The sequence below is a fragment of the Felis catus genome, chromosome D3 (assembly GCF_018350175.1).
Source record: "Felis catus isolate Fca126 chromosome D3, F.catus_Fca126_mat1.0, whole genome shotgun sequence".
Taxonomy (NCBI): Eukaryota; Metazoa; Chordata; class Mammalia; order Carnivora; family Felidae; genus Felis; species Felis catus.
In genome coordinates this window covers 32,131,339-32,706,518 of record NC_058379.1, presented here as the reverse complement: position 1 = coordinate 32,706,518, position 575,180 = coordinate 32,131,339, and the positions used below count along the sequence as shown (strand labels likewise).

Sequence of the window (575,180 nt, the reverse complement as noted above, 5' to 3'; positions counted from 1 at the left end):
CCCCCGCTTGCACTCTGTCTCTCTCTGTCTCTCAAAAATAAATGCTAAAAAGAAATTTAAATAAAATCTTAAAACCCTCATTGGTTAAAGAGCAGACTCTTAACTATACAGGACAAACTGATGGTTGCCAGACCGGGTGGGGGGGGGGGGGGGGGAATGGTGAAATAGTAAAGGGGATTAAGAACACACTTCTGATGGGCACTGAGCAATGTATACAATTGTTGAATCACACCTGTACACCTGAAACTAACATTGTCTGTTAACTATCCTGGAATTAAAAATTCTTTCTAAACTAAATAAAACCCACTGGGTGAGAAACTATTAACAATGTTTTTTTTTTTCTCTAGAAAGGAGAACTGGGTGACTGGCAAATGGGGTAGGAGGGAGACTTCTTTCATACATACTCTTTTGACCTTTTGGATTTCATGTCACACGCAAAATTGTTCATATTATTAAAATAAAACCTTGCTTTTTATTTGTTTTTTTTAATGTTTTAAACGTTTTATTTATTTTGAGATAGAGAGAGAGCATGAGCAGCGGAGGGGCAGAGACAGAGGGAGATACAGAATCGGAAGCAGGATCCAGGCTCTGAGCTGTCAGCACAGAGCCCGACGCGGGGCTCGAACTCACAGACCACGAGATCATGACCTGAGCCGAAGTCAGACGCTTAACCTACTGAGCCACCCAGGCGCCCCTTTATTTATTTATTTTTTTGTGTTTATTTACTTATTTTGAGAGAGAGAGAGACAGAACCCAAGCAGGGGAGGGGCAGACAGAAAGGGAGAGAAAGAGAGAGAGAGAGAGAATCCTAAGCAGACTCCGCACTGTCAGCACAGAGCCAAATGCAGGGCTCAAACCCATGAACCATGAGATCATGACTTGAACCAAAATCGAGTCAGAGGCTTTACTGACTGAGCCACCCAGGTGCCCAAAATAAAATCTTGCTTTTTAATTGGGATTGTTTGCATAGGTATGTTCAGTTGCTGAAAATTCAGTGAGTTTTATGTTTAGGGTATATGTACTTTTCTGAATGTATGTGTACCTCGTAAAAAGTTTTTAAAAATCAAATAAAATCTGTAGGCAAAGAACAGAGTGCAGGCCACCATTGTCCTTGAGAATGTCCTTGAGCACAGGCCTATGTGCCCTTGAGAAGCCATCTAGATGTGCTTGGACACAGACCAGCTCCAGGCGTCCTCTGCCCCTCCTCTTGTTGCCTTCCTTCTCTCAATCTTGGAGTCCTCCTGTGTGCACATTCTTAGTACATTCCTACTTTCTAATCTCTCTATGAAGCCAGCAAAGCCTGGAATGTTAACATTTATATTTCAATGGAAAATCATTCATAGCAATTCAGTGACTCAATAAGTAATCTGTCCCAGATTCCTGCCTTTTCGTTGGAAGGCATTGTTCTCTGTTAAAAGCGTTCCATGCTATAGCACTTCAGTTAGAGGGATTATATATCGGGAGTAAGGGGACCTCTTTCTGCTCCTACAGTCTCCTGGGGAATTAGAACATGCTTAAATCAGGTTTTGGAAGCAAACATGCTTTAGCTAACACAGTGTATTTGCTGGCATTAGAATGTAATCCCAACAAGGACGGGGATCCTGGAGCCTAGAACAGGGCATGGCACGTAGTGGGAACTCACATGCTTGTTGAATTAATGTTTGTAAGTGAACTGAGCCAAAAGTGACTAAAAAGGCCTGTCCCCTCTCTTTTCTCTTTTTCTGCCACCCACAAGCACAGACACTGCAGTACCAAAACTGCAGTCAGTGGTTTGGTATGTAAAGTAATATTAACAGTCCGTTTGTAAGTATTAATGCTTGATAGTCACAAGGCATCTTACTGATTTTGGTGTTATGAGAGATATGAAAGCATCTTTACATTTCAGTCTTCTATGTCTAACCCCATAAGCTCTGGCTCCTAATAGAGTGTGGTGATTGTCAGACAAATCCAGAACAATGGCCAATGGGACACATAAGGACTTTAAAAGAGCAGGCGACCCAAGTGAGGTTTCCAGGATCTAAATAGGTGCACATTTGTGTGACAGAAAGGTTAGGTGATGTGATTTAATCATGTTGTTGGGGAAACTAACATATAGTATGATGCACTGAAGTTGGCGAGAAGATATGGGTATGTCAGATGAGAGAAGCCGGTGGCTCAGAAAAGGGAGGGAAACACTGAAAATTTTATTTTATTTTACATCAGATTGCTTTAAATAAAGAGTGCTTCCTGGGCGCCTGGGCGGCTCAACTGAGTATCCTACTCTTGGTTTCAGCTCAGGTCGTGATCTTACGGTTCGAGAGTTCAAGTTCTATAAAGAGTCCTGAGTCTGGCTCTGTGCTGACATCATGGAGTCTGCTTGAAATTCTCTCTCTCTCTCTCTCTCTCTCTCTCTCTCTCTGCCCCTCCCCTACTCAAGCTTCTTCTCTCTCTTTCTCTCAAAATGAATAAATTTTTAAAAAGTTTTTTTAAGGAGTACTCAGGGGCGCCTGGGTAGCTCGGTTGGGCATCTGACTTTGGCTCAGGTCACGGTCTCGCCGTCCGTGGGTTCGAGCCCCGCGTCAGGCTCTGTGCCAACAGCTCAGAGCCTGGAGGCTGCTTTGGATTTGGTGTCTCTCTCTCTCTGCCCCTTCCCCACTTGTGCTCTCTCTCTCTCTCTCTCAAAAATAAAATAAAAAAACATAAAAAAATTTTAAAGGAGTACTCAGCAAATAAAGATGGAGGTAAAATTAGACACATACATATGAATTTCTGATATTTACTAAAGCAGCCTAAATCAGTGTCACGTTCCCAGGGCCTCTCTGCTGCTTTCAATCATAGCAGCTGATTCTATGTTGTAGAGAGGGAAAATGAAAACCAGCCTGACACAGCTTGCTTGCTGTCAAAGATACAGGGTATTTCAAGACTAAAAAGGAGCTAATTTAAATAAGGGACTCCCATGGGCTGCACTTGGAACAGTGTGAGCATTAAAAAGAAAATAATCATTCTGTAAAGCCCCTGAGTCCATTACAACCTCAAAAGAGGCAAACAGTATGAGGCGTGCTTCAGGAAAGCTTTATATAAATTTCTAATAACAGGTTCAGAAAACGATATGTACTGATAACCCCTGATTACATACCAGGCTTGTATTTTGTTTGACAACTGTCGCCATGCAGTGTGCATCAGGGCATGGAGAGTTGATCTGCATGTGCAGGACTGACTCTGGGATCCTCTGAGGGGGATAGGGGACCAGGTAGAGGCAGGTGGGGACTATGCAGGGGTAAACTGTTATCGGGGGGGAAATCCATAAAGGCAAAGAAGTGAGTTACCCGGTGGTAAGGAGGTCTTTGGGAATGAGGGTGCCAGCCTGACTCACTGGGCCTCTGCTCCAGTCCTGAGACCCCACACCTGCTCTCTCCCCTATGGCACTGCAGGCCCAGGGCCTGGGATGTGGGATCCAACTCCGTGGCCGATAAGCACCTTTTTAACTCTGAGGTGAAGAAGGAACTCCAGCCTATTATATGAGGGCTTGTTTAAGTTGCTTATATAGTTGTGGTAGCAAGTTTTGCAATCATTGCACTATTTTATGTATGCTTTGGCTGCGGTTAGGATGGGTGATAGGGCTAGGGATCCTGATTTGTTGGGTTCTGAAGTCTGACTTATCAGATGGACAAGCTAATACTTGAGGGTACAGGGCAATTTTGCCTCTGAGAATTATAAAAACTTCCAGTTGAAGTATTTGAAAGAATTAGATATCATACTCAACTATAGTTTGAACTATCTAAGAGAATTTAGTCAAGTTTGGAAATGCTGTTGTTTAGGGGAATTTAATCAGTCAAATTTACACACAGATTGAGTGCTGATTAAAGAACAAGGAGGGGCACCTGGGTGGCTCATTTGGTTGAATGGCCCACTCTTGATTTCGGCTCAGGTCATAATCTCACTGTTAGTGAGATTGAGCTCTGGGAAGACAGTGTGGAAACTGCTTGAGATTTTCTCTCTCCCTCCATCTGTCTCTCCCCCACTCACATGCCTGCACGCTCCCTCTCAAAATAAATAAACATTAAAAAAAATAATGATGAAAAGTTGTATTTGACTTCCCAACATTATTAGGTGGTTGAAAAAATGAGCACGATTTATCAACTGAACATAAAGGTTGAAGAACATTTCGTTTTTAATTTTATAATTTTAGTTCATTAAGTATTGATAAAAAAAAAACGCACAATCTTCTTTTCTTTTTGGAGAATAATACTGCCTCCCTATCAAACAACACAAATGACAGCCCTCTACCACAGTTTAGTAAAGGAGACACAGTCGCCCATGTCACAGAAAAGGCCAGGCTCTTTTCTCCTAACAACCACATGATTTCTTTTTCTGACTAATCCAATTTTGGAATATTCATACAACAACCATGTTTTCCAGTGGGCTTTTTTTTTTTTTAATTTCCCCTGAAAGGGCATTTTGAGAGAGATGGAGACGGAGACAAAGAGAGGGAGAAAGGGGTGCCTGGGTGGCTCAGTCGGTTAAGTAGCCAACTTAAGCTCAGGTAATGATCTTTTGGTCTGTGAGTTCGAGCCCTGCTTCAGGCTCTGCTTCCGATTCTATGTCTCCCTCTCTCTCTCTCTCTCTCTCTCTCTCTCTCTCTGCCCTTCCCCTGCTTGCTGTCTCTCTCATGCACTCTAAAATAATAAACATTAAAAGAATTTTTTTTTTAAAGAAGAGAGGGAGGAAGGGAGGGAGAGAGAGAGAGAAAGGGAGATTCCTATTTAGTACTTGGAGAAATTCATTGAGCCTTGGAAGTTCTGGAGATTCTCACCAATGACTTGTTCTTTCTTTCTTTCTTTTTTTTATTATTATTTATTTATTTTGAGAGAGAGAGAATATGCTAGCTGGGGAGGAGCAGAGAGAGAGAGGGAGAGAGAGAACCCCAAGCAGGCTCTGCACTGACGGTGTAGAGCCCAAGGTAGGGGAGTGGGGGCTCAATCTCACAAACTGTGAGATCATGACCTGACCCAAAATCAAGAGAGTCCGACACTTAACCAACTGAGCACCCAGGTGTCCCCAATGACTTGTTTTTCTGCTTTTAATCAGGCAAGAATGAAGAGCTGCCCTTTGTTGACTAACACCCCCTCCCCCAGTTCTTTCCCTCTTGGTTAAGGAAAGACTCAGGAGAGGGGCCCCCGGGACATGCCTTTTATCGTGGTTCCCAGACTTCTAGATTCCACACACCAGCAACGTCTCAAAAAAATTTTGTTTTTGTGACCTACATAGATTTGTCAATCATGTATGTGGCCAAGCGAAAAAGAAAAGCAGAAAGAAAGCCCTGCCATTTCCCATCACGATCATTTTATTACAGAAATGACATTTTGACACCAAAATGCAGAAGGGACATGACTTGGGCTAAGGACATTTTTTTCACATGAAATACACTTAGCTGAATGAAAATCTCATGGGGCTGTCCCTATTACTCTAGTGTGGGTATAAATGTCATGGGGGCAGACCAGTGCCCACCTGGGAGTTACAGCCCCAGAGAATAGGCTGTGCACTGGGTCCATCCCACAGGTCTCGTCACACGTGTGCAAGGACTCACTCTGTGCCATCTTGGGTCTCCTGTCTCTGACCGCCCCCCCACCCCCCGCCGCCGAGCTGCCTGGCCCTCCTAGCCTCTTAGTGGGCTCAAGTGTCAGCCTCATATTGTTTAAAGTATCTGTGCCCCTTGATTAATGCGCCCCTTGGTTAATGCGCCTTATTATTGTCAGCATTACTTTACTCTCCAAAGTTGTCACGGGGCCAACCGTGAGTCCAAAGACATCATTTGAGCCCTTCCCGTCCCCACCGGACAGCTTGGAGAGGGAACGCCCTCTTCAGAACTGAGAAGTGACCTCTGTGGGGCCAATGTGCTTCCCTGGGAGGAAATTTAGCATTGTTTTGCTGTTTCTGTCATCTTCCGTAAAAGAATAACCATCCTTCCCAAAGAAAATGGGAAAAGAACAAAACCCTTCCATATATGAAAACACCTCTGTTCTCAGACCACAAGTATTTTCCATGTGTGTTATCCAACTCATGCAGAGATGAGGACTTTTAAACTCTTCCCAAAAAGTTCCTAATCCATTTGATTACTAAAGGAAAGTTATATTAGAGACTCCTCAAAAGCTACCTAATACATTTAATTACTAAAAGGAAGTTGTTAGAGTTTCCTCTAAATTAGGAAAAATAAAAAACTAATTTTTAAAGTCCAGTGTGCTTCACTTTCCTTTAAAGATTTTCAATTTGTATATTAATGTTTTATATGACCTCTTCCAATTAGATTATCAGTGCCATGACTGGGCAAACATCTACGACATATTCATTCAACAAATGTTTTGTTTGTTTGTTAAAGATTTATTTCTTTTTGAGAGAGAGCATAAGCAGGGAAGGGGCAGGGGGCCAGGGAGGGACAGAAGATCCAAAGTGGGTTCTGCGCAGATAACAGCTAGCCCGATGAGATCATGACCTGAACCGAAGTCAGAGGTCAGCTGCTCAACGGACTGAGCTACCCAGGCGCTCCCTCAACAAATGTTTTTAAAGTATGTGCTATGTGCCAACCATAGCTTTGGAGGCACGATGATGAAAACTCACCCTTTTCCATCAAGGGGCTTCAGGATTTTAACAGGGAGAAACAGACATGTTGATGTGTTCCCAGTGCTTTCTTAATTACCTGGGCAGGTACAACGGAACCCAAGGTGGGCATCATCAGTTCTCCCCAGGAGATGGCGGGGAGGGACCACACCCCCTCATCGGGGAGGGAAGGAGACGAGGGGAAGGCAAGTGTGATCAGCAGACCAGGTGGTGAGGGGTCTGGGTGTCCTTCGGGCAGGTGAGGCTGTGCTAGTTATTAAGTCATTGCCTTGCAGCTCAGCACCGCCCTGCTCTGCTCTGCAGTTTGAGGCCAAGGTCAAGGCTCTGCAAATACACTTCCCTTTGCCAGCTGGCTCCCCATTAGGACCCACCAGTGGGAGCACTGAGAGGACACTGGAAGGCTTGAGGAGGGAATGGCCATCTGCTGGCCTGCTGTTCTTGTCACCATCACACTGGCAGACTCCCAGCTGTTTTCCAGACCCCCAAACCAGTCTGCCCGTGTCTTGCAGAGGTGACAGCACCATCAGGCAGCAGTCTCAAGGCCCTTGAGAGCAGTCTCAAGGCCCCTCTTCCACGCCTCTGCCCTGCCTGTGCAACAGCTCTCCATGGAGGCCCAGCTCCCCACCTCAGGCCACCCCTCCCAGCTGGCATGTTCTGGTGATCCGGCCTCTGCCTTGTTTCCTGAGCCAGCCCCCACTATCTCCGCTCACTAAACACTTTTCTGTGTTTGCCTTCTTACCTGCACAGCCAATTTCCTACATTGAATTCTCTCTAGTGAAATGCCTAGGGTTGTCTCTGCTGTCCCGAGAGCCATGATCCATGTCATATCGGGTGTGAGTGGTCCAAGAAAACAAACTTTTAAAGGTCAGAATATGGGATGGATACGGATGTGTTTGGCCTTGAATGCAGTGCTGAAGTTCTTCCTGATGAAAATGGGACGCCAGTAATCCGCAGCATATGATGGCATCACTAGTAGTGAAATGATCGCCAGTGGTTCGTCGTGAGGAAGCGTTTACTGATGTGCCTGAAAGGACCAGTGGCCACTGCTCTTGACAGTTCAACAGCAACAAACATTACTGTGATGGTGGGGTGCTGGCCACTTCTCTCTGCGCTGGAGACCTTACCGAAGGAATACAACCACGCTTCTAGCTGATTTTGAGCAAGGAATCCAGCATCTGGGAGCATGGCTGGAGGAGCAGGAGATTAGGAGTAATAGATTAGGAGTCTATTGCCAACTCAATTCAGTGACTTCCTACTGGTTTGAATATGTTTGAGAAAGTTCATCGTGGAACACTGAATGCTTCTGAATATTTTTATTACTTTTTTTTTAATACAGTGACTTAAACCTAGCAAACTATACGTGCCTGGACTTGGGGGTCCCTGCTATTGGACTTGGGGTCCCTACTATTAATACATAGGCAAGCAAATGCTGTCTCAGTGCCCTCTCTGTAGCTTATCTCAGAGACTTTGATTCCTAGAGTTGGGAGAGATCATCAGCCCCTCTTACAACACCCCTGCCTCATTTGCTTCTACCCAAGGCATCCAATGACGCACTTTCTGGTTTTCTGCAGCCCATCCCAATTTTTAATAGCTCTAACTGGGAGAATTTCCAGATCTTGAGCAATGTTTGCCTCACTGTAACTTTCTACTATTAATCCTAGTTTTGTCCCAAGGAATTATGTAGATTAATTCTAGCTCAGGGGTGGATCCAGAATTAGTGGAGCTGATCTTATTCAACTTGGGGTGGGGGGGAGGGCTCTCCTTCAGAAAAAAAAGAATAACAATGATGAACGTGATATTAGGTGGAAGTCTTCAAAGAAGATAGTGCAGGTGGGGGGCCCAGAAGCTTCTATTCCACGAAAGCCATAGCAAATCCACTTCTGTTCCAATCTCTTTTCCTGAGACTTCTTCATGTTACCTCATTCTCCACCATGCTGAGAGGTTTTTCCTCCTTCCTTGACCCAATTGTTTCCTTGGACGTATTCAGATTTGTCACGGACCCTCCTAAAAAATGGTTGCATAAAACAGTCACTGCCTCTGGAGAAGGAAAGTGGGAGACAGTGTCCGAGCTGAGAGGAGACCTGTCAATACATGCCCTCATGAAGACTTTGTGCCATGAGCATGCATGGCTGCACAATGAAATGCCTTTAGTCACAAATTTAAGCAAATAACTTTTTCGAGCATGTCAAAAACTGAATAACATACTCCAGGATGACCTACCCAGCCAGAGTACAGTTGGAGTCTAACCTACATGACTCTAAATATCAGGGAATCTTAACATTTCGGGGTGCTGGTCCCACAAGTGCTAGGTAACCCTAGGCACTCACTCCGCACTTGCACAGTTACTCTTTGAGACCTAAACAGAGGAGTTTCCACTGACCCCAGCGAAATTTTCCTTTGCCAAGCTGTCCACAAAATTCCTTGAAGCCTTTTTCTATCATCTGCTGTGAATTACCCCTCTTAGGTTTGCCGTCTGGAAAACTGACACATGCTTTTGTTCACTCAGCTCTAAAATCATTAAGGGCCTCTCAGATTCGAAGACAAAGAAAGCCAAATAATTGTACAATGTGACTAGGTCTACAGCCAGTCAGAGAGTAGAGCCGCCAGGACCTGGGGGCCTGGGGAGGTAGAGGTGAGGAAGGCTAAGAGTGGAAAAGTACTGAATGCTGAGTCAGAGTGGAGAGTAGTGTCTTCAAGGCCCCCCAGACCAGGTGGTCTTGGCAGAGGTCCTGAGAAAGGCCTCTTCTGAGACAACCCCCCCCACAAAAAGAGGCCTGGAAGTGGGGGTGTTTGGGCCAGGCTTGCAGATATGCCTCAGAGCAGGGCTGGGGTGGGGGGTGGGGGTGCAGCGCGGTGGGGCTTGCCTCTGAGTCTTTGCAACACTGTCCAGAAAACTGCAGTGCCCTGGCTGAGCACCAAGTCTAGCATGGGTAGGGCAGAGCCTACCCCTTATGAGACCTGCCAGGTAAAACTTTGTAATTGCCTGTAGTCTGGTCTGAAAACATCACACGTTGAAACTTGGCCTGGAGCCAGACTCCTCAGGCTAAAGTTAGAATAAAACATGATGTCTCAACCTCAGCGTTATTAACATTTTGAGCTGGATGATTCTTTGTTGGGGAGGGGAGGGGGCTATGCTGTGCATTGTGGGATATTTTACAGTATCCTTGGCCTCTATCCACCAGATGTTAATAGCACTCCCCACATCATGACAACCCAAAGTGTCTCCAGACATTGCCAATGTCCCCTGAAGGACAAAATCACACTGGTTGAGAACACTGAAACAGAGGAACATAGTACCTCTGAGACTTGTGTTACTCAGAATTCTACTTCTGTAAATCTGCTTCCGTCTACCTTTCAGGCATTGCCCTGGGAATGTTTCTTCTGCCTAAAATATCCTTTCTTTCCTTGTCTGGTTGTGGACACCTACTCTTCCTCTCACCTCTCCATGAAGCCTTTCCTGACCACGCTCCAGCGTGGGTCTTGTCTTTGTACAGCTTTGGACTGTGCTTCTATTATTATAGTCTTAGTCTGTCTGCAACACATCCATCCACACAGGTCTGGCACTCAATAGGCACACAGTATATGTTGGAGAGAGTGGACTTAGACAAGAGGAACCAATAGTTTTCAAAGGAGACTGAAAAAGGAGTGGCCACAGTCATGCAAAAAAATATACCAGCAGATATTGAGGTCCTGGACACAAAGAGTAGAGCACTACAAGAAGTCACCCCCAGAGTGAAATGCTGTTGAGAATTGAAGTAGGAAAAAAAGATTAAAAAGTCTCTTGTATGCAGCACTCAGAAGGGCACTGGCGACATTCATGAAAGCAGGTGAGGTGGGTGACACAGGAAGCCACATGCCCTGCAGCAGGTTGAGGGGCAGCTGGCTGGCTGGGCACTGAGGAGAGGGAAGGCTCTTTCAAGGAGATCCAGACACAATGGGAAGGTGGTGACTAGAAGGGGTGCAAGGTCAACAGAAGACATTTAAGAAGAGGCAGACATCATGGGCGGGGCAAGGAGGAAGAAATAGTCGGTGGAAATGGATGTAGGGAGTAAACATACCAGAGAGAGGAAGTAATTGATGAAGTGAGGTCCAGCGGGAAATTGGAGGGAATGGGTCCAGAGCACAATAGGGAGGAAACAGAGAAGTGCATCTTTTGAAACAGGGGAAAATGAGTGCAGGGGAAGGGTGCTGTGTGTTACCATGGTGAATTACCTCTTAGTTTTAGTGCATTTGGACTTAGTGCAATAGGGCATTTGGACAGTGAGCAGAGGTTTGAAAACATCAGTGAAGGGGAGAGGAAAAGCATTGCTGGGAAGCACCAAAGTCGAGGGAATGGAAAGTGGCCAACATTAATGAGCACCTACTATGTGCCAGATCTTTTAGCTGTTACTTCATTTACTGCTTGTGACTGCCCTGTGAAGTTGGTGTGATATCACTTTATAGATGACCAGAAAGTGAAGTGAAAGAGATAAGGTCTCAGGTAAAGCCTGATGTCCTAGCGAGTAGCATACCTGGACCCTGAGCCTACGTTGGGTCTGAAGTCATATCCTTTGCGGTGCTCCACTCTTGGAGGTATTGGACAGTTAAGATAGTGGGAATAGGTGCAGGACAGAAAGAAGTATGGACAGTTCAGACAGGGAGTGGAATATGGGAATGGGGATAAACACATTGGAGGCAGGAGGTCAAGAACCTCTGAGACTACTGCAGTCTGTCATTCTTTTAAATGTTGGCAAAATCTGGAAAAATGGGATAGGCCGAGGGAGGGTTAAAAAACTATAATCCTGGAGATGGACTCTGCAAAATGTGAATGATGACCTTGAAGTTAACACCCTGAGGACGGTGGAGTTGCTGTGTGGGAGGGATCTCCTTGGAGTTGGGGTCTCCCCTGAAGTCAGGAGAGCAAGGTGTAAAATGTGAAGGGATGAGGGAACACTAACCTCCTTCTCCCCACCCCCATCCTTCTGTCCTCACTCACATACCCCAGGCCCTAGAGATGCAGAAGAGTTTCCAGAAGGGGTGCTTTATTGCTAGAGACAGCCTGCTTTCACTTAGGACCAGAAGAGAGAGGAAGAGCTTTCTGTGAAGATGCTGAGTTTGTGTGTGTGTTGAGGGCAGGGGTTTAACAGAGAAATGGGTACATTGGGGTGGGGGTGGGGGTCTCAATGAGAAAGCCTGTCACAGTAGCAGCAATGGGAGGAGGGTGCATGAGAAACAAAGATGGGTCCAAAGCCCAAAAAGATAGTAGGCTTCTACCTGTTTTGCTTTCGGGGCTGATCTAAGCTTTGGACAGTAGTAACCATGAAGTGCTCAAACACAAACTGCTTTAGTCCACACCTCTTGTCCTCCTTTCAGATGGACACACACCATTTAAAAATAAACATACTGAGGCGCTGGGTGGCTCAGTCGGGTTGAGCATCCCACTTCAGCTCAGGGCATGATCTCAGGGTTCAGTTCCTGAGTTCGAGCCCCATAACAGGCTTGCTGTCAGCGTAGAGCCTGCTTTGGATCCTCTGTCTCTCTCTCTCTGTCTCTGCCCCTCCCCTCTCGCACTCTCTCTCAAAAATAAATAAACATTAAAAAAAAAAAAAAAAAAAAGAACAACCGTACTTAAGAGGAGTTACCCAAGCCCCGTCCAAATACATTGAAATTTCAGGATAATTTATCACATTCATGCCCAATTCTCCTTCAACGTCCTGAGCTACTCTAAGAGGACAAGGTCATTGCCTGATAAATCACATCTCTTTTCCCACTCCCAGGCACCACAGAGTATTTATTCTAAAGACATTTGATTCTTAATGATCTTAGAATATGGGGAAGCTATGAACCATTTCTGCTGCTGCAGTGTCTGAGTACTGAGCAAATCTTTCCCTGCCTCGGCCTTTTCCGTAGAGCCCATGGAACAACTGGCAGGGAAGACAAGTTCCCCAGACTGGGGTGGGAGTTGGGGGGTGGGGTGAGAGGGATTAGCAATCACTCAAAGGGTCTCTTGTGCCAAAAAGAGGCTACAGATCAAGATTTGAGGAACTGGAAAGATAAGCAAGGCTGGGCTGATGTTGCTGTCCCCCCATTCACCTCCCTTTCCTTCCCTCCTCTCCCAACAGCAGGTACACCCATTGGAAGTCCCACTAGCCTTAGGACAAGACTGAGAATGCACTTTTGGAAAAATATGATCCTGTCCTCTCTCTTTGCTTTATATACCCCCTTCATCTGCATTTTGTGTGGCAGACCATTTGATCCAAAATAATTTGGTTAAAAAGTTGATCCAGGGGCACCTGGGTGGTTCAGTCAGTTAAGTGTCAGACTTCAGCTCAGGTCGTGATTTCACAGTTCATGAGTTCAAGCCCCGCGTCACACTCTGTGCTGACAGCTCAGAGCTCGGAACCTGCTTTGGATTCTGCGTCTCCCTCTCTCTCTCTCTGCCCCTCCCCCACTTGTGCTCTGTCTGTCAAAAACAAATAAACATTAAAAAAAAAAAACATTAAAAAAAAAAAAGAACTAGATGATCCAAAACAAAAATTTAGTTTACACAACAAATCACTGCTGGACAATGTGTCATCGACTATTATTATTTTTTCAGCGTTACTGAGGCATAATTGACAGGTAAAATTGTAGGATATTTAAAGTGTACAATGTGATGATTTGATACATCTATATGTTGTGAAAGAGCTTCCCCCCTCCATTGAGTTAATTAACACATCACCTCATATACTTACCTCCTCCTTTTTTTCCGATGAGAACATTGAAGTTCTATGGTCTTAAAAAAAAATCAGTTCTACAAGACACTCTCATCAGCTATATTCACCATGTTAATACATTAGATCTTCCAATCTCATTCATCTTATAGCGGAAAGGTTTTAACCTTTTACCAACCTCTCCCTATTTCCCCCAACCCCCAGGCCGTGGCACCACTGTTCCACTCTCTGTTTCTATGAGTCGGACTGTTTTTTCAGATTACACGTATAAGTGACACCATGCTTTCTGTCTGGCTTTTTTCACTTAGTATAATACCCACCAGGCTCATCCATGTTATCAGAAATGACAGGATTTCCTTCATGTTAAAGGCTGAACTATTACCTATCTATCATCTATCTATCTACCTACCACATTTTCTTTATCCATTCATCTGTCAACACTTAGGTTGTTCACATACTATTATGAATAATGATGTATTATTTTTAAAATTTCTTATTTGAATTCTTTTTGATTCATTTTAGGCAAATAAGAATCTACGTTTTTGGTAACATCTTTATTATATAAATTTATTTAAATCTTTGTAAAAATGTTTTTAATGTGTATTTATTTTTTGAGATAGAGACAAAGCGTGAGCGAGGGAGGTGCAGAGAGAGAGGGAGACACAGAATCCGAAGCAGGCTCCAGGCTGTCAGCACAGAGCCGGATGTGGGGCTTGAACTCACAGACCACAAGATCATGACCTGAACCAAAGTCGGACACTTAACCAACTGAGATACCCAGGCGCCCCTGTTTTTGGTAACATCTTGACAAATCTTTTAATTTTGCAAATCAGTTGGAAATGAATGTTTCCAATCATCTGTTCATGTTTGCATATTTTTTCTTGCACAGTGGGAAGGGGTGTATTAGATTTAGAAATGTTTCAAGCCATTGTGACACAGACAAGTGGTGCCGGCTTGAGTTGTTGTTCCAGCAAGCAGAAGGAGATAGGAACTCCTTGATTCAGCTGGACTTTATGCCTAAGATTTCTGTTCATCCTGCTGGGCAAATTTTAGAGTCCTTTCAGTGTATTTTCTACATGCTCACATTGTAAAATAAGGAGTGTGTTCTCTTTGGCGCTGCTTAAATCTGGAGTCTACCACAAACGTACATTCTTCTGGAGGGCAGCTAGACAGTAGCCATGTCGGTGGCCTGTTGAATTCCCCAAAGTCTGTGCTCTGCAGTAGCCCTGAGACAGGTTTGTTTTAATGATGCTCTTACTGTGGGTGGGGTCATGCAATACCTAGATATTCAAACTCTGGCTTAACCTTAACAATATGGCCTCAGAATGTATCTCCTTGTCTTTGTTTCTGAGATTTTGGGATCAATGGATGGCACCCGTTTTCTCTTTTTCCCCTGTTTCCAGAAGGCTTCACCTTTAATCACAAAACTATTTGGAATCCTGGGGAAATATGCTCCCACCTTACGTAAAACCATTTTATAAGACACAAAGTGGATACAACAGTCCATCGACATGAAATAAGAAAATTAAGGGTGCCTGAGTGCTCAGCCGGTTAAGCGTCTGACTCTTGGTTTCAGCTCAGGTCATGATCTCCAGGTTTTGTGAGTTTGAGCCCCACATCAGGCTTTGTGCTGGTGGCACGGAGACTGCTTCGGATTCTCTCTCCTCTCTCTCTCTGCCCCTCCCCCCACTCATGCTGTCTCTGTCTCTCTCAAAATAAATAAACTTCAAAAATTTTAAGAAGAAGAAGAAGAAGAAGAAGAAGAAGAAGAAGAAGAAGAAGAAGAAGAAGAAGAAAACTAGAACCCCGGCAACTTGAGTGTTCAAGTATGTCATTTGTTACAAATGTTAGAAAGCACTGCAAATAGCAAACAAAAGGCAAATCAAGTTCCGGAATGCAGAAGACATGAGAACAATGCTCATGATATAAATATGAAGACTTTTTTTCCCTAAGTAATGAAAAGTAGGATTGACTTTGTAGAAGTTAACTTTAACAACTTCAAGAGACCTCTCATATCGGAATAAAAGAAATATCTTTGTTTTACTTTGCTTTCTGTCTCTGGTCTCAATGATGCCCCCCCCCCCCCACAATCACCATTACCTCCAAAAGAAATAGGCTTTGAAGGGAGAGTCATATGAGTCAGGGAGTTGTTTAGTGTCCTCGAGGATGGTATTTGTGCAGAGGAAACAGGTGGTTTGGGTCCTATAATTAATATTTATTACTAAGTTTCTAGTTCAACTTAATTCATATTTTGTTTAGCAAATTTAAACAATCACTTCTAAAAAGTGATTTTTTTATTATAATATGATTGTTTTGTTAAGTGCATTTAAATTTTTAGATTACATTTATACATTTAATGTATATGTGTTCACTGACAATCCCTTAACGTGGAGATCCTGGGATTATGAGTTTGGTTCTCTTTAGTATTTCTTCACTTAATTCTACATCCTACATTTCTTCATTTAATTCACTTAATTTCTTCACTTAAAAGATTCCCCTCCACTGAAGGAACAACGCTCAACCCAATTCCAGGAAGACAAGGTGTCTGCCCCAGGCTTTTGAACTTGATGACATTCTGCTTCATTTTCACATTCTTCCTATTGCTGGGACCACAGCTCTCACTGATGTGACAGTGACAGTTGATTGAATTCTGCACCTGTCCCCCAGATTTTGTCTGACTCTGCAAACCAGTTTCCAAAGACAATCTAATGACAATCTGTTGCTATGCTCATCTACCAGTTTTCCCATCCTCTTTCTCTTAAGCCCTACGTGATATTTTCCCCTGTCCAGAGACATTTCCAGCTCAACTCAGTGGTGGCCACCTTCCATGTGCAAAGCCACCAACCGAAATAACTGATAATATAGAACTGATACTATAGAATCACCCTCTCTTCTTGTTTCCCTGAACACCAAGAGCCACTATGTCATGAAGATATGCCTGTTGAATAAATGAACGCATGAATGAATAAACAAATGATATCTATGGGGATAAATCCACACAAAAATATGAAATTTATCTTTGTTTTATTTTCCTCTTAAACTGGTTTCCTCTCTTGGCAGAAGAGACTCAAACGTTAATACTGATCAAAATATTTCCTTTTTGTGAGAGACGGGTAGAATGCACATATCTCATTTAAATCTCATATGCATCCTTCAAAGTGAAAAATATGCTAGCTTAAAAGCAATGGCTGCCTTAGAAATGAAAATTCTTGAGACTCTTTATTTGCTAGCTTTCCTCTGTCAGCTATATATTCCCTAAAGGCATATGGTGATGTGCTCTCTCTCTTATTGTTATTGTGTATAAACACAATTTTTAACTGTACTAAAAAGTACTTTCTTTTTTTAAGTTCAGATTAGATTTTTTAAAGTTTAGGGGCATTTGGGTGGCTCAGTCGGTTGAGCATGAGTTCGGCTCAGGTCATGATCTCACAGTTCATGGGTTTGAGCCCCATGTTGGGCTCTGTGCTGACAACTCAGAGCCTGGAGCCTGCTTTGCATTCTGTGTCTCCCTCTCTCTCTCTCTCTGCCCTCCCCCCACTGTGTTCTCTCTCTCTCTCAAAAATAAATAAACAAACATTTTTAAAGTGTAATATAAAACATGGCCTTAGGGGCGCCTGGGTGGCTCAGTCAGTTAAGCCACCAACTCTTGATTTCCACTCAGGTCATGATCTCATGATTCTTGAGATTGAGCCTGGTGTTGGGCTCTGTCCTGAGCATGCTTGGGATTCTCTTTCTCTGCCTCTCCCCTGCCTGCATGTGCACGCTTTCTCTCTCTCTCTCTCTCTCTCTCTCTCTCTCTCTCTCCCCCTCTCTCTCAAAATGAGTTAATTAAAAAAAATGCCTTAATTAAAACACGACGATTTTGATTATTGCCAGAAACTCCATTTTAATAAACTTAATCTGCTTTCCAAAGGCAGGTGAACTGTTTAAGGGGCTTCATGCCACAAAGTTGGTTCAGGAAGCTTGTTATTTGTTACTCTAAGCATTGGAGCCGATGCAGACTATTATCACTAACGAGGGAGTACTTAAGATACTCTTAAGGAAGAAGGAAATGTGAAAAATGAACTGCAAGGTGAAGAAAGGTCTGGCAGGACTGAGCACATTCGTGCACTTCCCCCTTTCTGCAGCTACCAAAACAACCCGAAAAAGAAAGTGCAAGTATGAACACTTGAAAAGCCAGCGACTGTGTGATGAAGACATAAAGCTTTGAGAGGAATTGCCTGACTCAGTGCTGGTCAGTGTTCCATCCACTTCAAAAATGTCAAGTGTTTTGATAATTGGATTAAATGCAACAGAGTCTCACCGTGTCTTCCTCTCAAATGTTATTAATAACTTCATAGCGTTTTGCAAATACTATCAAACAAACTTTCTCCACCGTAATGTAACAATGCCTTTTTAGGTTAAAAAAAAAAAAAAAAAGCTTTACAAATGGAGCATAAGCTTTCAATAAAAAGGCGGAGAAACATTTGCCTGAAAACAATCCAGTTTTAAAATACAGGCAGATGGAAGAGTTTGTTAGTATGGTCCCATCTCCATTGCTTTTCAACCCCAAGAACCTTCCCCCAGCAGAGAGACCTGAGGGTGAATTACCCTAAGGGGAAAGGGATAGTACCAGGAGAAGAACTCAGAACAAAGCATGCCCATTTGGTCAGTGCTGACGAAGAAAATACAAATTTTGAAAAAGATATGATGAGGCAGAGGTTGTGTCCCTCCCACCACCGCCTCCTCCCCGGGAGATCGGAGATCCGGATGGCGTGAGACACTGAAGGAGCGCTGCTGTGACGGAAGAGTTAAAGCTTAAAGCCAGCCACGCTGCCCCCTCCCGCAGAAGGGCGGAGCTGGGGGGTAGCGGGGGAGGAGGACTTTTCCTGGAAAACTTTAGGAAGCCTGGGCCCCTTCCTGGCAGGACCGGGGAAGCGTGCACGGACCTGATTTCCTTCCACACGACACCAGCTTGGGGGAGGGTGAGCCAGTAAAGGGGAAAATGTCCAAACTGGAAAGACCAGGCTGGGAACGTCCCCTGGGGAGCATCCCATAGCGCCAGTGCCCCGGAGAGGGGTTGCCCGAGACCCGAAGGGACCTGGGGGTTAAGGAAAAAAACTAGTACGGTCTGTCAATACCCCAGATTAGGATGGCCGAGGCTGTCAAAGGAAGGAATCATCATAGTGGCCTGGATGGAGCAGGTCTCATATCAGCATCAGCTAGCATAAGACAGAGAGAGGTTCAAAGGGCAAGAGTCCTCTCCCACGGCTGAGCCCCCTTTGTATGGACCCACCTAGGGAAAGCAGGGAGAGCTCAAAGCTGAATTAATTGAATTGTGAACTTGAAAAAGTCTGAAAACTCGGACATGTCTGAATTGTCCTGGAAGTAACTTTTCTGCCATCGGGTAGGGGAGGAAGCTAGAGAGGGAATCCAGTTATGGGGAAATAAAGAGAGTTGCACGTAATACCTCTGGGTCCATGGGTTGTGAAATCTCATCTACTCTGCTAGAATCATCAATGTCATGAACTTCCTCATGCAGAATTTCAGGTGCATGGAACTGGAAATATTGGACATTTATTTTACAAGACTGAGGTCTTGCAGGTTAAGGTTAGGTTAACAGAATGAAAGTTAACAGGTTAAAGTTAGGTTAACAGAAATTGAAGTACAATTTCATGAAGCTTTGTTGTAGATCTCCAGGATCCACAGTAGTAAGACCGACAGACATAGCATGGAAATAAGCAGTGAGTGGAGAGCACAGCAAAGAGGAAACAGGGGTTCCAGAAAAACTTTGCAAAATTCTGAAAGCCAGCACACCTGGTGAATTCTCAGCGCTTATCTGGTACAAGGTCACACTCAGCAGGAGGGGTAATGACCCCATTGACCGCTTCCTCAGTGGGAATGATGACCTGGAAGTTTTTTCCAGAGTAAGAAAAAGCATCTCCAGTTTTACAGTGGAAGTAAATGAGGAGAGATAACCTTCAGAGGATGTTTTTTATAGACAATTCTGCTGGAACAGAGTTTTGCAAGGTCTCCAAGAATGGTTCTTTGTTGTGGAGCCATGCATAGAACATTGGGTGATATTTAAATACAGAGCATGTGTTGGTAATCACCTGTCTGACTTAATTTAGTGAGAAGTTGTGGGGTTGGTTGACTTTGATTATTGCATAAGTGACCCCCCCCCCCACACACACACACAGCTTGGCAGGGAGCTGGGCGGTAGACAGAGTGTTGGCTCTGTTGTTGCATCCTGAAGAGTCAGACTCCCTATGGCCTTCTACAAGGCCTCTTAGCTGAGAAAAGCTCTCTGTAGCCCTAAGTGTGGTGATGAACCTCTTTAACTCCCAATTGTATCAATTTGCTAAAGCTGCAAAGTACCCCAGACTGGGTGGCTTAAAAACAGAAATGTATTTCCTCACAGTTCTGGAGGTGAGAAGTCCAAGGTCAAGGTGTCCACAGCTTTGGTTTCTCCTGAGGCCTGTCTTCTTGGCTTCCCTTTTCTTATAACGACATCAGTCATACTGGATTAGGGCCCATCCTAAGAACCTCATTTTAACATGATTACCTATTTAAAGGCCCCATCTCCAATGTGTCTGTAGACACATTCTGAGGTGCTGTGGGTTAGGACTTCAACACGCGAATTTGGAGGGGAGACAAAATTCAGCCCTTAACACCAAATTTCCACACCTGAGGCCAAGAATGGTCAAATGTTTACCCTGGGCCTACTTCTAGGGATTCAGATGAGATGAAAGGACAAAGCTCATCAAATGTCCTAATCAGTGAGTCTTGGCCTCCAAGAATCAGATCAGATTTCAAAATAACCTGGGAAGCTAGAGAAGTAGGTAGAATAGAAAAACATTGTTGACATTTTATTTAGACCCTGCTTTGTTCCAGAAAGGACATGAGGCGAGAGGACTCCCAGATTAATAAGGGTATAAAGAGTAAGGCAAAAGGAGACAGTCTGTCATGAGTGCCCATCTACTCTCTCACTGCCTCCCTCCCCCCTCTATTCTTTGACTGCATTTCACATCCTGGTGACCAGAGTGCTCACTGAGGCTGCACCCTCAGGGTGGGGGTGGAAGGGACAGTTAGGAAGTAGCTTTTCAAGGCAGAGCACGGTACTCTAGGGGCTTACCAAAGTAAATGTGATTTCCCAGGGCCTCTGAAAGAGGTAACTAGCAGACTAGCATATAGGTCATGATGGTGAAGAACTATTTTGTGCTTCCACAGAGAATCGTCAGTAAAGCACGAGAAACTTGGATAATCCATTAGAAAAAGCTGGTTTCAGTATTCAATGATTAACAGATATTTACTAAACTCCTACTATGTGCCCAGCAACATGTGGATCACTTTATGGTACACTGGTGAGCCAGTCTTTAAAAACGGTAGCAAACACACTAGTACCAAATACATGTATATTAACGTATATAATACATAACAAAAACCCTGTTGTTTAAAAAATATAATTAATTGTCAAATTGGCTTACATACAACACCCAGTACTCATCCCAACAAGTGCCCTCCTCAATGCCCATCACCCAGTTTCCCCTCTCTCCCACCCAAATACCCTATTTTTTGAGGAGCAATTAAAACTGAGGCAAAGAAGGTTATTTGTAACTTACTCAAATCCACATAGCATGGAAGAAATGAGGCCAATATTTTGACTTAGGAAAATCTGGCTGGCTCCAAACTTCATTCTGGTAAAAAACCACATGATTCTACCTTAAGATATCTGGAAGTTAAGCAATGAAGTTATGAAGTCTTTTTCTCTAGATGTTTAGATAGGCTGAGGTCCATAAGAGCTTATCTAAAGATGTAATTGAGCTCCTAGATTGGTCCAGGACAGACAGTAGCACGATGTGTTCAGAAAGGGGAGCTAAGAAGACACCAAAGAGAAATTTTGTAACTTCCTAATTTTGCTTGGTGTTGGAAGGGATCTCTAATGAAAACCTGCCATGAAGATCAACAAATGAATGCATTAATTTCCAAGTAAAGCATTCAGAACACAGTCTTATGTATTTTCAAAAGTCCAGCTCTGTATCTTGAAAACCATGAAAAACTGGAACAAAGAAGATGAAGCAGAGCATCCCTTTAGCTGCCCCCAAATGGCCGTTGGTGGGAGCTGGGGCAATTCTTGGCCTAGTTTTCTGAGCTGTTGGGCAAGGCTAGAGCGCAGACTAAAGCCCTATCCAGCTCTGGCTTCCTAATTCCTCTTCATGGTCTGTAATTTTCACCTCTTTACACCGTAAACCTCAAGTTTCTCTGCAAGATGTTCCAACATAAAGTGCTCACAGACAAAATCTAAAAGCATTTAATTCCATCATTAGGTTATTTGTGTAAAAAATGTCCCATCGAGGTTCTTGTACAAACTCCCATTGTTCTCCCAGACTCTGAGAAGTGGCACTCCAGAATAATTTTATATGGGTCAGCATATTTTATAAAGGGGTAGGCAGAGCAGCTTATGAAATTAAACTCCTGGAAATCACAGACACACTCTCAGGAAATGCCTTGTATTTATGTTTAGGTGGTGCCAGTGTTCAACAGCGTTAAATAATCCAAGGTCGAAAAGGTCATTCCTCATTACAGAGAAAGGCTGCTCGGTTTGGGCTCCACATGGGAATTCTGAGTTCAGACAGTTTGTAAAATTCACTGTCGTCGTTGTGTGTGGTTTTTAGTTGGGGTGAAGGCTTCTCGTTTGCAACGAAACATTCAGGAACACAGGCGCTTTGTGAGGGCGGGCGTCCGCGGGTGACCGAGCCGGCCGACAACCCCAGCGTCCTGTGGCTTTCCGCTGAGGGAAGAGCAACCCGTTAGCAGCTGAACGAAGAGCCTTCGGCCTGGCCGCCTCTCGAGCCACGTGCGCACGGGCCGCCCGGCGGGGGCGAGAGGGTCGGAGGCGCCCCCAACTGGCTCAGACGCGTCGGCGCCCACTGCATATCGGCTGCCCGGCTGCAGTCGTGGCCTTGGCCGCGCACGAACCCCGCCCCGGGACCTTGCTCCGGTCAGGTTCCGGGGCTTCTGTTCCTGGCCCATAGTCCCCAGCACCCACCCTTCTCGCGGTAGGAGCGCGGGGCGGGGTTCAGCGTGGAGCTGGCGGGGCTGGTCTCGGGGCGGGACCGAGAGCTGGCGGGGCGGGGTTTGACGGGGAGAGGCCGGCCTCAGGGCGGGGCCTGGCGGAGCAAGAAGCTAGACGTAAATCGAAAGGGGTGCGGCTCGGGGCCGGGGGCGGGGTTGGGGGTGGGGCCGGGGGTAGGAGGGCACGAGGCGTAGAGGAGCAGGGCTCCGCGTGGGGCCCGAATCCTTGCCGGGGGGGTGGGGCTCGGTGCTGGAGGGGTTGGGCTGGGCACCGGCAGTGACTGAGAACAGGATGGGCGGCGGAGGGGGGCGGGGCTCGGCGCCGAGAGGGGCGGGGCTCGGCGCTGGGTGGGGCGGGGAGCGGGATGCGCGGCGGAGAGGGGCGGGGCTCGGGGCAGGCCGGGGCGGGACGCGGGACGCGCCGCGCGGCTCCCCCGGCCGCGGCCCGCTCCCTGCCCTTCCCGCGGGCACAGCTGTGGGGCCGGCGGCGGCCGAGGCGCGGAGTGGCGGGACGAGGAGGAAGCAGTGCGGAGCCTAGTTTCGGGGCGGCGGGAGCCGGTGGGGGCCCGGCGAGGAGGGCTGGAGGTGGCGGGGCCCGGCGAGGCCACGATGAAGCCGAACGGCGAGGACGAGGAGGCGCCCGCCGGGGGCCCCTGGGAGGAGTGCTTCGAGGCGGCCGTGCAGCTGGCGCTGCGGGCGGGACAGGTGAGCGCCGCGGCCCTCCTCCCCTGCCCGGCGGGGGCCGGACGAGCACAGCCCCAGCGGGCAAGGTCGGGCCCGGCGGGGCGGCGCGCTGGCTGTAGGACAACCACTTGGAACTTCGCAAAGTCCGAGCAGAACTCCTGTCGGACGGAAGGAGACCTGACCTTCCCTCGGGGCTCGGGAGAGCCGGGCCCGCACGGCGTGCGGCCGCGGGGCTGGGGGCAGTGGCCCGCGAGTGCGGAGTGGGTCCGGCGCGGCCGGACCGCGAGCGGTGGGCGTCTGGTATCCGCGGACCGAGGGTGCTAGGGCGCGTTTTGGTGAAAGAAGCCTTTGTGTTGGTTTACTGCACAGACCGTCCCTTTCCCTTCTCCATTCCAGGACCCGGGGGAGGTGAGCACCTTTCTCCCGTGGAGGGGGCGGCCACCTATGAAGCATCCCTGACATGGCCCCTCTCCTTTGGCCGTGTTGAGTGTCTAACTGTAGGTGACTTGACCTTTGCGTTGGAGAGAGTAGGTTAGAATATACTAGCTATGCAAATTAGCCCTAGGATTTTAAAAAGCCCTCCCAGGCTTGAATGCCGCAGCTGTTTGTTTTTACGGACCTTGAATAGATCCTGTGGCCAGGACGTGGGTGTGGTTGCCTCCAGGTTTAAACCCCTGCCTCGGGAGATCTGGCTGTCTTGCTGTTTGATTGTCTTTCCTCAAGCAACCTAAATCCATACCTACTCCGACCCAACAGCGGAAAAGTGGTTCCATTCAGTGTTAGGAGGATCTTGGTAACGCTGACCAAAAAAAGGACGTAAATCAAGCACCAGAGCTGAAAAGAACCTGCTACTTGAATTTGAAAAGAGAGTGCAGCTACTCTTTTCTCACTTTCATTTTTGCGTTTCGTTCCCCACATTTTCCTCTGTACCCGAAGCGGTGTCTGACACATTGTAGATTCGAAGTCCTTGCGCAGTGAATGAGCGCTGTTGGTTCTCCCAGGACGGCCAGGGTCCGGGTAGACTGAGTGGGAAGGTGGCTTACTCCTGCCTGGCTTGTTAAGGTACATGACTGTGTTTTGGTGATTGGAGGGTCAAGGTGGACAGAAGTAGCAGTGTGAGCAGATTGACTTTTTATATCCAAATAGCACTTTCTTTTTCAGGTCTAGCAGTATGAAAATGCCCTGCTGGTTTTCCCTGGGTGTTAAAGTCAGGCTGTTACCAATCCTGAGTTTGAGCCGAGTTGTCACCTGCATAGTGGATAGTGCTTCACCTTGGTGTGAATCCTCTAATCCTCTTTAAAAGTTCATTTCAACACCGAGTAGACACATTTTGTGTTGGAGGGCCCTCCCTCTGTGGTTTTAAGGATGCAAGATTCAGCCTGTAGGGAAGGCATGACTTAAAAGGTGGGTTGTGGGACTTCACCCTTTGGCTCTGTCTCCTTCCTAGTGGGAAAAGAGGACCCCAAACCTTGAGTGCTACAAGGCTGAAGTTTGTAGCTGCAGGACAAACATTCTTCCTGGAAAGCGCATCCACTGTGTACAGGGAGCACTTGCTTCCCCCCCCCCGCCCCCGCCCCTCACTTCCTTTCCAGAATGAGCATCATCAGGATATTTAATAACTTTTAGATTCCACCGTAAAACTCTTCTCCCTTGAAGCTTTAAGGAGAAGCCAGTTTAGGATTTGGACACCACTGTGTAAACCCTTGTGAGTTGTTATGGGTTTTTATGGTTTTTCAAATGTAGATCCGTGAAGAAACGGAAGCGTTTTTAAAACTTTTATTTGAAGAGACACTTATATAGAACTTGCAGTATGGTAGGCACAATTCTAAGGGTCTTATTAAGAGATATCTTAAGTTTTAATAACTTGCCAATAACAAAAAAACTTTTTTTGAGAGTGGGGGAGGGGTAAAATAAAGATTCTGCCATTAGGAGTCTGGTCAGGGAGCCCAGGATTCTGGGCTCCCTCTTGGGCATTATGTGATGCTTCCTGCCTGCCGGGCAGTGGAGGGGAGAGTGGCCGGAATGGTCTATGGCTGGAACAAACAGAAGCCACACAAGGTCATTGCAACCTATGTAAAGTGGGACAGATTGTCTTATTAACGTTCTCACAGGAATGGGGTGCTGGTTGGAGAAAATCTGGCCTTTGGCCAGATAGCCCAAAGAGGGCTGAAAAGGTAGTTAATGGTGATCCTTTTCTGAGTCCTCCTTAGCTAAAGGAGTATTTGGCACAGTTACAGTGGCCTTGTGGCCCAACATGCCCACCCCCTCACCCGTACCCGGTGTTCCGCTATTTTAAGTTTGCTCCTCTCAGCTTCTCCTGAGACAGTTCTGTGTGCTGAATTCCCAAGTCTGGGCTCTATATGCTGAAATATATGCTATATATGTTCATATATGCTATATAGTTCTATATGTGCTCGGGGGTGGGGCGAGGGCCTCCCAAGAGATAAATATTGCCACCCTTCATCTTTCAGATGCTGGTTTGGGTCAGGGCAGCCCTACACACTTTGCCGCCACCTCCCTTTGCCCCACCCTAAGAGGTCTCCGCAAAAGTAACCTGCCCTGAAGTGCTGGCTGCCCTCTCCACCACGGCCTCCCAGTGTTCTGCACCGCCCATTCCTGCGGTGCCCAACCACCCATGCTGGTGCCACTGCAGCCCTAATGCCCAGCCACCTGGCTGCTGGGCTTTGGGGAGGGGAGTGACTTGAGCCCCACTGCTGTCGCCACCGCAAATACAAATAGTAATCTTCGTTGGAATGGGTGTTTGTCATCTTTGACGTGTGAGCAAAAGTATCTCAGAAAACTGCTCCTGTAGGGGTAGATCTCGGTTTTGTTTAGGCCTGAAACTCAGACAATTTAGGAGCCCTCTTTAAGAAAAAAATACAAAATTACAAATTCAAAATGAGTTATAAACATCGCTTAGAATAAGAAAAATCACAACAGTATAAATTCTAAGATGCTAACAAATATGACAAAATACATAAAAATAATTCTGTAGCTGCTTCTCAACCTTCTGTAATACTTTTCTCACATTTTTGGCTTCATGCTCTTTGTGCCTTCAAATGACTGTGATTTTGTAGTGTTTTCTATGGAGCCAGGAGGAGGATAAGTTCAGGCTCTCCAGTAGCACGACTGATTGAAATCGATTACTGATAGTTTGGAAAAGTTTATTTAGTCTTCAAACTTATTATGGGTAGGACTATATACATTTTTAGGATCGCCATCAAATTTGAGAATCCTGTCAGTTTTCTCTTATATGCTAGTTGTGAGAAGATAGGGAAGAGTTTTCTACAGACTAGCTTCTAGTTGCATATGGTCGCTTCTTTCTTTCCATGGTCCTGTGTGCCGGTTGCCGCTACGCATGCTCACACGCTCCTCTGGCCCTGCCCTTCATGTCACCATGCCAAGCCATTCGGCATGGTGGACAGTGGAAGCATTTCTGGAAGCCATTCCTACACAGGATGGCTAATAATAACTTACAGACAGATGTGACAGCAAACTCCACAGATATATTCCATCAAACCCAGAGGCAATTTCATCTCCACTCAACTTGCCTTCAGCCAGAAATGCCAGTGCCACCTGACACAAAATATAATGGAGGTCACAGTGGAAAGAGACAGTGGTTATATCTGCAGTCAGAATAGCTGATTTTTGCAGACTTAAAAAAGGTGTTCATGTGTGATCGTGTGAACACCTTGCTAAGGTCCCTGGGAGCCTTGAAACCTCGGCTTCATTAGCTTCACAGTAAATTCACCTCTGCTCACTGGTGACAAAATCTCAGGACAAGGCAGGACACCAAAAGCCCAGGATCCACCCTCACTCAGTACTCCAGACGTCCATCCTCTCTAGTTGGCCTTACCTACCCAAAGCCCAGTCTTGAGAAGTGAGGCTGTCGTCCCTAAAGCCCCTGCGTGGACCAACCCTCTGGCTAGCCAGATTGAACTAGTTGGCATTTTCAAAACACATTGTGCTTTCCTGCCTTTCTTATGCTTCCTGACGACCATACGCTCCCTCCAGGGTTCAGCTCCTCAACCCTTTCCTTCATGGACCTTCCCATGTGACTCTCCTCATCATTCCTGTGGTGCTTCCCGGCTTTGTTCATCTCTGGTCTGGTTGCTGTGTCTTCCCTACAGTGTGCTCTGAACGTGGATGCTCTTGTGTCCACCTCTGGCTCCCTGACTGGAGAACACACATCGGTGGGCTCTGGCCCAGTGTAACCCCCTTGTCTGGCTGGCTTTGCCCACGCAGTGTCCTTTTTGATTTGTGGTTTTAATTTTTATCCGGTATATCACACGGGGAATTTAGTAAGTGAAATACCCCTGAAAGGACTATTATGAAAAACAGCAGTGCCCTGTCCTCTATCATGCTCATCCTTTTCCCCAGAGGTCACTGTTTTCAATTTTCTGATAGTTACACTTGTCTTCTGAATCACAGGCTTCCACTGCTCGCTCTGGAGTTGTCTGTTGTAGACACTGCATTTATGTTGTGAGCTGCATTTCCCGATCAGTTCCATCGTCATAAGCTCATGTTCTGTTGACTATACAATTGTAATGCATGGTTGAGTTGGATATTATAGTTGTATTACATATTTTCTTTCTCATGCAACATGTATTTTCCTTTAAAAAAAAAAAAAAGTGTGTTTTTTCATTTGCTTAGCTTTCTGTGTATCTGCTAATAGTCATCTTTGAACTTCCCGGCAGAATGTTTGATGATCTACTCAGGGCTGTTAAACTCATCAGATTCATGGCTGTAGAGAAATGGTCTTCACTGTCTTATGCATCAGAAGCACCCGGAAAGCTTGTAAAGGCAGACTCAGTCCCCTCCCCAGAGTGTCTGACCCATTAGGTGAGGAGCAGGGCCAAGAATTAGCATTTCCACCAAGTTCCCAGCTGATCCTGATGCTTCTGGGCGGGAGACAGCACTTTGAGAACCGCTGCTGCATTTTGTTATGTGAATAAATGACTGTTTATTCAACTCTTGAGGAAACTTTGGATGATGTCCAGTTTGGAGTTATGGATAATGTTGCTCTGAACATTCTTGCCTGTGTCTTTTGGTTTTGTGTGTATGTGTTTCTACTGGGGATATTTTAATGATCGGAGTGAAATAATTGCTGCGTCATCAGGTGTGAAGTTCTGCCAGGTAGTTTTCTACAGTGGATGTACCAATTTACACTCCTACCAGCATGGGTGAGGGTTCCTGCTGCTCCACGTCTTGGACGACACTTGGTATTGTCTGTCTTTTCCACGGTAGCCGGTCTGATGGGTTTCAGGTGGTATTTCATTGCTTTAATTTTCATGTCCCATACGACTAATCAACCTAAGTGTCTTGTCATGTGCTTCTTGGTTATCTCGTTTTTACAATGGTGGCACTAAAATGCTGATTACATATGTGTTCAGGCACCGAACAAATATTTATTGAGTGATTCTGACAAGGACTGTACCTTTACTCTGAGTATGATAATGAGGTTCTGGGCAGTCCTGTGTGGGGCCCTTACAGGGTGACAGGGAGCTCACCCTAGCTGCTGTGTGGGACCCTGCAGTGCCCCCGGGGACCAGAATTGGCTATCTGATAGGAAGCTGTTCACGTAGTCCAAGTGAGAAATGAGGGTGGATTGATTGGGCAAAAGTGAAGAAGGTGGTAAAACAGATGCGTTTCAAAGGCTGAACTGCCAGGCTTGCTGTTGGATGGAGGCAGAGTGTGAGACCCAGAGAAAAGGCAGGGATGCCTTCCAGGGTTTGGGCCTGCAAAACTGGTTGAATGGATTTGCCATCTTCCAAGATGGGGAAAGGGCAGGAGGAACAGGTTTGGAGGTGGAAGTCAAGTGTGTTTCGAGCACGTCAAGCTTGAATTGCCGGTGGATTTCTAAGTGGAGGTGTTGAGTTTGTATCTGGAGTTCAGGGCACAGGGTGAGGGTGGAGACCCCAATCTGGGAGCCCATGGCCCGGGCTGGGGTTTAAGGCAAGGTTCCGGGACCAAGAGAGAGCCGGTTTGTCCACCCGTGGACTCCGCCTTAGGGTGCTCCCAAGTTAACCTCCTGGATTTTCTCTGGGAGATTCCCAGACGTCAGTGTGTGGAGGTCTCAGGTCACTTATTTCTTTCAGAAGAGACTCCCTGCCCCTCTCCCACTGGGCGCTGGAGGAAGGGAGGTGGCGGGTGGCAGTTTCCCCACTTCCCGCCTTCTGTCCCCCACCTCCCCTCGGCCCTGTGCTGCATTTTGTGCCCCGGGTCCAGGCCTCCTGTTCCTGATTAGCTCCGCAGGGTGGGGAGTCAGCCTGCACTTACACTTGTAAAACTTTTGCCAACATTTGAAACCTCCGCCAAGACGGAACTCCCGAGAGACAACTGGCAAACGTAAAGTAGCAGCTGCCCTCTGTGGGGCACATGTGGTCCAAGTGTCCTGGGCCCACCTCTCCCTGACCCTGTGTGTGAGGCCAACTGCCATTTTCCTTGTGTGTTGTTGTAAGGAAAGAGGCATGTTTCTTATGCCCATTTTGCTAACAAGCTGGGGTGGGGGATGAGAGCACGCGCATTGTTTCAGAGGCATTTGCATCTGCCCTGGCAGGAGGAGTCCGTGAAATCCCACATCTTACTAAACGGATGGAAGCAAAGGCTGGTGTCACTCCCACGTGAAGGTGAATCAGCCTCTGTGGCCCTGAGATATTTACTTGCTAACCTAATGGAGCCCTCGTTAGTGGAGTTTACAGTCTTTGGGGCTGGCGGGGAGAGTAAGCTGAAATCTTACCACTTAGCCAGAGAATGGAAACGATGCTAGTGAGTTCCAGAGCCCCCCACTCCACTCCCCAGCCCTAGGAGTTGGGGGTGGGGGGGGATGCTGAGCTCTTCCAGCTAGCCTGAGGTTTAGAGAGGAGAAGGGGATTTTTGTATCCAGGCTCCTCCCTGTCTCTCAGCCTCATCAGGCTGGAACCGAAGGCTGGTGGGCTCACATCTTTCTCCCATGGGAGATGAGGGAAGAATTCAGTTGAGTGGTGGTGCCACGTCCTTGTAGCTAAGCCAGTTTCAGGATCTCTGCGTCCACTGTCCCGGCAGTGCCTGGGCTACCTGGGTGGTGTACTCAGCATGCAGTGGGCATTGGAGCCCCCCACCCCCCACCCCCCGCCCCAGGCCTGGCCTCCTGGGACAACGAGTAGCTTAGCCAATGATCACAATAGCATGCGGGATGGCTGTGGTGGCCGTCTTCCCAGGCCCTGGAAGATGGGGGACAATTTCCTGGAAGAAGTCATACCTGCACTTGTGATTTTAAAAGGAAAAGCGGGATTCCCTAGAGAAGTTGGGTGACAGGCTCGGGAAAGGTGAGGGTGTCAGGGCAGAGAGAGAAGATGGACTCCCTGAGGGGAGAAAGCCAAGGCGGCACGCAGGAACGGCAAGCACGTAGCACGTTGGCTGAAGCTGAAGTTGGAAGAGGAGGGTCAGGCCAGTGGGTGGGCAAAGTTTGGGGGGCTTGAGGAGACCCTCAGTGGACGGTGGGGTTGCAGGGATTATTGTGCTCAAACTGACCAACGTGAGTCTCAGTGACGGTGTTGTGGGCGGCCTTGGCCGTGAATTGTGAGGTGAAGGAGACCTAGTTGTGAAGAGCCTAGGGGTTTCTGGCGCAGGCAGCTGGGTGCGTTCCACTGCTTGGGAACCCCACACCTGATAGGGATTCAGGAGTCCCTGGGGGGGTTGGCTCTGGTCAGCGACGGAAGATTTGGAGCACCTGCCGCGCAATCCCTTTTCCTGCACTTACAGCTGTGACCATGGCAACTTTCCTCATTTCTTTGTGCCTTGGTTTCCTCATCTTCAACTTAATTATCACTACGTCAGAGTTCTTTTGAGGGTTCGCTAGTTGGTACGCGTGAACTGCTTGGAGTGGTGCCAGGGCAGGGTGAGCCCTCAACAGGGTGATGGCGCGGCCACCAAGCTGTAGGAGGTGGGATCCAGGGAGCGGCCCCTGCTGGCGGGGCCCAGCCTGCGATCTGGGATGTGCCTCTTGTAAGGAATGGTCTGAGGTGGAGAGGGTCAGGTGACACAAAAGGCAGCTGAAGTGTGGGGGAAGGTTATCCTCAGGATGTGTCACACGAGGTGGCCAGGCGCCCAGTGGGGCTGGTTCAGAGGAGTGCCAGGGCATCAGGAGGACAATGGGCGGGGGGTGACCGGACTTTAAAAAGTAGAGATAGCAAGTTGGAGGAAACGCCCATGAAGCTGAAGAGGGAGGCAGTGACACTGGAGAGCTTTAAGACTCCCTGGCTTGTGATGCCTGAGAGCCCGGCATCCATGGCCCACCTCTGCTTTCACCAGCTCCTCCTCGTTCCCGTGATTAGGTTCATTTGTGAGTTATTAGCAGATGTTAACTGCTGACCCGTATGCCACAGGAGAGCCACATGGAATTCACTTTGTGGGCTTTATTGATTGTCCTGTGTATTAGGATTCTCCAGAGAAACAACCAACTGGAGGCCAGCAAGTCCAGTTTGCAGGGTGGGCTGGCAGGCTGAAGACCCAGGGAGAGCCAGTGAGCCAGCCCAAAAGCCATAGGCAAGAAGAGCCAATGTTGCAGAATAAGACCAAAGATACTCTGCTGGAGTTCTCTCTCACTCAGAGAAGGATCCATCTTTCCTTCTATTCAGGCCTTCAACTGATTGGATGAAGCCCACCCGCATTACAAAGAGCAATCCGCTTTGCTAGTTAAGATGTTGATCTCATCCGAAAACACCCTTGCAGAAAAGCCCAGACTACCATTTGACAAAACATTTAGGGTACCCCATGGTCCAGTCAAGTTGACTCATAAAATTAACCATCACATCACACTCACTTGTGTTCAGATATGTCTAGAACCTGAAATGTATAGTCAGTATCGTCAGGACTGTACCTCCAATCGCCACATTTTTCCCAGTCCAACAGAGGAAAGTCCTGTTGCCTATTAGAAACCCGCTTCTGGCAGAGTTTTTGGGGGGGGGGTGTGCTGGTCCATGCGTTCTGGAACACACACAAGTTGCTCTGTAGTTATGGGTATTAATTGTATAGCAGACTTGGGGACAGTAACGTAGAACCGAGATGGTGTGGAGACCAGAAGGAGGCTTTGGGACACATCCCCGAATGATGCTTCTGACACGGAACCCGATGGTTTCCCTTCTTTTAGGTTTGAAATTCAGGAGTCAGTGACTAAAGGCTCATATTTTATATATTAAACATTAACAGAATGTTATCTGGAGGGAAAGCCCAGGCCAGGAGGTCTGTGAAGTGCATGCTTAGTTAGTGAGTAGCTGAAAAACATTAATTAAAAAACAGCATACACTAACTGACTGCTGGCAGAAGGAGCATGTTTACAGTGTTAAGAGCAAAGATAGCCGTGGTAAAGGGCTCAGCAGGGAAGTGCCCTGACAGCCTCACGGCCCCCCCCCCCCCCCCCCCCCCCCCGTGAATGGGACTGTGGTGGAAGGCAGGGGCTGTGTGTCTACTGCTGATTGATTGAAAAAAATACAGCACTCTCTCGTCGCCCTTCCTTGCAGTGTAGGAACATTTAAGAATAAATCTTTTCTTAACCCGGTATTTTAGGATCCCATTTGAGATCTGTACCTTGTGTATAGGTTTTTGATTTTTGCCGTAAGTCATTAAGTTCCGTCAGGCATTTGCGCTCAAAAATAACAGTGGTGCACGTCCTTGTGTACATAGAAATCATTTTGCGTCCCAAGACCGTGACATAGGATTCCTCATTTAGTTCTTCCAACAACTGTGTCTGAGGTGCCACTGTTATTACAGATGAGGAAACTAAGGCTCCGAGAAGCTCAGTGATGCCCCCCACAGTCTCCCAAGTGGAGTTGGAACTCAGATCTGTGTGATTCTAAACTGTAGGTTTATCATCTGTGCTCCCTACTGATATTATGAAATGGGTGCAAGCAGGAACTGCATTCTAGACCGGGGGATTTTTCATATGCATTTCCTCCCCAAAGAACTAGCGTTTTCAAGTCACTGGGGACTGAAAGGAGGCTGCTGGTTTGTCTAGCTTTCCCAGGTGTGGGAGCCCGCCTGATAAGTCTGTGCTGTCCCACTGCAATGCATGTCACCTTGCCGGGTCTAGAGCCTGAGGGGCAGTGTTGTGGGAAAGGCTGGGTCCTGGACCTGCCAAGATGAAAGGCAGGGCTCCTGCCCTGCAGCCACTTCCCATCTAGTGGAAGAGGCTGGACAGTGCCTTATACTCATAAAGCAGTGCAGCGCGTGCAGCAACTGAGATGTGCCTTTGGTGCTGCGGGAACCGCTGAGCCAAGGGGAAGGGCCTCACCCAGGGTGAGTGGGTGGAGGGCTACACAGGCAGTTTCCTGGAGGAGACGGGCGTGAGCAGGGTCCTCAAGGACAAATAGGCTTGGCCCTTGCAGGAGAAAGAACGTCTGTCCAAAGACGAAGTTGCTGGAGAGCGAACAGCAGAGAGTGACTGGGCATGGCGAGGGGGACAGGTGCCACCCAGGCTGGCCACAGACGTCCTCACACACAGGACATGGGGCCTGCCATCCTTTCCAAGGCGGCGTGGGGTGGGGCAGGGAGAGGACAAGTCACAGGGTGTGCCAGGAGACAGATCTGCTTTCTGGAGAGGCCGCTGGGCTCTGGGTGGACGACGCTGCAAAGGGGCAAGACAGGAGGTTTGGAGGTTGAGCAACACGGGCAAGTGAAGGCAGGCAGCATGAGGTTAGCGTAGTTCTGGGAAGTCATTCAGAAGTAGGGTCCACATATCTGGGTGTGTAACCCGACGAGAGGGAGGAGTTCAGGTGTCCCAGCGGATGGGATCCAGGGCCTGGAGGAGCTGCGGCAGAGGAGAGAGGGCTGGCCCCAGCACCGCTTCAAGTTGCCAGTGAACACGGAGGGTGGTGTGGCCTGCCCCACCGTTAAAGGACACGGGCACATTCAAGCCCCATGGCTTTCCTTGTGACACATGCCCACGTTGAAACAGTCATGGCAGAACCGTCATAAATATTAATAGACACAGACCAGAAATATTTTGAAAAAGAGCATGATTCGACACCTTCCTCCTGAATCCATAAATCTCCCCTCCTTTGTGTGATTTGTAGCTAGGGCCTGGGTCCTCTGGAAAGTGTGCCCAGATGACATCAGACATTGCCCAAACTACCCACACAGGTCCCTGAGCATGCATCTCCTCAACATACGAGGGTTGTGTATATTTTGGATCTTAAAGACCAAATGCATAAATACCAGGGCGGTTAGATATGGCTTCACAAGAGCACTTGCTAAAAACGTCTTCCAGACTTTAGTCACCTATGAGCTCAGTGTATAGCAACCAAGAAATCTTCATTCCGATGTCCACCAACACCTGACTGTGTAGCAGCCCCCATGTAGGCCACAAAATCCACCTGTGGAAGGTGGACACCTAGACAGGACCGATGGGGCTCCTTCGCCGGCATGCACTGACGTGGAATCCCAAGAGGCCAGCTGTGTGGTTTGTATAAGTGCCCTAGCAGCACGCTGAGAGGGTGAGTGCCCTCCCTGCTGTGCCTGCAGGTGTTGGAGACCCATCATACAGGAGGTGACATCTGAGCTGAGTCACCACATGGGCCAGAAGAAGGCTGGCGGTTCTGTCAGAGGGGAGACTTGAGAGTGAATGATTCACTTAGGCTGGAGCCCAACAGTCATGGAGCGGGGAGGGGAGGGAGAGAGAATGCAGAGTTTAGGTGAGGCCCATTTGTTAGGTTGGTGGCTTGGCTTTGTTCACAGACCAGTGACAGAAGCAAGGCAGGTTTCTTTCTTTCCCACAACAGCCCAGTTAGGGGTCTGGGGAAACGGGGGCTGTGCTTCTCCAAGTCACCCAGGGACCCAGGTTCCTTGGCGCTTGTTGCTTTAAGGAGGTGTTCTCTTCCCACATGACCAAAGCTGACCTCTCACCCCCACAGCTACATCACCAGCTGGTGGCAAAGGGGGAAAGGACTGGAGGGAGTAGTGCGCAAACAGTGGCCTTTTATGGTGTGACTCAAGTTGCACGTAGCCCTCCGTTCACATCCTCCTGGGCAGAAAGCAGGGCCACGCCTACCTGCCTGAGAGGCAGAGAGGTGTGGACTGTTGAGTCTTGCTAAACTTGGGCCTTCTCTCCCTGAAAGGAAGAAGAGGATACTGGCTACTTGGGTTTAAAGTCTCTGCCAGGAGACCACCTCTCAAGAGCTATGGTATGCCACCTGGGGGGGTTTGTATCCTCAGAGTCTAGGGAGCCCCTAAGTGCTTTATGCTGGGATTAAGGTCAGGGGGTTAGCAAGCCCTTCTGGTTGTGGTGTGGTGAGTGGACACGGGGGCCGTAAAGCAGATTCGAGCTGGCTCCAGGAGGGGGGGGGCCAGTGGATGGAGGCTGGAGGAAGAGACTCCAAGTCTATCTTAACTTTCTCACAGGACAACCAAAAACCCACAGTGAAACAAAACGAAGAGACCAAGGTGATCAGTGTTCATATAAGCGCTAATGGTCCAGTTGGAAAAAATGTGCAGAGTCTATCCAAGCAGTTTGTTGTGTATTTTCTTCATGATTCAAAGACTTCTGTGCACCTACTCTATGCCAGGTATGGTTCTAGAGGCTAGGGGTGTGGCAGGGAACCAAAGTGCCTCTGCTCTCCTGGGGGAGACATACCATCAACAAAGGGACAAGTGAGATGATTTCAGATGGCAAGAAGTTCTAGATAGGTTAGAAGATATAAAGTCCCTGGAATAGAAAGAGATTTGGTTAGGACCAGCCAGAAAACCAGAGTGGCAGAAGGATGGCGAGACTGGGAGTGGCCTATGGGAGGTGACATTTGTAGGTCTAGGTTTTTCCTGAAAGCCATGGCAGTCTTTGCGTAGTTCTAAGCATTAAAGTGATTGGAGCTGACATATGTTTAAAAACCGCTCTGGCTTCAGCACAGAGGCTGCAGGGTGCATGGTTGGAATCATAATCTTGAACTGTACAAATGCTTACTACATGTGCGGGTAGGGGCAAGTGTAACATGAAGCCGGAAGCCTGTGTCCTCTCAGGGTGGAGGTCCCAGGACTTCTGTGTGGTGCTGGGTCAGAACATCCAATCCCCAGGGGACTCTTCCTCCTCCTGGGGTTTGAGAACCTGCTCTCAGCCCAACTACTCCAGTGTGGCCCCCAGCATCGATGTCACCATGGAACTTTTCAGAAATGTGAACATCAGACCTCAAACCCCACACCTACTTAACCACCAAAGTTTTCACTTCAGCAAGACCCCAGGTGACTGACTCATGCACAGTGAAGTTTGAGAGGCTTTGGTGGTGTGTCCTCTAGTCTTCCTCTCCCCTCTGCTTGCATACATACCCCACACATAACCACATGCACTCCCTTCACACCTCCCCACACCTCTCCCCTTCCCTCTGCTTGCATACATACCCCACACCTCCCCACACCTCTCCCCTTGCCTCTGCTTGCATACATACCCCACACCTCCCCACACCTCTCCCCTTCCCTCTGCTTGCATACATTCCCCACACCTCCCCACACCTCTCCCCTTCCCTCTGCTTGCATACATTCTCCACACCTCCTCACACCTCTCCCCTTCCCTCTGCATACATACCCCACACCTCCCCACACCTTTCCCCTTCCCTCTGCATGCATACCTAACCCCACACCTCCCCACACCTCTCCCCTTCCCTCTGCGTGCATGCATACCCCACACGTAACCACACACACTCCCTTCACACCTCCCCACACATACCACATACATCATATACACGTGAACCACACACACATCACATGCACACATAAAGCACACATGTATCACATACACAAATACATAAACCACACATATCGCTCATGTATAAACCACACAGATGTTGCCTACGTGCACATATGAACCAAATCACACACATGCACATATAAACACACACCATACCCCCCCCATACATGCTCCACACTGACTTTCCATACAAGATGCAAGCTCACTGCCAAATGACCTACAAATAGGAGGTCTAGACTAGCCCAAAATTTAGGGATCCCTGGAGGACAAGGGCAGATGCTACATGAGCTAGATTGAGAAGTTTCAAATTTAAAAACAAGGAACCTGTGGAGATTTGTCTGGTAGGAACTTGCTGTGTGCACATTGATGTTTTAAGGAGATCAACCTGACAGTGCTAAGCAGAATATTGCAAATAGAAGGCCCCAAGTGGCAGACAGTCTGGGGACTGGCATAGAAATGTTAATGGATTATACGTGAGTGCTATATGCTTTGTCATTCACATTATTTACAAAATTACACTCCACATTTTCTGTAATATGTATCCTTTTGCAACCAAGATGAAAAACTGAACAAAACCTGTCTAGGCTCAGCACTGTTTTGTCCGGCTCTAGGATGAGGGCAGTAATTTGAGGATTGCTCAATGTCTCAGGGTCTCCTGCTTATTCTTTAAAATCCCATCTGAGGTCCTCTTCCTCTCTCTAGACTTGGGGGTCATCTTTTCCTGCCCTCCTGCCTTTTCAGCACCGTTAGTACATAGCACAGGCTCGCCATGAAAGAGGCACTCAGGAAATATAAAGGTAGAAGGATAAGTCAAAGGATGTCGAGTCTGGGTAGCTGTGTGATTGGTGGTGCTTTGGAAAGAAATGCAGGATCTTGGGATGGTAGCCAGTTTGGGAGGAAAGGTCTGAAGTCATTTTTAGGTGTCCTGACTTTGTCATTGTGCGGAAGGAGACTCTGAGCTGTTACAACAGACAAAAATGAAAAAGCCCTGGGCTGAAGAAGGAGTGCTTTTTATTTATTTCACAGAGTAGACCTGATCCTTCCCAAGTGTCCTGTGACGGATTAACCACTCCGCACACCTTCCTGTTTGGGCCCTCCGGGGGTTTCTAGAGCCAGATTGGGCCAGGCACGAGGCGGTGCCGGGAGGCTCCCTCTGCACCTCGCCTCTGCATTTAGCGCAGCGGGTTTGGACCTGATGTGCTGGGGCTTGCACATCCACAGAGCCTGCCTGTGAGCCCAGAACTGGGGATCAGTGAGGTCCTGGCACCTAAGCCAGCCCATGTGCACGTCCCCCTTGGACGGTCAGTAGCGCCCTGACCAGAGCAGCAGGGAGAGAGGGACTTCCTGTTGGTGAAGTGCCTCTTAACCTCTCCCGGGTCTCCTTGTTGGAACGTTTGTAATCTGGATTCAAGAGCATAGTCCATTCCATGTGATGTGTAAAGTGAATTAGGGAAAATACATTTTTACACTGAACTCAAATTCCCGGGACTCTCTGGGGCAGAGGTGTTAGTTACATAATCTTCCACGGGTTGAAACTTCACGCTCTTCAGAGCCACTGTGTCTTTTCCTTCAAAGAATTGCTCACAGGCTGGGCAGGATAGCTTCAACCAGTGAGCCCACCTACTGGTGCAGGAATAGCGGGTAGTTAGGTTCACTGAACGCCCAGCAGAAGATCTTGTGTGTGATGTTGAACCCCAGCGGCCTGCCCGTGTTAGAAGCAGCCGGTGGCCCTCAGACCCACACCCGCCACCTCCTTTGTTCAGAGTTGCCCACAGGAGGCGTGAGTGTCTCTGCGAGACGAGGGAGCTCGTCGGTTTAACCACCTCCTGTACTTTTATGTACTTTCATTTCAGATCATCAGGAAAGCCCTTTCTGAGGAAAAACGCGTCTCAACGAAAACATCAGCTGCAGACCTCGTGACAGAAACGGATCACCTTGTGGAAGGTTTAATTATTTCCGAGCTGCAAAAGAGGTTTCCTTCGCACAGGTAGGTGTGTTCATTGGGAAGACACCCTAGTAACATGCTGCCAGCATCTGACTCGGGGTGCCAGGCCACTGGTGGCTGGGAGCAGATGTGAAACAGGGAGCCTTACAGTCTGCCTCTAAGACAGCGTGGTAAACACACAGTTGTTTTCATTCATCTTACTGTCATCTTGACGACCCTCATGTCAATATGTTACTTTACAAATACCGAGAAAGGTCCACTTCCTATAACGCGCCCAGGGGATGTCTCTGCTGTCCTCGGCTAAGCCACTTGGCATATTTCTGGAGGGACTTGTGTCTGCTTGGTGACCCCATGCAGACTTTCCAAGACGGACGCAGCCCCAGGTCCAATGGCTGATGGTGCGCCCCTGCCGGTCCTCAGTGATGCACCCTCCTGTGCCAACCCAGACCAGCAGACCTGGAAGGCTGCTCTCCACCCGAGAAGGCCCTTATGAGGACTCTGCCCTCTTCTCTAGAGCAGAAGTTCTTAACCTTTCTGGCATCACCATGTGGAGAATCCAATGCAAACCACTAATTTTTTCCTCAGAAAAATTCAAATATGTATGCGGCATTTCGCATCTAGCTCCAGGGGAACCCTAGACCTCAGAGGAAGACTCCCCTTGAACTCTGAGTGGGGCTTCTCAGGCCCTCCTTCACCTCTGGAGTTCTGCAGAAGAGAGTTGGAAAACCACTGCCTTAGATGAGAGGGGTCTTTCTCCTCACAGAGGAGACTAGAATAGGAGCTCTTGGATTTCTGGTTGTGGATAACTGTGATTGTGGTAAGGTTCCATGTTTGATGGGCTTACACAGCAGAGACCTGGAAGGTGACCTCCCTGAGCATCCATCTGGCACAGGGTGGGTACAACAGAGTTTTTCCCCTGTGAGTGATTAAATGAAAGAAGGGACAAGCCAGCCTTCAAACATACCTCCTTTTTTCCCTGTTGTTTCCTCCTAGCTGGTTAGGTCATCTCAGGGTCACCAACTCTGCTTTCGAAATTCTCTCTGCCAGTGGGTTACGTTTGTTTTGTTGACACCCTTTATGTGTGACCGTCTGTTATTTCCTATTTCCTTATTCAGTGTGAAGTCAGGATTCCTAACACCTGTTACAATATTTTTAAGCTCTAAAATGTTTATGATTTTCTTTTAACATTTTGAAATATAAGGTAAATGACAATGCCAAAAGAATTCTATAGGTTGCTTTTATTCTTTGAGAGGAAAAAGGCTGCAGTAACCAACCAGCTGTTTGTGGTTGAGGAACTGTTTTGGTGCTTGAAGTTTCTGTGGTATCAGTCCAGGTGGCCGTGGCAGAAGTGAGGGCTGGCTTGGTTATGTGGTAAAGGCCTGGAGGTCACTGCAAGACCAGACATATTGACGTTATCAGGGCTTGGCTTCTGGCGTATTTCAGTTAGAATACTCTTGCCAAACTGAATTCTGAAATCACATACCTATTGTATGTGTTGGCAGCAATTGCTGAGTGGTTTGGGTCCACTCTTGTGGATTCATGTCAATATGGGGCATGGATTCCATTTGTACAAGGTATATTTAAATCTTCATTGCTGCATATCCCAGGAGAAAAGTCAGTGTGTTATATGAGTGATTGTACCTCCTTCCGCCCCCACCACCCTCCCCCACCCCACTTGACCCTGCAGCCTGGGGTTGCCTGGAGATCACCAGACTCTGAAGCCCCTTTGGAAAAGCATTGACCCAGGGCAGTGGACCCTACCTAGGGTGTACTCCAGGCCCACCTGGGAGCTTCTCCAACCTGCTAATGCCTGGCTTCCATCTCTAAAAAGCCCTGGGAGATGCAGATGCACACATCTGCCCAGGAATCCGTGATTTATAGCGATGGTTCCCAAACTGCCCCGAGCTGGTGCCAGCCAGCCTGTGAGGGAAGAGATGTGGCTGCCCAGTGGTAAGCCCCGGCGTTTTGCCGCTTCCTTCTCAGCTCTGAGGGCACCACCAGGACTGGGGGAAGCCTGGATGTCCTGCTTCTACTCTGCTCAGTTTGCCTAGAAAACTCAAATAGATGAAATCATTTCTCAACATATCTATGCCAAGTTTGGTGTGGGGTTTTTTTTTGTTTTTTGTTTTTTTGTTTTTTGTTTTTTTTTTTTTTTTTTTGCTTTTTTGCCAGTGACTAGGATTTAAAATAATTTGGGAGCACTTAGTTATATTTTAGATCACAGATAAATTTGCAATGAGAAAAAATGGCATACACATTATAAAAAAGCATATTGTAATTTTTCTGCATTCAGAGCATTTAAATATATCCCTTAAATCAATTAGCATAAAGTTGCCTATGATTCTTATTTAGGAAGGACTCCCTGTTATTCTGAGCTTATGCTCATCCCCATTTTATGTCTTTTGTGAAACAATATTAAAGATATATTGCACCTGTTTTGTTTTTAATAAAATAAGTCTACCTGGTGTAGACTCGGTGGCTTTATTATTTTATTATACTCGTTTGTGAAATCCAGAGTCTGGTCCCTTATCTGGAAGACAGGAGTATGCTGAGCCAAAAAACTGTAAGATTGAAATTTGCTACTGCCCGCGGCTTTGGCAAATCACCCCAGCCAGTTCTCAGGGTCCCAGCCTTCTCATCTAGGATGGGGCACCCAGCCAAGGTCATCGTATGGTGGTAATGACAGAAAGCAAACCAGCAGGTTAAGGTTGACAGAGAAAGCACAGTATTGGCATTGACCACATTAGCCCAGTCCCCATCCAGGCCTGCCTTTGTTGGGTGCCTAAACCTGTTTTTAGTGAATGATTTTTGAGTCAGATCCAAGCTCCACAACTTTGGAAATCTTTAGTAGCATCACTGAACCATATTTATATACACCTCGTCCTTATCCCTTGTGTCTGGGTTGGCACAGGCGAAGGGAGGAGAGCAGCTTGAGCTGCTCAGTGCACCCAGCTGCCTCCTCTGTCCCAGAATGGGCTCCCCTTGGCGGGACACGGCCTCATCCATCGTGGTGACTCCTGTGCCCTGCAGCATGCCCAGTATTCTCTAGACTTGGAAAATGTAAATTCCTGGCCACCACTGGCTAGACACTCGCTCCCCACCGCTTTCCCACCGTGTTTTGCCCTGGGTGCCCATTGTCCTTGGGCAGCAGAGCCTGCTGCGATGCTGGCGAGGCCTGGGAGCATTAATTGGCTCCCTATTCGACCAAAGGATGACCCTGATCTTGTCACAGAGTAGACAAACTAGCCAGGGGAAAAGGGCCTAGATGCCCTTGGCCATCAAAATTATAAGAAGGGTTTGTTAGGACTATAAGAAAAAAACGGTAGTTGAATTATGCAGCAGAATGTGTCATTCTAATCTGTTCCGAAGCTTTGAAGCTTACCCCAGGTGCTGTTTTCGTCTTGTACATTAAGGCCCAGGAGCTCCCTAAATTTTAGGTAGATTGTTTTTTTCCTACTTATGTTATGGATTTTATGTAGCTGTCCCAGTGCTTTTACTAAGATCTCCATAATTTCACACCTCCATGTGTCCAGCTTGATGTCCCTGTGGAGAGCTGAAGAAGGTTCTCTCCCATTCTGTAGGCACTAGCTTCCCAAATGAGGAAAATCAGGTTTCAGTGAATAAACTACAGCTCTCCTTACATACCAGGGAGGTATTTTGGATGCCTCAGAAGAGTGGACATCATCAAAGGCCCTGCCCCAAAGTGCCACCTGCAGGCACAAAGCAAGTAGGGAGGTGACAGACACTCCTTGCACCTCTGTCACTCGGGCAGCTGAGTAGAGAAGAAGAGAACTCTCAGGCATGAATAATCAACTGCAAAAGTCTAGGGCTCAGGATGATTACTTTGAGCGATTCCTACCAGAACTGCTGTGCAGAACAAAAGCTGTGTCAACAGAAGCATTGTGGGTGCTTCTTTTTTTTAAAAAAATTTTTTTTCAACATTTATTTATTTTTGGGACAGAGAGAGACAGAGCATGAACGGGGGAGGGGCAGAGAGAGAGGGAGACACAGAATCGGAAACAGGCTCCAGGCTCTGAGCCATCAGCCCAGAGCCTGACGCGGGGCTCGAACTCACAGACTGCGAGATCGTGACCTGGCCGAAGTCGGACGCTTAACCGACTGCACCACCCAGGCGCCCCAATGGGTGCTTCTTTCAACAGGCTGCTTGGTGACCCCCCCTAGACCATGTCCATCCCACCTCCTGTCCCTGCCTGTCCTAAGAAGCCCCATTGGTGCACTGCAGGTTGTGTTCCCTGACTCATGTGTTAGCTGCCAGTCCTGCAGAGATGCTCTCTCCTCTTCCTTCCTGGGAGACCCCGGCAATTGCCCCTCCAACTCTAGAAGGTACCCACTTCCTGCTTAAATCAAGTTTAAAAAGGAAGATAATTCCACATTTCTCCTCAGTTTCTGGGAATTTATGTTTGGATGTGAGTCATTGCCATTTCTATCTTGACCTTAGTAATGCCTTCTCACTGCTTTATGATCCTTGTGCCCAATCGAAGATTTGGCAGTTGGTCCCTATATGTGTGTTTTTGGGGTGTAGGCCCTTTTCCTCAAGACCATAATCACAAGCCATTACATGGGAGGAAAATCATGTAGCTGTAGAAAAAAGGCATTGAAAAGGGATTTAATTCCTTAACTCTTTGGCTAAGAAAACTGGCAGAGCTAATGCTATGCCTGATCGTGATTCTGTGTGCACATCACCTGCCTTCCTGCTGCAGTCAGGTCACAGTCTTCACTGCCCGGCCCCACTCTGCCCGGCTTGGCTCCTCCAGCGTTGACTTTCACCATGCCATGTCTACCATCTAGACCTGCCTGCCTGGATCACATGATCCAGTGACCCAAAAATCCTGTGGAGGGGGGTGATGGTAGGGAGGGCAGCTCCCGGCAGGAGGAGGGGACCAGGGGCAAACAAAAGCAAGGAACTTGCATCCCCTGCCTCTCTAGATTGTAAGCCTCTGGGCTCAGACTGTGCTCACTCAAGTTTTCTCTGCACTGTGACCATTTTTCAGGGTGTGGGTTGTGGGTTCCTCAGGTGTCTCACTCAGTGCTTCCCCACCCCAGCGCCCTGCCTCTCCCACGTGGGTTTCTCCAGAGGACAACAGCTGGGGGGAGGGAAACACTAACCTGAAAATGACACACATTCATTCGTCATACACACTGACAGGTTTCAGATGCTTTATCCAATAGAGGAGTTAGATGACTCTGTGCGTGCATGTAGAGCATGAGTTTCATAATCTGTAAAATGGAAAATGATGCTCCCAGAGTTGTCAGGGGACCGTACGAGTTACAAGGCGTGTGTCATTGCTGTTCTGACGGAACTGTGACTTCAGAATGCACAGCACTTGTTCTTCCTTGAGTGTTACGGATGAGGACAACACTTGAAATGTGGCTAGTGAGAGTAAAGAACTGACTTTTTAGTTTTGTGAACTAGCATTTAATTGAAATTATTTAAATTTAAACAGTCACGTGTAGCCAGTTGGTACCGTGTTGGGCAGAGCAGTTACAGAGCTTTCCAGCTCCGCCTTTTTATTTACAGTATGATGTCCATCTCAGCCGCAAGTTCATTGCCACATATTAGGGCGGACGCACAGCTCCTCTGGAGCAAGTGGTTTCCGGGAGCACTTAGAGGCCAAGCTGCTCTCCTGCTCTGCTGCCTGAAGACCACGACTGACAACATACCAGATGCCGCAGGAGGACATGAAATGTTTCTTGTTTTCCCTTCATGTATCCTTCTTGATAAAAACATACTGTCTTCAGGCACCCTTTTTCTCTAGTACGGACATGTGCATAGCATGAGAACCCGATAGAAAAACCCTCCACAAGGCCTTGCGTTCCCACACAGAACAGGTGTTTGCTCAGCACCTGCTGCGGACCAGGCCCTGGCGACAAGGCCGAACACAGGGCAAAGGCCCCACTCCTGGTGAACCTGGGCTTGTTACATGACAGTTGGAGACACATACCAAGCACTCTGTGCACCAAGCCCTGGTGTGTAAGCTTTAGAGAGGGTATGTTCTTTACTCTCGAGAGCAGCTCCAGGAGGCATAAGCAGAGGCTGGCCCTGCAGGGACACCGGCTCAGAGGTGGCGTCTGTGGTGCATAAACCAGTGCCCAAATGCCCCTACATGCTGTGCCGAGCCTGTGTGGATGGATGGAGGGCAAGGAGGACAAAGGGAAAAAGTAAGGGTGCCTTCCCTGGTTCTTGGCCTGAGCAGCTGGGTACTGACGGTGCCTTTTGTTGAGCTAGATGTGAGGAGGGACAACCAGGCTAAATGTTGAGATGTGTTTCTCTTGTGCAGGTTCCTAACAGGAAATAGGTGGCTTGCTCAAGTGAGGATGGCTCAGGAGGGCCTGTCTACCGAGGACTAATTATAGAGGAGGGAGCTGGGGATAGGGTCCCACTCTAGCCAGCGCAGGGGGTACACAGCCTCAGTCCTGGGCTGCCCGTGCTCTTACAGGGTGCGTGGGTCGCAGAGCATGAAGGAGAAGGTGTGGCCCACCCATGGCTCCTGGGCCAGAGACCAGGATGGAAAGGGCCTCTGAGGAGAAATGGCAGCTCCTGTGGAGCCCGAATGGTGGGTGGACACAGTTGTCACCTTCTCTGCAGCTCAGAGGAGGCCAGGCTGGGTACAGACCTGGGAGGTGTCAGCTGTGGGTGATATTCAGTGTCTTGGGTCCAGTGAAGCAGTCCACGCCCGCCACAGCATTACTGGTGGGAGAGCTAAAGCCTGAGTCCTGGGTCCTGCTCCCTGGCCAGGATTCCACCTTCTCTTCTCTATCCTTTGTCTTCAGCCTTTTCTCCTCCAGACTAAAGTTAGAGCAGAGTTTAGCTTTGTGTTATAAAATCTGTTCCCCGGTGTTCTTCTCTCGTATTTCTCCACCTGACCCACTCACGCTCCTTGATGCTTTCCCAAAACTCCTATGTTGAAGTGTCACTTCGTGTTTTCTAAGTCCTGCTAAGTAGGCTAGCAGACAGAAAAGCAGATGGTCTCTTGTAGACTCTGCTTCTGATTGACCCAGAGAAACCATAATGAAATCGCTCTGCTGTGTCTGCTTTGTCTTTAATGGGACCGGAAGCAGTTTGAAGCGCTTTGTCTTGAGTTCTTGGCGAGTTTTCTCAGGCTGAGCTCCTGTCCGCCACAGGTTCATTGCTGAAGAGGCTGCAGCCGCCGGGGCCAAGTGTGTGCTCACCCCCAGCCCCACCTGGATCGTCGACCCCATTGATGGCACCTGCAACTTTGTGCACAGGTGAGCATAAGCACGGATGACCCCCATTCCGGTGCCTAAACTGTCCTCAGAGCCCTCCAAGACTTTGTCTTTCCCAAAACAGCATTTTTTGAGGCAGGAGTATATAAACTTCTAGTAGGTTGATAGTCTCATTAAAAAGGTAATCATGTATTGATTTTTTTTTTAACTTTTTTAAAAATGTTTTTTATTTATTTTTGAGACAGAGAGAGACAGAGCATGAGCAGGGGAGGAGTAAAGAGAGAGGGAGACACAGAGTCTGAAGCAGGCTCCAGGCTCTGAGCTGTCAGCACAGAGCCCGACGCGGGGCTCAAACTCACGGACTGTGAGATCACGACCTGAGCCGAAGTCGGACGCCCAATCGATTGAGCCACTCAGGCGCCCCTATCATGTGTTGATATTTTTTAAAATAAGGTTTTCCATATTTTCTTCTTTTCCTTATTGTGAAATACTCTCAGCATGTAGGAAATCTTCATTTGTTTAAAAACGTTGTGTCTGCCATCTTTAAAATGTTGGTTTAAATTAAGAACCCCTTAAGGAACCCCTGGAGAAACAAGCAGGGTTATAAGACAAGTGTGTGCAGTCCAGCAGCTGCAGGAGCATGGGTCTGGACAGCAGCCCCTGAGGGGTGGCCTTCCAGAGCTGTCTTCAGAGGTGGGAGCAGACCTCATGCTACCGTGAGGTGGCTGAGGAACCCACTGGCAGCGGGCCGGGCCTAATCTGACTGAGTAAATAACAGCCAAAGAGCACTCCGTTTCAGGGAGGTCAGAGAGGCCCTTGGGCAGAGGGGGAATGAGCTGCAGAGCTCGGGGAGGGGATAGGGATGTGGCTTCTGCTCCAGAAGCTCTGACCGATGGGATGGGCATCAGAGCTGTCCAAGGACACAAGGGCACTGAATGTGACACGGTTTCCACAGACGGTTGGTTCTCTGACGTGAACATGCATAGGGCCCCCGGAGAGCTGGCTGGCACAGGTTCAGGGCCCTGCCTGGGTCCCCGTCCAGGTTGGGCAGCCCATGGATGTGCATTCCTCACAGGCATACAGGCAACGCCAGCAGTGCGGGACCACACTTTGAGAGCCCCTTCCACAGATGACTAGGAAATACTCTGTTTCCTTACGTAAAGTGAAAAGGCATGAGCACATCCAGACTGGTGGGGTGGGAGGGGCTTTCCTCTGTGTTTTGCCTCAGATAGTGTGTTTATGTGTAAGTACGTAAAGTAATCCTGATCCATCATGTTAATCATCATCCTTTTCTTAACCCCTCACTGTGGGTTATCTTGAGAATTTAGTCTGTCATACCCACACATTGCCTTTTGAGGCAATGGAATAGTGCCATCTGGTGACAGCAGCAGTGTCACCAGCCTAATATGAAGCACGACAACCCCCCCACCCTGGGCAGGAATTCGCGTGGAGCCTCGGGTCTCCCCTTGTAGGTGTGTTTCACTGAGTGGAGCTACTGTTCTTCTGTCTCGCTTGTCATTGAAGTGTGCTGGTAATGGGGACAGGACGGGCTGAGCCCCATCGTGTGGTGAAGGCCACACATCCGCCAGCGGGCCTCTCCTGGGTCCCAGTGGTCCCTGGGCCACACAGAACATGGAACCAGATAGGCAGCTTGGAGGAGAGCATCATTTGGAAAACCAGCTGTGGTGCTGGTCGTCAGGTTCCAGGACACCTTCAAGGGCCACAGCGTAGTGATTCTGTGGCCTAAAGACATCGGACGCCTTTGGCCACTGCAGCTCAGATAGGATCTGTTCATTCTCGTGTCCAACAGTGTCAGGGCTGAAGCATGTGAGAGAGAGCTTTCTGAGATACCTAAAGTGGAGCCTGGCGTGCCGTGTACTTGCTCAGCGAGCCACCCGTCAGATGGCCACGCCGACTGCTGCAGCCTCAGTCAGGGCTCACGTCTGTGTGGGACTGGTTTCATAGTTTTCCTGGAGGTTAGTACTGCCCAGCTTCTTCCTACTTGCTGGTAAGCTCTGCTGATCTTCACATAAAAGAGAGATTATTTCCAAGAGGTATAGCAGCAACAACAAAATCATAAAAGTGCAGGCAATCTGCGATGTCACAGCCCGCCTCTGACGGCTGTGGCCCATGCCTGCATAGGACCCAGGGTGAGGAGGGGCACTGTTGTCACCCAGACCTGGCCTCTGGGTGGAGGCTGTGATGCCCCCTCCTGGGGGCCCCTCCTCACCTCAACTGGGACATGGGTCTGGCCTTTTGGGAGGTCCCTACTGTCCCTTATGTCTCTGAGAACCAGCAAGCTGATTATTAAAATACCTCTCAATTGGGTACTCGATGGTCATTGTTGAATTACATCAATCTTACATGACTTTCAGAATACTGCTTTCTTTCAAGGTCAGCTATCTTACAACATGGTCAGTTAAGCCTATTTGTCTTGGAAGCAGTTAGTGAAGTTGTGGGAAGTAATTTTTTAAAAAACAAACCCACCCACACTGTATAAAGTTCTTTCTGTGCCTCCAGCGACGATGCTACATAGCCACACAGAGGTTCCTAAGAGTTTGCATGAGACCATTTATATTTTAGAGTGTAAACCATTCTGTTTTTCTTTGCAGATTTCCCACCGTGGCAGTAAGCATTGGATTCGCTGTAAACCAAGAGGTACATGGTGGGTGGGTCCCCCTGGCCAGTGGTTCTGAGCCCCTGGGGCCTGGTTTAGCACCTTCCTTTTTGGGTTCCATCCCAGTACTCCTGTTTTCCCGTCTTTGTCATGTGCCTTAATCATGACTAGTAAATTCAAGCATGTGTTTTTCAAATCCAAGAAAGTAAACAAATGAAAACTGGCTTTAGGGTGTGCAGGTTTGGGACTCCATGGCCAGCCCACCCCCGTGGTGGCTGACCCTTGTTCCCACCATGGTCTTTCTGTGATGCTGCTGGAGAAGCATGGAAAGGGAAGTTCTGAGCAAATGGTCCACGTTAGTCTCCCTCTGACCCCTGGGGCGTGTGACCTAGTCACACACAGAAGAAACTCCTATTTTTGGAGGACATTTTTAATCCCAGTATTTCATTAGTTCTTCCTCATCCTTCTCTAGCTATCAGCATGAGAACGAGACTGCTGCAGGGTTCCCATCACCCGTAGAGCTACGCAACGTCACAGGACCATAGGATGCATAAAGGCGTTAATCAATTTAAGCAGTGACACTTAACACTTCCTGTGCAGTCACCACAGTTGTATTTAAATAGGACGGGGGGTTCGTATTTTCCAAAAGCAGCCCTCCGCCAGAGCACTGTTTTCTCTTCTTCACCCTCAGTGCCAGCATCAGTTCTCTAGTGTGGAAACTAAGAGAAGTCTGTACCCGTGTAACAGTACTAAGGTGAAGATACATAAAATTTTTGAAATCTGGTTAAGGAGTTAAATGCTCACTTGTCTGTCTGTTAGGTGTCATTGAGACCGAATAGGAGGCTGAGCATTAAGCTCAGAGGGTGACGCTCATGACCACATGTCAGTAACTGGGTTTGGGGGACAAAATGCTGTGGGCGGGCAAGGTCTCCGATGGCAAGGCCCGCAGCCCCGCTGGGCCCGGTGCGAGTGCGCGCAGGTGGTCTGGGCTTGTAGTAGAGGGCTGTGGTCAAGGGGAGCGTCCCAGCTTTCCTCACCCCTCCCTCCTGCTAGCAAAGGCCTCCAGGCCCCCCGACCACCCCAGGGGCACAGGGTCTAGAGGCCCGTGTGGTTCTAGGCCTACCCTCGTTTGGGAACCCCCTGAAAGCCAGGGTGAGGGGTAGGGAGGAAGATAGTGAAATATTGCTGGAAGGCCGACTGAATGATCCTCCCCAGAAATAAACCCTCTTCCTGCCTTGCTGGGGAGTCCATTCCACTGTGCTCGAGCTCACCCCGGACTAGCTGAGACTCTCCCAAGAGATTTGGCCTGGGTCTCTCTTTGTTTTCCAGGGAAATGAAAACATGGCCAGCCCCCAGACCACACTCACTTGCTCCTGTCAACCCCAAATAGCGACCAGTTGGTAGAAGAAAGAAGACAAAGCACGTGTGTGTAGGGCAGCGTTCTGTCCCACTCTCACCTCTTCTTTTTACTGTACCTATGGGAGGCTGCCGTCTGAGGCCTAGTGGCTACAGTTTGGCGCTCTACCTGCACAGGGATGCGCCCCTCCTTGGTGAATCACCTCTCTCTCTTGGCCATCCTTGACTTGTGATTCTGTCATCAGCTTTACAGATGTATTCCTAATTCTTCACAAGTCAGCAACTTTGAGGGCTTCTTGTGAGGATTAGTCACGAGTAGCCTTCCCCACCCTCCACCCCCCAAAACCGAGACCTTTCTGAAGAATTAAGTTTTTTCAATAGCTTTCAGTTACTCATGCTTGATTATGATGTTAATTTTTAGTAAAGCTATATTAGTGTTAGTATATTTTTAAAGCATGTCATTTTCAAAAAGACATGTCCAGTTTTGAATGGAGACACTAATGTTTTTCAGTTCCCTTTTGTGAAGGAGTTTCCATCACACTGGTCATAACACCAAGAACACCTTCCCCTTTGAATTACTGTCTTATTTTCTGTGTCAAATAAGCGAAGCATTTTTGTTTTCCATCCTGCCCCTGCACCCCACAGCTGGAATTTGGAGTGATTTACCACTGCACAGAGGAGCGGCTGTACACAGGCCGGAGGGGCCGGGGCGCCTTCTGCAACGGCCAGCGACTCCGGGTCTCCGGGGAGACAGGTAGGGCCTTGCGTGGCTCGTCTCAGGTCGTTTCAGATTGAGAAATGTGAATGGAAAATGCCAGAATCACCATTCTGGGAGACGGTGCTGGAAGTCCCCTGCTGAGGGTTCAATTTCTTTAGGGACATTGTGTCTCTGATGACCTGGAAATCGAGCCAGTTCTGTGTCTTAATGTTTTTGTGGATGTGGCCAGGAGCTTTAAATAGTCTCATTCTGTTTTACACTCACATCTCTCATCTTCTGTGCTCAGAGAGACCCAGTCACCAGTGTGGTGTGGTCTCTAGCAGTCCAAGGACAAGGGCAGAGTCAGAAGCATGCTCTGGCCCTCAGAGCGTCCAGGTAGACATCAGTCATCCGGATGTCACCAGGGCGACATCAGCCAGGTGCAGTCTGCGGCTCACCGGGTGTGGACTGGCTGCAGTTGGCTTCAGGTTCTGTGAGAAGACGGTGGCCATGGGAATGAGCTGTGTGAATCTGTGATGTTTCCACACACCACAGCTGTGTCACCGTCGGCGCTACTCCTAAGGCAGAACCTCAGGGACACCTAGTAACTTTTATAAAGTGGCTGTGGCTACACTTACACCGCACAGAAGCACGTGTCCTTAACAATATGCTGGTTTAGGTTTTTCACGGGCTTTTCCGCCCTTGTCTCCCACTGATTAAATCCGTGATATTTTATCGCATTGTGGGACAGGTACTATAGAGGCAGAAACAGAAGAAGAGCCGCAGCCTAGAAGCAGCTAGATTAGGAGAAGACTTTGAAAGCTCCCTCATGTCCATGTGTGAGTGTGAAAAGGTAGAAAAGTGCAGTGGCTGCTAACTTGGAACTTGCACATCTCTGCAGCAGGACGTCATGAGGTACCCTCCCCGTCGTGGCTTCGGTCCGTGGGTGTCAGCGCTCTGCCTTTGTTCATGGTCTCTAATTCTTCTGCCTTTTCTTCCTCCCTGGATGGCACCTGGGTGCCTAGATGGCCTCAGAGGCAATGAGGAGAGTGAGGGATGACCCTGCCTTCCCACTGCTCCTCACTGAGTGAGAACGAGTTCTCCAGCTCTGATCTGCAGCCCAAGGACAGCACTGCCATCAGGGAGCCCTTTGTGCCTGGAGCCAGCAGCCCGGCCCAGTGAGGAGCCCAAGGGGGCTCCCTCAGGGGCCTCTGAAGGTCACAAGCATGCCCAGGGAAGGGGAAAGGGAACATCACACAAGGCTTCAGACAGACGTGGGACCAGCAGGGCATGCTAACCAGTTACTGCTTCTGAGTCCCAGGGAGATTCCAGAACAGCCTCCAGCCTTACCCCATGCCTCCCTCTCCCAGAGATGTTTTGTTTGGCTGTGTAAAAAGAAGCCCTAATTGTAGGTACACATGCCAAGAGGTAACCACTCAGGCCAAATTGTGTAACTTAGTAGTGAGGAAGCCTGTCATTAAACACGCTTACGTGAACTTTGCTCTATATTTGTTTGATTAGAACACTCGGCTCCATTCACACACACTTGGCTTCCTGGTCAGCTGCCTGCGTGGCTCAGTTGTGCATGACTACTTCCTGTCCTCAGCGGGGCTCTCAGACCCACGTGGGGCAGGGATGCTGGGTCACCTCTACATCTGGCCCGGCATCGGCCCTCCAGCTCCACGCAAGCCCTGTCATGAACCCCCTCTGCAACACAGCTGGGGCTCCCACTTCTCTCAAAACTGCCCGGGTTCTGGAGCTCCTTTTTAAAAACTTCTGACTTACAAAGAGTCCGATGTGCTGTTTTCAGTGCTGGTCATTTTGTACTCACCGGGTGACTGGATTTCTATGGAGGCAACAGAGCAACTGTCTGTTTCAGTCCCAGTTCTGCCACCTTCACTGTGAGAGCCAGCTGTCACTTAACCCCCCACCCCCGAGCCTCCGTCCTCACGTGGTTGGTGGGGTGGTGATGACGGTGACTGAGGACTCAATGCGGTTCTACAGAGAAAGCACTCAGTTAAGTCCCCGGCACGTGGTACCCAAAGATGAGCGTTGTTACCAAAGGAGAAAAGACTTTAGTCTTTGCACAAGATCATTAAAGCCCATTGTGAGGATCAGGGTACGTTTCTGGAGGAAACAGGACACCCACCACTGATCTTTCTCCTTCTCTTATTTCTATTACCTTTCCAGAATGACTTCCATTCACAAAGTAAAAAGCAAACAGAACCATATCAGATAGGGTAAAGGATTAGATTGAGGCCAAAGTTTCCTTAGTGCCTTTTTTTTTCTTCACTTCCCACCATGCAGAATTTCAAACATGTACAAAGTAGAAAAAGTACAGTGAACCCACATGACCCACCATGTGTCCAGCATTGTCAATGCAGCCACCCCTGCTCATCCATACCCCCACCCAATTCCCACTACCACGAGCAAGTCCCCGATTCAAATCCCAGACTTAATATCACTTCTGAGTCAGCATTTCAGTATGTATCTCCAAACATACACGTGATTCTTTAAAATGCGTTATTACGTATCCCTCTAAAAATTATCAGTTATTCTGAAGTCATTAAATATCCAGTGTTCAAATTTCCAGTTGTTTCATCCTGTGGAAAACAGCTTTTCAAAGCCCCACTCAGTTCTCAGGGTTCCTTGTGGCTCCTGGTCAGTCTTTGTCACTCGCCTTCTCTGTGGACAGAGCTAGGAAGTTGTTTTTTAATATAAAAAACATTGTGAGTTCATACTGGTGTTTTTAATTCATATTCATGACTAGAAAGCTGTCTGTCTCCCTAACTCTTTGATCTGTGTCTCCTCGCCCCACGCTGGAACCCGTATGCGCAGGGACTTGGGGAATGATAAATTCAGTAATGTCACACGATCACTTTTCCTCTTTATCCCACAACACACAAAAGATACCAGTTTCTGAATAGCAGTACTAGCCAGCTGTCAACAAACTGTTCCCCAAAGCCCTTGCAAGGATGTTTTTCTGTTGCTTCGTATTGTCATTTGGAGTCTACAAAGTGGTTCTTTACTCCCTTTGCTTATGAGGATAATCCCTTAGATACATTTGCTGCACTTTGCTTTTAATTTAGGAAGATGTTTTTAAAAACTGATTTTGTGTTTTAACTATACAGAAAGCTACATTGTTACAGAGTCAAATCTATAAAACAAAGTGTATTCCAAGAGGTTTAGCTTCTGGCCCTGTCCTTTACCCTATTGTCTCCCTCCCCCTTAGAGATTACCATCTAAAAAGTGGTTCCATTGCTTATTTTAGGTGTACTTTTTTTTTCTTTTAAATAAGCAGCTGCTTCATTTGCTTTTATTCTCTGTTTTGGTATAATTTTTGGTACTTAGAAAGGTTTCTATTTTTGTTCCAGTAATTTCCTTTATGTAAAAATGCTTCCATTCTACCCTACTCCTCTCTTTTTTGGGTTACCGTTATCAGTGACAATACTTAAGTTAGCTTGTAACTCCTCTTCCCCCTCCTCATAATGTACTCCAGTATGATTAAAACACGATAACCTTTCACTCAGTTACGAAAAGGCAGTGGCTAGCTTATTGTACTAGTCACACCCTCTCCTCGTTACCTTTCCACCTCCTGATGGTTGTGCGTGTGTGTCGACAGGGCAAGTGGCCATGCGTATGTGCTGTCACCCAAGAACTATCAGTTAGTGCATAGTCTTGGTTCCACGAGTAGATTAGATGTGGTACCCCCACCAGTCTCTTATGCCGATGTATCTCCATTGGGTGAAGCTCAAGCTCATTCACTTGTGCAGCATTTCTCACACTTTTTGATCCTATTTATACTACTGAAAAAATTATTGAAGACCCCCAAAGAGCTTTCATTTATGTAAGTTATACCTGTTGGTATTGATGTATTTGAAACTCAAGCAGAAACTTTAAAAACCCTTATTAAGTTATCTTTAAAATAACTCATTACATGTTAACATGAGTAATATATTTTTTATGAGAAACAACCATTTTTTCCAAAACCAAATTTTCATGAGTGGCATTATTTTACATTTTTTTCAAATCTCTTTATAATGTCTGGCTTAATAGAAGACAACTGGATTCTCATATCTGCTTCTGTATTCAACCTGTTGTAAGGTATTATCTTGATGTATGAAGAAGATCTGGCTTTACACAGCTGAGTAGTTGGAAAAGGTGAGGAATATTTTAATAGACTTTCAGTAACTGGGGATATTCTTTGATACCACACCAAAACTCACGAAGTGGTGGTTTCTTTAAGGTTAGTTGCAATATGAAATGTAATGACGGTCAATGAATTTCTTTGTACTCCATGACCGTGAAATCTACTGGGCAGGTCTCCTGCTTTGAAGGGATCTTCTGTTCATGGATGATTTTGTAACATCATGCCTTGGTCATTTGGAAAATATGGGTTCACTGAGATTTTCAAGCTCTTTTAAATGTTGACCGATTTCATTGTAAACTATTAAGCAAGTTGTACTCATTAGTATCACTACTCTCATGAGAAATCTTTAAGTGTTGGGAAGGTGTCAAACTTTCGGTAGTAGATCTAAGCCTTCCCAAATTCTAATTTCCACTTCAGAGCTTGAATTTTATCATTGGCAGCCTTAGCAATTGAAGTGATGGGCTCACTGCCTTCATCTTCAAGAAGATCTTCCAAATACCCAACTCCAAATTGCTGTTGTCTGTCTAAGCCTCCCCCGTACTTCCCATCTAAGCCTCCTTGTACTTACAGTCTAAGCCTCCCTGTACTTCCCATCTAAGCTCCCCTGTACGTCCCATATCAGCTCCCCCACAACTTCCCATCTAAGCCCCCCTGTACTTCCCGTCTAAGCCTCCCCCATACTTCCCATCTAAGCCTCCCCCTGTACTTCCCATCTAAGCCCCCCGCCAGAACTTATGTCTAATTCTTCTTGTACTTCTCATCTAAGCATCCCTGTTCTTCCCTTCTAAGCCTCCCCGGACTTCCCTTCTAAGCCCCCCACCAGAATTTCCGTCTAATTCTTCTTGTACTTCTCATCTAAGCATCCCTGTTCTTCCCTTCTAAGCCTCCCCCGGACTTCCCTTCTAAGCCCCCCTGTACTTCCCATCTAAGCCCCCCACCAGAATTTCCGTCTAATTCTTCTTGTACTTCTCATCTAAGCATCCCTGTTCTTCCCTTCTAAGCCTCCCCTGGACTTCCCATCTAAGCTCCCCTGTACTTCCCGTCTAAACCCCCCACAACTTCCCATCTAAGCCTCCTTGTACTTCCCGTCTCAGCCCCCCGTACTTCCTGTCTAATCCTCCTTGTACTTCCCATCTAAGCATCCCTGTTCTTCCTGTCTAAGCCTCCCCATAATTCCCGTCTCATCACACAGGATTGAAAAGACATTTGCCTAGGTTTTGAGGCTCAATGCAATTCGTCATTTTTGCAGCCTTTTCATTCTTAAGTAAAACCAACCCGTTTTCCCCCAGAATGTGAGTGTGGCAGAGAGGACTGCACTGGCCACCAGAACAGGGCGTGCCCTGCCTGGCTTTGTCTACTCTGTGCAAATGTTAACACAGTGAAAAGGCAAGTCATGTCTTAGTAGTATTAAGAAAATTATTTTAACTTCGCAGATTCCTGGAAGAATCTCAAGGACACCCTCAGAGAATTTCTCCAGTTGGTTTCTCAGAAAGGCCTCCTGGGAACAACATTCTCTGTGTTCTTACGTGCTCACAGCAGCTTATCAGTGGCCTTTATACCTGGAGATCCATTCTTCTGGTAACAAAACACATGGCTCACATTTTCTTGTGCCGAGTGTCTTAAATTGTCTCCATCATCTTCTGGCGTATCTATGTTGTTGAAAAGTCTGAAGACAGTTTCGTTTTCTTTCCCTGATAAGGGAGTTCAGTTGTTTGCTTGAATGCCCAATAGATTTTTTTTCTTTTTCTTTCAAGCACAGTAATTTTAATAGAGTATATCCCAGTGTTTGTTTTCAGTCAGTTTCCTAGGCACACCATGTTATACACCCTTTCTTTTTTTTTTTTTTTTAAGTTTGTTTATGTTGAGAGAGAGAGAGTGGGGGAGGGGCAGAGAGAGAAGGTGAGAGAGAGAATCCCAAGCAGGCCCCATGCTGTTGTGCAGAGCTGACTGTGGGACTCAGACTCATGAACCTTAAGATCATGACCTGAGCTGAGATCGAGATCACTTAACTGACTGAGCACTGGGTGCCCCTTGAGTCCCCTTTTTTTTTTTTTTTTTAATTTTAGAAGAGTTTTCTTGAATTATACCTGTTAGTATTTGTTCATTTCTCAATTCTTTTGCTTCTCTTTTATCTTCTGGTCTTCTATTATTAACTATGTTGAGTCTTCTCTGCTTATCTTTTCTATTTGTTGCTTTCTCTTTAATTCGTTTTATCGGATCCACCAATTTTTTTTTTATTAATTTTATTTTTTTAATTTACATCCAAGTTAGTTAGCATATAGTGCAACAGTGATTTCAGGAGTAGATTCCTTAATGCCCCTTACCCATTTGGCCCATCCCCCCTCCCACAACCCCTCCAGCAACCCTCTGTTTGTTCTCCATATTTAAGAGTCTCCTATGTTTTGTCCCCCTCCCTGTTTTTATATCATTTTTGCTTCCCTTGTGTTCAACTGTTCTGTGTCTTAAAGTCCTCATATGAATGAAGTCATATGATACTTGTCTTTCTCTGACTAATTTCGCTTAGCATAATACCTTCTAGTTCCATCCATGTAGTTGCAAGTGGCAAGATTTCACTCTTTTTGATGGCTGAGTAATACTCCATTGACTATATATACCACATCTTGTTTATCCATTCATCAATCGATGAACATTTGGGCTCTTTCCATACTTTGGCTATTGTTGATAGTGCTGCTATAAACATTGGGGTGCATATGCCCCTTCGAAACAGCATACCTGTATCCCTTGGATAAATACCTAGAAGTGCAATTACTGGGTCGTAGGGTAGTTCTATTTTTAGTTTTTTGAGGAACCTCCATACTGTTTTCCAGAGTGGCTGCACCAGTTTGCATTTTCAGCAGCAGTGCAGAAGAGATCCTCTTTCTCTGCATCCTCACCAACATCTATTGTTGCTTGAGTTGTTAATGTTAGCCATTCTGACAGGTGTGAGGTGGTACCTCATTGTGGTTTTGATTTGTATTTCCCTGATGATGAGTAATGTTGAGCATCTTTTCATGTGTCAGTTTGCCATCTGGATGTCTTCTTTGGAGAAGTGTCTATTCATGTCTTTTGCCCATTTCTTCACTGGATTATTTCTTTTTTGGGTGTTGAGTTTGAGAAGTTCTTTATAGATCTTGGATACTAGCCCTTTATCTGATATGTCATTTGCATATATCTTCTCCCATTCCATTGGTTGCCTTTTAGTTTTGCTGATTGTTTCTTTTGCTGTGCAGAAGCTTTTAATTTTGATAAGGTCCCAGTAGTTCATTTTTGCTTTTGTTTCCCTTGCCTCCAGGGATGTGTTGACTTAGAAGTTGCTGTGGCCAAGGTCAAAGAGGTTTTTGCCTGCTTTCTCCTTGAGGATTTTGATAGCTTCCTGTCTTACATTTAGGTCTTTTATCCATTTTGAGTTTATTTTTGTGAATGGTGTAAGAAAATGATCCAGGTTAATTTTTCTGCATGTGGCTGTCCAGTTTTCCCAGCACCGCTTGCTGAAGAGACTGTCTTTATTCCATTGGATATTCTTTCCTGCTTTGTCAAAGATTAGTTGCCCATGCGTTTGTGGGTCCATTTCTGGATTCTCTATTCTGTTCTATTGATCTGAGTGTCTGTTTTTGTGCCAGTACTCTACTGTCTTGATGATTACAGCTTTGTAGTACAGCTTGAAATCTGAGATTGTGATGCCTCCTGCTTTGGTTTTCTTCTTCAAGATTGCTTTAGCTATTCGGGATCTTTTCTGGTTCCATACAAATTTTAGGATTATTTGTTCCAGCTCTGTTAAGAATGCTGGTGTTATTTTGATAGGTATTGAATTAAATATGTTGATCGCTTTGGGTAATATTGACATTTTAACAATATTTTTTCTTCCTATACAGGTGCATGGAATATTTTTCCACTTTTTTGTGACTCCTTCAATTTCTTTCATAAGCTTTTTATAGTTTTCAGTGTATAAATTTTTAACCTCTTTGGTTAGATTTATTCTTAGGTTTTTTATGGGTTTTGGTGCAATTGTAAGTGGGATCAATTCCTTGATTTCTCTTTCTGTTGCTTCATTGTTGGTGTATAGGAATGTAACCGATTTCTGTGCATTAATTTTGTATCTTGCAACTTGGCTGAATTGATGAATCAGTTCTAGCAGATTTTTGGTGGAATCTTTTGGGTTTTCCAAATAGAGTATCATGTCATCTGCGAAGAGTGAAAGTTTGACCTCCTTCTGGCCGATTTGGATGCCTTTTATTTCTTTGTGTTGTCTGATTGCAGAGGCTAAGACTTCCAATACTATGTTGAATAACAGTGGTGAGAGTGGACATCCCTGTCTTGTTCCTGACCTTAGGGGGAAAGCTCTCAGTTTTTTCCATTGAAGATGATATTAGTGTTGGGTCTTGTGTATATGGCTTTTATGATCTTGAGGTATGATCTTCTATCTCTACTTTCTTGAGGGTTTTTATTTGCTGTATTTTGTCAAATGATCTCTGTGCATCTTTGAGAGGATCATATGGTTCTTGTCCTTTCTTTTATTGATGTGATGAATCACGTTGATTGTTTTGTGGATATTGAACCAGCCCTGCATCCCAGGTATAAATCCCACTTGGTCATGGTGAGTAATTTTTTTAAATGTATTGTTGGATCCAGTTGGTTAATATCTTGTTGAGGATTTTGCATCCATGTTCATCAGGGAAATTGGTCTATAGTTCTCCTTTTTAGTGGGGTCTCTGTCTGGTTTTGGAATCAAGGTAATGCTGGCTTCATAGAAAGAGTTTGGAAGTTTTCCTTCCATTTCTATTTTTTTGGAACAGCTTCAAGAGAATAGGTGTTAACTCTTCCTTAAATGTTTGGTAGAATTCCCCTGGAAAGCCATCTGGCCCTGGACTCTTGTTTTTTGGGAGATTTTTGATTACTAATTCAATTTCTTTACTGGTTATGGGTCTGTTCAAATTTTCTATTTCTTCCTGTTTCAGTTTTGGTAGTGTATATGTTTCCAGAAATTTGTCCATTTATTCCAGATTGCCCATTTTATTGGTATATAATTGCTCATAATATTGTTATTGTTTTTCTTTCTGCTGTTTTGGTTGTGATCTTTCCTCTTTCATTCTTTATTTATTTGGGTCCTTTCCTTTTTGATCAAACTGGCTAGTGGTTTATCAATTTTGTTAATTCTTTCAAAGAACCAGCTTCTGGTTTCATTGATCTGTTTTTTTTGGTTTTGATAGCATTGATTCTGCTCTAATCTTTATTATTTCCCGCGTTCTGCTGGTTTGGGGTTTTACTTGCTGTTCTTTTTCCAGCTCTTGAAGACGTAAGATTAGGTTGTGTATCTGAGATCTTCCTTTTTTAGGAAGGCCTGGATTGCTATATACTTTTATGACCACCATTCCTGTGTTCCAGAGGTTTTGGGCTGTGGTGCTATCATTTTCATTGACTTCCATGAACTTTTTAATTTTCTCTTTAACTTCTTAGTTAACCCATTCATTCTTTAGTAGGATGTTCTTTAGTCTCCATGTATTTGTTACCTTTCCAAATTTTTTCTTGTGGTTGACTTCGAGTTTCATAGTATTGTGGTCTGAAAATATGCACAGTATGCTCTCGATCTTTTTGTACTTGAGGGCTGATTTTCCACCAATCTTTTTTCAACCTCCATTTCTTATAAAGTACAATCTATTCTGTTTATACTTTGTTCCTTCAGTTTAATCTTTGCTGAAATATTTTCTTTTCTAATTCGTTCTTAAGTTGTATCCCCTCCACTTTCTAGTTAGGCTGGTTTTTTTAGGCATTCTTAATTTTATATAAAGTACTTCTGTTTTGTGGACAAATATTTCTTGTAGTCCTTGATTAACTGAAGAGATGTTCTCTTTATTCTTTTTTTTTTTTTTTCCATGTAAGTGTATGTGTGGCTCACCCATCATTCTTTTTAGTTACTTATTTCTGCTTGAAATCTGTATTCCTGAAATGGGGAAGGGCTTTTGAAGGGGTGGGGTGCGAGTTCAGGACCTTTTTGGTAGTTTGTGGCTCTAGAGTTCCCTTTTGTGTTGTTTTTGTGAAGTGTTCAAAAACTTGGCTTTAACCTTAGATTTTGTTTTTCTGTTTGTTTTTTTGTGGGTTTTTTTGGCTTTATTCTACTTAACTGTTCCCGGGAGCTTCTCTTTTCTTTACTCCTGTTACTCCTGTCTAGTGAATTTGGAGTTTACTCCCAGTGCTGGATCCTTCCTTTAAGAGGTCTTGGTAAGTCAGTTACGAGAGATCATAGGGCTGGTGGTTCTCTCCCTTCAGCCCTTATCACGCACCAGGGGCTCCTGGACTGGTGTGTGCGCGGCCCTTCTCAGCGCCCACTTCTCTCACCTGGGCCCGCGCTGACTTCCAGGGAGTGGCTGCTGGGGTCCAGCAGATGCTCCATGCTCCTTCTTCCTCCTGATGCCACCTGGTCTCGTAGCTGTTGGAGGCTTGCCCCACCCATTTGTATTCTGGGGTTTGGATGCACCTTGTGGATATAGTTTTTTGTAGATGATGTCTACAGTTTTGCTTTCTTCTCTCCTAGTTTTGCTTGGCTTCAAGTTCCAACTCTGTGCCCATCAAGCCCCCTTTCCCCACACCTCCGCCTCTGCCAGCCCCCACCAAATCACCAACGTCCCGTCTGTCTAGTACTTAATGTTTTTAAGTTAAATAAAATTAAACTTTATTTTCATATGAGTAGCTCTTAATGGTCTATAAGAAGTCTGAAAGAATTAGGACGTGTGTAAAAATACCTGCTGTCGTAAGTGTTGTCATGGGGTGGGGGTGGGGCGGGCAGTGGTTGGGGGCTCTATGTTCAGCAAAAGCAGCTTGTGTTCATGGGGGATATTTCCCAGACTTAAAGCCTACTCACCTCTTTCTCTGGAGTATGTATTTCAGCGTATACAGATGGCTTGCTTCTCTTAAGTTGTAAAATTTCTCTTAAGACAACAATACTTTATGATACTTGGGGTACTTTAACCATGCTCAATCAGAACAATAGTTTTTAAACTGTTGCAAGTCTATTAGTGGACAATTGTTTTCACCCTAAAATCTGTTCGTTAAAAAAGTATACAGAGATGCCCTACTTCAAAATCTGTTGGATTTTTTTTTTTATCATGGTAAAATAGAACATGAAGTTTGTCATTTTAAAGTGTGTAATTCAATGGCATTAATTTCATTTACAGTGTTTTCCCACCATCACCACCATCTGTTTCCAAATTTTTATCTTTCCAAATTAGACTCTGCACCCATTAAGCAATAACTCCCCTTCCTCCCCCACACACATACCCATGAAGTCACAAAATATTTTAAATGATAAAATATATGCATTAGTATTTGATTGAGATAAAATACTATGGCATAATAATATGCAAAATGGATAATAAAATGCAAAAACCATAGTGATTATGGGTTTGAAATAACCATAATATAAGGTGATGTTAAATAGAAAGGATGGTTTTATCTGTGTTAAACCGTAGAAAGCATTTTGCCTGTAGATGGCAGCACTCAGGCTTCCTTTTTCCTTGTTCATTTCATTTGAGAAGTTTTAGTGAGAGTGAGAAAGAAATAGATACATTGCAGCTAGAAGAAGAGGAAACAACTGGGTGCAGAGATATCTCTTTACAGACTTAAAAACTGTGGGAAGAAATGCTGTCTTTCACATAATCACTGGACAAGCTTGAGTTTAAGTCTGGGCCTCACGACCTAAGGGCCACATGACTACGTACTGGTCACTTCCTTAGGCTTGGTTTCTCCATCTGTGAAACAAGGGCAGCAGTGAGATAGTGAATGTCATAGAGGAATAGAAATGTAAATGTATCATAAATGTAATAGAGAAACAGAGACATAAATGGAAAGTGTTTAGCACAGCCCTGTCTGGAGAGATTCAGAGGTTGGTAAACGTGGGCTACTGTTTCCACACCTTGCTTAGTTTCCCTTTGTGAAATAGCCTTGTGGCACTTAGTCTGAAACCCTCTGCACTTCCTGCACCAGCCCTGCATGTGGGGTATCTGCTTGTCTGGGCTGGTACTCTGGGGACTTTTCCACTCACCCTGCAGCCAGCCCCTAGGCCTTGGCCTGAACAAGTAGTCATATTATTTTTTATGCGGTATAATATTTTTTTAATGAGGTATAACTGCCATATAGTATTATATTAGTTTCGGTATACAACATCATGATTCAACATTTGTATATATTGCAAAATGATCACCACAGTAAGTCCAGATAACATCCAAGTAGCCACGTCTTATGAACCTGATTAAAAGTAGTACTTATTTCCCCAATGAAATTGTGTGGCTTTCTAGTTTCTGAAGGAAAATCAATGTCTCCCAGTGTGACTGAGATCCTAGAACCAGGAAATGCCCTGAATGTAGGGATATTATTCTCTTGATCTTAGCTCTCTGAGAAAAATCACTCTTAAAGCATATACCATGGAGTAAGAGATTCCTGTTAGGGTCTAGAAAATAGTACAGGATCTTATCTTAGTGCAGAGGGGATGATGGTACTACTGATAGAGATTTTGTGGGGGGCAGTTTGAAAAAAATTTTTTAAATCTAAAATATGCATACTCTTTGATTCAGAAATCCCACTTTTTGCGGCGGGGGGAGCATGAGTGGGAAAGTGGGGCAGAGAGAGGGAGAGAGAATATGAATGAATGAATGAATGAATGAACGAACGAACGAACAAACATCTTAAGCAGGCTCCACACTCTGCACGAGCCTGATGCAGGGCTCGATCCCATGACCCCAGGATCATGACCTGAGCCAAAATCAAGAGGTAGACACTCAACTGACTGAGCCACCCAGGTGCCCCCAAAAATCCCACTTCTGTCATTCTATCCTGAAAACACTATCAACATTGGTGCACAAACCTATAGAGAAAAAGAGGTAGCATTGTTTATAATAACAGGAATTGAGAATGTTTATCTGTAGGGGATGGTTGAGCCAATAGCAGTTCGTCTATGGGAATAACATGTAGTCCTTACAATTACAGAATGATGGAGAAAGATGTACGTGATATATTGTTTTATGAAAAGAGCAAGGAACAGAATGAACTGTGTTTAAAAATACAGTATGTGGAGTTCCTGGGTAGCTCAGTCAGTTGAGCATCTGACTCTTGATTTCGGCTCAGGTCATGATCTCAGGGTCATGGGATCCAACCCCATGTTGGGCTCCGTGGGGCGTGGAGCCTGCTTAAGATTCTCTCTCTCGCTCTGCCGCTGGTACTCTTTCCCCACCCTGCCTCTCTCTCTCTCTCTCAAAAACTAAAACTAAAAAATAAGAATACAGTGTCTGTGTGTGGGTGTGTAAGATTTGAAGTTAGATAAGGAAATTAGGGCAAGATTGGGCCACGTACCCTGCTCCTTTGCTTCCATTTTCCCCTGCGGCCTCGTCTAGGACAGCTCATCCAAATTGCAATGTTATCTTTCAAGAGTGTTTTTAACAGAAATATTTATCATTCAAGAATTCATCCCCCCCCCCAAAATAGTGCCATTATGCATAGTTATTAGATTCTTACACTAGCCAACCAAATTCTACCTAACTCAAGTATTCCTGCCTTAAATTAAAAAATGCTACTGATTTAACAAATCAGCTCAAACAAGAAGACTCTTACCAAGGTTGCCCTAATGCTGGTGTTCGAGGAAAAGTGCTCATTGCTTCCGTGACTATTTATTGAGCGCCTGCTGTGTGCCTGGTTCTGTTGATATTGTTTTCTCCAAAAGAGGTCTTCTTTCCTGCCCCTGAGAAAACGCCATCTCAGTTTGGAGCCCAGGGAGGGAATTAGGAGGTAAGCTCGGGCAGTGACCTGTCCACGGGGATCCTGGAGCTGCCCGGCCCCATGGCCCCTTGTTGTGGGCAGAGCCCCTTGTGCACACTGGACATGGGGGAGGCACGTCATTGGCTCAGCCTTGGTGCTGGGTGTGCCTGGCAGGGAGTGATTCAGACCTCTCCAAGGCAGCTAGCTTTGGTGTGGAGCCAAGCGATTTTCAGAAAGTGTTTAAAGTAGAAAATGAGAGCCTCCGATTTAAGAAAAGGGGAAATGGGCATAGAGTCTGTCTGAGAGGAGATGGCCTTCTCGCCGTCATCTGGTCCCTCAGTGAGAGACTCTGTAGGTGTTGACATAGGATTGGGCCCATTGAGTGACATAACTTGTGGAGAGTGTTTTTCCTCCAGTTCATGGAGGGACTTTGTTCTGTTATCTGAACGAATACACCTGGTATGGCTGATTGTGCTCAGCCCGAAGCCTGACCAGGCGTGAGACTGAATTTGGTTGTATTTGGGCGTATAGCAAAGCAGAGACAAACCGCTTGTGATAACCTACCCGTGAGTCAGGCATAGGAAGGGAGCCCAGGCACGTCCCTTGGCACCCACAGGCCAGCTTCCTACCCCTGTCACAGGAGCCATGTGGTTGGCCTGAGCTCCTCACCACTCCACACTGGGGTGACCATACAGCCCCTGCGTCAGCCTTCCTTACGCCCAGTGGGGTTACTCCTGAGGATTCCCTTTCCAAAGACATCCTGCTTTCTCTACAGGGATGCTATTTCCATCTCCGTGATCATAGCAGTTAGAGAAAGGTTTTTAAAGACAGATTTATTTGATGAAGCTTTTTTTGTCATCATTTTGTTTTTATTTATGGCTGAATGATGGTGATTTTCATGAGCCACCTGACTCTTGCAGGTTTTTCATGCTAACTGTCCCTGAAAAGAGAGATCTGAAAGTCTGTTCCCTCTGAAATCTGAAACAGGAAGCAGCCTTAAAGGAGTGATGAGGAAATAGTCAAGTGTGGGATTTGTTGACCTCCCTTCGCTGTCTTTACAATGCTGCACAGCTATCAGAAAAACTTCATGGCGTAAACCACTCAACAGATGGTACTTGTTCTGAAAGGGAAGGAGAGGCTGATGTTTGAGGTTTGCTTCAGAGGGAACGCTGAGTATTCAGTTAGAACCAAGACTTGATTTTTCTGATCATGGGGCATTCTTTCTACTGCAGATATCTCCAAGGCCTTGGTTCTAACGGAAATTGGCCCCAAACGTGACCCTGCCACTCTGAAATTGTTCCTGAGCAACATGGAGAGGTTACTCCACGCCAAAGCTCATGGGTATGACTTTTCAGTAACCAGAACATCCTGGAGCCAAAGGGGAAAGTGCCAAACACACAGTCTTGCTCACAGCTCCCCAGGGAGAGAGGAAAAGATCCCGAGTGATGGGAGGTGGCCCACATGCACCCCATGCAGAGGCCGGGAGAGCCACGTGATGCTTCCTCTGCCGGTGTGCTCCCTCGTGCCTGTTAGAAAACCAACAGGGGACCTGTGTTCCTTTCGGAGCAGTGCTTCTAGAAGCCAAGTGACTGATCTCAAGCCACCCAACCAGTGAATCCTGTGTGGGCTTAGAGCCCTTCATAAATGATATCACTCCGGCAAATGTTTAGGAAAAATGAATCCTAACAAGTCCAAATGAATCTTCTCCCGTCTCCCACCCTCCCTAGGTCTGTGCTGTACCTGTCAGACACACGAGGTGATTTACATTTAAGTTAAAATTCAGTAGAGTTAAGACGAGTTCTTCAGTTGCACTGGCCACATTTCAAGTGTTCAGCAGCCACAGGTGGCTAGTAGCTTCCACATTTGCAGAACTTTTCCATCCTCACAGAAAGTTCTCTTGAGTGGCACTGCTCTGCACCACAGATCTTGAATCTAGAGAGCTTATTAGAAAAGCCCTGTGGCTCATTTTTAATGACTGGGAATACCTAGCAGAAGGTGACTTTGGATGATGTCAGCTATTTAAGAGAAATCTGACTAGTGCACAGCACTACTCACAGGAATCTTTGCCCTCTTCCCTCTCCTCTAGGGTCCGAGTTATCGGGAGCTCCACCTTGGCACTCTGCCACCTGGCCTCGGGGGCTGCGGATGCTTATTACCAGTTTGGCCTGCACTGCTGGGACCTGGCTGCTGCCACCGTCATCATCAGAGAAGCAGGTGGCATCGTGATGGACACTTCAGGTGAACCCCTCTGACCCTCAGCCTGCTGTCCATCCCCAGGGGAATGACAGCAGACTAGACCCAGTAACGCCACCAGACTCAATGTCCCCCAGTCTAGACCTGGTAATGTAACCAGACCCAACATCCCCAGACTGGACTAAGTGCCATCAGACCCGACATCCCCCAGACTGGACCAAGTGCCATCAGACCCAACATCCCCCAGACTGGACCAAGTGCCATCAGACCCAACGTCCCCCAGACTGGACCAAGTGCCATCAGACCCAACATCCCCCAGACTGGACCAAGTGCCATCAGACCCAACGTCCCCCAGACTGGACCAAGTGCCATCAGACCCAACGTCCCCCAGACTAGACCAAGTACCACCAGACCCAACATCCCCCAGATTGGGCCAAGTGCCACCAGACCCAGCGTCCCCTAGACTGGACCAAGTGCCATCAGACCCAACGTCCCCCAGACTGGACCAAGTGCCATCAGACCCAACGTCCCCCAGACTGGACCAAGTGCCACCAGACCCAACATCCCCCAGACTGGGCCAAGTACCACCAGACCCAACATCCCCCAGACTGGACCAAGTACCACCAGACCCAACATCCCCCAGACTGGGCCAAGTACCACCAGACCCAGCGTCCCCCAGACTGGACCAAGTGCCACCAGACCCAACATCCCCCAGACTGGGCCAATTACCACCGTCAGACCAAATGTCCCCTCTACTTCCTCAGAGTCTACTGATGAGACACCATGTGAAGATGTTGGAAGTTCAGTGGGCTAGTGCCTTCTCAGCTTTCCTGCCTTCCTACTCTATGCCTCTAGGCGTGAAAAGAGACCCCAGGATCAGGATACGGACAGATAGGAACACGTGACCACTGTACACATACATAACATTTGATGGTTTTCTAGCACACATTCTGACCCCACCAAATCCGATGAGATAGGCAGAATAAGCATCGTACTCCCCATTCTATGAAGAGGAGGCTAGCTCCGCCCCCCCCACACACACCGTGTAGCTCCGCATGGGGTCAGCATGGTGTAGAGCATGAGCACACTGTGAGCTTTTTAGGAGAACAGACTCAAAAAGGTGACTTGTTCCTTCTACTTCAAGGTCATCATGTCCCAGTGACTGACCCCCTGGGGGTGAGTCCCCTAATATGTCTGCCCCCATAACTCCTCTTAGCTTCAGGCAGACCCCTCATCTAGTATTTAGGAATAAGCAGTCTGAGACTGGGTGAATCCTTTTAGATCCCTTTCTCTAGCTTTTTAGTCACGACTTGTTAGCCAGCCTGCATCAGGTCACCGCCTAGACAGGCCCCACCCAGACCTGCTGAGTTAGGACTTCCATCTATCACATGGGGTCCCCGGTGCCACCCATACAGCAGACATTTGAGAATTGCTCTCCGCTGTGGTGGTCTAACCGATCATGTGAACCTCAGTCCTGATGGCTGGACCTTAACCTCCATTCCCCCAGCACAGCCTCGAGTGCTCCCTTCCTGGGGCAGCAGAGTGGATGCTGAGAGGCTGCACCCTTGCTTTGGCCAGGCTCACATCTAGACCTCCCTGTTTGGTCCCGCCTCCAGCCCGGCCTGGACCTTGGTTTTCCTTGGAACGTGCATGTGCTCAGTTGCCATTCGAGACTGTTCTGCCCTTTCCGGTAACTCAGGCACCCTGTCTTCTCTCTCTGTCCTCAGGTGGACCTCTCGACCTCATGTCTTGCAGAGTGGTGGCTGCGGGCACCCGAGAAATGGCGACGCTCATAGCTCAGGCCTTACAAACGATTAACTATGGGCGGGATGATGAGAAGTGAAAGGGAGCAGAGGGGCAGAGAAATGTGACCCGAGGACTGGGCCCTCCTGCGAATGCTGAGGCTGGCGGCGAGCCCTGGGACAAAGCTGCCTCCAGCAGCCTGCACACATCAAGTGTCTCTGACCACCCCCAAGAGGAGGTGTTTTGCTAAAGTATGTGGCTTTCTGGTTAAATCCACGTCTTTCACCGGGATTCGGTGTTTAGCTGGTGTCTCTCTTTAATCTCACATAGCCTTTATCAGGTTAGTACACATTCTTCTATCAGGGCCAAAATCCAAATCTCGTGTGACATACGTATTGAAAATTGAGTCTTGATTTTTTTTCCTCCAGAATGCAAATCTCAGGTAATAAGGCTTTAGAACTGCTGATGAAGCGGACTTGTTCTCAGGCCCTCCCCCATGGTACTTCAGAATGCAATAAATCAAAATAATGGCGCTCTGCTTATCTGTTTCCCTCCATAAGTGTGTCGCCTGCTTCCTCAAACCCACAAGGACCACAGCTGTAGATCCAGGCTCTTCAGGAAAGTTTGCATATTAAAGCCTGAAGTTGGCAGTGTTTGCTGTCTGTCTGCTGCTTTTGATAAGCACTGTGAAAACTACCTTAGTAATTATCATGTGTTAATGGATAAAGTGAGCCATACAAAAATTTTAGGAATTTATTTGAGCAAAAAACAAATCAGGCAGCGTCAAAGCAGAAGTGGTTAGAAGCACTGTCTACGGGGCCTGGGGAAAAACTGTTCTAGAGAAAAGGCCAAAGGAAATTCTCGATTGGCTGTAGCTTAAAACCTCTTTCTTTGGCTGTTTGTGATTGGTTGTCCTTAAGTTCACTCTTGTAACCTTAAGGTATTTACAGGCTTACATTGGTTTGCTTATGCAGGTGCTATGGCATTAGAGCCACCTCAGTCTGATGGCCTCCTTTTTAATTAATTTAACAATCCCCCCTTTTGGTTATCCTGTCGTATGTGAGAAGATTGCCCCAAAATTTGGTATTAGTGCCACCCTCTTTCACCATCAGAGTTAAATTGCTCTTGCCTCACTGTGAAACTCCCAGGTTATGTTGTCAGATCCATGGAAGAATTGCTTTTGCTTTTTTCCCCATTGTTCAGCTTGTTTCTTTTTCTCCAAGCACACTGAGACCATCTGCTGTGCTGATGGCTGCAAGCACGCCTGTAAGACCTTTGAGAGAACACAGCACACCAGACTGATAATACCAAGTGACTGAAATATACTCCTAGCCATGGCCCCCATGAACCAAACCGGTTGCTATCAAATAAATCAAAGAATGTACCAGAATCAACCTGTATAAGCCAAGGAGCATGTTTGTTAATGTCTTGTACTGGAGTTTGTACAAAACCAGAGGTGTTGATCTAGGTACAGCAGGAACTATTTGCCGTGGCACAGACTCCCCCAACAAGTAATCTAAAGCAATTCTATTATCTAAAACCATCTCAGCAAGAGAGCCCCTGGGGACTTTTGTGGTGCAGCCATGGCATTAGCGGTAGACTCAGCAGTGGTTGCCGGAGTTAAGGGTAAGTTTCTAATTGTACGTTTGTTTGTAATAACTCAAGCCAAGGAAGAGGGGACCTTCCAAATGATGCGCATCCAGAGGGGTTAACAGCTGCTAGTAAAACTTCTCTTTCAGGGGAGTGGGACAATGTGGAGTTTCTGAGGTATTATGAAGGGACAGTGGGACAGGACTCAGAGCAAGGGTGCATTGTCCTTACACCCTCCAGACAGCGAGCTGCCCAAGCATGGAAGCCACTGCCCAAAGCTCCACGTGTAAAGGTGTAGCTAGGAGGTCCACGTAGGGGTCCCTCAGGTATTAGCATTCATGGACCCATTGCTCCGTATAGAGGTGCATCATTCATCCAAGACTCCAATATTGTATTACCACACATTGAAAGACCAGCCAAATGTATGGGCCCAATAGCAAGCCTACAAATGGTCTGATTGACACTGGCTGCTCTGCAGCGTCTTTCAGATGTGCATTCGGTGGATTTTGCTTTTCCCATTCCAGGATTGGATTAAATTGAGACAAGAAACAAGGATATGTAGATCTGGTGTTTGAACTTTGTTAAAGGGACCTGCAGGACAGTGGCAGCATACAGTGGCCTTCAGGATTCCCTTCACATCTTGAGTTTGGTTCAGCATGACAAATCCGGCTGTTGGTTTAGTGGTTTAGTTTCCTGCGGTAGCTGTTGTTTGTGAAATCCTGTCTTCCCCTGCATTAAGGGACAGAAAAGGCAGATCGCAAATAGGCAAAGGAATAAAGGTTTCTTACAGGAGATGAAGATCCGGATCAGTGATTTTGGGAGAGCTGCTCGCCCCAAGCTGTTGAATGCTTCTGAGGAGGAACGTCTGTGGCCAGTTTTAACTTCACATCTCCGGCTGGTATACGGTGCCGGAGCCTGGAGGAGCCCTTTCAACTGGGTGCTGTGGCCCCAGGGTTCAAATCCCTGAAGTTGGGCTGCCATCTGGGTGGTGAGGAGAACCTGGTGTGGTCCCTTCCAGTGAGGTTCCTGGGCAGTCTTTCTTAGGTGTCATTTCCAGAAGACCTGCTCTCCATGTCCTAAGTTGTGGAGGGTTAAGCCAGCTACAGGAGCATCATGGAAAGCTTCCTTTTCCTGGTGGCGGTACTCTTCGGCATAATGCATTAAAGCCTGACAATACTGAGTCACGTCAGAATTTATGAGTACAGTAGACACGTGGTTCTATCATCAAAAGCCTAGGTCTTCCTGTTACTGCTGCATGAGACGTTAATTTGTGCTTTCCCGTGAGTGCCAGTCTAACTGCCATCAAAACCAATGGTAGACCTTTTGGCCAGGGCAGTCCAGTTGATTCTGTTAATTTAGCTAGCTTCAGGTTTAAGATACCATTTGTTCATTCAACTTCAGATGACTGAGGACGGTAAGGATGATACTAATGCCACTGTTTAAAAGCAACGCCTTATTTGTTTAATTATTTCCCCAGAGAAATGAGTTCCCAATCACTGGAGATCTCTCTGGGGGATACCCCCTAAACTTTCTAAAAGTTTCTTAGCCATGGTTGTGGCATCAGCCTTTCTGCATGAGAAGGCTTCAGTCCATCCTGAGAAAATACAAATAATTACAAGGACATATCAATAATCCATTGTAGGAGCAATTGAGTGAAATCTATTTGTAAATGTTCAAATGGCCCAGTAGGTGGTGGAAATGCTCCATCAAATGAACCATCTTAATGGTCTTTCCAGGGTTAGGGGTTTGATCAGTTAGACATTTGCTCATAAACCACTTTTGTGACTTTGGAGCAGTCATCCACCAATTCTTTTTCATAATCTGGGTCATTTTTTTCTGTGCCATGGTGATTTGCAGAATACAGAGCTTCTAGTAATGGCAATTTTAAGGGCTCAGAAAGAACCAGGAGGCCATCTGGTGGCCCTCAGTGTGTCCTCATCTAACATTAAATTTGTACTCTTGGTCTCAACATTTGTTGTTCTAGTTCAGGTGCCCGATTTTGTCTTTTTTTTTTTTTTTTTTTTTTTTTTTTTAATTTTTTTTTTTTCAACGTTTATTTATTTTTTGGGGACAGAGAGAGACAGAGCATGAACGGGGGAGGGGCAGAGAGAGAGGGAGACACAGAATCGGAAACAGGCTCCAGGCTCTGAGCCATCAGCCCAGAGCCCGACGCGGGGCTCGAACTCACAGACCGCGAGATCGTGACCTGGCTGAAGTCGGACGCTTAACCGACTGCGCCACCCAGGCGCCCCCCGATTTTGTCTTTTATATAGATTATCATAAATAATTTGGTTAGAATTCGTCTTCCAGACTTCATTCAGGTTGTATATTAGAAGAGTTTTAGTGCTGGCAGATTTAGCATGGAAGTCTGCTAGACCATTTCCCTGATACTCGGGTTCTGTTTTCTAGTGCAAACTTCATTTTTAATAATTCCAGTTCAGTTGGGCACTAGAATGGCAGACAGCAGTTCATTTACTCAGAGTCCAGTTTTGATTAGGATTCTGCTAGAAGTGAGGAACTCTGTCTGCTTCCATAAATGTTTGGTCAGAGACCACCCCAAAGACATATGTGCTATGGGTATAAGTGTTTACTGACTTTCCGTTGGGTGGCCAACAAGCCTGAGTAAGGGCATGTAGCTCTGCTGGTTGCACAGACTTGCAAAGATATCCTTTGGGGTAGTTCATACTGAGTTATTACAGCAAATCCTGCTTGATACCTCCCTTCTGCATTCTTAGCGTAGGACCCATTGACGAAGTATCAAATCTGGGCTTTCTGATGAATTGTCCCATAAGTCACGTGAAGGGTCAGTAGCCGTGACACCACACATACACATTTATGGGGTTCTGTACCATCGTCAGGCTGGGGCAGCAGGGTTGAGTGAGTCAAAGCACATAAGACGGAGGTTAGAAGGTAGAAGGTGAAGCCTCTCACAAGATGCTCATCTTCTTGCTGAAAGTGTTGAGTCTAATCAGGGGGTAACAGATTCTGAGCAGCATGAGGTACTTGTAGTATTAAGTCATCTCCAAATACCAGTTCAGCTGAGGCTTAGTCACTGTGGCTCCCACTTTCCAACAGTCTGGACATGCTCCGCCTGCCAGGTCTGACTGTAAGCTGTGCTCAGTAGGTCTGTGTTTTCCTCCATGCTCTTGGGTTAGAACTCCTAAAGCCTGGTTATCACTCCCGTGGACAGATAAGGTGAAAGGCTTGGTATAATTTGGAAGCCCTGGGCTAGAGTTTGTTGGCAGGGTTAATTTTAGTTGGCTGAAGGCTTATTTCATGATTCTCTTCCTAGGAGAAGGGCTTGAGAATCGAGTTTGTTGTAAGCTCATACAGAGGAGATGCAATCAGAAAAATGTGGAACCCAAGATATACAATATCCTGCAAGCCCAAGAAATTGTCACTAGTTGTAGTTCTGGGGAAGTTTGGCGTGGTCTTTACTCTTTCAGGTGAGAGGGAAATACCTTCTGCATTCAAATCATGTCCTAGATAGTGGACCTTCTTTTTTGTGAATTGGAGTTTTTCCTTAGAAGCCTATGTGCTTTACAAGCTAATTGCTATAATAAAGTGAACCTGTTTCTGAGTCTTCCCTTGTAAGGGAACACAGCAGTAAGGCATCTACATACTGATGAGTGTAGCATTCTTAGGGATGTAAGGTCTTGATGTAAAACCTATGAAAAATAGGATGGGGCTTCAGCGAACCCTATGGCATTATAGTCCAGGTATATTGTTGATTTTTCCAAATGAAGATAAGTAATATTGCTTCTCACTGTCAACTGGGATACTAAAGAAAGCAGAGCAAAGATCTACCACTGTGAACCACTTTGACTCTGTAGTTACATTAGATAACAAGGTGTTGAGATTTGGAACACAGGGAACCTTAGTATCACAGTTTTATTGATTGCACGCAGATCCTGAACACATCTCCAACCTTGTCCATTTGGTCTTTTAATGGGTAAGATCGGAGCATTACAGGGACTAGTGCATGGGGTTCTGAGTCTTTGCTCAATTAAGTCTTCTACAGTTAGTGAGAGCCCTTCAGAAGATTCTGGTCTTAGTAGATATTGAGACAATTTAGGCAGGGATTCAGAATGATCTATTAGGATTTTTATGGGTTCAGCACTCTTTTTTTCTTTTTTTTAATTTACATCCAAGTTAGTTAGCATATAGTGCAACAATGATTTCAGGAGTAGATACCTTAATGCTTCTTACCCATTTAGCCCATCTCCCCTCCAGTAACCCTCTGTTTGTTCTCCATATTTAAGACTCTCTTATGTTTTATCCCCCTCCCTGTTTTTATATTATTTTTGCTTCTGTTCCCTTATGTTCATTTGTTTTGTATCTTAAAGCCCTTATATGAGTGAAGTCATAGGGTATTTGTCTTTCTCTAATTTCGCTTAGCATAGTACCTTCTAGTTCCATCCACATAGTTGCAAATGGCAAGATTTCATTCTTTTTGATTGCCGAGTAATACTCCATTGTATACACATACCACATCTTGTTTATCCATTCATCCATCGATGGACATTTGGGCCCTTTCCATACTTTGGCTATTGTTGATAGTGCTGCTATACACATTGGGATGCATGTGTCCCTTCGAAACAGCATACCTATATCCCTTGGATAAATACCTAGTAGTGCAATTACTGGGTTGTAGGGTAGTTCTATTTTTAGTTTTTTGAGGAACCTCCATACTGTTTTCCAGAGTGGCTGCACCAGTTTGCATTCCCACCAGCAATGCCAAAGAGATCCTTTCTCCACATTCTCGCCAACATCTATTGTTGCCTGAGTTGTTAATGTTAGCCATTCTGACAGGTGTGAGGTGATATCTCATTGTGGTTTTGATTTGTATTTCCCTGATGATGAGTGACGTTGAGCATCTTTTCATGTGTCAGTTTGCCATCTGGATGTCTTCTTTGGAGAAGTGTCTATTCATGTCTTTTGCCCATTTCTTCACTGGATTATTTCTTTTTTGGGTGTTAAGCTTGAGAAGTGGTTTATAGATCTTGGATACTAGCCCTTTATCTGATAGGTCGTTTGCAAATATCTTCTCCCATTCCGTTGGTTGTCTCTTAGTTTTGCTGATTGTTTCCTTTGCTGTGCAGAAGCTTTTAATTTTGATGAGGTCCCAGTAGTTCATTTTTGCTTTTGTTTCCCTTGCCTCCAGGGACATGTTGAGTTAGAAGTTGCTGTGGCCAAGGTCAAAGAGGTTTTTGCCTGCTTTCTCCTCAAGGATTTTGATAGCTTCCTGTCTTACATTTAGGTCTTCTATCCATTTTGAGTTTGTTTTTGTGTATGGTGTAAGAAAATGGTCCAGGTTAATTTTTCTGCCTGTGGCTGTCCAGTTTTCCCAGCATCGTTTGCTGAAGAGACTATCTTGATTCCATTGGATATTCTTTCCTGCTTTGTCAAAGATTAGTTGCCCATGTGTTTGTGGGTCCATTTCTGGATTCTCTATTCTGTTCCATTGATTTGAGTGTCTGTTTTTGTTCCAGTACCCTACTGTCTTGATGATTACAGCTTTGTAGTACAGCTTGAAATCTGAGATTGTGATGCCTCCTGCTTTGGTTTTCTTCTTCAAGATTGCTTTAGCTATTCGGGGTCTTTTCTGGTTCCATACAAATTTTAGGATTATTTGTTCCAGCTCTGTGAAGAATGCTGGTGTTATTTGGGTAGGTATTGCATGGGTTCAGCACTCTTAATTCTGCCTGTGTTGGCTGAGGAAGAAGCTCCTAGGCAGGCAGGCACTTCTGAGAGACTGGGGCTTTCACACTTTCAAGTCTCAATTTCATCAAGTCCTGCTTGCAGAGAGCAGAGCAACTCAGGTCGTTTCTCCTTCTGAATTAAATTTTATATGAGCCCTCAATTTAAAAAACTTATCTCCTCCTAACAGGTTTGCTGGGGCAGTGCCATGGAGAAGGAATGTATTGTTTCCTGGAAATGGCCCTAATATCATTTGGACTGGTCTAGATATAGGTACCCTTTGAATTTGGTTAGAAACTCCCTCTACGGAAATATTTTCTTTATTCTGAGGGATTTGCTGTTTTATGAAAGTGGGATTTATTGTTGGTGAAGTTTACTGTAGACCCACCAATACTGTACAGGATTCTCCACTGATTTTTTTTAATGTTTATTCCTTTTGAGAGAGAGCGCACATGTGAGAGCTGAGGAGGAGCAGAGAGAGAGAGAGGGAGATAGAGAATCCCAAGCAGTCTCTTCACTCAGCAGAGCTCAACGTGGGGCTCGATCTCACGAACTGTGAGATCATGACTTGAGCCGAAATCAAGAGTTGGACACTTAACCAACAGAGCCACCCTAGGAACCCCTCCATAATTTTTATTTTCATTTCCCCTTGCTAATTTAGAGGTATCATGGGGAGCAATTTACTGGAGAATCCCTTGGAAATCCAATGCTGATCATAATTTTGACAATAAAATTTTTAAAGACTTCCCCTGATGGAAAAACGGTGTGAATTAATAGGTGGAAGTCTGCAAAACGATGGGTTCAGCAGGAGGCATTCCTTTTTCCAGTGCCCTGATTGTTTACAGTGAAGGAAGACGTTTGGGGACGGAGTATTCCTGAGTTCTAGGTTCTGGCTTGAAATGCATACATGGAGGTCCTCAGCCCTTGGAGTGGTTGTAACTATAGGGCCACAAGTTTATTGGCTTTTCAAATATCATGTTGGCCCTATGGTTTTTTTAAAATGTTCAGCTAGGGATCTGGGGCATCTGGGTGGCTCAGTTGGTGGAGCATCCCAGCTTCAGCTCAGGTCGTGATCTCATAGTTTATGGATTTGTGCTCTGCCTCGGGCTCTGTGCTGACAGCTCAGAGCCTGGAGCCTGCTTTGGATTCTGTGTCTTCCTCTCTCTCTGCCTCTTCCCTGCCCATGCTCTCTCTGTCTGTCTCTCTCTGTCCTCCCCCACTCCTGCTCACTTTTCTCTCTCTCTCTCTCAATCTCTCAAAAATAAATAAACATTAAAAAAATATTTTTAGATGTTCAGCTAGGACTGTTAGTTCAGCAAGAAGGGCCACTGCCCAACCCAGTTTGTGCCTCTTTATTAGGCCACTTTTAGGCCGGAGCCCCGTAATAAATAAGGAATTCAGGGCATTTTCTGTGCCTGCATTTAATGAAGAAGGAACAGAATGTTTCACAAAAAAAGGTTTCCAATTTTGTCTGTAGTCTGAGACTGGTTTGTCCTTTTTTGTTTGCAAGATTGAGTGATAGAGACCAGTCTTTTGAAGAAGTGCCTTATTAATACTTTCAAGTAGGTCTTGGGCTATTTTTCTAGTGCATTTTGGTCCATCCCTGGCAGAGCAAATGTATGTGGGTCTTTACCTATTGCTCCTAGCAAATTCCCATTTGACTTCACCCACCCATTTCCTAATGCCACACAAATAAATTGGTAGAGATTCTACAGCCCCAGATCATAAGCTCCAGTCAGAATTCCAAATTTTTCTCTCTTTACCCCCCTTATTCCGTAAGACCTTGGTCTGGACCCAGTCCAGCTTCAGCTGGACCTAGTCTGACCCTGGACCTGGTGTGGTTTCTTCTTTTTTAAGTCGGTCAGTCCCAGACCCAGTCCAGAAAAAGAATGCTCAAATAAAGTCAGGGAGCTCTTTAAAAAAAATTTTTTTTTTAATTTTTTTTTTCAACATTTATTTATTTTTGGGACAGAGAGAGACAGAGCATGAACAGGGGAGGGGCAGAGAGAGAGGGAGACACAGAATCGGAAACAGGCTCTAGGCTCCGAGCCATCAGCCCAGAGCCCGACGCGGGGCTCGAACTCCCGGACCGCGAGATCGTGACCTGGCTGAAGTCGGACGCCCAACCGACTGCGCCACCCAGGCGCCCCCCCAAAAATTTTTTTTAATATTTATTTATTTTTAAGAGAGACAAAGCATGAGCAGGGGAGGGGCCAAGAGAGAGGGAGACACAGAACCCGAGGCATGGCAGTGTTTCACCTTCGGATCACACTTCTGACACCAGACTTGTTAAAAGGTAAACTGAGGCATGTTAAAATTTTAGAGGTGTGTATTTGAGCAAAAATGGATTCCAAGCAGGCAGTGCCAAACCAGCAGTGGTTAGGAGAGCCCTGCTGACAGGAGCTGGGGGGAAACTTTTACAAGGGAAAAAGCAGAAGCAATGTGAGGAGATATTGACTGCCTATGGCATGAGGCTAGCCTGCTGTTTGCGAGTGGTTGTCCTTAGGTTTCGCTTTTGTAACCTTGAGGCGTTTACAGGCTTAAGAGTTTGATTTGCTTATGTAGGTGCCCTGGCATTGAAGCCACCTCAGTCTGATGGCCTCCTTGTTTCATTAGCCTAATGCACGTTAGTATTTGAAATCCAAGACACGGGACAGACTGAAGAAAAATGAATAGCTCAAAAACCAATCTCCAAAATTACGCTGTTTGTGTGATCCATCTATTTAATGAGGAATTGTATTTTCTGGGCCTCATTTTTCCCTCTGTAGGAGGTAGAATTACGTAAAGAATATTCACTGACCAGCTAGCCGGTTATCTTTTCTGAAATTTAAGAATTGAGAAAGTCAGTCTTTAGGTGGAGAAGGCTGTAAGCTGCCCTTAACTTTTCCTCTCATGTTCCTAATATACCATCATTGTCAACAAATAGTATTTGAAAGCTTCCATGACATCTGCTGTCTCTGGCTCCTAAAATTCAGAGGTTGGCCTATACAGTAACCCCATCATTTTCACCAGACTGTACCCTTGGGGAGTCCTCAGCAAGTCCTGGGCTGGCCCCCAAGGTCTCTCCTCTCTGGACACTGGTGGACCTTCACTGCTAACTCCTGCCTGCCACCCACCTCTCACAGACCAACCTGCGTGCAGGCTGCAAATAGCAGAGCCCCCAGTGGACTTCCCCAGAGGATTATTCCCTTTGGGAGTAGATTACCGAGATGCCTTCCCACCACTTCCACTTGGCTTACTACTTGGTAAATTAAAACTATCAAAAAGGAGTTTCCTTTTCTGATCTGAATGGGATGACCAGGCACACCCCCAAAAGGTACACGGTTGAGGGGCTTGGATGAATGAGGATGGGGGTCTTCTTTGGGGCTAACAAGTCTAATGTGCATGGGGGCCCTCACTTTTGATACCTGCAGGAAGTTAGCACATGGCATGCAGAGCCATGGAACTTCAGGGTCAAGGGCCTTAGCGACTACTTGAAGCTTCTCCACCCCCTGGGAGTCTCGAGTCTCCTGCACGCCCTGCTGACCAGTGTCCAGCCTCTTGCTGACTCCCAGGAGAGGCACGCCATTCCTCCAGAGAGCACACCCACACCAAGAGCTTTCAGATCATTACGATGTCCTTTCTGTGTTCAAGTTCATTTCGGGCAGCTGAAATATGTAAGCACTTAGCCAAGATTTTCTGAATGAGATTCATTTTAACACATTTTGACGATTAGTGACATAAATGGAGACAAGCTTCTCCAGCTAAGGGGAGCAGGCCATGTAGATCCTGATGGGGGGACGGGCAGGTGGGGCTCCTGGAGATTTCAGGGCTCAGATTGATAGAATAACTGACCAGAAGAGAGCTTTCCCATTCCTACTAAAAATGGTTATGTAAGCAAAGGAGACACTTTGTCAATTTAATTTCTAAGTTCTATAGTTTTGGAACTTAATTTACTAAGTTTTCCAGAGGAGATGACAGTCACTTTTTAAAATTGCTTTAGTGAGTCCCTTCCCTAAAATGTACCTCACACCATGAACCACCCCTGCCATCGTCATGGTGACAGGTTTCTCTCCTCAGGTGCTAGACCTAGTTAAGCAGACACTTAATAACTTGGATGTGAAATACCAAGGATGCAAGTTTTTGGACTGTCAAAGGGTGGGAGTGTTTTTCCATTGCCTTTAGGAGGAACCCGGAGTAAGGTTTATACTTCAGGCTTAGGCTTCAGATACGTATGTGAGATCATTGCTTTATACAAAAGCGCCAGGGGCAAAAATAAATGATATTATTATGTTAGGGGCATGCTCTAAGGATAGCTGCCCCACCATCCTTGCAGTGATCGTGTCCATACTAAATATACGTGAAGGCCGTGGTTAATAAAAGCAAGCACTGCATACCTACCCTCTTGGTTCTCCAAGCTTCCTGGAAACTGCTGTGCACTGGGAACAGTTCTGCTGCTCACATTGCTATTTTATCACCTGGGTTCAACATATGTGATGTTGGAAGGGATTGTCTGGTACCTGGACAGTGATCATTTAAAAGAAGTGTTTTCCCTAAGTATCAGTCTCCTAATCTGTACATTATATTTGCATGTGCACATAGGCAACCTTTAGCCATTATTATACTGTCTCAAGGGAACCTACTTGTGATATGAAGATACCCTTAAAATGAACCATAAGGGGGCGCCTGGGTGGTTCAGTCAGTTGAGCATCTGACCCCTAGTTTCAGCTCAGGTCATGATTTCACGGTTCATAGGATCGAGCCCCATGTTGGGCTCTGTGCTGACAGTGTAGAGCCTGCTTGGGATTCTCTATCTCTCCCTGTTTCTGCCCCTCCCCAACCGGTGTGTGCACATGCTCTTTCACTCTCTCTCCATCTCTTTAAATAAACTTTAAAAAATGAACTATAAGGGAGCCTTCCTAGAAACCCACATGTATTGGAAGGAAAAAAGAAACTTAAAAGCAATACCAGGATATTATGGTGGGGTGCCTGGGTGGCTCGGTTGGTTAAGTGTCCAACTTCACCTCAGGTCATGATCTCATGGCCCGTGAGTTCGAACCCCGTGTCTGGCTCTGTGCTGACGGCTGGGAGCCTGGAGCCTGCTTCGGATCCTGTGTCTCCCTCTCTCTCTAGCCCTCCCCCGTTCATGCCCTGTCTCTGTCTCAAAAATAAATAAACATTAAAAAAAATATTATGGTAATATTAGTGTCATTTTGAACATAAATTAGTATCTTTCAGGCATATATCAGTGACTCTGAAAACACCAACGTGGATTATTGAGCATAAATTTTTAATGCTTAAAGATTCAAGGGGAAGTGCACAGAAGTGTGGGTAGCACACTGGACAGGGATTGGAACTGGTTCTGTGTTCAGATCCTGGCTCTATACCAACCAGCCATGTGACCTTGGGCAAACCACTTAAGGAAGCCAAGGCCCCAGTTGGTCCCTAACACTTGTGCATTAACGTTCTCCAGGGCTTTTTCCAGATTCTGTTCCCTCAGCCTGTGAACTAGTAAATACCACACCTGGCCAAAGTTCCCAGCAGGAATAAAGAAGAGGTGTGTGTTATCCAGCTGGGATAGTAGATACATTTTGTGTTAAGTCACTCTGGGTTTGTGTGTGTTTACATAGGTTCACCTTGTGAGCGCTGTAGCTTAATCACATTTTGTAGATATGGAGCCTACTCCATGTCTGACCACCCTCGAGAAAACCCAGAACTTGTCTGAGTCCTCTGTCCTCATGGGCCTGGGTCCCCGGAGCTTGCCAAGCTACGGACCAGTTCCTGAAGCACAGGTATGGTCATCTTTGAAGAGACTAGGTTTTCTCTCATCTCTGGAAACAGCCCAGTTTGCCATTTTATCATTTCGTTGCATGGGACTTTCTAATAAATGGTATAGGTTTTTTGAATGCAAGTTTAAAATGTATGCTCATGTTTCACCAAATTGTTTGCAAGATTTTATTTTCTCAGGATCTACCCAAACAGTTCTTCTGAGTATAAATGCACACAAGAAACTCCTCATGTTCTTTAACATGCATTTTGAGGGGTAACACTCATTAATCATGTGACGTCTTTAAGTGTCTACTGGAAGGTTTCTTTGGAGAAATCACTCCCCACAGGAAAAGCCTTTAAGAGCATCCTACGGGCACCACAAGACCCTGGAGGATACAGCCTACGTAAATGTCTGCAGGCGCCCCGGGTCTCTTACCCTGTTTGTTTCTGCATTCTGCAATTGCTGGGGGTCCGGAGCTGGCCTTGGTACGCTTTTGGCATAAGCTTTGTCACTGCCTCTTCAGGAGAAGCGGAGAGACCCCCGGAGGACAGGGAGGTGCTCGAGACCCTGAAACTATAGGCCAGGCTGGGGTGCAGAGCTCAACCCATCATGGAACCTGACACCCAGGTGCCACTGCCCAGATGAGCCTCCCAGAAGCCAACTGAGCTGCCCACTTTGTGATCTTCAGAGACAACCAGACTGTTCACGATATCATTTGGACTTCCTTTCAAAATATTGTTCACCTACTCTTTGATGATCTAGCCTGAAATAAAAGGGAAAACATTTGTCCTAGCACATCCCTAAGTGTCCCTATCAGGAGTCAGGAAACGTGGATAACACACGATAAAATAGCTGTGTAACCTTGAAGTCACTTCCCCTCTGTTGATCCTTGGTGAAATGTGTAATGTGGACCCTGTCCAACCGCCCTCCCAGGGCTATTGTGCAGGTGGCACAGGACATTATGTGAAAGCATCCAGAGCTGTGAAATGCCAGGTGACTTTTTTTTTTTTTTACAATTAAATATTCAAGAGTGACAGGATCACATCACAGCCAAATGGAATGGTTCAGCTATTGGAGAAATATTTAGTCAGATTACACCATAGCTTAGACAGGCTTTGCCTGACTTATTAAATCATTTACGATCAGTTCTACAATTATTCTGCACCCGACACTTGAGGCAATCTCAGGAAATACCTCCCCTCGCTTTCCTTAGTAATAACCACATTAAAGTATACAAAAAACTTTAATCCTCATGCTTTATTCTATGGAGACAAGGTATAAATAGACTTTTTTTTTTTTAGTGTTTTATTATTTACTTATTTTGAGAGAGAGAGAGCAGGGGAGGGGCAGAGAGAGAGGGAGACAGAGAATCTCAAGCCCCAACATGGGGCTCAATCTCTCGAACCACAAGATCATGACCTGAGCCAAAATCAACAGTTGGACACTTGGCCGACTGAGCCACCCAGGTGCCCCTACAAAGAACAGACCCTTAAAAGCATAAGCAAAGGACAAAATCAGTGGCCTAAAAGTTTGGATTGATTTCCAGAAGCACCAGGCCCTCTGAACCAACACCCTGGGCTCCCAAGTAGATGGTGGGAAGTGCAGGGACCTGTGCTTGCGGGCACCACTGACGAGCTGGGTGATCCCAAGCCACTCGTGGAACCTCTCTGGGCCTCTCTGTGAAATAAGTTAAATGGTGCTGCTCCCAGGGTCGGGAAAAGTGTATGAAATTGTGTGCACACGCGGTTGCATCAAACAGACAGACCAGAGCGCAGATCGACTTGCAGGAGCCAGAACAGAGAAGCCGAAGGCAAAGTCTTCTCACTCAGCCGCTTTGACCTCTCTGTGCCGCAGCCCAACTCAGGCTTCCCTTCCTGCTGGCGGGTCCCCAGAGTGCCGCCCAGTCACCTCATAAAGGCCTCCTGTGAAGGACACAGGAAGGCAAAAGCCTGGATGTCTGGGTAGTTCTGCACGGCGTCCGCTGAGGCTCACCTCGAACACTGAGTCACACGGCTTCCCGGCGTTAGCCTGGACCTGGCCCCTCCGGTGTCGCTCGGTCATCACACATCAGCGGCCCTATGACTGATCCAAAACAAGCAGCAGAAGAGAGAAGGATGACAGTAAGTGAAAGCTGAGGACCCAGTGTAGGAAAGGAGGGGGGTTCTTACAATGATCCCAACGGCAGCTTCAAATCCAGGTGCGACACGGAAGCAGCTGAGGGACGGGACCGTCATCATCGTGCTGGGCTGGACAAGCGAAAGAGCCCGAGCCTGGAGTTGGGGGGGGGGGCGGGAGAGGGAATCAGACGGGGCGGGGGGTGGGCGGGGGGTAGGCGGGACATGATTCTGGCCTCGGGGAGTGCTATGACTCAGAACACGCAAGTTCATACAGAGGGAGCACCCCAGCTTCCTCGTGTGCCATGCTTCCCCGGGCTCTTGGAGGTCAGAGGTGCCTGTCTGCGACTATTCGTGTATCTCGTCCTAACATCTACCTCCAGCTTTGCTTCATCTAGGGCAAGAGTGAAGACCATTCTCCATTCCGGAAAATGTCGACATTACTCCAAAGCGGCACGCTGCTACTGTGAAGGGCCCCTGAGGAACCTGCAGAGGGACTTCGATCACATCAGTGTAGAACTCCATCTCCTTGGGAAGAAAAAGAAGAGGCTCCAGGTTGGCAAATGGTGCGGAGACAGAAAGGAACTGGCCTCAGTTTGCACCATCTGTAGTCATGTACAGAACATGACCAAGAGTGTTACCCTGGGCTTCCAGTAAAACAGGTCTGTGTTTGCTCACTTCCCCATCAACACTGCTATTCGGGAGAATGGTTCCCTTGTTGAAACCTGAGATTTCTTGGGTAAAAAATATATCTGCGGGGTTTGGATGAGGCCCGGCATCGCTTGTTCAGTATCTCAGGCCCGGAAAGAGGAGTCAATTCTTGAAATGACATTGAACTTGTATCGAATTCAACTGCTCTGATACAGCAAGCCACAACAGTCAGAAATAAAGTATCAGAACATTTGGGGATGGTATCTATGTTTCCAAAAAAGAAACGGTTCAGCAGATGGCTGATAAGATTTAAGTTGTCCAGCTGCAGAAGGAGCAAGATGCTGGACCATTCCTCAGGCTTATTTGTGGTATTTTAAAGATGCAACAAAAGCTGTGTCTTGATCTGGAGAAAAAGCAAACATAGGTTTCCATAACCTTGGAGCCTCTGCCCTCCAGTGCCCGGCACCGAGGGGGTCCACAGGAGAGGGCTGGCAACAGGGGCTGGCACAGGGCTCCACTGGCACCCATGAGCATCAGTGCAGGCTGAGGAAGTGATGTTGAATCTGAGTTTGAGGAGGTGAGTGGAGGTTAGGTCAAGAATCAGGGTGGGGCATTCCAGGTGGAGAGGGTGCCATGAAGGAAAGTTCTGAGGGCTGGCTGGCTGGGCAGGGGCATGGTGTCACCCAGGAGAGGGACAGGAAGGTGATGTTAAAGACACTGGGACCAGGGGCACCTGGGTGGCTCCGTCAGTTGAGCGTCTGACTTCGGCTCAGGTCATGATCTCACCGTCTGTGAGTTCCAGTCCCGCATCGGGCTCTGTGCTGACAGCTCAGAGCCTGGAGCCTGCTTCGGATTCTGTGTCTCCCTCTCTCTCTTCCCCTCCCCCGTTCTTGCTTGCTCTCTCTCTCTTTCTCTCAAAAATAAACATTTAAACAATTAAAAAAATAAGAAAGAAAGAAAGAAAAGAAGACACTGGGGCCAGTTGAGAGGGCCTTGGGCACAAGGCAAAGCAGTGAGCACTTCATGCTGGAAACACTCAGTACCTTTGTCACTGGGACATATTGGCATGTCTACCAGAGAGCTGCTTGTAATTTTGAGGTGAGGAAAGGGACCTCTCAGGCAGGTGGTAGGTATGCTATGATCCCATGAGGCAATTTCATCGTTCATCAGTCATGCCACAGGGTTATCTTCCATTCAGTAGGATGATCTGACACATGTGCATAAAGTAATTGGGGACTTTGACAGCATCTCCTGTTCAACCTAACAGTCTCCCAGGAGGGATAGGGGAGGCATAGGAATGACCTGGTCCAACCTCCTGCACAGGCTAATGACCTGGCCTCTCTTCTGCAGGTCCCACCAGTCACTAGCCTTAGGGTACACTGTCGGTCTGCCTGACGTGTTCCATGGTATCAGTTCAGTCCCCCATCAGCTTTGGCTCAGGGCCAATGCTGTGCACTCTCCTATCCACTGCTTGGGTCCGGGTGGTCTGACTCAGCGCAGGCATGTCCTCTGTCCCCTTCCCATCCCTTGGGACGGCCTCACTTCTCAACCCCCCTGCCCCGCCCCCCAGCTGGCCAAGTGCCGTGCACATCTGGCACCTGGACCAGATTCATCAAAACCATCCCAGTAAGGGTCGGGGTGATGAAAAGCTGTTTCATCCTTGTTTTGGGTTTCAGCCTCCAATTGCTGCTGACCAGAAGTGTTTCCACGTTGTGAATTCTTTGGTTCTCCACGTCTCAAGTGGAACATCAGCAGGGTGCCCCCAAGGCGGTTCTCTGCGCCCCTGGGCCTGGGGGCCTGTAGGGCTTGGCCGCGTGGCTCTGGGTGGATATGCGCCCCCTGCTGTCTGCGGTGGCGAACTGCGCGGTGCCCGTGCTCTCAGATGTTGGTGGCCTGCAAAAACCATTTCCGTTCGGAGTTGACCCTGAACTGTAGGGTGTGATTCGAGATGTCCGCCCCTGGAGGTCAGGGATGCTTAGCCGCTGTGCTCTCCCGTATCCACGACTGTGTGGACACAGGATTTAGGAATCATGACAGAGTAAATGCCATCATTCTATGTAATATGACATAGCGTGTGTATAACCAAAAAAAAGTCAACATATTTTTGAGATACATTTGGTCATGGCCAAAGTAAAGATATGATGTAAAATTTAAGTCCAATAAGAAAACAAGATATAATCGAACTAGCTCATCCAGAGTTTAATCAAGATTTTGACAAGAGGTTGTTTTGTTTTTCAAGGCTACAATAATACTTTAGAAAAGCCGTTTAATGATTTTTAGGTAGATTTAAGATGGAATTGAAGCTATGCTTCTGGACATTGACATGCACAGTCTTGTGATGGCAAAGAGTGTTGCCAATTAAGTGTTTCAATGACAGGGACCATGGCTTTTATTTTTTCGACATCTTCCCAGAATAGAAAAAAATCTTGATTCAACTCAATTCAACATGCTAATAATCATTCATTTAACATATCCCAACAACACTACTTACTAGCTGTGAGGACCTTAGGCTTCTTATACTCTCCGTGCCTCAGTTCCATTATCTGTAAAATAGGTAATAATATTACCTGCTCACAGAGTGGGGAGTAAATGAGATATATCCATTCCTGGCCGGACTGAGGGCTCATGTGAAATGTTTGTTATCATTTTTACACTCACTACAGTTAGGTTCTGAGCTGAGTGCTGGGGTTACTCATAATAAGACATGATTCCTATCCTCGAGAAGTTTACAATTTAAAGTAAAGATGGACACAAACAGGCATATAAGATTATAAATGATCGATGTTGTAAAAGCTGTTTAACAAGGTGCTGGGGGACAACAGAGAGAAGTATATTATGTCGGAGGGGAAGGACATCAAAAGGTTTTACAGGATGGGTTATATCTGAGATAGATCTTGAAGGATAAGTTAGGATTTAGATGAACGTAGAGAAACAGCTTCCGTGGCGGCGGGGGGGGGGGGGGGGGGGGGGGGGGGGGGTTGGGTCGGGGAATCACAGGAACAACAATGCTGAGTCATCATGACAGTGTGTAGTAAATTCAGCATCAGCCAATGGCCAGTATGACCCAAGGGTGGGATATAGGAGTGGGGGCAGCAGGCAGGGAGGCTAAAGAAATGATCATAATCAGTAGCAAGCATCTGGTAAAGACTTACCCAATGCCAGACACCCCAGACTGAAAGAAAATCACAGGCCGTATGAGCCATGCTGCAGACTGTGTGATTTGTCTTATAGACAATGAGGCACCATTAAAGCTATCTGAGCGGGTCCCTATCTGCAGAAGGGTGGAGCACACAGCAGACTCTGGGTAAACACCTGTAGGATTAAATTGAACTGGATGGTGGTAGAGTATAAATAGTGGCAAGTCCCACACAGGTATAAAAGGTGTAAACTTAGTAATGACATAGTTCAAATATACTTGATACCCAGAAGGCATGAGTAGGTACAACATTCAAGATACATGGCTTGTTTTAGAATCGATGGAAACTATAAAGGCAAGTAGGGAAGCAGTTTCTATCAAAAGTCTCTGCTCTACAAAGCTTGAACATAACAAGTACAGAGTATCTGAATGTAGTATCTTCTTCCTGAGCCAGTTGGGAGGAGATTAACTCTCGGGCTATGACAGGAAGCAGCCGTTCTGGGGCCATGGCTGGAGCGGATGTGTATTCCTCATCATGGTTGTAAGGAAGTGGGGAAATGGTGTTTCCAGCAGAAGCCAAATCCCTAGCTTCCTGGCCTGTGTACCTGGAGCCTGTTTTGCGCTCTCAGACGGACTTGTAAGGTCTTGTTGGGGGACACGAGAAGCTGTACTCGTGTTGGGCCTCGTGCAAGGAATGCAAAACGACATACGTTGGCCACCATCTTGTTTTGCCCAGAGCATTATAGAATATACAAGCTTGCAAATTCACAGATGTGTGTATGAACAGTGCTTCCCCAGGGATATTACCAGTTCGCCTACGGACAGCTATGGCTAGAGAATATGCCGAGCCTAGAATGCGGGAAGGCTGGTGGGTACAGGGCAAGACAGAGGATAGCAAGCAGGCAAGAAAGCCAGTCATGTGGGCAACACCCTCTCTGGGTCCCACAGGGCCTGGGAGAGGGGAGGGTCTACTGCCACCTGGTAATAGGCACACACCTCCTCCTCTGCAAGCTTCCTGCTACACCTCGGGGAAGATGGAGGGTCGAGAGAGGAGCCAAATGAGGCCAGGAGTTGTTGGGTAAGAAAGAGCCACCACTCCTGGCAGTCCGGAAGGTCTTTTTCCTGGGCACATACGAAAGATGACCTTTGCTGCCTTTTGGCTTGGATTAACCTCCAACTGGATTTCTGCACTGCCTCCAAAGACACATTTTGGGCTTTGCGAAAAGCATGAGCTTTTGTTCCCACGGGGTCACTGTCAGGATTCAATGCTTGGTATGGGTGTCATAGGCTGTTACTGCACTGGCCTCTGATGAATTTCTGGTCAGCAGCAAGGTCAGTGCAGAAAAGGAAGGGGAAAGTTACAGTAAGACAGTCTGTGCTACCTTGGTTTTTTATTTAAAAAAAAACAAAAACCTGACGCCACCTGTTTACAGCCATGTTCATAGCAGCATCATTCACAATAGCCAGCAGGTAGAAGCCACCCACTGGTGGATGAATAGATACACGAAATGTGATATATTCCCACAGTGGAATATATCCAGCCCTAGAAAGGAAGGAGATTCTGCCATCTGCTACAGCACGAACGAACCTCGAGGACATTATGTGGAGTGAAATAAACCAGTCAGAAAAAGACAAATACTGGTATGCTTCCACTTATCTGAGGTCCCCAGAGTAGTCAACTTCATAGGGACGGAAAATAGAATGGCGACTGCCAGGGGCTGGGGGAGTGGTAACCGAGGGCTACTATCTAATGGATGCGGAGATTCAGTTTTGCGAGATGACAAAGTTCTAGAGATCTGTTGTGCAACAGTGTGAATACACTTCCGCTCCTGAACTGCGCTCTTGGAAAATGGTGACGATGGCAAATTTTACGGTATGTGCTTTTTTTTTTTTACCACGATTAAAAATGCTTTAAAATTATTTTTAAAAATATGATGTCTCTTGTGCTGACTCCTGTTCCCTTTTTAGGCAGCATTATTTTTTGTATGTGTTTACATTATTTTGTATCGAGGTATCATTTACATACAATAAATTATACCGTTCTTATGTGTTCAGTTCGATAAGTTTTGATTACTCCAAACAAGATATGAATATTTCCATCACCCATAAAGGTCCTTGCGCCCCTTCCTGTCAGCACCCCTTCCAGGCAACCATTTGCTGACACCTGTCAGTAGATACATATTTCGTATTGAGGTTGTAATTACATACTCTGAAATGCACAGTGCGTAAGTGTGCTGTTTGTGCTCTGACAAATGTCTATACCCATGTAACAAACACCCTAATCCAGATCCAGGTTTATGCAGAACTCTAGAAAGTTCCCACTGCTCCGTTCCAGTCTGTGCCTCCCCTCTCCCCCGGCCGTTCTCATTTCTCTCCCCACAGAAAACTTCATCTGTTGTTGGACTTCACACAAATGGAATCCTGCAATACGTGCTCTTTTTTGTCTGGCTGCTCTCACTCAGCATAATTGTTTTTAAGAGTCACCGCTGTGGCTGTGTAGATACTTGGCTTCTTTTTATTGAAGAGTAGTATTCTATTGTATACGTGTACCAAGATGTGTTTATCCAATTCTGTTAATAGACATTAGAGCTGTTTCCAGTTTGGGGTTATTATGAATAAGGGTGCTATAAACATTCCTGTATAAATCTTTATGTGAACAAATATTTTATTTCTCTAGGGTAAAATACCTAAGCATAGTGGAATCACTGTGTAATAGGATACAGTTACGTTTAACTATTAAAAAAAAACTGCTAAAGAGAATTCCAGGGTGATACCACTTTGCACCCCGACCAGGATTTTTTTTTTTTAGATTTATTCATTTTGAGAGGAAGAGAGAGTGAGCAGGGGAGGGGCAGAGAGAGAGAGAGGGAGAGAGAGGATCCCAAGCAGGCTCCGCTCTGACAGCACAGAGCCTAACTCGGGGCTCCGACCCACAGACCGTGAAATCATGACCTGAGCTGAAACCAAGAGCCAGAGGCTTAACCGGCTGAGCCACCCAGGCGCCCCCACAAGTTTTTTTTTAATGTTTATTTTTGACAGAGAGAGTGTGAGCAGGGGAAGGGCAGAAAGAGGGAGACACAGAATCTGAAGCAGGCTCCAGGCTCTGAGCTGTCAGCGCAGAGCCCAACGCGGGGCTGGAAATCATGAACTGGAGATCTTGACCTGAGCTGAAGTCATTTGCCTGACTGAGTCACCCAGGCGCCTCTACCAGTCTTTATTTTTTAACTGAAGTATGATTTACAGCCAGTAAAACTCATCCTTTTTAATGTACATCTCTGCAAAATTTCACAATGCATACAGTTGTGTAACTACCACCACAGCCAAGTTTCAACCCAGCCCATCACCGCCTGCAAATTCACCAGTGCCCCCTTTGTAGTCACTCTTCCCTCAACCCCAGCTCCTGGTTCGTTACCACCGAACTATTGCTATATCTCTGCCTTTTCCAAAATGTCATATAAATGAATTACACAGTTCATACACTGTCTTTTGAATCTGGCTTCTTTCACTTAGCAAAAGGCATTTCACGATCATCCATGTTGTTGCACACACAGCAGGAATTCATTCCTTTTTACTGCCAAGCCATAGTCCCTTATATGAATAAAGCAGCGTGTTTACCCGTTCCCAGTTGAGGCACATTTCGGGGGTCACTTACAGCTTGGGGCCATTGTGAGTAAAGCCGCTCTAAAGATTCACGCACAGGTCTCTACGTGAATATAGGTTTCTATTTCACTTGGGCAAATAATTAGAAATGGGATTGCTGGGCTGTATGGTTGAATGTTTAACTTTATGAGAACCTGCTGAGCTGTTGTCTGTCTACTTTACATTCCCACCAGCAATACGAGAGTTCCAGTGGCTCTGCATCTTTGTCGGCACTTGGCATTGTCAGGTTTGTTGGGTTTGTCTTGTTTTGTAGGTTTTGTTTTTTGTTTTTTGTTTTTTGTTTTTTTTTCTTTAAGTAGACTTCATGCCAGCGTGGAGCCCAACACAGGGCTTGAACTCACAACCCCGAGATCATGACCTGAGCTGAGATCAAGAGGCAGATCCTTAACTGACTGAGCCACCCAGGCACCCCTGTTTTGTTTTGTTTTTTTAGGTAAACTCCACACCCTACATGGGCTTGAACTCACTATCCCAAGTTGAAGAGTTGACGCTCTATACTGACTGAGCCGGCCAGATGCTTCTTGTCAGATTTGTTTTTAATTTCTAAATTGCACACATCTTAATCAGTGGCATCTCATCATAGTTCTAATTTGTATTTCTCTAATTACCGTCTCTTAGTGTGAATTATCTTCTTTAGTGAAGTATCTCTCCAAATCTGTTCCCCATTTTCTACTGGGCTGTTTGTTCTCTTATCATTGAGTTTGAGAGTTATTTATTCTGGATATAAGACCTTTATCACAATATGTGATTTGCAAATATTTTCTCCAAATCCACGGCTTGACTTTTCATTTTGCTAACAATCCCTTTTGAAGACAAAATGTTCTGAACTTTGATACAGTTCAATTTATCATTTTTTTCTTTTATGGCTTATGACTTTGATGTGGTAGCTAAGAAATCTCTGCCTAACCCGAACTCAGAATACTTTTCTCCTATTTTATATTCGAGAAGCGTTATAGTTTTAGGTTGTACATTTAGGTTGTACATTTATGACCCATTTTGAGTTCATTTTGTATATGGTTCAAGGTGCGGATCAAAGTTGTTTTTTTCATATGGATATCCAAAATGCACCCTCATGTTTATAACAGCACTCTCAACAATAGCCACAGTATGCAAAGAGCCCAATGTCCATCGGTGGATGAACGGATAAAGAAGATGTGGTATATATATACAATGGAGTACTACTTGGCAATCAAAAAGAATGAAATCTTGCCATTTCCAATTACGTGGATGGAACTAGAGGGTATTATGCTAAGTGAAATTAGAGAAAGACAAAAGTCATATGACTTCACTCATATGAGGACTTTAAGAGACAAAACAGATGAACATAAGGGAAGGGAAACAAAAATAATCTAAAAACAGGGAGGAGGACAAAACATAAGAGACTCAAATATGAAGAACAAACTGAGGGTTATTGGAGGAGTTGTGGGAGGGATGGGCTAAATGGGGAAGGGGCACTAAGGAATCTGCTCCTGAAATCATTGTTGCACTATATGCTAACTAATTTGGATGTAAATTTAAATAAATAGATAGATAGATAGATAGATAGATAGATAGATACTATATGCTAACTAATTTGGATGTAAATTTAAATAAATAAATAGATAGATAGATAGATAAATTTTTTAAAAAGGGAGAAAGAGAGAGAGAGAGCGGAGGAGCACAGAGAGAATCCCAAGCAGGCTCCAAACTGTCAGTGCAGAGCCTGATGCAAGGCTTGAACTCATGAACCATGAGATTAGGAACTGAGCTGAAATCAAGAGTTAGACGCTTAACCGGCTAGGTCACCCAAGCTCCCCTACATTTTAACCATTTTTAAATATGCACTTCAGAGGCATTAATACATTCCCACCACTTGTGCATTCATCACCACGAAGCATTTTAAGAACTTTGTCATCATGCCAAACTAAAACTCCGTATCCATTAAATGTTAACTTCTCACACTTAATCATGATGAACACTGACTAATGTATAGAATTGTTGAATCACTAAATTGTACACCTGAAATTAATACAACACTGCATGTTAACTATATTGGGATTGAAATTTTAAAATTAATTAAAGAGTAAAATAAAAACTGGGGCGCCTGGGTGGCTCAGTTGGTTAAGCGTCCAACATCAGCTTAGGTCATGATCTCATGGTTTGTGAGTTTGAGCCCCCCATCGGGCTCTGTGCTGACAGCTCAGAGCCTGGAGCCTGCTTTGGATTCTGTCTCCTTCTCTCTCTGCCCCTCCCCACATGTGCTCTGTTTCTGTCTCTCAAAAATAAATAAATGTAAAAGAAGTTTAAAAAAAAGGAAAATAAAAAATAAAAATCCCCCCCCGCCCCCGCCAAAATAACTTCTCATTCCTTCCCTTTCCCTAACCCCTGGTTATAGCTATTCTACTTTCTGTCACTATGAATTTGACTACTCTCTGTACCTCATATAAGTCAAATCACATAGTATTTGTCCTTCTGTGACTGGCTTATTTCACTTACCATAATGTTCTCAAGGTTCATCCATGCATGTGTTAGAATTCTTTCCTTTTGAAGGCTGAATAATATCCATTGTATGGCTTTACCACATTTTGCTTCTCCAATCATCTCTTGATGGACACTTGGGTGGCTTCTGTCTTTTGACTATTGTGAATAATTCTGCTATCAACATGAATGTACAAATATCTGAGTCCCTGCTTTGAATTCTTCTGTGTTTATATTCCATGTTGCTGGAATCATATGGTAATTCTATTTTTCATTTTTTGAGGAACCACCAAAATGTTTTCCACAGCACTTGTACCATTTTACATTTCCACCAACAAAGCACAAAGGTTCCAATTTCTCCACATACTCACCAACACTTGTTTTCTGGTGGTTGTTGTTGTTGTTGTTGTTATTGTTTTTAAATTGCCAGCCTATTGGGTGTAAAGTCTTATCTCACGGTGGTTTTGATTTGCATTTTCCTAATGTCTAATTATATTGAACATGTTTGCATATCATTTGTATATCTTCTTTGGAAAAATGTCTCTTTATGTTCTTTGCTTGTTTTTTAAATTGAGTCGTTCTTATTGTTGAGTTGTTAAAATTATATATTCTGGATATTAGACCCCTAACAGATATATGATTTACAAATGTTTTCTCCTATCCTGTAGGTTCTCTTTTCACTTTCCTATTAGTGTCCTTTGATGCCTGAAAGTTTTAAATTTTCATGAAGTCCAGTGTAGTTGTTTTGTTTTGTAGACACCCTTTATCAGCTTGAGGAAATTCCCTTCTATGCTTATTTTGCTAAGAGTTTGTGTCATAAATGGCTATTGAATTTTGTCAAATGCTTTCTCTGTATCTGCTGAGATAATGGTTTTCCATTATGGTATGGTGAAGCATGGTTTTCCTAATTTATTCTGTTGATGTGAACTTTTTTGATGTTCAGATGTTGAAACTGACTTGGCCAGTAATGACCAGTACTGAGCACAGTTCTGGCCATTTGTAGATCTTTTGTGAAGTGACTGTTCGAGTCTCTTGTCCATTTTTTATTTGGATTGTTCATCTTTTTATTGTTAATTGATAGGAGTTCTCTAAACATTCTGGCTAAAAGTCCTTTGTCAGATATATTTTTCTAAATATTTCTCCCAGTTTGTAGCTTGAATTTTCAACTTAAGTTTATTGTTTGAGGGACACCTGGGTGGCTCAGTTGGTTAAGTGGCCAGCTCCTGGTTTTGGCGCAGGCGATGACCTCACAGTTTGTGTGTTTGAGGCCCGTGTCGGGCTCCCTGCTAACAGCTCAGGGTCTGCTTGGGATTCTCACTCCCTCTCTCTCTGTCCCTCCCCTCACTCGTGCTCATTCTCTTGCTCTTTCTCTCTCTCAAAAATAAACTTAAAAAAAATGAAAATAAAATAAAAAATTATTGTTTGATAAGAACATTTTAAAATTTAATGAAATATATCAAATTTTTGTTTTGTAGTTAGTGCTTTTTGTGTCATGTCCAAGAAATCTTTGTCTACCCTAAAGTTGCAAAGATTGTTTTCTATTGTTTTCTTCTAGAAGCTTTATGGTTCTGGCTCTTATATTGTGATCTGTGATCCATCTTGAATTAATATTTGTAGGTGGAGTGAAATATGGGCCAAGCCTTATTTTTTTCTATATAAATATCTAGCTGTTCCAGCTCCACTTTAAAAAAAAAAGATCTTCCTTTTGCCCTTGGCAAAATTTGATTTGGCCCCTCAGTCAGTGTTAGTTTTCTTTTAGGATTTCTCCATAATTAGGTCTGTATGTTTACAGAAGCGACTGAAGAGCATTTGGAGCTAAATTTTAAAAAACAACACTGATTACTATTCTGAATTGGTAATATATGTGTGTGGTCTAAGTTAAAAGGTACAAAATTCTAGAGGTACAAAAGATTATAGAAGAGAAATTAAATTCCCTCTCATTCTCTGTCTCTCTTACCCCCAGTGCTGTCCATTAGTGCAAATGCTGTTAGCAGTTTTCTGAGCAACTTAAAAAGACAGGCTTCACGTAAGTCAACATTGAGATTCTGCCTGAGGCCTGTGAGTGTGTGTGTGTGTGTGAGTGTGTGCACATGCGTGTGTCACAGGTACAAAGTATGATTTGGGTATTACAAATCGTTTCCAGCTCATTGTAAGGGATTCACCTGTGACATCATAAGCAGCACTTAAGAACTTTTTATAGACCCTATTTTATTCTCTTCTTCCCACTTATGTAGATAAAGACAAACAAGGTATGGCGGAGTTTTAAGCTCACAAATATGAGGTGGCAAGCTTTTTTCTTTTCTTTTCTTTTCTTTTTTTTCTATTTCTGGCAATATTTATTGACCAACTCATCAGATCCATATACCAAATAGCTATCAGAAATCACAATTTAATAGAAAAAAAAGTGGAGGGGCTCAGGAAGACAATAATTAGGGTACATCCATTAAAAAAATAATTGCATGTTGTATATCAGTTGTGAATGCAATCTGTACACAACAAATAAGCCCAGTGGATTTATGGGTTTTTTTTTTTTCTGTCCTTTAAGCAATTATCATCCACTGGCGTGATCTGTGAAATTTCACCATCACAAGTGGGCTTCGTTATAAAGTGGAAAGGCAGGAACTGCCCGTCTCTAGGCCAATCCTAGGTGTTATGGAATAATGAAGTAGAGAAGATTCAGAAGATTCTGCTTTAACACAATGCCTATTATTATTATTATTGTCGTTGTTGTTGCAGTAGCTGACAACAAGCCTATTCCTGTAGTGTCAATAGCTGAGGCCCAATTACATAGTCATACACAATATAGTGATGTGACAACTCCATACCCAGTACTCACCACAGTGAGTGTGGTCACCATGTGTCACCACACAACGTGGTTACAGTATTATGGCCTCTATTCCCTATGCTCTACTTTTCAGCTCTGTGATTTATTTGTTTTATAGCTGGAGGTTCCCACATCTTAATCTCCCTCACCTATTCCACCCACCTCCCCACCCCCTCCCCCTCCCCCTCTGGCAAACACCAGTTTGTTCTCTGTGTGTAAGAAGCGTCTGTTTGGTATTTTGTTGGTTGGTCGGTTGGTCGGTTGGTCACAATTTCGTTTTTATGAAAGCGCCCCCCTTTCTGAATGCTTGGTCATTGAATCCAGATACCTTGTTTAATGAATGCGCTAATTCGTAAAGTGAAAGAGCTTGAAACCCATGCTTTATTTATCGCCCAAGGATAAATCCTCAAGTGTCAAGACTGTGTCCTGCTCACACAACGTCTTGTTGTTCTGGCCCCCGAGCTGCGGCCGGGCTTGGCCCACCCCACCTACAAAGGGTGAGTCTCTCCCAAGAACATTACCAACCCCACAAGTGGGCTGAAGCCCTGGGCCCCCCCCCCCCCCCCCCGAGTCCCAGGACGCACCCGCGGAAGCTGACGCGTGTCGCCCCCTCCCAGGCCAGAGCTCTGGACTCCGTCCGTCCCCTGAGACACTGAAGCATGCCAAGGAGGAGGCGAGGGCAGCTTTCCGATCGGGGCACCTCACCAGACTGGCTCGAAGGAGGATCATTCCCCCAGAGTGGGGGTGGCGCCAGGGCAGCCAAGGCACGGCCGGGCTGGCGCCTGCAGAGGGCGAGTCCCGCCACACGGGGAGAACGGGCCACTGCCCCGGAGGGTGCTGTTCCGAGACCCGTGGTGCTGCAGCCTTGCCTGGGTCCTCCCTGGTGGGCCCGGTGGGTCTGTGTGAGCCGCGGGGAGCTCATAGGCCAGTGGAGACGATGAAACACCCTCCACGAGACTGGCGTTTGCCTGAATACATTCCCTGAAGCAGAATGAACAGATCAAGGGTGATGATCATTTTTCTCATGTTTGTGATACATGTTCTCGAATTACTTTCCAGAAGGATGGAACAATGTACACACCCACCAGGAGGAAGAGTATAAATTCCTATTCTCCTGCACTCTCACCAGGGCTGGTTTTTAAAAAATCTTTGCTAAAGGACAGGAGGCAGAAGGTGGCAACTGCTTCTTTTTTAAATTTATATTCCTTTGAACATTAGTGAGCTTGGACATTTTCTTAAGCATATTCCTCACAAGCCACTCGCTTTGCCATTTCTGAAAACCTTTCATACATGCTTTAAAAAGGGGTGTTTTGGGGACCCCTGGGTGGCTCAGTCGGTTGAGCGTCAGACTTCGGCTCAGCTCATGATCTCGCGGTTCCGGGGTTGGAGCCCCACATCCAGCTCTGTGCTGTCAGCCTGGGGCCTGCTTCGGATCCTCTGTCCCCCTCTCTCTGCCCCTCCTCTGCTGGTACTCTCTCAAAAACAAGTAAACATTAATAAAGGGTACACTTTTAAATACCTTTTGAAGGAAAGCATAAGTGACAGCTATTAAATTATTATTGTAATGATGACAGCTTAACAGAAATGGGAAGAAGGGCTGTCCAGGGAGGCTTGGCAGCCAGCTTATTGATCAGTGCAGGAAGGATGGGGAAAGGGCCCCCAGAGATGCCAAGAAACCTGCATACATGTTAGGAATAAGAAAGTAGCATCTACTTGAATCTTTTTTTTTTTTTTTTTTTGAGAGAGACAGGGAGACAATGAGCAGGGGAGAGGCAGAGAGACTGAGAATCCCAAGCAGGCTTCACACCCAGCGCAAACAAAGCCCCACTTGAGGGGACAATCTCACAACCGACGGTGACATCATGACCTGAGCCGAAATCAACAGTTGGCCACTCAACTGACTGAGCCACCCAGGCATCCCTCTACTTGAAGTTTTAAATGTACCTACCCTGGGGCACCTGGCTGGCTCAGTCAGGAGAGCATGTGACTCTTGATCTCAGGGTCATGAGTTCAAGCTCCATGTTGGGTGTAGAGCCTACTTTAAAAAAAAAAAATGTGCATACCCTAAAAGCCAGCATTCTCATTTCTTGGTGGTATACCCCAGAAAAAAAAAAACAAAAAAAACCCATGCCCACAGCATGCATTTATGAGAGTGTTTACTTAGCACAGCACTGTTTCTACCCATGAACAAATGAAAACAGCTCAATATTCAGCAAGAAGGGACATGTTGAGAAAAAGGCATGGAAGGATTCATGTGGGACAGAGGAACTAGGCAGGAACAGGATCAGAGCTGGTGACAATGGTCTGAGATTTTTCCCTATCGGTAATGGTTTAATAAAATGTTTTCATGAAAATGTCTCCTAATGACAAGGTATTTGCATATGACTTAAAGACTTAAGATTTCATTAAAACCTTTATAGAGACCAGGACACTTTGTAGAAAAAGTCTGGTGCTGGGGCACCTGAGTGGCTCAGTCGATTGAATGTCCAACTCTATTTAGGCTCAGGTCATGATCCCAGGGTCATGGGATCAAGCCCTGCTTAAGATTCTCTTTCCCTCTGCCCCTCTCCCCCACTCCCCCACCAATAAAATTTCAAAAAAAAAAAAAAAGAGTCTAGTGCTGGTTTCTATAGACACATTGTTGTTGATGTTGGCACAACTTGTTGCGAAAAGCAGAGTTCTGCTCTGCCCTCCTGCCCAGTTGGGAGAGGCAAGGACTGTTCACCCTGGAATTAGCCAAAGCACAGGCTTTTTTGGGCACTTTCTTCAGAGAGAAAAATTTGAATCAAAATCAGCAGAAAAGAACATCACCTTTGTTCCTATATTTGAAAGGAAAAGAAACATCCACACCCAGTAATGAGAACAACCAACATGAGTGTCATGACGGCAGGCAGTGGGGGCCGGTGACCCCAGGTTGTTCACAGCCTGCTCACCGAGGGCCAGCCTGGGGCTGCAGGGCTAAGCCATTCGTCTCAGCTGAGCAGCTGGGCACATGGAACCCCACAAAGCAGGTTGATTACGTGAGACTTTCTGGAGAAAAGGTCTATAGCTTTCATCAGCTATTTAAGGGATCTTGAACCCCAAAAGGTTGAGAATCACTGCCTTGGGATGACATGATGTCACAGGCAGGCAGTAACTCAACACTGAGGTTTTCCTGCTACACAAGAAATCATGAAAACCTTAATGCCCATTCCAGAATGTAAAGCACTTTTAATCTAGCTGCAGAAACAGTTGTCCAGACTGAGGGCTCCTCACTCAGACCCACGGCTCTGCCTTCAGACCTGGCATGCAGGACAGATGAATCCTCACCCAGCCAGTTCTGAGTCACCATAGCTAAGCCTCAGGTGGGCTGGGCGGCTTGTCCAGGGTCTCACTCCCAGCAAGTGGCAGAGTTGGGGCACACCCCACAGTGTTCCCGAGAACTGAAGAAGGACCAAGCTCTGGCTTTCTGGACACCCCTTCCATACCAGGGGGCTCAGCAGCCCCTGGGACTTTCAAGTGTGAATTGGCCGACGCCCCATCCATAGCCCTGCCCTCCTCACTAAAAATGTAACTGTCTGATCTTTCCTAATTGTGATTCCTGGTCTCGTTAAAGTGTGCAAAAAATGCTCCCTGGTTTTGTGAAAATTCACCTTGAATCTTTGTTAGCCAGCTCATGAATAAGGCAGAGTTCTCTGTGTTTGTGACTTGGCTTCAAAGGCACTAGAACCTGAGACCTGCACTGGTGGAAATACAGACGCCCTGGGCAGACCTCACGTACAAGCCCCAAATCACACTTTCCTGCCTGTTCCTGAGAGAGGACATCTTTCCATCTGAACTGTGTTCCTGAGATTTACAAAGTCTTCCCTCTGTTCAAATGTGTCCCCTCCCCACACATCCTTCTGTCCCTCTGCTCTGCCCTCCATCCTTCTGAATGACCCACTTTATGTAGAGTGGCCATGTACTTCATGTGCCCATGTCTTTAGATATGCTATTTATGCCCCTTGGATGGGTCTTTGCTTTTTTCTAGACAACTCCATACCGTTAAGATTCCGCTCCCCTCTCTACAATCTTCCCTGCTTTCCTTGAGGGAAAAAATGGATGCTCTCCTCCTTCCTCCTATGGCACCCTGTGTTGTAATTGTCTGTGGACACGTCCGTGCCCTCAGGGTGAGCTCCTAAAGGGAAGGTAGCTTCTTACTCATTTCGAAAGCCCAGCTCCAATGGCAGAAACTGGAATACACAATGCAATTCTACTTGGTTGTAATAAAAAATGAGCAAACTGCTAATTTGCGCAACAACGTGGATGAATTTCACTGACACGATCCAGAGCACATAAAGCCGAGTATAAAAGAGAAGATCCTGTAGGATTCAATCTATCTCAAATTCAAAAGCAGGCAAAACTAATCCGTGGTGATAGAAGCCAAAATAATGTTATTGCTGGGGCGGGGCAAGGAGGGGGTTACTGCCACGAGAGAGCAAGAGGAGCCTACTGGCGTGTTGCAAATATTCTTCATCTTGATCTGAGCGTCTTACAAACATACAAATTCTATGAGTTGTAAAACAAAGAACTGTGCGCTTTACCATATGCATATTATTATGCAATACAATTGTTTTTAATTTTAGAAAAAGGCCACCAGTGCTTTCCATTAATGAAACCAATTAGAAGCCAAAGGGCAAGGCGCTGCTAGTGCAATCCCAAGGGCCAGCATCCCGGAGCCCAAGGCTGGGCAAAGAAAAGCAGAGAATGGGTTGGGGGTGGGGGTGGGGGTGGGGAATAACTCATGTGACACTCAGTAAATGTTTGCTGAGTGGGATAGCAATCATTTACACCTTAGCATAAATAAATATATGGTGTGTGTGTGTGTGTGTGTGTGTGTGTGTGTGTGTGTTTCCAACAGTGAGTTTACTGGGAAGCAATATGGAAATAAGAGAACACTGGGCACTTTGGCTATGAAAAATAGTGGAGTAAACTGAAAGAAATTCTTTGCCTTCCTGAAAGTTCTTCAGAAGATGCCCTGCTTATGTGGTCAATAATCTTAGAGTTAGCCCTTTCCCAGGGCTCAATTTCCTTATCAATGCCATAATAAGACCTTAACACTTTTTAGTGATTGACAGCTGACAATGTATTTCAAAAGTTTATCTCATTTAATCCACATTGCAACCCACTGAGAGTTGGTAAGGAATACAGATGGTCAGGGATTATTAGAAATAAAGAAAGTGAAGCTCATAACAAGAAAAGAAATGCCGAGAAAACTTGCCCACAATCACAGAATCTGAAGGTTGCAAGGCCAGGGTTCTGACCCAGTGTTCATTGTTTTATCCACGTTGTTATTAAAAAAAAACACACACACACACACACAGAAATCAGGTTAGATACCTGCCCAAGTTTCTCTGAGCTTTAAGCATCTATGTTCTCCATAATATAGTCCAGATAAATGAGAAGCAGCTTCTGTATCAGGTATTGACCCTTGGCTGGGAGCTGAACTCCAACTGTCCATCACCTGCATTGCAGTGGCCTTGGTCACCCACACTGATAGAGCCTCTGGCCCAGGCACTGGGCTGGGCCAGGCTTTCCCTTATAGGACTCAATTCTCTCCCAGCCTGAGGAGAGAGAGAGCCCTGTGCCTTTTTACCGATGAGGATCTACAGCCTGAGAGATGTTAGGTGACCTGCCCGCGGTCACGTTGGAATGAGGTAAGGCCAAGCTAGGAAGCTGTGCTCCAGAACAGGAGCTCGGCCAGGACTCTGAGAGGAAGGGGGATGCCCCACCTTGGAGAAGAAGGGAGACCAGGCTGCCGGGAACCCCATAGGCAGCTGCAGGGAACCAGGGAGGTCAGACTCTGGAAGTTGCCCTGAGGAGAACTGCACACAGACTCTATAGGGACTCTCGACAAACAGTGGTTAAAGTCAGCACAAAACATGGGATTTCTCATCTTAGTTGCACTGGAACATAGTAGTTGCTCAATAAAGATGCGTTAAATGGTGTTGAATGAGAAAGGAGCTTAATCGTGTCAGAGCTGGTGGCTGGAAATGTGCTGGAAAGGCACCAGCCAGCACCTGCAACCTGTCACTCACTTTCTTCTCTGCCGGCTCCTGAGCTTGGCTGCCACATGCTTATGAGCACAACATGCCTCTGCCCTCCTCTCCCTCTCTACACACCCCCACACTTATATGGCTCAGGTTCCCACTTGGGAGCAATGGTAGCCGGCCGGCCTTGGCTGCCAGCCGGGACCTCTCCCTGAGTTCCATCTGAATGTGGGCCACAGGCCGTGGGTCCACCCCACATCTCTGCCCAGTATGGTCCGCGGGCCTATAGGCTATAGCATAATCTCAATCTCTGCCACAACCTTGCTCCCCCTTCTGTGTTTCTCCTCCCAGTAAGGGCATCACTGCCTCTCCAGTCATCCAATCTAAAAATATCGGAGTCTCTCCAGCTGCTTTCCTTTTTGTTCATCATCAGGTCCTGTGAAATGTTCCCTGGCAGCCCCTGCCCCCACCCCCAGAGCCAATGTCAGTGGTCTCACCCCTGACATATGTCACATGGATCACTGACATGTCCCCTGGCTTCAGTCTGGCTCCTGAGCCACCCCAGAGTGGTCTTCTCAAATCTATGTCTGAACAGGTCACCCAGCCACCTCTGCTGGTTCCCCACTCAGGGCGACGGCCACTGTGCGTTCGGAGATGTGCAAATTCACTCCGGCATGGCTGCCCTGAGCGTTCTCTTCTAGAACCCCCCACCCACCCACCCACCCGGAAGCCCAGACATGCCAAGTAAGGCAGAATGGTCACAATAGCCCCCCGTGCCCCACTTGCTCTGTCTCCCTTCAAGCCTCAGCTCCAGTGTTCCTTTCTGGACACGCTTCAGGAAGAATTCATCCGTTTATTCCCTTTGCAATTTGCATTCACACATTACTACTAACATAGTCCCTCATCCAGTCATCAAATATTAACAAGTCCACACTAAGTGCCTTTGGATCCAGATGCCTCTCTAGACCCTAGAAATAGGATTGGTTATTGGTGTGTCAAGATCTCCTGTGACCTTCACTGTTCCAGAACAGGTCTAATACACTTGTATCTTGGGCACGGCAAAGTGCCTTAAATATAAGGTGTCATTCAACTGGGATGGTCAGGAGCTTGACTATAGACTGAGTATTAGGTGCTCTTAAGAGATCATTTTTATTTTGTTAGGAGTGCTAATGTCACTGTGGTATGTGTGAGAAGGTTCTTGCTTCTTCAGAGACACAAGCTGAAAAATGTTATGTGAAGGGGTTCAATAATAATACAGATAAATAACAAGCAAATGTATCAAAACGTTACCAGTGGCTGCATCCAGGCGCTGGGGTGCTCATGTAGTGTTCTGTCTATATGTCCTTATATTCAAAAGTTCTCAAAATAAAAAGCTTTCTAAAAGGTGAATTGAGGGGCACCTGGGTGGCTCAGTCAGTTAAGCATCTGACTCTTGGTTTCGGCTCAGGTCATTATCTCACAGTTTGTGAGACCAAGCCCCATGTTGGGCTCTGCGCTGACAGTGTGGAGCCTGCTTGGGATTCTCTCTCCCCCTCTCTCTGCCCCTCCCCAGCTCTCTCTTTCTGTCTCTCAAAGTAAATAAATTAATTTTTCTTAAAAAAAAAAAAGGTGAATTGAATTGACTTGCCTGGACCCCCTTTCTCATCTGTCAGACCAGGGGTGTGTTTTATCCCACGTGGGCCACTATAACAACATACCACAGAATGGATGGCTTATAAACAACAGAAATGTATTGCTCACAGTTCTGGACGCTGCAAGTCTGAGCTCAGGGTGCCCGCCTGGCTGCATTCTGGCAAAAGCTCTCCTCCTGGTTCCTGCTGTGTCCTCCCCCTGCAGAAGGACCTAGGGATCTCTCTGGAGCCTCTTTCAGAAGGCACAAATCCCATTCCTGAGGGCTTCACCCTCATAGCTGAAGTACCCCCCCTGAAGTCCCACCTTCTAATACTATCACATTGGGTATTAGGACTTCAATATATGAATTTGGGGGTGGGACAAAGACATTCAGGTCACAGCAGAGTATCCGTGGAAGGAGCCACTAATGATTGGTCTTTTTTTTTTTTTAATTTTTTTTTTCTTAACGTTTTTATTTATTTTTGAGACAGAGAGAGACAGAGCATGAACGGGGGAAGGTCAGAGAGAGAGGGAGATGCAGAATCTGAAACAGGCTCCAGGCTCTGAGCTGTCAGCTCAGAGCCCAACGTGGGGCTCGAACTCAAGGACCGCGAGATCATGACCTGAGCCGAAGTCTGACACTTAACCGACTGAGCCACCTAGGCACCCCGAATGATCTGCCTTAAGACCATGTCCAGCCCCAGTGGCACTGAGCCGAAAACACAGCTCTGTGGCCTGGGCCTGGAGAGTTCCCAGAAGGCCCTGTGGAGTCCGGGACTCTGGAAGGAAATTGTTTTTGGCTTCAACACACCTTCAGGCAAGTCAAATGAGGTATGTTGATCCCCATGCCCCTAAAGGGGAAGAAATGTGTGTTTGTTTCTGTGAGCTAAATTGAAGGATGCAGACAGAAGGAGCCATGTGTTAGGCAATGTGTTAAAACCAAGGCGAGTCAGGTGATGGGAGGCACAGGTCAGGCTACCACTCACAACAGGGCAGTCAGCAGTTACTAACAATTTCTGGAACCAGTCACTTGACCATGTGCAGGACAGTATGTACTAGGAACCCTATATCCCAGAAAGTTTCCGCCTTTGAAGGGGCTGGAATTGAGGGACTGTTTCACTCCTTAACCTGCTCCTGAGACTTCTTTGATTTTGCAGGTAGAGCTCGTGGAATTCCTGACACGCCCCCCCTGCCCTCTTCTGAGGTCCCAAACAAGACGACTTGCATCTTCTGGTAGGATTATCTGCGCAAGCAGGAGGCCGACAAAATCTCCCTCAGCCCTGGCTTGGTTTTTCTGTTGCCTCCCTTACTCTGAGAAAGTCTCTTCCCTATAGCTAAAAGATTGTTAACCAAGTCCAACGGTCAACGTTTACTCCTGCATTCTAAACACCCTTCTTACTGCCCCCAAATGCCCATCAGAACAGCCGCGGAGCACCTAACAGGAAGGGAGCCAACCCCCCGGCCCCACTTCCCGAGAATCTAAAGGGCGCTGTGTCCGTGTCTGCGGCCACTTCCTCGCCTTGCCAGCCGGCTTGCTGAGCTTGGAGCGGGACGTCGGTCGGGGGCTGCAGCCCGGGCGCCCAACCCAGTGCGGCCCTGGGGGTAACTCATCCTGCACCTCATTCCACCGCCACCCCCGCCCCTCCGCCCGTGGCCCCCATGGGTTTGAAAGCAACACATCTGCCTTTTCACAGCCACAGCCACGCCGCCCAGGCTGCCTCACCTCTCAGAATGTGCAAGGCGAACAGGCTAACAACGACCGTTAGGGGACGCGCGGAGCAGCTGGTGGGCCTCGACAGTCGTGGGGACCGTCCTCTGCAGCGGTCTGCGAGAACCGCTTCCCCTCCAGGGGCCCGGAACTGGCACGGACCCGGGCGCTCTCCCAGGAGGCGCAGCCACGACCTTCTGCAGAGGTGAGCCCCTAGCCAAGGTCCTCGCCCGGCGTGGGGCGGGCCGGCCGGGGCGGGGCTGGTGGCGGCGCTTTAAGAGGAGGGCGCGGGCGGCGGAGGCCGAGCCTGGGAGGGGGACCTTAGCGATGGAGACCGCCCGGGACTACGCCGGAGCCCTCATCAGGCGAGTGCAGCGCCAGCCAGGCTCTGGGCCACGCCTGCGCCCCGAGGCCCTGCGCCACCCGTCCCCCTGAGCCCCCGCCCCCCTGCGCTCTGAACGGTCTGCATCCCCCTGTGCCTGGCACCCCAGTGAGTCCCTCATTTCCCTGCGTCTCTCGTCCCCCGTGCGCCCGGTACTCCCCAGCACCTCTTGCGCCCAGCAACCCGGAGCGCCCCGAGGCCCCAGTCCCAGCCCACACGCCCAGCGGCTGCGCGGGGGTGCAGAGTCCGAGCCGGCCGCGCTTCTCCTCCCCCTCCTCCAGCTGGCCGCAAGTGCCAGGTGTGGCGCTCCCGAGGTGCGCGGGCATCGACCGAACAGGTGACAGTGGTGAGTGCGGGAGTGGCTGAATTTCTTGATGCTGCTGCAGCCGCCGGGCAACCGAGGGCCCGGTCCTGGGAAACGCGGGCAATGCCTCCACGGTGCTCCCGCGCAGGGCTTCAGGGGGACCTCGGGGTCGCGACGCGAGCTGGGGCGCTGCTGGTGGGGACGCTCGGCGGCTTTGGGATGGGCCAGGCTTACCCTTAAGGGCGAGAGCGGGCTCTGGGCTCCAAGGGGAGGGTGGGCTGAGCAGAGAGCGCCCCTCGGGCTCTGAACGCTCCCAGACCCCTGCTTGATGAGCCCACCCAGGCTTGTAACGGGATGTATGGGGGGAAGCGCTCCCCCTCCTCGCCGCATCTGAGAGCGCCGACGCTGCCCAGGGAGGGACCAGGTGCCAGGTGCCTTCCGAGGCTTCTTAGTCTTCGCTCCCTTCCCGGGTCTCGCCACCCGCTGGGCGGTTGATGACACCGCAACACTTCCCGCCCCCCCCCCCCCAGCTGTCATTCATCCTCCTATCTTGACGTACCCAAACCCGTCCTTGCTGATAAAATCCTACAAATATTGCATGGAAGTAATTCTCAAGTATAGACTTATGGAAGGGATAGTGCTTCTCTAAAGATCTTCAAAATACTTCAAAAAGGATAGAGAAGCCCTTTGAGTTCTTTAAAATGCAGGTTTCGGAGGTGATCCCATCTGTACCAAAGAGCAGAGCGACAGGGTGGGTTGAAGGGGCAAGGTGGGGAGGGAGAATCACTTTACAAACTAGTGCGATCTATGGAGCTGAACTTGCCGTGGGCAACCCTCAAGGTTAGAAAAAGAGCTTCCAGGGGCGCCTGGGTGGCTCAGTCGGATAAGCGTCAGACTTTGGCTCAGGTCATGATCTCGCGGTCTGTGAGTTTGAGCCCCGTGTGGGGCTCTGTACTGACAGCTCAGAGCCTGGAGCCTGTTTCAGATTCTGTCTCCCTCTCTCTCTGACCCACCCCCGTTCATGCTCTGTCTCTCTCTGTCTCAAAAATACATAAACGTTAAAGAAAGAAAGAAAGAAAGAAAGAAAGAAAGAAAGAAAGAAAGAAAGAAAGAAAGAAAGAAAAGAAAAGAAAGCTTCCAAAATGTAAAGGCGGTCTGTCTGAACAGCACTGGGCTTTCACTTTAAAAAACAAAAACAATGAAGTCAAGTAGTAAGGAACCAGGAAAGGTGGGAAACAGACTTGTTTCCTGCATCTTCCCTAACTCATGTCAGCATGAAGGTGAGCCCTGGGTTTCCTTGTTGTTCTCCCCCCGCCCCCGCCCCCCCCAATCCCACTCCCAGGGGGTAACAATTATTAGCAGTTTAGAATCAATCCTGCACACTTCTCCCCCTCAAATATACAAATATACCCACTCAGCCACTTCTGTGAACCCTGAGGAGGTGGCAGGCTGATTTAAGGACTGCTAAGAAGGCCCCCTTGATTCCTGGCTGGTATTGCCTGGAGGAGAAGGAGGAGGCAGAGCCTTCAGAATTAAGGCTGACCCTGCCCTTCCACCTGATCCCTGTAACAGGATACCGAAATCCAAAGTGCATCTGTGTAAGGTTTACACTGGGTCAAGTGTGTATGAAAGTGACTTGCTTGTGAAATGTGGGCAAGTCAAAACGTAAGGAAATGTCTACTCAAAGACACACTACTTCTGAGCTTGGCAAACTCTAAACGTGAGTGACTGTCAGGGACACACAGTGCAGTTCTTTCAAGAATCTACCTGCTTCCAAATGAAACTGGAAGAAAAAGGATCCATATTACTCGTTGAAAGGAAAACCCTGTCCTTCCCTGCCCTTCTTTAGAACTGTGTCAAGGCTGAAGACCCACGTGAGCCACAGACAGGGTAAAGGCCATGTTTGTTAGTTACAGTCTTGCTGGACTTCTGCCTCCTCCGTGTTCCTTAATTTAAACTAGCTGGCCTTAACTCTTTTATTAGTGGAGGATTGCATTTTGCCAAAGAAAAAACTTCATCCACATATACATCGTGTTTTAAGGTCAGCAATCCTAAAGTCTTAAACTAGTCATTAGTTTGTTAATCGTCTGTGATCCCTCAAGGCCTTAGTCAGGGCGAAAGCTGCCTGAGGTCCCTCAGCAGAGCTCCAGACGTCAAGGATGTCCATACCAGTGTGTGTTGTCATAGGCAAAGCCACTCAGCCATTGTGTCTGTCCGTGCTAACGTTCATGCCGACCTTGAAGTTGTTACAGAGCTGATATGTATTATACTGTGTGCAAAATTGCTGTTTTTGTTGCCATTTGGTACATCTTTCCTTTCCTTGAACCAGGAACTCTAGGTTTTGTATAGCTGGCATTTCAGTACACATTTTACCACTGTCTTTTTGTTATAAGCAAGGAACTGCATTTTCTACAAGTAAATCTCCCAGGTTACTGATGCTTACTCCCTCCTGGGTCTAAACTGTTATTTTAATAACATTTCCAAGTGTTCAAAGACTTCATGGTCATATACTGAAAATACTCTTACTACATCAAGCATTTCTCTAGGCTGGTCAAGGCACAGATGTGAGCCAGCTGCCGTCGCTGTGGGGCAGACATCCCAATGTGTGTAGCCCGTAACGTGGCTCCCGCACTGCTGGGGAAGGAGGAGGCATCACTGAGGCTGACGCTTCTCCAGCTTCTGCCAGTGGGTTAGACCGTGCACCGTCCTGACCGCTCACTGAGACCCAGCCAGGCCGGATGGGTCCCGTCTCTTTTCAGTCCCGTCTGTTTTCAGTCCCGTCTGTTTCTCTGCATTGTTGTATTTGACATCACCACTTCCCTTCTTAAGGTGCTCCTTGTCCCTAGGCTTTGGTAGTAGTGGGTGGTTGGCTTGTCATACCTGCTTGTGCGCGTTCTCTCACATGGGTTCCTCCTTTCTACCTAACAAGGAAATGAGGGGCCCTTCTCTCTGAATGTTCCCCGGGGGCAGTACCTTACAGGGCCTCACGGAGCCACCTCATCGCTGCTGACCCCAAAGTATTTCTCTCTGGGGGAGGCTTTGTTCCCAGGCCTGCCCTTTTCCTTCTTATTCCACTTCTGGAATAAACATCGGTCCATACAGTGGCATAAAAACATGCTTGTTTATGACTCATGGAGGCTAGCTTCCTTTTACTGGAGTGAAGTTCACCTCTGCCGTCAGTCTGTGGCCTGTTGCTTTATTTGCTACACTTTGCTAAGTCGAGACTTCTCAGTTCACTTGGGGAAAAATACAAAGGCTTCTCTGTTTCCCTCACTTCTGGGAGATATGCCTCTTCACAGTTTTTAAGAATATTCTATGAAGCCTGACTACTCTTTTTGTCTCGGTTTCCCCGAAACAATGTTTCCTTGAACAACCTGTTTCCTGGTTTTTCTTTTCCTTTTAGTGAGCTATTTCCTTCCTGCTTGTATGGTTGTCTGCACTTTCCCAGGATGGGAGGGTGACCAGTGTGTGCTAAGGCTTCTCCGATCTCCTGTCTCAACTTTGATATATTAAAATATTGAGGGGAGGAGAGCAAGACATTTTAGATCTTGCACTAATAGCCAGTGACATAAAATATCCTATTAAGAGGACCAGGAGTGGGTTGGATCAATACCTTGCTTTCTTCATTTAGCTAGCTAGTTGCTTTGCTGCTCCTTTAGCTGGAGCAAAGTAAATATTCCTGGGGGCGCCTGGGTGGCTCAGTCGTTAAGCGTCTGACCTTGGCTCAGGTCATGAGCTCGCGGTTTGTGAGTTCGAGCCCCGCGTCAGGCTCTGTGCTGCCAGCTCGGAGCCTGGAGCCTGCTTCAGATTCTGTGTCTCCTCTCTCTCTGTCCCTCCCCTGTCATGCTCTGTCTCTCAAAAATAAAAAAATATTTTAAAAAAAAGTAAATACTGCTATAATAGTTGTTAAATAGGTTTCATGTACATAAAATTTCATTTAACTCCTTTTTATATTATCTATAAGATAGCCTGGATCTTGTATAATTTGACACGTCAGATCACTCATCCTCTTCCTAGAACGGCAGGATTTAATTTTCTTGTCTTCAAGGATTTTTTTTTTAGGTGTGCTCCGTAAGCCTTTTCTCCAACAATGACCCAGTGCCCGGTTAAGGAAACATAATGGGTAAGAAGAACAATATGGTGCGTATCTTTTTTTATTGAGGATGGCTGTCCTGAGGGCAGCGTGGGGAGAGGACCAGAAATGACTGCCAGCACTTATCTAGTCCAGAACTTAAAGACAATAAGGACTTTGTATAATCAACTGTAATCAACTGTAGTACGTAACTGGAACACTGGTGCTTACTGAGGCGTGATCGTTTGCATCCAATGAGGAGGTACAGGACCACAACTAACTAGGTCAAAGCTGTTCATGCCCACAGGGTGTGTCATTGGCCTCTAGCACCTGGACCTAAGATTCCAGCACATGAACTTTGTTCTCCCATTTCTCAGATTTTTGTCCTAGCCTGTCTTTTACTCAGTGAATGGATCGCGTGCCAATGGCAGGCTAGGTGCTGTGGGGAAGTAAAAAATGTACAGACAGACCCTGGCCTCAGTGAGTACAGATTCTAGAAGGGCTCGAGGACAACGGCAAGGAGCTCTTGCTTTGCAGGGGGAAGAGAGGCTCATGCTGGTGAGGGTCCGGGGCTCCTCTGCATCATAGGAGGCTTTTCACCTTGTAGGGCAGGCACCGTGGCGTGAAAGTGGGAGCTGGGTTCAAACCCCTGTTCTAGCTCTTGCTAACTCTGACCTTATTCATTTCTTAACTTCCCGAGCCTCACTTTTATTCATCTGACGTGCCTGTCTTGTCAAGGTATTAGGTAATGCACTAATGCGCACGGGTCTGGCATAGAATAGAACTAGTCTCTCTCTCCTCCTCATACGGACTTCACCGTCGAGTTTAAGTTTCAGGTGCCATGATTAGGTTGCCAACAAAGCCAATTCTCAGTGTAAAGCATCTTAGGTAAAATCCTCATTGCCCCATCTACCAGATCACCAGAGACAGGACTGTGAGCAGGGGGCTCTGTAGCACCAGCTCAGCAGAACGTGGGCATCTTGTCCGTCAGGTTGTGTAACCGAGGAACCTGGTGTAACTCCTTGTAATCAGGGCAAAAGTTCAGAGGCTGTGTGCCAGCCCCACCGCTGTGTCAGTTCAAGGCTTGGATTCATCTGGTGGCTCTCTGATCAATCTAATGGGGAGCCTGCATCAGAGGCCAGTGACCTGCCACAATCCCCTTGCCGTTGCCCCTCTAGGAACAAATAACGCAGTGACTCTGGCGGCCTAGAAGGGAAAGGAGCTGTTGGTGTTCACCGAGACCACTGTGGTCCTTTCAACCAGAGCAGCCCCAGACTGATGATTAAGTGATGTTTATTGCTTGAGGTTAGAAGTCCAGAGATAATTATGTCCTACTTCGTTTCCTTGTTAATTGAGTGACCTTGAGAAACCACTCTGAGCCTCGGTTTTTCCCATCTGGGAAATGGGGTAATACTTTCCTTGTAAAGTTGTGATGATAATTAGTTAGTATGTGTAAAAAGTTAGCATAAGCTGGCCATAGCAAGTGCTTGGATGCAAGCAGTTAGGAAGCACTAATATGATGCTAGCTGAATACACTTCAGACCAAACCTGTGCTAACAATCTGGGTCTGATTCCTAGAATGCCCCCCTTTTTTTTTTTTTTTTTTTGCCAAGGATAATATGTAGATACTCACTGAAACTGGCTGGTCATGCTATGAGCATGAACTTAACCTGATGGTTTTTGAGAGCCGGTTCATTACTACACTATCAGTTTCTCATATAGAAAATTACTTGCTAGATCATTGAATTTTCACTTATGTCCATTTGTAGAACTTCAAGTTAGACCACATACTATTGAAAACCTATTTGCCTAGCACTAATCTAGGCATTATGGGAGATACAACAAAGAAGCTTTTTCCCTGAAGGAAATTCCAATCTAGTTGGGAAAATAAGGCTTAGCTAAATAAATGGCAATATGTATGTGTGGATGTGTGTGACTGTATGTGTGTAGGTATATGTGTTTGGATATGTATAAAATAAAGTGCTAAATCCTAGGTGATAAGTATAAAAGCCCCTACAATTTTAGCCTTCATGGGGTTAATCTAGACGGTCCATTTTATGTGTCAGAAATCAGTGATGTCCTCACTTTGTATCTTCTGTAAGATTGTCCTAAAAATAAGGCCCTTCATTTCATTCTTCTGAATCTCACTCTCCAAGTATTTGTCCAGATCGTCAACAACGACTTGAGTGCCTGCAGTAGGTAGGATACTGTTTAGGTGTGAGGCCAGTGCAGCTGTAGGCTCTCATCCCTCGGGGCCTGGGGGAGATTAAGTGAGGTCATGTGTCACTTCTCACAGCACCTGACATGAAGCGAGAGCCACGTGAACTATTGATAACTTATGTTGATATTCTTTCCAATAATTTCTTTGCGGGTATATCCCTAAATTTAAAAAGCCCACCGTCCTGGGTGAAAACTACGCATTTCTAGACTGTTCTCCAAAGAGACTGAACCAGCTCCTAGTGCCACCAGCAAGGCACATCTGTTGCCCCTTATGGAGTTATTTTTAAATCACTTCTTGCATGTGTGTTTGAAAGCATGCACTGGTGTGTCAAAGGTGGTTTTGCATTTCTTTAATTGGCATCAAAAGCCTCATATGCTCCATGGGGCGCCTGGGTGGCTCAGTCAGTTACATGTCCGACTTTGGCTCAGGTCATGATCTCGCAGTTTGTGGGTTCGAGCCCTGTGTCAGGCTCTGTGCTGACAGCTTGCTCAGAGCTTGGAGGCTGCTCCAGATTCTGTCTTCCTTTCTCTCTGTCCCTCCCCTGCTCACACTCTTTTTCAAAAATAAATAAACATTTTAAAAAATAATAAAATGAAATCTTAAAAAAGTTAAATAACTACTAAAGCAGTAAGCTTCTCATTTATCCCCCATTTTATATATATACATAAATGTATAATAAATATTTACATACATATTATATACATGTATATTATATATGTATATATAATATACATATATGTATATATACATGTACATATACATATACATATATGCATATATAATATGTATGTATGTATAATTTGACAACCAAAGGTTGGAGGTTTTCTCCCTCAGAAAATTGTCTTGATTTGGTTTTGTTTGTTATTTTCCCTCTCCGTGTCAGTTTATTTTATTTTTTAATAATTTTTTTATGTTTATTTTTGACAGAGACAGAGCACAAATGAGGGAGGGGCAGAGAGAGAGGGAGACACAGAATCGGAAGTAGGCTCCAGGCTCTGAGCTGTCAGCACAGAGCCTGACGCAGGGCTCTAACTCATAAACTGTGAGATCATGACCTGAGCCGAAGTTGGATGCTCAACCAACTGAGCCACCCAAGAGCCCCTGTGTTAGTTTTTTTAATAGTGAAACTTTGAATTAATTCTTTGTTAAATGTGGAATTTACTCCAAAGTGTCATGTGACATATGGCCCAAAGTTCCTTTCCTTCTCATTATTCCAACAACAATTATTATAGTGTTCTGTTGTTCCTCATCTTTTCTAAGTTAATTTCTAAATGTTAGTTTATCGCCCTAGTGACCACTATATGGATTTTCGATTCCTGGCTTAGTTTTACAATATGTAACTTTTGTGTGTGTACCTAATTCTTTAACTCTACTTGGCTAATTCATAACCTCTTAAGACTTTTCAGCAATAGGGGTGCCTGAGTGGCTCAGTCGGTTAAACGTCCGACTTCAGCTCAGGTCATGATCTCACAGTTTGTGAGTTTGAGCCCCACATCGGGCTCTGTACTGACAGCTCAGAGCCTGGAGCCTGCTTCCGATTCTGTGTCTCCCTCTCTCTCTGCCCCTCCCCTGCTTGTGCTCTGTTGCTCTCTCTCAAAAATAAATGTTAGGCAAAAAAAAAAAAAAAAAAAAAGACTTTTCAGCTATAAAACTCATGTTTGCAAAATCGAATTCTTATTTCTTTTTTGAGTTTGATGCTCTTACCACTTCTTTCTCACATATTTACTACAAGGACTTTGAATGTTCTAGTAAAATAGGCATAATGATGGCTGTGGTTTTTAATTGTTTGTGTTATTTGTTTCTTGGATATCAGGATTTTCAATGATCCCCAACTACTGATTTTCTTTCTTTCAGATGCAAATATGAAAACTGTTTTAATTTGTATACTTCAAACCTCTCTCTGAAGATTCCTTTTTTGAAGATAATGTCAAAGATATTTTTTACTTTTCTCCTCCATTTCCAGGCCCCTGACATTTATGGGATCACAGACCAAGAAAGTCCTGCTAACCCCCCTCATGCACTCAGCTCGCCCTTTCCGGGTCTCCAACCATGACAGAAGCAGCCGGCGAGGGGTGATGGCCAACAGTCTGAAGGAGCTTCTTAGCAAGGTGCCAGGAACCCCGGGGCTTTCCCATCCCTCACAGGAGGGCCCCTGACCGCATGCAGGACTATGGGCCTAGATACTAAACCAGGGCAGAGACAGAAATGCCACTGTCATGGCCTTGGAGAGTCTGAGGGGAGAAGAAAAGAATGAAAGGGAACATTATTACATCTCTGTACCATAAAAGATTTAGCTACAGACACAAAAGCCTTAAAAACAGTCATCAATTGATAATACAGCCTTTCTTCTTTGACAAGGGAGAATACAGGGAAGCAGCAGCCTTTGGAAATCTGTTTTTGGTTATAAAGCCTGGAGAAAAATAGTCCTTAATCTAAAACAGTGTCCTAGATCACCAAATAAGGAAGAATCACAGACTCTCTGGAGTCTGTGGAGTCAGGTTATGGAAGCATAACCCAGACAGAGACACCTATGGAAAGAAGAAATGAACATCCAACATGCAGACCCTGAAGCAAGAGAGGGTCAGATACGTTGATGTGAGCCTAAGGCTCGTTAAATATCATTCTGTTGCATTCTTCATTTTATTTGGCAAAATAAGTGAGTAATTATAGAAACTCTAAATTTGATTCGGTGTCTTCATTAATTTCATGTCCTTGAGATCTCTGAAGAAGATCGGTCCATTAAAAATCTTTTCTTTTTCCAAGCCAAGACTGAGTCCGAGATGCCAATGAAGGTAGATCTTTATCATTGAAGTTTTAGCAAAATCAGATCACTTCTGAATCTATAACTTAGTCAATGGCTTTGAGTGGTCAAAATGGAATCTCTTCCTTTATTCCATGTCTCTGATGTGTTGTCAATCTAGACCCTGGATGCCTTAGTTATCACCAGCGGACTGGTCACTTTGGTGCTGGAGGAAGACGGAACCGTGGTGGATACGGAAGAGTTCTTTCAGACCTTAGGAGACAACACACATTTCATGATCTTGGAGAAAGGGCAGAGGTGGACACCGGTAAGCAAAAACACTTGTCCAAACGGCTACCGGGCAGACTTTTTTACCCACGAAAGTGCATTCCCTACTTTGGTGTTGACTTGTCCTCTTTCTGAATATGAACTTCATATTCACCTAATAATTGGATCTGCTACCCTCAACAGGATTCTTAAATGTGTTTCTAGGGAACTTAGCATCTTAGTGAACCTGGGCTATAGGACTTAAAGCAAGCAGTTCTGGGAAACAGGTTTAGGCCAGTAAGTAGCTATGGGTCCTTTTAAAGCACACAGATTGACCTGGTGACCATTCACTGTCTCTGTCCTCAGGAGGCCAGCAAGCTAACACAGCCAGTGAAATTAGGTACGTGTGTGTGTGTGTGTGTGTGTGTGTGTGTGTGTGTGTGAATGTACAGTGATTTAGAAAGGTAAACAGAGGGGTGCCTGGCTGGCTCAGTCAGTAGAGCATGCAGCTCAGGTCATGATCTCTTTGTTCGTGGGATTGAGCCCCACATTGGGCTCTGCGCTGCCAGTGTGGACCCTGCTTTGGGGTTCTCTCTCTCCCTCCCTGCTTGCACTCTCTCTCAAAAAATAAATAAATAAACATTAAAAATAAATAAAATAAAATAAAATAAAATAAAATAAAATAAAAAACCAAAAAAGAAGAAAGGTAAAGAGATGGAATAAAGACTTCTATGTCCAGGAAAACTACAGATTATATACATATCTTGGAAAACCTTCCCACTATAAAACACCTAAAAAAGTAAAGCAAAAATTTAACACGTATTTTATATGCCTAACTGACCTTCCAGAAAGGAAAATCTTCAGAGGCCAAAACTTTTATGGGAGCCAGAATCTAGAGAAGTGATGTCTTACCCCTGAGCACCTCACTCATGGCCATCCACTGACTTCAGTGACTTTGGGCTGCAGTTTTGACAGGTGCTGGCAGGACAGGAGACAAAGTCTTGGGCTGACACAAGGTAAGGGGCCAGATTTTAGATGCCCACATAAAGCAGAAGAATCTTAAAGGTCTCTCCCAAGAATCTGTGGCCACCAGCTGCCCTCATGAGGTTTTAGGGACTGCTGATTCCAAAAATACCCAAGAGAGCTTTTAGTTTCCAGAGCCCCAGGAAGGGAGGCATCAGTGGAAGGAGTTTATTCATTGAGTTTTTGCTCACCTGGTCCCTCCCTCCAGCCCCAGTGACCCAGGGTTGACCATGCCCCCACATAACCAGCAGGAGAAATAGGTTCAGAATGAATCAAATCACAAAACATAAGGACTTAAAGCACTATAAATGAGAGTAAGCAGAAATAATAAAGTCAGGCCTCCAAAGACCTCAGATGTTGGAATCATTGGATACAGAGTATAAAATAAGTGTATTTAAAATGTTCAAAGAGTAATCAAAACTAAGAAGGGATGAGAGGTAATCCAAAGGACAAGGTAGACTTGAAAGAACCAAATAGAATTTCTGGAAGCGAAAAACACAACAATTAAACAGAGACAGGCATCACTGAAGATAATAAGAAAAAACCTGGAAGACCTGTCTCAAGAAGGTTCCCATCATGTAGCACAAGAAGGTAGAGGTAGAAAACACAAAGGAAGCTGGAGACATGACTGAGAAGGTCTAATATATGTTTGACATCCTTAGGGTGTAATGTTTTTGTTGTTGCTGTTGTTTTAAACAAGGCTGTACATAAACCATTTTTTAGCTGTTGTTGTGTTTTTCTTTTTAGTAGGCTCCGCACCCAACATGGGACTTGAACTCAAGACCCTGAGATCAAGGGTCACATGCTGACTGAGCCAGCCAGGCACCCCTCCATAAACCATTTTTTAAATGACAATTACAACTCCATTAAGAGTTTTGTTCATCAAACGATACAATAAAGTATGTAAAATAATAAGCCACAAGTGAGCAGAAGGTGTTTTCAACATAACCCAACAAAAGATTAGTATTTGATAAATTTGGGGAACTCACAGAAATCAATTATGGAAACAATGGACACTCTAATGGAAAATGGGCAAAAAAACATGAACTGGTATCTGAAGAATGGACAGTAAAACATAGTAAAAAATTTTCAACCTCACTGGTGATTAGGAAAACATAAGTTAAAACCACAATAAGATACTCTTTTACACGATTAAATTTGGTATTATTAGGGTTTTCCATTTTTTAAGATATGGAACAATGAACTCTTACACTCTCACCAGCAGCTGTTTAAAACAGTTTACCTTTATCCCATAGAATTGAAGCACCACCTATGACCTGACAAGCCCTCTCCTAGACGTACAGTCAGCACACAGACACCCAGCCATGTGCTTCTACATAAATACATGTAAATAAATACACAGGTGACTATCCATTGAATGGAATATGCTTCGGCTGTGAAAATGCATGAAGTACAGCTACAGGGATCTATATGAATAAATCTCATCAACTCTGTTGAATGAAAACATCACAGGATAACCCATTAAGCAAGTAATCTTCAAACTTTTTGACCTCAGGACCCCTTTACACTCCTAAAAATTAATGAGGACCCCAAATAGCTTTTGTTTATGTGGATTTCAGTGGAGTCTATAGATATCCATCAATCAGAGGTTCTCAGCTGGGAGCGATCGTACCCCTTGTCTGAAGACATTTTTGGTTGCTACAACTGGGATGAAAGGGGTACTGGTGGCATCTAGTGGGTGGAGATCACGATACTATGAACTATTCTACAAGGCACAGGACGGCCCCTGTGACAAAGAGTTATCTGGCCCCAAATGCCAAAGTGCCAAAGTTAAGAAACTATAAGCTATAGGGGTGCCTGGGTGGCTCAGTTGGTTAAGTCTGACTTTGGCTCAGGTCATGATCTCATGGCTCGTGAGTTTGAGCCCCACATCGGGCTCTGTGCTGACAACTCAGAGCCTGGAGCCTGTTTCAGATTCTGTGTGTCCCTCTTTCTCTGTCCCTCCCCCACTCACACTGTTTCCCTCTCTCTCTCTCTCCCTCTCTCTCTCTTAAAACTAAATAAACATTAAAAAAATTTTTTTAAGAAACTATAAGCTATATAGATATTACTTATATTTGAAATTAAAGCTGAGAAAATTGTAAATAGGTATTTTAAATTAAAATTAATTTTAATTTTAAAATTAAATTTAATTAAATGTAAATTTGAAAATTAAATTACTAAAAATAATAACCCAGTACTGATTAACTTAGATTATATATTTTTATAAAAAAATAACTATTTTCCAAAACAAAAATATTTAATAAGTGACATCTTTTTACATTTTTGCAAATCTTTTTAATGCCTAACCAAATAGAAGATGGCTACATTTTCATATCTGCTTCTATATTCAATCTGTTGTAATACATTGTTTTGGGAAGAAAATGGGACCTCCCACAGATATGTAGTTAGAAAAGGGAGAGCATTTTAATAGTCTTTTCAGATCATTGAGGATATTCTTCTTTGATATGACACCAAAATCCATTAAGTGGTCTTTTCCTAAAGGCTGCTGCAGTGTGGAATCCGAATCATTGGTTTATCTTGTGCTTTGGCTGGATTGTTTTCCCAGGGATGATTTTATAACCTCATGCATCGGTTCTTTAGAAAATGTTGATTTCATTGAGTGACGCAGGTTTCTCAGCTGGGTAGTAGAAAATTCCTCCACTCATGAGAGAAGGAGAACAAAAAAGGCAAATTTCACCTTGGTGTTTATTATGAAAATAGTTTTGATCTCTCAGCCCCCTGAAAGGGTCTCTGGACCTCAGGTGTCTCCAACGTACATTTTGGGAATCTCCACATTTAACCAATTATAGATAATCCGAAAATGTACAAAATTAGCAATATGATGTTTGAGACTCATGTGTGCTAAAAATAAAAGGGAGTGATTCACAACTTAGATGGTCTCCTCTTGAGGGGAGGTGGAAGAATATAACTGGGGAGAGGCTTATGGGTGATAACAGGTTGCCAACATTTTATCTGGAGTGGTGAGTATACCCATCATCTACCCATGATACATACACATCAGTATGTGTACTAATATCCGTATCAAATATTTCATCATTTTTCCAACTGGAAAAAAGACTACAGACCAATTATAAAAAACATAAAATTTAAAACATAGTATCTCTGAAGCAGGTGAGGAGATCATGCCAGTAGATTAGAAGAGCATGCGGTGAATTAGACAAATCAATTATTTATTTATTTATTTACTTTAATTTTAGCTTTTTTTTTTTTTGAGAGAGAGCAAGCAAGAGTGGGGGAAGGGCAGAAGGAAAGAGATTGAATCTTAAGTAAGATCTGTGTTCAGTGAGGAGCCTGATGCAGGGCTCAATCTCATGACCGTGAGATCATGACCTGAGCTGAAATCGAGTCAAGTTGCTCAACCAACCGAGCCACCCAGGCTCCATTAGACAAATCTTTTAAAAGGCAATCTTGAGCTGGACTACTTTTTGTTTGAGAAATATGTTTTGGGCAGTATAATAGCCCCCAAAGAGGTCCACATCCTAATCCCTGGAGTCCAGGGAGGTGTTACTTAGCAAATGGATCTAGCAGGTATGATTAAGTTAAGGATCTTGAGCCAGGGAGACGGTCCCAGATAACCCAGGGACCAGTATCACCCTGGGGTCTTCACAGAGGGAGAGGAGGGTCAGAGTGAAGGCCAGAAGCAGAGAAAGAGGAGGGGAGATGTGAGAAGCTGAGGAATGAGGGCTCCTCCAGAAGCTGGAGAAGGTGAGGGGGCCATGTGTTCCCGGCAGCCTCCGGAAGGAACCATACTTGGCGGCTGGTTGTGAACTGCCAACCTCCAGAATGTAAGGGTCTAAGTCTCTGTTATTTCAAACCACTAAGTTTGAGGCCAATTTTGTTTGACTCGGACGAGAACATCCAGCCAAGAACTAGTCACCAGAGGACCCCCTGCATCTTCAGTCTGAGTGCCTCTGAGGCCTGTGAGGAAGCAGCACCCTGGAACCCTTTCAGGGTGAGGCAGGGGGGCAATCATTTCTTCTTCTTGAGCCAGCGAGTTAGAGAAATCCAGGTCACCAGCAGATTAGCTTTGTGAGGGCTGGGTTTTGATTTAAGACCAGACTTAAGGAAGACATTTAGGGGGAATAAGATAAAAGCTTCCATATGTCAGAAAGGAGTACAAGGCGGTGAGAAAGAACAGTGGGAGGATTACAGGTAAAATTCCCCCTTTTTATTCTGTAATCTTAATTTTTACTTTTATTATCATTTTTTATCAGAGAGAGAGCCAGTGCATGAGCAGAGGAGGGGCAAAGGGAGAGAGAGAATCTTAAGCAGGTTCCACACTCAATGCAGAGCCTGATGCAGGGGCTCGATCCCACAGCCCTGGGATCATGACCTGAGCTGAAATCAAGAGTTGGATGCCCAACCGACTGAGCCACCCAGGCGCCCCTGTAATCTAATATTTAAAAATGATGTTTCCTAACTGCTGGAAAGCACCCCCTAAAGGGGCAGCAGAAACCCTTGTGTGTTAAACAATGGGTTTTACCGTCAATATCTCCTGTCTGTGCGGGAGGAGAGAAGGGTGGCTCCACCAAGAAGCATTTGGACACTTTTAGGGGAATTTATGTTTTAACTTCACATATAGTTGATTATTGGCATTGATGAACTTAACATTTATAGCCTCAACTGCCCCCAATGCCAAAGGTTCCGGAGACGTAGTAACTGTACTGATTGTGTAAATTTGAATACTACAAGATTGGTGTGTGAAGCAAGCCTGTAGGGAGAGTCGCCCCTGGGCTGGCATTTGTACCTTGGCATGGCTTCTTTCTCTTCTTGCTCTCTGCAAAGCTTTCTATGGGGAGAACGCTACCGTGCTCTTTATAAACCTGGGGATTGACAGAGGTCTCTGGCTTTCTCCCCTGACCTAAAGGCTCTACTGATGTTTCAGGAGGACCTAGCGGGGCGATTGTAACCCATGTCCCCAGGAGGTCTGTTTCCATCCAGGGTGGTGACTAGAAAACACAGGAAGCCCTGGGAAGTTCTCACCCTGCCCCTTTCTTCAGCCACTTGATTCTGAAACTTTCTTCCCGGCAGCCTCTTGTAAAGTGGAAATAGTGCTCCCTGCTCCTCTTTAAGCCAACGGTGCTACAGTCCTGAGACTGTCCGTGTCCACCAAACACAACCATCTACTGAACCCCTACAGTCCAGCCCCGGAGCCACACCGCACTCATCCCACGTCACTGAACTGAAAGTAGCTTAGGGAAGGATACTTTCTAATGGGTTTGGACGTGATAGCAGTATGAGCACATTGATGGGCTGAAACCATGCCTTAGGTAATTAGCAGCTCAGTCACTAGCAGGTTTTAAACCAACAGAGTCAAAACTAGCAAAAACCCAGAATTACACAATTTGCACGTCATAGCCATGCTCCTTAAGTCTCTTCCTCCCTCCATGGTTCTAGGGTGGTAACCACGTCCCAGCCCGCCAGCAACCAAAGAAATCAGGAATAGCGAGAGTCACCTTCGACTTGTACAAGCTGAATCCCAAGGATGTCATTGGCTGCCTCAACGTGAAGGCCACCATGTATGAGATGTATTCGGTGTCCTACGACATCCGGTGCACGGGAGTCAAAGCCCTGCTGAGGTAACAGACATGGGGGTCAACTGGGTTCTGGAAACCGCGCCTGGGCCATCCCCAGCCTGCTGCTTTGCACTGCCAAGCCCAGCCCCCCGGGGGCCCTGACCTGCCTGGTAGCTGCTGGCGTTCACGAATTCACGATGTCATACGGTACTTTTCCTCTTACACCCAGACTTACGTCAGAAAACAGAGAGTCTTGAGCCAAGGTGTATATACATTTTTTTCTTCAGGGACCATTAAATACTAAATGGAATCAAAAACTAAATAATAAATATGAAAAGGAACCAAATTTCTTTTAAAAACTAGGGCTGTGCACTTTAAAACCTTTATTCTAAGCAATGGCAGCTAAAACGGAGCCATGGCGATTCTGACCCGGTTTGCACAGAGTAGCCACAAACCCCGGAGGAATGCTCTTTGGTATCTTCTGTATTACTGCTAACTTGAACCTAGCAGCAAGGTGGCATGGGCCTGTGCCTTTTCCACATACCCACATGCCCTGGCAAGGGCACTGTCGCCCCACAGGCTGAGGCCAGTCTGGCAGATGCGGGAGCCTGTACAAGACAGATCCCCAATCCATACCCGCACCTTTCTGAACAAATTCTGTATGTTCACCAGGAATAGTCTGTGGTTGTAACCAGGCTGGACACCTGCCCTGAGGCCTGGACTGAGAGGGACATCCATGGTCCCACCCAGCTTTGCCTCTGAGCAGCCAGCTGTGTAACCTTCAACAGGTTGCTTAATGTCTCTGAGACTTGGTTTCATCATCTTTTAAAAGAGAAGGTTGCTCCTAAGTGCTTTATTGCATAGGCTCTAAACACACCTACTTCTATCCTCTAGTAAATTCGTATTGATCCTCTAAATAACCATTTCCTGTGGAGGGGTGGATGGAGGGGGGAGAGACAGAAGGTCTAAAAAGGTTGCAGCGGCTGACAGCAGCTTTGGAAGGAAATGCTTTGGAAATGAGATTGGCCTCCTCTGATGGGGCCCCAGGCCCTGGCACAGAGGGAGCTCAGGCAGTGGCTTCTCAATGGCTTCCATTTCCCTCTCAGAACCATGAATGGCCAACTCATAGACAATTGTCACTGTGCCCGTGTTGAAATCTCAACACCTGACCCCCCGGGGGAGCTTCCTCTTTTGGCTGAGATGGGAGAAAATAGCTTGATTGATTAGTTTTCTAAAATGAGACAGAAGAGTTCTAACAACTTGGAAAAGTATAATGAAGAAAGTAAACCTCACCTAAAATCCCACCTCAACAAAATCTTTAAGAGGCAAATTCGGCCTTCTTGTCACTAATTCTTACCATCTGACATCTGGTGGCACCACAAGCAGCCACAGAAGTCATCAAAGGCCTCACACCAGGGTCCTGTTGTGGGATCCCAGGGCCAGGGGGCTCTCCTGACCAGCACAGCTGACCCCCAGGCCTTGTGACATGACAGGTCTTTAAAACTGGAACGGAATCCTTTAACTCTGGACTCGGTAGAGAGTAAGAATTTGAGTCAAAGCCACTTTTTTAGTCTGAAATAACAGGAATGCCAGCCTCAGCCCTGAGGCGTAGAGGCCACAACAGGGCCGAGATGGGATGTCCCGGCCACCCTAAGCAAACTGGGTCACAGGATCCGTCTCCTTCAGCTTCTCCCTTCACACCTGACTTGCCTGATTTTAGTAACAAGCCCCAACACCCACGGTGGCCAGAGTACAAGCTGCCTCTGAAGAGCACCGTCAGCCTACTCAGGGCTTCCTAGTTCCTGAACAACAGGCCACGTTTGGAAGCGGCTACAAGGAAGGTGGTCTTCGGCCTCGTGCCTCAGCATGTGCACTGTAGCAGGCCCTGGAGGGCTGGGGGGTGGCTCCTTCAGTGAGCGGTGCCTGCTCTGAGCGGGTGTTTGGGGGGAGGTGAAGGATGCCCGCACTGTCTGCCCCTCGCTGGCCCAGAGCTCCAAGCCTGACCCGTGCCCCGTCCCCTTTGTCGCAGGAGCCTGCTGCGGGTCCTGTCCCACGCCGCCCAGGTGACCGGACAGTTGCTCATCTACATCGGCACGTACATGCTCCAAGTGCTGGGTGACATGGACGAGCAGAGCCCTCCCCGGTCACACTCCAGACGCGGGTTCACAAGTGGCTAAGGATGCACGCTGCAGGGGACCCAGCCGGCTCTCGACCCAAGTATTCGCTCTCAGATGATGAATTTTGAAGATGCTTCTGTTCTAAACCACGGGCACTTGCACAAGGCCGGTCACTTGTACTGGGGGGTGGCACGCAGGGGAAGGTGGAGGGGTGGAGGCACACGAAATGGGGGCTGCAGGAGGGGACGCCCTGAGGGGAGGAGATTCGTAGGGGCCTCTGTGGGGACAGGAAGGACCAAAGGGCAGGCTAGTGTGGTGGCCCTGGGGCCACACAAACCTGTGTTAGGCCTCTCAGCTCCTCACCTCCTGCAATAAACTGATAGATCGCAAGAGCTACTTTTAACACGGGTAATTCTTCCTTGTGTCTCTTCCACGTTCCCAACAAACAGCACTCCTGCATATAAGCAGAAGTCAGCCAGGATGCCCTGTCATGTTTAAGTCCCTGTTAGTACTCGATGCCAGTAAGCTAAGGAGATGTTACTCCGGGGCGGGGGGGGGGGGCGGGGGTGTTCTACTGTGTGTCTTGAATGAGCCCAGAGGGACCCAGAAGCTTCAGAACCTAAAGTTCTGGAGGGCTTCAGCCAGTGCTTATAGCCTTTTAAAGAAACAAAAACCAAAAAACAAAACGGCCCCCACAAAACTGCTTAAAAACTGCACTAGCGGACCACGTCTTCAGTTCCTAATGTCACCCAGGTTGTCAGTTGGGACCCATGGTTGTGAGTGGCAGGATGCTGACCCAAGCCACTGCGTGGCTTTAGCTGCAGGTGCTGGGGAGTGCAGGCCCCCAAGTAAGGTAGCCAGAGATCCGTCTTTCCATCTGTCTTTTTTTTTTTTAATTTTAATTTTTGAGAGAGAAAGACACAGAGCATTGAGTGGGGGAGGGGCAGAGAGAGAGAGAGAGAGAGAGAGAGAATCCAAAGCAGGCTTCAGGCTCTGAGCTGTCAGCACAGAGCCCAATGTGGGGCTGGAACCCATGAACTGTGAGATCATGACCTGAGGCCGGTCGGGACACTTAACCGACTGAGCGACCTCAGGCTCCCCTGTCTTTCCATCTCTTGGTCCTGCTTTCCTCTGGGTTGGTATCATCTCCAGGCCGGCCCTCCTCATATGAAAGTGAGATGCCAGCCCCACAGCAGGAAGTCCTGGGGTTGCATCCTGAGGAGAGGGTGTGCCACACAGGGCCACGGACCTGGTCCTGCAGACAGGGAAGGATCAGTCCCAGCCACACAGATGGGGTGAGGACAGTGTGCCCCCCCCAAAGGAAACGGGGGAGCTTCCACTAGAATAAGGGGCAGCACGATTTGTCTCCTAAGACTCCAGGAGACAAATGTACTCCTACTCAGATCTGTGAATTTCCTTTTAGGAAATGTTAGCACGGAGGCCTCTCTCCTCTCCTGGCTGACCGTTCAGGCACAGTGAAAAGTCACTGCAGCGGAGAGGGCCCCACACCATCCGTGGGCCTCCTACCCACTGCCCAGGCCTTCTGCGGGGGCGGGGGGGGGGGGGGGCTCGGCCTTCCCTCCCTTCACACGCAGGCCACAGCCCCTGCTGCAGTCCCAGAGGTCAGCTTTGCTCCGTCCTGGGCGCTCACCGGTCCAAGCTGCCTGCTGAGAGAGGCTTTCCCTAGCCCCATGAGGCAAGAGTAAAAGAGCCACACAGCATTCCTCAAAACACAGCCTCTGCCTCTAGCATTGTGACAATATAGCCATTTTAGCCCCCCTTCGCCCTGCCGTTTCTGTCGCCTTCTAGAATAGGACGCTGCTGCTGTAGAGAGAGTTCCACAGAGAAGGCTGAGAGGCAGTGCCTGTGCAGTCCCTAGAAGCCTCCTCAGTAGAGCGTTTCCTATATAAGGAGGTCTCGGCCGAAAGCCCTGCCCTCCGTGGGTTGGGGCTGGGGCTGCGCAGATGCTCCAGGAGGAAGGAGAGGGCCCCACAAACTGCTCACATCTCGCTGGCTCGTCCAGCCCAGTCTTTCCAGCACCTTCCGAGGAGGAGCGAGGAGGAGCGGAGCGCGGGGCCTCTCCCTGACTGAGGGCTTGCGTCACTTCCCAAGGATTCTGCAGTCCTGGAAAGCCACCGCCTGGCTTCCAAAAAAGGAATTTTCACTGAAGTGCCTGACCCTGTTGACTCAGCTGGCGCCCTCACTCGGGGCGGCGTGCCCTTGTCCTCACCGGCTCCACAGGAAACCCTGGCCTCTTTTGCAGGGAGGGGAATTAAGCAGAAGGACGACGAGGAAGTGCCATCCCACCATCAAAAGGGGGATTCACGCAGAAGGACTACTTAGGGTTTGGGTGTTCTCTTCCTCTTACCCTGTGTGGTGCTTTCCGGGGATGGCCCGGGATGGGCTCTCGGGGAAGGCTCCCGGGGCCTCTAGGCTCCGATGCACAAGGCCTGTGAAGAGAGGCAAAAGCTGATTTTGCAAACATCAAAGGCTTCTGGGGCCCTTCGTGAGGCTTTTGATGGGAGAGAACCAGCAGAATAAAAACCTTCCTGTCTGGGCAGGGTCCCAACAGGTGCAGCTCCCTCTGGTCTCTGGTTTGAATTAAGCAACACGCACTCCAAACCGACACTTTCTCGTTCTAATCTTAGTGTTGGCACAGCCCACATTTCGTCCGCTAGCTGGGAGAAAGGTGTGGTCCCCACGGTCAGCAGGAACGGCTGTGCTGCTGGTCAGAGACACTGCTGCTGGGTTTGGGACGTCACCAAAAGCTAAGTCAAGAGCTGAACCTGCTCCAGTGGCCTGTGTCCCTTTCAAGGGCTCAGGGTCTTTCCATGTACACTCAATTTACTGACTTCTAGAAGCACAGTTCAGAAAACAGGAAATCATCCCTATGAGCTCAGAGTTCATGACCTCCCATGTCTGTGTGTACCCCAATGTGTATTCGTGTGCCCCCCGTCTCAGTCACACACAGCTCCACGTCCCCACACATCCTGGCATCTCCCCTGGGTAACCAGATGAGCAGGGGACAGAGGACAGGCTTGGCATGGACTGAGAACATTAGCATGAAATATTCCCAAAGCCATTAACTCACTGCCAGAGATGGACCCCAGTTAGAATCATCCTGCTGTGAACAGGCTTCCCTGTCATAAGACTCTTTATAAAATTAGGAGTAAAACGAGGTGGGCCAGGGGCACTTGGATGGCTCCATCAGTCGAGTGTCCGACTTCGGCTCAGGTCATGATCTCACAGCTCGTGAGTTTGAGCCTCGCATCGGGCTCTGTGCTGACAGCTCAGAGCCTGGAGCCTGCTTTGGATTCTGTGTCTCCCTCTCTCTCTGCCCCTTCCCTGCTCATGGTCTGTCTCTCTCCTTCAAAAATAAACATTAAAAAAAATACAAAAAATGTTTTAAAAAATTTTAAATGAGGTGGGCCAGGAAGTCCATACTCCCAGACAGGTCTTTCTTGGCACAGGTTTTAAAAAATGTTAACAGGGGCGCCTGGGTGGTTCAGTCAGTTGGGGGTCCGGCTTTGGCTCAGGTCATGATCTCACGGTTTGTGGGTTCGGGCCCCACATCGGGCTCTGTGCTGGTGGTGTGGAGTCTGCTTGGGATTCTCTCTCTTCCCCCGCCCCTGATTGTTCATCACTTGTGTGCTCGCTCTCTCAAACAAATAAACCTAAAAAAATGATTAAAAAAAAAATGTTAACAGAGCGCCTCTCGTCAGCCCAGCACTTTCTAATTCACCATGTTTCTACTCTTCTGCCCAGCCCTGGAGAAGGTGTCTGTCGCCTGCTGGCCCCTGGACCCCAAGTCAGCGACCCTGCTATAGGCTTTGTCAGACAAGGGTCTTAAAACCGGAATCCACTTCCTCCAAGGAAAGTTCTCTTCCTCCTCACAGCATGACAACTATATGCATTTCTTCCTATGCAGCAAAGGTGTGCACGACTACTCTCCAGAGCTGCCCCCCTCACAGAGAGAGCCACAGCCTGGCCCTACGCCTTGCCCACCTGGGGACACGGGGTTGCTCTCCTTCAGAGCCCAGACCTAGGAGAATGTGGCCTTTCTCCAGGAAGCCACGCCTGGAGTGCTCGTGGTCCACAGACAGTGACCTGCCCCCAAGTCTGAGGGGTGCTGTTCTCACTCAGCGGAGTCTCCTGTCTCAGGCTCCCAACTACTCTGTGATAAATAAATCGTATGTGAAGAAAACTGGGGGGAACATCCCTCTCCTTCCTCTGTGAGGACTCCAGTTCCCTGTTACAACTATCTCAGTACCTACGAGGGAGCTGGAACCACCCTCACATGAACAATTGCAAACACCTGGCTTGTCCTGGGGGTCCTCCCCGAGAAAAGCACAGCTCCAAGGGGGCTCCTTCCCTGATCTCAGAGAGGGGTCAAGGTCGAAATGTGCCACTGATAGCCACCCAGCGGCACAACGGGCCCCAAACTCTTTGAGTAGGTTTAAATCCCAGGCCACAGATGAGTGGATAAGGAAGGGACCTTTCTCCCCTCAACTTTGTGGGGTGGCAAACTGGGGAGATAAACCATACACACCATTCAAATGCATGTGGATTTTTATTTTTTATTTTTTTAATGTTTATTTATTTTTGAGAGAGAGAGGGAGGGCCTGAGAGAGAGACAGGGAGAGATTCCAAGCAGGCTCCCCACTGTTAGCACAGAGCCTGACTCGGGACTCCGACCCATGAACCATGACATCATGACCTGAGCCAAAATCAAAAGTCGGACGCTTAACTGACTGAGCCACCCAGGTGCTCCAGAAGTGTGGATTTTTATATCTGATTGTCAATTCACCGCTTCTTACATCAAGCCTCTGTTCCACTGAGTGGTCCCCACCCCCAACCTCACACCCAAGGAGCGCCAGATGCTCTCGGGGGTAATATGTCAAGGCACCATACTGGGTTGTGTCCCACCCAGGCTTCCCCACAAGGTGCCCACTGGCTGCAGTCTTTGGAGCTCAGCCTGTGAAGGTCATACTGAATCTCCCCGGCCCCTCCTGCTCAGAAACAGGTCCTCCCTGGCCCGGCCAGACATGAGGGCCCCCCACCCATACAACTGTGGTGTTGAGGCTCCTGGTCTGTGCCAGGCAAGGACAGCTGCAAGGTGTGCTGGCTTCCCGGCTCCACCAGGAGGGGGAGTACAGGTCCATGCACGTCTCAGCTCCCCAGGTCTTCTGACTCCAGGATCTAGGATCCAGGATTCAGGATCTGACCCTTCCTAAAAGCACTCCCATCTTTTCTAAGTGAACCCAGCCTCTTCTTCTAGTACTTCCTTAGCAGAGCAAAGACCAGACTACGGACTGGGCACTCCCTCCCGGGGGAGGCTGGAGGGGGGGTGGTTGTACACGCAGAAAAACTATCCTTGAAATCACTACCTTGGTCACAAATGCTGTGCCCCACACTCTCCTTGTCTACCTGGACATGATCCACAGGAAATCAACGAGGGGACAACTGACGTGGGATGGCATTCAAGCCTGCCAACAGCTGCCTCACTGATATAAAGTTAGTCTTCAAACAAACAACATGAAACCTAAAAGGATGTTGCTTCCACTTGTTCCTGTACCTAAGTCACCTAAGGGTGATTTACCACTCCAAATGGCACTTCGCTTTAGAAGAGATTGCCTCTCTCCCCAAGGGATGAATCGTGCCCAGATGAGAGCACTTGGCTTAGGAGGACAGCTCCTGAGGGCCAAGCAGTGGCCTCAACATGAGTCACAGATGACACAATGTCATGCGTGCGTGCAGAGACCCTCCCACCGCACCCAGGATGCTCGTGCTCTGTCCTCACCCTTGGTATGAACACTCTGAGGGCTCACATCCCTCACAAAGGCAGCTTATTCTAGTTGTGGAGGGTTTTGTTAGTTTTTTGTTTTCGTTTTTAGCCAAATATCTGGGTCCCTAAAACTTCCGCCCACAGGTTCTACTTCTGCCCTCTGGAGTTATAAAGAATAAATCTGGGGCGCCTGGGTGGCGCAGTCGGTTAAGCGTCCGACTTCAGCCAGGTCACGATCTCGCGGTCCATGGGTTCGAGCCCCGCGTCGGGCTCTGGGCTGATGGCTCGGAGCCTGGAGCCTGTTTCCGATTCTGTGTCTCCCTCTCTCTCTGCCCCTCCCCCGTTCATGCTCTGTCTCTCTCTGTCCCAAAAATAAAAATTAAAAACGTTGAAAAAAAAAAAAAAAAAAGAATAAATCTTCCCTGCTTCCCCAGGCGGTGTCTTTGATCTCCGTGGACCCAGCCTGCACCCGCGGCCTGGGCTGGCTCTCCGGCCCCCCAGCAGGGACCCCCCAGCCAGAAGGGAGCGCTCCTGGTGGCCCAGGCTCCTTCCATCAACTCGGACTTCTCTGCCAGGGTGGCTGGGGCCAGCTGGTAACAGTACAAGCTTTCAAAAGGCACAGGACGAAGGCAGATGGGGTTGGTGACTTGGGAGTCCTGGCTCAGAGTCCACTGCTCCAGAGGGGTCTGGGGCAAGTGCCAGAGCAGAGCAGCGAGGGTGAGGAGAGGGCATGCGGGGGAGAGGGCATCTGCCAGCAGCCAGAGGAGCTTCTAGGGGCGGAGGGGGGAGGGGGAGGTGTCTCAGTGCAGGAAGGATCTCTCTGGAATCCCTCCCCGGGCGACTTCTAAACCTCTGGGACACCAAGAAGATCCCCTGCCAGTCTCCCCCCCCCCCCCCCAGTCCTGGGACCCTGGAAACCTCAGCGCGGTCTTTGGAGCGTGTGTGCTTATGCAGGTGTGAATGCATGCTGTGTGCATGTTTGCGCGTGTGTGTGCTCACGAGTGCTGTGTGGGCATGTGCATACTGTGTACATGTGCGCATGCTGTTAACACGTATGTGTGTGCCTGCCGTGTGCATCTGTGCCCCTGTGTTGTTAGTGGAGAGACTTGAAACTGCTGAAGAGTTCATGTGGGAGGTAGGAGGGGAGGGAAAGCCCAAAGGTCTATTCTTTCCGTTATAACCTTATTTAAATATGAACAAACACAAAATCAGATAGGAACCCTCTATTCTGACTGCTTCTATACAAATATTTTTTTCAAACTTACATAACAAACATAAACAAAACTGGGGGAAAACACTAAATTCAACTCAACAGCATTAATTTAATGTAGATGAAGTTAAACTGCATCTTGGAATGGACCTCTGACTTGCTGTATGCGGACTTTGTGTTGCTCAGATCACTGCAAAGCTTGCCTTCCTACAATACTGTCCCACCATCTACCAGCACCTAAAACAGCATCTTCACATAGAAAGTGCCGAAGGGGCGCCTGGTGGCTCAGCTGGTTGAGCATTGGACTCTTGATTTTGGCTCAGATCATGATCTCAGCCCCCTCCCCCCACCTCCCTCCACCATCAGGCTCTGTGCTGGCAGCATGGAGCCTGCTTGGGATTCTCTCTCTCTCAAAATAAATAAATGACTTTAAAAAAGAAAAAGACAACAGAGGTGCCTGAGTGACTCTGTCAGTTAAGCCTCCAACTCTTCTTTTTTAAGCTGCCAGCGCGGAAGCCGATGCTTCTGTGGGGCTGGAACCGTGAGATCATGACCTGAGCCAAAGTCAGACACTTAAACTGTCTGAGCCACCCAGGTGCCCCTGAGCCTCCAACTCTGGATCTTGGCTCAGGTCATGATCTCACGGTTTGTGATTTCAAGCCCCATATAGGGCTCTGTGCTGACAGCATGGAGCCTGCTTGGGATTCTCTCTCCCTCTCTCTCTGCCCCTCCCCTGCTCTAAATTAATAAATAAATACATAACTTAAAAATAGACCTCAAAGTTCTAAGGGTCATCTGTCTTGTATGGTTAAAGTAACAAACATATTTAAAAATTAATTTTTAGGTGTGACAATGGTTACATTCCCAAAAAAACTCACTACCTTTTAGAGCTACAAACTGTAATATTTACAGACGAAGTAAATGATATCTGGGAAGTGCTTCAAGATACATGGGAGTTGGGGCGCCTGGGTGGCTCAGTCGGTTAAGTGTCCACCTTCAGCTCAGGTCGTGATTTCACGGTTCGTGAGTTCGAGCCCCACATTGGGCTCTGTGTTGACAGCTTGGAGCCTGGAGCCTGCTTCAGATTCTGTGTCTCCCTCTCTCCCTACCCCTCCCCTGCCCACACTCTGTCTCTGTCTCTCTCAAATATAAATAAACATGAGCACTGGGTGCTGTATGGAAACCAATTTGACAATAAATTTCATATTAAAAAAAATAAATATAAATAAATAAATAAATGTTAAAAAAATTTTTTAAAGTGATTGGAAATTACCGAAAATATTTGACAAATTATACTACAAATTATATCACATGATTGGCAGTGTTATAATATATAGTTTTGTTTAGCTATGAATAAAAAGAAACCATTTTGTATTTTGATGGATTGGTTAAAGTATTATGGTACTAGCTCTTGGCATTTTTTAATATTGTCCTGTGTTTGCCAGACATAGATGTTTTCCTCAAGACTCATACAATATATAGGTGCTAGTTCCAATTCTATTTTGCTAGCTGTGGTGACTTTGGGGCAGTTGATAGTGCTACAATTTACTTCGTCATCTGTAAAATGGGTATAATGCTATTTTGCCTTCCCCAGAGCATGGTTATAAGAATTGAATAAGATAATAAATGCTAAAACGGGGCAAAAATATAACCCAAACAGTAAAGTTGTATTAAATAATGGCAGGAATCGACGTAGTCCTTGGTTGTCGGGAAAAATGACAAAAATAAGAACAAAAATATCTAAGGCAGGTCACAAGTGAGAAAAATAATTATAAAAACAAACACTCGGATTAACTCAATTGATCAGACCTGAGAAACAATTTCCTCCCTGCTGCTCTCAGAGAAGACTGCTCCCATGAGCTCCTGGGGAGATGGTTCTTTTCCTCTGTCCTGGTGCAATAAGGTCTTGCTGGGCGCGGGAGCCCCAGGATGGCAGACTTGGCATGCTGGCCTGGCCCTGACCCCTCTCCCAGTCGTCAAGATGAGAACATGATCAAGTATTCACTGCCCCTTTGGCAGGACTGACCCTGCCCTACAGCCTGGAGCCACCTGCGGATGACCTACAGCCCCGAGCACAGCTGCCCAGCCAGGGGCAGCCACAGGAGCAAGAAAAGAAAAGGAAATGCCCGTGGCTCAAGCCACTGTGTTTTGGGGCTTCAGCAGCAGTAAATACAACCCCCAGATGCCAGAGTCCAGCGCTTGTCTTGGTTGTCTGGACCCTGCCTTTCGGTGGCGGGAGCATTCTTCCTGTTCTTCAGGTCAGACAAACACACCCTTCTTTGAGCGACAGCTAGTACCCAACTCTACAGTGTTTTCATGGAGCGGCCAAAGGTAAAACTGTCCGTGTGTCACATGGCCCGGGTCAGTCCAAGAAGCATCTGTGGTCCCTGCCACCTAAAAAATCCGGGAGACCAAACCAAATGGAAACAAGAGGAAGAGCGCAGGGCAGCAGCTGGGTCACGGCCCTCTCTGCTCCTGTGGCTGTGCCATGATCATGTCCCCCCTTTTGTTCTGAGTAGTCATGTCAGGCGGGGCTCAAAGCAGGAAAAGCAGTCATTCTAGACAGCCCCAGCAGAAAAGGGTCTCCCACAGGGAATTAGACGCTCATGTGATCGGGATGGCTCGAGTCAGGGCTGCCTGGGCTTTGCTGCCATTGCAACTCAACATGCCCACTCAGTCCAAGGTGGGTCTTCTGGGGTCCTGCGGGGTGGCGGGAAGAGCGAGAGGGAGAGTTCCACTTCCAAACCGGGCCCCCCAGCATCTCATGGCCATTGGCCATTTGCAACCAGAGACAGGGAGGGCAAAAATTCAGTTCAATTTTCCAGCCCCTTCTTCTAGAAGGAGGGTGGTTTGAAGGGCCCACATGAAGGTTTCTGCCCCTGTTGGTTCAGGCATGTTCCAAATAACTTCTTTAAATTTTTTAATGTTTTTATCATTATGAAATATTTCCCTAGTTTGAAGATAGTCGTATTTGGTTTTCGTAATACGATTCAGCCCCTCATCATCATGATTACCCTGCAGATGAGGAAGCCTAGAATCTAGAATTTAGGGGCCTTTCTCACAGTCCCACCAGTGCCAGTTCAGGGCTCCAGGCACCTTGATCCACTTCTTCCTGGATCCCAGGAGCCAGTGGATGCCTGGCATGGGGCATGGCAGGTGGCAGGCACCATAGGTGCTTGGGAAGGCAACATCCTTTACATTGAGGAGAAAGAAAGACGTACCGGAAATTCAATACACTATCTTCAAAATATCTGACCCATTTATTTTCCCACTTATCCCTGAAAAAGGCCAATTAAGCCTTTACTATAAATCTGACAAAACACACCCTTTTCTTTTTTCTTTTCTTTTCTTTTCTTTTCTTTTCTTTTCTTTTCTTTTAAATCAGGAAGAGGTGTATTGTCACCTGTTTAAGAAATACTTCCATATTGGGGCCACTGGGTGGCTAGGTCGGTTGAGCAAGTTGAGCATCCGGCTCCTGATCTTGGCTCCGGTCATGATCTCACGGTTTGTGGGTTTCAGCCCCACATCAGGCTCCATGCTGACAGCGTGAAGCCTGCTTGGGATTCTCTCTTTCCCTCTCTCTGCCCCTCCCCACTCACGTGTGTGTGCTCTCTATCAAAAAATAAATAAATAAACTTACAAAAAAGAGAAATACTGGGGCGCCTGCATGGCTCAGTCAGTTGGGCGTCCGACTTCAGCTCAGATCATGATCTCACGATCTGTGAGTTCGAGGCCCGCTTCGGGCTCTGGGCTGACAGCTCAGAGCTTGGAGCCTGTTTCCGATTCTGTGTCTCCCTCTCTCTCTGACCCTCCCCTGCTCATGCTCTGTCTCTCTCTGTCTCAAAAATAAATGTTTAAAAAAAAATTAAAAAAAAAGAGAAATACTTCCACACGAAGCTAGGTTCGTTATCCTAGATCTAATTTGCATATGTTTCAAATTTTCTGTAATGGAAAGGGGTTTTTTATTGATTTTCAATGCTGCCTCTGTCCTAGGGCGCTATGAGTGAGGCAAGCCCTTCCTCTAACCACAGATCTGACCACGGCCCTGCCCCTCCACGTTTCTGGAGAGAAGCCCCACCTGTCCCAGGCTTAGCTTTCAGTCGGGGTGGGCCACAGGGACACCCTGGGGTCTTAGTGCAACTGAAGCCCAAGGCTTTCCCTCCGAGGAGCATTCTTACTATGCCTTCTCCTCTGATGGCCCCGAGGCCAGCCAGTAGCCAAATCACCTGTGCATCACATTGTGCCGTCTGCCCAGCCCTGCCGCCTGGACCCTGGCAATGGCAGGGTGGAGCTGGCCTTAGCTTGTTCTAGAAACAGAAAGGGAACCAAGGGCACCCACATCACCCCAGGCTGTGACATGAAAAAGGCATTCTTTTTCTCTTGGTATCCTCGCACCACAGTTCCAGCGTCCCTACAACAACAGTCAGGGGCAGGGCTGGGCATCCTCAGCTGTCTGGGCGTCACCCACCTGCTGTGGCATTCCTCAGGCCTGTTGCTGCCTGCCAGGCCTGGCCTAGAAGGCAGATGGCCACATAAAAATAGTCGGGGAGCCCTTGAGGTGCCACTTCTCCAGCTGCTCTGTTGAGTGGAAGCCAGAGGAGACAGGGGACAAGGCATGGCCTCCATCAGGACTTCGGAGAAGAGGCCGGCTGCTCAGTGCATCCATGTGGTGGGTCAGTGCAGGCTCTGGTCCAGCGAGGATGCACAGGAAGGGCAGGGCCAGAGAGAAAATCTCACCCCACAAGGAAAGCCTCGTGACCCCCCGCTATCCCTGGAATAAGCACTGGACAAAATAATCCTTCCTGTTTCATCAGTTTCCAATCAATTCTACTGCAGCTGAAACAGTTCTGTTGCATTATGCCAGTGTAAATACAGCCACTGATTCCGGGCCCCATTTCTTCTTTAAGAATAGGATCTGGGGGCACCCAGGTGGCTCGGTTGGTTATGTCACTGACTTCAGCTCAGGCCATGATCTCACAGTTCACGAGTTCGAGCCCTGCATCGGGCTCTGTGCTGACAGCTCAGAGCCTGGAGCCTGCTTCGGATTCTGTGTCTCCCTCTCTCTGCCTCTCCGTCCCTCTCTCTCTCTCTCAAAAATAAAATAAAACATTTTTTAAAAAAGCTAGAATCGGGGCGCCTGGGTGGCGCAGTCGGTTAAGCGTCCGACTTCAGCCAGGTCACGATCTCGCGGTCCATGAGTTCGAGCCCCGCGTCGGGCTCTGGGCTGATGGCTCAGAGCCTGGAGCCTGTTTCCGATTCTGTGTCTCCCTCTCTCTCTGCCCCTCCCCCGTTCATGCTCTGTCTCTCTCTGTCCCAAAAATAAATAAACGTTAGGGAAAAAAAATTTATATAAAAAAAAAAAGCGAGAATCTAGGCGATGGGGAGTCACTAATCAGCAGGCATAAAGTGTCAGTTGAACAAGATGAGTCAGTTCCAGACATCTGCTGTACAATCTTGTATCTACAGTCAATAAATGATACAGTGTATGCTTTGCGAAGAGGGTAGATCTCACGTGAAGTGTTCTCCCTACAATATAGTAGAACTTAAAAGAAGACAAGAAAAAGCAACAGCTAGAGTCTAAGAAGAAGCCCGAGGCCAGGACAAGTTACTTGGCCCCTCTCAGACTTGGATTCCTCATCTGTAAGAGAGTGAATAATACTTGCCTGGGGAAGGACAATCCTTACATGAAATGCATTGAATAAAGCATGGTGCTCCCTGCCTGGAGCACCGGGGACACAGCATCAGATGGCTTGATCTCTCCCGATTAAGTGAATGAGCCATAGAGCCTATACTTGGCAGTTAGTCACAGATACACTTTGGTAGGGACAGAACAGAACCAGGAGACGAGCTGTCAGGGTGAGTGGAGAGTGACGCTTTCTGAATCACCAGGCCAGGCCAGCTGAGAAGCGAGGGACGGGCTGCCACAAAATTCCTGAGAACAGCTGAGGCAGCTGGGAGCTGGTGGGCTCCCGTTTGAACTGAGCTGAACTCTCCAAATAGCCTTCTCTTCCCCTAGACAAGGAACAATAAGAACGGCCCATTGCTTTGGTCTGGAAGTTCAGGGTTTGCAGGCATCTTCACGTACATCACCTCGGGTGCTCCCAGCAAGCCTGTCAGGTGGAAGGGCTCACCCCATCCCAGAGCCCTGGAGCAGTGGCCGCAGGGCTTGTGGGAAGGCAGAGGGCTGGACCCCGCTGCCCCACCTTCCCAGACACCCATCACCTAGATGGAAACTCAGCTCCTAACCAGAGCGGCAGGGGATGACTAGCAACAAAACTCAGGCAAAAACTCACTGATCAGAATCAGCTGTGAACCGTTATGACTCTTTTTAAATGTTTATTTTTGAGACAGAGAGAGTGCACGTGTGTGCGTGTGTGTGAGCAGGGGAAGTAAAGTGAGAGAGAGGGACAGAGGATCTGAAGCAGGTTATGCAGTGATAGCACAGAGCCCCATGCGGGGCTGTGAGATCATGACCTGAGCCGAAGTTGGACACTCAACCGATGACCCACCCAGGCACCCCCTGACTCTGGTTTTAAAATGCCATCTCGGGGCACCTGGGTGCCTCTTGATTTTGGCTCAGGTCATGATCTCACAGTTTCTGGGTTCAAGCCCCACATCAGGCTCTGTGCTGATAGTGCGGAGCCTGCTTGGGATTCTCTGTCTCTCTCTCTCCCTCCAACTCTCTCTCTCTCTCTCTCAAAGTAAATAAACTTCAAAAGAATAAAATGCCATCTGAATTTGTATTTAATTCTGAGAAAACCCTGGTGGAAACCTCTTTGTTTAGGGAGGCATTACTAAATTCTTCACGATTTCCTGTCATGACATTCTGAGTCCTCCCTTCAGAATAGGAAAGTCCTCTGCACTGGAAATTTTCTTACACTCTTATTTTCTTCATTTACCATCACTTACTGGCTGCATTTGCATGTTAAGTAGTATGCTGAGTATTGTGGACACCAGATAGGAGGTCTAGTCTCTAACCTTGGGAACTTACAGTCTCGTCCAGGAGGTAAGACTGCTAAATGTGGAACACCTGGACAATCTGGTCATGGGGACATTCAGTGAGCACACGATACTGGCCCTGGTGCAGACACACAGGGCAGACTGGAAGTTCATGACATGCCTGTGTGGCGATGTCATGTCCAACCGGGACCAATCTGGGACCAGAAGAAAAACACATCAGATTATTCCAGCCTGGAGATGGGGACAATGCACATTAAGTTAACCCATCCCACAGGGGTAAATAGCAAAAACCTGAACGTTCCCGCGTGTGTATTTCTAGTTGTGAAAATGCAGTCGAGGTTTAAATATCTTTGCTGGCACCATGTCATTATGTAACAGCTGAGTTAGTGAGAGGAAGGGCTGGGGAAAAAAAGATGACCGGGTCCAAACAATCCGGACCCATCCTGGTGCAGGGAGAGGCAAGCTGACACGTGCCGGGAGGAGGTGAGGGAAATGGCCTGAGGGCCTCTGACAGAGGTGACAAGCAGAAGTCCCAAAGGTGGCTGGAGCAAATTGCCGGGGCTCCCAAGCAGAAGACACAGGTGTAAATCAGACCAACAAACAGAGGTGACGCTGAAGGGAACAAGAAACAAGCAGCAGGCGCTGCAGGGGGAGAGTCTCAGCTCCTCAGGAGGCTTGGGCTGCAGAGAGAAAGCTCAGAGGCTCAGGCTAGGGGGACTCACAGCAGTGTCCAAATCACGGGGAGACAAAATTCCGTGGCTGAGCCAAAGGTCAAGGCTCAGGGCGGGGATAAATTCAATCTTTTTCCAGGAATCAACGGACGCAAGTTTAGGCCCATAAGATTTTTATCACAAAAAATGTATCCTGGCATGCATACAAATGCTCACTGGATTCATTACAAACAAGATGCTAGAAACTATGGGTCAACCTCAGGAGGAGAAGCCAGAGGTCTCAGGAGGTCCCCAGGAAATCCTACTCCTTGGGACTTGGAGCTCTTTGCCCCAAAGCTGGGTTGCACCATGGTGGTCGTCTTCACTACTGGGGACTCCCAGCCTTTCTGGAAGACCCCTCATCTCATTAGAATGGGCCCTTTGAGTCCTGAGCATCTAGCCGATCATTCTCATGCTTTCTGGCGGGGGGTGAGGGGGGTGTCTGATCTGCCTGTACAAGTAAGTCTTGTTGCAATTCTCCTTTCAGTGATGTCTCCCCCAGACCTGCCCTCTCACACTTCTGGGCAGACTCATTCATTCACTTCCATCACTTTCTTCCTTCATATTAACATGAAACAAATTGTGCCAAGTCATTGAATAGTAAGAATGATGGCCATCATTATTTGTTCCCAGCACGTCACATTGGTATCATTGTTACTTCTTTGTCTGCTGCAGAGGTTACTAATACTTCATGACGATTACAATCAGAATCCATAGCACAGTGTCTGGGATGTAGTAAGCATGTGACATTTGTTGAAGAAAAGAGTGAGTAAATCAATGAATCATCAACACTCAAAATAGCATCCTACGACAGAACCAGACAACAGACTGATATGGCTGTGACCTTGGAGCTTTGATACCCCAGGCCCTGCCAGGGAGTGGGTCCAGCGGGGCAGAGGGAGAGCCCAGGGAGAGACAGGCGTGGGTGCTTCCACTGGCAGATATGTCAGTGGAAATGCGTGGCCCGTTTTCTCTGTTTCTCCTACTCCTTTTACCCATGAAAGTCCATCTGCCAGGCTGTCTCCTCCCGTTTGTCCTCTTCCTGCCCTCTCTTTTCCCTTACTAACACATAGAATTCAACACTTACTGTTATATCACTAGGTAAATATTTGTTTGATTTTAAACAAAAAGGAATTAAGTATTTCTCTCTCTCTCTCTCTCTCTCTCTCTCACACACACACACACACACATCCTTTCAAATCACATAATCACTTAAATCAATTTGTAGGGGCACCTGGCTGGCTGTTAAGTGGTTGTTAAGTGTCCAACTCTTGATTTCGGTTCAGGTCATGATTTCACGGTACCTGAATTTAAGCCCCACATCAGGCTCTGCACTGACAGTGTGGAACCTGCTTTGGATTCTCTCTCTCCCTTTCTCTCTGCAACCCCCACCCCTTCTCTCTCTCAAAATAAATAAAATACACTTTGAAAAACTATAAAAATGTTTTGAAAAATCAATTTCTATTTTACTCAGTCCAAACTTAATTTTTTATAGTCCTATGACTGCAACAAAACAAGGCTGTCTTCTGCAACTCTAGGGCTGAGAGATTAATCGTTTATAAGGTACCTACTTTAAGCCAAACATGCTGAGTGCCTGTCATATGGCAGACGTCAAATGAAAAGAACCTTTACATTCCCAACACACAATGCGCCCAACAATCCTGTAAGACTGGAAATATATCCCCCGTTTCCCCATGTGGCAGACCTGAAATTAAACCCTCTGACCAATCTCCAAGCTCCATGATGCACTAGTGCAAGTCACTTCACTTTATTAGCGGGAGAGTTGGGTGCTCTAACATTCCCAAGGAGAGGACACTGCAGAAGTCACATAGAAATGGAAAGAAAACTCTTTGCAAATGAAGTCCCAGGAGGAAGGGGAGAGTAAAGTGACCTGGTGGGGTCTATAGAGTTGTGTCAGGGAAGCTTCCTTCACCCCAGGGCAGACTCCAGACAGACCTTCCTCAATGGCATGCAGGGGGCGGGGCTCCCAGGGATCCCACCTCTCTAAACGGGGCAGGGCCCCACACCTTCATTCACACACACCAGACCTCAAGTCTCTGCCAGGTGCGCCTCTAAAGCATCTCTTCTTTAAGGGAAAAACACAGGTTTTGTCTCTCTGTCAAAGAATTCCAGGCATTCCGGGACTGGGAGAGGAGGTTTGGGGGCTCGTGAGGATCTCCCTCCTCCACTAAGAGATTCTCACCCTCAGGTTGCAATGAGCTCTTCTTCCCTGCAGGGAGACTCTCTGGGCCTCTCTTCTGGATAGAGGACTGACAACATGGATCTAAAGCCTTGTAATCATAGCATTTGATCCAGCAACTGCACTTTTAGGAACAAATCTTCAATTCTAAATTCAAAAATATTGCATGCACAAAGATGTCTGTTGAAGCATTATTGAGAGTAGTGGAAAACAGGAAACGACCCAAATAGCCAAACAGAAGGGAATAATTGGAAGAATAATTAGAATAATAATTAGAATACTCTATAAGATATTGCGCAGTTAGTAAGGATGGTTTTATGAGGCAACATACAAACCTGAAGAAGCTATGTTTACAAAGTTCATTGTTTTAAAGCACACAGGCAACGTGAACCTAATGAAGTTTAAGAAAACTAGTTGTAGAATAAAACATTGCCAGGAAAGGTTGCTGGAAGGGAGGTGGGCAGGGGATGGGCTAAATGGGTGATGGGCATTAAGGAGAGCACTTGTTGGGGATGAGCACTGGGTGCTGTGTGTAAGTGATGAATCACTGGGTTCTACTCCTGAAACTAATATTACACTATATGTTAACTAAAAAAAAAAAAAAAAAAAAAAAAAAAAAAAAGACTGCCAGGAAATGTGCCAAAATGTCAATTAATTAATTAACTAATTGATGGTGTTTGGGGGTGGATTTTGTCTTTTGTTCACTTTTCAGTCTTTTCCAAGTTTTGTCAAGTTTGTCTATTACTACCCCACCCCTTTTTAAAATTGTGGTTTAAAGAAAGTGCTTAACATGCAATGTACCACCTTCACCCTTGTTAAGCATACAATTCAGCAGCATTCAGGACATTCACAATGTCATGCGACAACTCTCCAGAATTTCCATCTTGCAAAACTCATCTACTAGTTTTCAATGGAAAAATAACATAAAGATTATTTTTAAAAATATAAACTGCCCAAGACTAGTCCTGAAAATTGCCGTGCTTCAGCTGGTTTTAAAAATCTCTAGATGGGGGCGCCTAGGTGGCTCAGTCGGTTAATCATCTGACTTCGGCTCAGGTCATGATCTCACCACTCCCTCATGAGTTGGAGCCCTGCATAGGGCTCGGTGCTGACAGCTGGGAGCCTGAAGCCTGCTTCAGATTCTGTCTCCCTCTCTCTCTGCCCCTCCCCCACTCACACTTTATTTCTCTCTCTCTCTCTAAAAAATAAATTAAAAAATTAAAAAAAAAATCCCTGATGAAGGCACCTTTTGTTACTTCCCCTTGCCTCCAGCCTAAGTCACCTGGCTGGGATATTCCAGAACCCCTTCTCCTGGGCAGCTCCCCATGAGGGCCTCTGCCTCCTCCCAGCACTTCTCTTCCCTCCTCCACAGTGCTGGGCTGATTGCTGTGGCCTCAGCCCCTAACCCCACACACCCTGCAGTGCGTGTGTGTATGCAAGATAAGGGGCCAGGGTGAGGGAGAGTGAGGGGGGAGGTCCCATGAGTGTGGCCTTGGGGTCCTGGGGGAGCCCTAGATGTTTGCACTCAAGATCTTTGCATCTGGTCACTCCACCCCCCACTCATGTTGCTGAGGAAGTAGCTGAGGCTTCCAGATCCCAGGGTCAGATCCCAGAGTTCTGTCACCTCACACAGAGCCCTTCCTTCTAGAACATTCTGAAGACTTCTATTGTGCACAGTATCAGGGAAAATGGTCAGTGTTAGAGCTGATTCCATGACTGGGAAAATAGCAAAGTTAGGTTGGCCTGGGTAAAGCCATTTGACTACAGCAAGACATGCTGTCCATTTTTACCTCATTGTCACACAACATGGCAACAATTCCATTCCCATCAGATAGGTGTCACATCATGTTTGTTATACAGTTGATTTACTACACTCAGTTCTGTGCACGAATGTCTACTCTTCATTGTGTGCTTCATGGATATACGCTCACTGCTTTCTTAGAAATAGGTGAAATGGGACAATGAGGTCGCATTTTGATCAGCTGGCTCTTGAATGATTCAAGTTAGGACAGGTATTGATCAGTTACAAGAAATGAGAGCTACAAGGGAATTTTAAGATCATCTGGTCTTACTCTCTCCCTGGCTAGTGAGGAAACAGATTTTATGTAAACCTGGAACTTCCAGGATGCAGGGTTAAGAGTCACAGTTAACTTTCCGATCCACTTCCCATGTAGAACAGAACAGGCAGCCCCACACCACATGCTGTTCCTGTCACACTCCAGGGAATTAGCGATTCCATAAAAACAAAGATATCCTCTAATCACACATCCCAAACCTGTCTCCTCTAGCAAAGGTATGTAAAACAGGATCTTTATCTTTGTTCCCAACCCAACACAAAAGCGGCCAGACGGGGAGTGTGGGTGGGTGTGCCCCGTTATCTGATCACCATTGTCCAGATGAACTCACAGAAACTCAAAGGGGGGTTGAGGAGGGGGCTGCAGGTGAGAGTTGGGCCCAGTCTTCTCAGTTCTCTGGCCCGTGGCTTATCCATCTGCCTAGAGGTGTCAGGCAGCTTTAGCAGCTTACTGGCTCCCAAACCAGCATGGCACCCGGAACACGTTTATGTTGGTGGGACTGGATTAGATCCAAAGGACCTGTGCCCCTAACTGCCCAGTCAACATTGCGGGGGCACCCCAGAGCTCTAGAATGAATGGGGATTCACATCTTCTCTCTCTCATCCCACTTGACTTAGAATAGGTTAGAGAGACTGTGCCGTTTTCAAAGACCTGTAGCCTTTGGCAGCCCTTCCTGGAGGTCTGCTTCCTCTCTTAGAGGCCCTTTTTCTCAGCCACATGGAACTTTGTACTCATCCATCCCTTCTGTGTGCCCATGAAGGGAAAACAGCTCCCTATTGTACCTTTGGAGGCAGCTTTTTACCAAGGGAAGCTGAGACTGTGGCCAAGACGTCTGTGTCCTCCGTTCACTAGACTATTTCATTCACCGTTCCTTCCTGGCCACCATCACTGCATCTGAGAAGCTTACCAACCTGTGGGAGAGTTGAGAAGATAATACAATAATAATATAATAGCCATTGTTAACATGTTGCCACACACAAGAGGGTCCAGGCCTTGGGCTGCACCTCTTCCTGCATGGCCCCTGGGTGCCCACTCAGGGCCCAGACCACTGCTTCAGCACCCAGAATGGGAGGATGCCCTTCGCAAACATCCCAACCTGCTTCCAGGATTCCCACCCCCCATGGTTGACAGGGACATTGATGTGTAGGAAGGAGTGGCCCAGGGATGGCTGTGTGGGGGTTGGGGGGACTGGGGTGTTCACAGGAGCACAGGAGGCTCTTCCCAGTGTGGGATGGAAGTGGAAAGGGAGGGGGGGCAAACTGAAAGTTAGGGCTGGAGGCTGGAGGCTGCAGGCTGGGAGTGTTTACTTGGAGTCAATAATTCAATTGGGCAATGACAACAAGCAGCCTAAATAGGTGCTGACTACTCAGGAGAGGACAGCCGGCTCATCTCAGGCTTAACGTTTGATGACAGAGTGTGGGCAAGGCTGTGAGCCCCTCACTTGCTTTCCTGGCATTGCAGAGGGTGAGGGAGGGTGTCAGGGCCAGAGACCCCAAGGTTAAAGAAGTTAATCCTTAAAACTGGAAGCATTTGTAAAACTCCAAAAAAAAAAAAAAAGTTTAAAGTTCTCCCCCTCTTTCCAAGCACAGACCCACATTCGGACTTTCCCAAAGTGTTCATATATCTAAAAAGAAACTGCTGGTGCGGGGAAAAGAGCATTGTGGCTTCCTCTTTGTGTGGCATTTCCATTTGGCCTGGGAGGGGGTCCAGTCCAGGCCTTCCGGAGTCTCCCTACCTAAACTGCTCACACAGGGAAACTCATGCAAAAGTCTCTGGTGGCTGTACATTCCAACTGAAGGTGCCACAGAATCAGAGTCCCTCGGATAATCCTTTCGTTTTCCACATGAATAAACCGAAGCCCAGAGAATTTGAGTGAACACAAAGCTAATTGGAAACGGAACCGGAATTGAAATCCAAGTCAACCTGACTCACGCCGGTAGTCACTCCTTTCTACCACACAAGACCGCCTGGAAGAGGAAGGATAGCACCCCAAGCGCCTAACTCACGCCCAGAAGTAACCTTGATTCCCCAAGGGAATACGCTGAGTATCTGCTGCCCGGGCACAGGAGTGAGTGAGCCCTGCCAGCTGGAACTGTCCATAGGAACGGGCTGGAGAGAGTTCTAGGTGTGGGTGTAGGTGGTGAGCATGCAGCAGAGGGGCCCAGGCTGGGTGGGGCAGACACGGGGGAGGGGAAGAACCAGGCAGCTGAGCAAGGAGGGTAGGGGCCAGAGCCTAGAGAACCCGGATGGCAGCCCCTAACAAGTGGGGACTGTTACCTGCTGGCAGGTGTGAAGAAAACAGGTGCCCAGGGCGGGGGCTGTCCAGCAAACACTGGGAAGCAGGAGGAGCAGAGTTCAAAGACAGATCAGGGCTGCACCAGGTTATGAAAGAAATATGGAGCCATGCCTTGCATAGAGAGTCGTCTCCTAGTCCCCAGAGAGGGCTTGGTTCATTCGGTTGGAAATCTGCCTGCCTTCTGGTGGCCCCTTGAGGATGGAGAAGAGAGACCTGTATGATTAAACATTCCTTCTAACGTCCTCACTCCTCCAGAGCTGCGTTTACTCAAAGAACATCCGCAAAGGCACACCTCCCTCCCAACAGCAGAAGGCAGTCCCTGGCACCCAGGAATAGAGAAGGCTATGGCGCCGGCAGGGGTAGAACCTGGCCCTCTACGCTCTCCTGGGGCCAAAGAGCTTTTCATCGCTGATTCCCAGTAGAGAGGCTTCCTAGACGACTGTGTGGGGTGCGTGTGTGTGCGTGTGTGCGTGTGTGTGTGTGTGCGCGCGCGCGTGTGTGTATTCATTGTCAGATGGAGCCAGGTATTCACTTTAAATCCCACTACAAATGATTCAGAGTTGTCGAAATGGAATGATATCTGTATTTCCAGACGGAGAGGCGCGAAATCGAGGACATAAGAACAAAAGCCCGCGCGGTTAGATGTGTGTGTGTAGGGGGTGCGGGGGACGAGTGTCACAGTCACACTGAAAAACTCCACTTTCATGTCCCAAAGCACTTCTCCCGGCAGGGTTTAACCCCGCGGCGCGGGAGGGGAGCCGGCGGGGACCTAGCGCACCCGCAGCTGCAGAGCGCCCTGGGCCGGCCCCGCCAGGTCCGCGGGGCCCTGGAACCTGCCCCCCTCCTCCCGAGCGACTCTGGGTGGGACCCCGTCTGCCCTCGGCGGCTTAGCGGGAACAGCCTCCCTCCGGGAAGGGCCAGCGAAGGGGGGTGGGGGGGAGGCAGCAAAGTGGGACACGGAGGAGCCGGAGCCCTGTCCTTCCCGCCTGCCTCCCCACTTTTAAAGTCTCCACCTTCTCATCCTATCTCGGTTCCCAAACCCGCTTCGGTGGGCGCCCCAGGGACTGGCTCATTTCCCGGCCAGGCCAGGCTTCCCCAGCAAGGGGTCCCTCGGCTCCCCTTTCTGTTCTCTCTCCTAGGACTGCGCGGCGTCGAGGCGGCCCCAGGAAGAGGGCCCAGAGGGAGGCGAGCCTCGGTGGGGCACCGGCGGCGGGGTGCAGGGGGAGGTAGGCCTGGGGGACGAGGAGCGGGAGCCCGGCGGAGAGGAGGGAGGCGCCAGGCCCGCCAGGACCGGAGCAGGCGCGGCCCCAGAGGGCGAGGCCAGGGGTGGGGGCGCGCGAGGAGCTGGGGAGCCGGGGTTGCGCGGGGACCGCGGGGGCGGAGGGGGCGCGGCCGGGGAGGGCGAGGCCCGCAGCTATTGGTCCGGGAGGCCCGGGTGGGGGGGGGTGGAGAGTGAGAGGAGGGTCGAGTCCGGGGGAGCGCGCCGCGGGCCAGCAGTCTCCGCCGCGGTCCGAACAGCTAGTGCCCCGAGCGCAGAGCCGGCGCCCGCCATGAGGGAGATCGTGCACATCCAGGCGGGCCAGTGCGGGAACCAGATTGGCACCAAGGTGGGCCGGGCACTGGGCTTCCCTGCGGGTGGGCAAGCTGGCAGGCCTAGGGTGTCGGGGCTCGACCCCTCGGTGCCGGCGCTCCGGTGCGCACCCTCCGTGCCCCTCGGTCCTCGGAGTCCAACCCTGCCCTGCGCGGCACCCGCGAAGTGCTCGAGGAGTGGCGCGGCCGAGGAGGGGGCGTCACAGCTGGGGACCCCCTGCCCCTCACCCCATCCCCGCTCTAGCTGGGAGCGGCCGCCGGCGGCTCTGGCGCGCCTGGAATTCGGCAGCCGGGCCTCGCGCGCCCTGCCCCGCCCGGCCAGCCCTGGAGTGAGCTGCGGGGGAGGGCGCCCTAGGCTCCGGGTTCTGACCGTCTGTCCCCCTGCCTCGCCCTTCCCAAGTTTTGGGAAGTGATCAGCGATGAACACGGTATCGACCCGGCCGGAGGCTACGTGGGTGACTCGGCGCTACAACTGGAGAGAATCAACGTCTACTACAATGAGTCATCCTGTGAGTAGCGCGGCGCGGCCGGGGCCCCGCCCTTCCCCGTCGGACCCGGTGGTCCCCGCCCGGACCCTGGCGGTCCCCTGCCTGGACCCCGGCCGTCCCCTTCCCGGACCTCGGCCGTCCCCGCCCGGGCCCCGGCCGTCCCCTCCCAGACTTCGGCCGTCCCCTGCCCGGACCCCGGCCGTCCCCCGGCCGTCCCCCGGCCATTTGCCCCTCCGATCCTGGCCATCCCCCCGGCCCCCGCCCAGGATCCTAGCCATCTCTGCCCGGACCCTCGGCCACCCCCCTCTTGGACCTCGGCCATCCCTCTCCCTGACTCGGCCTTCCTCCTCTAGGACCCCGGCCATTTCGCGTCTTCTCCGCCCGATCCCAGACTGGCTCTCTGGATGCCGCCCTCCGCGCAAGGGTAGTTTGCTCTCGGAAAATTTCCCGGGATATAGCAGGATGCCCGGTTCCTTCCTCACTCCCCATGGGGCGGGAAATCCGCCGTCAGTTTATTTCAAAAAGCCGAATTTGGCCTATCACGCGGCTCTGAACTCTTGAACCAGACAACCCGTTAGCTGGTGTTGTGAAATCACTTACTGGGTCTTGTCCGACTTTCTGTTTTGCTTTTTTCTTCAGTTTAAAATGTATCTCTTAATGGAGATTCTAGGCTAAAAATTTGAAAAGCACTCCGTTAAGTGACTCCTCTGCCCCTTTACCAACCTCCCAAAACTCTTAATGCTCCCTGGAAGCTGAAGTTCCGGGTAATTGGTGAAGTTGGGTAAAAACCGCAGGCTGTCGTTTATCCAGGGTTGGGAATCATTTCACCCTTGCCCTGGAGATCTACATATATATTGTGGCTACATGTATGCACTATTTCTGTAACAATTTTATTATAAAAGTGGAATTGTGCCCTTCACAAAACAACAAAAAATGAAGATGTTGAAAAAACACTCAGAAAATGACAGATGCTGCACTTCCATATACGTGACATATAGCCCCAGAAATAATTACTCTGGTTTTTGGAGTCATTTGCTATTTGTCCACACAAGAGCTGGGAAGAGCAGTATACATAAAGCACTGGGTTTTATTCACTCAGCAGCTGTAAGAAAAGGCCTGGATCAGCAGGACATAGAATATGAAATTTCCAGATAGCACTAAAAAATCCAGTGATACATTGCATTTCCTGTTAACCCTTAGGTCCACTTGTTTATATCCTTGCTTCAATGGGGTGTGTGCATTAATAGGACTGGAGTTGTAGAGCAGAGCCTATGGGCAATCATATTAACCCCATCCTCACTAGGGAACAATTTCCTGCCCAAGAGGCATGAAAATGTGCTTGCTAACAATAGGGCTGCACAGCAAATCTCATTCATTAGAGTGTCTTCCAGAAACAGCCTGTGGGCTGGCACCTGCAACAAGGTGCTCAGACTATAGCTTGGATCCATTAGTGTTGTATGTATGAGGGACGAGCCGAAAAGTGGAAAGAATGTCACAGCAACACAGCAGTTTGCTGCAACAGTTTATTTCCATGGAGCTAAAAAAGTAAAACCACCCAGCAGGAAAGAGGTGTCAGGGTGAAGTGGAAAATACAGAAGGCAGGAAGTCAGGAGACCGGATTTCTCATCCTGCTTATTCCCGGAACTTCCTCGCTCTGCCCATTCACACTTGGGCCGGTTCCCTCATCTGAACAATTTAAGGTGGGAATGTGTTGTCCAAGGCCCTTCCCAGTGCTAAGATTCTGTGATTCGAAAAAAGCCGAGTCTGTCTCTAAAGAAACCCTGTTTTGTAGCACCCAGGCAGCTGTGCTGGGGGGACTTGCTACAGGGAAGCCCATCACTCTGGAAACCAGAAAGTAACCCTTGTGGGTGGGCTTTGTTCTCTTCCAGCTCAGAAATACGTGCCCAGGGCTGCCCTGGTGGACTTGGAGCCGGGCACCATGGACAGTGTGCGGTCCGGGCCTTTTGGGCAGCTCTTCCGGCCTGACAACTTCATCTTCGGTGGGTTCCATCTTTCCTGCTTGCTTCTGCTTCTCTTTTTTTTTTTTTTCTTTTTTTTTTAACACCAGACTAATTTATATGCAAGATTAAAAGCATCACGTGGCAAAGAAAAGCTTAGAATGGAAATCAACAGTCCCTAGTGTCATCATAGGGTGCCCCTTTTAATTCTTGTATTTTCTTTAGGAAAGTAATGTCTGTGTCTCTAAATGAAATGCTTATATTTATAGTTCTTTTATTTTTAAGTTTATTTATTTATTTTGAGAGGGGGAGAGGAAAGGCAGAGAGAGGGAGAGAGAGAATCCCAAGCAGGCTCCACACTGTCAGTGCAAAACCCGACATGGGGCTCCAACCCATGAGCCATGAGATTATGACCTGAGCAGAACAAGACTCGGTCACTTAACCAACTGAGCCACCCATGTGCCCCAGCCGATAGTTACTGATTTAACAAGTTTTTTAGACATTAACTTCTTTCTTCCACTTATAAATTGCTATCATAATATGACAGTGATAATTTGTTTTGGTGTGTTACTCATTTTTTAACTTCAGTGTTTTTAGACCTATATTTTTCTTCCATTTCCTATAGACAATTATTTTGCTTTCTTTCTAAAGGCTGGCACCATGTGAATTTTGCTTTGTCAGAATTGGGCAAATCCTTCCCTCCTTCTTCCACCTAAAACATGATAAGATAAAGCACCTGGCCCTCTACACACTCCTAAATAAAATTATATAACATTAAGTGAAATGGTACTGTTAAGTGCTACCAGCCTCCATCACCCTGTAGCCATGGTGTTTAGAGTCCAGGTTACTTGACAAAACATTCAAAGGGGGAATTTTCAAAATATTCAAGAAGAGACAGAATCTTGAAAGATTTTATTCTGCTCCTTTGTAGCAGAATCACTCTGCACCTGTTGTAAAGGTGACTCAGCAAGATGAACATTCACAGAGTTTACGAATCCTTTGGGTATCATCTACTTCCCTGTCACCCTGACAACATACACAACCAATGAGACAGGCAAAACTTCCGATAATAACTTCTTCAAGAGTTGGACCATAATTGACCCTAAGCAGAGACTCTTCTGGACCCTGCTGCCCAATGTGGTAGCCACTAGGCACATGTGGCTATTTAAATTAAAGTTAATAAAAAATTAAATAAAATCAATTCACTTCCTCCATTGTACTAGCTACGTTTCAAGTGCTCAATAATTACATATAGCCAGTGGCTGCCATATTGGATATATGGAACAGTTCCTTCATTGTAGAAAGTTCTATTGGATAGCAGTGCTCAGGACTTAGTAGAGATACTCTACCAAATTGGGGGAACGAAGAGAGAAAATGGAAAGACACTATGTAAACATGTGGCCATACATAGCCATTTCTATCTTGAGAGCCAAGGTAGAGGCTACAGGATGGTGGTAGATGTGAAAGTCTTCCACTCGACAATTGTATTTTAATGTTAGATACCACACATTCACTTCACTTATGTTCTTTTCTCAAAAATTACTAATGTAAGAGTAAGAAATATGCCTGGAGGGAAGAATACTACTTATCAACCGATATACCTCAATCAACAAACACAATTTCAGTGCCTGTAAAAGGCAAAGTGTCTTACAAGCAAATGAGAGACTCCTAAGGCTGATCTGTGGCTTAAAGTTACTATGGTATAGAAATTAAATGTATCAAAGATCTACTTTTCAACCCCTTCTCTGGAAGGGATAGAGATAGTTTCACTGAGGGTAACAGATAATCCTTTGTCATTTAAACCCTATGTATCTAGAGTATTCTCATGCAAAGTGCTTGATACATATGATCAACATCCTAGGAATGCAAGGATGGTTCAACATTGAGAAGCCAGCTAATAGATTAAGAGAAACAACACCTTAATAGGTGCCCAAAAATATTTGATAAAACTCAGTATGTGTTCCTGACTTGTATAAGACAAAAACACTTCTGCACAAGCTGGAAATAGAAAGAATTTAAGAATTACCTACTAAGGGGCACCTGGGTGGCTCAGTCAGTTAAACATCTGACTTCAGCTCAGGTCATGATCTTGTGGTTTGTGGGTTTGAGCCCCACATTAAGCTGTCTACTGTCTGCGTAGAGCCTGCTTTGGCTCCTCCTCCTCCCTGTCTCTCTGCCGCTCCCCACATGTTCTCTGTCAAAAATAAAGAAACATTAAAGAAAAAAGAATTATCTACCAAAATACATAATTATGCCATACTCACTGGTGAAACATTAGAAGTATTCCCAGCAAAGTCAGGTATGAGAAAAAGATGTCCACTGTCTCTTCTATATTCCATGTTTTGAAGGTTCTAGCCAGTGCATAAAGACCAGAGAAAGAAAAGAGATACAAACCATTTAAAGGAAAAGACAAAATTGTTATTTGAAGGTGGAATGATCCTCTTGGATTTTTCCAGATGGGCTGTCCAATGAACAGTGATTAGCATTTATGAGACCTCCCTAAGGCAACCAGACACAAGATAAAAAGACTCAGACATTTTGCTATGAGTGACCAACTGTCCTGATTTGCCTGGGACTGGGAGGTTTCCCAGGACACTACACTTTCCAGTGTTGAAACTGGTGAAGTTCCAGGCAAACTGGGACAAATTGATCTCCTTAAAGGCAATAATCAACTGTAAAATATAATGGGAAAATACCCTCTTCACACTAGGATAACAAAAGTTATACCTAGGGACAAAATTTACCAGTAATTGGGAATGAGGAGGAGTCATTAAAACAAGACATTTTTCTCCCAACAGACTGGCTAATAGTTTAAAATCTAACAGCTAGTGTTGGTGAAGGTGTTTGGGGGAAATGACAGTTTCAAGCATTGTCAGAGAACAGCTTAATGGGTTCAGCAAATCAAGAATTTTGATTCAACAGTTTCAGTTTAAGGAATTTGTCCTACAGAAATGCTTGCTCATGCATCCATGGGCGATGCATGTTGGTTTCTAGAAGAGCTGAACCCCTTTGCCCACCCCCACCCCCTTGCCCTTACCACCAGCTGGTGTCAGTCTCTGTCAGTTCAGTGGACTGCTCCCTTGGGGCCTTGTGATAAATAGACTTGGCTTGGAGAACAATATTCTGTATGCTCTAGAGGAAATAAGGATGACTCCCCCCTGTTTGCTTAATACAGATCAGTGCCGTCTTTCACCTTCTCTTAGTAAGTGGGTCTAGATTCTTAGCAGATGTAGACTCTTTGTAAGCCCTTTGAGTGAAATTAGCCAAAAAGAGAGAGCGCTGAATGGGGACAAGGGAAACTTGGTGGCTAATTTCGGCTCTGCCACCTCTGCTGCCATCAGTCCCCTTCTCTGGGCTCCTTCAGTTTTACAGTCTGTGGAATGAAGGGCCCCCAAGCATCTGGGCCTCTGTAAGAATCTGAGGGAAGCAATAGCCTGTGCCTGCCACCTGCACAGAACTACACCCCCACAGAGAATTCTGCTCGGTTTCTTCCCTTAAAGTTTCAATTAATTTCTGGTAAGAATCTGAGAGGATAGCTAAGTTGTCTTTTTTTTTTTTAATTTACATTTTAGTTAACATCCTGTGCAATATTGGTTCCAGGAGTGGAATTCAGTGATTCATCACTTACCTACAATACCCAGTGCTCATTACAAGTGCCTCCTTAGTACCCATCACCCATCTAGCCCATCCTCCACCCCTCCCTCTATCAATCCACAGTTTATTCTCTATTGTTAAGAGTCTCTTGTGGCTTGTTTCCCTCTCTTCTCTTACTCCCTTCCCATATGTTCATCTGTTTTTTTCTTAAATTCCACATATGAGTGAAATCATATGGTGTCTTTCTCTGATTGACTTACCTCGCTTAGCATGATACATTCTAGTTCCAACCACGTCATTGCAAATGGCAAGGTGTGTGTGTGTGTGTGTGTGTGTGTGTAAAGATGTGGAATATGTAATATATTCAGGAGGATAGCTAAGGTTTCTCAAACCTGAATTACAGTTGGCTGAATCTGCCTCAGTCTCAGTAAGTGTTACCAAACAAAATTAATAGAATTCATCAAGAAAAGTATATAGTTGACCCTTGAAAAATGCAGAGGTTAAGGGGTGCTGACACCCTGCATGTCAAAAGTTTACTTACAATTTTTGACTCTCCCCAAACTTAACTACGGTTGACTGGAAGTCTTAGTGACTATATAAGCAGTCGATTAACACATATTTTGTAAGTTGGGTGTATTCTGTAGTGTATTTTTACAATAAAGCAAGCTAGAGAAAAGAAAATGTTATTAAGAAAATCATAAGGAAGAGGGGCGCCTGGGTGCCTTAGTCGGTTAAGCATCCAACTTCCGCTCAGGTCATGATCTCGCGGTCTGTGAGTTCGAGCTCCGCATCAGGCTCTGTGCTGACAGCTCAGAGCCTGGAGCCTGTTTCAGATTCTGTGTCTCCCTCTCTCTCTGACCCTCCCCCGTTCATGCTCTGTCTCTGTCTCAAAAATAAATAAACGTTAAAAAAATTTTTTTTTAAATCATAAGGAAGAGAAAATACTTTTACAGTACTGTACTTATGTATCAAAAAGAACCTGTGCATAAGTGGACCCATGCAGTTCAAGCCTGTGTAGTTCAAGGGTCACCTGTACTACTCTTTTGATGGGCAGTACATGGTAGGAAATTCAAAAGAACTGAAGGCATATACAGTGGAAAACTTGTCCCTCACTTCTCCGTCCACTTAGTTCCCTCCCAGGAGGCCGGCTCCTGCTGCTGACCTCGAAGGTGCCCTTCCTGAAGCTTGTGCACAGTAGAAGCAAATACATGAGTCTGTGAGTCTGAATATGTAAAAATATGATAAAGTTTTATGTATGTAAAATACATGGCTTTCCTGCTTCTAGGAAGGATATGAAACCGCATAAAGACAGCTTTAAAATGTGACCAGTTACTTATTTTCTACCATTTATTTTTGAGAGACAGAGTGCTAGTGGAGGAGGGGCAGAGAGAGGGAGACACAGAATCTGAAGCAGCTCCAGGCTCTGGGCTGTCAGCACAGAGCCCGAGGTGGGGCTCGAACTCACATACCGTGAGATCATGACCTGAGATAAAGTCAGATGCTTAACCAACTGAGCCATCCAGGTGCCCCAAAGTGTGGCCATTTAAAACACAGAGTGAACTGTGAGAATTCATTCACTTGTGGCTGAGAATTCATTTAAGCTATAGGTTTCTGGCAACTAAATTCAAAACAGGAAGCCCAGTAAAGGACACAGTGGTCGTCATCATAAAAGGGAATATACCACTCTTTTAAAAAGGAGATCCCCCTTCTTTCTACATTATTTGTATTTGTTTTTTTTTTAATTTTTACTTTGCCTTTTTCAACAAAAGCTAATAAAGAACCACATTATTAAAAACCAAGAACTAGAGTAAAAAAATCATAAAATTTTATGATTTTAAAATCGATAATTCTTAATAGTTACATAATGTGTAATTATTTCATAATGGCCAATAATCAGGGAGTCACTTCTTACCTAATTTTGCTCTAAGAAAGAATATAGTAAGGGGCTTGGGTGGCTCAGTCGGTTGAGTGTCCGACTTCAGCTCAGGTCATGATCTCACGGATCGTGGATTCGGGCCCGCATCAGGCTCTGTGCTGACAGCTCAGAGCCTGGAACCTGCTCTGGATTCTTTGTCTCCTTCTCTCTCTGACCCTTCCCTGCTCACACACTCTCTCTGTCTCTCAAAAATAAATAAAATGTTAAAGAAAGGAAGAATATAGTATTCTGGCTCAGTCAGTGGAGCATGAGACTTTTGATCTCAGGGTAGCGAGATCTCAAGGCCTGCCTTGGATGTAGAATTTAAAAAAAAAAAAAAAGAAAGAATATAGTAATATAGAATCTGGATATTTGCATCTTGGTTCACATAAATTGGTCTGTGTTTCTAACTCTGATCACAGAATAGATCCTCAAAAGCAAAGTTATTGGGTCAGAGCCTATTTGAACATATTTAAGCCCATTATATATATTGCTTTAAATGGGTTAATGCCACTAGCAGTGTTTGAGAGCACAATTTTTGCTCTGCTTTTGCCTGAGAAATGTATCAACTGAGGGTCTCTGAGCAATATAATTGAAACTGCTTTATAGGAAATGGAAAAAGATCTCTGAATTTGGAGAGTCTGTATAAATTGCACAGATTGTCAGTTTAAGAAAAGAGAAACTTACACTCACGTAAACAGGATTGACACATAAAGAAACCTGAAAACCCAATATTAAAATACAACTCAGTAAACCTTGTTCCCATAGGGAGGGGCGGTTAGCTGAAACACACACACACACACACACACACACACACACACACGCACACACACTTATTGCTTCTTGAGGGAAAATAGAAAAAAATTATCCAGTTTTACATTGTTTAAATTTAAGATGTCAAACTTATACTTGTTACATTGGGCTTTGTGTAACATTGGTATGTTTTATTTCTTAAAATGGGTGGTGTAGGTATTTATTATGCTTCATATGCTTTTACATGCCTTAAGTCTGTCATGAGAAAAATGTTGGCATGGATGAAGCATGGCTCTTGTTTATGCACTTTCTGGAGGTTTCTGATAGGACTCGGGAGACCAACCACCTTCTCTGGCTCACTTGCCCCCCACCCAACCCAGATGTCCGGTCAGGGTCAGGCCTCCCTTTGGCCATCACTCCCGTGCAGCCAGGACCTGTTGAACTTTTAGAGTCTTTATGAAACTGATTCAAACTATTGAAGTCGTGGGAAGCTGGTTTCTCATGGCAGCAGCTTCAGTGATCGTGGAGGTTTTCTTTGGCCTAATGTATTTGAACTGAAGACTGAGAGAGCCTAAGAAGGTCTGGTCTTGTCTTTCTAGCTGTCAGTAAGTGGGACAAAAAAGATTAAGAACAAATTAACACAGACCTACGATGACCAGCTAATGATCTAATTCACTGTCCTTACAAACCTTCAAGAATGTTAGAAATGACATTTTGCATTTAAATTGTCTCCAGGATTGTTTGATATCTTTGCTTCTTTGTTATCCTTAGTTTTGATTCAGAATATTTAAAAATTTTTAAGATCGTACTGCTGTGAAATAGCTTTTATAGTAATTTTTAAAGCTGACACTATTTTTACTTCAGAATTGTTTTTTAAATGAATGTTCTTATTTTGTTAAAATGGCACACTCGTTAGGAGGAATGGAGAAGTGTCCCCAACGTATAAACACACTATGCTGTTTGGCAAAATAGTTGTTTTTAAGTCACCCTCCAGTTAATAAAAGAGGTAGAATTGTCTTTGGGAAATGGCTCATCCCCCATTAGCTTTAGAGCTCATTTTTTTTCAGAGCTGGCAAATTACAGTAAACCAGTGTCATTCCATTTCTAGGTATAGATGAAGTGTTGTTTTTTTAATTTCTATTTATTTTGGGGTGGTTTTAAAAAAACAGACTTGAAGTAATATATAACTTTGAAAGTGAAAGTTATCGGCATTTAAGTTTTGCACATGAATATACTTGACAAAAACAAACCCTTTTTCTTAATGAATCACTGGTCGTATTAGCGGTCATGCCCAGGGACAGTGAGAGAGAGTTTTGTGGGAGAAAATGGAGTAACAGAAAGCCTCTTTCTGCACATGTAACTTTCCCTTCCAGATTCGGGGTTAGAGGGCTTCAGGGAGCACTTGATCCCTCACCCAGTGTGAGCAGGAGGTAAACCAGAGGGTAGACTCAGAAAGCCCTGGGGACCTGTTGCCACCCGCCTGCAGCCTTGTGTTCTACGGTCCCGAGCCACTGATTAATGTCACAACATCTCATTACAGAACATGTTCAACTCATGACCCCCAAATATTTAACTGGGAACATCTGTTGCTACGAGACAGTGGCAAAATATTTTCAGAAGTCACTAGCTTCTTTTTTGTCAAGAGCAGAGAAAACCTTGTGGCTAATTATGCTGTAAATACTGAGGAAGCCAAGTGAGCTGTGTGAGCTGGACGAGGAGTCAAGTTCAGGGAGCTTGACTTGCTGTGATTGCACGTCTGCCTGCAGCCACCTACCTGCTGCCGATTGCTGGTTTCTACTCTGTTTTAATGAAATCATCTCCAGCAATTTGACAATTGCACTCATGTTCTTTCCTTCGTGAAGGTGCGCCAGTCCTAGACTGAGCTCCATGGACGAGCATGGGTCCCCGCCCTTGTTCTTCCTGGTTCCTCTGGTGCGTCTGGCCGGACTGCTGCCTGCTAGCTTGGGTGGGGAAAGGTGGACAGCAGTTAGTGGGGGCACAGGAAGGCAACGACCATTTTTGAGCCAGCTGGGCAGGAAAACAGACTATCTGTGTTTGTAAGAGAGAACGCAGTTGCCTCCTGGACGAGGAAGTGGCCACCAGGAGGGCTGAGGTGGCCAGTGCTCTTGGGATGAGCTGCAAGCATAGAGGGGCTTGCCCCGTGCCCGTGGGGCACATGGAACATGGTGCTGCCATGCCTGTCATCTTGGTGCCTTTGACCAGCCAGACAGGGCAAAGGCAACAGGAGTGAGTGGCTGATCTCCCTTATGAGGTGGGGCCGAGACAGACGAGCAAGGGGCCACCTGCGCCTCCTTCTGATGGGCAGTCCTGCCCTCCTGGACACATCGCTACTTAATATTGACATGTGTTTCATGTTTTCGACACAAAGTTAAAACTGCACAGTTTTCTCTTCAAATACACAGGGGTGTAGGGTAAAACTGGATCCCCCTCATCCCTAGTGCCGGTGACCCTGAGATTTTATTCCCCGGGGCTAACTAGTGCTGTACACGGTGCAGATGTGTCCCACCTGACCTTTTCCCACATACACATGCACACACACGTGCACATGCGCACACACACACACAGGCAGTTGATTTGGTTTTCAGAAAATGTGATCATGCTACTCATACCATTTTGCAGCTTTTTAAGGAGTTCATTAACATAACGGGGACATTCCCTGTGACTGTCACCGTGCCTTTCTGCTGCATGGGTGTCCTCATGTAGTAATCCCCCCACTTACTGCTGTTTTTAAAACTCCCCGTAAAGGCACATTTTCATATTTTAATTTTCTCTCGATTATCATAAGAGACGTGCTTGTTTCGTTAAATTTTTATAAGCAATATGAATGTGGAAAGTTCACTCTCCTATTATCCCATCCTTCAGAGACAACCACAGTTACTGGGTCGCTGTGTATTTCTTCAATTTATTTCCTAAATGCAACTTTAAATGTTCTAATAAAGTCTAAAATATTCATTTTGCTAGCTAGGTAAAACATCTGCTTGGCCCAGGACTCAAAGGGAGCAAAAGGGCGCACAGTGAAAACGTGGTCTCATTCCGACCCCGAGCTGGTGCCCACCCAGGCTCCTTCCCAGAGGCAGCCCTCCAGGATTTGTGCGGTCACTCTGTGCCTATAGCAGCAGATACATACCTGTTACACGCATACAATGACAGCCAACTGCATACACCATTTGGTACTTCGGGGTTCTTTTTTTCCTCCTTAGCAATATACGCAGGACTAGGGCTGATGGCTGATTGTATTCTGTCACATAGATACCATCATTGATTTACGTCCTCTGTTAAAAGGTATTTCGGTTGTTTCCTTTTTTCTTTACTATTGCAAACTGCTCCTTGGCGAGTACTTGTCTGCATGCCATTTTCCACGTGTGTGGGTGGATCTATCCAGGCAAATTTGTAGAAATAAAATTGCTGAGTCTAAGGGGACTAATTCTGATACATATGCTAAACTGTTCTCCATAGAGGGTAGTCCCTGTTATGCCTCTCCGCAGTCTGGCAGTGTGGAGGGGCCTTCCCCCAACTCTGGCCAACAGTATCAGCAAGCTTTTGGATCAGTTTCAGCTTCACAGGGAAGAAACTGAATCTCCTTGTTTTCATGTGCATTCCCCTTGTGAGGAATACATCAGATATTTAAGTTTTTTGAATTTCCTTCCCTGTGAACTGTTTCTGTCCTTTGCCCATCTTCCTAAAAGTTTTTCCTTACTGATCTGTAGGCCTTCTTTAGATATTTAAGGCGGGTGTCCCTCTGTATGTGATACAAGTCACTGGTAGTCAACACATTTTAAACTTACTTAAGAATCACAGGATTTGGGTTGTTTTTCTTGTTTTACAGACGTCCACTTAACACCCACAGTATTTAGCACTGATAGAAGCTGTGGAAACCTCAAGGAAATTTGCGATAAGACTCATTCCTCCAAAAGTAGGCCCTTGTGTAAGGCCACGCCCACAGTACACTGCAGAATCCAGGGAGGCTGGCAGCAGACCTCAGTGAGAGGGCCCTCGCCCCACAGTGCGTGAGTGCCTCCAAAGTGCCTGCTTGTCTCACTTGACGCAGCACTGGGCTGCTCCCGGGAGGCAGCCTACGTGGTGTCACTGCTGCCCGGCTCAGCTCCCCACTGGTGTCTCTGGCGTCAGGTATGGACCTGCCCACCCGGAGCACAGAAGCTGGTCTCTGGACGGTGGTGGTGGATTGTTGCCACCAGCTGGGTAGAGACAAAAATCAAGTGAACATCTTTGGAATAAGTGGGCAGAGGTCCATACGGTGTGATTCCTGCGCTGGCTTAGCTCTGAGCGGAAGGACAGACAGGCCTTTGGTATCTCTTCTTCCTCTCATTTTCTGTGTCCACTTGACACAATCCAATCACCTGCCAGCTCCCATGGCACATCCTGGTCCTTTTCAGAAATTCCCTACGTAGGGAAAGTTTGATAAGGATGCTAACAAATTTGTTTTTAATTTTTTTTTTAATTTTTTTTTTCAACGTTTATTTATTTTTGGGACAGAGAGAGACAGAGCATGAACGGGGGAGGGGCAGAGAGAGAGGGAGACACAGAATCGGAAACAGGCTCCAGGCTCTGAGCCATCAGCCCAGAGCCCGACGTGGGGCTCGAACTCACGGAGCGCGAGCGAGATCGTGACCTGGCTGAAGTCGGACGCTTAACCGACTGTGCCACCCAGGCGCCCCTGTTTTTAAATTTTTTATACATGATCCTTTTCAAAACTAGATTTGAATACACCTGCTTACTAAATACACAAAACGCTTTTTAATAACCTTCCTTGCTTCTTAAATAACTTTTAATTTTACCTATATATTACATTGCCTTGTTACCAGTTAAAATAATGAGAAACCAGCAGTGCCTTGTTTAAATAGTTCTAGGGGTGCCTCGGTAGCTCAGTCAGTTAAGCGACTGACTCTTGATTTCTGCCCGGGTCATGACTACACAGTCGTGGGATCGAGCCCCATATGGGGCTCGTGCTGGGCGTGAACGCTGCTTGGGATTCTCTCTTCCCCTCTCCCTCCGCCCCTCCCCACCTTGCGTGTTCTCTCTAAAAAAAATTTTTTTTAAATAAAGTTGATAATATTATCTCTTACCATCCATCAGAGGAGTAAAACCAGGCATGGAGGTGGGGGAAAGGGACCACATTCATCATGAGCCTGAGGAGTCAGCACCAAGCACTGACTTGACTACTTTTCATAATTTACTCTACAGTGTGCCCTAGAATTTAGTTCTCAGTGGTTTTTCTAATAATTCTTTTTTTTTTTCTGTTTTCTCTTTTGTAATAAGGTAACTAGTTCTAAATATGGTGGCCTGGAGGTCCCATAGAAAAAAGCAAGTGGGGTGTTAACAGTATGTATAACAGCATATTTACAGGGTAGTAACATGCGGATTTCTTTTTTTTTTTTTTCTGTCTAATAATTCTTGAAGTGAGTATTAACGTATTGATTTAGATTGAAAGAGTCTTATAATTTTTTTTTTTTTTCAGAAAGTGAGTCCAGTTTGGATGATTGCTCTGATAATTAGGACTGCCCTTGCCAGTCAGAGTATATGGCTTGTATTTTTTATAACCCGAATAAGCTAAACTCCAACCTAAAAATTCTTTCCAGTGAAAATATATATAAAACATTTAATTGAGAAACCGTATTGGCAAAGTTGTATTGGAATATTTCCATTTTCCCAACTCGATCCAAGTACATTGGATTAAGGAAAGTGCCTTTAAGTAAAATGGTCTCGGCCTGCGGTAAGCCCTGGTGGTAAAGCCTTTTGGTATCTGCCAGAAACAGAAGAGAATGAACCAACGCAGGTTGTTTGCGGCGCTGCTTTCCACGGAATTGAGTTTGGGGCTGAAAGAGGTGTTTTTCCCCCGACCGTCTTAAAAGTGTGAACAACAGCATCACCACCCCGACCCCCACCCCCACCCCCCCGTGCAGCCCTACTGAAATTGTGTGCCACTCTCTTGTGCTTTGTCCCAGGACAAACGGGCGCGGGCAACAACTGGGCGAAGGGGCACTACACGGAAGGTGCCGAGCTGGTGGATTCGGTGCTCGACGTGGTGAGGAAGGAGTGCGAGCACTGCGACTGCCTGCAGGGCTTCCAGCTCACGCACTCGCTGGGCGGGGGCACGGGCTCCGGCATGGGCACGCTGCTCATCAGCAAGATCCGCGAGGAGTACCCCGACAGGATCATGAACACCTTCAGCGTCATGCCCTCGCCCAAGGTGTCGGACACGGTGGTGGAGCCCTACAACGCCACCCTGTCGGTGCACCAGCTGGTGGAGAACACGGACGAGACGTACTGCATCGACAACGAGGCCCTCTACGACATCTGCTTCCGCACGCTCAAGCTGACCACGCCCACCTACGGCGACCTCAACCACCTGGTGTCGGCCACCATGAGCGGCGTCACCACGTCCCTGCGCTTCCCCGGCCAGCTGAATGCCGACCTGCGCAAGCTGGCCGTGAACATGGTGCCCTTCCCGCGCCTGCACTTCTTCATGCCCGGCTTCGCGCCGCTCACGGCCCGCGGCAGCCAGCAGTACCGCGCGCTCACCGTGCCCGAACTGACGCAGCAGATGTTCGACGCCAAGAACATGATGGCGGCGTGCGACCCGCGCCACGGCCGCTACCTGACCGTGGCCACCGTCTTCCGGGGCCCCATGTCCATGAAGGAGGTGGACGAGCAGATGCTGGCCATCCAGAACAAGAACAGCAGCTACTTCGTCGAGTGGATCCCCAATAACGTCAAGGTGGCCGTGTGCGACATCCCGCCGCGCGGCCTCAAGATGGCCTCCACCTTCATCGGCAACAGCACGGCCATCCAGGAGCTGTTCAAGCGCATCTCGGAGCAGTTTTCCGCCATGTTCCGGCGCAAGGCTTTCCTGCACTGGTTCACGGGAGAGGGCATGGATGAGATGGAGTTCACAGAAGCAGAGAGCAACATGAACGACCTGGTGTCCGAGTACCAGCAGTATCAAGAAGCCACGGCCAGTGATGGTGAGGAAGCTTTTGAAGACGATGAGGAGGAGATCAATGAATAGAGGCGCCTCCCTGTCTCGGATACCACAGTTCAGATGTTCTTCCTTTAACTCCAGAGCATTGTGACCCTAACGGCCGCCACATGGTGCTCTGCTCTGTGTGGGTCCAGGCCCCTCACCAGTGCTACAGAATTGCACTATCAGCCCTCTGGAATGAAGCAAGTACATCAGAATAGCAGAGAATTGGCAGTCCTACCCAATCAAGAGATCAGACGACAGATTTTCTACTGGAAGACTTGAAACAATGAACGGGCCATCGATGAAGGGCTAAATGACTTGACCTCGCCTTCTGTTTAGTGTTCGACCATGCTGAGAATTAGCAAGGAAGCCAGAAACCCTGTTTTTCATCCTTTGTGATGAAACCTAAAGCTGTGCAGTGTTGCCTTATATTGAGAATGCAGTATGGAACTTTAAAACAACCTATTCGTAATAAAACACTAAAATTTTTTCTTTGCCTCTTCCAGCCTCTGTTTCCAGTAGATTTGTTACTTTGTGTTGTTATAAGGGTTACTTGGGTACCCTGTCTCTTCCTGGGGTGAAGTGCCTCTGCCACTAAGTGAATGAACTCAGAGGAAAGACTTTCCTTGAACTGCAGGCTTTTTAAGGGTGGCAGCATGAAAGCAGCACACACAAAAATAAAAGCCCATCATCCCCATTCGCAACCAGCACTTAGACCTCCCACAGAATCTTTCACCTCCCTGTGTCATGTCCTGGTCAGTCCCAACCTTCCCTAATAGCTGGGCTAAGATTTGCCAGAGGAGCTACAGAAAATGACCTGCCAGCTTCCAGCCAAAGCCAGGGGGATGTGCAAGCTCTTGGTGGGTGAGGGGGCACCAGGCAGGGCCAGCTTTGAGAGCTGTGTGCTTCCTTCCAGGAGCACTCAGGGCCAGGGCAGAGACTGAGGGCTGTTTTCTGTATAACAGATCACCACCTTACAGTTTCTAAAACTTGACACAACTTCTGTAAGAGGTCTTGTAAAGCCAGACTCCACAGGACATGACCAGGCTAGTCCTACTAATTAGCAGACATCGCTGTTCACCTTTGTCTCTGGTTTCTTTCTTTCAGCCCCTTTGAAGTTAGCTGTGAACATGTGACTTTGCTTTAGCCAAAAGAATGTGAGTGGCATCTCACTCCAGGTGGAAGTGTCTAAATGCTAGTGCTTGACCCTTTAACTCTGCCTCTGCCGGATTCCTCCATCAGTCTGGGCCTCAGTCACTGCAGAGCACAGCCCTCTTGTCCTTGTCAGACAAGGAGCGAGAAAGAACTGTTATTTGGAGACATTTCCATCTGAGGTGACCCCACAGTGTAACCTAGCTCCCCCGCGACAGAAGGCCTGAGCTCTGTGATGCCATGGCTTACACCCAGTAACTATTTATTCTGGGCTAAGCCCTAGCCGTGGGCAGACAGAAAAGTAAGCATTAAACACAGCAGCGTGACTTGGAACTGCAGTGAAGACAGACCTCACTTTTGCAGAAATCTGAACTACTTTGTGGGTCAGGCTCCACATAGGACCCGACACGGGCAATGCTCACCACAGTGCTGTGGGCCTCCTTGTGCAGACCAGGAAACCCACAGGTGGCCGTGCTAGCTACTCCAGGCCATGCCGGCTGCCTTCTCAGACTCCACAAGTTTGAGTGCAGCTTTCGCATTAGACATGCAGATGTGGGTTACCATTTGACCAACCATCTCATGCACAGCTTTGTTCCTTTTCTTCCTGAACCAAACCTGACTCATGTTTGGCACAACCCACCCTATTCCACTCAGGGGCCTCACGGCCAAGGCCTACTGGAGCTCCACGCGTGCTGGCACTTCTCCTTGCAGTGGTACGAGGAAGCATAGTCTCCTCGTTGTGTAGAGAACAGCACACTCAACAGCCAAGTGAATCATACAGCCTTTGTCACTGAACTACCTACCACAAGCATCCTGAGGGAGGAAGGCAGTGAATGTGTTACATCTGCAGGTCACCGGGCAGAGCAGCTGAGGGACTCAAGTATGAGCTGAGGAGGGCTCCCAGGCTCCTGTAATACTGAGTGACTGGCACCCACACAGCTGCTTCTGTGGTCCGGCAAGCTGGAGCTCGGCATCTCTGGGCCACCTGGAAGAGCGGTCCTGGCACAGAGCAGCCTGCCGTCACACTTCCCACACTGTTGGTCCAGTGCTGCTCCGGGAACGCCATCTATGTCTTAAGTCTAAGAAGTCGTCGTTCCCACAACATACTTAACTGCATCAAGAATACACAAGGCAAGCTGTAATAACAAATCCATGTGATGGCTTGGGACAGTCTGCCAGGCCTGCTATGGTCACACACTGACTTCCAGACCCAGGTGGTGTGAGCAATGTCTGGTCATGACCAGCCTGGTGAGAATGTAAACCGATGCCATTGTCACAAGATTCTCGCACTGACTTGATATGAATGTACTTTATATCCAGAGTTCATCATTTCAGAATGTACAAATCTAGAAGTTGCCAGGCCTCTTGTGGGAGCTGGTTAAGAACCAGGACTGAGGTTCTGGAGGATTTCTCTCTCCAAAGTTAGAACACTTAATTCCTTTCCATTATGTTTTCTAAAAGAAAACATCTCGAGCACAAAACAGTGACCCTCTGTTGAGTTCCGAAGAAAAAGTACAGTATGCTTTATTTTTGATGTAAAGAAGCCATATTTACATAATACATTCATATTTGTAGATATGTTACAGCTCTCTGTAGAAAACCATTCCATTAAAACAGCAACGTGAGATCTGCATTCAATCTTTAAAGTATTAAGTCAAATTAAAATATTCTTATCAGGACTCCAATGTAATTTCACAGCTCATCCACAGAGGGAAACTGAAGGGAAACAGGAATGAAGAGTGGGTGACGGCAAGAGAAAAATACACCCTCTCCCACACTGGCAAGACTCCACGATGGTGGATCCCCAACACAGCGGCTGGCACCACCCAAGGGGGGAGGGAGCAGCGCCAGGGTGCCGTCTCCACGCTCCCAGCCACTGTTGAGGGCCTGACAGGCTCGCGGACACATTCTGGGCCTTCAGAAAGTCACCCTGCCACCCTGGCTATGACTTCAGAGGCTGAGGACTAAGGACTCCTCTTCCCACCATTTCAACCGGGTCAGCAGATGGTTCTGATCAGCCTAGCAGTGTCCTTATTTCTCTGAGAAAGCCAGAATCGACCATAAGACAACAAGCTAAAATGGCCTCCCTCCTCGGATCTGGTTGGCGATTTTCTCATCCCGGGGCTCCTCTTTCTCCTTTTCCCGTTCTTTGTTCCAGTCTTTAAGGCCCTCTGGAAGCGAAGTGTCCTCATCCAAGCTTCCAGTGCCTTCCACAAATTCTTCATAGGTAGATTTTTCTGCAAACGGTCTGGGGCCCAAAAGTTCAACCATGTCATTCTTATCTAATACTTCTTTTTCTAATAATAGAAGAGCAACCTGAAATACAAACAATTCCTGTTAAACACAATTACTCAGTATAAGTCTTTTCAAAGCTAATCATTTTTATTTATAGCTAGCCCCATTCCAAAATAGGATTTAAGACCACTGAAAAAGAGATACATAAGGTCCCATGATTTTAGAGTAAAATATACAAAATATTGGAAAAACAATTGCTCACCAGTAAGGGAGCAGCTAAATACATTGTGATACATTCACACAATGAACAATTATGTACCTATAAGGAAGAATCTCTCTGTTCTACATACATCATGGAAGACATATTCAGGGAGAAAAGGTAGATGCACACCTTTGTATGGTATGCTACATTGCTTTTAAAAGGAGAAAGATATTTATCTTTTTCTGTGCTTATATGTATACGTAAAGAAGTTCTGGAAGGATACACTAGTGGCTGGGAGGGCGAGTTGGAGGAAAGGGCAGAAATAGGTAAGCAGGAAATTTTAAAAGTTAGTCAGAAAAAATAAAGACAAGAGTAGAGATACAAAAGGAAGCCAGGAAGGTTTATATAAAAACATGTACCTTCAAGTTCCAGTCATTTGTATGCTCGAACTACAAACTTGACAGTACCCCTTGTAACAGGCCACCAAGAAAGAGCCACCTGAGCAGCTATGTGTATGCGGGGGAGCGAGGATGGTATCAGGGGAGCAGGGCAGAGTGGTTCTATTAGAGCATCTGACCATTACAAAGACAGTGAAACGGGTTAAAATATAAACTGACCTATAGAATATATTTAGTTCCTGAGGTAACTCCCTATTTAGAAATTTAACTTCTCCATACCTTACACTAAATGCTATGTGTTTAAAAGATACTATGTGTTAAAAGATAAAGCAATTTTATTGTTTTTTTCAATTTTCAAAAACTTTATTATGGAATACTGCAAATATGCACAAAAGTTGTAAATGGATAACGTATCCCCATGGAGCCGCTATCAACGGTTAATCGATTTAGGGCCATTTTTGTTTCATCTACTCCCCAAATTATTCTGAAGAAAATCCCAGCTGTCGTTTTATCTGTATATATTTTTGTTTCTAAGAGATAAAAACTCTTAAAAACATAACGAAGTTTTCTTCTTAGATCACCATTATTTCTCAATTTGCCTATTTACACAGTTGTGGGTAACCCACTTAAGTTGAAATAATGTTACTTAACATCTCCATGTACTAGTTTCTTCTGTAAAATGGGATGACAATGAGGATTTTAGAAAGAAGTTCATGCACCTTAGCCAGTACCTGGTGCACATGAGACGATGAGTGAATGCTAGCTGGTTACTCTTATTCTCCTAAAGCTCAGCGCCCACGGATTATCCTATCAAAGGAGTACAGTGAGGCCCAGAATGTGGAGGGCACTAGTCTGAGCAGCAAAGACTCCAGCCACCTCTCCTCTTGATGGCTCCCTTTCTCCCGGCTGGCTCAAACATCACTCTTAGCAGATCTAATTTTCTCAAACGGGCTGGAAGCTACTTCAGAACTCTGCAGTGTTTCAAGATCCTCACTCTGTTGAACGAATTTCCCCTTCCCAAACAAGTCTTTGTTACCACTGTCAGTACGTGCATTATACACGCAAAAGGATAACTGTACCCACTGAAACTCCCTGGATCTACGGTGTGCGTGTTGGGATCCTCCCCTGGAATCCCTGTACACAGTGTCCTGCAGCCAGCGGTCTTCAGTGAGCTCCTCCACTGTCTTTCACAGCTCAGGTCCTTCTTTCCCACAACTGCCTATTGGGGGCACCACCAAGAGATCCCATCTCCAGCCTGGACCTCCTATCCAGGTCTCATCTGCAAATGCCCATTGCCCGCGTCTCTTGGGTGTCAAGACTGACCCTGTCCTCTGTGTTTGCCACTAGGAGTCATCTCAAGGGCTTCTTGTTCATTCTGTACATTTGACCAATAAATCTCAGTTTTTCAGATCTGTCTGTGCCTTACTTCTGCTGCTACTCCCAGTACCATGCCAGGAATATAGAAGAGACCCACAGCAGCCTCTGAGCTGGTCTCTCCCACCACCCTGGACTGGCACACTGCTGCCATACTCTCCTTCAAATGATGACCTTCATCACTTTCACTCAAGACTCTTTAAGGACTCCCTAGTATAAAACAAAGGGGCTGGATGAGATCATTTTGAAGGTCACTCTTATTTCTAAAACTGTTTCTAAACTTTCTAGCTAGTTTATGAGAACTAGAGGGGCAACTGCACCCCTCTCCCCCCAAATATCTGCTCAATCCTGCCCTGCTCCACAAACACTTCCTGCTCACCAGGCCTCCATGCGGCCATGTCCTTCTCTCTGCTCCCCTCCTCTCCTGGTTCACTGTAGCTTGACTTCTAGGTAAAATCTTGTTCTATCTTCTACAAGAAGCCTTTGCTGACCACTCTGATCTTCCTTTCTCAGAGCTCCTGGCTATGCCTTCCAGTGTCCCAGGGTGCCAGCTCTCTCCACCTGCACTGAGTACTTTTGTAAAAAGACATCACAGGTGCTTCTGGATTGGCTAGCATGGGGCAGGTTCACAGGAGGACTCTCTGTGAAGACCTACTGATGGAATAGCAATGCTGGAATATTCTTTACCTGTGTCAACCCCTCATAAAAGGCTTTCTCATTTGTGCTTCAGGAGTGTGGAAAGTTCAAAGAATGAAAAATTTTAACTTTGGTTGCATGGATTCTGAATAATTAAGGGTTTACTGGATGCGAGAAATCCACTGAATTTGGGAAGAATCCCTCCCTTTGGTAGGTGCTATCATATGACGTACAACAGAAAATACAAAGCACGTTTATTCACAAAGCTCATAATTAAGCCAAAGGTAATCTGCATGTGCCGACTCCTACTTATCTAGTTGGGCTAGCTTTTGTTTGCCCTTTCGTCACTACCTGTTTATTCCAGGGGTGAAAATCAGTGGTAAATTCCCATCTGTCTGCTGAGTTCCTTTCTGAGGAGTACGGGTAAAACACACGGTAGGGAGGAGGGCTGATTCAGTTGTGTATTTTGTGGTTATGAACAGTCGTGATTAATCCTGCACTCATGTTCCTAAAAGCCACAGGGGCTGGGACTGTGTTCTACTTTTGCTCACTACTGCATTCCCACCTCCTCACAGAGACAGAGCAGAAGCAAAGTCAGAATAAAGAAAGGAACCAAGAGTTAGCCAGTTCCAGGAAACGCTAATGTCTATAAACCAACCCAAATAGTCAAGCCATCACTTTAATCTTTTTTTCCTTCAAAATCATGTAGTGAATTATTCATACGATTAGCACCTACCTTCTCCACATCAGCTTTCTTTTCCGTGAGAAGAGCCACTGTTCTTTTATAAGCATCGTTAATAAGTATTCGCACCTCATCATCTATCAGTCTTGCGGTAGCTTCACTATAAGGTTTCTCTAAAACCATATCACCCTGACGTGGGAGGTCAAAGGAGATTTGCCCGACCTTTTCGTTCATGCCAAACTGAACAATCTGAAAAAGAATACGTGATTAGTGGTGGGCGTCCAGTTTGTGGACAGGCTGATTTATAAAATGGCAGTAAGTCTTTACAATGGCGTTAACTCCGCACATTTCACTTCACTACTCTTTAACCTGGCAAAATCTACAGGGCATCCCTGGATTGGCTTAGTGGACAAGGGTGTTCTGTGTAGACAGTGGTAGTGATGGATAATATTTTCAAGTCTTCAACTAGAGACACAAGACAAGAAGCCCACAGACAACATCTACGAGACCTGCAAGATACTGCAAGAGATGCCAGCCTCTGACAGACCCAAGAGGATAAAACCCAAGCCCTCCAGGCTCTTCCTGTAAAGGGAAGTGTGCCAACCTGAGAACAAGTGATCCTGGAAGGGAGTTTGCGTTTTCCTGTTCCCTGAAGCCCTGGGGTCCAGTCTGGACCCCCCCAAAACTAAAAAGCCCCATGTTAAGAAGTTTCTGGAAGTAAAATCCAAATGCACTAGAAAAGAGAAAGCCAAGATGAAAGTAGGGAGCAGGAACAGAGCCAAGAGAACTCAGAAAGCAGGATGCCATGTTCTTAAAACCTTCATGAAACAATAGAAAAGGGGATTCTAAAGCTATAAAACTAGAAAAGCTAGCTTCTCCCTCTTAAGAGGTCAAGAAAGCAAATTTCATATAAAATGGGCAACAGAAAAATGTCTAAGAAGTTGTCACAAGAAAAAAGGAGCAGAATAACATCTCCATACATAACGACAGCAGGATGGGAAGACACCCATAAAAAGATGAAAACTGTAACCTACCACTTAAGAAAGCGTGAAAGAAATAAGGAAAATAACATAAAACATGAAAGAGTAACATAAATCAGAATCAAAAACACTTAGATGAGGTGCTAAAACACAGAAAAAAGTTACATATGAAAGAAAACACTATTTTAAAAATGAACATTAAGGCACAAAGAACGCAAGAGCAAACAACCACAATAATGTCCTGAGAAACAGAAGGTAAAGAGGACAACTATTAAAAAAAAACAAAACTAAAACAAAAACAAAACTGTCATTAAAAAAGACCTGAGAAAGTGACAGACCAGAAGAAGGGCTGACATACGGGTAACGAGTTCCCAAAGAAAGTCATTTATATCAAGTTCCAAGACAGCAAAACTTTGGGGATGTACACACAGGGATAAAGAAAATTTGGGTAGGATGATAACAAGCCAGGAGAGTGGATGGTCCCACAGGAAGGGAGGGGACTGCGAAGGGACGCTCTTAGGGACAGCCCAGGGTACAGGCAGTGTTGTGCCATGGGATCACACAGGCTTATAAATGGAACTTTAAACTATGCATACGTACTTCACAGACTCTTAGTACCATAGATATCTCCTGCCTTTCCAAAGTTCGCGTTGTGCCACTTGCTTTCACAAAAGACCCTACGGCAGTACCTGCTTTCACCAACCCAAAGAAATTGGAAGAGGACTTTCTTTCACTTTTATGAAAAGAAGTGAAAAGAGCATTCAGCATTTGTTTTGCAGCAAGCTGTTACACCTTAGGTGTGCTGCAAACAGGGAGTGACACAGCCAGGCTCCCTTAGCAAGACATGTCCTGAGCTCTAATAGCCTCCCAGCAGTTATTTTTTGGGTGTGGGAACATTCAGAAAATGCTCCATATAAATTAATAGTAAGTGCTTCTTTGCTTTGAGCCATTTCAGCTTCCAAAAGGTTTCATAGGAATGCTCTACTTTCAGATAGTGGGAGAAATCTGTAAACTTTAAATACTGTGCTACCAAAAACCAAAAAAAACAAAAACAAAAACAAAAAAAGAGTTTCTTATGAAAAAGTTTTGATTGCTTTAAAATGGATTTAAGAATTAATTCCTGCCTGAAAAGCCTCAGCCAAACACAACAGTATTGTTTCAGAGCCAACCACAAACATCCATTTCTCGTGCAAATGTGAGAAAGCAAAAAAGAAACACTCCATTTCATACACTTACTTGAGCATATGCACTCTGAGTTACTTTTCGCAAATCATCTTGAGCACCAGTTGTAATTCTTCCAAAGAAGATTTCCTCTGACACTCGGCCACCCAGAGTCATGCACATCCTGTCCAAGAGCTGCTCTTTGGTGTATAAGTATTGCTCTTTGGGTAAATACTGAGCATAACCTAGTCCTTTGCCCCGTGGGATGATGGAGACCTGGCAAGTAGAAAATATACAAAATGCTGACAACTCAGAAAAACACAAAAAACAAAACCAAAAATGTTGAGGATTCTACCACCAAATGTTGACCACAATGTTTATCTATACGTAGATAGGTCACTGATGAAAAATAAGCATGACAGCTGGGAATTTCCGTCAGCCTTGGCAGGAGGAGAGCTGGCAGAAGTGACCGCTCAGGGAGGATATTTTCTTAGGATAACTTCACCTTAGAGTTCTAGACAGTATTTCTTGTCTTTCTATAAGACTCAACTGAAATTATTCAGTCTTGACAAAAGGACAACTGGTGAGTGATGACTCCTTCTGACAGCTCAAATATGGCCTAGGCGCCATTCAACTTGCGTGAGCCCCAGCCACAACCTCCTTTACCGGACAAAGGGGAAGGCAGACCTAGATGCTCAGCAGGCTTCATTTTCTCCTCTAAGTGTTTTTTGCCACTGCGTAAACTCCTTAAAATTTTAAAAAATCAACTTTATTGGGGATAGTTTATATTCAGTAAAATGTACCCATTTTAAGTGTACAGTCCAATGAATTTTGACAAACCTAACTTCCTACCACAACAAAGATACAAATCCTTTCTCCATCCTGCAAAGTTCCTTTGTATTCCTTCTGGTCAGTCTTACCCCACACTTCCCCTCCAGCCCCAGGCAGCCGGAGATATGCTTCCAGTCCCTATGGATCAGTCACCATTTCTGGAATTGTATATAAATGGAATCATACAGTATGTACTTTACTGTGTCTGGTTTCTTTTATTGTTTCTGAGATTTGCCCACACTGCTGTGTGTATTAATAGTTCATTCATTTTTACTGCTGGGTAGCATTCCATTGTACAAACATACCAAACATCCATTTCATTCTTGAGGGACATCAGGGTTGTCTCCAGTTTATTGCTATTATGAATAAAGCAGTAAAAGTCTTTGTGTGGACATGTTTTTATTTCTCTTGGGTGATTATATATAGGAGTGAGACCATTTGGTTGTATGGAAGAATTTGTTTACCCTTATAAGAAACTGCCAAATTGTTTTTCAAAAGGGATATATCACTTCACATTCCCATCAGCAGTGGATGAGGACTCCAGCTAGACTGACATCTTAACCAACCAACACTCAGGACTGACTTTGTAACTTTAACCATTCTGATAGTTATATGGTGGTATTTCATTGTGGTTTAATTTGCACTTTCCTGATGACTAATGGAGTATCTGCATGTGCTTAATGTCTATATGTATACCTTCTTTTGTGAAGTATAGGCTCAGATCTTTTCCCCATCATTTCACTGGGTTGCTCATTTTCTTACAGAATTTTAAGAGTTTTTTACATATTCTAAATACAAGTCCTTTGTCATATATGTACTGTAAGTACATGACTTGTCTTTCATTTTCTTAACAGTGCCTTTCAAAGACAAAACATTCTCAATTTTGACGATATCCCACATAACTTTTCTTCTGTGGTTCATGCTTTTTGTATACTAAGACAGTTCTGCCTAAGGTTACAAAGATTTTTGACCTATGTTTTCCTCTAAAAGTCTATTGTTTTAGTTTTTACAATCTATTTCAAATTAATTTTTTACATATGATGTAAGGGTCAACATTAGCTTTTTCCCCCACATGAACACTGAGTTGCCAGAACCAGTGTGACAATCCTCCTCACCTTAAATTACTTTGGCACTTCTGTTGAAAATCAATTATTTAATTAGTTATGTGTGATTATTTAATCAACAAATCAATTATTTATGTGGGATGGATCTATTCCATCCCAGTGAACTGTTCAGTCCCTTCCGCAATATTAGTCTTCATTACTGTAGCTTTATTCAAAGTCTTAAAATTGGGAGTGTAACCCCTTCAAACTTGTTTTGGTTTATTCTAGTTGATATACATTTCCATATAAATTTTAGATCTGCTTATCAATTTCTATTAAAAAAAAGTCTGCTATATTTACGGCAGAGATGTGAGCTGAAACTATACATGAGTTTGGGGAGAACGGTGATCATGGTATTTCATGAACACAGTGTATTTCTGTTTTTATTTAGGTCTTATTTAATTCAATGTACAGATCCTACAAATACTTCAATAGATGTATCCTTAAATATTTCATGTTTCTGGATGCTGTTGTAAATTAAATTGAATTTTTAAAATTTCATTTTCCAATTGTTCACTGCTAAAATACAGAAATACAATTGATCTTTGTATACTGATCCTGAATTCTATAACCTTACTAACTTCACTTTTAGGTTCTAATGGCTTCTCTGCAGATTATCTAGGATGGTTTATTATTGTTGTTTATTTTTTGAGAGAAAGAGACAAAGTGTGAGTGAGGGAGGGGCAGAGAGAGAGGGAGACACAGAATCTGAAGCAGGCTCCAGGCTCTAAGCTGTCAGCACAGAGCCTGATGCGGGGCTCGAACTCATGAACCACGAAATCATGACCTGAGCCCAAGTCGGACGCTTAACCGACTGAGCCACCCAGGTGCCCCAGTTGTTGTCATTTTTTTAAGTAAACTCTACCCCCAACATGGGACTTGAACTCATGACTCCAAGATCAAGAGTGGTATGCTCTACGGACTGAGCCAGTCAGGGGCCCCTATCTAGGATGTTTTATGCACACTTTATCTCCTCTGTGGTCACCTTGCTTCAGGGGATCCCCCTCCATTTCCAGTAGTCCCCTGACATCACAAGTCAGACTGCTGCTTCCTGTGGTTCATGTTGTACCGGTTTGGGGACCGCACTCGGTTGAAAAAGCAAAAATTTAACAATCTCACTTGGTACACCCATCTTTCAGGAGATTTCTCTTTGGTTTCTTTCTTTTTTGCCAGGCTCTCTGGGGTCTCCCTGTGCAGGCATTGTTTAGTGGTCAGCCAGGGAGTTGGGCAGTTTCAACTCAGACCTGGGTCTCATTCCTCTGTAACTTTCTTGCTTTCAGGATTTTCCTGTTAAATTTCCAATAGTCTTCAAATCCTGAACTCTCTCCTCTGCCACCTCAATACGGTAAAGCCAGCCTTTTCCATCACTGTGGCCACGGAAAATTCCTCAGGCAAGAAAGTCACTAACTCCCAATTCTAACCCACTATAGCTACTGCTTTTCAAAAGTAAACTCTCCTCCAGCTTTGATCTGCTTTGGACACTTTTCAGTCCCCTTAAATAGCAGTCTTCTTTCCAAACTTTATAACTTATTTGCAGGAAAGTTTGCTAACCTCTTCATCCCACTGTCATTACCAGACATCTTGGCCAAATTTCTTTATGTATTTATCTTTGTGGGAGTGCAACTTTCTCCTCAAGTAATTGCTCACACAATCTGTCTGACACGAACTGTTTTACCTTTAAGAGTGGGTCTGCGTGTTCCAGATACCACCCGGCAACCGCGTGACCTGCCTCATGGTACGCCACGGTCTTCTTCTCCTCGGGCTGCAGAACCTGGGTTTTTTTCTCTAAGCCTGACAAAATAATAACAAAAAACCAAAAACACTGACTCTGTGGCACTGTCATAAAAAGATGGTTTTTCGATCTACACACTTCAATCTACACAGTCTCTAATATGATTTAGAGACTAAGCTGTCTGCGACAATCCAGAAATTCCCAACCATGGTCAGACTAAGAGCAAAGGACCAACTTCAAAATACACCCAACTCCTGCAAAATGCATTCACTACCCCCAGGACTACTTTTTTCTGAACTCGACCACGCTTTTGAGTCATCTATTTTGTTTTGGGAAATAGAAATGCAAGACAAAATTCAGCATTTAGGTCAAAAAACATAAAATTCATAGAAAGCACAGATAACAAATTCCATGCCCATTCATGGAATGACCCCTGCTTAGTCCAGGTACTTGGAATTATGAAGTGCAGGGTAAACAAAGATGAGACTGCCTGCTGTCTGCTCCTGACGGAAGGCAAACGGGAGAGGAAAAAGGGAGCCGGATGAAGATCTGGAAACACCTACTCAGCAAGTCAGCTAAACCAATGCTGCAGCAGCCAACACACTAATCAACTGACCCTAGGGATTCCAAGAACGAGCAGCAGGGCAGACCTGAGAAAACAGACCCAGGAGACCCCTTGTGCTGGGCCCACGTGTTGACTACACAGCCGGGGGACCCCTAATCCAAGTACAATCCCTCTCTGGCCTGGATCAAGGTGGATGCTAAATTCATTTGCATCTCTGTACTATAGACACTAACTACATAGCTTGTACTCATACAAATCATTACACCATGACGAAAGTAGTTTGGTTGTGTTCAAGGTAATGCATCTGAGAGAATTTCTCAAATGATAACGTATTAAGGAGTCCGAAGGATTAAAAAAAAGAGAGAGTGCTTTGTTCCCAATAACACAACCCAAGACAAGTACATACCACAGAGCTGGAAAGGTGGAGATTTACAGAAGGTAAGCCCGCTGCCTTCCAGAGATAAGCAGTTCTTGCTTGTATAAGAAAATATGAATTCCACACCTCACCAAGTTTACCCCTGGAATTTTTCATTTTCCCAGTATGCTTACTGCAGAACAATTGCTCGTGGCCAGTTTACAGTGGCTGAGCTGTGAACAGGCAAGTGTCCGTCCACCTCAGAGCAAGGGCCCCTCCTAGACCTGCCGCCCTGACTTCTTTCACACTGAGCACTGACTGTTCCCCCACCTAAAAGGCACAGACACGCAGCTTTCACCTGCCTCTACAGTGAAATGTTTTAATTCCACTCACAACTCTATCAACTTAGATTTTTTTTTTCTTTTCAATTAACAAATTTCTAGAATAAGTAGTCCATTCATTCAATGGTTGGTTGGTTGGTTAGTTAGTTAGTTAGTTAGCATCTAACCCAGGTTAAACACACTGCTATACTAGCCTCTAGATCCTCACGGGAATCTCCATTAATCTGGCTTCGTATTATCCACTCAGTTGAAACTGTCACGTCACGAGACACCAAGAAGAGTCTTGTTGCCAAATCCGAGGTCATGCTCCTCAATGTCCCACATCACTGGACCCTGCCTTTAAGTCCTTTGTAAATGTGTCTTTGCCCTTGTCTCCCATCTCTTCCAACCTCCTGGATCTCCTCTAATGGCATCTATTCCTTGCCTTACTCGCTGATGCACCTCCTGGGCCTGTATCATACAAGCTCTGCTGACCTCGCTGGCTCACTTTCCTCGCCTCCGCTACCAAATACAGGCAGTGTTTACTGTGCGTCCCCTACCCCCCAAGCCCTCTCACCCACCTCCACACCACGGGAACCACAGCTTGTGGCACCGTGGTGCTGCAGAGTTCCACATGGACAGCCCGCCCGGCTTGTCTCAAATTCTGCACATTCCACCTTCTGCCAAACCAGCTGCCTCTCGAAGCACCCCATTTTTCCTATGGCCTGTAAGGCTGTCCTTTTTTTTTTTTTTTTTTTTGCCTATTATCGCCGGGACTACCTGTGCTAAAGTACACTGCCCCACATTGATGACTACGATGTTCTCTGCCTTCAGATGCCGCTCTCTTCTTCAATGTCAGATTCTTTTTCTTAAAGCCTACTCAATAGCTCAGGAAAAATCCATTAGTTTAATACTAGCCACAGGTCAACAGTTTCAAAAGCCCCTGAACTCAACATTTAAGGCTTTCTAAAATCTAGATTTAAATATTTTCAGCTTTGCCTTACCTCCCAAAGAACTGGAGTCTGACTGGTTTGCTTTCCCTCCCCAAAACACAGGCTGTAACCCTACCTCTAAACTACCTTCTCTGTTCCTGCCACTCTGATGCCATACCTACCCCCCACCCGCTACTGAAACCTGTTTAAATCCCCCCTCTTCTATAGAGCTGTGCCTGACCATAGTGCCCTTCCCTTCTTTGCCCCTCTGGAATTATCTTTTTATGCATATCAAACTATAAGCTCCCTAGAAGGCACGGAAAACGTGTACATCCCCTACTGTGCTTGTGGGGTGAGAATTTCCTGGTTAAACAGCTGCTACAGCTGTTTATCCATCACCTATACCTAGCACAGAGCACATTCATGCAATAAAATATTTGGAAACAGGAAGGTTGTTTTTCAAAACATTCTCAAAACACTACATCGGTATAATTCAGGGGAAGACACCTTGCTGCTTGCTGCCAATACAAGTGAGGAGTAGTTTAGGCTGCTGTCTCAAACTCACCCAAACCAACAGCACCCATCTCCACCAGACCATGGGGTGGGTGGGGGAAGGGGAAGTTCACAGTACCGAGACACACAGCAGGTGCATGGTGAGCCCCAGGGTGGGGTGGATAGACTTTTCTTTGCTTCTAGATCTTGCCAAAACAGAGAAACCTATAGTCTCAAACTGATTTTATTGGCCTTTTGACTTGAGTTATATTCAGTTTACTTACCACCAATCACCCGCTCAATTGCTTGTTCAAAGTGTTTCTGATTTATGGAATCCGAAAGGTGTCTTGCAGCAATCAGAGCCGCTTCATTACAGACATTAGCAACATCAGCCCCTACAAAATGAATACAGAACAGCTTACCACCAAATATACTTGAACTGATTGGTCACACATTATGGATGATCATATCCAGTCAGTTTCTCAACCAGCAGTAGACTAAATAAGGGCTTAACGTAATACAATTCAGTTTGACTCATGATGACCCTAAGCTGTTCTAGCAGTCAGTAATAGCCTGGTACAATCCTGGCCCTTTGAACTGAGATGCAAGTATCAGTAATAGTAAATAGATAATTATAGGCAGCCATTTACCTTTATAGGCAATATGGCTCATGTAACTACAAACTAAGACAGTCTTTAAAAATGCCCATTAATTGGGGCGCCTGGGTGGCTCAGTCGGTTGGGCGTCCGACTTCGGCTCAGGTCATGATCTCACGGTCTGTGGGTTCAAGCCCCGCATTGGGCTCTGTGCTGACAGCTCAGAGCCTGGAACCTGCTTCGGATTCTGTGTCTCCCTCTCTCTCTGACCCTCCCCCGTTCATGCTCTGTCTCTGTCTCAAAAATAAATAAGCATTAAAAAAAAATTTTTTTTAAATGCCCATTAACTAACTTAGTTCTATCAACTCTGTTGGGAGAGTGACTAATACAGACATTAGGCAATATGCTGAAATACAATGAAAAACATAAGCACTAAAAATAATGGTGCAGTTAAATACCAAAAGTTAAATATGTGAAGCTTGTCAAATGCTTTCTAGATCCGTAAGTCTCTTTATTATTTTTTTTAAGGTTTCTTTATTTTTGAAAGAGAGAGAAAACAGAGGAGGGGCAGACAGAGGATTCAAAGTGGGCTCCGCACTGACAGCAGAAAGCCTAATGTGGGGCTCGAACTTACAAACCCCCGTGAGATCATAACCTGAGCTGAAATCGGGTGCTTAACAAACTGAGCCACCCAGGTGCCCCGATAAGTCTCTTTAAATTTTTTATTTTTTTAATGATTTATTTTTGAGAGAGAGTGAGCGCAAGCGGGGAAGGGGCAGAGGAAGGGGGTGGACAGAAGATCCAAAGCGGGCTCTACAATGACAGCAGCAAGCCCAATGCGGAGCTCAAACTCACAAACTGTAAGATCATGACCTGAGCCAAAGTCAGATGCTCAACTGACTGAGCCCCAAGTCTCTTGGTGCCCCAAGTCTCTTCAAATTAACTTTTCAGATAAAGCATATAGTAAGTCAAATAAGCTATAAACAAATAAGCTCAATAAACAAACATTAAAACGTTATAAATTCCAAAGTCCAAAGATACAAAACAAATAAAAAGTTAGAACCCTGGGACATTTAAGATGAATATCTTCTTCTAACCATATACTTACATATAATCCTCTAAGACTTTCCAAATGTTCATTTTTATTTCATTTTGAGTTTGGAAGAAAGATAGGAGAAAGGAGTTTGGAAGAAAAGAAATTTGAGTTTGGAAGAAGTGAGAAAGGCTCACATTTACATTTTAAAACCCTTGGAATAAACACATGCAAAGATACTCAACATCACTGGTCATTAGAGACACAAATTAAAACCACGAGATGCCACTAAGGTGGCTGCAATCAAATAGACAGACAACGACCAGTGTTGGCAAGAATGTGGAAAAACTGGAACCCTCTTACATTGCTGGTGAGAATGTAAAATGGTGAAGCCACCCTGGAAAACAGATTGATAGTTCCTCAAAAAGTGATTCAGCCACTCTACTCCTAGGTATATAGCCAGAGAAATGAAACGTATGTCCACATAAAAATCTGTACATGGATGTTCACAGCAGCATCATTCACAATAGCAAAAAGATGGAAACAACCCAAATAAAGAAGATGTGGTCCATCCACACATTGGAATATTATCCAGCCAGGGAAAGGAATAAAGTCCTGACACCTGCTGCCACATGGCTCAACTCTGAAGACACTACACTTAAGTGGAAGGAGCCAGGGAGAAAGGATCCTATGTGGTGTAATTCTTTTTACATGAAATGTCCAGAATAAGAAGATCTATAAAAATGGAAAGTAGGTGAGGGGTTGCCTAGGGCTGGGGATGGAGGGAGTAGCTGCTAATGGATTCTTCTGGGGTGATAAAAATGACCTAAAATTAGACTACAGCAGTTACAGTGCAACCCTGTAAATACACTTTTTAAAAACCACTGAATCATACACTTTACAATTCACAGATGAACTTTATGGTATGTGAATTTTATGTCAGTAGAGTTGTTAAAAAAAAAACAACAAAACAAACACCCACATACAAATAATCCAGAGGCAGCAGGAAGAGGGTGGGGTACATACGAAATAAGGTTTAACACGCACTGAGAACTGTTCCTGAAGCTAGGTGATGGGTGCAGAGGGGTTCATTATAGTATTTTCTCAATGTCTGTATATGTTTGAAGTCTCCCACTGAAGAGGCCCCAAGGTGAGAGGTAAAAGTGCACTGGGAGCTGGTAAAGGTCACTGGTTTAAAAGACTTCTGACACAGGACATCAGGTTCTGTTCCACTCACCTGAAAACCCTGGAGTTAAGGAGGCGAGTTTTCTTGCCAGCTTCTCCTTTTCCAGGGCACTGTCCAGCTTCAATGGTCTGAGGTGAACTTTGAAAATAGAGGCTCTTCCTTTTATGTCCGGTGGTCCTTGAGAAATTATTTTTAAGGAAAAAAAAAAATCAAAGTGAAATAGTTATATCTCTCCTCATAAGAACTGGACTGAACCTGATGAAGGTCATCTCACCAATAAATATCTGCCTATCGAAACGCCCTGGCCTCATCAGTGCCGGGTCTAGAATATCTGGTCGATTGGTGCCCGCCAAAATGACGACGTTTGTTGTTGTGTTAAAACCTAGGGACATAAAAAAACAAATGCCAGACTTAAAGCTTTAAGCATCATTTCTATAAACACAAATGCCAAAGGGGTGCCTGGGTGGCTCAGCAGGTTAAGCACCTGACTCTTGGATTCAGGTCAGGTCATGATCTCATGGTTTTTGAGGTCAAGCCCCACATCAGGCTCTGTGCGGACCTTGCAAAGTCTACTTGGATCCTCTCTCTCTCCCTCTCTCGCTGTCCCTCCCCCACTTGCACTTTTTCAAGTGCGCATTCTGTCAAAATAAAACACATACACACACACGCACACACCACACGCAAGATTGTAATTTATAGAACTGTAACTTGAGAATATGTTGTTCATTTTTTAAACGTTTTAAAATTGTGGTGATTAAATTTGCGAAGAATGTGTCTAACCTCCTCCCTGGGCCACAAGACAACCCATTGAGTATTTGAAGACAGGTATCAACCTCCAACTCCAGCCCCTTTGCCAGACTCTGCTTGGTTCTATTGGTCACTTCTCCAATGTCAATGCCTTGGCTACAGGAGCCTTCACCCTCAGGACCCCGGCCCTGAAAGAGCTTTGGTGCTGATAGCCCACAAATATGGCCATACATGGACTGACCACCACAGAGTGAGGGAAGAGCTCTACCCTAATCGGATATAGGCAGACCTCATTTTATTGCACTCTGCTTTACTGCACTTCACAGATACTGTGTTTTGTACAAATTGAAGGTCTGTGGCAACCTTATGCTGAGCAAGTCTATCAGTGCCATTTTTCCAAGAGCATTTGCTCACTCTGTCTCTATTACATTTTGGTAATTCTTGCAATATTTCAAACTTTTTTGTTACTGTATTTGTTGTGGTGACCTGTGATCAGTAATCTTTAATGTTACTATTTTAATAGCTTTAGGGCACCACACACTGCACCCATATAAATGAATTTAACTGATAAATACTATGTGTGTGTTCTGACTGCTCCAGCGATGAACTGTTCCCTCTCCCCCTCTCCTTGGGCATCCCTATTCCCTGAGACACAACAAAATTGAAATTAAGCCAATTAGCCCTACAGAGACCTCTAAGTGTTCGAGTGAAAGGAAGAGTCTCAAGTCTCTCACTTTAAATCAAAAGCTAGAAATGATTAAGCTCAGTGAGGAAGGCATGTTGAAAGCTGAGATAGACTGGAAAGCCAGGCCTCCTGTGCCAAATAGCCAAGGAGTAAATACAAACCAAAGGTTCTTGAAAGAAATTAAAATGCTATTCCAGTGGACACATGATGATAAGAAAGCAAACAGACTTACTGCTGACATGGATAAAGTTTTAACTGTCTGGATAGAAGATCAAACCAGCCAAAACATTCTCTTAAGCCAAAGCCTAATCCAGAGCCAAGCCCTCACTCTCTTCATATCTATGAAGGCTGAGAGAGGTGAGGAAGCTGCAGAAAACAAGTTTGAAGCTGCCAGAGGGTGGCTCACGAGGTTAAAGAAACTGTCTCCATAGCATAATAGGGCAAGGTGCAGCACCAGGTGCTGATGCAGAAGCTGCATCAAGTTATCCAGGTCTAGCTAAGGTAATTAATGAAAGAGGCTACACTAAGTAAAAGATTTTCAATGCAGATAAACAGTCTTGGATTGGAAGAAGATGCCATCTACGACTTTCATAGCTAGAGGGGAGATATCAGTGCCTGGCTTCAAAGCTTCAAAGGACAGGCTGACTCTCTTGTTTGTGGCTATGCAGCTGGTGACTTTAAACTGAAGCCAGTGCTCATTTGCCATTCTGAAAATCCTCAGGCCCTAAAGAATTATGCTAAATCTACTCTGCCTATGCTCTAGAAATGGAACAAAGCCTGATGAGAGCACATCTGTTTATAACATGGTTTACTGAATATTTTAAGCCCACTGTTGAGACAGCTGCTCAGAAAATATTACTTCTGACAATGCCCTGGTCACCCAAGAGCTCTGATGGAGATGTAGGAGACTAATGTTGTCTCATGCCTGCTAACACAACATCCATTCTGCAGCCCATGGACCAAGGAGTGATTTTGACTTTTAAGTCTTATGATTTATGAAATACATTTCGTAGGGCTATAGCTGCCAGAGATAATCAAAAGGATTCCCTATTCTGGATGCCACTAACAACATTTGTGATTCATGGAAGAGGTCAAGATATCAACATTGCCAGGAGTTTGGAAGAAGCTGATTTGCCCCCTCATGGATGAGTTCAGGACTTCAGTGGAGGCAGTGACTGCAGATGTGGGAGAAATAGCAAGAGAACCAGAATTACAAGTGGAGCCTGAAGATGTGACTGAATTACTGCAATCTCATGAGAAAACTTGGAACGTCTGAGGAGTTGCTTCTTATGGATGAGCAAAGAAAGTAGTTTCTTGAGACGGACTCTAATCCTGGTAAAGTTGCTGTGAAAATTGTTGAAATTACAGTAAACTATTTAGACTGTAACAAAAACTTAGTTGATAAAGCAGGGGCAGGGTTTGAGAGGACTGATTCCAAACCTGAAAGGAGTTTACTGTGGGTAAACAATGCTATCAAACAGCATCGCATGCTACAGAGAAACTGTTCATGAAAGGGAAAGTCAGTCAACGCGGCAAACTTCGTTGCTGTCTTCTTTCAAGAAACTGCCACAAACCATCCCAGCCTTCAGCAGCCACCACCCTGATCAGTCAGCAACTGTCAACACTGAGGCAGGACCCCTTCACCAGCAAAAAGATTACAACTCACTGAAAGTTCAGATGACGGTTAGCATTTTTCAGCAATAGAAGCTAAAAAAGATTTTAAAATCTTTATTTATTTATTTTTGAGGGGAGGGAAGGGGCAGAGACAGAGGAAGACAGAGAATCCCAAATGGGCTCTGTGTAATTAGCACAGAGTCCAATGTGGGGCTCAAACTCAAGAACCAGGAGATCATGACCTGAGCTGAAATCAAGAGTTGGATGCTGAACGAACTGAGCCACGCAGGCACTCTGAGCATTCTTTAATTAAAATATGTACCAAAAAAATATGTACAATTTTTTAAGACACATGCTGCATACCTAAAAAGACTCAACATAATGTAAACATAACTTTTATATGCACTGGGAAACCAAAACATTCATCTGACTCGCTTATTGCGATAGTCACTTCATAGCAGTTGTCTGGAACTGAACCTGCAGTATCGCCGAGGATGCCTGTCTGATGTCCAGCTCAGTCTCGTAAACCAGCTTAGTACTGAGCACTGCGCTTCCCTTTCTGAGCACACAACAGCATCCGTGTATCTTACAGCACAAAGTATTCTCACATCCCACAAAATGGCTTTCCCAATAAAAGAAAAAGCTGACTAATGTGCAAAGACTGCTACTCTCTTAGTATTTGAAATCTGCCAAATTCACACACTTGGTTATGCATGGGTTTTCCTGATGCTTCAGAATCACAGATGATTTTAAGAATGAGACCACAATTCTTTTGCAATCATTTCACCAATTTTTCTCTTATTCACCTCCAGATGCAAACACCATCTTAATACCAATATTGTTATGGCAGGCTGCCAAGTAAGAATATTTTGGCATTATCCATACTGGTACAGAAGAGCCTTTAAAAAGGGCTGCTTGTTTTAGAGAATACTTTTTTAAAATTTGAACTCAATACCGACATAAGGATTCTCACTTTAGCTATATGGAAAACAATTAGAAAATGTAGTTTAAAATACAAAAGACTTGAATATTCACCATCCATCTCCACAAGCAGCTGATTGAGTGTATTCTCCTGTTCACTCTGCCCTCCAAAGTTGCCTCTTCCTCTCTTCCTTCCCACGGCATCTATTTCATCAATGAAGAGAATGCAAGGGGCATTCTTCCGAGCAAGGGCAAATAAGTCTCGGACCTGGATAAAAATATAAACACTAGAGTCACTTAATAACTGAAAATTATTTTCCTCCTAATAAAAAATAAACATCATGCTTCCATCCAAGAAGAAGATGATCTTTTTGTGTTAGATACTGTGCACTACATATTTAAAAAGAGTTATAAGAAGCAAAGAGGTGGCAAATGATGAGTAAGGTGGTGGGTAACTGCTTTAAGGTGAGTAAATATTATTTCTATAATATCATAACTTACTGTATATATCAAAAGTGCTAACAATATCTGCTATTTTTCCAACGTTTATTTATTTTTGGGACAGAGAGAGACAGAGCATGAATGGGGGAGGGGCAGAGAGAGAGGGAGACACAGAATCAGAAACAGGCTCCAGGCTCTGAGCCATCAGCCCAGAGCCTGATGCGGGGCTCAAACTCCCGGACCGCGAGATCGTGACCTGGCTGAAGTCAGACGCTTAACCGACTGCGCCACCCAGGCGCCCCAATATCTGCTATTTTTATAGCAACAAATTAATACTACACATTTTTACCCTACCAAAAAAGAATACTGTAGAGGTGTAAACTTTATATTCAGTGTAAAAGTTCAAACTACTCTGGCCCGAGGCAGGCTGTTAATAAGCAGACACTTACTAACAGATCTAGGTAACATGTATACACACCGTAAAGGCCGTGAACTACACAAGACCACACAGTGATCACCCCAGAGCATAATACAGTGCCCTGCCACTACAGGAGCAGGTGTGAGGCCCATGCACCTACATTCTGTCCTGCTAATAAGCATGTGCTTATGCTTATGATGAAGGAATGGCCATCCCCAGGGTCTCAGCCTATCACCTGCCCCTTTTAAGAGATCCAGAAACAATCTCCTATGCCTCACATCCCTTTTCACTTCATTCACCAGAAGTCCAAGTTTCCCCATCATCCTTTCCTGCCTAGACTTCCTAGCTTTCATTCCTATAGTGCTCTGAACACATCCCCTAGGATAACTCATGTCCCGCCAAGGCCTCTCCCTCTGAACTCCAGATCAGTGATCAACAGATCCCCATCCTCTCATACCTCCTTCACCCCCTTGTCTGTCCCTGCAAAGCTCTCAACTGGAAGGGGTTTTGTCTTTCCATCCGAGCCAGTGGGAGTTGAAGTGCACCTCACGCAACATGACTACTGCCAAAACAATTCTGCTGGAAAACCCCTGCTCAGAGATTCCCACCATGTGGCAGACACACTGCCCTCCTGGTTGTAGTACTTCCTGGGCCCGATTTCCCATTCTTCCATCCTACCCCCACCCCCTCCACTGGGCACTATTTTTTTGGTGGTTCCTGGTTGGCCGTCCCCTGACCCACCTCTTTCAATCACCTTCTGCTCTATTTTGCCATGGCCAGCAATGCCAAGGTTTCCCTACACAAACAGCTTCCCGTGGTCTACTCTGCCCCCTCCCACAGGTCTGGCTTGCTCATGTACTCAAGCTTCTCTCATAGCCGGCTTCTTCTGGATCTCTAGCCCATTAGGCCCACCACTTACCCCCACCACCCACAGCTCCTCTCCTGTCTTCAGCCAACCCCCACCACTCCTACCCGTACCAGATTCCATGATCCATCATCATAAACATTCAAGTCCCCCAGGCTCCCCTAGCCGTCTGACAGCCCTCCTATGAATCCACCTACTTTACCTATCATAGCTCATTTAAATTATGATGCCATCAATAGTAAGACTCATCATTAATATACTTCCCACTGACAAAGAAAAAATGCTACCAGTCGGTGGCACAACACTTAGTTACTGATTATAAGTTGCATCTTGGTGTTTGGAAAAGCAACTGTGGTAGCACTTGGCACTTCTACAGTGTTTAAAAAAAAAAAAAAAGTCAATATTTAGACACTGGTAAAATACACAAGAGTAAAAATTTAAGTGTTTCTTTAAAAACTAACCCATACTCACACTTCCTGATTTCAAAACTTACTACAAAGGAACAGTAATCAAGACTGTGGTACTGGTATAGAGAGAGACAAATGGGTGCCAACACCATTCAACGGAAAAATCATCTTTTTAACAAATGGTGCTAGGAAACCCAGATATACACATGTAGAAGAGTGAACCAAGATGGACCCTTACACCTCACATCATATTAACTTGAGACAGATCACAGACCTAAACATAAGAGCTACAACTTTTAAAACTCTTAGAAGAAAACACAGGAATATTTATGACCTTGGATGGTGACAGTCTTAGAATATGATACCAAAGCCCAAGCAACAGCAAAAAAAAAAAAATGGATAAATTAGTCTTCATCAAAAGTAAACACTTTTGGGGCGCCTGGGTGGCGCAGTCGGTTAAGCGTCCGACTTCAGCCAGGTCACAATCTCGCGGTCCGTGAGTTCGAGCCCCGCGTCGGGCTCTGGGCTGATGGCTCGGAGCCTGGAGCCTGTTTCTGATTCTGTGTTTCCCTCTCTCTCTGCCCCTCCCCCGTTCATGCTCTATCTCTCTCTGTCCCAAAAATAAATAAATGTTGAAAAAAAAAAAAAAAAAGTAAACACTTTTGTGCTACACTACCAAGAAAGGGAAAAGACAACCCACAGAATGGGAGAAATTATTTGCAAATAATGTATGTGATTAGGAACTAATATCCAGAATATATAAAGAACTCTTACAACTCAACAACAAAAGGACAACCCATAAACAGACTGCACCAGTCTGGTCCAGGGCCATCTTTACCAGCTCCGTATTTGGGGGGAAGATCAGGGGGAGACAGAGGAGGGTGCGCCATCATAAGAGAATGAAAGACTTACTCTAGCTGGACCCACACCAACAAACATCTCCAAAAACTCAGATCCACTAACAGTGATGAAAGGGACGTTGGCTTCTCCAGCTGTGGCCTTAGCTAGCAGTGTTTTCCCAGTGCCTGGAGGACCAGTGAGAATGGCACCCTTCAGATATAAAAAAGGAAAAGTATATTTAGCTAGAATTTCAGAAAAGTAAATTGCATATCCACAAACAATTCTAAGATATAAATCTGTCTATAAACTCTGATTATATAATAAACGTTCCTTAAACAACGATGGCAAAACATTTTTATAACAGTAAGAAGAGGAAGAAAAGGATTAGAGACTACCTTGTTTTAAAAAATGTAGTAAGAATGTAAAATCTTACATACTTCGCTTTAAGATTCTTAGCACTGCTTTTCAGATCTTTAGACTTAAGCTGAATATCTATTAATAAACCAACTGAGGTTGGGGCATCTGGGTGGCTCAGTCAGTTAAGCTTCTGATTCTTGGTTTTGGCACAGGTCATGATCTCATGGTTCATGGGCTGGAGCCCCAAGCTGGGCTCTGTGCTGATGGGATTCTCTCTCTCTCTCTCTCAATCTCAAAATAAATAAATTTTTAAAAATTTAACAGGTAAGTATAAAAAATAAATAAGCCAACTGAGGTTTACTTAAATAATTCAAAGAGACACAAACACCACACTCCCAAATTACATTTTGCTTATTTTCTTCCCTTTAAAATTTCACAAATGAAGTAAAAATCTAATGACCAACTATGAATGTAGTTAAAAAGGGAAAATGTGTTTGCTCAGTCTAATTATTCAAGTTGTATAGATGTTTAGGCATGATGTGCACAGATACTACGTAAGTCAGAAAATTATAAAATTATCAAATATGACTTTTCATCCACACAGGCATGATATGAAAATCAAGGAAACGATTTCCTTTACAAAGGATTCCTTTAAAGTAAACTTTATTAGTGGGTTTTTTTAAATAATTAAACATCTTGGATTCATTTACTTAATGACCAAGCCTGGCCCTGGGAGTATAAGGATCAGTAAGGCCAGCCTGTCACCAGCAGCAGGCATGGGGACTCCTGGGAGAAGGAGGCTAGAATCAGTGCTATCTCTTCTCCACCAAATCCTGTGCCACGAATCTGAGTGCCAGGCCCAGGCAAATGGTCTGTTCAAACCTGCTAAGGGAGGGACAAGCGGGTGACAGCAGGAGGTAATGCGCTCATGTGCACAGTTACTGAGAGACGGGGTATCCGAATCAGACTGGAGGGAGAAGGAAGGCGAAACAGGGAAGGCTTCCAAGGGGAGAGAACACAAATCTTTTCAGGAATATACACACCACATACAAGCAGACACATTCCCACGGAACAACTGACCTGAAAAAACCCTGGAGTAAAGCAGAGACTAATAAGACAGAAGAAGAAAAACAGCTACTTTGTCACAAGTAATCAAACTTCATAAAAGTATAACTTCAGAGAAAAAATTCAAACAATTTTTGGGTTAATACGTTGAAAATAATCTGAACGTTCACTTTTTACCTTTGGGATTTTTGCTCCTAGGTCTTGATACTGCTTTGGGTTTTTCAAGAAATTCACAAATTCCATTATTTCTAGCTTCGCCTCCTCACAGCCAGCCACATCTTTGAACTTCACATCTATCTCATCCTTCAAGACTTTGGCAGTGGTTTCTCCAACACTGAAGAGTCCACCCATCCCCCGGCCTGTCCGGCCAATACCGGCGGGCCCTCTCCGTATGGTGTACAGTAAGAAAGCGATGATAAGCACCGTGGGCAACATGCTCAGGAGAAACGAGCTAAATAAAAGAAACCACACACAACACTGACATGTTTTTAAGACTGTTACTCTTTGGCTTTTTAAATGTTTGCAAGATACACTTTTTGGTAACTGCTTAGGAAAAAATTGTAAACATTTTCTATTTTTGTAAAACCTGAATATTCTAAATGTTTTATTTGAGGCACAAAGACAATCTCAGTGTCTCAATATCATTGACGTAGAATTGCAGAAGACGAGACCAAAGAAAAAACTGTTCTTAACACATATACTGTCTACTGAGATTTTATTTCTATCCCAGTAATCTCCATTTATGCACGATACAGACCTAGCTGTAATTTACTATCATTATATCTGCATTTCAAAGAAACTTCTTTTGAATTACTTAGAAGTTTTAACATGACCTGGCGTTAGCCTGGGCAGAAATTGCAGTTCTCTTAATTGGAATTTGTCAACTTATTCTAAAGAGATGTCTTCTAAGTATCAAACCCTCGCTCAGTTAACGGCAGATCAGTTTCAAAAGCCCTGTACACAATGGTGACAGCAATCTGTTGGTAAGCGCTGCACAGGCCACTCCGTGCAGCTTGTGCAGACTTTGCAGACTGACTCCCAGGGGAGCAATCTTTTGTCCTCCAAGCTCATGCTCTGGAGGGCGCTGCTCAGACAGGACTTAAAGCCTGGAGATACACACTCATATATATGAGTATATCCTCAGATATATACTCATATTGGTTAATATAATGCAAGTTAGCTGAACTTATCCTAAGAAATTAGGATCATAACCTTGTACACGGTTTAGCTCTAAAAAAAACAAAAAACCAGGATCTACTTTTTAAGTTTTCATCTTTTACAATTTTTAAAGGCCCCCACAGCAGGCAGTAAGAACATAGAAAAATTTACCTTTGGTTTATTTCTGGAGGGGGAAAAAAGATACACTGACCATAGATGTTTAAGGAATGGTGCAACCAAACTTTCTGTAATGTTTCAGCAGCAGCTATACAGTTAAATGATTATATGACAGCCCCAGGGCCCAAGGGATATAGCACATGTGAAACAATCTTGATAGCTATCTGGATCTAAAAACAGGTAAATTGTAGGTTGACACAACTAAGATGCAAGAAAGTCTCTAAAACAGAGTAATACTACCAGCTCAATTAGCACACTAGCAATCCATTTTTTTTTTGCCTAATTTTTTAAAATTTATTTTTGAGAGACAGAGTGAGACAGAGCACAAGTGGAGGAAGGGTAGAGAGAAGGAAACATAGAATCTGAAGAGGCTCTAGGCTCCGAGCAAGTGTTCAGCACAAGAGCCCGACGCGGGGCTCAAACCCACGAACCGTGAGATCATGACCTGAGCCAAAGTCAGTCACTTAACCGACTGAGCCACCCAGGCGCCCCTAGCAATCCGTTTTTCTGCTCTTTTATTCAGAAAAAAATTAAGATTTACTTGTACTTTCACTCTTGAACTGCTAACTCCGTAGCAAGGTACACCTCAATGCGAATGGAGTAACTGCCAGGAAATCTATCTGGGTGTATGGATGAGTACTCAAAGGCCATAGATTTCCTATAGAAACTCAAAGACAAGTGACTCTTGAAATCAATGGGCCCTTCTTGGAGGCCTCAGACTTCTAACTGGTCTCATTAAAGAGAAATAACCCCAAAGGGAACAAGCAAGCTCTGACAAGAGAAAAAAGAGTTACTTAAAATTCCTGGAAAACTCTGAAAAATAAATGTAAATGACAGTTAAAAGGTGGCAATGCCATTCTTTAACACAAAGGGGCTCTTTATGCTAAAATCCTACTAAAGGACGTTAATACCCCCAAACTATTGCTTAATCAAAGATAAATATAAATGTGTAGAAAAGCAGTCATGAACAAAAACCAGTAAATTACCAATGACTTAAAAGAAGTCTGGCCCAACTGAGACAGACTTGAGAATGTCGTATGTCACCTGCCATCTGGTGACAGAACACACAGCAACCCACACAGAGCACAGTGAACAGTCTTACCCGTCACTTTCAGCAATGTAGACGACAGGAACCCGATTCTCCCCTTCTATGCCCAATTCCTGCTGTAAAGTTTCCAGATTCCGCTCAAAGGTGTCCACACTGCCAATATTAAACCAGACGTATTGCTATAAAAACACAAAACAAAATATCCTAAGAATGAAGGGGAAACAAAGTTTAATTTACCAGAAGGTTCAACTTTTAATGAATTTTTCAGAAATACTGAAAATTTAGAAAGTGAAAAAAACCCCACAATAATAAAGGACTGGTTTTAATGCTGCAGTAATTAAGTTTCAATGAGAGCACCTGGCAATCCTTGCAAATAAGCATTTCTTAAGCAATATTCCTTAGTGGTTCTACAATTATACACTCAAATGAAAAATCTATTAAAAGTCCTTTTCATAAATATGTGTCCTTTTCTGCTTCTTCATTTCCCACGTATTTCTCAGCTATTTCCAAACTGAAAACTAATGTGATGCAGTACTAACAGCCAAAGTTTCCTGAGCACTTACTAAGGGTCAGGCATGGCTCTTAGCCCTTTATATACACTAACTCATTCAATCTTCAGAACCACCCTAAGAAGTAGGTACTATCACCAGAAGTGATACTCAAAATCTGAACGTGAGGAAGGCACCCCACCGCCCAATGAGAACAGAAGCGTCCTTCGCTGTGCCAGCTGTTACTCTTCTATTCACTTGATCAGGTGAGTTACTGAGGCCCTGGGGAGGCACCAATGAAGGATCTGAGGCAATGGCTACTTACCCCCCCACCCCAAAGTATTCCCCTTTGTGCTAGTTGTTTACTGGCTGAGTATCAGCCCTGACTCTTACTGTCCCCATTTTACAGATGAGAAAACTACAGGGGTGACTTCACTTGCCCAGGGTTACAAATCTAGTAAGAGGCTGGATCTGCACCCGAGGAGCCTGGCTCCTGAGCCAGTGCTCCTAACCAGCATGTCACACTGCCTCTCTTCTACAACCACACACGTACTTGTAACAGCTCACATTTATGGAGTTTTACTAATATGTTAGAACCTGTTCCAAGCCCTATGCAAGTATTAGCCGCATTTTCTAGCACAAAAAGACTCTGTTCCTCCTCTAACCTGTAATCACTTAAAAAAAGTTTTAACCAAGACAATAAATCTATGTCATAAAAACTCAATTCAAAAGTGTGCACAGAAGAGAGTAACATGTCATCCCAAAGTCCTCCCACCAACCAGTGCTACTGAGTGCAGAACAGCACTCTGGTATTTCTCTCCAAATATCTAAAAACAAAAGATGGAGAGTAGTTTTATAACAGATATATTTTTTCTTAAGTTTCTTTAATAGTATTATCTAACAGTTCTTGGTAAGTTGTTCACTGACAAACCTACAAAATTCCTGCTATTACAAGCCCAAAACAAGTCAATAATAGGTTAGCCACATGTGACTAAGCATTCCCTTACTTAACACCTACTCTCAACTGGACACTGTGCATGACTCAACTGTGCAGATAAAGAGGACCAGCAGCATAAGATTTGGGGACAAGATCTAGAGAAGACCCACCGGGGGTGGGTCTCAGCTTTCCAAGTGATTCTTACACACAGTGAAGTTTGAAAACCCCCAATGACATTCAAGATCTCATTTCAGCACTAAGCCTTAAAGCATTATTATTGCCCTTCCCATCTTAGTGATAAAGAAACCCAGGCTTAGGGGAGTTGGCCATATAGCTAGTAAAGAGTAGAGCTGATCTGAAGCCTAGTCTGTCAAACTCCAAAGCCTGTGCTTCTACAGCTAACACTTAAGTAACACTGCTACTCTATAAGTAGCAGGACACCAAAAATCATCTACCCATTTCTGAAAACTCAAAATAAAGTTTTTATTAAGTAGGTATTACATGTTCTCTGGGGAAAACTACAGTAATATAAACATAAATAAAATAAAAAGCATCTGTAACCTCAACATCCAGAAACAAACACGACTAGCAACTTTGATGCCATTCCTTCAAGATTTCATAATAGCCCCTTTACTATCTTGAAATACATGCACAATTTTGAAATTGATATAAAACCTTAACCATAATATAAAGGATAAATAAAAGGAAAGTAATTTATAATAAAATGGTACGAATTTCAATACATAAACGTTTGTGCATGCCAGCACTAGATGTAAAAATTGCCCTCTAGCGGGGCACCTGGGTGGCGCAGTCGGTTAAGCGTCCGACTTCAGCCAGGTCACGATCTCGCAGTCCGTGAGTTCGAGCCCCGCATCAGGCTCTGGGCTGATGGCTCAGAGCCTGGAGCCTGTTTCCGATTCTGTGTCTCCCTCTCTCTCTGCCCCTCCCCCGTTCATGCTCTGTCTCTCTCTGTCCCAAAAATAAATAAAAATGTTGAAAAAAAAAATTTAAAAAAAAAAAAAATTGCCCTCTAGGGAAGAGGACTGGCCTGCCGAGCCACTGCTCCAGCGGCGAGATTAAAGCAAGAGAAATGAGGAGCCCTTATTATTAACCAGGTGTCTAATGTGGGCATTTACTGATTTCCAATTTTCTGCTCTATTATCAATGTTTTGGAGGACATCCTGCATACACATCTTTACATGCATCCTTAAGTATTTCCCTAGAATACAGTCCTAGAAGCAAAACTACTGAGTGTGTGCATACTTTCAAAACTGCTGAAATACACAGTGCCAAACTGTCCTCTTGAAAGGGAGTGCCAATTTAATTCCCAGCACTAAAACTCTGAGGAATAGTTCTGAGAAAAAAAAAAAAAGGAGCATGGTTATTAACGAACATTTCATCATAAGGCAAAAAGAATGGGAAGTGGGGTAGAAATGAAGACAATTAAAATAACTTACTCCTAAAAGTGACTGAAATACCAAACCCACACAACTTTAGAGACATTCCTCTTTTTGTCGACATGTTTCGGACAGAGATGGTCACCATCAGTTCTAGTTTTCTTTACATGTTGCCCCACCCAGGCAAGGTGACCAGGAAATGGTTACACAAAATCATCTGGAAGGAGGGATGCAACGTGGTAAAGGAGGTCTGACCCTGGGGGAGGGCAGTAAGACAGCAGGACACCAAGGGACTAGAGATGGGCCCCCATGGGGGGATGGGAGGGCTGGGAATCACCTTGGAATCACCTAGGAACCTCATCTGCCCCACTGCTGTCCTCCCCCACAATCCCCTCAACCCAGTCTAGGATATCTGGAATAGAGTTCAAACTGGCTGGACAGGATTTACAAATTAGGAGCACCTGGGTGACTCAGTAGGTTAGGCGTCCAGCTTTGGCTCAGGTCATGATCTCGAGGTGCGTGAGTTTAAGCCCTGTTGGGCTCTGTGCTGACAGCTCAGAGCCCGGAGCCTGCTTCAGATTCTGTGTCTCTTGCCCCTCCCCCGCTCGTGCTCTGTCTCTCCCTCTCTCTCTCTCTCTCTCTCAAGAATAAACATCAAAAAAAAATTTAATAAAAAAAAATTTTTTAAAGGATATACATATTTTTTTTTTGAAATGAGAAACGAAATGGAAATTAAAAGAATAAAATATCACAAAACAGTTGGGAGAGATATGATCAGAACGCTTCTTAAACTGATTTGAAAAAAGCTGTCTCAAGACATACACAATTCAGATTTAACAGTTTTTCCCTAACCAAAACAACTGTTCTCTCAGTCTTGAAAAATTCATACATGATACTAGAATACCGAAAACTGGGATTTCACCATTTCCTAAATGCACAGCAGAACAATTACCAAATCCAACCCAAAAAAACTGACCAACTTCATAAGGCAACTACGTACGGCATGCACATTCTCCCCTGCATGCGTTAGAGAGGCCTGTGAGTGCTGTGCTGCCCGAATCTGGCATAGCTGGTGCACAGAGCTACTGCAATGTGAGGGAATGCTTGCTTTCTGACTCTAAATCTGAAAAGTGAATTTACAGCTAATCCACATCAATTAATAAAAATCATTTACCCCATCAACAGGAGTTTTTCCTGGTATAAAAGTCACTCGAACAAAACGCTTGTTGACGACTTCCAGTCTGTCTACCTGGAATTTTAAAAAGTTAATATTCAAACATAAATTTACAGAGAAGACATGAGATATTCTTTTAAGCCCATTAAAATTGCACATGGTATTTTAGATGTACAAAGAACAATGATGAACAACATAAGGAGGCCCCGTTGTTTCCCCTTCTGGCTTGAAAAATAAAACATCACAAATGCTGTTGAAGCCATCAGTCACGCCCTCTTCCCAGAAGTGGACACTCCCCACATTAGGTGCTGACTGTCCCAAAGCCTGTCCTGGTGCCTGTGCCACATAGATGTAACCCTGAACATGCACTCACTGTCGCCTGCTTTTAGACTTTAAAAATGGTCCTGCTTGGTGTATATTCTTCTACGACTCTTTTTCCCTTCCTGTCGTATTTGCGAGGTTCATCCCTACTGACAGGTCAGATCTGCGGGGTACTCCACTTTGGGAGCACACCCCAAGTTATTTATCCATTCTTCTGACAGACATTTAAGCTGTTTCAAAACGTTCACTATCGTAAGCAATGCTGTCATGAACATTCCTGCAGATAACTTCTTGGGCACATCTTTAAAGGTTTCTCTGAACATGTACCTATAGACAGATCCAGTAAGGCTGGGTTGCAGGGTACACATACTTCACTACTCTATATTATACTATTAATAGTACATTTACTATACTATTATTTACTATTCATTTACTATACATGAAACTGCTCTCCAAAGTGGCTCTCCAATTCACAGTGCACAGCAAAATATTCTATATCCTCACATATTGGTCTACATCCTCACTTGCTAACAGAAGACTTTAATTTTCGCCATTCTATGGGTATAAAATAATATAAACTTGCTTTTTTCCGTAATATCCTAACTACATAGGATTCTTAAGAACACTTTTAAAGACCTTCTAAGTTCTTTAACCCTAAGTTCTAGGTTGATCTGGAGCATGAGCCCTTTGGAAGAAGCTTGCTTTCTGCTGCCATTAAATCTGCAATGGCAGGCAGTTTGTGAGGGAGCCCTGGGTAATTCCAGGAGGAGGTGGAACAGGGAACTATCTGTTCCTAAAGCACGTCATCTGGAAAGGACTAAAGTACTCTACCCCCCATAAAACTGCTGGAACAACAGTAGACAGATTCCAAAGAACCAGTAGGCCAAAAGGAGATGCCTCTATGGAGAATCTTCCCTGAGGCCCTATCACCACACTTTGAAGGATAGCTGTAGCCCCCTCCACAACCAGACAGGAGTTACTTCTTAGAAGGCAGTCTCCCTAAAACATCTGGGTATTATACATAAATATCCTGGCTTCCATGAGAAACATTAACCTCAAAAGTGTAAGTAATCATTTCCATCCTCACCTTATTGGACAATCTTTAAAAATAACTTTTGTTTTCTATGCTACCAGTAAGTATTACTATCTTACCTTTATTTTATCAATTTCATTGATGAAAAGCCCAACACCAAGAAGTTAAGTAATCTCCCCACAGTGACACAGCAGGCCTAACCTGGTTTCTCACTATCACTTCATCAATTCTAAGGTGGACATTTTTCATAATTTAACATCTGAGAAATTAGGATATGTTTGACAACTGGTATTTTCTAGTTTCACTGGCAGCTTACTAAATTTTTCTTAGGAATGGATAAAATAATGCATCTCACAGGCCACAGCATCTCAAAGATGCTGGCGTAGTCTCACTGGGTAAAGCCCAACTGGTAGTGACAAAGGCTCCCAGCAGCCCTGCCTGGGCCCCACTTAGAGCCCATCCGCTCTCACTTTCAACCCTCGGAGTCACTTAGGCACCCAAGCCCAAGCTCATGGGAGATTAAGAGCCGTGGAGTCATAAAGGTGCCGGGAGAGGCTGGCACATTCTAGCAGGGGGAAGGTGTGACTGAGGACACACAAGAAAATGAAAGGAGACAGAGGACAGCCGGAGCAAGGTGAAAGCTAGGTTCTAGTAGAAGTGAAAGAAAAGGATTTTGTGGTAAATGGGGGGACAGCTGGGCCAAAACAAATAGGGTTCTTCATTGCAATACTTTACAGCATTAAAAAAAAAAAATCAAGATGAAAACAGTAACTTTACAATGGACAAGCTGGCTAACTTAGTTGACTGTTACTTTGTTGGCCCAATCTACTGAATTTCACCTTTTGAACCACTATAAACCACCAATCCAATAAAATACTTACTACTCCTTTGGAAAGATAGTTATTGACAAAGTCCTTCCAAGTGATTTCTCTCCCGGAGCTCTTGAACAGGAAGTAAAACATGACTCCACCCCAAAACAGAGCAGTCCAGAGAAAGTACATCCGGAATTCCTTGTCATCCCATGGAAAATCACCCTGGGCAAAGAAGGAGACAGTCTCTGTGAAGAATGAAAGGTCACAATAGGATCTATGCTATATTGGACACAAATCCCTCCCAACCTCTCCTGGGGCCGCTCCAGATCCTCCAAATTAACACACAGCCTGGAATCAAACCTTCTGGAATCTGGACCACCAGTGAGAATCATCTTTCTTGCCACCTCGTTTTCCACTGCCACCAACTCCTCCTCCGGAAGGGCGCGGGGTAGCAGCTGGCTTTGATTCTGTTCATAAACAGAGAGCACATACCGCAGCACAGCAGCATTTTACATCTCTCCACAAAGTTTTCATTAATGCAGCTTAACGAAAGACTTACTGCAAAAGTTCTAGCAATAACTTGTTAATCTTTTTTCATTAAGAAGTATCTAGAACCAACTATTAACAGCTGTGACCTCGTTGTCGTGTTATATGATTAGAAATAAATGTAGGCTTTTTCTTTCTGGGAATCAGAAATAAGAAACCCGTTAGCACCCCTTGTCACAGCTTCTCATCAACCAGCAATTCTGGAATCAGCCTGTTTTGTCATGGTGTCCCCACCACATTCGTTGTTGTATTCAAAGTTTGGATGAGTTTGAAGGAAATACTGTTTTCACTCTGTTGTAACTAACATACATGTCTTTGATGTTACTATAAAGTAAGGAGGCAAAGTTTCAACGGGCACACACTAAGGGTCAGATTCATTATTTGATAGTTACACCAGGTCCTTGTAAGGCAATCCAATCCTGTACCTCAACTAGATTTAAACCAAGCATAAAAGTCACTGGGCACAGAATAGCTATATTCCCGGGAAACCAAAGCATCAATTTTGTTGCTATTGTGGTTTTAGAACAAGTTTTGACCTTGACTGAGGAATCACAAGTATATCTAGGACTGGAATCCACGTTTTTTCAAATGACCTTGACACCTTAAGATTTTACTTAATTTCTTTATGCTCCTGCCAAGTAGGAACAATAAAATGTGAATAACACCACCTTCCTTAGTATCAAAAATGAGAGTGAAGTTCCATAGTCTCTGAAAAAAATCAAAACATTATACAAATCTAAAAAAAAAAAAAAAAAAAAGACTTCCTGCAAAATAGCTTATGGCAACCTATCATTCTGCCATGAGGAAGAAAAGAGACTAAGAGCATTCAAGGAGGCTTGCCAGTGCTTTCCACACGTTATCCGCGATACCTGCACAATATACCAACAACCAGGTAAGTATACGACTATACCTGTTTTACAGATGAAAAGGTGTAGCTTAAGGAACTTGGTAAGTAACTGGATGCAGTGTTAAGTGACACTGAGGAGTGACAGAGCTGTGACTGGAACACAGGTAAATGAATTCCTGAGTTCCCAGTTGAAAGCACAAGGTAGGTGCTCCCATTTCCCACTCCCATGAAGTGAACACTGTTAACAGTGTTTCTTTCTTCTGTAGGCAAGGCGTGATTTTGATAACTGACTAAAGAAAAAAAAAACAAAAAACAAAAAAACCAAAAAACAAAAACCCACCTTACCCACATGAAATTAGTTTCCCAGAATCTGAAATTAGTCACTGTTAAGGGTTGAACAGTGCCCCCTGCCCCCCCAATTCACATGTCAGGAGTCCTAGCCCATTGTGATCTTATTTGGAAATAGGGTCTTCACAAAAAAAAATTGTTTAAGTTTAAAATGAGGTCCTATGGGTGAGTCCTAATACAATATAACTGGTATTCTTATAGAAAGAGTAAATTTGGACACAGACCTACACAGGGAGAAGGCGGTGCCAAAAGACACAGGAAGAAGACAGTCATCTATAAACCAAGGAGAAAGGTCTGGAACAGATCCTTCCCTCATGGCCCTCAGAAGAAATCAACCCTGCTGACACACGGACTTTGGGCCTCCAGCCTCCCGAACTGTGAGGCATTCGTTTGTTGCTCATGACACCCAGGTGTGGTAGCCTGTTACAGCAGCCCTGGGAAGCTAACACCTTTCTCCCCACCCCCACATCCTCTCAAAGAATCACAAATACTACTCTAACACCTTCACCTACCACAAAGCGACCCCTCCATTGTGTAGGATGGGAGGCTGACATATTCATCCCCCATGATGCATACAAGGAGTTTCTGCACCAGTCCTAAGTGAGGCAGGGCCTGAGAGAGAAAGCCCTACCTGTAATGAGGCACAGCACTAGGAAACAGAGTCAAGTGCGTTTCTGAAGTTGTTTGACAACATCCCCTACTATTCCGGGACAAAGGAGCACCTATACAAAAGGTACCCAACTGGTTGTAGTTTAAAAACGGACCTACTGTCATTACTCTGCCCCAAACCAAGATAAAAAGACTGCCCACCACACCCCTGGGAAACACTGCACAAATTGCCCATGTCACCAAACCTCCAATCAGACCACACTTGCGCTTCTCCCTTCTCTTGGCCTCGCTTTCACTCCTTGCATTTTTTGAGTATCTATTTGTTTCTCCAACTAGATCCAAGTTCATTTAAAAACAAGGGCTGAATTACATTTTTCCCTAAAAACAAAGATGCCAGCTGAAATGTGCCAGGCATTGTGCTAAATGCTATCACATGTGGGAAATGGGGACAGGAGTCTCAGGGCCTACATAGTCCCCCCCCCAGCCACCAAAAACACTGAACCACACCAAAATATGTATCAGATAAATTGCATGTATTAGATTTCTAAGATTTTTCTCAATGATTTAGGTTACGTGTCAAATATATTTACCAAGCATGATATAACAGATACTGACCACTCAGTATCTCTAAGGTGAACTTAAATTAATTCGATTTAAAAAATGACAAGAAAATATAAACAGAAAATTAAGGTGAAATGAAACACAGGGTCTGTAGAATTTTGTACGTACTTGTAACCTCTCACTTCAGAACTGCTTTAAGAGAACACGTGCTTTGTTCGGTAAAAATTATCACCAACATCATATACTAGAAAACAGTAAGTTCAAACATAGTCTTTTTAAAAGGTACCTTTTTTTTCTCCCACAACTTCTTTAGTTTCACTAGCTTTTTTCCCATTTTTTCCATTAGGAAAGTATTTTTCAAATCCTGTTAGAAAAGAAAAAAAAAATACACAGCCTCAAACTAAAACTCATTAGGTTTTATGTATGCGTGTTCATTTTTAAAGCTGATACATCATTAAGAAGTATAAGCTATAAGTGCAACATTTCTTGTGTAGGAGTAAGTCAAGGTCTAAATAATACAGTTCAAAAAACAGAGGTGTTAAAGAAAAAAGCCTGATTTGCAAGCCAATTTCATTACCTACAAAAGTGTTATAATCAAAGGGGATACATTTTCATCACTGCAATCAGACAAAAGGAAGTAGGGGTCGGATTACTGGAGGAGACAGAAGTTCAGAGTCAACCCGAAATAACAACTATGCATCTATTTAGTAAACACCTGCTGCCAGCACATCTTTAACAAGAATGAAGAACATTATGATCCCACCTAAGTGTGCTTACCTTTTGGAGGTCGAGAACAGAATCTTTGATAAGCAGCAATTACATCTGTCAAGAGAGAATTTCTGCTGGTTGTTGCTTGGGTTGTAGCATGTCGACAAAGCTGCAGCATAACATATAAATAAAAGCATAAAGGTTATATCAAAATAAAAAAAGTTTAGAAGAACTTCCTTTCCTACTATCACAAATATCCTAAATTCAAAAACATTGAATTAAATGTTTCTCCCTTCAATGGGTGGTTACAGACTAGCACAGCCATCACCCCCATTTAAAGGACTAGGGTTGCCTGGGACTCCGCCACTCTATTCCAGTAACCAAACCAAGAGACATTAATTATGATCCAGAAGACAAGAATACTTCAAAATCATGCCTAAGTTAGAATTGTGGCCCCATTACTATTCTCTGCCAACACATTCACTTTGGCATTGTTTACTTAATTTGTAGCACTCAAAAGACAAACTGACACAGAAATCTGCTCCTTCATGCTGTCCCGTGGGCAGGGTCTATAAAACTGCAAGACATTCACCTGAAATTACAGAACAGTGTGGCTTGTAAATATAATACTAAATTCCTCCTAGTTCCAGGAGAAGGAAGTTACAGTCCCACATCACTGATAATCCTTACTCTAGTTAACATTTGCTAAAGATATTCGATATACTGTCATCCTGGTGAGAACGCTGGTGATACAAGTCCCATTACAGATACATCTCTGCCTTAATAACATGTTGCTAAAACGTTACTTTTTAAAGTAAGGTCTAGGTAAATCAAAGTATAACATAAACATACTGAACAAGCTCCCTATTAAATTTTTAGGCACATAATTAAAAGCAAGATAGGGGCGCCTGGGTGGCGCAGTCGGTTAAGCGTCCGACTTCAGCCAGGTCACGATCTCGCGCTCCGTGAGTTCGAGCCCCGCGTCGGGCTCTGGGCTGATGGCTCAGAGCCTGGAGCCTGTTTCCGATTCTGTGTCTCCCTCTCTCTCTGCCCCTCCCCCGTTCATGCTGTCTCTCTCTGTCCCAAAAATAAATAAACGTTGAAAAAAAAATAAATAAAAAATAAAAGCAAGGTTCATTGAGGGGATACATCCAAATCTGGCAATGAAAAACTTCAAGTAATCCTATCCCTTTGCAAAGTGAAACTTCATCACCAGTTTTTGGGAGGACGAACTTATAAATACAGATGAAAATGTTTAAAGTGAAGTTCATCTGTATTAGCATCCACCAGCATTGCTGCCTCTATGGTCTGATGAGGAAAACACAACATCGGAAAACCACTTCACATCCACTAGGGTGACTATGATCAAAAAGACAGTAAGAAGAGTTGGTGAGAATGTGGACAATGTGGAGAGCAGAGCCCTCGTGCACTGTTGCTGGGAATGCGGAGCGGTACAGCCACTCTGGAAAAGTTCAGCATTCTCAAAACATTAAATGCAAAGTTACCAGATGATCCAGTCAGTCCACTCCTACCCAAGAAAATGGAAAACATATGTCCACACAAAACCTTGTACATGAACGTTCACAGCAGCATTATTCACTAGAGCCAAAAAGTAGAAACCCAAACGACAATGAACAGATACATGTGACACACTAAAAAAACGAAATATTCAGCCATAAAAAGGAATGAAGCACTGATACATGCTACCACATGGATAAACCTTGAAAACATTATGTTAATAAGTTAAAGACACTGGACACAAATGGCCACATAGTATATGATTCCACTCATATGAAGTGTCCAGGATAGGCAATCTATAGAAGCTGTAGATTAGCAGTTGCTGAGGGCTGGAGGAATGAATGGTTGGGGAAAAATGGAGAGTGGCTCTAATTGGTTACAGGCTTTGGGGTGATGAAACGTTCTGGAATTAGTAGCGATGGTTGTATAACTATGTGAATATACTGAAGACCACTAAGTTGTACACTTTAAAACGATTAATTCTATCAGATGTGAATAACAAAATGTCAATAATTAAAGAATCAGCTGATTTTACTTCAGATTAAAATACAATTCTACACAGCAAAATAAGACAGAAACACTGACAATGATCTTGGTTGACAGCAATGCTGGTCTGACAGAATTTGGAGCTTCTGTTGTGTTAGCCCTCCCCGACCCCTGGGAACACTTGGCCTATGAAACAACCACTAATAACAAATAATAACGTATCATAAACGAATAAAGTTTTCCAATACCAAATCCATTAAGGGCATAGATTAAAATGATTTGTTAGTCAAGATGGACAAGGCAGCAAGTCACACTGATTCACTGAGCCATCTACTCTAGGCCACGCACTGCTAAGTGGTGCGGAGTCCCCAGTGGGGCAGGTTGGGCAGGGTTGGAGGTCAGAAGCAATCCTTACCTCCAGGAAGCTCAGAAGTGTAAGGGAGAGTGTGGGGACAAATCTATCACAGGATGGTATAATACACGTAACAATACAAAACCTCTAGGTATATTCAACAGAGGTAGGTAGCACAGAAGAGGAAGTGATTACATGCTCAAGGGACCTAAGGATGTTACAAGTAGTGATATCTAGGTCTGGAATTTGAAGGAACCATAATCACCAGGCAGACGGTGTCACAATTTTTAATTCTGTTAAAGCTGGAAATCTGAATTTTTTGACTGATGATCTTTAACACATCTGGTAGGAACTTCAGTTACGCATCTACTATAGGAGAAAACGACTAGTTCCCAGGGATGCTACCATGAGGATCAAATGTAATAACGCATGTAAAAAGCACTGTTAAAATCGTATGATGATACCTAGATTCAAATGATCGTTTCCAATTACTCTGAAAGCTTTTTGAGAGTAAGGGCTCATCATCACCTTATCAAGTAGGTCTTTATGTCACCATAAAGTACAGAATTGGACACAAGGTATGTACTCCATAAATACTTATTGGCCAGTGAACCGCCTTCAGGCTCTATCTTCAAATCGTGTTGACCTGGAATGCCTCTAGCAATAATCCTATAACTACTTTTAATGCTGCTGAAGTTATTTTCTCTACAGGCACCATCAATGAAACTTTTCTCTGCTTATCTAATCCAAGCTCATTCAAAGGATAATATAAAAAAAAATATTATCAACTCACAAGATTTAAGTTCAGAGCACCTCATTTTAGAGGATTATCTTTTATGTTTGACATTAGGAGCACTTTTTAGCTGCTTTATCATCAGTCTTATTTCTCTGAGCATAAAACCTGAGAATGGACATCTCACATCAAAGTCTTCCCCAAGAAAACTGTGAGAATCGTTCTTGTCTCTGACCTTTAACAGCAGCACAAACCTAAAGGACAAAGTCCTTTCAGACTCCCTTGCAGGTAGCACAAGAATGCCCTAATGTCCCCAGGGAATGTGTCACAGATTCCCCAATCAATCAGCTATTGCTATCAGCACAGGGGACTTCCTTACACCTCAGCGTGGAAGACGCACAGGACAACAGTGCCACTCAAAAGAGAAAGGGCCCAGACAAGATTCCTGACATAAAAACTGCAAACTCACAAGGCAGATCCCTACCTGCTCATTACAGGTCTGAGTCCAGTATTTACTAGGGACAAAAGGAGACGGCAAGATACTATGGCAAAATGGATGTAATGCAGGAAACATGAGGCCTAGTGCAGGGCAGCAGGGAGTAAGAAAGAAATTAAGATACCCAAGACAGGCAACAAAGCTTCGAAGAGTAAAAATCATGAATGCAGGTACTATTAATATGCGCTTTTAAGTGGAGAGGCTGAAAGTGGTTCCTCAAGGGCATCTGGCTAGTAAGTGGCAGGTTCCTGTGACTGTCTCCAGGGCCTTAACCACCATGCTCTTTTGCCCCCATGCTCCAAGTAACCAATGCAAGGCTGGTCTCTAAAAAACTGGCAGACAGCAAGAAATTGTCACTGAAATAGCTGATATCGCCTACCCATTACATGAACCTCTACTTGACAGATTACAGCCACGGTCCTGTGACAACACAGTATCGTCACTCCAGAAAACGGTATTACCATAGCCCATACGTGTGAAGCCCTGTTACCACCAACAGAGAAATAGCCTCCCACTGAGGACAGGGCTTCTTATGCAACTAAAAACATCCTCTACTCTGAAGAGGTGACGTTATTAATAATCATAGTTAGTATGTATTATCTACTATGGGGCAGACCCAGAATGCCAGCAACAGTCCCATTCAACAGATGGGGAAATGGGGGTTCAGAGGTTAAGTAGCTTACCTCCAAAACCTGTGCTATCATTAAATCACGCTCAGGCTGCCGACCCTTAAAACACATGCACAGCACCTGCTTTCTATTTTTCCAATACCACAAAAGCAGCTCAAAGTAAGGCAACCCGTGCTGGAGATATAACAAATTCCTTAACGTTTTTAGGTCTCAGTTGCTTTACCTGTAATATGGTTCGGCCCTGAATCAAGTCAGAGGACCCTCCCAGATGATTATTTTGAAGCTCCCTGACGCAAATATCTGATTCTACCTGTTTTCAAAAATCCAATTCTCTACCAAGGGTCTGACACGCTGATGGGACCCACGGGATAAATGATCTGAAACGCAGGGCGTCCTGGCATGGAACACGCAGCGCACGCGGCCTCATTCACGCGAGGAAGCCGCCCCTGACGCCCGCGAGCGCGCCCAGGGGCCGGTGACCTTGACGCCCTGCTCTCCAGGGCCGGAAGCGGGCCCGAGGGCCGAGCCGGGCCGGAGGCGGAGGGCGCTGGGCCTCCGGGACTCACCGTGCGGAGGCAGGACCGCTCGGTGGGGCCCATGCGGCCGCCAGGCACGAGCAGCGGTGGCAGGCCGCGGGGCCAGCAGCCGCCCCGGCCCCACAGCCGCAGGCAGCGGTGCGCCATGGCCGCCAGCGCCGCCCGCTCGGGCCGGGGGCGCTGCGCAGGCGCGGCTGGGCGGCCGGCGGCGGGCAGGCGGCGACGGCTGGCCTCGGGCCGCGGGAGACGGGTCGGGGCAGAGACTTCGTGAACGGCGCTGCGGGCCCACGGCTCACAGGCGAGCCCACACTCTTCGACGCGCGCGTCTTCTCCAGACCCCGCCCCTCCCGGCGTGCTAACGTCAGCCGTAGGGCGGGCGCTCCGGTCCAGAGCTGCTCCCACGGCTCCGCAGCGTCCTCTCTCCACCTGGGCTAGAGGCGGGGCCTAAGCAGGAGGAGCGTGGAGGGCGAGTGGAAGGCGGTGGGTAGGGCAGAAGGAAGAAGGGAGGAGGGCAGGGCTAGAGGCGGGGCTTAAGGGAGGAGTGAGGAGGGCGGGTGTAGAGGCGTGGTCTAAGGGGAGAGGCGTGGGGTGGTGGGCGGGGCGCGAGGGTGGAGGCGAGGCCCAAGGGAAAGGAGGAGAGCCTGCAGGGCGGGTGGAGGGAGGGGCTGGAGGCGGGGCGCAGGCTGTGGGGCGGGAACAGCCGGGAGCTGTCGGGAGGCAGCAGCCCAGGCTGCTGGGGCCCCAGACAAATGGACCTTTACCTGTCAAGGTGCGAGGCCATTCTCGACATTTTGGGCGTTTACACTCGCTAAGTCACTCGTGAAATATTTTATTGAGCGCCTAATCAGTCAGTGGCGGCAGCGTCCAAGGCTCTGAAAATGCCAAAACACACATCCCCAACACTAGGAGAGCAGCGCAAATAATCAGAAACCAGTGAGCTAAATGCAATAATAAAAGTGTTGGGACATCAAGCTTGGGCCCATCAGGAACCGTTTCAAAGAAAAATGATTCTCAAATGAACTCAGTGGAACTGCACACTGTTTCGCACACCATGACTGTGAAGTAGAGAGAGGACTTTGGAGGCAAGTTTTACATGTCCCTCTGTTTTCTATTAGCTCTACCAGTAGTATGTATGATATAAATGGTAGCTAATGTTATGGATGGGGAGGAACAGGAAAGGCAGGAGATGAGGCTGAGGAGGGGTACAAAGGTGGCATCAGAAATGTCGTATATGCACATATACAGTTGGGAAAGATCTGGAAGAACAGACATTAAAATGGTAACAAAATTTCTCACCTGTCACAGTGGCAAAATCCAAAATATTGACAACTCACTCTGCTGGCTAGGCATTCTCAGAAATAACTGGTGAGCACACGGAATGGTGAAAGCCTATAGAAGGGAATTTGGCAATGCCTGCCTAAATGTTAAATGCGTGTATTCTTTAACCTGGATATTCCATTTATGCAAATGTACCCTAATGACGAGCTTGCACACATGCAAAATGCTGTGAGCACAAGGTTAATCATTACAGCATTGTTTGTAGTCACAATTATTGGAAATAAACATTCATCTATAAGGGACTGTTTAAAACAGTGGTAAGTTTGGGGCACCTGGGTGGCTCTGTGGGTTAAGCATCTGACTTTTGATCTCAGGGTCATGAGTTCAAGCTCCACTCTGAGCATGAGGCCTACTTTTTTTTAAAAAATGGTAAATTCATATCATTATTAAAAATGTTTTTTATCAAAGTATAATTGACATACAGTATCCTATTAGTTTCAGATGTACATGATAGTGACTTGATAATTTTATATATTATGAAGTGATCCCCATTAGTCTAAATACCATCTGTCACTATACAAAGTCCTTACAATATTATTGACTATATGCTCTAAGTGGTACATTACATCCCCATAACTTATTTATTTTATAACTGGAAGTTTGTACTTCTTAATCCCCTTCACCCATTTCATCCACCACTCAATCCTTCCCCACCTGGTAACCAACAGCTGGTTTCCTGAATCTATGAGTCCATTTCTGTTTTATTTGTTTTCTTTTTTTATTCCACATATAAGTGAAATCATATGGTACTTGTCTTTCTCTGTCTGACTTATTTCATTTGGCATAATACCCTCTAAGCCCATCCATGTTATTACAAATGGCAAATTTTCATTCTTTTTTATGGATGAGTAATATACCACATCTTTATCCATTCATCTATGATGCTTAAGCTGCTTCCATGTTTAGTTATTATAAATAACGCTGCAATGAATATAGGGGTATGTATATCTCTTCCAATTGGTGTTTTGTTTTCTTTGGATAATACCTAGAAGTAGAATTGCTGGATCATATGGTAGTTCTATTTTTAATTTTTGAGGAACTCCACACTGTTTTCCACAGTGGCTGAGCCAATTTACATTCCCACCAACAGTGTATGAAGATTCCTTTTTCTGCACATCCTCACTAACACATATTATTATTTTTTTTATAATAGCCAATATGACAAGTGTGAGCTGATATCTTATTGTGGTTTTGGTTTTCATTTCCCTGATGATTAGAGATTTTGACCATATTTTCATGTGCCTGTTGGCCATCTGTATGCCTTCTTTGAAGAAATGTCTATTCAAGTCTTTTGCTCATTTTTTAATCAGGTTATTTGGGGTTTTTAAATATTAAGTTACATAAGTTCCTTATTATCTTTTGGATATTAACCCCTAATCAGATGTATGACTTGCAAATCTATTCTCTCATTTAGCATATTACCTTTTCATTTTGTTGATGGTTTCCTTCACTGTGCAAACATTTTTTAGTTTAATGTAATCCCATTTATTTTAGATTTGTTGCCCTCCTTCCTGAAGGGACAGGTCTAAAAAGTTATTGCTAAGACTGATGTCAAAGAGCTTACTGCCTATGGTTTCTTCTAGGAATTTTATGGTCTCAGGTCTTACATTCAAGTCTTTAATCCATTTCGATTTTATTTTTGTATATAGTGCAAAATAGTAATCCAGCTTCATCCTTTTCCATGTGGCTGTCCAGTTTTCCCAGCACCATTTATTGAAGAGACTGTCTTTTCCCCATTGTATATTCTTGCCTCCTTTGTCATGGATTAATTGACCATATATGCATATTATTTTGTTTTGCTTTGTTTCTGAGCTCTCTGTTCTATTCCACTGGTCTATATCTGTTTTTGTGCCAGTACCAAACTGTTTTGATTTTATAGCTTTGTAGTATAGTTTGAAATCAGGGAGTATGATACCTCCAGCTTTGTTCTTCTTTCTCAAGATTGTTTTGGCTATTTGGAGGTCTTTGTGGTTCCATACAAATTTTAGGATTCTTTGTTCTTTGTTCAAATGCTATTGGCATTTGATGGTGATTACACTGAATCTGTAGATTACTTTGGGTACTATGGACATTTTTTTTCTTTTTTTTAATGTTACTTTCAGTATAGCTAACATGCAGTGTTATGTTAATCTCAGGTGTACAATATAGTGATTAAACAATTCCATACATTACTCAGTGCTCATCATGACAAGTATACACCTTAATCCCCATCACCTGTTTCATCAATCCCCCCCCACCACCTCTTCAGTAGTATGGACACCTCAGCAATGTTAATCTTTCCAATCCATGAGCATGGAATATCTTTCCATTTGTTTGTGTTGTCAATTTCTTTCATCAATGTATTATAGTTTTCAAAGTACGAGTGTTTCACTTCCTTGATTAAATTTATTCCTAGGTATTTTACTCTTTTTGGTGCAAATTTAAATGTGATTGTTTTCTTAATTTCTCTGATAGCTCATTTTTAGTACATACAAATGCAACCAATTTCTGTATGTTATTTTTGTATCCTGAGACTTTACTGAACTCATTTATTAGTTCTAATATTTTTTGGTGGAATCTTTAGCGTTTTCTATGTACAGTATCATATCATCTGCAAATAATGATAGTTTTACTTCTTCCCTTCTAATTTCAATGCCTTCTATTTCTTTTTATTTCCCAATATCATGGCTAAGACTTCCAATACTACGTTGAATAAAAGTGGTGAGAGCCGGCATCCTTGTCTTGTTCCTGATCTTAGAGAAAAAGCTTTTAGTTTTTCACCATTGAGTATGATGTTAGCTGTATGTTTGTCATATATGGTCTTTATTACATTGGGATACATTTCTTCTATACCCATTTGTGTTTCTTCCATACCTGTTATACCGAGGTACATTTCTTGTATACTGAATTTATCATATGGATGTTTAATTTTGCCAAATGCTCTTTTTCTGCATCTATTGAGATAATCATATGACTTTTATCCTTCATCTTCTTAATGTGATGTATCATATTGATTGATTTGTAGATGTTGAACCATCCTTATATCCCTGGAATAAATCCCTCCTTGATTAAAAGGAGTGTATGCTCCTTTTAATGTATTGTTGAATTCAGTTTGCTAATATCTTGTTGAGGATTTTTGCATCCATGTTCATCAAGGATATTGGGCTATAGTTCTCTTTTTTTGCATAGTGGCTTAGTATTTTGGTATCAGGGTAATGCTGGCATCATAAAATGAGTTTAGAAGCCTTGCTTCCTCTTTGATTCTTTGGAGTAATTTGAGAAGAATAACTACTAACTTTTTTTTTTATGTTTATTTATTTTTGAGACAATGCGAGAGACAGAGTGTGAGCAAGGGAGAGGCAGACAGAGGGAGACACAGAATCCGAAGCAGGCTCCAGGTTCTGAGCTGTCAGCACAGAGCCCGACGCGGGGCTCAAACTCACGAACTGTGAGATCATGACCCTTGCCGGAGTCGGACACTTAACTGACTGAGCCACTCAGGCGCCCCCTGCTAACTCTTAATGTTTCACAGAATTCATCTGTGAAGCTGTTTGGTCCTGGACTTTTGTTTTTCAGGAGTTTTTAAATTACTGCTTCAAAATCATTACTTGTAATTGGTCTATTCAGATTTTTTATTTCTTCATGATTTAGACTTGGGAGATTTAGTGTTTGTAAGAATTTACCATTTTGTCTTGATTGTCCAATTTGATTTGTCCAATTTGGCATATAATTTTCATAGTAGTTTCTTGTAATTCTTCATATTTCTGTGGTGTCCTTTACAATTTCACCTCTTTCATTTCTGATTTTATTTATTTGGGTCCTCTCTCTTTGTTTTCTTGATGAGTCTGGCTAGAGTATTATTAATTTTGTTTATCTTTTCAAAGAACCAAGTTTTCGTTTCATTGATCTTTTCTATTATTTTTTAAAATCTCAGGGGCGCCTGGGTGGCTCAGTTGGTTGAGTGTCCGACTTCGGCTCAGGTCATGATCTCGTGGTCTGTGAGTTCGAGCCCCACGTCAGGCTCTGTGCTGACAGCTCAGAGCCTGGAGCCGTTTCAGATTCTGTGTCTCCCTCTTTCTCTGACCCTCCCCCGTTCATGCTCTGTCTCTCTCTGTCTCAAAAATAAACGTTAAAAAAAAATTAAAAAAATTAAAAAAAAAAATCTCAGGGTACCTGGGTGGCTCAGTTGGTTAAGCATCCAACTTTGGCTCAGGTCATGATCTCACGGTTGGTGAGCCCAAGCTCTCAATTGGGCTCTGTGCTTACAGCTCAGAGCCTGGAGCTGCTTCAGATTCTGTGTCTCCATCTCTCTCTGCCCCTCCCCCACTTGCACTCTGTCTCTTTCTCTCTCAAAAACAAATAAACATCAAAAAATTTTTTAAAAAATATTGGGGCGCCTGGGTGGCGCAGTCGGTTAAGCGTCCGACTTCAGCCAGGTCGCGATCTCGCGGTCCGTGAGTTCGAGCCCCGCGTCGGGCTCTGGGCTGATCGCTCTGAGCCTGGAGCCTGTTTCCGATTCTGTGTCTCCCTCTCTCTCTGCCCCTCCCCCGTTCATGCTGTGTCTCTCTCTGTACCAAAAATAAAAATAAAAAAAGTTTTAAAAAAAATAATAAAAGAATACTCAATCCAAAATAAAGGGTAGGGAGGGAGGGGGACAAAGAAAACAAAGAACAGATGAAACAAAGAGAAAGCAAATTGTAAGATGATAAATTTAAAATCAATCATATTGGGGCACCTGGGTAGATCAGTTGGTTGAACTTCCAGCTCTTGGTTTCTGCTAGGGTCATGATCTCAAGGTTCTTGAGTTCAAGTCCCATGTCGGGCTTCGGGTTTATAGTGTAGAGCCTGCTTAGGATTCTCTTTCTCACCTACTCTCTCTGTCCCTCCCCTGCTTGCATGCTCTTTCTCTCTCTCAAAATAAATAAATAAACAAACTTAAAAACAATAAAATAAGGGGTACCTTGGAGGCTCAGTTAGTTGAGCATCTGACTTCAGCTCAGGTCATGATCTTGCGGTTTGTGAGTTCGAGCCCCACATTGGGCTTGCTGCTGCCAGCACAGAGCCCACTTCGGATCCTCTGTCCCCCTCTTTCCCTGTCCCACCCCCCATTCGTGCTCTCTCTCTCAAGAATAAATTTTTAAAAACATTAAAAAAATTAAATGAATCATATCAATAATCACATTAAATGTAAATTGTACAACCTAATTTAAATTGTACAACTTAATTTAAAGGCAGAGATTGTCAGAATGGCAAAAAGAAAAAAAAATGCAACCATATCTGCATACAGGAACGCACTTTATTTTTTTTAACTTTTTTTAAAAGTAATTTTTTTTTGTTGATTATTTATTTATTTATTTATTTTGAGAGAGAGAGAGCATGAGCAGGGGAGGGGCAGAGAGAGAGGGACAGAGAGAAAATCCCAAGCAGGCTCCACACCATCAGCTCAGAGCCAGATGTGGTACTCGAACTCACAAACCATGAGATCATGACCTGAGCCAAAACCAAGAGTTGGACACTTAACCAACTGAGCCACCAGAAACACCCAAAATCCCACTTTAAATAAAAAGACAAATAGATGGAAAATACAAAAATAGAAAAACATATACCATGCTCACACTAATCGAAAGAAAACTGAATAGACAAGGTAGATTTCAAAGCAAAGAAATATAAGACAATTTCAGAGCAAGCAGTTTTACCAAGGATTTAGAAAAAGTGTAATTTTTCATGATAAAGAAGTGAATTCATCAAGAGGACATAATAATCCTAACATCGTTGCACTCATCTAGAGAGCTTTAGGATGTGTGGAGCACAGACTGACAGAACCACAACTTAACAGTTATATTTGGCGCTTTCAAATCCTTCTTTCAATAATTGACAGAAAATTAGAAAATCAGCAAGTATACTGAAGATTTGAACAGCATGATCAACCAATTTAACGTATTTGGCATTTATACAAAACAACCCCCATCAACGGCAGAATAAACATTATTGTGAATTGCACATGGAGCATTTAAGTTAAAACTTATTCTGAGCCAAAAAAAAAAAAAAAAAAGAGGAATCAAACTAAACTATACAAAGTGTGTTCTCTGACCACAATGGAATTAAGTTGGGAATCAATATCAGGAAATATATCTGGAAAAAGATCATCAAAATACTTGGAAACTTAATAGCATACTTTAATAATCCATAGGTCACAGAAGAAACGGAAAGGGAAGATACAAAGTTTTAAAAACTGAATAAAAATTAAAGTACATCAAAACCTGTGGGACAAAGCTAAAGCAGGTGTTGGATGAATTTTTATTGCCCTAAACTTGTATTAGAAAAGAAAAAATTATCAGATCAATGATTTTTATCTTCTACCTTAGGAAACAAGACAAAGGAGAGGAAATAAGACCGAGAAGAAAACAGAAAGGACAAGAACAGAGTGAAAATCTGTGAAATTGAAAATAGGGTGGGAGAGCATGGAGAGAATGAATGAATGAAAGTAAAAGCTCTTTCTTTGAGAAAATCAATAGTCTGACTGACCGGGGGGGGGGGGGGGGGGGGGCGGGGAGGGGGGGGGAGACACAAATTACCAATATCAAGAAGGAGAGAGTTGACATCACTTCAGATTCTACATATATTAAAATGATAATAATTGAATATTATGAACAACTTTAGGCCAATAAACTTGACAAATTAGATGAACTGGACAAATTCTTTACAAGATACAAGTTACCAAAGCTCACTTTTCAGATAACCTAACAAGCCATATATTTATTAAAAGAAGTGATTTTTTAGTTAAAAACCTTCCACAAAGAACAGTCCATGCTTAGATAGCTTGATTGGGGAATTCTACCAGACATTTAAGGAGGAAATAATACCAGTTCTACAGAAAATACAGGAAATGAGGAAATGCTTCTCAATTCTTTCTATGAAGCCAACATTACCCTGATATCAAAATTACTGAAAGGAAGACATTACTGAAAGGAAAACTACATACTAATATCCTTAATGAACATAGATGCAAAAATTCCTACCCAAACATTAAAAAATTGAGTCAAACAATATAGAAAAATCATAATACTTTATGACCAAGTGGGGTTTATCCTAGGAATGAAAGTTTGTTTTAACATTCAAATGTCATCAGTGTAATTCACCGTAGTAAAGACTAATATATAAGAATGATAGGGGCACCTGGGTGGCTCAGTTGGTTGAGTGTCCAGCTTCAGCTCAGGTCATGATATCACAGTTTGTGGGTTCCAACCCTGCGTCAGGCTCTGTGCTGACAGTTCAGAGTCTGGAGTCTGCTTTGGATTCTGTGTCTTTCTCTCTCTCTGCTCCTCCCCTGCTCCCTCTCTGTCTCTCGCTCTCTCTCTCCAAAATAAACATTAAAAAAATTTACAAAAAAATTTCAAAAAAACCCCAATAGATGCAGAACAAAAATATTTGACAAAGCCCAACATCTATCTATTCCTGATTAAAGACTAACGTCGCAAATCAATCAACATGATACACCACATTAATAAAAGAAAGGATAAGAACCATATGATCCTCTCAATTGATGCAGAAAAAGCATTTGACAAAATACAGCATCCATGCTTTTTGTTGTTGTTGTTTAAATATTAATTCACTTTTGAGAGAAAAAGAGAGAGAGAAAGACAGAGCGGAAGCAGGGGAGGGGCAGAGAGAGGAAACACAGAATCCAAAGCAGGCTCCAGGTTCTGAGCTCTCAGCACAGACCCCATCGTAGGGCTTGAACTCACAAACAGTGAGATCATGACCTGAGCTGAAGTCGGACACTCAACCAACTGAGCCACCCAGGCATCCCCATTCTTGATAAAAACCCTCAAAAAGTATGTATAGATGGAACATACCTCAACATCATAAAGGCCACATATGAAACACCCACAGCTAAAAGCACCCTCAATAGGGAAAAACTAAGATCTTTTCCTCTAGAATCAAGAACAAGAAAAGGATGTCCACTCTCACCATTACTATTTAACATAGTACTGGGAGTCTTAGTCTCAGCAATCAGACAACACAAAGAAGGAAAAGGCATCCAAATCAGCAAAGAAGAAGTCAAACTTTCACTATTTGCAGAGGACATGATGCTCTATGCAGAAAACCTGAAAGGCTCCACCAAAAAATTGCTAGAACTAAGACTTAAATTCAGCAAAGTCACAGGATATAAAATCAACGTACAGAAATCTGTTGCATTTCTATACACCAATAATGAACAGCAGCAGAAAAAGAAATCAAGGAATCGATTCCATTTACAATTGCACCAAAAACCATTACGATACCTAGGAATAAACCTAACCAAAGAGGTAAAAGATCTATACTCTGAAAACTATAGAACACTTATGAAAGAAATTGAAGAGGACACAAAGAAATGGAAAAACATTTCATGCTCATGGAATGGAAGAACAAATATTGTTAAAAGCAATCTACACGTTCAATGTGATCCCTATCAAAATGGCACCAGCATTCTTCACAGAGCTAGAACAAACAATCTTAAAATTTGTATGGAACCACAAAAGACCCCAAATAGCCCAAGTAATATTGAAAAAGAAAAGCAAAGCTGGAGGCATCACGATTCCAGACTTCAAGCTATATTACAAAACTGTAGTCATCAAGACAGTATGGTACTGTTCCAAAAACAGACACATAGACTGAATAGAATAGACATAGACACATAGAATAGAACAGAGAACCCAGAATTGGGCCCACAAATGTATGGCCAACTAACAGAATAGAAGACTCAGAAATGGACCCACAACTATATGATCAACTCATTTCAACAAAGCAGGAAAGAATATTCAGTGGAAAAAAGACAGTCTCTTCAACAAATGGTGTTAGGAAAACTGGACAGCAGCATGCAGAAGAATGAAACTGGACCATTTTCTTACACCATACACAAAAATGAACTCAAAATGGGTGAAAGATCTGAATATAAAGACAGAAAACCATCAAAATCCTACAGGAGAAAATAGGCAGCAACCTCTTTGACCTTGGCCGCAGCAACTTCTTACTAGACACATTGCCAGAGGCAAGAGAAACAAAAGCAAAATGAACTATTGGGATTTCGTCAAGATAAAAAGCCTCTGCACAGCAAAGGAAACAATCAACAAAACTAAAAGGCAGCCTACAGAATGGGAGAAGATATTTGCAAATGACATATCTGATAAGGGGTTAATACCCAAAATCTATAAAGAAATTATCAAACCCAACTTCCAAAAACAAATAATCTAGTGAAGAAATGGGCAGAAGACATGAACAGACATTTTTCCAAAGAAGATATCCAGATGGCTGACAGACACACAAAAAGATGCTCAACATCACTCATCATCAGGGAAATACAAATCAAAACCAGGATGAGATACCACCTCACACCTGTCAGAAGGGCTAAAATTAACAAGAAACAACAGATGAGGAGGATGCAGAGAAAGGGGAACCCTCTTGCACTGTGGGAATGCAAACTGGTACAGCCACTCTATAAAATGGTATGGAGGTTCCTCAAAAAGTTAAAAATAGAATTATCCTATGATCCAGCAATTGCACTACTAGGTATTCACAGGGATACAAAAATACAGATTCAGAGGGGTACATGCACCCTAATGTTTATAGCAGCATTATCAACAATAGCCAAACTATGGAGCCCAAGTGTCCATTGACTGATAAATGGGTAAAGAGGTGGTATATATATATATATATATATATATATATATATATATATACACACACACACACAATGGCATAATAGTCATCAAAAAGAATGAAATCTTGCATTTTGCAATGACGTGGATGAAGCTAGAGTGTATTATGCTAAGCAAAATAAGTCAGAGAAAGACAAATACCATATGATTTCACTCATATGTGGAATTTAAGAAACAAGACACATGAACATATGGGAAAGGGAAAAAACATAAAGAGAGAGAGAGGGAAACAAACCATAAAAGACTTAATGATAGAGAACAAACTGAGGGTTGATGGAGGGATGTGGGTGGGGGATGGGCTAGATAAGTGATGGATATTAAGGATGGCACTTTTTATGATGAACACTGGGTGTTGTATGTAAATGATGAATCACTAAATTGTACTCCTGGAACCAATATTGTACTGTATGCTAACTAACTAGAATTTAAATAGAAAATTTAAAACTGATATAAGTAAATAATAAAAACAAACAAAACAAACCTCTCAGCATATTCAAAGCAGAAGGAAACTCCTACACTGATTAAAAAAAAAAAACTATGAAAAATTTACAGCTATCATCATAATTAATAGAGAAAAACTGAATGTTTTTCCCCCTAAGATTAGGGACAAAAAAGGATATCCGTTCCTAACACTTGTGTTCAATGTTGTATGGCAGCTTTAGCCAGTGCACTGAGGGATAAAAAAGGAAGTAAGGCAGATTTCTTTCCATTAAATTGGAAAGGAAGGCAAAAAACTATCTTTATATGTGCCAACATGATCTTCTATGTAGAAAATCTGATGGAATCTTCACAGAATCTACTAGAATAACTGAGGTTAGCAAGGGTGCAGGATGTAATATCAACCTGCAAAAATCAATGGTACTTCTATACACTACCAGCAAACACTTGAAAATTGAAATTCAAAGACAATTCCACTGAAAATATCATAAAAACCTGTGAAATAGGTATAAATCTAGCAAGATACGTAAAAGACTTTAGTATGGACTCAATTGTGTTCCCCCAACACCTGTTTGAAGCTCCAAATTCCAATGTGGCTTATTTGAGGACCGGGCCTGTGAGATGATGATAAAAGTTATATTAGGTCATAAGGGTGATCCCCTAATCTAAAAGGGCTGGTGCCTTTATAAGAAGAGAAAGAGATACCATAGTACTCTCTCTCCACTATATGAAGACACAGCAAGAAGGTGGTCATTTGCAAACCTGGAAGAGAATCCTTATCATGAATTAAATCTTCCAGATCCTTGATCTTAGACTTCCCAGCCTCCAGAACATTGAGAAAATACATCCAATTAAGCCACCACAGTCTGTGGTATTTTGTTATGGCAGTCCAAGTTGACTAAAACCTGAATCCTGAAAACTAAAAATACTGCTAAGAAACATTAAAGACCTAAACAAATGGCAATATATACCATTCATAGATTGGGAAACTCAATATTGTTAAGATGTCAATTCTCCCCCAAATTAATGTATATATTCAATGCATACCCAATCAAATCCATGCAGAATTAGAAATTCCTAGCAGGATTAGAAATTGACAAGCTGATTCTGAAATTAATTAGAAGTGCAAAAGGCCTAAAATAGAATGACTTTGTAAGAGAACAAAGTTGGAGGACTAATACTACTTAACTTCAAGATTTATATTAAAGGCAGAGTAATCAAGATGGCAATGTATTGATGTCAATATAGACAAACAGATAAACAGAATGAAATAGAGTTCAGAAATAGACCCACACATAAATGGTAAATTGATTTTCAATAAAGTCATAATGGTAAGTTAGTGGAAAAAGAACAGACTTTTCAATAAAGGTCCTGGAAATTTGGGATATCCACATGCAAAATGAATGGAATTTGAATAATAACTCACAACGTAATCAAACCTTGACTCAAAATGGATCATAGATCTAAAGCCTCAAATTTTAAAACTTCTAGCAGAAAATATATTTTCAAATCTTTGTAATATTGGGTTAGGCAAAGATTTCTTGGGTACAACACCAAAAATATGGCCTGTAAAAGAAAATTTGATAAATTGGTCTTCATCAAGGGGTGCCTGGGTAGCTCAGTAGGTTGGGCATCCAACTGAGGTTTGGCTCAGGTTGTGATCTCACCATCCATGAGTTCGAGCCCTGCATCGGGCTCTGTGATGACAGCTCAGAGCCTGGAGCCTGCTTCGGATTCTGTGTCTCCCTCTCTTTATGCCCCTCCCCTACTCATGCTCTGTCTCTGTCTGTCTGTCTCTCTCTCTCTCTCTCTCTCTCTCAAAAAAAATAAACATTAAAAAAAATGTTTTTAATCGGTCTTCATCAAAATTGAGAACTTCATATCTTTGAAAGAATGAGAAGACAAGGCACATCCAGGAGAAAATATTAGCAAATCACCTAAGAGAAACCACTGACAGAAACCTTTCCTTAGTTAGCCCAGATATTGGCCTTACTAGACAAAGACTTTAAACCAACTGCCTTGAGTACACTCAAAGAGCTAAAGGAAAACATGTACAAAGAACTAAACAAAAATTAAGAAAACAATGTATGAACAAATAGGGTATGTTAGTAAAGAGACAAATTATAAACAGGAACCGTAGAGAAATTCTGGAGCCAAAACATACAATAACTGAAATGAAATTTTCACTAGGGCAGTTCAATATCACATTCGAGCAGGGAGAAATCTGTGAACTTGAAGATAGAAAAATTGAAATTCTGCTATTTGAAAAGCTAAAAGGAAAAAAGAATGGAGAAAAATGAATAGTGCCTAATGGACCTGTGGGATACCACAAGTGGATAAAATTATGCATTATGGGAGTCACAGAGGGAGAAAAGAGAAAAGGACAGAAAGGATATTTGAACAAATAATGGCCCCAAACTTCCAAATATGGTGAAAGTCATGAATCTACAAATCCAAGAAGCTCACCAAACTCTCTACGAGACTGACACCGAGATATATTATAATCAAACCATGGAAGACAAAGACAAAGAAATAATCTTGAAAGCAGCAAGAGAGAAGCAACTCATCACATATAAGAGATGAGCAATAAGATAAATAGCCAATTTGTCATCAGAAACTATAGAGGCTAGAAGACAGGAGGATGATATATTTATATGAAATTTATAGCTACATAATTCTCTCTGAGCAATGTCTCCATTACATTCCAAGTTTTGGTATGCTGCATTTTCATTAGGCTGCAAATGCCTATATTTTAAAAAGAAGAAAAACATCAGATCAATAACATAACTTTATACCCCAAGGAACTTGAAAAAGATGATCAAACTAAACCCAAGGTTGGAAGAATAATAAAGATTAGAACAGAGATAAATAAAATATAGAATAGAAAAACAGCAAAGAAAAATCAATGAAACAAAGGGTTGGTTCTTTGAAAAGATCAATAGAAGTGATGAAACTTTAGCTAGACTGATAAAAAAAAAGAGACACAAATATCTAAAATCAGAGATGAAAATGAGTCATTACTATCAAATTTACAGGTAAAAAGGATATAGTAGTATGAGCAATTGTATGCCAATAAAATAGATAACCTAGGAAAAATATCTAGAAACAAAAATTACCAATATTGATTCAAGAGAAAAAACAGAAAATGTGAACAAACCTATGCAAGTTAAGGGATTGAACCAGAAATCAAAAACCTTGCAACAACAAAAGACCAGAATCAGGTGGCTTTGCTGGTGAATTCTACAAAACATTTACAGAAAAATTAACCCGGGGCGCCTGGGTGGCTCAGTTGGTTAAGGCTCTGACTCTTGATTTCAGCTCAGGTCATGACCTCACGGTTCATGACATAAGGCCTCACGGCCAGCTGCACATTGACAGCATGGAGCCTATTTAGGATTCTTTCTCTCTCTGCCCCTCCCCAACTCATGATCTCTCTGCCTGTCTCTCTCTAGCTCTCTTTCAAACATAAATATTTTATTTTTTTAATGTTTTATTTATTTTTGAGAGAAAGAGAGAGAGAGAGAGCACGAGCAGGGGAGGGGCAGAGAGAGAGGGAGACACAGAATCTGGAGCAGGCTCTAGGCTCCAGGCTCTGAGCGATCAGCACAGAGCCCGAGGTAGGACTCGAACTCATGGACCATGGGATCATGACCCGAGCTGAAGTTGGGCTTAACCAACTGAGCCACTCAGGCGCCCCAATAAACATTTTTTTAAAATGCCAAAGGATTTGGATAGATACTCCTCAAATGAAGATATACAGATGGCCAATAAGCACATGAAAAGATGCTCAACATCCTTAGTCCTTAGGAAAATGCAAATTAAAATCACAATGGAAGGCGTTTGTTTGGCTCAGTTGGTTAAGCATCTGCATCTAGATTTCAGCTCAAGTCATGATTTCATGGTTAGTGACATTGAGATCCGTGTCGGGTTGCTCGTTGACAGCATAAAGCCTGCTTAGAATTCTCTCTTCCTCTGTCTCTGCCTCTCCCCTGCTCACTCGCTCTTTCACTCTCTCTCTCTCTCAAAAACAAATGAATAAACTTTAAAAAAATTAAAAGCACAATGAAATATTATTTCACTCCTACTAAAATGGCTATAATATTTTTTTAAGTGAGAATGTGGAGAAATTAGAACCCTCATTTATTGCTGGTGGGAATGTTAATTGGTGCAGCTGTTGTGGAGAAGTTTGGCATTTGCTCAAAAAGCTAAACACTGAACTACCACACAGTGCCATAGTTCCCTTCCGAGGTATATACCCGAAAGAATTGAAACAGGAATGTAAACATACCTGTACGGCAATGTTTATTGCAGCATTATCACAATAGCCAAAAGTGGAAATAAACCAAGTGTCCATCAATAGATGGATGGGCAAACAAAATGATGGAATACTATTCAGCCATAAAAAGTAACAAAATTCAGATACATGCCCCAACATGGATGAACTTTGAAAACATTACACTAAGTGAAAGAAGCCAGACACAAAAGACCACATAGTTATGAACCAATGTATATGAAATGTTCAGAATAGGCAAATCTATAAAAATGGAAGTAGATTAGTGGTTGCCTAAGGCTGCTGGGGGAAGGGAGAGAGATTAGGGGGCGATGGCTAAAGGGTATGTGTTTCATTTTGGGGTGATGAAAATGTCCTAAAATTGGTTATGGTGATGGTTGGCTACCACCCTGCAAACAAACTGAAACCATTGATTTATATGCTTTTTAATTTAATTTTACTTTACTTTACTTTATTTTCAGTAAGCTCCATGCCCAGCGTGGACCCCAGTGTGGGGCTTGAACCCATGATCCTGAGATCAAGACCTGAGCTGAGGTCAAGAGTCGGATGTTTAACTGACTGAGCCACCAAGGTATCCCAACTTATACATTTTAAATAGATTAATTGTATGTTATGTGAATTACATCTCATTAAAGCTTTTTGATGGGCAAAAGAATTAAATAGGCCTTCCTCCAAAGCACACATACAAATGGCCAAAGAGTACAGTAAAAGATGCTCATCATTAGCTATCAGGGAAAGACAAATCAGAACCGCAGTGAATTTCCGATTCACAATGTAGGATGGTTGGAATAAAGAGACAGTGAGTGTTGATGAGGGGTTGGAGAAATTAGAACCCTCATACTGGTGGGATAGGGAAAGGGTGCAACTGCTTTGGAAATTGCCTGGCACTTCCTCAAAAGGTTAAACATGCAATTAATTACGATATAACCCAGCATGTCCACTCTTAGGTACATACTCAAGAGAAATGAAAGCATATGTCCACACAGAAACTTATACACAATTGTTCACAGTAGCATGATTTATAAGAGACAAAACGTGAAAACAACCTAAATGTCCATCAACTGATGAATGGATAATCAGCTGTGGCATATCCTTACAATTATTATTCAGCCATAAAAAGGAACAAAATACTAATACACGCTTCAACATGGATGAATCTTGAAAACATTATGTTTAGTGAAAAAAATCCAGTTACAAAAACCACAGATTGTATGAATCTATTTAGGTAGAATGTCTGAAATGGCAAATCCATAGAGATGTAAAGGTGGATTAGTGATTGCCAAGGGCTGAGGGCTGGTTGATAGAATACAAATCTAAGAAACTAAAGTGCTCTCTTATAGATGGCAGGATGGCATGGATATTCTGAGACGTTTTTTTAAAGTAGGCTCTATGCTCAACAAGGGGCTTGAAATCATGACCCTGAGGTCAAGACTCAGACACTCTACCGACTAAATCAGCCAGGCATCCCCTGAGACTTCTTAGTGTGTGCTTTTTCATACTGTTTCCCATTTTTGAACCATAAAGTTCTCAAATAAAATATAAGAAAACTTAAAGAATGTTAAAGGAGGTTTTTCTCTGTGTGCTGAGGTTACAAGTAATTTTTTAAAAATAATGCTTATTTCTATTTTCCAGATATTCTGCAATAAATACATATTAGTTTTATAATTAAGAACAAACAAAACTTGTAATTATAAAAAGTTCAGGACAAATTTTTTTCCATCAGTATAAAGTTACAAGGTTGAGGGTAAAAGTCTCTCAATCTCTTATTCTCACTGTTTAAAGCTAACTTTTTTTCTGTGTGTATCTGTCTATGTATTTTATATGTATTTACAAGCATATAAAACATATTTTATGTGAATAAAATTATACCTTATTCACCTTGCTTTTTTAACATATATTTTTGTATGTTAATAACATATAGTTCCACCCCATTCTTTAATTAGCTCCATTGTATCCATGGTAAAGGTGTAACCGGTTTTAAGTAGGGGTTAGACTGTTCCCAAGTTATTTGTATTTCAGATGCTACAATGAACATTCTTATTGATGTATCTATATCCATATCCATATCCATATGCCAGTATCTATTCAGAGGATGATTTCCTAGCAGAGAAATTGCTTGGTAAACACTGTTTTAAAAAAATTATTCACAAGTGTTGGGGAGTAGGACCTCAACAGTTCATGCAAGAGCTGTGCTGCATATTCCCCACTAGGTGGCAGGGGAGGTCTATCAATCTCCAAGACAACTGCGCTTTGTGCATTTCAAGAAACTTGCTAAAGGAACCTAGTGACAAAATATTAGCATCTCCTACATAATAATGAATAATAGAAGGAATCATGACATTGACACAAGTTTCATGAATGACAATAGCAGAACATTTAGAATATTCCTCATCACTACTTTACTTGATAATGATCAAATATTTTTCTAAAAGTATTGGCCACAATACTGTAGCAAAACTAAAGTTCCTAGATTGTTCCCAGTCATATCTTCTTGTGAGAAAACTGATAATTGTTTTGGATTCCAGCCCCTCTAGTCATAAGCCATCTTTTGCAATGCCAGCAGGCAAAATGAGAAGGAGTTTGCAAGCTGGGAAGGAAATTGTGTCTTAGGTTTCTAATGAAAAACCATGTGAGCTATATGGGATAAAGTGTTCAGAAGCAGAAATAAGGAACAAAATTTAAGCTATGTGTTGGAGGGACTTACTTCAGAAATTGTATGTAGGAGTTGAGGGGCGCCTGGGTGGCTCAGTTGGTTAAGTGGCCAACTTTAGCTCAGGTCATGATCTCGTGGTTCATGGGATCGAGCTGCACATCAGGTTCTGTGCTGACAGCTCACAGCCTGGAACCTGCTTTGGATTCTGTGTGTGTGTGTGTGTGTGTGTGTGTGTGTCTCTGCCCCTTCCCTGCTTGTGCTTTGTCTCTCAAAATATGAATAAAAATGTTTAAAAATTAAAAAAAAAGAAATTGTACAAAAAGAATTGTACAAAAATTGTAAAAAAGGAATAGAAACGTATACCATAGGAAGTAAAAGGTCACAGAGATATACTCTATTTTAGTAATACACTAGAATATCTTGGCTGTGTTGAGACTGTCTTTGAATTTTGTTAGAGAACATGTCTTTGGATTCCAGTAATATTCTAAATGTAGGATTTTTGAAGATCTAGATACTAATGGCCTTTTGCCATCTTATTCGGACAGCATGACCACGTGAAGTCTCTGTAAATCCAGTCTTTACTATCACTGTATTTGAGGATCAGTTAAGTATCAGAGCCTAATGAGTACTGGGTGATGTATGGAACTGTGGAACCACTATAGTGTATGCCTGAAACTAATACAACATTGTATGTTAACTAACTGGACTTGAAATAAAAACTTAAAAACCTATCAGAGCCTAATCTTTGTTATAATCCTGGGATTTTGAAGCAATATCCAAGGCAAATGGGAAAGAAATAGCTCCAGAAGTTCTTCAAAACGTCTTACCTGCTGGGAGATTGATTTTCCCTCTAAATTAAAAAACTATTGGGGCACCTGGGTGGTTCAGTCTGTTAAGCGTCTGACTTCAGCTCAGGTCATGATCTCATGGTTTGTGAATTTGAGCCCCTCGTTGGGCTCTGTGATGACAGCTCAGAGCCTGGAGCCTGCTTCAGATTCTGTGTCTCCCTCTCTCTCTCTGCCCCTCCCCCTCTCACACTGTCTCTGTCTCAAAAATAAACAAACATTAAAAAAAAACTATTATGCTACAGCAGTTTTCAAACTAATTTATTTTTAGCATCAGACTCCTGTAAAAATGAAATTTTGACACAAGATAGCAATATATAGAATCCTAACTGATACAATGAAAAGTAGGATTATCAGTTGAAAGCCTCTCATAAAGAAGCCATAGGGCTTCCAGGAACTTCCCTGGATAGTTACTGCAGGTGGAGTTCCACCCACCCTGCGGCCAGACCACTCCCTGGTTCATGACTGCCTTGGAGTCAGCCTTGACTCACTGAACAAGCAATTATCAAGTGCTTACTGTTTGCCAGGTCCTGGGACATATCTTGGCTACACAAAAATGAGTAAAGCTCAGTCCCCATCCTTGAAGATCTCACAGTCATGTGGACGACTCCTTTCCACACTTCAGGGAGCCTTATACTTGCCGAAGCTGTTCATTAAAAAATGCCTGTTTCTGGGGCGCCTGGGTGGCGCAGTCGGTTAAGCGTCCGACTTCAGCCAGGTCACGATCTCGCGGTCCGTGAGTTCGAGCCCCGCGTCGGGCTCTGGGCTGATGGCTAAGAGCCTGGAGCCTGTCTCCGATTCTGTGTCTCCCTCTCTCTCTCTGCCCGTCCCCCGTTCATGCTGTGTCTCTCTCTGTCCCAAAAATAAATAAACGTTGGGGAAAAAAATGCCTGTTTCTGGGTCTCCCCCCTCCAGAGATGCCAATTTATTTTTTTTTAATTTTTTTTCAACATTTATTTATTTTTGGGACAGAGACAGACACAGCATGAACGAGGGAGGGGCAGAGAGAGAGGGAGACACAGAATCGGAGACAGGCTCCAGGCTCTGAGCCATCAGCCCAGAGCCTGACGCGGGGCTCGAACTCACGGACCGCGAGATCGTGACCTGGCTGAAGTCGGACGCTTAACCGACTGCGCCACCCAGGCGCCCCAGAGATGCCAATTTAAAAGGTAGGAGGTGGATGGGGCACCTGGGTTGCTCAGTTGGTTAAGCGTCTGCCTTGGGCTCAGATCATGATCTCCCAGTTTGTGAGTTCGAGCCCCGCATCTGTGCTGACAGCTCAGAGCCCACTTCAGATCCTCTGTCTCCCCCTCTCTCTGCCCCTCCCCTGTGCTCTCTTTCTTTCTCAAAACATAAATAAACATTAAAAAAAAAAAAAGGTAAGAGGTGGAGACCAGAAATCTGCCTCCTTAATAAGCATCAATCTAGTGGGAGAGGCAGAAACACAAACAAGGACAGTCATCATAGAACAGCACACTGAGAGTCATGGTGGAGGCATGTACAGGCAATCACAGGATGGCCCAGGAGTGAGGAGGGCCCAGGGGCGGTGAAACATAGCTTTGGAGTGGGCGCGACATAGGCTGACAACACAGGAGTGACGGTTGGGCATGGGGATGGCACCATTCTGAGGGGCTGGCTGAGTGGCAGTGAGACCAGTTCCAGGCCGCTAGAATAATCCAGAAGGGGGGTGGTGGAGGGCTGGGCTAAATCAGCAGTAGCAGGTGGTAATCCAATCCTAACAATGAGAGCGGCTGACACTTGTTGTTCCTGCCCACCAGTCACTGTGCTAAAGGACTTTCCCTATATTCTCATTTAATTCTCCCAAGTCCTATAGGGGAGCTACTGCTGGTATCCCCATTTCATAGATCTTGACATGGATGTTTGTGAAAAGGGAGACAGGGCTGGCACCCAGGTTTGTTCATCCGCAAACCTATGCCTTCGACTATGGATACTAAATCACATTGGCTTTTAAAGTTTATAGAAGAATGAATGGATTAAAGCAATCTGTAAGAGATGAATTCTAAAATTTTTTTAAATGTTTATTTTTGAGAGAGAGAGAGAGAGAGAGAGAGAGAGAGAGAGAGAGAGAAAGCAGGGGAGGGGCAGAGAGAGAGAGAGACAGAGACAGAGACACAGAATCTGAAGCAGGTTCCAGGCTCTGAGCTGTCGGTACAGAGCCCAATGTAGGGCTTGAACAACTCTGTGAGATCATGACCTGAGCCGAAGTCGAATGCTTAATCAAGTGAGCCACCCAGGTGCCCCAAGAAGTGAATTCTAAAGGACTTGATAAGACTGGTTGGATGTAGAGGCTAAGTGATTAACTCTAGCTTGGGGCACCTGGGTGATACCATGAACCTGGAGAGTGAATTCTGGAAAGGAATTTGCTTAGGGTGGAAGATGCTTGGGCCACAGAGAGTTTGAGGTACGGACCCAGGGAATATCCTGTGGGTAACCACAGAGATGGGTGTGAAGCCTGGGGTAAAAATGAGATCGAGATATAGGTTTGGGAGTTAGTAGAACCCACAAAATTCGGTGAGTTCACTCAGGCGGAAGGTGTAGCATGAGAAGAGTGAAGAGTGAAGCATGAATGAAGAGTGGGGAGAAGAATCTTCAAAGGAGACCGGGAAGGAATATGACGCAACAATGAGATGTCATTGGAGCAAAGCCAAGGTAGCAGAGTTTCAGGGAGAGAGTGCTCAGTAGTTCAAGTGCACCAGCGAGGTCTGCAAGGAGTGGGGCTGAACAATGCCCACTGGATTGGAAAACATGATGGTGTCTGGGGACCCTAACGAGAAGAGTCTCAGGAGCCCATCACAGCATGTGGAATAAATAAGCAGCAACCAAAGGGGAAGAGCAAATGTGGACACCAAGATTGAGATGAGAAGTGGGGAGAACAATTTCATAATACTTATAGGGGAATGTAGTAGCCGGAGGTCAGGTTTCAAATGCTTCACGTTCACGCAGCTTTGGCATTTACCACCATAAACTTCTAGGGCAGTGTGTGTACTTCATCCTTTCCCTCAGCACTTCTGTAATCATGGTGACCTTGGTCTTCAAGCCAAAGAAAATGTGGAAGAGGCATTTCAGCCAAAGATAAAAGTGAAGGGTGACTTTTGCTCCTAAATGCTCCATTCCTTGGGACACTTTCCTCGGTTCCCACAGCGGCCGTGACAACAACCAACCCAGATGTGTGCTGCCGTGAGAGGTTCAGTCAACAGCCATCATCCCATCATCCCATCTTTGCCTGATAACTATTGGAGAAACAACCATATCCTGTGCTTGGCTTAATGTTGCTCTGTTCCCTGGCACCTTTCCAGTTCTACAGAAACCATAAAACTCAAACAACAACAAAGAAGCTGTTGGGTGGCACTGAATCAGACTCATGTGTCACCTGGCCGTGAGCATACCCGCCTCACCCGCCAGCATCTGTCTTGGCTGCTTCACAGGGCGCGTGGCACCTCCCACTAAGTGTCCAGGAACTGCCCAGGGGAGCGGTGGGTCTGCTCAGCACCCCATAAGCTAGCCTCTGACTTCTTCAACTATTCCTGTGGCACAAGAACGTGGTTGCATCTAACGTTTAATTAAAAATAACACATCTTTGCCTATCTAACTGGAGGGTGATTAGGGATCGCTCCTCTGTCTTCTGCACCCCAAGCAAGGAAAAATTAACTCATCTGGTTTGTTTGGGACGAGCAGGGGGGGAAGGTGAGTGAAAGAGTTCAGGTCCTGGGCTCCTGTAAGGACCCACAGACAGGTGCAGAGCCAAGGGAGAGATTTGGGGGGGGGAGGGGTTGTGGTTTGTTTTTAAGTCAAAAGTTGGCCAATTTATAATTATAATGTGGAGTGAAATGGCCTGTGTGTGGAAGAAATGGAAGCTACAGAAGGGAAGACTAGTGGAGCAGGTGCCTAAGGGACAGGAAGCGGCTTTAGGCTAAAATGTGAATTCGAATGACATGAGACAATGAAAAACAATGAGAACATTTATTATGGCATAGCTGTGAGCCCCAGGCTGGCTGAGAAGGGTTGGATACTGCCCTTTTCCCAATAAACTTCTATCAGTGGTGCTGATTTCCTCTTCCTGCTGGTAACAAGGAGTCGTCACACCAGCCCCAGGAGTTAAGCAGTGGAAGTGGTGGTTTCTGACGATTTGCTCCTGAGTGAGGAACTTTCTCCCCACAACCTTGTAGCAGGCTCCCACATGCTCACTGGCCAGCATTGCATCACAAGCGGGCTCCCGAGCCCATCCTCTGACCCTTAGACCTCAGCCCAGCCCCGAAACAAGTAGGGTGGGGTCTGCCTTCCCTGAGCACTCTCTGATGTGAGAGAGTTGCCAGATAAACACAGTCATTGTCCTGTTAGGGAAGCAGAGTCCCCTGTAGTAAGATGTTGGAGCTTGAGACGTCTGGGCTGAAATTCAAAATATAAGCAAGACCAGGCAGCAGGCTTGGTGGGGGTGGATGACTGAAGTCAAGTGAGGACTGAAGTATCTAAAGTTAGGGAGGTCCAGGAATCAGACTCCTGGGCTTCTGGATGGATCCTCCACAAAGATGTTGACACTGGCAAGAATTAAGGCAATGGATGGTGGGGGGGGGGGCAGTGGGGAGTGGAGAGAGAGAGACCCCATGAGCCAAACTGCCAACTCCTCAGTAAATGACAGGAATGAGGGATGAGAAGGAAAGAGGGTGGCCAGTCCTTCCTTTCCTCTCCCCTAAGCCCAGTTGATTATAAGGTCCTTCAGCTGTTTCCAAGTCTTATCCCCACTACACCGGCCAAGCACCCATTTCTCCCCTGTGCTGGTGCAGCAGCTTCTAGACTGGGCCTCTGGACTTGCCTTCATCCCCTCTGCTTCTGCCCTTTCCACCTCAGTTGCCCATTAGAATCATCAGGTGGCCAGGGCGGGGGAAGGGGTGGGGGAGCTTTTCAAGCTCCTGCAGCTTAGGCCACGAGATAGTCCAATGAAATAATGTAGGGTGGGTTCCAGGCACTGATACTTTTCAAAGCTCCTCAGATTACTCCAGCACACAGCCTAGGTTGGGACCACCGTTCTACCTCTCATGCTGTGGCCCCTTATCGTCTCAGAAGGCAGTTGGAGGGGCGCCTGGGTGGTTCAGTCAGTTAAGCTCTGACTTCCCCTCAGGTCATGATCTCACGGTGCAGTTTGTGAGTTCAAGCCCTGCATCTGGCTCTGTGCTGTCAGCTCAGAGCCTAGAGCCTGTTCCGGATTCTTTGTCTCCCTCTTCTCTCTGCCTCTCCCCTGCTCACACTCTGCCTCACTCTCTCTCTCTCTTCCAAAAATAAATAAACATTAAAAAAAAAAAAAAGGCAGTTGATGCAGATCCCTCCCATTCTCTCAGTGGAGTGAATTTGTTGAGCCCCTATGTTCCAGGGGCTGGGAATAGGAAGATGAAAAGCATGTGGTTGCCTCTCCCCCAGATGCTTCTGGATTTTTGCATATAGTGCTCTCCTCTAGGACAAGCATGGAGGAGCATGTTCTGGCTAGAAGAAATAGTATGAGCGAGGGTCCGGTGATGACAAGGAAGCTCCTTGCCTAATCCAGCTGGTGGACAGGCGGATCTGAGACAGTTGCCCTCCGTCGGCATCAGAGTCCCGGGGCGGAACTTGTTAAACCACAAACGCCTGTCCCCCCACCGGCCTCCCACTGCATGGTGGGGCTGAGGTTGGACCTAGGGTTTCCATTCCAGGTGACGCAGCCACCCCTGTTCCCAGAGCCAACTCGGTGTAATGGAGCGAATACAAGTGTGGACGCTGCCCCAAATGGAGGTATCAGGATAGGACTTCAAGTAGGGATGGGACTTTTGTTTATTCTTCAAGAATTCTTCATTGATTGTGTACCTACTATGCTTCTGACTCTGGACATACCAAGAATAATCATTAGGATCGCAAAAGGTTTTTAGCCTGGTGGGGAGGCAGAAAACCACGGATGATCATAAGCCATTGTGGTGAGCGTCAGAGGGAGGTGTGCACGGGCTGTGACATAATTGCAGGGAGGGTGCTGCACAGGCCGGATGACACCCGGATGCACAGGCCAGGCATGGCTGCCTGAGAACCCACGGCCCTGGGTAAGATGGATTTGAGGGTGGGGCAAGGCTGAGCAGCAATCACCCAGGGATCAAAGGTGGTCTCATTTCTCTCCCTTTCTTGGTCGCCCAACTCCACCACTAAATAGCGTGTCTCTGTACCAAGGCGCTACCTCGTTAGGGTCTTAGTTTCCCTCGGTGAGATGCAAAACTCAGCAGTCATCCCTCAGACCTGGAGGTACTTACAGGAGCTGTCTCACCTACAGTGTGTTCTAACTCACCAAGCAGCCCCATTCTTCAAGTCTCATGCTCAGTACATGTTTGTGGAAGATGCTGATTTTAAATGATGATGCTTTTTAAAAATCAAAATAACAGCACCTAGCTTCCTAGTGCTGAGCATATAGGAAATGTTTGACAACAGGTCCGATCACAATTGTGAGCCACTGTAGCACAGGTGTGAGGGGGAGTCGTGCAAACCCCACTGTCCAGCCCTGTATGGGTAGCTGTGGTCTGTCAGCAGCTCAGCCCTCTGCCAGCCCCCAAAGGAAAGGCTGCCCCCCAGCCCCCTGCTTCAGCAGTTCCATCATGGGCCTCATCAGTCAGGTGGCCCCTGTATCAGATAGGCTGCATTGCTCTGTGAGTTCTCTACCTAACTGCCCCTAGAAAGGACAGAGCTGGCTCTTCTTTTCAGGATGCCAAGGTCGCAGTCTGCGAATGGCTAGTGCCAGTTTTCAGCTCCATCCCTTAGTGTGTGAACACTGAGAGAGCTTTTACATTTCTTCAAACCCCAGTTTGCTCATCTATGAAACATGTATAGTAGCACCAGCTTTGGAAGGTTACTGTAAGGTTAAAGCCATAGGTGGTAAAGGCCAGCATAAGTAGATGGTGGAGCCAGGATCCTAACCTAGTTAGGTTGTTTCTGGTTGTTTCTGTGTTCTCTTTCCACTGGCTCATCGCACAAACAAGGCCCTGGATGCCCACTCAATGCCAGGTGCTGTGCTAAGTCCTGGGATTCAGTAGTGAACCGGACGAGGTCCCTGCCCTCATGCCACATCTCATTCTGCACAGGTCACCTTCTTCACAAAACAAGCATCTGCTTCTTTGCACTTGAACTTTGGTTGTGGTCGTGCAGGGTAAATACAAATCTAAAAAGAAACAAAATCGATTTTCCCTGGTGCAAAAGGAAAAGAACCGCTCCTTTCCCTTCTTAAAGAGCATTTACTCTAGAAAACTTGTAAATTCTTTGTCCTTTTGAGATGTGTGTAAATGTTTTCAAAAGCTAAGTGGGCCTTTGGCCAGTTTTACAACCCAGAAATATTTTTTGTCAAAGTCCTGGGGGCCATCTCTTTGAAATGTTAGCTTAATTTTCAGGAGCACCTGGCTTCAAACCTACCTTCCATGGTGACGACATGAGAATTTTATTGCTCCTTTAGATAAAGACTATTAGCAAACAAAACAGCCACTCTAATTGCCAGGTAAATTTAGGATGAACTCTGCGTGACAAATGGTGCTGTCAAGCCCTCTCACTTGAGAACTCGGGTGGAAGGTGTTGCACCTGCCTGGCTATATTAAAGGGTGAGATTTCTTGCTGTGTTTGCAATCTCTTTACCTCCTGTGACACGCATTACATTCTGGCTTAATGTTTACTCAGGAGTAAAACTGTTTCTTTCTCTTCTATTCCGTGGAGAGTTTCTGGGGGGCTGACAGGAGATTTTGTTTTTCTTTATACTTCCCAACAGTAGAAAACAGCCCAACTGGAAAGAGCTGTGGGAGAATTTGGACAACCTGAACGATGAGAATTAGTCCCTCACCTCCATCCCTGCATTTGCAGCTAGTGCTCTCCGCGCATCTCCTTGCCGCAGCGCAGATGCCCCATCCGCGGGGACAGCTGAGTCCCGCATCCCTATTTTTAGCCGCCACAACCCTCGTGGCCAAATGACAGGCAAGCGAGAGGTGCAGGAGAGCGCGGGTCCCGGTCCCGCCCACCGCGCGCGCGCCCCGCCCCCGCCCCGCCCCCACGCGCCGCGAGGGAGGAGTCGGGCGCACTGAGTCGGGCGCGCGGAGTCCGAGTCGGGAACCCGCGCCTTGCGGCCGGCGGCCGGCGGCGATGAAGATCTGGAGCTCGGAGCACGTGTTCGGGTGAGGTCGGGCTGCGGGCCACGGTGGGGTCCGGACCGGCACCTGCTCCTGCCCCCAAACCTCTGGGGGCGGTCGAGGAAGGCTAGACCCCAGACCCAGCCCTCGCAGAGCCCGCCCGGCCCCGCGCTGGCGGTTCCCAGACCGCGGCCCCGGCATCCTAAAAAGAGGAGCAGGCCTTGTCCCAGCTAGGACGACGTTAGGTAGAGATCCCGCCGAGTGGTGCAGTCTGTTCGATGGAGGGGCCGTCTGACTGACGGAGGCCCGTGGTGGGATTGCTAAATCCAGGGGGCGGGGGGCGGCCTTTCCTTTTGGGGGCTGGCGGAGGGCCGAGCCGCGGGGACGGTTCTCCGCTAGCCGTCGGGGGCCGAACGGTGGGGAGCGGGGCAGTGCTTTCCGCGGCAGGGCGCACCGGTGTGCAGGGAGGCCCGAGTGGACGTGGCCGGGAGAGGACCCGGCAAAGTGATGGTGCGCACTCCGCAGACCACCCGGGAGCAGGCCGTCTCTCCGCCTGCACAATGCGCTCTTTGGGCAGGGCGCGCGGCGACCCGGGGAGAACAGAGGCCTGGAAAGCTGGCCTGGTCCTTTGCTGAGATTATGTAGGGCAATTGAACACCGACGCTAAGTGAGCTCGGGAGGAAGCCAAATGTGGAGAAGGCTTGTTGGGGGTCTTTCAGCCTGCATGCACTTGTGGGCATGGAAGGCCTCCAAAGCCGGCATGGAAAACTGCGAACTGTTTCAGAGTACTTTCGTGACCTAAATGATATCTCCAAATAAGTCGCTTGATCTGTGACACTATGAAACCATCTTTTAATATTTTTTAAAGGAACAAAGATTTTAAAGATTCCTTGACCCCACTTAAGAGAAGCATTTCATTTCTGAAAAAATATTGCATGAAATGGAATTGTCATTCTCTGACCTTTTTATATAAATTATTATGTAAAATAAAAATTTATCAAGTGGTTTAAAACCTCTGAAGTTATTTTTAATGAGATCTTGAGACTTTATGGGATCTAGTTATAGTGTTGATTTTTGTACGGCCTGCAGCCTTTCTCGACTGGGGTTCCTTGAGAGACCCAGAGAAAACCCCTTGAGAGAGACTCCAGAGATTCTTTTCTCAGCCCTTCCAAGGTTGGGACATAACTGACACCATCCAGATGCAGAGGGGATAAGTTAAGTCATTGCAAACTGTATGCCCAGGCATTGGGGCTCAGTTTTGTCATTGAACACCTGAGAAGGATTATCCTAGAAGTTCATGAAATGTTGGTTGACAGGCAGAAGTGAATGGTCAGCTGTGGAAAGTCACTATTGATAAACACCCATTTAAAGTGTACAGTTCAGTGATTCTTTTTTTTTTTTTTTCAACATTTATTTATTTTTTTGGGGACAGAGAGAGACAGAGCATGAACGGGGGTGGGGCAGAGAGAGAGGGAGACACAGAATCGGAAACAGGCTCCAGGCTCTGAGCCATCAGCCCAGAGCCCAACGCGGGGCTCGAACTTACAGACCGCGAGATCGTGACCTGGCTGAAGTCGGACGCTTAACCGACTGCGCCACCCAGGCGCCCCAAGTTCAGTGATTCTTAATGCATTTGCAGAGTTACACAACCATCACTGTAGTCCAGCTTTAGAACGTTTCCATCATCCTACAAAGACCCCTCATGCCCATTCACAGTCCCCCGCCACTCTCATCTCCAGCCCCAGGCAACCACCACTCTGTTTCTATTGATTTGCCTTTTCTAGACATTTCGTATAAATCTCATCATACAGTACGTAGTCATTTGTGTCTGGCTTCTTTTATGTCTGGCACGTATTTTTTTGAGCTTCATTGGTGTAGTAGCCTCTATCAGTCCTTCATTCTTTTACCTCATTCATTTTGTGTCCTTGGCACTCTGCCAGTGCCTGGCACAGAGTAGGTGCTCAGTGAGGAGCTGAAGAATCTCCGGGAAACCAGGTGCCCTTGCAAAATGAGGGCAGCTGGCAATCCACCAAAAGAATTCAGTGAGCCCCCAAGCTGTGGGCTAAGTGCTGGTCCTCTGCTCCCTGCCCCCTCCTTTTCTTTTAAATGAGAGAAATTGAACATTGCAGACAAAAGTTGAATGCCTTCCAGTGCTCTTCCCTTTCTCTCTCCCCACAGGCAGACAAAATTATGAATTTGGTGGGTATCCTTCTGAAGGTCTATGTTGCAAAGGTCCATTTGACTACGTTTATGTGTGTGTGTTCACGTGATGTCCATGTGATGCCGTTTGTTGTTTTAAAATAGGAATCAAGATCACCTGGTACAGGTCTTTTGACCATTTCCCTTTCTTCACAACAGTGTGTTAAGGAGGTGTGTGTGTCTCATAGCTGCGTGATATTCCATTGTATGAATATGTCACAGTTTATCCTGTCTCTTATTGAAAGAACATGACATTCCCCCTTTATTCCACCATATCATTCCATATCATCCACCCCTGTGCATATTTCTGATCCATTTAATCAAGGGCCCATTGGGTTAGTGATTCTCAAACTTTTCAGCCTCAGGACCCCTTTACACTCTTAGAAAATGTGAGATACCCCAAACAGTTTTAGTCTGTGTTACATCTATCGATATTTACCGTATTAGAAATTAAAACCAATAAACTTAAAAATATCTACCAATTTATTAAAATTAATAACAATAGACCCACTGTATTAATGTAAATAACATTTGTATTAAATAACAAACCTATATTTTCCAAAAGCACAAGAAGTTGTAAGAAGATTGACACTGTTTGATATTTTTGTTGTTGTTAATTTCTGGCTTAATAGAAGATAGATTGATACTCATGTCTGCTTCTGTATTCAGTGTTTTGCAGTCTGTTATTTTGGTTCAAATATACGAATAAAACCCAGCCTCACTCAGTATATGAATAAAACCCATTTGGAAAAGGCAGCAATATTTTAATAGTCTTTTAAAGTAATTGGGGCTATTTGCTGCTACAACGAGACAAGTGGTAGTTTCTGAAGTTTGTTGCAATGTCAACTCCAAAGCCATAATTACTAGAGTAATCGGCCCGGGTCTTTCAGTCCTGTATGATTTCATGACATTATGCACCAGTCACTTGGCATATATGGGTTCGTCAGGTTTACAGTATGGCACAGTCATCAGGCTCATGGTAGAGGATACAAGTTTTCTAAAATTCCATTCTGCACTCAGAAGCTCAAATTTTCTTTGGCAGCAAATACAATCAGTTGTTGAAGTGATAAGTTCACTTTATTAATTTTTGAGAAAATGTCTGCCAAGTGCCTACGTCTGAATAACCAGAGGTCATCCATCTGTTGTTTTACTTGGAGTGGTGGGCCGGAAAGAAGCAGCCACGAGGGCCTCCCCACCCAATAGCTGCCCCGTGCTTCCCCAGCCACCATGCACCCGCACGTGCGGCTGGAGCGCGTCCTGCCTGCATCGTGTTCTCTCGCTCAGAATATCAGTAGAGGGGGGACTTAAGGGTCTAATGTAAAATTAATAGTCTTACTATTTCATAATGGATATTCTTTTTTTTTGAATTTTTTTAATGTTTACTTATTTTTGACAGAGAGAGAGAGAGAGAGAGAGAACATTGGGGAAGGGCAGAGAGAGAGGGAGACAGAATCCTAAGCAGGCTCCAGGCTCTGAGCTGTCAGCACAGAGCCCAACACGGGGCTCGAACTCAGAGACCACGAGATCATGACCTGAGCCGAAGTCAGACGCTCAACTGACTGAGCCATCCAGGCGCCTCATAATGGGTTTTTTTTTTTTTTAATTAAATTTTTTTTTCAACATTTATTTATTTTTGGGACAGAGAGAGACAGAGCATGAACGGGGGAGGGGCAGAGAGAGAGGGAGACACAGAATCGGAAACAGGCTCCAGGCTCTGAGCCATCAGCCTAGAGCCCGACGCGGGGCTCGAACCCACGGACCGCGAGATCGTGACCTGTCTGAAGTCGGACGCTTAACCGACTGCGCCACCCAGGCGCCCCCCCATAATGGGTATTCTTAAGAAGACACTGGCATTGTTTTCCTGAGTGCATGTATAGCAGTGGGCGCTGACCCCAGGTTTGGGTTCAGGGCCTTAATTCACGGTGGGAGGCCAGCAAGCTTTACTCTCTGTTACTTTTGCAGCATCAGGGTAAATGTCAGTATGGTGAAAAAGGCCAATCATGTCTTAGTAGCGTTGAGACACTTTGGGCCTGGCAGAACTCCCCAAAGGGCCCGGGAGCCTCCTGGGTGTGGACCACTCTCTGAGAACCGCTGGTCTGGGCCTAGAGTTGCTTTGGGTGGGTGCAGGGACGCGTTGCCTTGGTTATGGCAAGTTATATATATATTTTTAAAAGCTTGTTATTATGGAAATTTTAAAAGTATGCAAAAGCGGAGAGCTGAGAATAGTGAGTGCCCACTGCCATCTCCCACATTGACAGTCACCCTCTTGCAGCCAGGCTTGGCTTCACGTGTCCCCACCCACTGCTCCCCACCCCCCCAAACCCCCCACTGCCGGGTTATTTCAGGCACACCCCAGGCATCCTATAATCTCATCCCACTCATCTTTCTGCCACCCTGGCTGTGCGTAGACAGATGTCTCTGTTACTCCTTTCTGCTCCCCAGTGTGCCAGGTGGGCCTAGTGCTGCCACCTTCCAGGCGCTGCAAGAGTGCTGCCTGGCCCTTCAGTGGTGGCACTGTGCTCTGAGGCAGCCACTCTGTGGTGGGGGCCTCCCACCCTGGGACCGGGTTACCACTGCACCCCGATCACCCGAAGTGGTAGCCAGGTGTGACCTGAAGGTCACCAGGAGTGACCTGAAGCCATAGCCAGGACCACGCACCCCGGAGGATGAATTCCAGCCGATTCCTGTCCTGCCTAACCCAGACCCTGTGCCTGAGCCCTGACACCAGGTCACCTGCCTGCTCAGCGTCTCTCAGGGCCTGGGCCAGTGTGTCACTGGCAGCTCCAACTCCCCGCTTTCTCCTGTCCTCCCCAACACTCCATATGGCCAGACTTCGCCATTTTTGCCAAACAAGTAAGTGTCAGGCTATTGCCTTCAACCAGGAAGTGTGTGATACTGACTTGCTGTACTTAACACTTGTTATTTTAAAAAATGTTATTTCCTGCATCTGTTGATGTCTCTGTTAAACAGATGTGGTCATTCTCCTATAATCAGTAGGATTATTTATTATGTGAGTGTCATAAGTGGCTTGTATTTAGTTTAAATCAGTGAGAAAGATACAAGGTTTCTATATAAAAGAAAGATTATTGTGTAAGATTTGCTTAATACCAATATTTCTTCAACTTTTTGATAGTTTTAAGTAATTTTAAGAGACAAAGCCTATTCTGCTTAAAGCAGGGATTTGTATGGGAACACCTCTTAGGACCTTAGCCTGCAGCGCCCGCAGAGTATTTCGTTGAGAAGGGCCCCATGTAACTAGGTCCCTTGCAGCTTTCATGTGTGTCCGGTTCTCCCTCCTTCCCTAGATCTTGGATGACCATGCCCCTGACCTTTCTTCCTCAGAGAGGGAGGCTCGGCGTCTGGGTCCTACAGAGTGATCGGTGCAGCCACATCTCTGCTTTTTCATCCCTTTATGTTACAGCTAGTAGATGCATTAACTCGGTGACATGATTCCACAGTTTGAAAAAGCATTTCTTTGTTTAAGAGAGGGAATTTTAGACCGGTTCCTGCCAATCTAGAGGTCATGGAACTCAATGGAAAGAACATAGGGTAGGGGGCTGGAAGACCCAGTTCTAGTCTGGGCCCTGCTGCAAACTTTCAGAGCTGGGACAGACTTTTATGAGGATAAAGTAAATTAATGGTCAGTAACTGATATTTTAAAAGGATGTCAAATATGGACCAAAAACATTTAATTTTGTCGTAATATTTGATACTTGGTTTAGTAAATCCATTCCCAGGAATTTATCTTAAGGAAGAATTAGATGAATGAAAGATGAGTGTAACCAGCGCTCACTACTGTCTGTATTTTGCCGAGTAAACTAAATAACCCACCACGGGGGCACCTGGGTGGCTCCGTTGGTTGAGCGTCTGACTCTTGGTTTTGGCTCAGGTCATGAACTCGCGGTTTGTGAGTTCGAGTTCCATGTCGGGCTCTGTGCTGACGGTGTGGAACCTGCTTGGGATTCTCTCCCTCTCTCTCCCCCCCTCCCCTGCTGGCTCTCTCTGTCTCTCTCTCTCAAAATAAATAAATAAACTTAAAAAAAAAATAACCCACCATAGGGAACTGGTTGAATATAAATATCTGCAGGGTAACCTGTTGTGCAGCTGTTTATAATCGCCTTTCTGAAAATAGGTTCATGATCTAGGAAGATGTTCATCATTAAATATAAAAAGCAGATGATATGATAAATCTGACTATGGTTTGAGCCTGATGCCAGTTTAATCTGTTTAAGGTGCGTGCGTGCGTGTGTGTGTGTGTGTGTGTGTGTCTTAGTGTCTTAGTTTTGAGTCTGGGCTGTGTCTACACGTGCTGTTTAAACTTGTCTGGGTGTGTCTGAAGAACGATGGTGTTGTTGACATACCCAGGGGGGCTCGGGGGCAGGGGGCTCGGATGCCCTCTGGGGGCACACACATTGGAGGAAGGAAGAATTAGGGGAATAAGCGCTCAGGGGAAGGGGCCACTCTGAATACTTGAAGGTGGTGCCTGACATCCTGTGGACCACCATAGGAGTTTCGAGCCTCAACTAGCACTGAACAAGCATTGTCCCAGCAGTGGGGCAGCTGTGGACGTGGCTTGCGACCTGACAGCAGGAAACAAAATAAGGACAAAGGTATCCACCCCCCACCTCAAAGGCTCAGGGTAAGAGAAGGAGAGGTAGCATCTTGTAGGAGAAGGACGCCCTCGGGGACTCCTGCACACGCTGTGGTCATCTTTGGGTAGTGGAATTGTGGATGGTTTTATTTTCATAGTTTTCTTTATTTTTCAGTATTTTGGACACTTATTTTTTATAATCAGAAAAAATAGGTTGGCCACCTCACATCACATCCCACTTAGAAGTTGGAACAAAGTATAGTTGACCCTTGAATAATGCAGGTGCTTAGGGGGTGCTGACCCCCTGCACGGCTGAAAATTGTGTATAACTTAAAAAAAACAACAACTCTTTCAGTAAATGGCCCAACTATCCACACAATTGTTCGAGCCCAAAACTTGGGGCTCATTCTCGAATCCTCCTCTTTCCTTATTTCCAGGATTAACACATAATTTATCATCCAAATTAGGATGTCTTTGAAAGTAAAAGGGGACACTCTTAGTATGTGCTGTAAGACAAAAGGCAAAAACTGGAACTGTCCTGGGCAAACTGGAATGTATGGTCACTTTTCTTTCTCTCACAATTTGTTACAAAGTACTACTACTTCCTAAATATCTTTTTTTTTTTCTTAATTGAAGTATAGTTAACACACAATATTATGTTAGTTTCAGGTGTACCACATAGTGATTCAACATCTCTATATGTCCTGCTAGGTTCACTACAGATGTAGCTACCGAATGCTATTACAGTACCATTGACTACATTCCCTATGCTGTACCTTTCTTTCTTCTTTTCTTTTCTCTTCTCTTCTTTCTGTCAAGTTTGCTGATTTATTTTGAGAGAGAGGACACAAGCAGGTGAGGGGCAGAAAGAAGGAGAGACAAAATCCCAAGTAGGCTCCATGCTGTCAATGCAGAGTTCAATGTGGGACTTGAACTCACAAACCATGAAACCATGAAATCATTGACATACCCAGGGGGGCTCGGATGCCCTCTGGGCTGAGATCACGAGTTGGACGTTTAACTGACTGACCCACCCAGGTCCCCCTGTGCTGTACCTTTTATCCCCATGACTTAATTCATTCTGCAACTGGAAGCCTGTATCTCTCAGTCCCCTTCACCCATGCTGCCCATCCCCCATAGCCCCCTCCCCTCTGACAACCACCAGTTTGGTCTCTATATTTATGCATCTGTTTCTGCATTATTTATTCCTTTGTTTTGTCTTTTAGATTCCACATATAAGTGAAATTCTATGATATTTTTCTGTGTCTGACTTACTTCATTTAGCATAATACCATCTAGATCCACGATGGCTCCTTTTTCATGGCTAAGTAATATTCCATTGTGCTTGTATACCACATCTTCTTTATGCATTCATTTTATCAGTAGGCACTTGGGTTGTTTCCATATCTTGGCTATTATAAATTATGCTACAATAAACATAGTGATGCAAATATCTTCTTGAATTAGTATTTTCATTTTCTTTGGGTAAATACTCAGTAGTGAAATGACTGGATTGTATGGTAATCCTAGTTTTAATTTTTTTTTTCAACGTTTTTTATTTATTTTTGGGACAGAGAGAGACAGAGCATGAACGGGGGAGGGGCAGAGAGAGAGGGAGACACAGAATCGGAAACAGGCTCCAGGCTCTGAGCCATCAGCCCAGAGCCCGACGCGGGGCTCGAACTCACGGAGCGCGAGATCATGACCTGGCTGAAGTCGGACGCTTAACCGACTGCGCCACCCAGGCGCCCCTCCTAGTTTTAATTTTTTGAAGAACTTCACACTGTTTTCCACAATGGCCTGCCAATTTGCATTCCTACCATGAGGGTTCTTTTTTCCTCCATATTCTCACCAGCTTCTTGTCTTTTTTATTTTAGCCATTTTTATAGACATAAGGTGATAGCTCCTTGTGGTTTTGATTTTCATTTTCCTGATGATTAGTGATCTGGAGCATCTTTTTGTGTGTATGTTGGCCAACTATATGTCTTATTTGGAAAAATGTCTACTCAGGTCCTCTGCCCATTTTTAATTAGATCATTTGGGTTTTTTTGGTATTGAGTTGAATAAATTCTTTATATATTTTGGATTTTAACCCCTTATCAGATATACCATTTGCAAATATCTTCTCCCTTTCACTGGGTTGACTTTTTGTTCAGTTGATGGTTTCCTGCACTGTGCAAAAAAATTTATTTGGGGGGAGGTGTAGTCCCAATGAATTTATCTTTACTTTTGTTTCTCTGCCTTAGGAAACATAGCTAGGAAATTGTTGTCAAAGAGCTTACTACCTATGTTTTTCTCTAGGAGTTTTATAGTTTTACGTCCCACATTTAGGACTTTAATCCACTTTGAATTTATTTTTGTATATGGTGTAAGAAAGTGGTCCAGTTTCATTTTTTTTTTTAAGTTTATTTATTTATTTTGAGAGACAGAGAGCAGCACATGCACGAGCAGGGGGAGGGGCAGAGAGAGAGGAGAGAGAGAATCCCAAGCAGGCTCCGCCCTGTTAGCACAGAGCCTGACGCAGGGCTCAATCTCAGGAACCATGAGATCATGACCTGAGCCGAAATTAAGAGTCAGAAGTTTAACTGACTGAACCACCCAGGCGTCCTTCCAGTTTCACTCTTTTGAATGTAGCTGTTCAGTTTTCCTAGCATCATTTACTGAAGAGACTGTCTTTTCCCAATTGTATATTCTTGTCACCTTTTTGGTAGATTAATTGGCCATGTAAGTGTTGGTCTAGTTCTGGCCCTCTGTTCTGTTCTTTTGATCTGTGTGTCTATTTTTGTGCCAGTTCCATACTGTTTTGATTACTACAGCTTTGTAGCTTACCTTGAAATCTGGGATTGTGACAACTTCAGCTTTGTTCTTCTTTCTGAAGACTGCTTTGGCTATTCAGGGTCTTTTGGGGTTCCATACAAATTTTAGTATTATTTGTTCTAGTTCTGTGAAAAATGTTATTGTCATTTTAATAGGGGTGGTACTGAACCTGTAGATTAAAAATTATGTACAACTTTTGCTTCCCCCAGAAATTAACTTACTGCCTACTATGGACTGGAAGCCTTACTGACAACATGAAGAGTTGCTTAACACGTATTTTATGTATTATATACTGTATTCTTACAATAAGCGAGAGAAAAAATGGTATGAAGAAAATCATAAGGAAGAGAAAACACATTTATAGTACTTTTCTGTATTTATTGAAAAAAATCCACATGTAAGGGGACCCACACAGTTGAAACCAGTGTTGTTCAGGGGTGGAGCGGTGGAGGAAGTGGAGGACAGGAAGGTACTGAGTGGGGGTGGGAAGTGGTTCGTTCCGCCAAGGCCCCAATGTCGGGGTGGCCTGTGAGGGCAGCACCTGGGCCAAGAATGCAGACGCACTGAACACGGCTGCCAGCAGCCTGAGACCTCTGTGTCCCCAGTGTCCTGCGAGTTCTCCCAGGCAAAGCCTTCCGGTTGCCCCTGGTCAGCCCAGAAGGATCACAAGATCCAGGATTTGGGTGTGGGGCCGGATGCCTCAGACAGATTTGTTTGCATATACCTTTAATTAAAGCCAAAAGAAAAAAAGCTTTTAACGAGAACATTAACACTGATTTTCATTTCACTCTGCGGGCCACAGCAGCTCTGCGCCCCCCCCCCCCCCCCGTGCCTCTGTGGCACACTTTACAAATGTAGGGATTGCTTGCTTATGCTGGGTGGTTGTATTTTTCCCACCAGCCACCCATGGGACACTGTCATCAAAGCTGCCATGAGGAAGTACCCGAATCCGATGAACCCCTGTGTCGTGGGAGTTGACGTGCTGGAGCGCAGTGTGGATGGCCGGGGCCGGCTTCACAGCCACCGCCTCCTCAGCACCGAGTGGGGGCTGCCCGGCTTCGTGAAAGCGGTGAGGCTGCAACTGCGCACCCCGCCGCGCCAGTACCGCCCCGCCACACGCACACAGCCCTGCCACACCAACCCGCACATGCCGGCTACACCGGCATCGCCCGGCTGCACCCACGTTGGCCCGCTCACCCACATGCCCAGGCTATACCTGCGTCATCCCCACCGCACCCGCATCGCCCCTGCTGCGCCCACAGCCCTGCTCGGGCTGCACCCCCGTTGGCTCCCTGTGCCCGCATCGCCCTGCCCGGGCCATACCCACAATCACCCAGTTGCACCCTCCTTGTTTCTGCTGCATCTGCACGTGCCCGGCTGGTGCCCATCTGCAGAAGGTGACAGCCTTCCCTGAGAACACCTGCTCAGGACTTCAGAGAAACCCGAGAGGTGGTTTGTTTCTCTGTAAACTTCATTTAATTTTCTATCTCTGTGGGTCCTGAGGTCTCCTGACGTGTGGCGTGGCTCCCCCACCCTCAGCCCTGGCCCTACCCCCATAGACTCCTGCGTCACTCCACGGTCCTGTGTCCTAACCAGATACGCAGACTGGGGGCTCCGACAGAGGGTTGTTTCCTCACAGCTCTGGAAGCTGGAGGTCCGAGATCAAGACGGGCAGGCTTGGTTCCCCTGAGGACCGCGAGGGACGGGTCTGTCCCAGCCTCTGTCCTTGGCTGGCAGACAGCTGCCCTGCTTCCTCTGCAGGTGGTGGTCCCTTGCCCTCGCAGCTCTGGTGTCTCCCTCTGTGTGTTCTTATCTCTCCTTATAAGGATACTGCTCAGGCTGGGTTAGGGCCCACCCTGATGACCCCCTTTTAAACTTAATTACCTTTCGAAAGACCCTGTTTCCAAATACAGTCACATTCTGAGGTGTTGGAGGTCAGGGCGTCAACATATGAACTTTGGGGACACATTCGGTCCTGACAGGTCTCTCCCACAGAGCCATCAGGGAGGTCGTTGACAATGTAAATCTGAGCATGGCTTTCTCCTGCCCATATGGACCCCCGTCCTCCTCTCAGCACAGAGTTTAAGCCCTGGCGTGGACCCAGCATGCCAGTGGGCCCACATTCTCCCTCTCCTGCCATGTTGGCCTGTCACTGTGCCAGGACAGTGCCAGGAGCTCAGCGCACAGGTCTGGCCCTGGGAGGTGACTGCAGCCGACCTGCTAAACCCAGAACTCTACGTGGTGCCCTCCTTCCCTGGCTTTGCCACCTGGCAGGGGGGCCTTCCCCATGCTCCCCGCCTCTCACTGTTCTTTTCTTCGTCAGGGCATTTATTACTGTCATACGCTCAACTCTATCTGCATCCATTCATTTGTTCAATGTCTGCCTCCACTGCTGGTACAGAGACCCACCGAAGGAGCTGGGGAGGGCCGTCCATGGCTGCGTACCCCCTTGGGTCGTTTGTTGAATAGATAAAGGAATTAATTAGTAAATGAGATGGCATTTTGTGGTTGATGCTACAAAATGAAATTTTTGACACATTACTATGCTAGTTTTGCTTTGTTTTTTAGATTTTGGGAACCAGTAGGACTTTGACATACATCAAAGAACATTCCGTTGTGGATCCAGTAGAAAAGAAAATGGAACTTTGTTCCACCAATGTAAGCAATGGCCTAAGATGAGAAAGGTGCTTGGTATTTCCTGGTGATGGTGGGTAATATCTTCATTTAATTTTATTTCCAGCCCACCTTTGGTCTAAGTGATCTTTTATTTTTAATAGAAAGGCTAATTTTGTTTAGCAGTATTTTATTTATCTTTTTATTCTGGTATAATAAGCTCATAGAAAAATGCCTGTAATGAATTGTCACAAAGTGAACACACCTTTGTAACCAGGCAGATCAGGAACAGAATGTGACCAGACCCCAGGATCCCCCTTTATGCTTCTTTCTGGGGGGCACCCCCACCACACCCCCAAGATAACCACTATCATGACTTCCAACAGCACACATGACTTTTAGCACTAAGTTTTTTATTTCTTTTTTGTTTTGTTTATTTCTTTTTGAGAGAGAGATAGAGCATGAGTAGGGGAGGGGCAGAGAGAGGGGAAGGCACAGAATCCAAAGCAGGCTCCAGGCTCTGAGCTATCAGCACAGAGCCTGATACACGGCTTGAACCCACAGACTACGAGATCATGACCTGACCCAAAGTTGGATGCTTAACTGACTGAGCCATCCAGGCGCCCCTTTAGCACTAATTTTACAAGCACCTTTTTCCCTTCACTCCTCTCAGAAAAATTTATATCGGCCTACTGCACATTCAAAAAATTTGGGGAAAATGCAGAAACTAGAAACACGGTTTATTTTATAAAATCGTATTCTATACGAGCAACTTTGTGCTCATTTACCTGGATGGTAACCCTGAATGCTTTTGTAGGACTGTTGATGGGTTGGCAGTTTGAAAGTGCCTTGGGGCCAGGCCAGACTTAGGTTTGGGTGTGGAGGACATGCAAAGGCTGCCAGAAGGAGCGGCCAGGGCTGGGTTTCCCTGGGACTTCGTGTCTCTTCTGTTCTGGCTTCAGTAAGTGGTGATTTGAGGATGGAAGAGTATGAGCAGGTGGTTTGGGAAGAAATGCAAGAGAAGTAAAACCTAAAACCATTTTTTGTTTGCTTCAAGATCACACTCACAAACTTGGTGTCCGTGAACGAGAGGCTGGTATACACACCCCATCCGGAGGACCCTGAAATGTAAGCCATCGCGTCCTGGGATTGACACGTTGAATTCCAAGGTCAGGGTGGGCTGGAGCCTCCCCTTCCTCAGGCTGCTCAGCCCCTTTACTTCCTGCTTTTCTGTAGGACTGTGCTCACACAAGAAGCCATCATCACCGTGAAGGGGATCAGCCTCGGCAGCTACCTGGAAAGTCTGATGGCCAACACAATATCATCCAATGCAAAGAAGGTATGGATCTCAGTCCCGGGCCCTGTGTGCACCCCAGGTGTTAAGTGCCAGATTTAGGGGGTGAAAGATATAGGTCCGGAAATCCTACTGAGTGCTGCGGCCCTCCATTACCAGCTGAGCTCATGATGGATGTCACAGCATTTTCCACTGGGACATTCAAACCTGGCCGCAGGGAGGGCTGGCCCAGGCCTGAGGGGAAGTGCCCGGTGAATCTGGAACGTAAACTCAGCGGAAGCAACCACCGCTTCCAAGAGCCAAAATAGCACAGGCTCAGTGAACAGAACAAACCCCACACGTTAACATCTTCAGGCAGGTTATTCGGGAATTGTCGTAGTACAGCCTACTGAATAGGCACCTAGCGGCTTTGGCTGAACCTCTCCTCTGCGAAGTTCCCTGGAGTCAGCTGCCGTCTTTGCGCCTCCCCCCTGGCAGGATTTGGGAATAAGCTTTGTGGAGGTGGCAGGAGAAAGGTTGGATCGCAGGAGGCCGTCCTCCCCAGGTCCCTAGCTGGAGGGCTGCCTTAGTGAGGCGGACACTGCTCACGGAGTCCAGGTTGCCCCTCCTCTCCAGCACAGCTGATGGAAAGAGCTTGGATGTGTGGAAGCCGTTATACGAGTTCAAGGTAATGTCACTCGAATTCAAGGTAATGTCACTCGCCAGAGCAGGGCCTTTGCTATTTAGCTTACCTCACTGGCTGACGTCTTCCTGGCTGTCCTCCCTTCCCCTGCTCTCTCCTGGTTTGTTTTGGTCAGAAGCAATTCTTCATTTTGGGGATCTGTGGGATGCCTACCGTGCTTGGCATAATTTAACTGGGAAGCCACTCACTTCTGGCTCGCATTTAGCCTAGGCACTGATAGAAGAGCAAGTCTTCCCTGTTTTTAAGAAAAACCCCGATTTGAGAAATGTTGGCATTAGCTCAACTCAGTACAGGGGAGGGCAGTTGGGGGGGGCGGGTGGGGAAGGGGGTATGCAGTGTCCAGAGCCGCATGCCTCGTGTCCTCACTGCAAGCCCTCTTGGGAGGAGACAGAACCTTACTTACTTTTGTGTGGCCAGTGTCTGGCCTAGGGCAGGCGCCCTAAATGTTTGCTGAAGAAAATAAATTATAGGAGGAAGGGACTACTTGGTGAGTCCAAAGCCACCTGAGACCTCTTATGAGAAAAGTCAGGGGAAACTCAGTGAGGCCAAATGATTTTATTTCACTTTACGTTAGTGACTGCTGTGTTGAATCGCTCCCCACCCCACCCCCGCTCCAGCTGTGTTACCACTTCAGTGCATCCCAGCAGCTAGGATGATGCCGGAACAGAAGACAGGAGAAGGGGAGCAGGTCGTCCTGGGATTTGGGTGGGATGAGTCATTGAGAAGGCGGTGAGGCTGCCCCCTCGTCCTGCACTCAGGAGGTGATAGCGTAGATGGTAGGTGCCCGTGTTGGTGCAGCCTGAGCCTGTGCGAGAATTTCAGGCAGAACACCTACCACCTTATTTCTGAGCTTGAAAAACTGCCTGCTTACGGTGAAAGGTTATTCACAAATGGTTACTGTGTCTCCTTTAAAGCCGCAGCGCTTTCCTTGTGCCATTTAAAATCCAGGTTGTGGCTGGCCGTCTGCAGTTCGAGAAGCAGGATTTCTTACACCGTGTTGAACTCTTTCTTTGTTGCTCCAGGGGTGGGCTGCTATTGAGTGGATAATTGAAAATTCTGAGCACGCTGTGAGCTAACGGGGTCTGCACCTGCACCTTGTGATGAACAGTGGTAACTATGGTATTCTTTAACCCGGTAGAGAACCTAGCATCTTGCTAACCGTGTGCATGGTGTGCAGTGGGGGGTGTTTACAGGTGCAGCTGCATGTGTCTCCAGCCCGGCGCTCCTTAGTGTCTTCTGTAACGGAAGCAGTCATTAGTTCATCCTCTTCCTAAATTATCTTGTTTCATGGCAGGATTTATTTCCCAGGAAGACTTGATCATTTGTTACCTGGTCTCAGATAGAGGCAGTTCAGATTTTCCCAAGCCATTCTCAGGACCTGCTTGCCTAAACATTTCCTGTCATTAGCGCATTATCAGAAGGAGGCTTTCACTAGTAGTTCCAGACGGTGTCAAAGGCTGATCAAATGGGAGAATTTTTTCATTTTGGGCAGGGTCTGAATATTTGTACATGTTCTTATAAAGAATGCTATGTGCCTTTGTGTCAGCGCTGCGGGCTCGGGGGGAATCCTGCTCCTCGCCTGCTGCCAGCCAGCACCCAGCCACGTGACTGCCGCTGGCTTTTTTCTTTTAGTGGCAGAAGCCATTTCTAGCATCTTCTTGAGCTTCACAAACATTCCTTGATTTCCTAGGCCACCAGTGACTGGACCATCAGGAAGGGATTTGACACTTAATCGGTCGGCAGTCATCTTCATACTTCGTAGGAAAGTCAGGGTTTCCTGCTTCCCTCTGTTTAGGGAATCCTTATACTCCTGCCTTGAAACCCCTCACCCTATTGATTTTCCATACTGTGCTGCTCTGGGCCCCGCTTCCCACGGTTGGTCTGTCTGTGTGTCTGCAGCATGTGTGTGTCAGCAAATGGGGATTGTGTGGTTCAGCCTCCTTTAAAAGCTTCCTACTGGAGCCTAAGTTTGCCAGAGCCCTTCACCTTGAACCCAAGGTTGTGATCTGCCGCTGGGTCTCTCTTCTTCCATGGACGCACCACTAAGGTGGCCACGCATAGAGAGCCTGCCCGCCTGGTGAGCATAGTGTGTGTGGGCAGTGTGGTGTGTGTGATGTGTCACTCTGAGTTGTGGACTCTGTCACATTCTGTTTCCTCATAAACTAGAGCTAAATTGCCTCAATCTTTGATCAGATGCCTCACCCAAAAAATCAAAGAAGAAAGAACAAAAGAAAAAAAAGGAAGGAAGAAGGCAAGGAAGAAAAAAGGAAGAACTAAGCGAGCCTTGAATATGGTTCGCCCAGTCTGGGAGAGGTGTGGAAACTTCTGGAATCTGCCACTTGCCTGGTCACAGCCTCCACCGGGCTCTTCGGCTGTGACATCTCAAGACAGGAGGGCTGTCTGTTGCAGAATGAGACCCACAGAAGAGAAGACCCCTATAGCAGGAGAAGGGCAAGGGCTGCAAAGCTGTCACCCTGCCGCTGCCCACGGCCCCACCGCCCCTGGGCCAGTGTTGTCAGACTGCTCTTGTGCCTTGTCTGTTCTCCCCTAGGTAGCAGCTCCCGGCAGTTTTCTGCTGACTCTTGGGATCTTACTAAACCACTCTTTTCCTGGTGACTCCCCGTATCCCACCCGTGCCCCTTGATCACCTGTCTGCACCGCAAGCCTCTTCACACATATCTGGGCGCTGTCACTTCAGATGCCGCTGTGGTGCGTCCTTCTCACCATTAGTGCAGATCTGCCCACGCTGGAGTAGGGGCGTCCATCCCCACAGCTGCGTGTGTGGGGACAGTACCGTGAGTTCTCCTGTCTCACGGTTGGAATTGGTCAGGGGAGCCAAGCACTGTGCCCCATGCTGCAGCTGGCTTGTCCTGCGCTCTGGGACCAGAGGCCCCAGGGGCTGAAGGCCTGTGTTACTTGTCATTGTTCAGACCTGTCTGTGGGGATGCTCACACAGAGTGGCTGTGACGAAGTAGTAAAAGTGCTTATGAGCCTAAGCTGTCCTGTTAGCTTTAGGGTACTTCCAGTTGGGAATTGTAACTTTCCTGTTTTCAAAAGTCGAATGTAAAATCTTTCAGTATGCTTCAAATTCTAAAAACTTGAGAGAAGGCCTCCTCCGTAAACAATGAGTAGCACTGTGTTCTTCTGTTTTTTAGGTCGTGTTTTTTGTTTGATAACAGTACTTCTAATCCAAAAGGAAATGACATTCATTTATATTTGTATCAGAGTGTTTTATGCATAAAGCTTATGGCAACACAGAATTAAAAGATTTACGGTAAAAACAAACCCCCCTCACCCCTTTGGCAAAGCGTTTTTCTGTCCTGCTGAGGGAATGCTCAACTCTTTTGGCAGCTTTTGGCTTTTGCTGCTAGATTTATAAATAAACATACCCTGTTATTTCTTGATTTGCCAAATTTAGACGCTATCTAGGAATTATTTACCTCTTTGGTAGATTATTATTTTCTCTCTCTTATATCTTCCTTCTCTCTCCCTTTCCCCCCAAATAGCTATATCGTTTATGGTTGAAAGCACAGAGTTTCCATAATTTCGAAAATACAAATGCCTAACTGTTGTTTATTACTAAGCCATAATTGCATTTTCCTTCTTATGCAATTTCCCCCCACCTAGGGGATAATAATTCTTCTCATCTGTTTAATTTTATTTTTTAAAAGTCTCTGGCTGAGTCCTTCCATACTCTTACCCACTGTTAGCAGTACGTCATAACGTCATTTTCCACGGGTCAGTCTTTTTGGGCAGCACACCCATTCCCAGTTTCCATGGTGCCATCCATTCTGGAAGCCAGGCCTCGCTCTCTGACCAAACAGCCACGTGGCTGTCATCCCCTTTTCTGGGCATTCCTGGGCATTTCCTTGGCCTTCTCTCCTGGAGCCCTTGTTTCCCTGCTTCCCTGCCTTCCTCTTTCTCTTTACTGTTACAAGATGGGGAAGGACATCTCTTTGTGGTTTCTAAGACTTGGTACATCTGAAAATGTCTTTTCTGTTCTCATACTTTGTTCACAGCATAGCTTGACATACAGTTCTTTAAAAAAATATTTTCACTCAGAATTTTGAAGGCATTTTTCTATTTTTTTCCACTCAGATTATCAACTTCTGTATACGAATTATTTCTCTCTCTGGAAGCTTTTAGGGTCTTTTTATCCTTGATGTTCTGAAATTTCATGAGGTTAAGCCTTATTTGAAGTGATCTTTTAATATTGTTATTATGTTTATTTTATTTTTGAGAGAGAGAGAGCACGAGTGGGAGAGGGGCAGAGAGAGAGGGAGACACAGGATCTGAAGGAGGCTCCGAATCTGAACTGTCAACACAGAGCCCGATGCAGGGCTCGAACTCATGAACCGTGAGATCATGACCTGAGCCAAAGTCGGACGCTTAACTGACTAAGCCACCAAGGTGCCCCATTTGAAGTGATCTTTTAAAATTTATTGTGCTGCACTGTGCATGTTAAATTCCTGGTTTTGATATTGTAATTATGCATGATGTTATTAGGGGGAAGAGGGTCAAAGGTACATGGGACATTCCTGTATTATCCTTGCAGCTTCCTGTGAATCTATAATAATTTCAAAATTAAAACTAAAAAAATATATAAATAGTAACATCATGGAAAATGGTAGAGGTGGGTGCTCCAAGAATCTGTCCCTCCACTGAAACAACCAATAAGCTGGCAAAAAATAACAGAATCAACTTTTGTAGAACTGTGGATTCTAATAGAATACTTCAACCAGGGGAGCATTTAATGAATCCTGATTAATCTACCCTGCAGATTTTGGACTTGCCAGCCTCCATAATTATGACTGCTAATTGCTTAAAATAAATCTCTGTCTGTATTTACACATTCTATTGGTTCTGGTTCTCTGGAAACCCTAACTAATACATTATTAGAGCTAAATTGGTATTGATTCAAATTATATTTTTCTGAGTTTAAGATGTTAATTATAATCACCAGGGTAACTAATAAGAAAATAACTAAAAAATATCCAGAAAATAAAAGGGGAATGAAAATGGTACACTAGAAAAAAAAAAAAAAAAACCCAACACAACAGACAAAGATGGAAATAATTCAGGAACAGAAAGTTTTGGAACTCAATAGAAAACAACTAACAGTGTAAAAAAAAAAACCCAAAAAACAACTAACAGTGTAAAAAGTTAGTGCTTCTTTAACAGTAATTACTTTAAAAGTAAATAGATTAAATTCACCAGTTAAAGGACAGAGATTGGCAGAATAGATGAAAAAACATGATCCTACTATATATGCCATCTACAAGAGACTCACTTCAGATCCAAAGACACAAATGGGTTCAATGTGAAAGATGGAACAAGATATTCCATGTAAATAAGAACCAAGAGAGCTGGAGTGGCCATGTTCATATCAGACACAATCTACTTTTGGTCAAAAAAATGTTATAAGAGACAAATAAGGACATTATATATCAATGAGAGGGTCAATTCATCAAGAAGATAAACGTTATAGCCATTTACACACCAAGCTACAGAGCCCCCAAATATATGAAGGAAACATTAGCTGAACTAAAAGGAGAAATAGTTCTACAATTATAGCTGGACACTTCAATAACCCACTTTCAACAATGGGCAAGACACCTAGACAGAAGATCAATAAGGAAACGGAGGACTAGAACAACACTATAAACCAACTTGACTTAACATATCCATAGCACACTTCACTCAACAGCAGAGTACACATTTTTCTCAAGAACACATGGATTCTCCAGGATAAACCATGTGTTAGGCCAAACACCAAGTCTCAATAAATTTAAGAAGACTGAAATCACAAAATATCTTTTGTGATCCCAATGAAGTTAAATTAGAAATCAACAATAGGGGCACCTGGGTGGCTCAGTTGGTTAAGCATCCGACTTAGGCTCAGGTCATGATCTCATGGTTTGTGAGTTTGAGCCCCGCATCAGCCTCTGTGCTGACAGCTCAGAGCCTGGAGCCTGCTTTGGATTCTGTGTCTTCCTCTCTCTCTGTTTCTCTCTCTCTCTCTCTCTCTCTCTCTCTCTCAAAAATAAATAAACATTAAAAAAACCAAAAAGAAATCAACAGTATAAGGTAAATGGAAAATTCAGAAATATGTTGAATTTTTAATGTATATTCTAACAACTAGCGAATCAAATAAATTACAAATGAAATTATAACATTTTGATATGAATGGAAATGAAAATACAACATATGCTATGAGAGCAGTGATCAAAGGGAAATTCATAGCTACAAACACCTATGTTTGAAAGATCTCACATCATTAACGTGACTTGAAGGAACTAGAAAATGAAGGACAAACTAAATTCAGAATAGAAAACTAAACTAGAGAATAGAAAAATAGAATCATTGAAATCAAAAGTTGTTTAGTTGAAAAGAACAAAGTTGAGAAGACTTTAGTTAGACTGACCAAGAATAAAAAGGATTCAGAATAAAAATATCAGAAAAGAAAGTGAGGCATTACTACACATCTTACAGAAATAAAAGGATATAAGAGAATGCTGTGAACAGTTGTATACCAACAAATTAGATCATCTATATGTGATGGAGAAACTACTAAAAACACACAAATTCCCAGAACTAATTTAAGAAGAAATAGAATCTCAATAGACCTATGACAAAGACATTGAATCAGTAATTAAAAACCTTCCAACCAAAGCTTCTCAGGGGGCAGCATAGGAAGAAAGCCCTGAAGTTTGGTGTAACTGCAACCTAGGTAGATGGGCTAAAGGTAGGCATCTGGTCTGACTGCTGACACTGCCCAAGAAGAAGCCTGCATTGGCTCCAGACTGGTACATTCTAACAATGCAGGGATCAAACCCTGCCCAGTGAGCCCACAGCAGACAAAGAGAGTCATTACAGATGACTGATCTGAAGACAAATGCATCCCAGGCATAACAGTAGGACACACGTGGCCCACATAGGAGACTTCCCTGAACTGCCTGGTTCTGGTGAACAGGAAGCATTATACTGCAGGGCACTGTGGGACCTCTTCTTCATAAGGCCACTACTTTCAAGATCAGGAGATGTGGCAGACTTTCCTAACCCATAGAAACAAACACAGAGAGTTAGACAAAATGAGAAGACAGGAATATGTCCCAAATGCAAGAATAGGACAAAATCACAGCACAAGAGCTAAATGAAATGGAGCAAAGCAATATTCCTGATGAAGAATTCAAAGTAATGGTCATAAAGATACCCACTGGACTTGAAAAAAAGAGTAGAGGATCTCAGTGAGACCTCCAACAAAGAGATTGAAAATATGAAGAAAAAAAAAAAAAGAACCAGCCAGAGATAAGAACATAACTGAAATAACAAATACACTAGAGAGAAATGGTAGATTAGAGGAGGCAGAAGAATGAGTCAGTGATCTGAAGACAGGGTAATGGAAAGCAACCAAACTGAATAGCAAAAAGGAAAAACGATAGTAAAAAATGAGAATAGGTTAAGGGAACTCAATGACATAACTGTAATAACATTCATAAAAGGATCCCAGAAGGAGGAGAGAGGGAGGGGAACAGAAACTTTATTTGAAGAAATAATATCTGAAAACTTCCCTAATCTGGGGAAGGAGACAGACATCCAGATCCAGGAGGTGCAGTGAGTCCCCCAACAAAGTCAACCCAAACCAAGGAGGTCCACACCAAAACACATAATAATTAAAATAGCAAAAAATAGTGATAGAGAATTTTTAAGAGCAGTAAGAAAACAGTTACATACAAAGGAAACCCCAGAAGGCTATCAGCTGATTTTTCAGCAGAAACTTTTCAGGCCAGAATAGTGGCATGATATATTCAAAGTATTGACAAGAAAAACCCTACAACCAAAAATACTATACCCAACAAGGTTATCATTCAGAATAGAATTAGTAATAAAGGGTTTCCCAGACAAAAGTTAAAAGTGTTCACCACTAAAGCAGACTTATAAGAAATGTTAAAGGGAATTCTTTGAAAAAACAAAAGTCATAATCAGGAGTAAGAAAATTATGAAAGGAAACAATTTCACAGGTAAGTGCAAACATATAATAAAAGTAGTAGATTAAACACTTATAAAACCAGTATGGAGTTTAAAGCACAAAAGCAGTAAAATCAAGAATATCTACAAAAATCAGTCAAGAGATTCACAAAATAAAAGGATATAAAATATGACATCATGTACATAAAATGGGGGTGGAGGAGTAAAAATCTAGTGCTTTTAGAACTTAAGCAACAATCAACTTAATAACATACACTACTGTACGTGTAAGATGTTATAGATGAGCCTAATGGTAAACATAAATCAAAAACCTATAATAGATATACAAAAAAATAGAGAAAGGAATCCAAGGCATAACATTAAAGAAAGTCTTCAAACCACAAGGGAAGAGAGCAAAAGAAGAAAGGAACAGAGAAGAACTACAAAAACACCTGTAAAACAAAATGGCAACAAGCAAAATTTAAGTGTAATGGTCTAACGCTCCAATCAAGACATAGTGTGAGTGAATGGATAAAAAAGCAAGACCCATATATATGCTGCCAATAAAAGACTTAAGACTTAAAGACACCTGCAAATTGAACTATTTTTTTTTTAATTTTTTTTTTCAACGTTTATTTTTGGGACAGAGAGAGACAGAGCATGAATGGGGGAGGGGCAGAGAGAGAGGGAGACACAGAATCGGAAACAGGCTCCAGGCTCTGAGCCATCAGCCCAGAGCCTGACGTGGGGCTCGAACTCACGGACCGCGAGATCGTGACCTGGCTGAAGTCGGACGCTTAACCGACTGCGCCACCCAGGCGCCCCGAGACACCTGCAAATTGAAAGTGAAGGGACAGAAAGACATTTACTATGCAAATGGAAGTGAAAAGAAGGCTGGAGTAACAATACTTACATTGGATAAAATAGACTTTAAGAGAAAGACTGTAATGACAAAGAAGAACATTACATAATGATAAAGGGAACAATCCAACAAGAGGATATAACAATTGTAAATATACATCCAACATAGGAGCACCTAAATACATAAGGCAACTATTAACAGACATAGAGGAAGAAATTGACAGTTATATAGTCATAGTAAGGGACTTTGACACCCCACTTACATCAATGGATATATCACCTAGAGAGAAGAAAATCAACTAGGAAAGAGTGGCTTTGAATGACACATTAGATAAGATGGAGGTAACAGATGTATTCAGAACATTCCATCTGAAAACAGTAGAATACACATTCTTTTCAAGTATACATGGAATATTCTCCAGAATAGATGACCTGTTAGGCCACAAAATGAATCTCAATAAATTTAAAAATTCAATAAATTAAAAAATATCATGCATCTTTTCCAGCCATAATGGTATGAAACTAGAAATCAATCACAAAAAATTTGAAAGAACACAAATACATGAAGAATAAATAACATTCTACTAAACAATGAATGGGTCAACCAAGAAATCAAAGAGAAAATTAAAAAAATACATGGAGACCAATGAAAATGAAAACATGAAGACAAAAAAATGAAAACAATGAAGATTTTGTGGTCCAAAATCTTAGGGACGCAGCAAAGCTGTTCTAAGAAGGAATTGTATAGCGATACAGGTCTACCTCAAGAAACAAGAAAAAGCTCAAATAAACAACCTAACCTTACAGCTAAAGGAGTGAGAAAAAGAACAAAGACCAAATTCAGTAGAAGGAAGGAAATAATAAAGATTAAAGCAGAAATAAATGAAGCAGAGACTAAAAATACAATAGAACAGATCAATGAAACCAGGAGTTGGTTCTTTGGAAAGATAAGTAAAATTGACAAACCTTTAGCCAGACTTATCAAGAAAAAATAAATAAAATCATGAATGAAGGAAAAAAACAAAGCAAAACAAAACCAAAAATAATCTGCCAACAGAGAAAAGACCAGGGCCAGATGGTTTTACTGGTGAATTCTACCAAACATTAAAGAATTAATGCAAATCCTTTGCAAACCCTTCCAAAAAGAGGAGAGAATACTTTCTAACTCATTCTGTGAGACCCAATATTACTTTGATACCAAAGTTAGGTAAAGACCCCCAGAGAATAAATCTAGACTAATATCCTTTATAAATATTGATGCAAAAATCTTCAACAAAAATTTATATTATAAATATTGATGCAAAAATCAAGCTGGATCTAACAGCATATTAAAAGGATACACACCATGACGAACTGGGATGTATCTCAGAAGCAGGAGGGTGGTTCAAATACAAAAATCAATGTTATATTGATTAATATTAACAATATTAATCTCATTAATTTTGTTAATCTCATTAATCTCTATTAATCTCATTAATAGAACAAATGGAAAAAGCCCCACATGATTATCTCAGTTGATGCAGAAAAAGCATTTGAAAAAACACCCCTTCATGATGAAAACACTATTCTGGGAATAGAAATAATAATTCTAGAAATAGTTTAGGTATAGGAATAGAAAAGAACTTCCTCTCCATGATAAAGGGCATTTATGAAAAACCCACAGCCAACATCCTATTCAATGATGAAAGACTGCAATCTCCCCCTAAGATCAAGAACACGACAAAGATGTCCACTGTTGTCACTGATGTTGAACATTGTACTAGAAGTTCTAGCCAGAGCAGTTAGATAAGAAAAAGAAGTATTAGGCATCCAAACTAGAAAGGAAGAAATAAAACTATCCATAGTCATAGATGGCAGATCCTATATGTAGAAAACCTTAAGCCACCAGAAAGCTAATAAAGGGTATTTAGCTAAATTAGAAGGTACAAGATCAACACATAAAAATCAATTGTGTTTCTTTACAATAGCAATGAGCAACCTCATAAGAAAATTAAGGAAACTATGGAATTTACAGTGGCATCCAAAAGAATAAAATACATGGAAATAAAACAAGGTGAAGGACTGTACACTGAAAATTACAAAACATTGCAGAAAGAAATGAAAAAAAAAACCCATAAATTAATGGAAAGACATCCCTTGTTCGTGGATGGGAAGACTAATAATTGTTAAGATGGTAGTACTACCCAAAACATTCTGAAAAATCAAGACAGTTCTTATATAAAGATTTCCATAGCGTTTTTTTTTCAGAAATGGAAAAGCCCATCCTCAGATTCATACGGAATTGCGAGGGATCCTGCATAGCCAAAACAATATTGAAATAGAACAAATTTGGAGGACTCACACTTCCCAATTTCAAAACTTCTTTTTTTGTTTGTTTGTTTATTTTTGAGAGTGTGCATGCACAAGAGAGAGAAAAAGAGAGAGAGAGAGAGAGAGAGCATGAGCAGGGAAGGGGCATAGGGAGACAGAGACACAGAATCTGAAGCAGGCTCCAGGCACTGAGCTGTTAGCACAGAGCCTGACATGGGGCTTGAGCCCATGAACTGCGAGATCATGACCAGAGCTTAAGTCAGACGCTTAACTGACTGAGCTACCCAGGTGCCCCACCAATTTCAAAACTTTTTACAAAGCTACAGTAATGAAAGCAATTTGGGACCAGCATAAAGATATACAAATAGGTCGGTGGAATTAAATTGAGAGTCTAGAAGTAAACCCATGTATCTATGGCCAATTGATATTCAACAAGGGTGCCAAAACAATTCAATGAGGAAAGAATAGTGTCTTCAACAAATGGTTCTGGGATAACTGGATATCTACATATAAGAGAATGAAGTTGGACCATTACTTCACACCATATCCGAAGACTAACTCAAAATGGATCAAAAACCTACAAATAAGAATAAAAACTATGGTGCCTGGGTGGCTCAGTAGGTTAAACATCCTATTCTTGATTTTGGCTCAGGTCATGATCTCATGGTTCATGAGATGGAGTCCTGTGTCCAGCTCTGTGCTGACAGCACTGAGCCTGCTTGGGATTTTCTCTCTCTGCCACCCCCCCCCCCCCGCCAAATAAATAAACGAACTTAAAAAAAAAAAAGAACAAAAACTATACAACTCTTAGAAGAAAACATAAGGGTATATATTCATGATCTTGGATTTGGCAATGGATTCTTAGATATGACTACAAAAGCATGAACAACAAAAGAAAAAGTAGATAAATTTGACTTCATCAAAATTAAAGTTTTGTGCATCAAAAGACACTATCAAGAAAGTGGAAAGACAAGCTACATAATGGAAGAAAAAATTGCAAATCACATATCCAAAAAGGATCTGTTATCCAGAATGTATAAAAAACTCTTTACAACTCAACAACAAAAAGACAACTCAATTTAAAAATGGGCAAAAAGGGGCGCCTGGGTGGCGCAGTCGGTTAAGCGTCCGACTTCAGCCAGGTCACGATCTCACGGTCCGTGAGTTCGAGCCCCGCGTCGGGCTCTGGGCTGATGGCTCAGAGCCTGGAGCCTGTTTCCGATTCTGTGTCTCCCTCTCTCTCTGCCTCTCCCCCGTTCATGCTGTGTCTCTCTCTGTCCCAAAAATAAATAAACGTTGAAAAAAAAATTTTTTTTTAAAATGGGCAAATAATATGAATAGACATTTCTCCTAAGAAGATATACAAATGGCCAATGAGCACAAGAAAAAATGTTCAACATCATTATTCATTAGGGAAATGAAAATCAAACCCACAGAAACCACTCACAACCACTAGGATGGCTGTAATAAACTAAATGGAAAATAAGCATTAGCAAAGATGTGGAGAAATTGGAAGCTTTGTTCATAGTGTTGCAAATGTAAAATGGTACAGCCACTCCACCCCTAGTTGTATACCCCAAAGTACTGAAAACAAGTACACGAATATTTATACATGAATGTTCACAGTAGCGCTACTCACAATAGTCAAAAAGTAGAAACTCAAATGTCCTTCAACTGATAAATGGTTACATAAAAGGTGGTCCATACATATGCTGGAATATTATTCAGCTATAAAAAGGAATGAAGTACTGATCCACAGTACAATACAGATGAATCTCTAGAACATTATGCTAAATAAAAGAAGTCAAATGCAAAAGGCCACATACTATATGATTCCATTTGTATGCAATATCTATCATGGATAATCCATACAGACTGAAAGTAGATTGGTTGTTGCCAAGGGGAGAGGGGAGGTATAAATGGGGAAGAATCTGCTTTATGCATTTGAGATTTCCTTTTGGGGTGATGAAAATGCTGTGGAACTAGACAGAGGTGGTGGTTGCACAACAGTGTGAATGTACTAAATACCACTGAATTGTATACTTGAAAATGGTTAACTTATGTGAATTTCATTTCAGTAAAAAAGAGGAAAATAAATAGCTGTAAACACATACCTACAAGTACACATGCATACATAAAGCTTTTGTATGTCAGCAAGACATCAAAAACAAAGAAACAAACAATTCATTGTGTTGGGAACTTGGTGGTCCCTTTGGTTCTGGTAATGATTTCTTTGACGATTTCCCCACCATTCTCTCTTCTTTTCTGGAAGTCCTCTTGGTCCTATTGGATTGATCTCATAATTTTGTTCTGTTTTCTCTCATCTTTGTTCTACCTTTTGGGAGGTTTCCTGGACTTTATCTTCCAAGAATTTCATGAGTTTTTATTTTGGCAAATTGTAGTTTTAATTTCTCTTTCCTTTTTCTTATGGGATCCTGTTCTTGCTTCATAGATGTAGTGTCCTCCCTCCTCTCTCTGCAGGTAAACACTAAGTGAAGCTTTCTTCTGCATCTGGGTGTCTCCTCTGTGCCCCTTTGCATGGGAGGCTTCCTCGGGTGTCTTTCATGCTGACGTACCTGACACAAGCTGAGGTGGGGGTGAGGAGTGAGGCTTGCTGGCTGTTGGGCTCACTGCAGGTCATCGAGGGTGTCCTGTGGCCTTTTCCACCGCCCCCCCCCCCTTTCCCTTCTCTCTGAAGTGGTTCAGTTTCTCCCAACAAGACTCCTCAACCTTTATTTTTTGGGGTGGAACCCAGGGGTCTAAGAGTCAGGCTGTTAAATGGTTTTCAGCCTGTCCCTTGCTGTCCCCTGTGTGTCCCCTCTCTCTGGACAACCCTTGGGCTCTGAATGGCTTGTGTTGGACCCCCTCTACCGCATCACAGCCCATGCCTCTGCCTTCCAACTTCTTATGGGCAGTGAGGGTGCTGACTCCGTGGGTTCTGAAGTTTTGTTTCAATTTTATTCCTGATAGTTTAATGGACATTTCAGCAGAGAAAGGGCCAAAGGTTTTTTTTCCCCACCATCTTGAAATCAGAGTTTTGCTCGCTTTTATAAAAAGTATTCCCTCAAAAAACACATAAAAGCAATCCATGTTTATAGTTAAAACACACACACACACACACACACACACACACACACACACGAGTCTCTGTTGAAGAGTGAAAGCCTCCCCTTTAGAGGAAGAGTTCCTGGGCTCTGCCAGTTAACTCCTGATTTTTACAAAGGTTTCCAGAAATGTTTTAAGCAAATGCCAAGGATATATGGGTTTGTTTTCCTTTTCTTTTATTAAACACAGATGGAACCATACTGTGTATACTGTTTTGTGCCTTTTTTCTATTTTTAAGCAACACTGTCTTAAAAAGTTCCCTCTTGAAGTTTAGCTGTATAGCACTGACGTCTTAATTCCTCAAGGATTTGCAGGTTCCTTGCAGATAAACCCTGGATTTGCAAAGGCAGTGGGTGCAGGGCAGAACATCTGTCACTCTGCTGCAAAACTGCACTCTGTCCCATGTATCAGCCTAGACACTGAACCCTTTCTCTAGTGACAGCCTCTTGTTCCACTTGTAAGTAACTCTGTTCCACCTAGTGTAGCTGTATAACCTTGTAGAGGTAATGGTGTAAAAACTGTCATGTATAGAGTCCTTTTAAAAGGGAACATGGAAATTTGTGAGTTGGGAAACCACATTTGGAAGCAGGGATGAGTATCAGAAAATGTAGATTATCTTGATTCCTCTACAATGTGCAGGGATGCCCAGCGTAGTTTCAGAGGAAGATGGCATTTTTAGGGCAAGTGCATGTAAACAGTTACCCAGCCACTTCAAATTTTTGGTGGATTGAAGTGTGATAAAAATAAGCATATTCATGTGTTGGTTTTTTTTATTCTCCTAGGCTTTCTATTATAAATAAAAAAATTTTAAGAGAATCATTAAGAAAGTGGTAGTGATTATTTTCAAAATTTGTTTAGTATAAAATAGTTTGGTTTTGTAACTTTCGTTTTGGTCTGGGAATGGATTCAATATTGATCTGTGCAATGCTTTCTATTTGGAATTCATTATAAGCACAAAAACAAATTCTGTATGATAAAATATCATGGAAGCTGGGTGGCAAAGCCAGGTGAAATTAAACCTTGATTTTTAGTTTGAGAACATGTTCTCAACTTTAATTACAGAGTATTGCATCACAATGAATACCTGTGATCACTGCTGTTGCACTGATGTTCAGTAGGTACCCCCAGCACCTGGAGGGGCCTCATTTCCTGAGATGCCCTCTGGCAGAAGTATGAGAAGATAAGCGTGATGGGACCTGAACAGCCACCATCTTCATCTCACCAGTTTAGAGGTGGGCACATCCCTGGGCGGGGGGGGTAGGGTTCCTCAGTGCTGTTCTCTCGGCAGGGTCGCGAGGCCTTGGAGTGGGTGATTGGCCGACTTAACACGGAGCTGGAGGGCCTGGCAGCCCCCGCCTGCGCCAGAGCGTGAAGCACCAGCGGAGCCCAGGACCCGGAGACGCAGGTGCAGCAGCAGGTGGCAGACGTTCACCCCCACCCCCCAACTCCCCGCTCCGCCCCCGGCAGTGGGGCGGCGAATTCGCTCCACACTTGGTCTGTTGGAGCGAGCATGTGTGATCAGTGCATGGCTACTCTGGAAAGAGAGTGAATTTGCCAGATCTTGGTCTACGGCTTACGTTTACCTTCTTTCTTTATTTTTTTAAGTAGGCTCCATGCCTCCTCCCCCCCCCCGCCCCCCCCCCGCCGAGGGTGGGACTTGAACTCCCGCGCGCTGAGATCAAGGGTTGCATGTTCTACTGACTGAGCCAGCCAGATGCCCCTAGCTTACCTTTACTTTTATCTTTATTATTATTATTTGATGGAAAGTTTTGTTTACTAAACACGTTAGATTTCTGATATCCCTTCCCCAGAAGCCAAGGTATCAGAGTGTAAAAGGGAATGGCTTTCTCCCATCATTTTCAAATAGAAGTTTCTCTGGGTTTTTGTCCTGAGTCGGTTGTAATTACAGACCATGGATATTCCAGGTCTGGCTGTGGCTCTCGGATCCAGCGTCAGTGCTCCAGGCGGTGGAACACCGTCCTTTCAACGCACGCTGTGTGTGGGGCCTCCGTGCCTGCCCCTGCTCAAGTTTGGGGCCATTCCACAAATGTGATAACTGTTCTGCACGCACACTTAATTTACTGACTGATCTTGAAGATCAGTCTGTCTTGAAGACAGACCCTAGATTTAATTTAGGAGATGGGTTTTTAATTATATGTATACAGCGAATAACAAAGCATCCCCATTTCATTTTAGTTTCTGAACAAGAAATAGGGTACTTTTTTCGTTTTAACCAAACCAATCAGTTTAGTTTTTTTTTAGAAGAGAAATGAGTTATCAGGAGAAACTATTTTGGTAATGTCCTATTACTTGCCTAATGCTTTATTTTATTGCCCAAAGCAAGAAATAAATCCAGAATCCTGCCGCCTTTCCTTAGTTTGCAGTGTTACCTCCCTGTTAGTGTGGCCTTTTGAGTTTGGTAGGAATAAAAGTTGAATACACCAGTTACTGTGTCAACTCTTCACCTAAACTAGAAGGCACTACAGCTAAACAAGAAGCTTCCTGTTGGAAGCTGGGCTTCCCAGAGCTCTGTGAGCGCTCTAGGCGATCCTGTGGTCTGTGTATTGGTACCTGTCTTCTGGTTAGGTAGCTACTTCCATACAAGCTTTCTAGAAGCAGAGCCAGGAGCTCTCTGGAAATAGGTTTCCCTTTTTGTAGGAAAATTGGTGGTACTCAATATTCTTTGAAGACTGTTCCACCTATGTGGCATTAGAACCAACTATTAAAACTGTATCTGATTTGCACCAGTGGCTTTTTGGCTTCTAAAGAGTAGATGACTATTTGCCTCCAGCATTTTTGTCCTCACATTAAGGGTTAGGCATGCTTTGATATAGGAGTTAATTGCTGGGTGTCTCTGTTAGGAGCTTCATTTCCCTCACCCCCTGAATAGTCTTCCCTAGCAGATCTCTCCTTATGGTTGAGCCTTAGTGAATGCCCAATATATTCAGAACAGGTGTTCATAGGTTCTGTTACAACTTCAGTATCCAAAGAGGAAGTAGGGTTATTTATTTGGGTGACTTTGGTGGCTGAGGAGATTACCCTTTGTGAGCCAGCTGTTGGATTATAGGTATGTAGGAGTAAATCTGGGCAGCGTGTGACTGCTTCATACCGCTTCAGTTTCCTCCTCATAAAACGCAGACACTGAACCCAGCTCCAGGATCGAACCAGGGAGCAGACGTGAAGCGCCTCAGTGCAGCCTCGTGGCACCTTGGTCCACGGTGCTGGTACCACTGGCGCTGGCCCGCCATTGGGCCAAAGAGTCCCCTCGGGGGGCGCCACTGGGCAAGGCTAGAATTGGGAACACTGGGCTTCGCTGATGGAACACTTTTTGAAGCGAGGGCATATTTTAACTTTTATCTTCACTCGTAAAGAAGTAACTGTCCATGAGACAATTGGTAAGACATTAATGAGTACAACTAAGGACTGATTTAGATTTCTGTCCTTCACTGCTCATCATGTTCTAGGCTTCTCTTCACCTATTATAGGACAGTCTGCTTAGGTCAGCGAAGGCAGACTATAGTCTATGAGCTAAGCATGGTTTTTGCATTTTTAAAGAGTTGCAAATAAAACCCCCCCACGTAGAAGAGTATGCAGCAGAGACCACATGAAGCCCACCAGACCTAAGACTTACTATCTGGCCCTTAAAGCCAACCCCTTTCTTAGAGATTCCACTGCATCTCTTAATCAACATAAATCAAACTAAATTTGTTCCCTTTCACCAAACTTTCTACTCCCTCATTTCTAAGTAGTGCTGCTTCCATTTGCCAAGTACAAAACCTGAGTTATTTAAGACTTATTTCTCTGGCTCTTTCTGTAGCCATATGCAAACCAAACATTCCTTTAAAAGGTCTCAGATCAATTCTGTGTCTTCTCATTTCCCTGTCTTATCATGCGGTGTGGCCAGCTTCCAAGACAGCCCCCAAGGAGGCTGCCTCCTAGTGGCCATGTCTATGGGTGGTCTCTTCCCACACTGAGTAGTGTGTGACCAGTGGGATACTGCAGAATACTCCACGATGCTCTGTGACTTCCCAGGCCAGGTCATAAGAGACGCTGTGACTTGTACCTTGCTTGTTCATGCATCACCTGCTCTGGGGCAAGCCAGCTGCCATGTCATGAGATGCTGGAGGAGCCCAACAGGGAGGTCCATGTGGTTAGGAGCTGTGAGAGGGAACCATCTTGGAAGCAGATCTTCTAGCCCCAGGGAAGCCTTGAGCTAACTACAGGCCTAGCTGATGTCTTGACTGCAACCTCTGAGATGCCCGGCCAGAATCACCCAGCTAAAGCTGCTCCGGATTTTCTGACCACGGAAACTTGTGAGATAATAAATGTTTTCTGTTTCAAGCTACAGTGTCTTGGGGTTAATTTGTTATGTAGCAACAGGAAGCTAATCTTCACTTTATAATAAATTTGTACAATCACTTTCTAACTCATCCCCCTTTCCTTCAGTTTCACTTCTTGTCAGATTCCAAAATAATCTCATCATAATTTTCCTTCACTTAAAGAGCTACAGAGGTGTCTCATTCCTTTTTGGAAAAAGTCCAACCCAAGGCCTAGGCATTGGCCCAGATGACTCTGATGCAGGTGGGCATCAGGTTGCCCTGTGGGCAATATTAGATCCTCTCTCCCCCCTGAACCCACTTTAAAATCAGCTTCCAGGACTCCTGGGTGTTTGTCAGTTGGTTAAGCGTCTGACTTTAGCTCAGGTCACGATCTCACAATCTGTGAGTTTGAGCCCCGCGTCGGGCTCTGGGCTGATGGCTCAGAGCCTGGAGCCTGCTTCAGATTCTGTGTCTCCCTCTCTCTCTGCCCCCTCCTCCACTCACCCTTTGTGTCTCTCAAAAATAAACATAAAAAAATTTTAAGATAAAATCAGCTTCCATGAATGTGTCCTTGACTAATACCAGCTTACAGCTTACTATATATTCCTAGACATTTATGCTGCCTTGGATCACTTCTTTAAACTGTTCACATATTTGACCAGTTTACAGTTCCTCAGGAGCCAAGATCAGATGTTCTGCTTTGCACACACAGTTCCGGCATTCATAAGTGCTTTGGTGATGTGAGGACTGAAGTTAGAATCCTAGCAGCTAATAAGAAATGCTGGAAGGGGCGCCTGGGTGGCGCAGTCGGTTGAGCGTCCGACTTCAGCCAGGTCACGATCTCGCGGTCTGTGAGTTTGAGCCCTGTGTCGGGCTCTGGGCTGATGGCTCAGAGCCTGGAGCCTGTTTCCAATTCTGTGTCTCCCTCTCTCTCTGCCCCTCCCCCGTTCATGCTCTGTCTCTCTCTGTCCCAAAAATAAATAAATATTGAAAAAAAAATGCTGGAAATGTAGCAGGGCTATAAGCACAGCTTAGGAGTTAGACCTCAGGCTGGATGCTGGGCTAGTGGTTTGACCTCAGGCATATGACAACCTTGTTATTCCTGTTTCTCATCTGTTAGAGAAGGTATTTATGGTACCTACTTCACAGTTGAGTATTCAGGGAGATAATGTGGCTGAGGGTGTTTAGCACAGTATCTGATATAGGGTATGTGCTGAATAACTGGTAGCTACTGAAAATCAGCAAAATGTTTTTTAAATTATGTGTTAATAGTAACATAGCACAGAATATCTAATATCATAATGCTTATCTTCATAGCTTTCCTTATTCTCTTTTATTGACCAAACTGTTTTAATACGAGAAATTTGAAATACAGTTGACCCTTGAACAATGCAGGAGTTAGAGTCACTAACGCCCCCCAGTCAAAAATCCCCATATAACTTTTGACTCCCCCCAAACTTAACTACTAATCGTCTACTATTGATCAACAATTAACACATATTAAATATATATATATATATATATATATATATATTCTATACTGTATTCTCACAATATAGTAAGCTAAAGAAAATATTAAAATCAAGAGAAAATACACTTACAGTACTTTACTGTATTTATGAAGAAGAAAAAAAAAATCCACGTTAAGAGGCCCCACACAGTTCAAACCCATATTGTTCAAGGGGCAACTATAGTTTAATATTTTTAAAATTTCAGTCCAGTTGGCACATACACTTTTATCAAAATGTAATGATTACTAGTAAGAGTTAACTCCCATAATGTAAAAGAGGCAAGTGGTAAAAAAGTTAATGAGTACAAACTCAGTATGATAAATATACCCCTTGCATTTAAGTAGTAGCTTCAATTATAGGGTCTCTAGGGTCTCTATACATCTGTACATCCACCTGTTAGTGGGAAAAAGCTGGGTCAGGGAGGCAGGGCTGTGCATGGTGGCTCCACCCAGGAGCTCTAGAAGAGAGCCCAGAGAGGAATGTGTAGTGAGTGCCATGTAGGAGTCAGGTAGAAAACCCAGATTGGCAAGTAGGGTTTCTGGAGCTCCAAGTCAACCATGTCAGTGGTGTGAGCTACCGCCTCAAGCTTCTCTATTCTAATTAGTTACTTTAGGGCTGCAGTGATTTGTTGACTTTGAGGAAAGACAAAGGGGCTGTACGTGGCAGTTGTCTGTTAAAGAGCACAGATTAGAACTGCATCGATTGTTCTGAAGACATGTTGATGGTTCCACCTTTGTATTTCTTTTTCTCATTTCCATACTGAACCTGCTAATTCGTTAGTTAATCCACTCCGCAAATATTTATTCAGCATCTGTTACATGCCAGGCATTTTTCCAGAAACTGGGGGATATGGCAGTGAAGAAATCTGACAGAGATCCTTGTCTTCATGGAACAGTTTAGTAGGGTGTTAGGTGCTAAGTGCAATGGAGAAAAAATGCAGAAGAGAGGAGGGAGAAGTAGGAACTGTAGCAGGGAGACAGGAAAATTAAGAGGCTATTTAAGGCAGCCACTTGGGAGAGCAGGCACATTCTGTAGAGCCACACAAGACAGAACCAAGGAGTAAACAATGGGACTAAATTACATGGCTGAACTTCCCAACTATTAGAGCTGTTCAAAGATAGAACTTTACAGAAATAAGTGTCTCCCTGATCCTGAACATGTTTAAACAGAGCCAAGAGCTTGCCATTGGCTGGAGTGAGTGAGGATCGAATGCCTTCTTGGATCACTTTGAGCTCTGAAAGTCGCTAGTAGAGTTCAAATTTGGTGGAGAAGAGAGCCAGGCAGGGATGGGGTCTACAGCACTGAGAGGGCCAAAGAGACAAGGTTCTTGGCTGGGGATCCCATTACTACACTGGGAAGTATATATATTGGGGGGACTCCCTGTAGTTGTGGTAACTGGCTCTTTTGACCAAGCTGGATAACAAGAGTTGTCTGTTTGTTTACTGCCTCTTAAAGCAATGAAGATAGTCTGTTATATGTAGTTAGTTGCCCATAGCTGCCTGGTTCTCTTTACATCTCTGACAGGAAAACACACCACATTGTGGGAACAAAGACTTGCCAGGTCTGACAAGGTCTTCCTGTTGCATAGGGTTGGGAGATGAACCTTCAGTAACCAGATGCTGTTAGATGTAAAACGCTGTTTTTGTGTGTGTGTGTTTTAAATATATATCAACTTGTCTTTCCGAAATCTTTCTTCTACATTTTGGGAGATCTACTGAGGAATTTTTTTAGATTGAGTTACAACTGACACACACAAGGACTCAGATTCTTTATAGTAATTGGTAAAGTTGATTTTTTTTGTCTTTGCCTCCCCAAGTTTCAAATAAATGCAGCAGCATACTTTGTGCTTTTTCTTGCATTTGTGTATTATACATCATCAGGTTTGTCATAAACACAGAAATATTGCTTGGAAAGTATCATCATTCCAGCCTTCACTTTAGTGAAAGGGCTGGCTTGGATGCACAAAGGCTTTTCTCAATTTCTTGTTACGGTTGGCTCAGGCCCTCCGCTGTTTACTGGTTGGTACCTATGTGGTACTGGTTGTTTGATCCAGTGTGTTGAATGCCTCTCCTGGATAAAACTGACCTTAGAGATCACCTCATCCAACACCCTTGCTTTAAATTGTAAGAAAATAAAATCCAGAAATGTTAAGGAACTTTCGCCATGTCAATGGCTGTTCTGCTGTCAGGCCGGAGCACAGTGAAGTTAGAGCCATTTCAAATACTTGAAACCAGGTACCGCTGAAAGAACCTGCTTTGCTGACTACGGACTAGTTTTTTTCCATTATCGGGACGAAAGCTCATCCTGAAAAATCCTTTTCCCTAGCAAATCCCATTTTGGAACAGAGTAAGGTCCTGTTCTTACTGAGAAGGAAGTGTGTCTACCATTGGCTACACCTGGAGGAATATTTTAGGCTGTCCTGGGAGTCACATGGAAGCAGGATGCCTGCTGTGTTATGCCCACAGTGCCAGTCCAAATTTATATTCTGTGAATCTGACTTCTGAAATGACCTTGATACTGTGCTAGGAAGACTCGAGGCTTTTTCTCTCATCATGTTCCCTTTCCTTGGTGGGTAAGCTGGAATCTTCTTAGGCTTCCTTCTCTCTTTGGGATGTCTAAGATAAAAATTTCTTCCTTTTAAAAGTAGAAGTTATTCTGGGTTTTGTTTACGCCGTTGGCTCTACACAGCAGTGGCTACGTTGTTCAGATATACCTGTGCAGAGCCTTGCTGTTCCTTCCATTTCTCCCACATGCTTCCCTGCAGCTTTTACACCATGTTTGCTCAGGAACTTGATATTCAGTGTGGCTCTACAGAAATTCTCAATTCATCTTTGGCATTTCCACTAGTCTGAATACTGCTGCTCCTGGGAGGAACTGGGATGTGATGTCCTCTGCTGTGTCACCCTAGGGGAAGGGACTGACAGACAATTCCTGCAGCCACAAGGGAACGCCAAAGCAAAGAATATATGGGAGGGCAAACTTGAAGTGAGCAAGCTTGCTCAAGGTGGTCCCTCCTTGCCAGCCACACCCAAGGTGAGGGAGTTCCCCGCCTTATTTCAGTCCACAGACAATGAGATTCCTTAGTGCAGCTTGTGAGAATGCTCCCAGTGCAGGACCCATGGGGCCAGGGCCTCTGGGCAGCAAAAGAAATCTGAGCACGGAGTTGTGTCGAACATGGCATAAGTTTAAACATCCAGAGGATCTTTAAAAGGAACTTTTGATGCCCCACTTTTCAAGAGCCATGTCTTGTCAGTTCTGAAGCTCTTTTATTTACATTGCTTCAATAATGCTGAAGTGGCTTGGGTTTTGCTGCCAGCATCAAAATCCAACAGTAGAAAGAGAATTGCAGATTTTTTTTTGCCACAGTTAACATCTATTCTACATACGTAAATTATACATTGGGGTGCCTGGGTGGCTCAACTAAGCGCCTGACTCTTGATTTCTGCTCAGGTCATGATCTAACAGTTGTGAGACTGAGTCCCGAGTTGGGCTCTGGGATGACAGCACAGAGCCTGCCTGGGATTCTCTCTCTCCCTCCCTCTCTCTGTGCCCCTCCCCCATGTGCACACACATGTGTGCGCTCTCAAAATAAATAAACTTAAAAAAAATTAAATACATAAATTATACATCATAGACATTTTAGTGGAATGAGCCAGAGTAATAGTGCAAATCCAGTCTGCCATGCCATGCATCTGAACATTTAATTAGTGTAGGCAGAGTTTTATATTAAGTAGGTTCTTACCTCCTGAACTTTTTGGGTGGACAAAAGGAAGTTTCTAGACATGGGCCTTTGGCTAACATGGGGGAAGAAGGAGCATACCCTATATGAACATTATAATGAATCTGTGTGTGTGTGTGTGTGTGTGTGTGTGTGTGTGTGTGTGTACCTGCACATTCTGCAGAGGGACAAGAACTAGAGTCTTTAAACACATCATATGTGCAATCAAGCCCTTTCTTAAAAATAGTTCTCATTACAAAATGCTAGACTATGATGCTTTACAACTATCTTCCTTCACTGGAGCTGAGAAGGGAAAAGACAGATACAGTTATTAAGGGTTACACAAAGCTTTCCTCTTTGTGGTATCCAAGTTTTCTGTATCTCTGGGGTCCAGGAGGTACAACACTAGGAATCTGACTTGGACTGAGAAAGTTTGTGAACACTGGAGAGAGAGCTGGACCCACAAAAGTGTTTTGTTACACATACCTCACAGAGAAGCTTCAGTGGAAGATCCTAAAATATGCCTGACAAATAAAAGGATAGTGTGTGTAAATGAGTATCAAACTCAATATCAGGTAATATTTGAGATATGTAAATATCTTAAATGATGCTCTCTCTTTAGTCAATAAAAATATAACTTCCCTAAGTTCATTGTGGGTTTAAACTTCCTAATTTTCTCCTCAAGCAATTTACATACTACAACAGGAAATTTTCTTATCACAGGACATTTTAGGAATGTATCCCTTGGGGAATTCTATTTGGAAAAAATAACAGAAGAGCTTTATCTTTCTATACATAATTTGTCTCCATGTATGTGACTTCTATGACAAAACGTTATACACTATTTACAGAATTTTAATTTCTTGTACTGTTGAGGGTTAAAAAGAAGTCACAGCTTCTTGGTTCCACAGCAGAGTTACGGCAGTGGCTCAATTTTTAAAAAAAATTTTTCTAGTGTGGTCCTTGTCAGATTGTATGTCTCAAACCGATCATAACTTGTGGATGATACAGGTGTCTTCCCTTTCTAACCTAGGTGACTTCTGACAGCTAGTTACCGAAAGACATCACCATTTTACAACAGGAACTCAACACAGAAGTTATGATGGAAAGCCATTTTATTTTTCCCTAAACTTATTTAAAATAAAAGACTTGAATGGAAAATGTTTAGTACCAATATGTCACCCTGAATGCCAGCAATACCTTGACTTTTATACACACAGGAAGCCAGGTCAAAGTCCAGTCAGTGTACAGTTTTGCATGAACAAAATTTTCTGCCATTTTGCTTTAGCAAATAGCAACATAATTTAAAACGCTCATGTCTCCTCTGTGGCACCTAAAATCCAGTCCTATATTTATTAATACAGTTAGAAAAATAAAAGCCTTAAAAAATTCACGGTATGAGTTCACGGTGCTAATCACACAGTCTCCTCAAAAGTAAGATCATTTTTAAAACTCCTACATAACAACCTTCTGGTTTAATTTGAAAGGCTTAAGACTTGAAATCTAGTAAGACTGTTAAGTCAATGTACATATCAATTATTTGACTTAATTTTTACTTGCCCTGGGAGAGTTAATTCCCATTGTCCACTGAATGAATGCCTTTCAAATATTAATAAATATATTACACTATTTACAAGCATTCTTAACCACTCTGACATGGGTAGAAAGTTAGGCCGTGGGGAAGGAACCACCTCCCAGCAGGGCAAGCTCGTGAGGTCTGGGACAAAAGGACGGTGCTGGAGGATGCACCAAGGGCTGCTTCAGTGTGCGTGCGAGCTCTCAGACACACCAGGCTCCTTTTGAGACCAGCTAGCCAATAATTTGTTGTTGCTGGATCAGGTATAAATGCCCAGTGGCCGGAAACCAGGAAAAAAAAGGAACACTGTGATGGTATGTTATTTTAGTAGTTAAGAAGAGGGAGGCAGTCCTAATGTCAGACTAGGCTAAGGATGGTGCAACCATGCTCCACAAGCTGTTGGTGAAATCACCCTCGGCAGATTACCTAACTTAGTCGAGGTGATGGGTACATGTCATGGGTAAGGAAAGGGTAAATGTAAGAAATTGTTTTGGCAACAAAAAGTGATGTTAATTCAACGTCTGCAAGTTTAACTGTGCCACATGCCCTCTTCTTACACTACTTTCTGCAAACTGTCTCAAGTAGACATACCATCCATTTGACAAACCTCGTTAATGCTGCTGAAGGACTTACATTCTAACGCTCTGGTAAGAGTGATCATGCCTAAATCAGCCCATACAGTATCATAAACCTGAAGAGGTGAAGCCAAAGATTGAGAGAGGCTAGATATCTGCCTTGTGAATGTGAACGAAATTCTCATTTGGGGGGCTTAGTTTCTTATGTTTTAGTAACAGCAGTAAACTAGTCATTATTTTAAAAAGCACACTATCTTGGGTCATGTCTATATATGTATACACATACCGTTCCTTTTCCTGGTAGTCATTTAGAGGTCCAAGCCTGGGGCCCTCAAAGGGCATGGCTTCCACCAAACCTTCTGGGGTACAGAGTCCAAATAGTCCCTTGGAAAATGTTATAAATTAGATTTGCCCAATATAATGTTTAAATCTCTTACACAAGAGTCTTTAAAATAATTTAAACACTTGCAAACTCAATAAGGGTTCTCTGGTGGCCCACTTTCACATGCAAACACAGACGAACTGTTAACATGCATTATTTTAGTCAATTGGTAAAGTTTATTTCGTTAAGTAATTTTAAGCCATTTACTAAATTGTAAATTTCAATCCATTAAAAACTACTGCCAGAGCAGTTCTGAGGTATTACTGTTAATCTAATATAGAAATGTTACTCTACTCTGCTGTGGTATGAAATGTGACTGCCATGCCTCTTATGTAATGGTGCTGTTGCAGTGCTGACTACAGGCGTGTCCTATAGCTTTCAGGAAATTATTGCGTATGTGCATTCACTGATTTTCCAAACATCAATGGCAATTTGGTCATTTCTAAGCATACTAAAATAATAAAGTACAGCTCCTGGAATGGGACAAACAAGCGGAGAAATTTCAGGTATATAATGCCATCCTCCAACCTACTTCATCAAAAACCCACCCTACTCACTCCAGTCATTTACAAGGAAAACTTGTGCAAAAAGCATCCAAAAAGCCTACTGGTGGGTTAATTTTCTTGTAATTTTAAAAGAACTAGACAATGTTTTTTCCCTTAAAATTCATTTATAAAAATAAATTAATTTCAGTTTGAGACCTTAGATACCAAATTGTGGCTTAATTTAGTCATGATGGCTAAGACTATAAAGTTATGAAAAATGTAGCTGAAAACGGAAGAGCTCCAGCTCAGTCCCCGTGGCGCGGCAATAGCTGGCACCCTGTGCGGTCACAACCCTCCCCATAGTTACCCAAAACACACTCAACTTCTTGACAGACTTTTGGCGTTCCTTTCTCCTGAAACTCCCACAAAACTTTAATTCTTAGACCTCTGTTGCAAAACTACAAGTAACCATAATACATTCAAGAAAGGGAATGAAAACCTGTCACCCACTCAGGAGACACTGATCCATTGCACTGGGGCAAACACAGCAGCTTGGAGGAAAACGGTCACCCACTTGGGTGTACGGCTTATCCAGATGTTTTGTACTAGAATGCAGGCGTGAAGTCCCTCGGAGTCTTTATCTCAGAGCAACAATAATTTAAAGTCAGTTTGACAGTATGAACAAACCCTTCCAGGTTTTGTGCCATGAGATGATGAGCAGCCTGGCCCCGACTCCAGGTACCTGGTGTGTGGCGGGGCCTGGTCACTATGTACATTAGATAGGAACACTGTCAGGTGGAAATGCCAATATGACTTACTGCTTAGGACTGTGCTGACATCGATGCCTTTGTGAGGCTGATTTCCCATGTGAGAAGCTTTTTGCCTTAGTCAGGAAATTATCTGAGGGAACAGTAAGGAACTGAACTAAGGAAAAAGTTTCTGGCCTCCAAATCCACACACACACACACACACACACACACACACACACACACAAGCAAGTTTCAAACTATTGTTATCTCTCAGTGCAAAGGAGCAATCGGCTGACCTGTCACATACCATCAATCGATATGAACACAGCATTCAGTCTGTGGAACAACGTGATGCAGCAAAAACCTGATCTAATGCGAATTCAAGCCTATTAACTAAGACCGCGGCAAGGAGACAGTGCAGCTCAGTGTTTCTCCCGCGCTAGTGCCGACTCTGAACACAAAGCAACCGAAAGGCACAGGCTCAGATTTCATTGATAGTCCTCTCTGAAGGGCAGTATTCCGAGGGGCCCGGTGAGGACATATAGAAAGACTGTGTTTTCCTTTTTAATCGTGCTCTTTTGTTGGCCAACACCAGGCTGCGCCGGCTCGAACTGATGATTTCCGAAATGAACTTTTTGCAGTCTACGCACACCTCCATAGTACTCCAGTCCTCCATCAACTCTTTGGGAAACTGTAGTTCTTCATCTGATTTGTCCACAGACTTAGATTTTGAGGAGAACCTGGAACAAAACAAAATGTTCTGAATCCAGTATCATTACTCACAGTTCTCTTGCAATACTGAGCAACTAGGTGCAAAAAAGGTAAATTTGCTGCCAAAACATTTTACCGAATGGGTGAGTCACCTCATGTCCTTCCAAAGGAAGAATTTCTAATTGGGGATAAAATTCAAAATATTTTTTTAAAAAAGAAACCAGGAAACATGCTTTATTAAGAAATAATAATACTGAAAACTCTTAGTGTCCCTTCTAGAATTTTTGGAAAAAAAAGACATTCAGAATATTCACCTGATTAACATACATGACGTCTAGTGGACTTTAACAATGAAAATGAAACAAAGTACATGTTGCTAACATCCTCTGGGTGATTCAGAAGGAACTTCAAGTTCTTTCTCCAGTGGCCCTGTGTCAGGGTTAACATTAGTTAACTGTAGATGGTGGGGCAGATTACAGTAAGCTGAGGTAAATATGTCTTACCCTGAAAAGTTATCTAGGGACCAGCTTTCTCAACATTTTTGTGTTTCTCAAATACACCTTCCCCTCCCTAATAATTCTCTAATTCTCTACATTTGGATGACTAATTATTTGGATTCCAGAGAGCTGGAGTTTACCAGACTTCATCACAGTAATTGTTCTGGGCAATTTTTTGAAATAACTAGGAATCATCTACTCGTTTACTACTTTAGTTAAACCAAACAGGAACCTAGGTGTGGAATATGTACAGAAAGGAACAACAACGTGTCCCGTCGCCTTGAGCTCACAGGTGATGATCCACAGTTGGAGGCCGCCACAGAGCAGCAGTGTCTCAGGGCAGAGTGGGCAGCACAGGGGCAGTAGTGCCGGGCACAAGTTACCTGCTGGGCTCACAGCTTCCTTGCCTTGCCACCCACATCTGTGGTGTGCAGGAGTGGGGCTGCCCAGCGCTCAGCACCAGTGCCCCTCCCTGACAGGGGGCAGCCGGTACATAAAACCCCAACCTTTTTGGCCTGTGAGTATGTGAGTACGTGAGCCGAGCTGGCCTGATCTCCATCCTTTCTCAAGGACCAACACTAACCTTACCCTGCATTAAACGCAAAGGGACTGATATTCAGGTTTTTTTTTAATTGCCATAAAGCTCTTGGCATAAAGCTTTATTTCTGCCTTATTTACAATAGGAAGATAAACCAAAGTTCTTGCAGACCATTGGAAACCAAGACCTAAACAGATTTGCTTTCAAAACTAAGGAGGAAAGAAAGACAACTTCAGGTGCAGGTTTTCAACTGCACTGAAAACAAGGTCAGTTTTAAAGATGACTTTTAGAGAACACACAAAAGTAATTACCTCTAAAATAGAAAAAAAATGATGACATTCAAGTATGCTTCAAGTAGCTAGCTATTATCCCTTGACAAGTTACCTTTGGGAAATTTTGAAGATTTGTGCGCAAGTCAAGACTATATTAAAACCAACCACCCAACCTAAAGCACCCTGAGCCCAAACCCTACTTTGTCACTGGTTCTCAAAAGGAACATTCTTCCTTTACAGAGTAAAGTCTCAGGTGTCTTACTCACCTGGCAATGCTCCGGAGTGGCCGATGGTGGCCAGTGGGGGTTTTTTCTGGCCTCATGCAACTTTCCCCTCTTTGCAAGGTAGAAGGTCCCAATGAAAAGATGGGAAGAGTGGAGTATGGTTTAGAGGGCAGCCGCATCTATTATCCCAAATGAAACCAGAGTGAGCAGTACTGTTAAAGAGGTGGACTCCTTAAAATTAACACAAGTTATAATTTTGCCAAGCTTAGCTTACCTTTTTGCAACACTGTGAACACACGGGCCTGTACACAAAATCAGAAGTGTTACTCAGCATTGACGTGATGAGACCGGAGAGTGAGAGAAGTCAATGGCTGTGCGGTTGTGAATTTCTATAACAAACTGCAAAAACTCTCTTGTTCTTCCACCAGAATGTAACGGACTGATACAACCGTGGACTGCCAAGGAGACAATCTGTGAAACTGAACTCTTACACTGTTTCCTGGAAAAGGATCAACTCTCATCTGTCTGGGATTTTCTTACTTGTCTATCTAGGGAAGGATCACATGACAATCACATCTACTTTTTGTGTTTAAACAAGACATATGATTATTAGGATCACCTTAGTTATGTAAAAGAAGTACATGCGGAGAAACATTTTCCAGCTATAACGCTAAGTAACTGTTTGCTCTACTCTTTGAAGAAATCAATATGACTAACCCACAAGCACAATACGATGTGATAACGAATTGGGGTAATTTCTAATGCTGTTCCTGTGTGGAAAAATGACTAAACAGTGAACGTAAGTAGTAATTATTTACATCAATTACAAAAAACCTTACCTCTTACAGAACTGACAGGTATAAGACCAGGTGAAGAAGGAAAATCTCCTGGTTCGGCAACAAAAGCAGAGCTAAAAATACAAATTTAAAGGGAGAGAAGAGCATTGCCAACAGTTAATTTCCTAATTTACATGTCTAAATATACTTTTACATATTAGGGACCTTTAGCAGACAGAAGGAAAAAGAGAATTCAGAAACCCTGTTTTCAAGTTTGGCTCTGTAAGAATTATAATTTGGCTATTTACTTATAATTCCACTTTTAAAAGGTAATAAAAGGCTATAGCTCTCAGAGGCTCATCATCATGGAATCAATCTGAAGAAGGTTCTGAAACAGTCTCTTCCATTTTTCAGATGTATTTTCTTTATAAATCCTTTAAAAGTATAACAACTAAATGCAGACATGATTTTATGAAGGCATGCCACTATTTATTATGGTTGTTTTAAGTCTTCCAAAGTTTTTGATTTCTCAGAGAGAAACAAAAATACTCTCTTTTGTAAGCAAAGCAGAATAGGAACTGTGTAGTACAGGGTAAGCCTCTTACCTCCTGAAATCCCCTAAAAGTCCTGTACCATCTGGCTGCCAGCAGACCACTCCCTCAGGAGATCAGGCCTGGGACTCACCATTCCTCTAACCCTACTTATCAACCAACTTTAAACAGCTCTACCTTTCCTTTTTTCAGGGCGGTGTAGACATCTTTATACTGTTGGTATTTTTCCAGCTCTGCCTTCACCAGGACCTGACGAATATGCATCACTTCCTCCACAGTAAGAGCTAGGCATTCCACTGGATAGCAGAATTCCTCCTGAAATTCAAAATTCCACATGAATAAGAAACTCCCACCCCCCTTTTCTGGCACTGCACAGTTTCCCTTCAGATCAGACACCTGGTTAGTAGCTCCAGAGAAGAAAAGAGGTTTCCCAATGAACACTGGAACAGAGCTGGCTCACTCTGGGGACCACATAATTTCTAATTACACTAAGACAACAGATGGCAGAAAACTTCTGGGGACCATGTCAAACATTATAACCTATAGAAATTTACAGGAAAGGAAAGTTCCTCACATTTGAGTACATATTTTGCCTCAAGTTTCTATTTCATTAAGCAGAGCTATGTATCTGTGTAATGAAATCTTGAAAGAACATTTTCTTGTTCTAAAACAAATTGACATCTGTTTTCTCCTACAATTCTGCGAAGACATTGCTTCCTGTTATTTGTATACTATATGCTAATACTTAAATAACAAATCTACAACATTGGTACTATTTAGAAAACTGGTTTGTGGTACCCAGAATAGCCAAAAGGAGGTGGTTAGTAATTTATACTGAGAAGCATTATTTAGTGGTAAGTTACATCAGCACATTGAGAAAAATCCTAATGGTATGAGCAGAACTGAAACATGTAACTACTGGTGCAGTTTCCAGCCAAAAAGCAACCTCTACAGGCTGCACCACGGTTCTCTAGATTTCTGTTATTACTTTTAAACAACTGCTGAATGTACAATCAGCACTGGAAAGATGTGGAGAAAATCTTAAGAATTTCACAATAAATATTTATGCCGGCTGTCTTATGGTAATGGCTTCCCTAAAAACAGCTGAGGAAGATGTTGATGTAACTGATCCCACTGAATAAAGAGCCTCACCCCCATCTGCTCCCCATCCGGCCCTGTGTTTGATTGGTGGATCTAATAGAAAGACAGAACGGTCTTGTGCATTCTCACCCTGCCAGGCTTCACAGGGGCCATTGTGGTGTAGGGACACTGAGACTTAATGTTCTCAGTGCAAACACATTATAATTCACTCCCACACACACACAATAGCATTGCTCACAGGCATTCTGGAATCAAACAAGCCAAATGAGAAAGCACATGACTATGAATGCAGTCAGTTTATGGAGTTTTAACATTCAGTTCTGTCTTTCAATCAGAAAAAACAAAAACAAATCTAGGTTGCAAACTTGATAAACATTAGCATTTACTAAAAAAAAAAAGTAGTTTGAAGAACTGCTTCTTACTAACAATCAATACAAAATCATGTCTGGTCAGGCTAACTTTAAATTTGCTTAAAAATGTTTTGGAAAAAAATCCTGCAATTGAATTTTTAAGAGGAATGTTTAAGAGGATACTAAGCTGTATCCAGAGGGTGGGAAGGTAGTCTATTCAGGAAGACTGTATCATTTGCTAGTCTAAAATATTTTTTAAAAAATCACCATCACATAATTTTCTCTTTCGATGGGAAAAGTTTTCAAACATAACAGGATTAAATTGGTGTCCAATATCCACTCAGTTTTCTTCCACCCTGAGAAAACAGCTTAGTGTCAAGTAGGAACAATGCACTGCCTGTGTGAAGGTTAGGCCACTACAATTCTGCAGGAGATAGGTATTGTCGGCTGCACATGTCTGAATGATGGCTTTTCTCAGCTTTTAACATATTTCATAAGAAGTTTCCTATGGTCTTTTTTATTCATTTGCTGAGTATGATTTTTGTGCATTTTCTGATAGTTAACCATGTGACAAAACTGCTGAGGTGGAACAAAATAATGTATGAATCTAGTAACTAATCAGAGAATCAATACCTGAGATTTGCTGCTATGGGAAGATGGCAAATAGTGCCAATTTAATTAACTTAACAACTGGGATGCCTGGGACGGTAAACATTTCCGGTAGATGGGAATCCTTTTTATTTGCAGGGAGATCCTAACACACATAATAGACCTGACAGGCTCTACTTCCCTCTTCTCAGTCTTAAATCACAAAAGGGCTTAGTCAAGCATACTTTCAACTTACTGCTTTGAACCATATGCAAATCCAGTACTTCGTAAGACATAATAAGAAACTGTATTTTGTGGGTGTTCTTATTCTTTCTCTAACTTTCAGGCAGATTACTGTTTAGTAAAATAATTTCCATCAGGTCAAATGCTAATGTTTTAATTCTGGTGCTTTCCCAAGGACAACAAAACTTTAATGCAACATGAAAGAAAATAATAAAGTTACTAGAATAGTTTTCATTATTTTTTTTCAATTGGCAAAAAAATTAAACATCCCCAATGCCAAATTAAGCCTTAGCCTTAACAGATCTTGCGGAGATATTAAAGCTCCAAAATGTGAGGAGCATTTGGGGCTTTAACAGTGAGTGAGAGCCCTCGGTCATTCCTCCACATGCCCAGAGCTCATTGTCACAGCCAGACATGGGACTCTAAAATCCTCTTGCTTCTCTGTGCCTCAATCTCACTCCTAAATTTAGGAAAGGGAAGCTAAATCTGAAAGAGTTTTAATAAAGATTACAATATGCTATAGGGGGAGATGAGCCTTTAGAACTTACTTTTGATGTATGTCACTAAAATTGCTGAGTTTGTGTTGAATATTCTGATTACATTTACCATCCAGAAGGGTCAGAGTTAGGGAGCACAGAAATTAGATAACATAATGTATACTCTGGTTACTGAGCCACAGAAAGAATGGGAATAGTTATATTTTATATAGTATTCTTAATTAGCAAAAACTTTGTAAGTAGCAGATATTTGAAAATTATCCAAAATGACCATTGCTGTTTTGAGTTTTTAATAAATCAAAGGCAGATTTAAATTAAAATAGCACCTATTAAGTTTAATTATTCTTCTCTTTTTTCAGGTTCAATTTTAAAAGTCAAAGTGAACTGTTTGCCTACAGTTATATGTAGACATAGTATACAGATATCTCTGTCTGGGGAGTATTGATAATAAAAATAAAAATGTCAAACAAAAATAATATAAAAACAGGGAGGGGGACAAAACAGAAGAGACTCATAAATATGGAGAACAAACTGAGGGTTATAGGAGAGGTTGTGGGAAGGGGGATGGGCTAAATGGGTAAGGGGCATTAAGGATCTACTCCTGAAATCATTGTTGCACTATATGCTAACTAATTTGGATGGAAATTTAAAAAAAAACAAAAAATAAAACAAGTTAAAAAAATGTATAAAAATGTCAGCAGATCTCCAGTAATAGCAGCAGTAAGAGTGACAGGAATTAAAATGCCATCCCTGCACCTGACCATGTACTGCCCAAAGGGCCAAGATCTAAAATGGAAAAAGAATAGAGATCTAGCCTCTATTTCATGACAAATAAGAAGAGAAAGGAATTTGTTGTATTTCATTTACATTCAGAGTCTCTTTTCCAAACCAAGATGAGTAATAAAGAATAACAAAGAAACCAGCTGCTGGTTCATTTGTTAAGGATATGTTTAGTAAATAAAGGACCTCACAGAGCCAGGACCCTATATGAAGCAGAACAGACCAGGCAGCTGTGAAAACTAGTCAGCAGCACATGCTACTCTGGGGGCAGGGGAAGCTTGGCATAGTTTGAGGGCTTTTTATTTCACTGGAGTTTGGAAAGTATTGGATTTTCTTTAAAAAATAATTCTGTATGAAAATCTAAAAAATAATAAAATGCATACTTATTTAAAATATTTAAAATAACCGCGTCAATAAAAGGAAAACTTAAAACTTCTAGAAGTGGGTTGTCCTAAACACCATGCCACGCTCTGACGAACACAATGCAGCTGTATGAAAGGTGTGGGGAAGAAGGTTCTTGGAGCCCAGGGCAGGCATGGGCTACAGGTGCACAGCCCCTCTGAGCTCATGGCGGGGTGTGTGGGAAACGAGAAATGACATGGTTTCATGGGTTGTGGGGGAGTCCCCTGTGGCTATATGGCCTGGCAGGCGGTTGCTCTGCCAGCTGAATGAGGGAGCAAATGCTGATCCGATGGCAGGAAGGCCCTGGGAGGCAAGCACCCACAGGCTATCTGAGTGCCCCTGCACATGGAGAGGAGACGGCATTCTTCCTGCCATATAACTGGGTCACTCACAGGTCCCTCTAATCCGATGCTGCATTTTGAGTTTGTTGTCCTTTCAAGGTCATTTTCCTCTCAACTGAGATCATGGTGTAATCTATGCATCCTACAAAAGACTGGAATCAACGATCAGAAGCAAAGTGCCCATCTAAGCTGTTAATTGTTCAGAGTGCAGTAGCTGAGGTATCACTGTCAAAGAGATAGAGTAAAATAATCCCCAGAACCAGCAGAAAGAGGCCAACCTTTGAGGATTTCCACCTGCTGGTAAAAGCTCTCTCACATAGATAATACATAGCCCCTGCTACCCCAAACATGGCTGCTTCAAAAGGATGAGAGCTGAGCAGAGAAGCTGTTTGTATGGTAGAAAAAAGTGGTCGGAAAGGCGTCCTTGGCCATACACTGGTTATCCTAGGAACCTGAACAACAGATAAGGGAAAAAGAAAATGGCAGGGGGAAAGAAAAGGAGAAAATAATGCTGAACATGAGTGACCTAAAAATAGTGGTTACAGAGCATGAAAGAAAAACAAAACAAAACAAAACAAAAACACCACAGAGGATGTTAACAGTAGATTCCACATGTGTGTGTCCACACCAACGTCTGCTTCCATATGTGCAAATTAGTAATCATACCATGAAGTCATTCCTAGGGAGTCTCAGAATTCACAAACCAGAGACTTAAGATGTTTCTAACTTAGTGGCCCCCTGAACAGGGCTCACCAGGAGGCGGGACAGAGGCAACCACCTCTGGGGGCAGTGGGGAGCATGCAGCACACTGAGGAAGGTACTGAAAGACAAGTCTCCTTTTACTTAGATGGGCCATCGTCCTCAATCATTTGACCAAGTGATGAAAAAAAAAATTACATTTTAAACATCCTAAGGAAACAGAGGGAGATACAATAAAAATAAAAATGAATACCAACAAAGACATTTCTGCCATCTTCAGTGTAAGGATTATAAATACAAAAGGATTCCTTGTTTTAATATAGCTAAAGTTTAAATTAATGGTCATACTTTTAAAGTACTTACCAAGCTAGACAGCACTACCACAAGACAAGTGTGATTACGGATTTCTCAAGATAAGCTATTAATGAGACCAGTCACTACTCTGACTGGAGGTTACTTTGTCTCAGCTGGCACCGAGAGGCCCTTCCCGTGAGCTATGGTTCCCTATAGAACCTGAGCCATCCAGCGCTGACCGAAGTGCTTTCCCACTGCCTTTCACTGAGACTCTTCTCTGTGACTGCAGATAAATTTTGTCTTGCTCTCCTTGTGCATAAAAAACAACCCCCAGCCTGACCTACCACACACTAAGAGTTCCCCTTTGTCAGGAAATACACTTCTGGGTCCTTGATTTGGGCTGATGGTCTTTCTTCTATTAATTCTATGGTATTTCTTCTATTCCATTCAAAATTTCTCTTACTAGCTGAAATTCCTTTTAACTGATCTGATAGTTCTTCCACAGTGATAATTTTAAAATTTAACACCAACAATGGTGTCATATGATCACAAGGCCAGGTACACAGCTGAATGATAAACTGGCTTCTAAGAGAAAAGTTGGCTGAAGAGAAGAACCTCTTGATTATTGGACTTGTGATCTCTTATATACATTTAAGTTGTTCACATACACAAAAGTCTTTGGACTTTAAAGTTTCAACCTGTCTGGTTAAGAGTTCTGTTTTTCTGCTGATAAACTACTGGTGAAGCTATACTTAATCAATGTTTCAGTGATTATTTAAGAGTTAGAGGAATTCTATCAAGAACTGACACACAATCATTAGTTCCTTAATTGAACTTTTTAGGAACAGAGATGACTGATCAAATTTCAGCACTTGAAAGCTCTGTTCAAACTTGGTATCTTCATAAGAACCATACTATCTTCCTCTACTTTGAGGGAGGGAAATCAGTTATTGCTTTATTTGAACCCTTGATAATTCAAGACAGCCTAAAAATATGGACTGAAATACAGACAAGGCATATTCCAGTGCTTTTTATTCATGAATTTCTGAGAAAACATTAGATATTAGGTTGCTGGTAGAATTACTGATTGAAGCCTTCATCTCACCTGCAAATATTTCTTAAGTCAAGTGGACTACAAAAGAATCTTTGCAGACCTCTTTTAGTTAGAGGGTCTGTTACTTCTTTCTGGCAGTGCCCTACGTATTACTTCCATTGTCCTGGGAATCAAAGCCACTACACCAACCTGGAAGTCTCAGGAAAATAGCAAAATCATCATCCAGTGCAAATAGCAGCTTTGGCTCCAAGATCATAAAACATACTTGAAAACAATGTACAATGGCTTGTAACGGATCAAAATTCTCCCCTTATACTTCTGCCTCAATAAAATAGTGTACTTTAGTCAGACTTTGCTAACTTTTTGATGAGTTTTAACAATTTTTAAGTGGACTAATTCCCTTTGAAAAGAAGAAGGCATTTCTTTAATAATAATACATGCTTTCAACCATTGATAAGTCTTCTGGGGAAAAAAAAACTACTTTAAATGAACAAGGAATGGTCAAATTTCATTTAGGTTACTGTCAGAATTGGTTTTCTTTAGATATTAAAAACAAATAAAGCTATTTAAAGATCATTTTAACATTTGGAAGATTTTTTTCTCCTAATCGTTGTCTTAAGAAAGCTAATTATTCCAGGTCTCTAACTGATCATTAAGTTACTACGCAGTTTTCCAGTTACTTACAAGAGATCGGGAGCTCTGCTTGGAGGGTGGCAAAAACTGTCTTACATTAGTGGGTGTTTCCTTTTCAATGGAATGTCGCCTCTGGGGTGGCTGCCGTCTCTCTGGCTGGGGTGTTGATGATATGGGCAAGAATTTCGGAGGCTCTAAAGAAATGAAATTAACCAAACTGAAATGAACTTTCTTACAAGTAAAAAGTCTTAGATTTTCAATTTTTGACAGAACACCCTTTGTCATTTGTCACAAACATTGCATTCAAAGATGAAATATTTGTTAGAGGGTTTTAGTAAGATTAGAAGTTCTTATGGGGATACTATGAGGACTGTTATAGAAAAATCTTTGCAAGATGAACTTTCCTACAGATATAGAAAGAAAAAAGAAAAATATTTGTATTTTTAATATTCATTCAAATATATCATAAAAACACAATTATAGTCTCAGATTTGTAACATACAAATGCCTTCACATTATATACAACAAAATTTTACAGTCTCAGGCATGTAAAATACATAAAAACATGTATTCTCCGTGTGTCCAAAAAAGGCTACCAAATCATACCAAAATTCTCAAGTGTACTGACCTTTTATATTCTTTTTAAAGATAAAATATAAAAACTCTTTTTAAATATTTATCAAGACATTCTGTCCTTAGATTTAAATCAAGCTCTATTTAAATTTGAAAAAATAAATTCCAGTTTTGATAATATTGTGCCACTGCTCTCCTTCATCTAGTAATATTTTGGGACAGAGTTTAAAAGGAGAAGGTTTGAGGGGTGCCTTGGTATGTAGAGCACACAACTCTTGATCTTGGGGTTGTGAGTTCGGGCCCCATGTTGGGTGTAAAGATTACTTAAAAAATAAAATTTTCTAAAAAAAAAGTTTATAAAAGGAGAATATTTTATGGTTTGAATGGTTCTGGATTTACATTCTGAAAACATAAGGAGAACATTAGAAATAAATTATATTGCTTAAAGTTTTATTTAATACTTCCTTCTACTCTCTCTGAAAAGTAAGCCTGCTTCATTCAATGTAGCAGGTGAGGAAAGTGAAAGTCAACACCAAGTTAAATGCGATCCATCTATTTGGACTACCCCACCAACAGAAATCACTAAATAAAAATAACATGATTTCCATAATCAAGAAAGATACAGAAATCCATTATGTGATTTAACTGAATCTCTATAATATTTAATGGGCCTGGACAAACACCAAGTATAGATAATGACCAAGGTCAGCTCCTACTATTCTTGATACAATCTAAGTAAATCAAAATACTAATTAAAGAATTTTAATCACTAAACACTCCACGTGTACAGGAAATCAGTAAGTTGTTTTTTTAAATTGCAGTAAAACATACATAAATTATATTCAGTGTGTCTTAACTATTTTTAACTGCACAGTTCAGTGGTATTAAATATTTACACTGTTGTGCAACCGTTATCTTCCATCTTGTAACGGTTAAGACCATAACTCTTCATCTTGTAAACTGAAACTCTACAACTTCCTATTCTCCACTACCTACAGCCCCTCACAACTACCATCCTACTTCCCATCTCTATGATTTTGACCGCTCTAAAAATCTCATATAAATGGAATTATACAGTATTTGCCTTTTTTGGAATTCCTTTTTTCCCTTAGCAAAATGTCCTAAAAGTTTGTCAGTATTGTAGCCTATTGCAGAATTTCCCCCATTTTTAAAAATGTTTTATTTATTTTTGAGAGAGAGCGAGCAAGCAAGCGTCTGAGTGGGGGAGGGGCTGAGAGAGAGAGGGAGACACACAATTTGAAGCAGGCTCCAGGTTCTGAGCTGTCAGCACAGAGTCCAATGTAGGGCTCAAACTCACAAACCACGAGATCATGACCTGAGCTGAAGTCAGACATTTAACCGACTGAGCCACCCAGGTGCCCCAGAATTTTCCTCAATTTTAAGGCTGAGTAATATTTCATTGTGTGGATATTCCACATTTTGCCTAGCCATTCATCCACTGACGGACACTGGGGTTGCTTTCACATTTTAGCTATTGTGAATACTGCTATGAACATGGATGTACAAATATCTCTTTGAGATTCTGCTTTTAATTTTTTTTTTCTGTTTCAATTCTTTTGCTTATATAGTCAGAAGCAGAATTGCTGGATCATATGTAATTCTATTTTTAAGTTTCTGAGGAGTCACCATACTGTTTTCCACAACACCTGTACCATTTCACATTCCCAACAGTGCACATGATTCCAATCTCTCTACATTCTTGCCAACACTTGTCTTCTGGTTTTTGTTTTGATAGCAGCCATTTTAATGGGTGGGAGGTGGCATCTCACTATAGTTTTGATTTGTATTTCCCTAATGATTAATGATGCTGAGAATCTTTTCATGCACTTGTTGGTCATTAGTGTATCTTCTTTGGAGAAATGTCCATTTGAGTCCTTTGCCTATTTTTTAATTAGGTTCTCTTTTCTGTTGTTGAGTTTCAAGACTTTCTCTATATATTCTGAATATTAATCCTTTATTAGAGATATGATCTGCAAATATTTTCTCCTATCCTGCATGCTGCCCTTTTATTTCATTGATAATGTCTTTTTATGCATAAAAGTTTTTTAAATTTCATAAATTCCAGTTTGTCTATTTTTACAAATAGACAATTTTTTGTCTATCCTTGGAGTCATAGCCAAGAAACCATTGCCAAATCCAATGTCATGAAGTTTTTGTCCTATGTTTTCTTCTAAGAGTTTTATTATTTTAGGTCTTACATTTAGGTTCTTAATCCATTTTGAGTTAATTTTTGTATATGGTGTTAGGTGAGGGTATAACTTCCTTTTTGCATGTGGATATACAGTTCTCCCAGGACCATTTGCTGAAAGACTTCCCATTGAATTGTCTTGGCACACTTGTCAAAAATCTTTTGACCATATAGGTGAGGCTTTATTCTGGGCTCTCTATTCTATTTTGTTGATTTATATGTCTGTCTTTATGCTAATACTTCATTGCGTTGATTACTATAGTTTGTAGGGTTTTTTTTCAATATATGAAATTTATTGTCAAATTGGTTTCCATACAACACCCAGTGCTCATCCCAAAAGGTGCCCTCCTCAATACCCATCACCCACCCTCCCCTCCCTCCAACCCCCCATCAACCCTTAATTTGTTCTCAGTTTTTTTTGCTTTTTTTAAATTAATATATGAAATTTATTGTCAAATTGGTTTCCATACAACACCCAGTGCTCATCCCAAAAGGTGCCCTCCTCAATACCCATCACCCACCCCCCCCTCCCTCCCACCCCCCATCAACCCTCAGTTTGTTCTCAGTTTTTAACAGTCTCTTATGTTTTGGCTCTCTCCCACTCTAACCTCTTTTTTTTTTTTTTCCCTTCCCTTCCCCCATGGGTTTCTGTTAAGTTTCTTAGGATCCACATAAGAATGAAACCATATGGTATCTGTCTTTCTCTGTATGGCTTTATTTCACTTAGCATCACACTCTCGAGTTCCATCCACGTTGCTACAAAAGGCCATATTTCATTCTTTCTCATTGCCACGTAGTATTCCATTGTGTATATAAACCACAGTTTCTTTATCCATTCATCAGTTGATGGACATTTAGGCTTTTTCCATAATTTGGCTATTGTTGAGAGTGCTGCTATAAACACTGGGGTACAAGTGGCCCTATGCATCAGTACTCCTGTATCCCTTGGATAAATTCCTAGCAGTGCTATTGCTGGGTCATAGGGTAGGTCTATTTTTAATTTTCTGAGGAACCTCCACACTGCTTTCCAGAGCGGCTGAACCAATTTGCATTCCCACCAACAGTGCAAGAGGGTTCCCGTTTCTCCACATCCTCTCCAGCATCTATAGTCTCCTGATTTGTTCATTTTGGCCCCTCTGACTGGCGTGAGGTGATATCTGAGTGTGGTTTTGATTTGTATTTCCCTGATAAGGAGCGACGCTGAACATCTTTTCATGTGCCTGTTGGCCATCCGGATGTCTTCTTTAGAGAAGTGTCTATTCACGTTTTCTGCCCATTTCTTCACTGGGTTATTTGTTTTTCGGGTGTGGAGTTTGGTGAGCTCTTCATAGATTTTGGATACTAGCCCTTTGTCCGATATGTCATTTGCAAATATCTTTTCCCATTCCGTTGGTTGCCTTTTAGCTTTGTTGGTTGTTTCCTTTGCTGTGCAGAAGCTTTTTATCTTCATAAGGTCCCAGTAGTTCATTTTTGCTTTTAATTCCCTTGCCTCTGGGGATGTGTCAAGTAAGAAATTGCTACGGCTGAGGTCAGAGAGGTCTTTTCCTGCTTTCTCCTCTAGGGTTTTGATGGTTTCCTGTCTCACATTCAGGTCCTTTATCCATTTTGAGTTTATTTTTGTGAATGGTGTGAGAAAGTGGTCTAGTTTCATTCTTCTGCATGTTGCTGTCCAGTTCTCCCAGCAGCATTTGTTGAAGAGACTGTCTTTTTTCCATTGGATGACCTTTCCTGCTTTGTCAAAGATTAGTTGGCCACACATTTGTGGGTCTAGTTCTGGGGTTTCTATTCTATTCCATTGGTCTATGTGTCTGTTTTTGTGCCAATACCATGTTGTCTTGATGATTACAGCTTTGTAGTAGAGGCTAAAGTCTGGGATTGTGATGCCTCCTGCTTTGGTCTTCTTCTTCAAAATGACTTTGGCTATTCGGGGCCTTTTGTGGTTCCATATGAATTTTAGGATTGCCTGTTCTAGTTTCGAGAAGAATGCTGGTGCAATTTTGATTGGGATTGCATTGAATGTGTAGATAGCTTTGGGTAGTATTGACATTTTGACAATATTTATTCTTCCAATCCATGAGCATGGAATGTTTTTCCATTTCCTTATATCTTCTTCAATTTCCTTCATAAGCTTTCTATAGTTTTCAGCATACTGATCTTTTACATCTTTGGTTAGGTTTATTCCTAGGTATTTTATGCTTCTTGGTGCAATTGTGAATGGGATCAGTTTATTTGTCTTTCTGTTGCTTCATTACTAGTGTATAAGAATGTAACTGATTTCTGTACATTGATTTTGTATCCTGCAACTTTGCTGAATTCATGTATCAGTTCTAGCAGACTTTTGGTGGAGTCTATCGGATTTTCCATGTATAATATCATGTCATCTGCAAAAAGTGAAAGCTTAACTTCATCTTTGCCAATTTTGATGCCTTTGATTTCCTTTTGTTGTCTGATTGCTGATGCTAGAATTTCCAACACTATGTTAAACAACAGCGGTGACAGTGGACATCCCTGTCGTGTTCCTGATCTCAGGGAAAAAGGTCTGAATTTTTCCCCGTTGAGGATGAGGTTAGCTGTGGGCTTTTCATAAACGGCTTTTATGATGTTTAAGTATGTTCCTTCTATCCCGACTTTCTGAAGGGTTTTTATTAAGAAAGTTTGCTGAATTTTGTCATAGACCTTTTCTGCATCGACTGACAGGATCATATGGTTCTTATCTTTTCTTTAATGTGATGTATCACGTTGATTGATTTGTGAATGTTGAACCAGCCCTGCATCCCAGGAATGAATCCCACCTGATCATGGTGAATAATTCTTTTTATATGCTGTTGAATTCGATTTGCTAGTATCTTATTGAGAATTTTTGCATCCATATTCATCAGGGATATTGGCCTGGAGTTCTCTTTTTTTACTGGGTCTCTGTCTGGTTTAGAAATCAAAGTAATACTGGCTTCATAGAATGAGTCTGGAAGTTTTCCTTCCCTTTCTATTTCTTGGAATAGCTTGAGAAGGATAGGTATTATCTCTGCTTTAAACGTCTGGTAGAACTCCCCTGGGAAGCCATCTGGTCCTGGACTCTTATTTGTTGGGAGATTTTTGATGACTGATTCAATTTCTTCGCTGGTTATGGGTCTGTTCAAGCTTTCTATTTCCTCCTGATTGAGTTTTGGAAGTGTGTGGGTGTTTAGGAATTTGTCCACTTCTTCCAGGTTGTCCAGTTTGTTGGCATATAATTTTTCATAGTATTCCCTGATAACTGCTTGTATCTCTGAGGGATTGGTTGTAATAATTCCATTTTTATTCATGATTTTATCTATTTGGGTCATCTCCCTTTTCTTTTTGAGAAGCCTGGCTAGAGGTTTATCAATTTTGTTTATTTTTTCAAAAAACCAACTCTTGGTTTCGTTGATCTGCTCTACAGTTTTTTTTTAGATTCTATATTGTTTATTTCTGCTCTGATCTTTATTGTTTCTCTTCTTCTGCTGGGTTTAGGCTGTCTTTGCTGTTCTGCTTCTATTTCCTTTAGGTGTGCTGTTAGATTTTGTATTTGGGATTTTTCTTGTTTCTTGAGATAGGCCTGGATTGCAATGTATTTTCCTCTCAGGACTGCCTTCGCTGCATCCCAAAGCGTTTGGATTGTTGTCTTTTCATTTTCGTTTGTTTCCATATATTTTTTAATTTCTTCTCTAATTGCCTGGTTGACCCACTCATTCGTTAGTAGGGTGTTCTTTAACCTCCATGCTTTTGGAGGTTTTCCAGACTTTTTCCTGTGGTTGATTTCAAGCTTCATAGCATTGTGGTCTGAAAGTATGCATGGTATGATTTCAATTCTTGTATACTTATGAAGGGCTGTTTTATGACCTATTATGTGATCTATCTTGGAGAATGTTCCATGTGCACTTGAGAAGAAAGTATATTCTGTTGCTTTGGGATGCAGAGTTCTAAATATATCTGTCAAGTCCATCTGATCCAATGTCTCATTCAGGGCCCTTGTTTCTTTATTGACCGTGTGTCTAGATGATCTATCCATTTCTGTAAGTGGAGTGTTAAAGTCCCCTGCAATTACCACATTCTTATCAATAAGGTGGCTTATGTTTATGAGTAATTGTTTTATATATTTGGGGGCTCCGGTATTGGGCGCATAGACATTTATAATTATTAGCTCTTCCTGATGGATAGACCCTGTAATTATTATATAATACCCTTCTTCATCTCTTGTTACAGCCTTTAATTTAAAATCTCATTTGTCTGATGTTAAGTATGGCTACTCCACCTTTCTTTTGACTTCCAGTGGCATGATAAATAGTTCTCCATCTCCTCACTCTCAATCTGAAGGTGTCCTCAGGTCTAAAATGAATCTTTTGTAGACAGCAAATAGATGGGTCTTATTTTTTTATCCATTCTGATACCCTATGTCTTTTGGTTGGCGCATTTAGTCCATTTACATTCAGTGTTATTATAGAAAGATATGGGTTTAGAGTCATTGTGATGTCTGTAGGTTTCATGCTTGTAGTGATGTCTCTGGTACTTTGTCTCACAGGATCCCCCTTAGGATCTCTTGTAGGGCTGGTTTAGTGGTGACGAATTCCTTCAGTTTTTGTTTGTTTGGGAAGACCTTTATCTCTCCTTCTATTCTAAATGACAGACTTGCTGGATAAAGGATTCTCGGCTGCATATTTTTTCTGTTCATCACATTGAAGATCTCCTGCCATTCCTTTCTGGCCTGCCAAGTTTCAGAAGAGAGATCGGTCACGAGTCTTATAAGTCTCCCTTTATATGTTAGAGCACGTTTATCTTTAGCTGCTTTCAGAATTTTCTCTTTATCCTTGTATTTTGCCAGTTTCACTATGATATGTCATGCAGACGATCGATTCAAGTTACGTCTGAAGGGAGTTCTCTGTGCCTCTTGGATTTCAATGCTTTTTTCCTTCCCCAGATCAGGGAAGTCCTCAGCTATTATTTCTTCAAGTACACCTTCAGCACCTTTCCCTCTCTCTTCCTCCTCTGGAATACCAATTATGCGTATATTATTTCTCTTTAGTGGATCACTTAGTTCTCTAATTTTCCCCTCATACTCCTGGATTTTTTTATCTCTCTTTTTCTCAGCTTCTTCTTTTTCCATATTTTTATCTTCTAGTTCACCTATTCTCTCCTCTGCCTCTTCAATCCGAGCCGTGGTTGTCTCCATTTTATTTTGCAGCTCATTGATAGCATTTTAGCTCCTCCTGGTTGTTCCTTAGTCCCTTGATCTCTGTAGCAATAGATTCTCTGCTGTCCTTTATACTGCTTTAAAGCCCAGCGATTAATTTTATGACTATTACTCTAAATTCACTTTCTGTTATATTGTCTAAATCGTTTTTTTTTAATTTAAAAAAAAAATTTTTTTTCAACGTTTTTTATATTTATTTTGGGACAGAGAGAGACAGAGCATGAACGGGGGAGGGGCAGAGAGAGAGGGAGACACAGAATCGGAAGCAGGCTCCAGTCTCTGAGCCATCAGCCCAGAGCCCGACGCGGGGCTCAAACTCACGGACCGCGAGATCGTGACCTGGCTGAAGTAGGACGCTTAACCGACTGCGCCACCCAGGCGCCCCTAAATCGTTTTTGATCAGTTTGTTAGCTGTTGTTATTTCCTGGACGTTTTTTTGAGGGAAATTCTTCTGTTTGTCATTTTGGATAGTACCTGGAGTGGTTCAGAACTGCAGGGCACTTCCCCTGTGCTGTCTTGAATAACCTGCATTGGTGGGCGGGGCCACAGTCAGACTGGTGTGTGCCTTCACTTCCCCTCTCTTAGGGGCAGGATTCCCTGTGGGGTGGCGTGGCCCGTCTGGGCTACTTGCACACTGCCAGACTTGTGGTGCTGGGGATCTGGCGTATTAGCTGGGGTGGATCGGCAAGGTGCACGGGGGTGGGAGGGGCAGGCTCAGCTCACTTTTCCTTTGGAGATCCGCCTCAGAAGGGGCCCTGCAGCACCGGGAAGGAGTCAGACCCGCCGGAGGCATCGATCTGCAGAAGCACAGCGTTGGGTGTTTGTGCGGTGCAAGCAAGTTCCCTGGCAGGAACTGGTTCCCTTTGGGATTTTGGCTGGGGGAGGGGCCAGAGAGATGGCACTGGCAAGCGCCTTTGTTCCCCGCCAAGCTGAGCTCTGTCGTCCAGGGCTCACCAACTCTCCTTCCCATTGTCCTCCAGCCCTCCTGTTCTCTGAGCAGAGCAGATGTCAAGTCCCGCTTGCTGTCCGAACACACTCCCTCTGGCCCCTCCGCTTTTGCCAGTCAGACTCGGGGGCTCTGCTTGGCCGGTGGGCCGCCCCTCCAACCCGGCTCCCTCCCGCCAGTCCATGTAGCACACACCGCCTCCCCGCCCTTCCTACCCTCTTCCGTGGGCCTCTCGTCTGCGCTTGGCTCTAGAGACTCCATTCTGCTAGTCTTCTGGCGGTTTTCTGGGTTATTTAGGCAGGTGTACGTGGAATCTAAGTGATCAGCAGGATGCGCGGTGAGCCCAGTGTCCTCCTATGCTGCCATCTTCCCAGGATCTAGTTTGTAGTAAGTTTTGAAATCAGGAAGTATGAGTACTTTTTCAAAGTTGTTTTGGCTATTTGGGTCCTCTGAGATTCCATATGAATATTAGAATGGGTGGTCTTCTATTTCTGCAAAAATGTCATTGGCATTTTGATAGAGATTGCACTGAATCTGTACATAACTTTGGTCAGTATAAACATTTTAAGAATATTAAGTCTTCCAATCCATGAACACAGGATATGTTTCCATTTATTTATGTCTTCTTTAATTTCTTTCAGAAATGTTTTTAGTGAGCAAGTCTTTCACTTCCTTGTTTGATTCCTAAGTATTTTATTCTTTTTGATATTCTTTTATAAATGGAATTTCTTTTGTCATTTCCTTTTCAGATTATTTATTGCTTGTGTATAGAAATGGAACTGATTTTTTAAAATGTTTACTTATTTTTGAGACAGAGAGACAGTGTGATCAGGGGAGGGGCAGAGAGTGAGGGAGACACAGAATCTGAAGCAGACTCTAGGCTCTGAGCTGTTAGCAGAGAGCCCGACACAGGGCTCAAACTCATGAACTGTGAGATCAGGAACTGAGCCACCCAGGTGCCCCAAAATGCAACTGATTTTTGTGTGCTGACTTTATATTTTGCTACTTTACTGAATTATTTATTCTAACAATATTTTTGTGTTTGGAATCTTTTAGAGTTTTTTTACATGTGAGATCGTATCATCTGCAAAGAGGTAAGTTTACTTTTTTTCCTGTCTGGCTACCCTTTATTTCCTTTTTTTCCTTATTTCCTTTCCTTTATTTCCTAGCCAAACTGTGCTCACTAACACTTCCAGGACTATGTTGAACAGAAGTGATGAAAGCTGGCATCCTTGCCTTGTTTCTATTTATTAGAGGAAATTTTTTCAGTCTTTCACCACTGAGTATGATGTTTAAAGTGAATTTTTCATACATGGCTTTTATTACATTAAGGTAGTTTCCTTTTTTTCAATTAAAAAAATTTTTATTTTAAGTTTAGAAAGAGAGTGCAAGCAGGGGAGAAGGACAGAGGGCAGAGAGAGAGAGAGAGAGAGAGAGAGAGAGAGAGAAATTCCCAAGAAGGCTCCACATTCAGCATGGAGTCCAACACAGAGCTCAATCCCACAACCCTAGGATCGTGACCTGAACCAAAATCAAGAGTTGGACGCTCAACTGACAGCCATCCAGGTGCCTCAAGGTAGTTTCTTTCTATTCCTAGTTTGTGTAAAGTGTTTTTACCCTGAAAGGGTGTTCAATTTTGTCAAATGGTATTTCTGCATTGATTGAAATAATCCTGTGGTTGTTTTCCTGTTAATGTGGCATATTACGCTACTCAATTTTTATATGTTGAACCATCCTTGCAGTCAGGAATAAATCCTGCTTGGTCAGGGTATGTAATCCTTTTACTATAATGCTGAATTCTGTTTGTTAGTATTTTTATTTATTTATTTATTTATTTATTTATTTATTTATTTTTAAAAATTTAAAAATATACAATTTACTGTCAAATTGGCTTACATATAACACACAGTGCTCATCCCAGCAAGTGCCCTCCTCAATGCCCATCACCCATTTTCCCCTCTCCCCCCACATCCACCCTCAGTTAGTTCTCTGTATTTAAGAGTCTCTTGTGGTTTGCCTCTCTCCCTGTTTATAATTATTTTTTCCCCTTCCCTTCCCCCATAGACTTCTGTTAAGTTTCTCAAGATCCACACATGAGTGAAAACACATGATATCTGTCCTTCTCTGACTAACCTATTTCACTCAGCATAATACCTTGCAGTTCCATCCACGTTGCTGCAAAGGGCATGATTTCATTCTTTCTCATTTCCAAGTAGTATTCCATTGTATATATAAACCACATCTTCTTTATCCATTCATCAGTTGATGGACATTCAGGCTCTTTCCATAATTTGGCTATTGTTGAAAGTGCCGCTATAAACATTGGGGTACACGTGCCCCTATGCATTAGCACTCCTAGTAGTGCTATTGCTGGGTCATAGAGTAGTTCTATTTTTAATTTTTGAGGAACTTCCACACTGTTTTCCAAAGTGGCTGTACCAGTCTGCATTCCCACCAACAGTGCAAGAGGGTTCCCATTTCTCCATATCCTCGCCAGCATCTATAGTTTCCTGATTTGTTCATTTTAGCCACTCTGACTGGTGTGAGGTGGTATCTCAGTGTGGCTTTGATTTGTATTTCCCTGATGATGAGTGACGTTTCGTGATGAGCATCGTTTCATATGTCTGCTGCCCATCTGGATGTTTTCTTTGGAAAAGTGTCTATTCATGTCTTCTGCCCATTTCTTCACTGGATTATTTGTTTTTTGGGTGTGGGGTTTGGTAAGTTCTTTATAGATTTTGGATACCAGCCCTTTATCTGATAGGTCATTTGCAAATATCTTTTCCCATTCCATTGGCTGCCTTTAGTTTTGTTGTTTCCTTTGCAGTGCAGAAGCCTTTTATCTTGATGAGGTCCCAATAGTTCATTTTTACTTTTAATTCCCTTGCCTTTGGAGATGTGTTGAGTAAGAAATTGCTGCAGCTGAGGTCAAAGAGCCTGCTTTCTCCTCTAGGGTTCTGATGGTTTCCTGTCTCACATTCAGGTCTTTCACCATTTTGAGTTTATTTTTGTGTATTGTGTAAGAAAGTGGTCTAGATTCATTCTTCTGCATGTTCCTGTCCAGTTCTCCCAGCACCATTTGCTAAAGAGACTGTCTTTTCCATTGGATACTTTTTCTTGCTTTGTCAAAGATTAGTTGGCCATACATTTGTGGGCCCAATTTTGGGGTCTCTATTCTATTCCATTGGTCTATGTGTCTGTTTTTGTGCTACTGTGTTGATTACAGCTTTGTAGTAGAGGCTAAAGTCTGGGATTGTGATGCTTCCCGCTTTGGTTTTCTTCTTCAATATCACTTTGGTCATTTGGGGTCTTTTCTAGTTCCATACAAATTTTAGGATTGTTTGTTCTAGTTTTGAGAAGAATGCCGGTGCAATTTTCACTGGGATTGCATTGAATGTGTAGATTGCTTTGGGTAGTATTGACATTTTGACAATATTTATTCTTCCAATCCATGAGTATGGGATGTTTTTCCATTTCTTTGTGTCTTCTTCAGTTTCCCTCATAAGCTTTCCATAGTTTTCAGCATACAGATCTTTTACATCTTTGGTTAGGTTTATTCCTAGGTATTTTATGGTTCTTGGTGCAATTGTAAATGGAATCAGTTTCTTTATTTCTCTTTCTGTTGCTCCATTACTGGTGTATAAAAATGCAACCAATTTCTGTACGTTGATTTTGTACCCTGCAACTTTGCTAAATTCATGTATCAGTTCTAGGAGTCTTTTGGTGGAGTCTTATGGGTTTTCCATGCAGAGTATGTCGACTGTGAAAAGTGAAAGTTTGACTTCTTTGCCAATTTTGATGCCTTTGATTTCCTTTTGTTGTCTGACTGCTGATGCTATGAGTTCCAACACTATGTTAAACAACAGCGGTGAGAGTGGACATCCCTGTCATGTTCCTGATCTCAGGAAAGCTCTCAGTTTTTTCCCATTAAGGATGATGTTAGCCGTGGGCTTTTTATATATGACTTTATGATGTTTAAGTATGTTTTTCTATCCCTACTTTCTTGAGGGTTTTTATTAAGAAAGGATGTTGTATTGTGACATATGCTTTCTCTGCATCTGTTGACAGGATCATCTGGTTCTTATCCTTTCTTTTATTAATATGATGTATCACACTGATTGATTTGCAAATATTGAACCAGGCCTGCAGCCCAGGAATGAATCCCACTTGATCATGGTGAATAATTCTTTTTACATGCTGTTGAATTTGATTTGCTAGTATCTTGTTGGGAATTTTTGCATCCATGTTCATCAGGGATACTGGCCTATAGTTCTCCTTTTTTGTGGGGTCTCTGTCTGGTTTGGGAATCAAGGTAATGCTGGTTTCATAGAATGAGTCCAGAAGTTTTCCATACATCTCTATTTTTTGGAAGAGCTTGAGAAGGATGGGTATTAACTCTGCTTTAAATATCTGGTAGAATTCCCCAGGGAATTATTTATTTTTGAGAGAGAGAGGGAGACACAGTGTGAGTGGGGGAGGGGCAGAGAGAGAGACACACACACACAGAATTGAAGCAGGCTCCAAGCTTTGAGCCATCAGCACAGAGCCTGATGTGGGGCTTGAAATCATGGACTGCGAGATCATGACCTGAGCTGAAGCCAGACCCTCAACCAACTGAACCACCCAGGCACCCATTTGTTAGTAAAAGATCTTTAAAAAAAAAGTCAGTATTTGTAAAGGGTACTGATCTATAGTTTTCTGTCCTTATAGTGTTTTTGTTTGGCTTCAGTATCAGGGTAATGCGGTCTCACAGAATGACTTTTAGGAAACGTTCCCTTCTCTTCAATTTTTTGGAAATGTTTGAGAAGAATTGGTACTTTGGGGTTGTTTTGTTTTTTAAGGCATCAAATTCCAGCCTCTTCTTCGTTGGGAGAGTTTCTGATTGCTAACTCACTATCCTTACTAGTAATCTGAATGATTTTGTTTCTTTCTGATTTAGTCTTGCTAGATTTGGCATTTCTAGGAATTTGTCCATTTCATCAAGACTATACAATTAAAAAAAATTTTTTTTAACCTTTATTTTTGAGACAGAGAGAGAGCATGAATGGGGGAGGGTCAGAGAGAGGGAGACACAGAATCTGAAACAGGCTCCAGGCTCTGAGCTGTCAGCACAGAGCCCAATGCAGGGCTTGAACTCACTGACCGCGAGATCATGACCTGAGCCGAAGTCGGCCGCTTAACCAACTGAGCCACCCAGGCGCCCCAAGACTATACAATTTGATGGTAAGTGTTCATGATACTCTCTCATAACTCTTTTTATTTCTGTAGAATCAGAAGTAATGGTTCCTCTTTTCATTTCTCATGTTAGTATTTTGAGTCTTTTTTCTTAGGCCATCTTGTTAATGGTTTGTCAACTGTGTTGATATTTTTGAGGAATCAATTTTTGGTTTCACGGATTTTTTCCATTGTTTTTCTATTCTCTATTTCATTTATTTCTGCTCTAATCTTTATTATTTTCTTTCTTCTGCTAACTTTGTGTTTAGTTTGTTCTTCTTTTTCTAGTTCCTTAAGTTGTAAAGTTAGGTTGTTGGTTCACTCATTCATTCGTTCCTTCCTTTCTTTTTAAAACCACAAACTAATCATTGAAATGTGTTTATCACAATAAGTTTCACCTTAGCAGTGTTTTTACTGTGTCCTATATGTTGTATTTTTATTTTCATTTATAAGTATTTTCTAATCTCTCTGGTGACCTCTTCTTTCTCCCACTGATTTTTAAAAAGTGTATTGTTTAATTTCTATAATTTTGTGAATTTTTCAGTTTTCTTTCTGTTACTGATTTCTAACTTTATCCCATTATGGCCAGAGAAGATCCTTTGTATATGATACCTATCTTTTAAAATCTATTGAGACTTCACTTGTAGTTTCACATATGGTCTATTCTTGAAAACGTTCCATGTGCCCTGAAGAAGAATGTGTGTTTGTTGTTGGGTGGAGTATTCTGTATATGTCTTTCAGATCTAGTTGGTTTATTGGGCTGCTCAAGTCCTCTATTTCCCTATCTTCTGTCTGGTTATTCTATCCATTATTGTGAGAGGGGTCTCCAACTATTATTAAGAACTGTCTATTTCTCTTTCATTTCTGTCAGTTTTTACTTTACATATTTTGATGGTCTGTCATTAGGTGCATAAATGTTAATAACTGTTCTTTCCTCTTACTGCATTGAGCCTTTTATTACTACACAGTCTCCTTCCTTGTCTCTTGTAACTTATTTTTAATTTTAAAGTCTATATTGTCTAATGTCAGTATAGTTACTCCAGCTTCCTTTTGGTTACCATTTGCATGGAATATCTTTTTTTTTTTTAATTTTTTTAATGTTTATTTATTTTTGAGACAGAGAGAGACAGAGCATGAACAGGGGAGGGGCAGAGAGAGAGGGAGACACAGAATCGGAAGCAGGCCCCAGGCTCTGAGCCATCAGCCCAGAGCCCGACGTGGGGCTCGAACTCACGGACTGTGAGATCGTGACGTGAGCTGAAGTCAGACGCTTAACCGACTGAGCCACCCAGGCGCCCCTGGAATATCTTTTCTATACTGTCACTTTCAATCTGTTTATGTCTTTGAATCTCAAGGGAGTCTTTTCTAGTCTGCATATAGTTGAATCATGTGTTTTTATCCATTCTGCCAATCTCTAGCTTTTGATTAGAGAGTTTAATTCATTTACATTTAAACTAATTACTGATCAGGATGGACTTCTGTCATTTGTTTTCTATATGCCTTCCAGCTCATTTCCTTCATTCTTGTTTTTCATGTGAAATTGTTTTTTTCTATAACGAAACATTTAAATTCCTTTCCCATTTTCTTTTGTATATATTCTGTAGCTATTTTCTTTGTGGTTACCATGGAAACTACATTTAACAGTCTAAAATTATAACATTCTGATTTGGATGTATAGCAGCTTAATTTCTATACCACACAAAACTCTGCTCCCATACAGCTCTGTCCTCCATCCCTCTTGGTTGTTGATGTCACAAAATTACATTTGTTTACATTGCCTTCCCCCAAATAGAGACTAATAATTCTTTTTAAATGCATTAGTCTCTCAAATTACATAGAAAACAAAAAGTGCAGTTATAAACCAGTGTTACAATAATACTAGCTTTTATAATTGCCTATGTATTTGACCAAGACCTTTATTTCTCCTATGGCTTCAAATTATTACCTAGTGTCCTTCTATTTCAGCCTGTAAGACCTCTGAGCCTTTAATGTAGGGAGAGCTTTAATGTAGGGAGAGTTTAGTGGTTATGGACTCCCTCAGCTTTTGTTTATCTGGGAATATCTTTATTTCTCTCTCACTTTGAACTATAGTTTTGCTGAATAGAAGATTGTTGCTTGACTTTTTTTTTTTTCTTTAAGCACTCTGAATATACAGAGTTCCCCAACTATCTGGAAGGAGAGCATTCCTATGAAACCTTTTGTAAGCTGAAATGGCAAAAACCAAAGAAGCAACTGAAACATCTTGTAGAAGTGAAAATCCTCTTTGGATTTCTCTCAGTTAGCTAAAACAAATATTAATGTTGATCTTTCAAAAAAAGTGAAGTGGTGTAAAGCAAACTTTCAGACTGTGGGTGACAGTGGGTGAAAAAGCTGTTATTGGTCCACTGTCTTCAGGCCTCCAAAGTTTCTGATGAGAAATATGCTGAAAATTTCATTGAGGATCCCTTGTCTCTAGTGACTCACTTCTCTCTTGTTGCTCTGTCTTTGGCTTTTGAAAGTTGGGTTATAATGTGTCCTGCTGTGGGTCTCTTTGAGTTCATTTTAGTGGAGCTTCTTGGATGTTTATATTCATGTCTTTCATCAAATTTGGGAAGTCTCAGAAATTATTTCTGCAATTATTCTTTCTTCCCCTCTCTCTCCTCTCCTTCGGGGACTCCCACCATCCATTTGTTGGTCTGGTTGATGGTGTCTGACAGATCTCTCCGTCTCTGTTTGCTTGTCTTTGGTCTTTTGTCTTTCTATTCCTCAGGCATGATGTTTTCTATTGCCCTGGCCTGAATTTGTAGATTATTTTTTCTGCTTGCTCAAATCTGTCCTTTAATCTTCTAGTGAATTTTTCTTTTCAGTTAATGGAATTTTCAGCTCCAGAATTTTTTTGGTTTCATTTTAGGTTTTCTGGCTCTTTATTATCTTTCCATATTGTTCACACATAGTGTTCCTGACTTTCTCCACATCTTCTTTTAGTTCTTTGAGCATTTTAAAACAGTTTTTTTAAAAGTCTTTGATGGGCATATCACCCTCTTTTTCTGGGGCAGTTTCCATTGATTGTTTCTTTACTCTGAATGGGCCATACCTTCATGTTTTTTTGTACGCCTTGTGATTTTGTTTTGTTTTGTTAAACACTGGACATTTGAATCTAATAATGTGGTAACTCTGGAAATCATATTCTGCCCCTTTCCCAGGTGCTGCTGTTTTTTGTTATTGTTTTTGTTCACTGTTTTCTTGACTGTTGTAGGCTCTCTCTGTGCTGAGGATCAGCCTGAGATATAAACTTAAGATCTCAGGTCTTTCATAAGCCATTCTCTGGGCATGCATAGTAACTTTATAATTTTCCTATATATGTAGTTTTTTCTGAATATCTTAGTCTTTAATGTCTGGCTCCAGAAAGGGACAAAGCTAAGAATGAAGGGGGTAGGGGGAAGGAGCCAGCCCTTTAAATTCCCTGGAAGACACTTTAGCATGCAGGGAGCTGGCAACAAGGAACAACAATGACTACAGGCCTCTTTGTCTACACCTTTGGAATCAGATGGAACAATCAGCAATCAAAGGAAAGATTCCCAATATTTGGAGGACAGTGTCCTTTTTGCCCACCCTAGTTCCTGTAAACTGTGTGTAAGCTGCTTCAGGAATACTAAACTGCCTTGTGGCTGGGGGTGGGGCATGAGTAGCTGCTACTGTATTAAGAGCTGAAGGTGACTGAAATTACCACAAGTTTTCATCTAAATCTTCCCCTGGAAGTTGCAAGCCTTCAACAGACTTCAGAGCTCCAAAGTAGTTACATCAGACAGATTCTGCCAGTGCAATTGTTGTCTAGGTGGGAGACGGATTCTTGGTGCTTCTTGTTCCAACATCTTCCCAGAATCCTCTCCCTAAATGTGTAATTTTTAATCTTTCATAATGATCTTGTACATGAAAAATATTATTAAAAACATTTAGAAATCACTTAACTTCAGATTCTGTGTTCAGAACCTATGAAGAGCTACAAAGGCATTTTTACTATCTATATATGTAAGGGGGTATAGATATGTGTATATGTGTGTGGGGGTGGGAATGATAACAAGTGTGATTACTTAGGGCTCGGAGCTTAAATTCAGACAAGGAGGTAATTAATCTAAAATACACACACACAGGGGCGCCTGGGTGGCGCAGTCGGTTGAGCGTCCGACTTCAGCCAGGTCACAATCTCGCGGTCCGTGAGTTCGAGCCCCGCGTCGGGCTCTGGGCTGATGGCTCAGAGCCTGGAGCCTGTTTCTGATTCTGTGTCTCCCTCTCTCTCTGCCCCTCCCCCATTCATGCTCTGTCTCTCTCTGTCCCAAAAATAAATAAAAAAACGTTGGAAAAAAAAAATTTAAAACACACACACACACACACACACACTTGACTTATTCCTTACAACCCAAAGGTGACTGATCTGTTATAAGAACCTGAGGCCCAGTTATCAGTTAAGCCCTATCTTAACAAGTCACTCTAGGACTATGACAATATTTCTGCTCCTGACTAGTGAAATTACAGGGTTAATTCTTTCTATCTTAAATGATCACAAGGCACTCTGGGATTCCCTATTCTAGGTCCAGTGTGTTTTTGAAGGTATCTGACACTAGCTCGTTTCATCACAAATACTCACGCTTCCTCGTGGACACAGCCTCTACTGAGGGATCTTCAAGGAAAGAGGGAGACACACTGCTGCTACTGGCTGATCTGTGCAGAGTTTCCTCCTGAGAAAGGTGGGGGCAGAGAAACAGAGAGATTCTTAGACATTAGTGCTCTGATGCTAATCACATTTTACTATTAGAGATTTATTTTAATGTGAGGCACCAAATTAAAATGCCAAAGGTTCAAGGCAAGCAGAAGACAAACTAGAAGGGATCTAACATAAGACAAGTCTGGGTTTGTATCCCTCATTAGTGTGATGGGACACGGAACTAGTTTCTCATCTAGGTTTTAACACCTGGTATTTAACCATCTTTACACTGTGTTATTGGATCACATAAGATAATGCACTCAAAACTCAAAATGCTTAACACATTACCAGGCACACAGTAAATAGTGGTTAACATTATTATTAGGGAAATATTTAATACATTATAAAAGTAATAGATTGGGATCTGCATGAAGGTAGAAGCTATGTGTCTCATTCGCTGTTGTAACAAACCCACTGTTACTAAGTAATGAATAAATATTAATATTTGTTGAATAAAGATGAAAATAAACATTTCATATGAATCTAGAAAAATATCTACATTGTGCAAAACAAAATTTAAATTCCTATAACCTCTGAGAAGAGATCCTTAATTTGTTTTTAATAGTAATACCAAGATTAAGTACAATATTTATTCATGAAAAACTTACTATCTACTATGTGACAGGATATACATGAACTAAAAGACAACTTATTTCCATAATATCTATAGAAAACTGCTAAATAGTTTTAAATGTAGAAGAAAGAAAACTGGGTTAAAATATTAACCTATGATTATGTGTGACAAGTACTGAAAATTCTCTCTGACCTACTCAGTTAAGGTGATTTTAAGAATTAGCCATTCATAAAAAATGGCCTCACCTAAAACCTAATGTTGAAAGCTGTGGTTTCAAACAAGCTACAATACAAAGGATCTGGTCAAAGAACATGAGATGAAAAAAGGCTGTATAAACCACACAGTTCAAACAAAGAAGGTTTGAACAGTGATTTCCACACTCTTGGTACATACCATGAAGAACAAATCAAGCAATGTAACCAAAGTTTCAACCCTAGACATGGTGTAAAGGTCACACAAATCTCCAAAAAGCTAGCAAGCAACTAGAACGACCTCCTTCTGCTTATGGAGGGTCAAAAGGAAATAAATGCCAAGAGTGTCTCTTAGGAAAAGAAAAAAGGGGCCATATACACAGTACTCCCAAAAAATTATGAAGTGGGTGCTACCTAGATTTAAATAGCAGAAACCATCCGCGAGCCTCACATATGTTAGCCCACCTTCCCCAGAAACATTTTTTTTTCTTAACATTTATTCATTTTTGAGAGACAGAGCATGAGCAGGGAAGGGGCAAAGAGGGAGACACAGAATCTGAAGCAGGCTCCAGGCTCTGAGATGTCAGCACAGAGCCTGATGCGGGGCTCGAAATCACGAACTGTGAGATCATGACCTGAACTGAAGTCGGATGCTCAACCAACTGAGCCACCCTGGAGCCCCCCAGAAACATTTTTAGAGTTCAGTTTTACAGAACTGAGCATGTCCACCCCTTCTACACCACTCTTTACTGATTCCACTTGCTTCTACTGGGAAGAACCAAGAACCTGTTCTGGGGCAGTCAGGTGACTGTAAGTCAGTCAGCAGGAGAGAGAAGTGGTGGGGGCAATGGCATGGTTCAAGTCCCTTTAGGATTTTCTCTCAAAAGCTGTTGATGGTCCTCTGCCCCTGCTTGCTGACCACACGCAGCTGGACCCAATCTCTCACTATTTAAAAACTAATCTTCATTAAGATTAGTTCCCAGCCCAGAGGAATCACAAAGATGCCCAGAAGAGGCCAGGGGACTTGGAGGTCGGATCTGAGCAAGAGGATGTGGGTGTAGAATCCGGCTCAGCTTGCCCTGTGGTGCCCATTCCCCCAACTAAGCACTTTGTACCTGGCTGGGGGATCCTGATGGCCTCTATTCTTTGAAACACCAGTCTTTTCTATTGCCGGGCCTGCTTTCTAAAACTTGCTTGCTTGTATTGTCCGATGCAGTTACTAGTCACTCACTAAACTAGGCCTTTTCTAGTTCTACATCCTGACCAGTAGGCTCTTAATCATATGTGCTGGTTGGAACAACGTCACTTCTAGAATTCCTGCTGCTCCTTTACTGCTGCTTTGCTCCAAGGGTGGCACTGTCACTGAAGGCTGCCAGAACTGTCTCAGAGACAGGTCTGGGCAATTAAAGAATAATTCCTTAATTCTAACTTGGATGAACATGGAGTGGATGGAGCCAGCAACCACACAACAAACAGAAGATGAGAAGCTGGCTGTGTGTGTGTGTTGTTTGTCTGGCAGGGCCTGAGGGAAGAGGGAGGCAAGCATGTAATTTCATTTTATACAGTGGAGATACACAACATTGATGCTGCAGACAAAGGCTTGAGAGAGAATTGGGAAGCACCAGCATCCCGATTTTTTTCTGGAAAACAGGGAGGACATGAGATCTTCCTCCAAAGGGCAGCAGGAGAAAGATGAAATCTGGATAACCTTAGCAGAGTTTTCTTTTGCAGACCTGTCCATTAGTATTATCACAGAAAGAACGAGCTTCACTATGGGTAGGTGTGTGTGTGTGTGTGTGTGTGTGTGTGTGTGTGTGTGTGAGAGAGAGAGAGAGAGAGAGAGAGAGAGAGAGAGGAAGAAAGACAAGAATCCATGGAAATATATTTTTCTTTTTTCCTTCCCAGAATGAAGGGAAACGTAATGAAGATACTATGTTTGTATCTTTTTTTTTCTTATTTTAATAGCACTGTAATCTAAGACCATGTGAATATTTCAGAACTTATTCTATAAACTATGGCCACTATACTGGTCTTTACCGAAAAACAGTAAGTAATCCACTGTTTCACTTCCTGCCAAACAAATGAATTTCAGTCCCAACTTTATTGATTGAAAAATAGGAAGAGATCAAGCAACAACTAAGGCAACGTGATTAGTAAACTAGGTCAGAGAGGGCTGGCATTCTGAACATGGAATCAAGATTTGAGAGCCAGGACCTAATGGGACTCACCTCAGAGTCTGAGCTGTCCAGTTCAGCCAGAGTTGGGGCTTTGAGGAGCTTCTTCCGCTGCACAGGCACCTGCTGTGCAGCGCGCAACCCATTTTCTTTTGTTTGTGATGTTAAACCTCCATTCACCATTGATGATTCCACAACGTTCTTTGGAGATTCGGGAGTAGTTACATCTGGTGAAAGAAAGGCGAAAGCTTACCTTTCTTTTCTCAAGCTAAGACAGGTAATTAGTAGGCTGAATGCACTTTTCTAAGTACCTGCCTGTACTTGGTAGCACACATTAGGTGACATGGCATTTCCATGTCACACAAATACAACACAGAGGCTTGATACAATAATGCCTGCGTATATAAAACATTTTTGTTAGATATTATCTGTCAGATTCAATTAAAGAAAACCTTTAAATGAATAATTATATTCACATTTATACATTAGAATTTAGAGCCAGAAGGAATCCTATACATAACTGACTTTAACTTCTGTATCCTCAAGAGATGTTAGTTTTACTTCATAGTCTCCAAAAAGCTAGTGATAGATGGACCACAGTGGTGGCATACACAAAGCCAAAGCAGCCATATGGCTCAACTATTTGAAAATGGTTTAATTTAAAAATCAATTGGGGCGCCTGGGTGGCGCAGTCGGTTAAGCGTCCAACTTCAGCCAGGTCACGATCTCGCGGTCCGTGAGTTCGAGCCCCTCGTCGGGCTCTGGGCTGATGGCTCAGAGCCTGGAGCCTGTTTCCGATTCTGTGTCTCCCTCTCTCTCTGCCCCTCCCCCGTTCATGCTCTGTCTCTCTCTGTCCCAAAAATAAATAAATGTTGAAAAAAAAATTAAAAAAAAATCAAAATAGTGAATAATCTATATTCATATAAACATGATCACAAAGAATCTACGATACATTCCTTCTGATAAAGCTGATTTATGATTTAGATTATTTAGAGCTGGAATCTGGGTGGGAAGATGATACAACAGATTAAAGACATGTGGCAGCACAGAGTATACAGTATACAGAGTACAGAGCATAGAATATATAGTACAGAGTACAGAGCATGGGGTATATAGTATAAAGTACAGACTATGGAGCACAGAGTAGTATAGAGAGTACAGAGCAGTGTGTATATAGAGTATGCAGTACACAGTATAGACTACAGAGTAGAGTATAGAGACTACAGAGCATAGAGTATACAGTACAGGGTTTAGAGTACATTTTTTAAAAATGAAATAGGCTTTATTTTGAATATACACATCATTCACTCAATTTTTCATAGTGCATAGCTATGTATGGAAGTATACAGAGAAAAACAAACATTAGAAATACCTAAGGATGGAAGCTTACAGGCAAAGGAGACATCTGATACATACCCATGAACAGGCTTAGAAGCATCATAGGACAGCATCCATTAGAAAAGAAAAAAAGCCATGCAAAAAATCTATCCAAACCATGGCAGGCAAGTGCAATCAGTACAAGTTACAGTTTCTTATATAGTACAAAAGTATACATGTTCTTTGGATTGAAAATATAAATAAATGGCTTGGCTTTTATGTCCAAGTCAAAAATCATCTAATGTAAGTAACAAGTGTGGATGCCACATGTGACAATAAAATATTAAAGGCCACAGTATATAGAGTATTTAGTACAGAGGAGAGTACACTGAGTATAGTATGTAGTACAGAGAAGAGTCTAGAGTAGTACAGAGAGTACATAGAGTACAGAGTATATATTATATAGAATACAGAGTACAGACTACAGAATATAAAGAGTACAGAGCATAGAGCACATAGCATATACAGTATGGAGTAGAGGGCACAGAATATAGAGAGAATATAGTGTAGAGTATAGGGCACAGAGTATATAGAGTATACAGTATAGAGTACAGGGCACAGAAATATATAGTATAGAGTACAGGGCATAGAGTATATAGAGTATATAGTATATAGTATAGAGTATATATAGCAGTATATATAGTATAGAGAGTAAAGAGCATAGAGCATATAGTATAGGGCACAGAGCATATAGAGTATAGAACACAGAGTACACACTACAGAGCATAGAGACTATAGAATATATACAGAGAATATAGTATATATAGTTAAGTATATAGTATAGAGCAGAGTACAGAATATATATTACCGAGTACAGCCTAGAGAGCACAAAGCATAGAGTACAAGTACAGAATAAGAGTACTGAGTGCATAGTATAGAGGACAGGTTATACAGGTTATAGAGTACAGTGTATATAATATAGTAAGATGCAGATGATTTAGGTTCAAAGTCTAATTCTGCTGCTAGTTGTCTGTGAGCAAGTTACTTAACCTCTTGTTTCATCATCTGTAAAATGGGCCTAACTAACAACAGACATGAGCTCATTTTGAAGATTAACAATTGCATATAAAATACTACTGTTTGTAATAATGGTAACACACAGTAAATGTTGGGAATTATTAACACTGATTTTTATCTCCATTAGCAGGAAAATTAAGGCTCAGAGTGACTTAGCCAGTCACACAGCTATTGTGTTGTCAAGTTTTCCATTAATAATTTAATGTAAAATAAACAACTGATGGACAGATCTTCCTTTTCTTCCTTTCCTCCCTCCTTCCTTGCTTACTCATACCTTTTCTTCTCAGTCACAAGGACATGTGCTCTGACCTTCTGACCAGTCGCACAGTTGATTCCTTGTTAGTATTATGAATTCTCAAGGCTGCCTTTTTCTCCTGGTATCCTGTGGGACTAATGCAAGTGGAACTAATTTTCTTTAGTATTTCAAATGAAGTGTTAAACACAGACTGAGTTTAATAACTATTAAATTAAAGCACTTAAAAATGAAAAAAAGCAGTCACTGCACATCTATTTTACAGACAAACAACATGAAATTGATCTCTGCACATGGACAGTCTGTGAAACTCCTGTGGTTGAAGGTAAGGGTACACTAAGCATGAAAGTGAAGAAGACACGAATGATTAAAGCTCCTTTAAGAGGGAAAACACTGTAACTGCAGTTATTATAAAATATAGTAGTTTCCCTCCCAACATACAATATTTATATGCTTTAAGTATAAGTGGTGGATTTCCAGGAAACATTCAGTGAATAAGTGTGTTCTAGTACAGCCTTCCTTGACAGTATTTACAAGTCATAAATTATTATCAATAATATGTATCTAGTTTAATATTTACAATTTCTGCTTACTTTTAGAGATGAAGAAGGTCAGAGCACATGTCCTTGTGAATGAGAAGAAAGGGTATGAGTAAGCAAGGAAGGAGGGAGGAAAGGAAGAAAGGAAGACAGATCTGTCCGTCAATTGTTTATTTTACATGAAATTCTTAATGGAAAACTTGACAACACATGTGTTCATCTTCGTGTTATCTTTCCAGATGTTAGGCAGCTGGAGCAAAAACATAACTAGGTAAGGGGCTGCAGTGAAGGGGACAAAAGGGCAAAAGCAGCAAGTTTTTATACAAATTTAAAGGTTGAAATCTTTAAATAAATCTTTCCTACAGAGCTGCAGAGAGCAGTAGGCTGCCACACTTAAGAGTATAATTAAAAGTTTTCCAGAAAGCAAAAGAGGAAATGATCAGGCTAACTGATAAATCCTATTCTTTAAGAAAAAAGGTAGTGTTCAAATATGGTCTTGAACATATTTTAAAAGATCTTATTCTATAGTGTATCTTATTTTATACACTACCTATAGAATTTCTCAAGTTGTTATAGTAGTGAGGCTTTCAATAGAAAGTATGGAGTTAAAACGCACACATCTTTGTCCCCTCCTAGCTGCTCAGATTCCAACTGAGGTGCCCCCACTGCAGGTACCGTGAGGAGAGAGATATTCAGCTTTCCGAGGTGGGTCTCACATTTCCAGTCCTTCAAGTCGGAGCTTCCCCAAGGGTGAGACCACTAGTAGTGCATGGAGGAACACTGAAAGTTTTAATGGTTATGTATTTATGTTAATGCTTCAGAAAAAATAAATCGAATACGTGGCTTTATGGGTGTTTTTGCTTAAGAATTTTTAATAAGTCATTGATGATAGATTAAAGCAATTTAAATAATACTGGTGGTACTTAAAGCCTGGCAAAAATAGTGAGGGTGGCATCTGATCTGAAGTTTAGGGAATACTGCTAAGTGACAGTGGCTGCCATGAGTTCATTTCATTCTCAATGCAGGACACTTGAGAAATTACCTCAATAGTTCTCTACTTGCCTAAACACTACCATGAGATTGATAACTATATTTGAGCTCATTCACTAACCTACTGAAATAAACACCTGTATTGAATTCAAAGCTTTGAGATAAATGGGACTGATAAAAAAAATATGTAACAAGTTTCAAGATGATCTCCACATAGAAGACAAATACTGTGTGTGATTTTATCTCATCTACTACATATTTGTAAAAGACCCAGTTGAACATATTTTTAAGAGAAACTTGTAAGTAGTTTGATTATGGTTTTAGAAGTCACATACCTCATGTTTAGAATCTAAAATGCATAACCACGATATTAAATACTTTATGTAATAAATTCATGTGTGTCAGATACACCCAACTACTGACTTATTTAGTGGGAGGAAATAGGACTGTGATACAGATTACACATGTTTGCATTGCAAAAATAAATTACACTTACCTTAATTAATGTTGAATGGATTGTTATGATTTTCCACTAAGTATTAATATTTCTAAGACATACATAAGCAGCAGAATATACTTCATTATGTCTCATTTTATACTTAAGTTCAGGGGCATTATCTATACTACATACTTAAATATTTACTCCTTAGTGTGTTAATTTTCCAACTTAGAGAAGAATTATAGTCCAATCTTTGCATTTAGGTTAAAAGAATGGATCGATCTTTTTCCATTTGTAACTAGGGACATCTTAATTGATTAGTCAAAATGCAACAATGCAAACAAAAGTAGCTAGCACAAGAAATCAAGAATGAAGCATGTAGAAATCATGAAGCACACTAAAGCGGCAAAATGATAAGCAGTTGAAAGCAAATAAAATTTTTTGTTACTCTTTTACATTATAGAGGTTAAGAGCTTTCTTCCCAAATCAGAAGCCACCATATTACCTATAACAATATATATGTGTGTGGGCATGCATACTTTCCAGATCAGCCTAATTTATGTTAGCTAATGGTAAATATGTTTAGGTAGCCAGCCATTCCCTCAGAGTCCAACTGATAGAAACATCTCCAGAAAAAGAGACATAGTCTCTATAATATATACTGCTAACTTTTGGAGATTATCAATAACAAGTTATGTACCAAAACATTTCTGAGTTTATTTTCCAGATCAAAATTTTTACAAGGTTTTTCTTTTTCTCTTTTACAACATTTACTCTGCATTCTGCAAATGGTTGATAAAATAAAAATTTTCAAATGAATAAAGAAAATAGAAAAAGCTCTTCAGTGGTCAGTCAAAAGTAGTAAATGAAGATTATAAAATATTTATCTGAGTTTTTTAAAAGCATAAATAATAGTGATGCCTGAGACCTACAAATATAATTAGAAATTTTAAAAAAACCAGCTTAGCAGTTGGAAGATACTCCGTAAATATTAATAAACAGAATATGATACTAGAACTCTCTGGCTCTTTAAATATGAATTTGTATATAAGGTATGCCAACAATTCTAGAGCAAATCGAAGAAAATATTAATGCCACTATCTCATTTTATACTCAAAACAGCAGCATCCAAAATGAAAAATTCTAACTTGCAAAATATTTTATTGGGATTAAGTTGGCTTTGAACAGTCACTCACATATATTTTTAAAAACCCAACTTAAAAAGGGGCTGGTTTTAAGGCATCAAATTTAGTCATTAATAGTTACTTGTTTCACTCTTAATCCCTGTCTATTTAACAGCAGGGAACTAAACTTGTACTACAAACCCAGAATACATTAATTATACAGTTGACTCTTGAACAAGGCAGGGATTAGGGGTGCAGAGCTCTACCCCAGTTGAAAATCTGCAAATAACTTTTGATCCCCCCTGCACCAAAACTTAACTGCTAATTAAGTGTACTGTTGACTGGAAACTTTACTGATAATATAAACAGTCAATTAACATATTTTATATGTTATATGTAACACACACACACACACACACACACACACACACACACAGAGTATTCTTAAAGCTAGAGAAAAGAAACAATTTTTTTTAGAGAAAAGAAAATATTAAGAAAATCATAAGGGGGGCGCCTGGGTGGCGCAGTCGGTTAAGCATCCGACTTCAGCCAGGTCATGATCTCGCGGACCGTGAGTTCAAGCTCCGCGTCAGGCTCTGGGCTGATGGCTCGGAGCCTGGAGCCTGTTTCTGATTCTGTGTCTCCCTCTCTCTCTGCCCCTCCCCCGTTCATGCTCTGTCTCTCTCTGTCCCCCAAAAAATAAATAAACGTTGAAAAAAAAATTAAAAAAAAAAATCATAAGGATGAGAAAATGCATTTACAGTACTATATGCGTATTTGCTGAAGAAAATCTGTGTATAGGCAGGTCAAGCCAGGCTGGAGGTGGCAGTGAGCCTGGTCCCATGAAGACATATTCCGCAGCCTTAGCAGAGGCAGCCGCCTGGCGGGTGGGCAGCCACAGTGGCCTGGGGGTACAGTAGAGCTGTCCCATCTGCCTATAAGTGCCCCACCAACCGACGGCCATTGGCAGCTGTGGCCAGTCATGAGTGGGAAGAGAGGGGGTGGCCCCAGGCTTTGCAGCAGCCGGCCAGCATAGCCTGAGCCTCAGGGGCCAGGGGTGATGGGTAGGTGGAGGAGCACCATCCCGCCCTCTGGGTACCTTTCCTTGCTTCAACTCAGCATCCTGACCCCCAGCTCTGGGTGCAGACCCTGACCACCCTGCAGCTCTGCTCATTGCCTCAGTCCATTGGGTCCTATGAAGCAGGGGGGGAGGGGGGAGTAGGGGTGGGAGGCACCTGTAAATAAATCCCTGTATCTTCTCCTGTCACCTCTTGCATAAAAAAATCTTCCCACAAGTGGACCTGAGCAGTTCAAACTCATGTTGTTCAGGGTCAACTGTATTTTACAACCGAAGCCATTAAACACATCTGCATTTTTATGCTCTCAATCAGCACTCAGAGTGATTCATGATTAGGCTCTATCCACAGGGAGCACAGGGACACAAAGGACAGTTCTTGCCTATCAGTGGTCTTCTGAAATAGCTGACAGCTTTGAGTCTAATTACTTACATAACTGAATGTGCTTTAGAGAGTAGTTAGTGTCAAAACTTCATTTCTTGAAAATCTTTTCTATTCTCTTAAGGCAAAGTTTTCTGTTTTAGATTTTGACGTCATTGCTTCAGAAGAGTATGGGTGAAAGACAGTAACCCTAAGGATGGTCAGCCAGATTTCATAACCACAAGGATTGTGTAATGGTTCTTCTATAATCCCTTGGTAGGCAACAGATTTATTATTATAGTTTTAATTTTTTTAAGTATATTCTTTTCAAATAAGCAGAATTTTTTATCTTACTGACCACAGCTTAGAAGAAGCCTTTCAATTTTCTTCTTTGACATGTATGGACAAGCAGATGAATGAAATGTATTTCACAGAAACCACAAAACCCACATCAGGTGTGAAAGTGTTTTGTTTTGTTTTGTTTTGTTTTTTACCTGACAAGTCAAAACTGTAAGACATGCTAAGTGGCCGCATTGCTGAAAAAAGAAAACAAACAATAAAAAGAAAATAATTCAGCTGTTAGGAATACACAGAGAGGACAAAAAAGGGGGGGGGGGAGGATTCAAGAAGACCTGTAATGGCATATTTCAGACTTGAAGGCAGAGAATAAAAATCTGAAATACAGTAAAACCATGAGTCTTAGTTTCAATTATATATATCACTAAGACTTGAAATGGAGTAACAATAAAAGAAAAAAAATAACTTTTTAAAGAACACATTAAAAATGAAAACATGATAAAGATACAAACATTTTAAATAAACTTAGTATAGGATTTTGGCTTAAATATGATTTTAGGGTACAAAATTTTTAAAGAATAAATGCATTCTTACATAATTTATTTCAGGACGAAAATCTGGCCAAAATCTCTGCCAAAGGTGAAATATTTTATGAAATATCTCCTTTAGGAACTATCATCACACTGTATCACTATACTGCCCATTGCAGGCAGTATAACATAGCAGTTAAAGAGAGGCCTCAGGAGCCAGAATGTCTGAGTTTGAATCTCAGCTCTGCCACTTGCTAGCAGTGTGATTCTGGGAAAGTTACTTAACCTCTCTGTGCTTCAGTTACTTAATCTATAAAATGGGAAGAATGGTTATCTTATGAGATTGTTAGAAAGGTTAAATGACCCTACCAAAAAAAGGTGCTCGCACATAGTAAACAGTGCTTTGCATGTAGTAAAGGCTCAATAAATATAATTTCATTTTTTAAAAAGATTTTTTATTTTTAAGTAATCTCTACATCCAATGTGGGGCTTGAACTCATGACTCTGAGATCAAGAGCTGCCATTACACTGACCAAGCCAGCCAGGTGCCCCAATTTCTTAAGAATAAACTTATTTATTTCCTGTTGAAATAATTTGTCTTAAATTTTGTATTACATATGCTAAAGCCCACTGAATTGTATACATTATACAGGTGAATTTTATGGTAGATAAATTATGCCTCAGTCAACTTTTTTTTTTTAAGCTTACTACAAAGACTTGATTGATTTAGGTATTCATGACAGTGAGAATTAACTATTTTCACTGCAGCCCCAAATTCTTAGCAGTATAATCGATTCTATAACCTAGGGTCAGGTAGGACAGCAGCTCAGATCTATAGCGGGGATGGATCTATAGGCATAATGGGAAGAATGTCTCCCTGTTAGTGTTTTCCAAAGTGGAATGCCTGTAGAGTTCCAACATCTAAATTTAATAGAAAGTATCTCTCAATTTTTTTTTGGTAGATGTTTTTAAAGGAATAATTTATATTTACAATCCAAAATCTCAATACAGTATTTTTTACAAATGATGTGAAGGTAAAGCATTGAGTGACATCCCAAACGCAACTAGGTAAGATGTCAGAATCATATGTAGATGGTTTTAAAAAGCACTTATGTCAACAAAGGAGATGTGTATCTTCAATGGGGCAAATAATGCAACTCTTTGTTGACAATCACACTTATTGGTTGATGATGAGGAAATATTTTAAGTATTTCATCCTAATATATAAATTAGGATGTAATTTTTAAACAAGCATTTTACTGTATTTTAGTTATCTCAGAGAAAAGTAGTTAGGAATTTTATGTTGAGGAGAATAATCTTCTACTCACCATTAAAAAACCCTATATTTCTTGTAGAAACACTTTTCTAGATAGGTCTCTTCAGGCAAGGGAAACAAGCAAAATTAAACTCTTGGTACTACATCAAAATAAAAAGCTTTTGCACAGAGAAGGAAAAACCATCAACAAAACTAAAAGGCAGCCTACTGAATGGGAGAAGATATTTGCAAATGATATGACTGATAAGGGTTAATATCCAAAATATATAAAGAACTTATGTAATTCAACACCAAAAAAAAAAAAAAAACGCAATTAAAAATGGGCAGAGGACATGAATATTTCTGCAAAGACATCTAGATGGCCAACAGATACATGAAAAAAAGTTCAACATCACTCATCATCAGGGAAATGCACATCAAAACCACGATGAGATATCATCTCACACCTGTCAGAATGGCTAAAAACAAAAACACAAGAAACAGCAAGTGTTGGCAAGGATGTGGAGAGAACGCAACCCTAGTGTAGTGTTGGTGGGAATGTGAACTACTGTGGAAAACAGTATGGATGTTGCTCAAAAAAACAGAAATAGAATCACTGTATGATCCAGTAATTCCACTACTGGGTATTTATCCAAAGAAAATGAAAACACCAATTTGAAAAGACACAGGCATCTCTACGTTTATTGCAGCATTATTTATAATAGCCAAGATATGGAAGCAGCTCAAGTGTACATCAACTGATGAATGGATAAAGAAGATGTGGTATATACAATGGAACATTGTTTAACCATAAAAAAGAATGAAATCTTGCCATTTCCAACAGCATGGATGAATCAAAAGGATATGATTCTAAGTGAAAGAAGTCAGAGAAACACAAATACCCTATGGTTTCACTCATACTCTGAATTTAAGAAACAAAACAAATGAACAAAGGAAAAAGACACAAACAAAAAAAAAGATGGTGGTGGTTACCAGAGGGCACGTAGTTGCGGGGATGGGTGAAATAGGTGAAGGGGACTAAGAGTACATTTATCCTGAAGAGCATTGAGAAATGTATAGAATTGTTGAATCATTACATTGTACACCTGAAACTAAAATAACACTGTATGTTAATTATGCTTGAATAATAAAAAAAAAAAGCCCACCTATCTAAAAAAACCCTGCATTTCTGAATTAAAATACTATTGACTCTAGATTTCCCTAATTATGCATAGCAAATAAAATACAACATGGTCTCAGAGCACTCATCACCCTTCTCTAATATCTTCTCATTCTACTCTTCTCTGGTATAGGAACCTATCTTTTGAAATAAGACTGACTATTGCATAAGAAAAGGATGCTATTATTTCTTGGAAGATGAAGTTTGGATCTATTCCAAGTTCTATGTATTACAAAGAGGAGAGAAATCAAGCATAATAACAATTAAGAAGTTTAGGGAAAAGATGTTTAAAAAATTTTTTAATGTTTGTTTATTTTTGGGAGAGAGAGAATTGTGCACAAGTGGGGGAGGGGTAGAGAGAGGAAGACTGAGGATCTGAAGCAGGCTCTGTGCTGACAGCAGAGATCCCGATGCGGGGCTCAAACCCACAAACCGTGAGATCATGACCTAAGCTGAAGTTAGATGCTCAACTGGCTGAGCCACCCAGGAGCCCCAGGGAAAAGATGCTTTTAAAGGAACAATTTATATTTAAACCCCAAAGTCTCAATACAGTATGAGATGTTAGAAAAAAGAAAATGATCAGACATGAACAAAGACTGATGCACAAGAACAGTATTTTCAGACCTGACGGGGGAAAAAATGGAGAGTCTGTCAAACAATAGGGAAATAGGTAAATAGAACACAATATAGCCATATATCAAGATATAAGGTCCTTAGGAGTTGTATTTAATGACATGGGAAGATGTTCATGTCACATACACCGTTAAATGAAGAGAGCAGAATACTTTCTTGTCTCCATTTCATAATGCACAAGTAGATTCACAGTGGATGCCTCTGGCTGTTGAAATTATGGGTAACATTTCTTCTATAACATTTACACATTTCCCCAATTTCTATAGTAGGATTCTGCTTGCAATTACATGGAAGGGAAAGGTTACAAAAATATTTAGGGAAACTGCTCTTCAAGTTCATTCTGCCATCCTTACCAAACCAAACTCCCCAAAGCAACATTGTATAGTAAGAACCAATGTAGATCTACAGAAAAAATAAGCCTAATTCCCTTGCTTTCAAATAAAATTCAAGATCAGTTTGAATGCAGAATCATAGAAATGAGACTCTCACAAAACGAATAATCACTTTCTATAACAGCTCAATTCTGGTTGTTGTGAAATACCCAATGCATAAGGTTAAAATAAAAAATAATAAGATATTCTCACAACATAAAATTGATATTTATTCTAAAGTAGGTTTTCTGTTATTGAGCATCTAATTTGTTTAAAATGAAATAGAAGAATATATATGTAGACAAAGGCTTATGATGACCCTTCCGGGCAATGAGAGTGTCCCCGTGACACTTACGAGGACTTCTAGTCTCTCCCTAGTCTCCCTAGTCTCTCTGGCCTCACTAATGCCTTGTGATTGGCTGCTGTTAATGGTCTTGCAACATGAATATGCACAACACTCCAGAGTCATTCTTCTGTAAGCATTTGTGGGCAAACACTATGCCTTTTTCATCTCTGCTCCCCAGGAGATGACATGGTTGTTTAATAGAAAATAAAGGTTCAAAAAAATATTAGAAAAGTGAAGTAACTATATGTCAAATATCATATGCATTGCTCATGCACATTATGCCTATCTTGCTCCTCTCTTTTCTATTGCACTTCCACTGAAGTTTACAACCCCTCAGCCTAATTAATTACTCTGTACTCCTATAAATCACAAAGCTTACTTTTATCATGGTAATATATTTGTTTTGCCTCACAGTTTTGCTGAAATCTTTCTATTACCTCCACTATTCTTTTTCAAGGTATAGTAATTTTTAAAAACTCCAGTCTTAAGCTAACATCATATAATATCACTTCCTTATTCTTCCACAGTGGTTCTTACTCTTTTGAAGCAGTGGACTCATTAGGAATCTTAGGAAAGCCATGGACCCTCTGTCCAGAAAAATGCACATACATACACTTTGTGAACTAAGCACACGTTTTTTATATTTCAGGGCATTCACAGACTCTCCTCAGGCCCATCTGAGGACTCTCAGGACTCTTGGTACACATGGCTTATATGCTTTAGTTCATTATTATACAAATGCTCATATGGATTTGTCACTTACCATGCTTTAAACATTATTTTTAAGAGATAATACTTGCTGCCATAAAAATTAGCAATAAATTGATACAATCCATACTCACTCTGTAGCTTTGTAACTGGAAGGTACATTCAATTATTTCAACATAATTGGGAGCCCTTCTACAACAATGAACAAGACAGAAATGGGTCCTGCTGGCATGGAGTCACAAGGTAACAGAAGAGCCAAGAGTTTAAGTGACTGAAGAGTTCGAGGATGGAAGCAGAGAGGATAGTCAAAGCTGATGTGATAAACTAGACAAGAATCTTCGAAGATGACGGGCTGAGTTAGGATAGTGTTGGGCTAAAAAAGGGGGAGGTTAGAAAGATCCAGAATAAGAAACATCAATAGGACTTGGCTGTTAAGTAGGAGTCAGAGATGATCCTGAGGTTCTGCCTTGGGCACACTGAAATGGAGGAGGTTTGAGGAGAAAACAGATGATTTCACTCATCCTGCTGCAGGCCCCAGCTAGCAGACAGCTGGATGAATGGATATGAACTCAGAGGGATCAGTGGGCAGATAGGAGCTGAAATAGCTGGAATAAAAACCATGGAAAAAAGGGTGTGGTTGCTCAGGGAGAAGTGAGCCCAGGACAGAAATCTGAAGGACCAGGAGTCTGAAAGAGGCAGGAAAAAGCGATCAGAGGAGAAAACTAGGAGAGTGTGGTTCCTTTCCTGTTCAGAGGCCATTATAATCTATTTTCCTAAAGGAAATTTCTCTGAATTCTTTGGGCATCTTTAATCTTACAAATAGAAGGAAAGTTGTATGAATAGAAGTGTTTACAAACATTTTATAATATGGTCTTGCTATAAATCAAAATTAATGGGTGTTTATAGTACACATTAAACAATATTAAATATAGTAAATATAAAGGAACGTTGGGAATAAGTGATGTAAGATAACAATTGATGCTTGCATTACATAATACTGTATCTTTAAACCAATAATAAGACAACAGTAATGTGCAATAAAACTATGTATCACTTATATTTCTAAAACATAATAACTTTGTATGTGTATTATAATCTATGAAGTATTTTGACCACAACCCTATTTAATTCTTACATAAAAGCCATAATGAAAATGTAGAGGAATTTTTATCTCCCTTCTGCCAATGAAGAAATCAACACTCAGAGAGGTAAAGGGACTCTCCTAAAAACACAGTCTAGAGAATGGCAGAGCAACTCCCACTAAGCTATGATGCCCTCATGTATGTAGTTCAGTATCATATGGGGAGAGAATCTCCTCTTCCATGAATTTCAAGTATAAACTTCAAGTAAGTGTGAAGGTGTGTGTGAGTGTGTGTGTGTGAGAGAGAGAGAGAGAGAGAGAGAAAAGGAAAGAGGAACAAACACTACTTTTACTTTGCACTATACCACTATTTTTCACTGGGCTGGTTGTATAAAGACATTGCTTCAAGTGGATGAGGCTGGACCAGCAGTGTAGTAAGCAGCTGACTCACCTAATCTGCTCCGTCTAATTTCCTCTGGGGAGACAGGCCGCAGCTTTCTTTCTGCTTTGATTTCTTCTAATATTCTTTCATGGAGGCTCCGTGGCCGTGGTGGAGTGGGTTTCAGTTTTCTGGCTGAGACCTTGGAAGAAAAAAAGTAACAGCTACAGACTTGAATAGTTGTTCTTAAACAATTTTTAATGAAGTCCATTCCTACAGTATAGATAGTATTTCACTGATTGAAACATTGCCTGATAAGACTAGTTTAAGCAATAGGGCGATTATTGGATTTCGCAGTAATTTATCACGTGCTCAATCAATTTTAAGGAGTCAGTTTTGCTAAAGTTATAATTATGTTCACAATATGCTACCATGATAGGCAATCAACTGAAATGTAAACTATACTTTATCTGTTACTATTATTGTTTGTAAAAGTAACATTCTTAAATGTTCATTTATTTATTTTGGGGGGGGGGCATGCACGAGTGCAAGCTGGGGAGGAACAGAGAGGGAGGGAGGGAGAGAGAATCCCAAGCAGGCTCCGTGCTGACAGTGCAGAGCCCAACTCAGGGCTCGATCTCATGAACTGTAAGATTATGAACTGAGCCAAAATGAAGAGCTGGATGCTTAACCGACTGAGCCACCCACGTGCCCCTAAAAGTAACATTTTGAGTAAGTCATCACAACCTTCTTAGATTATTATTATCGTCTTTCTACTGTAAGGGCTGTAATAAGGGCTCACGGAGGCTGATTAATTTACTCAGGGACATGTAGCTACTAAACTGCACCATGACTCAGGTCGTTTTGAGTTAAAATATCCTAAGACAACCTTGTACTGCATAATTGTTAAGTATTTTTCTGTGACAAGAATGTAACTTACAGTTAGGCTTCACCATTTTGAGAATAAAAGTTAGGTGTAAAAACTACTTTGAGAGCTGAGTTCCAGAGATCACATCCTAGACAAGAGCATGTTGCTACCTTCTTCCAGCCAAGGGGAATGCCTCAGATTACATACCGGATTTAAAGGGGGTCTTGATCGGATGAAGTCCAGGATGATTTCATGAGCACTCTTTTTTAACCGAGGGGGAATATCACCATTCACCTGAAAGGAGACATAAAGTATAAGATTCATGTGACTATGGGATTATCATTATAAATTTCTGGGTACAGTGGTTATCTCAACATATGTCATGATATCACTGAAGCGTATTCTGGCTCTACCAAGGATGCATTTCAAATCAATAAAATACAGAGTAAATGGCTGAGTGATCTAGAGCAAAAATAACTATGTAGAATTGAAGAAAATAAAAGTTCATAAAATGAATCATTGGTTCTACCACTTTGGGAAAATGTATATTAGATTCATCCCTTCCAACAAAAAGTTTCTAAAATTATAAATGTGAATGGAATAAATAATACTATGGTTATTAACTATTTTATAAACTATAAAGCCTTTTACGTCTTATTTTCATCCTTGTACAAACCCAGGTAACAGAAAAGAGACTGGTGACCTGATTCACATTCTGTAGATAAAACTCACATCAAGGAGGGCATCTGCTACATTCACACAATTAGTAAGTATAAGAGTTCTGGTAGAGCCCTCACCTGTTTCAGACTCCTGCTCTAATGTCCTTTTTCTTTTTTAAATGTTTATTTTTGAGAGAGAGAGAGAGAGAGAGAGAGCGAGTGCAAGCCAGGGAGGAACGGGGAGGGGGGGGGGTCTGAAGAGGGCTCTGCCCTGACAGCAGAGAGCCTGATGTGGGACTTGAACTCATGGACTGTTAGATCTTGACCTGAGCAGAAGCTGGATGCTTAGCCAACTGAGCCACCCAGGTACCCCTAATGTTCACTTTTTATGTCAATGTGTTACAAAATAATTTTTTAAAGCAATTTAATAAACCCACAAAAAATGATCTAAACTCACATTATGACCACCCAAAAGGTACAGTTGTGACCATTTTGTCATATTTTTTCCCAGTCTTATATGAAAAAAATAGAATATGCTAGGCATTTTTCTGTCATGCTCCTCATGAAAGATGGATGGAAAAGATATGTTAACAAATTATAAATTTAAAAAATGAGAAACATCTTAAACTTCTCAATAATCCAAAAAATTAGCATACTTTTTACTAATGCACTGCTTGAAAAATCTCTATAACACTTTTCCCCTCTACTTTGGAGACCTACTGTTTGATTACACCATAATATTCTAACAACTTTATAATATCAATTTTGTTCGAGAGAAGAAAAAGGTAATTTCGTTATTCCTCTTGCATCAATGGTTCGTTTTTTCATTTTGATGCTTCACAACTTGTTACTGGAAATGTCACTTAAATTTTAGAATTACTGTAAAATTTGGTCTGACCTTTTTCAAGTATTTTTTGTAAGACTACAACATTTTAGGCATGGACAGTTTTCTCGTGTACTCACCAACTTTATAAATACTATTTTAATTGCTCACAAGTCATTAATTAGTTGGTTTTTCTTCACTGCAGCTGTATTTTATGAGTTGTGATTTTTTTTTTTTTTTTTGGTCAATGTTGTTATTTTGTGTCCACTGAAAAATAATGTTAAATATATTTTTTAAAAAAAGGACCTGAACTGCCACTCCCAAGCACGGTTGGATCCCCAAATGCAACCCTTCTACCTGAGTTCAGGGAGGATGACAAGCCTGTTGTGGCTCACATAGCATCCACTCTCTCCTTCCCTGGGCCATACCTCCTAGCCCTGAATGAGGCCAGGATGGCCCATGGAAAGATTTAGGAGTAAAAGCTGCTTGAACCAAGTCAAGCTTGAGACTGCTAGTACTTGGTTCAAGGAGGGCATGTCCCGTAGCAGCAGAGCTAGAGGCCTAATGTGGCACAACCCCCATCTATGGATTTCATGTTACATAAGACATTTTATTAAATCCTTATTGTATAGAACAACCTAATGAGACTTTCCTATTAACTTTCAACTATACTCCTGAACAGGGTAATACATATCTTTCTAGCCATTTTTCATATGCTTTTACTTTAATGTATACTTTCCATCACAACAGCAGGGCTTAGGGAATGGTTTAAATAAGGCCAGGGTTGTGAATTCCATTCCCTAAAAAAGTGCAGTTTCCTCACTAGTCAGAAACTGTATCCTGGATCCCAATTACAAAGTGTGTGTCAGTGCTCATGAGGTAGATGGCAGAACTTTATGGATGTGAGTCAGTGAAAATCCTTACCAGGAGGAGAAAAAGCAACTTTGTGCTAATACCATTCTGCAGCTGGCTCAGTGAAATTATACCCCTACACATACAGAACACATACTGAAACAAGTTGTCTGAGCTGCAATGATAAATGATTCCTGGATGAACACAAATAGTAGAGCCACAAGTAAATAAGACACTTCTACAACTTGATCTCATTTTTGAGCCACGATGCCTTAAACAAAGAACTTCTAAATAAAAGGTGTTCTTTCTATATCTTCATTAAAATTTTTTTAAATTATTTTTATTTATTTTTAAGAGAGAGAGAGAGAGAGACAGAGTGCGAGTGGGGGAGGGGCAGAGAGAGAGGGAGAGACAGAATCTGAAGCAAGGCTCCAGGCTCTCAGCTGTCAGCACAGAGCCCAACATGGTGCTTGAACCCAGGAGTGTGAGATCATGACCTGAGTCCAAGTTAGATGCTTAACCAACTGAGCCACCCAGGCATCCCTCTACATCTTCATTTTAAAAAGGTGAGTTATTTGAAGCTATTTGTTAGAATTAAAGCATTTTACTCAAACATTCTGAAAAAAGCCAACTGAGATGTTTTACACTTCTATAACTTAATATTCTGGATAATATCCAATATGGCTAAGCCACCAATTCCCAACATCACTACAAATGTACTGAAAACAGTGGATTACTGTGGTATGGTTGTATAGTTTAAACCTGAGGATTAAATATTTTTAAAATTATTTTTATTAAAAAAAATGCTTAATGTTACTTTTTGAGAGCGAGCGAACGAGTGAGAGTGGGGGAGGGGCAAAGAGAGAGGGAAACACAGAATCTGAGGCAGGCTCCAGGCTCTGAGCTGTCAGCACAGAGCCCGACTTGGGGCTCAAACTCACAAACTGTGAGATCATGACCTGAGCTAAAATCAAGAGTCAGATACTTACCTGACTGAGCCCCCTAGGCGCCCCTATACCTGAGGATTAAATTAAAAACATCTCAGCACAGTGCCTCATGTAAGATGGACCATGTTTGAAAACTCTGTTTGCTCTTTACAAAAAAAAAAATTTTTTTATTTTTTAGAGAGAGAGGCAGAGCACAAGCGGGGGAGAGGCAGAAAGCGAAGGAGACACAGAATATGAAGCAGGCTTCGGGGTCTGAGTTGTCAGCACAGAGCCTGATACGGCTAGAACCCACAACCGTGAGATCATGACCTGAGCCGAAGTCAGATGCTTAAGTGACTAAGCCACCCAGGTGCCTGTACAAAAATATTTCTTAATGGGGCTCCTCGGTGGCTAAGTCGGTTGAGCATCCGACTTCGGCTCAGGTCATGATCTTGCGGTCTGTGAGTTCGAGCCCCGCGTCGGGCTCTGTGCTGACCGCTCAGAGCCTGGAGCCTGCTTCGGATTCTGTGTCTCCCTCTCTCTCTGACCCTCCCCCGCTCATGCTCTGTCTCTCTCTCTCTCTCTCAAAAATAAATAAAACATTAAAAAAAATTTTTAAAAAACAACAAAAAAACCCAAAAATATTTCTTAAAGAAATTAGAAACTGGCATCTACTCATTAGAATAAAAATTTTTAAGATTGAGTTTTTGAAGATTAAGTATGAGTAGTTGAATTTCTACTCTCATTTACCAGGTACATTTATATAAAATAAGGAACTATTCACACTTTTAGTCTTTTATTTATTTTTTTAATGTTTATTTTTATTTTATTTTTCAGAGAGACAGAGTATGAGCAGAGAAGGGGCAGAGAGAGGGAGACAGAATCTGAAGCAGGCTCCAGGCTCCAAGCTGTCAGCCTAGAGCCCCACAAAGGGCTCAAACTTGCAAACTGTGAGATCATGACCTGAGCTGAAGTTGGATGTTTAAGTTAGCCACACTGGCACCCCAAATTTTAGTCTTTTAGAATGAAAACTTGAAAGCTCCCCACATGAACTTAATCATACTGGAACCTCCATCTGCCCAGCTCCTTGCATAGGGACTCAGTATATACTTACTTAAGCAATTTGCACAGATTCAACCAGACAAAGACACGGAAAGGAAAACAACAATGGCTACCATGAAGTAGAAACATCTATCCATTTCTCTTCACTTCCTACCCACAATCTACAAGTTCAAAAAATGTATCATTTATACCCAGATACACTGAATGGCAAACAGAGGCATCACTGATAATTATCATAAAAAAACACATAAAACTACCTGTCATTACGAAGCTCACAGAGCCCTCAACAAACAAAAAGCTTAAATAACTTGGTCTTTGAAAAAACATTATTTTCTATTTCTGTCTTAAGCAAACAGAACCACTAACAATGACATAAGATTCCAACTAAAAATGTACAAAGCCAATCTATAGTTTATGGATTAATTTTGGGCCCCCAACCAAACTGCTTTTTCCCCTCAGCTTGGAGGTTGAACGGACAAGTAAAAATTATACATATCTAAAGTAAACAGTGTGATTATCTGATATGTGTGCATACATTGTGACTGATGACCACAACCAAGCTAATTAACACATCCACCACCTCCCATAGTTACTGATTTTTTGTGTGATGAGAACATGTAAGATGCGTAGTCTCAGCATATTTCAGCACACAATAGAGTATTAGTAATGATAGCCACCGTGCTGAGTCCCCAAAACTTACTCATCTAATGACTGAAACATATGACCTATGACCAACATTTAACCAACATCTCTCCAGTTCCCCCATCACTGTGCCCTGGCAACCTACTCTTCTACTCTCAGCTTCACCGTACAAATGAGATCATATACAGTATTTGTCTTTCTGTGCCCAGGTTATTTCACCTAGCATAATGTCCTCCAAGGTCATCAATTTTTTTGCAAATGGCAGGATTTCCTTCTGTATTGCGACTGAATTACTATTCCATTGTATATGTATACACTATCCATTCATCTGTTGACAGACATTTAGGCTGTTTCCATAACTTGGCTATTATGAATAATGCTGCAATAAACATGGGAGTGCAGATATCTTGAGATCCTGATTTGATTTCCTTTGGAAATATATGCAGAAGTGGGATTGCTGGATGATGTGGTAGTTCTATTTTTTTTTGTACTATATTTGTTTGTTTATTTATTTATTTAATTTACATCCAAGTTAGTTAGCATATAGTGCAACAAAGATTTCAGGAGTAGATTCCTTAATGCCCCTTATCCATTTAGCCCATCCCTGCTTTCCCACAACCCCTCCAGTAACCCTCTGTCTGTTCTCTATATTTAAGAGTCTGTTTTGTCTGCCTCCCTGTTTTTATATTACTTTTGCTTCCCTTCCCTTTGTTCATCTATTCTGTGTCTTAAAGTCCTTATATGAGTGAAGTCAGCACAGAGCCTTATGTCTTTGATATGATATTTGTCTTTCTCTGACTAATTTCACTTGGCATAATACCCTCTACCTCCATCCACGTAGTTGCAAATGGCAAGATATCATTCTTTTTGATTGCCAAGTATTACTCCATTGTATATATATACCACATCTTCTTTATCCATTCATCCATCAATGGACATTTGGGCTCTTTCCATACTTTGGCTATTGTTGACAGTGCTGCTATAAACATTGGCATGCATGTGTCCCTTTGAAACAGCATACCTGTATCCCTTGGATAAATACCTAGTAGTGCAATTGCTGAGTCATAGGGTGGTTCTATTTTTAATTTTTTGAGGAAGCTCCACACTGCTTTCTAGAGTGGCTGCACCAGTTTGCATTCCCACCAGCAGTGCAAAAGAGATCCTCTCTTTCTCTGCATCCTAGCCAACACCTGTTGTTGCCTGAGTTGTTAGTGTTAGCCATTCTGACTAGTATGAGGTGGTATCTCATTGTGGTTTTTAATTCGTATTTCCCTGATGATGAGTGATGAGCATTTTTTCATGTGTCGGTTGCCATCTATCTGGATGTCTTCTTTGGAGAAGTGTCTATTCATGTCTTTTGCCCATTTCTTCACTGGATTATTTGTTTTTTGGGTGTTGAGTTTGATAAGTTCTTTATAGATTTTGGATACTAACCCTTTATCTGATGTCATTTGCAAATATCGTCTCCCATTCTGTCGGTTGCCTTTTAGGTTTGCTGACTGTTTCCTTCGTTGTGCAGAAGCTTTTAATTTTGATGAGGTCCCCGTAGTTCATTTTTGCTTTTGTTTCCTTTGCCTCTGGAGACGTGTTGAGTTAAGAAGTTGCTGCGGCCAAGGTCAAAGAGATTTTTGCCTGCTTTCTACTCGAAGATTTTGATGGCTTCCTGTCTTACATTTAGGTCTTTCGTCCATTTGAGTTTATTTTTGTGTATGGTGTAAGAAAGTGGTCCAGGTTCATTCTTCTGCACGTTGCTGTCCAATTTTCCCAGCACCACTTGCTGAAGAGACAGTCTTTATTCCACTGGATATTCTTTCCTGCTTTGTCAAAGATTAGTTGGCCATATGTTTATGGGTCCATTTCTGGGTTCTCTATTCTGTTCCACTGATCTGAGTGTCTGTTTTGTGCCATGTGGTAGTTCTATTTTTAATTCTTTCAGGAACTGCCATACTTTTTTTCCATATGGCTTTACCAATTTACATTCTACCACCAGTGCACAAAGTTCCCTTTTCTCCATATCCTCACCAACACTTGGTATGTTTTGCTTTTTAATAACAGCTATCCTAACAGGTATGAAGTGACATATCACCATGGTTTTGACTTTCATTTCCCCGATGACTAGTGGTTTTGAGTATCTTTTCATAAACCTGTTAGTAATTTATATATCTTCTTCAGAAAAATGTTTATTTAGGTCATTTGCACTTAAAATTTTTTTATTTATATTATTTATTTTATTGCTATTGAGTTGTATGAGTTCCTTATATGTTTTGGATATTGGCCTTTTAGCAGGTATGTTTGCCTAACCAAATTTCAAAAACATTTCCTTTTATTAAAGAAAAACATTGTAAAAAAGTATTGGGGCGCCTGGGTGGCTCAGTCAGTTAAGCATCTGACCTCATCTCAGGTCATGATCTCGTGATTTATGGGTTTGAGCCCCACACAGGGGTCTGTGCTGACAGCTCACAGCCTGGAGCCTGCTTCAGATTCTGTGTCTCCCTCCCTCTCTTGTACTCCCTTGCTTGTGCTCTGTCTCTCTCTCTCTAAAAAAAATAAACATTAAAATAAAATAAAAAAAAGAAAAACAAGTATCTTCAACACTGATGCAAATCCCCCTATATATAAAGAGCAGTTAGAAATCAGTAAGAAAGACTAGCAGCACCTAGGTGGCTCAGTCAGTTAGGTGTCTGACTCTTGATTTCAGCTCAGGTCACGATCTCATCGTTTGTGTGGTTGAGCCCCATACTGGGCTCTGTGCTGACAGTGTGCGGAGCCTGCTTGGAATTCTCTGTCTCCCCTTCTCTCTGCCCTTCCTCCCACCATGTGCATTTGCATTCCCTCTCTTTCAAAATAAATACAGTAAATAAACTTAAAAAATTATACTAAATCGTACTAAAAATTGTTTCTGTTGTCACTCACTACAACCTCCTCTTTAGCAATGTTTTGGAAATGCAAAATATTCTTATAAATCAATTATATTTGTGTATCAATATTTATTTAAAGCAGCAGAAATCCAGTTTATGTTTTAACAGTTACATAATATTACTAGAGTTTCATAAAGCATGTGGCCTGCCACATACTCCCTGCACCTCTAACACACATACTTGAAAGAAAGGGTAAGATAGTTTTCCTCAGAAACATGAGAAGCTACAATTTCATCATTAGGATTTCAAATATATCTCCAAATTTCTAATCACAAAGAGGTTTATGAGGGTTTTAGACAAGTTGACAGTATTCACCAAAGGCCTTAAAGATGTGTATATTCACTGATCCAATAATTCCATGGCTAGAACTTACACTGAGGAAATTAATATAGCTTTTTATATAATACTAAAAAATGGTAAATCTATATTATCACCTCATATTTGTCAGAATGGCTATTATCAAAAAGATAAGACATAACTGTTGGTAAGAATGTGGAGAAAAGGGAACACTTATGCACTGTTGGTGGGAATATAAATTGGTGCAGACACTATGGAAAACAGTGTGGAGGTTCCTCAAAAAAATTAAAAATAGAAATATCATATGATCTAGAAATTCCATTTCTGGGTATTTATCTGAAGGAAATGAAACACTAACTTGAAAAGGTATCTATACTCTGTGTTCACCGCAGCATTGTTTATAATACCAAGACATGGAAACAACCTAAGTGTTCACTGACAGATGAATGGATAAAGCAAATGGGGCACTTGAGTGGTTCAGTTGGCTAAGCATCTGACTTTGGCTCAGGTCATGATCTCACAGTTTGTGGGTTTGAGCCCTGTGTTGGGCTCTGTGCTGACAGCTCAGAGCCTGGAGCCTGCTTTGGATTCTGTGTCTCCCTCTCTTTCTGACCCTGCCCCGCTCACACTCTGTGTGTCTCTCTCTCTCTCTCTCTCAAAAATAAATAAACATTAAAAAAAATTTAAAGACAAATATAAAACAACAATCATAAATCTATGTCAATAGACACAAAATGTATAAATTAGACATAATTTATGACAATAACAACATAAGGGGGGGAATGAGCTATAAAGGAGAAGAGTTTTTATACATTATTAAAACTAAGCTGGTATTACCTCAAACTTGATTGCTATAAAGGTAAGGTATCAATTACAATCTCTAGGGAACTACCAAGAAAAAAAGAAAAAATACAGAAAAAAATGAGAAGAGAATCAAAATGGTATATAGGAAAAAAATAATCACAAAAAAAGGTGGCAATGAAGAAATTATAGGACAAATGAGATTTAAAACATAAAGAAAATAAATGTCAAAAGACAAATAATTTCTTCCTTATCAATAATTATCTGCAGTATAAAATGAATCAATTCTCCAACTGAAGAAATCAACAGAGTGGACAAAGAAAACATGATCTAATTTTGTGCTGTCTACAAGACTCAAATAAGATCCAAAGACATGTATAAGTTGAAAGTGAAAGCATGAAAAAAGATATTCCATGCAAATAGTAATCAAAGGAGAGATTGGGTGGTTTTATTAATATCAGACAAAATAGACTTTCAGACAAAAACTGTCACAAAAGACAAAGAGAGATATCATATATTGATAAAAGGGCCAATAAATCAAGAAAATATATTATAAATATAAACGCACCTAAATATATGCATTAAAAATAGAAATAGTTCTATAATAATAGCTGGAGACTTCAATAATGGGTAGAACTAGAGAGGTCAGTAAGGAAAGAGAGAACCTGAACAACACTAATCTCCAACTAAACAAACCAACTAATAATATAGAACATTCTACCCAACAGTCTGCTTTTTCTTAAATGCACAAAGAACATTCTCCATGTTAGACCTCAAAACAACTCTCAACACATTTAAAAAGACTGAAATTATAAAAGCATCTTTTCTAATCACAAAGAAATGAAAGAAACCACTGGCAGAAGGCAAGCTGAAAACATTCACAAATATGTGAAATTTAAAAAACACACTGCTAACAACCAGGAGAAATTATGAGTCAAAGAAGAAATTATCAGTAGAATAATAAAATACCTTGAAATTAATGAAAATGAAAACACAATATACAAAAATTTATGAAATGCAGTGCTCAGAGGGAAATTCATAGTTGTAAAGACCTATATTAAGAAAGAAGGAAGAAGAAATAATTCAAATCAATAACCTGACTTTACATTTTAAGGGTCTAAGAAACAAACAAGCTTGCATAAGGAAAGAAATGATAAAGATTAGAGAAGAAATAAATCAAGAAAGAAAAACAGACAAAATTAACAAAGCCAAAAGTTGTTTCATTCATTCAAAGATCAACAAAATTAATCAACAGACTGACCAATAAAAAAAGACACAGGATTCAAAATACAAATATCAGAAATGAAATCAAAGTAGGGACATTACTACAGATGTTACAGAAATACAAAGCATTACAAAAGAATAGTATGATAATTTTACATTAACAAATAAGATAATCTAGATGAGATGGACAAATATCTAGAAAGACACAAACTAACAAAACTGATTAAAAAGGAAGAATGTGAGGGAGGGAGGAAGAGAGAAAGAGAAAGAAATCTGAACAGACTTCTAACAGGTAAAGAGATTGAGTAAGGAATCAAAAATCTCCCAACAAAGAAGAGCCCACGACCAGAAGACTCCACTGGTGAAGTCTACTCAAACATTTAAAAAAGAATTAACCCCAATCTTTCTCAAATTGTTCCAAACATTAGAAAAGGAGGTAACACTTCCTTAGTTATTCTGAGGCCAACACTACCCTGATACCAAGCCAGACATGGGCATCACAAGAATACTATGTATTAAATCCCTTCTGAATACGGATGCAAAACTCCCAACCAAATAGTAAGCTGACTCTAGCAGCATACTAAAAGTATTGTACATCATGACCAACTGGGATTTGTCCCATAAATGCAAGGATGGTTCAATGCATAAAAATACATCAGGTAATACACCACCCATTAATGGAATGAATCAAAAGAACCTACATGATTGTCTTAATTAATACAGAAAAATGATTTAGCCTAATACCAACAACACATGATAAAAATACTCAACAAACTTGGAATGGAAGGAAACTTCCTCAGCATGATAAAAGTCATTTGTGAAGGGGAGCCTGGGTGGCTCAGGTGGCTGAGTGTCTGACTTCAGCTCAGGTTATGATCTTGCTGTTCCAGATTTCAAGCCCTGTATCAGGCTCTGTGGTGACAGCTCAAAGCCTGTAGCCTGTTTCAGATTCTGTGTCTCCCCATCTCTCTCTCTCTGCCCCTCCCCCACTCATGCTCTGCCTCTGTCTCTCATAACATTAAAAAAATTTTTTTTAAGTAAACATTAAAAAAATTTTGTTAAGTCATTTGTGAAAATCCATAGCTAATATTATACTCAATGACAAAAAACTGAATGCCTTCCCCTTAACATCAGAAAGAAGATATGGATGCCTGCTTTTGCTAATTCCATTCAACAACTGATGTTTCTAGCCAGGATAATTAAAAGGCATCCAGAGGGGTAAGGAACAAGTGAAAGTATCTCTCTTCACAGATTACATGATCATGTATATAAAATAAAATATCCTAAAAAATCCATTGAAAAATTATTAGTGTTAATAAACTTGGCAAAATTGCAGAATATAAGAGAAACATATAAAAATCAGTTGTGTATGTACATATAATATGTATATGTATGTATAATGCATATACATTAGCAATGAATGATCCAGAAAAATTAAGAAAACAATCCCATTCACAATAACATTGAAAACAATAAAATATTTAGGAACAAATTTAACCAATGAGGTGTAAGGCTTGTATCCTGAAAACCATCAAACACTGCTGAAAGAAATAAAAGAAGACCTAAATAAATGGAAAGACATCCCATGTTTATGGATTGGAAGACTTAATATTGTTAAGATGACAATATAACCAAAAGTGATCTAGAGATTCGATATAATCTCTATCAAATTCTCAATGTATTTTTTTGCAGAAATAGAAAAGCCTATTTTAAAATTCACATGGAATCTCAAAGAATTCTGAATTACCAAAACAATCTTGAAAAAGAAAAACAAAGTTGAAGGACTCACTTTCAGATTTCCAAGCTTATCACAGAGCTATAATAATTAACTATATGTATTATAATCATCCCACAGTGTGGGATAAACATAGGACAGTCATCATACATCAATGAAACAGAATTCAGAGTTCAGAAATAAACTCATACATTTGACTGATTTATGACAAAAGTCCCAAGACCATTAAATGGAGGTAAGAAAAGTCTCAACAAATGATGCTAAGACAAATGGGTATCAAAATGCAAAAGAATGATGTCTGACCTTTACTTCACACTATATGCAAAAAATTAACTTAAAATAGATTGAAGACCTACATATAAGAGCTAAAAGTATAAAAGTCTTAGAAGAAAACAGGGGTAAATCTTTATAGCCTTAGATTTGACAATATATTTTTAGAAATGACACCAGAAGCCTGAGCAATAGGAGAGAAAGAATAGATAAATTGAATTTTGGCAAAATTAAAACCTTTTCTGCTTCAAAATACACTATTAAGAGAGTAAAAAGACAAACTACAGAATGGGAGAAAATATTTGCAAATCATGTCTGTCAAGAGTCTAGTATCCAGAGTATATAAAGAATTTTTATCATTCAACAATAAAAATACAAACAACACAATTAAAAATTAGGCACAGGATCTGCATTGACTTTTCTCCAAAGAAGATATACAAAAGGCCCACAAGCACATGAAAACATAAAACATCATTAGTCATTAGGGAAATGCAAATCAAAATCACAGTGAGATTTCACCTCATACTTACTGTGGTAGGCATAATTAAAAACAAAAATGGACAGTAACAAATGTTGGCAAGAATGTGGAGAAACTGAAACTCTCATACACTGCTGGTGGGAACATAAAATGGTGCAAGTGGTACAGAAAGCAGTTTGGTGGTTCCACAGTAAGTTAAGCTTAGAATTATCATGATCCAGCCATTTCACTCTTAGGCATTTACCCAAAAGGACTGAAAACAAGTATTCAAACAAAACTTGTACATGACTGATCACAGCAGCACTATTCACAGTAGTGAAAAGGTGGAAAGAACCCAAATGTCCATCACATGATGAATGGATAAACAAAATATGGTATATGCACACAATGGAATGTTATTCTACCATAAAAAAGAATAAAGTACTCTTACATGCTACAATGTGGATGAACCTAGAAAGCATTATTCTAAATGAAAGAAGCCAGACACAAAAGGTCACATATTATTTGATTCCATTTATATGAAATATCCAGAAATATCCAGAATATATGAAATATCCAGAATCAGGGCAGGGGAGATTAGGAGTGACTGCTTCATGGGTACAGGGTTTCCTCTGAGGTGATGAAATTATTTTTGAATGAGACAGAGGTGGAGGATGCACAAAACTGTGGATGTACTAAATGCCACTGAGCTATATATCCACTTTAAATACCTTAAATGAATGAATGAGTGAGTGAAAGAGAGGAGAAAAAAAACCAAAAACAACCACCCAGACTCTTTAAAAGCCTTTCATTTACCACAAAAGAATAATACCTTCCAAACCTGGATGCACAGTTATGTCTATTACATCCCATTATTTCCCAAATACATGATCTTGAGCCTTACCCAATGTTATATGTCTTAAAACATATTATAACCCAGCTGAAACCTGTGAAATCAGCATCTACAAGAGGAATCTATCCTATGTAATTCTTAGTATCAGACAAGTTTAACTACTATTTAGCACAATTATTTTCTCTGATAAAAATAGATTGATTTAGTTATATTGTGGGTGACAGGTAAGACATTAGTTATAGATCAAATAGAAATGTTAATAATTTATTAAGCACTATCAACATTTACTTATTTTAATCAATAATATGAATTTCTAAATAAGTCCTTCAGGATAAGAGATTTTGAAAATCACCTGAGATTAATGTTGAGTACTCCCACTCAGAGAGAATATAGTTCAAATAAGTAGAAATTTTTGAAAAAGACAGCATTGTCCAATATTAGCAACAAAAATTACCTTGCATTGTTCGTAGAAGTGTAAACTGGTGTAAGTTTGGCAAAATGTATTAAAATTTTAAATGTGCACAATCCTTGATCTATCCATCTCACCAACAGAAATTTAAACCAAGGAGATAATTAGATGAGATGTTTGAGGATATTCATCATAGTACTAATTAAAACAACGAAAACTGGAAACAATCTAAAGGTCTATTAGTAGAGGCTTGGGTAAATAATTCACAGTGCACATATACTAGAAAATACTGTGAAGTCATTTAAAAAAGAGAGACTGTCGGACATTCATTCCTCACAGGAATTACAGAATGAAAAGGGCTAAAAAACAGTACATGATTCTCTTTGTATAAACAATCATCCATCCATGAATATAGAAGAGTTTGGAAGGAGAGGTTCTTCAAGATGCTGAACGGTACAGATGGAAGATTTTCAGGAAATTTTTGCTTTTATTTATGTCTCCTAAAAATTTTTTCTACAATGACCATGTACATAGAAAAAAGACAAATGTGTTTTGTGGAAAATGTATGCGAAAGCATGGTGTATTGCAGCTGGGTTTAATTATAATCTGTTAAATACTGAAGACCTGACTGATGCATACACACTTACTGATGGCCTCTTATCCTTCTAAAGCATACCGTACCTGTTCCAACCATTTCATCTCACAGAATGCTCCTTGTTGCTGCCCATAAATTGGAACTCTATCTTCATGAGGCAGTGATGTCCCTGAGATGCTTTCTGCAGTGTATTTAATGGCATCTGATTTGTCTGCTAAGCTATAAGTTCTGCTGTGTTTTCACAGCAGTGCAAGTGCTCGGCTGTGATGAGTCAGACTCCTGCAGGTGCAGCTGGCTATGGAAGGAGCACACCCAGCAGTCACACATAACCCTTCAAGGAGAATGTGCACAACATTGCCAGAGATGGGCAGATGTACCTTTCTCAGTTTTACAGCATTAGCGAAGAACCCAGGCTTCTCTTCAGGAACAACACAGCTGCTTTTTGCTCATCACCTGGACCCGAACATATTTTCCAGCGTCCTATCATGTCTACTTGTGTGATTCCACGACCTTTTGAAAACTCAGCTGTCCCGTTAGGGTAACATCAATGTCTATTTGGTCAAATATTATTCATTCTTCCAATTCCAAGCCCAGAATAACCTTTCCTTGGAGCCTCCCTTAACATGTTCAGAAAGAGCTGGCTGTCTCTTCTATATCTTACCCTCAACCTTTCACTTATTGTATATTGGTCTCTCTAACCATACTGTGAGAATGGAACCATACATTCATCTTTAAATCACCAGTATGTGGCATAAAACCCTAAATAAAACTTTAATTAATTAAATTTTAAATAAAATTAATTCTTTGTAAAATGTATGGAAATACACCCATTCTGGAAAACTGTTTGACTATTTTTCATAGAACTAAATATGCCCTTACAATATGACCCAAACAGTTACACCATGGACATTTATCCCAGAAAAATGGAAACTTGTGCCTATATAAAAACCTATACACAATTGATGATAGCAGCTTTATTCTTAGTATCTCCAAATCGGACACAACCCATATACCTTTAAATAGGTGAATGGTTAAGCAAACTATGGTATGTTCATATGATGGGATACCACTCAGCAATAAAAAAGAGTGAATGTTTGATAGGCATGACAACTGGGACAGATCTCAAGGAATGAGTGCTGAGTAAAAAAAGCCAATCTCAAAAGGTTATAGTCTGTACTATTCCATTTATATAATATAATTGAAGCAACAAACTTAAGGACTCCACACAGGAGTCCTGTGGTGTTGGAACAGTTCTGTATCTGGTGATGGTAGTTACATAAATCTACAAATGTGACAAAATTTCACAGACACACACACACACGCACGTGGAGTTTAGGGTTATGATGTGACAGTGGAAGGACACAAAAAGTTGACAAGAAATAGAATAATACTACCAAAGCTAGGCCTTAGAAAGGTTAATCCAGTAGCAGTATCAAGTACTGGAGAGTCGGAGGGGACTGGAACAGAGGCAGGAAGGTGATGCAAAAGATACTATAGAAAGAATTAAGAATTCTAATTCTTACAATTAAGAATTCTAACAATTAACTGGATGTAAGGAGAGAAAAAAGTGTGTAAATTTATAGAAAAAGGTATTAACAGTGGTCATCTCTGCATTTTACGACTGCAGAGATTTCCAGTTTATAATTTTTTTGTATTTGCACTGATGAAGTTTTAAAAATTGTGATAATTACTTTTATATTCAGGAAAAGTCTATTTTCCTAAAAAATGTGAAGTAAATAATTTTAGTTATTGTAAAGCATTTGACTGACTAAAAGTCATTTTATTATTATTTTTTAATATGAAATTTATTGTCAAATTGGTTTCCATACAACACCCAGTGCTCATCCCAACAGGTGCCCTCCTCAATGCCCATCACCCACTTTCCCCTCCCTCCCATCTCCCATCAACCCTCAGTTTATTCTCAGTTTTTAAAAGTCTCTTATGGTTTGGCTCCCTCCCTCTCTAACTTTTTTTTTCTTCCTTCCCCTCCCCCATGGTCTTCTGTTAAGTTTCTCAGGATCCACATAAGAGTGAAAACATATGGTATATGTCTTTCTCTGTACGTAAAAGTCTTTTTAAAAGACAGCAACAAAGAAAAGATCTCAAACTGATAGCAAAAGATGTTAGCCCAGGTGAGCTGAAGAATGATGATCTTACATGAACACAAAAAGAAGAGCAAATGTGGGGACACAAATATTGAGACCAGTCTTGGATATACTTGGTTTAAGAAATCCTGGAAGAGGTGCCCAAGAAAGTGTGAAATATATAAAGTACTCAAGGCAGCAGAGACTATTTAAGACAGTTGAGAACTGCAGTCACACAGATACTGAAGTATAGGTGATAACGAAAATTTTAAGTTTTAAGGGAGAAAATGTGGACCATGAAAGAACTCTATAGGAGCCAAATCTTGAGGAATGTTTGTGTTTAGGGCATGACAGAAGGCAAAGAAGACAGTGCAGTGGTTGTCCCCAAGACAGGGTTGGGGATGGGGAGATGGGAGGTCCCACACACAAGGAAGGAAACAAAGCAGACTCCTCCTCTGACTCTCCCCACCTTCTTTCAGACCCTGCAACCCGACAAACTCCACCCCTAGCTTCTAATGCTCTACTTTCCCCTTCCCTACAACCTACAGCCTTTCCCAAGCATTATTACCAAACAAAACTTTCTTTAGCCCCAATGTGCCTTCCAGATGCTAGCTACCCTTAGATCTCTTTTTAAAAACTTCTTTAAAAAGGCACACTCAGACTGTTTCTGCTTCCTCATTTCCAACCTACAATCTGGTTTCTTTCTATTCCTTTACTTAATGAAGTTTACAAATCATGTCCATGTTGCTAAATTTGTTAAATATTTCTCAATGCTTAAATGGTCTGACCTGCCAGCAGCATTCTGCCTCCTGAAATGCTACCTCCCTTTTGCAGCTGTGACCCCATTTTTCCTATGTTTCTTCTCTAGCTACACCTTTTCAATCTGTTTACCACCTTCCTCTGTTCTAATCTCTTACATGCTGAGGCTCCCTGGGATCTGTCCCAAAGCTGATCTCTCCTCTTACCTCTGCCCTGTCCCTGAGAACTCCAGTATGTCCGCTGTTCCCCACCCTCCTTGCCAACTCTAGCCCTCACGATTCTACATTCCATTCTATACTCCAATTATAGAGAATTTTTGTAGTTTTCTTATGTCAAATCCCATCACTTCTTGGTCTTTGTACATTTTTTTTTTTTTTTGGCATATAGCCTCTTACATTGAGCTTATCACACTGTATTGTATTGCCTAATTACCTGTGGCTCCCACCATACTTTAAACTTCCTGAGAACAAGGACTATATTACATCCTTTTTCCAGATTCTAGAATAGTGCCTGGAACATGAGAAGTGCCTAGTAAATAATTGTTAAATTAAAATAAAATTAAGAAATATACAACTGGTATATATTTTAAAATGTTTAAATGTACTTGTAACCAAAGAAATATAGATTTAAAAAAATTTTTTATGTTCATTTATTTTTGTGAGAAAGACAGAGTACAAGTGAGGGAGGGGCAGAGAGAGACAGATAAACAGAATCCGTAGCAGGCTCCAGGCTCTGAGCGCAAAGCCCGACATTGGCCTCGAGCTCACGAACCATGAGATCATGACTTGAGCTGACCATGAGATCATGACTTGAGCTGAAGTAGGATGCTTAACTGACTGAGCCACACAGGCGCCCTCAGAGAAATATAGATTTTAAAAATAAAAGTATTTTCTCCCAGTCAAATTTGTCAACCCCAAATGATACCCACTTTAGTCAAGGATATGAAGAAATGGGCAAAACTACTGTGTTGTAAATAGTAATCATCATGATATAACTAAAGGGCAATTTGGCCACACGTGTGTAGCACACAGCACAGGTTCTGACAGAATGGGGATGAAGATAGGCTTTGCCTTATAACTAGTTGTCTGAAGAGCACCTTTAAACTTCAGTTGCCTCATTCCTAAAAGAAATCAGATTTACTAAGAAGTAAATCAACATAATATAGCTGCAATATTGCAGCTTATTAAAATTAATTAACAAAGAGCTCAAACAGCTACCTAAATGTTTTTTTAGAGTTTGTTTATCTATTTATCTATCATCTATCTATCTATCTATCTATCTATCTATCTATCTATCTATGTAATCTCTACACCCAATGTGGGGCTTGAACCCAGAGATCAAGAGTCGCATGCTCTTGGGGGCGCCTGGTTGGCTCACACAGCTGAGCATCTGAGTCTTGACTTTGGCTTAGGTCATGATCTCATGGGTTCGTGGGTTCAAGCTCCGCATTGGGCTCCACAATGGCAGTGCAGAACTTGCTTGGGATTCTCTCTTTCCTCTCTTTGCCCTCCCCCTCATTCTCAAAATAAATAATAAATAAATTTTAAAAAAAAGTTGCATGCTCTTCCGACTGAGCCAGCCAGGTGCCCTTACTTAAATCTATTTTAAAACTAAGTGATGTGCTTCGTAAGAATCTTCCACATAAAATAACTCTGATTAAATTTTCTAAAAAATGGGGATATAATTCATTAATTCATCTCCTATCTACAATTCATTAATTCATTCCACAACTATTTGTTGGGCACAGTATTTAGCACCTGGCTGTGTGTCAGGCACATGCTCTAGTTAGGGGATATAACAGCAAAAGAACTAAGTTCCTGTGGTAAGAGAGATAGCGAATCTGAAAATACATGACACTGTGAGCTACTGACACATGTGGGTAGGGGGGCAAACGCTTCTCTAATCAGGGGACATTTGAGCAGAGACCTAAAATGTGCTAAGGAAAGCTACATAGATGTGTGGGAAAAGAGAGTGCCAGGGAAAGGGGCAGCAAAGGTTCTGCTGCAGGAGCACTTGACAGCAGAGACCAGCATGGCTAAGGAGGAGAAATCAACCAGGAAAGGTGGTAGGAGATGATGTCTGAAAGGTAAGCTGTACCACACTCTGTAGAGCTTTGCAGGCCAAGGTAAGGATGTGGCGTTTGTTCCAAGTGTGATGGAGAACCATGGAAAGTTCTGAGCAGGAAAATGGTATCATCATATTTTTACCTGAATAGGCTTACTCTGGCTGTTTTTGGGAAAAATTAACTAAGAGGGGCAAGAGTGAAAATAGGAAGGCTACTTAGAGGTCACTGTAATGTATGATTGAGAGACAGTGGCAGTCATATTCATGACATATTTCAGAGGTAGTACTGTCAGGATTCCAATTCTAAGAACCTAACTCAAAGATTTCACTATTGCTATTCAAAAACATTTAGATATGCAAGGATACACAACATAGGCTGCCACAACTTAATACAAGTTGATCGACTTAATAAACTCTGGTATAGCCATAAAGCTAGAAGGGAGGTAGTCATTTAGATGTGATGATGTTGAACACATAATGACATGGAAAAATGTTCATACTATGTATGTTAAGTGAAAGTAACTGGTTACAAAACAAAGTATTCAACATTAATCCATTTTGTCTAAATAAAATGGATAGAAAAAAGAAGGTTATAATACAAGCATGTTAGCAAAACACCTCTCGGGGCTGTGAAATCACACATTTGCAACTTTTCTTCTTTGAGCTTACTGTATTTTTCAAATTTTCTGTAATAATTATGTATTACTTCTATGGGAAGAAATGATTTTTAAAATACTGAGAACAGGGGCGCCTGGGTGGCTCAGACAATTAAGCGTCCAACTTCAGCTCAGGTCATGATCTCACGGTTCATAAGTTTGAGCCCCGCATCGGGCTCTGTGCTGCCAGCTCGGAGCCTGAAGCCTGCTTCAGATTCTGTCTCCCTCTCTCTCTGCCCTTCCCCCGCTCGCACTCTGTCTCTGTATCAAAAATAAATAAACGTTAAAAAAATAAAATAAAAAAAAAACACTGAGAACATTTTCAACAAATAAGATTACTATAGAATAACCATTTGAGTTTATTAATGGTTTTCTTTGTTACTTACCATTACTTTTCGCAAAGTGTATCTTTTAGATCGAATGTCATCCATTAGCATCTCATATGGGGTGAGCTGATATTCAATGGGCAAAGGGTTGTACTGCCGCTCTTGGACCTTCTTAAGTTTTACTCCATTCCGCAAATCCCTCATCACCTGTACCCAGAATCGAGCCTAAAAGAATCAAGGGTAGAGAGATGTCCATGAATAAATTTACTAGTTCCCTCTACGTAGCTACAGTCATACAGAAAAAATGAAGAGCTTGGCTTGCAAAACACTGAGTAGACCAAACAAAACTGATTTTTAAAACTAGATTTTATAATACTAAGTAAAAAGCCAGTAAAGAATCACGAGCTCTAAGTTCTGAGGCACCTGGGTATAAACCCTAACTCATTCACTGTGAAAGGCTGTATTAATGGCCTCAGTTCTTCACGCCTCCTGTGTCTACACCCTGTTATGTGATTTTGCTCACTGAAGAGTATATTTCCCACACTCTAACATTGGTTTTGGCTTTATGATTTGCTTGGTCACTGGTAGGAATAGTAGTGGATGTGATGTAACCAAAGTCTGCAAAAGCAAATGCATAATGGGTTTATGCTTTCTATTGCCATGAGAACATTATGCCTGGACTAGCATGATTGTCCAGGAGAAGAATGACACACACATAACTGATCTGTACGCTCATGAGCTAAATAAATGTACTACTTTATGCGACTGTGATTCTGTAGTGGCTGGTTAGGCGGCATTACTGTGACCACAGCTAAATGATACAATCACCTATTAGCTATCTGACATCCAGCAAGTTGTTTCACCTCTCTGACCCCTGGCTTCCTCACCAATAAAAGATAATGGTACTTCATAACTTGCTGAGATGGTCATATATTATGTGGAAAATGGCCATAATTTTTATGTTATTACTATCTTTGCACAAATTACATAATATTGGCCTTCTTATCAACAAATAATGGTAAACTGATTTGCTAGCCCTTCAAGAAAATGAGATATAAATGAAGTACTTACAATAATATAAGACATACTAAATATGTATATTATTATTATAAGTTAATCCTTTTATTTTCCTGCCTATAAGCTAAGGTGTCATAGTCTCTACTTCAGTGAAAAGTAAATCAATATATTTAACTGAAACACTGTGGTTTGTTAAAATTAATAAGTAGTTCATATTTATTACTTAAACATATTTATTAAAAACCATGTGATATATTTCATAAGAATTATCTGTATAAAATAACTGATTAAATTTCTCAAAAATGGAATTTATGATTTTTTAAAAAATGTATACAATTTCTTATTCCAAATAAGATTTGAGGTACTTAATATTGTGGTATATCCATTAGAACACCTTCTAAAATATTCCTATTTTAAACAGATCCTTAGATTCTGCCATTAAAGATATTCTAATACAATATCCCTAAAATATTCAGATATCTCTTTTGAGAATGTTCTTGTCCCAATTTCTCTGTTTTTCTTATACGCATTCCTTTAAGATCCAGTTCAAATATCATCTCATCTTTTAAAATGCTATCTCTTCTCTTGACTGCCCAGGGCTTTAAGAAAACTTGGCATATGTGAAATTTTGAGTACTTAAAACAGATAAATTAGGGGATGACTACTCATATTAGAAGATTTTGCTATATAGATTTTGCTATATTAGAAGATTTTGCTATTTTGCTTTATGAAAGGATTCAGACTTTTTATATAGCCAGTTCTTTATATATTATTGTTTGGCAAAAATTTTCAGAAATTTAATTTAATTCAGAGATAAAAGTCACAGTAAAATAATGCACGACTGTCACTGTATGTACTCCCAGAGATTCAATCATTCACATATTCCATCAGAGAGATCCTGAGATACTACCATCAAAGATACTCTAATTTTCCTTCATTCTTTCATTTCATTCTAATCTTTCTAAATAATTCATTTTAATGGTCTTATAAGAGAGCAGCTGGTGATCTAGGCAAATGGAACTCCCTTTGGAGTTAGTGCATCTCGTCAGTGATCCTACCAGTTTTTAAATGAGGCTGCCCTACGGCAATAAATTAAGTTTTTAGTTCAAGTTTAAACTAGCTGTTTGCTAAATTCTGACCACCTGGAGTTATTTATCTGGCTTCCACGTCTAAAAAAACAAATTTTAAAATTTATTAGTCAAGATAAAATACACCTAAAATAAGGCTATTAGAGTATTCTACACAAAGGAAACTTAATAAACAATACTATTCTAAAATGATAATACCCATTTACAAGACATTACAGGCTACTTATTTTTTAACCTTAATCTTAAATGTTCTAGATTAATATCATTCCAAATATCTCAGTGAAGATATCAATAAATTATGAATATTTATACCCATACATCAATACATGTGGATCCACACAATGGATTGGAATACTACTAGTAATAAAAACAACAAACTATCGGGGCATCTGGGTGGCTCAGTCGGTTAAGCGTCCGACTTAGGCTCAAGTCATGATCTCGTGGTTCGTGAGTTCGAGCCCCGCATCGGGCTCTGTGCTGACAGCACGGAGCCTAAAGCCTGCTTCAGATTCTGTGTCTCCCTCTCTCTCTACCCCTCCCTCACTCATGGTCTATCTGTCTGTCTGTCTCTCTCTCAAAAATAAACATTAAAAAAATGAAAAACTAACAACAAACTATTGATAGAGGCAACAACATGGATGAAATCTCAAAAGAATTATGCTGAATGGAAGAAGCCAAGCAAAAAACAGTACATACTATATGATTACATTTTTGCAAAATTTTAGAAAATGCAAACTAATCTATAGTGAGAGAAAGCAGATCATGGATTGCTTTCCCATGAGTTCCTCCCAGATCATGAGGAGAAAGGAAGCAGGGTTACAAAGGGGTATGAGGAAACTATGGGGGTTAATGGATGGGCTCACTATTTTGATTATGATGATGGTTTCATGGGTATGTATGTATGTGTGTATATGTCAAAACTTATCAAATTATGCCTTTTAAATATGTGTAACTTATTGCATGCTGATTATACTTTAATAAAGGTGTTAAAAAAGAATATGGCAAAGTCTAATATGGTCAAAAGCAATTTGTTCATATCCCCCAAATATTCCTAGTCCCTCATTTAATGATATCATTTTTTTTTAACGTTTTATTTATTTTTGAGACAGAGAGAGACAGAGCATGAATGGGGGAGGGGCAGAGAGAGAGGAAGACACAGAATTGGAAGCAGGCTCCAGGCTCTGAGCCATCAGCCCAGAGCCCGACGCGGGGCTCGAACTCACGGACCGTGAGATTGTGACCTGAGCTGAAGTCAGCCGCTTAACCGACTGAGCCACCCAGGCGCCCCTAATGATATCATTTTTTAACCAATATCCTTAACCTGAAAATTCAGAATCCTAAAATGTGCCTTCCCACTGATGCCTGAACATACCTCAGTCTAATTTCATGACAATGACTCAGCCCCAAGGCTGTCATGCCTACCCAACTCTAAGTCATACATGAGGGCAGGGACTCTTGGTTTTACTAGGGTCTAGAACCATGCCAGAAAAACAGTGGCTACTCAAACTGTATTGCATAAATACACTGTAATCATCTGTGCTAGAAATCTGTCTTCTGTTTTATGCAGGCAGAGATCCTATAATAATACAGGAATGAAAAATTCTGCATCTCAGAACCCTAATACCGTAACTATTCATCGGATAAATGAATGCACTACACTATAGTTTCACACCTTATCCTGAAACAGAGGTTAAACTCTGACTTACAAGAGTATGCTAAGGCATTAATATAATCAGGAAGGTCAGTATTTTAAAACATCAATTTTATCAGAAGGGACATTGGGGTAGTTCTAATAAAATCAGTTAGTTTTGTAAAATGGGGAAGATATTTCCTCAAATGTAAGACTAAGCACATTCAAATTCATATAATATCAATTCGTATTACAGTCCTTAGTAACAAGCATTTTAGAAATCATCACACTCTGTCTTCAACACTAAGCAGAACAGTGAATATCCAACTACCTTACCCAGTCAGCATTTTTCAGGTCTTCCAGGTCTGTGTTAGATTCATCACTCTTTTCCATTTCTTGAATCTTCTTAAGATTCTATCAATTAAAATAAAAAGAAAACATTTAGGTATAAAAATTTCATTATGCTACCTTCTCAAATGAAAATTTCTAACAGATATCTTCAGATAAAGTCTATATAGAAGCATTATTGAAGCAGATAGTACAGAATCTACTCCCCTATACATTTCAGTCAATGGTAAACTACAATAGATACAGTACTACAGAGAGATGGGCTGAGATTGTTCTTTCTAATTTCCTTCTAGGCCTTGCAGCTAAACCTTTGTCACAATATTAACTCACACCACTAAAATGTATTGACATTGCCTTTTCCCCCAATGCCCTTATTCAATCCACCATCAAATCTCACAGATATTATTTCCTCCATATAACCTAAGCCCTCTTCTTTTTATATCCACTGCAGATCCCTTAATCCAAACACTATCTAATTTTTGCTGACTTCTGATGTGGTCTGGCCCCAGATGTTCTCCTCTCCTCACCACCATGCCTGGTCTCATTTATTCTCTATTTCTGCTCTTCTTTCAGATATCAGGCTCAACAGAACCATCAATTCTTCAGGAAAGCCTTCCCTTCCCCTCAATTAAGTCAAATCTTTCTACTATAGAGTGGCATATCGCACCATCCACCTTTCCTCTGTAGCCCTTTTTACACTGTAGTTTTACATTTGTTTGTACCTTCCCTCTAGGTTTCATGAGACAAAATTCCATTCTCAGGGGCTAATATATATAGCATTGGCACTTTTTATACTCAATATATATTTGTCAAATAATTTCATGAGTAAATTTCAATATATAAAATGCTTTTTATTTATTTATTATTTGGTAATGTATATATTGCAAAAACGATTACTGCAATAAGGGTAGTTACCACCTCCACCGCCTCCTATAATTACCTTTTTGTGTACGTGGTGAGAACACTTCAGATCTACTCTTGAAACTTTCAAGCATGTAAGGCAATATTGTTAACTACAGTTAACATGCTGTATATTAGATCTCCAGAACTTATTCATCTTAAAACTGCAAGTTTGTACACTTTTCAATTTTTAATCTATTTGAATGCTGTTGCCACACAATGCCCCACCCTTTGAAACTGCATGAATCCAACATTTGCAATTTTAAGAAAATCATGATAACTAAAACATCTACTTGGCTATTAATTACTAATCTGTGTTATACCATTCCTACTTACAACAAATCAATTCTTGTATATTTTATAATTTGTTGAGTTTATTTGCCTGAATGCTTGTGGACTGAGTTTAAATGTACCTTATGAAACCTAGTTTATTTTATATGAAAATACTTAATAGAAAACATTTCTAAACCATTTATTTTTTGCTTCTCAACATCTCAGATTGACCATCTGCAAAATGAGAATAACATCACCTGCTTTTTTTGTACTTAATAATGTATAGGAGTATTAAATAAAAAGAATAAAATTACTCTGAACACTTGAAGAAAATGTGGTATAAATAACGTATTCTCTTGCTAGGAAAGACATTTGGGGGATGAGGGAAGTACTTCTTGGCTGCAACAGGGTATGGGGAAATAATAATATCAGCTAACAAGTGCTAAGGCTTCAGGCAACCATCACTTAACCCCAAGCACAACCCCTGTTATGGCTGGGCTCACAACTGAGGCTCACAAAAGCTAAGTGACATGGCTGGGGTCTCCCCACAGGCAGGAGAGAGAGTTAAGTAGGTAGAAGCGGCATCAGGGTCTCAGACAGGAGATAAGATGTGTGGAAGGGACACCAGATAATGAGAAGAATGGCCCTGTTGGGAATCTAAGTGTCCTGATACTGCTTCCCAATGACTTAGATAAGCCTTAGAAAAAAGCTGGATAAAGTTCTACATTACTTTTGCTAAAATTAGTATTTATGAACTGCTAACACACAAGGAAAAAGAAGACTTTACGACTTGTAACTGGGCTTTGCAGATAATTGGGTACTTAATATCTGGTGTAACATTGTGTCAAAATCTGAGTAATAATCATTACTAAATTAGGACCCTCCATTTTCTGTGTTTAATGACACAACAGATGTCCTGGTACATGGAATTTTTCTGATATTTAAAATACCCCCCCCCCTTTTTTTGCTACAGATAATTAGTTGTCTTTTTAAAAATCTCTGATGATTTAAAGCCATGGTTTTCAACTCAAGTCCACAATCTTCATCAAGTAGTGATATCTTGAAATCAGAGCTGAACAGGGAAGAGATCAAAAGGAGAGGCACATTTATTTTGTTCCTCTGAGGACTTTAATCCAAGCTCTATCCCAAAAAGAATTAATGCCTTAAGGTATATATTATTCTATTGACTAGAATAGTGTTCTTTCTAGCTTTTTATAATTAAAAGCGTAAAAGAAAAGAAAGAGATTTAGGGAGGTGAAATGCCTTTGGACACCTTGGGACTCTCAGCAGCAGTGCTCTTCCCTCCCTTACCCAAATACCAAAAGCTTAGAATAAGTACCTCATCTCTTCCTATTTCTTCCAACTCCAGCCTTGGGGCATTTGCACTGGCTGTTCCTCTCTCCACAATGCTTTACCCCCCATCTCCACATAGCTAATTCCCATACATATCTCATTTTTGCTCAAATGTCACCTTCTCAATGGGGCCTACCTTGACCATCCTATACAATCCTATACAAACCCCAAGCTCCACTCCCTGCACTAGCAATTCCCCTAGTCTATGTCTTTTTCCAAAAATCATCCTGCCTTCTAATAGTCTATATGATTTACTCAATGTGTTTACTGCCTGCCTTTCGTTACTAGATTTTAAGTTTCATAAGGAATTATTTTTGTGTATTTTGTTCACTGCTGGGCTCCTGAAATCTCTAGAAGCATGCCTTGCTCTTGGTAGGTGCTTAGCAAGTATTTGTTGAATAAGTGAATTAAGATCTTTCAACCAAGCCCTTCAATCTCAACAGCTCTTATCAAGTCAACTTTAATAAGAAGCCCTATGAAAGGGAAAATTATTCAGAGGAAAATCTGAATTTTCTTCTCTAAATTCAGAATCTACTGAAGGGGTGGGGAAGAAAACTCTTATCTATGCCACACGGAAACATGTGCTTTCCAGTTCAGGGAAATAAACATGTAATCCAAGCTCACATTACATTTAAGTGTCTCATTCAGTCAACAGATTAAAATAAATAATAATCAGAGTAAATAAAAAGAAAAAAATGCACACTGAAGTAATTATAATACTAAACACGTCAACAAGATTCAGTCAACATCAAAATAAATTGGCTTGAAACCTTAGTGCCTAAGAAGATCTAGTATGTACACATGGGCCAACACCCTAACAACACACTTTCCCCATCCATAACCAAGAGTGCAATATGGGCTCTTTGTCACCCACAGGCTGATCCCACAGCAAGCACTATATTGTTTACCCAATGATCTATAAGCCAAAAGATAATGAAAAAAGCTGAAAACATGATGGAGAAACCCATTTTTGCAAGCCTATGTTGTTTTTTAAAATTTCTGATGGTGTCTAGGTCCTTCTAGGCTCCAAACAAGAGAAAGCAAGATAAACAGTACAGGTACAGGAGAAGATGGGTGGTCTTTGGCAAGATGAAGATATATATCTTTTTTTCTAGATTCCCACTGCTACTACCAAAGCTGATGATGGCAAGTCTTTCAACTGTTCTCTCTGCCTCGGTATCTTCCTCATTTGGTTTATCTTTTTACTCCCCTATGATGGGTTCCCAGTGTTTCTGCTGTCACCTTCAAACTGGGGTACCCATATTTCCAGGGACCTCTGGTCAAACAGTATAGTGATATGCCAGGGAGCATTTACAGTGACAGATAAACAGGACACATTTTCCTGGAGCAAATTTTATTCACAGATGTGATGGATTATCATGCTGTGGTAAGTTGCCTAGGTCCACACCCTGTACCCACTTCAGGAATGAAGTACTCTTCCACTGCTGCTGGAGGTTTTGTCTGCTGTGGCTCATAACCTAATCCTGCCCTAGGAGCTGCACTCAGGGCTCAGAGCAAGGAGCTGCCTTGTCATGGGTATGCCCCATCTCTGGGGTAGCCCACACCCAATCACTGGTCTGTGTGGAGGTACACAGGTCAGGCCCCCTTGCCTTTCTTGGGACATCTCTGAAAGGCCATCCCAACTTCTGAGCTCCCTGTGGGATCGGCTGCAACCTGCTGCACGTGCATCATAGTTCAACTTTTTCTTCACCGCTCACAGGTGTTCCCCAAAGCAGTTCCCAATAAAACCTCCCGAATTCAAATTTTACCCCTCAGAATCCTTTTCATGGGGGAACTCAATCCACACATGGAACATTTAAAAAATATTACAATTAGGGACGCCTGGGTGGCTCAGTCAGTTGAACATCCGACTTTGGCTTGGGTCGTGATCTTACAGTTCGTGAGTTCGGGCCCCGCATCAGGCTCTGAACTGACAGCCCAGAGCCTGGAGCCTGCTTTGGATTCTGTGTCTCCCTCTCTCTCTCTCTCTGCCCCTCCCCCACTCATGCTTTGTCTCTCTCTGCCTCTCAAAAATAAAGAAACATAATAAAAAAATAAAAAAATAAAATAGTACAATTAGATGTAGACATATAAAATAAAGTTTACATGGATTTTAAAGGTAAAATGTATGATTTCAAGGACACTTTGACTTGCACTGAACAATACATCTCTCAGTGGGTATCTGTTGCTTTTGTCTAGATACATCTCCCCCCTTCCTTCTTTCATTTGGGGAATTCAGCCCCTACAGTTTGAGTAGGGCTAATCCCATGGCTGGCACACCTTATCACCTACTCACAAGGGTGAGGACACAGCCTCCACCAGCCAGTGCAGCCACAGCAACTAGTTCTTGAGCAGGCATATGTTTCTGAACTTTCCTCCAAGATATTTTTGCTCTAATTAAGAGAAAGACTTTCTGCTGGAGTTACTAAACTGAGGAAATGTGAGGTTTAAGCTACAGACTGTCATCTTACCTGCTTTTTAGTAAAAGCCCATCCCGGGGAGTGAGAGAGAGAAGGCCAGCCCTGATTATAGAGTTTGAGACACTGGATCCAGCTGCGCCTAAAGTTAGCTGTACCCTTAGACTTTCCATTTATGTGAGCCAGTAAATATTCCCCTACTTCACTCATGCTAATTGGAATGGATTTCTGTTACTTGCAACTGAAAGAGTTATGATTTAATATGTTCCTTTAGTCTAGAAGTACGAGTTCATGCTTCTATGTCTTAGGGGTAGTCTGGTTGAGTAATATGAGAAGCACATGGTCCCTTTTCCACCCAACCTTAAATTTTATTGTTCTCCAACACATCCCATCCAGATGGTCTTACTGTTTTACACCTTTACACATCTCCGCCTTTACTTGTGCCATGATAAAATCCCTAACTCCCTGCTACTAAGAAAAACGATCTGCTCTTTATAATACTAAAGACAGTTTAAATTAATAGTCCAAGAATTTCATGTTTTTTTAATTTTTCTGAATTTCTACCATAAACTGTAGTTCAGACACTTCCTAGCTGTGTGTCTTTATACGGGTCACCTAACTGCTCTAATCCTCAGTTTGTTTTCCCATCTGTAAAATGCAGACAAAGAACTACTTTCTAGATTTTGTTAATATTACATAAAATAATACAGAAAGAATACAGCATGGTGCCTGGCTCATGTTAAGCATTTAGTAAGTACTAGTTATTAAAAACCAACAAATATCTGTGAGATTTCACTGTGAATACTTTTTATTCCATCACAATAACATTTTATTCTGTTACCACATGAGACCTCTCTCTGGCCTCTTCATGAAATCAAAATCCTGACTCACAAATAAGTCAAATACAGTAGCTGAGAATCTGTGAATACTGTAATTGAACAGGCCTGAAGAAATGTGCAACTAGAAATCTCAGGTTTCTAGTTAGCAAAAACAAATGAGTTATTTGAAAGTAAATTACATATTTTTCTAGTGTTAGTGACAAGCTTCTGTCAATTATATTCTGGCTTCTGAATAAATTATTTTGTATGCACAAATGTAATAACAGATGCCAACCTGAGCTTGGAATATGGTGAGAAAGTTATAATTGAGTACCCGCATGGCAATTAACTCTCTGCATGTCTGACATAACCATTCTCAAGCTAGCAATTAGCACTGCTCCAAGCCAACACTTTCAGTTCCTGGCACCTTAAAAAACAAACAAATAAAATCTACTCTGTGAATCACAAGATATCAAATGCTCACAGAATAATTTTAATTCATTTGTATAGGTTCAACACCAGCTCACATATAAATGCCTCTTTTTAGATTAAACCACCCTTACAGATATATTCATGTATTAAAAGAATACTTTAATAACAGCATTTCAATGATGATCATTTTCCTGCATACTGTTAACCACTTCACGCCATTTATCATTTATTGATATTCCTCTATATACTGAGTACATGTTTCAGTTAGAAACTTTTCAATGTGTAAAAATGAATATGTTTTAGTAACTCCTTAAACCTTTTTTTTACTCAATATATGCTAATATGCTTTCAAAGAAATTACTATTAATTATATTTCCCGAGTGACAAAATCACTTATATAAATATCGCCTGTAATAAAAAGAACACATATATCAGCCACAGAGATTAACAGCCATGCTGTCCTAGCTGAGATATTTTTACCATAGAGAAAAGCAAGAAAAGGGATTTTATCATATTTACCAGCCCAAAATTAGTGTTCCAAAAATTAGGGTACAAAAAACTCCCATGGAATTATAGCAGTTCATCTGATAACTGGAAGTCTCCCATATACATTAAAGAGTTAGTGGATAATTACAAAAGAATATGATTTATATTTTCATCAAGTTTTATAACACTTTCTTAAAGATGTAATATAGTCTTCTCCTCAAGGGATACGATTGGGAAAAGGTAACTACAACAAAGATGAAAGAAAGTCAGCATTTTATTTAATTAAAAAATGTAAAATGTTAAGATACTAAACTATACGTTGATAATTTCTGTAAAATTTAATTTGAATTTATATGGTTCATTAAAGAAATTACAAAAAACTATAGATGAAGTCATCACAATGAAGGAAATTCATTCTAAATTCTTCCAATACTTTTGTGTACACACACACACTCTCTCTCTCTCTCTCTCTCTCTCTCTCTCTCTCTCTGAGGGTTTAATGAATGTCTCTGCCTCAAGTAGCTGGACTCACAGTATCTCCCTAATACAACCACCCTTCCAGTTTTCATATTTATCCACCCCTATAGACTCACCCCTATAGACTCATCAAGTCTTCACACATAAAGAAAGGCAGTGATAATCATAAAATGATCATTAAAATATCATGGACAATATTTGCAATCTATATCACAACAAGTATTTTCTTAAGACATACAAATGGGTAAGTAAAGACCAATACTACATTAGAAAAATGGGCAAAGGATATGAATAGGCAATTGATAAATACAAATATGCCCTTAAGCATATGAAAAGTTGCCCAATCTCATTCATTCAAAGGAGAATGTAAACTAAAACTAAGGAATACAAATTTTCACCTATCACTTAAAAAACACATTGCGTAGGAAAAGACACACTCTTACACAATGCAAAGGATAAGATCATTGGTAAACCTCTATTGAAGACAATTTCATATTTTATGAAAATTGTAAATGCACATGCCATTTGAACCAGTAATTCAAATTTTAGGAATTTATCCTACATATATGATTACACCCATGAAAAGTAGCTTTAAAACTATCCACTGTAGCATTGTATGAAACATCAAAAGATTAGAAGTAATCTTTCTAACAGAGAGCTGATTAAATCAATCACAGTATATCCACACAAGAAAATATTACAAACTCATACTAGATGTAAACACTATGGACTGATATGAAATGATCTCCAAGATATATTATTAAATGAAAAAAGGAAAGCTCAGAACAGCATAAAAAAGGAAGAAAAAAAATATGATGTTTTTGTTAGTTATGGATAAAATGTCTCCATAAGAACAAACAACAAATTAATAGCATTTATTGTCTGTGGGACAGCAGCCAGCATAAGGGTATAGCTTAGTATAATTTGAATGTTTGAATCATGAATTTTCTTAAAATAAAATTAATTAAATTGAAGAAGTTACAGAACCTGCAAGTAGAAGACTTCTTACATGCTATTTATTTATTTATTTACTTACTTACTTACTTATTTAGAGACAGCGAGAGAGAGAGAGAGAGAAAGAGAGAGAGAGAGAGAGAAATGGTGCAAGAGTGAAGAGTAGAGAGAGGGATAATCCCAGGAGGGGCAGAGAAGAGACAAAGAGAGAGACAGAATTGAGGCTCACCCAAAGCAGGGCTCATGTTTTACCTGAAGAGGGGCTCGGGGCTCATGTTCACTGGAAGTGGGGCTAGGGCACACCTGATGTGGGACTTGAACTCACAAACCATGAGATCATGACCTGAGCCAAAGTCAGATGCTTAACGACTGAGCCACCCAGGAACCCTTACATGATCTTAAATAAAGATTCTTCTGCAAATATTTTAGCAGGGAGAATAGTGATACAAGCAAGATACCCAGGGCAGAGAGAGTAATTTAATTACTTCTGATGAGGTAAATGCTCTGCACGTTTACTAACATTCACAAAATAATAAATCAATAGAAAAAAGACAGACATTCACAAGGGCCATGAAAAGTTACAAATGATGGACGATCTAATTAAAATGAACAAATGGCAATCTTACAAACAGACATCTGGTGGCAGTTCTTTCTTTCAAAAAATGATATGCTCATGTCTTGGCAGAATATAAATCCATTTTAGCTGTAGGGAGACATTTCCAGCTAACCTAAATGCCAGTTTTATTATTGGAAGTGTTGTGAGCAGGCATGAGGAGAATGATAGGCAGGGAATATGAGAAAGCTGCCTAAAATACACTTTTTTTTTTTAACTTATTTTTTTTAAGTAGGCTTCATGCCCTGTGCAGAGCCGGAAGCAGGGTTTGAACTCACAGCCCTGAGATCAAGACCTGAACTGAGGTCAAGTCGGATGCTCAACTGACTGAGCAACCAAGGAACCCCTAAAATACATCTTAATATGTTAATGAGATAGAGGTCTTGTGACTTTATCTTTGTAAGTGTAGTCAAGCAGAATATGTCAGAAGTCATATCACATGCAGATGCCTTAGTATGATTGAATGTGGTCACTGGCAATGGTATTATGTAACACAGGTGGATTTGGTTATGGGCTGATAAGAGATGGTGGATGCTAAATACCTACATTTGATTTTTTCCAATAAACTGTAGGTAATTAAATGTGGCTATTTGACTTTTTAAAAAGACAAAAAATAGTAACAGCTTAGTCAATTCCAAAAACATCGCTTTTCCCCTAGCAACAAAAGATACTTTATATACACACATTTATACACACACACATATACACACACACATAATATTCCACTGGTAATAATCTTATCTAAGATAAACAGCTCAAAGATTTCATCATGAAACTTTGATTTCTTATAGCACTAATAGTAACAATACTTAATGAAGTGTCACAGCAGTAGTTACGATTGTACAGTATAAAAACACTCATGTTAATATTGTGAAGATTCATACTGAGATTCATGCTTATTCATGCTTATTTCCAGTTCATCTTCTTACCCCATAATTCCAATATCTGGTCAAATATTAGCAGATAAAGGTAAACTGGTTCTAATCTACGCATCTAGAGATCATCCTTCCATCATTAAATTTAGGGTAAGATTTAACTATTCAAAAGAATTTGAATGATGAGGTTTAAAATAAAGTCACATGTAACTAAGGATCATTAAAACATTCAGAAAATCAAGACACTAGCATAATGCTACTTGTATTTTTATTTTTCTAAAAATTTTTACTTTCATTTGAATATAGTTGCCACACAATGTTCTACTAGTTTTAGGTGCACAATGTAGCGATTTGACAAGTTTATATATTCCGCTATGCTCATCACAAGTGTAGCTACCATCTGTCTTACTATACCACTATTACAATATCATTGACTGTATTCCTTGTGTTGTGCTTTTTATTCCCATGACTTATTCATTCCATAACTGGAAGCTCGTGTCTCCCACACCCCTTCAACAATTTTGTCCAACCTCTCACCTCCCTCTCCTCTGGCAACCACCAGTTTGTTTTCTGTATTTATAGGTCTGATTCTGCTTTTTATTTACTCATTTGTCTATTTGTCTTTTTTTTTAAGCTTCCACTTATGAGTGGAATCATACCGTATTTGTCTTTCTCAGTCTGAATTATTTCATTTAACATAATGCCTTCTATGTCCATCCATGTTGTCCCAAATTGCAAGATCTCATTTTTTCTTATGGCTGTGTAATACTCTGTACCTTGACTACTATAAATAATAAACTTGGGTGCATATATCTTTTTGAATTAGTGTTTTCATTAAATACCCAATAATGGAATTACTGGATCATATGGTAACCCTATTTTTTTTTTTTTTTGCAATTCTATTTTTATTTTGAGGAACCTCCATACTGTTTTCCAGAGTGGCTGTACCAGTTTGCATTCCAGCAACCATGCACAGGGGTTCCTTTTTCTCCACATCCTTGCCAACACTTGTTATTTCTTTGGTCTTTTTAATTTTAGCCATTCTGATAGGTGTGAGGTGGTAACTCATTGTGGTTTTGATTTGCATTTCCTTCATGATGAGTGATGCTGAGCATCTTATGTGTCTTCTGGTCACCTATCTGTGTCTTCTTTGGGAAAATGTTTACTCAGGGCCTCTGTCCATTTTTTGAGTTATTTATTTTTCTGATGTTGAGTTGTGTAAGTTCTTTGTATATTTTGGATATTAACCTTTTATTGGATATATCATTTGCAAATCTCTTCTCCCACTTATAGTATGTTGTCTTTTTGTTTTGCTGATGGTTTTGTTTGCTGTGCAAAAACGTTATATTTTGATGTAGTTCCAACAATTTATTTTTGCTTTTGTTTCCATTTCCTTAGGAGAAGTTATCTAGAAAAATGTGGCTATGGCTGATGTCTGAGAAATTACTGCCTATATTCTCGTCTAAGATTTTATGGTTTGAAGTCTCACATTTAAGTCTTTAATCCATTTTGAGTTTATTTTTGTATATGGTGTAAGAAAGCCATCCAGTTTCATTCTTTTACATATAGCTCTCCAGTTTTCCCAGCAACATTTATTGAAAAGACTATCTTTTCCCCATTGTATATTTTTGCTTCCTTTGTCATAGATTAATTGACCATATAATCCTGAGTTTATTTCTGAGCTCTCTATTCTGTTCCACTGATCTATGTTTTTGGTGCCAGTACCATAGTGTTTTGATTACTACTGTGTACTACATCTTGAAGTCTGGGATTGTGAAACCTCTAGCTTTGCTCTTTCTCAGAATTGCTTTGGCTACTTTGGGTCTTTTGTCATTTCACACAAATTTTAGGATTATTTCTTCTAAAATTAAATACCCAACAGCATTTTCATAGTGATTGCATTGAATCCATAGGTTGCCTTGGGTAATATGAGTATCTTAACAATATTAATTCTTCCAATCCATGAGCATGGAATATCTTTCCAATTTTTTTCATCAGTACATTGTAGTTCTTGCAGTACAGGTCTTTCACCCCTTTGGCTAAGTTTATTCCTTGGTATTTTGTTCTTTTTGGTGCAACTGTATTTGGTGCTTTTTAAGTTTCTCTCCAGTACTTCATTATTAGTGTATAGAAACACTACTGATTTGTGAATATTAAGTATCTTGCCACCTGAATTTATTACTGCCAGTAGTTTTTATTTATTTATTATTTAAAAAATTTTTAATGTTTATTTATTTTTGAGAGCGATAGAGAGAGCACGAGCAGAGGAGGGGTCAGAGAGATGGAGACAGAGAATCTGAAGCAAGCTGTAGGCTCTGAGCTGTCAGCACAGAGCCCAATGCGGAGCTTGAATCCACAAACCAAGAGATAATGACCCGAGCCGAAGTCAGATGCTTAGCCAACTGAGCCACCCAGGCGTCCCATAAGTAAGCATTTTCTAGGTGAGAGAAGAGGGGGAACAGGAACTTCAGGTATGTACAGAGTCCCTGGATGCTCAGAGACTACAGGGGAGGTTGCATACAGTGAATGAAGAGCCTGGAGAGGTTAAGATTGAAGCCTGATTCTGAATAGTGCCCTATGTTGTGCCAAGGAGTCTAAACTTTCCACCTACAAGTACCAAGTAGCCAACAAGATCTCTACACAGCGACATAACACTGGGTGGTAGACTGTAGATGAAAAGGGAAATTACATCAGAAGGCTTTCCCATGGCCCAGGCAAGAGATGTCAGACCACTGCATGAAGAAGGCACAAGGCAGTGAGAACATGAAGGAGGCTGTACATTCTGGAGACAAGTCAAGAGTGTCAGGGACCAAGATTCAAGAAAGATGGTAAGAAAGAAGATCTACAGTAGCTGAACCACAGATTCTCTAATTCATTCAACACTGATCAAATATTTAGAGGCCCTATTACACTGGGATATAGCAGTGTATCAGAGAGAAAAGGTCTTTGCCCTTCATGAGATTATTTTCTTGTGGTAGATACCAATGAGTAAGAAAAGAGGTCATCAAGACAACTGTGATAACTGTGAGGAAGGAAATAAATAGGGCAACTGATTTTAAAGTAAAAGACTGAGTGTAAGATATAAATATATATCTATATCTATTTATGTATACACACACACACATGAGTGTTTAGGGGCGGTCTAAGGAGATGTCCATTAAGCGCAGGCCTGAAAGATGCAAATGGAAAACCATAATTAAAACAGTGGATGAAGATAGAATTTATGAGTTTAAGATATCAATAAAAAACTAATTAAGCACCACACTTGAGAAGAGATCAAAGATCATTATAATCAGATAATCAGAAGTGACAATCCACACCTGTAGAGGCTGCTTCTGAAGAAATCCAAGATGGCTTAACTATATGAGACATCTTATCCCTTAGAGATCAAAATGTTTGGAATATTCCACTTTAGTTCTAGGATTGTTTATGTGTATGATGCAAGAAAGTGCAAGGGGAGAGAAAATTTTCATCACTTTGAGTACACAATCTCCTAGAAAACAGACACTGACTTTAAAATCTATTTTACATGCCTTCTTATAATAATATGAACATATAATGTTTCATAAATCTCAATTATTTTTACTGCTCATTAATTTATGCCTAATATTACTGCATTAGGAATTTCTTTATCATTAGATTTTAAAATACAGAATTTTTAGTGGATACTGACATCAATTAACAGTAATGTTCAGTGTTATAGCTCAATATTTATAATATTGAGCTTTCTTCTAAAATCTTCAACAGTGAATTGCTTTCCTATAAAATCCATCTCAAGTTTAAAATATGATGTATAATAGTATATAATAACTTCATAGCAAATTTTACTGGGCATGCACTTAAAATGTTTATCAGTATACATTTTGCCTATACAACAAGACTTAAAAAAAATGAGAATGAATAAAACAAAGATTTAGCCCAATGAGTTGTACTTTCTGGAGCGAAGTTAACGATTACAGGGGCCTTAACATACCTAATTGCCCTCTCCTCCCTTTCTAAAGATAAATGAACAGAAATCTAGCAAAAGCTATATAACTGATGTCCCATGAATAATGAGTGAAAGAAAATGATTCACCAATAACAAAGGGGCTTTTAAAAATGATCAGCGTCAGGGTGCTTGGGTAGCTCAGTTGGCTGAACATCTCTTGATTTCCGCTCAGGTCATGCTCTCAGGGTCATGGGATTGGGCTCTGTGCTGAGCACAGAGCCTGCTGCACATTCTCTCTCTCTCTCTCTCTCTCTCTCTCTCTCTCTCTCTCTCTCTCTCTCCTTCTGCCCCTCTCCCCCACTTGCGCACTCTCTCTCTCACTCTAAAGTTAAATTAAAGAAATATAGTAAATATTCTATTGTGAAGCAACATATTTACTGTAGATTTGGGGTTGGGGGCAAGCACACTACACACTCTCAACAAGGAGGCAATGATGGTTAGAGCATGCTAGGAACATACTGGAATAAAATCAACTGACTTCTAATCTTAAAATGATTTTATTTCAGTCTTCGACATTTCTATCACACTTCTGTCTCTTCCCATTTCACACCTCCATATTATTTCATACCTAAACTTAACATGATACCTTCCTTCCTTCCATCCCATTAGTGTGCATGTGTGAGACAGACAGACAGACAGACACACACACACACACACACACACACACACACACACACACAATGTTCTCTCATTTACCCTCTTCTCCCCAGCTCCAAATTTTATTCTCTCTGGCTCCCATAAATTTCTTTCCAATCCTGCTCAGAAGCCTATATCAAAGCATACATCTCCATTTTAGGAACTCTCTTCAACTTTGTTCCAATATAGTCTATCGTATGTGACTATTCTTAGAGGAAACCTTTGAGCATCTTTACGGGGATGAAGATGAGGATGAAGATGGAAACGCTGGTGTCAGAAGTGCTGACAGCTTCTGTGTTAGCCCCCAATCTCTGTAAGCCTTAGTTTGCCAATTTGCAAAGTAAGAGTCACAGGACTGTTCATTAGGATTAAATGGAGTAAGCGACAGAGGCCATTTTATAGCTGTAGGAATAATACAGGAAAGCAGTAGGGATCACAGTTTGAGGAACCGATAAATAATTTCATTCAACAATAACAACACAGGGACTGATGATCAAACACTACCTAGACAGCAATGGAGCAAAGGACACTACCATTAATATAACTTCCTTTTCTACAACAAAAAATTTACATTTGAAACTGCCACGCTAAATTCTCTACTCTCCAGCACACATGCTCACTGGCCACACTTGCTGGTAGAGTTTGGGTGGTGGTGGGTTACTGGCAATAGGACCTGGGCTGTCTCTTCTTTCATACAACCTGATGCACTAAATGGATTGTTTAGCCTGTCCCTTCATCTATAATTACATACAAGGATATCAAATTGCTTATGGGACACAGTAATATGTGCCTACTTTCAAGAATATCAAATTGCTTTTGAGACACAGTAACAGCAGGTCTATCCAAAACTTCTCTATCATTCAGAGAATAACCTTAATGGATCTCATTCATTAAGAAGGAAATCATCACATCATAAAAAGATTAGAATAAAAGTGAGTTTGTATTCCATATAGATGATGCACTACAAAGCTCTGAGCTTTCTAAAGTAAGCCAGGTCTAATAAGCATAATTATGTCATAGAACAACTAGTTAACACTTGGGAACAGGTTAGGGGTTTTACTTATATTCTAATACATTGTCAGTTGAGCATATAAGAAATTTAACATGAAGTATTTTTGGTCTGTGAAATCAGGAACATTATCAGCAACTAAGCTCAAATATTTTTTTCCCAATGTTTTGATACTACGAATTTACCCTAATTTTACACACACATGCGTGCCCACACACACAGATAAAATGTAATGTGAAACATCACTGATGATCAGATAATCAACTTATTAAATCAGAGGTCATCACTTTGAAAATTCCACTTGATACATACTAACTCACAGGTACAGAAGAAATATTATCTGATTCTTTATACATTCTGTTATTTTTTAATGTTTATTCATTTTTGAGAGAGAGAGAGACAGAAGCGGGTCAGGGAGGGGCAGAGAGAGAGGGAGACACAGAATCCAAAGCAGGTTCCAGGCTTTGAGCTGTCGGCACAGAGCCTGATGTGGGGCTCAAACCCATGAACTGGGAGATCCTGACCTGAGCCGAAGTCAAAACACTTAACCAAGTGAGCCACCCAGGCACCCCTGAAATACTGTCTGATTCTTAAATGTATAAGCATACCTCATAGATATTGCGGGTTTGGTTCCAAGCCACCACAATAAAGCAAATACCACAATAATGTGAGTCACGTGAATATTTTTGTTTTCACAGTATATATAAAAGCTATGTTTACACTATATTTCAGTCTATTAAATGTGCAATAGTAGTAGGTCTACAAAAACAATGTATATAATTTAAAAATATTTTATTGCTGGTGTGCCTAGGTGGTTCCATCGGTGAAGAGTCCAACTTCAGCTCAGGTCATGATCTCACGGTCCATGAGTCTGAGCCCCACGTCGGGCTCTGTGCTAACAGCTCAAAGCCTGAAGCCTGCCTTTGGATTCTGTGTCTCCCTCTCTCTCTGCCCCACCCCCCACTCATGCTCTGTCTCTCTCTTTCAAAAATAAACAAACATTTAAAAAAATAAAAAAATATTTTTATTGCTAAAAAAATGCTAACCATCATCTGAAGTTTCAGCAAGTTGTAATCTTTTTGCTGGTGGAGGATCCTGCCCTCAATGTTGATGGCTGCTGACTGATCAGGGTGGTGGCTGCTGAAGGTTGGGGTGGCTGTGGCAGTGTCTCTAATATAAAACAACAATGAAGTTTGCTGCATCAACTGACTCTTCCTTTCAGAATTTCTCTGCAGTATGTGATGCTGTTTGATAGTATTCTACCCACAGAACTTCCTCCCAAATTGGAGTCAGTCGTCTCAAACCCAGCCACTGCTTTATCAACTAAGTTATGTCAAAGTCTAAATTCTTTTTGTCATTTCAACAATATTCACAGCATCTTCACCAGGAGTAGATTCCATCTCCAAAAACACTACTTTCTGATATTTTAATAGTGTTGTATGCTGACAGGTGGTAACTACACTTGTGGTAAGCACAGCATAATGTATAGAAATGTTGAATCACTATGTTGTACACCTGAAACTAATGGACCACTGTGTGCCAACTATATAGAAATAAAACAGTTTTTCAAAAACCACTTCCTTTGCTCATCCATAAGAAGCACCTCCTCCCCCATTAAAGTTTTATTGTGGGATTATAGCAATTCAGTCACATTTTCAGGCTCCACTTCCAATTCTAGTTCTCTCTTGTTACAGAGTAACATCTGTAGTTACTTCCTCCACTGAAGTCCTGAACACCTTAAAGTCATCCATCCATGAGGGTTGGAATCCACTTCATCCCATTTCCTGTTAATGTCAATATTTTTACCTCTTCCCATAAATCACAAATGTTTTTAATGTCATCTAGAATGGTGAATACTTTCCAGAATGTTTTCTTTTAATTTTTTTACATGTTTATTTTTCAGAGTGAGAGAGACAGAGTATGAGTGGGGGAGATGCAGAGAGAGAGGGAGACACAGAATCCAAAGCAGGCTCCAGGCTCTTGGCTGTCAGAACAGAACCTGACACAGGGCTCAAACCCATATACTATCAGATCATGACCTGAGCCAAAGTCGGATGCTCAAAATGACTGAGCCACCCAGGCACCCCCAGAAGGTTTTCAACTGATGTCCAGATCCATCAGAGGCATTACTATCTATTGCAGCTATAGCCTTACGAAATGTATTTCTCAAATAACAAAACTTATAAGCTGAAATTGCTCGTTGATCCATGAGCTGCAGAATAGATGTTGTGTTAGCAGGCACGAAAACAACACTAATCTCACTGGATATCATCAGGGCTCTTGGGTGGCCAGGGGCATTGTCAGTCAACAGTAATATTTTGAAAGGAATCTCTTTCTTTCTTTTTTTCTAGGTCTCAACAATGGACTTAAAATATTTCATCAACCATGTTGTAAACAGACGTGATGTCATCCAGGCTTTGTTATGCCATTTATAGAACACATCAAAGTAGAGTCAGCATAATTCTTAAGAGCCCTAGCATTTTCAGAATGGTCAATGAGCACCGGCTTCGATTTAAAGTCACCAGCTGCATAGCCACAAACAAAAGAGTCAGCTGTCCTTTGAAGCTCTGAAGCCAGGCACTGACTTCTCCTCTCCAGCTATCTGGCATCTTCTTCTAATAGATGAGAATTACCTTAGTTAGACCTTCTGGATAACCTGCTACAGCTATTATATCAATACTTGCTTCAACTTGTACTTTTACGTTACGAAGACAGCTTCTTTCCCTAAACTTCATGAACTAACCTCTGCTTGTTTGAAACTTTTCTTCTGCATCTTCCTCACCTCTCTCAGCTTCAAAGAACTGGAAAGATTTAGGGTCTCCGGATGAGGCTTTGGCTTAAGGGAACGTTATGACCGTTCTATGGAGACCACTCAAACTTTATCCGTATCAGCAATAAGGCTGTTTTGCTTTCTTATTGTTCATGTATTCACTGGAGCAGTACTTTTGATTTCCTTTAAGAACTTTCCCTTTGCATTCACAGCATGGCTAACTGTTTGGCACAAAAGGCCCAGCTTTTAGCCCATCTTGGCTTTGGACATACTTTCCTCACTGAGTTTAATGATTTCTAGCTTTTGATTTAAAGTGAGAGACGTGCAACTCTTCCCTTCACTTGAACAATATTTTTTAAATATATGAAATTTATTGTCAAATTGGTTTCCATACAACACCCGGCGCTCATCCCAACAGGTGCCCTCCTCAATACCCATCACCCACCCTCCCCTCCCTCCCACCACCCATCAGCCCTCAGTTTGTTCTCAGTTTTTAAGAGTCTCTTATGTTTTGGCTCTCTCCCACTCTAACCTCTCTCTCTCTTTTTTTTCCTTCCCCTCCCCCATGGGTTCCTGTTAAGTTTCTCAGGATCCACATAGGAGTGAACACATATGGTATCTGTCTTTATCTGTATGGCTTACTTAAAAGGCCCCTGTACAGTTATTAATTGGCCTAATTTCAACATTTTTGTGTCTCAGGGAATAGGGATGCCCAAGGAGAGGGAGAGAGATGGGGAAACAGGCAGTCAGTGGAGTAGTCAGAACAGACATGTATCAATTAAGTTTGCTGCCTTATATGGGCACAGTTTGTGGTACCCACGATTACAATAATAGCATTAAATACCATTGATCATAGATTATCATTAACAAACATGACAGGAATGAAAAAGTCTGAAATATTGCAATAATTACCAAAATGTGACATAGAGACATGAAGTGAGCAAATACTGTTGGAAAAATATCACGGATAGACTTGCTCTACACTGGGTTGCCACAAACATTTAATTTGTTAAAAGAAAAACAACAACAACAAAAAACAAAAAAAACACAGTATCTCTGAAACACAATGAGGTATGCCTGTCTGTATAAAGTACTTTAAGATCTTTAGAAAAAATATTCAAATTAGCAGACTATTTTATTACTAGTGTGAATTTAGTACTCTTGAGAAAAGGTTAAAATGACTATCATACATACATGAACATATATGAAAATTCAAGAAAGCAGCACACATTGCAGAGGAAAAACAAATCCACTTGGACCATGTTAAGACTTTACTTCTAAAACCTCAGTGTTGACAAGCAATTTATGTAACATAAAATCTGTAATTAAATGGTACAGAATGTTCTTAAGTTCAGGATTTCCACATATTCTATAGCTTGTCCTATCAAGATTCATTATTAAATGAAATTTTATGTATAAATTTAAAGAACAGCAAGAGCACTCTAAGACCTCATCTATATTCCCATAAAAGTTCTCCTTTTACTAGAAATACTTTGGCCAAAAGGTTTCTAATCATCACAAATGCTTTCAAAACTGACTTCTTTCAACAAGTTGAAAACCTCTGCAGTTCTAGGAAACACAGATATAATGTATAAATTGTTTCAGTTCAACAAGTATTTCTGGACTGTTTCCTATGTGCATATACTACATTAAGAGTCATTGGCATAAAGATGATTTGAAACACAGTCATTTATCTCAAGAAGGATCTGGTCCAGCTGTGGAGGAAAAAAACCACAAAGACGTAAGCAAATAACTACTATAGAGTATGAGAAGTGCATGACTGAAAGATGAATAAGATACAGAGATAGTGGAGGGCATAAAACTCTGTTGGGCTGGAGGGAGGTCATGAATATTTCACAAAGAAGGCAATATGGAAGCAGGGTTTAGATGGATAAATAGGAGTTCACCAGGCAGACAATGGGAGAAGAGAATTCCAGGCAGAAAGAACAGAATGTGCAAAGGACACAGACCTACAATAGCATGACATATTCAGAAACTATAAGTAATTTTGATTGGATACTGTTAAAAAGGACAATAAAAATATAAGGAGGGGAAACACTATGAAAGGCCCTGTGTGCAATAGAAAAGTTTTAATTTTACTCTATAGTTGATGGGGAACCATATTAATCAGGGAAGCAACATGGTTCTTTTCAGCTACCAGGGGTCTTAAGGTCAGGTAGAATGAACTGAACTGAAAGTACCAATCAAGCCTTAATTCACTGGATGCAACAGTGCAAACAAGAGGCCAAAAAGGATGTTTTGCTCCTCTTGTTCCATATTTCCCCCCACAGAATGACACTGGGCAAAAGTTAGGTGACATTCAGGCAAGTGGGGAAAAATCCCCTCACTGCTGAGGAGTACTGGACAAAAGGCTCCAGCCATTTTATGGACCAGGGGCTGGTGGGAGGTAAAGAAGGAAGGGCAGAAATGGAAAGTTATGAGCCAGAGTGGAGGAAAGCATGTCAGCCAAGGACCTGGTGAAGGTGCCTGGGCTAGGGATGCAGATGTGTGAATGAACATGGCTGACCCAGTGGGGATGCTCACTGTTCTTGCCACTCCCTCCAGAAAACCAGTGTGCAGAACCCTGGCTATGCACCAAGTCATGTGTGGGAGGGCACCTTCCCCTATTGGGATTTGCCAGGGAAAACCAGCCTAGGGTCAGGCCTGAAAGATCACATACCTGTGTGACTGGACTCCTCAGGTCAGATCTGTAATCTACAAAAATCATTCACAGACAATGTGAAAGATGAACTTGACGAAGAGGATTCACAGTGACAAGGGGACTGGTGGGAGGTTAGTGCAACAATCCGGTTTGGACATGTGACCTGAACTCCTGTTAAAGTGACTGAACCTAGTTCACGCAGGAAAGTACATACATCCAGGAAGGGCTAATGAACTGGAAGAAAAATGGGGGAGTCGAGAGATTGGAAGATGAGCTCAGGTGGCAATGAGGGAAAGAGCTCGAAAAGCAGAAGTTACAGTTAGGAAGTGGAGGATAAGAGTCCATGATTTCTAAGGTGGAATGATTATAGGTGGTTCTGAGGCCAGAAGTGTGTTCAGGTAAGCAGAGTAGTGAAGTAGAGGGGAAGTCAAGGACACAGAGCTAGAGTTTCTTTTTATCAAAGAACGCACACAAGATGGTGGCAGATGACAGTGACAATGGGTTTAAGAATAACAGAACCTGGGGTATCTGGGTGGCTCAGTCAGTTGAGCACTGGACTCTTAACTTCGGCTCAGGTAGTGATCTTGGGGAGCGTGAGTTTGAGCCCTGCAATGGGCTCCATACAGTCAGCGCGGAGCCTGCTTAGGATTCTCCTTCTCTCTCTCTCTCTGTTCCTCTCCTGCTCACACATTCTCTCTTTCTCCTTCAAAATAAATAAATAAACTTTAAAAAAAAAGAAAAGAAAAGAAGAACAGAAGTAGATGGCATGAGCTTTCTGTGCAAGTTAAGAACAGCAGTTGTTTGGAAACAGCAGAGCAGAGACGGAGTATTACTAACTCACAAGGCACAAATATACAAAGTTATGCAGGAAAGAACAGCTTTCAGAAAGGGGGAAGTAGCAGAAAGGACTACCCTCAGATGAGCAAGCCTGAGAAGAGCCTGAGGGCTCTGAGGAGTTCTCTCTAAAAATGGAGCAGTTTCCAGAGAAAAATGGAAAGGGGCAAGAGAGATCAACAAAGAGGGGAAACAGAGTAAGAGATGAGAAAACAGGCCAGAACTGATATTTACAAAGACCTAAATCTGGGGTGGTGCCAGACGGTGACGTGGTGAGGTGGGGCTGGAACTCCAGGGTCCCCGGCCTTGGTCTGGCTGGTCTCTGTGGGCACTGCCACACAGCGACTAACCACTTGTATTTTACTCTGCTTGTGAGATTTTTATTTAAATAAAATTTGATAATGTTTAAATTTCTTGGGGTGTGTTTGACAAAGCAAAGTTCTAATGAAGAGCAAAAAATATCTTTTTTTTTTTAGCTCACATTGTGATGGAGTAGAAAAAATAATATAAGAATAAGAAAAACTTATTAATACATTTCTTTATGCTCAGAAACGGTTCCTGAGAATGTGTGGGTTGGAAGAACTTCAACAGTACATTTAATTTACGCTAACCCCACAGGACTATACTTACACCCTAAAAGTAATACTTGTTCTCTGGAGAAGGTAATCTCAAACTTAACAAACTGGGGAAGATAATTACAAGCTTAAAAAGTAATCTTTTCTACTACGTAATAATTGAGTAATTGAGAATGTACTTTCGGATGTTTACTCTGAAACTTTTAAACGGATCTTACATCCTCTGGTTGTATCCAGGAGGAAAAGCTAGCCCATGATGCATTTTTAATTATTCTTCAAATAACACATAGTTATTTTTCCACCTTTTCCACCCCACTGAAGACTTTCTTCTTGGTCTAACTCTATAAAATCTAAAAAAATAAACAGGTTTTCACTGGCCTGTAACAAAAAGACAGACTGTAAGCAGTATCCCGGCTAGGACAGAAGAGGAATGCTTAGAGCTCTTATTCAGACATAAACAATGGATTTATTTAAGGTGGTTTATTAAGGATGACACATCTGTCACTTATTACCAGAACTAATTAGTCTTATAAGTCTAGTATAGGTTAAAATTTTCCTTCCACTCTTACATATGCCATTTGTATCCCTCCCCAAACTGTGTGTCATCATAAGTTTTAAACTAGTGCTTCACATAAACTCTGTACTTTAGTCATAAAAGAAATGATACCCACCACCTATCATGTACTGAGCTCTTACTGTGTGCCAGATGCTGCACTGCTTTATATAGAGCTCATGAATCTTCACAACCATCTGTGTGATGTACACTATGGTGATTCAGCTTGTAAATAAATTAAAATGGTTCATTTGGACTCTACACATAACATTTTAAGTCACAGTGATGAATAATAATGTAAGAAAATAGCTAAAATGAGATCATCAATTATATGAATATTAATTCCAACTACCTCCATTAGATATTTATCCAAATCCACTATAAAATAGTTCAATTATCAAATGTGTAGCCTACTTCCTGAGTCCTTATCCTTTCCTGAAATAGGTACCGCATCTTTTAAAATGGAAAAAGAGTGGCAGAAAGATAGTGAAAAGCAAGTCATATGGGAAATTGATTGAACATTTCTCATTTGTAAGGAAGCTTTATGAAAATCTTTGCTTAGGGACACCTGGGTGGAGCAGTTGGTTAAGCATCTAACTCTTGATCTTGGCTCAGGTCATGGTCTCACAGTTCGTGAGTTCGAGTCCCGCATCAGGCTCTGCACTGATGCTGCAGACCCTGCTTGGGGTCTGTCTCTACTTCTCTCTGACCCTCTCCCACTTGTGCTCTCTCTTTCTCAAAATAAATAAACTTAAAAAAAATAATTAAAAAAAATCTTTGCTTAATAAAATGGATTCATACACTTGCATTTAAAAAAACAGATTCTTTTAAAAAGAAAGAACAGATTTAATTTTATTTAAAAAAAATTTTTTTAAGGTTTATTCATTTTTTTGAGACAGAGACAGAGCATGAGTGGGGGGGGGGGGGGCGGGTAGAGAGAGAGGGAGACAGAGAACCCAAGGCAGGCTCTAGGCTCTGAGCTGTCAGCACAGAGCCTGATGTGGGGCTCGAACCCACAAACTGTGAGATCATGACCTGAGCTGAAGTTGGACGTTCAACCAACTGAGCCACCCAGGTGCCCCTAGAACAGATATAATTTTAAACAAAATCAGATATGAAAGAGAAGAAATAACAACTTGACACCACAGAAATACAAAGGATAAGAGAATATTATCAAAAATTATATGCCAACAAATTGGACAACCTAGAAGAAATGGATAAATTCCTAGAAATATACAACCTTCCAAAACTGAATTAGGAAGACATCTGTGAACAGATGAATTATCACTAATGAAATTGAGTAAGTTATCAAAAAACTCCCAACAAACAAAAATCCAGGACCAGAGAGCTTCATAAGTAAATTCTACCAAACATGTAAAGAGGAATTAATACCTATTCTTCTCAAACTATTCCAAAAAATAAAAGAAAACTTCCAGATTCATTCTGTGAGGTCAGCATTACCCTGATACCAAAACCAGATAAAGACAGCACAAAAAAAAAGAACCACAGGCCAGTATCTCCGATGAACATAGATGCAAAACTCCTTAACAAATACTAGCAAACTGAATCCAACACTACATTTAAAAAGTCATTCACCACGATGAAGTGGGATTTATTCCTGGGATGCAAAAAAGTAGTTCAATATTCACAAATCAATCAACATAATAAATCACATCAATAAGAAAAACGATAAAAAAACATATGATCATTTTAATAGATGCATAAAAAGCATCTGACAAACACAACATCCTTTCATGATAAAAATCCTCAACAAAGTACATTCAGAGGGAATACACCTCAACATAATAAAGGCCATACATGAAAAACCCACAGATAATATCATACTCAATACTGAAAAACTAATAGCTCTTCCCCTAAGAGCAGGAACAACACAAGGATGTCCACTTTCATCACTTTTATTCAACATAGTACTGTAAGTCCTAGCCACAGCAATCTGACAAGAAAAAGAAATAAAAGGCATCCAAATGAGCAAGGAAGAAGTAAAACTCACTATTTGCACATAGCATGATACTATTTCTAGAAAACCCTAAAGATTACACCCCAAAACTACCAGAACTGAAAATGAATTCAGTTAAGGTCACGGAATATAAAATCAATGCACTTCTATACACTAATAAGCATCAGAAAGAGAAATTAATAACCCCACTTACAATTGCATCAAAAATAATAAAATACCTAGGAATAAACATCATATTACCATCATAAGGATGGTAAGAAATATTTTAAATAATATGACAGACAGTGTTGAAAATTCAAGTTAATTTTCCACAATACCAATAAATATGAAAGCAGTAGTACTCACCTCCTTTGCACTCTTAATTTTAGTCAGAAATGTATGCAGCTCCATTGTTTCTGCAAACAGTGCACGACATACTGCCTGATAATGATTTGGTGCCTCTGATTCAGTTGGCAGATGAGCAGCACATAACTACAGAAGAAGAAAATAAAACAATAGGGCTCATTTATTATTTTGGGTTTTTGGTACCTAAAAGACAGACATACCCAGTATATTCCTATTTTTATATCAGACAGTAAGACAATCCCCATCATCCAAAGCCTAATGCATCACCAAATCATCAGTAAAATTATATGGAAAAAGTGGTCCACTAACAAACGGCCAATAGTACAGATGAGCTTAGTAAAATTAGTTAGCTTCTATTTGAAAATGATAGGACATATATAAAAGTTTTGGTTGGAAGTAGAAAGGGAACTACCATTTACTGAGTGCTAATCATAATGCAGGTATTTTAATAGCTGTCATTTATTTTTTACCATGCCAGGCACTATATTTGACATGTCATATACACAGCATAATATCATTTACTCTTCAGTGTAGCCCGGAATTATCTCCATTTTACAGCAAAGGAAACTAAAGCTAAGAGGACTCAAGTGACTTGTCCACAGTCAGAAGTTGACATGACGGAGAAGAATTAAACATAGTTTTATGGGTTTCTGAAGCCCAGGCTCATCCCAATACATGCTGAATTGTGTAATGCAATAAAAAGACTGTTGGGATGACATGTGGACCACAGGGAAGACGCTCCATCAGTAAATGGAGACTGCAGCAAAGAGAGCTGAGGGCAGAATAAGTCTGCTGGTCGTATCTCCAGTCTCGATGTCTTTTACCATACATAGTCCATAATCCCCCCAAACTACCAGTGGGTAAAAGATGCACAACAATTTAGAAAACTCAAATGCCATTTAATATATTAGATTGGAAAGATATCCTATCAAGGGTCTAGTGCATGGGAATAATTTTGCTTTTTTGTAAAGTAATAATTTTGTAACCATGTACTATAGTTATGTTTTATGGGACTTCATTTTCTTCAAAAAGATGTAGGTTCTCCCTTAATTCTTTACTATATTCAGTAAATTTGACATTAATACAATTACTGAAAATATACATTTTATTGTATTTTTTTTAATTTTTTTTCAATGTTTATTTATTTTTGGGACAGAGAGAGACAGAGCATGAACGGGGGAGGGGCAGAGAGAGAGGGAGACACAGAATCGGAAACAGGCTCCAGGCTCTGAGCCATGAGCCCAGAGCCTGACACGGGGCTCGAACCCACGGACCGCGAGATCGTGACCTGGCTGAAGTCGGACGCTTAACCGACTGTGCCACCCAGGCGCCCCCACATTTTATTGTATTTTAATCATTTCTATCCATTGGAAAATAAAAGATGTCTTTGTAGATTATACTATCCTTCATAATGTGCCTTCTGTTATTTTCATTTGTAATAAGTATCACATGTCATTTATTAGATTACTATATTTAATAAAGTATATTCTTCTCAAGAAAAATACCTTGGGTTTCAGTAAGAAATTTTCTCCACAGTACCCAAAAGGAGGCTAAGAATTGATTTATCAGAAAGCACAAAAAACAAAAATCTCACAAGCTATACAATGGAATATTAGTCATAAAAAAGAATGAAATCTTGCCATTTGTAACAACATGGATGGTTCTAGAGAGTATTATGCTAAATGAAATAAGTCAGTCAAAGACAAATACCATAAGATTTCACTCATATGTGGAATTTAAAAACAAACAGATGAGCAAAGGTGGGGGGAGATAAACGTGGAACAGACTCTTAACTACAGAACAAACTGACGGTTACCAGAGGGAAGGTAGGGGGAAGGATGGATGAAATACGTGATGGGGATTAAGGAGTGTACCTCTGATGAGCAGCAGGTGATACATGGAAGTGTTCAATCACTATGCTGTACACCCAAAACTAACGTTGCATTGCACATTAACTAACGGGAATTTAAATTAAAACTTTAAAAAAACTCACAAGCTTGTTTTTCACAGAGCTACCAATGAACAGAGTATTTTTCTGCATACTTACTTTTATACACAGAAGACAGCTTCCAATATACAATTTTATATCCAAGGTAATGAAAAGCAACTGCTAAGAGTTTCATGTTCATCTAACCAATCCCATAATTTTACATTCTAATTACATGGTGTGAAATACGGCATAATATTTTCGAGTATAATTCCCAGTAAGAAATATATTTTATACAAGGACTCAAATACATGCATACATCTGTTTTATACACGAAAATTTCACAAAACAAAACTTACACACTAAATCGATTTCATGCTCCACTAATAGGCTGTGACCAGCAACTTGAAAAAAACACCAGTATAAAAGTAATAACTAGGTCTAAAAATGTTTTTTAATGCATATGACATAATCATATATATATATATGATATATGATATATAATCATATATATATATGATCCAAAGGAATTCACAAATAACTATTGGAGCTAATAAGCAATTTCAGCAAAGTTGTGGGATACACGATCAACACACACATACAAAGGTGTATGTCTGTATCAATGAACAAACAAAAAATGAATGGTTTGCCTCCCTCTCTGTTTGAAACTATTTTTCCACTTCCCTTCTCCCATGGTCTTCTGTTAAGTTTCTCAAGATCCATCTATGGGTGAAAACATGATATCTTTCTCTGACTGACTTATTTCACTTAGCATAATACCCTCTAGTTCCATCCACATTGTTGCAAATGGCAGGATTTCATTCTTTCTCATTGCTAAGTAGTATTCCATTGTATATATAAAGCACATCTTCTTTATCCATTTATCAATTGATGGATATTTGGGCTCTTTCCATGATTTGGCTATTATTGAAAGCACTGTTATAAACACTGGGGTACAAGTGCCCCTATGAATCAGCACTCCTGTATCTTTTGGATAAATTCCTAGTAGTCATAGGGTAGTTGAGAGTTGATGGGGGAGGGAATGTGGGGGAGAGAGGAAAATGGGTGATGGGCATTGAGGAGGGCACTTGGGATGAGCACTGGGTGTTGTATGTAAGCGATAATCACAGGAATCTACTCCCGAAACCAAGAGCACACTGTATACAACATATGATACCTGACCTGACAACAAATTATATTAAAAATAGAAAAATGCACAAAGTACTCATCTAAATGTTAAAAAAAAGAAAATGAAGTTAAGAAAGCAATTCCATTTATAAAAGTATTAACAAATGCTAAGGAATAAATTTAACTAAGGAGGTAGAAGACTTACACACTGAAAACTAAAAATATTGCTGAAAGACTCAAATATATGGAAAGACATCCTACATTTCATGGGTTTGAAGACAATATTGTTAAGATGGCAATAATTACACAAAGTGATCTAGAGACTGAATGCAATCCCTAACTAAATCCTCATGGCTTTTTTTGAAGAAACAGAAAAGCTGATCCTAAAATTCATATGGAATTGCAAGGGGCCCCAAATAGCAAAGACAATCTTCAAAACAACAAAATTGAAAGGCTCATACTTCTTATTTCAAAACTACAGAATTACTGTAATCAAATCAGTGTGGTATATAGGGAAAGACCTATAGATTAGTGGAATACAACTAAGAGTCCAGAAATAAACCCATATATCTTTGGTTGATTAATTTTTGACAAAAGTGCCCAGACCATTAAATTAGGAAAGAACAGTCTCTTCAACAAATCATGCTGAGAAAACTGGATAGTCACATGCAAAAACACAAAAACAAAACAACAAAAAAAATTAAAAAGTAAAAAAATGAAGTTGTACCCCTATCTTATACCATTTATAAAAATTAACTCAAAGTGGATCAGACACTTAAACTTAACAGCCCAAAATATAAAACTCTTAATGTTTTGGGGCGCCTGGGCGGCTCAGTCGGTTGAGCGTCTGACTTCAGCTCAGGTCACGATCTCGTGGTTTGTGGGTTTGAGCCCCGTGTCGAGCTCTGTGCTGACAGCTCAGAGCCTGGAGCCTGCTTAGGACTCTGTGTCTCCTTCTCTCTCTGCCCCTCCCCCACTTGTGCTCTATCTCTTTCTGTCTCTCAAAAGTAAATAAATGTAAAACTCTTAATGTTTATTTATTTTTGAGAGAAAGAGACAGAGACAGACAGAGTGCAAGCTAGGGAGGGGCAGAGAGAGAGGGAGACACAGAATCTGAAGCAGGCTCCAGGCTCTGAGCTGTCAGCACAGAGCCCAATGCAGGGCTCGAACTCATGAACTGTGAGATCACGACCTGAGCTGAAGTCAGATGCTTAACTGACTGAGCCACCCAGGCAGCCCCAAAATATAAAACTCTTAGAAGACAACACAGGAAGGGATAAACCTTCACGTTCATAGATTTGGTAATGATTTTTTAGATATGACACCAAAGGCATAAGTAACAACAATATGGATAAATTAGACTTTATCAAAGTTAAAAGATTTTGTACATCGAAGAACACTTTCAAGAGACCCACAGCACAGAAGAAAATATTTGCAAATCACATATCTGATAAGGGCCTGCTCTGCAGAATATATAAAGAACTCTTAAACACAATGAAAAAGACAGCCCAATGTAAAAACTGACCTGAACAGACATTTTTCCAAAGAAAATATACAACTGACCAAAAAGCACAGAAAAGGATGCTCAACATCATTAGTTATTAGGGAAATGTAAATCAAAACCACAATGAGATACTACTCAGACCCAGTAGGATAGCTATAAAAGCAAACAAACCAAAAATGGAAAATAATTGTTGATGAGAATGTGATGAAATTGGAACCCTTATGTATTGCTGGTAGAAATGTAAAAGGTAAAGCCACAATGAAAAACAGTTTGGTGGTTCATCAAAAAGTTACCATGTGATCAGCAATCCAACCCCTCAGTATACAGTTGACCTTGAACAACATGGGTTTGAACTGTTCAGGTGCATTTACATGCAGATTTTTAAAATATAAATACATTTAGTATAAAATGTAATTTCTCATGATTTTCTTAATAACATTCTCTACCTTACTTTATTGTTAAGAATACAGTATATAATACATTTAACATACAAAATATGTGTTAATTGACTATTCATGTTATCTGTAAGGCTTCTGGTCAACAGTTGGTTTGCTTAGTTAAATTTTTGGGGAATCAAAAATTACATGTGAATTTTCAGTTGTGCAGGGTGTTGATGTCTCTAACCTCTGCACTGGTTCAAGAGTCAACTATAAATCAAAAAGAAAAAAAAGCAAATTTTCAAACGAAAACTTGGATACCAATGTTTATACCAGCAACTCTTCATAGTAGACAAAGGTGGAAAAAATTCAAATGTTCTGAACTGATACATAGAAAAACAAAGGTAGTATAAATAGTGGAATCTTATTCATTCATAAAAAGGAATAAAGTACTGATACACACTACAACATGGATGAACCTTAAAAACATTATGCTAAGTGAAAGAAGCCAGACAACAAAAGGTCACATATTGTATGATTCCATTTATATGTAATTCCCAGAAAACACAAATCCACAAAGTCAGAAAGCTGATTAGTGGTTGCCAGGGGCTGAAAGACAAGGGATAAGAAGTGATGAGTAGGGTTTTCCATGTGAGGTGATAAAAAATCTCTAGAACTAGATAATGGTGATGGCTGGACAATATTGTGAACACACTTAATGCCATTAAACTGTACACTTTAAAATAATTTAGGGGCGCCTGGGTGGCTCAGTCAGTTAAGCATCCGACTTTTAATTTCAGCTCAGGTCATGATCTCATGGTTTCTGCGTTTGAGCCCCACGCCAGGCTCTGTACTGACAGCACAGAGCCTGCTTGAGATTCTTTCTCTCTCTCTCTGCTCCTCCCCTCCTCTCTCTCAAAATAAATAAAATTTTAAAAACCTATAATAAAATAAATAAAATAATTTAAAAGATAAATTGTATGTTATGTGTATTTTACCACAATTTAAAATATGTATTAAGGCCACCTGGGTGGCTCAGTCAGTTAAGTGTCTGGACTCGATTTCGACTCAGGTCTTGATCTCACAGTTTGTGGGATCAAGCCCCATGTAGAACTCAACACTGACAGCACAGCGCCTGCTTGGGATTCTCTCTCTCTCTCTTGCTCTCTGCCCTTCCCCCACACACGCTTTCCCTCTCTCTCAAAACAAATAAACTTTAAAAAATATGTGTTAAAAACTTAACAAAAACCAACAAAATTCCACAAAGTCACCACTGACACAGAGGAGAAATAATCCCACAGAGGAGAAATAATCCAAGTGGTTATTTCACTGCCCATGAACTGCTTGATTTTTATTTGGTTCTTTGTTCCTAAATGCATTTCATTTAATCCTCACAAGAAGCCAATTTATGGATATGGAAACTGAGATTTAGAACAACTAAGCAATTTACTCAAATCACACAGGTAGGCAAGCGAAGTGGAATCGAACCCATGTAGTCAACCTCCAAAAGCCAAGTTCTTACGCACTCTAAATGAATGTGGATTACTTTTGTATTATAGAAAATCGTATTTTTTAAAGTTTATTTGGGTCAGAAAGAGAGAGAGAGAGAGAGAGAGAGAGAGAGAGAGAGAGAGAGAGAGAAGGAGAGAGAGAATCCCAAGCAGGCTCCACACTGTCGGCACAGAGCCTGACACGGGGCTTGAACCTGCGAAACTGCGAGATCACAACCTGAGCAGAAACCAAGAGTCAGACTCTTAACCGACTGAGCCACCCAGGAGCCCCAAGAAAATCATGTTTTTAAAGTGTTTTAGCATACAACATGGTACACAGCAGGCATGCAACAAAACCATCTTTTACAGTTACAAAAAAAGAGACAATATGGGGATGGAGGAACATAATGAGAAAAAGAGTAGGTTCTATCAACATGATATTATACGACCTTGGACAGTTTATTTGACATTGCTGGGTTTCAGTTTATTTCTAAAAGGAGAGGACTGGACTATGTTATGTCTTACTTAACCTACCTGCCTTTGTTCTATGAATAAATTTTTAAGAACGGCTTTAAATGCCACCTAAAGGCTGATGACTCCCCAACTCCTACTCAAGGCCACTCCTGGTGTGTGTTTGTCAGAAAGAGATCTATTTCACCTTTATTCTTGAAAGGTATTTAGGTTCTATTCTAGAGCTTTAAAGAATCATTCAAATCGTCTTCTGGTTTCCACTCTTTTTATTGAGAAGTAAGTAAAGGTGCAGTCTCATTTTCCCTCTAAGATTTTGTTTGTAAGTTTTAGCAGTTTAACTATAAGGAAACAATGTTATTTTCATTTTTTTTTCTCTTGATTTGTGGAGTTTCTTGAATCTGTGGCATAGTGTTTTCCATGGTTTTGGAAAATTCCTAATTTGTATTAATTATTAAGTATTAATTATGTTGTTACCTTAGTATGTATTAATTTTTAGTATTCAAATATTTCTTCCATCCTCCCTTTTACTTGCTCTCCTTTTAGGACTTTAATTAGATGTACTGCCTTTGTAACTGACCCTCTATTCTATATTTTTATTCTTTTTGTGTCTTTGTGCTTCATTCTGAGTATTTTCTAATGTTTATTCATTTTTGAGAGACAGAGCACAAGTGGAGGTGGGACAGAGAGAGGAGGAGACACAGAATCTGAAGCAGGCCCCAGGCTCTGAGCTGTCAGCACAGAGCCTGAAGTGGGGCTTGAACTCATGAACCATGACCTGAGCCGAAGTCCCAGTGTTAACCCACTAAGCCACCCCAGCATCCCAATTCTGAGTATTTTCCACTGACAATATTTCATTTCATTCTTTCTCTCTTCAGCACTGTTTAGTCTATTAAACCCATTCACTCAAGTTTTATTTCAGTTATTTTATTTTTTGGTTCAAAATTTCCAGCTGGCTCTTTTCTAGTTTTCTAGTCAAGGTTTCAACCCTGACTCTTGGAACCCTGAGTTTCAAGAATGATTTAAAATATGTGATTTAATAAAAAAAATATATATATGTGATTTAAAATAAAATTAAAATTCAAAGTCAATCTGAGAACTCCATTATCTGGATTCCCTATACAGAATCATTAATACAATTGCTAGACTCCAAATAAATTTTCTGAAGTTTTCATTAAACATATAGGACCCTGTTACATATTTTCAACAAAACTTGAAAATACCTGAAAACCTTGACTAGGTAGATGTGATTTAAAAAAAAAAAAAAAAAGACAACCTACAAATACTTTCTTTTTAAAAAAATTTTTTTAATGTTTATTTATTTTTGAGAGAGAGACAGACAGTGTGTGAGCAGGGGAGAGGCAGAGGGAGACACAGAATCTGAAGCAGGCTCCAGGCTCTGAGCTGTCAGCACAGAGCCCGAGGCAGGGCTCAAACCCACGAACCGTAATATCATGACCTGAGCCAAAGTCGGACGGTTAACCTACTGAGCCACCCAGGTGCCCCCTTATAAATACTGTCTAACATTTTGAAACATTTTCATTTTTTTGTCAAATAAGTTAGTATCTGTATTTTTGAAGCAATGCACCAGCTACAAGAAAAAAATTTATTTGATATCACATCAAAGATGTATGCCAGTGACTCAGAAATTTTATATATTATCTACTGATGTTTTTTACCCTAATTGGTGTCAAAATACTATACATACCATCAAGTTTTTCTTAAAACCTTGGCACATTGAGAATAGTTTTTGCTTAAACTCCAAATTCCAAAGCATTTAGCAATCCAAGTCACCCTTTGTTTAGAAACACATAATTGCGATGTGTGTAAATTCTATTATCCCAGAAAAGAAAATGGCATAACCAAAATGGTATCTTCTGAGAGCTTTAGAATTTATCATATAATAGTCCTCTGTTGATAACATCGGACTCCAATATTTTCTCACAATTTATTCTTGATTATTGAAATTCAAATGTTTTTAAAAATGTTCAGTTCACAAAGTTCAGAATTTTATTTGCAAAACCTAAGTACAATATTATCTTAATATAACTAAAATGTTTTGCCTAGTGAGTATAATCACGTATTTATCATAAGAAATTAATAACAAAACAAAAAGTACAAAGACTATCTTCTCTAAATTTAGAATCATATAGTTAGTATAAATTACTAAATTTTTTCTTAAATCAGTAACAACAAATTAGTATGTTCCCAGCAAATTTCAAAACTTAGAGAACACAACATTCTGAAATACAAAGAACTGCAATTTCTTTGGAGTCTCTCTAGTTTGACTTATGAATCTTATTCACTCAACTAACCTATATTCACAGAAATCCTAATTCAGTAATGACAAGCTCAAACAAACATCTTGCCCTCCCTTGCATATGTTCCATTAAATCAAGGCCACATTCATACATAGATGAAAATAATACATTTATCCTGTATCGGCTATTTATAATACATGTGCATTTTGAAAATGAAGACAAATTCTGCACCGGGTTAATCTAGTCTGGCATAATAAAATTAAATACATAAAGCTTGTTTCTATTTTAAATCACATTCTACAGTACCATTCTTTTCTACCCTGAGGAGTTTTCAAAATAGTTTGCAAAATCTGACATTACATGGCAAACCAAAAACTGCTAACTTTTTATAAGCAGGGGTTATTATGTATAAACTTTATATTTGCAGAAACATGCTGCATTTTGTTTTAAATTATAAATTAACACTGAAAGCATAACCTGTAAGACTATTCAAGGCCAATAATATACTTAATATACTAGAATTTTATAATCTTTTATTATATAAATGGTAAAAAATAAGAGGAACAGAATTTCTGATGCTAAATGGTTCACTCTGAATCACACCACCACTAATACACTATTTCAAATTACCACATTTTCCTTCATTCTTTACCCATATACCAGTATATGCAGAACTTTGTGGTCTCTTTTCCATTTATTAATACAGAAATTTTCCATATTGCTAAAAAACTCACAGAATTATAATTTTAGAGATTATCTAATATTCCATATAGTTGATACATCATTTCTTTATGAGCCCTTTATTTCATTATACAATAGTATAAATAAATAATGCTACAAAACACATCTTCAAGGGGTGTCTGGATAGTTCAGTTGGTGAGAGTCTGACTCTTGATTTCAGCTCAGGTCATGATTCCAGGATCAGGGATTGAGCCCCACGTCAGGCTCCACACTGAGCATGGAGCCTGCTTAAAATGTTCTCTCTCTGTCTCTCTCTCTCAGGGTGCCTAGCTGTTTCAGTTGGTTAAGCATCCAACTCTCAATTTTAGTTCCGGTCATGATTTCATAGTTCGTGAGTTTGAGCCGCACGACAGGCTCTGTGTTGACGGTGTGGAGACTGCTTGAGGTTCTCTCTCTCTCCCTCTCTCTCTCTCTGCCCACCCCTGCTCTTCCTCTCTCTCTCAAAAAATAAATAAATAAAAACTGAAAAAAATGCATTAAAAAAATTCTTTCTCCCTCTGCTCCCTCCCTTGCTCGTTCTCTCTCTCTCAAAACAAAAACATATCTTCAATGTATCCATGTAACATTTTCACCTTTTAAAAATTATCTCTTTGAACAGACTTTTAACTATAGAGAACAAACATGGTTACCAGAGGGGAGGTGGGTGGGGGATGGAAAATAGGTGATGGGGATTAAGGAGTGCACCTGTTGTAATGAGTACCAGGTGATGTATGGAAGTGTTGAATCATTCACTATATTGTACACTTGAAACTAATATTACACTATATGTTAACTAAATAGAATTTAAATAAAAACTTAAAAAGAATAACCTCTTTGTACAGAGAAGAGATGGGTAGTTGGCAAAGATAGAGGGAGGGGGGTGGGCAAAATGGGTGAAGGAAGTCAAAAGGCACAAACTTACAGTTATAAAATAAGTCCTGAGGATGTAATGTACAGCATGGTGACCATAGTTAATAATTCTGAGAGAGTAAATTTTAAAAGTTCTCATCATAGGGGGAAAAATAATGTGTAACTATGTGTGGTGATGGATGTTAACTAGACTTATTATGATAATCATTTCACAATATATGCATATATCAAATCATTAAGTTGTACACCTAAAACTAACATGTTATATGTCAATCATATCTAATTGAAAAACACTTACCTCTTTGAAAAATTTCTAACAGTAGTATTGCTATCACAAAGGATTATTCTGTATATTTTTACATATTTTAATTTTTTATAAGAAAAAATGTCAAAATAAAACTAGGTGAATAGTATATGAATCAGCATGTACTCATCATCCAACGTTAACAATGATCAATTCATGGTCAATCCTATTTTATCTACTTCCTTACCTGCTCAGCTCCACCCTCTAGAATTATTTTATAGCAAATCCCATATATCTGAGTTTCATACATAAATATTTCAGCATATATCTCTAAAGATAAGAGTTCTTTAAAAAAATAAACACAATACTATTATCATATTTAAAATATGAGTAATTTCTAATATCAAATATAGCATAAGGTAAAATTTTCTTGATTATCTCAAATAGTCACACACATTTTTACAATTTATTCATTTTCATTAGAACCCATATAAGGTCCATATATTGCAACTGGGTGCTATGTATCAAGTTTGATTTAATGTAAGTTTTTCCTCTCTCCCTCTCCATTTATCTTCTATGTATTTATCAAAGAAATTACATGATTTGTCCTATAGAGTTTCCCATAATCTGGATTTTTATGATTGCATCTTTATGGTGGTTTTAAAATGTTTCTACATCCCCTGGATTTCCTACAAATTGGTAATTGGATCTAGAGGCTTGATTAGATTGAAGATTGATGGGTTTTTTGTTTGCTTGCTTGGCAACAGTACCTCCCAAGTGGTGCTGTGAACTAAGTCTGCTGGTCTCTTGTGATGCCACAATGATTACTGCTATTATCATTATTCTTCTTTATTAGATTATTACCATTTTGCAATCCCTATTATTCTGTTTTCACATATTAGCTGGGACTTTTATAAAAAGAAACTTATACAGAACTAATTGGTTACCTAAGGTAACCTCTTCACGGGGAAAAGGCAGGATGAATTTGCTTATTTGCCAATTTTTTTTTTTTTTTTTTTTAATTTTTTTTAACGTTTATTTATTTTTGAGACAGAGAGAGACAGAGCATGAATGGGGGAGAGTCAGAGAGAGGGAGACACAGAATCTGAAACAGGCTCCAGGCTCCGAGCTGTCAGCACAGAGCCCGACGCGGGGCTCGAACTCACGGACCGCGAGATCATGACCTGAGCCGAAGTCGGCCGCTCAACCGACTGAGCCACCCAGGCGCCCCTATTTGCCAATTTTTGAAATAAGTTGATTCCCTAACAGCCTCTAAAGGTGACCGATGAGGGTTTTATTTTCACTTATGGGTTCATGGAATTCAGAATATTTGATGTGATTTTTAATTCATGACAGCTATTGTTCTTATTGATGATCAAATTTTTCCATCTTTGACCAATCAGAACTTCTTTGAGTTGGCTTTCGAGTCCTTTTTATATAATTCAGTAATCTTGGATAGTCTGTTTGCGTTCTGGTATAACAAGATGCTCCAGGCTATTTTATACGTTTCCTTCCCAGATCTCGAATTAGCCGTTTCTCTAAGGAATCCTGGAATTCTTTTAATGGGGAGTGATATTTAGAGACCACAACCTGGTGGTAGCTGTGCTCACTGCCACTATGTGGTTATAGCTTTGTAGGTCTTCCTACGTAGTTATGTCTCCAGTGTGAGAACAGTTATGTTCAATTTGCCTTGAATGCAGGGGGAATTATATTTCCATATTTAACTTTGTTTTATAATTATGTAAAACATTTATATGATTTCTAAATCAAATCTACAGAATTAAGTATACTCAGAGATGCTTTGCTTTAATGCCTGTCCTTGCTTCTGCTCTGTTCCTTTATCTATAGCTAATTTCTTTAGGTTTGATTTATCTTTCCTCTTTTTTAAAACAATATAAACAAATACCTTTATACATATTCTTAAATTTTTTTTTAAAGTTTGTTTATTTTTGAAGGAGAGACACAGAGTGTGAGAGGGGGAGGGGCAGAGAGAGAAGGAGAAACAGAATCCGAAGCAGGCTCCAGGCTCTGAGCTGTCAGCACAGAGCTGGACGCGGAGCTCGAACCCATGAGGCTGCGAGATCATAACCTCAGCCAAAGTCAGACACTTAACCAACTGAGCCACCCAGGCGCCCCACCTTGTTTTTTCACCTAAACAATATACCCTGGAGAGAGATTTCCTCAATCCTTTCAGATAGTTATATAGTACTTCACTAGCTATACCCATAGTTAATTCAACCATTCCCCTGTTAATGAACAGCCGGGATGTTCCTAGCCTTTTGCTATCATACACAGTGAAGACTTTTAAATATACTGTCAAGTTATTTTATATAAGGGCTATGAAAATTTACACTGTAGCTATCAATTACTACATGAAATAATTTACCATAATTTCAAATATCAACAAAAGTAACTTCTTGCTTGCAAAAGAGTTACAAATGGCATTGCTGTATACGCATTCCCTGATTATTAGGGAGACTGGATTGTATAAGAGAATCAGAATCCCCCAGGCTGAGTTCAGTGCCTCTTTCTGTGCTCCCTGAGCATTTCAGGTACACGTGTTGAACCACCACTTCTGTATGTTCAGACTGTTCACGAGGGTACTATATCTAGAAGGACATCCTCCACATCACAGACATTGCAAATTTCTATTTATTATGACAATTTTCTTACAGATGGAAGCCAAGTATCTTGAAGAAGGAACGCCTATTGCTAATTTGCCCAAAGGTAGTGTATGAGCTAGTATGGTCCTACGCACCTGGTCTATAATATTTATTTCACAGGGGTTCACCTAACCCTATTTAATCTCAGCAACCTAAGTGCTGATAGAGCACTCAGCACAAAGAAGGCACACTAAACGCTTACTTTACATTTCAAAAGGTAAATGAATATATGAATAAACTGAGAATTTTACATTCATTTCAAATGAAGAACTTTGTTCATGTACTATTCTCATATTAATTTCAGTCATTTCTCAGACACTTTTCCTAGATTCCACACCACTTTTTTTTTACTTATTCTTTCTATCCACTGTCTTAAGTCTTACTCTTCCATCATCTCTAACCCTGACTCTTCAATCTCCTTTCCTGCACACTTTGTGCTCCATCAATCTCCAATTTTTCTTCATGTCTACAATCTCTTCTTTTTGATTAATGTTAATTGGGTGAATATTTTCCAGAATGTATTTACAGATACAAAAATAATGTTTTTTAAAGTGGGCTTCACACCCAGTGTGGAGCCCAATGCAGGGCTTGAACCCACAATGCTAAGATCAAGACCTGAGCTGAGATCAAAAGTTAGACACTTAACTGACTGAGCCACCCAGATGCCCCTTACAGATAAGAAAACAATTTTTTAGAATGATCTTTTGTTAATGCTTCTTGAAGGTGTTAAGTACTTGGTTACAGGTTATACATATATATAAATATATATATGTATATATAAACATATATACATATATATATATATATATTCATATATTTCTCAAGAAATACTTCAACTGAAAGGAAAATGCTTTAGGTGTTATATTCTTAATTTAAGGGAAGAACATGTTCTATCTCTGACATAAATCTGCGACTGCAATGAGTCAGAAAAAATTACATGTGTGTGTTTATGCTTTACTTGTTTATATTCTATTTTTCTACATTAAAATTAAGAGCCATAAAGGTAGGGACCATTTGTATGTTGCGTATTGCTATGTGCCTAGCACCTAGGAAAATGCCTGGCATATAGTAAATGCTATTAAATTGTTATTCATGACAAGAACTATACTAGATACTTTATATTAATTATGTTCTCTCTCTCCTCTCTCTGCCCCTCCTCCCACTCACGTTCTCTCTCTTTCAAAATAAATAAATAAATATTAAAAAAAAAAAAGAATATAGGACACCTGGGTGGCTCAGTCAGTTAAGTTAAGCTCTTGGTTTTGGATCAGGTCATGATCTCATGGTTTGTGGGTTCAGCCCAGCATCAGCTCCGTGCTGACAGTGCAGAGCCTGCTTGGGATTCCCTTTCGTGCTCTCTCTGCCCCTCCCCTGCTCACTCTCTCTGTCTCTCTCAAAAATAAATAAATAAATAAATAAATAAATAAATAAATAAATAAATAAATAAATAAATAAAAATTAAAAAAAAAATAAGAATCATAGGATTTGATAATCCAGGGCAACAACAGTTGGTATGAAAATGGTAAAACGAGGCCTACCAGAGTATAAGCTCTGAATATAATCACCATGTACCCTTCTTACTTACTCAGTTCTATGAAGCTGGAGAAGTCATATACCTCTCTGAGCCTTAGTTCTTCTATGTGTAAAATGGGTATAAAAATGTCTTCTCAATCTACCTCACAGTGTTATCATAAGGCTCAGAGAACAACAAATATATGAAAATATAACAAAATATTAGTAGAATAAGAACAAATAACTATTCAGGGGAAACATTCACATTACACATTAAAGAGGTCTTGCTCACTAAGAATTAAAAAAAAAAGCTGTCTCCAAGTTCCTAAATATTCTATTATTTATATTATTCAAACTTAGTTTCATATTTCCACTTCCAACAAGGAGAAAGTAGTTATATTCCTTCAGTTACTTCTTCTCTTCCAACAAAATAAACAAGAAGTTAGTTTACTAACTGAAGATTTCAACTCATTAATTAAACCACAAACTCTATGTATCACTATGTGGCCATGAATAATGGATTTTTATGATACATAAGCACCCTTTTAACTATTTATTTTTCATATTAAGGTAGCAGTAAGATAGGCAGGAGTCCAGATGCAATAGCCCAAATTAAAAAAATAAAACAAGTTCAGTTCAAATGGCTGAATGTCTGAGAATTTTTATTTTATAAGTTAAAATATTCAATGTCTTGAATAATAATTATAACAATCCAATAAATCCCTAGCCCTCATCTTCCAAATCTGCAGTATGAGAGCAATCTGGCTATGACATCTATCATTCTACTGGTGCCAGGGTTAACTTAATTGCTGTAGCTGGTTAAGTGAGTGTTCTCTTCCTCATTCACCATTCCCTGTTCACTGCCCCCTACGTAGCCCCCACCAAAAAACTGCAGACTCAATTTTAGAGGCATAAATAGGTTTATGTCTTAATGGAAAACCTTTTACTCTTCATTTTTAATCATTATCACTGGTCTGCAGTGGAACAAGTAGGTCATCTGTGGGCTGCAGAAAGTTTTATCTGGCCTTTAAGTGTATATATATTTTAAAATATACTTGAAGAGGTGCCTGGGTGGCTCAATTGGTTGAGCATCCAACTCTTGATATGGGCTCAGATATAAATAAATAAAACAAAAAAATAAAATATACCTTGACCCCTAGAAAATACAAAATGAATAATTTAATTTCTACACATTATGAGGATTTTACCTACAGACACTGTTGATTTAAAACGAGAAGTATTGCAAGTATTAAAAGAGCTAGAGGCACGGGGGTGGCTCGGTTGGTAAAGCATCTAACTGTGGATTTTGGCTCAGATCATGATCTCAGTTTGTAAATTTGAGCCCCATGTCTGGCTCTATACTGACAGCATGGAGCCTGCTTGGGATGATCTCTCTTTCTCTCTCTCTCTCTCTCTCTCTCTCTCTCTCTCTCTCTCTCTCTCTCTCCCTCCCTCCCTCCCTCCCTCCCTCCCTCCCTCTCCCCCCCCCCCCGCCCACCCCGTTCCCTGCTCATGTCTATCTCTAAAAAAATAAATAAACTTAAAAAAAAGAAACAAAATAAAAGAGCTAAAGAATATCTGAATTTCATAAATATCATAAATGTAGAGCCCTATTCCAGAGTTTCTGGGAGATTTATCATCTAAGAAGGAACAAGAAGCAGGGTATGCTTCAGTACACCTGGAAACTACTATCTTCACAGTTTCTCTCTATTCTTTTCTCTGGGATGTTTTTTAAAAAGTTGTAAAATAAGTGATATATAACAAGTATTGCTTACAAAATCTAGTAAACACCATATACAAATAGCTCTAAACAGAATTCTCTTTTAAGACTAAACATACAAATCTTAATTTTAATCTCTGTACATTTAGCATTATAGAAATTACGTTCTTCAAGTACATACAAAAATTTAACTAAGAAGAAATTTTCAATTCAAGCTACAGAACTTGTTTCATTACATATACATAGCACTGAGTAGGTCAAGAAAACAAAGTTACACAATCAGCTGTGATACTTCAGATTCAGAATCTTCATATAAATTAGATCACAGTTGTTATTTAGTCCATAAAAGAAAATGCAGAAGTCAACTCAAGACATAATGTGCAGTTAAGCTGGTGTATAATATGTAATATTAGGAGCATATAATATCTAAAAGTGGATTTTTGAGAGTTATCATTTAATCACAAAAGGCCATGTTGAAGCTATGAACAAATCACAAAACCAGGAGTGTTTTAGTTCCTTATTCATTTCACTTATAGCTAAAGATCTACAAACTATGATCAAATGCTGAATTCCCATTTACTTTTTATAGTTCATAACTTATTTTTTCCCCAAATGCTTTTTTAAAAAAAGTTTTCATTTAAATTCCAGTTAGTTAATACACGTTGTTAATGTTACTTTCAGGTGTATAATACAGTGATCCAACACTTACATACACCTGTTGTCATCACAACACGTGCACTCCTTAATCTCCATCACCTGTTTCACCCATCCCCCTGTCCACCTCCCCTCTGGTAAACCATCAATTTGTGCTCTACAGTTAAGAATCTAAAATGAAATAACTCTTAAAAACAAGTACTATGTAAACTGCCTCTTTACCTTCATGACATCTCTATATGACCGGATGGCCGAGACTTTTCTCTTTTCATCTTCTTCATCTTCCAGGCCTTCATCTGCAGCCTCATAGCCCTCATCATTGCTGCCATCAGCTTCGACCGTGTTGGCCATGTGATCAATGAGCTGCTCTAGGGGTGGGCTTAACTCCCTTTCTTCATTCTCCTTCAAACCATAGTCCAGTGCTTTATAAATAACAATTCCCAAAGATTCAATAACCTAGGGACATTAAAGAAAGATGATTAATAAAGATGACTAAATAGCTTTATAGAACTAACTGTAAGGCATAAAATATTTAGTATGACACTTAAGCTAAGTATAATTTATTCCACTGCAGAAACAGGTAATAAATTAGATTTGAGGAGATTGGTAAGCCTCACCTATACATTAAAAAAAAAATCCCAGATGGAAATTTTTGTGTGACTTCTTCAATCCAGTGTATACAATACATGAACTCTTTTTGTTTTCTTAGATTTATACTATAAACTAAAATCTGTATTATCCATTCATATAAAATACTAACCAGGTGGATTATCCACATTTCCAAAAGATATTTCTGAGAACAGACAGAGCTATCAAAGCACATATTCTTTCAGAACTTTTACACTGGTGTTTATCAATGTCTATTTCACAGACACCCCAGGAATGTGAGAGACTGCAAACTCAATTATTAGTAGCAGCTAACTTAAGTTTAAACAAACAAATCTACTCATAACCATATAAACACTGCCCAGTGAGTTACATTTAATTATTGAAAGCACACAGCTCTCATATGATACAAATAAGTGAGAGACATTTTCAAACTCTGATTTCAATGTAATGCATAGATAATCCTCCCTATCCTGTCACCTCCACCAATATTACCTCTGAAAATATAAATATGAATTTAGGAACACTGGGTATGTATCACTGCCTAATATAACCCTGATAAATGCTCCAGACTTGTGTTAATATAGGGAATTCTACGTTATTCCTCAATAGAGCCTTTCTTTTCTGCTTAGAAAGATCACATATAAACAATTCTTCTCTATCTAAAACCTTTGGCACCCAGCAAAGGCAGTCATAAGAGGGAAGTAATATAGCAATCCAGGCCTTCCTAAAGAAGGAAGAAAGGTCACAGATACACAACCCAACCTTACACTTTAAAGAGCTGGAAAAAGAACAGTAAGTAAAACCCAAAACCAGCAGAAGACAGGAAATAATAAAGATTAGAGCAGAAATCAATGCTATTGAAACCAAACAAACAGAACAGAACAATGAAACCAGGAGCTGGTTCTCTGAAAGAATTAACAAAATGGATAAACCCCTAGGCCAGTTTGATTAAAAAGAAAAAGGAAAGAACCCAAATAAATAACATCAAGAATGAAAGAGGAGAGACCACAACCAACACAGCAGAAATACAAACAATAATAAGAGAATATTATGAGCAATTATATGCCAATAAAATGGGCAATCTGGAAGAAATGGACAAATTCCTAAAAACATATAAACTACCAAAACTGAAACAGGAAGAAATAGGAAATTTGAACAGACCCATAACCAGTAAAGAAATCAAATTAGTAATCAAAAATCTCCCAAAAAACAAGAGTCCAGGGCCAGATGGCTTCCCAGGGGAATTCTACCAAACATTTTAAGAAGAGTTAACACCTATTCTCTTGAAGCTCTTCCAAAAAATAGAAATGGAAGGAAAACCTCCAAACTGTTTCTATGAAGCCAGCATTACCTAGATTCCAAAACCAGGCAGAGACTCCACTAAAAAGGAGAACTACAGACCAATTTCCCTGATGAACATGGATGCAAAACAACAAGATACTAGCCAACTGGATCCAACAATACATTAAAAACTTATTCACCACAAGCAAGTGGGATGTATACCTGGGATGCAGGGCTGGTTCAATAACTGCAAAACAATAAATGTGACATATCACATCAATAAAACAAAGGACAAGACCACATGATCCTCTCCATAGATGCAGAGACAGCATTTGACAAAACATAGCATCCTTTCTTGATAAAAACCCTCAAGAAAGTAGGGGATGGAAAGATCATACCTCAAGACCCATAAAAGCCCTATATGAAAGACCTACCCCTAATATCCTCAATGGGGAAAAACTGAGAGCTTTCCCCCTAAGGTCAGGAACAAGACAGGGGTGTCCACTCTCACCACTGTTATTCAACATAGTATTGGAAGTCTTAGCCTCAGCAATCAGACAACACAAAGAAATAAAAGGCATCCAAATCAGCCAGGAGGAGGTCAAACTTTCACTCTTCGCAGATGACATGATACACTATTTGGAAAACCCAAAAGATTCCACCAAAAAACTGCTAGAACTGATCCATGAGTTCAACAAAGTTGCAGGATATAAAATCAATGCACAGAAATCGGTTGCACTCATATACACCAATAATGAAGCAACAGACAGAGAAATCAAGGAATCAATCCCAATTACAATTGCACCAAAAAACCATAAAATACCTAGGGATAAATCTAGCCAAAGAGGTGAAAAATCTATACAATGCCGTTTTTTTAAAATATATTTTTTTAAATGCTTATTTCTGAGACAGAGAGAGACAGAGCATGAGTGGGGGAAGGGCAGAGAGCGAGGGAGACACAGAATCTGAAGCAGGCCCCAGGCTCTGAGCCGTCAGCACAGAGCCCAACACGGGGCTCGAACTCACAAACCATGAGATCATGACCTGAGCCGAAGTCAGTCGCCCAACTGACTGAGCCACCCAGGAGCACCACAATGCTGGGGTTTTTTTTAATTTATTTATGTGGTATCAGAGAAAAAGAAAAGTCAGAAGTTTTAAAGATAAGTTAAGCACAATAGAGTCATCGTCATCATATACTCTCCAGCCCTTAAAAGCATTGAGGCATTCACTCAAAAAAATCTCTACGAAATTTGAAATCTACCTTATCAACTGAAATAATATTTTCTCAACACAAGTTTCAAAATGTATATAAGGCTTAATTTCTCAACTTCTAGTTTTTAACCAATACTTTTTTTTTTTTTACTATTTCCCACTGAAAATACAGAATATTTTCATCCATTTGTATTGTGTGACTTGGAACTCTACTCCCTGTTTTCAAAGTTGAAGGGAAACAAAAGCAAAAATAATCAGGACCACATCAAAATAAAGATTTTGCAGCCTAAAGGAAACAATCAACGAAACAAAAAGACAACCCACTAAATAGGAGAAGATACTTGCAAATGACATATCCAGTAAGGGGTTAATATCCGAAACATGTAAAGAGCTTATACAACTCAACATCAGAACAACAGCAACAACAACAAAAACCCCAATCCAATCAAAAAATGAACAGATGACCTAAATAGACATTTTCCCAAAGAAGACACAGAGATGGCCAATAGAAACATGAAAATATGCTCAATATCACTAATCATCAGAGAAATTCAAATCAAACCCACAATGAGATACCATCTCACACCTGTCAGACTGACTAAAATAAAAAAAGACAATAACAAGTGTTGGCAAGGATATGGAGAAAAAGGAACCCTCATACACACAATTGGTAGAATGTAAATTAGTATACCCACTATAGAAAACAGTATGAGAGTTCATCAAAAAATTAAAAATAGAATTATTACACAATCTAGTCATTCCACTACTGCATATTTTCCCAAAGAAAACAAAAACACTTATTTGAAAAGATATATGTATCCTTATGTTTATTGCAGAGTTATTTACAATAGCCAAGATATGGAAGCAACCACTGACAAATGGATAAGGAAGATGTGGTATGTATATACACATACATACACACACATACATACACACACACACACACATATATATATAAACAGAATATTACAAAGCCATAAAAAAGGATGCAATCTTGCCACTGCAACTACATGGATGGACCTAGAGGGTTATTATGCTATGTGAAATAAATCAGACTGAGAAAGACAAATGCCGTATGATTTCACTTATATGTGCAATCTAAAAACAAAACAAAACAAAAACAAATGAATAAACACACAAAAAGCAGAATCAGACCTGTACATACAAAGAACAAATTCGTGGCTACCAGAGGGGAGGGAGCTGGGGGTGGGCAAAATAGGTGAAGGGGAATGGGACATAAAGGCTTCTAATTAAGGAATGAATAAGTCACATAAAAGGTACAGCATAAGGAATATAGTCATTGATATTGTAACAGTGTTGTGGTGAGCACAGCATAATGTATATACTTGTCCAATCACTACTGTTGTACACCTGAAACTAATGTAACATTGTGTGTCAACTACCCTCAAATAAAAAAATTAATAATAAAAGACACATAAAATTAACCATCACAAGTGTACCTCTTGTGAATCTGGCACACATATACATCTCTTTAAGTCTCCTTAAAGTCCATTCTGCTATTCTATCAAGTCCACTGCTTCAGGATAGTGGGAAACATAGTAAGACCAGTGGATTCTGTGAGCAGGCCCACTGCTACACCTAATTTCCTATTTCATTCCTTGATCGGAAGTAATGCTGTGTGAATTACCATGATGGTAAGGCATTCTGTAGATCCAAGGATGATAGTTTTGGCAGAAGCACTGTATGCCTAGGGAAGGCAAATCTACATCAAGAGTAAGTCACTCCTTGGCTAAAATGAACATATCAGGAGACTATAGATGCTGGAGAGGATGTGGAGAAACGGGAACACTCTTGCACTATTGGTGGGAATGCAAAATGGTGCAGCCACTCTGGAAAACAGTCTGGAGGTTCCTCAAAAAATTAAAAATAGATCTACTTTATAACCCAGCAATAGCACTGCTAGGAATTTACCCAAGGGATACAGGAGTGCTGATGCATAGGGGCACTTGTACCCCAATGTTTATAGCAGCACTCTCAACAATAGCCAAATTATGGAAAGAGCCTAAATGTCCATCAACTGATGAATGGATAAAGAAATTGTGGTTTATATACACAATGGAGTACTACGTGGCAATGAGAAAGAATGAAATCTGGCCTTTTGTAGCAACGTGGATGGAACTGGAGAGTGTTATGCTAAGTGAAATAAGTCATACAGAGGAAGACAGATACCATACGTTTTCACTCTTATGTGGATCCTACGAAACTTAACAGAAGACCATGGGGGAGGGGAAGGAAAAAAAAATTAGAGGGAGGGAGCCAAACCATAAGAGACTCTTAACAACTGAGAATAACTGAGGGCTGATGGGGGGTGGGAGGGAGGGGAAAGTGGGTGATGGGCATTGAGGAGGGCACCTGTTGGGATGAGCACTGGGTGTTGTATGGAAACCAATTTGACAATAAATTTCATATTAAAAAAAAAGAAATTAGGGTAAACATAAGGTTCCTGTTTTATTACTATTCAATAAAAGCTCTCTGTTGTACACTCTCTGAAAAAAAAAAAAAAAGAGTAAGTCACTCTTCCAGTAAGAACAAAATGCTGCCCCTTCTATGATGGAAGAGATCCAATGTAATCAACCTGCCACCAGGGAGCTGGGTAACAGCTCTTGCCCAGGGTAACAGAGCCATATTGGGAATTTAGTATTGGTCTCTCCTTGCTGTTAGATTGGGCCCTAGGCAGTGGCTATAGCTAGGTGAACCCTGGTGAGTGGAAATCCATGTTGATGGCATAATCCCCATCCCTAGCCATGTTCACAAGACTACTGCAAGATGACGGAGTGGCTGGGAAAAGAGGCTGACTGGTATCCACAGAAAAGGTCATCCCATCGATTTGAATATTAATATCCTTCTCTGCTGAGGGCACTCTTTGGTAAGCATTCACATGGGACACAAATATCTTCCCATTTTTTGTCCAGAGAATCTAACCACATATCTCTTCCCCAGATTTCCTTGTCACCAATATTCCAATCATGTCCCTTCCAAGTAAAAGTACACAACTTGGGGCGCCTGGGTGGTTCAGTCGGTTAAGCAGCTGACTTCGGCTCGGGTCATGATCTCGCGGTCCGTGAGTTTGAGCCCCGCGTCGGGCTCTGTGCTGACAGCTCAGAGCCTGGAGCCTGTTTCAGATTCTGTGTCTCCCTCTCTCTGACCCTCCCCTGTTCATGCTCTGTCTCTCCCTGTCTCAAAAATAAATAAAACGTTAAAAAAAAATTAAAAAAAAAAGTACACAACCAAGTATACTGTTCAAAGTTCTGCCCACTGGGAGGATTTCCCTTCGACACTATCCTTCAGGGATATCCCTGAAAGGACATATATTGCTACAGCTGTCCACTTCCAGGTGGCACCTGCATATTATGCAGAACCATCTGTAAACCAGGCGCCAGTCTTCTTTTCTTCTGTCAACTGACTATAGAACTCCCCAGAAGGCAGACAGGTATAGGCTAGGAAGACAAGGGAGTGTAGCAGAAGTACATTCAGGCAGTGCTTTCAGGGCCTACTTGTGCCCCATCACATATACACCATTCCAAATGATGATGGAGTGCTGCTATACACACTCCTCATGACTTGAAGGGTCTGATAATACCCAGTTCATGACGGGAAACTCAGGTCACATAGTAACTTGGTGGCCCATGGTTAAGTGTTCAGTCTGTAGTATGGCCTAGTAGCAGACCAAGAGCTGTTTCTCAAATGGAGAATACTTATGCACAAAGAGTAACAGGGCTTTACTCCAAAATCCTAAGGATCTACACGGCCATTTACCTACTGGAGCTTGCCAAAAGCTCCAAACAGCATCTATCTACTTGCCAATTCAAGCACCATTGGATTTGCTGGACCATATGGCCCAAGTGACAGAGCAGTTTGCATAGCAACAGGACTTGTTTCAGAGCCTTCTCTTGTTCTGGGTCCTACTCAAAACTAGCAATTTTATTTACCACAGTCATGGTAAAAGGTGTGTCTTCTAGGCAGACATTCCCAGGGTGAAGAATAGGCTTTAAATAACAAACAGTTTCTCATCTTACTATAATTCATCTCTTCAATGTAGTTTTTTTTTTATTATCACTCATGTACACTGTTGTCCAACTGTACTGATTTCTTATTCTTTCCTTTATATGCTTTTTATACTTTGTCTCTATGACATTTTTCAGTATTGTTCCTACCTTCTACATGGACTTTCTCCTGTACTTTTGTATGTCCAAATCCTATTCATTTTTCCATCTCCCTGCTCAAAGGAACCCTTCCATAATGACTTGCTAACCCTGATTAACAACTATCAGCTGTTATATCACATCACAGTCTCTATCCACTGTTCTTCCTTGATGAAAACAATCATTTTTCCCTTCAAAATCACCATGACATTGACTTGTACCTTTATGCAGTACATTTCACTTTTTAACTTGGATAATAGTTAATTATGTACATATCTTAATTCCCCAAAAAGATTAACCTCCTTGAAGGTAAAGTCCTCTATGATTCATCTTTATGTCTTTACATTATTTTATAAACAGCAAAGACTTAACAGTTAATGAGTGAATAAACCAAAATATAAATTCCTTCAACTCATATCTGTATGGTTGAAAGTTGGATATGGAATTTATGGACATAGGCAAAAATACCTGTCACTTTAATCTCTCTCATTTCAACAGACCACTACAGTGGTGATCCAACTCTGAACAGCTTCTGAAACTTTCTAGCTAAAGCATAAATTATGTCTAACCTGGTTTAAATGTCCTAAATCTATTCATCTTTCCTGATTTAAATCTGAACCACAAAGTAATTCTATATTTAACCCAATCTCTTGGAAACATAGCATATATGGCTGGGCATGAGTAGTCTGACATGTACACCAGATGACTCACTACTACTTCTGGACTGAGGTAACTTTTAACCTTTTGCTAAAATATATACCCAGTTCTTCAGATAGTCTGCAGCTATGGAATAAGGGTGACCAAAAGAACAATAATCAAAGCATAACTGTACCTAGACATACTAGCTTGCCTAGATATATACTTACTTGTACTAATTTTAGAAGTTCCTTTGCCAAAACCTTTGGAAATGTTAAGAAACCCAAGGGAAACAACAATGTCATTCCTTTGAATGACCAGTCTCCAGGCAGCTGGAAAATCATCCTTCATGTCCTGTCACATTGGCACCACACCCCAACCCCAGACACTTCCAGAGACTCTAAAATGAGCAGGGAATTACAGCATAAAACCTTAAAGTTAAATGGAACAATTGAAGCACAATTGAAATCTGTGGTTTTTAAGCCTAATCAACTGATAAAGGGTGAAGGAAAGAAGGCATCAAATAAAACTACGTATTCCAAAATTTAAGGCTGCTACAACATTATGACTAATTACCTCTCAGCTAGTGATAGCTGGCTATAAAACCCTACAGCTCAGAGGTAAAGAGACACATGAATGGAACTGAGTGTTCTCTGGACTCCAGACCCAGCCATGCCATCACTGAGAGTAGCCTCACTATAGAACAACAGCATACCCACTAACGTCAATGTTTCATGGAAAGCACGCAGGTTGGCGTAAGCCCACTGAGCCCACATACAGTCTTCCTCTTACCATGCTAACTCACTTCATCTGGCCCCTCTTCAACTTGACTTGCATTTCCTAAAAATATTTGAGTCCATATTTGTTTTCTTTACTAAAATATAAACTTCAGGGCACCTGGGTGGCCAAGTCAGTTGAGCATCCAACTTCGGCTCAAGCCATGATCTCACAGCTCATGAGTTTGAGCCCTGTATCAAGGTCGCTGCTGTCAGCACAGAGCTCCCTTCCCATCTTTTGTTCCTCTCTCTCTCTGCCCATTCCCCACTTGTACTCTCTCTCAAAAACAAATAAATCTTAAAAAAAAAAAAAAAAAAAAAAAGAAAGAAAGAAACTCCTTTAGGACAGGGATCAAGTATGATTCTTCCTGTTATTTAGGACAGGGATCAAGTATGATTCTTCCTGTTATTTGCTACAATGCCTAGCACTTTGCTTTACACAGAGTATGTGCTTTAAAATCTTGGTTAAACACACGAGAGTTATAATAACACAGAAATCTTTAATGCCAAATCTGATAAAATGGGGACAACTTATATCAAGGTTGTCAAGCAAGGTGCCTAGCACTTTAGTGACATCAAACAAACAGTAGTTGCTATTGCCTTCACCATTGTGCCTCATTGCCAAAATCCCCTATTCTCCAGCCTAAAAATTAAAAACAGTTTCTTCAACTCTTCAGGTCCCTTTGCCAATGAGATGAATGAGATGTCCTTATATTTGTGTAACATTTTATTAGAACATGTTTTCCTTTATTTACCACAATCCTGTGAAGGAGACATCTCCATTTTAAAGATGAGAAAATTGAACTTAAAAGAGGGTCAATAAACTGTTTACTGTCGATTAACAAGTAACAGAGCCAGGACTCCAACCTGACATTGTCACTTATAAAATTCCATAGCCAGAATTTTACTATAACCAAGCTGCACATCTGAACATCTCCTGGTCTGCCAATACTTGCCCAAAATATGTTATTCAGTACTAAATTCCATTCCATGTGTAGTACAATCATCAAAGAAACAACAAATGGGCATCTTCCTTGTTCTACATCACATAGTTCTATAAATATACCTAGTTTTATATTCAGATTTCTGTTAAACTCATTAAATTGCTGACACTTTAGGTTTACATTCAACCACAGTGACAAGTAATTCAGACAACATAATAGTTAACCAACTTTTTCTATTAATAAAACAACTGAAACATAATTGTACCTAGTCTTTGTAAAGATGTTATGTAATCCTGGTAAAGGGTTTTACATTATCTCTAATCTATTTTATCTTTGTATTTTGATAAATAAAATTTTTTGTTTTTGTTTTGGGGCACTTGGGTGGCTCAGTCAGTTAAGCGTCTGACTTTGCCTCAGGTCATGATCTCACAGTTCATGAGTTTGAGCCCCATGTTGGGCTCTGTGCTGACAACTCAGAGCCTGGAGCCTGCTTTGGATTCTGGGCCTCCCTCTCTCTCTGCCCCTCCCCCACTCGCTTGTGTGTGTGTGTGTGTGTGTGTGTGTGTGTGTGTGTGCGCGCGCTCTCTCTCAAAATAAACATTTAAAAATTTAAAAAATTTTTTGCTTTTCTTAGGAACATCATTTAAAATCTAGAGTCTGCCATCTAATTCATTTACTATCATTTCTAAACTTCTAAAATCTGCCAATTTGGGTATGCCTTCTGAATCTTCATAAAACTGATTTAAATGTTAAATAAGATAGTTGCATCTAAGAAGCCTTCAGAACACCAGAGGCATTTTTTCCATGCTGACTCTAACTACAATGTAACTCTATAATACTGATCTGACACTCTTCTACCTTGCTCACAAAAATATAAAAGATTTAATAAAATTTCCTGCTACAATCTCTAAATATGGTGGTAACTCACAACTAGTAAAATCTATCCAAAGAAAGTATATTTTTCCATTAATTAATCTACCTAATGTCCAGTGTACACAGTTCCCTTCCCTTCACTCATTCATTCAGTCAACAGGTATTTACCAAGAGCAGTATATATAGCAATGGAGATAGAGCAATGATGAAACAACTCTGTGAGCTCTCTGGCTTTCACAGAAGTTCTGTCTTAGAGAAAACAGATAATAAATAAGTCATGTAATTGTGCTAAACATTATAATAAAGAAGAAAGAGTGTTATGAGAGTATATAACAGGGAGCCCTAATCTAGTTTAGAAATTCAGGAAACCCTTCTTCAGGAAATAAATCTTAAATGGAGACATGAAAACCAACTAGAGCTAACCAGAGAAGAGGGAATTAGAGTAGAATTCCAGAGAGAAACAGTGAGTATAAAGGCCTGGAGGTCAAGAAGAACAAGGAGTGATTGAAAACAAAAATCCTAATGACAAGAGGAAGGGCTAGGAAGAGGCTAGAGAAGTGGAGAGTGGGTCCTTAGCACAGAACATAAGGCCTCATATGAGCTATCTGAAGGACCTGAACCTTCATCACGTAAAATCAATGGCAGGCAACTGACATGTTTTGGGAGTGGGATGATCTGATATTTCATTTTGTTTTATTATAAAATTTTATTTTAATTTTTTTTAACGTTTATTTATTTTTTGAGAGACAGAGACAGAGCATGAGCTGGGGAGGGGACAGAGAGAGAGGGGGAGTCACAGATTCCGAAGCAGGCTCCAGGCTCTGAGCTGTTAGCACAGAGCCTGACGAGGGTTCAAACTCATAAACCATTAGATCATGACCTGAGCTGAAGTGGGACACTCAACCGACTGAGCCACCCAGGCGCCCCTAAAAAAAATTTTTTTAATGTTTATTTTTGAAAGAGAGCACAAGTGGGGAAAAGGCAGAGAGAGAGGGAGACACAATCTGAATAGGCTCCAAGCTGTCAGTACAGAGTGAGACTTGAACTCACAAACTGAGAGATCATGAACTGAGCTGAAGTCGGATGCTCAACTGATGGGGTCACTCAGGTGCCCCTGATCATATTTCATTTTTAAAAGATATCATGCCAGGGCACCTGGGTGGCTCAGTCATTTGAATGTCAGACTCTTGATTTTGGCTCAGGTCACAGTCCCAGGGTAGTGGGATAGAGGTCTGCATTGGGCTTTGCGCTGATTGGGGAGCCTGCTTGGGTTCTCGTGCCCTCTCTCTCTCTCTCTCCTCCCCACCCCCCGCCCCATGCACACATTCTCCCCCCCTCATGCACACATTCTCTCTGTCTCTCTAAAAATAAAAAAATAAAATAAAAGATATCACGCCACAGTAATCAAGACAATGTGGTACTGGAAAAATAATAGACAAATAGATGAACTAAACAGAATAAAGCCTAGAAAAGAGACTCAAAAAAATATACACAACTAAACTTTGACAAAGGAACAAAGGCAATTCAATGGAGAGAGGACAGTCTTTATTACAAATGGTACTGAACTACAAGATATCTACATGCAAAAATACAAATCTAGACACAGACCTTGTAACTTTCCCAAAAATTAACTCAAAAGAGATCATAAACCTGAAAGGAAAATGCAAAATTATAAAACTAAAAGACAACATGGAGAAAATCTAGGTGACCTTGGGCTTGGCAATTTTTTAAATACAATGCCAAAAGCACAATCATGAAAGAAAAAAAATGATAACATGAACTTCAATATAATTAAAGTTCTGCTCCATGAAAGGCACTGTTCAGAGAATGAAACAAGCCCCAAGACTGGAGAAAATGTTTGCTGAACACATACTGATAAAGGACTGGTATCTAAAATACACAAAGAACTCTAAACATCAGTAAGAAAATGAACCCATGGGGCACCTGGCTGACTCAGTTGGAAGAGCATGCTACTCTTGGTCATGAGTTTGAGCCCCATGTTGGGTGTAGAGATTACTTCAATAATTAAAAAAAGAAAGAAAAAAAATGAATTCTATTACACAAGGAGCAAGTGATTGGAACAGACAACTCACCAAAGAAGATATGTGGATGGCAAATAACATATGAAAAAACACTCAACATTATATGGACTAGGGAACTCCAAGTTAAAACAATGAGATCCCACTATGCACCTATTAGAATTGGTAAAATCCAAAACACTGACATCATCAAACACTGGTGAAGATGTGGAGCAACAGGAATTCTCATTAATTGTTTGTTGGGAATGCAAAATGATCCAGCCACTGTGGAAGACATCTGATAATTTCTCACACAACTGAGGATATACTCTTACCATAAAATCAAGCAATTGTGCTCCTTGGTATTTATCCAAATAAGTTGAAAACTTATGTCCACATGAGAATCTGCACATAAATGTTTACAGTGACTTTATTCATAACTGACAAAACTTGAAAACAACCAGGATGTTCTTCAGTAAATCAATGGGTAACAGACTGTGATACATCCATACAATGGGATATTATTCAGAGATAATAAAAAGAAATTAGCTATCAAACTATGAAAAGATATGGAGGAACCTTAAAAGTATATTGTTAAGTAAAAGAAGCCAATCTGGAAAAGATAAATATTACAGGACATTCTAGAAAAGACAAAATATGGAGAAAGTACGAAGGTTGCCAGGATTTGGGGAGCTAGAAAGGAGATGAAAAGGTGAAGCATGGGGGATTTTTAAAGCAGTAAAACTATTCTACATGATACAGTAATGTGGATACATGTCATACATATTTGTCAAAATCCATAGAATGTACAACACAAAGAGTGAACCCTAATGTAAACTATGGAATTCAGTTGTTAAAATAATAATAATAATAATAATAATAATAATAATAATAATAATAAGGTATCAATATTGGCTCATCAATTGTAACAAATGTACCACACTAACGTGAGTTCTAAATAACTGGGGAGGGCACCTGAGTGACTCAGTCAGTTGGGCATCCAACTTCAGTTCAAGTCAAGAGCTCATGGTTCATGAGTTCAAGCCCCACAATGGACTCTCTGCAGTCAACGCAGAACCCATTTTGGATCCTATGTCTCCCTCACTTTCTGCCCCTCCCCTGCTCATTCTCGTGTTCTCTCTCTCTCTCTCTCTCTCTTCCCCCCCCCCCCCCTGGAGGAGGAAAGGGGTATGTAGGAACTCTATACTTGCCAACCAATTTTTCTATAAACCTAAAACTGCTCTGAAAGAAATATTCTATTAACTAAAAAAGAGGGAGAGTGTACTTAAAAATACAATGTTGGAAAATGGGATGAAAAATGGGCCAGAGCAGATATGGGAAGACCAATTAGGAGGCTACTGCAGTAGTGGCCAACTCAGGAATGATGGTTTCTTGGGCCAGGGTGATAATAGTGTTTAGACAGAAAATGCAGAGGATCTGAAACAACTCCACAGGTAAATGGATAGGAGAGAGGACTTGGCAATGCATTAAATGTAGGGAAAAGGAATCAAAGTGATCCTTAGGGTTTCTAGCTTGGACTAGTAGAGAAAATGGTACCATTTACTGATATAGAAAATTGGAGGAAAAAGAGATTCAGAGAGAGAAATGGTAAGTTCAGATACCTGTGGGAAACATAATCACAGATGTTAGATCTGCAGCTATGTGGACTGCAGAAGAGTCATGAACTGGGGTCATAAACTGGGATTCCTTGGCAAATCATTGGTCAACAGAGTCATGAGAATATATGAGAGAGCTGAAGGAGTGAAAACACACAAGGGAAGAAGAATCAAACACTTAATGAATGGTCAGAGAATGTGAAATCAAGATATAAGACTGTAAAGGAGCACTAGTAATGGGGAAGGGACAGAAGGATGAATGAATCAAATGATGATATCACAAAAATCTAGGACTTTAAGAAGGAAGACAGTCATATGTATTGGACGTGGGTGAGGAAAGGTCTAGGACACATACCTTGGATTTAGTGAAGCAGAGGTTACTGGTAGCTTTAGCAAGGGCACTCTGGGTAAGTAAACAGTAGTATGTGTACATAGTATGATCAGAAATTGTTATGAAAATAGGGGTGCCTGGCTGGCTTACCTGGAGGGGCATGTGGCTCTTGATCTTGGGGTCATGAGCTCAAGCCCCACACTGGGTGCAGAAATTGCTTAAATAAATAAAATTTAAAGAAAAAAAGAATTTTTTATGAAGACAAAGGGAAATGTGACAGCAGCCAGACATGAAGCAGCGCAGAGGTAAGATTTTATTTATTTTTTTTATTACTTTTCAAGACTACAGAGCCTTAAGTATGTTTCAATGGTGATGAAAAGGAAGAAGAAGGGGGAAAGCTGAAAATAATGAAGAGATCAGAGTTACTGACAGTGACAGAATAATTATTATATGACCTTCCTTGGGCAAATCTGACCTCCAAAAAATATATATTTCCCTAAAATTCAGACATGCTTTTTTTTCTTTGCTTTTATTACATGGCAAAAAAGTCCATTTGCACACATATCAGAATTATTCACTATTATTTCCTGAGCACTTTTAATGTGGATAGATAATAAATTCTTTAACATGCCATTCTAAGTCTTTTACCTTCTAAGCCCAGTGAACTTTTTCATGCACAGCTCCACACTGTGCATATTATTTCAATCATTTTCATATTGCTGTGCCTTTCTTTATCCACGCCACTCTGCCGATGGCATTTCTCTCTGACAAATCCTACCTATCCTTCAAATCCCAGCTCAGTGTTACCTCCTGTACGAAGTATTCCTATTCACTCCAGAATTGATCATTTCTGCCCTCGTCAACTTTCTTGCTGTTTAACTGACTTTTAGCATAGTACAGGTGACTATTAACTGCACCAAAAACAGCAGAATAATCATCCTTTTCAAATGTAGATGAAAACTAAATACACTTCTAAATAACCCTTAGGTCAGAGAAGAAATCTCAAGGGAAATTCAAGAATATTTTATGATAATGAAAATATATACCCAAATCTGTGGGACACAACTAAAGCAATGCTTAGAAAAAAATTTATTGCTTCAGATGAACAGGCAAAGTCCCTGAAAGGCACAACTTACAAAAAGTTGGAAGATCCCAACATTGAAAACTATAATACATTGCTGAAAGAAATTAAAGATCTGGGTAAGTGACAAAATACACTAAGTTCATAGACTGAAGGACTAAATATTGTTAGAATATCAGTTCTCTCCAAATTGGTCAATGCAATCCCAATCAAAAACCCAGCAGAACTTTCAGAGAAACTGACAACCTAATTTAAAAATGTATATGGGATAGCAACACGAATTTTGGAAAAGAACAGCACAGTTGGATGACTGACACTACCTGATTTCAAGACTTACAATAAAGATGCAGTAATCAAGACTGTCTAGGGGGCGCCTGGGTGGATTGGTTGGCTGGTTCGGCTCAGGTCATGATCTTACAGTTCGTGGGTTCGAGCCCCCGCATTGGGCTCTGTGCTGACAGTGCAGAGCCTGGAGCCTGCTCTGGATTCTGTGTTTCCTTCTCTCTCTGCTCCTCCCCCACTTATTCTCTGCCTCTGTCTCTTAAAAATAAATAAACGTTAAAAAAAAAATTTTTTTTAAAAAGACTGTCTAGTACTGGTATAAAGGTAGACACGTGGAACAAAGTGTCCTTAATTAATCCTACCCTATATGAGCAATTGATTTTAAACAAAAGTGCCAAAGTAGTTCAATGGAGGAAGGATATTTCAACAAATGGTGCTGGAACCACCAGATGACTACAGAAAAAAGTAATATGCCTAGATCTCTACAACATACACAAAAATTATTTTTAAATGTAAATATAAGTATAAAAGTTAAATCTATTACACTTCTAGCAAAAAAACATAGGAAAAATCTACATAACACTGGTAGCTTCTCACAGATTTTAAATATTTTCTATATACGTTTTCACGTTGTCAGTGAAAGAGGCAAATATTTGTTATACAGGACATAAAAAACACTAATCACAAGAAGAAAAAATAAATTAGATTTCATCAAAATTAAAAACTTTGCTATTTAAAAGACAATGATAACAAAATGAAAGGGCAAGTCACACACTGGGTAAAAGTATCTATAATATATACGTGTGTGTGTATGTATATATATGACATATATATATGACAAATGATCTCAATCTAGAATACATTTAAAATTTTAAAACTCAATACTAAGATAAAGAATCCAATAAATAATGGACAAAAGATCTGAACATAAATTTCACAAAAGAAGATATACAAATGGCCGAAAGCACGTGAATAAGGCTCTGTGTCATTAGGGAAATGCACATCAAAATGACCAGATATTTTACAATCCTCTAGAATGGCTAAAATTTAAAAAACTGACAATAATAAGGACGGGTGAGGATGTACAACTAGAACTCTCATACATTGCTGGTGTGAATGTGAAATGATACAACCATACTGTAAGTACAGTTTGGCAGTTTCTCATAAAAGTTAAATATACTTTTACCATGTGACCCATCAATTATACTGCTAGTTATTTACCCAGAAGAAATGAAAATATACATCCAAAAAAGGCTTCATACATAAATACTCGCCGCACCTTTACTTGCAATAGCCAAAAACTGGAAACCACCCAATTGTCAAGCAACAGATGAATGGATATACACTGCAACGGATCTACCCAGTGAACTACTAACCAGCAATAAAAAGGAGCACACTACTTCTCACAGCAACACAAATGAATCTCAAAAACATTCTGTGGAGCAAAACCGTGAACACAGAAGTACATTCTGTATGATTACTCCAACAAGTTGGAGCTCAGGGGGAACTGACTACAGAGGGAACTCTCTAGGGTTATGAAATGATTCGGGTGGAACTTATGTGAGTGTACAAATTTGTTAAAAGCCATTGAACTAAACACTTAAAATATCTGCTTTTGTTATATTTAGGTTACACCACAAAGGTGGTTTTTAAAAAGAACTGAATACAGTATTTACACTGTGAAGAGAATAGTGGACCAGCAGTCATGAGATGGAATCTGCTCATTATGCGATGTGTGACCTTGGGCGGGTCACTTATTCTCCACAGATCTAAGACTCTTCAAGAGTAAATTTAAAGAAAAACCAATTAAAGTGCTTTCCAATCCCAACAGCTACAAGAATTAGAAAATTGAAGAATTTGAATACTAAAAGAAAATACATAGGCTATAAATATATGAAGTTTTGCTTATGGAAATGCCATGGTTGAAGAACTACAGAGGTTAACTTGACTTTTTTTCTGTAAGTAGGTTTTTGAGTAAATTGCACTTTAAGAGGAGTAAAGACAAATTACAGCAAGAGCTATCTCTGAAAACCCTAAACATAATAAAGGGAACTTGCCTGCCCTGTTTTGTTGGAACATTCAATTTTGGAACTGGTTCCCAACTTAAACAACAAAAAACTCAGATCTTAAGGACGTTTAGGAGAGGAAAAAACCATACATGCATACATACAAAAAGACAAGGACAATCTGAACAGCTAAGAACAAGACAGGAATTTTCCACCACTAAGAAGGAAAAGCTTTACACACACACACACACACGCATGCACACACATACACATACTGAATAAAGCTTATTTTTAAATGACTGGGACTATACATACAATGAAATACTGTTCAGACTTAAAAAGGAATGATATTCTGCTATATGCTGCAACATGGATAAACCCTAAAAACATGCTAATAAAATAAACCCAACACACAAATACAAATATGGTAATTCCACTTATATGGAATACCTATAATAGGTAAATTCCTAAAAACAGAAAGTAGATCAGAGGTCAGCAGGGTGTTGGAGAAGGTGGAATGGGAGCCATTGCTTAAGGAGTACAGAGTTTCCATGTGAGATGAGGAAAAAGTTTGAGAAACAGTGGTGACGGCTGCAAAACACTGTGAAGATAGTGCAACTGAACTGTACACTTAACATGGTTAAAATTTTACGCTATGTGTATTTTATCACAATAAAAAGTCTGATTGGGGCTGCTCAGTTTCTTAGGAAGTGCTATGACTCAGCAATATTCAGAAAGGCCTGATTCCTCATATCTGCAGGGGTTACTCGGGTTTCCAAAAAGAAATAAAGGGACTGATTTATCTACGTTTCTACTGGAAGCATTTCTCTGTTAGAACCACACACAGCTCTGCTTCACACTACCACTCTGTTTAGAGTGCTGAGTGCGCCTGTAGTTTGCTTGAATCATCAAGGCTTTGAATCCGCCTGTCACCAGCATTTGACACAGCTGACCATATCTTTTTTTTAATCTTCTTCTGATTCCACACTCCTCTAATTTTCCTCCTCTTTGACTCATGACCTTGACAAGAGAAGCTTTGATGCAGTAAGTCCTGGTGGAAACATGAGAAGAGGACATGGAGGCGGTGGTAACGGATAGAAATGCCTCTTTCTGCTTATTTCTGAAATAATATCCTTGAATAGATGTTTGGTACAGATGCAGGGAAGCAGATTGGGTAGTGGGAGAATGTGAAAGTTCTCTTCAGGTTGCGTTTCTTGAGTAAAAAAAGTACAGCTGCAACTGAGAGTGAGGCGGGAGAAAGGAGAAGAGGGTGTTGGAGGCACGAAGAAACAGAAAGGTTTGAAACAGTTTCCCAGCCATCAAGAAGCACTGGTCCATTTAAAACCCCAAATTTATCATGTTCCTCTCTTACTAAAACCCTTCACTATGTCTTTTAAAAACGAAGTACACTACATTAAAGAATTTTCCCATAACTCCTGGCACATATAGAAATGCTTTCTTCAGTTGGAGAGAAAGTTACACCTGGTTTGACAGGGTGTTCACACGATCCCAGCCAAGCCCCTAGGCCTAAGTGGCAGACCACAGTGACTGCTACTGTTATGGAAGGGACAGGTATCTATCACAAATTAGTGTAATGACTGTGAGCTGTAATTTCATTTCATGCACAGCCTCATTTTTAATTAAAACTGGACAAAAAGCAATGAGGACAGCGTCAATCCACAACTAATACCACATGTGAGATGCTACAAATATTTGTCAATTACCAAATAAAAAACAAGGGGATGCAAAAAAAAAAAGGGAGGGGTTCACCTGGGTGGCTCAGTTGGTTAAGTGTCTGACCTCAGCTCTGGTCATGATCTTGTGGTTTGTGAGTTCAAGCCCCATGTCAGGAGGTTCTGTACTGACAGCTCAGAGCCTGGAGCCTGCTTCCCATTCTGTGTCTCCCTTTCTCTCTGCTCCTCCCCTGCTCATGCTCTATCTCTCTCAAAAACAAACATAAAAAAAACAAGGGTATGAAATCTGTAATAATGTATTCATATTAATAAAAGCATCCTGATTATCATAGAATAAGGCTTATTTATGCTTATTTCCTGATAGCATATGTTGATTGCTTCACTTACATTAAATTGGAAGTGAAGGTCTACAAAACAAATCAAGTCTTTATTTTTTCAATTAAAAATTAGAACATGGGCTCTTGGGTGACTCAGTCAGTTGAGCATCCAACTCTTGGTTTCAGTTCGGGTCATATCTCATTTACAGTTTTGTGAGTTCAAGCCCTGTGTGTTGCTCTATGCTGGCAGCATGGAGACTGCCTGTGATTCTCTCTCTCTGCCCCTCTCCTGCTTGCACGGTCTCTGTCTCTCTCAAAATAAATAAGCTTTAAAAAATTAGAAAAACATTTTTCCTTATAACAGGGTAATTTCCTAAGCCATTTACATAACTAATTTTATTAAAAACAAGATTATAAAATGGAGTTAATGGCCCAAATGAGCATCAAACTGATGAATGGGAAAACAAAACGTGATATAGCCATACAGTAGCTTATTCAGCCATTAAAAGAAATTTAGTACTGATACATGCTCCATAAATGAACCTTGAAAGCATTATACCACCAGCCACAGTAGGAATATACTATATAGTTCTATCTCTATGAAATGTCCAGAACTGGCAAATCTTATAGAGGAGTATATTACTTGTCACCAAGGGCAGAGACATTGAAGGAAATGAGGTATAACTGCTAATGGGTATAAAAATTCTTTCTAGAGTGAAGAAAATATTCTAAAATTGATTGTGGTGATGACTGCACAACTCTGTGAATAAACTAAAACCACTTTAAATAGACAAATTATATGCTATGTGAATTGTATCTTAATAAAGCTATAACAAATATACATATTGGTGGCTCAGTTAAGCATCCAGCTCTTAGTTTCGTCTCAGGTCATGATGTCACAGTTCGTGGGATGGAGCCTGGCATCAAGCTCTGCACTGAGAGTGTGGAGCCTGCCTAGGGCTCTCTCTTTGTCCCTCTCTCTCTCTCTCTCCCTTTGCCCCTCCCCTGCTTGCACCCTCTGTTTCTCTCAAAATAAACAAACATTTAATAACACACACACACACACACACACACACACACACACACACACACACTAAAGAATATTATATGCAAATCTTTGTCTTGAAAAGCAGCAACACTGTATGATCGGGGATTTAGTCAGATCTGAATAAACTGACAGGAATATGCTAGTGTACTTTATATGTGTTCTGAGGCACACTAAAATCTGAGACATGGTGAGCCACAGGAAGAACTGCAAACTCTTCGGTGCACACAAGGCCCCTTATGACCTGGGCTCTGTGTGCCACTCTAGCTTCATCCCCCACCATTCTGTGTCCCAGACATGATCTAACTATTTTACAGTGTTCATGCCTCTGTGTCTTTGCTGATGTCATTCCTTCTATGCAGACCACTGTGCAACTTAACAATACACACACACACACACACACACACACACACACACACACACACACATCTTCTATTTATATTCAGTTAAACGTGGTATTTGGGAGTGCCTAAAAGACACTGTTGAACACTTAAAAATTTTAACTGTTTCATGTATGTTGCACAACAAAGGGACCAAGTCCTATTATAAGCATTAGCTGATATAGTTTATGTGAAAGTACTATATAAATGTAAGATGCTATAACTGCTATTTATCAAGATAGATCCAGGGGCACCTGGCTGGCTCAGTCGGTGGAGCATGCCACTTTTGATCTCAGGGTTGTGAGTTCAAGCCCCATGTTGGGTGCAGAGGTTATTTAAAAATAAATAGTCTGGAAAAGACACAGAATAAAGAAAATGGAGACTTTTCTGAGGGAAAAAACTTCACTTTCCTTATTTCCAGATAATTCTTCCATTTATCCTGAAAGATAAAGTTTTTTTCATTAGGTCTCTCTGCTGTGCCTAGCACAACACCTTGCACATGGCAGGTAATCTGTAAATGCCTGCTGAACTACTAACACTTCACTGAGTTTCCCAGCTAAGTAATGAAAGAAAAGGATTTGAGAATAACCCACAAGTGTGACCAGGAATCCCTGAGAATCGAGGAAGATGTCCCATGTCATCAAAAAGCACAAAATAATCATGACATTTAAGTCGATGATCCTATGTTAGTCATTTCCACAGAAAGTTGTCAAACTACTTATTTAAAATATTATTAATATAGTACTCTGAACTACAGTAACTTTTATCTAAGTTGCTTAATGCCCTTGATTAGCAACCATTAATTAAGTTTCCATACTGCACAAAGTATAATTTCCATTTTGAAAACAGGAAAACCAAAGCACTGAAGATAAACAACCAAGATTAAAAGGTGAAAATAAAAAATTAAACAGCCATGCTTTTTTTTTTTACTCTATCCTGATTAAATCTGAAAATACCATCCCCACTGATATTTTTCCTTAACTCTATATAGTGACTCAAAATTCATTATGAGAGACTAATGCTCTAAATGCTTAGTTTCAAATACAGACAAGGAACTTGATGAACTACTTTTTCAATCATAGGTTTCATTAATAGTTGTCTGCAACCCCAAAAGGTTCACATTCCCATGAAGTTTGCTCCTTGAAGGTAAATGAATATCCTAACTCCACAGATGAATCAACTCAAATAAAACAGCATCATGAGTACAATACAACAAACCAAAATCAAAATTGGGTCCTTTGTGTCCCAGTCAACTTTATACACCATAAATCATGATAAATGTTGACTAAGAGAATCAGTATCTTACAAATAGGAAAAAGCCTAAGATCTCCAGTCCAACCACTCAATCTATACATTAGTCCCCTTTGGCTATATGTTTCCAATGATTGATTTTATTGATGTAAGGGCACAGAAGCATGTTCAGCCAAATGATTTCCTATAAAGCACATGAAAAGGATGTAGGAAAGCTTAAAGAACTATTTAAGAAAAAGGAAAATTTTACCACTGCTCTTTGGTGTTACTCAAATGGTGATGACCAGCTATCCTCCAGCTTAACTTGGTTTATTTCCTTGTTTTAGGGAAACTGTGGCCCACCTCAATGAAGCAGATCAACAGATTACCCAATGATCAATTTTTCTCTTCACAGTTAACTGTATCAGGAGTCACAAATTGTCTTGAAGTAGAAAAGCTGTCTCAAAGAGGAAAAGTCTCAGTCCAAATTATTGCAAATCTAGCTGATAATCATATTATCTGGGGGATTGTCTGTTTCTTAATGTATGTATCCAGGCTCCAAATCAAACCTATCAAATCAAAATCTCTGAAGTATGTCCCAGGTATCAGTGTATTTGAAAGCTACATAGGTAAGTATTAGGATCACCTATCCATTCATTGATTCATTCATTAAATCTTCACTGAGCACCTATGTACCAGGTACCACAACTAGGGGTGCAGTGGTGAGGTAAACAGGCATGGTCTGGACCCTGCCCTCATGGAACTTAGTACAAGAATCAGAGACAGAGAATGAATATCCAGGTGGGGACTGCAACTGGAGAGTGCAGCTCCTAAAAAAGGGACAGCAGCTTTACTTTTCCAGTTGAATGTTTCCATGTAGAAATGCATGATGAGGGGCAGCTGGGTGGCTCAGTCAGCTGAGCGCCCAGTTCTTGATTTTGGCTCAAGTCATGATCTCACAGTTTGTGTGATCCAGCCCCGCATTGGGCTCTCCACCGACAACGCAGAGCCTGCTTGGGATTCTCTCTCTCCCTTTTCTCTGCCCTTCCCTTGCTCATGTTCGTTCTCTAAATAAATAAATAAATAAATGAATGAATGAATGAATGAATGAATAAATAAATAAATAAAAAGTTAGGGAAAAAAAGGAATGCATGATAATATTGCCATGCGTGATTTTTCAAAAAGGCAAGAAAAAGAGGGGTGGGACCTAAAACAAAATATGACATATAGATAACACACAAAAAAAGAAATGTCTCCAAATATACCAGAAATTATAATAAATGTAAACAGGAAATGCATGTCTATTAGAAGACAAACTCTTAAATGAGATTTAAAAAAGAGAGATAATCTAGCAACATACTGTTCACCATAAATACACCTAAAACAACATCTAAAACAAAAAGAATGGAAATATACATGCCGGAAAACGCACGTCAGAAAAAAGCCAGAAAGAAGTAAATTAATATCCAAAGAAAAGAGAATTTAAGGAAAGCAGTATTTAAAATGGTAAAAAGGGACATTTCAAAAAAATAATTATGAACTTGCCTGCCACCAAACAATACCACTTCAAAACATAACCTCAAATATTTTAATTTTAGATTTCACTTTGTAATTAAGACAAAGTGAAAATGATAAATCCTTAGTCACAATAGGAAATTTTTAAAATCTCCTTCAGAAACTTATTAAACAGATAAAAAATAAAATTATGATGAATATGATGAACAAGCCAAATGGAAAACATACATATACACACACACATGCCTGCATATGACACACTGGAATAGTAAAACATTTCACCCTGCAAAGAATATGCATAATTTTTCATTAGAAAAAGAAAAGTTAGAGAAACTAAGTAACCAAGAAACTTCAAGAGAGGAACAGCAGAGAAATGAACAGCTAGGGTCCCATCAGACAGTTGGCTTTGAGTGATGGCAGCAATTCAATTGTCATAGGGAAATAATTCAAACAACTGGTTCCTTTGCTGAAAGTTATTCATCTCTTCTACACATTTAAAAATACGGGAAAGACTAGAAATTTAATAAAGCACTTAAATTACCAAAAACATAAAAATCCTTCTTCACAACTCAGTTATTTTGCCACCATAATCTTAAAACATTAAGCCCTAGGGGCACCTGGGTGGCTCAGTTGGTTAAGCATCCGACTTCAGCTCAGGTCATGATCTCATGGTTCATGGGTTCGAGCCCCACATGGGCTCTGTGCTGACAGCTCAGAGCCTGGATCCTGCTTCGGATTCTGTGTCTCCCTCTCTCTCTGCCCCTCCCCTGTTCACACTGTCTCTCTCTGTCTCTCGAAAATAAATAAATGTGAAAACAAAAACAAAAACAAAAACATTAAGCCCTAAAGCATAAACTGTTATTCCCACAAATAATTTGGTTAGACTCATCTCCACATTCATGCCTTTGCCCGTAAGGTTCACAAGAACCTTATGAAGAAGGTACAATTATTGTTCCCATTTTATAGATGAGGCACAGACATATGTGAGGCAACCTTTCCAAGATTACACATCGTATGATTAGTGGAGCCAGGATGTGAATTCAGGAAACAGACTTCAAAGACTACTTCTTTAACCCAATATGATATTGCCTTTCCCCTATGCAGAGACAGCACATTACTTCCAGTTGTACGTTAAAATTTATTAGAAATGACAGCTAACATTTACTGAGCATGAACTATTTGTCAGTGACCATATCAAGCATTTCACATGTATGGGTATCATTAAATTCTCATGATAATTCTATCATTAGGTATTATTCTTACCCTACTTGCTTCTGATAAAGAAACTGAAGCACAGAGAGGTTAAGTAATTTGCTCCAAGTCACACAGCCTGAAAGTCACATGAACAGGCAGAGCCACTAAAAAGAAAGTACCACCTAAGCCTGTGGCAGTCATGGAGTGGTAAGGATTATCACGTATAAAATAAGATTCCAAGAGATGATGTGACAAAGTGGGAAGCGTATGGATTGGCACAAGCAGACCTAAATCTTGATTCCAATTCTCCCACTTAGTAGCTTTGAGCTCTCAAGAAAAAACTTAATCTCTCTGGCTTCAGGTACCCAGTCTATAATAAGGCAATGCTACAGTGGTTCCAACATTGTTTTTGTTGTTGTTGTTGTTGTTGTTGTTGTTGTTTTTAAGAGAGAGAATGAGTGTGAGCAGGGCAGAGGGGCAGAAGTAGAGAGAGAGAGAATCTTAAGCAGAATCCACGCTCAGCATGGAGCTTGACATGGAGCTCGATCCCACAATCCTGGGATTATGACCTGAGCCAAAATCAAGAGTCAGACGCTCAACCGACTGAGCAAGCAAGACACCCTATAATTTCAAATTCTAAATTTTAGTGCTGATAAGGCAGCCAAGGCAACTGAATAAAAATAAAGTTGGATAGGGGTTCCTGGGTGGCTCAGTTGGTTGGGCATCCAACTTCAGCTCGGGTCATGATCTCACAGCTCGTGGGTTCAAACCTCGCTTCAGGCTCTATACTGACAGCTCAGAGCCTAGAGCCTACTTCAGATTCTGTGTCTCCCTCTCTCTCTGCCCTTCTCTCCTGCTCGCACGCTGTCTTTCTCTCTCTCTCAAAAATAAATAAACATTAAAAAAATAATAAAATTGGATCAACAGGCCCAGGAAATTATTCTAATAGAACCCTCTATCAGAGCAGTTCTCAACATCTGATTCAAAGAACAGCTGCTTCACTGTGATGCCGGTTAAAAGTCAAAGTCCCAAGCTATTCCCAGGCCTGATGCTGACTGGGAATTTATAGGGAAGGATCTGGGACTGCATATGGTAACAAATCCTTAAGTGACCCTATACACTTTGCATTTGAGAAGTGCTGCTCTAACATGCGCTAGATTGGAGTCCACTGACTTAGGGAGAATCCAGCTCAGTGTATTGAAGTCAGGAATTCTTTAAATTGCTTAATTTAAAAAAATTCACAGCTTTCTTAAGATCTAATCACATACCATATAATTCACCCACTTAAAGTATACAATTTGGTGGGTTTTAGTATGCTCAGGGTGTTATGCAACCATGACCACAGCTGTAGAACATTTTCATCACCCCAAAAGAAACCCCATACCCATCTGCAGTCTCTCTCCATTTTTCCCCAATCCTATCCTTTCTCCCTCTTGTAGACAACCATTAATCTACTTTCTGTCTCTATAGATTTACCTATTCTGGATGTTTCAAATAAATGGAATCATACAAGATGTGATCTTTTGTGACTGGCTTCTATCACTTAGCAAGACTTATTACATGCTGCATCTATGCTACAGCATATATCAGTACATCATTTCTTCTTATTGCCAAATAATGTTACATAGTGGGAATGTACCACATTTTATTCATTTATTCACTACTTGATGGATATTTGTTTCTAAAATTGCCTAATTTTAACAGAGAAAATAGAAGATTAGATTAAAATTTTTTGCATTAAGATTTTTGCCAGGTAGGGGTGCCTGGCTGGCTCAGTCAGAGGAGCGTGTGGCATTTGATCTCGATGTCATGAGTTCAAGCCCCACATTGGGTGTAGAGATTACTTACTTACATATATACATACATACATACATAAACAAACCTAAAAAAAAAAGATTTTTCCAGGTAAATATTTGCACATACACAACCTGTTCACTACAGTAAATCTTACTACAACGTAAGAAATGTACTACTTAACGGTTAACAGCATACTTTTACATTATTTACTGATATTAAAACAAATAGGCTACCAAAACGTGAATATGATCATCACATGTTTAACAGTGGAGACTTTTATTTCTAAACCAAATCCTGTTTCTTTCAAAACCAGTTGTTAAATCGTGACTCTGCCCCCAGAAGGTTATGGCTTCTGTACTGGAAAATTACCGACATCACTTTCCAGTTCACAATTGCTCTCCTTGTTTCACTTTTTTTTTAACCTCTGTGGACTTGCTCCAGTCTACTTCACAGACCTTATTTCTTTCTACTCCCTTTCTTACTTGTCTAGTGCTGACCTACTAATTGTCTTTATAGGCAAATCTGTCAGCTTGTGAAAGCACTTCTATTCAACACTCTGGAAAACTACACTGATTTTCCTGAGTATTCTTTTTTTTTTTTTAAACTTCAGAGTTCCTTTACTAAGCTCTCAATTTAATACTTAATCCCTGTTTCAATTTAAATTTCTTTTCCCACCTTAGACTGGGTCAAAGTTTTCTTTTAATACTTGACAAGTTCCAAGGCACAAACACCTTTCCCCTGGACTCAGTGTGGTCTGGACCACACTTATTTTGGTCACTGTTGTATTCCCAAAACCCAGCAGAGAGCATGGGTACTTATTCACATGCTATTCATATTCCTGTTGAAAGACTGAATAAAAAGAGGCACTTGGGTGGCTCAGTCAGTTAAGCAGCGACTTCAGCTCAAGTCATGATCTCACGATTCATGGGTTCAAGCCCTGTGTTGGACTCTGTGCTGACAGCTTAGAGCCTGAGCCTGCTTCCCATTGTGTCTCCTTCTCTCTCTGCCCCTTCCCCTGCTAGGACTCTGTCTCTCCCTCTCTCTAATAAATAAATAAATAAATATTTTTTTTAAAAAGACTGAATAAAGGAAAATACAGCTTAAAGTAGATTTTTACAGTAATAGCTAAGATCTGTTGAGCTTACTTATGTGGGCAGGGCTTGTGCCAATAAATATCTTCACACATTATCTACTTAATTTCATCACAGTACTATTTTTTTAATTTGAGAGTGTGAGAGTAAGCACGAATTGGGGGGTGGGGGTTGGAGAGAGAGACAGAGAGAGAGAGAGAATGAATTCTAAGCAGGCTCCACACTCAGCACAGGGCCTGATGCGGGGCTCAATCCCACAACCCAGGTACCATGACCTGAGCTGAAATCAAGAGTTGGATGCCCAACTAACTGAGCCACCCAGGCACCCCTTGTCACAGTACTATTAAATAGACATTATGCATATTACCCTCTCTCCATTCTAAAGAAGAAGAAACTGAGATTAAGTAAAATGATTAAAGGGGCGCCTGGGTGGCACAGTCGGTTGGGCGTCCGACTTCAGCCAGGTCACGATCTCGCGGTCCGTGGGTTCGAGCCCCGCGTCGGGCTCTGGGCTGATGGCTCAGAGCCTGGAGCCTGTTTCCGATTCTGTGTCTCCCTCTCTCTCTGCCCCTCCCCCGTTCATGCTCTGGCTCTCTCTGTCCCAAAAATAAATAAACGTTGAAAAAAAAATTAAAAAAAAAAAAAGTAAAATGATTAAAGATTAATTAGCAAGGGAGACAGAGCTCAAACTCTGGTCTGCCTCAAAGCCTATGGACATAACCAAATGAACAGCTCTATTCACACTGAGTCAAAGGCAACAGAGGGAAAGCCGGAAACAGAAAGTTTGGAAGCAGGGACACTTGTGACCACAGACCACACCACTAGGATGGCAGGCCAAGGGAAGAGGTCCAAAAGCAGCTTAACCCTCTGGGGTTTCCAGTAAAGAAGGCAGGCACCCTCTATCTACAACCTTCCTCCAAACACACACAAAGGCACAGCGTAAAAGGCACCCAAACTGCCAGTACACATAAAATGTTCCCCTCGGCTCCTCCCCTCCCACCCTGTTGCTAGCAAAGTTGCTCTTATGTAAAACTAGCTCATTCTGAATGGTCCACACCCATTATTTCTGAAGTAAAAAGCTTCTGTGCTAAACTGAAAAAACAAGCAGAAAAGCACAACCTGAGAAGAGTCAGGCCAAGGACAGTCACTAACCAACTGCCAGTTCCTTCTGGTTCTAATCCAGTCACAGCCACCATCTCAGTGCTCATTTTTATCTATGTCAAAACAGGGAAGCAGAGAACAAGTTTTTAAGCATTAAATTACAGAGAGTAATATAATGCAACAATGATATTAATTTATCAAAATAAGTACTTTCCCACTGTCCATATACAATTTGTCTTCATAAAGCAAATACATGTTGATAAATAACACAGATTTATACTTTTTAAAGATTTAAATACATAATAAATACACTCTCAGGACTAGCTGGGCTATGAGGATATTTTAATCTTGCCTCTTTCAGTAACATCTTTCCTACATAGCAACTGAAATGCCATTCTAAAAGTTATCTCCTAATTTCTGAACAGGTTACATTCTGAAGTTCCCTTTCAGGGTGGTCTGACAACTGGAAATGATTTTTTTTCGTAAAAAAGCTATAAAATGTTCCAATTGTAGGCCACAATAGACTATTTACATTGTAAATACAGTACAAAAGTGGTTTTGAGTCCCACGCTCACCCTATAACCCTCTGAGCCCCAAGAGGGGAGAAGGGCGCACCAGCAACATAGAGATCTTGAGCTAGCTATGAAAAGCAGCAATGAGAAAAGAAAGACGTGAGGACTCCTGAGGAAGCCATTCTCAACACAGGCAGGCAGGGGCAGGCAGGAGCACTGCAGTTTCCTTGGCCAAACAGGGTAGCGGGGCACCCTTTCTTGAGTGAAGGACCTCTGATATGTGTAAGTTATTGTTTGTAGTTTGTGAAATGGGTTTTGTAACTCTCATGATTTCTTCCACCTAAATATAAATTCACTGGAAAATACTTAGCCAAAATAATATCTATAAACATACGTAACAGTGATACAGCAGTGAACCAAACAGACAAAAGTCCCTGTCTACCACAAAAGCCCCTTTCCTAGAAGAGGGAGACAGACAATAAGCAAGATTAATAAATAAATTACAATATATCAGAAGGTGCTATGTACCATGAAGGAAAATAAAGTGTGAAGTGCTGGGGGTAGCAGTGGCAGCAGTGTGCAATTTTAAATCAGTCAAAGTAGATACTTACATCAGATAGTTGTATAGGAGTAACTGGAAGGAGGTGAGAGGGCAGGTGTGTAAATATCTGGGGACAGTGTTTGAAGCAGGTGGGACAGCCAGTGCAAAGGCCCTAAGGAAGGAGTGTTCTGTCAACAGTAAGGTGGCCAAAGTGTCTGAAGAAAAGTAAGAGAGACAGCATGAAATGAGAAGTACTGGAGCACCAGATCACACAGGACTTTGCTGACTATTGTAAGGACTCTGACTTTACTCTGAGGGAGATGGTAGCCACTGAAGGTTGTGAATAGAGGGGTAACAATGACATGACTTATGGCTAAACATGAACGCTCTGTCTCTTGACTGAGCACAGACTCTGGTGAAGTAAGAGCAGCAGGAAGGAGTGCTGGTGAGGACTGGCCAGTTCCTAATTATAGTTTGATTAGCAAATGTGAACCCACATTTGCTAACTCTCTGTTAGCAAACCCATCTTTGCTAACAGACTGATGGTTAAGTATTAGAAATCAAAGAGGGCTCCGAGGTTTCTGTCTTGATTAGACATGGAAGACTTTAAGAACAGCAGTTTTGGGGGGGCGCCTGGGTGGCTCAGTCGGTTGGGTGGCCGACTTCGGCTCAGGTCATGATCTCGCGGTCCGTGAGTTCGAGCCCCACGTCGGGCTCTGTGCTGACAGCTCAGAGCCTGGAGCCTGTTTCGGATTCTGTGTCTCCCTCTCTCTGACCCTCCCTCGTTCATGCTCTGTCTCTCTCTGTCTCAAAAATAAATAAACGTTAAAAAAAATTAAAAAAAAAAAAAAGAATAGCAGTTTTGGGGCGCCTGGGTGGCTCAGTTGGTTAAGCGGCCGACTTCGGCTCAGGTCATGATCTCGCGGTCCGTGAGTTCGAGCCCCGCGTCGGGCTCTGTGCTGACAGCTCAGAGCATGGAGCTTGTTTCGGATTCTGTGTCTCCCTCTCTCTGACCCTCCCCCGTTCATGCTCTGTCTCTCTCCATCTCAAAAATCAATAAAAAAACGTTAAAAAAATTAAAAAAAAAAAAAAGAATAGCAGTTTGTGGGGCGGGGTGCATCAGGAATTCAGTTTTAGGCAGATTCAGTTTGAAATGCCCATTAGGTATCTCAGAGGACCAGTAAATTGGCAGGCAACTTCAGGGGAGCAGTACAGGTTACAGATATCAAGCTGTAAGTCGTCAGCACAGAGATGATATTTAAAACAATGAGGACAGATGAGATCACTGTCCTAGATTCAAGAGCTTCAGTAGAGAAAAGAATTCACCAGGATTTCCTTTTTCTAAGATAATTAAGAACTGCCAGCAATTTGAAGTTACTTACTGAAGATACACTTGAAGGGCTCTTTAAATGTATGATAGGAACAATCTGTTAAACTAACCATAACATTTTAGAAAAATGAATAATCCCATTTTTCATTCACGTATGTCTTCTTTCAGGAACAACATTCTTTTTGATGTCTGGTCATCAGAAAAATCCGATCATTTCTTTCATTCTGAAAGTGAGTTTAAAGATCATCTGATCCAATCGTTTTGTTGTACAGAAAGGAAGATGAAGGCAAAGAGAGGTTAAACCACCTGCCTAAATCCACACAACTCATCCATAGCAGACCACAATACTGGTCTCCAAACCCAGCCTCCCTTCCACTCTACTGCCATGGCTTTTTCTGATGGAGAAGTTCCAGCTGGTCTTCCTACAAAACAGTGGTCCCCAGCCTGTCTCTACCTTCACACACCTGGTCCTCATCCACTCTCACCACAGGTAGAGATAACTGCTGATGCAGGGAGAGGGCTAAGCAGCTGAAAAAGCGCCTCAGGAGATTCTACCACACCTACTCTCACCCCGAAGTGTGTCCAAGAGGGAATCGCTACTGTAAGGCGTTATCAAGACCAACAAAGAAGGAAAAGAAAAAAAAAAAAAAAAAAAAAAGGAATTGTCACTTAATGACTATACAGACAGCTGTGGAGATTTCATTTCCACTATCTTATTTTTCTGTCACTATTGGGTTCTCTGATTCCTATCTAAGGATTTGTGGAATGGTTACTCTTCTCTTTACCTGATCAAAGCCTATTACTATGAGCCATCAGCTACCAAAAACAAAACAAAACAAACAACAAAAAAACCCCAAAAAAACAAAAAAAGAAAGACATTAGCTTCATGTATAGTTTTAAATCAATTTAAACCATAATTACAAAACTCTCGTAAGAGTTAATGACTAGGGACTGGGAAGGAGAGTAAAAAAAAAAAAAAGCGTTAATAATTATTATTTAAAATGGGCTTAAAATATAAACAGAAAATATCATCTTTTAACTAAAATCTGCTTAGAAAGCAAATTATCTACTTAGAAAAGTTAAGACCACATAATGAGAATTATCACTTAACTATCAATAAAGACTAATATAGTAAATAAAAGATCAATTCATTTGATAATGCAAAATACTAAAAATTAGTCAAAGTTTAACAATATGAAATAATAGTTTTTTTCTTTCTTTTTTCTTTTTATTCCAGTATAGTTAACAAACAGTGCTGTATTAGTTTCAGGTGTACAATATAGTGATTCAACAATATGAAATAATAGCTTTGAAAGTATTTTGCATACTATAAAGCACCTTACAAATAAAAGATTATTTATTATGCTTATCTAATAAATAAAAAACATGAGATTGTTAAAGATCACCACTTAATGATACACACTGGAAAGTGGGAGATGCTTCATGCATTCATTCATTCAAAAAAATATTTACTAAGTTCCTGTTATACACCAGCACTACACTTAGAGTTGGAAAATACAACGGGAAATAAGACATAGTTTCTTTCCTGAAGAAGTTTATAGTCTACTGAGAGATGCACACTTAAGAAAGCATGCAATTAAAACACAGAAGACTGAGTGCTTCTAGGAATAAGGACAAACTACTACCTATGAAGCACACTGGAGGGGCAACTAATCCAGTTTTGGAAAACATCCAAGAAGAAGGAATGGCTAAACTTAGGTCTGAAAAAGTGTGCATTAGCTAGACAAAGAGGGAAGTATGTTATAAGCAGGAGGAATGCGATGGCAAATGTGTGGAACTTAAAGAGATGATGAAGTTTTCAAAGCCTTAACAGTGAATCAATAATAAAGAATAGGAGGGGAAAACAGATGATGCCAGAGAAGTATGATCAAATGTACTCTATTAAATGAATCAATATATAGCTTTAATACTGAGCAATGAAGGATCAGTTAAATTATAGTATATCCATACAATAAAAATACTATGAAACCATAAAAAATGATGCTTAAATATTTGGTAACATGGAAAATGTTCATTAAAACAATATCTATTGAGCATCATTATTGCACTGAGATAATTAGGTGATAAAATTAGGTTACAAACCCCCCAGTGTCCATCAAGAGATAAACGGATAGGGGGGCACCTGGGTGGCTCAGTCAGTTAAGTGTCCAACTCTTGATGTCAGCTCAGGTCATGATGTCATGATTTGTGAGATCAAGCTCCATGTCAGGCTCTCTGCTGACAGTGCAGAGACTGCTTGGGACTGTTTCTCTCTTTGTCCCTCCCCTGCTCTCTCTCTCTCTCTCTCTCTCTCTCTCTCTCTCTCAAAAATAAACAAATATGTAAAAAACAAAAACAAAAAAGTAAAAAAATAGACGAATGGATAAAGATGTGGTATGTGTGTGTATATATATATATGTTTATGCATATGTATGTATGTATGTATGGGGGTGTGTGTGTATAATGTAATATTACTCAACCATTAAAAAAAAGAATGAAATCTTGCCATTTGGGACAACATGGATGGATCTAGAGGGTATTATGCTAAGTGAAATAAATCAAGTAAAGACAAATACCATATGATTTCACTTATATGTGAAGTCTAAAAAAACAAATGAACAAAACAAACAAACAAAAGACTCTTAAATACAGAGGGGAGAGAGGTGGGAGGATGGGTGAAATAGATAAAGGGGATTAAGAGGTACAAACTTCTACTTACAAAATTATAAGTCACAGAGATGAAAAGCACAGCATAAGGAATATGGTCAATAATATTATAATAACATTGTATGGTGACTATACTTATCACGGTGAGCATTGACCATTGTACAGAATTGTCATACCAGTATGTTGTACAACCAAAACTATATATATATATATATATATATATATAGTATATATTTACAAGCCAGTATGTTGACATGTAATATAACTCTTAAGGAAAACACACATGTCCATAAAGTAAAAATAAAATGCCAACAGCTATTATTGCTAGGGAAAGGAGTTTCCAGGGGATCTTCCTTCCTTTTTTGTTTATCTTGATTTCCTAACTTAATCTCTTTATTGTGAAAGTTGGTATAAATAACCCAAAGTAGATGAGAACCTTTTCCATAAGGCCAAGTTTTATTAAAAGAAAACTATCCATGTGACTCATTCATCACAGGGTCTGGCAAAGGGTAAACATCTAGAGTTCTCTCTGTGGTGTTTTCTTTTTTTAATGTTTATTTATTTTTGAGAGAGAGAGAGACAGACAGAGTGTGAGCGGGGGAGGGGCAGAGAGAGGGAGACACAGAATCCAAAGCAGGCTCCAGGTCCTCAGCTGTGAGCACAGACGCCCGGGGCTCGAACTCACTAGCTGTGAGATCATGACCTGAGCTGAAGATAGACGCTTAACCGACTGACCAACCTAGGCACCCCTTATGTCTGTGTTTTTTAATCAATTATCTGACTAACCTTTACTGAATACCTGCTTTGCACCAGGCACCAAAATATGGACGCAAAGATAAATAAGACATAGTCCTTGCTCTGAAAAAGCTCACAATCAAGAGGAGTAAACAGATATGGAAGCAGAAAGTACGAGTGCGGGAAATGCCAATAGAAATATGAGAAAGCACCATGGAAGTACTGAGGACAGAGGCTTGTGCGCAAATGTCAGATATGTGTGACAAGAGTACCATTGCAGGCATTATAGAAGCTGCTCTTTAATACCTGCCGTATGTACTCCAGTGAATCACATTTATCCCACATCACTTTGACCTATCTGCCACAAGGAAAAAAAGTGGGGAGGGGTTGGAGGAGACACTACACCAATTATACAAACTGGGCTCACAATGCAGGGCTGATGTACTAAACCTGCTCCACGAGGAGCCAAGTGCTGCAACTACACAATGACCTGCCATGATGTGTTATCAGATAGTCCTCTCCTGTACTTTAGCACGCTGACTTGTCAAGGGCAGACACACAGTCGGGTTTGTACACGAACAGGGAGCTCTCAAGGAAAGCCAAATAGCTAGAAAAGAGGAAGCCCTGGATTAGCAATCTTGTAGAGAAAGGAAACATAAATGAAGGGCAAAATAAAAACCAGGAAAGAAAGCTAGAGTCTGCTTTCTTCTTTAAAACTCATCACCAACCCCTAAAACAGTTGGTTTAACTCCTACATTTATTTTGACTTTTTCATTTCACAGAGATTTCATTTTTCTCTTTCACTGTACTACTTCCAGTTTACTATCAAATACAGTGGAACATTAAATATAAAATATCAGCCTGGCTACTTTGAGTATTTAAACCTTTATTAACATAAACTTAGGAAAAAGTATTTTTCCTACAGAGTTAAAAGAATAGGAAACATCCAGACAGTGTAAATCATATAAGCACCTGTCACTTGAGTTATTACCCATGTCAGATATTCACTGTGAAATTTCATGAGAAAGAGAAATCCATGGCTCACATAAAATCCATATACTGTAATTACTGTGGCACTGGACCTAACATCACAACACTGTTTAGTTCACACATGGTTAACCTTAATAATTAAAATAACTGTGTCAAGTAACTCACAAAATAAACACTTGGGAGATAGGACTTTTGTCATTTACTTTATAACAATACATTACACGTTCCTTAAGAAGATGAATGCAGATATGAGAACCTAATAGTACAGTTGCACCAATAATGCACTGCCTTGTTAACACTCTTCCTATTTCCCCTCCACCTGTAAGAATGAGCAACCCACTCAAAAATCTGCCCCAATCCTCACCACCCCATTACTTTATTCTGGCCAATAACAGCTCTTAAGAAATGCTTACCTTCCTTTCTTTCTTTGCTTCCCTACAAAACCAAAGTATCCCATTTTGTTCATCTCCTACCTCAAAACCTCTATTCACCATTTCACTTTTGCAACTTTTCTCTAGTCTGTCTCTCTCTCTCTCTCTCTCACACACACACACACACACACACACACACACACACACACACAGTTACTCTCAACCACTGGCTTATTTACAACTCCCAAGTTGAAAGAGAGCCCACCCACTATAGCCATGCCCCTGTGTGGGCCTGTGTACCAGAGCAAGCATGAAAGAGGGCTAAAGCTGACAGGTCTGAAATACCAGTGGGCCAGCTGTCACCCACAGACACAAGGAGTCTATAGTGGGAGAGTGGTGACTGGGGACTGCTGTAGCCCTGTGGATAGACCTTGAAGACTCAGACAAACAGGTAGGACTCAGAACAGCTTTCTTATGCTAACCCAGTGCCAAAAACTAAGGGCAAACTGTATTATTGTCTCCATATCTCTGAGCCTGGCACTTCTGAACATTTGCCAAATGAATGGTTTCATCCCAGGGCCTCCAAAATAGTTCAACTGCCAAAGGAGTGTTTGGAAAGAAGAAAAGAAACTCTGCATAATAATAATTTGCTGAGAATTAAATAGTAACAACCTCAACAGCTGGCTTCTCTTGCACTAGAAGTATTCAAAAAGCAGAGCAGATATGGTCGCCACTATTTTTTTTTTTTAAGATCTGTCCAGTTGCCCAAAACAGCCGCTTAATTTCTTTGCTCTACTTTCTAGTGGGCATAATTAAATATGCAGGCTGGAGGAAGAAGAGAAGAGTGGACTCAAATGGCACAGATGACCACATGACCGCATAGCTCAATGTGTAGGCCCCTTCTCTGCCCCCAGCTCAGTGCCATTCACTCGTATCCAGACAAGCCTGAATAACACTGGAGGGGAGTCGTGGGTGAGGAGCTAGCCAGGACAGCGCTGGCCCGCGGCGCGTGTGCAGAGGCAGCAGAGATTTCGCATACTTTGGATTTTTACACAAGAGACTAGCTTGAATCACCAAACTAAAGGGTATATTATCTTTGACATTTAAAAATTATGAAATATACAGTATAAAATAAGAAAATAAAGAATTATCTATATTATTTACTCCTAACATATTTTTCTTATATTCATTTGGTATAACTGTGTATCCCTAAATATACACAGTTATTTTTTAAATTAGAATTGTACAATGATTAGAAGATACCTCAAATCTAAAATTCCTTTCAAATTATGTTGGAAGCAATAATTCCTTCAAGAACACTGCTCAAATTTTGGGTTCTTTAATAAAAGCAGTACTGTGAATTCTATTAAGATATCCTTTAGACAGCATATAAAATACACATTATATTTTAATGACCACACAGAGGAAAAAGTGTACTTCTTTCACCATTTGATTCCAGGCTGTATTTGTCCTGACATATCTGTAACACAAATCACTTTTTACGTGGGTTTTTTTTTTTTTTTACCTCAGATAATAATAAAACTCCATCAAGCAAATTAACTAGCAATTTAACAAAAGTTTAAATAGAATAAGCTTTTTAAATGCAATTAATTATAATGTTATCAATTAAAATCTGTTTTAGTGAAAAAATAGTTTTAAATTATCATAATTTATATGTAAATAGATGCCACCAAAGTAAGGTTACTACTTTATGATCAACAGGGTAATAACAAAAATAAGCCCATAAATTAACCTTGGTATATACAAAGATAGAGTAAATAAACTTTCCATTTCAAATCAGTGAAGAAAAGTAGAAGAATCATTAATGTCTTAGAAAACAATAAAACAGGGGCGCCTGGGTGGCTCAGTCGGTTGAGCGGCCGACTTGGGCTCAAATCATGATCTCGCGGTCTGTGAGTTCAAGCCCCATGTCAGGCTCTGTGCTGACAGCTTGGAGTCTAGAGCCTGCTTCGGATTCTGTGTCTCCCTGTCTCTCTAGCCCTCTCCCATTTGCGCTCTCTTTCAAAAGTAAATAAATGTTAAAAAAAAAAATTTTTTTTTTTAAAGAAAACAATAAAATAACATCCTTCACATTAAACCATCTCCAAATTTTCAGGTAAAGACTAAAATATAACTATTTAAAAATATTTTTTTATGTTTATTCATTTGTGAAAGACAGAGAGAGACAGAGCACAAGCAGGGGTGGGGCAGAGAGAGAGGGGTACACAGAATCTGAAGCAGGCTCCAGGCTCTTAGCTGTCAGCACAGAGCCCAACGCAGGGCTCGAACTAATGAACCGCAAGATCATGACCTGAGCTGAAGTCAGATGCTCAACTGACTGAGCCCCCAGGCGCCCCTATACCTATTTTTTAAAGTACTAGGTGAAAATGTGAAAATTTATCTGCTAATATTACGGGAACAATTTCTCTCATGTTTAAAAGCAAAGAAGAATCCATTTTTTAAAATTCTGTAGGACCAAAAATACCATATATAATGTAAAAAGGCCAAGGAACTGATTACAAACATCACTAATATACTCAACAGAACAAAGAGATAAGACATATTAAATAATGGACTCTTAACCAATATGAAGAGGAATATCACAACAGAAAAACAAGAAAAGGATAGTAATAGACAACTCACACAAAAAATATAAATAACCAAAAATATGGTTTTTGTCGTTGTTAAAAGGTTCAATTGCCTAGGGTGCCTGGGTACCTCAACTGGTTAAGCGTCTGACTCGATTTCAGCTCAGGTCATGATCTCATGGTTTGTGGATTCAAGCCCCAAATTAGGCTCTATGCTTACCACGGAGCCTACTTGGGATTCTCTCTCTCTCTCTACCACCCCTCCTCCCTCTCTCAAATAAATAAACTTTAAAAAAAAGGTTCAACTGCATTAACAGATCAGTGTATTTTTTTTAAATGAGATGTCATCTCTTGCCTATCCATTTAGAAAAATAGTTTTTAATGTTAACACTCAATTATCACCGAATGTTCAGGAAAATGAACATTCTTTCCTGTCACTGGTATGACCATAAATTGGCACAATCTTTTGGGTAGACAATTTGGAAATATGTCAAGTCTTTAGAAATGTGTATACCCTTTGATCTAGTTATCTACTTCTCTGAATATTTCCTTGTGATAAATTTCTAGATATAAGATTTACTCTGTTGGGGCACCTGGGTGGCTCAGTTGGTTGAGCGTTCAACTTTGGCTCAGGTCATGATCTTGTGGTTTTGAGTTTGAGTCCCACGTCGGGCTCTCTGCTGACAGTTCAGAGCCTGGAGCCTGCTTCAGATTCTGTGTCCCTCTCTCGCTCTGCCCCTCCCTCGCTCATGCTCTTTCTCTCTCTCTCAAGAATAAATAAAACATTAAAAAATTTTTTTTAAAAAGATTTATTCTGTTTACCCAAGAGTTACTTATAATATTTAAAAAATCTGAAATCCTAACCTTTTACTCCATAGGACTGGTAAACTATACAGCCTTACAATACAATGTCATATAATTACTATATTGTCAAATATTTAATGTCATACAAAATATTCATAAGGAATTAAGTGAAAAGGACATGTAATATATTTTACACAAACACACATCACTGGAATAGTATACACCATAATTCCATATCCATTATCAGGGATTGGTCCAAAAACAGGCAAGTTATAGTATTTGAGTCAATTACAGACAAAAAAAGATTTGCTTGGAAGACTTCTGGAAGTGATGGTCTTGAATGGATAAATCTGAGTAAAGGATATACAGGACTTCTTTAAACTGTTCTTGAGACTTTATTGTATGTTTAAAAGTATGTCAAAATGAAACCTTCTAAAAAGTTTAAAGTGACTTAAATAGCAAGGGTATTTATGGGCTCAATGAGAAAGCATGCCACCCTGATCGTTATAGGCAAGCACCTACAACCTCAGGAGGAACCAGCATTAGGATGAAGCTCACACTGTGGGCTGTTGAGCAGAAAGACAGACAGAACCTAGGCATTTCATAAGATTGCTGAGCTGCTACATAAAGCCCATCCTAAAAAGCCCACCCCTCTGGACTTCTAGCTTTGGAGTCAATAAACATCCTTGAAATTTAAGTCAGCTTAAATTTTCTGGAACTTTTCATTTCAATATAATTAACATTCTACCTCATTTGTTTTACATCCCCCCTCGCATGCTAGTGCTCTCTTGTGCTCTCTCTCTCTCTCTCTCTCTCTCTCTCTCTGTCACACACACACACACACACACACACACACACACACACACACACACACACAATCTTTGGAAACCACCTGAGAGAAAATTACATACATCACGTTCATCTCTTCTCCAAATATTAGTGTTTGTTTTTTTAAAAATAAGGACATGGCTTAGACGACCATAGTACAATTATCAAAATCAGAAAATTTAACATTGATCAATCTAATCCACAGTTTATAGTCAAATTTCACAAACTGTCCCCAAAATATGTCCTTTGTGGCTATTTTTCCTAACCCAGGGTCACTCACTGCATGTGTTGTCGTATCTCTTTAGTCTCCTTTAATCTAGTAAATTCCTTGGCCTTTGTCTTCCATGGCACTGACACTTCTGAAGAGTACAGGCCAGGTTTTTGGACTGCTTCATGCTTCCCTGGGTTCTACATACTTGGCAGGAATATCTGCATATTCCTTCTGAATCCTGAATTGTGAATTCCTTCTGAATTGTATCAGAAGTGATACTGTGTCCCTTTCAGTGCAATAGGAGGCACATGATGTTGGTTTGTCCTAATACTAGCGATGTTAACTTTGATCATCATAGCAGACAGATTCTAAGGTGCCCCTGTGATTGCCCCCCTCCTGATGTTCATGCCCTGTGTGACCCCTCCCTGAGTGGGGACAGAACCCGTGACTTGCTTCTAACCACCAGAATACAGTAAAGGTGACAGGGTGTTTTACAAGTATGGGGTTATGTTACCTAAGATGTAGATTCTGCCCTGCTGGAGCTTCCTCTCCCTTGCTGACTATGAGGATGCCAGTGGCCATGCTGGGGAACCTACATGGCAAGGAACCGCAGACAGCCTCAAGGAATTGAGGGCATCCTCTAGCCAACAGCCAGCAGGAAAATTAGGCTGTCAGTCCTACAATGGCAAGGACCTAAATGAGGCCAACAAGCACATGAGTAGGAAGTAGGCCTTCTGCCAAGTGGAGCCTCCAGGTAACCCGGTCCTCACTGACACCTGGATTAAAGTCTTACTGGACACTGAGCAGAGGACCAGCAAAGCTATGCCCAAATTTCTGACTCACAGAAACTGTGATATAATCAATGTGTGACTGTTTTAAGTGGCTAAACTTAAGAAGGTTCTGCCAGATTAGTCCAGTGTATTATTTTTCCCTTTGAAATCAATATGTAAGTTCTGGGGAGCTCCTCTGAAACTATGTCAACATCATAGTCCTCATTAAATTTTCATCAGCTAGTCTTAATAACCACTGATGATTTTTGCCTAAACCAATTATTACTATGATATTTAGAAAATGATGCTTTCTACCCATCATTTCTTCCACATTTATTAGTTAGTAATCTAGTATAAAGAAGAATTTTCCCATCTCCATTTTTTAAACTCATGAATTATTTTATTCTGTACAGAATTAATCCATTGTCTATATTTATTCTTATGTTCAAGTATTCCTAGATTTGGCCAGTGGTAGCTTCTTCAAACTAACTCCTGAGTCCTTGTGACAAATCCTGTGTTGTTGTTGTTTTTTAACATATTGAGGTATAATTTACTTACCATAAAATTCACCTAATTAAAGTGTACAATTTACTCATTTTTTTTGTAAATTTACAAAACTGCACAACCATCACCACAAACTTTCAAATGCTGATTTTGTTACCACTCCAAAAACAAACTTCATGTCCATTTGCAGTCATTCCCCTTCCAACTCCCAGCTCCAAGAAACCACCCATCTATTTTCTGTTTCTATAGATTTCCTTTTCTGGATATTTCCTGCAGATAAAATCACATAAAATGTGGTCTTTGCGGTCTGGATCTTGTTTACCTAGCATGTTTTTAAGGCTCATCCATGTTGTGGCATATGTTAAGTACTTTGTTCCTTTTTACTGGCAAATAGTTACCCACTGTATGAATGAGAACGTGTACTCAATGTTCTGTGTACTTCCTTGGTTCCTGGCCTACCAAGATGCCCTGGGCTCATCCTGTACTTCCTGCCCCAGTCCTAGAATCAGCCATTTCTCCAAGGAACATGGCTACTTGTATTGGGGAAGGCTATTTAGAAACCAAGATCTGGATAGCTAGGTGTGCTTGATGCTACAGGGGTGGCCCTGCTGCCTCCAGACCCTTGAGCAACGTGTACGTATGTTTCTATAAACACACACACGGATATACATACATATAGACAAGAAAAGTTGAGCTACTTTTTGCTGCTTGCAGTTGAAAACATCCTAAATGATACAGACAGCAACATCAAAGATGAGATAATAATCCCTTCCTTTCTCTGGTTAGGAAGGAAACAGCAGTGAAAAACAGATTAGACGTTTAGTTTCATTCTGTTTCATAACTCTTGATACATATCCCTGAAAAGGCTTTCTTGAGCCTTTTGGCAGAGAAATGTTTTCCAAGCAATGATCCCAAATGCTTGATGTTAAATTTTTATTTTTTTACTTCTCTCTCTAGAATTTTGCATACTAGGTACAAAACTGTTTCTATTAAAATACCCCCTACCCCAACCTAACTCCTATCAATTCATATAATCCCTATTAATTCATTCTTAGTGAATAGTTAGTAAAGGGTAACTTCTCAGTCATGTTTTACTGTGACTTCACTCTTTGAGACTGTCATTCCACAAATACACTCCAAGTAAATGGAAAATTTTTAAATATTTTTGAGACATAGCCATGCTCAAAAGAAGATGAGCATTTCCATGGACCTGGAACAGAACAGAAAACAATAAAGGTCTGCATCTATGGTCTCCTGATTTCTGTATCCAGAAGCAGCCAGGAGTTAGGGTCTTGTGCACAGCTGAGACACAGAATCAGGTAAGGCTGGGGGAAATCTGTCCTGCCATGAAATAAGGCTGATGAAAACGGCAAGTACCATGTAGCCTACAATTTGTAGTAAGGGCACTGCTCAGCGACTGAATCTATGATATCTCAAACATCACTGTAGGATAAGCGCTCCAAGCCACCAGTATAAGCCAGGAATAGAAGAACATCAATGCCCTAGTTATGCATAAAGTCTTTCCATGGGCATCAGGAGTTCAAAAACCCATTGACATTGTAGGTAAACATGTTACTATATTTGCATGTTTTCTTTTGGGGAATATTCCATACTCTTCATCAGATTTTCTTTTTCTGTTTTTGTTTTTCATCATAGACCCCTATACAGTAAAGGACCACTGCGCAGTACACGTGTGAGGTAACACATTGTAAACCACATGATAGCCTCCAGATAGTATGTTTAGTTCCGTCAGTTACTTCTTCAAATGTTTGACTGTCAAACAGTTTGTGAGCATTTAGGAACACAGTAGAAACTAAGTCTCTGCTCACCTATCAGCGGGGAAAGGGCTGAGCCAGAGTAAAGTATTTTCTGAACAAAGCCAGAGCAGATCACGTCACTGCTCAAGTCTCCCGTAGCTGCACACCCATGTTCATAGCAGTACTATGCACAAGAGCCAAAGGGGGGAAGTAACTCATGTGACTACTAACACATGAATGGATAAACAAAATATAGTATACACGCGCAGTGTAATATTATTCAACCTTAACAAGGAAGGAAATTCTGATACACACTGTAAATTAATCTGGAGGTCATCATGCTAAGTGGAACAAGCCAGTCACAAAAAGATAAATAGGATCCCACTTATATGTGAGACCTAGAGTAGTCAAATTCACAGAGACAGAAAACAGAATGGTGGATGCCAGGAGCGGGGGGAGGGTGGGTGGGGAGTTGTTTAACGGGAATAGGGCTCAGTTTTGCAAGATGAAAAGGTTCTAGAGATCTGCTGTACAACAACATGAATAATAATATTTAACACTACTGAGCTGTACACTTGAAAATGGTTAAGATGATAAATTTTATGTTTAGGGAGGGGGTAGGGGAAAAGAAAGGGGCATTTATATGCCTACCTAGCTCAGGGCTACTCTCCTGGTCTAGCTTGTTTCCAGGGCTGCTCGCCTTACTAAAACAAGAAAATTATTTTCTCCCTTTAATTACCTGATTTTTATAATTAACAGTCTAATGTTCCCTTTTATTAGTACTATACACATAATTAAAAGGCTGACTTACCCTCACACCTGCTGAACAATAGAATAAAACATGATTTTGCTAGGACATGCAACTTGCTTTTTACTTAGCTCAAGGTAAACAAATTTCAGAAACTATTTCAATTATCTTAGCAGTCACCTGATATAAGAACAGCACTGGATCTGACAGCTCCACTACCATACTGTAACTGTGACTCATGAAGTGGCTTCCACAAGAGTAAATTTCCGAGTTTCTAATTGCCTGAGTAACTTGTGACAATCACAAGGTCCTGTTTCTTGAAAATGGATTGTGCTAATTCAACAATATTCATGGAAAGGCTTTAAAAGCAATAGCAGTTCATCTTTTTAGAACAGGCTGTAACAGCTAACTTTCCCTTACATCCTATATTTCTTTCAAGTCACCTTCAATAGATGTTTCTCAGCTCAACCTGATTTCACTTTTCTCTCCTAGCTGAAAACTGAGATCCCTAAAGAGACTAAATGTTATGAGAATCAGCTACCGGTGGTTCTTGAATTGTGGCCAGGCCCTAAGGCAATGAGAACAGCTCTGGCTCCCCCACCCCTCATCTAGCTAGTCATGGGACTGGACTTGGGTCTGGATGGCCGAATGGAACAGACTGCTACAGAGTCACTCGTGACCAGTAACAAAGCAAAATGTGTGTTTCCCGTTTTAGAGTTTTTCACCTCACTGCACCCTCCACCCCCCACCCCCCGACAAATACGCCCATGATGTCTCTTTTATTGTTTTCATATTACAAAAGCAAAACGTACTCATTATAAATCCTAGAAAATACAAGCAATGTAAAAGAACATAAATCCCAGGGACAGTCACTGTTAACAGTTTACTGTATTTGTCCTGTGCGTATTTTTTAATAAATATTGGAGCATTTGGTACCTCCTGAATCCATTCCATTGTGCCCTCCAAAACTAATGGTCCCCTGTATCTTCATCTTCTCTGAATGATCCTTTCACCTTCTTGCTCTCACCTAAATCTAAGTCTCCCCAGAGGGCAACATTGGTCCTGGCTGTTCTTTCTTTGATAATTCTCAACCCTGGGACTGAAACTGGGGAAGATGTTCTTGCTTCCCCCAGATGTTTCCTCACACATTCTCCCTCTCTCCCTCCCTCCTCCTCAAAGCTCTCCAGGTTTGCCCCTTACATCACCAGTCCATATACATATACCTACTCTCCCTCCCTGTTGCTGTCATTTATAAAGCCTCCAATTATCCCATCATAGCTCGATTTTAGCTTCCAGTTTCCTGTCAGTCTCTTCTCTTAATTCTTGGGTGATGTTAAATGACCCTCCCGACACCAGAGCCTCTCACTTCTGTGAACTCCACTCCTGTAATGTTTCCTCCACCTGACCTTAGGCACTCCCTGTCACAGTAATATCCCACACTCCCTCACCAGCAGTAACCGAAACGTTTCCATCACTTCAATTGCAAGGATCCCTCTCTTTGACAACCTCCCCTAGCTTTCTGGCTCAATCCTTCTAGTATCTGACTCTAATACTCTTTCAACCCCACCAGGACCTACAATCCATTGATCCTATGTTCTTTCTACTCTCCCTCACCATTACCCTCATATTCCAACTTCTCCTTAAGAAGGTTAAATTCCAAGGTCCATCGTTATAATGATAAATCTTTCTGTTCCTTGCCTTCCTAGAATCTATGCAGTATACTTGAGAATATACATCTATTCTTTACTGTCAGCTAGCTAAGACCCTCACCATGATGTCCTTACTCCCCACTAAGCCTCCTGGATTTTTGTTAAAGATAATTCAAGACCAACACTTCTTTGATCCCTTCAAGTTTCTCATTTTTCAAGCATGTCTTTTCCTTCTTCTCCCTACTCCTTTTACTTACATGTGACTAGGAGCACTTCAAGAGTGACTAGCTCAAACAGAGAAGTGAAGTAAAATACACACCAGAAATACTTCAGCATGCACTAAAATAAAATAGTTCATTAATAATTTTCATTTTTTTTAAGTTTATTTATTTTGAGAGAGATAGAGTGAAGGGGAGGGGCAGAGACAGAGGGAGAGAATCCTAAGCAGGCTCCATGCTGTCAGCACAGAGCCCATCACAGGGCTGGATCCCATGACCATGATCCCAGGATCATGACCTGAGCCGAAATCAAAAGTCTGATGCTCAACCAACAGAGCAACCCACGCACCCCAATAATTTATACATTGATCACATGTTGATATGTTTTAGCTATACTAGTTTAAATAAAATATATTGTCAAAATTAATTCCTTTCTCCCTGAAAGAATTTCTTTCCTTGGTTTTTGTTTTAATAACAGGAGGCTGGGAAAGAAGATGGGGGGATACTACATGCAATTAAAAGCAGAAACTAAACAAAATTTCTGTAATGCTTTGAAATTACTACTTTGATCTTCACATGAAATTGAAATTTTTAAGATGACATTTTTCAAAGACATATATATAATAATAAAGTACACTTAAGTGGCATTAAAACACAACATTATCAGGGCACTTGGGTGGCTCAGTTGGTTAAGTGTCTGACTCTTGATTTCGGCTCAGGTCATGATCTCACAGTTCATGAGTTCGAGCTCTGTGTTGGGCTCTGTGCTCTCAGCTTGGGATTCTATCTCTCCCTCTCTCTCTGCCCTTCCTGAGTGAGCATTCTCTCTCATTCTCTCAAAATAAATAAACTTAAAAAAAATACAACTTTACCACAATCTGTAAAAGTTCAGCAAGCTGTAACTTAATGATTCGTGCCTTTTCTCAGTGCCCTATACTTCAATAAAGTATTTACACCCATAATGTTAACACCACATAACTGTATGCACACCAAATGATATATGTTTAAGTAATCTTGCTTTGCTTGCTTCCTAAAATGTTAACAGAGTGAAATAAAGTACCCTCTTCCTTTCATCTCCTGCCTTAAGAAGTCAGAGTTCAGTAACAGATCATTTAAATACTGCTCCTTCCCAAAGGAATCTCCTTAGCAACATTTTACAGCTTGTCATGGGTTACAGAACTCTCTCCATCTCCCATTCTTTTTTTTTTTCCTCCATCTCCCATTCTTAACCAGGCCTGTCTCCCTTCCAGAACAAAGAAATTTAAAACAGGAAACATAACTAGCTCTTTGAGTAGATACTTTAAAGTTTCGCAATCTCCCTCAATTCTTTTGCCAGCTCCTTCTCCCTAAGCATTCTGTTCTCCTTCCATCCCTTCCCTGCCCAAAGTCAAGTCAAGTCTGGTAAGATGGCCTCTCCTCTAATGCTACCTGGTAGTCCTTATTCAAGGCCATACATACTGGCCCAAACCATGAAACCCCAAGCCCATGTCACAAATACAGATTGTTGATCTGTTTTTAATTATTCCATTTCATTCTTTAACTTTTCTTTTAATTTTAGAGAGAGATTGTGTGAGCAGGGGAGAGGGACAGAGTAAGAGACAGAAAATCTTAAGTAGGCTTCACACTTAGCGCACAGCCCAATGACCATGGAATCACGACCTGAGCCAAAATCAAGGTCGGATGCTCAACCAACTCAGCCACTCAGATATCCCTTCAATTTCTTTCTTGTGTAAGCTACAGAGCAGTAATAGATCAGTACATTTGAAAATAAAAAAGCATCAAATCATATAAATGATTGTCTTGCTCTTTTTTATTAGCTTGGTATTAACCACATAATTTTATTAACTATGCATAAGGAAAAAATAAAATTCCAAGTTTAATAAACCAAAATGCATATAAATAACAGTTTAAGGAAATTGGTATTATTGCCTCTAGAGTAAAAAGGGAATATTTGTGTCCAAAACATATGCCAAATTAGAGCCAGTGCCCAGAGTCTTTCGTTTTATGCCCTACTCAAAAAGGTATCTTTTTCTCCTCTTTTTCCTGGGATAGACAGTGAAAAACGGAGGCAGCCATGGAAGTACAAGGAAGGAGCTCATCTCACATCAAAAAAAAAAAAAAAAAAAAAAAAAAGAATTGAGATTCACATTCATATAATCAACATGATCACCAATGCAAAATGAAGAGGCTGTACATCATGGTCTTTCTAATATGACTTCAATTACTTATAAGATATAATGGAAGGAGACACATTATCCTATTCCCAATCATCTACTCTCACCCACTACCAGCTTCTGTCCCATACCCACGCACTACCCAAGGAGAGTTTTACTTTTGCCAGCCCAGATTCTAAGCTGTCCACAGTATAGAATGGAGACTAGCAAGAAGACACAGGATCAATGTCAAGAAAAAGAAGACAGGAATGGGGCAAGGAAAAGGACATCCCCTCTGTGATTCTGGACTCTTCATTTGGAGTGGAGAATCTTGGTATTAGCTGATGTGGAAAGAACAAAGGGCAGAGAGAAGGGAAAATACCAGAACTCCAGGAAAAGTGGGGTGGGTTGGGTGGCTTTGTTTGAGGGTAGGAGTAAGAGGAGAGTTCCAAAGTAGCTACATGGGATGAGGAAATTAAAAAAAAAAATTTTTTTTTAATGTTTATTTATTTTGAGAGAGAGAGAGCACATGCATGCAAGTGGGAAGGGGCAGAGACAGAATCCCAAGGAGGCTCAACACTGTCAGCACAGAGCACGACATGGGGCTTGATCTCATGTATAGTGAGATTATGACCTGAACCAAAATCAAGAGTTGGATGCTTCACTGACTGAGCCACCCAGGCCCCCTGGGGAAAAAAAAAAAGAAATTTAAGGAAATTTTGATAATTGTGTGGTGTTGTAACCTATAAGATAAATCCACTAAAAGATCCTTTGAGAGATACGTTTTAAATACTTCTGACTGCTACAACTGTGTTTCTTTGCTACTCTGTTGTAGCTAGTGGGCAAGTGTTTGAATTCAAAAACTATGGGAAGAAGCGAGTGAAACTGGCAAGAAGCGAGTGAAACTATGGCTTGATCAAACAAGCTCACGTTCTGATCTCTTATTCTGTTATGTTGTATCATGTGCTACTTTTTGTTAAGATTACTAATAAATCAACAATTCTTTTTAAAAAATATTTTATAAAAGCAGTACTCTAGCAACATATCAATTCTTGAGGACAGCACTGCATTCCCTATGCGTAGCACAGAGTCTGTAAATGGTAAGTGCCTGACAAATGGTGTCCGAATTAAGTCAAGTTTTACTATTTGTACCCATAATTCCTCCTCCCTTTCACAACTCTTTTCATTTACCTAAGATCTCTATTTATCCATGAGAATTTCCCCCCAGATAATAAATTCAAACGAAAGAGCAAGGGGCTTATTAATTACCCACAGTTGCAACAGCCACAATCTGCAAAACTGTCAAAGAACTTTTCTGTTGAAGAAAAATAAGCAGTCATGTCAGATGAAACCTCTATGATTAAAAACATGAGTGTTCAACAAGTAAAGTCAGTCACAACTCCTAGTTTGAAAGCCATCTATGCCTTTTAACTTTATATTCTAGAAAGTACTCTTGCAATAAAGTTGATATTCTACATATAAAATGATCCTCAGGGGAAACCAAACACAGCCCCAATTTCAGTTACAATGGGCCAAACTGAAGTCTGTTTCAACATACATAAAATTTACATATCTACTTGAAATATAAATTATATAAATATTGTCTCAAAAGTCTCTGATTTAACATTCAAACATTTAAGTATTCTCTCATAAAATTGATTTGAAATAAATTTTTAAATACCCTCCAACACTGAGTTCCATAAAAACAATTTTTAAAAAGGAAAGAGCAAAAAAGATGAAGTGAAAGGTATCCAAATTAGAAATGAAGAAAAAAAGCGATCTCTATTCACAAGATGACATGATCTTGCACATAGAAAATCCAAGGGCATATACTAAAAAACTACTAAAACTAATAAATGAGTTCAGCAAGGTTGTAGACACAAGATCATTATACAAAAATCAACTGTACTTTTATTTTTAAAGTTTATTCATTTATATTGAGAGAGAGAGAGAGAGAGAGAGAGGGAGGACAGGGGAGGAACGGGGGGGGGGGGGGGGGAGAGAGAATCCCAAGCAGGCTCCACTTTGTCAGCACAGAGCTCCAATACGGGGCTCAAACTTGTGAGCCATGAAATCATGACCTGAGCTGAAACCAAAAGCCGGATGCTCAACTGACTGAGCCACCCAGGCACCCCTCTACTTTACTTCTAAATACTTGCAATGAACAATCCAAAAATGAAATTAAGATAACAATTCCATTTATATTAGCATCAAAAAGAATAAAATACTTATGAATATATTTAACAGTGTAAATGTAAAACTTATGCTCTGAAAACTACAAAATATCATTGAAAAAACTGAAGAACATCTAAATAAATGGAAAGACACCCTGTATTCATGGATTGGAAGGTTTAGCACCATTAAGAGGCAATACTACCCAAAGCCATCTAAAGATACAACACTATCCATATCAGAATCCCAGCTAGCTTCCTTGTAGAATTTACAAGCTGATTCTAAAGCTCATATAAAAATGCAAGGCACCCAAAAGAATCAAAAGAATCTTGAAAAGAACAAGTCTGGGGGACTCACACTTCTGGATCTCAAATCTTACTACCAAGAAGTGGAAATCGATTAAGACAGCATGGTGCTGGCAGGACAATATAGAACTGAGAATCCAGAAATAAACCCACAGATCTATGGTCAACTGATTTTTGACAAGGGTGCCAAGACTATTCAATGAGGAAAAGAATAGTCTCTTCAAGAAATGGTGTCAGGACAACTGGATATCGACACATAAAAGAATGATGTTGGTCCCTTATTCACTTCATATTAAAAAAATAATTGGAAAATGGATCAAAGACCATCAAAGTATAAGAGGCAAAACTATGAAACTCTTAGAAGAAAACATAGAGGTAAATGCTCATGATCTTGCTTTTGCAACAGACTCCTAAGATACCAAAACAAGCAACAAAAGAAAAAACAGACACGTTAAAACTGCATCAAAATTTAAAACTTTTGTGCTTAAAAGTATACCATCAAGAAATGAAAAGAAAGCCCAAAGAATGGGGGAAAATATTTGTAAATCACATGTCTGATAACGGACTTGTATGTAGAATATATAAAGAACTATCACAACTCAACAATAAAGAGATAGCCCAATTTAAAAAGAGGCAAAGATGAACAGAAAAATGTACAAATAGCCAATAAACATGAAAACATGCTCAACATCATTAATCATCAGGGAAACATGCAAATCAGAACCAAAACAGATGCCATTTTACACCTACCAGGATGGCTAGAATCAAAAAGGCAGATAACAACAGGTACCAGTGAGGATGTGGAGAAACCCAAACCCTCAGATACTGCTGGTAGGAATGTCAAATGATGGAGCTACTTTGGTAAACAGTTTGGCAATTCCTCAAAGGTTTAAAACATGGAGCTACCAGTTGGCCCAACAATTCTACCCTTAGGTATACAACCAAGAGAAATAAAAACTTACATCCACACAAAACCTTACACAGGAACCTTTATAGGAGCATTATTCATAATGGCCAAAAGGTAGAAGTGATTCAAATGTCCATCCACTAATGAATGGGTAAACAAAATATGGCATATCCATATAGTTGAATATTTAGCAGTAAAAAGGAATGAAGTACTGATACATGCTATAACACAGATAAATCTTGAAAACATTGTGCTAAGTGAAAGTCAGGCACAAAAGACCACATATCATATAATTCACTTATATGGAATATCCAGAATAGGCAAATCCATAGAGATGGGAAGTAAATTAGTTGTTGTTTGGGGTAGTGTAAGGGTACTAGGGAATGGTGGATGATAGCTAAAGGTACTGGATTTTCAGAGGTGACAAAAATGTTTTAAAAGTGAGTGTTGTGATGGCTGCATAACTCCGTGAATATACCAAAAACCAATGAATACACACTATAAACGGGTGACTTATATCTGTGAATTATATCTTGATAAAGCTCTCACTTGATAAAGCCCATCATCAAAAGACATTAGGGAACTGTCACAACACCAAGTAAAGTACTTAATTTTACTGATAATGGGTTTTTTTACACTTTTTTTTTAACATTTTTATTTATTTTTGAGACAGAGAGAGAGAGCATGAACAGGGGAGGGTCAGAGAAAGAGGGAGACACAAAATCTGAAACAGGCCTCAGGCTCTGAGCTGTCAGCACAGAGCCCGATGCGGGGCTCGAACCCACGGACCGCGAGATCATGACCGGAGCCAAAGTCGGCCGCTCAACCGACTCAGCCACCCAGGCGCCCCTTTACACTGTGTTTTATAGTATCTGCCAAATACAGTAAAAATCTCTACCAAATGGAGGGATGATGTCAAGAGACACCATCCTGGGGGCGCCTGGGTGGTTCAGTCGGTTGAGCGTCCGACTTCGGCTCAGGTCACGATCTTGTGGTCCGTGAGTTTGAGCCCTGCGTCAGGCTCTGGGCTGATGGCCCAGAGCCTGGAGCTGCTTCCGATTCTGTGTCTCCCTCTCTCTCTGCCCCTCCCCCATTCATGCTCTGTCTCTCTCTCTCTCAAAAATAAATAAATGTTAAAAGAGACACCATCCTGAACAATGGAAGCTCTCCTAATCAGCCGCTCTCTGACTGTCCATCTCACATTCCCCAGTCATTCTAGATTACACTGACTGGGCTCCATGACTACTACTAGCCATGAATGGACAAGCTACTCTTTAGGTCATCAGTGCATTTTTGCCCCCTACCAGGTGAGCCATATGTCTACCTTAAACATGCTTATGCTTAAATTTGGTCTGCAAGGTTTGTTCCCAAACCCAGGTATGCAACAGCTCTTATGTGATTACAGTAACAATTTAATGAAATGATACATAAACCGATGAAATACAAATATATAAATATGCAAAAAATATAAGCAAACAGCAAATAAAGAATACACATCAAAAGAATAACCCTAAGAAATAGAAGAAAATTTCAGACAAAAATGTTTCTTCTCTTGAAGAGAAACTGGACCTATATCTAATCTTCAGTATGGTCTATAAGACCCAGCACCACATTGTCTTCCCTACATTTCCTACAACTCTCCCTAACATTCTCTATGCTTCAGAAAGCCTGGTGTTCTGTCAGTTTTAAAAAAAGTTTGATCTCTTAAGAGTTCTCACTGTGATTCCCTTCTGCGTGGAAAGTTCTACCCATATATCTAAAACTTTCCCTCTGTCTGGCTAACTCCTTAAAGCCAAGTTTGTCTTTTATGCAAAGATACATGTATCTCTGAAAGCAGTACACAATATATGCTCAATGATTAAGTCAACTTTGTTATATAAATATGGGAAGACGTCTAAAAGAATAAACAGCCATTACCAGTAGATGGTAGGGTATGAAGTGTTTGTTACTTTCGTCTTCATATCTTTCTGCAATGTTCTAATTTTTAAAGTGAATATATAACATTTCTACAAAGAATAAAGGTACTTTGAAAAAGGCAATAAAGGGGAGCCTGTGTGGCTCAGTCAGTTGAGCATCTGACTTTGGCTTAGGTCATGATCTCGCAGTTCGTGGGTTCGAGCCCTGCATCAGGCTCTGTGCTAACAGCTCAGAGCCTAGAGCCTGCTTTGGACTCTGTCTCCTTCTCTCTCTGCCCCTCCCCTGCTCATTCATATTCTCTCTCTCACTCTCTCTCTCTCTCTCTCAAAAAAGCAAACATTAAATAAAAGAAAAAAAAAGCAATAAAAAAATCTAGCCCCTTCCCACCTTGATCTATCAGCATTGTAGTCTCTGTGCTGAAAAATACTGTTTTATTTTATTAAAAATTTAAACTTTTCATTAAGGCAGATTGATATGGCTCCCTGATAAGGCAAATTATAATGAAAACCTTCTACTCTATTATCAAAGTACTTACAGGTGCTTCAGATTCCTATAGTGTAAACTTTCTACTCAGTCAAGAATACTATGTTTACTCTCAGATAATCTGAGCTATTCTGAAATCCTCTGCCAGACATACATATATAATTGTTATTGGTCTCCAAATATAGTAAAAACTATACAAAGGAATACTACCTGTATAAATTTTGTATCCTATGGTCAAACCACGTATTTAAGACATCTATGACTACAACACAGAAAGACATTTTGGTAATAAATGTTATGAGAAGAGGGAGGGTAGAGGGGAAAGAGAGGCAGGAAGAAAGAAAGGCAAGGAAGGTGGGTGAAATGAATTTCAAATATAACAAGTAACTAACATAATATGCCAGTCTCTATCTGATGACACATGTAATCCAAATGAGATTATCTATTTATCACACCATTAAACCTCACTACTAACCTCTACTAATATTCATACTCAGAAGCAGCAACTCAAAGGTAGACACAATTTACTCTGCAGACACACAAGCTAATTTCCAAACCATTTAAGTTGAAGTCAACCAAAAGGCCATGTAAATTCAGGCATGTTTGGGGTTTTTAATCCAAAAGCACAGCAAGTAGAGTATGAGCAGCCTTCCCATTTCTTTTGGTCTACTGACCAAGGAGAAAATGCTATTGTTACCTGCAGTTAATGGAGCTTATTCTTCCAATCTTTTTATAGAACATATATCATTATTTTAACTTCTTGTCATGCAATTCCATTTATAAAACTTTAAAGTAAGGTTTAAAATCCACTGAAAGAACAGATCTGACAGTAATTGTCTTTTTGTTTCTGCTTTAAGATTTAATTAGTTTGGTATCAAATACTAACCTCATAATCATTTAAACAAGCTCATTATGCAGCTGTAGTTATGCACAAATGTAAAAAGGATCTGTTGGTAAGGTTATTAGTAGTTAACTTTTTGGGGAGTCAAAGTTGCTCAAGGGTTAACTGAACATACTTCTTCAACTTACATTTTTAAGTTACTTTTGAAGTTAACTAAGGGCTATCAAATGTCAATTAAATGAGGCATTACTCATCCCACGGTCACCATGGGTCTGCATGAACCAGAGATGAAATCAAAGGGCAGTGGGCTGATTTAGCTAAACACAAAATGGGCAACTTTTAAATGTTATACTCTGTGTTAAAGCAGCAAACTCCCACATACTACCTTTGGCAGTTTATTTTAGGCTGCTCAGGAAACATAAAAAATTTTCATATAATCCTGTTTGTGTCAAAAACTGTATGTAATCAAAATGGAATAAGTCCAAGGCACTAGCTCTGATATATTTGGGCTCCCCCACAAAGCAGACTAATTCTAGTTAGTCTGGTTTCCCAGGAGGTTCAAATATATAGAACAATTCTTGAGTCATTCTGAGTAAGTTAGAATCAGACTACTTCACAAATTACTACACTACAGAACTCTATGTTCGTCTAACCAACAGGGTTGAAGGTTCAGGGACTGCAACCATTCCTTTGCCCAGTTTACATCGAGCAAGAACACAGTCCCAGTTTACGTGGGGCAGGAACACAGTCCCTGGCTACACAATGCCAGGAATTGTAGTCACAGGTAAAAGACACATACAGAATAAGGAGACACAGCCATTTCACTGTCCCGAATGGGGCTCTAAACTAATTGCCAGCATTATGTAGATGCCTTACACTGCAGATAAATAAAGGCTGGATAAAGACAAACAAATTTAAGGCGAAGGGAAGTGGTTCTGCAACACACTGGCTATATGGCCTTGGGCAAGTTACTTAACCTCTTTATACCTCAGCTCTCATTTCTAAAATTTGTTTTTAAGTTAGTTAAGAGGATAAAATTAATGTCTACAACAGTACTTAGCATACAGTTAGCTCTAAAGTATTTTTTTTTAAGATTCAATGTGGGAATGAGACAGAATAAGTATTTATGTACAGTATATATCAACTCTATTCCTAAGATGTAAACATGAATCTTTTATAGTTTCCCACAGTAAAGATTACATTTTCCTGCTCCACTACGATTTTTAGAAACTAGCTTTATCAAGATTAAAGTACTGGTAAAACTTTATATAATGTTTTAACCTATTCCACTTAAAGCAGCTAATCTACCAAGGGAACAAGAGGATTGTTCTAGTTATTCATTTAACCTTCTTCCCTGCTAAAGGGAAAGGGCCTCAGTGCTTCATAGTTAGTGGTGGTTAATAGCAAACAGGGATGTGATAAAATTTGGAAAGCTGAAAACAACAATAAAAATGCCTCAATTAAAATACTTGAAAAATTCAAACCCTTTATGTTTTAGCATTAAGTGCTTAGCAATTTTCTTCAAATATAAAAGTACAACCCACAAAATTATTTAAATAATGGCAGTAGGAAAAACTTGTAAAATGGGTAAAAGCTCCCTCAAACTGTGGAACATAACTGCCTCTTAGTACCCACAGGAACAGGTCAGTCATCAAGAGTTTATAAATGACCAGGCTGAGCTGTGAGCACTTCTAGAGAGGGAGAAGCAGGGGTAATGTACTGTTGAAATTATATGCCCTTCTCAAAATGAAAGGACAAAATACAGATCAGTGGTTGACAGAGGCAGGGAGTGGGGGAGGTGAGGGAATGACCACCAAAAGCCACTGGAGGAGTTTGGGGAATGACAGAACTTGATCGTGGAGTTGGTTAGCACAACTTAATGTTTCTCAAAACTCAAAGAACTCAAAGAACTTACCCTGAAAAGGGTAAGTTTTACTGTATGCAAATTATACCTTCAAAAAATGGAAAAGAGATACAGGAAAAAATTAAATTGCCTATTAAAGTAAAAAACTTTGCAACGTCTTTTAAAACAAACTATATGAAAGCATTTGGGTGACTCAGTTGGTTAAGTGTCTGACTTCAGCTCAGATCATGATCTCATGGTTTGTAAGTTTGAGCCTCACATCGGGCTCTCTGCTGTCAGTACAGAGCCTGTTTCAGATCCCCTGTCCCCTTCTCTCTGCCCCCTCCCCCACTCATGCACACACTCTCTCTCTCTCAAAAATAAAACATTAAAAAAAATAAAACAAACTATATGAAAGATTTCCCTTAATGAGTTCAAATACTGGAAAACACTAGTATAATCAAGTACACTAAAGAAATTTTCCAAACAGTGAGAAATAAGGTACAATACTTGATATTTTAGAAACATTAAGCTATACTGAGGTACAAGATCACATGAAAGTTGACTGAACGCCTACTTATGGCCTCCTTGCTTTCTCTAAACTCATACTTTTGTTTGGTTTTTCTGAATACAGGAAAAGTATTAAAAAGAGAATTGTAAGTAAAACTAGAAAACAATTCATAATATGATTTCTATATACTACAAAACCTATTAAAATAACATAGTTGAACACTTCAAGTTATACGTCCTGATGATGTAAAGGGATTCTGCTTTCCCTAGCAGTCACCTGAGGGTCCTAGTAGTCCATGAGCCTTGCTCAGGAAGATGACTTTCTCTGTCCCAGGAAACTATACACCTCCGAAGCTACATTCATTAAGCCAGGCTTTATGCTAAACTCTGTATTCACCCATCTCTCAGATGAGGAATCTTGAGGCCGAGAAGTGAAGGGAAAGGGTGGAGCCAGAGCTGGGCCCAAGCACAAACACCCAACATATGGGCTCCTGGGGCGTGAACCTGCACTGCAATGTGGAGCAAGCAACGTGCTACTCCACCTTATCCAGGGCCCTTCACAGTTCCACTCGCCTACAACTTGTTAGCAGCCCTTACTTTGGTCTGCACTTAATGCCAGAGCGTGATGAGCATTTCCTCTCAACAGAAGACCAATGAAAGGGCAAAAGAGGCTCTAGCAATCACCGTTCTGATCCAGGATAACCTCGTTCTCAGAAATGACCCTGTCATCTCATGGACAGAAAAGACTGGCTTAAATCCTTATTATCAAGGATTCCCTCAATTTCCCATGGTCTTCCTCAAGACTGTGGTTTTACTGCTTTCAGCCTTCAATTCTGTTTCTCAGGAAAAAATACCCACTATAACCACACTGCAGAGCCCAGCAGCTCTCAGACTGTGACCCTTTTACACTCTAAAAACTACTGAGGAATCCAAGGAGCTTTTGTGTATGTGAGCCATAATCTACCAATATCTCCTGTATCAGAAATTAAAACTGAGAAATTTTTTAATCACTTAAATCACTGGAAAATATTAAATATGTTAATATAAGTAACATTTTTATGGGGGAAAAACTCTATTTTCAAAAAAAAAATAATGAGAAGGGTGATACTGTTTCACATTTTTCTAAAACTATTGAAGGTCATGCTTAACAAAAGCTGGCTAGATCTTGCCTCTGCTTCTGAGGTGTGGTATGTCATAGGTGGCCAAGGAAAATACCACTGTATCCTCGAGAGAATCAAAGTAAATAAAAGGGCTGGTAATGTCTTAGTATTACTTCAAAAATAGCTGGGTCTTGAAAGGGTGTCAGGAACACACACCCCCACCCCCGAGTCCTCCCACCACACTTGGAGAACCATCATTCTAGTCAAGCCAAATGTAGTCCTACATCTAGTTACAGCATATATCCACTCTCTAACTTGGATTCCAGCCTATTCCCTCCTGCTTCCTTACCACCGCGACCCCCCACCTCCCCAAGTACCATCGTTCCTAAAAAACAAAACTTCCTACTTAAGCTGTACCCTCTTTCTCTCAAGCCACCAAACTTCTTGAAACAGTTCCCATTGCCTCTACTGTTCCTTCATTTTATGATTTTAATAAAGTAATATGTTAAGACATTCTAATTTTAAAAAATTCAAACAATATAGATAAATCCCCACCCACAATTCCAGTCTCTTTGCCAGAGGAAGCAACCACTGTTACCCCTAGAAAATACCCCAAGTCTATTTTGTAAACTAAATTAATCAGATTGATCTTATCTTCTTGTGATTTTTTTCCTCTTTAAATGATTATTAAAAATCCTGAATGAGAGTTCTGTTTAGATTCCAATGCTTCTGGTTACCCAAGGTGTAGGTCAAAGAATAAGTGCTACTAATTACGAGACAATGGAGATAAAATGAGTGATGTTCCTATACAAAACAAGTACTAAACAAAATGCTATAACCATTCAGATTTTATGGCAATACAACATAATAAGACAGAATAATGAGACTTTGACATCTTGACATATATAGTGTCTTCAGGGTTTGTATAACATTTTCACATATATTTGCTCTTTAAAATTTCACAACCCATGAAGTTAATAGGAATTATGATTAACATTTTACAGATAAGATAGCCAAAGTTCTGGGAGAAAAAAATTACTGCTCAAAATTACATACCTAGAAAGACGCACACCAGAAACCACAGAGAGAAATTTTATCTTCTGACTCCAATCAAGCCCCACTTCTTTGTATTACTCAAAAATTCTCACAAAAAAAAAAATTTTTTTTTATTACGTTCTTGCCTATTTTTTGAGCTAATTTGGAAAAAAATTATCTCTACTCCCAAAGCTGAAGACACAAAAATAAACCATAGGGGCATCTGAGTCAGTCAGTTAAGCGTCTGACTCTTGATTTAAGCTCAGGTCATGATCTCACAGTTGGTGAGTTTGAGCCCTGAACTGGGCTCTCTACTCATGGTGCACAGCCTGCTTGGGATTCTGTCTCTCCCTCTTTCTCTGCCCCTCCTCCGCTCACACTCTCTCTCAAAATAAACATTTTAAAAAATAGTAACTTCTGAATGCAAAAAAAAATTATTTTTGCTTCTTTATTATACAATACAATCCCTTAGAAAGCTTGCATTTTACTTAAAATAACAGTTGAAATTTACTAAAACCTACAACAGTAGACAGGTTATCAAATTAAAAAAAGTAACTTCTTAAATCCTTTATTAGTCATTGCCATTAATAAATACCCAAGATTCCTAATGTAAAGATGTACAGTTCCTAAAAAGAACACCACATATACATACTTCATGGATGCTACCCTTATATTTCAGTGTTACCCTTGAAATTCCTGCAAGGAACACAGGGAATCACATGGAAATTCCTTAAAATTCACAGTCAGAATTTTGAACTAAATTATTAAAAAGTACTAAATCTGTTTATACAAATAACAAAGCACTTAATTCATTATTAATCTTACTAGAATACTGTTTCCAAGCCCCTGTTTTTTTCCTACACCAAGACAGGTCCAGAGGATTCCAACACATTTAAATGATTATGACACATCAGATTGGATTATGAAAAAAACTGAACTTAAACTATTTCTTATTAAGGGCTCTGAATCTTAGTATCTCAATTTTGCAAATAATACCATGGGAAAATTTTACAACCATGATTAAACTAATCTTTTTAACACACCCTAGACTTTTAAAAATATGGGCAAGGAGTGGGGCGCCTGGCTGGCTTAGTCAGTGGAGCATTTAGCCCCACATTGAGTGTGGAGATTACTTAAAACTAAAATCTTTTAAAAATATATAAAGAAACAATATAACTGATTTTTCTCCACATTTTACTCTTCTTAAATGTAAAAGATATACACCTGCTCTCAACATATCCTTGTCAGAAGGCCAAAAATCCATAGTGATAGTTCAATACTTAAGTTAGTCTAAAGAACTGCAAACCTGCTTTACCAACAAATTTTTGAGTGTTTCTCTTACCTCTGTCTCTGTACAATGTGAGTATCCCAATTTACCTGTAATAAAAATACAAAAAGTTACTTTCAAAGGATTTTAGCTTTTTCATACTGATAAAAATATCTCAGTTACTCTGGCATGGCTTCATTATATCTATGAAAAGCTATGCAAATAAAAGATGCTAGAATGACCAAACATTGTAGAAAGTCCTGCTTAGGGATTTGTTTAAATAGGACCAAAACAAAGTAATAGAAAGATGGGAAGAATATATTCAATTATAATAAGATCTAAAACACACACACATATTTAATATGCATATATACAAGTTAATGAAAGTAAAATAAAAATATTTTTATCAAAATCTTAATTTATTTTAAAAATATCTTAAAATACGTTAAAGGTATTTAAAAGGTACCTTTTAAAATCCTCTAAAATACCTTCAAAAAATCTTTAAAGACTCTTGGGCTTCTTTCCAAACATATATTCCAGTTTAAAGGTACAGTGATCATTTCAATGAAAGCATAAATGTCTTAAACTAATAGTTTCTTTAATACATGATGGTTGTTTTTCTTTGATTAATGATTAGACAAAACCACATAATTAACTTAGTAATTTTTCCAATAGAGGATCACCTAATCAATAACTAGAATTGAACAATATTTGGCTGCAGCAACATTTTCTCTTCATCACTGAGACTGAACACCAAGGAACATGTAAAATTATATATTTCTTTCGCTTTGGATGAATAAAACATACTTTTTCAATAAAAAACACCTATCTTAAAGATCACTTATTAAGTAGTTTTAACAAAAAGAACAGGTTACACATTTATATTGGGTACTAAAAAATGTAATTTCCCCAGTCCACACATCTTAAATCTCATTGTCCTCACTTCAAACATACATTAATCTCTACCTCCTTTCCTCCAATAACATTATCCTTCCCCCTAACTGCTTCCTCTCTCCAGGCTATGACCCCCACACCTAGCCCTAACCCACAGTGGTTGTTCCATCAGTCTGCGTTTTTTCTTTAATGCTTAATGAGAATTTATACACCTTAGAGTTTATGATATCACACACACACACACACACACACACACACACACACACACACAGAAAACATAATGTTTTTTATGTGCCTCCTGACTCTTAAAATGAAAAAACTGAAACCCACAATTTCTGATGACCTAACAATCCTAATGTGAAATATTGGCTGAAATTGAGACCAGAAGATAAGTGACCACAGGTTCTGTGAATTAAAAATGATTAACGAGCAATAAATAAAGATTACATGAACATACAGATCAAATGGGTTTAATATATAAAGGTTTTACCAATTTGACAACAAACTTCATATATTGAAAAAATATATATATAAAGGTTTTATATACTATGGTTTGATAAATACATAACTGTTATTTATATATTCATATATTGTTACATGAAACTGTATAATATAGAATTTTATATATATTATACAGTTTTATGTATGTGTATATGACTGCTCAGAACATCAGTGCTTTTGGTAGGTTAATTATCCTTGACTCCTACAGAAAGGGTGATTAACTTAACCTAGCAAAGTATTGTGAACAGGAGCAGCTCAAAGAAAGGCACAGACTACCTCTCAACAAACATTTAGAGTGTCTAGGGAAGGGAAGGGGAGGGGAGGGGAGGGGAGAGGAGGGGAGGGGAGGGGAGGGGAGGGAAGGAAGGAGGGGGAAACACAGTGTTAAGACAACTATAACAGAGAACAAACTGTTTGAAAGTACATGGAAGTACATCTTCAGTATGACAGATTCTTAAGGTAAAGAGAATTGCAAAGAAATCTACAATTTTACGTAGAAGGTTTGTTGTTGGTAGTATAGTTGGTAAAAATTTTTGAAACTATTTTGTATGTGTTGTAGCACTGAGCAAATAAATACAGTGATATTGCTGGGAATTATGAACTGAGGGAGAAGGAGCATACAATCCTAACATGTGGGAAGGAGAGGAAGAGCCTGTGGTGGTAAACTGGAATTAAAGGTATTATCTAACTTCAAAAAAAACATACTCCTTAGCTTCTCTTCCAAAAGAGGGAGAAGCAATAGTACCCCATTTTGCAAGAGCACACCTAGCCCATTCTCCCTCAAAGGAACCAGGACTTGGGATTGGCTGACTCCACAGATGGGACAGAGGAATTACAAGATAAGCTGGAACATCTTTTTCCACCAGAAAGTAATGAAGTACTCAAAGAATGACAGAGTGATGTCAAAAGGACTTGTGAGTCCTATGAAATAAGATTTTTTTCAATGACCTCTATTATAAAACTGAAAATTATTTCCTATTTTTGTGAGAGTGCACAACCACTTCTGTTTATTCAATATGACCCAGTGACTAAATCATGCAACTACAGCAATGTGGTTAACTACGAAATGCTTGACCACTTACACTATTCTGCCATCCAAATCCCTGCCCAGACTCTGACCCAGGAATCAGAAAAATCCTAATTACATGACAGCAAAACTAAAAGGAACCTTGGAAACGATCTTGCCCAATCCATTCATTTTACCAATGAGTAATCTGAGCCTGAGGAGTCAAATGACTTGCACAAAATGACAGAGCTAAGAGTAGACTCTAAGGCTCCTGACCTTTGTCATGACCTGTCCTCCATTCCCACTTGCAGTGGCCACTGGGGTTAGGATAGGGGATTGCAGAGGTGCTATCCCAGCTACCTACCAATTATAATACTGTATCTGGGGAAATGGGAAAATGTATTCCTCAATTTAACAGTTGGAAACTGCTAGAGTAGCAACTAAGAAATTTTCATTTGACAACTTTTGAGTCCTCTGTCAAAGGTCAACCACCTGTTTTCCAAAACTAAACCTAAGGAATCCCTCTAAAACCTAGAATCATATAACTTCACTTTCTACAAGTACAGTAAACTAAGCTGATGGTAAGCCTAACCAAGGTTTCAGATTATTAAATGCAGTGAATTCTTTCTTTCAACAATTAAAGTTCTAACAACTTGATTATTATTAGGTTAATTAAAAGGCTAGATTAACTATCTGATGATGTAAAATAAAAGGAAATATCTGAAATGATACTTAAACATTAGGTTTCAAAATTCTCCAACATTATCATTGTACTTACACTCTAAGAAGAGGGATGATATGCATAGCAAGCCAAAACTTCAGCTCACTGTTTCCCAAAAGGAATGAGCATTTTAATAATGCTGGAAGAATCAAGGCTGAATTTTTTTAGGTCCTTCTTTTTAACTGATTCTGAAATATCTGATCTGCTCTTAAGATTTACTAGACAAGTTCCTTCATGTCCTAGGAAATGGAAAAATCAACCTTCCTATAAACTGACATAAAATGGCTTTAAGAAACAAACCAGCCCTGGGGCGCCTGGGTGGCGCAGTCGGTTAAGCGTCCGACTTCAGCCAGGTCACGATCTCACGGTCCGTGAGTTGGAGCCCCGCATCGGGCTCTGGGCTGATGGCTCGGAGCCTGGAGCCTGTTTCCGATTCTGTGTCTCCCTCTCTCTCTGCCCCTCCCCCGTTCATGCTCTGTCTCTCTCTGTCCCAAAAATAAATAAAAAACGTTGAAAAAAAATTTTTTAAAAAAGAAACAAACCAGCCCTAATGTAAAATGTCTGTCATAAAGAAATCCTCAACTAATACAATGCAAACATTTTAAATCCTAAATGTTAGTAATCAGATGCTTCCATTCAACAAGTCTACTCAATGTTACCAGAAAGAGCATTTTGGTGAACAAACCTTAGAAGACCACTCTGGTCTTAGAAGACCACGCCTGGGTGGCTCAGTTGGTTAAGCATCCTACTCTTAATTTCAGCTCAGGTCACTATTTCATGGTTTGGGAGATCAAGCCCAGCATCAGGCCCTGTGCTGACAGCTTGGAGCCTGCTTGGGATTCTTTCTCTTCCTCTCTCTCTCTCTCTGCCTGTCCCCCGCCCCCATACACATGCATACCCTATCAAAATAAATAAATAAACATTACAAAAAAAAAAAAAAGACCACTCACAGTCTTGGCTGTTCAGATTTAGGCCTAACACAGCACACTCTCTGAAATGGCCTCACCTCAGTGGAATCACAAAATTTGATGAACCACACAACTACACGGTAGAAATTAAGGTACAGTTTCAGAAAAAATTCAAGATGTTCATGTAGATGAATAATACTTGTAAGCTAGTAGAAACCTCAGTGTGCAGCTGAATTGTCTGTCACACAGCCACGTTATGAGTATGATTCAAATTAGCTGAATAAGAAGGTGGCACACAATGCCCACCAAAAAGACACAGGGCCCCTATAATCTTTATGATAAATAAATAGCTCTCAGAATTATTCTCCAAATTTTCCCATGGGACCAAATGTGGGCAATGTTTGGGTCCATCTGTGAAAGTATGTTCTTTTTTTCATGCTGAAACTGAGCATCAGTATCAATAGATAAACCCTGTCCTCCTGTCAGCTTGCCTCTGCCCCCTCATTCATTGAATAAATATTTGCTAACACCTACTAAGTACTAAAATACTGATGATATAGCAGCAACCAAGCCACACATAGTCCTTGCTCCCTTTTTGAAAGAGAGGGAATGCATGAGGGAGGGATACGGCTTACGTTCAGCGAACACAGACCCAAAGAAACAAATAAAATAACTACAACTGGTAATAAATGCTATTAAGGACAGAAAAGGGAGAGAGAGAAAATAACAGAAATGATCCAATTTACAGTGGTCAGACAAGATATTTAAATAGAGATCATGATGTTGGGTAGCGTCTAACTACAGGGTTGACAGAAAAACCTGTTCTAGATCCCTGGAGGTGTTTGGGGGGGGGGTGGGGAGCATAAAAATGCATTTAGAAAGACAGGCAGGGGTAGATCACACAGGCCTTTCAGGACAGTGTAAGGAGTTTAGATTTGATTTTAAGGACAATGGGAAGCTACTGGAGGAGATTAAGCAAGGGCATGAGCTGATTCAAGGTGGGTTTCCCGGTTGGTCCTGCTCTGTGGAGGGTCAAGGTGAAAGCATGAAGGAGGGGGGATGGCAAACAGGGGTGGAGTTGGGGAAAAGCAATGAGCCCAGGTGGTGGCAGTGACCAGGAAGCAGAGAATTAAGATATAATTTAGAAGCAGAATTAACAGGATTTGCTAATGGATTGTACTGGGAATGGAGCAGGGTGAGAAGGGAAGAATGACACCCTGGACAAGCCATGTTTTCAGGAACAGCATTCTCAAAGACTTGATTCAAACCAATCAACATCAAGCTTAAGTTCAAGACTCAAATACCCTGAGGGCACCTAGCTGGTTCAGTCAGAAGAGCATGCAACTTTTGATCCCGGAGTCATGAGTTTCAGCCCCATGTTGGGTGTAGAAATTACTTCAATAAATAAAAATAAACGTAAAAAAAAAAACCCAGAACTCATACTCTGTAAGAGACAAATATATTAGGTACACTTTTGGGACAATTTTTATATGAAAACTAGAGAAAAAGTACAACTTTGAACAGTTAGACCAAAGTTTAATAATAAAATAATCCCTACAGCCTAACCACACCTGAGTTTCTTAAACATCATGGCCGTTAAAGGCTCAGAATCCACGACCAGATGTTTCAGTGTCAAAAGTTATGACACTGAAACTGTACAATCATTAGCTTATACCTATGTCCCCCAACAAAAATTTTTTACCAAGTAACATTTATAGTGAAAAAAGATCTATACACTTGACACAAGAAACAGTCATATAAAGGATCTTTTATTTGTTAAATGATCAAATCATTATCCACTATGCCATACAATCTCACTAGTATAGCTACTGAAAGATTAACAGGAATTTAGATATGGGAGAAAATTGGTATACTTGCTAACCAAACAAAGACTGTGTGTTCATCAAGCTCCTCTTCTTGGCCTGGCTGTCAGGAAGAATGAAATAAAATCTGATGTTCCACTACCACAAAAGCCCAGTGCTATAGCCTTTTCTTCTTCACACCTGTTGATAATTACCCTTTCTCTTAGCTGCCTTGGGAAGGCAGTGTGGCAGAATAACAAGAGCAAGCCTTTAGACTTGGACAGTCCTAGGTTCAAATCTCACTTCCATACTTACTAATAGTGTGATGTAATTTTAAAATATTTGTGTATTTATTTTTGAAAGACAGAGAGGGAATGCATGGGGGAAGGACAGAGAGAGAGGGAGACAAAAAGAAGCCCAAGCAGGCTTCACACTGTCAACGTAGAGCCTGACACAGGGCTCAGACCCATAAACCTTGAGTTCATGACCTGACCCAAAATCAAGAGTTGGATGCTTAACCAACTGAGCCACCCAGGTGCCCCTGTGATGTAACTTTAAAGTAAAATATTTCCAGGGTTTTCCACCTTCTCATCTACTTAAAAAAAAAAAAAAAAAAAAAAAAAAAAAAAAGGAATAGTATCTACCTCACGGGCTTACATGAAAATTAAATGGAAAAAAAATGTTCTGAGGGGCTCTGCACAATGCCTACTGCAGGAGCTCAGCAACTGGTAGCTAAGCTTACCACTATTAACCCTGTGGAAAGATGAGAAATGTAAATACATTAAAATAGAGTCCTAAGAAAAACAGAGCAAAATGCTTACTAGGATTACAACCATGTAAAAGAGGTTATCGATTTTGAAATAAAAAAGTAGCTAAATCACATGAAAAAATACTATAAAATTCAACTCATTTTTATACTTCTTGTATAGATCTTTAAAAGCTACTACCTTTCATTCCATACCTCTTTGCAGAGGTTCCTAACACATAGCTTCCCCCCAATTCCTTATGTGGTGGTGTCCAGGATGATGACACTCAAATGGTCAACAACAGCTGGAGCTCAGCAATGGCTCAGGAGGAGGTGGTGGGGAGTGAATTGTCATTAGGTATTACTCAAAACTGGGGGCGCCTGGGTGGCTCAGTTGGTTAAGCATCTGATGTCGGCTCAGGTCATGATCTCACGGTCTGTGGGTTCAAGCCCCGTGTCAAGCTCTGTGCTGACAGCTCAGAGCCTGGAGCCTGCTTCAGATTCTGTGTCTCCCTCTCTCTCTGCCCCTCCCCCGGTCACGCTCTGTCTCCCTCTCTCTCTCTCAAAAATAAATAAAGATTGCCTGAAATGGCAATCTCTATAATCAACCCATAAATAAAAATACTGTAAAGTCCCAGAACTTACTACTTTACATGGCAAGGTGATTCTGAAGCTGTGATTAAGTTAAGGCTCTAGAGATGGCGAGATTATGCTGGACCATCCAGGCAGGACCAATGTAACAAAGAGCTTTATGAGAGACAGGAGAGTCCAAGAAGGAGCTGTGATGACAGAAGCAAAGACTGAAGCCATGTGAATGCAGGAAGGGGGACACAGGCAAAGGAATATGGAAAGTCTCTAGAAGTTGGAAGAGGCAAGGACCAGATTCTCCGTTGCAGCCTCCAGAAGAAATATAGCCCTGAAAATACCTTGATTTTAGCACACAAGACCCATTTTCAGACTTCTGACCTCCAGAACTGTAAGCTAATTTTGTGTTGTTTTAAGCTACGAAATTAGCGATGACTTCTTACAGGAAATGAATACACAGACCATGAAAAAGTCAAAGCAATATTACATGCTCTCACCATCTCAAACCCGACCCCAGGCTACCCTGTGTACAGGAGAATCCCATGCAGAATGTTCCAGAGTCAGAACTCGCCCACTGAACACAAGGTAATGGAGTACAGTGGTTAAGAGCAAGGGCTCCAGGCCAGACTCTTGGGGCTTGAATCCCAGGTGGGCTGCTGGCTAAGTTTAAGGCCTCTATACTTTAGTCTCCCATTTAGAAGGCAGAGGCTAAGAAGAGTACCTATCTCCTGGAGTTGTTGTCAAGATCAAAAGTAATAATCCAACAATAAGCCAACTGCTTAGCCGACTGAAGGTCTCATAGTAAACACTTAATATGAGCTTAATATGAGCCATTTAAGTCTTTGACCTTCTCTCCAAGGAGGAAATAAGCTGAAAGACTCTTGTCTTCCAAACCCAAAAAACTGTAAGTCAACAGACCACTGGGTCCCTCAGATCCCTAGGTATAATTTAACAGGACCTCTCCTGTGCCTTGGCCTGTAAGTTCGAGGGGTCTCCCGTGTGTCTACACACTGTGTTGGCCCAAAGAGAACGCAGCTGAGCTTTCATAAATGTATTAAACTTTTCTGAAATGTGACTCACAGGAAGGAGTTCAGTCCTCGCCCTCTCACCAACTCTCTCCTCCCTGTCTCCTCAGGGTAGCGTAAACGGTTGCCTTTTACTGCCAGTGCATGCCCTTGGCAGTCTTATCTTGCCTCTCAAGTGCTCCTTCCAAGACTGGCAGCACTCTATGAATGATTCTAGTTACTATAATTTTTCATCTCCCTACACTGAACATCTCTGGTTGAAAACTTCACTTAGATATTCTACTTTTATAAGACATCAACCTCAAGGGAAATGCTATGACCAGTGGAACTACTCTGAACACCTCTACCAGAAATGCATTAAAGCCAAAGGCATCCATCCAAACTACCCGGAACATTTCTAGAAATACATGCCATTCAAACCAACCCCTGCAATGCTCTTTTAAACTCCAAGAAAATAAATTATTTTTAATGAAATATCTCATTAATACTTAAAATTAATCCAAAGCATTCGCTTTATGTAGTTGAAACACATTGTAAATGCCAGTGTAAAACCTTCATTTTTACAGCTGAGGAGGCTCAAGCTCTAGAGATAAATGATTCATTGAAGGTCAAGGAACTGTGACCAGTTACCCAGGCTGCTGACCCACTAGTCGTCCTACGGTCTCCCCTGGCTCAGTAAGGGAGAGGCTGGGAAGCAATGGATGCCTAAAGGTGAAGCACAGAGTCCACACTAGTGGGAAATACTAAAAACAAACTTTCTAAGTATCACTTTGGTTTATTTGTTCACTGATCATGACTAATAAATGCAGATAGAGAAAAAAATATGCTGTTAATGTGAGCCTTATGCCCTCTTAATAGGACAAAGAATCCCTTGACTAATCAATATGAACAATACATTTAATCACACTTTGTAGAACTTAAAGCATAATCTTACTATTTTAAAGAAGTGTAGAAGCATAAAGGCATCACATGTTTGCTTCTGTAACACGATGTTGCTCTTAGAGATAACTGACTTTGATCCTGGTCAGGAATAAAACCTCTAATCTTAATACCACTTATGGAAAAAATGTCACCCATCTCTTCATTCATAGACAGTGTCTATGTGACAGGCCCTTCCAGAACCTGACTCTCCTTTCTTGAGAACTTCTAACTCCTATCTGTAGACTCTGCCCTAAGCCAGGCTCTGTGACCTTTCATGTCAGTTATCTTTGCCATAAATCTCAACTTTATCTTAATTCTGAAATATGGGCTTCTGCTTTATTTTTGAGGCCCACTCTTTACTTTGTATCCTAGATCCCATAATAAAACCCCTTATCTTTAAAAAAACAAAAACAAAAACAAAAAACCTTGGCTTATTATTGCCAGTCACTTTCCTAGGGATTATAGTCTAGCCCTTGAACCTCACACCAGTGACTAAAACCAACTACCAGACTTTCCCAGCATAGACCACTTACTGGCTCTTATCTGTATCACTGTCTACCTTTTCTGGCTCTGCTTGCTCATGAGATGAGCAAGTCCTGCAAATGGATATCGTGGGGCCTGGCTGGTGGAACGAACACCCCTGATTGTCGTCCCCCCATGAAGGCAGGCTTCACCATCATCATGGCCACCCTCCAATCTAGGAGTAAGTTTGGTCCAGACCCCACACCCTCCCAACCTGTTCTAGAGTGACCAAAATTGATCTTGTTCTAAAAAGAAAGTTTTAAAAATGTTTTAATTATTAGAGTGTGATTTTTCTTTCTATTCAGCAACCTTAATTAACTAAACTTTATATCATCTCATTGAACAAAAATCATTAAAGGTCAAGTATTTTCCACTAAAAAATAATTTCAGCATGTTCCACCAAAACTCAAGTATTATCTTTGTGTATTTTACGTATACAAAATTTATATAGCAAAAAGGTTTAATCTTTTGTGCCAATTCAAACTGGATGGTAATGACAGTCTTACCATCTTCAGAAGAGTTGTGAGGGCAAGTACAGGGTGGAAGGTGTCCACAGCCATTAGCAAGGTTTGCCATGGGAACAGACAGGAGTGACAATACAGAAGCCACATTCCTGACACTCCTGTGTTAGAGGACGGGATGATGGAAATTGTGTTTCTTTTTGTAAACAGTGTGGATTTGGATTAAAATTTTCCCTGCCGATATTAATTCAAGCATTAGGGGTGCCTGAGTGGCTCACTCAGTTGGTAAAGTGTCCGACTCTCGATCTCAGGTCAGGTCATGATCTCATGGTTCACTGACAAGGTGGAACCTGCTTGGAATTCTCTTCCTCTCTCCCTTTCCCTCTGCCCATCCCCAACTCAAGTGCGTGCCCTCTCTCTCTCTCTCAAAATAAACTTTAAAAAAAATAAAGCATGTTTTAAAAGAAAAATTAATTGCTTAAATTTCATGAGGCTTCAGAAGAAATCCACTGAGATCACAGCATACTATCACCTTATTCAAGAATAAAGAAGACTTGGAGGGGAACCTCCCCAAGCTAAGTTATAAAAAAAGGACTACCAAGTGCCAGTTCCAAACATTCCTGTATTTCCTGTCAAGTGAATAATTCTGGTTTTCATGCATTTCATAAGCATTTCATACGTGCATTCCGCTTAGAGTCTCCTCTCCCACCCTGGCATCATGTATGAGACCATACTAGTCAACAGAAACCTTGTCAAAGAGGTATCTCAAATACTTCTATTCGCAAACGCAAGCTCCTTTAGTTATACTGCCATAACTACCACCCATGTTCACTCACCCAAACATGTTATGATATAAGCTTCAGAGCTGAGAATTATAACCACACCTTCTACTGCCTACTCCTGTATCTTCCGTGTTACCATGCAACATTAAAGAGTTGATCTGCAAAGGAACTTGGTAGGAATAAATATGACTCCACAGGAAAAATATTTTTTCCAGGCCAATTTAGTTTCTAACAAGTCATTATCTTCCCACCCTATGCTGCCTCTCCTGCCTTCCCAACAGCCAAGTACCCAGGTGGGAAGTCTGAGAGCCTTCCAAGATTCCTTCCTCTTTCTCACCCCCACATCAAACACTAAAGGGCCTGCTGGGGTGCCTGGGTAGCTCAGTTGGTTAAGCCTCCCACTCTTGATTTGGGCTCAGGTCATGATCTCTCAGTTGGTGAGTCCCACATGGGGCTCTGCGTTGACTGCATGGAATCTGCTTGGGATTCTTGGTCTCCCTCTCTCTCTGGCCCTCCCCTGCTTGTATGCTCTCTCAAAAATAAATAAACTTAAAAAAAACAAAAACAAAAACAAAAAAACTAAAGGGCCACATCCTATACTATTTCCTAGATTGCTCTCAATCGGACTCTTTCTCCCCGAGGTCTGCCCTTGTTCAGACCTCCGTCATACCATAAATACTCCCAACTGGTTAGGCAACTTAAAGGTTACTAAGATCTAATGATAGTATGAAATGCCTGCTGGTGTCTCTGCCCTTGTTTTTAGCGAATTCAATCCATCTTCTACAAAACTCCCATCGTTACCTATCCAAAAAGAGTAATCTGCTTACATCATTTTCCTGCTTAAAATCCTTATATGGCTCTCTATTGCCTATACAGGCTAACATACAAACTCAACAGTGCAGCACAAAAACATCCTTCATAACCTGATCCCAGCCAACATACCTTTCTAGTCTGTCTCATTCTCCACCACACCCCCACACATCCCATGCTCCAGGCACAGCGGACGCCCACTGCAAGGAAGACAAACAGGTTCAACTTCACGTGCCAACTCCAAATAAGTGGTAGTGGCTGCCTGAAGCAAAGCTGAGAACTCTGAAGCTGCTTATAAATTTAGCAGCAAAAATGCAATGACTGATGAAACAGTGTCTGCTTTTGGTATGGGGAAGTGGGTGTCAGCACAAATGCCATTCTACAATTTACGTACTACTGTTCTTTGAATAGTTCTTCCACATTTCTAAACCTTGTACTTGTTGTTGCTTCTGCCTAAGTGTCCTCCCTTTATCCCACTGCTCATCCTTCAAGGCCTCCAGAAAATTGGTCTCCTCTATGAAGTCTGCCTTACATCACAACAGCACAGTCACCCTCTCCCTTAGGCTCACACGGTTTTCTGTACATGTCTCTATCACTTTAGAATTACTGTAACTGTACTGTGTTAGTTTATGCACCTGTGATCTTCTTGAAGGTATGGGTGCACTTCATTCTTCTTTGTATCTTTAAACCTGGTACAGTACACTTAGAAGGCACTCAAACACTGGTGAAATGAATAAATGAAATCGTGGGATGGGCGATTCCTCTAACATGATATTATTGCTAAAATCCAGGAAGATATGGCCAAGCCCAGAACCAGACAACCTGTGGTGACAGTGGCATTCTACCACTATTCATCACCTATCTCTCTATATATCTTTATCTCTGAAAAATACAAGATATGAGAGAAGTATACTGGGTAGAAATTTGGCTTCCAATTAGACCGGGCCATGAATGGGAAATATGAGGAAAAAAGACAACAGACCCAAATTTTTAAAAATACATTAGCCCAAGTAGCATAAAAAGATCTGAGAGTCAGTTTTCAGAAGTTACATATGGACCAGCAAATCCTGCTATTATTAGTGATATAGCCTTTCCATATACATGACACTAATCAATCCTGATGAAATTCATACTAATGTCCCAGATTGGTTTTAATTCTTAAAATTTGGAAGTGGCATCAGGGAAGTGTAAATCAAAACTACAAGGAGGTGTCACCTCATAGAAAATGGCTAAAATCAACAACACAAGAAACAACAGGTGTTGGTGAAGATGTAGAGAAAAAGGGACAATTGTGCACTGTTGGTGGGAATGCAAACTGGTACAGCCACTATGGAAAACACCTCGAAAAGGTAAATATAGAACTACCCTACTACTACAAAAACACTAATTGAAAAGGATACATGTACCCCCTATGTTTATAGCAGCATTATTTACGACAGACAAGATATGGAAGCAGCCCAGTGTCCCATCAATTGATGAATAAGGAAAAAGTGTTACAAACACACAACAAAATATTATTCAGCCATAAAAAAGAATGAAATCTTGCCATCTGCAATGACATGGATGGAGAGAGAGTATTATGCTAAGTGAAATAAGCCAATCAGAGAAAGACAAATACCATATGACTTTACTCATGTGTGGAACTTAAGAAACAACGCAAATGAGGAAAGGGGGGAAAAAAGAGGGAGAAACAGAGACACATAAACAAAGAAACAAACTTAATTACAGAGAACAAATGGATGGCTCCAGAGGGCAGGTGCTTGGGGGTATGCATTAAATAGGTGATAGGAATTAAGGAGTACACTTGTGATGAGCACTGGGTAATATATGGAATTGCTGAATCACTATATTGTACATCTGAAACTAATATAACACTGTATGTCAACTAACTGGAATTAAAACAAGAACTTTTTAAAAAATTAAAATTAGGGATGCCTGGGTGGCTCAGTCAGTTAAGCATCCAACTTTGGTTGCTCAGGTCATGATCTCATGGTTCATGGGTTCGAGCCCCGTGTTGGGCTCTGTGCTGACAGCTCAGAGCCTGAAGCCTGCTTCAGATTCTGTGTCTCCCTCTATCTGACCCTCTCCCGTTTGTGTTCTGTCTCTCTTTCTCAAAAATAAGTAAACATTAAACATTTTTTTAAATAAAAAATTAAAATTAAAGGTGCATGTGAGCGGCTTGGTCGATTAAGTGTCCAACTTTGGCTCTCAGGTCATGATCTCACAATTCACGAGCTCAAGCCCCGCATCAGGTTCTCTGAAGTCAGCACAGAGCCCGCTTCAGATCCTCTGTCCCCCTCTCTCTCTGCCCCTACCCCACTTGCGCTCTTTCTCTCTCTCTCTCTCAAAAATAAATAAGAACATTAAAACAATCTTTTAATAAAATTAAAAAACAAAATGTCTGTGAGATGCAATCATTTTGGAAAAAAACTTTTGGCAGTACCTATTAACACTGAAAATACCCAACTACTATGAACTAGCAATTCTACCTTTAAGTATATACTCAACACAAATGCTATATTCATTCACCCCAAGATCTGCTTAATAATGTTCACAACAGCATTTTCCATAATTTCCAATAGCTCAATATCCAAATGTAGGATCCAAAAAATCAAACAACCATGGATAAATTATAGTATATTAATACAAGGGGGTATGATACTAAAATGTGAATGAACTACAACTATATGCAACAATATAGATCAATCTCAGAAAGCTCAGAGAAAAAACTCACGCATTAGGCTGTATAATACTAGTTAATTCTGTACACATAGGTTCAAATATATGCAAAATTTATGGTGTTATAATTCATGACAGTGGTGACTCTTAGGGTGGTTGCTGACTGAAAGGGTATACAGACAGGTCTGCTGGGATGTTAATAACGTCCTGTTCCTTGACCTGTATTCTGATTACACAGTGTATTCACATTGTGAAAATTCATCATTTATAATTTATGCACTTTTCTGTGAGTTATACCTTAATGAAAATTCGCTTTTAAAATAAAGACAAGATAGAGACATTTACAAATAACAAAAACTGAGTGAATTTAATAGTAACAGACTTGCACTAAAGTAAATACTAAAGGAATTCTTCAAACAGAAGGGAAATGATCCCAGAAGAAAGTATAGTAATGCAGGAAGAACTACAGAGCATGGGAATGGCAAATATGTGAAAAAAATCCAAATGAATATTAAATTGTACAAAAATGATGTCATATTTTAAATCTATGATAAACTAAAATACATGTCAACAATCATAAAACAACAAAAGGAGATCAACGAAGTTAGGATGTTCTAAGATCTCTGCACTGTCCGGAGAATAATACAGTAAGTAGTTTATATAAGACTTTAATAAAAATTCAATAATGCATGTTTGGTTAAGATATTTTATGAGCATATCACAAGAATATATTTTATCCACACCCTATACTCCAGAGCAGTAATGCAAATGCATGTTTACAAAATGGACAACTATTTCAAATGTGATCAATCACCAACATTCTGCATGGTTCTACTGCAGCCTCAGGGACAGCTAGCCCTGAGTATCCATAACTACTTATAACAGGAAGGCCAATGATGACCAGATTTGTCCCAAACCAGTTCGTGACCACCCACATACTCCAGTCACTCCATACTGGACCCCAGGCCACATTTCACTGACCTCCCCTCAGCTCCAGTATATCCAAGTTGATATCCCAATCAGGCTCCCCTGGCTTTAGCCCCCAGGTATCTCTCCCTTTGGGTAAACAGCGTGTACAGACTGCTCTCTCTCAACCTCTGTATTCAACTTGGCTCTATGGTATTCATTACATAACTGCGGAAAAGATGTGGTAGGCATGCCAGTAAAAGCGAAATACCAGAAAGAGATACCTCACAAATCTAACAAAGTTTGAACACCAAAAAGAACTATGCCTTATGCTATTTGAATTCTTCTTCTATATTTAAAACAAAACAACACCAGCATCAACAATCATACCCCGTGCTGGGCTCCTTAGAGGTATGTCTGATTGTAGGGCGAGGACAAAATACATACACATCATAAACCTTAAAGTATCTTGTAGCACCAGAAAGTAAAGATGTGCTCAAAAACACAAAAGGATGGCTGCATGTCAAAGGGACACAGGAGGAGCCAACATGAAGGAGCTTCCAATGGCTACAGCTGGAACAATTTGAGCAACAAAATAACATGGTAATGAATAACGAAGTATAAAATATACATGATTCCAGAATGATATAAATACATAAATGGGGGGGGGGAAGGGACAAATCTTCCTTACAGAAGAAGTCCAAATAATATTAAGTAGTAACAAAATATAAAATTATATTAAAATTAAGTAATATAAAATTAAGTAGTAATAACAATATTAATTCACCCCTCCAGGAAAAGGCCCCCTTCTCGAATGCAGGCTAGACTTAGTGACTCCTTTCCAAAGAACAGATTGTAGAAAAGGTAACTCTTTACTGGAGAAACCCAGCAAGTAAGTGCATATCCCCAGTGGTGTCGTGTCAATATCGTATGCCTCCATCCTACGTGATGAGAGGAGCCCCTTTCCCTATGTGGTAGTAATTCTTTGCCCAAACACATAATCCCAGTCTAGTCAGGAAAACATTAGGCAAACATAAATGGAAGGATAGCCTGCAAAACCCCTGACCAGTACTCCTCAAGACTGTCACTCAGGGGAAACCAGGAAAGTCTAAGAAACCACAACAGACCAGAAGTATTCCATACTGTATTATGGAATAATACAGTATTCCATATTATACAGGAAAAAGGCCATTAACAGAAAAACTAGGGAAATCCAAGCGAAGTATGGAGTTTAATTAATAGCAATGTGCCAGCGCTGGCTTCTTAGTTTTGACAAACAGCACAGTAGAAGATGGTAACATTAAGAGAACTGGGTAAGAAGTACACAGGAATTCTCTGTGCTATCTTTCAAACTTTTCTGTATATTTAAAATTATCTCAAAATAAAAAGCTTATTGGGACACCTGGGTGGCTCGGTCCGTTAAGCCTCCGACTTCGGCTCGGGTCATGATCTTGCAGTTTACAAGTTCAAGCCCCACATCAGGCTCAGTGCTGACAGCTCAGAGCCTAGAGCCTGCTTCAGATTCTGTGTCTCCTTCTCTCTCTGCCCCTCCCCCGCGCTCGCGCTTGTGCGCTCGCGCGTGCGCTCTCTCTCTCTCTCTCAAAAATAAATAAACATTTAAAAAAATGTTTATAAAAAACCCACTATTTTTGGTAATAGGCAATGTTTCCCTCAGAGTTTTAAACAAATATCTAGAAGAAGATTGTTTCTCTTTTTTCTACTTAGCCAACAGGAAGCAAGCAGGAAACCTAATATGGCTCAGATGACACTATTATGAAAGCAGGATGGGAAATGTTGCCATTTTACAGAATTTGTGATGCGGGAAAGTGATTCTGACCTTAGAAATAAAACAGGCAGAGCGTGACTCGTCATCTCTCACCAACATTTAGTCCTTGGTAGATCAATGGTTGTTTTCTTCTAAAGATGAGTCATAATTCTTGGTGAGGCTAATGGCTTTCCAAAAGAACCCCAACTTACTTAAGTACCCATATCTGTATATAACCAAACTCTTTCCACTGTTTTCCTCTGCAGAAGGCAGAAACACAGATGCAAAGCACAAACGCACTATTGCACAATTTCTGCCAAAAATGTCTGTGGCTACTCTCACATAATGCAACACAACTAGAAGTATGTTGGAGGGTAAACTGGAGTCAAAAGTGACAGCAATGTTACTGATTATGGCTAAAATATCTTAATTTTGTAAATGACTACCTGAACATATCACTGAAGCCCCACCCAGGGGCCTAGAAGAGGCTTGTGTAAATAAGTGGGCTCAGGGTTGAAGCTGCACTAGCTTCGTGGTAAACTTTCCACTGTGTTTATGTTTTATCTTCTCTTCGTCAATGTCTAAAACAACTTATTTTTATATCGCTCACTGCTTACACAATAGCAGGAACTCAATTCATGTTTTTAAAATTTAATTACCCAACATATTTGGACATACTGTTCAAATGGAATAATCCTTACCTATTACTGTGCCTGATAAGACATTTCACCAACCCCTAATACCATCATTCACCCCCAAACTCTACCCTGGACACATATACATAAATCTCAAAAGTTCCTTCCATTTAATGATCAGGATGTGAACACTCAAGAATTATACCAAGAATGAACAAGAATTAATCTTTTAAAATATGTTTTCACTATTTTAACCTTCTCCACAACTATTCGGTCTCTCTTTAAAATCAAGTAGTATATTATTCCAGGACCAATTCTCCCACCAAATTAGCATGAAACTTGCTGAGAAGTTGACAGATCATGTCCTCTTTTCAAAGTCCAAACAAAGCCTGAATGTTTCCTATACCAAGGGATGCCGTTATTAGTATGCACGCAGGCTTTCATTGTACCTCAAAGGAAAACCTATTACCAATCTAAGATTATTTTAAATCAAGATGTGGTCATTTAAAATGTTCTTTATACATCTACCATTATAGATACATCAAAGATTTTGAAACCAAAATCTGAAATAAGTTTTTTTTTTGGTCAGATGAGTATTTAAGGACTAAGAGGCTGCTGAGAGACCATGCAATGGATCTAAGCTCTAATACTGCTGTTATTAATAATTCTTTGTGGCATCCCAGGGAAAAAAAAAGTTTTAATCTTTCAAAGATCTGGAATATAACCTAAATTCCATCAATGACTCTTACTAAATAATGTGTATAGTAAAATGTGTTCCAAATGCCAGTTAGGTACACTGGTGACAAAGAGCAGGCTCTATATGTAGACCCTAAGTGTCTTTAACTCATTTGACAGAGGTGTGAAAGCAAAAACTTCATCAAACTGTTACCAGACAATAAGGTCTTACTATGGCTACAAGTACATAAACATTGGGTAAAATAAAAATGTTAAGTTATCCAGCTAAGAAGAATCATAAGCCCTCTTGATTCTAAGCAAGTTTCCTTCTATCATCACAGAAATAACTTCACAAAATATACTAATTCATGATTTAATCATCTTTACTCTTAAGACATCCTTTAAAGAACTAATATTTTCTTCTTTAATTTATCTCCTTCAGTCCTTTATCACACTGCTTTCATAGCCATGTTAGTATATGGCACTAGATTATATCTGAATGCTAAATAAAATTGCCTATTCCTTTTTTTTTTTTTCCGTATTGGTCTCATTTCCGTGTCTCCCACATCTTTCATCATTTTCCGATTTCTTTTATAAAGTATTTCTAATTTAATTCAAACTGATTGTGAAAATTCTGGATGTATCAACACTGTTAAAAGTAAACAAGAACTAAAATCAATTACTACTATATTCAACCCCAAAACAAGTTCAGAAAGCATGTGAGCAACATGCATCCCACGCATCTATGGGATTAAGAGGAGCAATACTACTGATAGGGAACCAATACCACTTGTTCATTCATTCAACAGCAGAGGGAACAGTGGCCAGCTGAAAGACTCACTCACTGGAGGATAACCGCCAGGATCCGATTCTCCACTCTGAACACAACCCTGCGTACCACTCATCATCTGCTAGACCAACAGTTCTCAACAGATCACTTTGCCCTCCCAGGGGACATTTAGACATGTCCAGAGACATTTTTCATTGTTATGACTTGGGGGAGGGGATGGGTAGTTAGTGGCATCCAGTGGGTAGAGATCACGGATGCTGCTGTACATCCTATACAGGCACAGGGAAGCCCCATACCGAATTATTCATCCAAAAATGTCAATGGTGCTGAGACTGAGAAACCCTGACCCAAACATTTGTCCCAATTCTGAGTAAAAATGCAGAATTGCAGGACCAGAGGCACCATGGTGGTGTGAAAGGACACAGAATCAGGGGAAAAAGGAAACTAAAACTTACTGAGTATCTGCTACATACTAAGCCTTGCTGTTGTCATTTTACACGCATCATCTCACTTAAACACTCTCTCGTGAAAAAGTCATCTATTCTCATTTTACAGGTGACAAGGCTGGACTCAGGGTGACTGTATATGTAGAACTTGAGTGTCTTTAACTCATTAATTAAGGGAAGTTAAGGAAGTTACTCAAGGTTACTCAGCTAGGAAGGGGAGGAATCATGACCCAAATTCAAACCAAATCTGTTTCTAAGCCTAGAGGTTGAAAGACCTGGATTTTATTCAAAGTTACCAGTATGAATTTAAGCAAGTCCCTTATTTCCCTAAACCTCCATTTGGAAATAAATCAATGGGTAAATGTATGAAAATATAAATGCTGTTGATTGCCAACAACATACATGGTAAATGCCCTACAATGAAAAAGTACTTCTTAGAATTGAAGTGTCATGATTACCATTTTTCCTTAAAAACAATTTATACATGTGCACAGTATAAGTTATCATTAATTTTTAAGAATCAAGATTAAGTGCTCAGTTGTACCTTCTGTAGCCATGCAACTACTCTTAAAGCCTAGGAGTAAATAAATTAATATAAACAACATTTTGGTATGAACTTCCTAAAGATTTTTAATCGGTCAACCCTAAAATGCTCAAGACTGTATCAACAACTTTGGTTGGGCTCTCTCCACAACTGGTAGCAGAAATCATGAGCAGAATTAAGGAAGAAGATGGGGTGCCTGTGTAGCGCAGTTAAGCATCTGACTATTGACTGATCTCAGTTCAAGTCATGATTTGCTGTTTGTGGGTTCAAGCCCTGCATCAGGTTCTGCGCTGATGGCTTGGAGCCTACTTGGGATTCTCTCTCTCTCCCTCTCTCTCTCTCTCCCTCTCTCTCTCTCTCCATGTCCCTCCCCCCTCCTCATTCCCTCTCTCTCTCTCTCTCAAAATAAACTTTAAAAATTAAAAAAAAAAAAAAGAACTAAGGAACAACAGAAAATGTTGTTTATAAATCCATTGCCACTACTGCAGGGAAACTACTATTCTCTCCATGAAAAGAGTATTACATTGAGGTCAAGATGTTATCACTCATAGGAATGATGCAAAATAATAACGATAATTCATTTTAACTACCACCAGAATACACCCTTGTCTTTGACAAGTAAACTACTGTAGGTCCATAAACATAACATAAACCACACTCTTCTGGGATCAAGTTCAGAGAAAGATAATGTAGACTGCTGTTTGTTCCTTCCAGAAGTCACCAGTACCAAATGCTACTTCTAAAAGGGGGGTGCAGGGCACCTGGGTGGCTCAGTTAAGGGTGTGATGTCTGACTCCAGCTCAAAGGTCATGATCTAGTGGCTTATGGGTTCGAGTCCCTTGTCAGGCTCTGTGCAGACAGCTCAGAGCCTGGAGCCTGCTTCAGATTCTGTGTCTCCCTCTCTCTCTGCCCCTTCCCTGCTTGCGCTCTCTCTCAAAAATAAATAAACATTAAAAAAATAGTAATAAAATAAAACGGGGTTGCACCCAACATTATTTTCCTTAGAAATGCCAGATTCCAAGGCATGGCTTTGCTGTATTTTATAATAAATTTATCTTTTAATATCATATTAATACACTGTAAGTAAATTGTAATCCCGAGTATTTTCCACTAATGTTAAGTCAAAACTTAAAAACAATAAACACATCAAATAAACTAAAAACTATTTGAAATAAAATAATTTCTAAAGAGTTATAAAGACTCAATTTAAATAAATAAAAGTTCTAAAATGTGTTTACCACACACACACACACACACACATTAATGTTCTGGTGGAATTGAAAGAATTGTTATCTATAACCTTGAACGTTTTTTATTTTAAATAAGGATTTGCATTAAATGTCATTTTACTAACTACTTATGAATTACATCTTTCACCGTTAGCATTTTGATACTTTCATCAACTTTCTAAAAGTGAGGGCAGATTATTTCTCTATGTTCTTAACATACTTGCCTCTCAAAAGACTGAATTACATTAAAACTGACATGAAAAACCTATTATCAATCCCTTCATCACCATCACTAAATCTGAGTAAGCCCTAGCTACATATTAACGTGTAGGTGATAATCTTGAAGAATTTACACCAATGACCTAACCAAAATCCATTTTGTTTATCTGAAATCCTGTCAACGTTTGACTCGACAAACCTGTTTTTTCATCACAACAAATTCTAATACGCAGGTAAATAGCAGTTGTTTTATAATTTTCAAGAGCTAGATAGAAATCATTATTTAATCTCCTTCCATCTCTCCCAATATAACAAAATTCTCCTCGGGGCTTTTTATATTTCCTAACCAAAGGAATTTGTTGCCAAATTAAAAAAAAAAAAAATACTATTAGCTGACTATTCATTCTGAAAGGTGTAATTTTCGTGACAGCAAAATTAAGTATCCTTGGTGAGATCTCACGTGAACCTTTCATAGCACCTATCACATCATAAATGCAACCCCAGTAAATAGCCCTGGCATGTAAGTATGTATACATAGCTTATCACGAAAAGGACCCAACCCATTCCATTTCCCAAACAAGACGCGGGCAGCTGTCCTATGACAGTGTGTACAATTACCAGCACCCTGGGCAGGTCGGATGGCCCAGCCGGAGTGCGGAGGGCGGCGCAGGCCCGCCCAGACACCCTCTTCGCAGCCCCTCTTTGTGCCGCTACCCGCCCCCCACCCCCTGCTCTGACCTACGTGGGGCGCCGCTCCACCACAGCGCCAGCACCACCCTCCCCCGCCGGCCCCAGGCCCGGCTCCTCCCGGTCTCCCTTGGGAGGTGGGGGGTCGCGGGGCGGAAGAGCCGGGCCCAGGAACTGCGAGGGAAAAGGGGGGGGGGGCACAGCGGGGATCCTCCTGTGGGAGGTAAGGGTCGCGGAGAGGGGGCAGGGCCCAGGGACTGCGACGGAAAAGAGGGTCCGAGGAGGGGTCCTCTCGTGGCGGGGGGGAGGGGGGGGGTCGCGGGGCGGAAGGACCAGGCCGGGGACTGCGAGGGAAAGGGGGTCGCGGCGGGGATTCTCCGCGGGGACGCAGGTCGGCGGCCTCACCCGCAGCGGGGGGCGGCTCTCCCGAGTCGCCGGGCGCCAGGGTGACGGCGCCGTCCCTCCAGACACGGATCTGCGCGGCTGAGCGCACGCGGTGGCGGGGCTGGCGGCGGCCGGCGTCCGCGGCACGCAGGGAGCCGCAGCACTGGTAGCACACGGCCCACGCCTGCTCCTCGTTGATGGGCTGGTTGTAGAGCCTCAGTATCTCCTCCAAGCTCAGCGCGTCCGGCGGGCCGCCCGCCGCCTCGGGGTCCGGCGGCCCCTCGCCACCCGCCGGCTCCGCCCGGGGCTCCCCGCCGCCCGCCGGGCCCGCCGGCTGAGCCATCCCGCGGGTCGGCGCTGCGCTCGGCCGCCGCGCCTTGTGCCGGCGTCTCTTCAGGTCCGGAGCATCGTCTCGGCGCGCCGCCGCCTCCTCATCCCCGGAACCGCCCCGCCCAACCTGGCCGCGCGCGCCGCCGCGGGGGACCAGGCAGGGAACGGGGCGAGGGCCCGGCGGCCGTGGGCGAGCGGAGCGCGGCGAGGGCGCCGCGGCCGTCCTGACCAGGCCGCCGCTGCCGCCGGCAGCCCGTAGCGACGCGATGGCGTCCGCCGGCCCCGCCCCGCGCCCGTCGCGCGCTCAGTGCCCGGGCTGCGGAGCCGCCCCTCTAGGGGTCCGCACGGCTGGGAGTGCCGGTGTGCGCTCCGCCGCCGCGCTGATCATTCCGACCGCAGCCATCCCCCGCCAAGCGGAGAGGCCGCTGGCGCTGGACCCCCCTGAAATTGGCTCGCCGGAAGTCTAATTAGGAACTCGAACCCAGCCTGGAGCGAATTCCTAATAAAGGTCTGTTGAACTGCTCCGGCACCGGCTCCCAGGCCGCCCCGCCTGCCCCCATCCACCGCAGGACCCCTCCCGCAGGGCGCTGATCCCGCGCCTCCTTCAAGCCTGCACGCGGTTTCTCTTGACCAGCCGACTTCGTACTGAGCCCGGCCTCGCTCCTTCGTCATGTCCCGGACCCGCCCTTGCTCTTTCTGGAGTAGCTGTCGCCATCAATATACCGTATAATTTATTTAGATGTATTGTTTATTGACTAGGTCCTCCCATGTTCATTGTAAGTCCCATGAGGATGGAGGCCTTTTATGGGTTTTGCTCACTGACTTCCCCAAGCGCGTAGATCAGGGCCTGGGATATAAACATTTTGTAAATAATTTGTAGACATTAATTTCGGCATCCTTCCGGATTCATTTTGTAACATTTCTAAAACTCCTCACTAAGTCTCCAATGATCACACCCATCATAGTGCAATTAACCCAGTAGATTCAGACAATGTGGAATTGATATCACAGTAGCAAAATTGAACTGAGGGCAATTAGCCATAGAATTAAAGAAATACTGTACTCCCGAGGGCCTTGCTGAATTCATTAAGTTACGCAATAAAACATAATTCTTAGATAAAACAATCACTCATTGGTAAATGAGTTTACTTGGTAACATTCCACTCTGAGGCTAGTCCTGTGTCAGAACTTGACAGAGTTGAAAGCATCAACCAAGTAAGAAATGTATACTAACTACCAATAAAACTTTTAAGGCAGTTTGTGATATTAGATCTCACACTCTTAACAATTGCATCTTGCAATAGAAATTACAGAGGTCTATTATTTATGCTTAAGATACCACATAGAGTAGTAGTGGGGAGAAGAGAGAAAATCAAAAGGATATTTTAAAAAAGAGTAAGGAATTAAAAGAGAGGGGAGAAAAAAGCTTCACCCTAGTCACCTTATGATAATTTCACTACAAGAGATAACAAAACCACCCTTAAGTAACATCACTTAATCATAGGTTCATAATTCCATTTGCAAAAATGTGCTATGTGTGCCAATGCCCTGAGAAGAAAGGTCTAATTCCTTATATAGATGTGGAAACAAAACCCCTTGATTTAAAAATGGGAGAACATTCCCAAAATTTGACATTTAAAAAGTTTAGATCCTGTGTGAATTTTGAAAATAGAGGGCTTTAAAACAGTCCCGACAATGCAGAAAACTAAATGGTCTACTTTTATGGACACCACCACCATCTCCTGGCTGTGTAAGATATTGCTGTCCTGTTTCACTCTGATAGCTACAGCCAACCAAGATCAATTACATTTTTGTTCTTATCTTTACTCCCCCCACAAAAGACAATTTAAGTGAATTAATGAATTGATGAATCCATGAGCCAGTCACTTGCTACTCCTGGCATAGGGCAATAAATAAATCTCCAAGTAAAGGTTAACAGTGAAGGGAAGAAGGGAGTGGAAGTGAGAGAAAAATCCAAATTTTACCTCAAATGTTAATATTAAAAGATGTGTTCTTTAAAATGACTCCACAACAGGATTTTTTGTCCTTTCCTAAGTGATAATTTTTAAGCATACAAATACATTTTGGTCACAGGAAGATTACATAAAATAGGTGTTGTGTGTGTGTTTTCTTTTTCCAGATACAAAATCATGACTGATATACTGTATTTCAAGTAACTTTCTGGCCTTTGTGAGTTTATATGGAATTAAGTTGAGGCAAGATGACAAGTAGAATGTTGTTTGATGTATGCGGGAAAAAAGGATAAATCTCCAAAATCTTAGCTATCTTCTATTATAAATCTCTTCATTATATAACCTGAACACTTGACACATTTTTATACAAAGACAGTATACTTCTACTTTTTATATGATTTTCAGAACCCTTTGAAATTTTGATAAGCCCCACATCCATCATCACAACATTCTGAGAAGGTGACAGCTGACAACTCAAAGACTATCAGAGGTCCATACATTCTCAGGGCTGAGGCAGTACTGTGGAATGATTTGGCACCTTCCCATTTTCTCATTTTCAATTCAAATTCAAAGATTCAGATACCTTCTTGTAAAGTATATTTTGTTCCAATTTCTGTCACTGATTTTATTTTTTTTTCTTGGCTTCACCACTTTAAAAAAATTGCTCTATGTAGTTAAAACGTCTGAACAATTCAAATCAACATGTAAATGTCTCTTTCAAAGTGCTGTGAGATCTGTGAAAAATAGTGGCAAGTATTACTCTGAATGATTTTAGTTTTCACTGATTTTGTTGCTGCATTTACTAAAAATGGAATTCTTGAAATTTTTAATCTTATATTTACTTATCATTTTTGCAGGATAAATGTACTTCATGCTTCACACTCTGGACATGCTGGGTGAGCTGCTATGAGTCTTTCAGGGAGCACAATCTGCCTGTGCAGCCCAAGCTTAATCCAGTCACTCCCAGACAACTGCTCCTAAGAGGCACATTCACCTAGAAAAGTGCACCAAAAAGGAAAAAATAGAACAGCATATTTTTTTCAGTGTTTATAACCTAAATTTTCGTTGCCCACAATTGTACTACTTTATAATTTTAAAAGTGAACATTTTATACTTTCAAAGTGCTTTCTTCAGTTACACAACTTGAAGGTCAGATATTATTATCCCTATCTTACAGAAGATAAAACATAGGACTAGTAAATGAAAGAGATGGGACTGGAATCCAGGCCTCCTGACCAGCTCAGCTCTTTCTGCTACTTACGTTGTCTCTCTACATTGGCACAGAGCAAGAAAAAAGTCCTCACACTTCATTCCTCACTCCACCAAGCAAGAGTAGTAAATAAAAAGCAGATGTTTTGAATTTGTACATCCCACTATGATCAACTAAACTTTTGCTATTTAAAACACTTTCAAAGAATAATGTGATACCCCATCTCCCTCCATTTGTCCTGGCATTAAGTTTCAGCATAGCGGTCATCTCCCGATAGTAATTATCTTCAAGGTGATCTATAATGACTCCATCCCCATCAGAGAATTGCAGATTATCACTCCTCTAAAGGAGGCTAATTCCATCAACAATCCTAAGTGCAGTTTGAAATGTGCGTCTTGTAATTTTGGTAATTAAACTGAATCAACCCAAAATCTTTAAAATTAGTCATGAAAACTAGCATGTGACCTTATACAGAGAACCAAAAGTATATAGACCAGATAAGAATACAACAAAATTGGTTTCTTCTGGTCTGTACTTGTAAAAGAATTAACTTTTTTCCCCAATGCCGAAGATAAATGTTCATTGAGAAACATTTAGAAAATTCCCATGAATACCATTTTCCTAAGTTGTATTCTAAACCAGTTGTTTGCCAGAACATATTCATTCCATAGCATCTAATGTATTCATAAATTTACCTATCCTACTTTGATGAGATCAAGTTACATACCCACTGATAAAAACTGAGGAGAAGTAGAGGAATGAGGTAAAATATCTCAACAGTAGCATATCAGTATGTTCATGAAGGATTTGGGGAACTACTCGGTCAAACAATAGTCATGTTTCACCTTATTAACGTGATTCTCCTTTGAAACAATTACTTTTAAACCAACAAGGAAAGATGGTCTTCTGATTCTGATAGTTAAGTGGAATCATTAGCTTCAATTAGTAAAGAAGATTCGATTTGGAAAAGACCTCATAGATCTAAATCTTAGCACAACCCATTATTTTACTTATAAAAATTTGAGTCTGCAGAGGTTAAGTGACTTACCGCAAATTACTGACAGTTGCCAAAAGTAAATATACTTCAAATATACTTCCTTTAACATAAGGTTTTTAGATCCTGTTTTTTACCCATATTACCTTACCTCTCATCAGATTTCAAGTTAGGATAAGCAGTAGCTTATTTCTCAATTCCAATGGAAAATTGAAAAGAACACAAGGCACAAAAATATCTTTATTTGATAGCAAAATTTTGATGTTCGACAACACTTGCTTGAAAATTGTAGAGTTCTCAATAAAACTTTTAAGAAACCAGAGTTTTAGGTTGTGTAAGTTAAAGAGAAATAATCCATTTTCAGACTGAAGTCATACTCTGTTGTTGTTTTTTTCATTGTGATAATGAAGTCATACTGATGAGGTAAAGCTAAAATATTTTTTCAAACCTCTATATTTAATTTTTGCTGAACTTTATACAAAAAAAAAAAAAAGTCCCTTTCTTATTGTTCAAAAGATTGTCTTTTTTCCCTAGTGTGCAGGTAGAAGTCTGGAGCTGCTCTTGGCCCTAGCATATTCTATATGACTCTGTGAAAGGTTCATTTCTCTTCCAAGGTTAATATGTAACTAGCACAAAATATGGCTTACCTTTAATTCAATTAAATAAGCAATGAATTAAGCCTTGCTTTGGTAATTTTTGTGGACAGGTATAGGTAGGGCAGGACTCCTTACATTTTAGCAGTGCTTTTCCCTCAGGTTTTTCCCCAAACTATTTTCTTAACCTGAATTCTTGTGTCCTCTTGATCCTTTCTTAATAGCCATTAATAGAGTACAATGTCTTTCTTTCTCTTATTTGCTATGCATGTTCATTCCTCATGAGAACTGGAAGTATAAACCTGGTTCCTACTTTTTGTCTAGTAATCATAATCCTTTCTAAGAGATGTTAGAAAAACATCATTGACATTAAAATTCATAAAGACATGACTCTTAGATCTCAACCTAAAACTATGACAATATTTTAAACAAACTTCCTAACACTTTGCTAAGTAATTATCATTTTTCAAGTGCAATACTGTCATAATGCCATTTGACATTTTCAGTTTTAACTAAATTATATAGTATTCATTTTTTTCTTTGTAGCAGAAGCAATTTTAATGTTGTAGGATTATAAAATTGGGCCAACTTTCCTCAGCTAAAACAGAGCACTAGAGCAAGCACCAAGATAATTTAGGCCAACTGTTCACAACTTTTATTCTGACCTAACACATAAGATAGAGGACATTTGTTTATACAACCTTCCTACAAGCATATCCAGGGATATTTAACATTCTCAGCCACCTAGCTATATACCTCCACTTATTTCTCTCCCACAGAGGAAAGCTTATCATTATGCGAAAATGAACATGACATCATTAAAAGCCCAATGGTGTAGCGTTAACCCCTTGAATTTGTCTTGTAAAGTAAATTAATACATTAATACTTAAAACTCTTTCAAAGCACCTAAAAATGTGTAAAATAACTAAGAAGAGTTTATGAAGTAACATATAGAAGTCTATTAAAAGATCACAAGAGATTATCTAATACAAAGCCATAAGTAACCTTGCCATTAAGTTTACCTGTGCAGTTCATGACACAAAAAGTAGCATTTTTCAGTGATTGACCAAATGACAAGAACCTCTTTTACATATATTTAAGAAAAAATATACTATATAAAGACATATTTCAAAAAGACTTTGGGTAATTCTGAAAATGTCTTTGAAAAAGAACCTAATATTGCCATGGAAATTTGCAAAGAAGTAACCTTTGAATTAATTTCTTCTACTATATTTAAAACAACTGCTACTGGTAATGTATAAGCTATTTAACCGATTCTTACTATCAGGTTTATTAAGAATTGAAGATTCCAACCTAACATCTTTGAACTAATCCAAAGACACTAGTTTTAGTAATACATTGCCAGAAAAAATTAATCAAGTTTCATTCAAAACATTATTTATAACTTTAGTTTAAAAAATTCCATATCTCACTGGAATTAAGGCAGTATAAAACTAAAATTGATTCTCATAAGTTAAGATGTATATGAGAAACCCTAGAGCAACTATCAAAAAATAAATAAAAATACAATGACAAAACGGTTAAAGACATTTAAATGCTACATTAGAAAATATTCACTTAATGCAAAAGCAAGCAGTAAAGGGGAAATAAAGGAATAAAAAAGGCATGAAACACAAAACAAAAAGTTAAATGGCAGACATTAAACCCAGCTATACCAATAAGAACATTAAATGTGAATGGATTTAACAATCCAGACAAAAGGCAGAGACTGTCAGATCGGGGAAAAAAATAAGATTTGACTATACACCATATACAAGGGATACACTTTAAACTGAAAGATATGAATTGATTAAAAGTTAAAGGATAGAAGAAGATATAATCATGTAAACAGCAACCACAAGAAAGTTATACTAATATCAGAAAAAGTAGACTTTAAAACAAAAATATTATTAGAGACAAGAGACAAAAAGGGACATTTTAAAAAGGACATATGCACATGACAATTACAATCATATATATCAAAGCGCCAAAATATATCAAACAAAACCTGAAAGGAATGTAGGGAGAAATAAAAACTCAGCAGCAATAGTTGGAGGACTTTAGGGACACTTGGGTGGCTCAGTTGGTTAAGCATCCAACTCTTAATTTCACCACAAGTCATGATCTCATGGTTTGTGAGTTCAAGCGCCACATCAAACTGTTAGTGCTGAGCCTGCTTGGGATTCTCTCTCTCCCTCTCTCTCAAAATAAATAAATAAATAAAAAATAGTTGGAAGATTTCAATACTCTTCTTTCATTAATGACTGAACAACTAGAATAAACCATTAATGGATACATAAACAAGGATATATTTGAACACTATAAACAACCAGACCTAACAGACATCTATAGAACCCAGCAACAGAATATACTTTTTTTCTTAATGCACATGTGAACATTCTCCAGGATAAATATGTGAAGCCACAAAACAAACCTCAATAAATGTAAGAGGATAGAAATAATACAAAGTATGTCCCCTGGCCACAATACAATGAAATTAGAAATCAATAGCAGGAGAAAAAATTGGTTAACTCACAAACATATGGAAATTAACACACTCCTAAATAGCCAATGGGTCAAAGAAGAAATCAAAAGAGACCTCAGAAAATACTTTGATATGGATGAAAATGAAAAAAAAATACCAAAATTAATGAGATGCATATGAAGGAGTGCTTACAGGAAAATTTATAGCTGTAAATGACTATATTAAGAAGAAAGATCTCAAATCAATAACCTAACCTTCCACATTAAGATACCAGAAAAAGAAATACAACTAAACCTAAAGCAAGAAGGACAGAAATAATAAAGATCAGGGTAGAAATGAATGAAAAAGGAATAGAAAAACAACAAAGAAAAATCAGTGACACCAAACCCTAGTTCTTTGTTATGATCAACAAAATTGGAAAAAAAAAAAAGAGAGAGAGAAGACTCCCATTAGTAGGATCAGAAATGAAAGAGGGGGCCGCCTGGGTGGCTCAGTAGGTTGGGCATCCGACTTCAGCTCAGGTCATGATCTCACCGTCCATAGGTTCAAGCCCCACATCAGACTCTGTGCTGACAGCTCGGAGCCTGCTTTGGATTCTGTGTCTCCCTCTCTCTCTGCCCCTCCCCCGCTCAAGCTCTGTCTCTGTCTCTCTCAAAAATAAATAAACATTAAAAAAAAATTTTTTTTAAGAAATGAAAGAGAATCATCACCACTGGCCTTATAAATATAAAAAGGATTATGAAGAAATACCATGAACAACTGTACACCAAAATTAGATAACTTAGATGAAATGGATAAATTCCTGTAAAGACACAAACTATCAAAACTGCCTCAAGAAGAAACAGACAATCTGGATAGACCTATAACAAGTGAAGCAATTGAGTTTAGAATCAAAAAACTACTCACAAAGCCCAGGACCAGATGGTTTCTGAATTCTACCAATTAAAGTGAAAACTGAATCAACTTTGCACAAACTCTTCCAAAAAACAGAAGTGAGGAACACTTCCCAATTCATTTTATGAGACCAGGATTATCCTGATATCAAAATCAGACAAAAGATATTACAAGAAAAGTAAATTACAAACCAGTATCTCTTATGAATACAGATCAAAAAAATCCTCATCAAAATACTAGCAAACTGAACACATAGCAGCATTTAAAAAGAATTATACACCATGACCAAGTACAATTTATCCTAGAATTTCGAAGTTGGTTTAACATTTGAAAATCAAGTCATGTACTACATTATATCAATAAATAAGAAACAAAAATCACATGATCATCTCATTAGATGTAGAAAGAGCATCTGACAAAAATCCAACACCCTTTCATAATAAAAATAAAAACAACTAGGAGTGAGATGGGAACTTCCTCAACCTGATGAAGGGTATCTATGATAAGTTAACATCATAGTTAATGGTGAGTTATTTCTCCCTAACATCATGAACAAGACAAGAATATCCGCTCTCATCACATCTCTTCAACACTGTGTTGGAGGTACTAGCCAGAGCAATTAGGTAAATGAATGAATGAACGAATGAATGAATAAATGTCATCTAGGTTGGAAATGCAGAAGTAAAACTACTTCTATTTGCAGGTGTCATAATCGTGTATAAAGAAAATCCTAGGGAATCCACTAAAAAAACTATTGGAATTACTAAATGAGGTCAGCAAGCTTGCATGATACAAGATGAATCTACAAAAATCAATTATATTTTTAATCACTTGCAATGAACAAACATGAAACTAAGAAAACATTTACAATAGCCATCAAAAAGATAAAATGGGAATAAATTTAACAAAAGTACAAAACTTATACTCTGAAAACTACAAAACATTGTTGAGAAAAATTAAAGATTTAAAATAAATGGGAAAACAAGCCATGCTCATAAATCAAAAGACTTAACATTGTTAAGATGGCTACACTCCTCAAGGGGCACCTGGCTGGCTCACTTCGTAAAACATCCAACTCTTGATCTCAGGATTGTGAGTTAAAGTCCCATGTTGGGGCTTTTAGGGGAGAAAAAAAATGCCAATACTGCCCAAAGCGATCCACAAATTCAAGGCAATCCCTCTTATAATTCTGGTGTCTGATCTTGCCATTTTCAATGATGTAGATGGAGCTAGAATATATTATGCTAAGTGAAATAAGTCAATCAGAGAAAGACAAATACCATGATTTCATTCATATGTGGAATTTAAGAATCAAAACAGATTAACATATGGGAAGAGGGTGGGAAGAGAAGAGAGGGAAACAAACCACAAAAGACTTAATGACAGAGAACAAACTAAGGGGTTGACAGAGGGAGGGAGGTAGGGAGATGGGCTAGATGAGTGATGAGCACTAAGGAGGGCACTTGTGATAAGCATTGGGTGTTGTATGTAAGTGATGGATGAATCACTGAATTCTACTCCTGAAACAAACAAACTTCTGGTTGTTTCATAGAAACTGACAAGCTGATTCCAAAATTCATATGGAATTGCAAAGGACTCAGAATAGCCAAAACAATCTTGAAAAAGAACAAAGTGGAGGACTCTCACACTTTCCAAATTCATTTTCTTTAAAAAAAATTTTTTTTTATGTTTTTATTTTTGAGAGAGAGACAGAGTGTGAGTGGGAGAGGGGCAAGAGAGAGAGAGGGAGACACAGAATCTGAAGCAGGATCCAGGCTCTGAGCTGTCAGCACAGAGCCCGACACAGGGCTCAAACACATGAACCGTCAGATCATGCCCTGAGCCGAAGTCAGACGCTTAACCGACTAAGCCACCCATGCACTCATTTTCTTTTGAATTAAGCGCTACACCCAACATGGGGCTTGAAGTCACAACCCCAAGATCAAGAGTCACATGCTCCACCAACTGAGCCAGCCAGGCACCCCTCATACTTTCCAATTTCAAAACATACAACAAAGCAATGATAGATGATCAAAATGTGGTAGAGGAACAATAAAAAGAGTGGCACAATAACAATAGAGAATCATGACTCTCTATTCCTACATCTTTTGTCAACTAACAAGGTTGTCAAGATCATTCAATGGGGATAGAATAGTCTTTTCAACAAATGGTGAAGAAATACCTCAATATTTATATGCAAAAGAATGAAGAATGTTACCTGACAACATACACAAAACTTAACTGAAAAGGGATCAAAGACCTAAGAGCTAACACCATAAAACTCTTAGAAGAAAACAGGGGTAAATCTTCATCATCTTAGATTTGGCAATGGATTCTTAGATATGACAATAAAAGCAAGAGCAACAACAACAAAACAGATAAATTGGCCTTTGTCAAATTGATAACTTTAGTACTTCAAAGACACAATCAAGAAGACAACCCATAGAATGGAAGAAAACATAGACAAATCATACTATCTGATAGGAGACTTGAATTTAAAATAAATAAAAGACTCTTACAACTCAATAATAAAAAGACAACCCAACTTAAAAATGGGCAATGGATCTAAATAGACATTTCTTCAAGGAAGATATACAAATGGCCAACAAACACGTGAAAAAAAAATGCTCAGCATCATTAGAGATCAGGGAAATGCAAGTAAAAACCACAGGGAGATACCACTTCACACACCCTAGGATGACTAGAATCAGAAAGTCAGGTAATAACAAGGTGTTGGCAAGAATGTGAAGAAATCAGAACCTTCATCCACTGCTGGTGGGATTGGAAAGTGGTGCAGTTGCTTTGAAAATCTATTTGGCATTTCACTAAAATGTTAATTATTATATTAACCCAGCAATTCCTCTCATAGGTATATATATATACTCAAAAGAAATGACGCATGCCCACACAAAACCTTGGACATGAATGTTTATAGCAGCATTATTTAGCCAAAAGATGGAAACAACCAAAATGTCTATTCATTGACAAATAGATACACAAATATGATGTAACTATGCAAGGGAAAATTTGCCCAAAAAAGGAATGACATGATACATGCTACAACATGGATAAATCTTATACATTATGCTAAGTGAAAGAAGCCAGTCACAAAAGACCATATATGATTCCATTCATAAGAAAATCCAGAATAGGGAAATCTACATAGAAAGTAGATTACTGGTTGCTTAGGGCTAGGAGGCAAAGAGGGGAGATAGAGTAATAGTTAAAGGGTACAGTGTTTCTTTTTGAGGTGGTAAAATGTTCTAAAATTGATTGATAATGGTTGCACATCTCTCTGACTGTATGCAAACCACCGAACTATATACTTTTTTTGAATTATATACTTTAAAATGGTTAATTGTATAGTAGGCAAGTTATATTAATAAAGCTGTTAAAAATTAGTGATAAAATCTGTTTGCTTATGTTCAAATCAAATAGATTTAACTTCTGACAATCATCTTACAGTTTTGTACTACTATTGCTCCCATTCCCTCACTGGACACTTTGTACAAGGAAAAGATTTTGTAAAAGTTCAGTAACAAGTAGCCAGTTAAACAACTAATTTGTAAATAAATGGATTTCAGAATTAAAACAGACTGAATAGGACTGAAATATTTTCTAGATGCATGTTAGTGGGCACTACTCTTATATGTCAATTTAGTGAATCTCTTAAGTATACAAATAGTTGAATTCTACACCACAAGGAATCTCAAGCAGCTCACTGCCCCTGTAAGGGCTTCAGCTTCCCTAGGCCAGACTCCCTGAAAGGTAATTCTGGCCTCATCTGTCATTGAGCTGATACCCCAAATATCACCGCAATTTTTTATAGGTTATGTGATAAGTATCATAAAGACTGGTGCCTTCCATGTCCCTGTCTTGGGTAGAACCACTAAAATGAAAATTTTCCATACTATGTGGGTTACTTGGTCATATCCAGAAATGCCATCCCCAGAGGAAAAAAAAACTCACATTGTACAGAGATATAGCAAAAAGAAGCAAACTCAAAGTCAGAACTTGGCTCTAGAACTGATCTATTAGAAATACTATCTTTAGACCGTGAACTTCACTTCTCTAGATCTCCATTTCATTACTATATAAATTAAGTGGACTAGAAGACCTAAGATTCTGTTCAAGTCCAAAATCCTGTAATTCAAAACCGTGAAATATTAAATCACATGTAAAAATAGCATAAGTATAATGGTAGTTAAAACTGTATAGATGCAAAAACAAACAAACAAAAAAAATAGCTACCTTCAAAAACACTAGGAAACATCTGTTTTTGGAGTATTAGTACAAGTCTAAATTCCATAGAATCAGAGAAAGAAATCTTTCCTGAGAGTATATGTGAATTAACAACCAGCTAATAACCTCCTCTACCTTCCCTTCTAGTATCCATGACTATTTCAACACTGGTGCATGTAGTGAATTCACAAACCAAATAAAGGTCCAATGTAATTACAAGGCCTATGCCAACCAAATCTCAGAAAATATTAAACATTTAATACCCACACTTAAATGCATTGATGACTGTAAGTGAACTTGTGTTTTAAATGTAGAATATGCTATAAACAATATAGAATATGCTATAAACAATAAACAATAGGTTCTTCAAAATTAGATGACTTCCAGTTTATATGTTTGACTATTTTGTTTTTAATATTTTATAAAGGCTTTGGCTAATCCCAAATTATTTTTCAACTGCCAACAGCTTGAAAACAATGCTACTTTTTCATTGGTTTAAAAGTTAAGAGCACGTTAAAAAAGGGGCGCCTGGGTGGCTCAGTCAGTTAAGCGTCTGACTTCAGCTCAGGCCATGATCTCACTGCTTGTGAGTTCGAGCCCCGCATCAGGCTCTGTGCTGACAGCTCGGAGCCTGGAGCCTGCTTCAGATTCTGTGGCTCCTTCTCTCTCTCTCTGCCCCTCCCCCACTCACACTGTGTCCCTCAAAAAATAAATATTAAAAAAAAAAAAAGCATGTTAAAAAAACAGATCATCTGGGGCGCCTGGGTGGCGCAGTCGGTTAAGCGTCCGACTTCAGCCAGGTCACGATCTCGCGGTCCGTGAGTTCGAGCCCCGTGTCGGGCTCTGGGCTGATGGCTCAGAGCCTGGAGCCTGTTTCCGATTCTGTGTCTCCCTCTCTCTCTGCCCCTCCCTCGTTCATGCTCTGTCTCTCTCTGTCCCCCCAAAAAAATAAATAAACGTTGAAAAAAAAATTAAAAAAAACAAAAACAAAACCAGATCATCTAATTCCTGTACTTATCTCCATTAAATAGAAAGTATGAAATTATTATCTGAACTGTAGTCTAACCTTAACTATGTTCCTGTTTAGTACAGCATGAAATCAGAAGTATAAATGGGTTAGTTTAAACAATCGATGGTTTGTAACTAATGTATTCTGATGGTCAGCTATATGGCATAGAATAGTACTTTAATAGCAACAGTCTTTTCAAATATAAAGGCTACTTTTTTTGGTTCAAACCTTGTCTTTGTTAAAAGTAGAAAACTGGGTTTCAAATACATGTACTTTCCAGAACTGCCAGGTTGTCAATGTGTTTTTGCAGATATCAAAAAATGTATACCTCAATACAAGAAAAAAATTTAACAGCACTTGGAGTGTTTACTTGGTTGGAACTAAATTTAATAACTTTTATTCAACAGGTTCATGCTAGAGTAATGAACTTTCTAGGTTTCTGATAATCTTCTACTAAATAAATACACCTATGTATTATACACACACACATATATATGTATAGGGAACTGTACTAGCGTACATATTGTCTAAAAGAACATATTAAAGACATTATATAAAAAATTTTACATTTTTAATAGGAAAACAACTTTATGACAGCTAAATAGACAAGATATATTTAATTTTTAAAAAAGAAAAATTGTTAGTAGTAAGAGAATTCTAGTGATAAATGCACTGAAATAATCTTTTGAAATAAACCACCTTTACAGAAAATCATTAATGCCAGACTCTATTAAAGTGCATAAAAAGGAAATTTATTTCAGAATTTATACCAAAGGTGCATTATGGATACATGTGTTACTCTGGTACAGTAAGGCAGGAAGCCCAGCCTTAATGATAATATAGCCTTCATCCTAACATAGTCTGCCTCTTAGTATGTGCCTCATAAATAGTTTGTTCCAAAAGGTGAAAATTACAAGCGATTTTCTCTATTGATAGCTTTATGAGTAATTTTGACAACAGAATAAAAAAGTCTTAATTCTTATTTTTCTAATTCTCTAAAGTCATGTCAGTCTCACAAGAAATATCTGATTATTGTTTTCAAAGAAAACTGAGAAGAGGGTATTTTCAGACTTTTTAAGCAAGCTAAATCATAAATACCATATATAAAAATAAAAGGTAAATTTTAGGCTATCTCTAGATTTTAATTTTTTTAAAAAACATTAAATCATTTTATTTGCAATGGTGAGGTAAAGTGATGAAAAGAAAAACTTGCACAGGTGCTTTCTTAAGAAGACCAATGGATAAAGCAACTGAATCAAGAACTGTGCACAGAGGTGCTGAATGGACAGTCATAGCTACCACATCATGCAGTTTATTACAAAAAGTGAAACTGCTATAGCTTTTTTAATGTTCACTGTTGCTCTCTTAAAACCTTGCTCAATTTTAGGGGCACCTGGGTGGCTCAGTCAGTTAAGCATCTAACTTCGGTTCAGATCATGATCTTGCAGTTGATGAGTTCAAGCCCCACGCTGGGCTCTGTGCTGACAGCTCAGAGGCTAGAGCCTGCTTTGGATTCTGTGTCTCCCTCTCTCTGCCCCTCCCCTGCTTGCACTGTATCTCTCAAAAATAAATAAACATTAAAAAAAATTATATATTAAAAAAAAGGCTTGCTCGATTTTAAAACAAGTATCAGAAGGAAGTCCCTTACATATGCTTATTTTTCAGTGGCCTCACATAATGATTCTCCCATTTAGAGTAGTTACACATACACTGATGTTTTTATCACAATGAAAAAAGGGAAGAAAGAAAAACAAATGTGGGTTTATAAGACGGAATCCATGAAGAGGCTAATAATGGATCCTTTGACTACAGAAAATCAACAACAGACTGCAAATATTAATTATAGAAAACAAGGGCACCTGGGTGGCTCAGTTGGTTAAGTGTCCGACTTTGGCTCAGGTCATGATCACAGAGATCATGAGTTTGAGCCCCGCATCGGGCTCTGTGCTGACAACTCAGAGCCTGGAGCCTGCTTGTTCTCTGCCCTCTCTCTCTCTGCCCCTCCCCTGCTTGCACTCTGTCTCTCTTAAAAAAATAAATTAAAAAAAATTAATTATAGAAAACACTTTATCAGTATCATAAAAAAAGAGTATGATAAATTTTTTCTAAAATACTCAATTCATTTTTATGATGATTCAATCAAATACTTATAAATTATTCATGTACTTTTCTGTGAGTTTTTTTATTATTAATATTTATGTTTTCGGGTATTAGTTTTTCCTGCTCTTGCATCGAAGTCCTCCCATAAATCCCTGGAAAGTCATAAATATCCCTATAGCCATGGGTAAACCACTAAAGTGATAATTCATCAAGATGTATTTTCACCTAATAAATAAATCTGTTGTGAGGTTAATTTCTATTTATATAAAATAATCCCATTTAAGCTATGAAAAAAAATGTTCCATATTGACTTTACTATGGCTCAAACCCTCAGACAAATAAGTATCTCTCTGATTGCCTGTTAATGCAAAGAAAACTGGGTAAATTTTATATTCATATTTAAACTACTGAATACCTGTAAACAAAGTAGCATTTATTAAAATAAACACTTAATTTATGCTAAATTCCACTCAGATTTATACAAGTTTTTCATTCTTAATTTTTAAATACATACATGATTTTTTTCAAACATTTTCAGTCAGGTATATACAATAGTAAAATATGACATCCAAGCCAGAATGTGATTTTTAAAATAATGAACCTCTAAAACAGCTAGTAATGTACAATGTGTAAAATTCCAATAAAACACAGGTATATTCTTACAGAAATGTTAGTCCTATAATACTGAGCGATATTTACAAGCAAACATGATCCAAACAGCACATGCAGATTCAGGGTAAGTAAACACTCGGACACGAACTGCCAGTCGCACCTGGTCTCCACGGCAACAGATTATTTCTTCACAGAAAGGAGACCTACAGAAGAAAGAAGATTTATTCAATTAAGAAGTGAACATAGGTTTTACTTTTTTCCAAGTAAGTCAGCATTTAAAATAATTTTTAAAAATCCTGTCTCTGCTACCAACAGCCCTGTAATTTTGGTTAAGCTATCCGAATTATAGAACATTTCCTCACAGTGTATAAATTTAAAAAATTACACTAGAAAAGATCAGAAATCTTCAACTAATATTGCACCAAAATCAATGGGAAAATTATCCAACTGCCTAGAGCTACATTTCAGACTCACAATCTGTGGCAAGGAAAATAAATCATTATAAAATTTCATTATGTGATTCTAAAATCATTCCTAAAAAACCAGACTAACAGATTGCTTAAACTGCTAAGCCAATAATAACATTTATGAATTCGAAAATTCATTCACCGAAGACATGTGGCAAATGCACGCCTTGCATTTCTATATACAAAATGTATTGGGAACCCTTTAAATGTGTGACCATCAGGTACAGCCCTCCTTATGGCATCTTGAAATTCTTCATTGCCTGCAGATATACTTGTTGTACGCTCAAATTCATAAGAAGCCAAAGCTGGTGATAAGAGATAGGAAAGCTGGTCTTCCCAAACAGTGGTGAGACCAAGATCCTATAGCAATCAAAAGACAAAAGAAAAAAAGAAAAGGTGAAATACACTAATATTTTAGAAACCAACTGTTAAGTGTTGACTATTTTAACATATGCCAAGAGAAAATTCTTAAAACCTGTCATAATTTTTTAAACTTTCTAGTAACTATTATAAAGACACATGCAAATAAAAAATAAAAGGAACTATAGGTATCTGGTTTTACTTCTTAGAGAAAAAAAATGTTTTTTCTTTTTTTTTAAGTTTATTTATTTATTTTGAGAGAGAGAGAGAGAGAGAGAGAGACAGAGAGACAGAGAGAGACAGAGACAGGGCAGAGAGAGAATCTCAAGCAGGATCCATGCTGTCAGCACAGAGCCTGACAAGGGGCTCAATCTCACAACCACGGGATCATGACCTGAGCTGAAATCAAGAGTCAGATACGTTTAACTGACTGAGCTCCCCAGGTATCCCCAACAAAAAATTTTCAATACAATGATGTTAGTAAAGGCTCCAAAATCCTATACTTCCTTAATATCCACGAGAAAAGACCATGTGGAATAGTCCTACTATGAAAAACATGGTATCACTGAATTTTGAGATCACATTTTATTTGACTTTAAATAATACGATTGAGTCTGCTTAATTTGAGAGCTCCAACATAAATTTAACTGTAGTAGGGGAGAAAAGTCAACAAATGAATTGCACGTATAATTAAACTCAAGTATTTATTGAGCATTAACTCTTAAAAAAACATTAACTTTTATACTGTAAAGAGATAAAAAGATGAAAAAGACATGCTATAGGCCCTCAGGGAGTTTAAAACATGTTTCTATGGAATGTTGAAGGCAATTATGATTTCATTTATATACATCAGAGAAACTACAGATATTCAGACACATGACATTTTAAAAACACTGTTATAAACATAAAAAACTTCTCAAAATTCTAAATATTTTGATATAATAAATCTCTAGCATTTCTTGATTTTGCATTCAAGGTTTTTACTGGTTCCAAGTGACCTCAAAGGTCCAGTATCATCCATCTATTTCCAGCAGCAAAAGCAAATCTCACTTGCTGATTTACAGGCACTACTAACTTAGTGATCAACACTGGTATCTAGCTCAGTTTTTTTTTTTTTTTTTTTAATTTTTTAAATTTTTTTGGAGGGGTTGCCTGGATGGCTCAGTTGGTTAAGTGTCTGATTCTTGGTTTCGGCTCAGGTCGTGATCCCAAAGTTGTGGGATCGAGCCCTGGGTCAGGGCTGTCTGTGCAGAGACTGCTTGGGATTCTCTCTCTCCCTCTCTCTGCCTCTCCCCTGCTCACGTGCATGCGCTCTCTCTCAAAATAAATCAAATAAACTTAAAGAAAATAATAACAAAGAATAATTTTTTTAAGCTTACTTATTTTGAGACAGATACCATGCAAGCAGGGAAGGGACTGAGAGAGGAACAGACAGAATCCCAAGCAGGCTCTGCACTGTCAGTACAGAGCCCGAGGTGGGTGGTGAACTGTGAGATCATGACCTGAGCTGAGATCAAGAGTCAGACGCTTAACCAACCAAGCCACTCAGGCACCCCTGTTTTCTTTCTCTATTCAAATTCTTATAATGTAATAAAATACTGGTTTTGTTTGTAAACAAAACCTAAGAAAATTAAAAGGCAGTATGAGTGATGGAGGGAAAGGGGCAGTAATGAGGGGCTTTCATTCCCAGCAGTATAGTGAACTAGATCCTTGAGCAACCTATTGCTGAGAACTACAAATGCCAGACTAAATATTTTCCAAAATACTTTTAAATGCTTTGATGAATTAGCAAGTAAGTATGGCAGATTTTAGAGGCCAAAGCTAATAGTAACTGGAGCCCAGAAAACATATCTATCAGTTTGCCTTTGATGGCCTCAAGAAACACAGAAAACAGGATTCATCAAAAGGTGAATTAGAAATAAATTTTCTGAGATTCTAGTCCTTTATCGGTTATATGTGTTGCAAATAACTTTTCCCATTCCAGTACTGCTCTTTTCAGCCTCTGACTGGTTTATTTTAATGAACAAAAATTCTTAAAATACACTAATCTTTATGATTAATGCTTTTTATGTCTTCTTTAATGTACTTTACAAAAGAAATCAAAATGCCTAATAAAGAGGTTTGACCTCATAAGTAATCAGGAAAATGCAAATTAAAGCTAGAAGGATGTAATTTAAAAAAAAATTTTTTTTTTCAACGTTTATTTATTTTTGGGACAGAGAGAGACAGAGCATGAACGGGGGAGGGGCAGAGAGAGAGGGAGACACAGAATCGGAAACAGGCTCCAGGCTCTGAGCCATCAGCCCAGAGCCGGACGCGGGGCTCGAACTCACGGACTGCGAGATGGTGACCTGGCTGAAGTCGGACACTTAACCGACTGCGCCACCCAGGCGCCCCTAGAAGGATGTAATTTTACATCTACCTAAGTTAGTGTAATAGGAAGAAAAAAAAAACAAACAAAACTAACCTGGAAAAAATGAATTAAAAAATTATAACCCAATATTTTCAATAGGGAATAATACAAATAAGTACTTCACAAAAAAGAAATAAAAACAGTAGTATTTAACAAAATCTGAACTAGTTCACCACTCTTTATTTCTAGAAGGAAGTAATAAATTTTAAAAGTATTGGTGGGGTGCTAGGTGGCTCAGTCGGTTAAGTGACTTGATTTCAGCTCAGGTCAAGAACTCTCGGTCTCACGGTTCCTGAGATAAAGTCCAGCATCGGGGCTGTGCACTGACAGCATGGAGCCTGCTTGGGATTCCATCTCTCTCAAAATAAACTTAAAAAGAAAAAACAGTACAAGTATTGGTATATTTGGAAATTTCTGAGTCTCAGAACTTAACTCTCTTGACTTTCAAAACTATAAGCTTCTTAAGGGCAGGAACTCTGCTGCCCTTTGCTTTGTTCATGGGGCGCCTGGGTGGCGCAGTCGGTTAAGCGTCCGACTTCAGCCAGGTCACGATCTCGCGGTCCGTGAGTTCGAGCCCCGCGTCGGGCTCTGGGCTGATGGCTCAGAGCCTGGAGCGTGTTTCCGATTCTGTGTCTCCCTCTCTCTCTGCCCCTCCCCCGTTCATGCTCTGTCTCTCTCTGTCCCCCAAAAAATAAACAAACATTGAAAAAATAAATAAATAAATAAATAAATAAATAAATAAATAAATAAATTTGCTTTGTTCAGGTATAAAAGTGACTGTACTATCTCACCTGCACCCCTCCCAAAATTGTTAAATAGACAACTGACAAAAAATGCATGAAACTACTAAGTTCAGTATTAATTACCTTTCTGTGTTCTGACACTAGTAGCCGCAGCTGCATTTCTATTTCATTACTTGTTACTGAAGCATCAATTGTAGATGCACATAGAGGGGGAAAGGGAGGAAGGGATGTTGTAGCTCCTGGGGCACACACAGATTTGATTGCTTCTTCACTCATGGGTTTCCATTTGGATTCATCATTCAAATCAAACACACATATTTCTACTGAGTCAGAGGGCTGACAATTTCCCAGGAACATCTGATGATTGAAAACACAACCAATTGTTCGATATGGGTACAATGGCTTGGGCTGTTCAGCAACTGGAGATTCATCAGGATTGACAGGTTTGTGGATATACCTAAAAGAAGTAAATCATAATTTTATATAATAAGAACTTAAACATTAAGAAGGCAGCATCTTATTGAGAAAGAAAATTATTTGAACACTTAAGGCCATAACTATTTCCCAAGACTAGAGTTTAATATTTGTTTTTCCTTCTTATATTTCTACAATTACTCTATCTACAGTAATTGTATGGCACATAGTATGATATAAAAATCAACTCTACTCAGGGGGCACTTGGGTGGCTCAGTTGGCTAAGCATTCGACTTCAGCTCAGGTCATGATTTCACGGTTCGTAGGTTCCAGCCTTGCATCAGGCTCTGTGCTGACAGCTCAGAGCCTGGAGCTTGCTTCAGATTCTGTGTGTCGCTCTCTCTCTGCCCCTTCCCCACTCCTGCTCTGTCTCTCTCTCTCAAAAATAAATAATAAACATTAAAAAAATTTTTTTTAATCAACTCTACTTTAACATGAGAATATACTCTATATATAATCATTAAGATCAAAAACATTCATCTCAGTTAATAAAATTAAAATAATTTAGCTACATATTATTAGGCATAACTAACCAAAATGATTATCAACCAAGGAAAAATTCAGAAAAAGAAGAAGATGGCCCAGGGCTGAGCCTTTAAGAACTCCAACATTTAAAGACAAGATAAAGGAAAATTGAAAATAGCCAGATAGGAATAATAAAAACTGAAAGTGCTATGGGAGAAGTTAAGGAAAGAGATGATCCTAGCAAGGAGGGAGCACTGAACTCTAAAAAATATGATGACAGAAAAACTAAAAAAAAAGTATACAGTGGATTTACCAATGTGGAGTTGGTGACATTAAATTTTCAAAAGAAATCATGATTTACAACCTGAGCTTATTTTTAGGCTTGGGGAAAAACATCAGAAAAAGAGTATCCCAATTACACAATTAAAAGTAAAATGTAATTTTTTTTGTTTTTTACCAAAATCATGTTGGTAAAGAATATTCTAGGTATATGAATTTTCTTCAAATTTAACAGCTTTTTAACTATAGTAATTTTTTACATAGTCATCAAAAAGGATCCAATAATAAAAATTATCATTATGTGCCTTTGGGTACCACCAATATAAACAAAGAACTTATAATTTAAAACATATGCATCTTCATTTTAATATCCTTATAAGCTGAGTTGACAAACCTGTGTCCCGTTAAACTCTCCCAAAAAGTGACAGTTCCATCAGTTCCACAGGTCATAACCCATGCATGAGGTATTCCTTTTGCCTTAGTCCCAACACACACAAAGGCTTCTAATCCATATCCAAGAAGAAGGCTGCACAGAAGATTAGCATGATCTTCACAGTCACCCTAGAAAATGAAATGAATTTAAGTATTTATTCCTTCACATTGTTTCCTCATCAAATATTCAAATACAAAATTATAATAAAAGGGAATATTAATTTTTTCACTTCTAATCATAAGTCTAGTGTTAAGCTGAAACAATGGTGGGGGGGGGACAAAATACACTAATTTTAGACGACCCTAAATTATTTTACACAGTCAGTGCTCACAAACCTGATAGTCATAACATGTATACTTTAAGAGAGGGCTTTCAGGGGTGCCTGCCTGGGTGGCTCAGCAGGTTAAGCGTCTGACTTCAGCTCAGGTCATGATCTCATGGTTCATGGTTCATAAGTCTGAGCCCCACATTGGGCTCTGTGCTGACAGTTCAGAGCCTGAAGCCCACTTTGGATTCTGTGTCTCCCTCTCTCTTTGTCCCTCCCCTGCTCGCCCTCTGTCTCTCTCTCTAAAATAAATAAACATTAAAAAAAAATTTTTTTTAAAAAGAGAGCTTTCACATCAAAAGTTTATAAAAACTCATAAAACATAGATAGAAATGCAGCAAGATTTTATTTTATTTTTTTAATTTTTTTTTTTTTAACGTTTATTTATTTTTGGGACAGAGAGAGACAGAGCATGAATGGGAGAGGGGCAGAGAGAGAGGGAGACACAGAACCGGAAGCAGACTCCAGGCTCTGAGCCATCAGCCCAGAGCCTGACGCGGGGCTCGAACTCACGGACTGTGAGATCATGATCTGAGCTGAAGTCGGACGCTTAATCGACTGAGCCACCCAGGCACCCCAGAAATGCAGCAAGATTTTAAAGATGATTAGCTAAAGGACATGAACAGACAAGATGACAAATGATACACTAAGAAATGTAAATACATGGGAAAATACTCAAAACAATGAGTTACAGTATCCATATGTAATCATCTTAAGGCAATAAATACTAGGAAAAATGAGAGAACAAAATGCCAACAGTGGCAATAATTATGGTAGATTATATATAATTTTCCCTTCTATTTTCTAAATTTTCTTTGACAATGTTTTATTACTTTCAAATCTTAAAAATGTTATGAAAACCACAAAAATAGAATATATCTTATATTCTATAAAAAATCAAAATGTTAAACAGTAAGGATGCAATTATATTAAGATATGTATTTAAGTGTAGGACTGTGGGTAATGAATATACAAAAGCAAAAATAACAAGTTCAGGGTTAGCATGGGGGATGATTTCTTTCCCCCCAAATTTTGTATTAGTGGCTCTGCACTGATTTTTGTTTTTAATGTTTATTTTTTGAGAGAGAGAGAGAGAGAGAGAGAGAGAGAGAGAGAGTGAATGGGGGAGGGGCAGAGAGAGAGAGGGAGACACAGAATCCAAAGCAGGCTCCAGGCTCTGAGTGTCAGCACAGAGACTAACGTGGGGCTTGAACTCACAAGCTGTGAGATCATGACCTGAGCCAAAGTCAGCAGCTCAACCAACTGAGCCACCCAGGTGCCCATGCACTGCTGCTTTTTTTTTATTAACTATACTAAAACCAATAGCATCTTAAAATCATTAATTGACTTTTGAAAAATATAATATCCAACCTTTTACACCCAATTTCTATACTGAGATTTTATAGTTTAAAAATTTCAAAGGAAATATAATACTCCCAAAGATATTCAATGAAAAATTTACTCACAAGAACATCAAAAAATTGGAAGCAAGCCTACTGTAGCCAAGAGAAACAATTCCTACAATGGCAAAATAGTTAAGTAGATTTTGTATGTCAACTAAAGAAAACCTTATACGGACAACCATTTTAAAATGGAGATCATAAAAATTATAGCAACACATGGAAAAATGTTCATAGCATAATGTTAAATTATAAAGTAGGGCACAAAATTTTATTTATATCTCAATTACAATTATAGAAAGAATGATAAATACACAGGAGAAAAATATAAAAATATAAGAAGAGATGAAAAACTGGCAATAGAATTATATGTGAAATTGCACCTTTACTCTTGTAATGCTGCTGTTTGTGCAAGAATAACTTTTTCAATAATTTTCAAGATTCTAATTTTAAGATATTCTTTCTCTTTAAACAAACTCAAGTGAACATAATAGTGAATCAAAGGGATGATTATTTGCTTTGCAAAAGCATTTTTTACATAATAATTTTAAATATGTACCATTCCTACTATATTTGAAGTTAAAAAGCTAAAATCCATAAACACAACTTTTGGAAACCACAGCTTGAGAATAAATCAAAATAATTTTCTATAATGTTTAAGTTTTCAATTGTTTTTAAGGTAAAATCCTTCTGACAAATCAATTCCTAATCTAAATAGGTTCTACTGGATAAGCTTTGCCTTGCGAATGAATACTCATACTATTTATACAACCTCAAACTAAACAAAATTATTTCAAAACAATAAAGAAATTTCTTTTCTTCTGTTTTGGTAGAACTGGAATGCTAAAGATGCTCTTATTTTTATATTATCAAAATTTTTAGAACACAGATTAGGAAATATCACACACAATCTATAAAATTAGTTTACTGAAATCAATTCATTTAACATCAATAAACTTACACAATTTTTTTAAATAAAAATCAACAATGTGTCTTTTTAAAAAAAATTGTAATGTTTATTTCTGAGAAAGAGAGAGAAAGAGAGAGACACACAGCATGAGTGGGGGAGGGGCAGAGACAGAGGAAGACACAGAATCAGAAGCAAGCTCCAGGCTCCATGCTGTCAGAACAGAGCCCAACGTCAGATTTGAACCCATGAACTGCGAGATCATGACCTGAGATGAACTCAGACGCTCAACTGACTAAGCCACCCAGAAACCCCTACACAAATTCTTAAATATATACTTATATTTGAAACTAAACACAATACCATGCAATCCAAGACTTTTTTCCATATTCACTTTGTACTGCCATTTTCTCTTTTAAAAAAATGTATCATCTAAGTAGATTTTAACACGTGAATAGTGCTAGAAAGACCGCTGTTCTGGTCCCAGAGCCATCTCTAATTCACTGTTTAATTTACCTCTATATCTTAATTTCTGACACTATACTATTTGTCTCTACCTCACAAAAATCATATTACACTAAATAAGAAGCTATACAAGAAAATAAAGATGCCAAGGTTTTTCTTTATGTATTGAAAACAAAAGATTCTGACTAGTTCAAATGGACAATATATCCATTTTTCTAAGTTAATTATTTTCAAATGCAATAAATTCACAATAACGAAGATGTACTGGTTTTCAATTCTATTACATATGTAGGGTACCTTGTTTCTACAGAGAAAGGCCAGCAGAGTGCACCACTGTTCCTGTTTACCTCCTCCTCCAATAACCGGGGCTCTTTCATAACCAAGGACATTAACAAATCTTGCTGCTTGCCTTGGAGTATCCAAAAGCCTCCCAGCTCGAAGTGGTTTAATATAGGAACAGACTGGTCTATTTATCCCATTTTCATCCTGGGGGAAGAGGGGAAAACACTGTAATGACAGATTAATCATCCCCAATTTTAACACTTTCTTAGAACATATTAATGTGGGATAAAAGAATTCTGGACACCGCCACTTATTGAACGCTTACCCTGCATCCAGCACCAGGAAGCTGACGGCTGTGCATGTAATTTTTCTTTTAGTCCTCTTAACATCTCTTACTGTTTTCATTTTATAAATGAAGAAACTGAAGCTACAGGTGTTATGGAATAGAGCTGGGATTTAAACCCTGAGCTGTCTGACTCCAAAGCTTGTGACAATAAGAACTTGAACTCTCGTGATTCAGCAATCTCACTACTGGATATATATCTGAAGCAACTGAAATCAGTATGTCAAAGAGATATCTGCACATCCATGTTCACTGCAGCAGCACTCACAATATCCAAGGTATGGAAACAACTGAAATTTCCTTTAATGGATGAATCAGTAAAGAAAATGTGATATTACATATACAACAGAGTATCATTCAGCTATACAAAAGGAGATCCTGCTATTTATGACAACATGGACATATCTGAAGAGTATTATGTCAAATGAAATAAGCCAAACAGAGAAAGACAAATCTTGTATGGTGGTTGTCACTTACATGCAGAACCTTAAAACAAAACAAAACAAATCAAAGGTTCATTTCAAGAAATAGAGAATAGAATGGTTGGGAAGAGGGAGGAATAGGGGAGATGTAGGCTAAAGGGTACAAATTTAGTTACAAGAAGAGTAAGTTCTGACGATCTAATGTATAGCATGATGAATAGTTAATACAATAAACTTGAACGTTGCTGAGAATAGACCTTGAGCATCCTCACCGCACAAAAGAAGAGTTAACTATGTGAGGTGATGGATGTGTTCATTATCTTAATTTTGGTAGTAATTCCACAACATATATGTATATCAAGTCATTATGTCATGCACTTTAAATATATACAATTATATGCGTCATGTATCCTTCAATAAAACTAAAAAAAAAAAAAGAACTCCTCTGAAAACAGAATAGGCAAGTGGGTAGGGGATGGAGAGGGGCTCTAAGCCAAACTATTCTTTCATATTATCATACAGAATTTAATACTATGTATTCAAACAATAGCTTTTCTGATTTACTGACACAACAACAAATTATCATAGCTCATTTTGTTTGTTTCTGTTACACTTGGAGATCCACAGGAAACAATGATTTGTTAACCAAGTCAACTGAAAGCAGAGTTTTGAAAATCATTTTAGAAAAACATCTTACATTTCAAATACAGAATATATCCTAGGAGTTGAGCTAAAGAGCTACAATGCATACAAAAGTCTCTGATGACTGTCTACCACTATGCTTTTAGAGTTAATATTATAAAAGCCCAGATTTCCCTTAACTTCTTGATTACTGAGATGACAAAGTCAAAGGTCTACTTTCTATTCAAAATTCAAAGACAACACTCTCTATTATGGCAAGGCTCCTCAGAAATAAGACCTAACTCAGCCAACAGAAACATCATCTGTTCGAATTATCAGAACTATAGATACATTTCTACACCACAAAAACATCACTTCTCCAATATAATCTCATACTTTAGCAATAAAAAAATCCTATCATTTTCATTTAATTATAATGAGAAAATCCATGAATTCTTATATGATGCAGAGCAAAATGTTATGATTTCACTCATAAGTATAGTCCTCAACTCTAAAAGGCACTGATTTTTTTCCTTGTCCTCTCCCACCCCACTGTACCTCCTGGCTCAAACACATCCATGGTAGTCTCTAAGTCTCCATCTCCCCCATGCTATCTTAGGAATCAGAAAGAGACAGAATGAAGGGATCAGTTGAAACAAAACAAAACAAAACCTCAAATAGAATGAAGAACCAAAGACAGATAAGGAAAATAAGAGACACAGGAAAAGGAAGGAGATTTAAGCATTGGGTATTTCAAAGTACTCATTTTTTTTTTAATGTTTATTTATTTTGAGAGAACTCATTTTTTTTTAATGTTTATTTATTTATTTTGAGAGAACAAGCGTGCATGTGGGGGTGAGGGGAGGCACAGAGAGTGGAGACAGAGAGACAGAGAATCCTAAGCAGGCTCTGTACTGTCAGCACAGAGCCCCACATGGGACTCAATCCCACAAACCCTGAGATCATGACCTAAGCCAAAACTAAGAGTCTGACTCTCAAGTAAATGAGCCACCCAGGCACCCCACAAGGTACTCATTTTTAAAACAGAAAATCATGATTCTAATTTTAGAGACAAGTAGAAAACTACTACTTGGATTTCTTTTACGTTAACTCATTAACTCAGTATTATTGTTAATCTAGTGTAGTATGAGAATATTAAATCCTGAAATCACAATCTCAACATTAAAAAGATAATCTCAATCCTCAAGTGATTTATAACATTTTCCTAAAATTTAATGGCCTCAAAGATCAACTTCTATAACTTTTTAAAAATTTCTTGCACTAGAAAATTTAAAAGCTATGATTAAGTGAATTACTATTGTACTGTAGCAAAACAAGCAAGGGAGGGAGAAAAAGTACAATGATTATTAAATGTAATGACTCTGAGGATTCCACAGATGTTTGGTTAGGATAAAGGTAATTAACTGCGTTCCTGAGTAAGCCATTTAGTCCTATTCTTACAACTCCACTAATAGGGAAGGCATAAGCACCTAAAAAGTGGATGCATTTGCCCTAAATCAATCATCAATAGTAGCAGCTTAGAATACAAATATATCCTATGTTTCATTACAGCAATATTTCCTATAAATGTCCCCATAAACCAAATGTCTTGAAAATTTCAATATTTCAGCTTCTAAACCTGCACTGTCCACTAAGAATTAAGAATTTCCACTAAGAATGCCACCAACCCTATGTGGCTATTTAAATTTTAATTAAAATTAAGTAAGATTTAAAATTCAGTTCTTTATTGCATCGACCACATTCTGCATGCTCAATAGCACAATGGCTACCATACTGGACAGCAGAGAACATTTCCATCACTCCAGAAGGATAGTACTGTTGTAAACTATTTCTTCTTGTGTCTGAAAGCAATGGAAATTCATTTTCAGACCATGTATAATTTAATATTATATATTATGTTATATATAAATATAATTTAATTATATTATATAATAATATTCTTTTGTTTAAAACTATAGTTTTTGTGATTGGATTGACTGCCTTAAGTAACTGGTGCTCCTTAATTTCCTATCTAATCAAATATAGAAAGCAGCAGCAAAAAACACTTCTGGGGAATAGTAGTAAAATAAACAGTTTATTTACTCTCTCTCTATAGAGAGAGGTGGTCCCATCAAACTAAAAAAGCACTAGGCAAAAGTGCAACTTAATAAAGTCTCCAAGACTGAGTTGCTGTTTGATCTTAGGAAAGATTCTTCATTCCTTTATCCCTTATACTGCTTATTTTTACAAAAGTGGCAATGCCTGACAAATTGACAATCTCATATGGTTACCATGAAACTAATGACCTATGTGGTTCAAATATTCTTACAATGAATTTTAAGAGATGAGAACTTGTTTAAGTAATATTTTCTGCATGAAAATCCCCATTCCCTGATTTGCTTAACTGCATATCTCAACCTCTTCCTCCTCCTCTTTCATTTGTCATTTCTTTGATCCACTTCCTCACCCACCCAGTCTTCTTCTGGTCCCAGATTCCACATGGCAATGAATCTCACCTCAGACTAAATAGACAGTAAAGAGCCAGTTATATTTTGACTGGTTTCTCTCCACCCCATCCTGATGTCACTGCCACCTCACCTGCCCAAACAATGTACAGACAATGCGATCAGAAAGTGAGAAAACTTTTCCCTCATTTCCACCACTCATCAACTAGGCTCTCCCATTCCTAAGCTCCTCATCTAGAAATTGAACCACTCTTAGCCCATCCCAGGGTAAAGCTAGACAAATGCACAGGATTTGAGATATGTTACTCAAAATAACACCATACTATACTCATATAAAAGCATCTATAAAACACTGAATACATATAAAATATTTGAATGGTTCCTCAGAATTACACAAATTAAGGATCTGATCATATATTTTATGCTGATTTGTTAATGAGAGAAAAGGGGCATGGGATACAAGAAAAAACAGAGGCAGAGATATATAATTGAAATGATGCAGTTAAATATGACTAGTCACTGGCTCAGATGTATTGGCTAAATAGAATTATTACATGTAACACTATCTTTAAAAAAATACCCTAACAACATATATGTCTAAGCGTATATGCCCAAAGCCCCAATTCTGCACATGAAAACTAATACCACAAAGTATCCTAGTAATCATTTAGTACTAAGTATCAGTCAGGGACACACTCCAAGTTAAACAAAATGGGTTTTCATCTGTTTTAAATCAAATACATTAAAAAAGGTTTTAAAAAGGAATTGAAAATGAAAACCAAATTAAAACAAAGATGTTATGTTACTCACCTACTTAGTAAAAGAGAGTATCACAAAATCAGCATTCTATTTTTACAAATAAACTTCCATTTGTCTGGAATAAATACATTTTACAAATTCAACTTTATACATATATGAAATTTACATACATGAAACTTACATATATATGAAATTTACATATACAACAGTAAATCTCAAATACAGATGTGAACCTTTCTCAATGCAATTTACAAACCTGTGCAAAAATCTTAACCAGCCGGGAGTTGTGTGAGGGTCGAATCTGCAAATATTCTCTCCACCACTGCTTAGCATATACAAGAAATAATCGTTCTTTCTCTGCAGTTTTCTGACGTTCCAAAGCAAGCTTGAAATTTAAAAAATATATTTTCAATTTCTATTTCTTCTCCTTAATTAAATACCATAACAATTCTACACACTGCTCCCCATCTCTACCACTACCCTAATCTAAACCACCACCATCGTCATCATTTGTAAGAGCCCCTGACTTCCCAGTTTAATTTTTCTTTGAGAGAGAGCATGTGCATGTGCACATACACACACGTGTGTGTACCAGCTGGGAGGGTTAGAGAGAGAAGGAAAGAGAATTCCAAGTAGGCTCTACGCTGTCAGTGCAGAGCCCGACGCGGGGCTCCATCTCAAGTGTGAGATGACCTGAGCCAAAACCAAGAGTTGGCACTCAACTGAGCCACCCAGAAGCCCCTGACTTCCCTGTTTCTGCATACCCTCTCTACAATCTGGTCTACATATATTAGTCAGTGATTTTTATTCTCCCAAGACAAAAATTTAATAATCATATTGTCATTCTCTTGCTTAAAACTAATAAATGATAATTTTCTAAGAAAACACTGTCTAGGATCAACAGGTAAATATACAACTACAAAAACAAATACACAAAGAAAAGAAATTCAGAATTATTTACCTGTGTGTTCACTACTTCTTGAGATAATGTTTGATTGAGTGGTGGGTACATCTCAAGTTTTATATTTAAAATTCCCACAGAAACTTTTGATTCTGTGCCTATAAATATAAATATTTAGAACTTCAGAGGTTTCAAAACTATGTATTCTTAGTCAACCAAAGTCCAACCAAAATAAAGAATTTTGTGTTTCCACTTACATGAAATAGGTAATATTCAACATCACCTTTAATATTCATATTATTTGAGCCAGATCAAATTAGGTTTTATTTTGCACAAAGGCCTTTATCTAATTATAAGATTACCTATTTTCTGACCTTCCTAATCACATTTTAAGAGACTTTTGGGATCTAATTGATTTGGGATTCTTAATTTTTAATCTCATTAAATGTACGCCAACCACATTTACATTAAAAACAAAGTCAAAACAACTGTTAAAATCTCACTCTCAGAAAATATTTATACTCTTTGTCATCCAAAGTAATTCCCATTTATTTCTTCCCATTTTCACATCACCTGTGAGTACAAATTTTCAATCCTTGCTTGGATTTAAGGAATCAGAAAACAAATACACTTTATACCAGAACTATTTACTATTTCACTGGTGAATCACTTGTTTCTTGGTCATTATTATGATAATCATGTTAGGCCTATATTTGAAGACAAATAATGGGTATCTCTTTTGAAAATAAATATCCCACATAAATTTTTTTCCCCTACTTTCTATTTAAGGAAAAACACATTCTGGGTCTGACTTACCAAAATCTAAAGTACTAAAGCTATACTGTCCACAAGCCAGGTTTGATTCTGTGACTTAGTTTCAATACCAAACTAATTCCCTTACAGGTTATGCATAAAATACTGGCAGGTTTCATTTTGTTTTTCACTGTTATTAGCAAATACAGTATGTATTACACATCAAGAAGTACGAAAGAGTCCAAGGAGACAATGGTAAGACAGGCACCACCTCTGTCCTCAAAGAGTACTATTCACTCACTGATCCTGTCAATGAGCAAGGTAACACCTCTTTGAGTCCCACATTCCCACATGTAACAGGATAGAAGAATATCAACTCCACATCTGAATTAGTGCTGTAGGAAGACACTAGTACTAATGGGGATGCACCGAACATTGGAGTGTGCTGAACTGTAAGATTTTTGCATATGCATACATGCATGTGTGTGAAAAATCTTAATTTTCTTTACAGCCTTACATATTATCAGATCGATATGGAGAGGAGAAAAAAGCTATCAAAATTTCTCTATTCATTTCCCATAAAAATTTTTTTCCTTAAGACAAGGTCAGATTGACTGTGAAGTTCTATAGTCACAGCACACTTCAAGACATTTCCTAAGACTGTAATACTGGAGTTCAACTGTAATTCTAATGAAATTTTTACATGTTTCCTTCTTGGGTTATAAAGGCATTCGGAAAACATAAAATGTATTTACAAACAAACTGGTTACAAAAAGGTAACAGTGATTAGTTATCATACCTACACCCATAAGTTCCACAGTAAGACTGGTCACTCCATTTTCTGAGCCCAAAACTGATCGCCATTCAAGAAAATAGGATGCTACTAAAGTAGTCTCACCAAATATGTCTGTTTTGATTAGCACCATATGAACTGGATCGCTTATTGATAACATTGTTGTTGAATCAGCCATTCTAGTTCCATCACCTGGCAACATAAACCAAACAAATGCACCACATTACATATTCCATTATGGCCAACATAGAACAGTTCTATTGCAAAGAATACTAATAATAAACTTACATAAAACCAAATGAAATAATTCAGTAATGCCTCAGAAAATATGCAACAAATTATTAAAAAAGTACTATCCCAAATTTGTCACTAACTTTTGAGAAAACTAGAATAATTGTGATGAGTCATCTAGTTACTCAATGCATATCAGGGTTTTTCATCCCTAAGAGATAAGTCTGTTCTTTAAAAGTACTTAACTAGGGACGCCTGGGTGGCTCAGTTAGTTGAGCATCCAATTCTTGATATCAGTTTGGGTCATGATCTCTCAGTTCATGAATTTGCAGCCCACATCAAGCTCTGCATTCACAGCACAGAGCCTGCTTGGGATTCTGTCTCCCTTTCTCTCTGCCCCACCCCTGTGTGCACACACACACTCTCTCTCAAAAATAAATAAGATAAACTTAAAAAAAAAATAAACAAAAGCACTTAACTAAAATCTACCATAATAAAAAGCCTTCAAATATGTCAACATTAACCCCTAAACTACCTTTATCCCTAAACCTCCAGAAATAATCACTGTATTATCTACACAAAACTGAAAGATTGGCACCTTGGAGCCAGCATGTGAAGCCATTAACAGCCTAATTAAGGCAACATTTTTCACGAGGGGAAAAAAATTTTTTTCATAGTGTATTAACCATCTTAGGTAATCTAAAATTCTAAAGGTATAATTCTGTAACTTTGCTAAGTTTGCTAACCAAAACATAAAATACATTTACAGAACCTATGTAAAATAATTATAGGAATCAACTATCACAACTTTAAAATTATGAGAATTATAGATTCCCATCTAAACTTTTTTTATTTTTGAAAGTTATATAACATCATAAATCTAGCCATCTTTTATAAATGAGTAGAATCATGACTCATCCTCCAATATGTCCTCAGCACTTGCCTAGTATTGTATAATGCACCGAATAGGCATTTAAGTGTTTATTACAAAAGAAGCAACCATTAAAGCAGTAAAAAAATAATCTTCAAGGAAAACTAAGTAGCAGAAAATAAAGTAAGAAGGCGGGTAGAAGTAGATTTTATAAAAAAGAGGGGAGAAAAAAACACCTAGGGAGATTTACTCATTTTAAATCTCTCATTACAGCAAAAGTCTTATGGTTGTTCTGCAATAAAACCTAACAAAGATTTACTCAATTAAATGACAATTTATTATTGCTTCTTACCCAAGCTTTCTCTGTGTACTTCAAGTAAAAAGCCATCATGAAAATCTGGTTCACAGGCACATGGAACAGGTTTAGAACGAAAACGTTGGTTTCGAAAATGTAAACATAAAGTAAAGGTTGAACAAACTTGTCCCGGTAAAGGCTCAGGTTCTTGTAGATGTTCCAAGAAAGCTTTTCCACCCAAAACCTGAAGGTAAAGATACCTCCGTGTTGGATCAATATTAGCTGTAAAGTGTAGCAATATATATGAGGAAACTGCCAAATAACTTAAGGAATGTGATCAAGACAATAGGAAATAATAACTTGACAGAAATAAAATCAAAGACTAAATAAAGAAAAAGTAACACATTTACTGTATACCAGGACCATTTGCAACCAGGGAAGAATAAATACATAATAAAATATTTTTATCTGAGTTTATATGCTGGCTACTCTCTCCCAGCTAGAAAGGAGTCAGAGCCAATGCTTAAGAAATCTACTTTTTAGTTGCTTATCCAACACTCCTTCACCTCCACAAACTCAGACAAATATCAGCTCAGCAAGTATACTTGTTAAGTAATTACCATTAAAAGACTGCACAGTGTTTATAAAATACATTATTAAAACATGAGCAACAGGTGATCCTGTTTTTGCTTCCACTCTGCTACATGTTAAATCTTCTGACATAATACACACTTCATGCCAAACAGAATCTAAGTTTTTTTGGATGATTAATCATAAAAATATTAGTATTTCATTTCAGAAAGAAAAAATGTTTTCTATCAAATACCAAACACTATAGCACATCAATATGTAGTACTATCCAAAATGAAATCAATGTTAAAAAGAAATACACATACTTTTTTTTAACAAGGTTGATTGTCTATCAGTGAAACAAACAGGTTGTTTTGGAGAGGAAGGGAGTTCTTGATCAACACTGTCCTAGAAAGGCAGAAAAAAATGAAAACAAATTAGAAAACAAAAAATATAACTAAGCAAGGGAATGGCAACAATGGAACTAAGTAAATAGTATAAAGCCCCCCTCAAGGAAACTTTTCCCAGCCTAATTAAATAATTACATAATTAAAATAATGAAAAGTCTGCAAAAAAGGTGGTGTTACTGGTCACTCCTAAAGTTTGATAAGTAATTAAACAGCCTTCAACCAATGTCCACAGAATGCTAAAAACAAATTCTTAATGTCTTAAACAAGGGTAAACTTTTTCTAAACCTAACATTTGCCTTATGATTATACCATGAACTAATTTTAACAAGGAAATGACATTCACATAGCAGAAGCTGTTACTGGGTCAATTTTTAAACAAATGGGTTAATAAACCTCAAAAACCAAAAAAAGAGGCTATATTAAAAACTTATTCCCTGATGTATTATGCAGTCCATCCAATTTTTACATTATAATACCCAGATATTGAGGTCACAGTTTCTCATTATTGCCTCATTTTCAAAAGACCTACTTACTAATTTGTGCACTGAGAGACTATCATCCCATTACTGACCTATTTGTATGAAGAGATTTGAAGGTTCTTATGCAATCATTTTTTTAAAGAAATTGATAATTAGTTAATCACAGACAATGGAGTTCCAAAAGAATGTATTAAAAAAATATGCCTAATCAAAAACGTTATAGAACAATACTAGTGAAAAAGAACTAGGTTATGGTGACCTAATTTAACTAAAATATGTATACTTAAAGTTACAGAACCAGAGAATAACAACAGAAAATTCTGTAGAGAGAGCAATATGGTATGTAACTCCAGTCTCACTGATACATAATCCTACTTGCTATTTTTCAAGGGTAGAGTTAGCTTATATTTGAAGTAAAGATAGTATTAGGTAAAATGATCTTATTCATTTTTTTTAACATTTCATTTCATTTATTTAATGTTTTAAAGTTTAAAGATTTTACTTTTTAAGAAATCTCTATACCCAATGTGAGACTCCAAACCACAAGAGTTGCATGCTCTACCCCAAACTGTCTCATTTTAAAGTGGTTTTCCTAAAAAGAGGCCCCAAATATGGCCCCTGTAAGTGGCATTAAGCATGAGAACATACTCTCAAAATCTTTCCCCTAAAAGATTACTCACAGTAACAAAATTAAGTTCTTTCATCACATCATCAATGATTCCCCGACGTCTAAGGGCTTTGATCAAATCTTCAGTTGATAACTGTTGTTGATCAGGTGCCAATTCTTCCCGTATTGTCTCAGCAAGGATTTCTCTTATTCTGCCATGGACATCCATCTAAGTAGAAAACTCGAATTACCATTTACATTACAAAGTCATCAAACATTGCCAATCAGCTAATATCTTTCTAAAACACCCAAAGGAAAAAAAAAATGATGGGAGAGTAGATAGATAAAATTCAGGAAGGCTTCTCAAGATGATAGGAAATGTAAAATTGTTACCAGAATTCAATAAGAATAAAGGTTAAGATTTTTAAAAGGAAGAAAACCAAAAAAAAATTTAGGATGATTTTTTTTTTTAGTACAAATTCTAGGAATAATTTCAGCTGGTTATCTGCCACCTTTGTTATCAGTTCCCCACAAATAACACTCAACCGAAGCAGACCTTTTGAAAGAGAATTGTTGTATAATCAAAAGAATACAAACCTGGAGAACCTCAAAGTCTGCTTATTAGATGTGACCCTGAGTTAACTTATTCACCCTTTATGAATCTGGAAAAAAAATAATGCCCTGCCAAGACCATATTGTGAGGCTTAGCCAAAAAATGCTGAACACTGAGCAGAAAGCCTGGCAAGTGTACAATAAACCGTAGCTTTTATTATTTCAGATTACTGCATTCAGTTGAGCACCTCAACAATGTTCTCCTTGAGCTTCGAAACATCACAAACGCTTTTCGCTGCAAGTCCTTCAGTAACTTCCCTTTCATGACTTCTTTAAGAATTGTTGATTTGGTTCAACTTGAAAGACACAAGTTTCACCCTTAAAGTAATTCCAATTCCAGACCTCTGAATATACACCTGCTCCAAACACAACTTGTACTCGATCTGATCTCCAGAAACCGCGGGATGGATGCTTCGTTCTCACAGCTGTGCTATCACTCTCCCACGTTCCGTCACCTCAAACTCTCACTAGCACTTGCCGGCATTGTTGTCTTTCAGCGAGGCTAGAGAGCGGCCCCGGCTGGACACCCGGAGACGGCCCAGCCGTGCTCTGCGCCCCAGAGCCTGCGCTCGTGTCCCCGGCAAACAGGCGCCGCCGTCGGTCGGGCCTCGGGATGCCAGGTCGGGCGCTCAGGACCAAAGGCGGGCGGAGAGGCCCGGTCTCGCCCGGCGCCCGCGGCCCTCACCTTGCTCAGCTGCTGGTGGATGAGCTGCTTCAGCTCCGAGGCTTTCTCCGGCGGCAGCGACATGCTGGGGCCAGCGCCTCACCGCGCTTCTCCCCGCCTCGGGCGCTCCCCGGCCAGCCCCGGAGTGCCAGACGCGGCAGAGCAGAGCCGGCGCGACCGCCGGCCTCGCGCAGCTCCCGGGGGGCGCGACGCCGCGTCAGGCCGGGCTGGGCGGGAGCCGAAGCGGCGGCTGCGGCGGCAGCTGCGGCTCTCAACTGTTGCTTTCAAACGGCGCGGACTACCAAGCCTCGGGCTGCCCCCAGCCCTGCCTGACCACCTCCACCTGCCGCTCCCCTCCCTCGGGGTCGCCACCCAGCAACCTCAGCGCTCCCCATCGCCCTGCCCTGCCGGGGTCTCCGCAGGCGCGGCCGACCCCCATCTCTTCCCCGCTCGCGGGCCCCTTCCGCACTGCGGACCGGCAGGTAGCTGGACGGGCCCTTCAGGACCCCACGCCGAGCGGCTCCACGGCCCCGCCCCGCCCCCGTCGCTAGGGGCTCTGGGGACTCCAGCGCGCGGACGGAGCGAGGCGCTCGCGGTTTCGCGCTCGCGTCGCCTGCGTTTCCTCTAGGTCAGTGCTCGCCCAGTCCTTCCATTTCGGTGCGACCATGTTTGTTCCCTGCGGAGATTCTGTCCCCGACCTCGCTGGCTTCACCTTCCTAATGGTGAGTCCCCGCTTTCTCGAGCTCCGCCTGCTTGGCTTGGGGTGCTGTCTGTCGGGAGGCGCCTGGGGGGCCGCCACCGCGCCTCGAGGTCTTTCACTCGCCCTGGGACAGAAGACGGTGCTTGCTTAAAACGGGGAGGTTGTAGCTGGAGTCCGGGCTGCAGAAAGAATCTTTGCTGGCGCTATCACCAAACGTTTCTGAGACTAGAGTTTGTAGTCTTAACTGTAAAACGTAATGTGTTTGATTATTATTGGTGACGTTGTACATAGGTTGTGCGGGCCATCTTCTTTTCGTTGTATCCTAGAAAATCTTTTTTTCCAGCTAGTAGCAGAGCCTTTCTTAAGCTGGCAGGGCTTTGTCATTAACCAGATAACTACAGAAAAGGAAACCTTGCCAGTACCTAACACACGGTTTTATTGCTCCTAAAGTTGCCCATATTCAGTCACTGTTTCAATAAACAGTCTATTAGATAGAATAAGACTAGGTCCTTGTCCTCAAGGAGTGTCCAGTTTAGTTGGAAACACACGTAAATCAATAAGGGCAATAAATGCTAGGGTAGCACTTTGTAAAGGGCACAGAAGAACCCTAGGATTTGTTGGGAGGGGGAGGGACACAGGGACCCGTTAAAAAAAAAAAAAGCTTCATATGTGGAATCTGGAAAAAAAAAACCCCAACTTTATAGATAAAGAGAACAGGTTGGTGGTTGCTAGAGGCAGATGAGAATGAGAGCTGCTTGGATGAAATAGATGAAGGTAGTCAAAAGGTACAACTCTACAGTTATAAATAAGTCCTGGAGATGTAATGTACAGCATGGTGACTGTAATTAATAGTACTGTAGTGTATATTTGAAATTTGCTAAGAGAGTAGATCTTAAAAGTTCTCATTACAAGGGGTGCCTGGGCAGCTCAGTTAACTCTGACTTCAGCTTAGGTCATGATCTCACAGTTTGTGAGTTCAAGCCCCACATCTGGCTCTGTGCTGACAGCTCAGAGCCTGGAGCCTGCTTTGGATTCTGTGTGTCTCTCTCTCTGTCTTAAAAATAAATAAAACATTAAAACATTCTTTTAAAAAGTTCTCATTACAAGAAAAATTTTATCTGATTGATGTTAAGTAAACATTGTGGTAATCATTTCACAATATGTATATATACATATCAGCTGATACATGTTTATACCTGAAACTGATACACTGTTATATGTCAGTTATATCTTAATTTTTTAAATGATGATAATCGCTTTTGGGCAATTCTCACCTTAATGCATGCAAGAAATATCAGTGAATGCTAAAATTTGTGATGATGTACTGTTGAAGGAAATCTTGTAGTATTTCATAGTATCTCTCTGAAAAATATTTGTTAATCACAAAAGAGAAAAGCATCCTTCCAGGAGATATCTGGCAGAAGAAAAAAAAAAAAGATTCCTGGGGAAAGTAATGTCTAAGAGATTATTGGCGGTAACCTTGACCGTTATCAGTAAAGTGGCAAAGGGAGGGAAGCCATATTGGAGTGGGCTGAATAAGTGGAAGAAGAGATAGAGAATATATGTATGTATTTGTTCATTAATTCAGAGATAAAGTGCCTGAATGCTTGTGCTTTAGTGGACAGCTGTTGGGAATTTTGGTTATGGAGAGACACCAAGAAGTGAGGTGGTAGCTAGGGGAGTATGTAGGATCAAGGGAGGGTATTTTAGAAGGAAAGATTATAGCATGTGTGTGTATATATATATATATATATATATATATATATACACACACACACACACATACATACATACATACACATACTGATGAGAAGAATAAAATAGTGAGGAAAGTGTAGATGTTACAGGAGAGAAACAGTCTAAACTAAGTAGCAGAATCCTTGGGAAGGGTAAGGGAATTACAGAAGATAACCAGGAGATTAGTAGATGAGAGCAATGAGAAGTGGGAGACCACTCTGAGGGACCCAGAAAAATAAGAGGAAATGGAGATGGGGGAAGCAATTGCTAGAAGAATGCAAAGGAAGGGCTATATTAAAGAGATAAGTAGAATCAATAAAAATTAGCCATGTATTATAAGTAGTTGGTAGGAGAAAAGGAAGAAGGTTTTTAGTTTAGGTAATTGAGTAATTGTTTCACTTTTGAAATACAAAACATGAGGACAAGTTTGGGCAACAGTTTAGTTTTGTACATGTTGAATGTGCATTTCCTATGAGAGAATCATGGGGAGATATCCATTAGTCTCTGGAGTTGAGATAAATGTTCTGGGCGATAGGTAGAGGTTTGGCAGTTGGACTGTTTGAAGTCATGGGGGTAAATATGTGTGTGTGTTCAACGTAAAAAGAAGCTGACTCTAACCTTTATGCACTAACAAAACAAAGGGAAAGATGACCCAAGAAGCCTTTATACTTGCTTTCCCACTGCGTGAAGTGTTTTTTTTCCCCTGGTCTTCGTATGGCTGTCTTCCTTAAGTCTCCCAGGTCTATAGTTGACTGGTCACCTAAAGTCTTTCCTTGATCACCCTGTTTAAAATTGCAACCAAACACATACACTCTCACTTAATTTTTCTCCATAGCACTTACCTCTGTATATAGGCATATCTCAAAGATATTGTGGGTTTGGCTTCAGATCACAGCAATAAAGTGAATATCACAATAAAGCCAGTCAGATGAATTTTTTGGTTTCCCAGTGGATGTGAAAATTATGTTTATACTATAATGTATTAAGTTTGCATTATGTCTAAAAAGACAATGTACATACCTTAATTTTAAAATATGTTATTGCTAAACAATGCTGGCCATCATCTGAGCTTTTGGTGAGTCATAATCACCATAGATCAAATGATAACAAATATAATAATAATGAAAAAGTTTGAAATATTGAGAGAATTACCAAAATGTGACAAACACAAAGTGAACAAATGCTGTTGGAAAAATGGTGCCAAAAGACCTGCTTGAGGCTGGGTTGCCACAGACATTCAAGTGCCATAAAATAAAGTACACCTGTATTATTTCACTATTTTATTATATTTAACTACTCCCTTACTAGAATGAGAGTTCCACGAGGCAGGAATTTTTATCCGTTTGTCTTCCTGCATTCCTAGTGCTTAGAGCAATGATTGGCACATAGTCGGTTTTCAATAAGGTGTTAAACCAATAGTCTCCAAAGTAGAGGAAGCCCCTGCTGACACCTTGTTGAAGCTAATGCAAAGAGTCCATATTTCGTTCTGATGCACCTGAGCATAACCATTCAGATGTAGTCCTGTGATTATTGTCTTCTGTCTAAGCTTTTAAAAGTGCTGCTAATTTTGATTACTTAATGAACATTTTTTATTTCAGCCAGCAGTATCTGTTGGAAATGTTGGCCAGCTTGCAATAGATTTGATTATTTCTACACTGAATATGTGTAAGATTGGTTACTTCTATACTGATTGTCTTGTGCCAATGGTTGGAAACAATCCATATGCAACTGCAGAAGAAAATTCAACAGAACTCAGTATAAATGCGGAAGGTATGTAAGGTTTTGCATGTTTTATTCTCTTACAAGGAAGAGTTGTTTTAAATCAGAAATAGATTCAATGGATATTGTTTTATAGCATATATTTATTTAGTGCCAGTTTTGTGCAGTATTTATGACCTGGTCATATTGTCCTATTGTACATTATGGTTTTAGTTCTTAGTCTTTTCTAAATGGCAGCTCCTAAGATGACTGTACTTATATTTTTTACTAGAATTTGAGATTTCCTTTTCTTTTTTTAACATAAAGGTTTTTTGTCCTTCTTTTATCCTCAGTTTTAATTTCTGATCTTTCTGGCAAGTATAAGCACCACTAATACTAGAGAAAGGGGTAAAGAGAATTCCACTGAGCTCAGTCCTGTATGTTTAACATGTGCTACCTTACGTAGGCCTGATAGTTATCCTCTCATGTTATTATAGAATCCATAATAATATAATATTGATAAGGCTCAGAGAATTGAGTTGCCTAATACTACTAGTAGACATAGGCTTTTACCATGCCATAAATCTCCATAATTCCTCATTGCACTGTCATGTTTGTTTTAATTGGGGAACACAGTTGACATTGCCGTGACCACTGTGTTTATAATACAGAACTGCTCTGAGTGAGTGGGGGAAAGCTATTGATCATGAAGCACAGGAGCACCCACTTGCTTCGTTTGATGACAAGGTGCTCTGTTGGCTTCTCAGTGTTCTGTTTACCATAAGACTGAATTCAGCTATTGCCTTAAAGGATAAAGTACTAGAAATAGAACTAGAATTTATATACTTCCACTAATGATAACAACTATCATTTTATATGAGCTGAGCACTGTGTGCATTTACATGTATTAATCCATTTAATCCTCACAACTACTCTATAGGTAGTCTTATAGATGAGGAAACCATTGTACAAAGAAGTTAAGGTCACATGGCTAATAATTGGTGTACCTGAGTTTCTAATCAAGGCTCTGGCCCCTGAGACCTGTTTCTTAAGCACCACACCACCCTGATGGACCTTCACACTAGTGGAGGACCCACTGGCTTTTCTCTGACACAAACTCACAACAAGTCAATTGGCTATGTCCTTTAATCTACTTTATCTATTTTTAAGATGAGGTATTTTGAAATAAATTATAGATATCATGACATTCCACCTCTAAATATGTATTTGTCTTTTTAAGAACGTTTTCTTTATAGCTAAAATACTATCACATTTAACAAAATTAGTAATTTCTTAATATCTTAACTATACCCTGTCCATATTCAGACTGTTCCAGTTTACCCCAAAATGTCCTTCAAAGTTAGTTTGTCTAAACCAAGAACCACTAGCGGCACCTGGGTGGCTCTGTTGGTTAAGCACAGATTCTGGAGCCTGTTTTGAATTCTGTGTCTCCCTACTGCCCCCCACTCACACACTGTCTCTCTTTCTCTCTTTCAAAAATAAATAAACATTAAAAAATAATAATAAAAAAATAAACTAAGACCCACCATAGTACTTCTGATTGTTATGCCTCCGAAATTTTTTACTGTAGAGCAGCAGTCTCTTTTTTTTTTAATCCCTTCATGAAATTAATTTATTGAGGAAACAACTAGATCCATTGTCCTATTGAATGTCCTATCTTCTGCATATGTCTTATAACTTCCTTGTAGTGTCATTTATCTTGGTCCCCTAGTGTCTGTATTTTCTGTAACTTCATAGATCTAAAGCCTTGATTAGATAAAAGCTACATATTTTATACCAGAAAACATGAAAGGTGATGTTGCTTTTGTATTGTATCACCTCAGAAGAGAAAAGTAATGGGAAGCAGGATCTTAAAAAAGATTTTCCTGATACACTGATGATGAATATGAGTGCTAATATTGTAGGAGGTGGTATGTCTTACATTTTGCTCACTCCCTACAGATGTATCCTCTTCCCATTAAGTCTGTTGAATTGCACTAAATGTGCACATCAGAGATAGATTACAGGCCTAAGTGGCTCATGTTTTAGTCCCTTTCCCCTAAATTTGTGCTCTTTTCCCTAATTCCTAAATTTCTGCTCTTACCTCCTTTGTCCTGAAAATACCTGGAGGTCATTAGGCTTGCTGCTGCAGCATAGCCCCTAGTCACTACCCCAGTCCAACACTCCCCAAAAGAGCTATAGCTGGAGAGACATGATCTGCCAAAGGATTTACTGGAGTCTGGGTTATTTGTAAATTATTTTACAGTAACTAAAATTTTACTCTTTAGCACAGTGGCCTAATCATGCCTCTAAGAAACTCCATATTTTGTCCTTGGTTCTCATTCTCAGAGGTGAGGTTGGACAGGGACATGTTAAGCGTCAGTACAGTAGGCCCCCTTGTAGAATGTGAGTGAAGGTTGTGGATCCTTTTCCTTGAAGAAGAGCACACACCTTGACTCAGAAAATTTTACATATTATCTTGCATGTTATCTTTCAAAAACTTCTAAAGAACACAAATGTACCTATTCCAGGGATTTTATTATATGGCTAACATTCTCTTGCACTTTATTCCTTCTCTAAATCCCAATGAGTGTTGCTCTTCTCCAGAGAGAAGAGGGGAGAATAACTTTTTTTTTTTTTAAAGAGAGAGAGAGAGCAGGGGTGCCTGGGTGGCTCAGTCGGTTAAGCGTCCGACTTAGGCTCAGGTCGTGGTCTTATGGTCCGTGAGTTTGAGCCCTGTGTCAGGCTCTCCTGATAGCTGAGATCCTGGAGCCTGCTTCAGATTCTTTGTCTCCCTTTCTCTTTGCCTTTCCCCTGTTCTCACTCTGTCTCTCTCTCTCTTTCTTTTTCTCAAAAATAAATAAACATGAAAAAAAAAAAAAGCATGTGTGAGGGATAGGGGCAGAGGGAGAGAGAGAATCCTAAGCAGGCTCCCACTCAGCACAGAGCCTGACATGGGGTTCGATCTTACAACCCTGGGATCGTGACCAGAGCCAAAATCAAGAGTTGGATACTCAACCAACTAAGCCACCCAAGTGCCCCTTTTTGTTTTTTGTTTGTTTTTAGCTAAGAACATTCTTTTTTATGTTTTATTTATTTTTTTGAGAGATTGTGCAGGTGGGGGGGAGGGCGGGCAGAGAGAGAGAGAAGGATAGAGGATCTGAAGCAGGCTCTGCGCTGACAGGCTGACAGCAGAGAGCCCAATGTGGGGCTCGAACTCACAAACTGTGAGATCATGACCTGAGCCAAAGTAAGACACTCAACCGACTGAGCCACCCAGGCACCCCTTAAATAAAAACATTCTTAAGAATGATTTCATGTGTCATAACACCAGAAGTTTCCGGGGAATTCTTCCCTGATTCTACAATCACAGTCAGAAGAAATATAATTTTATATTTTCTTAACAGTTAACCTTTCAGAAATGAATCTGTTATATAGAATAAAGCCCACAGGTGCATTTTAAGGTACTTCTAAAATGTTCTATTTTAACTGAATGATACAGTTCATATGTTTTATATTTAATTATTGAAAATATTAGGTATAAAAGTTCTTACAATTCAATTTTAGTTTTTATGTTAGTAATTTCACTTGTATAACTCCATCATTTTAACTCTCATGATTTCATTTTCTTTTTGTCTTTGTAGTATATTCATTGCCTTCAAAGAAGCTAGTGGCTCTTCAGTTAAGATCCATTTTTATTAAGGTTAGTATATTTGTCTTTTTAAGTTGATTGAAGTGAAATATAATGAGAAAATACTAAGTATTATTAAGAATTAAGATTCAAAACTCAGTTCTGCTCTTTTTACTGTATGTACAGTTAAGAAAAGTCTGATTCTATAGAGAACCAATCTTAGAATAGGTGTTACCATCATTTACTGATTGATTATATTGAAAGGAAATGAGGCATACTGTTTGGATCTTATATATTCCCAATTTAGGTAACATGGGTGAAAACATTTAAACAAATGAATATTTTGGATTTAGTCCATTTGTATTACATTTCAACCAGTGACATCTACATATAAATTATGTGCATGTCAAAATAAATTCTGAATCTAACTTCTTTCCTCTTCCACCACTACCACTCTTGTCCAAATCACTGCCTTCTCTCCTACCCCTAATTCTATTCTTGCTCTGCCTACTTCCATAAATACCTAATTGTTTGCAGATAGCACCACCAGTTATCCTTTAAACCTAAATCAAATCCATCACTTCTCTTTTCAGACCCTCTGGTGGTTTCCTGTTTTCATCCCAGTGAACTCCCAGCCCTTACTGTAACTTATTAGGCTCTACCTCTGTGCTGGTATGGTAGCCACTATCCACATGTAGCTATTTAAATTTTGATTCATAAATAAAATTAAAAATTCAGTTCCTCCTTCACACTAGTCACATTTGAAGTTCTCCATAGCCATGTGTGGCAAGCAGCTGCCATAAAGAGCACTTCCATTATCACAGAGAGTTCTCTTGGACAACTGCTTTACTTAATCGAACTTAGAGCCATTCCTGTTTGCTCATTACTGGTTTCCCTCTTTCATTAACCCTGCTTTAGCCACACTGGTCTCCCTGTGTTGTTCAGACAGATTAAGCTCACTCCCATCTCAGAGTCTTTACATTATTTTCTCTGCCTGGAATACTTTTCTTCTAGATATCTAAATGGTTTACTTCCTTCAGTCCTTGCTTAAATGCTGCCTCATCAGAAAGGCCTCCCCTGACTACCCTATTGTCTTATCCTGGGGTGGTTTTCTTCACAATTCATCACTACTTAGAGTATCATATATTTGTTTATTATCTATCTCTAATATAAAGTAAGTATTCTGAGAGAAGTGACAGTGTATCACTCACTCTCATATCCCCAGCTTCTAGAAAAGTATGTAGCATGTAGAGGAGCTCTTAGTAAATGTTGGTTGAGTCGATTAAGGTACCATCTGTTAAGAAGGTCAGAAAATTATCAGCTTTCTGTTGCCTCTCCCGCATACTCCATCTTAGTTATATTATTATGTAAATGGAATCTCATGGCATGTACTTTATGTCTAGCTTCCTTTACTCAACATTCTGTTAGTGAGGTCCATCCATGTAGTTCGAAGGAGAGGTAGTTTGTTCATTCTCACCTCTATGTGGGATTCTGTTGTATAAATAAGCCATAATTTATCCATTGTACTGTTAATGGAATGTTAGATTTTTTTTTCTAGTTTGAGACAACTGTGAATAGTGCTATGATTATTTTAATATTCATATTAGATCCACTCTTTACTTTCTTTAGTTAACAATACCATACCCAAAGTTTTGCAGTGAGAGTTGCTAATATTTTTCCATTATGCTATGTGGCTTTTTCTGTTCTCTTCCTAATACCAGTGTAAGTTCAAGAATTAAGAAAGACAAACGTCTGAATGAAATTTTTGGTAGATGGGAATAGTGATTTCAAAATAGCTAACATTTATTGAGCATTGATTTCTTCACACCAATATGGCTGTGAGTACTTTATATATATATTACTCTACATAAGCATCTCGACAGTGTGACAAAGCAGGTATTAACATTATCCTCATTTGTAAAATGAGATTTCAGAAAACTGAAACACAATTTTTTAATTTAATCAGGCTGTACCATCTCCCTAGTTGAAGAACTAGCTATTTCTTATCTGCATTTTAAATTTTATTGAATAATTATTTAATAGTGGTCTGTGAGAAGAATTTCCATAAAGTAATTTTCCCCCCAAAATTGTATAACCCACTTCCCAGATTAACCAACTGTTAATATCTTGCCATACCTGCTTGATTCTCTCTCTCTGCATGTGCATGCAGTTTCCTTCTGCCAAATAATCCAAAAGTAGGCTGGTGATGTTATGATATTTTACCCATAAATAGTTCAGCATGTATCTCTCCTTCATGACATTCTCCTTCACAACCACAGCAGCATTATCACACCTAAGAAAATCAGCTCTTAATGAATTATTCAGTAGTATCATAAGACATATTCAAATTTCCCCAATTGTCCCCAAAATATTCTTCAGTTTTGGAACCTTCAATCAAGGTTCACATGTTACATTTGGCTGTAACATCTTTTTAGTTGTTAGCCTTTGACGTAGAAGTGGCCACCTTTTTCTGTTCTTCATAGTATTCACTCTTCGAGGATTCATGCCAGATGTTCAGCATCCTAGATTCACCTAATCATTTCCTGATCAGATTCAGGTCAGAAATTTCTAGCAAGAAGATCTCATAGATGACCATGTGATAGTTTTTAAGTAACGATAGATTAAGTAGAGAACTGGGAAATTTTCCTTTGTCCATCAGCATAGAATTTTTTTGAAACTAGATTTCTTGTGATTTATTTCTTAATTGTAAAGCTACAATAAACAATTCATTGCTCTTCGTCTCTCACCTTCAGTTTAAGGACAGAAAAGTGGAAGTAAAAATAATTATAATTTTAATACATAAATTATCATCACATAAAGCTAATAAAATATTTTATATAATACTCTTATTATATGCTAAGATCTAACTTTTAGACTTTCTTTTTATTCTTTCAATGGTATACAAAGTATAAATCAAAGCCATTCTGTGAAAAACTGCTTTCCTGGGTGAAAAGTAGTAACTGTGCCAAAGTTATTGTTCTTTCAAGCAGTCATTCATATCACCGTAATGACCTACAGCTTCGCAGGTATGTTTTTGCCTTTGAAAAGTTTTGTTTTGATTTATGCAATATTATGATGGTGTCTCTATTAAAAAGCTAAAATAAGTTTTAAAAGTTAGGTATATTTTTACCTCCCCTCTCTGGAATTTAGAAAGATGATAAAGTCAGGAGATAGGAGGGAGTATGGTTAGTAGTGTTATGGTTGAGGCAGAAGGAAGGCTTTGGTGTAAAGATATAGATTGTTCTGGAACTGTGCTTCGGTTGTTTGGTATGGTGTGTGGTGACATTACAGAGCTGAGCTGAGAAAGAGAAAGAGGAGAGATTCATTGGATGATTTTTGGAAAATTGAATTCGTATTCCTATTTATTCAGTCATTGCAGAAATCCAGTTGCCCTAAGTATAAATCAGGTATGTCACACTGAATTCCTAAATATAAGGCAAAGTATCCAAGAGATAGAAATATAAACTATTTCATTATCATTTCCGCACCTATAAAATCATGATGAAAAGCATTAGCCAAGACTAACCTTTCAAAACTGGAGCTAATTTCTAGGAATCTCACAATAAACATACAATTCTAGGAATCTCACAAAAGTCCTCTTGGCCAGAAGGGAGCATAGCTTGTGGGAAATTGATTATCTTCATACTGACCTTGCCTTAGTTTAAGTTGGCCTGGGTCCTTATGCTCTCTCCTAAGTGTGTAAATAGCAAGCCAGAGCAATATTTTTATATGCTATTCTTCCGTAGACTGCTGAAACTTGTGCTTTGCTTTTGCAACAAAATACACATGGAACAAATAGTATTTGCTAAAAGAACTGATACTTGCCTTAATGTTCAAATTTATTATGTTTTTAAAAACTGAATTATATGATTGCTTCTAGTACTCCCTTCAGATACCTGCTTACACCTTTCTTGCAAAAAACTGTTCAAAATAAAATAAAGAGCCTGAACTGGGAAGAAATGGAAAAAAGCCCATGCATTCCTGAAATAGATGATTCTGAGTTTTGTATCCGTATTCCTGGAGGAGGTATCACAAAAACACTCTATGATGAAGGGTGAGTTTGTCTGTTTGTTCATTTGTTCCCCCACCTTATTTAAAAATGAAAGTAGGAAGGGCTGGCTCAGGCCGTAGAATGTGTGACTCTTTGATCTCAGGGGTCACCAGTTCAAGGCTCACATTGGGTGTGGAGCCTACTTAAAAATAATGAAAGTAAGATAAGTGGGAGAGTGTGTTGGATTACTTATCAGAACTTTGAGAATATGTTTATATATTTACACATCACATAATTTAAGTGTGGTAAAATATACGTAACTTTAAATTTAACCATTTTTAAGTGTACAATTAAGTGGCATTAATGCATTTATGGTGTTGTATATCCATCACCATCTGTCCACTTTCAGAACTTTGTCATCGTTCTAAACAGAGAATCTGTACTCATTAAATAATAACTCCTACTTATTTCTGCAAAGCCCATACTAATATCCTCACTTTCATTTCTGATTTAGTAATTTGAGTTTTCTTTTATTCTTAGTAAATTTTGTTGATCTTTTCAAATAACTACTTTTGGTTTTATTGATTTTCTCTATTGTTTTTCTGTTTTCTATTTATCTCCACTCTAATCTTCATTATTCCCTTTCTTCTGGTAACTCCAGGTTTGGTTTCCCTTTCTTATTATAGTTCCTAAGATGTAAACTTAGGTCATCAATCTGAGAAATTTCTTCTTTTTAAATACATGTGTTTACAGCTGAAACTTTTCCTCATACTCTACTTTAGCTGCAACTCTTAAATTCAGCATGTTGTTTTCATTTTCTTTCTCCTGTATTTTTCTGATTTCCCATGTGATTTCTTCTTTGACCTATTTCTTCCTTGACTGTATTAATTTCCATATATTTGTGAATTTTCTGGTTTTCCTTCTGTTGTTGAGTCCTAGTGTCATTCTACTATGATTGAAAAAGACACTTTGTATGTTTTTCATCTTTTTAATTTATCAAGTCTTATTTTGTGCCCTACCAAAGGTCTGTCCTGGAGAATGTTTCATGTGCACCCAAGAAAAATGTGTATTCTGCTTGTGTTGAGTGGGATGTTCTGTATACATCTGTTAGGTTTAATGGGTGTATGGTGTTGTGTAAGTCCCTCTATTTCATTATGAATCAGTCCGTTTGTTCCATTATTGAATGTGGGGTGTCGAAGTCTCCCAACTGTTATTGTAGCCCTGTGTCTAATTCTCCCTTCAATTGTATGTGTGCTTATATATTTTGGGGCTCTTGTTTTATGAATATATCTTTGTATTTATCACATCTTCTTGGTGAATTGGCCCTTTTATTCAATATATAATGGCTTTCTCCATCTCTTATAACAGTTTTTGATATTTTGTCTGATATTTTTACAGCCACCCTGCTCTCTTTTGGTTACTATTTGTGTGGAATATCTTTTTCCATCTTTTCATTTTCAAACTATGTGTGTCCTTATATTCAAAGTGAGTCTCTTATAGACGGTAAATAGATCATTTCTTTAATCCATTCTGCTAGTCTATGTTGTTTGATTAGAAAGTTTAATCCATTTGCATTAAAAGTAATTACTAATGAAGGACTTGTTATTCTGCTATTTGTTTTCTGTATGTCTTATACCTTTTTTGTTCTTCATTTACTGCTTTACTGCCACATTTTTTATAGGGACATCTTTTGATTCTCTTCACATTTCCTTTTGTGTATATTCTAAAGATACTTGCTTTATGGTTTCCATGGTGAGTGCATGTAACATTCTTAAGTTATAACAGTCTGAGTTGATACTAACTTCAGTTGCATACAAAAACTACTACTGGTCACACTATCTCCCCCCAACCCATTATGATATTGTCACAAATTACATCTTTATATATTATATGCCCAATAACAGATTTATAGTTATTTTTGTGCATTTTTCTTTTAAATTCTCTGCAGTCGCTCTTGATTGATCTTTGAGAATCACTAACAGTTAGCAGGCAAGTGAAAGTAAAGGAGGAAACTAGAAAGAGATCTTTTTTTCTTTAAGCCCCTTTTTGTAAATTGACTTTTATGACTTATATGATGGCCCAATCTGCCATCAGATTTGTAGACACTTACACTATCCCCATTTTTGCCTGCCTTATCCCTTAGCTTCCTGTTTCATATGACCCGAGGCTAAATTTAGGGGTAACCAGTAGGCCTTGCTGTATGCTTCAACTCCCTCTGACTTTTCCTCCTTGCTAGGAGTTGATTTGCCTGGTGGGTTCATGGAAAACAGAGCCAACGGTGTTTAGAAGGTGGCTTCTACTGCTAGTCTACTCTCTGCTCTCCCATGAGGAGACATGAATAAGGAGCACCACTTGTGCTGTCAGTGGTGGCTCTAGAGAAGTGGGCAGCGCTAACCTTAGAAAAAAATTATGTCCCCGTTACCATTGCTGAAAGTCCACCAAAAATCTGCCTCCTTACTTAACATAATAAATTTCAAGAGTATAATCCTAGCCTTGCAAAGTAGAATGACTGGTTTGCTTGCTCTGAAATCTGCATTGTGATTTCTATATGACCTGAAGAAGTCATAATAGTAACATAAGTAGTAGTCATGGTGTTAGCAAATTATGTGCCTGGTACTTTCTGTGCACCTTACATGTATTAAATTATTTAATTCTCATACTGACCTTATAGATATGTGCTATTAACTACATGTTATAAGCAAAAAAATTGAAGGGCTGCAAGGTTAAATAACTGCTAAAAGCCATATGAGTAACATGTGGCAGAGCCAAGATTCAAACGTAGGCATCCGGCCCCAAATTCTGCACTTTTAACCACTTCACTCTAGAGCTAGCACTCATGGTCCAGGATCATAGTGAGCTTTATTCTTTGTCTAAAAGTTGAACCTATTCCTTGTTATTTGTAATTATTTATGCCCCTGCTTCTTTCTGAAATATCTAAGACTTCTGTCAGAAAGGATACAGGCATTTCAGCTTGTTTTCCCAATACACCTTGTTTTGTCCATTTCTGGCCATACTTGTGTACCATTCCGGCTTTCTCTTTTTCCCTTAAAACCTGCTCATTTCTTTTCACTTTTCTTTTTTTCCAGTCTCACCCATTCGTGTTTTTACTTCTTTTCCTGTCTAGCTTATTGCTCATCATATAAAATATCACTTCAACTATTCTTTTACCACAGCCTGGAAGCCATGGCTACGTAATCATTCTCTGGCCTGCCCTGCAAACCACCAGCTTTCAGTCCTTCTTTTGCTTCATTCAGGCCACATAATTTGTAGCCTAGACTGCTGTTAGTCTGATTGGGGTGTCATAGCAAAATAAAATCAGCAGGGTGGCTTAAACCACAAAAATTAATTTGCTCACAGTTCTAGAGGCTAGAAGTCTGAGATTGGGGAGCCAGCATGGTTGAGTTCTGGTGAAGGCCCTCTTCCTAGCTTGCAAATGGCTGCCTTCTGGCCGTATCTTCAGATAGCAGAGACCTCTGATTCCTTCTCTCCTTACAGAGCCACAGTGCTGTCAGATTAGGGCCCTACCCTTATGACTTGGTTTACTCTCAATTACCTGTGCAGGTCCCATCTCCAGATGGAATTGCATTGGGGGTTAGGGCTTCAGCATATGAGTTTTGGAGGGGTGTGAGTTTAGCCTGTAGCTGCTGCCATCAAGATCTCTTGATTGATTCCCCCGCCCCTTCATTATGACTCCGTTTAATCCATCTTCAGTATTGCTAAAATCAACCTTCTGAAATTCAGAACTGGGGCACCTGGGTGGTTCAGTCAGTTAAGTGTCCAGCTTTGGCTCAGGTGATGATAACACAGTTCGTGAGTTCGAGCCCTGCGTCAGGCTCTGTGCTGACAGCTCAGAGCCTGGAGACTGCTTTAGATTTTGTGTCTCCCTCTCTCTCTGACCCCCCCCCCCCCCGGGCTCACACACTGTCTCTCTCTCAAAAATAAACATTAAAAAAAAATTGAAAAATAAAATTAAATTCGGAACTGATCACAACATTCCCAGAGTAAAATCCATCAGCAGTGGGGCGCCTGGGTGGTTTAGTCGGTTAAGCATCTGACTTCAGCTCAGGTCATAATCTCACGGTTTGTGAGTTCGGGCCTCGTGTTGGGCTCTGTGCTGACAGTTTGGAGCCTGGAGCCTGCTTCAGATTCTGTGTCTCCCTCTCTCTGACCCTCCCCCATTCATGCTCTTTCTCTGTCTCAAAAATAAACATCAAAAAAAAAATTTTTTTTTAAAATCCATCAGCAGTTTTACTTGCTTTGTGCAGAATCTGGTTCATATTTCTTAATGTGTCATATAAGGCCCTGCAGGATCTCCTTGCCTGGCTCATTCCTTGGTGCCCTGGACTCCAGCTAAACTACTAGCAGTCACGGTTTCCTAAAAGCTGTCTCATTCTTCCTTGCCTTGTCCCATGTACTTTCTCCTATTGTCTCCCTTGCAAAAACCAACCCAGTTTCTAAGAGTCACCTCGTACAGCACTCCTCTGTGTCCTTACATGCTTCTCCCTTCCGCACAAGGAAGTTACTACTCTCTTTGTATTCCCACAGCTCTCTGCACCTTCACCCTGACTGCTTAGTTCTTTACAAATTAGCCTCCTCCTTTTGCTCCACTCAGTGTTAGAGTAATGATCTCAGACTTGCCATCTTGCCATAAGCAACTGGAAATTGGACAAAATTAATGAAACAACTGTTTTTCAGACTTGGACACCAGGCAGCACATAGTTGTGATTCCTGAGAGAAGGCAAATAAAGTCCTACAATTGCCCCCAACTTTCTGCTTGGAGATATTTTCTGGACTACAACACAGGGAGGGGGAGGGAACCTGAGCAGACCAGTCTTGCTGAGTTGAGGAGACAGATACCAGCATTGGGGAATGCTAGGACACTTGGAAAGTACAAGGCAGAGAACCATAGAAGGACTATTCAGAAGAGCTGCAGGGGTCTCTCTGAGTCTTTGAAGTCTAAGCCACACATGTGTAGGGTAAAATTCTGTGAGACCAAAGAATAACTTCTGGGTAGTTGTAAACTTGCCCACAGAGTTAGCAACGGTAGCAAAATATTATAAAAGTTAGACATAGTCATCATAGAATATTTGGAAAATATAAAATAGTCCAAAGAAACTATATTTATAATACTCAGTTCTGGGGTGCCTGGGTGGCTCAGTTGGTTAAGTGTCCAGCTCTTGATTTCAGGCTCAGGTCATAATCTCACAGTTGTGATGAGATTGAACCCTGCATCAGGCTTCGTGCTGGGCATGGAGCCTGCTTAAGATTTTCTTTCTCTCTCTCTCTCTTTCTCTCTTTTTCTCTTTCTCCCTCTCTCTCTCTCTCTCTCTCTTTCTCTTTCTCTGCACCCCCCCCTCGCCCCTCTCCCCTTGCGTGCGCACATGCTCTTTCTCTCCCTATCTCTCCCCACCCCCCATATATATGTGTGTATATATATATATATATATATACGTATATATACGTATATATGTGTGTGTGTGTATATATAACGTATCAGAAGTAACTACCATTACTAATTTTTCATTTGTTCTTTTCCCAACTCCTTTAAAAATATATCTGAATTAAATGTACATATCTGCAAGATATACCATGTCTACCTTTATAACTTTATTTTTTTTTTAATTTTTTTTTTCAACGTTTTTTATTTATTTTTGGGACAGAGAGAGACAGAGCATGAACGGGGGAGGGGCAGAGAGAGAGAGGGACACACAGAATCGGAAACAGGCTCCAGGCTCCGAGCCATCAGCCCAGAGCCTGACGCGGGGCTCGAACTCATGGACCGCGAGATCGTGACCTGGCTGAAGTCGGACGCTTAACCGACTGCGCCACCCAGGCGCCCCTGCCTTTATAACTTTAGAATTCATCCTGTTTAAAAATGTTTCTCACAAAATCAATTTTCTTTTAATTTTCTAACACACATCTTTTATTCTCTTATAATCAAACCCTTGTTCAGTGTTCAGTGTAATTATACATTCACTGCAATAAAGAATTTCTGAAATTGAAAAAAAAACTCATCATAGAGCTTATATAATTTTGAATCCTTTTTTTTCTTCCTCAGTGCACATCATGAATATTTGCTAAATTTTTTGTAACATATATATTTTGCCTTCCCATTATGAGAACAAATATATATTCTGATCTCTGGAAAAAATAATATTAGTTACTCTAATAATAAAGGGTGGCAGTGGTGTGGCTGACCTGAAATCCCATATATTTAATGGGAATAGAAGTGCATTTATAATTTAATAATGGATGTGTCTAGGTTTTTAATGTCACAGAGTAATAAAATTAGTCATTCTCCACTTTTCATTTTTAGAGAGGTCCAGAGGATGCTTTAAAACTATTATGCTACTCCTTGTGTTACAAACTAGTAGTGGAGGCACTGTAAATTCAAGACCATACTTCTTCATTTTTTAAGGTCGAGCTTTGAAAACGAAGGCACAGCCAGGGAGGCTAGCTAGCCTCCTCTAGGCAGGATCCATTTCTAAGGAATGTGTAAGATCTCGAATCTTCTGAGTCATCACAGCTCACAGTGCTTCCATACAAAGCTTGAGAGCCTCTACTACATACAGAGATGATGTAATTTGCTAACAACTTCCAATTTCTAATATTTAGAGACTGAGATGCTATGTTAGTCTCTCATAGTACATCTGAGACTTCTGAACCTCCCTATCAGAGTCCTCTCCACATCTGATATCCCCTGCTTAGGAACCCAACTCACTTTATTTCTGAACCTCTCTATCAGTCATGTGCTCTCAAGTTTTAGCATCGTATTTTTCTCCTAGTTTTTGATTTTAGTGTATTAGAAAATATTTTTGCTTTTGTTGGCAAACAGGAAGCTTTTTGCATTGATTTACCTCCATCTCATCACTAGCTTGAGACATTTATAGCAAATAGGAGACTGTTTTGGAGTCCGAAAGACTCAGGTTCAAGTCCCACCTCTGCTACTTCCCAGATACAGAACTTTGAGCATGTTAAATATGCTTCAAGCCCTTTAAACTTCAGTTACTTCATCATACTGGCTAACACATTCATAGTATTGACTATGTATTGAGCATTGTGTTAACCACTTTCCTCTACTGCCTCCTTTATATGTCCCAACAACCTGTGAGGTAAGTTCTGTTGTGTTCCCTCTTTTACATATGAGACACACTGAAGCTCTGATTAAGTAACTTGCCTGACATGTCTGGTAAGTAGCAGAGCTAGAATTTGAATCCAGGCATTCTGTCTGTGTTCCCATTATTCCAAACTGATTCATTTATAAAATGGAGATAATTACAACTTCCTCAAGGATTGCTGAGGGATTGAATTATAAAATATGCAGACAGTCCTTAGCACATAATAAATCACTCAGTAGATAGGATCTGTAAGAAATAGCAATAAGTTTTTTTCCCTTTATTCTATTCCACACTTTTCCTTCACTGCTTTAGATTATTAATAACAAGGGTATTATTTTCTTTCAGTCTCTTTGCTATGGTGCTTCTGAAAATCACTCTCTACAGCAGATCTGGAGAGTAGATCAGAACATTTTTCAGTGGGGATGTTTTTTCATGCAGCCCTGTGTGATACACAAATTTACATATGCCCATGGTGGGCATTAATTACATGGCTTCTAGTTCTATCCCCACAAATACCATACATCTGGGGCAAGGGGGATAAATAAGTGATCTTATTAGGTGGCATCTTCTCCTTGCCTAAAACCTGGCAGATCGTCTTAGCTATAAAAACAGACACACTGGAATACTTAATTTTTCTCTGTATTTATTATAGCTGTTCTAAAGAAATTCCAATGGTGGTTCTGCTGAAATTTGTGTCAGAAGGAGACAATATCCCAGATGCTCTAGGTCTTGTTGAATATCTTAATGAATGGCTTCAGATAATCAAACCATGTGTAAGTTTTACTACATTTAAGCCTCTGATTTCTCCAGTTATGTATTTGTAAACTTGTATTTTATATTCTATATAAGTAGGCCAAATAAGTGAAAATTTGATACATCTTTATGTAAAATTTAGTTTAGCTCAGCTTTTGAAAAGATAAGAGAGCATTTAACCAACCAGTTATCTACAGTTGTTTCATTAAAGCTGATTTTCGAAAAAAGGAAAACTTTTAAGTACTTCATGGTATTAATTGGTCACATTGCATTAATCATACCAGACATATTTTTACAAGAATAAACAAATTTCAAATTCAGGATTTTTTTTTTTCAGGAAAGCAAAAGATATTTATGTAAGCAATACTGTAACTATTAAATACGTATTATAATTAAAATACTTTTCTCTGTTATAAGAGCATTACACCCAGGGAAATCAGTTAGCCTTTAGGCATAATAGAAGCACCGTAAGGCTGCTTTATATGATAGGTACTGTTTTTTAATTCATGCTTTTGCTAGGAACAAATTGATAAAAATCACACAGCACTGATTTTTTTTTAATTTTTTACCTCAGTTCCCTTCAAATTTGATTTTACTGGATGGACTTCACCCATAGCCTTTCTGGCATATCTTTATGATTTGGAACTTAAGGAAATCTATCTTCAGTTAATATAGAGATATGGAAATCTATTGCTTTGTTTTTACTTACAGTGAAACACAACTAAAGTGTCAAAGTCAAAAAGAGCAGAAACAAAAGAAACTAGAGAAGGGGTCTTATGCTACTTAAATGTGAAAAGGGGATTTGGTGGTAAAGTTGAAGGATTAAACTTTTTTTTTTTTTTTTTTTTCAGTTACAGTGTGATGACCCCACAGCATCTGCCTTGCAGTGGAAAATGCCAAGTTCATGGAGATTACTCTTTGGCAGTGGTCTTCCTCCTGCGCTTTTTTGATCTGTTTTCAGTTTTATAACTTATGTCTCAAGGTACTTATTACCAACACAACTGTTAAATATTATCTGAGAATGTATTAGGAAATAAATCTTTTCACAGAAAATCTCAAAAAAAATGGATTAACAAAAAGTTGTTTTGCCATGCATTTCAGTATTTACAACAAATGTAAATTTTGTACAATAAAATATTTCCTAAGTAACTTTATTTGAAATGTGTCCTTTTTTTTTTTTAAGTTTATTTTGAGAGAGAGAAAGCAAGCAAGCACAAATAGGGGAGGGGCAGAGAGAGAAGGAGAAAGAGAATCCCAAGCAGTCTCTCCTGCCAGCACAGAACTTGATGTGGGGGCTTGAACTTATGAACCCATGAGATCTCGACCTAAGCCAAAATCCGGAGCTGGACACTTAACCAACTGAGCCACCTAAGGGCCCCTCTTTTGTTTTTTATTAACTCAGACTTCTGTATTAGTTTCCCATTTCTGCTATAATAAATTACCACAAACCTAGTAGCTTAAAACAATACAATTTATTATCTGGTAATTCTAGAAGTCAGAGGAATCCAAAATTAGTCCTCACTGGGCTAAAATCAAATCTCCAGGAACCAATACCAAGAAAATGGGAATCTATTAATTACATGACAAAGAATTGAAATTAATTGTCTTAAGGAAGCACAATGATCTACAAAAGAGCACAGACAACTAAATGAATCAAGACAAAAATACGTGAACAAAAAGAATATCGAAGAGAAACAAAACAACCATATGGAGTTCTAAAAAATTTTTCACAGGAGTTCAACAGATTTGATCAAGCAGAGAAAAGAATCAGCAATTCTGACCATTGAAATTATCAGATCAGAAGAATAAAAACAAAAGTGGAGCAAGCCTAAGGGACCTATAAAATAGCATAAAATGGACAGATATATGCATTATGAGAGTTCCAGAAGGAGAAAAGAGAAAGGGACAAAAATTAGAAGAAGTAAAGACTGAAAACTTCCCTAATCTGAGGAAGGAAATGGACATCCACATTTGAGAAGCTCAGAGAACTCCAGATAGAATGAACCTAAATAGCCCCACTCCCAAGACACTTTATGGGGAAAAATAAAACTGTCAAAAGTCAAAGACAAAAGAATCTTGAAAGTTGTAGGAGAAAAATGACTCATCACATGTAAGTGAGCCCCCACAAGATAATGAGTGGGTATCTCCGCAGAAAACTTAGACACCAGAAGGGAGTGGCTGAGAGATGTTAGCAACGTGAAAACATACAGAAATATAAAACTCTGGTAAAAGTAAATGGCCAAATACAGAATCCTATATTGCTGTGATGGTGGTCTGTAAAGTACTTTCAGTTCTGGTATAGACTTTAGAAGACAAAAGCATTAAAAATTACTGTAACTAGGGGCACCTGGGTGGCTCAGCTGAGTGTCACAACCTCCATGGTTTGTGAGTTCAAGCCCTGCGTTGGGCTCTGTTGACAGCTCGGAGCCTGGAGCTTGCTTTGGATTCTGTGTCTCCCTCTCTCTTCTCTGCCCCTCCCCTGCTTGCACTCTGTCTCTTTCTGTCTCTCTAAATGTTAAAAAAAATTTTAAAAAGGGGTGCCTGGGTGGCTCAGTTGGTTGAGTGTCCAACTTTGGCTCAGGTCACGATCTCCATGGTTTGTGAGTTTGAGCCCCACGTCGGGCTCTGTGCTGACAGCTTAGAGCCTGGAGCCTGCTTTGGATTCTGTGTCTCCCTCTCTCTCTGCCCCTAGCCCACTCACATTCTGTCTCTGTCTCTCTCAAAAATAAACATTAAAAAAATAAATTTAAAAAAATTACTATATCTAAAACTATATTAATAGATAAATATATAAAGATATAACTTGTGAATCAAAAAGGGGGTGGAAAGATGTAAAAGAATAGAGTTTTTGTGTATGATTAAAGTTAGGTTACCCGCATAAAATGGGTTGTTACAACTGTAAAATGTCTTATGTAAGTCCTGCAGTAACCACAAAGAAAATGTTACCAAACCCAATTTCAGCTGCCTGTTGCCTGAAAGATCACCCAACAGAGGAGTTTTTATTAGAAAGGAATTTGAGCTTTATTCAGGAGGCTGGCAACCTGGGGAGAAGGTGGACTCTTATTCAAAAGCCAACTCTGGAGTTTCTGCCTGGCCCGGGGAGATTAAAAGGGGTTTAGGGTAATCAGCAGAGACCTCAGCATCCTGCAACATGTCTTGATTGTACGCAGACTCAATGCCAACTACAAACATCTCAGTGCAAGGGGGTTGTGCGAGGGGATGTTGTTTTGTGATGTGTGAGAGTGCTCTGTTCTTTTTGCAAAGGAGGGCAAAGTCTACAGATACACAAAGGGAAATCCGTAAAATCATTTGTGTGACCTAAAAGAAAAACATCTTGCTAAAAAAAAAAAAAAGGTAGGCTAATTAGAAAGCTGAGATGGCTTCAAATAGACTTGCTGGCCTCTGCAGCTTGGAAACATACTTGTTCTTCACTCCCCAAGGCCAGTGGTCTGCAAATCTCAAAGTAAATTAGTTCTGTTACAGATCAAGGGCCTTAGGCTAGCAAGTAAGGAGTGTGTTAACTTGAAGCAAGTTAACCCTTAAGACTGGCTGGACTACTCTTACAAGAACACCCATAGAAGATACACAAAAGAAAACAAGGAGGGGCGGGAGGAGTCAAAGCATGTCAACACAAAAACATAAATGAAACACAAAGTTAAGAGGAAAAGAGGGACAAGAAGAAAAACCAAAATGGCAATAGTAAGTGCTATGGATCTTCCAAATGTTTGTGTCCCCCAAAATTCATATGTTGAAATTCTAATGCCCAAATGCGGGTCATTAAATAGGTGGCCTTTGGGAGGTACTTAGGTGATAGAGTAGAGCCCTCATGAATGGGATTAGTGCCCTTATAAAAGAGACCGCAGAGAACTAGCTAGCCCCTTACACCATGTGAAGACACAGTGAGAAGGCACAATGAGGAAGCTGAGTCTCACCAGACACCAAACCTGCCAATGCCATGATCTTGGAGTTCCCACTTTCTAGAACTATGCATGAGAAGTAAATATTGTTTACAAGCCACTTAGTTTATGGTGTTGTATAGCAGCCTAAACTAAGTCCTCTCCTATTAGTAATTACTTTAAACAGATTTAAGTCCCCAGCTTTTGTTTTGTTTCTGTCCTTTCAGCTAGACTGGCTGAATGGAAAAAGCAAAAAACCCCAACATGCATTTACGTGCTGTCTATAAGACAATTTAGATGTAGAGACACATGTAGGCTAAAAATACAAAGATGGAAAAAGGTGTTCAGTGCAAAGGGTAACCAAAAGAGAGTAGCGTGGCTATACTAATACCAGACGAAATAGACTTTAAGTCAAAACTGTCACTAGAGATAAAGACTTTCTAAGATAAAAGGGTTGATACACCAGGAAGATACAATTATATATGCACCTAACGTTAAAGCATCCAAATATATGAAGCATTGACAGAATTGAAGAGAGAAATAAGGATACAGTAACAATAGGCGATTTCTTTTTTTTTTTTTTTAATGTTCATTTATTTTGAGAGAGCATATGAGCAGGGAGGTGCAGAGAGAGAATCCCAAACAGGCTCTGCGCTGTCAGCAAAGAAGACAGGGCTCGAACTCATGAACTGTGAGATCATGACCTGAGCCAAAACCAACAGTCAGATGCTTAACTGACTGAGCCACCAAGGGGCCCCAACAATAGGTGATTTCAAACCTTCACTTTCAATAATGAATAGAACAACCAGACAACCAGATAGAAGATAAATAAGGAAACAGGAACACACTATAGACCAGTTGGACCAAAAAGACTGAACACTCCACCCAACAGCAGCAGAATACACATTCTTCTCAAGCCAACATAGAACATTCTCCAGGAGAGAGCACATGTTAGGCCACAAAAAGTCAACAAATTTAAGAATATTGAAATCATATTATTTTTTCTGACTAATACGGAATGAAACTAGAAATCAGTAACTGTAGGAAAACCAGAAAATTTATAAATAAGTGGAAATTAACACACTCTTGAACAACCAATGGGTCAAAGAATAACTCACAAGTGAAGCTAGAAAATATCTTAAGACAAATGAAAATGAAAGCACAACATACCAAAAACTTATGGGATGCAGCAAAAGCAGTACTAAGAGAGGTTTATAGCAGTAAATACATTAAAACAGAAGAAACTTTTCAAATCAACAACCTAACTTTATACATTAAGGAACTAGGAAAAGAAGAACAATTTAAATCCAAAGTTAGCAAATATATATATATATATATATATATATATATATATATATATTAGAGAAGAAATAAGTAGAAAAAATAGGAAAAAAATCAGTGAAACTAAGAATTGGTCACTATTTAAAAATTATTTACTGTTTATTTTTGAAAGAGAGAGAGCATGAATGGGGGAGAGGCAGAAAGAGAAGGGACACAGAATCCGAAGCAGGCTCTAGGCTCTGAGCTGTCAGCACAAAGCCTGACTCGGCTCGAACTCACAAACTATGAGACGGTGACCGGAGCTGAAGTCAGACACTTAACTGACTGAGCCACCCAGGTGCCCTGAATTGGTTACTTTTTTAAAGTAAACTCTGCACCCAACATGGAGTTCAAACTCATGACCCTGAGATAAAGAGTCACATGCTCTACCTACTCAGCCAGCTAGCTACTTAAAGAATTGGGTTTTTTGAAAAGACCAACAAAATTACAGACCTTTAGCTAGACAAAGAAAAAAGAGAAGACTCAACTAAAATCAGACATGAAAGAGAAATTACAACTGACGCCACAGAAAATATGTTATAAAAGACTACTATGAACAATTATATGCCAACAGATTGGATAACCTAAAAGAAATGGATAAATTGCTAGAAACAATCTAGTAAGACTCAATCATGAAGAAAGAGAAATCCAAACAGACCTATAACTAGTAAGGTTTAATTAATGATTAGTTACTAATCAATAATCAATTACCAATTCACTCAAACCACCTCCCCCCACAACAAAGAAAAGTCCAGGACCAGATGGCTTCATTAGAGTATTTTACCAAATATTTAAAGAATTGACACCAATCCTTCTCAAACCCCACCCAAAAATTGAAGAGGAGGGAAAACTTTCTAACACATTTTATGAGTCCAACATTTACTTGGCTACCAAAACCAAAGATCCAACAACATGCAGATCAATATTCCTGATGAATATCAATGCAAAACTCTTCAACAGAATGCTAGTAAAACAAATCAACAGCACTTTAAAAGGACTATACACCACGAACAAGTAAGATTTATCCCTGGAATGCAAGAACAATTCAACATAAAATAAATGTAACATTAGGGGGGCCTGGGTGGCTCAGTGGGTTGAGCATCAATCCAAGGGAAAGAAAGGAAAAGATCTCCAATTGTAAAGAGGGAAGTAAAGATATTTGTTAGCAGATGACATGATTTTCCATGTAGAAAACCCAAAAGATTATACACAAAAACTGTTAGAACTGTTCAATGAATTCAGCAAATTTTCAGATTATAAAACCAACTCTCAAAAATCAGCTGCACTTCTATACACTAACAATGAACAATCTGAAAAGGAAATTAGGAAAACAATCCTATTTACAATAGTATCAAAAAGAATAAAATACTTACTAATGAACTTTTGTTGTTGTTGTTGTCAGAGAGTGTGGGAATGGGGGAGGAAGAGAATCCCAATTAAGCTCTGCACTGTCAGCACAGAGCCTAATGTGGGGCTCAAACTCACAAACCATGAGATGATGACCAAGCTGAACTGAGTTGGGCTTTAATCAACTGAGCCACCCAGGTGCCCCTAATAAACTTTTTTAAAAGTAGGTTCCATGCCCAGCTTGCAGCCCAACATAGGTCTTGAACTCACAACCTTGAGATCAATACCTGAGCTGAGATCAAGAGTCAGACACTCAACTATCAAAATGTCCATAATATCCAAACCAATCTTCAGAGTCAGTGCAATCTGTATAAAAATCCCAGTGGATTTCTTGGGGGGGGGAAATCCCAAAATTTATATTGGATCTCAAGGGACCTCAAATAACCAAAACAATCTTGAGAAAGAAGAACAAAGTAGGCAATCTCACATTTCATGATTTCAAACCATCTTACAAAGCTATGATAATCAAAACAGAATGGTACTGTCACAAAGAGCCCAGAAATAAAGACACACATTTATGACCAAATGATCGTCGGTGAGGATGTCAGGACTACATACTGGGGAAACAATAGTCTCTCCAACAAACGGTGTTGGAAAAACTGGCTATCCACATGCATAAGGACAAGGATGGACCCTTACCTAGTACCATATGCAAAAATTAACTTAAAATAGGTGAAAGAACTAAACCTAAGACCTGAAACTATAACATTCTTAGAAAAAAAACGTTGGGGAAAACGTTTATGACATTGTAATGGGAAATGATTTCTTGGATATGACTCAAAAACACAAGCAGCAAAAGCAAAAATAGACAAATGTGACTATGTCAAGCTTAAAAACTACTGTGCAACAGAGGTGCCTGTGTGGCTCAGTTAAGTGACTCTTGATTTCAGCTCAGGTCATTGTGAGATCAAGGTTTGTGACCAAAGGACTTCAATAGGCATGTTTCCAAAGAAGATATACAAATAGCTAACAAGTTTATGAAAAGATACTCAATGTCTCTAAATATCAGGGAAATGCATATCAAAACCACAATGAGATATTACCTCACATCCATTAGGATGGCCACATTAAAAAAAAAAAAAATCCTACACACCAGAAAATAACATGTTTTGGTGAGGGTGTGCACTATTGGTGGGATTCTAAATGGTGCAGCCACTATGGAAAACAGTATGGAAGTTCCTAAAAATATTAAAAATAGAATTACTATATGATTCATTAATTTCACTTCTGGGTACATATCTAAAAAAAAGTTGAAAACAGGATCTCGAAGAGATATTTGCTTACGCATGTTCACTGCAGCATTATTCACAATATCCAAGATGTGGAAGCAACCTAAATGTCCATGGATGGAAGAATGGATAAAGAAAATGTGGTCTACACATACAATGGCATATTACTCAACCTTTAAAAAGAAGGGACTTCCATCATACGCTATAACATGGATGAATCTCGAGCACATGATGCTAAGTGAAATAAGCCAATCACACGAAGACAAATACTGCATGATTCCACTTATATGAGGTATCTAAAGTAACCAAACTCATACAAACAGAAAGCAGAATGGGGGTTTCCAGGGCCTGGGGAAAGGGAAAATCAAGGAGTTGTTCACTCTGCAGAGTTGCAGTCCTGCCAGATGAAAAAGTTTAAAGATCTGCTGTACAACAATGGTCATATAGGTAACAAGCCTATACTGTCTACTTAGATATCGTTAACAAGGTAAATTTGTGTTATGTGTTTTTTGCCACAATAAAGTTTCTAGGAAGAAGAACAGAGTTTTTAGGGAAAATTAAAAATAATAATTACCAAAAAAGGTATAGAGTATAACAAGTGTGCATACACACCCAACTTTTTATTTTATTTTATTTTTTATTTTCAACGTTTATTTATATTTGGGACAGAGAGAGACAGAGCATGAACGGGGGAGGGGCAGAGAGAGAGGGAGACACAGAATCGGAAACAGGCTCCAGGCTCTGAGCCATCAGCCCAGAGCCTGACGCGGGACTCGAACTCACGGACCGCGAGATCGTGACCTGGCTGAAGTCGGACGCTTAACCGACTGCGCCACCCAGGCGTCCCACACACCCAACTTTTTAAAATAAAATATTAAGACTAATCCCCCCCCAAAAAGGTGGAGAGCCACAGAAGCTTTGCAACTCTAATTAAAAATGCTTCTTTTTTTAAATAATTTTTTTTTTTACATTTTTGTTTTAATTTTTGAGAGACAGAGCACAAGTGGGGGAAGAGCAGAGAGAGAATGAGACACAGAATCAGAAGCAGGCTCCAGGCTCTGAGCTGTCAGCACAGAGCCCGATGTGGGGCTCGAACTCACAAACTGTGAGATCATGACCTGAGCCGAAGTCGGGCGGTTAACCGACTGAGCCACCCAGGCGCCCCCAAAATGCTTCTTTTTAACCTAAGGTTTTCCATTTCTAGTGTATTAATTTTCTTATCTTTCTTCTCACCTGTATCAGAGAGATATTTAGATGACATCTCTGGTGATGAGTTTTTATGTGGTCTAAAGAAGTTGAGAGGCAGAGGAAAGCTCAGAAGATGTGCTACCAGGCTTCATGGGGACTGCAAGCTGAGATCTGCACTGTCCCCTTAGACCCAGTGACAACCTGAAGCAACCCTCTGCTGTTCACCGTGGAGAGCCCACCGCACGCAAACTCAGCCTGGCAGAGCTCAGCCTGCTGGCCTCCGCTCCTCCAGCTGACTACCTGCCTTGCTGCGGGCCCTGTTTCTGCTTCACACTCCTCCAATTCCGGTGACCCACATGCCAGCTCCCCAAGGGAAGCAACGGTGACCAGGCCCCTCCTGTCCAGTCCGGCACAAGCCTGGAAGCCTCTCCCAGGCCTTTGGCCCATGTGCCACCTCACAAGCCATCAGTTGTGTAGTGACAAGTGCACAAATGGCTACCAGGGAGGCAGGATACTGGCAGGCCCATGGGGCCTTCAGCTCCTAGGGCAATTCTCTGTGCTTATGCCAAAATTCATCTTTATTCCTTTTCAGAAGGTAAATCAGGAGAAATAAAATCCTTGAAACTCAAAACTATACTGAAAATAATGTGGTGGACATTGAGCTTTCTCCCCTCCTCCCCTTTTTGGGGAGTTATTTTCAGTTCCCTGTGGCAGGTGTAAAGGTAAAAATACGCATATATTATAGAAACAGGGAGGAGATGACCCGAAAACAGCCTGGCTGGGCTGCGCTGAGGAAGTGATGTCCAAGTTGAGTGGAAGTTAATCCTACAGACAGAGGGAAGGGGAGGCCACACCCACAGAGAGAAGAGCTCCCACAAAGCCAGTGAGGCAGGAAACAGACATCCGGGCAGCGGGTAGTGTCAGTGGCCTGAGTCTCTCACCACCTACTCTCCACTCTGTGCTTTATCTTTGTGTGCCAGCGACTAACACCTAGTGGCCACTCAGCCAATGTTTGTTGAGTGAATAAACAATTGTATATGCAGGATTTTTTATCTGGGAGAGCTCAGTGAAAATTCGCACTAAGCAGAATGTACTGGGTGTACTGGGGACTCATTGTCATCACACATGTGTGCTCTTTCAATACTGTGGTAATTGGATTAGAAACCAAAGCAGCTAAATTGCTCTGTATGTTAGAGGAGAAACAAGAAGCTGGTGGTGAAGGATGAGGAGAGGATTCTGGGAGGGACAGATGAAAAGCTTTGTGGTACTGCAGCGGAGATCAGGCTGAGACAGTGGGTAGAACAGAAATATCTGAATTAGACCTTTTTTTCCAGGCTTAGCACCTTGTACACAGGTACATTCATTAACTCTTCTTTCCCCTGGCCGCTGTGTGGCTGTGCTAACAAACTTTAGTAGTCTTTGGTTTTCCAGTTCCAAATTGTAGCTTCACTTGACACAGACCTTTCGTTGTCATACAATCCAAATACTTCTGAAACGTCTAGATTTGGTACTGATGCTACTGATGCTCGCAGGATTTTGAAAGTAAAGAGTAGATGTGTGGAGATGATGCTATTAGAAATGAATTGGGGCCCCAGCAATACCCCCCACCCCACTTCTACTCTGGGGTCACTGCTGGTCATGTAGCGACAGCCCCAGTGCAGGAGGGATTTGCCCTGCTTGCCTGGAAAGCGCGGCAGGCGATGCTTTCTGGCCGTGATGAAATTCCACCTGTGCCAGGCCACTGGTGCCAGATGCACACAATGGAAACACAACAGAGGAAAAATCCATTCTGAGCCTCTCCACCTCAAGAGAGAAGTCCTGTGCACACACCAAAACAGACGTGACAGAAGCAAAGTAAGGAGAACTAAATTTACGTCCTTGGTCCAGGCTTACTAAAAATACATTCATTTTGGGGCTCCTGGGTGGCTCAGTCAGTTAAGCGTCCGACTTCAGTTCAGCTCATGATCTCATAGTTTGTGACTTCAAGCCCCGCATCAGGCTCTGTGCTGACAGCTCAGAGCCTGGAGCCTGCTTCAGTTTCTGTGACTCCCTCTCTCTCTGCCCCTCCTCCTCTCACACTCCATCTCTCTCTGTCTCTCTCTCTCTCTCTCTCTCTCTCAAAAATAAATAAACCTTGAAAAAATAATAAAAATAAAAATATACATTAATTTCAATTGTCCTGAGTGTATAACCTAGAGAATAAAAGCACCTAGCTGTCCAATAGACACAAGGATTAGATTAAAGAGGACACAGTTTCTTAGATATCACTATCACATGAAACTTCAGTTTTCTAAACCTGGATTCAAATAACGAGAATATCTACACTTCAATTTTAGGAGAAAGACAAAAGAAACAGCTATCAGAGATTTAGTTAAACAAAAACTCCCAGGATCTGTCCTGGAGTTTGTATAGGAATGGCTCAAGGTCCAGACCTTCCACATTTGCTCAGTTTCCCTGTGAAGAGAACTGAAGATTGCACAGATGGCTCTCTCTCCTAGGAGAGGACTGCATTCTTACAAACAAAATCTCATTACATTCAGTATATTCTATTTAATTACACAAGAAAGGTTTTAGAAATTTCTTAAAAACCAGAGCAATCTCAGGAATAAGACTTAGGAATAAAAACACTAACAAAAATAGCTTATTCATCAAATAGATCATATATTTGGCCTTTTATTGCACCATCAATTCCTCCATTAATTTCCTCCTACCCACCCCCCACCCCCGAAAGAGAAAGGGATCATCAGGGGCTCTAAACTATCTAGTCTGTCTCTTTAATTTTATAATTTACATGTCATAAAATTTACCGTTTAAAATATATAATTCAGTGTTTTTCAGTATATTTATTGACTTATTTTTTTCAAATTTTCAAATTTCTTTTATTAGAGAACATTTTTATTTTTATTTATTTTTTGTCCTGGCATAATTTTTTTAAATTTAGTTTATTTTTTAAATTTACATCCAAGTTAGTTAGCATTTAGTGCAACAATGATTTCAGGAGTAGATTCCTTAATGCCCCTTACCCATTTGGCCCATCCTCCCTCCCACAACCCCTCCAGTAACCCTCTGTTCTCCATATTTAAGAGTCTTTTGTGTTTTGTCCCCCTCCTGTTTTTATATTATTTTTGCTTCCCTTCCCTTATGTTCAACTCTTTTGTCTCTTAAAGTCCTCATAGGAGTGAAGTCATATGATATTTGTCTTTCTCTCACTAATTTCGCTTCACATAATACCCTCTAGTTCCATCCATGTTGCTGCAAATGGCATGATTTCATTCTTTCTCATTGCCATGTAGTATTCCATTGTATATATAAATCACATCTTCTTTATCCATTCATCCATCGATGGACATTTGGGCTCTTTTCATACTTCGGCTATTGTTGATAGTGCTGCTATAAACATTGGGGTGCATGTGCCCCTTCGAAACAGCATACCTGTATCCTTCAGATAAACACCTAGTAGTGCAATTGCTGGGTTGTAGGGTAGTTCTATTTTTAGGTTTTTGAGGAACCTCCATACTGTTTTCCAGAATGGCTGCACCAGTTTGCATTCCCACCAGCAGTGCAAAAGTGATACTCTTTCTCCGAATCCTTGCCAACATCTGTTGCTGCCTGAGTGGTTAATGTTAGCCATTCTTTCAGTATATTTAAAGAGTTGTTTAGCCCTCAATTTCACGACCTTTTTTTTTTTATCCCCCAAAGAATCTCCTTACTCATGTTAACGAATTTTTTTTTAGCAGTTAGAAAAGATCTCTCCCCTTCCCCAACCCCTGGCAACAACTAATCTACTCTCTGTTTCTATGGATTTGCCTCTTCTGAACATTTCATATAAATGGATTCATAGAATATGTGGCTTTTTGTGTCTGGTTTCTTTCACTTAGCATAATGTCTTCAAGGTTCATCCATGTTTTAGCACATATTAGTACATCATTCCTTTTTACTGCCAAATAATATTCTATTTATGGATTATACCATGATTTCTTTATCCATTCATTAGTTGACGGACATTCAAGTTGTTCTACTTGTTGACAATTACAAATAATGCTGCTATGAACATCTGTGTACAAAATCTTACATGGACATATGCTTTCATTTGTTTTACATACTGTATTTGTCTGATTTCTCTAGAAAAACAGAATACATATGTAAATATATATTATTAGTTTGATATGTAAATATATGTATTAATCTGATACATACATAAGTATATATGTATATCTGATATACTATAAGGAATTGGCAATTGACTCACATAGAGAGTCTCTAAGAAGCCCAAGATAGTCAGGTCTGAAGGCAGGAGAAGATAGATGAAGATTGATGTTCCAGCTCAAAGACAGTCTGGCAGAGTGAAGTCTCCCTTACTAAGTTTTTCTCTTCTATTCGGGCCTTCAACTGACTGGATGGAGGCCCATCCACATTGGGAAGGGCGATTTGCTTTACTCAGACTACCACTTTGAATATTAATTTCATCTAGATACTCCTTCGCAGACACACCCAGGATACTGTTGAAGCTAGTTATCTGGGCACCTCATGGCCCAGTGAAACTGACACATAAAATTAACCATCACAGATATACACCTTAGGATTGGGATTGTTCCATCACAGGGTCGGAGGGTAACTTTTTTAACTTTTTTGAAAAACTGTCAAACTGTTTTCCATAGTGGCTGCACCGTTTTACGTGATCTCCAGCAAGGTATGAGGGTTCCACTTTCTTCACATCCTTTCCATGGCCACCCTGGTGGATGTGAATTGGTACCTCATTGTGGTTCATTTGCACTTCGTTAATGACCAATAATGTTGAGCATCTATGCATGTGCTTATTAGCCATTAGTATATCTTTGGAGAAATGTCTATTCAGATCCTATGCCCATTTTTTAATTCAGGTATTTATCTTTATATTAGTAAACTTTAAAATTCTGGGTAATAGACCTTTATCAGATATTTGATTTGCAAGTATTTTCTCCCATTCTATGGGTTGTCTTTTTTACTTTCTTTTTTTTTTTATATTAACCCTTTATTTTATTTTATTTTTTTTTCAATATGTGAAATTTATTGTCAAATTGGTTTCCATACAACATCCAGTGCTCCTCCCAAAAGGTGCCCTCCTCAATACCCATCACCCAACCTCCCCTCCTTCCCACCCCCCATCAACCCTCAGTTTGTTCTCAGTTTTTAACAGTCTCTCATGCTTTGGCTCTCTCCCACTCTAACCTCTCTTTTTTTTTTTTTTCCTTCCCCTCCCCCATGGATTTCTGTTAAGTTTCTCAGGATCCACATGAGTGAAACCATATGGTATCTGTCTTTCTCTGTATGGATTATTTCACTTAGCATCACACTCTCCAGTTCCATCCACGTTGCTACAAAAGGCCATATTTCATTCTTTCTCATTGCCACATAGTATTCCATTGTGTATATAAACCACAATTTCTTTATCCATTCATCAGTTGATGGACTTTACTTTCTTGATAGAGTCCTTTGATGCACTAAAGTTTTTAATCTAAAATGGATCTTTAAGGGGTGCCTGGGTGGCTCATTCGATTGAGCATCTGACTTCGGCTCAGGTCATGATCTCGTGGTTTGTGAGTTCAAGCCTTGCGTCGGGCTCTAGCTCGGAGCCTGGAGCCTGCTTCGGATTCTGTGTCTCCCTCTCTGTCTCTGCCTCTCCTCTGCTTGTGCTCTGTTTCTCTCTGTCTCTCAAAAATGAATAAATGTAAAAATAAATAAATAAATAAATAAATAAATAAATAAATAAATAAAATGGATCTTTAAATTGAGCAATATAAGCTCCCTCCTCCTCTCCCCTACAGAATCTTGAGTCATATCCACATTGCATTAATATGAGTACATTTTTTTTTATCTTTACACCATAAGAAAATAAGTCTCTTTGAATTCACAGAAATCTAGAGGCTTGGGCTTCCCCACACCACAGTACTGGAGTTGGAGGAAGTTTAAATCAGCTTATGGACCAAGGGCCCCAGCTCTCATTTGGGTTATACCACTATTAAGGACATCTTGGTTACTATGCTTTATTGCAAATATTGGTTACTACTTTTATTTCAATTAACACACTAGGTTAGCAATACTTTGGGTAAAATAGACTTTTGTGGTTCAACTTGAGACTATATTTACAGCACTATTCCTATGGTGAAGTGTTTTTTTGAGTTCTAAACAACCACACGGTAGAAACACACAATCCACAAACAAGTTGGGAACTACCTGCATATGATTTCATGACTTATTTCAGTCTTACAACTTGGTAGATTTTGAGTACTAAATTTCCATCTCTTGCAATATGTATTTATTCTTAGGGAATAAATTCTTACCTAAAAGCAGAGATTGAATAAATAGACAAAAATTGTTGAAACAAGATCTTTTTCATTGAAAGAAGACATTTTTATGTACTTAATATTTACCAGCTTTTAAAACTTCTTACTGATAAATAGAATATTTTCCTAATTATAAAATCAATGCATGCTTATTGCAAAACATTTAGAAAATACAAAAGAGCATAAAGAAGAAAATAGGTATCATCTATAATCCTTAGAGCCAAAATGAAAAGCTGTTGACCTTCTGGTGTAATTCTACCCATATATGTATATACATAAATGTATGAAATTCTAAAATGGGAGGGCGCCTGGGTGGCTCAGTCAATTGAGCATCTGACTCTTCACTTGATATTAGCCAAAAGACCGAGAAGTGATGAGCATCTGACTCTTGATTTCGGCTCTGGTCATGATCCCAGGGTGTGAGATCAAGCCCCATGTCGGGTTCTGCACTGGACGTGGAGTCTGCTTGAGATTCTCTCTTTCTCTCCCTCTCTCTGCCCCCTCCCCCTCTGCTCTTTCTCCCTCTCTCAAAATAAAATACGTTTTTAAATTGAGATTGTATTGTATGCAGAATTTTGTATCTTTTAAAAACAATTCTCTAATTATATAAGTGATGAATACACTCTCACTATAAAAAATATAAAGAATACAGATGGAAGGAAAATGCTTCCTCAGTTCAACCTTCCTGTCAAGCCCCCTCCTCTCCAGAAAGACCACCATGCAGGTTTGTCCTGTATCCTCTCAGACTTCCTGTGTATTCTCATTATGCAGGAATTCAGTAGGTCTAGCTTTCTATTAAAACATCCAGTAGAGGGAACCATTAGACTGTTTTCTCCTTTGACATGTAAATTCTACCTCCTTTTGATTTACAAAAACCTAAGCATCTTGGATGTCATTTACACAATGCAGAATGGTACATCGATTTAAAAATATGTTGTTTCTACTGACTAGTTTCTAACTTAAATAAAAAATTTAAATCTTATTTTCTCCTTTCAACTATCTTGTTGGTTTGTTTTTGCTTCCGTGGACCTTGAAATTATGTGGTTTTTTGAGGATACTTCTACTGGGTAAATTTATGAGGGAAAAAAATCCTTGCTGTTGGTAGAAATGTAGTTGTCTTTTTTTTTCCCCCTTTGAGAAGAAGATAAGTCAGATACAATAAAAAAAAATAGGTGAAGATGAAACTTAATGTGACAGTAAGTAATTCCATTCAAAATCCTAAATAGATTAGAATAATTGAATAGTCTCTTCATTTAGATACTCTGAAAATGGTTTATTCCAAAATGATAAATTCTGTGTATGTATTTCAGTAATACTTTATGTAAGTAATATTCATATTTTTAATTCCACAGCAGTTCTCAAGAGAACCAGATAAAACCTGTGAGTATATTCGGTCTATTGTGCTGATGCTGTGGTGGTTTTGTTCTCATAGCCTTTGTTGATTTGCATTTTAACTAAAATACCCTGAAAATGGTGGTTAGGCAATGAGGTGTCCTAGTTATGAGAACTCTCCAAGTAACGGACTCTCCTTCAAATGCCAACACTTTTCATGTTTAACCATTGGAAGGAAACGTTTCCAATGAGTATTCTATGGTTCACCCAGCTTTCTAAATAGAGGATAGTGAACCTAAGTGTTGTTATTGTCGACTATGTTATATTTTTAAACTCTGTGCAGTTGTCTCTGTGAACCTTGATTCGTTTTTCTCTCCTAGCCAGCTAGGCGTATCTTCCTAGTGCTGGTACATATCATATGCTTAATAAATGTTTGATGGAAAGAAAAAAAGAATGATGGGAGTGTCCTTCTACTGTCATTTTGTGTGTAATTAACAGTCCCTGCCTCAGCCGTTCATACTGTGTCCCCCACCATGATTCTTTCACCCCTCCCTGACCCTTGCACATCTAATCTGCTGTGTACAAAAATAAAATAAGCAAGCCTATTTCTTAAAACTGTAGTATGTAACAGTGAATTAACAGCCAGTGGAGCTCAGAATGAAAGCCTGAGGGACCTGGTTTGGAGCTGTGTGTCAGCCACTACCCTCTCTAAAACACTGATTCATCCTTCTGAAGTAGGTGGCCCAAGACTGAAGCATTTTGTGAAATCCATATGTAATTTATCTACAGACGTGTTATAAACAAGATGTCTTTGGAACAATGAAAACTTAAAAACAAATGAAATTGGAGATTTGTTAAACGTAAAGTTGGGACATCTATAACATCTTTAAAAATGGTCTTAGACAATAGTTCACAGTGACCAACATGTAGAAATCAATGGAAATCTGTTGGGAATGATGTATGTATGAAATGAGTGTCTATTTTATCATTTACCTTGAAATTAAAAAAATTTAATGTTTATTTTTGAGAGAGAGAGACAGAGCATGAGTGAGGGAGGGGCAGAGAGAGAAGGAGACACAGAATCCAAAGCAGGCTCCAAGCTCTGAGCTGTTAGCACAGAACCCAACATGGGGCTCCAACCCACTAACCATGGGATCATGAACTGGGCTGAAGTCAAACACTTAACAGAATGAGCTACCCAGGCCCTCATTTATCTTGAATTTTTAAAATTTTGTTTAACATTTTTATTCAGTTTTTGAGAGGTAGAGAGACAAAGTGTAAGCAGGGAGAGGCAGAAAGAGAGAGAGAGAGAGAGAGAGACAGAGACAGAGAATCTGAAGCAGGCTCTGAGCTGTCAGCACAGAGCCCAATACGGGGCTCAAACCCATCAGCTGCAAAATCATGACCTGAGCCGAAGGCGGCCGCTTAACCCACTGAACCACCTAGGTGCCCCTCATTTACCTTGAATTTTGATGCATCCATATACATTTCTTTAACCACAAAAACATGTTATGGAAGAATAATGACTTGAAAAAAATGTTCATTTAACCATATGGTTAAATCAAATGGATTACAAAACACTCTATCATATAATCTCAATTTAGGGGGAGGAAAAATATGTACACTACGGCAAAAAGTTGGGGTAGCTATTTACCAAAATGTTAGCAGCAGTTATTTATGGCTGATGTTTCATATTTTTCTATTTGTTTACCCACAAAACTTAAATTTTCTAGGGTTAACATACTGTTTTTTGAAGTAAAGGGGAGAAATGTTATATCCCAGAATACTTTGCTTTGGAGAACTTTAGTGCCTGAGCCATAGGGGGTGCCCTCAACAGCAGACACACAAGTCCAACCACCACCCACAAAGGAACCAGGTTCTTAAAGGTAACAGGTTGCTGAAATCAACTTGATGTTCTCGTTGTTTCAATATTGCCACTAAATGGCAGGAGTTACTTGTGCTTTCCATACTTCCTTTTGAGCCAGACTATAGTGTCCTCATATTCAGAAGAAGGCAACATTTTCCAAATTCAGTCTAAAGGGATTGATATTTCATGGGAACAAAACAGGCCAATTTCAATTAAAGTGATAATAATTTAGGAGAAAAATCTGGAGTTAAAGAGGTTGCCCAGGAAACAGGTTGTGATGTAATCATAAATTTACTTACTATCTTTGGTAAAATGACTCCAAGAAGAGAGTATAAAGCCAGAGGTACAGTAACTAGAACATGCTTTGTGCGTGTTTTTACTTATGAATAAATCATGTCAGATAATTTGCATTGTGAATAGGGTTTAGAACAGCTGATGTTTATCAATATATATTTGAAATGATAGAGATTTTTTTAAACTTCAATATTTAATATCTTCAGTACCATGGCTTAAAATTCCATCATGCTGCTGGTTCTTAAATTTATATTTCCAGCTCAGCTTCTCCCCTGAACTCAAGATGTAAACATCTAACTGCCTACTTAGCATGCCAAATTCATGGGCATGTGGGAGATATCTGTACTTCACTATGTTTAAAACCAAACTGCTGCCATCCTGGTCAAGCCAATTCCTTATCATTCTTTCCTACCCCCACTAAGGTTTTTCACTTCCTTCAGTTGCTCAGGCAAAAATCCCAGGCACCCTTCCTGTCTGTTGCATTTCACAAATGCACAATCTGTCAGCAATCCCTGTAGGCTCCCCTTTCACCATATCTACAACTGACCATGTTTCACCATCTTCACCATCACCTGCTGAGGGCCACCATCATCTCTAGAAGAATTGTCTCTTTGTCTCACCTCACCAGTCTGTCCTGCAAACTCTTGTTGGGGATCCCCAAAGGCTAAACCCCTGGAAAGGAGTGGGCAATGGAGCCTGCAGATGTGGTCCTGTCAGAGTGGTCCTACGGGAGGGAGACAGGACAGAGAAGGGTGGACAGAGGACCCCAGGCACTAACAGACACAGGGGGCTGGTGACTTCATACTTGAAGAGGATAACTTGACCCATTGTGTGGAATTTTCAACTTACAAAGTAGTGTAGGAGAGGAAAAACAATTTTCCCTCTACCCTTCTAGGTTCTTGGCTGAGGAATGCTCCTCCCAATAATAAAATATGGATTAACAAGACAAAAATAAACAATTTAAATTCTGTATGAACATATGTGCATACAGGAGCACCACCTTGTATACCTTTAAGACAAAGAAACAATAAATTTGTGAAGAATTGACAACCCAAAAGGGTTTGGGCTAGGAGTATTAATATGATGACGATGTCACAGGTTTTCTGTATACAGTCTTCTTTGCCTTAAACTCTCTGTCTCTGGTGATAAGGAGGGCTTCTACCCTCCTAGTACAGGAAGATTATCTTTCACAAAAAAGATGTATCTTCTGCTTTCAGGGGGGCAAAGGAGGATCAGAGTATCCTTTGTGCACCAGCTGTTTCTTAAGTTTGTTGCATCAGGCTCTGTGCTGACAGCTCAGAGCCTGGAGCTGCTTCAGATTCTGTGTCTCCCTCTCTCTCTGCTCCTTCCCCGCTCAACACTGCCTCTCTCTCTCTCTCTCTCTCTCTCTCTCTCTCAAAAATAAATAAACATTTTTTTTAAGTTAAAATAAGTGATGTCTTGGCACCTGAGTGGCTCAGTTGGTTGAGCATCTGACTCTTGATTTTGGCCTATGTCTTGATCCCAGGATTGTTGTGAGATCAAGCCTCACATTGGGCTCTGTGCTGAGCGTGAAGCCTGTTTAAGATTCTCCTCTGCTCCTCTCCTACTCACTCTCTAAATAAATAAATAAATAAATAAATAAATAAAGTCATGTATGCTTTCATGTGAGCATGTGTGTGCACACACTTAAGATGATACACTTAACGTTTAGTATTCAGGCATGTTTTCTTTTCTTTTTTTTAAAGTTTTTAATTTCAGTTATGTATTTTAACAGTGTTTTGTTAGTTTCAGGTGTACAATATAATGATTCAACACTTCCACACATCACCCAGTGCTCATCATGACAAATGCAGTCCTTAATCCCCATCATGTATTTCACCCAACCCCCCCCCCACCTTCCTTTTGGTAACCATCAGTTTGTTCTCTATAGCTAAGAGTCTGTTTCTTGGTTTCTCTCTCTCTCTCTCTCTCTCTCTCTCTCTCTCTCCCTCTGCTCATTTGTTTTGTTTCTTAAATTCCAAATAAAACTAAAACCATATGGTATTTTTCTTTTTCTGACTTATTTAGCTTAGCATAATACTCTCTAGCTCCATCCATGTCATTGCAAATGGCAAGATCTCATTCCTTTTTAGGACTGAATAACATTCCATCATATATATATATACCACATCTTCTTTATCCATTCGTCTATTGATGGATAGTTGGGACTTCTTCCATAATTTGACTATTGTATATAATGCTGCTATAAACATAAGTATGCATATATCACTTTGAATTAGTATTTTTGTATTTTTTGTTAAATGCCCAGTAGTGCAATTACTAGGTGGGAGGTTAGTTCTGTTTTTAACTTTTTGAGAAACCTCCATGTTGTTTTCCACAGTAGCTGCACAGTTTGCATTCCCACCAACAGTGCACAAGGATTCCTATTTCTCCACATCCTTGTTAACACCTGTTGTTTCTTGTGGTTTTGATTTTAGCCATTCTGACAGGTATGAAGTGATATCTAATTGTAGTTTTGATTTGCATTTCCCTGATGTTGAATGGTGTTGAACATCTTTCCACGTGTCTGTTAGCCATCTGGATGCCTTCTTTGGAGAAATGTCTGTTCAACATGTCTTCTTCTCATTTTTTAAGTTGGATTATTTGTTTTGGAGGTGTTGACTTGTATCAGTTCTTTATATATTTTGGGTAGTCACCCTTTATTAAGGATATGTCATTTGCAAATCTTTTCTCCCATTTGGTAGGTTGCTTTTTAGTTTTTATGATTGTTTCTTTTGTTGTACAGAAAATTTTAACTTTGATGTAGTCCCAATAGTTTAGTTTTGTTTTTATTTCTCTTGTCTCAGGAGACATATAAATGTTGTTACAGCTGATGTCAGAAAAATTACTGCCTGTGTACTGCCTCTTCTAGAATTTTTATGGCTTCAGGTTTCACATTTAGGTCTTTAATCCATTTTGAATTTATTTTTGTGTATGGTGAAAGAAATGGTCCAGTTTCATTCTTTTGCATGTAGCTGACCAATTTTTCCAACACCATTTGTTGAAGAGATTGTCTTTTTCCCATTGTATATTCTTTCCTCCTTTGTCAAAAAGCTTTTTAAATGTTTATTTATTTTTGAGAGGGGGGAGACAGCATGAGCAGTGGAGGGGCAGAGAGAGAGGGGCACAGAGGATCCAAAGCAGGCTCTGTGCTGATAGCAGTGAGCCAGCAAACCTGATGGCTCAAGCTCACAAACCATGAGATTATGACCTGAGCCAAAGTTGGATGCTCAACCAACTGAGTCACTCAGGCACCCTGTCAAAGATTAATTGACCATATAATCATGGGTTTATTTCTGGGTTTTCTATTCTGGTTCATTGATCTTTGTGTCTATTTTTGTGCCAGTACCATACTGTTTGATCACAATAACTTTCTAGTATAACTTGAAGTCTGGAATTGTGAGAACTCCAACTTTGAGGTTTTTTTGTTTGTTTGTTTGTTTCCAAGATTGTTTTGACTATTTGGGATCTTTTGGGATTCCATACACATTTTAGGATTGTTTGTTCCAATTCTGTGAAAAATGCTGTTGGTATTTTGATAGGGCTGTATTAAATCAGTAGATTGCTTTGGGAAGTATAGACATTTTAATAATATTTATTCTTCCAATCCATAAGCATGGAATGTCTTTCCATTTATTTGTGTCTTCCTCAATTTCCTTCATCAGTGTTTTATAATGTTCAGAGTACAGTCTTTTACCTCTTTGGTTAGGTTTGTTCCTAGGTATTTTATTATTTGTTGTGCAATTGTGAATGGGATTGTTTTCTTAATTCCTTTTCTGCTGCTCCACTATTAGTGTATAGAAATGCAACAGATTTGGGACACCTGGGTGGCTCAGTCAGTTAAACGTATGACTTCAGCTCAGGTCATGATCTCAACCGTTCACGAGTTCGAGCTCCATGTTGGGCTGTGCTGACAGCTCAGAGCCTGGAGCCTGCTTCACATTCTGTGTCTCTCCCCCTCTCTGCCCCTCTCCTGCTCACACTCTGTGTCTCTCTCTCAAAGATAAATAAACATTAAAAGAGAAAGAGAAAAATGCAACAGATTTCTGTATGTTGATTTTATATCCTGCCACTTTACTGAATTCTTGTATCAATTCTAGTAGTTTTTTTGGTGGAATTTTTAGGGTTTTCTTTATATAATATCTTGTCATCTGCATATAGTGGAAGTTTTACTTCTTCTTTACCAATTTGGATGCGTTTTGTTTCTTTTTGTTGTCTGACTGCTGTGGCTGGGACTTCCAGAACTATGTTGAATAAAAGTAATGAGAGTGGACATCCTTGCCTTGTTCTTGACCTTAAGGGAAAAGCTCTCAGTTTTTCCCCACTGAGTGTGATGTTCACTGTGGGTTTTTCATATATGGCTTTTATTGTGTTGAGGTATGTCCCCTCTAAACCTACTTTGTTGAGGATTTTTCTTATCATGAATGGATGTTGTACTTTGCCAAATGTTTTTTTCTGCATCTATTGAAATGATCATGTGGTTTTAATTTTTTTTCTTGTTGATGTGATGTATCATGTCGACTGATTTGTGAATATTACACTACACTTGCATCCCAGGGATAAATCCCACTAGATCATGGTGAATGATTTTTTAATATATTGTTGGATTCTGTTTGTTAGTGTTTTGTTGAGGATATTTGCATCTGTGTTTATCAGAGATATTGGCCTGTAGCTCTCGTTTTTTGTGGTGTCTTTATCTGGTTTCGGTACAGAGTAATGCTGGCTTCATAGAATTAATTTGAAGTTTTCTTTCTTCTTCTATTTTTTGGAATAGCTTAACTCTTCTTTAAATATTTGACAGAATTTTCCTGGGAAGACTACTGGTTCTGGACTTTTGTTTGTTGGGAGTTTTTTTTTTTTTAAATGTTTATTTATTTATTTATTGGGTGGGGGTGGGTTTCAGAGAGAAAGGGAGAGAGAGAATTCCAAGCGGGCTCTGTGCTGATAGCACAGGGTTGGTTGCAGGGCTCAATTGCACAAAGTGTGAAATCATGACCTGAGCTGAAACCAAGAGTCAGACACTCAACCATCTGAGCCACCCAGGTGCTCCATGTTGGGAGTTTTTTTTTATTTTTTTTATTACTGATTAAATTTCATTGTTGGCAATTGGTCTGTTCAAATTTTCTATTTCTTCTTCTTTCTTCAGTTTTGGTAGGTCATATGTTTCTCGGAATTTAGCATTTAAGCATTTTAAAAAATTTCTTTAAGAGAGACAGAGACAGAGAGCACAGGTGAGGGGCAGAGAGAGAAGGAGAGAGAGAGAATCCCAAGCAGGTTCCGTCCGTGCTATCAGTGCAGAGCCCGATGTGGGGCAGCAACTGTGAGATCATGATCTGAGCTGAGATGAATAGTTAGGCACTTAATTAACTGAGCCACCCAAGTGCCCCTAGCATTTAGGCATGTTTTAAGGCTTTTTTATACAGTGCTGAATGATCAGTTTTCCCAACTAAATTCAACATGCTGAGTGACAATTCACTGAATATTTATTTGGAGGAAGATAATTAGTGGCTTCTGAATAGAAGCCAACACTGTGATCTCTTCCAACTCCTACTCCTTCCCACCCACAGCATGGTTTCCCACTTCCCTTCCAGTGTAAAATGATTCCTCTCAACATTGCTGTGACCAGCATTTTCCCAACCTAACCACTGTTTTCTCTGTCATGGCTTTTTTTTTTTTTTTTTAAGCCAGACAGTTGAGTTTCATAGAAATTCATTCTTACTTTTTAATATCTCACTTTTCAGTATTTGACATTTTGAACATTTTTGGTCTTGAGACAAATTTGAAAATAGTAATTATTCAGTAAATATTTATTGAGCACCCACTATGTGCCAGGCACTTTTCTAGGCCCCCTTGGGAAACTAACATTCTAGATCGGCCATAAGTAAGAAGCATAGGAAAAATGTACCCTGCGTAACATGTTGAAAGGTGGTTAAGTGCTATGAAAAAAAGTAGATTCGTCTGGGAAACAGTCACCATTTCCAGATCACTTTTTTATGTTCCTGCCTCAGAAATATCTAATGCTTCCTTCAGTGTGTCACCCAAGCCTTTCTGTCTGTTCCCAGCCTACTCTCCCACCTCATTTAGTCCTGGGCCATCTATAAAAACTCACGCTTGGGCCCTCACTATTTCCCACTACCCTCCCAACTCCAAGCATTTGTTTGGATTGTCTCTTGAGTCTTGGAATGTGTATGGATGTGGTCTATAAAAAATGGTGGTCCACTCCCTAAAGTGTTTGGAACCGCTGGAGCACACACGCTTAGCCCATTGACCTTTGAACTTCCTGGTGTTTCTTGTCTGTCCCTGACATTCATGCCCTTAATCAAGTGCTTCCTTGAATTGCTACTTAATGATTACTGAACCGTGTGTACAGATTATCTCCCTGTGTAGATTATCCACTCCTGGGGGGCAGGAATCATCCTTTGGATTTAACTCAACTGCTTTCTATGTATATAATAGGTCCTCAGAAAAATTCCTGTTGGTGAATAAATGAAGGATAAACCATGTAAGTGGAGACATTTGTATATAACTTCTGAGTTGATGGACCAGACCTCCTTCCGTACTCCCCGAGGATGAAAACAAGGAAAAACAAGTGCTGATTTTGTCATTCTGTCTGCCAAACACCAGTTTTCAGTCTTTGCGCAATTGCTTATAAAACTGATTTGACACAAGGCATGGTATTTCCAAGCCACTTATATTTTCTAGGATTACTCTCTGAAAGTATTCTGTAAAGGATTTTTGGTTGCTTGCTTCTAAAGTTCCAGCTAACGTATGGCCTGCTTGGTTGTTAAGTAATTAGAGTCTCATTCAGTCAAGTCCTTGTCTTGGCTGCAAACAAGTCTCACTGAATTCAGTTCACCTTGCACAGCCATACCCAGTGCCATAATAAGAAACTCTGGGGGCACCAGGATGGCTCAGTCGGTTGAGCATTTGACTTCTGCTAAGGTCATGATCTCCCTGTTCATGGGTTCAAGCCCCCCGTCGGGCTCTGTGCTGACAGCTTAGAGTTTGGAATTTGGATTCCAAATTTGGATTCTGCTTTGGATTCTGTGTGTGTCTCTCTCCCTGCCCCTTCCCGAACACGCTCTGTCTCTCTCTCTCAAGAATAATAAATAAACATTAACAAAATTAAAAAAAAAAAGAAACTCTGAATGCAGTCATTACAATTCAGAACTTGAGAAGCTTTTTTTCAAGAGGCAGTAAATGTCAACATCTTTGAGGACATTTCTTCCAGGAATTGTTTTTCAGTGACTGTGCACGCAAAGGATGAAGAGGCGAGACCACAAAAGGTGGTCCGTGTCTTGGCAAAGTCAGCAGCCTGCTCTGGGAGATGTGGGGTTTGCATGAGGAAAACCCAGCCACACCATAGTTTTATTAACAGTACCCTCTTGAAACTGCTCTGAATTTAAACACACAGGCCGAAAATAATTAAAGCACCAATTGATGAGTTTTTAAAAAATTTGTTAAAAACGATCATTTGGAAGCCCCTGGGACAAAGAGTGGTGTCAAATGTCAAAGAGGAGTACAGTGGTCAGCTCAATACTCTAAGTACAGACAAACTCAGGGCTGTTGCAAATGATGCATGGAATCTTTGAGACTTTGGATAAAATCTGCAAACAAAGCCATGTCCAGTGAAATCATGAAGAGACAGAGCTGTCCTCGGAGGCCTCTATTTCCATGTCTGATCTGTCACGCTTTTTTCCTGGAACCTCTTAACTTCTTCACCTTCTAGCTCTCAGGAAAATGCAAGATATAGACTATGCTTTTACATAGAGTTATTGGTTTTTGCAAGAGAAGTTGGAGACAGGTCTTTGGGGTAAAACATGAAACCTTGACCTTGGGAGCTCAGGGAAAGGCCTCATGAGAATGGCCTCACACTTCACGTGTGGAAGGTGAACTGTACAGCTGCACTGTGTCAGCGAGTGCTTCCCTGGTTGGGCTTTGGGTTTTTCTTCCCCTTTACCCTCAGAGCACTGGATTTGGGCCTCCAGCCATAAGAGATGCTTCTCACTGTCTGAACTCTTCCAAATGCTTCCTTCCACTGGGGTGCTCCCAGTCACAGTGGGGTCTGACAGAACAGAGAATCAGAGCCCATACTCACGTATAGGTGTTTGGAAGAACAAGAGCCTAATGGAATTGACCATCAATCGCGAATTAAGACAAATATTTGAAAATGGTTAGCCAACCATGTAATAGCTTACACTTTAAAAAAGTGAAGCCCCATAATTCTGCCCTGAGTTTCACTTAAAAAAATGTATTTGGCCCACTGCTAGGGACATGTGGTATTCCCAGACTAAAACAAGTCCAAGATGGAGCTCTGTAAGAGGAACAATTGTCTAGTTTTGCTTGCCCACCTTGTGTTCCAGAACCACAGGAAAATAGAGACCACATGTCAAATCCACACAGAGGGATTCTTTAACTTGGGAATGAATACATAGAACAAGGAGATTTGTTAAGAATGGGTGACTCCAAATTCAAGAACGACATTGCATGTAGTTTCCTGTATCTTCATTTTAGAACGTGTGTGTGTGTGTGTGTGTGTGTGTAGTGTAGCATGGTATAGTACAATAAGGTAGAGTGTAGTATAAATGTGACTTTTTGCTTGTGAATGACAAAGCCTCAAAATGGTGTAAAGAGCATAAAAGGAGCATTTTTTAAAACTTAGTAATAGTAGAGAGAAGCAGAGTCTGTTGCTTCAAACACACTGTCACCTGGGCTTGGTGCCTGTCCATTTCTTAACCCTGCTGTGTTGGACTCACTCTTGGTCAGATCCTCTCTGGGGAACGTCCCAGCAACTCCAGGCTTACACCCTCCAGTCTTAGGACCAGGGCACATGCTTCTGATCTCCAAGGGGCCTGCTCAACCTGGGAATTCAGGCCATATCCTGCACCAGTGACCACATCTGGGATAGGCCAGGAAGTCCACTTGAGTGATAGGAAGTGGTGGCAATCAACCCCACCAAAATGCATGCACTGAGAGTGCATAAGGAAGATAAAGGAGTCATACCAGAGAGAAGTGGTAAGATGCTGAATCGGCAAAGATAGCAGGGCCCCACTAACAGGCATTCTAGATCCGTTCTTGGGATTTCTGCCTCTCCTGGATGAGGACACATGCAGCATTGGCCACCTGGTAACTTCAGCGGGCCTTGGCCTCAGGGTGAGTCAAAGCTGCAGACAGGGACACAGGACCAATCTAGGGCCCCAGGAACTTTTTTTTTTTTTTTTTGCTTAGTTTCTTGATGCCTTTACTAGTCTTCTAGGATTTCTCATGATGCCACAGAAGATACATTAAAAATTGGGAAGTAAAAGTTCATGATGGATCATAGCAGGTAAATTCAATAGCATGTGTTCAGTCTTCACTCTTAAGTTTTGTCTTATTTAATTTCTAGAAATGTATTCTACTGCCTTTTGTATTTCCTAGATTTTGAAAATAAATATAACATAAATCTAGAATTAACCAACCTCTAATCTGTGGCTCTGCAATCTGGTTCTCTCATTCCTTTTTTTTTTTTTTAATATGAAATTTATTGTCACACTGGTTTCCATACAACACCCAGTGCTCATCTCAACAGGTGCCCACCTCAATGCCCATCACCCACCCTCCCCTCCCTCCAACCCACCCCCCCCCCTTCAACAGAGAACACTGGGGCAAGTAGGGCGCCATGTATTAAGACACGGTTATAATTAACTTGGATCCTGCCCTACTTCTGGACCCTTCTGTGAGATATAGTTCTCTTATTATTTAAGCAAGTCTGTGTCAAGTTTGTTGCTCACAGTCAAAAACATCCTAACCGATAGATCTATAATCTGAAAGATGAAAGACAAAAGGCACATTGATTTTTAAAAAACGATATCTTTTGACCCAAACATCTGGCTCTTGACTTCAGCTCAGGTCATGATCTCACGATTTGTGAGTTCAAGCCCCATGTCGGGCACTGCGCTGGAAGTGCAGCGCCTGCTTGGGATTCTTTCTCTCTCCCTCTCTCTCTGCCCCTCCCCAGCTTATGTGTTCTGTTTCTTTCTCTCTCAAAATAAGTAAATAAACTTAATAAAAAAAATAAAAAGAAAAATAAAAAGAAATTAAGAAGTGATATCTTTGTTATATCACAAGTTTTCTGAACCTGAATACTGAGCTGAGTCTCCTACGTGACAGTTTGTTTTGGTATACTTTGTAAATTCTCCTGCTTTACCTCAGCTCATTAACGGAAAACATTTAGAGCAATCTGGGACTCTGAAAACAACTTTATGAATATCTGAAATAATTCAATCAAAAGTTAAAAGCCATATTGGGGTGCCTGGGTGGCTCAGTCGGTTAAGCATACGACTTTGGCTCAGGTCATGATCTAGCAATCCGTGAGTTCGAGTCCCACATCAGGCCTGCGCTGATAGCCTTAAGCCTGGAGCCTGCTTTGGATTCTGTGTCTCCCTCTCTCTCTGCCCCACCCCACCCTTGTGCTCTCTCTCTCAAAAATACATACATGTTAAAAGTCAAAAGCCATATGGACATTTTTTCAATGGGGAGATCAGCTCATACCACCTGAAATGAACAATTTAGCATCATCAACTGTGGAAAAAACAGGTATCGTGTGTAGTAATTAGAATGCAATATGAAGTATACAGCATCACTCATGAAGACTTGTCAAAAGTATTTAACCTGAATTTAAGTAACCTTTTAGATCTAATATGGAATCTAATATATGGGAAACATAGGGGATAGAGGAGTAAGTTAAACACCACCATGAGGAAATAGATGAATCTAAAAGGTGGGATATTTTACAGGACAATAGTTGTATTAGTTCAGGTGCCATAACAAGATACCACAGACTGAGGGCTTTAACAGACATTTATTTTCTCCCAGCTCTGGAGGCTGGAGGTCCAAGGTCAAAGTGCCAGCAGTGTAGGTTTCTGGTGAGGCCTCTCTTCCTGACTCAAAGACAGGTACCTTCTTGCTGTGTCCTCATATGGCCTTTCCTGTGTGTGTGTGTGTGTGTGTGTGTGTGTGTGTGTGAGGGGAGAGAAAGAGAGAGGTTTCATGCTTCTTCCTCTTCTTATAAGAACACCAGTCCTATCAAATCAGGGCCTCACATTCATGACTTCATTTTACCTTAATTAGCCCCTAAAGCCCCTACCTACCTCCAGATATAACTAGGGATTCAACATATGACTTTGGCGGAGACACAATTCAGTCCATTCAACATTCGTTGTTCAGTATCTCTAACAAGTCAATAACATTAACAAACAAAAAAGGTAAGGGGGCCTTACCTAGGAAAGACACCTAGAGATATAACAGCCAAATGCAATGTGTGGTCCTTGATTGGATCCTAGATTAAACAAATCAGTTATAAAAGATACTTTGGGGACAAAATTGAAGAAATTTAAATTTTTTATTTTTTTTTAATTTTTAAGTTTGTTTATTTGAGGGAGAGATTAAAAGCATGAGTGGAGGAGGGGACAGGGAGAGACAAGAGAGCAAGAATCCCAAGCAGGCTCTGCACTGTCAGTGGAGAGCCCAATGCAGAGCTTGAACTCACGAAATGTTGAGATCATGACCTGACCTGAGCCGAAGCCTGACACTTAACAGACTAAGCCACCTAGGTGCCTCCACTAAAGTTGAAGAAATGTTAATATGGATGGGATGTTAGATGGCATTAAGGAATTCTTAATCTTGTTAGATATTATAATGGTGTGTGGTTATTTAGGATGTTTTCTGCATTTTTTCAGAATTGTATAATAAAGCATTTAAAAGGACATGAATGATTTATGTAATTTATTTCACAATACTTTACAAACAACAGACACAGCAAATATGGGAAAAATATCTTTTTTTATTTTTAAAACATTTAATTTTTTTTATTTTTTATTTTTGGAGAGAGAGAGCACGTGCAAGTAGAGGAAAGGGGCAGAGGGAGAAAAAGAGAATCTTAAGCAGGCTCCACACCCAGCATGGAGTCTGGTGAGGGACTCAATCCCATGACCCTGGGACCCTGGGATCATGACCTGACCCAAAATCAAGAGCAGGACACTCAATCAACTGAGTCACCCAGGTGCCCCAGGAAACATTATTCTTAAATCTAGTTGATGGGCATATATTTATATAATTCTCTCTATTTTCTCTGTATTCAAAATTTTTATAAGTTAAAAAAAAATGCACACAATTATTTTCAAAAATAATGTCCTTATAAGATGCTACTGTATCATTTCTATATGAAATTCTGCTAAAATTAAAAGGTGCCTTATATAGTTCTATTAATACTTTTACAATTAAAAAGACTTTACACATTTGTTTTCTAGAGCTGCTGAAACACATTACCGCAAACTAGATGACTTAAAATAACTGAAATGTATTCCCTCATAGCTCTGGGGGCAGAAGTTCAAAATCAAGGTGTGAGTGAGGTCATGCTCTCTCTTAAGGCTCTAGAGGAGGCTCTTCCCCTGACTTTTCCAGTCTGTGGTGGTGGCCTGCAGTCCTTGGTGTTCCTCAGTGTATAGCGTCATCACTCCAATCTCTGTCTCTGTCATCACATGGCCCTTACCCTGTGTGTCTGTGTCTCTGTGTCTTTTCTCCTCTTTTTTATAAGCACACCAGTCACACTGGATTAAGGGCCCACCTATTCCAGTATGACTTCACCTCAACTAATATCCCCAGTGACCCTACGTCTAATTAAGGTTCTGGCAAGAACATGATTTTGGGTGGACACTATTCAACCCCCAGTACTCATTACCTCAGAGGTTCTGCAAATCCACCTGGACATATTTGGCCAGGTTATCCCAGTAGGCTATTCCCGGATGTAAAGTTCCTGAAGGAACTTTAAAGTTGTTCCCCAGAAGTATTGAAATAAGATGTAAACTGATGGCTTAATATAGGACCAGAGATAATAGGTTCCCTATTTGCATCAGGGGTACCATGAGGATAATCTCTGAATACCCTTCTTTACCTCTTCATGTCAGTATTTTATTTTTATTTGTATTTAATTTTTTTTTTTTGGTTTTCCTTTGTTTTTATTTATTTAATTTTATTTTTTATTTTTTTTTAATTTACATCCAAATTAGCATATAGTGCAACAATGATTTCAGGAGTAGATTCCTTAGTGCCCCTTGCCCATTTAGCCCATCCCCCCTCCCACAACCCCTCCCGTAACCCTCAGTTTGTTCTCCATATTTATGAGTCTCTTCTGTTTTGTCCCCCCCCCCCGTTTTTATATTATTTTTGTTTCCCTTCCTTATGTTCATCTGTTTTTTCTCTTAAAGCCCCCCTATGAGTGAAGTCATATGATTTTTGTCTTTCTTTGACTGACTAATTTCACTTAGCATAATACTCTCTGGTTCCGTCCACGTAATCGCAAATGGCAAGATTTCATTCTTTTTGATTCCGAGTAATACTCCATTGTGTGTATATATATATATATATATATACACCACATCTTCTTTATCCATTCATCCATCGATGGACATTCGGGCTCTTTCCATACTTTGGCTATTGTTGATAGTGCTGCTATAAACATGGGGGTGCATGTGTCCCTTCGAAACAGCACACCTGCATCCTGTGGATAAATGCCTAGTAGTGCAATTACTGGGTTATAGGGTAGTTCTATTTTTAGTTTTTTGAGGAAGCTCCATGCTGGTGCAAGTGGCTGTACCAGCTTGCATTCCCACCAACAATGCAAAAGAGATCCTCTTTCTCTGCATCCTCGCCAGCATCTGTTGTTGCCTGAGTTGTTTATAATGTTAGCCATTCTGACAGGTGTAAGGTGGTATCTCATTGTGGTTTTGATTTGTATTTCCCTGATGATGAGCGATGTTGAGCACTTTTTCATGTGTCAGTTGGCCATCTATCTGGATATCTTCTTTGGAGAAGTGTCTATTCATGTCTTTTGCCCATTTATTCACTGGATTGTTTTTTGGATGTTGAGTTTTAAGTTCTTTATAGATTTTGGATACTAACCCTTTATCTGATATGTCATTTGCAAATATCATTCTGTCGGTTGCCTTTTAGTTTTGTTGATTGTTTCCTTCACTGTGCAGAGGCTATTTTGATGAGGTCCCAGTAGTTCATTTTTGCTTTTGTTTCCCTTGCCTCTGGAGACGTGTTGAGTAAAAAGTTGCTGCGGCCAAGATCAAAGAGGTTTTTGCCTGCTTTCTCCTCAAGGATTTTGATGACTTCCTGTCTTACGTTGAAGTCTTTCATCCATTTTGAGTTTATTTTTGTGTATGGTGTAAGAAAGTGGTCCAGGTTCATTCTTCTGCATGTCACTGTCCAGTTTTCCCAGCACGACTTGCTGAAGAGACTGTATTCCATTGGATCTTTCTTAGTCAAAGATTAGTTGGCCATACGTTTGTGGGTCCATTTCTGGGTTCTCAGTGTTTTATTTTTTAACAATGTTTTTAATGTTTATTTTTTTGAGAGAGAGAGAAAAAAAGAGCAAGCATGAGTGGGGGAGAGGCACGGGGTAGGGGGGCAGGTTCAGAGGATCCAAAGCAGACTCTGTGCTGACACCAGAGAGCCTGATGTGGGGCTCAAACTCATGAGCCATGAGATCATGACCTGAGCCCAAGTCACACGCTTAACTGACTAAGCCACCCAGACACCACCATATCAGTGTTTTAAAACAAGAAAGTTCTGGGGAACCTGGGTGGCTCAGTCATAAACGTCTGACTTCAGCTTGGGTCATGATCTCAGGGTTCATGACTTGAAGCCCCACATCAAGCTCTCTACTGTCAGCACAGAGCCTGCTATGGATCCTCTGTCCTTCTCTCTCTGCCCCTCCCCCATTCATGCTTTCTTGCTCTCTCCCTCTGTCTCTCAAAAATGAATTAACATTAAAAAAAAAAACAAGAAAGTTTAGAGATTTTTATAACTTTTAAAATACAAAGTATTTTGGTTTTACAATTTATTTGCTTAACTGCTTGTAAAGAAGTTAATATCGTGTCACCTCCGGAACCTGGTAAGAGAGAGTACAAATTACACAGATATTTGGTTTTAGGATGAGGAAAAATGTGTCCAGTTGTGAACTAAATATGAAATGGTTTGTTCTCAAATACACAAATGTACTCCGTGAAATAAGACTGCATGAGTCTATTCTTAGGTCATTATAATTAGAAGATTCTTTCCCTGGAATTTGTGTTTGTCACTGAGTTTCTCAGTTATTTATTTTATATCAGATTTATAAGGTCCAGGAATCCTACTTAATGCAAAGGATTATCTCTGGTTCCATTTAAGTCAAACAAAATTGAATAATAACATGGATACACTATCAGAAGTGTATATATTTATTAGCAATGTTCCCACCTCTCCTCACCTCACCCTCCTGATGAGTTCCTCTCAATACAGGAAACCATTGCTAACATTTTGAGGTCTGTCCTTGAAAACCTTTAACAGGAATATATAAAATGACTTCTATGTTTCTCAGTATGAGTGAATGTGTGTGCTTCTTATTTGTTTATACAAAAATTGAATTATATCATATGTATTTTGGGACAATTTGTTATTCTTCGTAACTAAGCAATATGTCATGAACACTGTCCCGTGCCAATATATAGTATTCCATTATTCATATACAACAGTTTATTTAATCCAAGCCGCTTTTGATGCACACTTAAGTTGTCTCCAATTTTGAAAGCCTCCTTTTAGCTGAGAGTTCTCAACTGACAATGACTTTTCATTAGCAGTAGCTGTAGTTCAATCTCTTTAAAGGAATCTGGAAAAATAAGATTGGCATGGAGCAGTCAAGGACTTAGTTAAAGGAACGTTTAAAACTTTGTTTTTCCCTCCTCAATTTTATCATTGACACGAAAATTAACAAAACATTCAAGAGGAAAAAGCAAAAGGGACTTATGATTTCTGGCCCAGCATGTAAGGAGCTTGAAAGTTGTCACTGTGTTCTAACAAGTAAAAAGTTGAACAAACTGAGAAAGTAACTCTTCTTAGATCTGTCAGAGAAGTAGGGTCACACTGCAAACCTCTGCTCTCAAAAATAGGCAGAAAAAGAGAATCACAAGTTACCAGAACAGAATCCCAAGTGCAGAAACCCCTGGCGGAACAAATGCCAAGGTAGGAAAACCTCAATTATAACTGAAAACCTGCTGGAGGCTCACTGTGGGCTAGTCTGAGAGTTAAACACTTCAGGGGGAGTCATAGGGAGGGACCTTTTGTTAGCTTTACCTCCAGAAGTTCTACCAGTTGCTCACAGTGAATACTGGAGAAAAATATCCTGTTGTTTCTAACAGAGGGAAGGGAAAAGTAATCATTTTTAAATTCACCAGAGCACTCTATTCTTCTTAACAAAGTCTGTTCTCAGGAGAAACTATTTGCCAGAGCCAAAGCTGCTGGGGTTTTATCAGAGCTTAAACTACCTGGGAGAAAGGAAATATCCAATTTCAGTCCACTCTAGCCACCCAGTTCTGGATAAAGTGGTAGAGGTGGAGGTGGGGGAATGAGAAGTACTTGGGAAGATCAATCCAGGGACATAAGTTCATTTAAAGACTGAGACACAGGGGCGCCTGGGTGGCTCAGTCTGTTAAGCATCAGACGTCGGCTCAGGTCATGCGTGCTCTCATGAGTTCGAGCCCCACGTCAGGCTCTGTGCTAACAGCTCAGAGCCTGGAGCCTGCTTCTGATTCTGTGTCTCCGTCTCTCCCTGCCCCTCCCCCACTCATGCTCTCTTTCTCCTTCAAAACTAAACATTAAAAAAAAAAAAGACTGAGAAACAATTATAAGTCTACAGAATGCTTTCCCTCTCCCCACACCTTACCACCACATTACTAAAGACCTACTGGTAGCAGTTCTTTTTACTTGGTACACATATATTGCTATAAAGAAAAAATTAGAAGACATATTGATGGCAAAAACCACAATTTAAAGTTTATAGCAGCATTGTCAACAATAGTCAAATTATGGAAAGAGCCCAAAGGTCTATTGACTGATGACTGGATAAAGAAGATGTGGAATACTACTCGGTGATGAAAAAGAATGAAATGTTGCCATTTGCAACAATGTGGATGGAACTGGAGGGTATTAGGCTAAATGAAATAAGTCAGTCAGAAAAATACAGATATCATATGTTTTCACTCATATGTGGAATTTGAGAAACATAACAGAAGACCATAGAGGAAGGGAAGGAAAAATAAGTTACAAACAGAGAGAGGCAATCATAAGAGACTCTTAAATGCAGAGAACAAAGAGGGTTGATGGGGGTGGGGAGGCAGGGAAAAGGTGTAATAAGCACTGAGGAGGGCACTTGTTGGGATGAGCACTGGGTGTTGTATGTAAAGTGATGAATCACAGGAATCTACTCCCAAAGCCAAGACTACACTGTATACACTGTATGTTAGCTAACTTTTTAATAAATTATTTAAAAAAAACAATTTGAAGAGACAAAGAAAGCATTAGAAGCAGATATGGCAAGTATATTTGAATTATCTGACTAGGAATTTAAAACAACTCTAGGGGTGCCTGAGTAGCCCAGTTGGTTGAGCGTCTGGCTCTTGATTTTGGCTCAGGTCATGAAGAATCGTAGGATGGAGTCCTGTGCTGGGCTCCATTCTTAAGATTCTCTCACTCTCACTCTCCCTCTGCCCCTTCTTCCACACTCTCTAAAATAGTAATAAAAAAACCCAACTCTAATTAATATAATAAGGGCCTTAATGGAAAAAGTAGAATGCATCCAAGAACAGATGGGCAATATAAGTAGTGTTGAAAATTCTAAGAAAAACCCCAAAAAGAAACTAAAGACCAACAATACTGTAAGCAAAATGAAGAATGATTTTCATGAGCTCATTAGTAGACTAGAAACTGCTGAGGGAAGAATCTCTAAGCTCATGAATATGTCAATAGAAACCTCCCAAACTGAAAAGCAAAGAGAAAAAATGACTGGAAAAAAAAAGCCCAACAAAACAGAACAGAATTTCCAATAACTGTGGGATGACTAGAAAAGGTGTAACATAGGCATAATGGGAATACCAGAAGGAAAAAAATAGAGAAGGGACCAGAAAAATACAATTTAAGCAATAATACATGAGAATTTCCCCCAAATTAATGTTAGATACCAAACTATAGATCCAGGAAGCTCAGAAAACACCAAGTATGACAAATGCCCAAACAAATAAACAAAAGAACAAAACCCCCCACTATACCTAGGCATATCATTTTCAAACTAGAGAAAATCAAAGATAAAGAGAAGATCCCTGGGGCTCCCGGTTGGCTCAGTCAGTTAAGTGTCCTACTCTTGATTACGGCTCAGGTCATGATCTCACAGTTTGTGGGATCAAGCCCCACATCGGTCTGCACACTGTCCGTGCAGAGCCTGCTTGGGACTCTCTCTCTCCCTCTCTCTCTGCCCCTCCCCTACTCACTCTCTTTCTGTTTCTCTTCTTCTCTCTCTCTCAAAATAAGTAAATAAACTTTAAAAAGAAAATCCTTAAAGAACCCAGAGGAGGAAAAACACCTTACTTATAAAGAAGCAAATATAAGAATTACATATGATGTCACCTTAGAAAGCACACAAACATGAAGAGGGTGGAATGAAATATTTAAAATATTGAGAGAAAAAAATCTACCTATTAGAATTCTGTGACCTGGTAAATTATCCTTCAAAAGTGAAGGGGAGGGGTGCCTGGGTGGCTCAGTAGGTTAAGTGTCCAACTCTTGATTTTGGCTTGGGTCATGATCTCACAATTCATCAGATTGAGCCCTGCATCAGGCTCTGCACTGATAGCAAGCAGCCTGCTTGGGATTCTCTCCCTCTCTCTCTGCCCCTCCTTTGCTCTCTCTCTCTCTCTCTCTCTCTCTCTAAATAAACATTTTTTAAGTGAAGGGGAAAAGGATTCTGGAAAGATGGTGGAGTAGGAAGCACCAGGAATCTTTCTCCCTATGCAGACAGCAATTGCACTGGTAAAATATGTCTGATGTAACTGTTCTGGAACTCTAGATTGTATTGAAGGCTTGAAACTTCCACTGGAAGACTTGGATGGTAAATTGTGCTTAATTTCAGTCAATTTCAGCTCTTAGCACAATAACAGCTACTCATGCCCCAACATGTAGCAGGCAGCCATGCACATGTTCCAGGAGCAGCTTTCAGAGTGTGTGGGAACCAAGGTGGTGAAAAAAATCCAAATATCAATGATCTGTGCTCTGACTTATGAGTGATCAGAGAGCCCTATGAGGGGCTTGAACTCACAAATGATGAAATCATGACCTGAACCAAAGTCAGATGCTTAACCGACTGAGCCACCCAGGTGCCCCTATGATTGCTTTTTCTAATGTACACTCAACAACATTATTGTTGTAAGTGAAACTCAGGTGATTTAATAGGCCAGTGGATTTTCCCTGCTTCAGTTTTATTCTTTTCTCACTTTTGGGAGCCAGACATTAAAGACTAGGACAATCAGAAGCAACTTCATATATGGGGGGAGTTGGAAAGTCACTATGTGCCAAGAGAAAATGCAGGCTCAGAAAAGACCTGAAAAGACACTAATTTACACTTCAGTCTTGTCCTTGATATATAGAGAGCTGACAATAATAAACAAAGAGGAAGAAGAAGGAGGAAGAGAAGGAGGAGGAGGGGGGAAGGGGGGAGGAGGAGAAGGAGAAGAAGAAGAAGAAGAAGAAGAAGGGGAGGAGGAGGAAGAAGAGGAAGGAGAAAGTGAGAGAAAAAAAGAAAGAGGAGGAAGAGGGGGAAGAGGAAAGGAAAATAATGGAAAGAAAATTAAAACCCTGGGGAAAGGGGGAAAATCTGATATCCAGAATTATTATTACTAGATTCAAATGTCCAAGTGTTCAACAAAAAATAACAAGGCATATAGAAAGTATGGCCAAAACAAACAAACAAACAAACAAACAAACAAACAAATAAACAAACAGACAAAACTGTCCCTTAGAAAGAGCTGATGGCAGATCTACTATACAAAGACTTTAAAACAATTATCTTAGGAGCATCTGGTTGGTTCAGTCAGAAAAGTGTGGAATTCTTGATCTCAGGGTTGTGGGTTCAAGCCCCACATTGGGGTAGAGATTACCTAAAAAAATAAACTTAAAAAAATTATCCTAAAGAAGCCAAGGAACTACAGGAAGTTGTGGAGAAAATCAAGGAAATGACATATGGACAAAATGGAAATAATCAATGAAGAAATAGAAAGCCTAGAAAATAAACAAAAAAAAAATTCTGGAGCTGAAAAGCACAGTAACTGAAATGAAGAATTCACTAGAGGGATTCAAAGGCATATTTGAGCAGGCAGAAGAAACAATCAGTGAATTTGAAGATTGGAAAATTAAAATTACTGGGTCTGAGTAACAGAAAGAAAAAAATTGATGAAAAGTGAATAGAGCCTAAAGGACTTGTGGGATGCCATCAAGTGGGACAGCACACACATTACAGGAGTCTCAGAAGAAGAGAGAGAAAAGGGCAGTGGGAATATTTGAAGAAATAATTGTCAAAAATTTCCTAAATTGGATGAAAGACATGAATATAAACATCCATGAAGCTCAACAAACTCCAAGTAAGATGAACTCAAAGGGATGCACAAGACACATTATAATTAAAGCGTTGAAAGGCAAAAAACAAATTTGAAAGTGGCAAGAGAGAAGCAAATTGTCACATACAAAGGGCCCTTAATAAGATTTTCAGTAGATTTTTTTATCAGAAACTTTGGATGCCAGAAGGCAGTGGACTGATATATATAAGGCACTAAAAAGAAAAAAAAAAGTCAACAAAGAATCTTATGTCTTGTAAAACTATCCTTCAAAAGTGAGGGAGAAATGAAGACATTCCTAGATAAACCAAGCTGAGGGAATTCATTACCACCAGATATTCCTTGGAAGAAATGTTGACCACAAAAAAAAGCTACAGAACACACACACACACACACACACACACACACACACACACAAAGAGAAGGAAATTAAAACATTCTACTACTAAAAAATCAATAAACATGAAAGAAGACAGTCATGCAGAAAATGAGCAATGAAACCTATATGACATATAGAAAACAAATGACACAATGACAGAAGTAAGTACCTTCTTCACAAGAATTAATTTAGGGGTGCCTGGGTGGCTTAGTCAGTTGAGCATTGGACTCTTGATTTCAACTCAGGTTGTGATCTTGCAGTCATGAGATTGAACCCTGCATCAGACTCTGTGCTGAGAGCATGGAGCCTGTTTAGGACTCTCTCTCTCCCTCTCTCTCTGTCCCTCCCCTGCTCTCTCTCTCTCTCTCTCTCTCTCAATAAATAAATAAACTGAAAAAATTTTTTAAATATAAATGGATTAAATGCTCCAATCAAAAGACACAGATTGGCAGAATGATCTAAATATAGGCTGTCTACAAGATATACTTTATTTTAATTTTTTCTTGAGTGAGAGAGAGAAGGTGCAAGTGAGCAAAGGGCAGAGAGAGGAGAGAGAATACTACAAGAGTCTGAGAGAGAGAGACAGAGACAGAGAGACAGAGAAAGAGAAGTGGGGTTCACCTGAAGCAGGGCTCATGTTTACCCAAAGTGGGGCTTGTGCTCATCCAAAGCAGAGCTTGAGCTCACCTGATGTGGGACTCAAACTCACAATCAAATCATGACCTGAGGCAAAGTTAGATGCTTAACCAACTGAGCCACCCAGGTGCCCCTACAAGAGATACTTTAGATCCAAAAACACAAGTAAGTTGTAGGTGAAAGAATGGAAAAAGATATTCCAAGTAAGTAATAATTAAAAGACAGCAGGGGTGGCTATACTAATATCAGACAGCATAGACTTTAAATTTTAAAAGCTTACAAGAGACAAAGGACATTATACATTGATTAAAGCTTCAATACAGCAAGAAGATAAAACAGTTATAAACAATTACAGACTTAATGACAGACCATCAAAATAGGTGAAACAAAAATTAATATTTGAAGGCAAGAATACACAGTTCTAAAATAATTGTTGTAGACTTCAATATTCCATTCTCAATGGATAGAACAACCAGACATGAAATAAGAAAACAGAGGACTTAACACAATAACACAACTAGGTCTAACAGACATATGCAGAACACTCTACCCAACAAGAACAACAGAATACATATTCACCTCAAGGGCACATCAGACATTTTCCAGGATAGATCATTTGTTGTGTCACAAATTAAGTCTCAATGGATTTAAAAAGACAGATAATATACATAGTATCTTGTCTGATCACAGTGGGATAAAGTTAGAAATCAATTACAGGAAGGAAATTGGAAAGTTCACAAATTGTGGAATTTAAACAACATATTTTAAACAACCAATAGATCAAAGAATACATCACAAGAGAATTTAGAAAGTAAATAGAAATAAATGAAAACATAATATGTCACAACTAATGGGACACAATGAAAGCAGTGCCAAGGGGGAAATTTATTGCTCTGAATGCTTGCATTAAAAAAGAAGAAAGATCTCAAATGAGCAAATGTATTCAGGTAGTAGACAAAGAAAATTAAACCAAAAGCTACCAGAAGAAAGAAGGAAATAATAAAGATTCGAGCAGAGATAAAGTTGAGAATAAAAACAACTGAGAAAATCAGTGAAACTGCACATTGGTTCTTCTAAAAGATCAACAAAATTGACAAACCTTTAGCTAGATGGACTAAGAAAAGAAGACTCAAATCACTAAAGTAAGAAAAGAAAGTGGGGACATTAATGCCAATTCTAAAAAATAAAAGGGATTATAAGAGAGTACTATGTACAATTGTATGCCGTCAAATTGTTTAACCTAGGTGAAATGACAAAACCTGTCAGACTAAATCCGAGGAGATAGAAAATCTTAATAGAAATAGATGTGTAACTAGTAAGGAGATAGAATCAGTAATTACGAATCTCTTAATTAGAAAAAAACACACGAAAACAAACAAACAAAAACAAACCCTGGATTTAATGGCTTCACTGGTGAATTTTACCAAACATTAAAGAAGAACTAACTTCAGTCTTTCTCTAACTTTTACAAAAAATTAAACAGAAGGGAACAACTTCCTAATTCATTCTATGAAGTAAGCATTATCCTGCACTAAAGCCAGAAAACACACTCCAAAAAAACCTAAAGACCAATATCCCTTATGAACATTGATGAAAATGTTATGAAAATCTTCAACAAAATACAAAATAGCAAACAGAATTCAGCAACATATTAAAAAGATTATATACCATGAAAAATAGGATTTTCTTTCTTGGAATGTAAGGATGGTTCAACATAAGAAAATCAATTGATGTAATACATCATATTAACAGAACAAAGAACAAAACCACACGATCATCTCAATTGATGCAGTAAAAGCATTCAAGAAAATTCAACACCCTCTTTTGACTAAAATACTCAACAAACTAAGAATAGAAGGAAAATACCTCAATTAATAAAAGCCATATATGAAAAACCCACAGCAAACATCATACTCAAATAATAAAAGACTAAAACCTTTTTCTCTAAGAGCAGGCACAAGGCAAGCACATTAACTTTCACCACTTCTATTTAATAAAGTAGTGGACATTCTAGCCAGAGCAATTAGTTAAGAAAAAGAAATGAGGGGCTTCTGGGTGGCTCAGTCGGTTAAGTGTCAGAGTTTGGTTCAGGTCATGATCTAACTTATGATTTGTGGGTTCAAGCCCCATGTCAGGCTCTGTGCAGACAGCTCGGAGCCTGAAGCCTGCTTCAGATTCTATGTCTTCCTCTCTCTCTTCTCCCCCACTGCTTGCATGCTCTCTCTCTCTCAAAAATAAATAAACATTAAAAAACATTTTTTTAATGAAAATGGTATTTGAAGTCAGGAGAAGTCAGGAGATGATATGCAGTTGATATTCATAGAAGATTAGGACTGTCGTCTTTCCACCAAGGAAAACCTTTTCTTCTGTGCTTTGAAGCTCTGCAAAACTGTCTCGCAACTTCATCTAAGCTAAAAAATAGTTTATAACTCTTTTTGGGGGGGGTATGCTAATATCCTCCTCAAATTTAGATGGAGCTAGAGATGTTATTATTGGTCTTTTTAACAAGCTACAAAAATTATATTAAATTACAAAAGAACAGAAGATACCAGATCATTCTTCTTTCTGATAGCACTGTACTCAAGAATGTGTGTTGGTAAAACGAATTGCACATTGTCTTTTTGTGTCCCCCCAGAACCACCCTGTGCAGATGCAGCTGGTAATAGCATGTGGCTGCCCTTCTCTGTCCTCTGTGCTCTCCCTGAAGATGGGAAGAAGCATCACCTTGGTTGCAGCATATAAACCTCTAGCCCAATGTCACATCACCAAAACAATAAAAGATGTCAGAGACCTATTAGTGCAGTATAGAAAGACCAGGCCTCCAAATGCACAAATATAGATTGATAGCAATGAGAAAGAATAATGAAAAAATAAAACACCATGAAATGTTAAGAAACAGCCTCAGTGTCAATAATTCTGAGGCAAGGCATCAGGATAGATAATATCTTTCCTTTGAAAAATCTGCTTGACATCTTACAAAAATTTTATTAGTTTTCCTTTAAAATGCCTGTGTCTGCCACCACAGCCTATATCTGGTATAAAAATATTTCTGTGAAATGGTATTTTATCAGAGTTACCACTGCTGTCCCTTTCCTCTCATTATCTTTACACCCTAGCCAAGTCTTTAAAATAATCTGGTCTAAAACTTCTGCTTCAAGTTTCTTGAAAATGGGTGGGGTCAGGGGGAAGGACCCTACAGACTTCCTTAAAGAAGGGGAATCTGAACTGAATTCCCAGTTTGGCTCCAGTTGCAACCTCAGTGACTACAAGGCGTGTTCTCTGTGAATGCATGCTTTAGCTTTTTGGTATCACCTCCCATGCGCTACTTCCCAACTGGAGTTCCCCTCAGTGTAAAGGGTCTGAATCAGCCACTAAGATGTAGCTTAAAATTCTTCATGAAATTTCACATATTTAATAGGAAAAGGTCAAACCCAGAATTACTCTCACCAGCAAAATATTTTGGTCAGGAAGAAGTTGTCATTATAAAAGTAACACAGGCTAGCTGCAAAAATTTCAAACAGAAAAGATGTGTAGAAACAAAAGGGATAAAGCCCAGTTCTATCTTAGTCCCCAGGCTTACATTTTGGAGTGATTCTTTCCAGCTGTGTGTGTGCAAGCAAGCAACGTGATACTCTTACTACACCCACTGTTACTGAATTTTCTCTTTTGAATTCACAATATGTCATGGACATCTTCCATGTCATTTTTAGCAGATCTTTTGAAGTATTATTTAACGGTGCAGATGTTACTTTTTATGTAATACATGGCCATAGTAAAATAGAAATATAAGTATATATTTAAAATATAAATATGAATATGCTTAAAATATAAACATATATATGTAACAGTACCAAAAGCTGTATTTCACCCCTACCTTCTCAGGCTGCTAGTTCTCCCGTCGTGCTATTTGAGTTTTTCTTCTTGGTGGATCCAACCAAAGACACTGCTACTGCTATGTAGATATGAACTGACGCCCCCCCTCCCACCCTTCCCATCCTTCTGCAAGTCACAAGGTGACCTTCTCCCCTTTCAGCCAGACATATCCAAACCCAACTTCAGTCTCAGGAAGGATTGTCCTGAGAGGAATACAACAAGAGAGGGCCCGTGCTTAATGTTGGACTTAAAATCTAGGTTATGTAGGCTCCTGAAACCCACAGAGTCAACATGAAAGCAAATGTTTTGCTAATAAGAGTTGGGCTTCTTTAAAAAAATAAAATAAAATTGAGTAGTAACCTACTGATAGTGAAGTACACAAATCTGAACTTTACAGTTTGGTTAAGTTTTAAATATGTCAACTTCTGTGTAACCTTCTCCAAAGTTAAGATAGGAAACATTCCCAGACATCTAGAAAGGAGTCAGGCTTTTGAGAAAGGAATAGAGGTTTGAGTGCCAAAATGCTAAGAACCCAAAGGGATTAAAGCAGAGTTTATACATTCAAATGTCTTCAAAAAGAGATAAAATGTTCTAGGAGAAAACATTTGTCTCCCAGGAGACACCCTGCATCCCATTAGAGCCAAGAATGGGGTGTTGCGGACTGAATTGTGCCCCCCTCCCCAAATTCACATGTTGAAGCCCTAACTCCAATGTGACTGTTTCTGGATACAGGGCCTTTAAGGAGGTACTTAAGGTTAGAGGAGGTCATTAGAGTGGGGCCCTAATCCAACAGGGCTGGTGTCTTTGCAAAAAGAGGGAGATTCCGGACAGCTTGCTCTGTCTATGCACGGGCGCCCAAGAAAAGGTCACGTGAGGACACAGATAGAAGGCAGAAGTCTCCAAGTCACCAAGAGAGCTCTAGCCAGAAAGTGAATTTGTGGGCACCTTGATCATGAGCTTCTATCCTCCAGAACTGCGAGAAAATAAATGTCTGTTGGCTTTTCTGCCAACCATCTGTGGCTTGTTTTGCAATACTATGGGCAAGGGACTATAGAAACCCCAGAGAGAGTCTGAGAGATAAGAGGCCTGGGCCCTCTTTTCAGGGTACAGCCTGGGGGACTGCCAGCCCCCCAGATGTCCCTGGT

The 575,180-nt window shown here is 41.2% G+C and overlaps 8 protein-coding genes, 3 long non-coding RNA genes and 1 pseudogene across 46 annotated transcripts; 6 read left to right on the top strand and 6 right to left on the bottom strand.

Annotated features, from left to right (window-relative positions):
- Positions 1-7,892: 7,892 nt before the first annotated feature.
- On the bottom strand, positions 7,893-20,877 carry LOC109493312. The gene is made up of 2 exons (XR_006587965.1): positions 17,899-20,877; positions 7,893-8,598 (listed from the first exon to the last, which is right to left on the bottom strand). It is a non-coding gene; the product is annotated as an uncharacterized LOC109493312 (long non-coding RNA).
- A 1,852-nt stretch (positions 20,878-22,729) lies between these two features.
- Positions 22,730-68,912, top strand: IMPA2 (inositol monophosphatase 2). Its single transcript, XM_045041596.1, has 8 exons — positions 22,730-23,045; positions 38,586-38,719; positions 45,821-45,925; positions 48,496-48,541; positions 50,502-50,610; positions 65,677-65,785; positions 66,531-66,682; positions 68,365-68,912. Exons 1-8 carry the CDS (start codon positions 22,950-22,952, stop codon positions 68,478-68,480), a joined length of 867 nt encoding a protein of 288 aa, XP_044897531.1. The 5' UTR covers positions 22,730-22,949; the 3' UTR covers positions 68,481-68,912.
- A 9,967-nt stretch (positions 68,913-78,879) lies between these two features.
- On the top strand, positions 78,880-85,026 carry LOC123381138 (annotated as a pseudogene).
- Positions 85,027-96,614: 11,588 nt separating this feature from the next.
- On the bottom strand, positions 96,615-105,740 carry LOC102901123. The gene is made up of 2 exons (XR_441550.5): positions 105,604-105,740; positions 96,615-97,242 (listed from the first exon to the last, which is right to left on the bottom strand). It is a non-coding gene; the product is annotated as an uncharacterized LOC102901123 (long non-coding RNA).
- On the top strand, positions 105,612-124,646 carry CIDEA (cell death inducing DFFA like effector a). 6 transcript variants are annotated; one of them, XM_011287935.4, is made up of 6 exons: positions 106,301-106,316; positions 110,337-110,397; positions 114,531-114,675; positions 115,489-115,635; positions 122,019-122,200; positions 124,167-124,646. In XM_011287935.4, exons 3-6 carry the CDS (start codon positions 114,544-114,546, stop codon positions 124,312-124,314), a joined length of 609 nt encoding a protein of 202 aa, XP_011286237.1. In that variant the 5' UTR covers positions 106,301-106,316; positions 110,337-110,397; positions 114,531-114,543; the 3' UTR covers positions 124,315-124,646. The 6 variants fall into 6 exon arrangements, with proteins under 6 accessions (XP_023097503.1, XP_003995054.1, XP_011286236.1 ...); XM_023241735.2 differs by lacking the exons at positions 106,301-106,316; positions 110,337-110,397 and adding an exon at positions 105,612-105,793; XM_003995005.6 differs by lacking the exons at positions 106,301-106,316; positions 110,337-110,397 and adding an exon at positions 105,826-105,953.
- A 574-nt stretch (positions 124,647-125,220) lies between these two features.
- Positions 125,221-145,752, bottom strand: LOC111557298. The gene is made up of 4 exons (XR_006588245.1): positions 145,472-145,752; positions 143,977-144,105; positions 126,623-126,704; positions 125,221-125,509 (listed from the first exon to the last, which is right to left on the bottom strand). It is a non-coding gene; the product is annotated as an uncharacterized LOC111557298 (long non-coding RNA).
- A 1,182-nt stretch (positions 145,753-146,934) lies between these two features.
- TUBB6 (tubulin beta 6 class V) lies at positions 146,935-163,281 on the top strand. Of its 2 annotated transcripts, XM_023241734.2 has the most exons (5): positions 147,082-147,097; positions 147,481-147,589; positions 147,922-147,992; positions 149,458-149,568; positions 161,773-163,281. In XM_023241734.2, exons 4-5 carry the CDS (start codon positions 149,508-149,510, stop codon positions 162,834-162,836), a joined length of 1,125 nt encoding a protein of 374 aa, XP_023097502.2. In that variant the 5' UTR covers positions 147,082-147,097; positions 147,481-147,589; positions 147,922-147,992; positions 149,458-149,507; the 3' UTR covers positions 162,837-163,281. The 2 variants fall into 2 exon arrangements, with proteins under 2 accessions (XP_003995053.2, XP_023097502.2); XM_003995004.5 differs by lacking the exon at positions 147,922-147,992 and having other exon boundaries at positions 146,935-147,097.
- A 2,156-nt stretch (positions 163,282-165,437) lies between these two features.
- Positions 165,438-206,407, bottom strand: AFG3L2 (AFG3 like matrix AAA peptidase subunit 2). Its single transcript, XM_023241733.2, has 17 exons — positions 206,061-206,407; positions 201,350-201,449; positions 200,859-200,936; positions 198,022-198,128; positions 197,731-197,883; positions 195,496-195,570; positions 191,554-191,678; positions 189,294-189,567; positions 187,767-187,904; positions 184,838-184,991; positions 181,031-181,138; positions 180,808-180,933; positions 178,226-178,336; positions 175,221-175,336; positions 171,687-171,887; positions 169,525-169,719; positions 165,438-166,259 (listed from the first exon to the last, which is right to left on the bottom strand). The coding sequence occupies exons 1-17, from the start codon at positions 206,175-206,177 to the stop codon at positions 166,017-166,019; spliced, it is 2,421 nt and encodes an 806-aa protein (XP_023097501.1). The 5' UTR covers positions 206,178-206,407; the 3' UTR covers positions 165,438-166,016.
- Positions 206,408-233,320: 26,913 nt separating this feature from the next.
- On the top strand, positions 233,321-272,552 carry PRELID3A (PRELI domain containing 3A). Of its 16 annotated transcripts, none has more exons than XM_019814966.3 (8): positions 233,321-233,449; positions 243,912-244,080; positions 245,580-245,669; positions 246,682-246,752; positions 246,861-246,963; positions 247,463-247,585; positions 248,623-248,710; positions 249,794-252,455. In XM_019814966.3, exons 1-7 carry the CDS (start codon positions 233,418-233,420, stop codon positions 248,674-248,676), a joined length of 642 nt encoding a protein of 213 aa, XP_019670525.1. In that variant the 5' UTR covers positions 233,321-233,417; the 3' UTR covers positions 248,677-248,710; positions 249,794-252,455. The 16 variants fall into 16 exon arrangements, with proteins under 16 accessions (XP_019670525.1, XP_019670526.1, XP_011286241.1 ...); XM_019814967.3 differs by having other exon boundaries at positions 249,767-249,939; XM_011287939.4 differs by lacking the exons at positions 247,463-247,585; positions 248,623-248,710; positions 249,794-252,455 and adding exons at positions 263,133-263,249; positions 272,426-272,552.
- SPIRE1 (spire type actin nucleation factor 1) lies at positions 272,490-473,935 on the bottom strand. 11 transcript variants are annotated; one of them, XM_045041858.1, is made up of 19 exons: positions 472,954-473,533; positions 450,366-450,400; positions 439,184-439,225; positions 389,565-389,798; positions 371,805-371,930; positions 346,845-346,922; positions 342,834-342,998; positions 322,569-322,655; positions 321,566-321,695; positions 315,208-315,249; positions 307,593-307,765; positions 304,483-304,573; positions 285,762-285,904; positions 283,309-283,482; positions 278,906-279,043; positions 278,241-278,311; positions 277,676-277,703; positions 277,444-277,580; positions 272,490-275,899 (listed from the first exon to the last, which is right to left on the bottom strand). In XM_045041858.1, exons 1-19 carry the CDS (start codon positions 473,273-473,275, stop codon positions 275,641-275,643), a joined length of 2,475 nt encoding a protein of 824 aa, XP_044897793.1. In that variant the 5' UTR covers positions 473,276-473,533; the 3' UTR covers positions 272,490-275,640. The 11 variants fall into 11 exon arrangements, with proteins under 11 accessions (XP_044897793.1, XP_023097495.2, XP_023097496.2 ...); XM_023241727.2 differs by lacking the exon at positions 439,184-439,225 and having other exon boundaries at positions 472,954-473,530; XM_023241728.2 differs by lacking the exon at positions 315,208-315,249 and having other exon boundaries at positions 472,954-473,529.
- Positions 473,936-476,077: 2,142 nt separating this feature from the next.
- CEP76 (centrosomal protein 76) lies at positions 476,078-510,687 on the bottom strand. 5 transcript variants are annotated; one of them, XM_045041865.1, is made up of 13 exons: positions 510,205-510,686; positions 508,981-509,136; positions 507,738-507,819; positions 506,899-507,123; positions 505,451-505,636; positions 503,959-504,056; positions 503,254-503,382; positions 498,403-498,591; positions 494,970-495,136; positions 493,481-493,814; positions 489,984-490,201; positions 489,462-489,577; positions 476,078-476,229 (listed from the first exon to the last, which is right to left on the bottom strand). In XM_045041865.1, exons 1-13 carry the CDS (start codon positions 510,265-510,267, stop codon positions 476,213-476,215), a joined length of 1,980 nt encoding a protein of 659 aa, XP_044897800.1. In that variant the 5' UTR covers positions 510,268-510,686; the 3' UTR covers positions 476,078-476,212. The 5 variants fall into 5 exon arrangements, with proteins under 5 accessions (XP_044897800.1, XP_044897799.1, XP_044897801.1 ...); XM_045041864.1 differs by lacking the exon at positions 476,078-476,229 and having other exon boundaries at positions 489,175-489,577; XM_045041866.1 differs by lacking the exons at positions 476,078-476,229; positions 510,205-510,686 and adding an exon at positions 509,708-510,151 and having other exon boundaries at positions 489,175-489,577.
- Positions 510,688-510,717: 30 nt separating this feature from the next.
- PSMG2 (proteasome assembly chaperone 2) lies at positions 510,718-530,965 on the top strand. The gene is made up of 7 exons (XM_006938764.4): positions 510,718-510,905; positions 514,219-514,390; positions 517,963-518,021; positions 520,857-520,975; positions 521,830-522,003; positions 529,711-529,831; positions 530,663-530,965. The coding sequence occupies exons 1-7, from the start codon at positions 510,849-510,851 to the stop codon at positions 530,759-530,761; spliced, it is 801 nt and encodes a 266-aa protein (XP_006938826.1). The 5' UTR covers positions 510,718-510,848; the 3' UTR covers positions 530,762-530,965.
- Positions 530,966-575,180: the final 44,215 nt, after the last annotated feature.

What these genes read in the sequence shown, in the direction of transcription:
- IMPA2 (XM_045041596.1), top strand. Translation starts at nt 22,950, where the DNA reads ATGAAGCCGAACGGCGAGGACGAGGAGGCGCCCGCCGGGGGCCCCTGG. An exon ending in CTCCACGCCAAAGCTCATGG is followed by an intron (nt 65,786 to 66,530) that starts GTATGACTTTTC and finishes CCTCTCCTCTAG; the next exon opens with GGTCCGAGTTATCGGGAGCT. An exon ending in CATCGTGATGGACACTTCAG is followed by an intron (nt 66,683 to 68,364) that starts GTGAACCCCTCT and finishes CTCTGTCCTCAG; the next exon opens with GTGGACCTCTCGACCTCATG.
- CIDEA (XM_023241735.2), top strand. Translation starts at nt 105,612, where the DNA reads ATGTGCAAGGCGAACAGGCTAACAACGACCGTTAGGGGACGCGCGGAG. An exon ending in TGAAGGAGCTTCTTAGCAAG is followed by an intron (nt 114,676 to 115,488) that starts GTGCCAGGAACC and finishes TTGTCAATCTAG; the next exon opens with ACCCTGGATGCCTTAGTTAT. An exon ending in AAGGGCAGAGGTGGACACCG is followed by an intron (nt 115,636 to 122,018) that starts GTAAGCAAAAAC and finishes CCATGGTTCTAG; the next exon opens with GGTGGTAACCACGTCCCAGC.
- TUBB6 (XM_003995004.5), top strand. Translation starts at nt 147,041, where the DNA reads ATGAGGGAGATCGTGCACATCCAGGCGGGCCAGTGCGGGAACCAGATT. An exon ending in GGAACCAGATTGGCACCAAG is followed by an intron (nt 147,098 to 147,480) that starts GTGGGCCGGGCA and finishes GCCCTTCCCAAG; the next exon opens with TTTTGGGAAGTGATCAGCGA. An exon ending in GCCTGACAACTTCATCTTCG is followed by an intron (nt 149,569 to 161,772) that starts GTGGGTTCCATC and finishes GCTTTGTCCCAG; the next exon opens with GACAAACGGGCGCGGGCAAC.
- AFG3L2 (XM_023241733.2), bottom strand. Translation starts at nt 206,177, where the DNA reads ATGGCGCACCGCTGCCTGCGGCTGTGGGGCCGGGGCGGCTGCTGGCCC. An exon ending in AGCGGTCCTGCCTCCGCACG is followed by an intron (nt 201,450 to 206,060) that starts GTGAGTCCCGGA and finishes GTTATGCTGCAG; the next exon opens with CTTTGTCGACATGCTACAAC. An exon ending in CTGTTCTCGACCTCCAAAAG is followed by an intron (nt 200,937 to 201,349) that starts GTAAGCACACTT and finishes CTTTTCTAACAG; the next exon opens with GATTTGAAAAATACTTTCCT.
- PRELID3A (XM_045041869.1), top strand. Translation starts at nt 233,418, where the DNA reads ATGAAGATCTGGAGCTCGGAGCACGTGTTCGG. An exon ending in TGGAACTTTGTTCCACCAAT is followed by an intron (nt 245,670 to 246,681) that starts GTAAGCAATGGC and finishes GTTTGCTTCAAG; the next exon opens with ATCACACTCACAAACTTGGT. An exon ending in TATCATCCAATGCAAAGAAG is followed by an intron (nt 246,964 to 247,462) that starts GTATGGATCTCA and finishes CGTCCTCCCCAG; the next exon opens with GTCCCTAGCTGGAGGGCTGC.
- SPIRE1 (XM_045041858.1), bottom strand. Translation starts at nt 473,275, where the DNA reads ATGGCTCAGCCGGCGGGCCCGGCGGGCGGCGGGGAGCCCCGGGCGGAG. An exon ending in CATATAGAGATGTCATGAAG is followed by an intron (nt 371,931 to 389,564) that starts GTAAAGAGGCAG and finishes CTTCTTCTGTAG; the next exon opens with TTATGTGCTGCTCATCTGCC. An exon ending in CAAGACCCCCTTTAAATCCG is followed by an intron (nt 321,696 to 322,568) that starts GTATGTAATCTG and finishes TTTTCTTCCAAG; the next exon opens with GTCTCAGCCAGAAAACTGAA.
- CEP76 (XM_045041864.1), bottom strand. Translation starts at nt 510,267, where the DNA reads ATGTCGCTGCCGCCGGAGAAAGCCTCGGAGCTGAAGCAGCTCATCCAC. An exon ending in AAGAAGTAGTGAACACACAG is followed by an intron (nt 503,383 to 503,958) that starts GTAAATAATTCT and finishes TTAAATTTCAAG; the next exon opens with CTTGCTTTGGAACGTCAGAA. An exon ending in CCTTTCTCTGTAGAAACAAG is followed by an intron (nt 495,137 to 498,402) that starts GTACCCTACATA and finishes TTCATTTTCTAG; the next exon opens with GGTGACTGTGAAGATCATGC.
- PSMG2 (XM_006938764.4), top strand. Translation starts at nt 510,849, where the DNA reads ATGTTTGTTCCCTGCGGAGATTCTGTCCCCGACCTCGCTGGCTTCACC. An exon ending in CTGGCTTCACCTTCCTAATG is followed by an intron (nt 510,906 to 514,218) that starts GTGAGTCCCCGC and finishes TTTTTATTTCAG; the next exon opens with CCAGCAGTATCTGTTGGAAA. An exon ending in TTCAGATAATCAAACCATGT is followed by an intron (nt 529,832 to 530,662) that starts GTAAGTTTTACT and finishes TTTTTTTTTCAG; the next exon opens with TTACAGTGTGATGACCCCAC.